At 42.7% G+C, this 576,716-nt stretch overlaps 1 protein-coding gene, 1 long non-coding RNA gene and 1 pseudogene across 3 annotated transcripts; 1 reads left to right on the forward strand and 2 right to left on the reverse strand.

The window, feature by feature from the left end:
- The first annotated feature begins 113,641 nt into the window (after positions 1-113,641).
- LOC124721995 (1-acyl-sn-glycerol-3-phosphate acyltransferase alpha) lies at positions 113,642-448,467 on the forward strand. Of its 2 annotated transcripts, XM_047247168.1 has the most exons (7): positions 113,642-113,682; positions 162,850-162,925; positions 398,286-398,499; positions 402,855-402,988; positions 426,078-426,259; positions 434,089-434,257; positions 447,971-448,465. In XM_047247168.1, exons 3-7 carry the CDS (start codon positions 398,294-398,296, stop codon positions 448,138-448,140), a joined length of 861 nt encoding a protein of 286 aa, XP_047103124.1. In that variant the 5' UTR covers positions 113,642-113,682; positions 162,850-162,925; positions 398,286-398,293; the 3' UTR covers positions 448,141-448,465. The 2 variants fall into 2 exon arrangements, with proteins under 2 accessions (XP_047103124.1, XP_047103123.1); XM_047247167.1 differs by lacking the exons at positions 113,642-113,682; positions 162,850-162,925 and adding an exon at positions 202,615-202,721 and having other exon boundaries at positions 447,971-448,467.
- Positions 448,468-525,267: 76,800 nt separating this feature from the next.
- Positions 525,268-563,831, reverse strand: LOC124721913. The gene is made up of 7 exons (XR_007006408.1): positions 563,628-563,831; positions 560,491-560,687; positions 560,221-560,400; positions 539,884-539,954; positions 538,916-539,051; positions 538,392-538,584; positions 525,268-526,880 (listed from the first exon to the last, which is right to left on the reverse strand). It is a non-coding gene; the product is annotated as an uncharacterized LOC124721913 (long non-coding RNA).
- A 1,042-nt stretch (positions 563,832-564,873) lies between these two features.
- LOC124722490 lies at positions 564,874-569,442 on the reverse strand (annotated as a pseudogene).
- Between the last annotated feature and the right edge of the window lie 7,274 nt (positions 569,443-576,716).

A 576,716-nucleotide genomic window follows, 5' to 3' on the forward strand; every position in this document is an offset into this window, starting at 1 on the left:
GGATACTAAAGGGAGAACAAGGCACACTTGTTACAAAACCTGGTGTTTGCGCGTTTCAAGGATGCTCGATGCAGTTTACAGGATGCGCATAATATGACCTATTACGTTATGCACATCAAACTGCTCGCGATACACACTGAAGAGCAAAAGAAACTGATACACCTGCCTGATATCGTGTAGGGCCCCAGCGAGCACGCACGTGCCATGCACTCGACTAATGTCTGAAGTACTGCTGGAGGGAACTGACGCCATGAATCCTGCAGGGCTGTCCATAGATCCTTAACAGTACTAGGGGCTGGAGGCTTCTTCTGAACAGCACGTCGCAACGCATCCCAGACACGCTCAATAATGTTCATGTCTGGTGAGTTTGGTGGCCAGCGGAAGAGCTTAAACTCAGAAGAGTGTTCCTGGAGCCACTCTGCAGCAATTATGGACGTATGGGGTGTCGCTTTGTCCTGCTGAAATTACCCAAGTCCGTCGGAACGCGCAATGGACATGAACGAATGCAGGTGATCAGACAGGATGCTTACGTACGTGTCACCTGTCATAGTCGTATCTAGACGTATCAGGGGTCCCATATCACTCCACCTGCACACGCCTCACACCATTATAGAGCTTGAACAGTCTCCTGCTGACATGCAGGGTCCATGGGTTCATGAGGATATCTCCATACCCGTACACGTCCATCAGCTCGATACGATTTGAAACGAGACTCGTCCGACCAGGCAACATGTTCCCACTCATCAACGGTCCAATGTCGGTGCTGAAGGGCCCAAGCGAGGCGTAATGCTTGTGTCGTACGGTCATCAAGGGTACACGACTGGGCCTTCGGCTCCGAAAGCCCATATCGATGATGTTTCTTTGAATGGTTCGCACCCTGACATTTGTCGACGGCCCAGCATTGAAATGTGCAGCATTTTCGGAAGGGTAGCACTTCTGTCACGTGGAACGATTCTCTTCAATCGTCGTTGGTCCCGTTCTTGCAGGATCTTTTTCCGGCGTCAGCGATGTCGGAAATTTGATGTTTTATCAGTTTCCTGATATTCACGGTACACTCGTGAAATGGTCGTACGGGAAAATCCCAAATTGATCTCTACCTCGGAGATGCTGTGTTCCATAGCTCGTGTGCCGACTATAGCACCGCGTTCAAACTCACTTAAATCTAGATCACTTGCTACTGTAACAGCAGTAACCGATCTAACAACTGCGCCAGACACTTGTTGTCTTATATAAGCATTGCCGACAGCAGCGCCGTATTCTGCCTGTTTACATATCTCTGTAGTTGAATACACATGCCTATAACAGTATCTTTGGAGATTCAGTGTAAATTATAGAAGTTGAAGACGTAGGATAACGAAATTTTAAACAAAGTGTCAACCTGGCGATGCACAGCAAACTACGTAATCGGCCCTAAAATTTGTAGATGAGATAAACAAACTTATCCCATTGTTCAATAAGGAAATTGTTTACAAGTCCGAAGAATCAGTATTTGAAGAGGAAGCGCACATGAAAGCAACCCTGGAAATCACAGGTACCAAGTGTGTTGTATCAAGGTCAACTAACGTGAGTGCCTTAACGCGTTCATTTACAATTATGTCGACTGCTATTTTGAATGGGAAATTGGCTGGAAGGTTATTTATTGTGTTGTTAGAAGTTGGAGGTGCTCTGCCCCCGACGATTCTTTCTCGTGTGCATGCTCTTGTAAGGGCAGTAAGGAATATTTACGTCACAGCAATCAAGAGTAAGAAAATGGCCGAAAGAGAACTAATACTGTGATATGAGCGTTGTTTTACGCCAATAGCTGTTCAAAATAACTTACTTTTGCTTTAATTCTAGTCTGCTTATAAAAATCATGCTCCTGTAAAGCAAACTATCCCTCCTGAAAAGTGTTACATTTCAATTCTATCACCTGGAACCACTGGACAAATTCCACCTCTGGATGTTTGTTTTTTCCGTGGCTATAAAACATATTATCGCACTATCTGCAGTTGTGCCTTAAAGGATAGTGTTTAAGCTTGTGATGTTACTTACATATTATTTTATTTCGTTTATAGGACCCTGATGATGGTCCGACAACTTAAAGTGGTCGCGTAAATGAATATTTTACCAGTATCTCAAGGCGGCAACATGTCATTTTCAACTATTTTGTTGTGATTTTTACAATGTGCTTCTTCATAATTTTATTTATAGTGTGCATCTTTTTTTTATTTTCCTTCTGTAGTGTGATTTTTCCTTTTGTTCCCTGCTGTAGGTATTCAAGGCCCGCTAACGCAATAAACGATAGTGACGATGATGAATGTACGTCCTTGTTAGCACGGCAATTCGCGAAAACCGAGATATGTTGGTGTTCGAAAGTTTTTTTTCGCTCGCTGCACGGCGTTGTAAAGCGAGAAGGCAGAGGCAGCTGCGTCAGCTGGCAGAGAACGCCAGGTAGCTAGTAGCGGATTGCGTGTCTCTGGCGCGGATCGCTGTATCTGCCACAGGAGAAGTTTGTAGCCGCTGTTACTTCAGGCTCAGACAACGACTCAAATACACATAACTAACGTGCAGAAGTGTTTATACAGGCAATTTCTTTGCTAACAAAACAAGTGTAAATGAGCGTACACACTTGTGACCCGAGCGGCTCGCGAGCACGATGCTCACAAGATTGTACGCTGCCTCATCGTGAGCCACTTACTTACTGTTTATTTTCCTGGGGAGCACAAAGAGCTCATGATTCCGCCGACTGCTGAACTAACTTCTGTAGTGTTCGCGATTTGCAGTTTGTCTCTCATCCACTAAACCACCGAACCATACAAATTTGGTGTACTTCATTGAATAATTTCCACTAATTCTACAAGAAAATTTATAAAAAGATATGTACAGATTCATAGCTATTTTGACAGAAAACTTCACTGATGAGAGTAGTTAACTCACGGTGACACACCAAGGGCTTGTTGCATGTTTTTCGGGTTCATAAACATTTTATTTTTATCTGATATTACTTTTATGTTGTAATTTCTTGTACTGCCACGTTCCATGACCTTGGAGATTTTCTCCTCAATTTGGTCCTACGGAATTTGACGTGTAAATAAAAAAAATAAAAAGACCACCGAGTGTCACCTGTATTGTTCACTTCATATATTGACGATACAGTTTCAGATTGGAAAGTGAACGTACCTACTGGAATTTAGCTAAGTCAGTAGAAGACAATCAATACCCTCTTACTGGTACACGGAGAGGAAAGATAAGTAGCCTCAGATTATGAACTACATAAATCCGTTAACCTCCTAACCAAAATTTTTGAAAAATAAAACGAAAAAGTCTTAACAACAATCAAGATAATTGCATTTAGATGGATACTCGCTTTTCGTTCAAAAACGAGTATCGTTGTTGTGATATGAGAATAACTGGGTTTCGTACAGCCCCAGATCTACGATATTTCCGAACCGGGAAAAAACCTTGGTAGTGGCGGCAGAACCCCAGCCCCCCCCCCCCCCCTTTCCCTTCGCTTGAGCGTTTTAAAAAATCGATTTTTCAAATATATGTTCATTTCGCAGAGCACATCTTTCTGAAGAGTCTGATATAAAAACCTTTTGTTCGAGGAAATGTAAGACATGTTATTTGGTCTTAAGTGTGCCAAAGTGCAGTGCCACGCCTCTTCACACCCCATTCTTCTGTCGCACGTCACCGTATTTCGCTGTGTGTATATTCAGGACAGTGGGAATTAAAATGTCCTGTGATGCCTCTCCTACTTCCATTCGACCGGTTTGAGGTACTACCCCCGTTAAAAAACGGCAATTAATACTAGGTGGGATTATTTGTGACCGGGAGAATAAGAACTCTTCAGAAAATTTGCACTCTTTATGGCCTATTAGCTAACCACTTTCTCTTTTTTGTGACGTAAAATTAAATATAGGAAACACAAAACCAATAAAGAAAAGAGACAAGCAAGACAGTACACATTTCTTCAATACTTAGGTCCCAGAATTTTTTTCTCTCTAATCTTGCTGCAGCCTTACAAGGTGTTCTTTTCTTTCTGCGAAAGAATTTGTTACCTCATTAAAGTTCGTCAAACATTTTGCGCTATGAAAAATAAAAATGTCGTTGTCTAATCCTTAATTAGTACGAATAGTACCGAAGATTGGTGTGATTTTACGATTTTATTAAGTCTATTTTGTCACATCTAGATAAAACGAAATAGGCCTTTCTAACATTGCAGCAGTTGTAACACACGCGAAATAAGCGAAACTGTTTTGGCACAAATGGTCATTTTTATCTACCTCATTTACATAAATAACACGATAGAATATAATTCATGAAGTACCAGTATCAAATGCCTATTAGGCCTACTTCTTCAAGCAATAAGTTTTATATTAGGAAATAGTTTCTCATTTCATTCATATGCTCCAATTTCTTAAGCATGTGATCAAAAAGTAGCAGTAGTGCGAAATTTTTAAATAAAATTGGAATCGGCATATTCTTCAATATAATTTTTGTGATGTCCCCGTTTCTTCTCCTTCCTCTTTCTAACAAACAATCTTGCCATCACTAATTCTGTAACTATTCCTGCCATTGCCAAAACTTATCCTCCCATTAACTTTCAGAATCACCGGTTCAGTTGTCCCGCGTTTATTCTCCGGTTATGCGTTATCTCGTGTTCATACAACGCGTTTTCCGCGCTATTCCGAGAATACAACTTAAGCGGCTGCAAACCGGGGCCCGTGCAACTGGCCCGTAGTAGTGTAGCGCTCTGCCAAAAATTTTCTGTCAAAATTTCATTTTCTTCGATACGCAGAGGAGAACATAATATGTAATCTTTCTTGCCTGTTATTCCTGGTAGACGTTCATTTCCAATATGGTAGTCTGAATCTATATATTTCGCTAATAATTGTAACAAAGCTTATCATTTGTACACACAATCAACCACATACACAAACAGCGATTGGTATTCACCCGTTCGGGTTTACACTGCTCAGCTCGTACAGCCCCGTCCCATTTGTGTGCGGGAAAGATTTTTTATTTCTTGATGTGACGGGCTTTCCCCTGGCAGAGACATCATGGCTCAAATGGCTCTGAGCACTATGGGACTCAACTGCTGAGGTCATTAGTCCCCTAGAACTTAGAACTAGTTAAACCTAACTAACCTAAGGACATCACAAACATCCATGCCCGAGGCAGGATTCGAACCTGCGACCGTAGCGGTCTTGCGGTTCCAGACTGCAGCGCCCTTAACCGCACGGCCACTGCGGCCGGCAGAGACATCATGTACACTATGCCTATATTCAAAAATCAATTTATGATTCATTCAGAAATGAACTTAGAATGTGTTCAGAAATGTTCAAAAACCAACAAGGAGACCTTTCAAAATCATATGAAGAATCGATAGACCAACGTTCCCTAGGTGCTAGGAGCTTTGTCAGACAAGGTGTTTTTCTTTCAAGAATGTGAATTTGGCTCTCCCTGAAATTGCCGCCTGGGACAAATACCTCATGTTCAACAATGTATGCGGAATGTGGCGCTGCGAAATACTTGTGCCTACACTAGCTTTGTACTACGTCGTCAGATCTGCCACAAGCCGCGACCTACCATGCTTTACAGCGCGGGCAATTCTCCAACCTACGCGCTCTGCGATGAAGTGTGGATGCCAATCCTATAGCCTACTCGTGGTTTCTCCGTCCTTCAACAATTTTCCATCGATACTCGCGATAATTAGTGACCAGCTTCGCCGTCTCCGAGATGTTTGTTTCCAGGTGCCGGGTCACAAAGTATTCGGTTATGTCAGTGGATTTCCCTATTTGTCGTCTGTATCGTCATTGGAATTGTTCTCCATTCGTCTTTTCTCCGCTTATACAGGGTGGTCCATTGATCGTGGCCGGGCCAAATATCTCACGAAATAAGCGTCAAACGAAAAAACTACAAAGAACGAAACTTGTCTAGCTTGGAGGGGGAAACCAGGTGGCGCTATGGTTGGCCCGCTAGATGGCGCTGCCACAGGTCAAACGGTTATCAACAGCGTTTATTTTTTTTAAAATATGAACCCCCAGTTTTTATTACATATTCGTGTAGTACGTAAAGAAATACGAATGTTTTAGTTTGACCACTTTTTTCGCTTTGTGATAGACGGCGCTGTAATAGTCACAAACATATGGCTCACAATTTTAGACGAACAGTTGGTAACAGGTAGGTTTTTTAAATTAAAATACAGAACGTAGGTACGTTTGAACATTTTATTTCGGTTGTTCCAATGTGATACATGTACCTTTGTGAACTTATCGTTTCTGATAACGCATGCTGTTACAGCTTGATTACCTGTAATTACCACATTAATGCAATAAATGCTCAAAAAAATGTCCGTCAACCTCAATGCATTTGGCAATACATGTGACGACATTCCTCTCAACAGCGAGTAGTCCGCCTTCCGTAATGTTCGCACATACATTGACAATGCGCTGACGCATGTTGACAGGCATTGTCGGTGGATCACGATAGCAAATATCCTTCAACTTTGAAATGAAATGTGTGTGAAATCTTATGGGACTTAACTGCTAAGGTCATCAGTCCCTAAGCGCACACACTACTTAACCTAAATTATCCTAAGGACAAACACATACACCCATGCCCGAGGGAGAACTCGAACCTCCGCCGGGATCAGCCGCACAGTCCATGACTGCAGCGCCTTAGACCGTCCTTCAACTTTCCCCACAGAAAGAAATCCGGAGACGTCAGATCCGGTAAACGTGCGGGCCACGGAATGGTGCTTCGACGACCAATCCACCTGTCATGAAATATGCTATTCAATACCCCTTCAACCGCACGCGAGCTATGTGCCGGACATCCATCATGTTGGAAGTACATCACCATTCTGTCATGCAGTAAAACATCTTGTAATAACATCGGTAGAACATTACGTAGGAAATCAGCATACATTGCACCATTTAGATTGCCATCGATAAAATGGCCGGCCGGTTTGGACGAACAGTTCTAGGCGCTTCAAAAATGGTTCAAATGGCTCTGAGCACTACGGGACTTAACATCTGAGGTCATCAGTCCCCTACAACTTAGAACTACGTAAACCTAACGAACCTTAGGACGTCACACACATCCATGCCCGAGGCAGGATTCGAACCTGCGACCGTAGCGGTCGCGCGGTTCCAGACTGAAGCGCCTAGAACCGCTCGGCCACACCGGCGAATGATGACCTCAGATGTTGATAGTGCTCAGAGCCATTCGAAATCGATAAAATGGGAGCCAATTATCCTTCCTCCCATAATGCCACACTATACATTAACCCGCCAAGGTCGCTGATGTTCCACATGTCGCAGCCATCGTGGATTTTCCATTGCCCAGTAGTGCATATTATGCCGGCTTACGTTACCGCTATTGGTGAATGACGCTTCGTCGCTAAATAGAACGCGTCCAAAAAATCTGTCATCGTCCCGTGATTTCTCTTGTGCCCAGTGGCAGAACTGTACACGACGTTCAAAGTCGTCGCCATGCAATTTCTGGTGCATAGAAATATGGTACGGGTGCAATCGATGTTGATGTAGCATTCTCAACACCGACGTTTTTGAGATTCCTGATTCTCGCGCAATTTGTCGGGTACTGATGTGCGGATTAGCCGCGACAGCAGCTAAAACACCTACTTGGGCATCATCATTTGTTGCAGGTCGTGGTTGACGTTTCACATGTGGCTGAACACTTCCTGTTTCCTTAAATAACGTAACTATCCGGCGAACGGTCCGGACACTTGGTTGATGTCGTCCAGGATACCGAGCAGCATACATAGCACACGCCCGTTGGGCATTTTGATCACAATAGCCGCACATCAACACGATATCGAACTTTTCCGCAATTGATAAACGGTCCATTTTAACGCGATGCAAATACCGTCCGCACTGGCGGAATGTTACGTAATACCACGTACTTATATGTTTGTGACTATTACAGCGCCATGTATCACAAAGCGAAAAAAGTGGTCCAACTACAACATTCATATTTCTTTACGTACTACACGAATATGTAATAAAAAATAGGGGTTCCTATTTTTAAAAATTACGGAGTTGATATACGTTTGACCTATGGCAGCGCCATCTGGCGGGCCAACCATAGCGCCATCTAGTTTCCGCCTTCAAACTAGACGAGTTTCGTTCTTTGTAGTTTTTTCGTTTGATACTTATTTCGTGAGATATTTGGCCCGGTCACTATCAATGAACCACCCTGTATACCTTCCTTGCCACGTCACGTGCATGTAACATCACCGGGCGGAATTCAATTCCTCGATGGGTAGTGACGATAATGTTTCCCTCATCATTGCATTGGACGCGGTGATACGCGAGAAATTGTCGAGGATGGTGCGTCCCACGCGTCGAACACGCACACTCTCACCCCGTTGAAAAGCGCTAATATCATCTTCCTTTTCCATCTTGTGCTCCTCTGCACCGTTGAATGATGACATCACAATCATCTCTCACCCGAAATAAATTGTGCATTCACTCTCGCGATAAGGTCTCTGTCTTCATAACACAGCAGCTACGTCTTACTGAGTTGCTCATGTGTGGAGGTGAAAATCATGTATAGTGACTCTCCAGAGATTCTTTGAGAGAAGCTTCTTTCTCTCCACAAAAGTCGTAATGTTTGAGCTTGTAACAGACGGAGCTCAATGATATTAGTCTGCAATTCTGTGCATCTGATCTTTTACTCTTTTTGTATATACGAGTGACCCTCGTACTTTTCAGTCACTTGGACATTTCGCTGTTTGACGAACTTGGGCACAGAGTTCCATGCGAATACTTCTATTATGGCCATTTGTGTATTGTACTCCCGGGTCGGAGGTGCTGAATTTGGTCAATCATACTTCTAAAATCCACATCCAGGCTACACTGTGTTCCGATCCAACGCCCGTTAAGCCAGCTCGTTGATTCGACCCAGGTGCGTCTCGCTTCTCCTTAATTGCGTGTTGCGCCATACAAGCTTCTACTTCACTTTCAACGAAAAATGGCACTTTAAGACTGAAGAAGGCAATACTGAGTGGAGAAAACCCCATATATTTTCCTCGTTCAGTACCCTAGACACTGAAAGCCCTTACATTAGTACAAAACACCCTCCACTATGCATTGTAAGATGTTTTACCGCTCATTGGAATGTCTACATTTGGTTCATAACACAGCAGTGATACTGTGTGCCATGGATTCGACAAGTCCTTGGTAGGTTTCCGGAGGTATGTATGTGGCTTCAGACATCTACACACAGGTCGGGCAAATACCATAAATTACTGGCTACTGGTATGTGGGCGCGGAGCTCACGCTCGACAGCGTCCCACAGGCTGTGCCTTCCATCAGGTGAATCTGGCGGCCAAGACATCAACGTGTGTTCACTATCACTCTCCTCAAACCACATTCTGGCTTTGGGCCATGGACTGTTATCCTCCTGGAAGATGCTTACGCAGTCGGGGAGACGTCAAGCACGAACGAATTTTTTGTGCTGAGTGACGGTGTAAGTACACTACTGGCCATTAAAATCGCTACACCACGAAGATGACGTGCTACAGACGCGAAATTTAACCGACAGGTAGAAGATGCTCTGATATGCAAATGATTAGCTTTTCACAGCATTCACACAAGGTTGGCGCCTGTGGCGACACCTACAACGTGCTGACATGAGGAAGGTTTCCAACCGATTTCTCATACACAAACAGCAGTTGAACGGCGTTGCCTGGTGAAAAGTTGTTGTGATGCCTCGTGTAAGGAGGAGAAATGCGTACCATCACGTTTCCGACTTAGCTAAAGGTCGGATTGTAGCCTATCGCGATTACGGTTTATCGTATCGCGACATTGCTGCTCGCGTTGGTCGAGATCCAGTGACTGTTAGCAGAATATGGAACCGGTAGGTTCAGGAGGGTAATACGTAACGCCGTGCTGGATCCCAACGGCCTCCTATCACTAGCAGTCGAGATGACAGGCATCTTATCCGCATGGCTGTAACGGATCGTGCAGCTACGTCTCGATCCCTGAGTCAACAGATGGGGACGTTTGCAAGACAACAACCATCTGCGCGAACAGTTCGACGACGTTTCCAGCAGCATGGATTATCAGCTCGGAGACCGTGGCTGCGGTTACCCTTGGCGCTGCATCACAGACAGGTGCGCCTCCGATGGAGTACTCAACGACGAAGCTGGCTGCACGATGGTCTCATCCGTGTTTGGCGACATCGCGGTGAACTCACATTGGAAGCGTGTATTCGTCATCGCCATACTGGCGTATCACCCGGCGTGATGGTATGGGGTGCCATTGGTTACACGTCTCGGTCACCTCTTGTTCGCATTGACGGCACTTTGAACAGTGACGTTACATTTCAGTTGTGTTACGACCCGTGGCTCTACTCTTCATTCGATCCCTGCAAAGCCCTACTTTTCAGCAGGATAATGCACGACCGCATGTTGCAGGTCCTATACGGGCCTTTATGGATACAGAAAATGTTCGACTGCTGCCCTGGCCAGCACATTCTCCAGATCTCTCACCAGTTGAAAACGTCTGGTCAATGGTGGCCGAGCAACTGGCTCGTCACAATACGCCAGTCACTACTCTTGATGAACTGTGGTATCGTGTTGAAGCTGCATGGGCAGCTGTACCTGTACACGCCATCCAAGCTCTGTTGGACTCAGCGCCCAGGTGTATCAAGGCCGTTATTACCACCAGAGGTGGTTGTTCTGGGTACTGATTTCTCAGGATCTGTTGTTGTTGTTGTGGTCTACAGTCCTGAGACTGGTTTGATGCAGCTCTCCATGCTACTCTATCCTGTGCAAGCTTCTTCATCTCCCAGTACCTACTGCAACCTACATCCTTCTGAATCTGCTTAGTGTATTCATCTCTTGGTCTCCCTCTACGATTTTTAACCTCCACGCTGCCCTCCAATGCTAAATTTGTGATCCCTTGATGCCTCAAAACATGTCCTACCAACCGATCCCTTCTTCTAGTCAAGTTGTGCCACAAACTTCTCTTCTCCCCAATCCTATTCAATACCTCCTCATTAGTTACGTGATCTACCCATCTAATCTTCAGCATTCTTCTGTAGCACCACATTTCGAAAGCTTCTATTCTCTTCTTGTCCAAACTGGTTATCGTCCATGTTTCACTTCCATACATGGCTACACTCCATACAAATACTTTCAGAAATGACTTCCTGACACTTAAATCTATACTCGATGTTAACAAATTCCTTTTCTTCAGAAATGATTTCCTTGCCATTGCCAGTCTACATTTTATATCCTCTCTACTTCGACCATCATCAGTTATTTTACTCCCTAAATAGCAAAACTCCTTTACTACTTTAAGTGTCTCATTTCCTAATCTAATCCCTTCAGCATCACCCGATTTAATTTGACTACATTCCATTATCCTCGTTTTGCTTTTGTTGCTGTTCATCTTATATCCTCCTTTCAAGACACTGTCCATTCAGTTCAACTGCTCTTCCAAGTCCTTTGCTGTCTCTGACAGAATTACAATGTCATCAGCGAACCACAAAGTTTTTATTTCTTCTTCATGGACTTTAATACCTACTCCGAACTTTTCTTTTGTTTCCTTTACTGCTTGCTCAATATACAGATTGAATAACATCGGGGAGAGGCTACAACCCTGTCTTACTCCCTTTCCAACCACTGCTTCCCTTTCATGCCCCTCGACTCTTATAACTGCCATCTGGTTTCTGTACAAATTGTAAATAGCCTTTCGCTCCCTGTATTTCACCCCTGCCACCTTCAGAATTTGAAAGAGAGTATTCCAGTTAACGTTGTCGAAAGCTTTCTCTAAGTCTACAAATGCTAGAAACGTAGGTTTGCCTTTTCTTAATCTTTCTTCTAAGATAAGTCGTAAGGTTAGTATTGCCTCACGTGTTCCAACATTTCTGCGGAATCCAAACTGATCTTCCCCGAGGTCCGCTTCTACCAGTTTATCCATTCGTCTGTAAAGAATTCGCGTTAGTATTTTGCAGCTGTGACTTATTAAACTGATAGTTCGGTAATTTTCACATCTGTCAACACCTGCTTTCTTTGGGACTGGGTTTATTATATTCTTCTTGAAGTCTGTGGGTATTTCGCCTGTCTCATACATCTTGCTCACCAGATGGTAGAGTTTTGTCATGACTGGCTCTCCCAAGGCCGTCAGTAGTTCTAATGGAATGTTGTCTACTCCCGGGGCCTTGTTTCGACTCAGGTCTTTCAGTGCTCTGTCAAACTCTTCACGCAGTATCTTATCTCCCATTTCATCTTCATCTACATCCTCTTCCATTTCCATAATATTGTCCTCATGTACATCGCCCTTGTATAAACCCTCTATATACTCCTTCCACCTTTCTGCCTTCCCTTCTTTGCTTAGAACTGGGTTTCCATCCGAGCTCTTGATATTCATACAAGTGGTTCTCTTCTCTCCGAAGGTCTCTTTAATTTTCCTGTAGGCAGTATCTATCTTACCCCTAGTGAGACAAGCCTCTACATCCTTACATTATTCCTCTAGCCATCCCTGCTTAGCCATTTTGCACTTCCTGTCGATCTCATTTTTGAGACGTTTGTATTCCTTTTTGCCTGCTTCATTTACTGCATTTTTATACTTTCTCCTTTCATCAATTAAATTCAGTATTTCTTCTGTTACCCAAGGGTTTCTATTAGCCCTCGTCTTTTTACCTACTTGATCCTCTGCTGCCTTCACTACTTCATCCCTCAGAGCTACCCATTCTTCTTCTACTGTATTTCTTTCCCCCATTCCTGTCAATTGTTCCCTTATGCTCTCCCTGAAACTTTCTACAACCTCTGGTTCTTTCAGTTTATCCAGGTCCCATCTCCTTAAATTCCCACCTTTTTGCAGTTTCTTCAGTTTCAATCTGCAGTTCATAACCAATAGATTGTGGTCAGAATCCACATCTGCCCCTGGAAATGTCTTACAATTTAAAACCTGGTTCCTAAATCTCTGTCTTACCATTATATAATCTATCTGATGCCTTTTACTATCTCCAGGATTCTTCCAGGTATACAACCTTCTTTCATGATTCTTGAACCAAGTGTTAGCTATGATTAAGTTATGCTCTGTGCAAAATTCTACAAGGCGGCTTCCTCTTTCATTTCTTCCCCCCAATCCATATTCACCTACTATGTTTCCTTCTCTCCCTTTTCCTACTGACGAATTCCAGTCTCCCATGACTAGTAAATTTTCGTCTCCCTTCACTAGCTGAATCATTTCTTTTATTTCGTCATACATTTCATCAATTTCTTCATCATCTGCAGAGCTAGTTGGCATATAAACTTGTACTACTGTAGTAGGCATGGGCTTTGTGTCTATCTTGGCCACAATAATGCGTTCACTATGCTGTTTGTAGTAGCTAACCCGCACTCCTATTCTTTTATTCATTATTAAACCTACTCCTGCATTACCCCTATTTGATTTTGTATTTATAACCCTGTAATCACCTGACCAAAAGTCTTGTTCCTCCTGCCACCGAACTTCACTAATTTCCACTATATCTAACTTTAACCTATCCATTTCCCTTTTTAAATTTTCTAACCTACCTGCCCGATTAAGGGATCTGACATTCCACGCTCCGATCCGTAGATTGGCAGTTTTCTTTCTCCTGATAACGACGTCCTCTTGAGTAGTCCCCGCCCGGAGATCCGAATGGGGGACTATTTTACCTCCGGAATATTTTACCCAAGAGGACGCCATCATCATTTAATCATACAGTAAAGCTGCATGTCCTCGGGAAAAATTACGGCTGTAGTTTCCCCTTGCTTTCAGCCGTTCGCAGTACTAGCACAGCAAGGCCGTTTTGGTTAATGTTACAAGGCCAGATCAGTCAATCATCCAGACTGTTGCCCCTGCAACTACTGAAAAGGCTGCTGCCCCTCTTCAGGAACCACATGTTTGTCTGGCCTCTCAACAGATACCCCTCCGTTGTGGTTGCACCTACGGTACGGCCATCTGTATCGCTGAGGCACGCAAGCCTCCCCACCAACGGCAAGGTCCATGGTTCATGGGGTGTCTCAGGATCTATGCACCCAAATTGCGTGAAAATGTAATCACATGTCAGTTCTAGTATAATATATTTGTCCAATGAGTACCCGTTTATCATCTTCATTTCTTCTTGGTGTAGCAATTTTAATGGCCAGTAGTGTAAAAAGATAATCTATCCTTTTAGAGGCACGGTAAATAGTAAATACAGTTTCATAAGAAGCATAGGTCGTGAACCCCTCCTGCAAGTAGGCTAGAAGTCCGAATTTCTTCTGCAATGGACAACTGATATTTATTAACGTTGTTTATGGAATAGCTTCACAGCACAGCAACATCTTCAAGAGGTCTATCCCTCCCCCAACTTCCTCCGTCTCCTATGCTCCTCTCCCCCGAATTACAGTAAAATGACAATAAGCCAGTACATGGAATAGGCATAATAATGCATCACAAAGCAGTGTCCCAAACAATATCTTTTGAAGATAAGGTTTTTTTTTCAGAGTAATCTCTCACCATTGTATCAGGTCCTGCAAACAACTTTACTTTTAGCCGGCCACTGTGGTCGATCGGTTCTAGGCGCTTCAGTCGGGAACCACGCGGCTGCTACGGTCGCAGGTTCGAATCCTGCCTCGGGCATGGATGTGTATGATGTCCTTAGGTTAGGTAGGTTTAAGTAGATCTAAGTTCTAGGGGACTGATGACCTCAGATGTTAAGTCCCATAGTGCTCAGAGTCATTTGAAACAACCTTACTTTTACATTTAAAGTGATTGATCTGGAATATCTGAACGAAATAAAAAGCTTTTTAATGTTGTCATGGCTAGCTATGCATATTGTGGTGAAGCTACCTCCTCTATTCCCAGTGGATATTTCGTTGTGAGACACCAAGACAAGACGAACAAATCCCGTTCATTTGAGTGCGCAACAATAATAAAGAAATAGCAATTAAAGGAATACTGATCACCTAGTGAAACGCCAACATATTCTATGTTAAGAAATTCTACAGCTATATACGTATACACTGGTGAGCCGAAACATTATGGCCACTGCCATCTGGAGACTGAGCGCCTCCTGGTGCAAAGAGAACACATGACGTGGTAAGGAAACTATATAAACGGTGCAGAGGCGAACGAGAAATCATTCTATCGAGGACACAGATCGCAAGTGGGGAAAGCCACTGACTGTAATAAAGGGCTAGTTATTATGGCCTGACGTCTGGGAAAGAACGTCTCGGAAACGGCGAAGTTGGTCGGCTGTTCACATACTATCGTGAGCATTTACGGAAGATAGTTGAAGAACGGTGAAACCGCAAGTAGGCGAACGTCCACACCTCATCTCAAGAGGTGGTGCTTGGAGGCATGCTCGCTCTGTAAAGTAGGATAGGAGGCTCCCTGTGGCAGGTCCGATGACAGGGCACAAAGCTGCCGCAGGCACAAGTATTTCGAAGCACACATTCAGCTAACATTATGGAACATGGAGTTCTGCAGCAACTATCCTCACGTGCTCCCATTTTGAACCAACGACATCGTTACTTAAGATTGCAGTGGGCACGACATCGTTAAGAGTAGACCGTAGATCAGTGGAAACGTGTCGCCTGGTCAGGTGAGTCATATTCGTTGCTACGCCAGGACGATGGTCGTGTTCGGGAACACTTTCAACCGGGCGAATGGCTGTCCGACATGTGCACAGTGCCACGGTCATATGACAGTGGGCGCAGTATTATGCTATGGAGGACATTCACCTGAGCTTCCATGGGACCAAACCTGTTGTAGTAATTGCATGCACCATGCCTGTTATCGATTCCATAAACATTATTGCAGGCCATTTGTATCCAGTCAACCTTGATGACTTCTACAGGGGTGATGACATCTTTCAGCAGCATAACTGTGTTAAAGTGGTTTCAGTAGCATGATAGTGATCTTACTTTGATGTTTTGGTAACCAAATTCGCCTGACCTGAACCCGATGTAAAACAATGGAGACGCCGTCGGGCACCAGGTCCGCGCCCAAAAACCAGTGGGCCGTAATTTATGAGATTTGCGTGACCTTGAGTTGGTCCTCCCACTAGCTGTTAACAGCGCTCCCACTCCAGGCGGCCTGTACGAAAGTAACTTGCAATGATTCTCTGTTCATTCTCAGGCCGTGTAAGGCGTCGGAAACGTTCCTACATGCAACGGGTCCTTGGTTAGCATGGGACTGACAAAAACTGAGGAGACAGGTCACACCTCAAAAGAAAAACTAGCAGTACTTGCTCTGTAAATAAAAATCGTGTTTTCTTGCTGCACTGTATTTTATTTCTTCCAGACGCGTTTCGCCTTTTTTACTTTAAGGCATCTTCAGAGCGATCTAGAATGAAACAGTTTTGTTTATATATGTGTTATTTATAGATTATAAAACAGTTTGCGTTTAGTTTTTTATGTAAGTAAGTGATTACTTACAGTTCTTCGTGTTTTTGGTTGGCATATGCGTTTCCTCTCATCTGGTCACGTGCTGGAGGTAGCACTATAACTTCATTTACGAAACATGAGCACATTTACATGTTCCGAACTTTGATATCGTAGAAAAAAGTCCGCAAAATAAAAACGCGCTTATGTTTCGTATATGAAGTTATAGTGCGACCTCCAGCATGTGACCAGATGAGAGGAACGCAGATGCAAACCAAACACGCGAAGAACTGTATGTAACCAGTTATTTACATAAAAAAACGAGATGTGAACTGTTTTATAATCTACAAATAACACATCGAAACAAAACTGTATTATTCTAGTTGGCTATGCAGATGCATTAAAGTAAATAAAGGCGAAACGCGTCTGGGAGAAATAAAATACAATGCAGTAAGAAAAGGCGGTTCAAACAGATATTTCGGTGCTTGTTGCGGAGGATTTTCGCGCAAACAAACTTGTTAAAAATAGCAAGTTCAGCAGAAAAAATGGATGTATCTACAGTTTCTAGGTTCACAGTATTTAGCCGAAGGTAGTCTTCACTACCATTACGCACTCTTATCGAACGGTACATGAATAGAAAATTCAGCTGAAGTACACCGGAACTACACAACTCAATGCAAAGTTATTTGACCTGTACAGAGGACGGTGCTGTGTTGGATGGAGAATGTTGGAGGGAACTGGCTTAAGTCAGACAGAGAGTACTGCACCAGAAGACAACGATTCAGATAACAAAGAGGAGGTCACGGTGGAATTTTACCGCATGGCTGGTGTCGAGAGTTCGTGCCTGTAGTGTGAAATGTACGCGCTGGCCATGCAAACAAGATCGGAGCGCGTACTTGAGCGACATTACTGAATTCTGTTCAAGTTATACTGTTACTAACTGCAACGCGGCACCTACCTATAGCAAAACCCGTCTGCGACATAGATAAAGCTGCATCTTTTGCCCTAACCGTCGGAAAAGCGTTCTTCAATGTTCCTACGCCTTAACGTGCAATAAGAAGGAACCATTTAAAATTTGAAGAGTTTTTAAAAGTTGCCGCCATACTGAATACATTGTCAACTATTCTCAGAATCACCGCAGCCGAAATCCATTTCCAGATTTCGTTTCCTCACTTGTGCAGGAACGATTATAATAATGTCTTTTCTGTCGGAACTTTTACTAACGGATTAAACCGCAACTGAAAATTGAAGGAACTAGAAATAAAAAAGACATAAAAATGTGTACACCGGTGCGTTTCTCATTATCAAACGGTCCCGAATCTGTAAACAGATTACGTGTTCTTTTATGATTAATAGTTTCTTTTTATGTCTGAGGGCTAGACCTGACACTGTTTGTGACGCCTAGCCCTCGTTACAACCTGTGTCTAGAAAACTGGTGCCAGATACTTCCAGCAAACTTGCCAAGGACTTGTCGAATCCATGTCACGCAGAATTGGCTCTGTATGCGTTCCAGAGGTGTACAGACACGTTGTTAAGTAGGTGATCATAATATTTTAGTTCATCGGTGTAGTTATAACTTAAGTTCGTAGCAACTGTTGAGAGTGTCCATAATTCGTTGGCACTGGCTCAAATGGCTCTGAGCACTATGGGACTTAACATCTGAGGTCATCAGTCCCCTAGAACTTAGAACTACTTAAACCTAACTAACCTAAGGACATCACACACATCCATGCCCGAGACAGGATTCGAACCTGCGACCGTATCGGTCGCGCGGTTCCAGACTGTAGCGCCTAGAACCGCTCGGCCACTCCGTCCGGCTCATTGGCACTACTTAACCTTGGATTAAAAAACGTTTTGTCCAATTCATTTCACAAAGTATTTTGAATAGGGGTTTTGCTACATAATTTCCAAGACTTTCCCAGCGACTTGTTGTCACCCCGTAGAATTGGGTGTACTGCCGGTGGTCCGCGTCTTCCCAACACGATATTTCGACGTCGTAACTCTGCGTCTTCATTAGGTGTTCACCTGATGAAGACGCCGGGTTTGGTTGCTGCTGTATTCTTCAAAGTGTGCCTTTCACAAGCAAGTTGGCGGATACTTGTTGACCCATCTCTCTCCTCAAATTCCACTGTGCGAAAACATCTTTGGCGAAAACCTTGGGTCTGTGGAACGACAGACGCAGTTTCTCGAAATTCTTTATTAGTAGCTACAATTTTCTACTAGTTAGGATGATGTCTTTTACTAATAATTTCTCCGTATATTCGTTCAGCTTACTAGGCACTACATTCTGCTGCACAATACATGAAATTCATGCTATTTTGTCGCTGTTTGATCTTCTAGAACTTCGTGACTGATGGAGAACGCAAGCAGCCACAAATACTTGTGAGAAAAGTTTTTTTTTTTTTTACCTTTACCGGTTTCGGTCTATCGAATAGCCGAGCGCGTTAAAACACTGCTTCCGGTTTACTGGACCGGACAGCCTCTATGTGGTACTTAGGCGGTTTCTCACATCCAGCTAGGTACAGTCGTGCTCATAAGTATCCGAACGACCTGAATTGCATTTCGCCTGATTCGAATGCAACCCACATAGCGCAGCTGTCTAACAGGTCCTCTAATCGCCCCTCGGTACAGTCGTTTCACTATTGAAAATGGTTCCAACAAGTCATCACTAGAAAACACTGTTCTGTATCGCAATAACTCAAGATGTAAAGTAATACCTAGGTACTACAAATATCAGGGAACATCTTAACACAGATAAGACGGTTCTTCAGGCTTGTAAGCTCACATTTATTACAATAAATGACATACATGAAATGTTACCACTCTCATTATTACGTCAGATAGGTAATTCACGTAGTAAGTTCGTCGTATTCATGATTTCCTCTTCAAAATAACATACCGTACTTATTATTTAACACAAAATGACATTAAAAATTTAAGTTATTCACGAGCAGCTAGTTGAGAATATGTATGAACTTCAAATGACACGACGAACCGTCTCGTTCTGCATATGGATTCAAACCCAGGACATGCAGACTAAGCAAAGACTTCGCGACTGACGGAAACTAACAGTCATTCCTCACTAGGCATACAGAGAGTGATATACCTCGGTTTTAGACAGTATCAGTTAGCAAATATCAACTTTAAATTACATACCGTAAACATTGTTAACGGACGCGAATTCCTACACAGCATCTATTGTCCTTGTTAACGAACTACGAGAGATGTTAAATATTGCTTCATCACAAGTGACTTACTTGAAATGCCGTGAGGTAAAGCTATGTGTTGGACAGGGATTCGATCCCAGAACCTAACTGGATTGTCATCGAAGCACAATCAACTGCGACATATCGAATTTTCTCGGCAGTAGCTAGATGTTTTAACTGAAATGACGAGACGAAACATTAATTTTTTCTTTCCCAGGACTCCAACGTAGCACCTATCACTGTTATATTCTAGAAAAAACGAACGTTAAAACTGGGTTTGTTACACCATCAGCGACATGTGAGCATGTTTGAACTAGAAACAATATGACGAAGAGTTCAGTGCTGACTGGGAATCGAGCCCCACACATATCGTTGTTGACTGCACACAAAGAGACGTCAGCTACCGAATTTTTCTCCACCAGCAGCTCGGAATAACATCCTTGAATTTACAATGATTTCGCAAACAGTTCTGTGTCTCACTGGTACTCAAAAACGTCAGATACCGTTAGTGTTGACAAAGAATGAAAATACATTAAAAATGAAAAGTATTACCCACCATCAGATAGGTGTTTTCATGCTAGAGCTTGATAATACATAATGAAAGCTTTAGTGTCGGGCCAAGATTCGAACCCTTTCACGCGCAATATGTGGAGATGTTGAGGAATCTGCAGTTTTGAACAAACAACAAATTGCAGTCGAGCTGTATTGTCACGAAGGGAACAAATTCCGCGTTAAGGGCGGTCTGAGTTGCATTCCCAGATCAGAACCAATTTTATCAACATACAGAAGCTCAAATAAAAGATGGAATAAGTGTCCTGTGACCCTACATAGCGTTTGTTTCGTCACTAGAAATAAATAACTAGTATATGAAAGGTTACTGTTCATAGAGTTTCTACGTGTCGCGACTCCTGACTTTATTGTGGCTCAACCTAACGTGTACTTGATAGAGAAGGAATATCATGTTTAACATGAATGTCAGACCACAATGCCATTATACCTTCTTCACTTGGCGTAGCCAGAAGAGAACAGAATTTGTCTCTCCTTATCAAAAATCATCAGCAGAAGTTGGAATCGAACCCAGACCGTAAGTATATTAATCTAGCATCGATCCAAGAGACCACCAAATTCTGTTCTCTATCACTCATTTTTCTATCGTAACAATGTTGCGCCACACTGGATGAGAATTCTGACACACAGACTCCCTGTAGTGGTCTGCAGCATGTTCAGTACATTCATTTACTTGGTTGACCGAATCGCCATGAACTAGCTGCCTCGGCTACCCAGTGCATACATTCGACTCTATTTTGTAATCACCGAAATAAAATCACGTAACTGACACCTACACAGAGGCGTAGAACAGTGTAGGATGCAGAAATTTAAACCGGAAGTGTTCCTTTCGACTTGAGCTACTCTATTGCGCTGTTTGTTAAAAACGTCGTGCAGTGCAAAAGAAAAGCTGTAACTGTCTGTCTCTCAGAAGTCTAGATCCGGCCATATGCATTATCTCACAGCACTGTGCAGTGCGCAAGTTCTGGAGGAATTGTTGTTGAGTTCTGGAGCTGTTGTACCTCTGTGTCAGCTAGTAGCGTAACGGTAAGCGTAGCGCACGGTTGATAAGACGTCGCGAGTTTGGGTACATTCACTGCTACATTTTTTAAAATGCCGTACTGCTGTCTGCTGAAGTTATCGATCTAATGGAACTTTGAACATAATTCCCTTCACTTCCCAACCCAAAATAATCGCATGTGGAGAAAGGGCTAACTTCTGCGACATTTCGTTCTTTTCAGGTTTAATAGATGGCCAGGCTGCAGATGCATCTCGAAACTTTTCTATTATGTATGGGGAGAGCGCATCGTGCCAAAATACGTCAGAAAAGTATTTTCTACATTAGCTGTCGTGTGGCAGTGTCATTTTATTCTTCATAAAACCTTGTTTGACAGCTTTAACTCAGAACAAGTTTTCTACATGCATGTAATCAGTAAACTGCATGTGCATTGTCAGACTGTTATAGATAACATCAGAGAATTCGCATATATCGTTGATGATTATTTTCTCTCTCATGTTAACAAATGTTTTAACAACACTAAAAGAAATCGTACGAAAATTGTGCACTGTATTATAAGAAATGAAATAAAACTACCCACGATAACCTTACGACGAAAGTCTGTTTCAATAAAACTGAGTATCTGTACACACGCGTGCCTCTATCGGCACGAATTAGTAAAATACTAATCACTTAGATTGGGTCTGTGTTTGATTGGTATGCTGTGTCATACTCAAGAGGTATGCAAATATGGCATTTCATAAATAAAGTTATGTATTCCTAGAAACCCAAAAGTTGTTTGTCAGCAGCGGAAAGAGGCGTTACCTGTTGTGCAGCATTGTAAGTTTTTCACCATTGCACTATGAGCCGAAAGTATTTTCTTGCGATTCCCTTATCGATGTGTGATTTGACAGCTTGTAGCTCAAATGGTTCAAATGGTTCTGAGCACTATGGGACTTAACATCTTAGGTCATCAGTCCCCTAGAACGTAGAACTAATTAAACCCAACTAACGTAAGGACATCACACACATCCATGCCCGAGGCAGGATTCGAACCTGCGACCGTAGCAGTCCCGCGGTTCCGGACTGCAGCGCCTAGAACCGGACGACCACCGCGGCCGGCACAGCTTGTAGCTCTTCCACAGAATGGATAAAAACGTTACATTCAGGAAGACTGGAACCGCAAACCGTAACAGACGCTTTTTCTCGGGTTAGCACGTTTCCACAGAGCTAGGGAAGAGGCATGCGTCTAGGTCTCCTCTTACGAGAGCAGTAGTGGCTAGAACTCGTAAACCGCTATTTAAAGGACGAGATTAGATGCGATTTTAACGTGCAACGACTTTCCTGGGTTGAAAACCGTAAATTTACAATCTTTTGTTACAGCTCAAACGTTAATAATAACTCAGATTATTCAATGGAAATGACAGGAAAAATCAAGTGAACTTTGAGGCTTAATTCCGTGCACACCAGGAAGTAACTCGTTGATCACAGAGTTGCCAAATATATCTTGCCTTGTTGCCAAATCTCAGTTACATTACCAGCAGGAAGAAGACGAACCGATATGATCCTACAGTGGGTTGGGAAGTGACCATAGCTGACGTCTCAAAGACGCGGCTGCTACGGCCTGGAATACGTAATCCGTCTGGAAAAATGGCTATCGTTTCATCAAATAAAATAAAATTTTCTAATGTAAGTAAGGTTACTGGAGAGAGTATTTCTGTTTACCATGACTTCCGCCTGTGTCATTTCCCAACGTAAACGCTCTGCCCAATTGGTAATGAAGGAACGTGATGTTTAATGCGGATTCTGGATTATCACATCTTTCTCTTGAGGTTACCAAAGGTAAAGTAAATCTGTTTGTGCCTCTTAAAAGTAAATTCCTGAACCCACGCATTGCACCTGTGATAGTTCGTTCCACTAGATCATTGTGGCCGCATTTCCCAGCCCCAGGAGTGTGCTGTAACGGATGATGTGCTTAGCTTACGAAATTAGTCACGGTGGAAAAAATGCGAGTCTATTAAATGGTTAAGTAGAAGCAATCTTCTGACGTGGAGATTATGCTATTCTCATGTCAGCAGGATGTAAAGACTCTTCTAGGTATCATAGCCACGATGTAAAGCCATTTTGAAATTTTCACTAATTCAGCAAATTTCTTTGTTCGAGAAAATTCACTGTGAAGTATGAAGTTACTGGATAATTCGATTATTACCATCATTATCACTATCATTTTCTTCATACCGCTGCTGGAACACATGTGCTTGAACATCATTTAATGCCTTTTGGCCATTATAGAAGTAGTAGCCCAAGAACAGGTTCTTTCCCTGTCTACGGAATTCTTTTCGTGTTAATATCAAATATCAGCAATTACTCATAGATTACATTTAAACTGAAGTAATTGATGAAGACGTCAGTTGATAACAAAAACGAGCTGTCTTTCTTCATTTACTTGCGCCTAGAAATGGCTGTCGAATACTGCCAAACCAAATGCCAAGGGATTTTACTGCCTTCCGATATACGTCGCTGTCAGTTCCTCCATATGATTTGGTCGACGTGACCTGTTTCAAGTTTTGTATGACAGAGAATGTTTTAGAAAATCAATTGTTTTCCTTTGCAATAAACAGAAATATTTTCATTCTAAGCTATCCAAGCTCAAATTTTTCGCAATATTAGCTCAAATTTAATATTCACTTCTGTAATGTCGGAAAGTAGCCATTTAAAGCAACAGGGCTCTTATTTTACTTGTACTTGATTAAACTACAGACGTTGAAAAATTTGGTGCTGGACTGTGATTTGAATTCGTATCTCCTCTCTTGACGTTCTGAATCTGTCAGAACAGTGTAGTTCAGTCATTACGTTCTTTTTCCCAAGACTGCAATCTTCTCTAGGTCTCCACCAAAGGTAAGTATGTGGGTCCGAATCCTGATCCAGTACAAAAATATTCATAATTTCATTTCAAGCCGTATCACTTGCATACCAGTCTGCTAGTGAAAATTAACGTGCATTTTTAATGTCTGTTCATCTGTTGCCAACAATCGCAGTAGGTGTCGTTATTTCTGATCAAACACGCACACATCTTACTGTTGGTCAGTAAGCAAGTGTTACTTAAGCTATGTTCCTGGATGATAAAGAAGGACGGTAGGTGTGCGGTTCGTTTGTCGCTCAGGCACAAAAATTTGTATCCTTATTTTAGATTCAAACATCTAGCAGCTGGTAAGAAAAACCGATACGTAACATTTGATTTTACTTAGTTAATAATCCGATTGCGTGCTGGGTTCGTATCTCCGTCACAGAACTTCACATGATGCGCTTCATCTTTAAATGCATGAACACTTTGTTCCTTCTGAATTGAGGTATATCACACATCTTTCGTGGTTAGTTATCAGGGATGAAAGGGCCTTTAAAGGAATCCCGGTTTATTACAAAAACTGTCGTCTTTTTTTTTTCAAGTTTACATTTGGTTACTGATATTGGCGAAAATTTCTGTAATTCGTGCCTCTTCATGACTAGTCAGCAATGTGATTAGATTAGATTAGATTAATACTTGTTCCATAGATCATGAATACGACATTTCGTAATGATGTAGAACGTGTCATTTTAATGAAAAATTTCTTTACATACCAATTTTTTACTCTCTCTCTCATTCTTTTTTATTTTTATCTCTCTCCCTCACTCTCTCTCTTCTCACTCTCTCTCTATCTTCTCTCTCTCTCTCTCTCTCTCTCTCTCTCTCTCTCTCACACACACACACACACACACACACACACACACACACACACACACTCACAGTCTTTTTTATTTTTATTTGTTTGTTGTGCTCGACTATCGGCGAGGCACGAAAACGTTCGTCAATGATTTTCTTAGTTGTGAGTACACTTACGAAAGATATATAAAAACAACTATGAGAGTTACTGATTTATGAAGCTTAGTTTGCAGTCATTTCTGAGTATTATTAGTAACTACGCTCCAGTCCCTAAACCCAGTTACAGAAATGTGAATTTCACCGACTACCTGTAACACTACTTCAACCCATATAACACTGTCCACGCCATAGAAGAAACAGTAAAAGGCAAGAGGAGAAGAGGCGTAACAAGATATATTTCGAATTATCATGTCACTCTACAGCTCACTACGATTGTTTTACTGTAGATAAACAGGACGATCCAAAGAAATCGTTTACAAACTGACATGACACGGTGAGCATACAACAAGGATTGGTAGTCACCTAGAAACCCAGGGTAACAAAGGCCATCCGGGGCTACTAAATGGCGCTGCAGTTGTTAAGTCACATGCTACATGTTGACGCTCACTGCATGAGAAAAGTTTTGTCCAGATGCAGAGACACTGCTCACATCGATGCTGCATTGAACGGCGCACCCTCTCAAAGACACCTGTTGTATCTCGAAGACATACTGCTGCCGCAATGCTTCACACTAGATCCTCCAGCGATGTAAGAGATATTTCACACTCAAGGCCCTTCAGATACCCATAGGAAAAAATCGATTGGGGACAGATCGAGTGATCGTGGTGACCATGCTACTGGTCCACTTCTTACGCTGTGTACATTACTTTAATAGTATAGAAAAATATGCTGTTGTGAAACTTTGGTAATATATATAAGGGGTGATTAAAAATTTTCCGTTCGAAGGCCGTACAGTCAATAATCTGTATACGAGTCAGGCAGAATGTCCCTGAGCATTGAGGCGATCATTCCACCGACCCACCAGGTTGAAGGTAATCGTTTGATAAAACACCGTGCCCTTGTGGGTAAAGAAATCCATAATTGCCTGCTGCACATCCTCGTCCGACAGGTATCGTCGACTTTTCAAGGCCTTTTTTAAGGGACCGGAGGCGTGAAACTCGCATGGGGAGATGGCAGAACTGTAGACCGGGTGCTCGGCTGCCTTCCTCTTGAGTTGACGTAACTCCTGCATTACGACTTTTGCGATATGGGGACGTGAGTTGTCATGAAGCAGCATCATTCGACAACGTTGTTTTCCGACAGACATGCTGCCTCATACACATTCTTCATTCTCCGATGGATCTCTACCGGTGTTTGTCCTTCGGCATTCAAGAAAAGAATATCAGCATGTTGGTCCAGTTTGGACGCATTTGGCAACAACATCTCCAGAGTTCATATTTACGGATTTACCACACGCACGTCGGCAAGACACAAATGCTACATTAATCCTTGCCTATATGTCGGTGCTTATACAGGGCTATTCAAAAAGAAGGAACAGATTTCAAACATACACTCGTCCTTATAAATTAAGGATAATTACAGAATGTGGCGCTACACAACGTGGCACTACACAAAACTGGCGCTAATAGCATAGGCACATAGGGAACACACACGATACAGATCTGTAAGTCCACGGTATTGGTGATAAGTTGAGAAAACCGTCCCGAAACTCATGTACTTCAAAACGCCACTGTTTCCTGCGCATGTACTCCGACATCAGTATGGCATATGATCACCATGCAAACGTACACAGGCCGCACAACGGGTTGGCATATTCTGGATCAGGTGGTCGAGCAGCTGCTGGGGTATAGCCTCCCATTCTTACACCAGTGCCTGTCGGAGCTCCTGAAGTGTCCTAGGGGTTTGAAGACGTGCAGCGATTCATCGACCGAGAGCATCCCAGATGTACTCGATGGGGTTTAGGTCTGGAGAACAGGCAGGCCACTCCATTCGCCTGATATCTTCTGTTTCAAGGTACTCCTCCACGATGGCAGGTCGGTGGGGCCGTGCGTTATCATCCATCAAAAAGAAGGTGGGACACACTGCACCCCTCAAAAGGCGGACTTACTGGCGCAAAATGGCGTCCCGATACACCTGACCTGTTACAGTTCCTCTGTCAAAGACATGCAGGGGTGTACGTGCACCAATCATAATCCTTCCCCACACCATCAAACCACGACCTCCACACAGGTCCCTTTAAAGGACATTAAGGGGTTGGTATCTTGTTCCTGGTTCATGCCAGATGAACACCCGGTGAGAATCACTGTTCAAACTATACCTGGACTCGTGCGTGAACATAACCTGGGACTACTGTTCCAATGGCCATGTACTGTGTTCTTGACACCAGGCTTTGCGGGCTCTCCTGTGACCAGCGGTCAGTGGAATGCACCTTACAGATCTCAGTCTGTCAGTCATCTGTAGACTGTGTGTCTGAAGACAACTGTTCCAGTGGCTGCGGTAAGGTCCCGAGCAAGGCTACCTGCAGTATTCCGTGGCCGTCTGCGGGCACTGATGGTGAGATATCGGTCTTCTTGTGGTGTTGTACACCGTGAAAGTCTCGTAATGTAGCGCCTGGACACGTTTCCTGTCAGCTGGAATCGTTGCCATAATCGTGAGATCACACTTTGTGGCACACGGAGGGCCCGTGTTACGACCTGCTATGGTTCAAATGGCTCTGAGCACTATGGGACTCAACATCTTAGGTCATAAGTCCCCTAGAACTTAGAACTACTTAAACCTAACTAACCTAAGGACATCACACACACCCATGCCCGAGGCAGGATTCGAACCTGCGACCGTAGCAGTCCCGCGGTTCCGGACTGCAGCGCCAGAACCGCACGGCCACCGCGGCCGACCCTGCTGTGTTTGACCAGTCTCCAGTCGCCCTAGTATTCTACCCCTTATAACGTCATCAATATGTGTTCTTTGAGCCATTTTCAACAGACAGTCATCATTAGCACGTCTGAAAACGTCTGCACACTTACTCGCTACACCGTACTCTGACATGCACCAACACACCTGTGCGTATGTGGACTGCTCCCAGCGCCACCGTGCGACGACTGCAGGTCAAATGCACCGCATGGTCATACCCCGAGGTGATTTAAACCCGCAAACCGCTCACCAGAGCGTTGTTTCACCATGTATCAGCGTTATCCTGAATTTATGAGCATTAGTGTATATTGCTTCCACATTACAAAAGATGGAAACACAATTCCAACGTTCCTGGAAAGAAAGAACTTCAAATTTTTATGAATTCAGTGTGATCACCATGTGTTACACGAAAAATATGAAGACGGTACCTCATTTCCTGCCACACATACGCGTGGGGTAGCCGCATCGTCTGAGGTGGCTTGTCTTGGTCCGTGCGGCTCCACCCGCCGGAGGCTCGAGTCCTCCCCCGGGCATGGGTGTGTGTGTTATCCATAGCGTAAGTTAGTTTAACTTAGAATAAGTAGTGTGTAGGCTTAGGGACCGATGACCTCAGCAGTTTGGTCCTATAAGACCTTACCACAAATTACCATATTTCCAAAATTTCCTGCCACACACGAAGCAGCTGGTCTCTCGTTATCGAATTCACAGCTTCAACAATGCGATGTTGCATACCTTCAAGAGTGTTAGACGTAGGAGGGATAAAAAAGCGGTGTTTTACGTAACTCAACAGATAAGTCACAAGGGGTGATGTCTGGAGACCTGGGAGGCCACCGGCGATGAAGTTCACCTTCTGCTCTTCCTCTTTCAATCCAACGTCTTGCAACGGTGTCATTCAGGTAATGTCGGACGTGCTTAGAGAAATTCTAATTCTATCCATCGCTTGAGCCTTGTCCCGCAGTGATGCAGGGTCAGCCATCGTTAATCGGATTTGGAATGTTAATGGTTAAGGGGTGGCCGGATGCCCTTCCTGCCGCTACCCCGTACCCCCTGGGATGGAATTAGTGTAACCCAGCTGTCTGCGACGAGTGGAATCCATGGAATAGTGCAAAAGTGTTCAGATGTCTGCGAGCCGTGTAACGGAGGCGAAACATGGGGACCAGCCCGGTATTCACCTAGCGGGATGTGGAAAACCGCCTAAAAACCACATCCAGGCTGGCCGGCACATCGGCCCTCGTCGTTAATCCGCCGGGCGGATTCGATCTGGGGCCGGCGCGCCTACCCGAGCCCGGGAAGCAACGCGTGTGCGCTCTCGGCTACCCTGGCGGGTGGTTAGAGAAATTCTAATGGATGTAAAATAAGAGAAATTAGATCTCGCGCGAGAAGATTTAGGGTTTTATTTTCCCCATGTTCTAATCGAGACTGGAACGTAGAGAATTAGAATGAAATTTTGTTGTACGAAACGGTTGCCAAATATGTAAGTGTGAATTCCAAAGTAATTACATAGATGTAGATAACTTTTTGTTCCCTGTGTTTCGTTCCTGTTGTCTTGAGAACTGGGTGGAATATATTTTTCGAATAACACAGGAATTATTTGGAACTACCCTATGACCTGCACCGTTCCACTATATGCTGCTACGGAGCAATGTGCAGTGCAGCTGAGCACTTTAAGTTCCCAAGCGACTCTAGGCTGTTTTGCTCGTTCAGCAAACGAGAGTGAAGAGCAGCGGACGAGGCATAGCGCAGCACTGTGCCCTAAGGTGGCACTGCCGGCCCAGCCAGACTGTCACCGACCGCTCGGCTCGCGATGCTGCCTTAGACCCCACCGCTGGTACAGCCGAGCATCATGCGAGTATCTATGTTCTGAATGAATTGTACGAGGGCGGGCTGAAAAGTAATGCCTACGAATTTTTTATGTGAAAATACTTCAAACTTTTTAAATAAAACAAACTTCATTAACATTCTATATCCTTATTCCTCATGTCTACATGCTTATTTCTAAACATAATCACTCTGGCAAGGAACACATTTCTCCTAACGAGAGACCAGTTAGTTCACACTGTCACTTTAGAATGTCTGACTGTTGACGGAGACACAACCCCACCTTTGCTTGCACCTCTTCATCGCTATCACACTGAAGGCCTCGAAGGTGTTCTTTATGTTTTGGAATCATGAAAGTAAACGGAGGCCAAGTCGGGACTGTATGGCGGGTGATCGGTGACAGTAAAACCTAAGCGTCGGATTGTTGCAGATGCCGCAGCGCTCGTGTTTGTTCTGGCATTGTCATGGCGAAGGAGAGTGTGCACCACGTGTGGATGAATTCTTCTGTGTTTAGAAACTCGATTACAACACGCTGTTTATTACGCACCGACATAGTTACATTACACACCGCCATAGTACACGCTGCAATTCGAATCCCTCTAGCGGTAGAGTGTTGTAACTTGTGCCAGCAAAGTGAGAAAGCCGACCGAGTAATATGTGTGACATATAATACCTCACCCGATATTGAGAACTGAATAAAAAGTTCGGAGTCATTACTTTCCAGCACGCCTTCGTACGTGTGGTGCTCTACGGCGTTCAAATATTGACTTAAGCCGCCCGACAGGGATTATCTTTATTTATTTATTGACAGACTAGTATCGGGCTCATAGGCCCATCACAGTGGCATCCGCATTACAGGAGACAAAAATCTTTCAAAATATATTTATTTCTAATCGTCGCTACATCTTGCAGTTGTGGTGTGTGGAACTGCGGATGGCCGGTGACTCGTAAGGACTTCCACGGAAACCACACACAAATATAGGTTCCCTGTTATATACAAGTAGGACTGGATTTTTTTTTTTTGTTTATGTCGCAATTCCTGAAGGTGACTCTATTGAGGAGCCTAGATAAAAAGCTATAAAAGTAACGGCTGATGGAAAACTACTTTTGTAAATATTTATCTCTAGTGTATAGTGTTTCGTGTATTATAACGTGACATTTTTTCATGTAATCTCACTTACCTTATTTAGACTGAATACACTTGTTTCTTATCACATACAAAATATCTATACCGTAAAATTCGTGTTATTATCTAATTTTATGTTAGTGGAAATCGACATATAAATTTCGATACTAAGTAACAATCACTATGTGCTTTGAATTCAAAGATGATGACTGAGATTATACAATTTCATTTCTAAATTGTATTGTAAGTTCTTTTATTTCGGGTGCCACAGCAATAAAATTTGCTGAAAAGCAATTACATTTTTCACTGTGGCTTTTTTATAACCACTGTAATTATGCCACAATCAGCTCAGTTCCTCATTTTATTTGTTTTTTGATGAAATGGAACGATATAAACGTTGCAGATGAGTGTCCACACAGACTGCAATTATATGTGTGTTACTAAATGACAACTTACAAGTTCGTCAAATTTGTGAAGGTTTTAAATTTCATTTTATAGAATGACTTACTATATGACATGATGTAAGCATGAACATACTTGTGTTCACGATGTGGAATACATACATGATAATAATAACACACCGACAAAAGATAAGCAACGGTGAGGCACCATGTCTCCGGTACATATCAACAAGCTGCGATCAGCTGGGCAGTGGTGAATGTTTGTCAGTGTACCTTTGAAGACTGTTTACTGCAAACCTGACAGTGTCAAATAATCCTGGGTACAGAGCAACGTTCTGTGCGATGAGTTTTATATTTACGTAGACGTGCCATCACCACAATAATGTTATTTTAAAGTGTTGACGAATATGGAACGTTGTTCACGTTTTTGTTTATTACGACAGTATTACATGTCAAAATGGCAGATGTAAATTTTCATAAACCCACAAAGGTTGATGGCGTAAACTTAAGAGTATAGGAGCATGTGTTCTGCCTTACGGCAGGTGTTGTCATGGGGAAAGCCTCGTCAGAGAGGTCCACCGCATGAGCGGCTAGGGAAGTGATAAGTATAGGAGTAGCTATTGAAATTAGGAAATGGACGAAATCAGCCAATCATGATATGAATGACAATGATTATTCAACTGCCAAGATGGAAAATAGATTACAGATTGTATTGTCTGTGGTAACGACTGATCTAAAATGTATTTCAAGACTTAACGTTTACAAGGACAACGGTGAATTTGTCAATGAATTTTTTCTGGGCCGGTCTGTTGGTTCAGAATGATATTAGGATGTTTCGTCATGTGCGATAAAATGTATATTCCTTCCAAATTATTTAGCAAGCTGCCTGTCAATCCTACACATCCCCAGGAAAGGTCTGACTCGTGTTACAGTTTTCAGTTTATCACTATGTTGATGAAGTCTAACGTAAGCCTTAGCACTGACGTATGTGATCTTCACTACACTCACAAAGACAAAACCTTTCTCAGTATTTATGAATTCCAGAAAAAGTGGTGATCTGTACTCAATGTTCCGTTGCACATTGATGAGCCAACGCATCATGAATACCTGCATAACAGCACGCTGGTGTGCCTTTGGAATGCAGTATACCAGCCATACTTAATGCCATTGATTCGACAAGTGCTTGGTAGGTTTCTGGATGTAAGTGGTACCAAATGACTACGCATGGGTTACGCAATTCCCGTAAATTACAGACCAGTGGTTGGCGGGCGTGGAGCAGGCACCCGTTAACGACAGAGATAATTCCCATCTGGTTCAGCCTAGGGGAATTTGGTGGACAATACATCAACGTGAGTTCGCTATCACGCTGCTCAAACCACTGTAGCAAATTTCTGACCTTGTAACACGGGAAGTTACCCTGCTAGAAGTTGACAAAATGGCTCTGAGCACTATGTGACTTAACTTATGAGGTCATCAGTCGCCTAGAACTTAGAACTACTTAAACCTAACTAACCTAAGGGCATCACACACATCCATGCCCGAGGCAGGATTCGAACCTGCCACCGTAGCAGCAGCGCGGTTCCGGACTGAGGCGCCTAGAACCGCTCTGTCACAGCGGCCGGCCTAGAAGACGACATCGCCGTCTACGAAGACGTTAGCATGAAGGTATGCAGGTGGTCCGCAGTAGTATTCACGTATCTACGGTTCCTTCGATCACTACTACAGGTCCCATGGAAGCCCAGATAAATTTTTGCCATGGTATAACACTGCTCCCACTGTTCTACGTTTATGGCGAGGTGCATGTTTCGAGCAGCCATTCGACTGGATGACGGCATATGCAGACACGACCATCGACCTGGCATAACAAGGAACGTGATTAATTTGACCAGCTGGTACGTTTCCACTGATCCACGGTTTAATCTCGACTATGCCGTGCCCACTGTAATAGTAATTAATGGTGCTGTTGTGTCAACATGGGAACACGTATGGATCGTTTCCTGAGGAGCCCTTGAAGAAGTCCGCTGAACGATGTGCTCTCAAACGCTTGCACCAGCATTGTACTCGGTCGTCAGATGTACCACAGATGGCTGCAAATCCTATTTTACAGAGTGGGCAAGCATCCGACCTTCACGTTCTGTGATGAGCCATGGACGTCTGCTCGTGGTTTCGCCGTCCTTTAATCCACTTTCCATAGTATCTCAAGGCAGTAACACGCCAACAGCTAGCTAACTTCGCTGTATCCTAGTTGCTCGTTTCCAAGCGCCGAGCCATAACAACCTGCTCCTTGTCAGAGTCACTTATGCCAGTGTATTTCTCCGTTTGCGTTCGGTATCATCGCTAGACAGGTCCCCATTCGTCTATTTTTCTGTTATATTCTTTGCTTGTCGCGTCACGTGTTCGGAACGCCACAAGGCGGTATTGTTTCGCGACTGTTAGTGGTCACTATATTTTGGCTATCAGTGTGTGGTAAATCAATGACATTTCTGGTGGTGAAGATTTTGTTGAAACAAAGAGTAAAACTTTCTCATAATGTGAGACAAAGTGGTGATCGGTACTCATTATTCCGTTATATAACTCCGTTTATGGTTTTGCAGATGGTCAAAATTCCTATAACCACATATGAAGTAATCTTATCTCCTTGCCTGATTAAATTCCGATGTTGTTACTGATCACCCAGAAATGTGACATTCATGGAACTTTCACAAACTACGCAACTTCCACAACGTGGAAAAGCGTGAAACCGCTATGCACAAACGGTTTTCTACTCCGTTTCTGGCAAAAGAAGCTCTAGGTTAGCGTTGCCCTTCTAATTTTTCCTTCAACTTCTGCTGGCGACTTTTAGCCGCTCAGCACTGTTGCTGATAAAGCGCTAAACACCTTTGCAACGTGACAGAAACATATATACAGACCTGCAAGGGCACACATAGTTCCGAGTAGAACAGTCAGTGTGGCCTGATGACCTTCATGTGGGCCGTCTTGGTTCGAGCTGTCTTGATTTTTTTAAATATTTTTTTTTATTTTTTTACGCACAGATGCAGACGGGAACTTTGCGCTTTCACAGTTTCCACAGTTTCCAGCTCAGCTACACATTTCATTGACAGTTATCAATCTGGCTATCTAGTCGTAACCGTCCTCATATTAAATGACGTTTCAGTCTCAACAGAGCATCGAAGGAGGTTGCTTAGTGGGTGAGACATTCGACTCGTATCTCGGATGGCATGGCACAAATTCCCGTCCAGCTGCCCGAATTTAAGTGTACCGCTTTTTTCTCAGTCGTTAAAAGTGAAAATGTTCCTTCAAAAGGACTTGGTCGAGTTTCTCCTCAAATCATTGCCTTTCCTGAGCTTGTGTGCCGTCTGAAATAGTCCCATCGTCGGTGGATGGTTAAATCATCTTTTCTTTTTCCTGCAAATATTTTCCCGTCTGTATTAACAACTATTCATCACCAAAAAGATTCATTCGAAAGTTTTTAGTGATATCACATTAGAGCTATAAGTATAAAATTCTTCGGTTCACTGTATTCAAGAATTTTAGCCCCTTTATTCTTAAACAGTACTTTCATCAAGGAAAATTCATCATTACTTTTCTTCATGACGAGCAGGTAGCACCTTCAAGCATACATGTTACGCTGCAGTTTCGAGTAAACCAATTTAATACAGGTATTAATCTATAAAATACGACTGAATTTAATGAACATGTGAAAGTAAAGTATACTTCTTCTTCTTCGGTTTCTTCTAGTGCATATCCGTTCCTGATGTTGTTGACCATCACAACAATGTCATTTTTGCTTGTTCGAAAAAGTTTCTCGCACGTGTGTGAAATCCGCGTTCTTAAGTTTGCAAGACAAGATGTTCTTCTTTCTCGCCTTTTTTTACGAGATAACTTCCCTTGAAAGATGTCCCGCAGCAGTTTATACTTGTTTCCATTCCTCATTAAAAGGCCGCTATATTGTAGTTTTCTTCATTTTACTGTGTTTAGAACTTATTTTCTTTCTTAATGTCGTTAGTAAACTCTTAGGATTCTCCTGTAGATCCACATCTCAAATAGCGCAAGTCGTATGCCGGCGTCTCGGTCAAGGTCCAGATCTCAGATCCATAGAAAAGTATGGGAAATATATACCAACTTAGAAAACTTAATTTTACTTAGTTTGAAAGATGATGGCTCTCGAACAAATTAATCGCTTTACAAAATGCGGCTCTGGCTTTCGCAATACGGAATTTAATTTCTTGCGAGTTACCCTGTTCGTTGTTAATGTTTCTTCACACATGTGTATTTGTTTATTTGTTCAATAAGTTTACCATATATGTTTAGATGACAGTTTATTAAATCTTTCTTGCTGATGACAATTAATTTTGTTTTACTTGTGTTGATTTATAGGCCACAACGCGCTCTACTTTTATTGATTCGAGACACAAGATGTTTAAGACTATTTAGGAGGTCAGTAAGTATTACAGGATAATGAGAGTAGCAGATGCTGTTCCGCTTCTTTCCATTCAAGACGATTCCTCCTTCGAAATTTTTCAGGTGCTTCTTTCAAGATATATTATTCCAAAGAAAGATGAAATATCAATGGCGAGAGTGCACAGCCCAGTCTCACTCCTTGCCATTTCCCATTTCTGCCCTCACAGAATCACATTGATTTCAATACAGATTAATTATCATGTGAAGATCTGTGCCGTCTATTCCACTGCTTTCAGCACCTCGACCATCTTTTACTGTTGTACTCTAACAAAACGCTTTTGGTAATGAACACGACAGGTACAGACATCAAAGTTAATGTCTATACACCTCTACAAAAAGATCTGAATGCAGAACAGAGCCTCTCGAGTACCTTCAGCATTTATGAATGCAGTTTGTTCTTCACAAACATATTAGATTATTTTGTGTAGAATTTTGGAAATAATTTCAGGAGATGGCTCAGCAAACATATTATGCTGAACTCACTATTTTTTTTCGCTCCCTGTTCTTTTGGCATCATTATAAGCTCTGACTGAAGCCTTTTTTGAGGAATGACATCAGTAATGCAACTAATGACTCAAGAATACATTTGACCTTGAACATGGTTATTTGTCTTGACCGGAAGAATTCACACACGTGTCATCTACAAGCATCGAAGTGACAATGTAAGCGATGGATTCCCAGGTTGTGGTGGTGGGAAATTCAAAAATGCAAGATTGTGGAACTACTTCAGTTATGCTTTGCAACCCCTCTGTTGTCACAATTCAACTTGGCACCGTGTTCAAAAGTATCCGAATGGTCTGAACTGTGCAAAATGACACCATGTTCAAAAGTGTCCAAACAGAAGTTCGGGCCATGTTCAAAAGTATCTTAACAACTTGAAGTATTATCAAAAATGCATAAAGATATTGATAATTGTGGTGTAACTTACAGTATTTCCACATTAAGATATCTGTATTGTGTATCAAAAACATGTAACAAATACTATGTTGAAGGGAGACTTCAACGCAAAAGTGGGACAAGGAGAGATGTATAAACCAACAATTGGAAAAGAGAGTTTACATGCAAAAACAAATGAAAATGGCCTGCTGTTAATCAGTTTTGCGTTAAGTCAGAATCTTGTGGTGAGCTCAACATCTTTCCCCCACAAACAGATGTACAAAAGCACCAGATGGTAGCGCCGTCAATTAGATCATCTGCTGATAGATGAGAGGCACTAGAAGTGTGTGATGGACGTGAGATCGTACAGAGTAGCAGATGCAGACACAGACCACTTCCTAGTCATAGCCAAACTGCGGTTACAGCTGTGCTACAAAATGAAAAAGAACAACATAGCCAAGAGATAGTTTGACATTGATTAGCTTAAGGATCCAGAGATATGCCAGCAGTATAACATTAAAGTGCGTAACAAGTTTGAAGTGTTGGCATCAGACCACGCTGATGAAATAAATTGTTTGGTTGATTGGTTGATTTGGGTAAGGGGACCAAAAAGCGACGTCATCGGTCCCATCGGATTGCGGAAGGATGGGGAAGGAAGTCGGCCATGCCCTTTCAAAGGAACCATCTCGGCATTTGCCTAAAGCGATTTAGGAAAATCACGGAAAACCTAAATCGGAATGGCCGGACGCGGGTTTGAACCGTCGTCCTCCCGAATGCAAGTCCAGTGTGCTATACACTGCGCCACGATGAAATAAGTGTTAACAAGCGTTGGGAAGAAATAAGGATCTCTGTAAATGAAGCAGCCGAAGAAATTCTAGGAGAGTAAAAGCTGACAACTAAGAAGAAATGGTTCAATGAGACATGTGAATAAGCTGTGAAGGCCAGGAAGAGAGCAAGAAGGGCGGTGCACATGCTGGACAGACAATATGCGGAACAACAGGAAGCACTTAAGACCGTAAGAAGAGAAACAAATAGGGTTCTGAGAACCAAAAAAAAGGAAATTCATGAACAATATGATTGACGAAATCGAAAGGAAAAAACAATATCAGACAGCAGGAAAATGTTTCAGATGTTGAAACATGTGAGGGATGGTCACAGAAGCGAAGCTTTAGTTATTAATGATAAGGATGGAAATATGCTAACAGACAAGAAAAATATTCTGAATAGGTGGAGAGAATATTTTGAAGAGTTATTAAATGCTGAAGATCCTGAGAGTGTCTTTCCACGTGAGAATAATGCAGAGAGTGAAGGAGAAGCTGCAAACATTCAAGTGACTCAACAAGATGTAGAAAGAGCAATGATAAAACTCAAGAATAATAAGGTACCAGGAGAAGACAGGATAACGGCAGAGATGGTGAACGCAGGAGGAGCAACGCTTTAGAAAGAGCTATACAATCTCATAAAAGAAATATGGGAAAAAGAGGAAATCCCAGAAGAGTGAAAATCAGCTGTCATTATCCCACTTGCATAAAAAGAACATTAATAGGAATTGTAATAACTACAGAGGCATTTCTCTCCTAAGTACGTTATGAAGTTCTATCTTTAATAATACTTGAAAAACTTACACCATTTTCAAAAGATATTGTACGAGAGAACCAGGCAGGAAGGACAATCGACCATCGCTCAAATTTTCACCACGAGGCAAATCTGTTAAAAGTGCTGGGAATTCAACCATCGGTTTCTGGTGACGCGCGTAGACTTCTCAAAGGCGTATGAGAGTATCCACAGGTTAAGTATGTACAACATCCTGAGAAAGCTTGGTATACCAATGAAGTTAATAAATATGGTCAAGGTGTGCACAGCGGAGACAAAAGCTAAAGTCAAATACCAAGGGGAGCTGTCCAAGGAATTCCACATCAGAACGAGTGTGAGACAAGGTGATGTTATTTCACGACTGTTATTTAATCTGGTCCTAGAGAAAATAATCCGAGAAATGAAAAGAGAAAACAAAGGGGTGACGGTAAATGGAAGGACAGATTTATTGGGATATGTAGACGCCATTGCAGTTCTAGCAATATCAGAGGAAGAGATGTCAGAAACTGTAGAGGATCTAGCGCAAAATGCAAGTAAGGTCGGATTACTGATTAATACGGAAAAGACTGAGGTAATGAAGGCATCAGGAGAAGCCCCTAATGACATCCCATTACATGTAGGGATATGGAAATCTGCTAAATGGGAAAATTTTAAATACCTTTGTACATGGTTCAACAGGCAAAATAATTAAAAACGGGAAATAAACCAACGTATTGTGACTGGGTCTAAAACTTATTTCAGCCTAAAGCAGATAATGTTATCCAAGAATCTGTCAATCAAGACCAAACTTAAAGCATACAATGGCATGATAGTACCAGAATTGTTGTGTGGGACAGAAACCATAACCACAACAAAGAAGGATGAAGGAAACTTGTTGGTCTTCGAAAGAAAGATTATGTGAAGGATCTTTGCGCCTGTCCAGGAGGGGAGCTCGTGGAGACATAGAAAAAAAAACAAGAATTGTATAAGCTGATGATGCAACCGAACATCGTTCAAAAGCTGGAAGCGTGGAGAATAAGCTCGGTAGACCCTAGGAGACCAGACACCCCTCGGGCAAAAGCCGTACTTCCGGGAAGACCCAGAAAGCGACGTGAGGATGAGCTACAGAAAGACCTTTGTCAACTAGGAGTTCGTGACAACTGGATCCAAAGTTCACAAGATCGCCGTCTATAGAGGAGCATTGTAAGGTCGGCGCATGATCTAAAGGGTCCTCGATTGCCAATTTTATGATGATGCTATAACTACAATTCTGCTTCATAAGTAAATTTTGTCTTAAAGTGTAACACCTAAATAGTACGTAATCGGTGCCATATTGAAAAGTATCTGAATGTCCTGAGTTGTGTACATTGGCTCTATGGTCAAAAATATGCAAACAAATTGACTTGCGTAAATTTGGGTTATGTTCGAAAGTATTCCAATGACCTGAATTGCGTAAACTGAGGCCATGTTCAAAAGTGTTCGAATGACCTGAATTACTTATCAAAAATACTTGAAGATATTGACGATACTGGTGTAACTTATAGTATTTTCATGTATAAAATGTCTGTCAATAATACATTAACCTCGTCCAACACACAACATTAGTGTTAAGTGTCACAATATTACTTTCAAATCTGTGTTATTTCTGACAAATATTTAAAGAGTGTAACTTATAGTATTTCTAAGTGTGACATATATGTCAAAAAACACATGATACTACCGATCTAGGGGACTGATGACCTCAGCTGTTAAGTCCCATAGTACTCAGAGCCATTTGAACCACTACCGATCTAACTTATAGGATAAGCTGAACTGGACAGTAAACTGAACAAGCAAACTTTGATCTCTGCATCGCAGTGAGTTCAAGGAGCAATGGAGAATCGAATTAAATATCTCCATATCTAAGTAGTTTGTATTATTGTTCTATAGCTGTATGAAACAGGTGTTAGTTAAAATAATGTCAGTACTGGAAGAGTTAAATTATTGTGTAGGTTACAGGTTAAGATACACTTGGCACTGAAACTAGACCGTGGACGCTCAACTTAAGTGCCACGATGCAATTACCAAGTGTAAATTGTCTGTATTATTGTTGTATAACACTACAAGATACATGTAGCCAAAATAATGAATGGCTAATAATTTTTTATTACTTTTTATCTTGAACCTGCCTGTAAATATGTTCCACTGTTGTTTGTAAACGAAGTTTCAAAGAAGGAAGCAACATTTACTGAACTGTAGTTTTAACACTTGAATTTAGCACACGTTCATAAATTTAAAAAATGAGGGTTGGTATGCTTTCAACTAACCACATTCAACTACTTCTCAAAGCCATCAAAAACCTATACTGACTCCATAATTTTCTACAGTTTTTACGCTTTCATGTACCCAGTTTCAACTACATTTCAGAGTCAGCCAAAAGTTACAGCAACTCCATCCTAGGGTAAAAACTTTACCTTGCAGTACAAAACATATGTCATCTTCTGCTGATAGTACTAACTTATGCTATCACACAGTGGTAATTTGGAAATTTGCGGTAAGTTCCTATGAGACCAAACTACTAGGGTCATCGGTCCCTAGGCTTACACACTTCTTAATCTAACTTAAACTAAGGGCAACACAAACACACACGCCCGAGGGAGGACTCGAACCTCCGACAGGGAGAGTCGCGCGAACCGTGGCAAGACGCCCGAGACCGCGCGGCTACCGCGCGTGGCCAGTGGTAATTACATGACACTTTGATGAAATAATATACTGTTACAATTTGTTGTGGTATATCAACGAGCCCTGTCTTAACAAATGCGTATTAAATTCAAATGTGTCATCAGAGTGTCACATAGTTTCCGACGTACCAAGTGTGTCTTAACCTGTACATTAGATCAGTACCGGCATATGGGTTTGTAATGTTATAGAACAAATCTTCACGTAATATGATAAATACACGGCGCAGTCACATTAATGCAGGGCTTAACAACTGGCTGGTTTTGAGCGCGAGTACTCGCGTCTGCTCAGGCACGTGCTCGCGATCAGGTGCAAGGTCGCGGAGTAGGGAGGGAGGGGAGGGAGGGGAAATGCGCGCGCGCGTTTGAATAGGGCCGCAGCGTGCCTATTGAATTCGCGCCGACTGTGTAACATTTAAAGTACTACGATCAGTTCTAACAGTCACTTCGCTCGTTAAGAATCATGTCAAGTCACCGTTGTGTAACCCCAACCATGCTTTCGCAGTTCAACCCCCATTGGGAGGAATTGTATCTGTTTACAGAAAAAGATGGTATTGCAAAATGTTTAGTATGTCACAAAACGCTGAATTCTTTTAGGAAATTTAATTTTGCAGCGACATTATATGTCGTACCACACGAAAGACTACGGAAGTGGAAAATATGATGGACCAGATCGTGCACAGGAAGTTATTAAACTTAAAAGGAAGCTGTCCGAAGAAGATCTGGACGACGAAGAATAATCAACTGAGGCAGCTCTCAAATGGTTCAAATGGCTCTGAGCACTATGGGACTCAACTGCTGAGGTCATTAGTCCCCTAGAACTTAGAACTAGTTAAACCTTACTAACCTAAGGACATCACAAACATCCATGCCCGAGGCAGGATTCGAACCTGCGACCGTAGCGGTCTTGCGGTTCCAGACTGCAGCGCCTTTAACCGCACGGCCACTTCGGCCGGCGGCAGCTCTCAGAGTGAGTTACAAAATTGCTTTGCTTTTAGCAAAATCCCTGCGCCCCTTCACTGACGGCGATTTAATAAAAGAATGTTTGGTAGTTGCAGCGGAACATTTGTGTCCATCTCAAGTTGAACAGTTTCGGATTGTGCCATTATGTAACATGACCATTATGCGTCGCATACAGGACATGGCAGACGACGTCCAGAGCCAGCTTGCAAACATCTGTAAAGATTTTATGGCGTATTCTCTAGCTCTGGACGAAAGTGTTGATATTACTGGAACAGCACAGCTTGCCATATTTATTAGAGGTGTTAATAGAGATCTTCAGGTGAGGGAGGAGCTCCTCAATGTAGTAGCCATGAAGAACACTACAACCGGAGGTGATATTTTGAGTAGTGCTGAAGAAAGTGTTGAAAATACAGGATTGTCGTGGAATTCTTTAGTTTCAGTGTCAACAGACGGTGCACCAGCGATGACAGGGAAAAAAATCAGATTTCGTTGCGCTGTTGAAGGAGAAAATGCAAAAACTGACCGTGCCGAATGAAATAAGGGGCGTTCACTGTGTGATCCGCCAGGAAAACTTATGTGCAAAGAGTATCACTCTAAAAAATGTGATGAGTGTTGTTGTTCGTACAACCAATTATATAAGGAAGCATAGGCTACAACACAGACAATTTAAAAGCTTTCTTGAGGATGTAGAAAGCTAGATGGTAGCCAGCCTTATTACAGCGAGGTCTGCTGGCTTAGTCGTGGCGAATTATTAAATCGAGTTTTTTGCCTATTAGATGAGATAAATAAGTTCATAGAAATAAATAACATGTGTGTTCCCGAATTGAAAGGGCCTTCATGGAAATTTGATCTCTCGTTCTTAGTAGATTTAACTAGCCGTCTGAATGCTTTGAACATTTCACTACAAGGTCAAGATCTGCTAATTACTCATTTCATAGATCGAATACGAGCTTTTAAAATGAAATTGACACTTTGGGTGAGTCAGCTGGAAAGAGGAAATCTAGCTCATTTTCCTAAATTATCATCCATGCAAGATGTTCACAAAGACTGTGAACATTATTCACATAATGAGATTTTCACTCTGCAGCGGAGTGTGCGCTGATATGAAACTTCCTGGCAGATTAAAACTGTGTGCCCGACCGAGACTCGAACTCGGGACCTTTGCCTTTCGCGGGCAAGTGCAAGAGCACAGTTTTAATCTGCCAGGAAGTTTCATTATTCACATAGTTTAGTTGTCCTTAAGGAAGAATTTGATCAACGCTTTCAAGATCTGACAGCATTAGACAGTGATTTTGATCTGTTCTCCTCTCCATATTCAGCGAATATTGAAGAGATTCGTCCTGAGCTGCAACTAGAAATTATTGACCTGCAGTGTGACAGAGAATACAGAGATAAATTTCAGAACAAAAAAAAACATTTTGGAATTCTACAGACACTTCCCTCAGGATAGATTTCCTCGTTTGCACAAACTGGCGGCTACAATAATATCATTGTTCGGTTCCACGTATGTTTGTGAACAACTGTTCTCTGCAATGAAATGTAACAAGACGCGCCTGAGAAACGCATTGTCTCATCGAAATTTAAACTGCACGCTGCGCCTACAATGCACAAGAACTATTACTCCGAACATAGACGCAATTGTAAAGGGCAAAAAGTACAAGATAACCGAGAATCCCACACTTCAGTGACACCTTTTATTGTGTAACAGTTCACAAATTAATACGAATGTAGAGGCATACACTAAGCTAATAAAATTATGTGGCACCTGTACATTCTCCTTTATTTGTTTCATTTGTCGCAGTAATAATTCGTGAGTGATATCCCTGCAGGTGGCCGCGGATTTACATTGACTGGCGGCAGCTGTTGTGTGCCCCACGTGACTCTCCCCACTCTCCGCTCTCGTCCGGTAGTGGGGGTAGCGCGCTCGCGCCTTGCTGCTCACAGCTTGCTCCGCGAGCACGTATGTTGTGAAGCCCTGCATTAATGTGACCACCACCTCACAGACGGCAGGTGGCAGCACTAGTAGTGGAGGTTATATACAATGTGTCAGGGGATGCCAAAAACGAATGCCGGACATTTGCCACTCCGGACATTTGCCACGCAGGACAATTGGCACACTAGCCCCTTCGGCAGGTAGCGATCCCTCAGGTAAGGGACGCCCTTCCTCGTACTTCTTCTGTCCGCTTTCAAACCGCCGACTCCACATCTTACTCGATACAACCAGTACGTAAGGGACTTTCTTCTTCGACGTCTTGGCCAAATACAGAGCTTCTTTTCCGAAATAGAAATATTTATAACTTTTGGGAAACGAAAGCAATACCGACGATTATGTCAGTATGGTATTAGTTCTATCAAATATAAATATAGATTCCCCTATGTGTACGGTACCTTCCTTTCACGCTTACTGATTGCGATAGAAACAGTCCATCGCCATGGGAGCAACAAGAAAGGAACGATGTAAAGAGAATGCGAATGTACGCTAATCATTTCTTTTTGATTACTGCATTTGTGCCTACTTTAATTACTACAACTGCATGCCCAAAAGACAATAAGGAGAGAAGAAATGGGTATGTGAATGTTTGAAAACAAGAACGACATACTCCATATTAATTTACTCTCTAAAATGCGATATCCCTTGCGGTGAAACATTAGTTAATAATGTGTAGGGGGACAATGTTCAAAACATGACTGAAAATACGTTCACTACATAGAGATAAGAACATCTATGATTGACATGTCATCTAAAGTCGACGTACATTTTTAAAATGTTAGAAATAAGGAAATGAAGTCATGCAGAACGCTATGCTTGTAACGACTTAGAAGAGGAGTTGGTATTTACAGGGTCACAGAGAAAGCATCCTAGGTTTTGGAGGGAAAAGCCGTAATTGTAATGATCTGCACTACAACAGAAACAAGAAGCACAATTTAAGGAAAAATAACGTAATGTGTGTTTCAGCTCACAAGCGACATTGAAGCAGATAGTTCCTGTGACTTAGTATGGGCAGAGCTTATATTCGACAACCGGAATAAATTAATAACTGGCTCCTTTTACGGACCCCCGGTCTGAGATGAAACAATTGCTGAACAGTTCAAAGAAAACTTGAGTCTCATCAGAAATACACTCCTGGAAATGGAAAAAAGAACACATTGACAACGGTGTGTCAGACCCACCATACTTGCTCCGGACACTGCGAGAGGGCTGTACAAGCAATGATCACACGCACGGCACAGCGGACACACCAGGAACCGCGGTGTTGGCCGTCGAATGGCGCTAGCTGCGCAGCGTTTGTGCACCGCCGCAGTCAGTGTCAGCCAGTTTGCCGTGGCATACGGAGCTCCATCGCAGTCTTTAACACTGGTAGCATGCCGTGACAGCGTGGACGTGAACCGTATGTGCAGTGGACGGACTTTGAGCGAGGGCGTATAGTGGGCATTCGGGAGGCCGGGTGGACGTACCGCCGAATTGCTCAGCACGTGGGGCGTGAGGTCTCCACAGTACATCGATGTTGTCGCCAGTGGTCGGCGGAAGGTGCACGTGCCCGTCGACCTGGGACCGGACCGCAGCGACGCACGGATGCACGCCAAGACCGTAGGATCCTACGCAGTGCCGTAGGGGACCGCACCGCCACTTCCCAGCAAATTAGGGACACTGTTGCTCCTGGGGTATCGGCGAGGACCATTCGCAACCGTCTCCATGAAGCTGGGCTACGGTCCCGCACACCGTTAGGCCGTCTTCCGCTCACGCCCCAACATCGTGCAGCCCGCCTCCAGTGGTGTCGCGACAGGCGTGAATGGAGGGACGAATGGAGACGTGTCGTCTTCAGCGATGAGAGTCGCTTCTGCCTTGGTGCCAATGATGGTCGTATGCGTGTTTGGCGCCGTGCAGGTGAGCGCCACAATCAGGACTGCATACGACCGAGGCACACAGGGCCAACACCCGGCATCATGGTGTGGGGAGCGATCTCCTACACTGGCCGTACACCACTGGTGATCGTCGAGGGGACACTGAATAGTGCACGGTACATCCAAACCGTCATCGAACCCATCGTTCTACCATTCCTAGACCGGCAAGGGAACTTGCTGTTCCAACAGGACAATGCACGTCCGCATGTATCCCGTGCCACCCAACGTGCTCTAGAAGGTGTAAGTCAACTACCCTGGCCAGCAAGATCTCCGGATCTGTCCCCCATTGAGCATGTTTGGGACTGGATGAAGCGTCGTCTCACGCGGTCTGCACGTCCAGCACGAACGCTGGTCCAACTGAGGCGCCAGGTGGAAATGGCATGGCAAGCCGTTCCACAGGACTACATCCAGCATCTCTACGATCGTCTCCATGGGAGAATAGCAGCCTGCATTGCTGCGAAAGGTGGATATACACTGTACTAGTGCCGACATTGTGCATGCTCTGTTGCCTGTGTCTATGTGCCTGTGGTTCTGTCAGTGTGATCATGTGATGTATCTGACCCCAGGAATGTGTCAATAAAGTTTCCCCTTCCTGGGACAATGAATTCACGGTGTTCTTATTTCAATTTCCAGGAGTGTATGTAGCCTACTCATACAATTATAGTTGGCAGTGACTTCAATCTACCTCCCGTATGTTGACAAAAATACATTTTCAGATCCTACTGTAGATAGAAAACAACTTCCGTAATTGTTCTAAATGCTTTTTTTTAAGATTATTTTGAACAATTAGTTCACGAGGCCATTCAAATTGTAAATGGTTACGAAAACACACTTGACCTCTTGGCCACAAATAATCCTGAGCATCACGACGGATACAGGGATTATTGAACACACAGTCGTAGCAAGGCTCAATTCCGTAACAAAGAAATTCACCAAAACTAAACGCGAAATATATCTATTTATAAAAGCAACCAAAATTTCGGTTGATGTCTTTCTAAGAGACAGTCTCCAATCCTCCCAAACTATGTAAGTGAAGACCATATGTGGCTTAACTTCAAAGAAATAGTATCAACAGCACAGGAGAGATTCATACCAAATAAATTAATAAGAGACGGAACTGATCCCCCATGGTACACAAAACACGACAGAAAGCTGCTGCAGGAGCACCGATAAAGGCAAGTATGATTTAGACGAACGCAAAGTCTCCCAGTTTGGCGAAGTTTTACTGAGGCTCGAAATTTAGTGCCGATTTCAATGCGAGATTCATTTAATAGTTTCCACAACGAAACTCTCTCTAGAAATGTGGCGGAAAAATCAAAGAGATTCTGGTTCTATATTAACTAAACCAGCGGAAAGGCTCAGTAAGCGATGAGGAGGAGGAGGGGGAGACAAGAGACCCAACCCTTCAGAGCAGGTAAAGTCGTGGCAAATGTCCGGCGTGGCAAATGTCCGGCGTGGCAAAAAACAGTACAGTCGTTGTCATAATGCTAAAACGGAGCAGTATATCTGACGTACAAAAATGCATAATCGCTGGCTTTCGGGTCAAAGGTGGAAGGATTTCCGAAACAGCTAAGTTTCTGGACTGTTCACGTACCGCCACGGTTAAAGTGTATCGCGCATGTAAAATAGCGTTATTCAACACTGCCGACGAGGCAACTGTAGTGCAGCAGGGGCCATAGATGACAGGGGTGAACAACGGCTGCTGGGATATAAATGTGCGAAGAGATGTGCAGCTGTTGAGGAACTAACCACAACGACTGTTCAGCCAACGTTGCTGCGTATGGGCCTCCTGAGAAGGTGCCTCGTTCATGCAACCATGCTGACAGCCGTTCACCGGCGGCGAAGGCTGGAATTTGCACGCCGGTACCGTAATTGTAGTAGTTGGGCTTGTGAGATGAGAGATGGTCGTTGGCATGTATGGTGTGAAGGGCCTGAAAGCAAACATCCTGCAACAACCGTCGGTAGGGTCGTGAGCCGTGTGATAAGTTAATATTTCTTTAATTAGGCTTTTGGCCGTTCTGTTGTAAGTTTAAAAAGAAATTTCTTGGTTGGGAAAATTGTTTATAAATGTGTTTTAATTATCGTTGCCCTCCAGACGTGTACTGTAGGCCTTCAGCCGGTAATTGTTTTCAATCGCATGTTTTTTTTATTTTTATCTTCTATTTTTAATTGCTTTTGATTTCTAAGCCAGGCCTTCAGCCGTTCTTGTTTTTGGTTTGGTTTTGGGCCTTCAGTCCAGAAAGCATTTCAAGTTTTCTGTAACTAGGCCTTCAGCCGTATTGTCTAATTGTGATCTTTCAAAGCGATGAGTAAATAAGTGGTTCTTAGAAAAATAAAGTTGTGTGTTTGATTGTGAACTCACAGTAACTGTTTACGGCCCCATCCACAATCGTAACCTTATCCTGTGCGCTCTCTGAGAACTTACCAACCAGGTTTCAGGTCCAGGCCGGAGGAATGTTCTCGTGGCATTCCCTGGGTGATTTCGTAATCTGGAAGGCCCAATGGATCAACACTAGTATGCGTCTATCCTTGGGGACCATGTCCACCCCTACTATCAGTTTGTTTTTCCTCGGCATGATGGCATCTTGGCAAGGCAGTGCAAGCTGTCACACAGCTTGTGGTGTACACACATGGTTCGAAGAGAGCCACGATGAGTTTACCGTACTCCTCCTGGCCACCAGTATCTCCGGATTAAAACCCAATCGAGAATTTGTGGGACCAACTCGATCGGACTGTTCGCTCCATGGATCCTCAAGCGAGAAGCCTAGCGCATCTGGTCATGGCACTGGAATCGTTATGGCCGCTACACTCCAGAGCCTCACCGAATCTCTTCCTGCAGGTCCCGCAGCGGTGCGCGCTTCAAAAGGTTGTTATTCGGGCTTTTGACTGGTCGTCATATTAATAACACTGGATGATGTAATACAGACAATTTTATTTTGGTGCAAAGATAGAAATTTCTTCAGCAGTCAGAGATCTGTGTGAATCTTATACCTGATCGTCTTTGACCGAGAGTTAGCTAACATATTGCATTTGGTGCATTTCAGATATATACTCCATAATATGAAACTAAGCAGTTCCAGTTGCATAGCGCGTTAAGGATCTTGACAAAACACATCAGTTTTAGTATTCTAAAGTGTCGGAAATTATGAATTCACTGGACAAATGCAGTATAGATGTTGGTATTATTTTGTAGTTGATTATGAAGGCACAGCCTTAAACACTTTCAGACAACGATGAAACCACAGTTCCAATAAGTAAATGTTGCACCCTCCCTCGCCCGCATCTCGTGGTCGTGCGGTAGCGTTCTCGCTTCCCACGCCCGGGTTCCCGGGTTCGATTCCCGGCGGATCAGGGATTTTCTCTGCCTCGTGATGGCTGGGTGTTGTGTGATGTCCTTAGGTTTGTTAGGTTTAAGTAGTTCTAAGTTCTAGGGGACTGATGACCTCTGAAATTAAGTCCCATAGTGCTCAGAGCCATTTGAACAATGCAGACAATTTAGACGTGTAAATTGCGTTGTGGCACTTAATTTTAGAGTCCACAATCATGTTTCAGGTGTCAAATGTATCGTAACCTGTAAGTTACACAATAATTGCACTCTTCCAGTAGCTGACGTACTATTTTAGAAGACATTAGTTTTTACAGTTATAGAACAGCAATACAAACAATTCAGACTTGGAAATACTTAATTTAGAGCGCCATTATACCGTGCATGAAATGTGGCACAAAGATCAAAATTTTCTGGTTTTCCAGTGCAGTTTAACCTTGATAGGGTGTGTATGTGCGTGCTGTGTGCGGACGCAGGAGGAGCTGGCCGCAGTTCGCTAACGGCTGAAGACGCTTATGTCCGTGGTAAGCCGCTGCTTCTGAGTGTTTGCGGCAGAGGAGAAAAAGGTGATTTGCATTGGACATCTCATGTGTCTCATGTTTAGCTCATGGGCTTTACTGTAGAAGCACCTCCCTGCGTACCAGACACTGGTGATCCGCGCTCACTGCAGAGTGGCTGGTTGTTACGCAGTTGCATCCCTCAAGGTGGAGGGTTAACGCGGAAGGTGACCGTCTGGACTCGCTCATTCACTTTGTAAGTGGACAGGTGGTGGTCATTCCTTCAGCAGGGTCCGAGCAAGCACATCATCTTGAGGGGAGGGGAAGGTTTGCTAGTTATCCGGAACTTCAATATTAGGTTAGTTGTAGAGCCCCATATGGAAATAGCGTCCGGGACAGGAAAGAACTCAAATGTTCATTCAGTGTGCCTACCGGGGAGGAGGGAGGGGTCTCATCCAAGACGTGGAGGAAGTCCTGCCTGCAACAATCGAGGGTGCAGGGTCCTTCTGAAAGTTGTTGCTCGTATCGGCACCAATGACGCCTGTTGCGGGGGTTCTAAGGCTACAGGTGGTTTGCGGCAGTGGCGAAGACTGCTGGCTTCGCACGCGGGTTGCAAGCAGAACTCACAATTTGCAGCATCATACCTAGTGTCGATCGGGATACTTTAGTTTGGAGCTGAGTGGAGGGTCTCAACCAGAGGTTCCGTCGATCCTGGAACGTTCATGGTTGCAGATTTCTGCACCTGGATTATGGGGTGTAGAGTGGTAAGCCTCCCCTTGATAAGTCGGGTATGCACTATACAAAGGTTGCAGCTACTAGGGCAGCACAGTCTTGCAGGAGGGTACATGGTTTTTTTTTTTTTTTTCCTAGGCAGTATTGTGAAGTCCTCTGATGAACGCTCGCCGGTCGATATGCAGAGAGTGAAATCAGATCACGTGCGAAGCAGAGGTACTCCAGCTGTCAAAATTTTAACAGTAAATTGTTGAAGTATTCGTATCAAAATTCCTAAGCTTACTCCCGTCCAGGAAATTTGTTGAGCTCCAATTGTTCTTGGAAGTAAGAGTTACTGAAACCCAAAGTAGAAAGCTCCGAAATATTTAGCGATGCACGATACGTATATCGAAAAGACAGATTAGGCGCAACAGGAGGGGGAGTATTGATCACTGCCTACATAAATATTTTGTCTTTCGAGGTCGAAATTGAGTCTGACTGTGAAGTTATATGGTCACGATTTAGCAGGCCTATGTGAACTCAAGTTAATTATCGGATGTTTTTATCGGCCATTTGATACCGCCGTAGCAGCTGTAGAAGCTACTCAGATCGTGCAGTATTAGTTGGTGGTGACTATAAGCTATCGATTATAGACTGAGACGTCTATGCATTCACTTTAGGTGGCACAGACATACTGTCTGGTGAAGTATTTTTGAACACGTTTTCCGAAATGTGCCTCGAACAACTAGTTAAACAACCCACGCACAATGGAAACATTTTAGGTCCTGCAGCTACAAACAAGCATGACATTGTCGACTTTGTCAGCAGAGAGAGAGGGGTTAGAGATCATGATATCATCACAGCGACGATGGTTACTGTAGTCCGTCAAGAAAGCTAGGAGAGTATTTACGCTAGGAAATGCAGATAAGAAGTTGTTAGGTTCCGGCTTAGGCGATGAATGGACATCATTTAGTTCCACTATGATGGGCTGAGAGGAATTATGGGTAAAATTTAAACTGTTTGCAAATCGCGCTGTGGAGACGTATGTGTCAAGTAATTGGGGTAAGAGCGGAAAAGACGAGCAAAGGTCGACAGACAAAAGTTAGTAGAAATTCGTTCATCCGTAAGAAGATCAACGCGGGAAGCATACAACTTCCACCATCATACACTATGTGATCAAAAGTATCCGGACACCTAGCTGAAAGTAACTCACAAGTTCGTGGCACCCTCCATCGGTAATGCTGGAATTCAGTATGGTGTTGGCCCACCCTTAGCTTTGATGACAGCTTCCACTCTCGCAGGCATACGTTCAGTCAGGTGCTGGAAGGTGTGCCGCGCGCAGTGGCCGCGGGGTCTGGGTCGCCACGTCACGGATTGTGCGGCCCTTCCGTCGGAGGTTCGAGTCCTCCTTTGGGCATGGGTGTGTGTCTTGTTCTTAGCATAAGTTAGTTTAAGTAGTGTGTAAGTCTAGGGACCGATGACCTCATCAGTTTGGTCCCTTAGGAATTCACACACACACATTTGCAGGAAGGTTTCTTGGAGAATGGCAGCTCATTCTTCATGGAGCGCTGCATAGAGAAGAGGTTCGATGTCGGTCGGTGACGCCTGGCGCGATGTCGGCGTTCCAAACTATCCCAAAGGTGTTCTATAGGATTCAGGTTAGGACTTCTCGCATGCCAGTCCATTACAGTGATGTTATTGTCGTGTAACCACTCCACCACAGAGCGTGCATTACGAACAGGTGCTCGATCGTGATGAAAGATGCAATCGCTAACCCCGTATTCCTCTTCAACAGTGGGAAGCAAGAAGGTGCTTCAAACGCCAATGTAAGGCGGTACTGTGATAAAATGGTTCAAATGGCTCTGGGCACTATAGGACTTAACACCTGTGGTCATCAGTACCCTAGAACTTAGAACTATTTAAACTTAACTAACCTAAGGACATCACACACATCCATGCCCGAGGCAGGATTCGAACCTGCGACCGTAGCAGTCGCGCGGTTCCGGACTGAGCGCCTACAACTGCTCAGCCACCACGGCCGGTGGTACTGTGATAGTGACACGCAAAACAAAAAGGGGTGGAAGCCCCCCTCCATGAAAAACACGACCACACCATAACACCACCGCCTCCGAATTTTACTGTTGGCACTACACACGCTGGCAGATGTTCACCGAGCATTCGCTGCACCCACACCCTGCCACATTGTGTACCGTGATTCCTCACTCCACACAGTGTTTTTCCAGTGTTCAATCGTCCAATGTTTACGCTCCTTACACCAAGCGAGGCGTCATTTGGCATTTACCGGCGTGATGTGTGGCTTATGAGCAGCCGCTCAACCATAAAGTCCAAGTTTTCTCATCTCCCGCCTAACTGTAGTAGTACTTGCTGTGGATCCTGATGCAGTCTGGAATGCCTGTGTGATCGTCTGGATAGATGTCTGCCTATTACGCGTTACGACCATCTTCAACTGTCGGCGATCTCTGTCAGTCAACAGACGAGATCGACCTGTACGCTTTTATGCTGTATGTGTCCCCTCACGTTTCCACTTCACTACCACATGGGAAACAAGTGACACTCAATCACGTGACCAAGTTCGAAGTCCATGAGTTGCGCGGAGCGCCCCATTCTGCTCTCTCACGATATACGACCATTTCAGGAGTGTACCGTGAATATCAGGATTCCGGTAAAACATCAAATCTCCGACATCCCTGCTGCCAGAAGACAGATGCCGCAAGAACGGGACTAAAGACGACTGAAGAGAATCGTTCAACGTGACGGAAGTGCACTTCCACAAATTGCTGCAGATTTCAATGCTGGGACATCAACATGCGTCAGCGTGCGAACCATTCAACGAAACATAATCGATATGAGGTTTCGGAGCAGAGAGCCCACTCGTGTACATATTATGACTGCACGACACAAAGCTTTACGCCTCGCCTGGGACCGTCAACACCGACACTGGACTGTTGATGACTGGAAAGATGTAGCCCGGTCGGGTGAATCTCGTACCAAACTGTATCGAGCGGATGGACGTGTATGAGTTTGGAGACAACTTCATGAATCCATGGACCCTGCATGTCAGCAGGGAACTGTTCAACCTGGTGGAGGCTCATTAATGGTGTGGGACGTGTGCAGTTCGAGTGATATGAGTCCCCGGATACGTTTAGATACGACTCTAAGAGGTGACACGTACGTAAGAATCCTGTCTGATCACCTGCATCCATTCATGTCCGTTGTGCATTCCGACGGACTTGGGCAATTGCGGCAGGACAATGCAACGTCCCAAACGTCAAGAATTGCTGCAATGTGGCTCCACTCTTCTGAGTTTAAACTCTTCCGCTGGCGACCAACTCCCCAACCACGAACATTATTGAGCATATTTGGGGTGCCTTGCAACGTACTGCTCAGAAGAGATCTCCACCCCCTCGTATTCTTACGGATTTATGGACAGCCCTGCAGGACTCATGGTGTCGATTCCCTCCAGCACATCATCACGCATTAGTCGAGTCCATACCACGTCGTGTTACGTCACTTCTGCGTGCTCGCGAGGGTCCTACACCATATAAGGCAGGGGTACGAAATTTTTTTGGCTCTTCAGTGTAGTAGAGATGCAGTTAACAAGACCCATTTCTTTTATGTTATATACTCAATAGTAACGTAATTAATTTGAAAGAATATCCCAGTATTGACTTCCGTTTTCCACACAAGTCCATTCTTGACATCAGATGTTGCAAAGTTTACTGTAAAATTTGTTGTGCTGCAGAATAAGAAATGGCAACTTCGTCAATGCGTCTTTCTATTTAGGAAGTGATAAACATGGGTAGTCTTTCGTATGAAGTACAACGTGGCATACATCTGCCATGGTTATTCCTCTTTTAAATATATCGATACTTTTGCATTCTACTGTTTAAGAGTAAGAATTTGTCTATCGGCATTTGAGACGTATAAGTATGAGATATTCTGCATTTGGAGATCTCACATGCCTGTATTGACAACAATGTTTCACGTTCATATTCAAAATCAGAGAGCTCTATTGTGTAAAATGGAATTACAGAGAACTGGTTCATTCATAACTGTAACTGATACTGTGTCGCAGCTCATAAAGCTGTGCCCATTCACCAAAAACTTGCTTGTTAACTTTCAAACCATCCCAGGCTAGATGGAGAAGACCTTGACGCACGGCACTTGGAACTCAATTGAGAAGCTCTGCTTGGCACTGCGATCATGCGCCATCTAGTATTGATTGACTGAAATATTTCCTCCATGATTTGACACTTGGAACAAGTCTAGGGATATGCAGTGGAGTAACGAGAACACAACAGCGCAATGGCACCTACAATGGTTTTTATTTCCGTTCTTCTCTTGGCGGTGGCTTTTTAATTCGTATGCGAATTTTTACACATATTAAAGATGGGATTCGAGAGACTTTCCTAAATACTCTGTTTTCGACAGCCATCCAACAAACTCGACAGGTGCAGTGGAATAGGAAGCACGTTTTGCAATTAGATGCCTTTCATTTTTCAGGTTTCGGACTTTTACTGGATAACACGTGGCACCCGTAGCGAGAGGCTTTATTGCTTCCAAAAATAGGATTAAAAATTCAAAACAATCTGGCTTTAACGTAGGAATTTAAAAATATTTTTCTTCCATTTGGCATCGATCCCGTAGGGATTATGATGATAAAATTAAATGAAGAACAGCTTACCAACAGGCGTACAAATAAATATTCTGCACACTCTTCATCGGTTAATGAAACGGAAAGAAAACTGAGGAGAGACTCATGGGCAGTTGAATTACAAGTAACCGCTGTACTGTAGAAAGGGTCGTCCAATCCCCATGGAAAATGGAATAATTCGATGTATCAAGTGATAGAGATGAGGTCATATGTTGTATTGGCTAGGGCTGGGCAGACGATATTCTTCTTCTAACTGGCTCGAGATTCCCCGACACGCCGCAGAGATGGATCAATAGCACGTGACATTTGACTCGCACAGCGAAATTACACGCCACAACAAGCTATCGCCTCTCCTTAAAGTCTGACTGTTTCGTGAAATACGGGAGGAAATAGCGTTAAAGTCTATCACCATAGGAAATCTGTTGTATTTGAGAAAATCTCATACAGTACGGTACAGTACAGATATATAAAAATTTATAGTGATTTTTGCGTGGACCATGGACCTTGCCGTTGGTGGGGAGGCTTGCGTGCCTCAGCGATACAGATGGCCGTACCGTAGGTGCAACCACAACGGAGGGGTATCTGTTGAGAGGCCAGACAAACGTGTGGTTCCTGAAGAGGGGCAGCAGCCTTTTCAGTAGTTGCAGGGGCAACAGTCTGGATAATTGACTGATCTGGCCTTGCAACACTAACTAAAACAGCCTTGCTGTGCTGGTACTGCGAACGGCTGAAAGCAAGGGGAAACTACAGCCGTATCTTTCCCGAGGGCATGTAGCTTTACTGTATGGTTAAATGATGATGGCATCCTCTTGGGTAAAATATTCCGGAGGCAAATTGTCCCCCATTCGGATCTCCGGGCGGGGACTACTCAAGCGGACGTCATCATCAGGAGAAAGAAAACTGGAATTCTACGGATCGGAGAGTGGAATGTCAGATCCTTTAATCGGGCAGGTGGGTTAGAAAATTTAAAAAGGGAAATAGTTAGGTTGAAGTTAGATATAGTGGGAATTACTGAAATTCGGTGGCAGGAGGAACAAGACTTTTGGTTAGGTGGATACAGGGTAATAAATACAAAATCAAATAGGGGTAATGCAGGAGTAGGTTTAATAATGAATAAAAATAGGAGTGCGGGTAAGCTACTACCAACAGCATAGTGAACGCATTATTCTGGCCAAGATAGACACGAAGCCCATGCCTACTACAGTAGTACAAGTTTATATGCCAACTAGCTCTGCAGATGATGAAGAAATTGATGAAATGTATGATGAGATAAAAGAAATTATTCAGGTAGTGAAGGGAGACGAAAATTTAACAGTCATGGGTGACTGGAATTCGAGAGTAGGAAATGGGAGAGAAGGAAACATACTGGGTGAATATGGATTGGGGGAGAGAAATGAAAGAGGAAGCCGTCTGGTAGAATTTTGCACAGAGCATAACTTAATCATAGCTAACACTTGGTTCAAGAATCATAAAAGAAGGTTGTATACATGGAAGAATCCTGGAGATACTAGAAGGTATCAGATAGATTATATAATGGTAAGACAGAGATTTAGGAACCAGGTTTTAAATTATAAGACATTTCCAGGGGCAGATGTGGACTCTGACCACAATCTATTGGTTATAAACAGTAGATTAAAAATGAAGAAACTGCAAGAAGATGGGAATTTAAGGAGATGGGACCTGGATAAACTGACTAAATCAGAGGTTGTACAGAGTTCCAGGGAGAGCATAAGGGAACAATTGACAGGAATGGGGAAAGAAATACAGTAGAAGAAGAATGGGTAGCTCTGAGGGATGAAGTAGTGAAGGCAGCAGAGGATCGAGTAGGTAAAAAGATGAGAGCTAGTAGAAATCCTTGGGTAACAGAAGAAATATTGTATTTAATTGATGAAAGGAGAAAATATAAAAACGCATTAAATGAAGCAGGCAAAAAGGAATACAAACGTTTCAAAAATGAGATCGACAGACAGTGCAAAATGGCTAAGCAGGGATGGCTAGAGGACTAATGTAAGGATGTAGGCGCTTATCTCACTAGTGGTAAGATAGATACTGCCTACAGGAAAATTAAAGAGAACTTAGGAGAAAAGAGAGCCACTTGTATGAATATCAAGAGCTCAGATGGAAACCCAGTTCTAAGCAAAGAAGGGAAAGCAGAAGGGTGGAAGGAGTATATAGAGGGTCTATACAAGCGAGATGTACTTGAGGACAGTATTATGGAAATGGAAGAGGATGTAGATGAAGATGAAATGGGAGATACGATACTGCGTGAAGAGTTTGACAGAGCACTGAAAGACCTGAGTCGAAACAAGGCCCCGGGAGTAGACAACATTCCATTAGAACTACTGACAGCCTTGGGAGAGACAGTCCTGACAAAACTCTATCATCTGATGAGCAAGATGTATGAGACAGGCGAAATACCCCAGACTTCAAGAAGAATATAATAATTCTTTACAGACGAATGGAAAAACTGGTAGAAGCCGACCTCGACGAAGATCAGTTTGGATTCCGCAGAAATGTTGGAACACGTGAGGCAATACTGACCCTACGACTTATCTTAGTAAAAAGACTAAGGAAAGGCAAATCTATGTTTCTAGCATTTGTAGACTTAGAGAAAGCTTTTGATAATGTCGACTGGAATACTCTCTTTCAAATTCTGAAGGTGGCAGGGGTAAAATACAGGGAGCGAAAAGCTATTTACAATTTGTACAGAAACCAAATGGCAGTTATAAGAGTCGAGGGACATGAAAGGGAAGCAGTGGTTGGTAAGGGAGTGAGACAGGGTTGTAACCTGTCCCCGATGTTATTCAATATCTATATTGAGCAAGCAGTAAAGGAAACAAAAGAAAAATTCGGAATAGGTATTAAAGTCAATGGAGAAGAAATAAAAACGTTGTGGTTCGCGGATGACATTGTAATTCTGTCAGAGACAGCGAAGGACTTGGAAGAGCAGTTGAACGGAATGGACAGGGTCTTGAAAGGAGGATATAAGATGAACATCAACAAAAGCAAAACGGGGATAATGGAATGTAGTCGAATTAAGTCGGGTGATGCTGAGGGAATTAGATTAGAAAATGAGACACACATAGTAGTAAAGGAGTTTTGGTATTTGGGGAGCAAAATAACTAATGATGGTCGAAGTAGAGAGGATATAAAATGTAGACTGGCAATGGCAAGGAAAGCGTTTCTGAAGAAGAGAAATTTGTTAACATCGAGTATAGATTTACGTGTCAGGAATTCGTTTCTGAAAATATTTGTATGGAGTGTAGCGATGTATGGAAGTGAAACATGGACGATAAATAGTTTGGACGAGAAGAGAATAGAAGCTTTCGAAATGTGTTGCTACAGAAGAATGCTGAAGATTAGATGGATAGATCACATAACTAATGAGGAGGTATTGAATAGAATTGGGGAGAAGAGGAGTTTGTGGCACAACTTGACAAGAAGAAGGGACCGGTTGGTAGGACATGTTCTGAGGCATCAAGGGATCACAAATTTAGCATTGGAGGGCAGCGTAGAGGGTAAAAATCGTATAGGGAGACCAAGAGATGAATACACTAAGTAGATTCAGAAGGATGTAGGTTGCAGTAAGTACTGGGAGATGAAGAAGCTTGCACAGGATAGAGTAGCATGGAGAGCTGCATCAAACCAGTCTCAGGACTGAAGACAACAACAACAACAAGAGTCAGAGGCGAAAATGTCGTCCTTCAAACAATATTACCTGTCTCTGAACCTGTACAGTTTTATTTATTTTATTATTAGAAAACACAGTTATTTACGAAACGAATTACAAAAAAAAAAAAGAAATGGTTCAAATGGCTCTGAGCACTATGGAACTTAACATCTGAGGGCATCAGTCCCCTAGAACTTAGAACTACTTAAACCTAACTAACCTAAGGACATCACACACATCCATGCCAGAGGCAGGATTCGAACCTGCGACCGTAGTGGTCGCGCGGTTCCAGACTGAAGCGCCTAGGACTGCTCGGCCACTCCGGCCGGCAGTGAATTGCAAATGAGCCTTTCGACTCCTATTCACATATTAGAATAATGGGTAAAAAATTACCAGCTTTTAATCAGTTCGAAAATAAGATGGTAATATTCAGGTTAAATAAGGAAGAAACGCAATAAAAAATTACATGCCAAGTAAAGGTAATAACTCATATTAAACGGACGGCAAGTACGATAGCGAAAGTAAATTACCACGGCATTATCCATCATGGACATATTACCAATTGAGTTCATAGATAAAAATGTTGCCAAATTTTAATCAGCTAACAACTCAAAATACCCGACATGTGCTCGCATGTCCCATTAACGAGGCCAGAATACTGGCGCCGATGGGCATCAGCGAACGGCAGCGAGGTGACTAGCCTAGAGCGTGCACCAAGTACTGTCACAGAAAACAGGGGTAATGACAGTCATACATCAGATATAAAAATTAAACTTTATAAGAGAGGAATCTAAGTTCCAGGCAAAGCTGATAGACATAATTAAAGTGGAAAGTGTTGTTGTGGTCTTCAGTCCAAAGACTGGTTTGATGCAGTTCTCCGTGCTACTCTTTCCTGTGCAAGCCTGTTCATCTCCGAGTATCTACTACAACCTACATCCTTCTGAATCTGCTTAATTTATTCATCTCTTGGTCTCCCTCTACGATTTTTACCTTGCTCGCTTCCATCCAATACTAAATTTGTAATGCCTCAGAACGTGTCCTACCAACCGATCTCTTCTTCTAGTCAAGTTGTGCCACAAATCCCTCTTCTCCACGTTTCTATTCAATATCTCCTCATTAGTTAGTGATCTACCCATCCTATCTTCAGCATTCTTCTGTAGCACTACATTTCAAAAGCTTCTATTCTCTTCTTGTCTAAATTCTTTATCGTCCAGTTTTTACTTCCATACATAGCTACAATCCGTACAAACACTTTCAAAAAAGACTTCCTGAGGCTTAAAACTATACTGTATGTTAACAAATTTCTTTTTATCAGAAACGCGTTCCTTGCCATCTCGTTTCTGTACAAATCGAAAATAGCCTTTCGCTCCCTGTATTTTACCCCCGTCATCTTTACAATTTGAAAGCGAGTACTAGAGTCAACATTGTGAAAAGCTTTCTTTAAGTCTACAAACGCTGTAAACAAAGATGTGCCTTTCCTTGACCAATCTTCTAAGATAAGTCGTAGGGTCAGTATTGCCTCGCTTGTTCCTACATTTTTACGGGATCCAGACTGATCTACCCCGATTGTCGACTTCTACCAGTTTTTCAATTCGTCTTTAAAAACGAATCGAAAGTGATGCAAAGAAATAATGAAACGTAATACGAAAAGTAAGTAGCGTTGGGGGGATAGCCGCTCTGTTATTTGCAGGCACTCGCCAAGAAGTGTTTATCTATCAGAATGTGCTATCCACTTGCGTTTCAGTCTCACTTCCAGTAGAGACGTGGTATATCTCATTCTCATGTAGACTTAATAGCGTTTACATCTACTGTTGACACATTGTGCTGCATAAGAGAGATAGATAGAATCACATGTCCTCTTGGTAACGTATAGCGGTGCTGTCTCTAGTTTCTGCTTGCAGCATTTTAAACCCCATTTATAGTTCAGAAGCAGTTATGAGATGTTTGTTCGTATACTTACTATGAGCCTCGTTATCAGCAACGTATTAAACGTGCCGAACTCTATAGTAGTGTCATAATGTTATGCAAAAAGTGCTAGTAGGGTTTGGTCATATAAATATCCGTAATCGCATATTTTATTATAGTGTTTACACTTCCAGAGAACTAATCATAACACACTGCGTGACAAAAATGAGAGCATCCACAAGGAGAGGAGGAAACAAAATGAAGTTTCACAGAATGAGAGGATATGTGATTTTATTTCAGTGACTACAAAATAGAGTTACCTTTACAAAGAATTTGGCAGTATGAGCCCAGATATCAGTACGACGTCGCAACACCTCTGGCCTGGCTGCACTCATGCTGTTGGGAAGCGTACTGCGAAGCGGTTCTTTATGGTATGCATGGAATGGAAAAGCATGTTAAAAATGTAAATGAAGTCATCTCTCGCAGTTAATTATGCCCCTGTGATTTGCAGGCGCAATAAAAAAATCTCCAACATTGTAAAAGCCGTGTTTACTTCTTATTATATCAAATGTGTATGCAATCCGCAAAGAAACTTTTGAAATTACAATGCAATGATGTTTTATTATTTTATTTTGATATTAACACGGTACGAGGCGTTACTTTAATGTCGCATAGGAAAAGTCGCTCGAAGTGAGATTTTTTGCCACAGATTATGTGTCATCGCTGTTAACGTAATCGATATCTGGCTCCGTGACAGTCGCGCCTTCTATATACATAGCCTGCAAGCGTTCTTGGAAATTACCCAAACCAGTTTTCGGACTGAAGATCACAACAACTTGTAAATAAGGTAGGTTGAATAATGCGTTAAGTAAATGGTCTTCATTTTTATTATAGATTAACATGTTCTTATCACAGGCTTAGCTTAGCAGAGACTTAATAACCTAATATTCATTCACATTGTAGAGCGACATTTCTCCTCCACTACGCGGCTACCTTTAGGAGCAGTCATTGTGAAACAACCAAAACAGACAAATCCCTCGTAAATTTAGAAGGCTCTGTTAATAAGACCTGTTTATGTATTGTTTATTGCTTCCATCTATGTTTCGTTCTAATACACTAAGTCTTATTTCTGTTGACTATTTTACACCTCACAGCTCTTAAGGTTGTATGTACGTTATCAAGCAGGAACCAGTACTTCTCGGTCATTATTTATTCCAGTTTTCAAGAGCGAATAAGAAGTCGCAATAGTGGCACACTGAACAGACAGTCGTCATTATCTATCATGGGTGAAGGGTCCGTTTAGGAATGTGCAGAGGGGTGACGGTTAGGGTATAATGTCAGCCATGTGGTGTGGGAGGTGCTCTACTACACTGAGTGAGTTTTCAAACTCGGTAAAGTTTCTACTCCAGAAAAAACTTCCATGCAACATGAAGCGTTTCCACAGCAAGCTTGAGTCTTCGACGACCCCAACACATGCAAGAGACTTCCACCACAGTTGCAGGCAGACGACATGGTATGTCGGCACTATGTGTATGACATACGATAAATGTGAAAAATTGTCTGAAGATTTACCTGCCGGTTGAAACAGATAATCACATTAACCAAGTTTGATTCCATCGGAATAGTTGGGTGGCGGGGAGGGGGGGGGGAGGAATTCAGCAATTAGTCGCAAATCCAATCTGTATTTTTATTGGAGATCTAGATTTCAGCTGTTGAATAGCTACCTTTATTGGTTTAATTAAGTCATGTAGAACTTTCAGGCTTTTGACGACACATATTACTGAACGATTTTAAGGTGTACAAGGCCAGATTCTCACTGAGGCTCAGTTAGAATCTGGCCATGTACGCCTTAAAGTCGTGTAGTACCATGTGTTATCAGAAGCTCGACGAGTCTATACGACTCGAGTTAAACGCACTGAGATAGCAATTCAATACTTGAAATGTAGATCTGCAGTTTTATTTATTCGTGTGGCTCACAGGGTCATTTTACAGTCTTGATCAAGGACTTCATACATAAAAAAATACACAAAAATATTTGTAATATAAACAAGAAAAGAAACCGAACAGAGAAAATATTGTAACTGAATACCTAGGTCTCTTAACGACTCCACAGCTTTCTGTGTCACCAAATGCAGCTCACTGACTCCAGCACGAAATTTTCGTGTTATACATTCTTCAGTCATGTGCTGTGCATTTCGCATAGGATCATCACAGTCACACGTCGGGGCATCTTTGAACCCCTATTCATACGAAAATGTATCACCCTGGCGGTTAGCCTGCAGCTCTGCAATACAAACATGTATTGGATTTGCGAATGATTGCAGAATTCCTTTTCCTTTGAAAGATAATGACATTATTTCTCAATAAACAGAGGACTTGGCTGGTTGCTGCTTTTACTTTTTGTAAAATAGTGGATGTCGAAAAGCTGTTCATGCATCTGATAAAGTGTGGATGACAGTTACGTTTCTGGTCATTAAAACTGCAGTACTGGGAAGGACACAAAATAACGAAATCTTACTTTTTGTATGCATACAATATATTACGAAGAATACGTTATTGAGTTTGTAAGTGATTTGGGGTGTACAGGCTGTCAAATTTAGTACACAGAACTTCCATCTCTGGTAGCAACAGCCGTTCTAACCCGGATGGACATCTGGCCGAACTGAGCTCGGATGAGAGATACAGGCACGTCATTACATGTTGCTTCAGTTCTATGTCATATACCTGGTGTAACAAGAAACGTGATTCATCAGACCAGACGACACGTTTCAATCGATCCACGGTCCAGTTTCGATGACCCTCTGCCCACTACAATGGTAATCGACGATGTCGTTGGGATAACGTGGCAACACGTAGTGGTCGCCTTCTGCGGAGCCCTACGTTCAACAATACGCGCTGACCACCTGTTTCACCTCCAGCATTGTTATCTGACGTCAGATCTTCCCGTCTCCCTGAGGGTGAGCTCCCTGTTCCACGCTCTTCAGTCGCCTGCTCGTGACTGCCGAATACCCGAGCTCCAAGTAATGCACAGCAGAATGGCGATCAAAGCCCTCCTTTTAGAGCAATGTTGCTGGCGAGGGAACAGGAGGGGGGAGGGTGTCACGTCTACAGAATGAGTTTTGAAATCTCGTTCGAGAACACATGTTATGTTACGCGAAAAAAGGTAAGTTATACGAGTGCGTAATATATCAACATCACGCACATATAGGGGGCCTACGTTCAATATTATTTTAACAATATTTTACTATTAATATTCTGCACCGATATGTAAAATTTTGTGCCTCAGACTGAAAATGAACAAATGCAAGCAGCTGAACAATTATTATGAAACAGAGCCAATAATTTTTTCGTTAAAGAATATCGTAACTCCTGCAAATGCGCATCACTTTAACAGTGTTAACAGAGTCATTTTTACAGCCCAAAGGAAATAATGCACAACATTTGTGATAATAATGAACTAACGCTTCGCTACTTCTTCAGTGGCAAATTCCAAGTTCATTCGTTTCATTAATTTACACTGCATTTGTGCATCACAACGTAAGAGCTTTCCAAGCAAAGAAATCTTTAGCGCCAGCTACAGGTTAGAAACCGCGCAGTATTGCACGAGAAACAAACCACCACTCTCTTGTTAGTTCACCGGCATTATAAGCACAAACCTCTTACTCTGCTGAACAGTAGTTCGCTCTCGGGCATTAGGAGACTGCGGCAGCGAAAAGTGAGTGACAAGTAATCGGTCTGCTCTGACGTTTAAAAGCTATGCTTTCAGAAGGTCATAACTGCTTATTATCAGAGTGATGGTACAAATTTTCATGTGGGATCGATTGCTTGTGCTGGTATCTTGAAAGTTTAGTTTTTTTCTATGAAATACGAGGTCAAGTTGGAGAAGTTTGCTTGTAAGACCATTTCTTTCTTTTTTTCCTGATAACTGACTTTCAGATCAATTAAGTACGAGGAAGATCGAAGACAGCCATTCGATTAGCTACCTGATTCGATCAGTGTCACATGTGGTGTTAAATAGCACAATTTTTTGATATGTATAATCTACTCATTTATGGCCAGAATAGGGTTAACAGACATTTGGAACTACTGCCATACTCTCTTTGCACAGCCTGACAGACCATGAGACGCCATTTGAGAGCACTGTATTCTTGTCACAATGAAACTGGACTTAAATATCGAATCGGAAATTCTGATTTGTATTTGCTCGAAATTTCTTAAAACTGTGCATAATTGCTTTATTGATTCTTTCAACAAGGAAATAGTCGATTCACTTTCTCAACCCCGTGAAAATCGTTCTATTTCTCTTTCTTGATTCTATGGATGAAATGTCAAGATCCACTTCCAGTTAAATACTCGTATAATATTTCACAAATAGTACAATTTTAAAGCCATTGGGAATACAGAAGAGTCCAGTTAATCCGAACTAGTTGGGACCGGACCTTGTTCAGATTACCGATTTGTTCGGATTAGGCAGAATTACGGTGACGAGTGTTTAGACTAAAGTATACCAAGGAGATAAGTACGTACACCATGGTAACAAATGGGAACAAGTGTGGGGACAATGGCTCGCTCTCACTCCCTGCCCTTGTTGCTGTGCATTGTTGAGACCTTTGTAGTGACTGAGGTCAGTGCACTGCCAGTTGGCTCGCAGAGTGCTTGGTGTTATTGATCGCTGGCACGCATAACAGTTGTATTGTATTCGTTCAGGTTTAGTGGTGTACGTATTTTCGTCATGAGTAAACGGAAACATACAACGTTAACTCACAAAGAAAAACTGAATGCTTAGCAGCGGATAGACAATGGTGAGAATGTATCTAAACTGGCTACGGAACTGGGTGTCGGTGAAGCAACCATTAGTGATTGGAAGAAGAACCGAGTGAAGCTTCAACAGTCCTGTGCAACGTCGTCGGGAAAAACACTCGAAATTCGACAGACTTTGAAACAGTCCCAGTGCGATGAAGTGGAGGAAGCTCTTTTCCTTTGGCTTAAGCAGGAAAGAGAACGGGGAACTCCTTTGAGTGGAGCACTGGTTCAGGAGAAGGCTGTTTACCTGAAAAATTTAATGAATGTTGATGAGTCTTTTAGTGCGAGTACGGGTTGGTTGGACACATTCAAAAAACGTCATGGAATCCGTCAGCTAACAATTACTAGAGAGAAGCTTTCTTCTGACAATGATGATCCAGCGAAGGAATACTTCGGTGAGTTTGAAAAAATAATAAGAGAGGGAAAGTATTCTCCCCAAAGAATTTTTAACGCTGACGAGACTGGCCTTAATTTTAGGGCATTGCCAACAAAAAGCCTGGCATCAAAAGCAGAGGACAATGCTCCTGGTTTTAAAATGTGCAAATATCGTGTAACTTCATTAGCACGCAGCAACGCTGCTGGTAATCACAATCTGCCTTTAATGTTGATCGGCAAATCTGCTAGGCCAAGAGCTTTTAAAAACTGCAACATGAAGTCCCTGCCCGTATGTTATCGCAACCAGAAAAAAGCATATATGGATGCTAAGCTGTTCAAAGAATGGTTTCACGGCCAGTTTGTTCCGTCTGTTCGACGGTTTTCTAAGGAAAATCATTTGTCTCCTCGTGCAATCCTTTTGACTGATAACGCGCCATCTCACCCCGGCACTGAGGAATTATGTGGTGGAGAAATTATGGCGAAGGTTTTGCCACCGTATGTTACGCCATTTCTACAGCTGATGGACCAGGGCGTACTGCACATTAAAAATTATTTACAGAAAACACAATTTTTAAGAATGCTGATCCAAGATAACAGCATTCCTTTAGTGGCCAAAATAAAAAATACCAGTGTGAAGGATGTTGTTTATTGGGCCGCTGAGGCATGGTAGAATATTTCAGAAAATACTCTGAGAAAATCGTAGAGAAAACTGTGGACATATCTTGAATTTCAGTACAACCTAGCTGAAAATGAAGAGGAAAATCTACTACAAATGATACAGGCAATCCCTGGATGTGAAGAAGCTAGTGAAGGAGACGTAGATGAATGGATGGCAGCGGATGGGGCATGTGTGGAGAACCTTACTGACCCTGATTTAGTTGCTGCTGTGACTCGAGACCAGGAAGAAGTGGACTGCTGTGATGGAAGTGACAATGAGCCTGAAAGCGACAAAGGAGAGCTGGCGCCACACAGTGACGCAGCAGAAGCCCTTGACCTCGGCCTACGTTATTTGGAGCAACAGCCCACTGCTACACCTGCTGATTTGATGTTTATACGACGATGGCGCAACTATCCGTCACATAACAGACTGTCTTGATTACGCCAAAAAACAATGACTGAGTTTTTGTCATCTAAAAACTAGGAATAAAATGTCCGCTGTATTTTAGTAAGTTTGACATCTTTTCTTTCATTGTTATGCATTGTTTAAATTTAACGTTTCCTTGCCAATTTTTCTAATACATTTTTACTGTACTATGTAAATTAAAATAGTGTGTATGTACAGCAGTTTACCGCACAGTTTTCCATACTTAGACTAATAATTTTCATGTTCGGATTAACCGAACGTTTGGATTACCGGGGTTCGAATGGCTCAAATGGCTCTGAGCACTATGGGACTTAACTTCTGAGATCATCAGTCCCCTAGACCTTAAAACTACTTAAACCTACCTAACCTAAGGACATCACACACATCCATGCCCGAGGCAGGATTCGAACCTGCGACCGTAGCGGTCACGCGGTTCCAGACTGTAGCGCCTTGAACCGCTCGGCCACTTAACGGGGTTCGGCTTAGCGGGACTCTGCTGTACAATACTGGGAGCGGAATGTTATCTACAAGCTACGGTCGCAGGTTCGGATCCTGCCTCGGCATGGATGTGTGTGATGTCCTTAGGTTAGTTAGGTTTAAGTAGTTCTAAGTTCTAGGGGACTGATGACCTCAGAATTTAAGTCAATAGTGCTCAGAGCCATTTGAACCATTTTTGTTGTCTACAACTTGTACGGGATAAAGACTGCTGTTGCAAGAGCTGAAGGATACGAAAGGGAGTCTGTAGCTGAGAACGGAATGAGACAGGGTTATCGCCTATCCTCCATGTAATTCAATCTCTACAAATAGCTTGCAGGAAATGAAACTCAGAAGATATTAGAAAAAGGGTAATACTTCAGGGAGAAGAACTAAAAAAATTTAGGTTTGAAGATTACACAGTAATTCTGTGAGAAACGGTGAAGGACTTGGAAGGTCAGTAGAAAGGAATGTAGAAAAGAGTTTGTGCGATTGACTCAAACAGAACTAAAACTTCGGTAATGGAATGTAATCGAATTAAGCGATGAAGTCAAACAACTGACGATGGTCGAAGTAAAGAGGATTAAATAGCAAGAAATGATTTTCTGAAAAAGAGAAATACACTGCCAGAAAAAAATTAGTACATCCGTTTAGAGGTTTCCAATCCACCCAAGACTTATTGTTTCAAAGGTGTATGTGGATTACATGAAATGATTACATTTACAAATCGACAGCACAAGCTGTTCAGAGGTACCAGATATCGACTTATGCTGAAACACCGAAGCCGCACGGGATTAGCCGAGCGGTCTTAGGCGCTGCAGTCATGGACTGTTCGGCTGGTCCCGGCGGAGGTTCGAGTCCTCCGTCGGGCATGGGTGTGTGTGTGTTTGTCCTTAGGATAATTTTGGTTAAATAGTGTGTAAGCTTTGCGACTGATGACCTCAGCGGTTAAGTCCCATGAGGTTTCACACACATTAGAACATTTTTTTGAAACACCAATATTAGTATATGGTGTAGCCTCCATGGGCGGCAATGCAGGCGCTGACTCTGGCATCCAGAAGATCGTACAGTTGGCGAATACTGTCCTCGGATACGTTACGTCAGTACGCCTGCTCGACCTGTTCACGTAGTTCTATAAGAGTTGTTGGTTGGCAAGTCGCATGAGACACTTCTCGTCGCTTCATATCCCACAAGTGCTCGATTGCAGACAAGTCCGAAGATCGTGGTGGCCAGGGAAGTCGCTTCACGTCTTGCAGAGCACGTTGAGTTCCACAGGCAGTGTGTAGGCGAACACTATCCTGTTGGAACAACAATTCACCTTCTTATTGCAAGAACTGCAAAAGAATGGGTCTCACAACATTCTGCACATTCCGAGCACTGCTTAGCGTCCTGTCCAGAAAGACCAAAGGTGGACGAGGGTTGTAGCTTATGGCACCCCAGACCATAGGGCCTGGCGAGGGCCGAAGTTTGTTAGACGAATGCGCTCTACGAAACAGCGCTCACCAGATCTACGTAGTACGCGCAAACGACAATGACTTGCGTGCAGGCAGAATCTGTTCTCATCGCTTTTGATGAGTATTGCAATAAATAGTATGTCGAGTGTAGTTCTAGAAAGATCTGCTAATGATATTTTCATGGACATTAATAAATGGTTTAAAGCCAACTCACTGACATTAAACTTCGAAAAGACTCACTATGTGCAATTCAGAACCTGTAAGAGGTTTCCACCCAGCATATGCATAAAGTATGAAGAAGAGCAGATAGAAGAGGTCGACAGTCTTAAATTCCTGAGATTACAACTTGATAATAAATTCAGTAGGGAGGAGCACACCACAGAACTGCAGAAACGCCTTAAGAACTCTGTATTTGCAATTCGAGTGTTAGCAGACATAGGGGACATAAAAATGGAAAAGCTTGCATACTTTGCCTAGTTTCATTCCATAATGTCATATGGTATCATATTTTGGGGTAACTCTTCAAGTCAAACAATAGTTTTCAGAGTGAAAAAGCGTGTAATACGTATTATTTGTGGAGTAAATTCACGGACGTCCTGTAGAAACCTCTTCAAAGAACTGGGTATACTAACTACTGCCTCTCAGGATATTTACTCCTTAATGAAATTTGTCCCAAATAATATATCTCTTTTTCCAACAAACAGCTCAATTCATACATACAGTACCAGGAACAAAAATGATCTGCACAAGGACTTAAAAGCACTTACTTTAGTTCAAAAAGGGGTCCACTACTCAGGAACACTCATCTTCAATAATTTGCCAGCAAACATAAAAAATTTAGTTACAAATAAATATCAGTTTAAAAGGAGCCTGAAAGACTTACTAGTGGCCAACTCCTTCTACTCCACTGACGAATTTTTTAATAGAAACAAATGATGTATTGTATATATTCATACTATTTGTATTGTTATTTCAGCTTTAAAAAAATTGACATGTTCCACATCTACGAGGATCTCCTCAGCACGGATGTATGGAACGAAAAACTAATCTAATCTAATGTAATCTTAGGACCACGGCGTGCCGTTCCGTCTTCCAGGTGATCCTCTGACGGCACCAGTCTAGCTGTACACGTCGATGCTGTGGTGTGAGTGGAAGATGGGCTAGAAGTGTGCGTGCCCGTACTCCCACTGCTAATAATCAGTTCCCAACAGTTTTCGTTGCCACGTCTGGGATCACAAGGCCTTTTATCTATGCTGTGGTAGCTATATGATCTGCCTCTGCTGTCTTACAATACGACCATCCTGGAGGGCATCTGTCCTGCATCGACGTCCAGAACGTCGTCCAGGGTGCGAGAAAGTGCCACCACGCCACTCGGCAGGCCACAATCAGATCCCTTTCAAACTCGCTCTGTTGGCTGTAGGAAGCACGAGTGCGTCTCAGTGACAGCGTTGCCTGCTTGCTTCACACGTTTGCACCACGCTGAGCTTTCTGGCTATGCGCATTCCCTATTAAAGGGTAGACACAGATAGCGTTCTTCTAGCTATGCCGCCACACTAGCTGTTGGCGGATGACGTTGAAACCATCATCAGTACATCTACTATCCACCCGGTGACATATGCTGTCATCGGATCAAAATCAAAGTCATCTTTTCAGCTGTACCAATTTTTTCCAGCAGTGTATATTAACATCGGTTATAAATTAAAGCGCTGGGAAATATTTCGTGAGAGTATTTATTCGTAGTGTAGCATCGTACGGAAGTAAAACGTAAACGATTAACAGCACTGTCCAGAAGGCAATAGAGGTTTTGTAAGGGGGTGCTCCAGAAGAATACTGAAGATTAGGTGGGTAGATCAAGTAACTAATGAAGAAACACTGAACACAACCATGGAAACAAGAAAAACATGCCACAATTTGAGTAAACAATGGGGTACGCTACATACTGAGGCATGAAGGAATAGTTAATTCCATAATGTGGAAAGTGTGAGAGATAAAAAATTCCGAGGAGTAACAAGGCTTGAATACAGTACGGAGGTTACGATGGATATGGAGTGCAGTAGTCACGCAGGTGTGAAAATACTGTTGCAAGACAGGCTAGCGTGGAAACGTGAATCAAAGCAACCTTCAGAGTGATGCCTGTTACAAAAACTGTGACCTCGCTATATTCCCAGTAGCAAACAGTGGTAAAGAAAGAGAAAACCTGTTTCCTTAATAGCTTAAGCGTTTGTTAGGAGCTATCTCTCGACAGTTATGTTAGTGTAATCATACAGAGTAGTTTTCCACGAACGGCGTATACTTTACTAAAAAATTCCAGACTGTGAGGCCTTGCTCGTCGTTTCGTCTCCGACTGCGGGAGACGTCTTCGGAAATAACACGGCAAATACACTGAGAGACGGCCTCACTATTCGTTACGTGATTTTCTTTGGTTGACGTCATCGTTTCCGATTAAAAACATTCTATTGACGCAAAGTTGGCATCCATATTTTACTTATCCTCACTTCATATTTTTTGTTTAAATTGTAATGATGTTTATGAAACTCAAAACGGGCAAGATAATGTTGCAAACGTATCAGTAATCATATGGGTGGACGAGACCTCGGGTCATAAGATATACCGGAAAGCTACAAACACCGATAGACACCTTCACAAGGAATCCATCTATCAGTCAACGCTTAAAAGAGGTGTCATATAATCCTTGGTGGAGACGACTAATAAAATTTACTAGGCTGCTTATTTACTAGAAAACCTGAATTACTTACGGTAGGCTTTCAAGTAAAACGATTACTCCAGTAAGGAGCTAGAGCCAGGACTAACGATAACGAAAGCCGCCAACTACGGAAGTTTCCCTCCCTTTTATTAACAAAATTACGAATCGCATCGGGAACGTGTTGACTAAGTGTGGGGTTGAAATAATCTCAGATCCCTGAAATGTACTCGCAGTTGCGGATGGGAACAATCATCAGCTGTACGAGGGAATGACGACAGTGGAATTGTGCCGGACCGTGAATCGAACCCGGACTTGCCGCTTTACGCGAGCGGTCGCCTTATTCGCTTTGGCTATCTGTGCACGATACAAGGCCAGACCCAAAGGTCCATATGTCCTCGTTCCTGCATCAAAACCTGTAGTCGTACACAGTTTATGTAAATCACGTACGGCGGAGGACATTGTAATTGTAAGTCGCTGCCTGGCATTGGTGGATAATTACGAGATTGCAGTGCTTGTGTTGCTAAGAATAAGAACGATGCAATGTTCCTTCGGTGTAGTGCAGTGCCTGTTCGTTCGGTCATGCATGCACGTACGAAGGAACACCGCATCGTTCTTCTTAACAACACAGGTACTGGAATATTCGAATAACCTTATAACCAACAATAAAACAAAAATACGGAAAAAGATATATGGCGACACATGGTGTATACGAAATTTTGTGTGGCTGTGAGCAAGTATCGTTTGGAACCACAAAATCAAGTATTAATACCCTGTAAGAGGTCCATGACTAAGGAATTTATTGCTAGCGTACACGAACAGATGTAATTTCGATGGGTTGCTCACGCGCTGCCTGCGGTATGTAAGCTGTAATAGAATCGCAGACCAGAGAGGAGTGTCGGCTGCAGTAGGAGCCGTGTCCGCAGTAGTAGTAGCAGCCAGCAGTCGGCTGTATGGAGGTGGCTGGGCCAGTCGTGGGGAGCGATGGCGGTGCCTGAGCGATATAGTATAAGGCAAAAGCAGCCTCGCGCACATGTAGTTTGTTACAACTAAATTTGCACTATTGTTATATTAAGTCCCATGTGAATGTTTTTAAAAAAATCTTTTAATAATAATCTTTCTTATAAAAATAACTTTAACAATCATTCATCTGAATTTAAAGAATTTACTAATTTCTCCAATCCATGGTCATCCCTATTATAGTAAAGAAAAATCAGTTGTTTCTTTTATACATGACAAATCTAGCGCCAGCATTGCACTGGGCTGTGCCAGAAAAATTTATTATAGGAGCAGATATATACGCGTTATCCGGCGACTTCATTGAGGTAAGAGTTTTCAATTTATTCAGAATGATCTTTCCGTGCCAGGACGCAGCACTGCTGACGTCCAAATTTACCAGTTTAGATTCACTGTCAGTTAATTATTGAAAGGTTATACATGAGTCACATTTTTATTGGGAGATTAGTCACGTTATTATTGCGAGGTTACGGAATAATAAACTATTGCGAGGTTACGGAATAATAAACTGTTGGGAGGTGACACTGAATGTGAATGCTATACATATTTTTTCTGTTGGGAGGTTAAAACCTGCTTAGCTGAACACGAAGCAGACTGCCGCCTGGGACATACTGACAAATGGGCCTTGCGTCTACATCAACATCTGCACTATGTGATCAAAAGTATCCGGACACTCCCAAAAATATACGTTTTTCGTATTAGGTGCGTTCTGCTGCCACCTGTTGCCAGATCCTCCATATCAGCGACCTCAGTAGTCATTACACATCGTGAGAGCGCAGTATGATGCGCTTCGCGGAACTCACGGACTTCGAACGTGGTCAGGTGATTGGGTGTCACTTGTGTCATACGTGTTGTGCGCGAGATTTCCACTTTCCTAAATATCCCTAGGTGCACTGTTTCCGGTGTGATAGTGAAGTGGAAACGTGAAGGGACACATACAGCTTAAAAGCGTACAGGCGGACCTCGTCTGTAGACTGATGAGACCGCCGACAGTTGAAGAGGGTCGTAATGTGTAGTAGGCAGACATCTATCCAGGCCATCACACAGGAATTCCAAACGGCATCAGGATCCGCTACAAGCACTATGACACTTAGGCGGGAGGTGAGAAAACTTGGATTTCATGATCGAGCGGCTGTTCATAAGCCATGCGACACGCCGATAAATGCCAAACGACGCCTCCCTTGTAAGGAGCGTAAACATTGGACGACTGAACAGTGGAAAAACGTTGTCTGGAGTGACGAATCACGATAGACAATGTGGTGATAAGAATGCAGGGTGTGGGTATGGGGAATGCCCGGTGAACGTCATCCGTCAGCGTGTGTAGTGCCAACTAAAATTCGGGTGCGATGGTATTATGGTGCGGTCGTGTTTTTCATGGAGGAGGCTTGCTCCCCTTGTTTTGCGTGGCACTATTACTACACAGGCCTACATTGATGTTTTAAGCACCTTCTTGCTTCCCACTGTTGAAGAGCAATTCGGGGATGGCGAATGCATCTTTCAACACGTTCTAACAGCCGTTCATAGTCTGCCCCCGGTAGCTGAGTGGTCAGCGCGACTGAATGTCAATGCTAAGATCCGGGTTAGATTCCCTGATGGGTCGGAGATTTTCTCCGCTCAGGGACTGGGTTGTCCTAATCATCATCATTTCATCCCCATCGACGCGCAAGTCGCCGAAGAGGCGTCAAATCGAAAGACTTGCACCCGGCGAACGGTCTACCCGACGGGAGGCCCTAGTCACACGACATTTACATTCTATTTACCTGTTTATAATGCACGGCATGTGGTGGAGTGGTCACATGATAATAACATCCCTGTAATGGACTGACCTGCACAGAGTCCTGACCTGAATCCTATAGAACACCTTTGGGATGTTTTGGAAAGCCGACTTTGTGCCAGGCCTCACCGACCGACATCAACACTTTTCCTCAGTGCAGTACTCCGTGAAGGGTGGGGTGCCATTCCCCAAGAAACCTTCCAGCACCTTATTGAACGTATGCCTGCGAGAATGAAAGTTGTTATCAAGGCTAAGGGTGGGCCAACACCAAATTGAATTCTAGCATTACCGATGGAGGGCGCCACGAACTTGTAAGTCATTTTCAGCCAGGTGTTCGGATACTTTTGATCACAAATCTAGCACCCCGCCTCTGAATTGCTTCGATGGTTTCCTTCAATCCGACCTGGCACGGACCTCAAACATTCGAGTAGTACTCAAGAATAGGTCACACCAGCATCCTATATGTGGTCTCCTTTACAGGTGAACCACTCTTTTCTAAAATTCTTCCAATAAACCGTAGTCGACCATTCACTTTCTCTACCACAATTTTCACATGCTCGTTCCACCTTATATTGCCTTGTAACGTTAAGCCCAGATATTTAAACGACTTGACTGTGTCAAGCAGGACATTAGTAACACTGTATGCGAATTTCACAGGTTCGATCTTTCTATTCATTCGTATTAACTTACATTTTTCCACATTAAGGCTAGCTGTCATTCATCAAACCAACTGGGAATTTCGTCTAAGTCGTCTTGTATCGCCGGCTTCGGTGGCCGAGCGGTTCTAGGCGCTTCAGTCCGGAACCGCGCGACTGCTACGGTCGCGGATTCGAATCCTGTCTCGGGTATGGATGTGTGTGATGTCCTTAGGTTAGTTAGGCTTAAGTAGTTCTAAGTTCTAGGGGACTGATGACCTCAGCTGTTAAGTTCCATAGTGCTCAGAGCCATTTGAACCATTTCGTCTTGTATCTTCCTACAGTCACGCAATTTCGACAGTTTACCGTACACTACGGCATCATCAGCAAACAACCGCGGATTGCTTCCCTCCATGTCTGTCAATTCATAGAGAACAACAGCGGTCCTATCACACTTCCCTAGGGCACTCCTGGCCATACCCTTGTCTCTGATGAACACTCACCGTCAAGGATGTCATGTGAGAGAAGGGCAAGCTGAGTTTCGGACGAGCAGTGCTCTCTAAATCCATGCTGATTCGTGCACATCCATAGACATCCAGTCTATACTCGGGGGATTAAAGTTGCCTCCAACTAGTACTGCATGATCTGGGTATTTACGCACGCCTATTGGCCGTGGAACATGCTTTCCGCGATCAAAACTGCGAAATCAAATTCAGTGAGAACGGCGCTTTAGCAAATACCCAGCAGCACCTTGAGCGCTTATGAGAGAGATTATGAAGACTTTTGAACCCTATGACAAGTTCATCAGAGAAGAAGAGGGACTTATGTTAAACAAAATATGGACGCCGACTTTGTACAAGCAAAATGAAGACAGATTACTTTTAATTGAGAACGATGTAGCCAACCAGAAATAATCATGCATTCGGGTTCAAGTGACGAATGGCAGAGCTCTCTATACAGCTTTATAAGTTCGAGGACCATCGACCCTCTGATGCAATTTCCATTTTACCCACGAAGACGACACATTAGGGATTATCGTGAAACAAGACGCTGACCATGAAGCACACGGTCTAATACTCACATAAGTATTTAATGAACTTGTCGTTATCACCGAAATTAATAACAACAAATATTTTCATATAAATTTCTGTTAGTGCAGAAATTAATGACAAGATCTCGAAATTTGAATGAAGTATTTTAGTGGAATTCACCATGTTTCGAATGTCGCAGATGGAAATGCAAGCCGGCCGCGGTGGCCGAGCGGTTCTAGGCGCTTCAGTCCGGAACCACACGGCTGCTACGGTCGTAGGTTCGAATCTGGCCTCGGGCGTGGATGTGTGTGATGTCTTCAGGTTAATTAGGTTTAAGTAGTTCTAAGTTTAGGGGACTGATGACGTCAGCTGTTAAGTCCCGTAGTTTTTAGAGCCATTTGAACCATTTTTTGTTTTTTGTTTTTGGAAATGCAAATTCTTACACTTCCAAATTCCGATGAGTAAATCTCTCGAACCTGCGCCACTATGTCTTCTTTCAAAGGGTCGCGTGTGAGTTGGACATTACGAGATGAATTTAAAAAACAAATTCGACAGTGAGTGAGATCTGGGAAGACGTTTCAGCGCGAACCCGTTGCTCATGCAGTTAGAGCGACAGAGTATATTGGCCTGGGCTAGGAGAGACGTCTGACGAGCCTAATAACTGGGAGACGCCCACTGTGCTCCATTCGTAAGACAGTCCTGTGACCTCGTCGCTGCGTCACTCCTCGTTTCTCCACATGTCGTAGGCTCCCACGATTCTCTTGCAGTGAGGCAAAGTAGACTGGCGGCGTTGTCTGCCGCGTAGTCGAAACAAACTTCCAACAAAATGTCTGTTCACTTTTTGCAAAACTTGTTTCGAGTACTCCGCAGAAGTTTGCTGGGAAGCATCTGAAATACTGAAATGTCCAGTGGATGATCGGTGGATGATACTACTCATTGCCATTGCTAGAACTATAGTCAAGTACTAAGACAGGATTTTTTATGACACTACCCCGAGTTGCGAAAAGACGTTAACCCTACCAGTCCCGAGCTTCCGGCCACTTCGGTATTCTCTTCTATGCCTTTCCTTTTTTTTTTTTAAATGAACTAACAAGTTGTTATATACAAAATTTATCGAATGAAGATTAAAAATTTCTGAGTGTAAAACATTTACTCATTTTTGGTTTATGCTTGTCACCGCTTGCTTATCATTGTCGCTTGTCCAGGACTAACTTTTCGCATTTTAACTGTACTTGTGCTGTTTTCCGAGGCGGAATACCTCCTAGAAGCCACACTCAGTCTCAACGTCATAAATCATGTGCGCGCGTTCGATCTGTGCGTGGTAGACCTCTTTGTCTCGCAAGCTACATGTGGCTTGATTCTCGAAGTGACCTTATTCCTCCATTATTAATCGACCTACATACACTCGAAACGAAGAAGCTAGATTTAGCGTCCTGCGAAAGATTCCCCATTTCTGGGTACGTGTGGTCGTGCATTTCCTTCGTCTTAACTCAGCACAAGATAGTCGAAAGTGTATATGCTCTGTCACACCAAGTTCTCAGGAACCTCAACGGCCTTTCGGACACCCGCTGCATTTACGTCTACAGTGAAGATTATACTAGAGGCTTGTAACAACTTCCAACACTACAATATACCGCTTACATTTCAAAAGGTCTGACAAAGCTGAAGCGAGAGTGTTCACATTTTTAACGTACTATTTATCGTGGCGTATTATTGTGCAGATGTTTGTCGACCGTGAACTTGAGACGGAGCGGTCTCTCTCTTCCTTTTTTTCATTTTTTAGGTCGAGAAACACGTGTATCAAAACTGGATTGACACGACGAAGCATAGCAAGCAATAAAAATATCTAATATTCGACTTATTAAAAAACCAGTCTAGCTATGCTGAAGCCTTTACCCATGATGACGCTTTGGAAATGCAATTTCATTTATAAAAAGTTAACCTGCGAAAGACAGCAAATGAATTAAGTTACTGTAACGAATGTCAGCGGAGACGCCAAAAGCGTGCACTGCGCAGGCAGGCGGGAAACAAATACTGTCTAGTTTCTGAAACAGCAAAGAAAAAGTTACATAATATATGGATGTCGACTTAACACCAACAGAATACCAGTAGAGTACTTTTAATCGAGAATGGTCGTGACAGTCAGAGACAATCACGCATTCGTCATCACATGACAGATGGTGGCGCCCTCTATGCAGCTCTATAAACGTAGGGGTCCCTCACCCTTAATGCAGCTCCCGTTTTGTTTCTCAAAATATCTCCCTCAGTCAGAGACGAAACGTCATATAATAGTTTTATATATCGTCCACTGCCTCTCAGACCGGAAGTTTCAGCTGAAGTTTGAGGGCTTTCAAAAAAAATTAATGGTGGCCCTCAACTACGTAACCTCAGACTCAGAGTCGAAATATTAAAAGTTTTGCCTGGTTTCGTTGTCTAGGGGCTGGGATACGTAGTTGCCACATTACAAACCAAATACTGCTGAGTCTACAGTATACAATATGAATATACACATGAAACGAATGGTCGAAGGTTCCTATCACTCGGCAATTGCGAATTTTGAATGTAACATAGACATTTATAAAAGAAAGATTGCAGTTAAATAAAGTCCGCAGGTACTATTTTAACGACTTTAAATGACGAGTACGATAGCAGAAATACCTTTAAGAATGCCTTTTATTACTGTAAAACACTTACTGGTGTCGATGGTCCTGCAATTAAATAAAATATAAGTTGAACAACAGGGAAGCAATAGATTCCTACTTCACTTAATTAGTTATTAGCAGCAACATACCTCTCGAGATATTCACTTCTAAACGCATACTACGTCTTCACTGCAGAAGCCAGAGAAATCTCACAAGTGCATAAGTCGGCATTGCGAAATATTTCTATCTCCCGCGACCACGCGCAAACTGCTCAAAACTCTCCAAGTATTTCCTGCGACCGTCCCTCACGCCTCCCGTCCAGCACCCCTCTGTCCCATGCGAACTGATACTCCTCCCTCACTTCTATCCAGTCCCTCCACTGACTTCGGTAGTTGCTTACCGTAGTAACGAACGCTGTGATTGGCTAGAGAGCTCCCGCCAAGTCTCCAAGCTGACGCACACTCACAAATATATTGAAACACATACGAAATACTGGATTTACATTTAAATAACTTGAAATTAAATAAATATTCCAACAGCTGGACTATGAACACGCTCTAACATACATTATTAAATACATAAACATATTAAATAAACATATATCAAGGGAACAGAAACAGAAGTAGGCAAGTAGCCTAATGCCTCTGTGCTTTCTAAAACACAGTAAATATTTGACCAATTTCTTCATGAATAGTATATATCGGATATAAACAAAGACATAGACGAATAAATATATTTATAAGCATGCTGCTATCGTTTTTTCGTGTAACTGTGGAGCACTTATGGCCTGACACGATCAATAGTAATTGGTCACTTTGACCTCCAATTACTCATGTACTATTCTAGTTACACGCCTGTAATTCATACCAATTTAGGTTTACACCAATAGCTTTCTAAGGACACGTCGATCGGCAAAATCGGATGAACCGTTTAGATTTTTGGAATTCTTTACTGGGTGTTACTTGTATAATTTACAGTCAGATACTAAACTTTAAACTAATAAAGATATTGAAAAACATCAGAATCGTTGTGCAGATAACGGTAATGTACATGTTTCTTTTTAAGTTATCATGATTCCTCTGGATATTATTAATTTCTGTATGAACTCTGAAATGTCTGTCATTATGGTTTCACAAAGTCCGCCATCTTTGGCACTCCCGCCAAACAAATCTCCTTCATCGACACAAAGCACAGCCTTCGACATAGCGTCAACATGGAATTCCCAGCCATGCACTCGGCCTGGACCGCGCGCTGGGGTACCCCTCTTGCTCCGTCTAATGTTCTTCACCACACAGTTGCTGACGAGCCCCGGCTTCCCGAACGGCCCGTGCGGCCACGCCAACTCCAAACTTAGAATATTTTCAGGCCGCCGCAACTCACCCGTTACCTCACAAGTTAACAAATTTTGCTTGTTTCTATCCTTTTCCGTAAACATCTCCAGTTCCTCTTGCACATAGTTAAGCTATTACATTTTAACAGCGATTTTTTATACGCTGTGTATGTGCTTTAGCAATCTCGGAAATTGTGTACGCCCTGACTCACTGCATTTATCCCTGGGTGAATGTACTCCATGTTTCAAGGTACGTCCAAGAAAATTAAATTATGAGTCCAAATACGACTTTAACTTTCCACCGACATATAACATCTTATTAATTCCGCAGATCACTTCGGGGGAATGGCATGATGAGTCTTCAGAAGCACGCGACAGCTGGTTTCCTTCATCATTCTTCCCCATCACTGGGTGTACTCCTTTGCTCACACCGAGCAAGGTAGCTCAGTCGTTAGCACACTGCTGTCAGTTTTGGATGGACAACGGTTCAAATCCGCGTCTGGCCATCTTGATTTAAGTTTTCTGCGTTTTGCCAAATCGCTTGAGGCAAATTCCAGAATGATTCCTCTAAAAGGGCACGGGCGATTTCCTTCACCATGCTTCTTTAATCCAAGCTTGTGCTCCGTCTCTAATGAGCCTGTTGTTGATAGAACGTTAAACTCTAATATTCCTTCCTTCCCTTTCTCCCACGTAGTCGACTTCTTGGCTTTAGAAAGTAACATATTTGTTTTTAATTGTCACATTCATAGCAAGCATTTTGCATGTGCTCGCGCATGCAGAGAGGGCCATTAGAGGAACGGCAGGAAACAATCACTTAACAGTCCGAGTTGGGCGCGTTATTGTCCTCTTGATGGGATCGTAAATATGTAGACCATCCGACCGGCTCTGAATGGTGCGTACACATACCACATCCTGCGTTTCAGTATTCGTCTTATACGAGAACAATTAACTGGCTGAACAATCCATGTAACTGTTGCCAACTTTGATAGACTTCGAAGAAGACGATCTATTGAAACATAAGCACCACGAAATCAGAAAATGTTGTTCTTGAAGAAACAATACTGGCATTTATTCAAAGAAGTAAAAGGATTCTCGTGTTTATTCCGTATTTCTTGATTCTCCGATGGCTTGTAACAACGTTCCTCACAAACGGCTTCTAAAAAATATTGTCCCAATGAAATATTGATAGATTTCTTGTAAGATAGGTCACAGTTCGCAGTAACTGATGGAAACTCACGTTGTGAAAGGAAAGTGCTCCTGAGGCTCCCCATTGACGTGTTGTAGGCCCTCCCTGTTGTTATTAATCCATACAATGATTTAGTAGACAATATATAGCTTCCTCCCGTGTATAACTTGTGTAAAGACCGTGAAGGCAAAATTAGACAGATTCGAGCCCACACGGAGACTTATCAACAATTTACCTTCTGGCGAACTTTTGCATCTTGTACAGGAAAGGGGAAAGTGACAAGGGTACACAAAGAACCGTTCGCTACACATCATAAGGTGGATTCAGCAATAGAGATGTATAGAGTTCCCTAAGAACAGAGCACTTAAAGTAAATTGTTCAGATCCGTCATCACAAAAAACTGATCCAAGTGACACCTAAATCTGCACTTACATCTATACTCCATCAGTCAGCTTTTGCTGTGAGGCATAGGGTATTTTGTGTGCCACGATAACTTCCCACCTTTCCTGTTGCAGTCGCGAATAGTCTACGCCAAAAACAATTTTTGGTAAGCCTCAATGTGAGCGCAAATCTTTCCGAGCTTACCCCCGGAACGTACACTCTTACAAATTTAACAATAAACCACGCAGTGATGTACAATCGCCTGTCATTGGGTACGGATGAGCATCTCCATGACGCTTTCGCGTTTACTAAATGAACCTGAATCTTCCCTATTTCCTCTATCATTCTTATCTTTACCGATTCCAGACAGACGAGCAACGTTCAAATATTGGTCGAACGAGAGTTTTGTAAGCTACTTCGTGGATGAACTGCACTTATTGAGGATTCTTCCAATAGATCTCAATCTGGCATGTGCCACTCCTGCAATTAGTTTTATATGGTCGTTTCACATGAAATCGATTTGTACGCTTATTTCTAACTGTATGATGGACATGACTGGTTTCAGTTACTGTTCTGTAACTGTGTAATCAAACAATAATGGGTCTTCCTGCATATTTATGCGCTTTTGTTTATCCTGAGGGTGAATCGCTAATCCCTGCATCAAACGTCGATCTTCTGCAGGTCTTCCTGCATACTGAATAATTTTTCTTGCGCGGCCACTTCTCCGTATATAACAGTATCATACGCAAAAAGCCTCTGGCTACTTCCCGCGTTATCTGCTAAGTCGATTTTACATATTGTGAAAAGCAATGGTCGTATAAGACGCCCGTGGAGTGTGAAACATGATTCAGCATACTGTTGTCAGTGGTGCCGCAGTTTTGCAGTTTTTTCTTCTTTCACTGGCGCCTGTGAGGAAGAGCCAGGAGGAGGAGAGAGACCCGGCCGTTAATTAGCCGGCACTTGGGTCGCCAACTTTCCACGCCTGCGTGCCGCGCTGGGCATCTCCCCTCTCGGCGCGTTTAGTCGACACCAAACTTAAGTTTGCTCACGACCACTACCCTATTGGATTTAGGATCTAATTAAGTTCCGCTACACTCCCTCCTCTCCCCCACACCCCGCTCGCTGTCTCTCACCCGGCATTCTCCACTACTACACAACGAGAGATTGTGGCGCATTGCTGAGAAACAATGGGCGTGTACCTACAAGTGTTAGATAAAACAATGGAAACACGCTTCAACATAAATGCAGATGTTAGCCAAGCCTGCAGGTTGCACTGTTGCGTTTGACCACTAACGGCACATCTACAACGTCTTCGATAAGTTGCAGGTGTCAGCCGTGTTCAGAACAGTGTTCTATGTAACGCATTATGTCGGATCCAAGTGAATTCGAACGTGAGCAAATTAATGGCGGGTACTTGCGTGCCCAAGGTAGCCGAAGAGATTGATGTTTCAAAAGGCGCGGTATCGAAGACTCATGCCGCATACAGTGAAAAAGGAAAACCTCATCCACTTAGTCACCAAGCAGACGAAAGTGTGTGTTGAGCTATCGTGACGGGCGGTCACTGACGAGGATTGTGACGAAAAATAAGAGGACGACAGCGGCAAAATTCACTGTAAAACTGAATGCCGTATTGCCAGAACTACATACTTCTAAGGATATGGTGTCTGTTCTTTCGGACCTTCCTCTTCTGTGTGGATGTACACATATTCCCCGAACTCTTACGGGACTTGGTAAGAATGTCTTCCACGAGTAATGAGTGTGTTGGGGTGGGACACTACGAATGTAGTGTGTGGACATACAAGATGAGTATGTTGGTCTCGCGGGAGGCGTGCGGGACATAATCCCTGCAGTCGCCCTATCCTCTGTGCCCTGGTTGGTTCAGATGGAGCCGGCACGGTAGCTCAGCGTGTTCGCTGTAATAAAAAACTGAGTGAACGGATCAACAAAGAACCTGAACGGGTGTCATCGGACGTCCGCCCCGAACAACTCCAACGAACAATATAGAACAAAATGAGATCTAAAAATAAAAAAAAATTATACCTCAACGCCCGTCAGCACCTGAAGGTATTAATATAATTCTAACTTAGTCATTTATTTGGTCGGGTGAGTTTTGTTGCATACTGTTTCCAGCTTCTGACCGAGGCCTCACGGTTACTCTGCAAGGTCACATTATCGCCAAGGATTAAGTGATCGTTTGGATGACCAGGTCCACCCCATGGTTCAATATCTGTTCCCCAGTGATGATGACAGAGCCCCTTGTTTACACACCTCACATCGTCCAGGACAGGTTTCGTGAGCACGAGGATAAATTTTCGCATTTTCCCTGGCCACCAGCTACCAGACTTCAATATCACTGAGCCTTTGTGACCTACTTTAGAGAGATGGGTACGTGGTCGCGATCTACCTCCATCATCGATACCTGAACCTGCCACTGTTTTGCAATAAGAGTAGCATAAAATTCCCTTGAAAACCACACAGGAACTGTATCTATCGACTCAGAGACGACTGGAAGCTGTTTTGAAAGCCAACTATTTTCGAACACCGTATAAGGCATGGTAATGTTGTACTCTTTTTGGTGTTTCCATATTTTTGTTCTCCCCCTGTACATCTAAATGACGTCTGCGTGATTACTCTGCAATTCATGCCTAAAGAATGCCGTGAGAGCTCTGATTTCTCTTATTTTACCGTATTTTGGGGTATGGAGGTACGAGTCCTCCCTCGGGCATGGGTGGGTGTGTTGTTCCTTAGGATGATTTAGGTTAAGTAGTGTGTAAGCTTAGGGACTGATGACCTTAGCAGTTAAGTCCCACAAGACTTCACACACATTTGAACATTTTTTTTGTTGGGGGGGGGGGGGGGGGACGGAGGAGACGTTTCGCGATTGAAATTTCGTGAAAATATTGCTCGGTAGTAAAAAACTGGTTTCTTTTCATGATTGCCACCCTAACCGTCTTATCGTATCCCCGACACTCTCCTCTCTGTTTCGTGACAACGAATAACGGGTTATTCTTCTTTGAACTTTATCGATGTCCTCCGTCAATCCTATCTGACCAGAATCCCTTACCGCGAAGCAGTATTCCAGGAGAGGGCTGACAAGCGTAATGTATGCACTCTCTTTGGTAAATCTGTCGCACCTTTTATGCGTTCTGCCAGCAGAAAACAGTCTTTGGATCGCCTTCCTCATACCGTTTTCTTAGACATGGTTAAAATTTAAGTCCTTCGCAAGAGTAACACCAAGGCATTTCGTTGAATCAACGAACTTTAAATTTGGGTGATTTATTTTATAACCGAAATCTATCGGAATTTTTTAGTACTCCTGTGGAGAAACTCGCATTTTTTTTCTATTCTGGGTAGTTTCCACACTTCCCACCATGCCGATATCTTGTCTAAATCATTTTATAATTTATTTTGATCGCCTGATAACTTTACTAGACGGTAAACGAAAGCAATATCTGCAAACAACCTAAGAAGGCTGCTCAGGTTCTAAGATAAATCGTTTATACACAGGGTGATTAGAATTAAAGATCCATATTAAAAGAGCTGCGGAAAATGAACCACTGCTCAGAATGACTTCAAATTTGAACAGAATAGTGTGGAAGAAGGGGGAAACGTTGTGGAAACAAAAAAACTATTAAAGAAACTTTTAACGCTAGATGGCCCCGTGAGCGGCAGAACATGCCAAATGAGAGACGCAGGGCACACGGTCATTTCTCAGTTTGTATCTGAGACACAGGCCATGACTGACTCAATCCAGGATATTACGCTGCTGGTAAATCTTTTTCACAAGTACGGTGATGGTGCGCCAGCAACTCTGCACTAGTTCCGGGCACTCAACGGTATGAAAAAAAGCGTTGGTCCGATGTCTGCCATGCGTCTTGATAAAATGACTAAGAAATTTGAGAACGTAGGTTCTTTTGAAGTGCATGGTGGCTGCTACGGTCGCAGGTTCGAAGCCTGCCTCGGGCATGGATGTGTGTGATGTCCTTAGGTTAGTTAGGTTTAAGTAGTTCTAAGTTCTAGGGGACTGATGACCACAGCTGTTAAGTCCCATAGTGCTCAGAGCCATTTGAACCCTTTGAACTACATTACTTCCCTTCAATTACTACGAACTGTGGCCTTTCTGATAGGAATTACGTGTTCAGTCGATGAGCTGAGACAGTACTCCACGGATACGCTGTTTGAATAAATGCTATTTGTGTGGAATGGTGTCAAAAGCCTTCTGGGAATCTTGATATATGGAATGAACTTGTCGTTAGTAGGTGTGAATAAAGAGTACATTCAAATCGTCTTTTTCCAGGGTTTTTCTAAAATATATTGAGACGTATGCCGGATGGTTCGTTTGAAATGTCACAGTCGACATTTTTTCCCACACTTCCCTAATTCAAGCTTGTGCTCGGCGTATGACAGAATCGTCATCAACGAGACGCTAATCCCTGACCTCCCTTCATTTCCCTCAGAAATCTAAAATGTTCACCGTCCCACTTACGAAAGCAAGAATGGAACTGTTTACGTAGAATACAAGTTGCCTCTGCAGATGAATTCTCGAAACTGTGGAATGCATTGACCGACCTACGATCACGAGTAAGGGAACATCTACCTATAGACTCAATAAACCACTGTGGACTGCATCGCACTGAGTACTCCCCATTCTACCACTAATCGGAAGTCCTTCCTATTCCATTCTCGCAAGGAGCGCGGTAGGAATGATTGCCCTAGAGCACGCTTGAAGTTACTTCTACATCTGTTGATGACACTCCACCCAAGATAATATGCTGTGCCGACAGTAACAAGAAATCCTCAATCCAGTCACAAATTTCGTTTGATGCCCCATATGAACTAACGAGAACGAGACTGTTGGTCTTGCACGCAGGAGAAGAAAATTATTACTTCGGACACAACACGCTACTGGCCACATGCTTCAGATCCCTCTATTACTCGACGAAGCGAACCATTGACTCGGCTGTCCCGGAACTATTGTGGCCACGTAACTAGATACTGTCGCATTGCCTACTGCACATTGGTACAGTCCAGTCACGAAAACCAACTGAGGAAAATACTTTCTCCAGCATCTGCGATTTATTGACGGCGGGAAGGGGAACGTAGAGACAGTTTTGACGAGAAAGGTGACGGAACATTCCCGGGTTCGATTCCCGGCGGGGTCAGGGATTTTCTCTGCCTCGTGATGCCTGGGTGTTGTGTGATGTCCTTAGGTTAGTTAGGTTTAAGTAGTTCTAAGTTCTAGAGGACTGATGACCATAGCTGTTAAGTCCCGTAGTGCTCAGAGCCATTTGAACCATTTTTTTGCGACGGAACATACAAGGAAAGTGTTAAGGATCAGTTAGTCGATGGTATGCAAATTGCGGCAGGAAGGACACGACGCTTAGAAGAGCGCAATTCAAGAACCTACCTCAAATTAGAGGAAGAAATGTAGTTACAATAAATATACCGTTGATGATATGGATAAATGTGTTATTAAGCAGATATTTATGTAATATTATGAACAGTAATTATAAATACAAACTTTGCCAAAACTTGACAGCTTTTATCAAAGAGAACTGGACTTCACCGCTAGCGAGGAGATTGAAAAAAACCATTCTCTGTATCGGACATGGATTTAAAAGATGCCAAAATACAGGAGTCATCACATGTGAATAAGAAGATGCACACTATCTCAACAGAAGTATACGGACACCTCTATGTAACGTGGAATTGACAGATGTAACAAAAGGTGGACCAACCAGTATAAAAGAAGGTGGGGAGTACTGTTTTGTTAGCAGAGGAGCAGTAACAGCAAAATGGGTCGTTTAGTACTCATAGAACTCAGTGGACTTGAACGCGGACTAGCCATCAGATCTCACCTGAACAACTTAACCATCGTGGACAATTTAAGTCTCCTCCTGCTCCCCAAGTCGACTGTTGGTGATACGATTGTTAACTGGTGCCGGCCGCGGTGGTCTAGCGGTTCTAGGCGCTCAGTCCGGAACCGCGCGACTGCTACGGTCGCAGGTTCGAATCCTGCCTCGGGCATGGATGTGTGTGATGTCCTTAGGTTAGTTAGGTTTAACTAATTCTAAGTTCTAGGGGACTAATGACCTCAGAAGTTGAGTCCCATAATGCTCAGAACCAAGACGAGGCAGACCTCACGTACCGTCCGTCAAGCACTGTGGAAGGTCGTTGTAAAAACATTGCGTGGTATTAGTGAAAGAAGTCACTCTTAAGCTGTAAAGTGCTGTCCATTTCTGTAGTCAATGACAAGCGATGCATCAGGTGGAGTAAAAAGCGACGCTACGGGACGCTGGGTAACTGCAAGGGAAGAAGATTGGGATTAGCGTCCCGTTCACATCGAGGTCATTAGAGAAGGATCACGAGATCGGATTGTGTCAAGGATGGAGACGGAAATCGGCAGTGCCCGTTCAAAGGAACCATCACGGAATTTGCCTGGAGCGATTTAAAATACACTACTGGCCATTAAAATTGCTACACCAAGAAGAAATGCAGATGATTGCCGGGTTTTCATTGGACAAATATACACTCCAGGAAATTGAAATAAGAACACCGTGAATTCATTGTCCCAGGAAGGGGAAACTTTATTGACACATTCCTGGGGTCAGATACATCACATGATCACACTGACAGAACCACAGGCACATAGACACAGGCAACAGAGCATGCACAATGTCGGCACTAGTACAGTGTATATCGACCTTTCGCAGCAATGCAGGCTGCTATTCTCCCATGGAGACGATCGTAGAGATGCTGGATGTAGTCCTGTGGAACGGCTTGCCATGCCATTTCCACCTGGCGCCTCAGTTGGACCAGCGTTCGTGCTGGACGTGCAGACCGCGTGAGACGACGCTTCATCCAGTCCCAAACATGCTCAATGGGGGACAGATCCGGAGATCTTGCTGGCCAGGGTAGTTTACTTACACCTTCTAGAGCACGTTGGGTGGCACGGGATACATGCGGACGTGCACTGTCCTGTTGGAACAGCAAGTTCCCTTGCCGGTCTAGGAATGGTAGAACGATGGGTTCGATGACGGTTTGGATGTACCGTGCACTATTCAGTGTCCCCTCGACGATCACCAGTGGTGTACGGCCAGTGTAGGAGATCGCTCCCCACACCATGATGCCGGGTGTTGGCCCTGTGTGCCTCGGTCGTATGCAGTCCTGATTGTGGCGCTCACCTGCACGGCGCCAAACACGCATACGACCATCATTGGCACCAAGGCAGAAGCGACTCTCATCGCTGAAGACGACACGTCTCCATTCGTCCCTCCATTCACGCCTGTCGCGACACCACTGGAGGCGGGCTGCACGATGTTGGGGCGTGAGCGGAAGACGGCCTAACGGTGTGCGGGACCGTAGCCCAGCTTCATGGAGACGGTTGCGAATGGTCCTCGCCGATACCCCAGGAGCAACAGTGTCCCTAATTTGCTGGGAAGTGGCGGTGCGGTCCCCTACGGCACTGCGTAGGATCCTACGGTCTTGGCGTGCATCCGTGCGTCGCTGCGGTCCGGTCCAAGGTCGACGGGCACGTGCACCTTCCGCCGACCACTGGCGACAGCATCGATGTACTGTGGAGACCTCACGCCCCACATGTTGAGCAATTCGGCGGTACGTCCACCCGGCCTCCCTCATGCCCACTATACGCCCTCGCTCAAAGTCCGTCAACTGCACATACGGTTCACGTCCACGCTGTCGCGGCATGCTACCAGTGTTAAAGACTGCGATGGAGCTCCGTATGCCACGGCAAACTGGCTGACACTGACGGCGGCGGTGCACAAATGCTGCGCAGCTAGCGCCATTCGACGGCCAACACCGCGGTTCCTGGTGTGTCCGCTGTGCCGTGCGTGTGATCATTGCTTGTACAGCCCTCTCGCAGTGTCCGGAGCAAGTATGGTGGGTCTGACACACCGGTGTCAATGTGTTCTTTTTTCCATTTCCAGGAGTGTATTATACTAGAACTGACATGTGCTTACATTTTCACGCAATTTTGGTGCATAGATCCTGAGAAATCAGTACCCAGGACAACCACCTCTGGCCGTAATAACGGCCCTGATACGCCTTGGCATTGAGTCAAACAGAGCTTGGATGGCGTGTACAGGTACAGCTGCCCATGCAGCTTCAACACGACACCACAGTTCATCAAGAGTAGTGACTGGCGTATTGTGACGAGCCAGTTGCTCGGCCACCATTGGCCAGGCGTTTTCAGTTGGTGAGAGATCTGGAGACTGTGCTGGCCACGGCAGCAGTCGAACATTTTCTATATCCACAAAGGCCCATACAGGACCTGCAACATGCCGTCGTGCATTATCCTGCTGAAATGTAGGATTTCTCAGGGATCGAATGAAGAGTAGAGCCACGGGTCGTAACACATCTGAAATGTAATGCCCACAGTTCAAAGTGCCGTCAATGCGAACAAGAGGTGATCAAGACGTGTAACCAATGGCACCCCATACCATCACGCCAGGTGATACGTCACTATGGCGATGACGAATACATGCTTCCAATATGCGTTCACCGCGATGTCGTCAAACACGGATGCGACCATAATGATGCTGTAAACACAACCTGGATTCATTCGAAAAAACGACGTTTTGCCATTCGTGCACCCAGGTTCGTCGTTGAGTACACCATCGCAGGCGCTCCTGTCTGTGATGCAGCGTCAAGGGTAGCGGCAGCCATGGTCTCCGAGCTGATAGTTCATGCTGCTGCAAACGTTGTCGAACTGTTCGTGCAGATAGGCCGACGATCCGTTACAGCCATGCGGATAAGATGCCTGTCATCTCGACTGCTAGTGATACGAGGCCGTTGGATTCCAGCACGGCGTTCCGTATTACCTTCCTGAACCCACCGATTCCATATTCTGCTAACAGTCATTGGATCTCGACCAACGCGAACAGCAATGTCGCGATACAATAAACCGCAATCGCGATAGGCTACAATCCGACCTTTATCAAAGTCGGAAACGTGATGTTACGCATTTCTCCTCCTTACACGAGGCATCACCACAACGTTTCACCAGGCAACGCCGGTCAACTGCTGTTTGTGTATGAGAAATCGGTTGGAAACTTTCCTCATATCAGCACGTTGTAGGTGTCGCCACCGGCGCCAACCTTGTGTGAATGCTTGAAAAGCTAATTATTTGCATGTCGCAGCATCTTCTTCCTGTCGGTTAAATTTCGCGTCTGTACCACATCATCTTCGTGGTGTGGCAATTACAAGGGCCAGTAGTGTATATATATATATATATATATATATATATATATATATATATATATATATATATATATATATATGTTAACCCACTACCTAAATACATTAGTGGGTCCTAATTTTGTATTTTACATTTTTGCAGTTGTTATTTCTACACTGCAGGTAAGTACTTACAATTACTCTACCACTACAGGGCTATATAGTCTTTTATTTTTTAGTTTCAACTTATGCCTCGGTATTGGTTATTATATATCTTTCTCTAAATTCTGTTATTATTAAGATACATCTACTTTATCCTACTAGCCTGTGCTACCCCCAGCGTTAGAGTTGTGCCAGTGTTCTATAAACCTAATTGTTGTTGGCCTTGCCCACCGAGCTAACTCCAGTGGGCGTGGCCCTTGCACTGGACTGGCCGATGACTCCATTTCGCTGAAGTGCTATACTAAGCGATTTAAGGAAATCACGGAAAACCTAAATCTGAATGGCAAGCCGGAGAATGCGAGTGCAGTGCGCTAACCATTGCACCACCTCGCTCGGCGCGGGTAACGGGAAATGAGTGATTTGAAGTGATGAATCACGCCATGGCAGGGTTTGGATTTGGCGAACGCCTGGAGTGCGTTACTTGCTGTCATTTGTGACGCCAATAGTGAATGGACATCATTCAGTTCCATTCTGATATACGTAGAGAGATTATGGGCAAAGTTTAAACAGATTGTAAATCGCGCTCTGGAGAACTATGTGACGAGTACGTAGATTAAGGATGGAAAAGATCCACCACGTTTTAATAAAAAATTCGGGAAAATGCTGAAGAAGGAAAGACGGTTGCAGTCTCGGTTCAAAAGAGAACGCACAAGGGACAACAGGCAAAATTTAGTAGAGATTCTTGCATGTGTAAAATTATCGATGAGCGAAGCGTACAACTACCACCGTCATACCTTAGCAATAGATCTTGCCGAGAACCGGTGAAAATTCTGGTCCTACGTAAAGTCGAAGGTCACTCGTTGATCAGTTTGTTGTCCCAAAAGAAGATATCAAAAGGAAAGATGAAGTTTTAAATTTCACGTTTAAGAAATCGTTTACGCAGGAGGATCATACAACATACCCTCGTTTGACCATCGCACAGAGTCCTGTATGGAGGACACTGTAATAAGCATTCCTGGCGTAGAGAAGCAACTGAAGGATTAAAAACACGTAAGTTGCCAGGTTCGGATGGAATCCCAATTCCATTGTACAGAGAGTGCTCTACGGCAATGGATTACTTAGCTTCCGTTTATCGCGAACCTCCCACCCCATACAAAGTCCCAAGTGACTGGAAAAAAGCACAGGTGATTCGTGAATGTATAAGAAGAGTAGAAAAAAGAACCCAAAAATTACCGATCAGTATCCCTAACATCAGTTTGCTGCAGAATTCTTGAACATATTCTAAGTTCGAATTCAATAAATTTTCTTGAGACGGAGAAGCTTTTGTTCACAAATCAGCACAGATTTAAGAAGCATCGCTCGTGTGAATCATAGCTCTCCATTTCTCAATCGATAACCTGGAAACCATGGCTGAAGGGAAATGGACAGGTTCCATATTGCTGGATTTTTGAAATGCGTTTGACGCGGTGCCCCATTGTGGACTTTTAAGGAAAGTACGAGCTCACGGAGTAGGTTCATATATATGTGAGTGCCTGGAAGACCTCTTGTGTAATAGAACCTAGTACGTTGTCATTGACGCCGATTGATCAACAGAGACAACGGTATCGTCGGCAGTGCCCTAGAAAAGTGTGATAGGATCGTTATTATTCTTCTTACACACGAACGATCTGACGGACACAGTGAGCAGAAATTTGCTGGCGTCACTGCGGTGTACGGGATGGTATCGTCAATGAGTGGCATTTGAAAGTGACTGCAGAACGATTCTAGTGTTGCTAACGTTCATTTCGCGTAATGACCATGAAGATAATATGAGATACGAGAAATTAGTTTTCGTGCAGAGGCATATAGATAGTCGTTTCTCCCTCGGTCTATTTGCGAATAGAACAGCAAAGGAAATGCCGTCTACATCTACATCTACATTTACACTCCGCAAGCCACCCAACGGTGTGTGGCGGAGGGCATTTACGTGCCACTGTCATTACCTCCCTTTTCTGTTCCAGTCGCGTATGGTTCGCGGGAAGAACGACTGCCGGAAAGCCTCCGTGCGCACTCGAATCTCTCTAATTTTACATTCGTGATCTCCTCGGGAGGTATAAGTAGGGGAAAGCAATATATTCGATACTTCATCCAGAAACGCACTCTCTCGAAACCTGGACAGCAAGCTACACCGCGATGCAGAGCGCCTCTCTTGCAGAGTCTGCCACTTGAGTTGCTAAACATCTCCGTAACGCTATCACGCTTACCAAATAACCCTGTGACGAAACGCGCCGCTCTTCTTTGGATCTTCTCTATCTCCTCTGTCAACCCGACCGGGTACAGATCCCACACTGATGAGCAATATTCGAGTTCAGGTCGAACGAGTGTTTTGTAAGCCACCTCCTTTGTTGATGGACTACATTTTCTAAGGACTCTACCAATAAATCTCAACCTGGCATCCGCCTTACCAACAATTAATTATATATGATCATTCCACTTCATATCGTTCCGTACGCATACTCCCAGATATTTTACAGAAGTAACTGCTACCAGTGTTTGTTCCACTATCATATAATCATACAATATAGGATCCTTCTTTCTATGTATTCGCAATACATTACATTTGTCTATGTTAAGGGTCAGTTGCCACTCCCTGCACCAAGTGCCTATCCGCTGCAGATCTTCCTGCATTTTGCTGCAATTTTCTAATGCTGCAACTTCCCTGTATACTACAGCATTATCCGCGAAAAGCCGCATGGAACTTCCGACACTATCTACTAGGTCATTTATAAATATTGTGTAAAGCAATGGTCCCATAACACTCCTCTGTGGCACGCCACGGGTTACTTTAACATCTGTAGACGTCTCTCCATTGAGAACAACATGCTGTGTTCTCTTTGGTAAAAACTCTTCAATCCAGCCACACAGCAGGTCTGATATTCCGTAGGCCCTTACTTTGTTTATCAGGCGACAGTGCGGAACTGTATCGAACGCCTTCCGGAAGTCAAGGAAAATGGCATCTACCTGGGAGCCTGTATCTAATATTTTCTGGGTCTCATGAACAAATAAAGCGAGTTGGGTCTCACACGGTCGCTGTTTCCGGAATCCATGTTGATTCCTACAGAGTAGATTCTGTGTTTCCAGAAATGACATGATACGCGAGCAAAAAACATGTTCTAAAATTCTACAACACATCGATGTCAGAGATATAGGCCTACAGTTTTCGGCATCTGCTCGACGACCCTTTTTGAAAACTGGAACTACCTGTGCTCTTTTCTTATCATTTGGAACTTCCGTTCCTCTAGTGACTTGCGGTACACGGCTGTTAGAAGGGGGGCAAGTTCTTTCGCGTACTCTGTGTAGAATCGAATTGGTATCCCGTCAGGTCCAGTGGACTTTCCTGTGTTGAGTTGCTTTTCTATTCCTTGGACACTTATTTCGATGCCAGCCATTTTTTCGTTCGTGTGAGGATTTAGAGGAGGAACTGCAGTGCGGTCTTCCTCTGTGAAACAGCTATGGAAAAAGGTGTTTAGTATTTCAGCTTTACGTGCGTCATCCTCTGTTTCAATGCCATTATCATCCCAGAGTGTCTGGATATGCTGTTTCGATCCACTTACTGACTTAACGTAAGACCAGAACTTCCTAGGATTTTCTGTCAAGTCGGTACATAGAATTTTACTTTCGAATTCACTGAACGCTTCACGCATAGCCCTCCTTACCCTAACGTTGACATTGTTTAGCTTCTGTTTGTCTGAGAGGTTTTGGCTGCGTTTAAATTTGCAGTGAAGTTCTCTTTGCTTCGCTATAGTTTCCTAACGTTGTTGTTGAACCACGGTGGCTTTTTCTCGTCTCTCGCAGTTTTACTCGGCACGTACCTATCTAAAACGCATTTTACGATTGCCTTGAACTTTTTCCATAAACACTCAACATTGGCAGTGTCGGAACAGAAATTTTCGTTTTGACCTATTCGGTAGTCTGAAATCTGCCTCCTATTTCTCTTGCTAAACAGATAAACCTTCCTCCCTTTTTTTATATTCCTGTTTACTTCCATATTCATGGATGCTGCAACGGCCTTATGATCACTGATTCCCTGTTCTGCGCTTACAGAGTCGAAAAGTTCGGATCTGTTTGTTATCAGTAGGTCCAAGATGTTATCTCCACGAGTCGGTTCTCTGTTTAATTGCTCGACGTAATTTTCGGATAGTGCACTCAGTATAATGTCACTCGATGCTCTGTCCGTACCACCCGTCCTAAACATCTGAGTGTCCCAGTCTATATCTGGTAAATTGAAATCTCCACCTAAGACTATAACATGCTGTGGAAATTTATGTGAAATGTATTCCAGTGGTACAAGACACTCTCCGCCACGTACCATACGGTGCCTTGTGGCGAATGTATGTAGATGTTTGTGTAGAACATTGAAGTAAGGAGTAGGTTGTGGTACGATATGAGGGTGTTTTTATGTTTAGGTTATGTTATGGGCGATGCGTACAGAATAGGAACAGTTCGGAGACGATGTTTATTTTTATCATCATGACAATGCAGCCTGTCGTAAAAGAGCATCTGTGAGGCGACGGTTTGTGGAGAACAACATTCCAGAAATATGCTGGCCTGCCTAGGTTCCCAAATTAAACCAGTCGGACCCCTTTGGCATTGGTTACAACGTCGACATCGCTCCAAACCACAGAGTCCGACATCATTACCTTCTTTGGTTTCAGCTCTTGAGGAAGAATGGGCTGTCGTTCTTCTACAGACATGAGACGCCTCATTGAAACTGTCCCCATCAGTAGGGTCGACATAGCCTATACGTATGTCCCCTAATGGTGTCAATATAGTTTTGAACACATAGTGCAGTTTCAAAATGGGTGTATTATATTTGATTTTTTCGAATAAATGAAGCGTCGGTTCTGGACCAGCCACTGGTTTATTCTAACGAAACATGGATTCTTTCACATCACACTGTGAATTACCGTTGTCACAACGATAGCGTTCGGTGATTATTGACAAATAAAAGTGTTGGCCATTGTTCAGTTGTTGTTCTATGCAGGGCATTGATATATACACGTGTAGTGCGTGATGGCCCTCCACGTTTACGTACAGTGGAAAGTTCACTGTTATTTGCTCTCTTTCATGTTTCTGGGGCATCAATACGTCGGTGCTGCAACTCCGTCCAAGTCTTCTGTTTTCTACGACGAGTAATGCCTACTCTACGCTTCGCAAGCCGCTTTATTGTCTGTGACAGATGGCACTCCATTTACCACTCTCAAAACCACCTCTTCCGGTGCCATTCACGGACAGTGCGCTGGAAGAACGAATGTCATCAAAAAGTTATTATTAATATAATTTCTCTTATTTAGCCTCCGTTTCACTAGATGTACATGGAAGAAAGTAGTATGTTCCCTTACAGTTCTTCAGACGTTCTACCACAGGACACACACTTCTTCTCTTGTAGCTTCGGTCACTGGATTTGGATGAGCATTTGCGTGACGCTTTTCAGCTTCCTAAACGAAGCTGTAGAGAAACGCGCCGTTCTTCTTTTCATCTTGTCCGTCTCTGCTATTAATCCTACCTGAAAAGGATCGCAAAAAGACGAGCAATACTCGAGAATCGTTGGAACGAGTGTTTTGTTAGCTCCCCCTTTCATCGGTGAATTTCATTTCCGTAGCATACTTTTCATGAATCTTAGAATAGCACGTGCCTTTGCTGAAAGTAGCTTTATGTGGTCTCTCTGGACGCAAAACCACCAGAAATGTAATGTTTGTGGCATTTTTCGGTGAGTCATGTCCAATCTTGAAGTCTAATAATAATGGGTCTTTCCGCCTTTCTATAAACAATATGTTACGCTTGTTTATATATAGGTTCAAGTACCAGGCGTTGCATATTTCTACAATATAAGCTGGCGTTGCAACTCTGCTATACACTAATGAGCCAAAAAATTATAACAACTACCACCGCGTGATTGAACGCCGCTTGGCAGCGTTGCGAACACGTGACAGTGTACGGAAAGTGAACAAGCGGAGCAGAGACGAACAGGAAACCATTTAAACAACGATGATGCAACCGGAAATGTGCTTATCCTAGCCTAAACTTTGTAATACGAAGAATCTATAGTCTGTCAACAGAAACTGTTCTCGAATACATCATTCTATCTAGAGCACTTATCATGCTCTGACTACCATTTTCTTCAACGGATAAAAATTGTTCTCACCTAAGCATAGCTGCGGCAGAAGTTTTGAGGTGAGTGGTGGCATCGTTCACTTTTTAAATATGCAGGGAAATAACTCAATCGTACGCGGTAAAAAATTGTTCAGAGGGATCTGAGCACTATGGGACTTAACATCTGAGGTCATCAATTCCCTAGAACTTAGAACTACTTAAACCTAACTAACCTAAGGACATAACACACATCCATGCCCGAGGCAGGATTCGAACCTGCGACCGTAGCAGCAGCGCGGTTCCTGACTGAAGCGCCTAGAACCGCTCGGCCACAGCGGCAGGCTCGTACGCGGTAAAAAACAAACTGCAGGCGGTAATGAATCTTTGTTACGTCAGGAAACCTGTTTACCGTCGCGTAAATGGCTGCAATTTCCAGTTTTACATAGGGCAAGAAAACACCACGTATTAAGTAAAGTATACTCATCCCGTAAAAAAGTTTATCCTCAACGTGTCATTTGACATGGCTCCGTCACTTTGTTACGCAAACCTGTGTCCAAGAAAATAAGGCACAAAACTGACCGCTGAAAACATTACATCATTCACAGTGTATTCGCCTACAAAACAACACAGCAAAAGGCGGATTCGGGCGCAAATGCCATTTACATTTTTAGAGCTCAAATAAAAAGGCCGGCGTTATTACGCCACACGCGCGGGTGGAAATGGCACAGGCACAAAAAACTGGAAACGTACGTAAACAGCAGACAGTAAAGGTCTCCCGGAGCTGTAACCGAATGTAAAACGTTCTCCTCTTCTAGTATATGCGATACCCCTCAGTTCGGAAGCGTTGAATTTCTCCGGTCGAGATCAGTAGGACGCAAATACCTCAAGCAATGCAGGAGATAGAAAACTGGCGTTCTACGGATTAGAGCGTGGAATGTCAGATCCTTCAATCCGTCAAGTAGGTTAGAAAATTTAAAAAGGGAAACGGATAGGTTAAAGTTAGATATAATGGGAACTAGTGAAGTTTGGTGGCCGGAGGAACAAGACTTTTGGTCAGGTGAATACAGGGTTATGAAAACAAAATCAAATAGTGGTAATGCAGGAGTAGGTTTAATAATGAATAAAAAAAATAGGAGTGCGGGTAAGCTACTACAAACAGCATAGTGAACGCATTATTGTGGCCAAGATAGACACGAAGCCCGCGCCTACTACACTAGTACAAATTTATATGCCAACTAGCTCTGCAGATGATGAAGAAATTGATGAAATCTATGATGCGATAAAAGAAATTATTCAGGTAGTGAAGCGAGGCGAAAATTTAACAGTCATGGGTGACTGGAATTCCAGAGTAGGAAAAGGGAGAGAAGGAAACATAGTAGGTGAATACGGATTGGGGGTAAGAAATGAAAGAGGAAGCCGTCTGGTAGAATTTTGCACAGAGCATAACTTAATCATAGCTAACACTTGGTTCAAGAATCATAAAAGAAGGTTGTATACATGGAAGAATCCTGGAGATACTAGAAGGTATCAGATAGATTATATAATGGTAAGACAGAGATTTAGGAACCAGGTTTTAAATTGTAAGACATTTCCAGGGGCAGATGTGGAATCTGACCACAATCTATTGGTTATGAACTGTAGATTAAAACTGAAGAAACTGCAAAAAGGTGGGAATTTATGGAGATGGGACCTGGATAAACTGACTAAACCAGAGGTTGTACAGAGTTTCAGGGAGAGAGCATAAGGGAACAGTTGACAGGAATGGGGAAAGAAATACAGTAGAAGAAGAATGGGTAGCTCTGAGGGATGAAGTAGTGAAAGCAGCAGAGGATCGAGTAGGTAAAAAGACGAGGGCTAATAGAAATCCCTGGGTAACAGAAAAATATTGAATTTAATTGATGAAAGAAGAAAATATAAAAATGCAGTAAGTGAAGCAGGTAAAAAGGAATACAAACGTCTCCAAAATGAGATCGACAGGTAGTGCAAAATGGCTAAGCAGGGATGGCTACAGTACAAATGTAAGGATGTAGGCGCTTACCTCAGTAGTGGTAAGATAGATACTGCCTACAGGAAAATTAAAGAGATCTTTGGAGAAAAGAGAACCACTTGTATGAATATCAAGAACTCAGATGGAAACCCAGATCTAAGCAAAGAAGGGAAACCAGAAAGATGGAAGGAGTATATAGAGGGTCTATTCAAGGGCGATGTTCTTGAGGACAATATTATGAAAATGGAAGAGGATATAGATGAAGATGAAAGGGGAGATACGATACTGCGTGAAGAGTTTCACAGAGCACTGAAAGCCCTGAATCGAAAAAAGGTCCCGGGAGTAGACAACATTCCATTAGAACTACTGACGGCCTTCGGAGAGCCAGTCCTGACAAAACTCTACCATCTGGTGAGCAAGATGTATGAGACAGGCGAAATACCCTCAGACTTAAAGAAGAATATAATAAACCCAGTCCCAAAGAAAGCAGGTGTTGACAGATGTGAAAATAACCGAACTATCAAATTAATAAGTCACAGCTGCAAAATACTTACACGAATTCTTTACAGACGAGTGGAAAAACTGGTAGAAGCCGACCTCGGGGAAGATCAGTTTGGATTCCGTAGAAATATTGGAACACGTGAGGCAATACTGACCTTACGACTTACCTTAGAAGAAAGATTATGGAAAGGCAAACCTACGTTTCTAGCATTTGTAGACTTACAGAAAGCTTTTGACAATGTTGACTGGAATACTCTCTTTCAAATTCTAAAGGTGGCAGGAAGTGCTCTCTCGAAATTTCAGTAGTAAATCTCTTCGTGATGGGCAGCACCTCTCTTGTAACGTCTACCAGCGGATTTTTTTGAGTATCTCTGTAACGCTCTTGCACCGGCTAAACCAACCCGAGACGAACGCGCCGCTCTTCGGTGGATCTTCTCTATCTCTTCTATCAGTTCTACCTGGTAGGGAAAATAGACAGAGGGACAGTACTCAAGAATCGGTCGAACAAGTGTCTTTTAAGCCACTTCTTTCGTGGATTAGTTATATTTCCTTAAGATTCTTTCTATGAATTTAAATCTGGCATGTGCTTTTCCCACACTTTGTTTTATGCGGTCATTTCACTTATGACGAATGGAATCTGACAACCTCATATGAAGATGGTATCTGTTTTTTTCTGACATGTCCGAAAGAACAGATACCGTCTTCATATACACTCCTGGAAATTGAAATAAGAACACCGTGAATTCATTGTCCCAGGAAGGGGAAACTTTATTGACACATTCCTGGGGTCAGATACATCACATGATCACACTGACAGAACCACATACACATAGACACAGGCAACAGAGCATGCACAATGTCGGCACCAGTACAGTGTATATCCACCTTTCGCAGCAATGCAGGCTGCTATTCTCCCATGGAGACGATCGTAGAGATGCTGGATGTAGTCCTGTGGAACGGCTTGCCATGCCATTTCCACCTGGCGCCTCAGTTGGACCAACGTTCGTGCTGGACGTGCAGACCGCGTGAGACGACGCTTCATCCAGTCCCAAACATGCTCAATGGGGGACAGATCCGGAGATCTTGCTGGCCAGGGTAGTTGACTTACACCTTCTAGAGCACGTTGGGTGGCACGGGATACATGCGGACGTGCATTGTCCTGTTGGAACAGCAAGTTCCCTTGCCGGTCTAGGAATGGTAGAACGATGGGTTCGATGACGGTTTGGATGTACCGTGCACTATTCAGTGTCCCCTCGACGATCACCAGTGGTGTACGGCCAGTGTAGGAGATCGCTCCCCACACCATGATGTCGGGTGTTGGCCCTGTGTGCCTCGGTCGTATGCAGTCCTGATTGTGGCGCTCACCTGCACGGCGCCAAACACGCATACGACCATCATTGGCACCAAGGCAGAAGCGACTCTCATCGCTGAAGACGACACGTCTCCATTCGTCCCTCCATTCACGCCTGTCGCGACACCACTGGAGGCGGGCTGCACGATGTTGGGGCGTGAGCGGAAGACGGCCTAACGGTGTGCGGGACCGTAGCCCAGCTTCATGGAGACGGTTGCGAATGGTCCTCGCCGGTACCCCAGGAGCAACAGTGTCCCTAATTTGCTGGGAAGTGGCGGTGCGGTCCCCTACGGCACTGCGTAGGATCCTACGGTCTTGGCGTGCATCCGTGCGTCGCTGCGGTCCGGTCCCAGGTCGACGGGCACGTGCACCTTCCGCCGACCACTGGCGACAACATCGATGTACTGTGGAGACCTCACGCCCCACGTGTTAAGCAATTCGGCGGTACGTCCACCCGGCCTCCCGCATGCCCACTATATGCCCTCGCTCAAAGTCCGTCAACTGCTCATACGGTTCACGTCCACGTTGTCGCGGCATGCTACCAGTGTTAAAGACTGCGATGGAGCTCCGTATGCCACGGCAAACTGGCTGACACTGACGGCGGCGGTGCACAAATGCTGCGCAGCTAGCGCCATTCGACGGCCAACACCGCGGTTCCTGGTGTGTCCGCTGTGCCGTGCGTGTGATCATTGCTTGTACAGCCCTCTCGCAGTGTCCGGAGCAAGTATGGTGGGTCTGACACACCGGTGTCAATGTGTTCTTTTTTCCATTTCCAGGAGTGTAGTTAAGGCTAACAGGGCATTGACCTTATTCTTCTGTGCTGGATGCACACGCATTGCCCGAACTCTTACGGGACTAGGTAAGATTTTCTGCCGCGAGTAATGAGTGTAATGGGCAGGGACACTACGAATGTAGTGTGTGGACATTAAGTTGGGAATGTGAGTCTCGCGGGGAGCGTGCAAGGGATGAATCCCTGCAGTCGCACTATCCTCTGTGCCCTCGGTGGCTCAGATGGATAGCCGGCACGGTAGCTCAGTGTGTTCGATCAGAGGGATAGCTACCCTCTTTTTAAAAAAAAAAAAAAAAAAAACACTGAGAAAATTGATCAACAAAGTACTCAAACCGGTGTCATAGGACGTCCGTCCCGAACAAATTCAAGGGACAGTATAGAACAAAAAAAAGAAAGATGGATAGGTCGTCGGCCTTGTAAGAAGGAGATCCCGGGTTCGAGCCCCGGTCGGGGCACACATTTTCAACTGTCCCCGTTGATGTATATCAACGCCTGTCGGCAGGTTAGGATCTTGATTTAATTCTCATTTCATTCTTACAACCTCCGTCCTCCTTGTCAGAGACCTCAGAAACGGACATGTACACTGTGTTGCTGTATAGAGGACGGGGACTCGAATGAAAAGATGCTGCTGTGCCACTACTATACCGGCGTTGTTGGGCACGCCACTATCGTCGTGCCTCTCTCTCCTCTCACGCCAGGGGAAGCTGCAACGACGATCGCCGACCTGACAGTCCACAGTGCTCCAGACGTCATCGCACTGTCTGAGTGAATACTAGTCTTACTTCAAGCAAGTTCATGTTCTAACTCAAAAGTGGATGACGTCGCTGTATGATCCTGCAGGGATAAGCGAGCAACATGTTTGTCATCTCGGACACTAGTCGCGTGGTGTCACTAAAATCGTGCATGGCGTTCAGAATGGCCGTCTTGAATCCATCGAATCCACTTTCCGATGACAGTCGTAAGATTCCAATCAATGCAACCAGCAATACTGCGGAGCTATAAATCATAGCCTCGATAGGCTACAATGCTGCCGGTATAGAATTCCGGCACGTGGTGATACACGTTTCTCCTTCTTTCACGAGGCATAACACGATTGTCTCCCAGTGAACCACACTCAAATGCGATTTCTTACTCAGAAACCCCTTTCACTGAAATGCTTAAGCTTTGTAAGCTGTCCAGTCACATTAATGTGGCCACTTGTCAACATTTTCGAGCCCAGACTGCTGCGAGAAGAGCAGGAAGAGAGTCAGTGGGCTAGGGAAGGTACCGACTGGAATGTGGAGCCATGCCGATTCCAGTGCGGTGGCCAGCTGCGCTAGCTTTCTCAGTTGAGGATCCATGTCCCGAACAGCCCGATCGAGGTAGTCCCACAGATTCCCGATTAGGTTTAAATCCGGGGAGTGGTTGGCCACAGGAGTTCGGTAAACTCACCCTGGTACTCTTCGAACCATGCACATTCACTGCGAGCTGTGTGACACTTTGCATTCACCTGCTGGTAGATACCACGGTGCCGAGGACAAACAAACTGCATGCAGGGATGGAAATGGTCCCCAAGCACAGATGCACGCTTGTGTTGATCCACTGTGCCTTCGACAATGACGAGATGACCCAGGGAATGCCGTCCAGCCTGAGCGTCTCTGATGATTGTTACAGGGTGTTTGCTTTCAGACGTTTCACGCCGTACATGCCAATGGCCATCCGTCCGATGGAGCATAAAACGCGATTCATCTGAAAAGACCACCTGTCACCACTCACTGGATGTCCAGTTGCGGTACTGACGTGCAAATCACAGGCATTCGTTGCTGATGAACAGCAGTGAGCATGGGTGCATGAACCAGGCGCCTGCCGTGGAGGCTCATATGCAACAACGTTCGCTGAAAGGTCGTTAAGAAGATATAGTTGGTAGCCCCTTGGTTGATCTGGGCGGTCAGTTGTTCAACAGTTGCACGTCTATTCGCTGTACACGTCTCCACAGCTGTCGTTCACCCCTGTCATCTACGGCCCGTGGTGCACCGCTGCTGCCTCGGTGCCGGTTTTTAATAGCGACATTTTGTCATGCACTGTATACTTAAACAACGGCGGCACGCAAGCAGTTTACGAACTTAGCTGTTTCGGAAATGCTTCCACTCTTGGCCCCAAATCCAATGATCATGCCGCTTTTTGACGTCGGATAAATGGCTCCGTTTCCGAATTACGACAACAACTTCACTGTTTTCCGCATCACTTCGACACGATTTTTATACCTTCCACTACTAGTGCTGCCACCTGCCGTCTGTGAGTGGTTACACACTCAAAAATTCAATGTCTCTCTACTAGTGTAAAAGGCATTACTGTTGCGTAAATGAATATATGATCCTTTCCAAACATAGGACATCATCGTCAAATGTTACGATATATCATAGCATCTGTGATACTCATATGTTTGTAAGCTCTTTGTATGTATCAAAACATGTGGTGCGTGGTAAAAATCTCCTCAGTGACAAATTTAAAGTGTTCAGTGAGAACAATTTTCGTGTGCAACAATAAGAATGCAGTGGGAATGTATTTACATCTGTTGGACGAATGTTATGAAAACAAACACTCCAGACCGACGTTTCACGTAAGTCACATGCAACGAAAATCTGTAACGCAACCATCTGTGTGTGGCGTGTTTATAATTAATTAATCTGTAAAAAACACACCACATGTCATAAAGAAAGCGTGTAAACCGTCTGAGGATGAATCACGATTCGAAAACGGTAACGGTACCCTTTGAATAAAGGAACTGAAAGTAAATTTGTAGCTGGTTGCTGTCCTAACACAACATTTATCTTCAAACAACAGCCACGGTCTCCATCATGTCATCATATGACAAAATTGCAAGGAGATGAAGGGTATAGCGGTGGAGGGTAGGGGGGACACAACACTGAAGGTGCGGCAGAGGGTGGGGGTTGGAGAGGAGAGCAGCAACCAGGGGATGAGGGGGATCAAGTCGGTGGGAGGTGTAGAGGACACGGATATGTTCGAGGAAAAGGAGCAGAGGCGGGAAAGGAATCAGGATCCACGTGGAGGATGGGAGGCATATACAGAAGGCGAGGCGGAGTGCATGGACCTCGAGGATCTGGAGGGACTTACAGAATTTGGGGGGAGGGGGGGATATCCAGGATATCCAGGCGGGACACTGAACATAGGCAATGATCACATTAATGTGACTGGATCGTGCATATCCAGGGGGGAAGAAATTATTGCGCATAAGTTCATTAGTAAAAACGTAATGAGGTGCACATTAATTGCAAGTGGTGCTGCATTTCTGTCATGATGCATAGCGAGTTGGCCACCAATTCCACGTAGCCTGTAACACTGGAGTCGACGGCTGGCACTGTTACAGCGGAATGTCAGCAATGCGGCAAATGACGAGCTCATCATAGATGAAGAAATAGGCATCGTTTGTGAAATCGTTCTGTTCGTTCTACAGTTTATCATGTACCTTCTTCCTTGAAGCATAAATCTCTATTTCTTCTAAAAATAGCTAAATTTATATCTTTTTCCTTTCCATACTGAGTGATTCAGCTAAGTTGTTCACTCCAAACGGTAGTTGAATGCTGAATCATTCTTAGATGCCACACTCTTTTCCCTTCCAGATGGCGTCGATCCTATCACATGTAGTCAAGGATCATTAGAATCGGTTTTAAATTAAACTATTCTTGACTATTCCGCTTTTGTATGTGGACTCTCTTAGCCGCGTCGAGCTGGAGCAGGTGACTGTATAACACAAACCTCTCCTATAACACAGCAATTGATTTCCTGCTGAAAACAGATAAATCACAAGTGCTAAATATTGTAATTTCTCTGAAACTACTCGAAGGATTTTGAGCAGTGAAACACCGCTGAATACACCTCCCTTACAACTACGGTACTAGCGCCAGAAATACACTCCTGGAAATGGAAAAAAGAACACATTGACACCGGTGTGTCAGACCCACCATACTTGCTCCGGACACTGCGAGAGGGCTGTACAAGCAATGATCACACGCACGGCACAGCGGACACACCAGGAACCGCGGTGTTGGCCGTCGAATGGCGCTAGCTGCGCAGCATTTGTGCACCGCCGCCGTCAGTGTCAGCCAGTTTGCCGTGGCATACGGAGCTCCATCGCAGTCTTTAACACTGGTAGCATGCCGCGACAGCGTGGACGTGAACCGTATGTGCAGTTGACGGACTTTGTGCGAGGGCCTATAGTGGGCATGCGGGAGGCCGGGTGGACGTACCGCCGAATTGCTCAACACGTGGGGCGTGAGGTCTCCACAGTACATCGATGTTGTCGCCAGTGGTCGGCGGAAGGTGCACGTGCCCGTCGACCTGGGACCGGACCGCAGCGACGCACGGATGCACGCCAAGACCGTAGGATCCTACGCAGTGCCGTAGGGGACCGCACCGCCACTTCCCAGCAAATTAGGGACACTGTTGCTCCTGGGGTATCGGCGAGGACCATTCGCAACCGTCTCCATGAAGCTGGGCTACGGTCCCGCACACCGTTAGGCCGTCTTCCGCTCACGCCCCAACATCTTGCAGCCCGCCTCCAGTGGTGTCGCGACAGGCGTGAATGGAGGGACGAATGGAGACGTGTCGTCTTCAGCGATGAGAGTCGCTTCTGGCTTGGTGCCAATGATGGTCGTATGCGTGTTTGGCGCCGTGCAGGTGAGCGCCACAATCAGGACTGCATACGACCGAGGCACACAGGGCCAACACCCGGCATCATGGTGTGGGGAGCGATCTCCTACACTGGCCGTACACCACTGGTGATCGTCGAGGGGACACTGAATAGTGCACGGTACATCCAAACCGTCATCGAACCCATCGTTCTACCATTCCTAGACCGGCAAGGGAACTTGCTGTTCCAACAGGACAATGCACGTCCGCATGTACCCCGTGCCACCCAACGTGCTCTAGAAGGTGTAAGTCAACTACCCTGGCCAGCAAGATCTCCGGATCTGTCCCCCATTGAGCATGTTTGGGACTGGATGAAGCGTCGTCTCACGCGGTCTGCACGTCCAGCACGAACGCTGGTCCAACTGAGGCGCCAGGTGGAAATGGCATGGCAAGCCGTTCCACAGGACTACATCCAGCATCTCTACGATCGTCTCCATGGGAGAATAGCAGCCTGCATTGCTGCGAAAGGTGGATATACACTGTACTAGTGCCGACATTGTGCATGCTCTGTTGCCTGTGTCTATGTGCCTGTGGTTCTGTCAGTGTGATCATGTGATGTATCTGACCCCAGGAATGTGTCAATAAAGTTTCCCCTTCCTGGGACAATGAATTCACGGTGTTCTTATTTCAATTTCCAGGAGTGTATCTATTGATCCACTTGTAAAAGACAAGTTGATACCGATGTGTCTGTAATTAATACAGCTATTGAAAGACACTGTACTTCAATAAATGACGAGTTGCTCGCAATTCACTTGAGTCAAAAGAGATTTACAACGTCTTAAGCTGTTCAGGAAATATTTGAAACGAACGGCTTAATTGAATCACCTTGTATAAGACTTTTAACTATTCTTGAACTGTTAAAGATATGTACCTTTAGGTGTAATTTTATCTTTTTTTAGCATTACGTAGATAGTCACTTGGCAAATTTTATTGATCATATGATGGTTCTTTGTCATCGTTTTTTATTTACTGACAATTTCATGGCAATCACTGGTTTGGTCCATACTGTTTACGGCATAGTAAAATGATTTTGTGATTGCGTCGTAAAAAATAAAAGAATATCATTATCGTTTAAGCTGTGATGTGCTGCCCTCTTCAAGTAAGCGTTGCAGCTAGTGTTACCAGGTCCAAAAATATAAACATCGGTCCCGACTTTATATTTTGCAGAACATTTTTACCTAAAAGCCGAGTCAATAAATTTAATAATTTTAAACAGAAACAGTTACTTAGATGTTGTCAATAGCTTATTAATAATCAGTTACAATCAGTGTTGTGGAAGATAAACATTAAAAGCGATTAAAATAAGAAAACAGTCTGTAAACAGCCTTATAATTTGTCAGTTGTGATAGCAACTAAGTAGTAGATCATAATTCCTCATTCTTTTGTCTAAGATAGTCTTATGTCAAAATAAACTAAAAGTTCTTCATTAAACAAAATAAACAAATATCTCTTTTTTGTGACGGAAAACGGAAAGATGTTCAATAATATTGGTAATTCCAATTAGATTATCACCTTCTCCTCGTGATACTTATTCTTCGCACTTACGCCGTTAGTTGGATTGGGGCCTATTGGTGCATTCTCTACTTCATTGCTAAAAAGCGTAACAAGAGCCGGACATTTCCGACTTTTATGTACTTGGCCGGACATGACCGCAAAACGCCCGACATATCCGGTAAAGTCAGACACCTAATAACGCTAGTTTCATCATAAGAAATCTCAAAGGCTGGTTCAAATCAGGCGGCAACAGAAAGGAACGGCAGGAAATGTCACCATCAAATGGAGACGTGGTCACACTATATGGAACGTCAACATATCTTCATTTCGCTTAGACCAGTACTGAACGGTGAAATTCAGGTCGTGAGATACCATTCGTTGGACAAAAAGTCGGAATATGGTATAAGGATTAAGGAACTAGCAAAGATAAAGTTTATTAATGGCCAAAGCAAACGTCAAGACTGACGCTCTTGTTAAAGTTTGTATGGTAAGCTGCCGAGAAGGGAAACAATAGAAAAAATGTCATTCAAATATTGCAGAACAGCGACATCTGTTTGCTAGAGGAGATATACCCATCAAACAATATTTTGAATGCAAGGCGTAGAGCATTTTTATCTTTCCATAACGTTTTTTTTTTTTAATTACCAAATAACGTTCAAAATAACCGTTCTTCAACTTAAACTGATCTGACTTTTTTATTGTTACAAAGAGATTAGTTAATAAAAATTGCTTCATCAACTTATTTTCTTATTTATAAACAGTGTAGGCTGTTTCTCTGTTCAGGTATCCTCCTTTTCTTGTCGTTAGCATTCATGCCATGTAGTACGTGCTCCACTGTATTCACTATTTGGGAAATTTCTTTATTTACCTCAGCGGCCGGATGCCCTTACTTTTACCACAATCGTCCTTACCTAAGGGAGGAAAAAACTATACGCCATATCTCTGTGAATTGTTCAAACTTTGTGCCGTATGTGATCTTATTTGAACCGTTTGTGCATTATATTTTTTGAGGCGGAAAGTGGGGACCAGTCTAAACGAATCTGGGAAACCGCCTAAAAACCACCCTCAAGACTGGCCAGTGAACAAGCTACAGTCGTAAATCCGCTGCGCTGATTCGATCCGGGTGGGGCTCACCTTCTTGTCTCCCACGCTAGCGCGCTTCGCGTCACGCTATAGGCTATACGAGAAGCTTTTATCTGTCGAGGTAATGTAAAACATAAAACTTTTTCGCTGTCAGTTATGTGTCCTGTCTTGTAGAGGAACACTATTGGCAGAAATCTGCAAGTCGTCACGATACGAAAATAAAACACTAAAATAAATGCTACGAAGACACAGAAGCATGAAATCCATTACTATAGCATGAGTGAGTGCGTCGAAAATACATTAATTTCCGATGTTGCTCAGACAACGAGAACGTCCCCCTCACCAACGTCAACGTCAAAACTTTCTTCCGGAGAAACTGTGACATTGACATTCCACTGTCGGCCTGTGTGAATACCGCCTTCTGAAATGAATTCTTGAATATTTTGACGTTCCGATACGTCGCGTGTGAAATGATTTTAATTCAGAAGTGCATGCGTCGTAATCACGGCATTCACCAAACCATAATTTTGTCGTATTTCGTCTACAGTGAAAATAAAAATTTATTCCATCCAATTCGAGGCTGTACAGAAGGGGCAACGAGATAGACGTGCATCAGTGGCACAGGCACAGAGGGGGCGAAAAACTGACCGAAAAATTACAAGAAGAAGATGGTTCAATAATTAAGAGGAAGAGGTACGTCGGTTCTCTTACACCTACGCTGCCTAGGAGAAGAAACCTTTCCCTTGGCTCGCGGCTATATACGCAGACCAAGGGCGTCCATACGATAGGGCCTAGATCTGGGGGAACGGGGTATTTTTAATGTTTTGGAAGACGAATGGCGACTTATAGCACAAAAAATTTCGAGACCCATCTCTGTTAAAAACCTGCGTAATACTGGCTTTTAAATCGTTTTCCTGAAGTAAAATCACCTTACTACATATACTTTTTTTTCCTTACCCTGAGAGTTATGGGGGGACGGCTCTCCCTTGCCTACCGATGTGGGCGTCCTTGACGCAGAATGTTGTCACATTACAATTTTTACAGAGTCAGTTGATCCAAGTGGCATCACAAATAAACGACAACCACCGGACAGACGTCAGTCATTATAACGTGGTTAATGTGACAGCAGTGTCCCTGTTTCACACAGCTGCCAGCTACACAACTCGCACGTTTTCAACAATGGAATTCTTGATGCTGTTTCGGTACGGCACTGTAGCGTGCGAGCAGGTATTGAATAAATGTGCTGTCTGACGATATACTTTCCATTTTTGACATTTTCTGTTGGCTGAGGACTGGAAAGAGACCCGACAGTCGAGGAAGCAAGGTGGAGAGAATAATTGTGTAATTTGCTTGCCCCTCCAGCCAGTGCTTTTGCAGCTCCCAAGTTTTGGTTGGTACTATCTGCGTTTACAAATCAATAAGAATTCGATAATAAGCCTTGACAGGCTGATCAATAACGTTAAGTGAGTTGTTGGTCATTGTGGCTATAGACAGTTATACACTAATCATTTAAGTTCAACCTTTCTGCAAACAAACGTATGTTTTGCCATTGGTCATCGCCTACAATGCTCAAGCAAGTGTTGTGTGTTTTAGCGCGAAAGAAATTTGACTGTCTTGTCGACAGAATACGATGCAGCTGCTAAACTTGATATCAATAATATAAGCAATAGTTTGCTTCTCTCAAAGCAAGAAAATGCAAAGTAAAATTACAATAAAAACACTATTTCTGGAAAGATACGAGGGGCGTCCAGCAAGTAATACATCACTTTTTTTCTCTGTCAGTTTCGCTTGAAAAAATGTAGAATTTGCTATAGGACATCGTGGTTTGTTATGGGACATCGTGGAATGTTCCGCTTCAGCCCCTATAGTTTCAAGAAGTTGTGACAGATGGTGGCGCTATACATAGCCTTCAAAATGACGTCTGTAACGGAGGTGTGTTCCAAGCACTGAGCTGTAATTGAGTTTCTTTTGGTAGAAAATAAGAGCATCGCATATATTTATAACTGCTGGCGTCCGCCCCCGGTAGCTGAGTGGTAACCGGCACGGTAGCTCAGCGTGTTCGGTCAGAGGGCTGCGTGCTCTCTATAATAAAAATAAAAAAAAAACTGAGCCAAGGAATCAACGATCAACTTGAACGGATGTCTTGTGACGTCCGCCCAGAAGAACGCAAAGAACTATATCGAAAAAAAAAAAGGTCAGCGCGACAGAATGTCAAGCCTAAGGGCCCGGGTTCGATTCCCGGCTAGGTGGAGATTTTCTCCGCTCAGGTACTGGGCGTTGTGTTGTCCTAACTATCATCATTTCATCCCCATCAACGTGCAAGTCGCCGAAGTGGCGTCAAATCGAAAGATTTCATAACTGCTGGCAGTGAACAAAAGCACGGTGAGTCGTTACGCGAGGTGCCTGTCAACATGGCAACAACATCGCGCAAGCCTGTGCGATCTCCAGTGTGCCGACCTGCTGCATACGGCTGTGGCTCTTGCTGTATGTTCGTCGCCACAGAAATGCAAACGAACTTCTCCGTGACAACGCAAGACCTCACACAGATCTGCGCACCCCAGAGGAGTTCACAAAACTTCACTGGACTGTTCTTCCTCATCCACCGTACGGCCCTTTCCTTGCACTTTCCAATTTCCATCTGATTGGCCCAATGAAGGATGCACTTCGCAGGAAGCAGTACGTAGATGATGCCTCTGATGTCGACCTGTAGAGGCGTACCATGTGGAGGCCCTCCCACTAAGGTGGCGTAACGCCGTCGCATTGAACGCAGATTATGTTGAAAAATAGAGTTTCGTAGCCAAAAGAGTGGGGAATAACGTAGTGTATAGCAATCCTGAATAAAACCAACCTGCTTTAAAGAAAAGTGTATTGCGTTACTTATCGAACGCCCCTCTATATTTTCGCAACTCTTAATTATAGCCCATTTTATGTAATTTCTAATTAATAATTTATACACTATTTATAATTTATGAGGTTCAGGTAAAATCTCTTCTTTATTATACGTCATACTAAAACCAAGGTATAGTAGCAGCCAAAGAATAATATATAGGTTGGTTGGTTGGGGGAAGAGACCAAACAGCGAGGCAGCGAGGTCATCGGTCTCATCGGATTACGGAAGGACAGGGAAGGAAGTTGGCCGTGCCCTTTCACAGGAACCATCCCGGCATTTGCCTGGAGCGATTTAGGGAAATCACGGAAAACCTAAATCAGGATGGCCGGACGCGGGATTGAACCGTCGTCCTCCCGAATGCGCGTCCAGTGAGCTAACCACTGCGCCACCTCGCTCGGTAATATATAGATCATACGTTACTTTCAGTTTGTTTAGGAAGTCTATACAATTAGTAATTTACCAGTAAAACCCAGATTCCTTAACGAATCGAACTCCTATGTATAGAATCGTTTCGAACGTCTGATTACAAATGAGTTAATGTGTTAAATATTTGCTTTAAGCATGTTAGCGAGAAAATTTTAGGAAAGTTTTGAAATTATCCTTAAAGTTGTCAGAAGTCGTTAAGATCTCTCATTATGAAACACTACATGAATATAAACTGGAAAATTTGCGCTATATTTTAAGTGGAAGCTTTTTTATCACGCATCTCAATGTTTATAATGCCATATCGCCTGAACTACCTGTCGTACAAAAATATAATTTTGCAGGTACATTCAGTGGTGTATGTGGATAATGTCTGCAAACTGTGTTGCGAATAGCCTTAGTACTAAAGACGTAATCAATTAAAACGTCATACCTGATGATGCCGTTTTACTGCATGAATAGCGGAAATGTAGTGATGAACTTTTCTCCTTTCATCATTTTGTGGGGGCGCTACAGTCTGGAACCGCGCGACCGCTACGGTCGCAGGTTCGAATCCTGCCTCGGGCATGGATGTGTGTGATGTCCTTAGGATAGTTAGGTTTAAGTAGTTCTAAGTTCTAGGGGACTGATGACCTCAGAAGTTAAGTCCCATAGTGCTCAGAGCCATTTTTTTGTGGGGTGTGTCTGCGAGGAAAAGTTCAAAAAGATTTGAGGAGCGCCGGAACAAAAATCGATAAATCCGCATTTGCTGTTAATACAGAAAGTAACAAATAGTGATCTCTAAATGGCTCCACAAGCTATAAAAAGAAGAAACACACCATGTAACACTTGATGTCGCGTTGTGCTGAAAATTATTTTGTGGCAGCATGTATTATTAGTCCCGTATCTCCCCCCTACAGCTCAAACACGCGAATACAGCAAAAGTGGATATACTGGGTTTTGTTCCGGCGCTCCTCATTTTAAATTATATGTAAAGTTTGTTAGAAGTCGCCAATTCTCAATTACTGGTTGAATAAGTCCGGGCATTTACGTGCCTTCAGTTCCCTTGCCTCGAGACATATACACAGTTTCTAACGTGGCTTAGTATGTTAAAACTATTAACATAAGATTATACATTTTAATGAGTATTACAGCATTTTAAATTTTTAAATTCTTTCAGTAACTAGGTGAAATATTGAAAATCAAATTTTTGAACCCCTGGTAGATTTTAGAGGGGCAACCTGCAAATTGGTTGGGTTCCGGTTTCCGGGTTAGTCGTTTCTAATATACATATACATTTACTGCAACTTACACTTCATTTGTTGTGTGCAATACTTTTTATGAATACAGTTCATTTAAACAATATTTTACAATAACGTTTCTTTTATTAAACCAACTGACAAGATTTAAAGTCTGCTAAAGCAGCGTAACAAACTGCAGGAAGGTAGTGGATAGTGTTACGGGTGGGGAGGGAAAGGGGGGGGGGGGGGCGCGTAGTGCAGCCTTGGCAGTTCTGTCAGGGGGGTAAGATAAGCTGTCAACAGCTCTGTGTATTTCTACGGAGTGCCAACGCGAACCTGCTGTCCGACGACCTCTAGGGCAGTCAGTAGCGTGGTAGTATACACAAGGGTTGCGCAACCTGGAGAGACAGCTGGCGCACGTAATGCTGTGTGAGGCAGGCGCCTGCGCCACACAACTCCAATCACGTGTAACCTTGCGCGCGCCAGTGGGAAGGTAGCGCGGCAAGCGGTTAGGGCGTTAGGCAGTTCCACTGCCTGCCGCCTCTCCGGTAAGTTCGATGGCGCACTATTCGTTACTCGCTTCTCTGTCACATCTACGGGAACTGATTGCACCTGGTGAGAGAGCCCACCCGTTCCTCGAAATCAGTTTCGTTTTATATCCTTAATTTCCAGTGCAGTTATGAGGACAATTCAAACAGAAGTTAAGCATATTTTTCATAGATGGAAGCACTGAGCAACACGGCTGGCGCATGCGCAGAAGAATCTTCAGTACTAAGCGGTGGTGAAGACATGATAGGGGAGACGTAAATGACGGGATGTATTGTTGGCGCGAATTATGAGCTAACGCACCAGCTAGAAACGTACTCCTCAGCTGAAGTGACACCAGTAATGTGTGTTGAGATGAGAGTGCGTAGGAATAATTATCTGTACACACAACATTGTCTGCAACCTGGGAGATGATGAGTTACCTTTCCTTACTCTGCATGAAGTGCGGGACACTCACACGGCTTCATAAGTACGAGGAGTAGTGCTTAAGTTTCAGTCATCACCTCGAAGAAATGAAGTTACGTAATTTTTTTGTTTGGTTTTTTGACAGTAGGGTCTGCAGCATGAGATAAATCGAAACATATAATATTGTATAAGAAGTCAATTCCGGTAGCCGCAATGTAATCTTTATTTGCTTGTATTTAGAGGTCTCTGCACAACAAGGCTGCCTGTTTCGGTTTACAATGCCATTTTCAAGTGCACGTGCGGACGTTGTGAATAGTGAGTCGTATATACGTCTAGAACGTCATTTTTATAACACATTTTTGCTTAGGTTTAGAAGGATTTGACGATCATATGCGATCCAGAGACCAGCTGTGAGCTGTCTGCTATGAAATAATACTATTATAATCACGTATTCTTTATAATACGAAAATTTTCATCACAATCGTTTGACAGCTGTTTGACAGTTGGGGTACTTAAATATAGTATTTTTGCATATTTTTCATCTCTGAAAGTCAGGGATGCTGTGTTTGTTGCAGAGATTTTATGTGGTTAAGAATTTTTTGTATATGTGTTGTCTATGATTTCATATGTTCATCCTTTCTCGTGGTCGAAAATTTCAAGGAAATGTTCTGAGTAGGGCTTGTGTTTCAGGGCAATTTGTTCATTGAGTAAGTCGTGTGGGAAAATTTTCGTATGTGTATTACTCAAAATTTTCCAAAATATTCATAGTACGTCATTTAGATACATTGTGTAAATTTTGTAGAGTTTTCAGTGTGTTCCGCTTTGTGGTTTTCATTCTTAAGATGTAGGTAGAAAGTTCCTCGATTGCTTTCGCATGGTGTCATATGTTCTTTGAAGATAATGTTGATGTTTCTTCCTGTTTGCCTGGTGCAGAATTACCTAAAGTTTTCACAAGAAATTTTATAGACTACTGAGTTCGAAAATTCTGAGATTTTGTTCTGTCCTGATCTTATTCGTGTTTTGAGATTACTGGTCGTGCGAAACGCTAATTTTACATTTGTCTTATGTAAAAGTTCGTTCATTTTCTTCGTTATGTAAGCTAGATATTTCGTTGACACATCTGTTACCTTTGTGATAGTTTTAGGTTCTTTTTTCAGTGTTTTATCCTTATGTATGGTTTGTAATTTTAGGTTTTGTTTATTGGTTGTACATTCTGAGCAATATATTTCGGAGGAAATTATTTTTCTGTGCGTGCATTCTAGTGTCATAATTTATTTTTGTATTGCGCGTTGGTCGAGTAGCAAATTTACAGTTCTGTTGACCACTGATTTGAAAAATCCATATTTATGTGCATTCATATGACAAGGATTTTTGTTAATCATGTTATAGTGTTTGCTGATCAGTATATTTCTTATTTTATTTATTTTTAGGTCAAGAAAATAAATGAAGTTGGTTTCAGTTCATGTAGCAAAGTTTATTTTTGGATGTAAGTTGTGAAAATTTGTGGTATATTTCTTGGACATCAGCACTGATACCATTTATTAGCAATAGGATATCCAGTACTTATCTGTAGTAATATACACTGAAGTGGCAAAGAAACTGGTACAGGCATGCATATTAAAATACAGAGATATGTAAACTGGCAGTATATGTCGCTGCAGTCGGCAAAGCCTATATAAGCAACAAGTATCTGGGGCAGTTGTTAGATCGTTTACTGCGGCTACAATTTCAGGTTATCAAGCTTTAAGTGAGTTTGAACGTGGTGTTATAGTCGACGCACGAGCAATGTCACACAGCATCTCCGAGGTAGCAATGAAATGGGGATTTTTCCGTAGACCATTTCACGAGTGTACCGTGAATATCAGGAATCCAGGAAAAAATCTAATCTCTGAAATCGCTGCGGCCAGAAAAAGATCCTGCAAGAACGGGACCAACGACGACTGAAGAAACTCGTTCAACCTAACTGAAGCGCAATCCTTCCGCAAATTGCTGCAGATTTCAGTGCTGGACCATCAACAAGAGTCAGCGTGCGAACCATTCAACGAAACATCATCGATATGGGCTTTCGGAGCCAAAGGCCTGCTCGTGTACCTTTGATGTATGCACGACATAAGGCTTTACACCTTGCCTGGGCCTGTCAACACCGATATTGGACTGTTGATGACTGGAAAGATGTTGCCTGGTCAGACGAGTCTCGTTTCAAATTATATGGACGTGTATGGGGTTGGAGACAACGTCATGAATCCTTGGACCCTGCATGTCAACAAGGGATTGTTCAAGTTGGTCGAGGCTATGTAATGACATGGGCCGTGTAATGTTGGAGTGATATGGGACCCTTGATACCTCTAGATACGACTCTGACAAATGACACATACGTAAGCACCTGTCTGATCACCTGCATCCATTGTACATTCCGACCGACTTGGGAAATTCCATCAGGACAATGCGACAACTCACACGCCCGTAATTGCTACTTAGTGGCTCCAGGGACAATCTTCTGAGTTTAAACACTTCCGCTGGCCACCAAACTCCCCGGACATGAACATTATTGAGCGTATCTCGGATGCCGTGCCCCCTCATACTCTTATGGATTTACGGACAGCCCTGCAGGATTCATGGTGTCAATTCTGTCCAGCACTACTTGAGAAATCGGTCGAGTCCATGCTATGTCATGTTGCTGCGTCACTTCTGCATGCTCGCGGGCGGCCCTCCACGGCATTAGGCAGGTGTGCCAGTTTTTTTGACCCTTTAGTGTATAATTTTTCCCGGTAAGTGACTGTTGAAACTACAAAATTTTTCTTCTATTGTATTTCTAAATAAGTCTTCAATCGTTTGTGCTATACTGTTGCCCATTGCAACCCCATCTGTTTGTATATCAAATTTCTTATTAAATTCAAATTAATGTTGAGAGAGGGTAAGTGATAGAAGAAATATGAATTAGTGGGTTGCCAAGATAGATATTTTTCTGTATTGAAGAATGATATTTTTTATTGTATCTGTTTTTTCCGCAACTTGTGTGTTGGTGTATAGACCTGTTATGTCGAATTAGTTCACTTTCACAGTTTGGGGGATGTCTTTGATGGTATGGACTAAGGTTCTTTAGTTTTTTATGGTGTATTTTTTGTATGTACCAGGTGATTATAATTAAACTGACAGTGTTTCGAGAGCTGCAGCGTGGGCTGTATTTATCACAGGCCTCTGAAACATCATACATATGTTCATTAATTGGTGCCCAAGGAGAGTATACCTAAAAACTATAGTTCCACTGTCTACCACCAGGTGAAAATATGGCACTGTAAGCAGTCAGAATGTGGCGTGAATGCAGGAAAAGGCGAGGAACGATCAAGCACATAACGGTGGTTCTGGCACTTTTACCAAGATATGGTCACAAGTTACAACATACATTCATTATAGTCTCCCAATCAGCAGCATGCTGCATCCGTAATCATAATTTTCGACAGTTGCTCGCACCATATCTAGTGTAATCAGAGCGATTATGTCGTCCTATACTATCCTTCATATCAGAAAGAGTCCAAATACATCCCTGATAGACACAATCGTTGAGAAATCACATGGATTTAGCTTGGGGGATCTTGATCTTGCCTAGAGATGAAGCAGTCATTGCCGAAGGTTTCTCGAAGCATATCTTTCATCTGGCAAGCGACATGTGGTGTCGACCTGTCTTGCAAGAAAATAGTTGTGTGGACACAGCCGCGTTCGTGCAAAGCTGGAATCGTGTTTGCACAAGGAAGCCCTCACAACATGTAGATGTTACTGTACACCTAACAGGCCCACGAGGTGTCATCTCCCCAAAAGAAAAACAGACCGACAATGACGGAGTTTGTGAAACGACACCACACAGTCACATAAGGTAAGTGCGATGGACTTTCCTGCGCAACATTTAGCGGAGTAGAACCCCATGTGCGACACTTCTGTACATTTGCGGCACTGTGCAGAGTAAAATGTGCCTCGTCCATCCAAAGAATATTCCCGGACCACATGTCATACATTTCCATTCGGGCCAAAAAACGAAGGGCAAAGTCACGGCGTTGTAGCCTATCTTGGGGCTTCACTTGGCGCACATTATGAATCTTGTAGTTATACCAGTGTAAAATGTGCTACAAAATCTTCCGAACTGTTAACCAGCAGAGAAGCAATTCCCGTGACACAGCTCGAGCACTGGCTGCAAAATTTGAGGCAGGTGGTGCACGGTCGGCTGTATCTGCAGCAACTTCAACAACAACTGCCAGTCTCCCTCTCTCTGCTGCACTAACCGATTCACGTATTTCCTCAGATTTCTTGATCTTGTTCTTTATCCAATTTATTGACATGGGGGCTCTTTGCAGCTGTTTCTGCTGGCGATATTCTCGCAATGCAGCGTTGCTATTGCCGCCGTTCTGACGAAACAACTTTACCGGCAGTACACAGTATTTCGTTTACTACGGAAAACTTCCACCTTCTGAACCCTTTACCCAACATTCACTTCACACAAGAAATCTACAAGTGGCAGACAGCATACTGATGTCAAAATAGGAAACATTTCGTATTCTGACTGCTTACAGCGCTATGATTTCACCTGGTGGCAGAAAGTGAAACTATTATTTTTCATCATACTCTACGAGCGCACCGATCTATGAGCATACGTACTATGCTTCAGCGCCCTGCGATGTACACAGCCTACACTGCAGCACTCAGAATATAATTAAAATTCTGCAGTCAGTTTAATTATAAGCACTGAATTATACCCACCCAGTATATAGGCTAGTTAACAATTTATTTACTTTTTTAGTTTTTTGGATTCTGATTGCGATGCACGTACGTACTCCTCGTACACATTGAAATCTGCTCGCCACAATACCATTGCACGCCACTAGAGGTGCCAAAACGAGATGGCGCACCCATTGATAAGATGGAAATGGGCTGTGTCATTTTGTTTTGGCTTTCCTAGAGGAGTGCAACTGTACTATGGCGGGGTGATTTCAGTATGTACCAGGACTGCAGACACGTACCACAAAAAATGAATTACGTAACTTAATTTTTTTGAGGTGATAATTAAAACCTTATGACTACCCCTCATATTGGTTTCCAAACCTACTGGGTTTAGGGACTTTCCAATTACGTCAGCTCTTCTTCCATTACCATTGAATAGTAAATTATAATAATAATAATAATAATGCAGCCGGCCGAAGTGGCCGTGCGGTTAAAGGCGCTGCAGTCTGGAACCGCAAGACCGCTACGGTCGCAGGTTCGAATCCTGCCTCGGGCATGGATGTTTGTGATGTCCTTAGGTTAGTTAGGTTTAACTAGTTCTAAGTTCTAGGGGACTAATGACCTCAGCAGTTGAGTCCCATACTGCTCAGAGCCATTTGAACCATTTTTGAATAATAATGCATTAAAGAAGCGTAATGGAAATATGTTGCCAGGGAAACCTACTCAGAAAGCCTGATGGTCAGGGCCAGTTTCTTACGAAAAACAGGAAGTCCAGGTATGGCACGAACTTCCATTAGTCCTCGAGGTGTTCGAAATTTCTGAGTATCGTGTAACGGTTATTTCATGTTGTTGCTTCTTTATTGATTTAATCGTCCATTTCATGCCACTGAAGCTAATCCAACTGAAATAACGAAATGAGAAGTCTTGCAAGGAGACAACATTTTCCAGGAAAGTGCTGTTTATGGAGACAGGTGGCGACTAGTGGACTTCTGGCACTGGAGTCAAAAGCCAATCGTTCGGCAGCTCAGGCTTGGTTAACAGGAAGACTTAAAATGTTTAAACAATTTGAGGAGCTGGCATGAGTTTACAGAAACTGGGAAATTGGCCGGCAGCGCCACCGGGTTTTAAGATGCAAGTCATAGGTCTTCTAGGTATTACGTGGTGATTAGAAGTTTTTTCACCTGTACTCCACAGCTTTGATAATAACCATTTTAGCCGGCCGAAGTGGCCGTGCGGTTAAAGGCGCTGCAGTCTGGAACCGCAAGACCGCTATGGTCGCAGGTTCGAATCCTGCCTCGGGCATGGATGTTTGTGATGTCCTTAGGTTAGTCAGGTTTAACTAGTTCTAAGTTCTAGGGGACTAATGACCTCAGCAGTTGAGTCCCATAGTGCTCAGAGCCATTTGAACCATTTCAATAACCATTTTATGCTGGTTGTGTCTCGTAAGACATTAGAAACCTTTCATTTGGTGAACGATATAAGGTATTCGAAACGAGTATTTCGGCAAATGATTGTATGCAAAGTGCATGTATTTTTATTCTATGTTTAATCCTCTCAACTCGTATGAACCGAGGTATTGATGTATTTTTTTTAATGGAACGGTACAATTGCATTAACGTCTGTGGAAAGCTCTTGAAACGTCGAGTACAGTGCTACAACACTTGTTGATGTTAGGTGTGAAACGTTTCGTGACTGTATCCGGGAAATGTGCGAAAACTGAAAAGCTGGGTGACCGGAATCGGTCATTACGGTATACACGCCACCAAAGTGCGGCTCTCATGCCAGGCTCCACCGCTGTATCAAACCTTTGAACTCATTGTTTTTTCCAAGAAAGCTGTTCACTTAAATGTATGCACACACATTTGAAAAAGTGTTACTGTGCCGCTTCTGAAGTTAGTATATTCCATTTACAACATTCATAGCCGTCCCTGTACCTATGTCACATAAAGCAGGGTCACGAGAAAATACAAGGGGCGTTCAGTAAGTAATGCAACATTTTTTTTCTCGGACAATTTCTGTTGCAAAAATGTGGAATTTGTTGTGGAACATCGAGGGATATTCGCTCTTTAGCCCCTATAGTTTCATGAGATTCCGGTATGTGGCGGCTATATACATAGCCTTCAATAAGGCGTCTGTAACGGACGTACGTTCCAAGCAAAGAGCTATCATTCAGTTATTATTATTATTATTGACGGCCACCATCATATTCAACTAAAAATTAAAAATAAGGTGTCATGTGAATATCGTTAGATTTAACAACAAATGAAAAATAAATACTTGTTTTGTAAATAAAACTGCTTTTTCCTGCTGCTAGTTACTTTGTTTATCCCAGACGCTTATCGCCTTCTTCTGTTCTAAGGCATCATCAGTGGGATCTATAACGATACAGTTTTGTTAGTTTTAGATTATTAAACAGTTCACTTCGCAATTTTTTTTTAAAAAGTAATTACTTAGGATTTGCTAATCTGCGTTTCCTCACATCTGGTCTGGAGGTCGCACTACCACTTTTATCACTGCCATATAATCACATCTTTGTGTTCTCGACTTCCACACACTGTTCACCATGATTCTCACTCTTTTTTGTGGTGGACTATTGTTCTTTTGTCACTCGATACAACTATTTCATCGTACACTGTTTATCACAACGTAAATATTTCGACTCCATTACGTGTTTCTCCTTCTTTGGTATGTTTACCTATTTGTTGCCAACCTAACAAAGTATATATTAGAGACTAACTTCTATTTATCATGTTTATACCGTGTGTGTGCATGAGTGAGAGAGAGAGGGGGATAGAGCCGGCGATTTTTTTTTTTGGGGGGGGGGGTGTACTAGCTGTTAGCGAGTGGTTGAAATAAAGTTAAATTTACAATTGTAATATAATATTTGCATAACTGAAAATAAATTTAACGAACTGGAAAAAGAAAATTGAGTTTAGTTATTTAAAACTGTGTCATATGTTTATTGATTTCAAATATTTCCGCAGCCTATATCGTATGGGTGGCTTTCTGTTAACAGATGTCCTGCAAAGCTTGAATGTCACTTTCCTAAGAAGCCAAAGGTCGCTTCGTGACTAAGTAAATAATATTTTGTAGAGCATCAGGAAATCGTTTCCGATTCAGTAATATTAGTACTAATGAACTGTGTTTGTTCCTGTAGAAACTTGAATTCTTTTGATTTTGATATGAACCTCGACCTAGGTAGCTTTGAACTTTATACTATTTTGCCTGCGCAGAGGTTTCTCCTGAAATATCAAGAAACCGGCTGGAGATGGTACAGTGACTGTTAACGGTGTACATGTTGTCGGATTTGCATTTTTTCTTAACGTAGGGCATTTATTACCGGGCAGAGACTATTTTAAGCCTGCGTCGGGGATGAAAGCGAGGCTGTCGTCCCTTATTAAGGCTGTTTAACAAGTTGAGTCGTGCCGAGAACTGACCCGTGTACGCTGATCAATATTGTAATCCATCGCATAATGCTCTCGCACATATATAGGACCGCGCTGAATCCAGTCGGCGGCGGCATTCGCACGGAAATTTGTTATGAAATTCGGTGGGGTATAGGAGCTAATTAGATTTGTGTCAACCCATGGTAAAATTTTGCAGTAATTTGAGCATCGCTGTTCAGAAGATCACGTAGCTCAGAATCTTCTTATTTTCTTTTTTTACTTTCTCTTTGTCTTTTTCTCGCATCTACGCACGGTCGGAATGGTTACTATGAACTTGGCATGGTTAATTTAAGGGGTGGCCGGGTGCCCTTCCTGCCGCCCGTTGTCCCCTGGGAGAGAATATGCGTACCATACGTCCAGTATTATCTATATGAAAGAGTGCGAAAATTTTCTGAATACTTGCTAATCGTGTAACTCAGGTGGGACTTGGGTACCAGCCCGTTATTTACCTACTCGAATGTGGGAAACCGCCTAAAAACAACCACATCCACGCTGGCCGGCACACCGACCCCCGTTGTTAATCCACCGGAAGATTCGATGGGGGGGGGGGGGGGGGCGGCGCAACTCGCCATCCCGTAAGCTGCTCTGTAACGCGCACGGCTATGCGGGTGGGTATCGTATAGCTCAGAATGATGATTCGGTGGCACCTGAGGTGGACTGGTTAGATTTGTCTACGAACACTGATGACAGTCATCACAACGGATTTAGTTTTTTTCTGGAAAAGCACGAATGTCAGATGAGAAACTTCTTGAATAAGTAAAGAGCAGTACTGACAGGCAGATCGCCAAAGTGTGATAGTCGAAAGGGTTGCATCGCGCTGTAAGCTACAAGACATTTTTAAATAAATTGTAGAGAGTATTTAGTAGAAGAGGACATTTGCCTACGAATTGAATACACACAGCCCAGCCGCAAACTGAATCGAAGACCTGGACAGGGTAGCAGCATCGTCGTGTTTACACCCAAGAATCAGGGAGAAAGAGAGGGATGGGGATAATAACAGCGTACAATTACAAAGAAATGGTTCAAATGACTCTGAGCACTATGCGACTGAACTTCTGAGATCATCAGTCGCCTAGAACTTAGACCTACTTAAACCTAACTAACCTAAGGACATCACACACATCCATGCCCGAGGCAGGATTCGAACCTGCGACCGTAGCGGTCGCTCGGCTCCACTCTGTAGCGCCTAGAACCGCACGGCCACTCCGACCGGCGTACTCTTACAAGTGGAGTGCTTCTGCACAGGTGTCCCAACTCCAATACGCATGAATTAAACTCTGACAGGCGCATTTGTTTGACAACACTCCTCACACAAGGTCACTGTACTGTTCCAACGTTCATTCACAGTTTCCGTATAAAACTAATGTACACTGCTGACCATTAAAACTGCAACCCCACGAAGGTGGAATACAAGAAACGTCAAACCGGCGAGAAGTGTGCTATCTACATTTATACTACGCAAGCCACCCAACGGTGTGTGGCGGAGGGCAATCTACGTGCCACTGTCATTACCTCCCTTTCCTGTTCCAGTCGCGTATAGTTCGCGGGAAGAACGACTGCCGGAAAGCCTACGTGCGCGATCGAATCTCTCCAAATTTTACATTCGTGATCTGCTCGGGAGGTATAAGTAGGGGGAAGCAATATATTCGATACCTCATCCAGAAACGCACCCTCTCGAAACCTGGACAGCAAGTTACACCGCGATGCAGATCGCCTCTCTTGCAGAGCCTGCCACTTGAGTTTGCTAAACACCTCCGTAACGCTATCACGCTTACCAAATAACCCTGTGACGAAACGAGCCGCTCTTCTTTGGATCTTAGAAGTAACTGCTGCCAATGTTTGTTCCGCTATCATATAATCATACAATAAAGGATCCTTCTTTCTATGTATAGCAATACATTACATTTGTCTATGTTAAGGGTCAGTTGCCACTTCCTGCACCAAGTGCCTATCCGCTGCAGATCTTCCTGCATTTCGCTGCAATTTTCTAATGCTGCAACTTCGCTGTATACTACAGCATCATCCGCGAAAATCCGCATGGAACTTCCGACACTATCTGCTAGGTGATTTATAAATATTGTGTAAAGCAATGGTCCCATAACACTCCTCTGTGGCACGCCAGAGGTTACTTTAACATCTGTAGAAGTCTCTCCATTGAGAACAACATGCGGTGTTCTGTTTGCTAAAAAGTCTTCAATCCAGCCACACAGCTGGTCTGATATTCCGTAGGCTCTTACTTTGTTTATCAGGCGACAGTGCGGAACTGTATCGAACGCCTTCCGGAAGTTTTTGGTTACTAAATTTCAATGAAACTGCCCATAGTAGGTAGGTGTAACGTCATCTACATTCTGTATCGGATTTAGACAGAGGCAGCTTCATCGCCTATCGAGACTGTGGTGTCTCATTCCACTAAATTGCTGCCCGCGTCGTGCGAATGTTGAACCGATGGGTTCTGGAGGGCCAGTATCAACGCCATGCAGAATTTCAACGGTTTCACGTGACTAGCGCCAGAGGGATAGACCCACTGAGGTGACAAAAGTCGTGGGAGAGCGATACGCACATATACAGATGGCGATAGTATCGCGTACATAAGGTATAAAAGGGTACTGCATTGGTACAGCTGTCATTTGTACTCATCTGATTCATGTGAAAGGTGTCCGACGTGATTATGGCAGCACGACAGAATTAACAGACTTTGAACGCGGGATGATAGTTGGAGCTAGACGCATGGGTCACTCTATTTCAGAAATTGTTCAATATTCCGATGTCCACAGTGTCAAGCCTAATCCGTGAATACCAAACGCAGTGGCCGACGGCATTCACTTAACGAGAGAGAGCAGCGGCGTTTGCTTAGAGTTGTCAGTGCTAACAGACAAGATACACTGCATGAAACAACAGCAGAAATGAAGGTGGGGCGTACGACGAAAGTATCCGTTAGGATAGTGCAATAAAATTTGGTTAAAATGGGCTATGGTAGCAGCTAGCACCACGACATCACTTGCACCGCCTCTCCTGGGCTCGTGGCCATATCGGTTGGACTCCAGACAGCTGGAAAACCATGGCCTAGTCATATGAGGCCCAATTTCAGTTAGTAAGAGCCGATGGTAGGATTAGAGTTCTTTAGACCACCCGAAGCCATGGATGCAATTTGTCAACAAGGCTCTGTGCAAGCTGTTGGTAGCTCCATAATTGTGTGGGATACGTTTCCGTGGAATGGACTGGGTCCTCTGGTCGAACTGAACAGATCATTGATTGGAAACGTGTATGTTCGGCTATTTGGAGACCATCTGCAGCCATTCATGAACTTCATGTTCGCAAACAACCACGGAATTTTTATGGATGACAGTGCGCCATGTCATTGGGCCACAGTTGTTCGCTGTTGGTTTGAAGAACATTCTGGACATCTCGGAGGAATGATTTGGCTACCCAGGTCACCCATCGAACATTTGTGGGACATCATCGAGAGGTCAGTTCGTGCACAAACTCCTGCACCGGCAACACTTTCGCAGTTATGGGCGGCTATAGAGGCAGCATGGCTCAACATTTCTGCAGGGAACTTTCAATGACTTGTTGAGCCCATGCCACGCCGATCTGCCGCACTGCGCCTGTCAAAAGGAGGTACGACAGGATACTAGGAGGTATCCTATGTTTTTTGTCACATCAGTGTACAGCTCGCTCGGCTGTACAAACGCGTACGGCCGCCTGACGTACCGTGAGCCTTGAATTCAATTTTTTGCAGCAAGACAAGTATCCATTACTGTAGTGCGACGGTGTGTAGAGAATCACGTTCTGTCAACACGGCTACCACCGTTGCGGCTTGCTTTGGCGCTGAAGCCGACAGGAGTGTACCAACTGTGGTGCGATTAACGACAACATGGACTAGGAAATGACAACACAACGTCGTGTTCTTTTTTTCGGAGAGTTCTTGTCATTTGTATAGAATCACGATATACGTATCTGTCTGTGGGCACTCTATAAAGGAAAACGAACTTTGTCAGACGCGTTCTCATTGTCATGGGGATCCTGCACCTGACGCGATGGTATGGGGCGCCTGTCATTGGCTACATGATTACCTCTGGTTTACATAGCAAGTAACTTGGACAGGAAGCACTACGTTTCTGACGTGTTAACGCCGGTGGCACTACCCCATCTTCAAGGTCTCTGTGACGTTATCTTTGGACGGGGTAAGAGGTAACGCAGCCCTCATGTTACACATTCCGTCCTACACTTTACCGCTGCAATATTTCAGAGAGAGAGAGAGAGAGAGAGACAGAGAAAAATCAAAGAACCTACACTCCATATCGAGACTAGTTACAGAACGTCTTTGCATAATTTCAGCAAAAAGCAGTTCGCGAATTGTTGTAAGCAAAGCTGTTGGAAAATTCAAAGTGTCATTTATGACACAGCTTCCAAACTGTAGAAGGTCTACTGGTGTAATATACGTCTGGAAAGATACATTATTATCGCGTTATCCAGCATCTGCTTTCTGTTGACAGAAGTGGAAGGCGTTACAGCTAAGTTGTCTCTCTGAATGGCGACATCTTACGCTTGTTTTTCGATAAGCCAGCGCCGGGCTGTTTTAAATTTTGCAGCAAGTAGTTTCTGTCTTAAGGGTTTAGATTGGATATACACTCCTGGAAATGGAAAAAAGAACACATTGACACCGGTGTGTCAGACCCACCATACTTGCTCCGGACACTGCGAGAGGGCTGTACAAGCAATGATCACACGCACGGCACAGCGGACACACCAGGAACCGCGGTGTTGGCCGTCGAATGGCGCTAGCTGCGCAGCATTTGTGCACCGCCGCCGTCAGTGTCAGCCAGTTTGCCGTGGCATACGGAGCTCCATCGCAGTCTTTAACACTGGTAGCATGCCGCGACAGCGTGGACGTGAACCGTGTGTGCAGTTGACGGACTTTGAGCGAGGGCGTATAGTGGGCATGCGGGAGGCCGGGTGGACGTACCGCCGAATTGCTCAACACGTGGGGCGTGAGGTCTCCACAGTACATCGATGTTGTCGCCAGTGGTCGGCGGAAGGTGCACGTGCCCGTCGACCTGGGACCGGACCGCAGCGACGCACGGATGCACGCCAAGACCGTAGGATCCTACGCAGTGCCCTAGGGGACCGCACCGCCACTTCCCAGCAAATTAGGGACACTGTTGCTCCTGGGGTATCGGCGAGGACCATTCGCAACCGTCTCCATGAAGCTGGGCTACGGTCCCGCACACCGTTAGGCCGTCTTCCGCTCACGCCCCAACATCGTTCAGCCCGCCTCCAGTGGTGTCGCGACAGGCGTGAATGGAGGGACGAATGGAGACGTGTCGTCTTCAGCGATGAGAGTCGCTTCTGCCTTGGTGCCAATGATGGTCGTATGCGTGTTTGGCGCCGTGCAGGTGAGCGCCACAATCAGGACTGCATACGACCGAGGCACACAGGGCCAACACCCGGCATCATGGTGTGGGGAGCGATCTCCTACACTGGCCGTACACCACTGGTGATCGTCGAGGGGACACTGAATAGTGCACGGTACATCCAAACCGTCATCGAACCCATCGTTCTACCATTCCTAGACCGGCAAGGGAACTTGCTGTTCCAACAGGACAATGCACGTCCGCATGTATCCCGTGCCACCCAACGTGCTCTAGATGGTGTAAGTCAACTACCCTGGCCAGCAAGATCTCCGGATCTGTCCCCCATTGAGCATGTTTGGGACTGGATGAAGCGTCGTCTCACGTGGTCTGCACGTCCAGCACGAACGCTGGTCCAACTGAGGCGCCAGGTGGAAATGGCATGGCAAGCCGTTCCACAGGACTACATCCAGAATCTCTACGATCGTCTCCATGGGAGAATAGCAGCCTGCATTGCTGCGAAAGGTGGATATACACTGTACTAGTGCCGACATTGTGCATGCTCTGTTGCCTGTGTCTATGTGCCTGTGGTTCAGTCAGTGTGATCATGTGATGTATCTGACCCCAGGAACGTGTCAATAAAGTTTCCCCTTCGTGGGACAATGAATTCACGGTGTTCTTATTTCAATTTCCAGGAGTGTATGTTTCCTTAGTTTCAGAGGAATATTTTCGCTCTAGGTTATTCGTGAGTTTAAGTACTGATTTATTGCACTTATCCATAACCTATCCTTTCAATTTGTGTTCTCAGTACCATTTGAAAGTGGGAAAACCCCTTCCTTTTGTAGTGCATACCCCCCACTTCTTGCAGGGAATACAGGCTGCTGTGCTCATTTTCTAGGACAATTACTTTTTTCATGATATATGTCCATTGAATAACACTTAACAGAAATTGCAGAGAACGCAATCTAGAGCTTTCCTCCACTGTTCTACCTGTCTCTTTCTCATACCAGGAGACTCTTCTGCCCCATTATTTATGGTGATCTTCCCTGAATTCCTTTCTTAAGTCCAGGAGTATATTCCTTATTAAAATCTTCTCCATTCATTTCTGTGTCGAGATTATGCTAGTAGTTGTTTGACCTCTTCGTGTGTCGTACTGCAGGGAATATTATACTGCACGGCCAGCGGGCATTTCTTCTTTGTTGGCTCACAGGTGACCTCTGCTTTCAATCTCTCGTATTCGATTTTTTTTTACATCTTTTACGGTAACAACATCCACTATTAAGATGTTCTCAGTTGATCGAATACTGTTTATTTTTAGTTTCTCTTTCTTAGGACCGATAACTTTAGGGACAGTTTCCCAAACTTTCTTTATATCTTTCACTTTCTTCGGTTTGACACATCCCGTCAACCCTTGCTTGCCCACTTTCTCGTCTATGTTTTACTTCACCGTCTGAATTGTGAGACCATTGTTGAAGCCACTAAGGTATACAATTTTTGAACTTTTTCCACATTCTCCACCCTGCCAACGAGCCTCGCCTGTGGTATAGCCCAAAATATTAATCCGTCTTTAAACGCTAACATTTTAGCTGTCGTTATATTCTGTCCGACAATTTTCATTTCTGGTCCAGGAAACGGGACAGGTATTGGTAAGTTGCCTCAATAGTCACGCACTAGACCCAGTAGCATATGAACTGCCCGACGCCCCGGTGTCCTTGTCCTTGTCCTTCTCTTTTAGAAGCAACGGTTAGAAGTTGCTCACCAGCTGACGGACTGCACTGACAGGCCGGAGCAGATGTTGCGACACGGCGCCCGCTAACTTAGCTTGTGGGCGTGACGTGATGCCGGCTGCGACTGTTTCTGCTCACAGTGGAATGTGGACCGTCGCGTAGGCTCAGCACTGTTCAAGTGTACTGCTTGTTCGGCGGAGGAGCTAGCGTCTCGCGATGCCGGAGACACCATACTCACCACAGAAAAAAAGCTTCAAAGTTTGTTTATATTGAACCAGAGACTTAGACGAAACGTTTTGTTACTAACTACGAAGCACTGGCACTCAACTAACTGCACACACGAGAGGGGTTTGCTTAATCACTACCCTATTCAGTACGAAATCTATACTTCACTATGAACCGAAGTTACGGCACGTCTCAGACGAACGCCATCTTGACTCCCTCTCGATACAGAGGATGTTTAACTGGTGTCTTCTCCAGATCTCTACTTCATTGTTATCTTTTACATATATATCTATACTCCGCAAGCCACTTTGCAGTGTATGGCGGAGCATACTTTGTTTACCAATGTCACGTACCCCCTTTCCTGTTCCAGTCGCTAATTATTCCCGAGATGAACGATTGCCGGTATGCCTCCGTGTTGGCTCAAATCTCTGCAGCTTCATGTTCATGCTCTTTTCGCGATATGTACAGTCTTAGACATAAAAACTGACCGCCGGCCGGCCGCCACAGAGACTAAGTCCGAGTCGTTCACTTAAGATGGCCAATAAAATTGACCGCCCCTGACAACTCTTAAGTCCGGCCATCTGCACAATCTGGCAACACTGTAAGATGCGGAAGTGTTTGGAGGAAGTGATGTCTACTTCCGAGTTGTTCTCGGATTGTGTGAGCCCGTGGTCTGGTGGTAATCGTCGAGCGTCCTAAGCGTATAGTCACCTGTTCGCGTCCGACTGAACAATTTTTTTTTTTTTAAAACCACATTTCGGTCTAACGTTATGAGTCTGATTGAACATCGAAGATAATTCGCTTAACATTCTACCCACCAGCCATAACAACTATTCCAGAAACAATTCCGCACGACAGCTCGTGGCTGCGTCGCGATCATAACAGCTTACGCTCGACCGTTTCCTCGCGCTGCAGCGGCTACCGGCTACCGGCCAGACGCCATCCGCCGCCTGAAATCCGGCGCCACCCACGTGAACGCGGCGTCACGCTGTCAGTGTATGTATCAACTGTCATTTTCGAATTTGAAGTTCTAGTTATCATCTTGAAGTGAAGTATTGGATTTTGCATACTTGAAAATCATGAACTACAGTTAAGCACTGTAAAATTGAGTCGCAAGTGGAAAAATGTGTAACATCTGCAACACAACGTTTTTGGTAAAACTATGGGACTTAACATCTTAGGTCATTAGTCCCCTAGAACTTAGAACTACTTAAACCTAACTAACCTAAGGACATCACGCACATCCATGCCCGAGGCAGGATTCGAACCTGCGACCGTAGCGGTCACGCGGTTCAGGACTGGAGCGCCTAGAACCGCGCAGCCAGTGTTTGGTTCACCCCAAGTACAGGGTTATTACAAATGATTGAAGCGATTTCACAGCTCTACAATAACTTTATTATTTGAGATATTTTCACAATCCTTTGCACACACATACAAAAACTCAAAAAGTTTTTTTAGGCATTCACAAATGTTCGATATGTGCCCCTTTAGTGATTCGGCAGACATCAAGCCGATAATCAAGTTCCTCCCACACTCGGCGCAGCATGTCCCCATCAATGAGTTCGAAAGCATCGTTGATGCGAGCTCGCAGTTCTGGCACGTTTTTTGGTAGAGGAGGTTTAAACACTGAATCTTTCACAGAACCCAACAGAAAGAAATCGCATGGGGTTAAGTCGGGAGAGCGTGGAGGCCATGACATGAATTGCTGATCATGATCTCCACCACGACCGATCCATCGGTTTTCCAATCTCCTGTTTAAGAAATGCCGATCGTCATGATGGAAGTGCGGTGGAGCACCATCCTGTTGAAAGATGAAGTCGGCGCTGTCGGTCTCCAGTTGTGGCATGAGCCAATTTTCCAGCGTGTCCAGATACACGTGTCCTGTAACGTTTTTTTCGCAGAAGAAAAAGGGGCCGTAAACTTTAAACCGTGAGATTGCACAAAACACGTTAACTTTTGGTGCATTGCGAATTTTCTGCACGAATGCGTGAGGATTCTCTACCGCCCAGATTCGCACATTTTGTCTGTTCACTTCATCATTAAGAAAAAATGTTGCTTCATCACTGAAAACAAGTTTCGCACTGAACGCATCCTCTTCCATGAGCTGTTGCAACCGCGCCGAAAATTCAAAGCGTTTGACTTTGTCATCGGGTGTCAGCGCTTGTAGCAATTGTAAACGGTAAGGCTTCTGCTTTAGCCTTTTCCGTAAGATTTTCCAAACCGTCGGCTGTGGTACGTTTAGTTCCCTACTTGCTTTATTCGTCGACTTCCGCGGGCTACGCGTGAAACTTGCCCGCACGCGTTCAACTGTTTCTTCGCTCACTGCTGGCCGACCCGTTGATTTCCCCTTACAGAGGCATTCAGAAGCTTTAAACTGCGCATACCATCGCCGAATGGAGTTAGCAGTTGGTGGACCTTTGTTGAACTTCGTCCTGAAGTGTCGTTGCACTGTTATGACTGACTGATGTGAGTGCATTTTAAGCACGACATACGCTTTCTCGGCTCCTGTCGCCATTTTGTCTCACTGCGCTCTCGAGCGCTCTGGCGGCAGAAACCTGAAGTGTGGCTTCAGCCGAACAAAACTTTATGAGTTTTTCTACGTATCTGTAGTGTGTCGTGACCATATGTCAATGAATGGAGCTACAGTGAATTTATGAAATCGCTTCAATCATTTGTAATAGCCCTGTATTTGATTTCCTCGGTACCATCCATATGGGAGAGGGTTTCCCCTACCGGCCACACGGGGTTTTTATTATTATTATTATTATTATTATTATTGTCATTATGTCATCAGCAAATCCGATATGGTGTATCTTCTCACCACTGAAATAGATGTGTATTGTTCGATTCAGTATTTCCATCACATAAATATGGGTTATAATTACGTTACATTGCTGCTAGTGGACATATTTCTCGCTTATTCTTAGATAGTTGCAACCTGTTACTCCATCATAGGAATTTATGTGCGCAGCATTGTTGCAATACAGACGTTCGAATTATCCTATTTCTGTTATTTCATTTCGATACCAGATCGTTCTAATCGGATTCAGCCAGTCAGTCTTAATGCAGATATCCGACTACGACTCTCATCATTTATTAGACTGGGTAAACTGCATTCTTAATCGGACTGTTGAATTTAGATCACTTATCTATGACAGGGCCTGAATTCTTAAACACTGTGGAAAATAATAATACAATGTGCTTATTACAAACACGTTATTTAAATATAAATATATGAACTAACGAGATAACAGTTTATTTACAGGAACACAGCCCCATCTATCATAGCAGAGCAGTGCGAGATGGGTTTCAGGGCCAAGAGAGGATAAAGCTGTTGCCGTTTGTTCCACGATCACCGAACATCAACCAGATAGAGAATATGTGGGCAGAGGTAACAAGCTCATTGTCATGTGGACCTACAAATGCAAGAGACCTTTGGACGAATATAGAAAACGTATGGTGGGAAGTAAACCACACTGTCGACGACTTACGTAATGATCGTGGGTGGTTTGGTTACTAAAAGTATACTCGTCCACAAAACCCATGTGGACAATTATCTGCTAATCGGTCAAGCTTTGCTTTGTCGCAGCTCTTTAGCATGCAAGTCCATTTACTTTCAGTCTCCTCCTTACAATTCTTGCAATGCAAGGTAATTGAAAAATCTCATCCACTCGACGCCAGCTGAGGAACTGACTGGTGCATGTGTTGTTCAACACATAGTAATTGTCACCCTCACTGGAATCAGTGACTGTTTGTGTGTGAGTGTGTGTGTGTGTGCGTGTGTGTGTTTTCGTGTTCACGCACAATCTGAATCAATACTATTAACATTAGAGAGACAACCAACAATAAATATTGCATCAAATATGACTGTAAAGTATTTTAATGCGATGGGAAGTTACAAACTGAATTTTTACCCAACCCACGACCTGCATATTACGTTAAGTAAGATGTATTAATTTCATAGTATCGTTAGCAGAGACAGTGCGCTCTTGTTGTCGAAACTCGCGACAAGTGCAGCGATTAGCAGTGCCCAATGCCGCCGCGATTTGTTTATGTTGGCTGAGCGTGGACACTGCAGCTGACGCTTCGCCCTAAACAGAAAGAAATCACCTTGGCTCTGACTGCAGTGAGCGGATATCACTGCCTGCGTGTTCTTATAGTAACCAACGTGAGACTCTCCTCACAGGTGCCATGGAGCAATTGCAACGGGTATCATGTCATTAGTCATCAGAATATTAACCAGTGATGAAATGCCCACTCTATTTGAATCCCAAGAAAAAAGGAACCTTCTCGCAAAGGAATGTGAGGTGATATCAAAATTTATTCAACAAACAAAAATTAACTGCAGGGCTTTCATGTATACAGCAGTAGCACACAAGGAAATATTATGTCTTGGAAGCGTATGTTTCATTTCCTCTTCTCATATTAACGCCCTTGTTTTAGTATGAAGTGAGAAAATAAACACGGAAAACTAAAGTTCCTTAGAAGCATATCAGTCATTTCCTCTTCTCATATCATAACTCTTGTTTTAGTATGAAGTAAAAAAATAAACAGTTTAGGGTTGTGAAGCATAATATGACACCAGATTCTTATCGTAGGCGCTATCGGAAAAGCAAAAAGCAGGGAACTGTCCATTCTTTTGTCCAACAGTCTGTCTCCTTTCATGCATTACTCCCGCTAGGAGATTCTTATTTAAGGACTTGTGGGCATCAAGTTCTTCAGCAGAACAAGCCTTATGTTAGTGTGCTAATTACGGTATGGAAAAAATGCAACAAAGACCATTTCCCCTAGAGCATTGGGGATATTTGCACATGTCTGTATTCAGCAATGACTGCCAGCTGCCACAACACTTCACAGAATCCATGCGGCAGGCAGCACAACTGTGCGTGCACTTCAGACTTCATTCAGTAAGACGTCAGGAGATGGATGGAAACGTCAAATTAACGTCGCTTTCCGAGTCGTCTTCAATCCAGAATGAGGTGTTATTAAGATAGTTGAGCGTTCTAGCAATTACACTTTTATAATTCCCATACGAGCATTCCGATAGCCAAAAGAACCCGTTAGTGTGAAACCATCGGGAACTGCATTAATATCAAACTGCAAGAACTTGAGACAATACGTGGACTCTTCTCTTCACTGGGTGACCTGTAACTGTTATTTAGGATTCTCTCCGTCCTAGGCGTAATGCAAATGGAACTTCAGAGGCGGTTTCCGCTATTCTTGACAAACATCAGCAACTTGTAAGCACTGCGAGTTACAACTGCGTGATGATAATGGTTCAGGTTGTCAGTAGTTGTGGTGGTGTTATGCTGTCAAACTGTTTACAAAAAAATGGCTCTGAGCACTATGGGACTTAACATCTATGGTCATCAGTCCCCTAGAACTTAGAACTACTTAAACCTAACTAACCTAAGGACATCACACAACACCCAGCCATCACGAGGCAGAGAAAATCGCTGACCCCGCCGGGAATCGAACCCGGGAACCCGGGCGTGGGAAGCGAGAACGCTACCGCACGACCACGAGATGCGGGCAAACTGTTTACAGTAACGTTAATGGTGGCCAACATAATTTAGCGCTGACTACCTACGTAAGATAGTGTTGTGGCGTCGTCGCTTCTCTTTATTTGGCCTCAGCCTGAGTAATCCGATTTAACGAACATAGTACTCCATTCGCGGGCTGCTAATGATACAGTATGACTACAGAGATCATCGTGCGGATATTACATTAATTCTGCAATGAATTGCTTAACAAATATTACCCTCAGCTATGCAGCTGGAATGACTCATTACACAGGTACTCTATGTTGCACTTGGTTAAGTGATCAGTTCGTTGCAATCCTGCTTCTACTGTAAATACTTGTTTACTTAAAAAATGGTTCAAATGGCTCTTAGCACTATGGGACTTAACTTCTGAGGTCATCAGTCCGCTAGAACTTAGAACTGACAACTGACTGGTCGAATGAACATCTATTCTTTGCAGCTGTTAGTTCACGCTGACGTCGCTTATAAGCCAAGAGTAAAATAAGTCTCACAGATTCTTCGGCGCACAGTGTAGATGCATAGGAAGACTGTACTGCAAGAGAATGAGTTACCTCTCCTCGGGGCAACACACATGACCAGAGAGGTCCTTTCGTAATGGAAAAACAATGAGAATGAAAGGTGAACATCCACTATATTCACCACATTCCACACCCCCGTGATTTACACCCGTTCCCGCTTCTGAGTAGTTTTTCATAGACCACTGAATGTAACGAAGAAGCTATGATGTGTATTTTCCATATCTTTCAGTGCTGGAAAGGCGTCCGCGGTGTACAAGGACTGGGACATTCCGAAATTTTTGGGAAAGGTTGTCAGCAGACTATTTGTTATTTACATCTCTTTTAAATCTCTACAAATACTAAGCATAGGTAGTCAACTTTATTGAACTCGTATTTGAAAATATGGCTGAAATTCTTTTTGCATGTTCGATTTTCGTTTCGACAAAACAAACTACATGTTGTGGAGGACTGGAGATAGTCTTTACAAATTCTAGAAACCTTTCTTTGTTATAAATATGCAGGCCGCTGTGTGTAAGCTTAGGGACTGATGACCTTAGCCGGCCGGTGTGGCCAAGCGGTTAAAGGCGCTACAGTCTGGAACCGCGTAGCCGCTACGGTCGCAGTTTCGAATCCTGCCTCGGGCATGGATGTGTGTGATGTCCTTAGGTTAGTTAGGTTTAAGTAGTTCTAAGTTCTAGGGGACTGATGACCTTAGAAGTTAAGTCCCATAGTGCTCAGAGCCATTTGAACCATTTTGATGACCTTAGCAGTTAAGTCCCATAAGATTTCACACACATTTGAACATTTGGTTCTAGGCGCTACAGTCCGGAACCGCGCTGCTGCTACGGTCGGAGGTTCGAATCCTGCCTCGAGCATGGATGTGTGTGATGTCCTTAGGTTAGTTAGGTTTTAGTAGTTCTAAGTCTAGGGGACTGATGACCTCAGATGTTAAGTCCCATAGTGCTCAGTGGCATTTGAACCATTTTTGTTATAAATATATCAATAAAAGGGTAATGTCTACATCTACATCTACGTGATTACTCTGCTATTCACAGTGAAGTGCCTGGTAGAGGGTTCAATGAACCACCGTCATGCTGTCTCTCTACCGTTCCACTCTCGAACGGCACGCGGGAAAATGAGCACTTAAATTTTTCTGTGCGAGCCCAGATTTATCTTATTTTATCGTGATAATCATTTCTCCCTATGTAGGTGGGTAGCTCTGTAGTATCTCTGTTCGAGTGTGCAATCTTTCCGTGCATATTATACTTTTAATTTAGGTTAGTCGAGCCAACGGCATTGCCACAGTGATAACACTTGTTTCCGTCAGATCACCGACGTTAAGCGCTGTAGGGCTCGGGTATGAACATGGATGGATCACCGTCCGGGCTGCCGAGTGCTGTTAGCAAGTTGGATGCACCCAGCCCTTGTGAGGCCAGTTGAAGAGCTACCGTGTGTCGGACCGAGACTCGAACTCGGTACCTTTCGCGGGTCGTGAGTCGTACTTAGGTAGCTCGCGGTCAGATGGTAGAACACTAGCCCGCGAAAGGCAAAGGTCCCGAGTTCGAGTCGCGGTCCGCAGACAGTTTTAATCTGCCAGGAAGTTTCATATCAGCGTACACTCCGCTGCAGAGTGAAAATTTCATTCTGGAAACATCCCCCAGGCTGTTGCAAAGCCATGTCTCCGCAATTTCCTTTCTTCCAGGCGTGCTAGTCCTGCAAGTTTCGCAGGAGAGCTTCTGTGAAGTTCGGAAGGTAGGAGATTAGGTACTGGCGGAAGTGAAGCTGTGAGGACGGGGCGTGAGTCCTGCTTGGGTAACTCAGTCGGTAGAGCACTTGCTCACGAAAGGCAAAGGTCCCGAGTTCGAGTCTCGGTCCGGCACACGGTTTTAATCTGCCAGGAAGTTTCAGCTACTTGGTTGATAATTAGTGGCACCGGTCACGAAAACTGACAGTGGCCGGGAGAGCGGTGTGCTGACCACATATAACTCCGTATCCGCATCCGGTGACTCCTAAGGCTGAGGATGACACGGCGGCCGGTCAGTACCATTAGGCCTTCAAGACATGTTACGTTCGTCGAGAATGCATACTAACTTTTAACCAGTATTAAAGTAGTGGATGTGTTTTATGCCAACTTACACCTCTGATTGGGTACCGCATTGCAAGACACGGGTATATTGTTACAAATTATTTCTTGAGGCTTAATGATGTAATATAACAACTGTTTTCCTTCATATTTGTGCTTATTTACATAGAACTTTAATACAAATGATGGTGTGCGCATTACACTCAAATTTATTCTTGAACTAGGAATAGACATTAAAACAAATTAACTTGATCGGATACTTTAATCACCAAACTTGAGAGAGAAGTATGCGTGATCGCTATCCACTTTCATAATAGTTATCTGAACTTGCTAGTATGTTGCAGAAAGAATGGTATAAGATTCCCTTGAAAACCATTCAGGACCTGTAATTATCCATTCCGAGACGACTGAAAGTCGCTTTCAATGCCATCAGTTTTCCTACGCTGTATTAGACATGGTAACGTTTTGTGTTCCGGTGTTTCCATATTTCTGTCCACCCCAAAAATACGACAAAAATTCTGCTCTGAGCATCCGATTTTTGTATACATTTTTAAAGCAAAAAAGCTAACTCAAGCAGACACTTCAGACAGCAGAAATAAATTTGCGAAACACAATTTGTCTCGTTGCACCGGACTGCGAATATTCCCAAGTGAAAATATTGCACTTCTCTATGAGGGAAACCATTTTGGGCTCAAGAATAGCAAGAATAACTCTCTCTTTCCTAGCGTTTATCCTGGCATAAGGAGTGCACTGTCTTCATGGTTTGGCATATTGATTTTATTTTAATTTTGATGCCAGATGCCCTTCCTCTCCGCGCAGTCGTCGGTAAACCTGAGGTAGTGAAGTTGTGTCCACCATCAGGCAGGGAATTGTGCAAATTATTTTCTGTGTGTTATTTATTTTCTTTGGTTTGTGTATCGTATTTTTCCGAGGCGGAGACTGGGGACCGTCCCAGCGTTTGCCTAAACTATCGCGGAAAACTGCCTAAAAATCAGGGACATGGTGGCCGGTGTATCACACTAGTGGTCGTTTATCCGCCGCTCGGATGCGACCCGAGTCAAGCTGACCTCCTTGTCTGAGAGTCTAGCCACGCGATAGGCGAGGAGTCAGAAATCCTCGTGGAATAAATAAATTTTCGGATAAAATTGTCTTCTCATGCTTACCTTGGCAGTGCTCTTGTTGACCACTATCTCTGTCCTGCCCAAACAGCATGCTGAACCGTGTAGTGCCCATGATCAGTAGAATGTATTCTTCGATTTGTAGTGGCTTCTAGAAGCTGGTCTTCAGCGCGTCAAATATATCGCGACAAACGCGTTTACCACGTGCGAGCTTATCTGCAAGTCAACTGAGCTGCCTCGCATTTACTTTAAACTAAAGATGGAAGCTCGCTGCTGCCGAACGCATGATTTGACGTTTTTAAACGGGTTAACATTGCAACTATAGTTAAGCGAAATATTCGCTTAAAATTGTTAAATTACAATCACAAACTCGCTTCCATCGCGCTATGGAGAAAATTAAGGGGAAATCATTGTGACACGAAATATAGTATTGCTTCAGTTTTACTTTATGAGTTCTTGAATAAGCGCAAAAGTATACCCAACTTCCATTAAATACGTTCTGCTGTGAGCCAAATACCACGCCCTTGCTAATGCGTCACGTGTCGTAGTCCCCCCACTCTGCCCAACACGTATGGGTCACGTGCAGCTCCACGCTGCACAGTTGCCAACATCTGCAAATGTTTCCGCTGCCCCTCAAGTACGACTGCTTCTGAGGACGCCTTTCACCCTCTTGTTTTTATTGGCGATATAACCAGTCGCACCTGCAGGTTTTCGTGTCAGGAGGGGCAAAACATTTTCCCCACACACATGATCATTTTCTCCTATTTGTTCCTACAGTGCACTTTTAGTAACTGGTCAATTTTATAAACATAAACACGCTAACATTATAATCATACAAAAACCAGTTCCTGCATTCTCAAACTTCACGTCTTCCCGCCATATACGTTATTTTCTCCTGGATCCATGGCAAGCCCTATTCTCTCAATTGTTTTCGAGCCGTTAAAAATTTCATATGAATAATACTTGCTACATTTTGCGCTTTCGAACCAGTACCACAGGCTTCAACATCTATTTTAAATCGATTTGTGTGGAAACTACATCATGTTCCCGCTCCCACGCAACCTGTAAGATAATGCATAACATAAAACTGTAGAATTTGTCTCAGAATCTAAATAGTTTTGAGTTCTATGAGAAATGTAGGTGGCATTTTTAGGGCAACTTCGAAAATGGTTCCGCAAAGTTTCGTCACTTGACTATACTCAAACTCAAATAAAGCATAAGAATTTGAATTCGTTTTGCTCTTAAAGGAAAGATATGTAATGCACAAAACAGTACGCAAGAAACAACTGATTTCAGCTTAAAAGTTGGCGCAATTGGCTTACACTAATTTAGCAAGATTCTCGTTGAAGAGTTCTTCTAGTGTCTTAGATTTGTTTGCCAAAAAATGGCTCTGAGCACTATGGGACTTAACTAGTGAGGTCATCAGTCCCCTAGAACTTAGAACTACTTAAACCTAACTAACCTAAGGACAGCACACCATCCATGCCCGAGGCAGGATTCGAACCTGCGACCGTAGCGGTCGCGCTGTTCCAGACTGTAGAGCCTAGAACCGCTCGGCCACTCCGGCCGGCTGTTTGCCATAACATTAACAAAATTACTTAACTTTTTAACTATATTTTCTGCCATTCGTATTTCATACGCGTTTTTGCAGACTTGTGAAACAGTTCGAAATTGGTGAATGGACAGGTTATGAATGTGCTGTGATGACTGGCATGGCAGAAAAGCACACACGACTGACAAAGTGCACCTTAATGCTTCAGAATAAATCAACCATGGATGTAATGACAGCCATTCCAGTCAACATGTTCTCTTTGTACCATCTACGTCATTCTTGAAATTATAATTTTGCCCACGTTCCTGTGAATTCAATAAAATCTTATACTTTAGAGAATTGTCAGTCTCATTTTTTTTTTCAAGTAATTTCCATCATCATAAATACTAACCAGGAAAATAATGTCCCTTTAGTCAAAGCACTTGAACCAGTAGAGGTACGTCCTAAGCCTATATTTTCTCCACCAGTACAATTAATGGGATGTTTAATAGATAGTTCAAATGGCTCTGAGCATTATGGGACTTAACATCTGAGGTCATCTGTACACTAGACTTAGATCTAACTAACCTAAGGACATCACACACATCCATGCCCGAGGCAGGATTCGAACCTGCGACCGTAGCAGCAGCGCGGTTCCGGATTGAAGCGCCTAGAACCGCTCGGCTGCTTAATAGATATATCTGAGTTTGACTCATACTTTTCATGTGGTACTTCATCGCAGGTAATATTGCCTCACTTTCACTTTCGGTTTTCATTCGTTTATGAGGTGCAAAAAAGTCACTAATGTCGAACATTTTTTTACTCTGTTCAACATACCACAAAGCAAAAATTCTAAACAAACAGCGGTCATGCTCCACTGCTCACTTACAATTCGTTGTTGACAATGGAAAAACTGAGAGAACATTCACTGACGACAACATTCTCGTGGTGCGCCGATCGGCTGGCTTTCGTGACAGCACGTTATAAAGATGGTTCAAATGGCTCTGAGCACTACGGGACTTAACGTCTATGGTCATCAGTCCCCTAGAACTTAGAACTACTTAAACCTAACGAACCTAAGGACAGCACACAACACCCAGTCGTCACGACGTTATAAAGACGTTCATGCTCAAATGTGGTGGCTATTTGCAATGTTTGTTACGGAATTAATTAAATGAATGCTTTTGTACGACCCGAGTTTGGTGGTATGTAATATTTCTTTCCTTATTTATGAGACACGCATTTTTGACAAGTAATAAAATCCCAAATATTATGGCTATCGAATGTAAACTTAATTTTGTACTTTTCGTCATATAGGTTTTGTATTTAATTTTTCAAGAATGTGGGGAGGCTTGCGTGCCTCAGCGATACAGATAGCCGTACCGTAGGTGCAACCACAACGGAGGGGTATCTGTTGAGAGGCCAGACAAACGTGTGGTTCCTGAAGAGGGGCAGTAGCCTTTTCAGTAGTTGCAGGGGCAATTGACTAATCTGGCCTTGTAACATTAACCAAAAACGCCTTGCTGTGCTGGTACTGCGAACGGCTGAAAGCTAGGGGAAACTACAGCCGTAATTTTTCCCGAGGGCATGCAGCTTTACTGTATGGTTAAATGATGATGGCGTCCTCTTGGGTAAAATATTCCGGAGGTAAAATAGTCCCCCATTCGGATCTCCTGGCGGGGACTACTTAGGAGGACGTCGTTATCAGCAGAAAGAAAACTGGCGTTTTACGGATCGGAGCGTGGACTGTCAGATCACTTAATCGAGCAGGTAGGTTAGAAAATTTAAAAAGGGAAATGGATAGGTTGAAGTTAGATATAGTGTGAATTAGTGAAGTTCGGTTGCAGGAGGAACAAGACTATTGGTTAGGCGAATACAGGTTTATAAATACAAAATCAAATAGAGGTATTGCAGGAGTCGGTTTAATAATGAATTACAAAATAGGAGTGCAGGTAAGCCACTACAAACAACATAGTGAACGCATTATTGTGGCCAAGGTAGACACGAAGCCCATGCCTACTACACTAGTACAAGTTTATATGCCAACTAGCTCTGCAGATGACGAAGAAGTTGAAGAAATGTATGATGAAATAAAAGAAATTATTCAAATAGTGAAGGGAGACGAAAATTTAATAGTAATGGGTGACTGGAATTCGGTAGTAGGAAAAGGGAGAGAAGGAAACGTAGTAGGTGAATATGGATTGGGGCTAAGAAACGAAAGAGGAAGCCGCCTGGTAGAATTATGCACAGAGCACAACTTAATCAGAGCTAACACTTGGTTCAAGAATCATAAAAGAAGGTTGTATACATGGAAGAAGCCTGGAGATACTGACAGGTTTCAGATAGATTATATTATGGTAAGACAGAGATTTAGGAATCAGATTTTAAATTGTAAGACATTTCCAGGGGCAGCTGTGGACTCTGACCACAATCTATTGGTTATGAACTGTAGATTAAAACTGAAGAAACTGCAAAAAGGTGGGAATTTAAGGAGATGGGGCCTGGATAAACTGACAGAACCAGAGGTTGTACAGAGTGTCAGGGAGAGCATAAGGGAACAATTGACAGGAATGGAGAAAGAAATACAGTAGAAGAAGAATGGGTAGCTTTAAGAGATGAAGTAGTGAAGGCAGCAGAGGATCAAGTAAGTAAAAAGACGAGGGCTAGTAGAATTCCCTGGGTAACAGAAGAAATATTGAATTTAATTGATGAAAGGAGAAAATATAAAAATGCAGTAAATGAAGCAGGCAAAAAGGAGTACAAACGTCTTAAAAATGAAATCGACAGGGAGTGCAAATTGGCTAAGCAGGGATGGCTAGAGAACAAATGTAAAGATATAGAGGCTTATCTCACTAGGGGTAAGATAGATACTGCCTACAGGAAAATTAAAGTGATCTTTGGAGAAAAGAGAACCACTTGTATGAATATTAAGAGCTCAGATGGAAACCTAGTTCTAAACAAAGAAGGGAAAGCAGAAAGGTGGAAGGAGTATACAGAGGGTCTATACAAGGGCGATGTTCTTGAGGACAATATTATGGAAATGGAAGAGGATGTAGATGAAGATGAAATGGGAGATACGATACTGCGTGAAGCGTTTGACAGATCACTGAAAGTCCTGAGTCGAAACAAGGCCCCAGGAGTAGACAACATTCCATTACAACTACTGACGGCCTTGGGAGAGCCAGTCCTGACAAAACTCTACCATCTGGTGAGCAAGATGTATGATGCAGACGAAATACCCACAGACTTCAAGAAGAATATAATAATTCCAATCCCAAAGAAAGCAGGTGCTGACAGATGTGAAAATTACCGAACTATCAAATTAATAACTCACAGCTGCAAAATACTAACGCGAATTCTGTACAGACGAATGGAAAAACTGGTAGAAGCCGACCTCGGGGAAGATCAGTTTGGATTCCGTAGAAGTATTGGAACACGTGAGGCAATACTGACCCTACGACTTATCTTAGAAGCTAGATTAAGGAAAGGCAAACCTACGTTTCTAGCATTTGTAGACTTAGAGAAAGCTTTTGACAATGTCGACTGGAATACTCTCTTTAAAATCTGAAGGTGGCAGGGGTAAAATACAGAGAGCGAAAGGCTATTTACAATTTGTACAGAAACCAAATGGCAGTTCAACTGGCTCTGAGCGCTATGGGACTTAATTACTGAGGTCATCAGTCCCCTAGAACTTAGAACTACTTAAACCTAACTAACCTAAGGACATCACACACATCCATGCCCGAGACAGGATTCGAACCTGCGACCGTAGCGGTCACGTGGTTCCAAACTGACGCGCTTAGAACCGCACGGCCACACCGGCCGGCCCAAATGGCAGTTATAAGAGTCGAGGGACATGAAAGGGAAGCAGTGGTTGGGAAGGGAGTGAGGCAGGGTTGTAGCCTCTCCCCGATGTTATTCAATCTGTATATTGACCAAGCAGTGAAGGAAACAAAAGAAAAATTCGGAGTAGATATTAAAATCCATGGAGAAGAAATATGAACTTTGAGGTTCTCCGATGACATTGTAATTCTGTCGGAGACAGCAAAAGACTTGGAAGAGCAGTTAAAACGGAATGGATAGTGTCTTGAAAGGAGGATATAAGATGAACATCAACAAAAGCAAAACGAGGATAATGGAACGTAGTCGAATTAAGTCGGGTGATGCTGAGGGAATTAGATTAGGAAATGAGACACTTAAAGTAGTAATGGAGTTTTGCTATTTGGGGAGCAAAATAACTGATGATGGTCGAAGTAGAGAGGATATAAAATGTAGACTGGGAATGGCAAGGAAAGCGTTTCTGAAGAAGAGAAATTTGTTAACATGGAGTATAGATTAAAGTGTCAGGAAGTCATTTCTGAAAGTATTTGCATGGAGCGTAGCCATGTATGAAAGGGAAACATGGACGATAACTAGTTTGGACAAGAAGAGAATAGAAGCTTTCGAAATGTGGTGCTACAGAAGAATGCTGAAGATTAGATGGGTAGCTCACATAACCAATGAGGAGGTATTGAATAGGATTGGGGAGAAGAGAAGTTTGTAGCACAACTTGACTAGAAGAAGGGATCGGTTGGTAGGACATGTTCTGAGGCATCAAGGGATCACCAATTTAGTATTGGAGGGAAGCATGGAGGGTAAAAATCGTAGAGGAAGACCAAGAGATGAATACAATTAACAGATTCAGAAGGATGTAGGTTGCAGTAGGTACTGGGAGATGAAGAAGCTTGCACAGGATAGAGTAGCATGGAGAGCTGCATCAAACCAGTCTCAGGACTGAAGACCACAACAACAACAACATCTTTTTAAGACTTCACAAAATTTTTACATGTGTGTTTTTAACGTCCATTTATGACACAACAGACCACTCTTTTAATTTTGGGAAGAACGAAAAATTCACATGCCTCTAGGAAAAAGACAACGACGTTGCTGAAGAACGCATTCGTACATGTTGAAAATAAATTGATGGTTCATATGCTTATAGTCATTGCGTGCAACTACATCTGTATGCATACTCCGCCTAATCGTTTCTTTCCAGTTCCACTCCCAAAGAGATCACGGGATAAACGACTGTCTATATGCCTCTGCACTAGCCGTACTTTCTCTTATCATCGCGGTGCCTACGCGAAATGTACGTTGACAGCAGTAGAATCTTTCTGCTGCCAGCTTGAAGTGCCGGTTCTTTACATTTTTTCAGTACTGTCCCCGAGAAAGAACATCGCCTTCCCTCCATGGGTTCCCACGTGAGTTTTCGAAGCATCTCAGTAATAAATACATACGTGTTGTTCTAACCTACCGGTAACAAATATAGCAGCCCGCCTCTGAATTGCTTCGAGGCATTCCTTCAATTCGACCTGGTGGGGATACCAAACACTCGTTCAGTACTGAAGAATGGGTCGCACTAGGGTCCTACATCCGGTCTCCTTTACATATGAACCACACATTTCCAAAATTCTCCCAATAAACCGAAGTCGACCATTCGTCTTCTCTAACACAGTCCTTACGTGCTCGTTCCATTTCCTATCACTTTCTAACGTTATGTCTAGGTATTTAATCGATGCGACTGTCTCAAAAAGCACTCTACTAATGCTGTATTCGAACATTATGGGATTTTTTCCTACTCATCTGAATTAGTTTACATTTTTCTACGCTACCATTCATCATACCAACAAGAAATTTTGTCTAAATCATTTCGTATCTTCCTACAGTCACTCAGTGACACTTTCCCGTGCACCAAAGCATCATCAGCAAAGAGGCGCAGATTGCTGTTCACCCTATTATTGCATAATTTAAGTACACTGAAGCGCCAAAGAAACTAGGATAGGCATGCGTGCCGGCCGCGGCGGCCGAGCGGTTCTAGGCGCTTCAGTCTGGAACCACGCGGCTGCTGCGGTTGCAGGGTCGAATCCTGCCTCGGGGATGGGCGTGTGTCATGCCCTTAGGTTAGTTAGGTTTAAGTAATTCTAAGCCTAGGGGACTGATGACCTCAGATGTTAAGTCCCATAGTGCTTGGAGCCATTTTTTTTTTTTATAGGCATGCGTATTCAAATGCAGAGATATGTAAACAGGTTGAATACGGAGCTGCGGTCGGCAACGCCTATATGGGATAACAAGTGTCCAACGCAGTTGTTAGACCGTTTACTGCTGCTACAATATCAGGTTATCAAGATTTTAGTGAGTTTGAACGTGGTGTTATAGTCGGCGGAGGTAGCGATGAACTGGGGATTTTCCCGTTCAACCATTCCACGAGTGTACCGTTATTCCAGAAATCCGGTAAAACATCAGATCTCCAACATCGTTGCTGCCGGAAAAAGATCCTGCTAGAACGGGACCAAGGATGACTGAAGAGAATCGTTCAAGGAGACATAAGTGCAACTCTTACGAAAATTGCTGCATATTTCAGTGCTGGGCCATCAACAAGAGTCAGGATGCGAATCAATCATCGAAACACCATCGATATGAGCTTTCGGAACCGAAGACCCACTCGTGTACCCTTGATGACTGCACGACTCAAAGCTTTACGCCCTGCCTGGGCCCGTCAACACCGACATTGGACTGTTGATGACTGGACACATGTTGCCTGGTCGGACGAGTCTCGTTTCAAATTGTATCGAGCGGATGGATGTGTAAGGGTGTGGAGACAACCTCATGACTCCATGGATCCTGTGTGTGAGCAAGGCACTGTTCAAGCCGGTGGAGTCTCTGTAATGATGTGGAGCGTGTGCAGCTGAAGTGATATGAGACCCCTGATACTTCTAGATACGACTCTGACAGGTGGCACGTACGTAAGCATACTCTCTTATCACCTGTATCACTTCCGCTGGCCACCAAACTCCCCAGACAAGAACATTACTGAACATATTTGGAATGCCTTGAAACGTGCTCTCCAGAAGAGATCTCCACGTCTTCGTACTCTTACGGATGTATGGACAGCCCTGCAGGATTCATGGTGTCAATTTCCTCCAGCAGTATCTTACTTCAGACATTAGTCGAATTCATGCCACGTCGTGTTGCGGCACTTCTGTGTCCTCGCGGGGGCCCTACACGATATTAGGCAGGTGAACCAGTTTCTTTGGCTCTTCAGTGTATTTGGGAATTTGTTATGTCGCAATGCGTAGTAACCTCGTAAATTACTGGAGAGACCCTTTGTCGTATCAGGTAATATTTAATGATGCTAGTCTCCGTGTGGCTTTTACATGGTAATAAGAGTGATTTCTCTCATACGGTATCGGGTGTTATTGTTTTTTGAGTCAGCTTGATAGTGTTTTTACTTTTATTTTATTTTGGGAAACAGAGCCGTTGAAGCAAATCTGTGTAGAACACGACAGAGTCTGAAGGGTTGCCTTATAGTACTCTCTGTACATTACGTGTCTTTGAAAGACATTTTGCAATTTTCCACCTGGGCTGGTTTTTTGACAAGTATTCACTTTATTAATCTTACACAGCTGGGTAATCGTTAAGGATGTAATAAAGTGAATACTTGTCACAAACATGGGAGATGGAGAGCTTCAAAATTTCTTTTAACAAATATGCGGCTGTGGAATCCCACGTGATGAAAATATGTATTGTGTAAACTATATTGTTAATTTTGTTTTTAATTCAGTCTGTACATTAAGTATCGTGTAAATCATGTTGTTAATTCGATTTTTTTGAATACATAAATTAAGTGAAAATAAACTTCGTGAGTTTTGGTTAGAGTTCTTTAATTCTCTGTCCTGGGGCGACCAATGCGTGAGATGCGATGAAGAAGTGTGCTTTTATTTTAAAGTAATTCTAATATAAATTTTGGTGAGTGCAAATAATGCAACCCCACTTTCGTCCTCTTGAGTTTTATTAACCTCTACTGAAGATTTTGTTTCGAACTTGTTCGTCACATGCTGCCTATTTTCGCAGCTTCGATTCGTTTTTTATTCAGACAGACTTCCTGTGTGAATATTAAGCTATCATAATGTCCAAAGAGTTAGTATAAGGTGATTTGCACTAGATGTTGCGAAATTTTTGGCAACCATGTCGTCAGGACCAAGTTAATCCATTTCACAATTACAGGTTACAAGGCATAGCACAGCGTCGCTCTCTTTAAGGTTTATGTTCTAGTATGAAGTGCTCTGTGATCCAGATCACAAGGAAGTACCAATTGTCCGCTAATTCCACAGAGCTGCTAGTATGTTCAGAGTGTGGTTCGATACAGAAAAATAGAGCAGATGGTAGGTATGTCTTCTAAGCAGCCAGAAACGTTATCCCTATGTGTAATTTCAGTTAAATAACAGAAAATTAACTCGATTACGTTTGAATATTCACTATAGCCAAATGTATATTCATTATAGTCAGATACCAGTCCGTTGCGCATGTGCATTCGTTATCAGTCTGTTGGGTCTGCATATTTAACGTTAGTCACATGTCCTTAAATAATTAATAATTAGTCAGGTGTGCAAGAACATTTCAATACTAAAGGCGTAAACCGAAATTACCAAAATGCATCAGAGCACACATTTTAACAAGAAATGCCTGTAATATAAAGTTATGTCGCAAGATGACCAGTTACTCGTAGAGTATTAAAGTAAAAACTCTGAAAAGATTGGTGTAGTTATTTTACACGAAAATGTCCTTTATGCAAGCGCTCCCTATCTAACTGGTGCAAAAGAATGGCGTGGTCCACACAAAGTAATGATTTTGTTGGTTGGTTGGTTGATTTGTAGAGGGAGACCAATCAGCGAGGTCACCAGGCCCATCGGATTAGGGAAGGATGGGGAAGGAAGCCAGCCGTGCCCTTTCAAAGGAACCATCCCGGCATTTTCCTGAAGCAATTTACGGAAATCACGGAAAACGTAGCTCAGGATGGCCAGACGCTTGTTTGGAACCGTCGCCGGCCGGAGTGGCCGAGCGGTACTAGGCGCTACAGTCTGGAACCGCGCGACCGCTACGGTCGCAGGTTCGAATCCTGCCTCGGGCATGGATGTGTGTGATGTCCTTAGATTAGTTAGGTTTAAGTAGTTCTAAGTTCTAGGGGACTGATGACTTCAAAAGTTAAGTCCCATAGTACTCAGAGCCATTTGAACCATCTGGAACCGTCGTCCTCTCGAATGTGAGACCAGTGTGCTAGCCACTGCGCCACCTCGCTAGGTAATGCGTTTGTTAAATCAGAAAAGATGCCAATAGCCTTAACTTATCATTCAGTCCTCCACATTCCACATATACAAAACCATAAATACATAAATTGGGCATTGCTTTAACTATGAATCTGTCAATAAATTCTATGTGGAACGTCCCCTTTTTGAACAATTATACAGGACTGTCCTTAACCTGACACACAATATTTTTAGCGCAACGCAATCTGACTTTCAGAAATCCCTACAGAAGAATGGCCCTGACTAACATTAACCTATACCTTTCACAAATCACTTACCTCACCAAAAATCTTCGTTACTCGAACTACTGCAATACAACGGCCGCCACTACTGCCAGCTAAATAAAAGATTCAAACTACTGAAGGCACTAACTACTGATAGGCATAGTTAGCAAATGAAAGATTTTAACAGAGAACAAACAATGTATTTACCTTAATAGTCATAATATATACAGCAGTTCATGACAAATTACAAAACTCCGCCATCTCTCTCCCCACATCCACCACTGCTGGCGGCTCACCTCCAACTGCGCAACGCTACGCGCTGTTCACATCCAGCTGCCGCTGCCCAACACTACAATAGCAGACAACAATGCAAACTAGACACAGACTGCACGCAGCACAGCCAGTGATTTTTATACAGAGGTGGCGTTACCAATAAAAAAACCTAAACAGCCTACTTACATATGTACTGAGATATCTCACTGGGCTCTTTTACGTTTCCCTTTCTCTAGAAACTACAGAAAAAAATAATACCAGAGAAAGTGGGATATAATAGATATTCTCTCTCTTTCCTGTTGTAAAATTGTTACCATCACCATTGTCGAATCACACCAAACATTCGGCAGCCACGGCTGGATAACAGACTCCCTTAGATTTTCCGTGCATTCAGCCTTCAGCTATAACCATCCACGTAGCTCCGGCATTTTTTCTAATGTCATGTATCCACCTCACGTAAGGCTGTCATTTCGGTGTTTTCATCCCTTGTAATCCACCGAAGAACTTCCTTGATCCATCTACAGTCCTTTTGCCGGAGCACGTGTCCTGTCCACCACCATTTCGTACTCATTTCAATCATAATTACTTCTTTGCCCCAATCTCATCCCTGACCCATTTGTCTGTTACCTTGTCTCACCCACTGTCTTAACATCCATCTTTCCATTGCTCGCTTACTTCGTCAATCCTCAAGTTTTGAGTATTTTACACGCTAAAATTCTTGTCTGACTGCCGTAAGTCAAAATTGGTGACACATACTGATTGAAAACTTCCCGTTTCATGGACATCAGAAGCTTATTGTGGAATCTACTTGCATAACCATTCGGAACTCTGTTGTTTATATTGTCTGTTCAGTCATTGTCTTTAACCACAGCGAAAAAAGTATCCACTGATTTTATGTCTTCGTTATTAAGTTGTACAACTTCATTTAGATGTGATGGTCATGCATTATTTTAACCTATAGATGTTATAAATTACAGTCCTTCGTCGCGATTTTCTGTCTGTATGTGAAATCCAATGTGAGGAACTTGATTAGACTACGTCAGCCCAAACTGGAAAGAATGTCACGATTTATAACGTCTTATATTCAGCTATGTCGTTAGAGATGGAGTGCTCATCGGACAAGCATGAAAGAGGTAACGAGTCTGTCATGTTGAAAGAACATTAGCATTTCCCTTCAATGAGGTAAACCAAGGAAATTTTAGATCCTTGTGGCTGGACGGAGATTTCCGTATCTTTCGGTCACTAATGCACATTTTTGAGCTCAGATTCATGTAATGTTATTTGGTTTGTTTTATTATCTCAAACGTGCTGTCCTTGATACATCGGATACAGAATGATCCCTGCCCCTCACAGCCGGCCGAAGTGGCCGTGCGGTTAAAGGCGCTGCAGTCTGGAACCGCAAGACCGCTACGGTCGCAGGTTCGAGTCCTGCCTCGGGCATGGATGTTTGTGATGTCCTTAGGTTAGTTAGGTTTAACTAGTTCTAAGTTCTAGGGGACTAATGACCTCAGCAGCTGAGTCCCATAGTGCTCAGAGCCATTTGAACCATTTTGAACCTGCCCCTCACAGCTCGTTTGTCTACAATGGAATTATTTCGCAGTGTACTCGTATTGTCCCATCTGTAGTAGTTTACGAACTAAGATTCTAAAATAGTGTCAATACAGACTGCTTTATATCGAAGAGTATAAAATGTTGCAAATATTATACGGATAAAAAATGGCTGTGAGCACTATGGGACTCAACTTCTGAGGTCATCAGTCCCCTAGAACTTAGAACTACTTAAACCTAACTAACCTAAGGACATCACACACATCCATGCCCGAGGCAGGATTCGAACCTGCGACCGTAGCGGTCGCGCGGTTCCAGACTGAAGCACCTAGAACCGCTCGGCCACACGGCCGGCTATTATACGGATATTATAGAGGCTTTATAAACACGTGAATTTAAAGATTGCTTTCGTCGTTTGTAATGAAGATAAACTGGCAGACCGTGGATGCGATTATGGTCTTGCGGCATCTTCGTAGGCGTAATAGTGAAACCTAAGTCTGCTGTCTCTCTAACGACATAAGCAAGTTACCCAGCTCTCAGATTGTGTCTTTCGAATAATGAACGCTCATTAAAAGAATTTGTTGTATACTGCTAATGGAAAATTTTGAAATCTCTAGACTTTAACACGAGACGTCAATGCAATACGAATATAGATACACGTTGTGATTTTCTCCCCCAGTAATGAACGGCTAATAATGTGTGGAACAGAAACCGTGGTTTGATTAAAGATAAAAGGCTGCAAAAATTGTAATTCATTTAAAATGTTAGAGGCAAATATAGGGGCAGGAAAGTTGCGTATTATAGCACGTTCTCTACTGAAATACGTCGATCTACTACATAGTTACTCGTGAAAAACTTGCTGCGCTTGTCCTGAATGTTTGGTACCGAACATTCACTAACTTCTACATCTACATCTACATCCATACTCTGCAAGCCACCTGACGGTGTGTGGCGGTTTTTATGGCAATTTAAACCTGTTTCCATGATCTTTGACTTCCTTAAGGTGTGCGACACATCTCTGCACTGTCATCTAGAGGAGAAAACCACGAGCTGACGGAATATTGGCCCAGCTTTGTGAACGGATTCAAGACTTACTAGCAGGTAGAATTGAACACTTCGTTCTTCACGGGGCGAAATCGTCAGATGTAAATGTAGTTTCGGGAGTATCTCAACGGAGAGTTACAGGGCCCGTACGTCTTGCCTCACAGCGGAATAAACGTATTAGCAGTTACAGCGATTACATTTGAAATAGTAGACAGTTATCTTACTTTTTTCCATCTGCTCATTTTCATTTGACTGCCCCTTGTATAAAAACTATTTGGTGGATCACGTCGGAAGTTTCGTGAAGTTGCCCGCCGATAATACCCTTGTACATACAGCGATGTTACAACATCAGAATGTTGTAGTAAAATGCGAGAAGACCTGCAGTGTTCAGACGCTCGGTACGGGAACTAGAAGTTGTCCCTCAAAATAAAATAGTGGAACGTGTGATGCATAAATTTTCGGAAGGACCCCTTACAATTAGATTACACGACTGGAGATTACTCACTGGAAATCGCCACAACATTTAGACACCTACAAGTAAAATATCTGATCAAAAATAGCCGCACACTCCAATGTAAGGTGGAATTGGTCATTAGATGTCACGAGAGGCGGACTAACCTGTATGAAAGAAAGCAGGGAGTATTTTGTAGTGAGTAGAGTTGAAGAAACAGCAGGATAGGTCGGTCAAATCGGCTTAGTGACTTCGAACGTGGACGAGTCGCTGGATGTCACCTGACCAACAAATCCGTCAAGGACATTTGAACCCTTTCTGTCTCCAAGGTGCGTGTTGGTGATGTGGCTGTGAAGTAGAAACGTGAAGGAACAACCACAGCTAAACCAAGGCCACGCAGAGCTCATATACTGACGGACAGGGATCGTCGAATATTCCGGACGGTAGTTATAAAACACCGCATAGAAATGAACGGAAGGGATCTCTTGTGAGTTCCAAAGTTCTAGCAGCAGTACATCTGGCACAATGATTGTGCGTAGGGAGTAAAAGAGGATGGGGGACAGTGGTCGAGCAGCTCCTAATAAGGCACACATTTCTCAGACGATGCTATAAGCGACGCTTGAGGTGATGTAAACAGCGACGCCACTTGACAATAGTGGATGACTCGAAACGAGTAGTCTGCAGTAATTAATGACTCTATACATCGCGGCTGTACGATGGAAGGTCCTTTGTTAGGTTAATGCCGTCATGTGTAGAGCCAACAGTAAAGACGGGGGAGGTGATATTACGGTACGTTGTATTCTTCATCGTTAGGATGTGATCCCTTATTGCGCTTAAGGAAAAGCTCAATGCGGAAGGATATAGATTTTACAGCATTGTATAGGTGAGGAACAGTTCAGAGACGATAATTGTATCAGCTGTCGTAAAGCAGCATCTGTGAAGCAATGGATAGACCTGACCAGAGTTCCGACCAGAGCCAAATGGCACCTTTGAGAAGAATTAGAACGTCTCCTTCTCTCCAGACCCCAGCGTCCAACTTCACTGTCTTCTCTGGCTTTGGCTGTTGAAAAAGAATGGGCAGCCATTCCTCCACTGACATTCTGACACGTCATTTAAAGTGTCGCCAGCAAAGTTCAAGCTTCATATTACTGTGCACTCTTACGTGTCCGTATACTCGTGATCAAATAGTATACACGTTCGGAGAGTCTGAAACAGGAACGACCGCATAAAACTAGTTATAGGTAATCCTGATGCCAGACTGGGGTTAATTTAGGAAGCGCGAAAGCATCACGAAGATATCATCCGACTCAAGTGACACGTAATATAGGCATATTACATCATATAGGCGTTTACTGTTAAAATCCCTAGAGCGGACATTCTATAAACAAACCAATAATCTAGTATTTCATTCCATAGACATCTCACGAAGTGATCATTACCGTAACATTCGTGGAATTCGAGGCTTAACCTGTTCGCGAATGTAACAGGAAAAAGGGAAATGTTAGTTGTACACCATATACCCTACACTTCACATCACGATGTGAGTTTTTGAGCATAAATGTGTGCATATTACATATAGTTATAACAGGACCAGTTTAAGGTCGCGCGGAGTCCGTAGCATTGCTCAATTGCGAGGTCCCTATCCAACAATACGTATTCAAGACTTCTGAAAACATATTTCACCTCTATACAATATGAGGAGGTAACATCTAACAAAATTATATTACAGTAATTTATCCATTAACAGATCTTGTGCACAGCGATTTATGTTCAGTTACCTGACCAAGATTACAAACATTGGCGGAGACAGTAAAAATAACCGTTAGAGTTGAATTTTGTGAGCATGATTGTCATTGTAAGGAAATAGTAGAGTTTACGAATAGTAAGTCTCTGCATCGGCCGGCCGGTGTGGCCGAGCGGTTCTAGACGCTTCAGTCTGGAACTGCGCGACCGCTACGGTCGCAGGTTCGAATCCTGCCTCGGGCATGGATGTGTGTGATGTCCTTAGGTTGGTTAGGTTTAAGTAGTTCTAAGTTCTAGGGGACAGATGACCTCAGATGTTAAGTTCCATAGTGCTCAGAGCCATTTGAACATTTTGAATCTCTCCATCGAAAAAATGAAATAAAATATCTGAACCACTATTTACTTAGGCTGTGCATTCATTGTTCTGACCAACTGGCTAGCTTGTTCCTACTATTGTTCTTAATAATTGGGAAGAGTAAGGTAAGTACTGTTCGAGGGTGTACCATTTGCTCTAATTACTGGTAAGCTGCCTTTATTGACGTTGAATGTCACTTTAACATGCAAGATGAGTCTTCTAACACTGTCACGACACTCCATAGGACTGTGCTATTCAGTAAGACGTGGTGATATACTGGTTGGGAAAGTCTTACCTGCATTGCGCTTATCGATGGAAGCTGAAAACCTGGCATTGCTGAACTCCGCGGGAGAGAGTAAGCACACGGGCTTGGTTCAAATGGTTCAAATGGCTCTGAGTACTAAGGGACTTAACTTCTGAGGTCATCAGTCCCCTAGAACTTAGTACTACTTAAACCTAACTAACCTAAGGACATCACACACATACATGCCCGAGGCAGGATTCTAACCTGCGACCATAGCAGCTGCGCGGCTCCGGACTGTAGCGCCTAGAACCGCTCGGCCACTCTGGCCGGCTCTCACGGGCTTGTATAAACGCTTTAAACATTAAAGAATGCATGATAACGTTCCAGGAAACTCGCCAGAAAACATTATGAAAAGGCACGCTCTAAACATAAAAGTAGGAAAAGGAGCATAAAAAGATAATCCCAAAAAACATAAAATTTTATGATATATTATTACCGGCGCTTAAAAAACACAACAGAAACATGTAGGCATGACATAAACAATATTATTGCTTTGAGTTCTAAGCTGCAAACAGGAAATTTTCCACTAAAAGGTAGAGAGTGCGACTGCAGAGCCCAAGCTACAGCAGATGCCACATGGATAAAGGTAAATCGCCTTCGAGAAAAACGCATCTGTCTAACGACACTTCTTGAAAGAGGAAACAACCTGCACCTTTCTCCAATCGCTTGAACCGCTTAGTTGTTTCGATGACTTGCGACTAACTGATGTTAAAAAGGTCCTTAAAATTTACAGAGAAAACCTCCATGGCGTTAAAATTAACTTTCTTGAACATATAAACATTTTTATATGACAAAAAAGAACTGCTACTGGACGAACAGTAAATACCATTGTACGAGGCTGTGAGGATGCGGCGAGATTTTCTGTGACAGGGCACTATGCGTACCCTCTATTTTACGGATTTTTTTTTTTTTCCTTTTTTGGTCCAATTCTTCTGTCTCTCGGTGTTTGTGGAGTTCTAGTTGTCCAACTGCGACTTCACCTTTGCTTCACACTTTACAGTGGCAACACATACGATCCTGACATCTGAAACATACTGCGGAAAGCTGTTCCCGTACTACTTCCTACTGTACGCTCCTTTCTGGTGTCTCGCCGGAAAACTGCAACTTCGCCGTCACACCAACTCTGTAAGACAAGTTCATACTATCAAAGGAAATACTATCCAAAAAATGGTTCAAATGGCTCGGAGCACTATGGGACTTAACATCTGAGGTCATCAGTCCCCTAGAACTTAGAACTACTTAAACCTAACTAACCCAAGCACATCACACACATCCATGCCCGAGGCAGGATTCATAGCTTCCCTAGTTAGTGGGGTAGTTCTTGTCAATTGTTTTCTTTTGGCGTCTATGTGGTAGCGTTGCGTATGTTGGTCTGAATTGTCATTGTGATATTGTTTATTTCTTTGTCAACTTTTGCCGTCATGGAGAAGTCAGCGTCTGGCCGGATGCAATTTGGTCCGTGTCTCTTGTATTGGTCCCAGTTTCTAATGTTATCTGGTCTCGGGAAATCTGATTGTTGGCGAACTCTTCACGTTTGCATTAGTACATTGTTGTGATCTGAACATAAAGCATTTAAGGCTCCTAGTGCAGTGTCTTTTGATATATTTTTCGTTAGGGTCACTTCTAACAAGCCTGGGCGGTGAGCTGCGAAAACACAGTCACTGACCACAAATTGCATTACGTCTCCCATCCCTATAATAGGTTCTCTCACTTTGGGTTTGTGGTGGGAGGCTACACGCTGGATGCTTTGCATTCTGTTTACCAGCTAGCAGTACTTTCAGGTGTGTGAGAGAGATTTTATTAGGTCCTCCTCTTGTATGTCTGTTTGGGATTAGGTAAGCCATCCCAACCACCACTACACTGCCTCCTGTATTTATGGTTACCAGTGTGGCTTCAACGTGCCACAAGACTAGCTATTCAACAGCGTCATTGACAACTGAGTTCCTAATGAACACCGCTGTACCCTTGACTTCGGTCTGTCTGTTCTACAGGTCATTACATTGCTAAACCGGATACAGTAGAGCGGGGATCAGGTGGGTTCCAGCTGCTAGTGAAATGACGTTTCTTCAGAGATGAGTGTTTGTATTTATATTTTCTTCTTTGTTGTACAATTTGGGTTCGATATAGAAAAGGTAAGTGGCCCGTTTGGGACTCTTGCCTATGCCATGTTGAATCATGTCTTTTAGTATTCTTTCTAGCAGATATGCTGCCTTAGTTGTCTTGTGGGTTGTGCTTCGATTAGTGTTGAGAACAGCTGCGCTTAGTTTAATAAGTCCAGTGTACTCTTCTCATACTGCTGCGCCCAGCGGGCCGCTCATGTGTGAGATGTCCTGGTTTGATGTCTGGGGCGAGCCTGTGACAGATTCTACATGCGTCTGAGGCACTGGCGTCAGGGGTGTATAGTTTCTGTCGGATTCTTGTCCCATTGTTGACTTATTCTCTCAGTTTCGAAGTCCGGGTGTTTCAGTCTCTTGGCGTTTAGTGGCAGTAGTGGCAGTAAGTCTGCTGGGTCTGAGGGATTTGTTTATGCTGGCTGCATCTGTTGTGGTTTTCCTCTTGTCTTGGAATGTCGTGCTTTGTGTGGTTATGTGTTTTTCTGGTGGAACCCACCCTCCTTCCATGAGGCTAGGTGTGCCTCTTTGCCCTTGTGACTAGTGAATGTTTAGCTTAGTGCTCTCGTAGTATCTTTTCAACGGTGTTGACCTGAACATTTCGCACACCGTGTTTGCATGTAGCAGTAGTTCATGGTGCGTCCGAATACCTGAGAGTTTCGGCACTGACGTTCGGCTTCCCTGTCATGCTTCTATTACCACTCTAGTGTGCAGAAGGGAGCGTTCTCAGTTCATTTTCTCTGATTGCCTGTCGTTGGGGGAGTTGCTGGATAGGTGGGGAAGGATAACAGCTGTTTTGTATCCCTGTGTCTGTGTTTGTATTGAAACACTGGCTTGTATCCCAAAATCGTTACGTCGTCTAAGTTTGTCTCTGTTGGGATCTGGGGTTGGAGCTGTTCGATAACTACTTTTAAGTGTGTGTCGTCCGACGTTTGGTGCGGAAAGTCTGGTATCAGGAGTTCCACGGGGGCAGTCTTCGTGAACCGAAATGATCGGCGTTTGGATCACCCTGCTCTGGGTAGATTTACTTTCATTCTAATTGATCCGTAGTGAGGAGGTCCTCCAGGATTTAGAACATTTCAGAAAAACAATAATACATGACAAATATTTACAACTCAAACAAATAAGCTAATGTACCAACCCACAGGTCCCAAGTGGAATGATCGTCATTTTTTTTAATGAACAATATATGAAAGAATCAGTTTACAAACACTAATGCACTGAATTTAAAATAAAAAAGTTTTTTTTTATTTGTAAGGTAATAAATATGTAATAGAGCTGCTATAATACTTCTTTACAATGAACACATTGCTGCCCTGAAATGGTGCAGAAGTTAGATTGTACTTACACACACACACACACACACACACACACACACACACACACACACACACACACACTTGTTTACAATGAACACATTACTGCACTGAAATTGCGCGGAAGTTATATTGTACTTACATATACGGATCAGTTAAGTCTACTGAGAAATTCATCAATGGAGTCGAAGGAGTTGGCCATCAATAAATCCTTTGGGCTTCTCTTAAACTGAATTTGATTGGTTGTTAAGCTTTTTATGGCTGCTAGCAAATTATTCAAAATGTGTGTTCCTGAATAATGCACACTTTTTTGTGCAAGAGTAAGTGACTTTAAATTATCGTGAAGATTATTCTTATTTCTAGTATTGATTCCATGAATTGAGCTGTCGGTTTGAAAAAGTGATATATTTTTGATGACAAATTTCATTAAGGAATAAATATATTGGGAAGCAGTGGTTAGTATCCCTAGTTTCCTAAACAGGCTTCTGCAGGATGTTCTTGAGTTCACACTACATATAACTCTTACTGCACGTTTTTGTGCCCGGAAAACTTTAGCTTGACTTGATGAATTACCCCAAAAAATAATCCAATATGACATTATGGAATGAAAGTAAGCACAGTATGCGAGCTTTTTCATTTTTATATCCCCTATGTCTGATATAATTCGCATTGCAAATAGAGACTTGTTAAGGGGCTTCAGCAGTTATGTGGTGTGCTCCTCGCAGTTGAATTTATTATCAAGCTGTAATCCCAAGAATTTAACACTGTCCACTTCTTCTATATGCTTGTCATCGTATGTTAGGCATATACTCGTGGGACACCCCTTACAAGTTCTGAACTGCATGTAGCGTGTTTTTTCAAAGTTTAGTGACAAAGAATTGGCTAGGAATCAGTGATTAATGGCCACAAATATTTTATTAGCCGATCTTTCTAAACTCTGCACTTGATTTGCTATTTATTGCAATGTTTGTATCATCGGCAAACAAAACGAACTTGGCATCTGGTAATGTTACTGATGAAAGGTCATTGACATACACAAGAAAACGTAAGGGCCCTAAAATGGAACCTTGTGGGACCCCACTTGTAATTAGTTCCCAGTTGGATGATGCCTGATACCTTAATACATGTCTCTTGCCTAATAAGACCCTTTGTTTCCTGCCAGAGATATAAGATTTGAAACATTTTGCAGCATTTCCTGTTACACTATAATATTCTAATTTACTTAAAAGGATATTGTGATTTACGCAGTAAAATGCCTTTGACAGATCACAAAATATACCAGTTGCCTGCAATTTTTTGTCTAATGACTTAAGCACATTTTCATTGTAAGTGTAGATAGCATTCTCAATATCAGAACCCTTTAGAAATCCGAACTGTGATTTTGACAGTATGTTATTTGAGATAAGATGGTTATAAAGCCGATTGTACATTACTTTTTCTAAAAATTTTGAGAATGCTGGCAAAAGTGTAACTGGACGGAAATTTGATGCTATTTCTTTCTCTCCCTTCTTAACCAGTGGCTTAACTTCATCATATTTCAACCTGTGTTGTGGCAGCAGCTGACTCTATCAATTATATACCTTTCCGGTCATTATAACTGATCCTTGCATTTCAGTTTGGGACTTTTCAGTGATTAGATAATCTACATTACCAGCGACTACACCGAAACCCGGAAACCGTTACCAGTTGCAGACTCCTTGTCTAACGGCTTACGGGAGCAACAAAAATTTGATTTTCAATATTTTCGTAATTATTGACCGAATTTAGATATTTAAAATGCCGCCACAATCTACTCGTTAAGGGGTATAAGCTTATGTTAAAAGTTAAACACATGAAAACAAGCATTACAGTTAGAAACTGTGTTTTCCTTGAAGCAGCGTAACTGATGGCGCGCAAATACCTGGACTTCATTCATCCATTATTTGAGAATGACTGCATATAGAGACTTGCAACAAATCTTAAACATAATTTAAACCTTTTACGTGACATTCTCTCGCTAATACCGACCACAAAACGGTCAAAGAAAGAAAGTTTATTGCTTGCTACATGTTCTCTGTTCATACAGTTTAACTTCAGCATCAGACACGACGTTTTAATTTATCACTTCCTTACTACCGACTCTATTATCAATACAGGTTGCAGGCAGTATACACATATACCACTGGGTGTGCCTGTAAAATTACATGATTGTACGACACATAGTTCAGGATATATGATGTCATAAAAATTGAGACGCGTGAAACACTTGCTCTTGCTTCAAACCGAGCGCAAATTTCCCAAACTATATTCATCCATTTTTCATTATTTGCTTAACGTCAAATAGTTAACGCTTTAACTCATTTGTAAATTAATAACAAGTTTGGAGCTGTTCAATTCTTTAAAGAATTTCCTGAGTAGAGCCCAATAAAATGTATCGCCCTATCTAGCAAGATAAAACTAATAGAAGTTTTTAAAAACATGATGCGAACATCTGCGTGTCTGGGAGATGCATACTGATGTGGCTTGCCTCTGAAGTACTCAAGTTGAAAGCCACAACACATCGTTAACTTCTTGACTCTACTGCATGCTAAAATTTCAAAATTTTCGGTTCAAATCTACACAGGTTAATCTACACAGATTTGATCAAATGTTCAAATGTGTGTGAAATCTTATGGGACTTAACTGCTAAGGTCATCAGTCCCTAAGCTTACACGCTACTTGACCTAAATTATCCTAAGGACAAACACACACACCCATGCCCGAGGGAGGGCTCGAACCTCCACCGGGACCAGCCGCACAGCCCTTGAATGCAGCGCCTGAGACCGCTCGGCTAATCCCACGCGGCAGATTTTATAAAACTGTGCGTATCATGTCGTTGCCGTTGCATTTGTGCGCGAGTGGCGGACAATCCGTCGATTCTCCCTCCTTGTGGTGCACGTCGGACGGCCAGATCCTTTATGTCGTGCATCCGTGCTTTCCTATATCCATCGCCGCCAACAGCGGGCAATGTTGGAGTCCGTACGACCGATGTGGCGCGCAATACCACGATAGGACCATCCAGCCTCCCATAGCCCCACGATGCGGCCCCTATCGAACCCGTCTAGCTGGGCAACAAGCTGTCGAACGTGTCGTCTGGGCATCAGGCACTTGCAGGTAATACTCTAGTGGCGCTGCCCGTTGTCGTACTGACACTGCCGTTTGAGGTCTTTTATATCAACTGATGGACACGACGTCACTCTCCCCGACTGCGCGCCCGACAGTGGAAAAGTCCACCCACTAACTTTTACTGAATGTCACAGTACACTTCTAAATGAAACACATACATGATACTACTTTTCCTTTACTCACCAAGTCTCAGTAAACAACGGAACATTTTAGCAATGGTTCAATTCCTAGATGAAAGAAATCAGCTCTTTGGTCACGGAGTCATTCTAGAAACGCTGTGGGAAGGTTCTCACCTTCGGAAACTCTTCTATTGTTGTGAATCAGCTCCTCGACTGCCTAGAAATTGTCGTCTGTGGTCGATGTCTGTGCGCCTTCATCAATTTGTTGACACCATTTCACTACGGCTGGACTGGACACTGCATTTGGTCCATACACCGCCAGAATTTCACGTTGAATCTGTTTGCAATTTGGGCGTTTTAATCAGAAGAATCTTGCTGTCCCACGTTCTCCAACTTTGAAGGACATTTCCATATGCCGCGCCATTTCACTCACGCGGTGTGATGTACTCGTAACTGTTATCCAAAACGCAGCAGAACTTTGTCTTCAGAAACCAGAACATGTATTGTCTTCTACAATGCATATCTCTTGTACTGCAATTGTCTTAGCGTACGATGACATGTTTCACTCACTTTCCTAGGGACCCGTGTATACTAAATACATTTATGGCAGGTTTTAGACCCTTGACGAACTGGAAGTTAATCAGACAGTTGCCGGTATTGCTTACTCACTTGAGTTATTCGAGTAGGTTCCAGTTCTGACACAAATTTAAATTTTCTGCAGTGTTTATATTCTATAATTGTAAGTCTGTGATTTTCAGAAACAACATTCTTTTTTTCAGGTTTACATCGGTGGTTGATGTGCTGGAACTACAGGTATTACGGGTACTTCACAGTCGTTACGACCCTTTTCGAAAGGTTTGTACCCATTTATGAGCTATTAAGTCTTCTATGACATACTTGAACACATGTAAACGTAGAAAACAAGTAAATTATTTCATCTTACTTTTAATCAAAAATCCTGCTATTCAAGAAATGGAAAATCATATATAACGATATTGCATCAAGCTGCCGCATCTAATTTTCTAGCATTCTTTATGCTTTGGTGAGCAACACTCGCTAGAAGCACCATAGTCGATGCCTGTAATCTCAAACAATGACACAGACGCTCTACCCACTGCTTTGTTTCTGCTGTAATCTTACTAAAATGCTCCAAAAATTCCTGAGAACCTCGCTTTTGAATTTCCTTTTGGTCAGCGTTCTACAAATGTGGCAGCTATTATGTGCAAAGCTTTCTCGTTGATAATAATCCACGACAATGTGTGTAATATTTCCTGTAGTGCGCTTGTGGCGCGAAACGGTAAATACTGCTTGTCACCTTTTCCCATTGTTGTCATCAGTGTCTAGATTTTAGGGATGTTTTTTTACGTCGATAATTTCCAAAACAAGTACGGAAAGTTTAAACTCTGCTGTCCATTTCTGAACTGGTGGAACTGAAGGAGAAGATTAATTATAAGACGTCATCAATTTCGGATAAATTTCCATTGGCGATGACTCTTACAAAACGAAAAAAATTCCTGAAATACTATATTCCGTTGTTCCATGTCGACGAAATATGGCACCACTATTTAAGAAGGGCTAAAAATAAAACTATTAAGCGTATCAAGTTGACACTTGATGCAAGAATCGGAGGTCCATAGGCCTCCTTATTATCTGTTATGGCTGTACTGGGGTACAATAAAATTAAAATCATGTCAGAATGATTATCAGTTGCATAATGCACCACTTGTTGTATGAAATGAGGACTGTTAAGCGGAAGAGACTAAATTCCATAAACAAGCAGTTATACCATTTATATCGGGTACTGATCTTAAATTAAATTTTGTTGTAGTAATGTTAATCAATAAGACTTCATAATAGCAGATTCCAGAAGACGGTGCAGATCTCGTTATTACGTACACGCCCAGCTGCGAGTGAACAGGTTGAGAAACGCATTTTGTCTGCTGAGCTGAGCGAGCGAATTCAGGCCCACGTTTGTGACGTACGCGCCGCGGCCTGTCTTTCTCGTGGGTCTCGACTCAGCCGTTGTGACGTCACTTGAGGAGCTACTTGGTTGAGTAGGAGCGGCACCGGTCACGAAAACTGACAACGGCCGGGGGTGCTGTGTGGTGACCACACGCCCCTCCGTATCGGTATCCGGTGAGGCCTAAGGCTGAGGATGACACGGCAGCCGGTCGGTACCGTTGGGCCTTCAGAGCCTGTCCGGACGGTGTTTGGTTTTTGGAAGTCCAAAATGTAAGGACACTTAATTAAATTGATGTGTGATGTTTTGTGTAGAAAAGAAGTTATTACTTGGTGTCTGCTAAAATATGCGGAACGATTTTCTGTGTATCCCGGTGAGGAAAATCCGAAAACGGTATTCGTTACGCTCGGAAGAGGTTTTGGATGCTTTCAATTCTGATGTAATTCCTTTCAGTTTATAATTATTCATTTTCACGGAGACAGCAGTGGTTGTTAGGTATCGTGTGGGCACAGCCAGCCAGATAAAGGGAATCTAACAGATCCGAAGAGTTTCCCCAGAACCAGTGACCTACTCTCCCTCAAGAACATCCATTTAGGATGGAAATAGAAAGTTGTGCCAGTAACGATAGCACGTAGTTCCTGGCTGGGACCGTATCCCTGTATAGGACGCAGCAGGATCGCACAGGGTCGCTTTTGTCGGTTTTCTGGAGGTGTCGAAACGTAAAATCTGCATCGAGAAGTCAGTGTCAACTACAATGGATATCGTGGTAGGCGCCAAGTTGGCAGAAGTCTCTGGAGCCGCGCGAAGGCTACGGTCGCAGGTTCGAATCCTGCCTCGGGCATGGGTGTGTGTGATGTCCTTAGGTTAGTTAGGTTTAAGTAGTTCTAAGTTCTAGGGGACTGATGACCTCAGATGTTAAGTCCCATAGTGCTCAGAGCCATTTGAACCATTTGCAGAAGTCTTGTACTAAGAGCTGAGTCACTCAGAGGAGTAGTAAGAGCCTCTAGTACACACTGATGAGCCAAAAGCTAGGTCGGATTGAGAAAGGATATCTTGGCTGTACAGAGGCGGGCTGCTAGATCTGTTACCATTGGGTTCGAACAACACGTGGCTGTTGTGAAGATGCTTCGGGAGCTCAAGTGGGCATCCCTGGAAGGAGGGCGACGTTTCATTCGACAAAGTTTTTGAGAGGATGTAGAGAACCGCTATTTGAGGCTAACTGCGGAACGATTCTGCTTCCGCCAACATACATTGCGCGTAAGGACCGCGAAGATAAGATACGAGAAATTAGGGTTCACACAGACACATATAGACAGTCGTTTTTCCCTCACTGTATTTGGGAGTGGAACGGGGAGGGGAATGACTAGTAGTGGTATATGGTACCCTCTGCCACGCACCGTACGGTGGCTTGCGGAGTATCTATGTAGATGTAGATGTAGACCACCGCTCACCGCGAGGCTAAACGCTCCTGGTGGTGTTGCGGACACGTGACGCAGTAAGGAAAGAATGTAAGCGGAACCTAGACGAATGGGCAGTCATTACAGCGAAGATAAGGGCCGCAAATGCGGAAATCCACTGATACGAGGTGCTATCCAAAATTTCGGGACTGACGAAACCCTTACCTTTGGACTAATGGTCACCATCACCCATTCGCACGTACACACCGGTCCCAGCGCTTCTGCCACTGGTCAAACGTTTTGTGGAAGTCCTGTTCTTTGAGGGTCTTCATCACCGCCAGCGATGCTTCTTGAATCCTCTCTAGAGTGCCGAACCGACTGCCTTTCAACCTGAATTTCAGTTTTGGAAATAGTGCGTAATCGCAAGGTGCAAAATCTGGCAAGTACGGTGGGTAGGGTACAATCACCATGTTGTTTTTTGCCAAAAAGGTCCTGGTGAGCAATGACGTGTAACAGGGCGCGTTGTCGTGGTGCAGCAGCCAGATCCCTTGACGCCAAAGCTCGGGCCGTCGTCACAGTAGCACGTGGAGTTCACTGTTTTGTTGAGTGGAACGAATGCTTTGTGCACAATTCCCTTGGTATCAAAGAAAACGATGATTTTGCTCTTCACCTGTTTAGCTTTTTTGGGGTTTGGAGAGCCCGGGCATGCCACTCAAACACACGCGTACGGCTCATGGTTCAAATGGCTCTGAGCACTATGGGACTTAACATCTATGGTCATCAGTCCCCTAGAACTTAGAACTACTTAAACCTAACTAACCTAAGGACGTCATACAACGTACGGCTCATGCTCTGTCCCCCAAACACTTGTTGAATCATCGCAAGGGTCTCGGCAACACTTTTCCCGAGATTCACACAGAATTTCATACACACGCGCTGTTCTGTTCGCGGATTCATCGTAAAATCTCCACACACCAAACACAGGGTATTACGGAAATCACTGTGGACGTTCAACACGTCTTCCCAGCTGAATGCCACTCCGCACACTGACTCATCAGATATGCAGCTCTCGCCACCTGGCGGTGCAAAGGTCTACTACTCCTATTTCCCATATGGCAGCACCAGTCCCGAAAATTTTGGATTCCACCTCTAATATGCGGTTTTCAAAAAGGTCAAATTGTTGAGCTGCGGCTGGAAACGAGAAGCTCTGAAATGGCAAAGCTGGTCGCCTGTTGGCGTAGTGCTGTTGTGAGCACCTATGGAAAGTGGTTGAAGGATGGTGAAATAATGAGTAGGCCGTATGGTACTGGATGACCACGTCTCATCAAAAAGAGGTAGAGGTCGGAGGTAATCCAGGATATACAGCGGTCTGTGGCAGATCTACTACGGGGGTGCGATGCTGGTGCAATAGAAACGTGGCGCCTGTCGAATGATTCTTATTTCTTGTTACACCAGATCGATGGTTGGGACCTTACACGCCCTCATCCAGGCAAATGACTGCACGAAACATTCACTGCGCCACAATGCAGGCCGGTAAGGGGAGAATTATGCTAAGAGGTACATTGCGTTGGGCTTCCATGGGAACTGTGGTGGTAGTCGAAGACATCATGATAGCATTGAACTACGAGAACGTTATTGCGGGCCACCTGCATCGCTTCATGTTTGAAGTCTCTCCCTACGGCGATGACATCTTCCAGCAGGATAACTGTCCGTAGTACAAGGTCAGAATCGTGTACAGTAGTTTGAGGAGCATTGTAGTGAACTCACATTGATGTCTTGGTTATAAAATGTGCCTGATCTCTACCCACTGGAACACATACCGGACGAAAGCTGCGTGCCTATAAATCACCATCCCGTAATTTGCAGGAATTGCTTCACTTGTGTGTAGACGTCAGGTGCCACATACTTCTGGAATTCTGTCAAGGACTTGTAGAATCCATGCCAAGCAGAATCTCTTTCGTACTGTCTCTGAAAAGTGGAACAACATGCTATTGAGCAGGTGGTCATAAGGTTTTGGGTCAAATGGCTCTGAGCACTATGGGACTCAACATCTGAGGTCATCAGTCCCCCAGAACTTAGAACTACTTAAACCTAACTAACCTAAGAACATCACACACAACCATGCCCGAGGCAGGATTCGAACCTGCGACCGTAGCGGTCACGCGGTTCCAAACTGAAGCGCCTAGAATCGCACGGCCACACCGGCCGGCATAAGGTTTTGGCTCATCGGTGTACACTGACGTGTATAACAGGGTAGTGCATTGGCAGAGCTGACATTTGTCAAATGGTTCAAATGGCTCTGAGCACTATGGGACTTAACTTCTGAGGTCATCAGGCCCTTAGAACTTAGAACTACTTAAACCTAACTAACCTAAGGACATCACACACATACATGCCCGAGGCAGGATTCGAACCTGCGACCGTAGCGGTCGCGCAGTTCCAGACTGTACCGCCTAGAACCGCTCGCCCACTCCGGCCGGCTGACATTTGTACTCAGGTGGTTCATATCAAAAAGTTTAAGACGTGACTATGGCGGCACGACGGGATTTAACAGACTTTGAACGCGGAATGGTAGTTGGATCTAGATGCATGGGACATTCCCTTTCGGAAATAGTTAGGGAATTCAATACTCCGAGATCCGTAGTCTCAACAGTGTGCCGAGTATACTAAATTTCAGGCATTAACTCTCACCACGGACAACGCAGTGGCCGACAGCGTTCACTTAACGACCGAGAGCAGCAGCGTTTACGTAGAGTTATCAGTGCTAACAGACAAGCAACACTGCGAGAACTAACCGCAGAAATGAATGTAGGACGTACGACGAATGCATCCGTTAGGACAGTGTACCTAATTTGGCGTTGACGGCCTATGGTAGTAGATGACCGACGCGAGTGGCTTTGCTAACGACATGACATCGTCTGCTGCGCTTACCTGGGCTCGTAAACATATCGGTTGGACCCTAGACGACTGGAAAACCGTGGCCTGGGCAGGTGAGTCCTGCTTTCAGTTGATAAGAGCTGATAGTATGGTTCGAGTGTGGCGTACACCTCAGAAAGCCATGGACCCAAGTTGTCAACGAGGTCCTGTGCAAGTTGGTGGTGGCTCCATAACTATGTTTCCTATGTTTACATGGAATGGACTGGGTCCTCTGGTCCAACTGAACCGATGATTGACTGGAAGTGTTTATGTTCGGCTACTTGGAGACCGTTTGCAGCCATTCATGGACTTGATGTTCCCAAGCAACGATAGAATTTTTATGGATGACAATGCGCCATGTCACCAGGCCGCAGTTATTCGCGATTGGTTTGAATAACGTTTTGGACAATTCAAGCAACTGATTTGGCCATCCAGATCGCCCGACGTGAATCTGTCGAACATTTATGGGATATAATTGAAAGCTCAGTTCGTGCACAAAATCCTGCACCGGCTACACATTCACGGCTATTAAGGCAGCTTGGTTCAGTATTTCTGCAGGGAACTTCCAACGATTTGTTGAGACCATGCCACGTCGAGTTGCTGCAGTACGTCATGCGAACGGAGGTGCGGCACGATATTAGGAGGTCTCGCATGACTTTTTTCACCTCAATTTATATCAAAACGTTTTTCATTCGCGAAGTGTTTACCTTCACAATTTCCGCAATATGAAGATGAACCTGTGAAAAGGTGATCCACACTCCAGCTGTGTGGCTTGGAAACAGGGGTTCACTGCATCCTCTCTGCCCTGAGCAGGCCTAACTAAGGCATGGAATTCGTTTCTTACTGCTGGTGTGATTCGAGTTTCACCTCTCCCGGACAGCCGTATGTGTTAGCTCGCCGTTTCTTGATTCGGTCGCTGCGCCGGCCCCTAAAGGCGAGGGCCGGGTTGCCGGCCAGACTGGATGTTATTTTTTGGCGGGTTTCTCACATCCAACCAGGTGAATACTAGGCTGATTCACAAGGGCAAAATTTCACGATTTACAAACATCTGAAAAAGTTCACACACTTTAACATACAGACTGTTGGGGTGCACACCATCTTCCCCAGGGGTTGTCGTCTACTACCATAGGCCGTTAACGCCAAATTAGGTACACTGTCCTAACGGATGCATTCGTCGTACGTCCTACATTGATTTCTGCGGTTAGTTCACGCAGTGTTGCTTGTCTGTTAGCACTGATAACTCTACGTAAACGCTGCTGCTCTCGGTCGTTACGTGAACGCTGTCGGCCACTGCGTTGTCCGTGGTGAGAGGTAATGCCTGAAATTTAGTATACTCGGCACACTGTTGAGACTACGGATCTCGGAGTATTGAATTCCCTAACGATTTCCGAAATGGAATGTCCCATGCATCTAGCTCCAACTACCATTTCGCATTCAAAGACTTTTAAATCCTATCGTGCCGCCATAGTCACGTCTTAAACCTTTTCATATTAATCACCTGAGTACAAATGACAGCTCCATCAGTGTATTGTCCTTTTATAAGATGTGAAGCAATATTACCGCCATCTGTATATGAATGTGCATATCGCTATCCCATGACTTTTGTCACCTCAGTATGTAACGAAACACAAGTAGTAACAATTGCCAATTAGAAATCATGACCCGCAATCTTTATCGACGGTACTTCTATGCCATGGTATCAGCAACGTCTGTTTGGTGTCTCCTGTTCCCCCTTGTTAAACGCATTAAATAACAAATGTGTAATAGTTAATATTAATAAACTCGATAGGGGGGGGGGGGGGGGTGACTTGGTCACCACGAAGCTAACAGCGATCCAGTGTCGGAGGATACGTGGAAACCAAAATCTTCGATCGTGAATTTGTTTTATTCAGCTCAAGAAGTTTACTATCAAAGACTGGCTTGTTTTCTACGTATTATTAATAATGTTACATAGAAATATCTTTGATAGACTCAAAGGATTGTTAAAACGTAATCACCAGAATCCAGATATGGCGATAATAATTTGTGCCCAAGGAGCATGTGGTGTCACAAAGAGATACATGCAGAGATAATATTTTGATGTAGGTGTACATAGACACTGTGAATTTATCGAAAGAACACTGCATAGGCTGTTCTTTTATTTTGAAGTAAAGACATTATTTATCAGCTAACTAATTCCAGTTATCAACCTACATCACAGTAAAAATGTCATGTATGTATCGACATGAACCATTATGTACAGTATTTCTCGTATCAGTTTGGGGTGGGAGGTGATTAACATATCATAGCGAAGTTCGTACATAAAATGAAAAACCACGACTCTTACGTGCGTTTCAACACTGTGCCAGCATCCATCAAACACTGAAATACTTTAGTATAACTATTAAAATGCATGTCAACGAACTTAACAGCAGTCGTGTTGTTCACTTCGATGATATGCATCCCATGTGATTTTAAGACACTGATCACGCCGTCGGTGTTTTGACGTCAGTAGTGAAAACGACCGGAAAACCTAGGAAGACACACAGATTCGCATGTGAGGGATTCGCCCCACAAATCAAAAGGGACGGCACATATAGCCCACGAATTCAGTGATCAGCGTTTATTGTCCTTTTCTTCTCTGAAACGTATTTACGGAGATTTGTTGCACGCTATCCAGTGTAACGAACCGAATACCTTGCGGTATCGACGGCGTCTTCGCCGACCACACCCGGCACGCCCCTCGCCGCACACGGCTATTCGTCAGGCAGCACTGTTAAACCTCCCGCCAACGGGCTCGCTCTTCCATCGCTCGCTGTCTCCGATGTGGTCACCACGCACAGATGCCACTAAAGGACGCGCAACAGACATGACCTCACTGGCTGCCACTCTGATTGGCGGGCGCATATTTTTAAGCAAGAACTTCGCCCAGACTCGGTGTATCTGTAGATTTATCAACCTTTGAACGTAAGACTGCTTTGAGGAAAACACATACACATAACTCTGTGCTGCAAAGCATTAATACTATCAGTGACGCATCGGAGTGTACCAGAATTCAAGAGTCTTTGTTTTTTTATCAAGAAAAGACTTTATGAGGAAGGTAACAAGACAGGCTTCAACAGTTACCGTCCACTTTCCTTCCTGGCACCTTTTTCCAAAATATTCGAAAAAGTAATGTACACTTAAGTGGAAACAGTCTATTTAAGCACATCACAGTTAGTTTTCCTGAAAGGCTGTTCGATTGAGATTGTTAATTATACATTCACTCATCAAATAGTACAAGCCTTAAATAATATTTCGCCAACTGGTATTTGTTGTGATCTCTCAGAGGCCTCCGATTGTGTAGATCATGATACTCTCTCAGAAAAACTCATGTGCCTTGAAACTGATAGCTTTACACGCAGCTGGTTTGAATCATACTTGAAAAACAGAATGCAAAAGGTTGTGCTGAATAATTCAGACAACGTCAGAAAAGTAGAAAATTTTAGTGACTGTGCCGGCCGGGGTAGCCGTGCGGTTCTAGGCGCTACAATCTGGAGCCGAGCGACCGCTACGGTCGCAGGTTCGAATCCTGCCTCGGGCATGGATGTGTGTGATGTCCTTAGGTTAGTTAGGTTTAATTAGTTCTAAGTTCTAGGCGACTGATGACCTCAGAAGTTAAGTCCCATAGTACTTAAAGCCATTTGAACCATTTTGGTGCATGATTAGCACACTGAACTCGCATTTGGCAGGATGACATCCTGAATTAAGTTCCCATGATTTCCTTGACTCGCTCCAGGCAAATGCCAGGATGGTTCCTTTCAAACGACAGGGCCGATTGACTTCCCCATCCTCCACTAGTCCGAGCTTCTGCTCCGTCTCTAATGACCTTGTTGTCGACGGGACGTTAAACGCTAATCTCCCGTCCTTCCATTCCTTTCTTTCTACATGTTCTGACACTCAGTAGAGATGGGCAAAACCGTCTTTCCCAGGTGTCGTATCAGGACAGCTCACTCACTGGAATTAACTAACTCTTTTCCATGTCACCACTCACCGTTCACTTAGTGAAATAACTGAAAGGAAGGCGTTTTGTTCAAAATGGCTCTGAGCACTATGGGACTTAACTTCTGTGGTCATCAGTCCCCTAGAACTTAGAACTACTTAAACCTAACTAACCTAAGGACATCACACACATCCATGTCCGAGGCAGGATTCGAACCTACGACCGTAGCGGTCGGGCGGTTCCACACTGTAGGGCCTAGAACCGCTTGGCCACCCCGGCCGGCGAAGGTGCTTTGTCTTTTCTGTATTTTTACCTTATTTTAACCTGTTCTGAAATAATATAAAAATATGATCAAAAATTTTCGGTTGTATCCCTCCTAATTTTGAAATTTCCGTAGAGTCCTACAGTTCGTCCTCTGTAAGGTTTGAAACTATTACAGATAAATTGAGAACACTTTTTCAATTTGAGAAATTATGAAGCAAAATTCATCCTTGCATTTTTTTCACAATTTTAGGGAACACAAAATATAATATAAAAACTAAATCGTAATTGAATTGAATTTTCTACCTCCTCAAATTATCTGCTGTTGTCGTTCACAATTAACATGACAATATACGTGTCTAAGAGGAAGGAAATAATCAGTGTTATGATGTATAACCTAAATTTGACCACAGTTAATAAAATTCTTCTGTGTATGCGAGCGCATTGTCGATGTATAAAATTTTCCGACGGTTCGGCTACTGTTGCAAATGGCCTTCTTCAGGGTATTTTTGCTAAACGCTGAACGAGAGAAACTTTAATTCTTATATTCTGGCGAAATAGTCTGTCAGTCCAATCTGAAAGGGTATTGAGGATCAGGAGGAGGGGTGTTAGACGTCCTTTATTGGTGTTAGCATTATTTCTTGTCATTGGTGGAAATAGACATTCTTGATTGATGTTTGCTTAATTGCTTGCCACAATGTAAATATAAGGATGAGAAGCGGGCGGCAATTATGACGTAGCGCTGTCTACTTGCTGCCTAGTGCCGGCTGAGGTGTGCCACTAGTGTGTGTACCTATGTCACTTTGGCCTTTCGCGCGCCTGTGTGTGCGTTGTTTCGCAAGAGCTGCCGTCCCGTAGCGCTGTTACTGCTGGCAGCCAAGACGCTGGAAGTCTGTCCATCCTCTCTGTTCGTCTCCTTGATGCGGTAGTACCACGTTATGAACTTATCTTTGTTGTGACGTCATTCCCTAGAAATGTTTGGTACATGCCTTCTGCGACTCCTTTCATTCAATGTAAGATTTTACAGGCTTGTGTCATGCTGGGATTCACAATGCTGCAAAGGACCAAAACATTCTGTGTGTATGACTGTGTCGTTTCGCCACGAATTTGGGCCTTTACTTCAATTGTATTTCTGCTAAACGGAGTTTCTGTTGATTGCCACCAAATGTTGTCTTCAGTTCGAACTTGCCATAGCTGTAGAGCTTCTCTTCGTTGTTTTTCAACCATTGCTGAACTGTGACGTCCAAATAAACGTACACGTGTACCAAATATACCATGTCATCCCACCTGTAGTATTTGGCGACTCAGTCGAATCCTTTCAGCCACTTCGGCAGGTCCTGACCAGAACCTCTGGAAAACACTGATGGATGCGTGATGTTCAGCTGACTTACTACTGAGTTGGAATTCATTGGGTCTTCTAAATACACTCCTGGAAATGGAAAAAAGAACACATTGACACCGGTGTGTCAGACCCACCATACTTGCTCCGGACACTGCGAGAGGGCTGTACAAGCAATGATCACACGCACGGCACAGCGGACACACCAGGAACCGCGGTGTTGGCCGTCGAATGGCGCTAGCTGCGCAGCATTTGTGCACCGCCGCTGTCAGTGTCAGCCAGTTTGCCGTGGCATACGGAGCTCCATCGCAGTCTTTAACACTGGTAGCATGGCGCGACAGCGTGGACGTGAACCGTATGTGCAGCTGACGGACTTTGAGCGAGGGCGTATAGTGGGCATGCGGGAGGCCGGGTGGACGTACCACCGAATTGCTCAACACGTGGGGCGTGAGGTCTCCACAGTACATCGATGTTGTCGCCAGTGGTCGGCGGAAGGTGCACGTGCCCGTCGACCTGGGACCGGACCGCAGCGACGCACGGATGCACGCCAAGACCGTAGGATCCTACGCAGTGCCGTAGGGGACCGCACTGCCACTTCCCAGCAAATTAGGGACACTGTTGCTCCTGGGGTATCGGCGAGGACCATTCGCAACCGTCTCCATGAAGCTGGGCTACGGTCCCGCACACCGTTAGGCCGTCTTCCGCTCACGCCCCAACATCGTGCAGCCCGCCTCCAGTGGTGTCGCGACAGGCGTGAATGGAGGGACGAATGGAGACGTGTCGTCTTCAGCGATGAGAGTCGCTTCTGCCTTGGTGCCAATGATGGTCGTATGCGTGTTTGGCGCCGTGCAGGTGAGCGCCACAATCAGGACTGCATACGACCGAGCCACACAGGGCCAACACCCGGCATCATGGTGTGGGGAGCGATCTCCTACACTGGCCGTACACCACTGGTGATCGTCGAGGGGACACTGAATAGTGCACGGTACATCCAAACAGTCATCGAACCCATCGTTCTACCATTCCTAGACCGGCAAGGGAACTTGCTGTTCCAACAGGACAATGCACGTCCGCATGTATCCCGTGCCACCCAATGTGCTCTAGAAGGTGTAGGTCAACTACCCTGGCCAGCAAGATCTCCGGATCTGCCCCCATTGAGCCTGTTTGGGACTGGATGAAGCGTCGTCTCACGCGGTCTGCACGTCCAGCACGAACGCTGGTCCAACTGAGGCACCAGGTGGAAATGGCATGGCAAGCCGTTCCACAGGACTACATCCAGCATCTCTACGATCGTCTCCATGGGAGAATAGCAGCCTGCATTGTTGCGAAAGGTGGATATACACTGTACTAGTGCCGACATTGTGCATGCTCTGTTGCCTGTGTCTATGTGCCTGTGGTTCTGTAAGTGTGATCATGTGATGTATCTGACCTCAGGAATGTGTCAATAAAGTTTCCCCTTCCTGGGACAATGAATTCACGGTGTTCTTATTTCAATTTCCAGGAGTGTATATAGACCGTGCGGACGATGTACTGACTGTGTAGGCGCCAAATGGCTCTAAGTACTATGGGACTTAACATCTGAGGTCATCAGTCCCTTAGACTTAGAACTATTTAAACCTAACTAACCTAAGGACATCACACACATCCAAGCCCGAGGCAGGATTCGAACCTGCGACCGTAGCAATCGCGCGGTTCCGGACTGAAGCGCCTAGAACCGCTCGGCCACAGCTGCGGGCTGTAGGCGACAGCTTTTATGTTGCCTAATTGGAGCCACTGTGATGTAATCTTCAAATACCTGGCGTCTCCACCAAACAATGTAACGTCGACACCACAATCAAGTCCACATCCGTAGGCATGGTCCTCAAAGAACCATTACACTAGGAACTGACACCAACGTACAGCCAGAACAGAACTGAACTCTTCGACGGAGAGTGCAGCAATTTATACATTCATCGAATATTCCAGAATTCTGGTATTTATGGAAACATCAAATATTCTAGAATATAAATACATTATAAAGATGAGATGTTTCAAGAACATTCCAGAAACGATAAATACACTGCAGGAAAAAAATAGTTCACCTGGAAAGACGACGTCGATTTTGATCCGATGACGGAACAGTAGATGTACATAACGGTTTCAGCGTCATCCAACAGATACCGTAGTGGCATAGCTGCCAGAACGGCACCTGCATCTACCCTTTAATAGGAAATGCTCGCAGCCAGAAGGATCAGTGTGTTGTGGAAGTGTGAAGCAAGCTGGCAACCATGCCACGGAGGTGCATACGGCTTCCTACAGCCAACTTAACGAGTTTGAAAGGGGTCCGGTTGTGGCCTTCCGAGTGGCGGGATGGTCCTGTCGGAGATTTGCGACACGAGATGGACGTGCTGCGCCAGTTGTGCAACGATGGTCACGTGAACATTCTCACACCCATAGACGAGGTTGTGGACGTCCACACCGCACAGACGCCCGCCAGGATCATCCTGTTTGTAAGGGAAGCAGTGACAGATCGTACAAGTACCACAGCACAGATAAGAGGGCTTGTGAGCCCAGACGTGTCAGTACGAACTGTTGCGCACCGGCTATTAGCAGTGGGACTACGGACACGCACACTTCTAGCCTCTGTTCCACTCACGCCACAGCATCGACGTGCACGGCTCGACTGATACCGTCAGAGCATCACTTGGAAGATGGAATGGGATGGTGCGCCGTGGTCTTCAGCGATGAAAGCAGATTCTACCTGCACACAAATGCTGGTCGTTCGCGCGCATAGGGTTGACATGGTGAGCGCTGTCTCGTAGAGTGCATTTGTCCGTTCTTGCAACAGGAACGTGATGTGTTTTTCCATCAGGGTAAGGCTCCTCCACAAATTATATATAACCTTGCAGTATCCGGAAACCGGTTCATTGTGTCGGCCCTTTGTAACTGGTTCCGTGGATTTGTCGACCGTTTCGTTTCCGACCTGTTTGTAGGTGCCGGAGGTACAGTGGCACTTGCGACCAACTAGTTTTGTACCGTTGTATTTACGACCAGAGCCTCCCCAACTGTTGTGGCTTCCTTTAACGCGGCAACAGATAGGTGCACAGTACCATCATTGCTGCTCCTTTCACTCGCAGGAGTTTAATCGTTCGTTTTTCAGTTGGATACAATGTAAAGCGACGTTATTATTACAAAACAGTGAGAAATGCCACGTCTAACAACAACCAGTTTTTCACCGTGATATTTTCAACCACAGCCTTCCCCACTATTGCTGCTTCCTTTGGCAGTTGTAAATGCCATGGCTAAAATATTTCTTGTCAGAAACACCACGCTGACGCCCTGGATCGCAAAATTCACAGTCGCAAATCCACGGCATTGCTTGTTTCACTCGCCTCTACCCTATAGCTCCCCAAACCAAAGTATTTCCCCTAATTCGCGTTCTTTAGTCTCAGGTGGTATTTTCATCTTTACATCGCATGGTTATTAGAGCACCCGACAAAAAACTGATCGCCCCACGAGATATCATGCTAATACCATGATAACACAGCCTCTGGCCTAGATAATAGCTTCAGTTCGGCTAAGAAGAAAGTCCGCAAGTTTCTTCAGGAATGTTATATTCAGCTGAAGACATTGATGGATAGATACCGTAGACCTACAAAACTGCAAAGGTTTCGACTGCTACGTTTCACCTGCTGCTTCAAATATTTCCAGACATCATCTATGGTTTTAAGGTGGGGTGATTCTGCGCGCCAGTCGCGGTGCGATACGGTGCCAGAATATTCATCAAACCAGGAAAATATGCCTCGGTAACCTGAATTACTGGGCCTAATTCTTGGTACTAAAACAGATATCACAGACCCACCTTCGGCCTGTAGTACACTATGGGTTGAAACCTCACTGGACCGTCGGTGCACTCGACGTTTTGCATTATTCGAAAAGAGATAATCGCTTGTAGTCGGACCACACAACACGCCTGAAGCCAGCTGCTGTCCAGCGGCCGTGTTATTTGGCCCACTGAAGACGCGTAGCTTTTGTGTTGCTGAGAGCGATGGCCCTTCGCGAGGTAACCGACATCGAATGTCCGTTATATGCCCTTTCATCATGTTCGCTTTGAACCGGGTTTAAATGGCGCTGCATTCACTACCAGCAACCATTCCTATCGGGTCTGAAACCTATTGTCATCGAGAAGGCGTAACAGCCGACTCCGGTCCCAGATGGTTAGTTTGTTAGGGTCTTTTTACGACCATTGCTCTTCGCTATGTTGCATGGCTGCGAGTGTTAAGCCATTCATTGTAGACACGTGGGATAGTTCGCACTAATACAACAACGAGTCGCGCAACTTCATTCTCGGTGTGCTAATGGGCACAGCCGAACACAAGTCCTTTTTTCCATTCTCTACCGTCTTCACGTCGATCCATGTTACTGTGCTGATTCCATGCGCCGCCTCGCGCTTACATTCTACTTCATTATTTCTATGACTTATATCTGCAGTGGAGGACCACATGTCCGCCTGCTACCACATTAACGCACTCTACAGAGATCCAAAGCTTCCAGTTTGCCCTTAAGGGGCTCACTAACATTTTGGCTGGTGAACAAATATTCAGTCCTACTTAATCGCTTAACGGAAGCCGGTGATATTACAAATACTGTACATGTTAATCTTGAAATTTATTACATTGTGCACCGATCGAGGAAGCGCAGTGGTTATCATACTGGACTCGCGTTCGGGAGGACGACTGTTCAAACCCGCGTCTGGTCATCCTGATTTAGGTTTTCTGTGATTTCCCTAAATCGCTTCAGGCAAATGCCGAGATGGTTCCTTTGAAGGGCAAGGCCGACTTCCTTCCCCATCGTTCCCTAATCCAGTGGGACCGATGACCTCGCTGTTTAGTCTCGTCCCCCGAACCAGCCAACCAAATTGTGCAGTGTCAGTATTTGAAAGACACTGTCAGATACAGACACTGCACTAACGTGTTTCATGCTAAAGTCAAAACAACCTAACTAGAAAACTAAATAAGTCTCTCCTTGTGGGGGAATCACATAATTGTACGAGCACCATGGGAAGGCCGGCCGTTGTGGCCGAGCGGTTTTAGGCGCTTCAGTCTGGGACCGCGCCACCGGCATGCCTCGGGCATGGATGTGTGTGATGTCCTTAGGTTAGTTAGGTTTAAGTAGTTCTAAGCTCTAGGGGACTGATGACCTTAGAAGTTAAGTCCCATAGTGCTCAGAGCCATTTGCACCATTTTGATTGTTCCCGTAAAATCCATTCTGTAGTTGGATAATCATAGAGCTACGCCTTCCGCGCGCAAGTACTGTACTTGCGCGCGGAAGGCGTAACTCTATGATTTTAGTTCCCGTCCAGCACATATCTTTAATCTGCCAGGAAGGTTCAAATGTGCGCACGCTTCGCAGCAGAGTGAAAGTTCTTTCTGGAAATGAAAGTTTTTTTTCATTATCTTCAGTGGCCTATAATCCAATATTTTATACCTTACAGTATTTATATATTAGAGAAGTGTTGATGTAATTTTAAATTTTCATGCAGGTATGCAACAGGATGAAAGGCAGATTGTTCTCTGCCACATGCGTTTCGCTTCTTTTATTTATGAAACATCTTCACTGGCGATTTACAGTGTTGCTAGTTCATGTATGTGTGGTCCTGCAGATGTGTTTACGCGGTCCCCATACTCTAGAAGGCCGAATGCGAGTGCTTTTTCACACACATTTATTGCTGCACTTCACTTGCACTTCCTTCCTTTATAAAAGACGAGAAACGGGTATGGCAAAAAACCAACTGCCTTTCATTTAGCTCCACAAACGGAACATACCTCCATGAATTTTGAAGCAACCAAGGAACGACTGAAAACGGAAAAAATGACAATGATTTTGAATTTGCTACTGCAGTACAGTTTTTTCCGTTTTTAGGGAGAAGTTATTCTGTGTTATTAACATCTATCGTTCCTACTTAGGATTCGTGTAGTCCTTTTCACGTACGTGCCCCAATAAATCTGTGCTTAGTCGTTCTTTGCAGTTCAGGACATAATTTTCTTCGCATCTGCACGCACATTTCACGATTATGTTTGAATGAAGTGAAAATAAGACTCCCTGGAATTTACACAAAGGATTTTTATCCGAATATCCATAGCCAAAAAAAAGTAGCAAATCGATAGATGGGGTGCGAGATTGACCAAGTGTAAGGTCTAGTTTTGCAAAGATAAATATAATTGCCTGAAAATAATTGGAGTAATTTAGAAAAACTTAATTAGCGATTTGAGGGAAAACTCTTGTCCGAATCTTCATATCCAAACAGTGAGAGTGATATGGACAAATGAGATATTAAACTGACCAGCGGGAGGTGTAGTTTTGCAGAAGAATATTTAACTATATGAAAGCAATCATGGAAATTAAGAAATACGTAATTATTTATTTGAGCATCTGCTGCTAGTAAAGAAAACGAAGTGTCAAATATATCATATCACAGCATAAACTGAAACTTCTCTGCTTTCTTTTGATCTATACACTCGTAATAATAATAGAAATCCGATCGATATTTAAATATAGGATATTTCATGCTTCCTGAACAAAACTTGAAAATAAAAAAAGAAGCTTGAAAAAAAAATGGTCATGTGTTTTGTGAAATGATTTGTCCAAAAGTAAGAAATAAAACAGATTATAGAAACTATCTTAGAATGATGCTCAAAATCATGTGCATTCGGTACCGAATGAGAATTTAAAGTTCAGCGTTTAACTGGGAATCTTAGGATTTAAAGAGAACTAGAGGATATACGTCTGGTGGAATTTCATTCAGTGGTCTCCGTACACCTGTAACGTATTACAGCTCATCTGAACATAAAAATAGCCAATAAGCTATAATGTAGGAACAAATACTGAATTATTTCATCATATATTTGGTACATAAATACAGTAAGAGAAAATATGTCACTATATTCTGTTTATAATAAGCATGAAAATAAATAATCATATACATGTTTAATAAAAAAGCAGTATATTTTCCTCATCGAAGAAAAACTAAATCATTTGTTTCTTCCGTTGGTCCAAATGGTTCAAATGGCTCTGAGCACTATGGGACTTAACTTCTGAGGTCATCAGTCCCCTAGAACTTAGAACTAGTTAAACCTAACTAACCTAAGGACATCACATACATCCATGCCCGAGGCAGGATTCGAACCTGCGACCAAAGCGGTCGCGCGGTTCCAGACCGTAGGGCGTAGAACCGCTCGGCCACTCCGGCCGGCGTTTCTTCTGTATTAGTGTGTTGAATGTGGTACAGGCTATGACATTAAGTATCTGTTTAGCACAGGACAGACGAAAGAGATGATATGCACCTGCGAGGTCGAATAGCAGTCGATACGTGTGAGTTAGTACAGTTATTTTTATCGTCCCCTGGCGTGGTAAGTATTGCGAGGAAGCGGACGGCTTCCCTGTCTCTTGCCACCGGCAGGTGACATGTTCGGGGAAACTTTCAAGCAAACAGCTTTAAGCTTTGCCCTGTCGCGCCTACACACTGTCTGAGACACGTGACGATACTTCCATCGTGTGGCCACGTATCGAAGCGGAGATGCAGAAGGCCCATTCAAAACCTCATTTAAAATACGAGTAGTTTCGGAAGAGAGGAAAAAATTACGCTGTGATTTCGTTTTTCAACTGGGAATTCTGTAGAACTGCCAGAGTAGTTCTGATAAGTACGGCTGCGGTAGTCCTGAACCAGATATCAGCCAATATCCCCAGCAATGTTTCCCACACAACTGTAATTTTTATTGTAAAATATCACGCCTACTTTTTAAAGTGACGAAAGGTAAAAATATTTAGCTAACTTCTAATAAATAATAGCCACATGTTTTTCTATATTTTTCTTAACGTAAACCACGCAATAATAACTCACTGAAGTGGTCGGTACCGGTTTAACCTGTCTATGTATATTCGATTTAAATCGTTCAGCACACATCATAAATGATGCCGTAAGTTCATTAGATTCCTCTCTGCTACTATTCATTTCACTCCAATGAATGATATTCTTTTCTTAAATGTTTTTCCGATGATAATGGATAACCTCCATTAACCTTTTACCAAAATATTACCTATTCTGTATTAATATCTATTTCCACTGTGTTGTCGTCGCACAGTAAAAAAAAGGGTATTTGGACCCAGGAATTTACTTCTCAATTTTCCAATTCAGCAAAATAGCAGATGACAAGTATTGGTTCAAAATGGTTCAAATGGTTCTGAGCACTACGCGACTTAACTTCTGAGGTCATCAGTCGCCTAGAACTTAGAACTAATTAAACCTAACTAACCTAAGGACATCACACACATCCAGGCCCGAGGCAGGATTCGAACCTGCGACCGTAGCGGTCGCTCGTTTCCAGACTGTAGCGCCTAGAACCGCACGGCCACTCCGGCCGGCCGACAGGTATTGACAACAAAGGAAATGAACAGACGACTAAAACTGGCCTAGAGTGCTTTTACTAATCTGAATAGAGTTTTCAAAACTGTTTCCGATGTGTCAAATGCAGAGTTTAAAATTAGAATGTATAACCAGTTTTGACATACATTCTGAAAATCAGTTCTGCTGCTACTTTTTTTCCTTAGTGAGGTGGTGGGGGCAGGGGGAATCTTTCTCTTTCCGTCTTGCTTTATTATACTTCTCAACTTCCTGTAGTCTGCCTGTACTACCTTCGTCGGGTTTGTTATCGGCAGCAGGTATGGTCAGCCTGTGAATGGGGAGCCATTCCTGGCTGGGATGTTTATGAGCGGTCAAATGGTTCAAATGGCTCTGAGCACTATGGGACTTAACATCTTAGGTCATCAGTCCCCTAGAACTTAGAACTATGTAAACCTAACTAACCTAAGCACATCACACACATCCATGCCCGAGGCAGGATTCGAACCTGCGACCGTAGCAGTCCCGCGGTTCCAGACTGCAGCGCCTGGAACCGCACGGCCACCGCGGCCGGCTGAGCGGTCAGGACACAAGTCCATCCAAGTGAGCAGAAACTGAAAAATATCCTGTGTTTAAGTTGGCTGGTAATTTCATAGAATTACTTGCCATTTTAGGCACTTTTAGCTCGTGTGCTACATTATCCTATGACAGTTAGCAGATCATTCTGGAAATGGTTCTGTAGAGAGATAAACGCGCTTTTAATTATTAGGAGAGAAAATAAACAAATTCAACACGAAACAAACGGAAACGGAAGATATAATTATAGCAGTACTGAAAATGAAATGGAAATCGGTGTGGCCAGGCGTTTAGATGGTACATGCGTGGAAGAAGTACTTTGCTGGAGGCCAAGAAACAGGAAAAGGCCGAGAAAATCACGTAAAATGAGGTAGATACGTTTACCGTGTCGATACCACACGCCTACTTAGACTCATGGCGTTACCAAATAGTGGACATAAAACACTCACTGAAGTTCAGTATGCATCAAATACCAGCCAGAAGAATAATTACAGTTACTCTCATGACATCTCACACTTGGCCTCAACAACACACAGTCAGGCTGTCGCTTTTCAGTCCATTCTAGATCGCGAATTACAGTACAGATCATTCTGTCACCACAACCTACATTCCAAAAAAATAATATAGAAGCAAAAGAAAAACTGGCAATTTTTTGTGCTGTTTCAGTTTGCGCCCTTATGACGTCACACACCACATCATCATTACCACACAGGTCATACTCAACATTCGGTATCAGTAAGTTCAACCCACTATGACCTTACATTCTACACTGAAGAGCCAAAGAAACTGGTACACCTGGCTAATACTGTGCAGTGCCCCAGCGAGCACGCAGAAGTGCCGCAGCACGACGTGGCATTGACGCGACTAATGTCTGAAGTAGTGCTGGAGGGAACTGACACCATGAAGCCGTCAGTGCTGTCCAGACATCCGTAAGAGTACGAGGAGGTGGAGATCTCCTCTGAGCTGCACGCTGAAGTGCTTACCAGATATGCTCAATAATGCTCATGTCTGGGGAGTTTGGTGGCCAGCAGAAGTGTTTAAACTCAGAAGAGCGTTCCTAGAGACACTCCGTAGCAATTCTGTACGTTTGAGGTGTTGCACTATCTTGCTGGAATTGCCCAAGTCCGTCGGAATGCACAATGGACATGAAAGGATGAAGGTGATCAGACAGGATGCTTACGTACGTGTCACCTGTCAGAGTCGTATCTCAACGTGTCAGGGGTCCCATATCACTCCAACAGCACACGCCCCATTCCATTACAGAGCCTCCACCAGCTTGAACAGACCGTTGCTGACATTCAGGTTCCGTGGATTCATGAGGTTGTCTCCATACCCGTACACATCCATCCAATCGATACAATTTGAAACGAGACTCGTCCGACCAGGCAACATGTTTCCAGTCATCAACAGTCTAATGTCGGTGTTGATGGGTTCAGGCGAGGCGTAAAGCTATGTGTCGTGCTGTCATCAAGGATACACGAGTCAGCCTTCGGTTCCGAAAACCCATATCGAGTAGTTTCGTTGAATGGTTCGCACGCTGACACTTGTTGATGGCCCAGCATTGAAATCTGCAGAAATTTTCGGAAAGGTTGCACTTCTATCAGGTTGAACGATTCTCTTCAGTCTTTGTTGGTCCCGTTCTTGCAGGATCTTTGTCCGGCCACAGCTATGTCGGAGATTTGATGTTTTACCGGATTCCTGATATTCACGGTACACCCGTGAAATGGTCGTACGGGAAAATTCCCACTCTACCGCTACCTCGGAGATCCCGTGTCCCATTGCTCGTGCGCCGACTATAACACCTCTTTCAAACTCACTAAATCTTGATAACCTGCCATTGTAGCAGCAGTAACCGATCTAACAACTGCGCCAGACACTTGTCTTATATAGGCGTTGCCGACCGCACCGCCATATTCTGGCTGTTTACATACCTCTGTATTTGAATATGCGAGCCTATACCAGTTTCTTTGGCGTTTCAGTGTAATATTCAGTAGATTATTATAATCCCTCACCACCAGCACATTCAGCCATTTGACACTCGTCCCTCGATAAAGCACTTTCGGGTGGGTTGAACCTATCAATACCTTTTAGTGTCCCAGACATGTTCCTTCAGATTCAGATCAGTCGAATTTCCTGACCACAGAATCAACGTGAGTACATTATCATGCTCTTCGAATTATTGTAAAACGATTCTCGCCTTTTGACGAGGCTAGTTATTCTACGGAAGTTTCCCTCTCCGTCAGGAACATATCAGGGATGAAGGGATGCAGGTGATTCGCAGTTATGTTCACATAGTACCTAGCTGTCATGGTACCTTCGCTTACTACCAACAGCCGCATGGAAGCCCAATTGAATATTCCCCATAGAATAATACTGCCCCATTTTACCTGCGTCCATGTTGCGGTGCATGTTCCGAGCAGCAGTTTGCCTGGACAAGCTTCTGACATCCACTTTCTATGGTAAGGCGTGGACGTCATAACTTTTTCAGCTGTTCGTTGTTTCAGCATCCTTCAACCACTTTCCACAGGAGCTCACGCAACTAGCATCCTAACTGCTGATAGCTTCGCCATTTCCGAGGTGCTCGTTCCCAGAGATCGGGCAATAACAATCTGCCCTTTGCCAGAGTCCATTATCTTACTGAAATTCCCCATTTGCGCCCTGTATCGTCGCTAGAATGATTTCCATTCATCTCTGCTCTGTTCAGATACTTTCGTTAACGCGTCACGCACACGCACCGCTACCTGTCGATATTAAATCTCGCGGTGGGCAGTGGTCATTATTTTTTGGCTTATTAGTGTATACTGGAAGTTCTGCGCTGCCCACATAGTGGATACGAGGAAGCTACGTAGTTGCCACACTCACAGCAGAGAGCGACTACTATTTATTTACAGTTGGAACAGTTCATTAAATTGGCGACAGAGTGTCACTGACGCGACTGTGGACACTGCACAAAGTTCAAGGAGGCCCCTTGCCTATGAGGAAGCCACAGATGCGCCACCTTCAAATAAGGGAAGAGATCAACATGCTGGCATAACTCAACAACAACAACAACAGCAGCAGCAACAAACGACAACATTTGGTCACTGAGGACGTAGAAATAAACGTTCTGATTCATGGAGACGATAAGCTGATTGAGTATGTCCACGTAATGGTACAAAGAATACTCCTAAAACATCACAGAACCAACTCTGCCCTCAACTAAGCCCTTCACATACTGCAGGCTAGACAACTAATAGGGCCGTCGATGCACTCTGCTCTCTGCATCATTTGAAAAAAGCAAGAATCACAGTTGTCGAACCACACCACACGCCTCCAGTCAGCTGCGGACCAGTTTGTGTTGCTCAGTCCATTGGAGATATGCAGGTTTATATCCATCTGCGAGAAATGGACTTTCACGAGGTACCCGACTGTATGCAGTTCCCTTCGTAAAGTTCGTCCGGACACTGATTGAGTTGCACTATCCGATAAAAGTACCTGGACAGCTTTCAGTGGACATTAATGAGAAGTGTGTTCAGGATCAGCCTTTATGAAGGCTTGAACTCTATGCGGGTCACATTCAGTGAGGTGTCTGAATGTCCGTGGAGAAATGGCAGCCCATTCTTCCTCAAGAGGAAGGCTTATCACCTTCCTAAGTGGGTGGAGCTCTGACATTACCATTCCCGAAGGTACTTCAAACGAGAGTCCGAAATCATGTATCATACACAGCCCAAGTGCTGAATGGTCTACAAACACGTCACAAACACTGCCATCTGAATGACGGAACTGGAGACCATTCATAGTGTCATTTAGAATACTGCCGCTCGCTACGTCGTTAATTAACCTCACATATACCACACTGCTCACTATGAATAGGTGTATGACAAGAAGATCGTTATAGTCAATCTTAACATCATCTCTAAGTAATTGTTCGATTTCATGTGCTTTCGGATGGGCATATTCACTTAAAAAACTGAGCATCAATGTCGATTTGCGAAAAGAAGAAGCCATTCTTCTTTGAAAGGCAATTTAGCGCGCGAAGACGGCTGAAGCACAGAAACAACCCCGAACACGGTATCAGTGGCAAGGTCGTAAACAGAGACGTCCGCCCGCTACACTGCCAAAAGCAGACTGCCACCTTCAGCTACACCCAAACTTCGGGGTGTCACGGTGAAACGTCCCCTTAGAAAAATTAATGAATTACTGTGCTGATAAACCTCGTACATTATTTGATTTTCAAACAGCTGAGCAAAACTGAACGTACTCAAACATTACTCTCTTTACTTATTCTGTTCAACACTAAACTGACACACAATATTTTTAGCGCAACGCAATCTGACTTTCAAAAATCCCTACAAAAGAATGGCCCTGACTAACATTAACCTATACGTTTCACAAATCACTTACCCCACAAAAATCTTCGTTACTCGAACTACTGCAATACAGCGAGCGCCACTACTGCCAGCTAAATAAAAGATTAAAACTACTGAAGGCACTAACTACTGATAGGCATAGTTAGAAAATGAAAATTTTGATACAGACCAAACAATGTATTTACCTTAATAGTGTTCAAAAGTCATAATATATATATATATATATATATATATATATATATATATATATATATATATATATATATATATCAGTTCATGACATCCAGTCTTACAAATTTATTGTCTCTGATGGACACACGTCCAGATTGTCCGCTCTTAAAATTCTGCCATCTTTCTCCCCACATCCACCACTGCTGGCGGCTCACCTCCAACTGCGCAACGCTACGCGCTGTTCACATCCAACTGCACAACACTACAATATTCCAACAATGCAAACCAGCCACAGACTGCACACAGCACAGTCAGTGATTTTCATACAGAGCGCTACGTGGCGTTACCAACATAAAAACCTAAACAGCCTACTTACAACGGTTTAGACTACATTCTACTATATTCTCACAGGTACTTTGAATTCCTACAGGGAGGGACGATGATTAAAGTTGCAGCCTTGCTTTTGGCATGAAGTACTTTATTGCAGGGTCTGTGTTGATTCAATATACTATGCGATGTCCTTCAGACATGCACTGTTAGCCACATCATATATTTCGTCCATTGTCAAAATGGTTACATGTATTTTAGTTGGATCGCCTGTTACTGATTTTGTGTTAAGTGGATCAGCCGGCCGGGGTGGCCGAGCGATTCTAGGCGCTACAGTCTGGAACCGCGCGACCGCTACGGTCGCAGGTTCGAATCATGCCTCGGGCTTGGATGTGTGTGATGTCCTTAGGTTAGTTAGGTTTACATAGTTCTAAGTTCTAGGGGACTGATGACCTCAGATGTTAAGTCCCATATTGCTCAGAGCCATTTGAACAATTTATTTTAAAGTGGATCAGATAATTTATGTCAAATATTGCTATAATAACGGATTAAACAGCAGCAAGTTGAAGATATGCTAATTGTTTGTTGCTTTAGGTGAGTCAGTTATGAGCAAAAAGAAAAAAAAAGAAAGAAAGATTTTACGATGGATGTAAAATCAGTCGATGAAATCGTGAAATAGTGAAAGAATTAAAGAAGTCGCTGATGACATTAGCTTATGAACTTGTCCATGACACGCATTTTATTCGAATGTTATGTGTATGAAATTTGTGACAGCAAAATTTGTTTGCAAAACGGTTGAATTTCGAACAAAAACAGTGGCGAATGCAAGTTGCTCAGGAGTCACTAGACGAAGTTACCAAAGATGTAGCACTACAGAGAAGTGTCGTAACAGGCAAAGAAACATGGATTTATGGACCTAAGGGAAGCTAAAGGAAGCATTCACCATCGCCGAGCTTGGAACTTCCTGGACAAGTGCGCCCAAACGTTAACGTTATGCTCACTGTGCTCTTAGATTTTTACAGCATAGTGCACCATGAGTCCTTGCGTGAAGCACTACGAAAAAAAAGAGACGATAAAACCACTCGGATTTGTGGCGAAACAATTCATAGCATAGAATTACACAACAACAGTGCTCCTGCTGACATTTCGTTTCTTCTTCTTCAGATTTCGATCCAAAAAAATGCTGCAATAACGCCCAAGTCTCCATATTCGCCCCATATACACCCTATTTTCTGGTCACAACAAACAAAGAATATATTACAGCGCCGTCGTTTTACAAGCATAGCTGAGATTAAAAACGGACCGCTAAGAGAGACAGAAGAAACCCCAAACATCTAATTCCATACGTGTTTCGGGAATTGAAAAGCCCTTTCATAGCCGGCCCGAGTGGCCGAGAGGTTCTACGCGCTACAGTCTGGAACCGCGCGACCGCTACGGTCGCAGGTTCGAATCCTGCCTCGGGCATGAATGTGTGTGATGTCCTTAGGTTAGTTAGGTTTAACTAGTTCTACGTTCTAGGGGACTGATGACCACAGCACTTAATCCCATAGCGCTCAGAGCCATTTGAACCATTTTTGAACCCTTTCATAACATCACTTAACAGTGACTATATTGAAGGGGATAACATTAATGTAGACAACTCAGTAAAATTCCTTTCAGAAATCGAGAATTCCAGTTTTAGTTTTCTAGCACAGAAAAAGCGCAGTAACGTAAGTCGACGTTGAGACGTGACAGAATGGCAGAGAGGAGTTACCGTACTTGTAACGGCCCGTGACCACACTGTCAATGTTGTCTAGTTCCGCCGCGCCGGGTAGCCGCGCGGTCTAAGGCGTCTTGTCACGACCCGGGCGGCTCCCCCCGTCGAAGGTTCGAGTCCTCCTCGGGCATGGGTGTGTGTGTTGTCAAATGGCTCCGAGCACTATGCGACTTAACTTCTGAGGTCATCATTCGCTTAGAAATTAGAACTAATTAAACCTAACTAACCTATGGACATCACACACATCCATGCCCGAGGCAGGATTCGAACCTGCGACCGTAGCGGTCGCTCGGCTCCAGACTGAAGCGCCTAGAACCGCACGGCCACTCCGGCCAGCTGTGTGTTGTCCTTGGAGTTAGTTTAAGTTAGATTAAGTAGTGTGTAAGCTTAGGTACCGATGACCTCAGCAGTTTGGATCCATAAGACCTTACCACAAATTTCCAATTTTTTGTCTAGTTAGTTGGCGTATCAACGCTGACTATCGAACGTGTTTACGATGAATGGTGTACCACTCGCAGCCGTGTAACGCTGAACGTCGTAGAAACATTCTCACCGACAATCAAGAGCTAACAGCCCCCATGAACTAACGGACAAGGACCGTCGAGTATTGCGAAGGGTGTTTATAAAAAATCGCATTGAAATCGGAGCAAGATATCACTCGTGTGTTTCAAAGTGCTAGCAACAGTCTAGTAAGCACAATGACTGTGCGTACGGAGTTAAAAAGTATGGGGTACAATTGTCGAGCACTTCATCATAAACTGCACATTCATGTAGGCAATGCAAAGCGACGCTTGAAGTGGTGTGAAGAACGACGCTAGTGGACACTGGATGAGTGGAAAAGAGTGATTTGGACCTATGACTCACGCTATAGCCTGGGAAAATCGGATGAAGGGGTTTGGGTTTGGTAAATGGCGGGGAATGTTGCCTGCCATCATGTGTAGAGCCAACAGTGACGTACCGAGAGAACCGTGTTACGATATGGGGGTGTTTTACGTGGTGAGGATCTGTACTTCTTATTGTGCTTAAGAAAGCGCTACAAGCGGAACCGTATGAACACATTTTATAGCATTATTTCCTGTTTACAATAGAGGAACAGTTTTGAGACGATGATGGTATTAGCATGAAATACACCCTGCCATAAAACAGGATCTGTGTGGATAATAGCAACATTCTAACTCATGCAAACGTGTTCCATTGGTTTCAGGTCGGGACTCTGGGCTGGCCAGTCCATTTCACGAATGTTATCCACATAGATCCTGCTCGACATTTGTACCCCATTCTTTTTAACTCCGTACGCCCAGTAATTGTGATAACTAGATTCAAATGGTTCAAATGGCTCTAAGCACTATGGGACTTAACATCTGAGGTCATCAGTCCCCTAGACTTAGAAGTATTTAAACCCAACTAACCCGAGGACATCACACACATCCATGCCCGAGGCAGGATTCGAATCTGCGACCGTAGCAGCAGCGCAGTTCCAGACTGAAGCGCCTAGAACCGCTAGGCCACAGCACCCGGGGCTAACTAGACTGTTGTTAGCACTTTTACATTCACGAGTGATACCTTTCTCCGATTTCAATGTGATTTTTTTACAACCACCCTTCGCAATACTTGACGGTCCTTGTCCGTTAGTACATGGGAGCTGCCAGCTCTTGGATGTCGGTGAGAGTGTTTCTACGACGTTCAGTGTTACACGGCTGCGAGTGGTAAACCATTCCTTGTAAACACGTCCGACAGTCCGCGTTCATACGCCAACAGACTAGACAAAGTTCATAGTGTGGTCACGGGCACGTAGAAACTCGTAGCTCCTTTCTGCCATTCTGTCACGTCTCGACATCGACTCATGTTACTGCGCTTTTTCTATACAACCTCCCGGTACAAGAAAAGAAAAAGAGGAATTGTAAGTAGGCTGTTCAGGTTTTTATATTGGTAGCGCTCTGTATGAAAATCACTGGCTGTGCTGTGTGCAGTCTGTGGCTGGTTTGCATTGTTGGAATTTGCTATTGTAGTGTTGGGCAGTTGGCTGTTAACAGCGCGTAGCGTTGCGCAGTTGGAGGTGAGCCGCCAGCAGTGGTGGATGTGGGGAGAGAGATGGCAGAGTTTTGAGAGCGAATGATCTGGAAGTGTGTCCATCAGAGACAGTAAATTTGTAAGACTGGGCCGGCCGAAGTGGCCGTGCGGTTAAAGGCGCTGCAATCTGGAACCGCAAGACCGCTACGTCGCAGGTTCGAATCCTGCCTCGGGCATGGATGTTTGTGATGTCCTTAGGTTAGTTAGGTTTAACTAGTTCTAAGTTCTAGGGGACTAATGACCTCAGCAGTTGAGTCCCATACCATAGTGCTCAGAGCCATTTGAACAATTTTGTAAGACTGGATGCTCATCAATGCTTGTACAACGACGGCACTGTAATATATATATATATATATATATATATATATATATATATATATATATATATATATATATATACACTGCTGGCCACCGTAAATGCAACACCATGAAAGACAAGAGGTAGCACAACAAGATTTATTTCGTAGATAACATGTTGACCAAGTATCAAATGATTACGTTTACAGACGTCTGTGACACGTGGTTCCTGCCAGAATCAGTAGCCAGAGTAGCCGCCATTGTTGGAGATCACCGCTGCCACACGTCTCGGCATTGAGTCAAAGAGACGTTGGATGTGTTCCTGGGGTACAGCAGCCCAAGCAGCTTCCACACGTTGCCAAAGATCATCTGGTGTGGCAGCTGGGGATGTAATCTGGGCCACTCGTTGAGCAACCATGGACCACATGTTTTCTATCGGCGAAAGATCCGGAGAGCGAGCCGGCCAGGGAAGCAATTCAATCTAGTTATTGACGAAGAACCTTTGGACAATGCGTGCCACGTGTGATCGTGCATTATCCTGTTGAAATATGGCTGTGGCCGAGCCCTGAAGGTAAGGAAGGACAACTGGCTCCAGCACCTCGGATATGTAGCGCCGGCTATTTAAAGTACCGGCAATGCGTACTAGAGGCGTGCGAGAGTAATATTCAATACCGCCCCATACCATAATACCCGGTGCAAGACCAGTGTGGCGGTGCATAATGCAGCTGTCCAGCATCCTCTCTCCACGGTGTCTCCACACTCGAATCCGACCATCGTGGTGCTGCAGACAGAAGCGTGCCTCGTCAGTAAAGACAACGTCATTCCATTCTGCCGTCTGTCATCACACCATTGGCGACGGAGACGTCTGTGGTTCTGCGTCAATGGTAGACGAAGCAATGGACGTCTTGCGGACAGACCACTCTGCTGTAAACGGCGTCGAATGGTACGCGCAGACACTGGATGATGCGTTACAGACGCAATGTGCTGTGCTATGGTTCGGGATGTCACTGAGCGATCCGTCACTGCCATGCGCACAATTTGCCTATCAGCACGTGCAGTGGTGCACCGAGGTGAATGCGATCGACCACGTCGGTCCGTCGTACCCTCCTGCATCCAACGGTCACATATCCGCATTACAGTTGTTTGGTTTCGTCCAACACGACTAGCGATTTCTCTGTATGATAATCCACAATCTCGGTAAGCCACTATCCTTCCTCTGTCGAACTCGGATACTTGATCAAAAGATGTTCGCTGTTGTCTACGAGGCATAACTGATCGTCTTGTGAAACAACCACAAGGTAAACACACGTGCCGAACGTACACTCGTCGAAATCGTCAAGCCTTAAATGGCGCTATGAGGTGTCGCCAAAGGCGCGCGTGATGTGCGTCTGCGCTGAAATTCTAATCAGTTGCATATCTCATCGCTGCAAACCCATGGTGTAAATTTCACTTGATTCGGATGCTTCCTTCAGGGTGTTGCATTTACGGTGGCCAGCAGTATATATATATATAATTTCATGACATCCAGTCTTACAAATTTACTGTCTCTGATGGACACACTTCCAGATCATATATATATATATATACATATATATATATATATATATATATATATATATATATATATATATATATATATAATGACTTTTGAACACTATTAAGGTAAATACATTGTTTGTTCTCTATCAAAATCTTTCATTTGCTACGTATGCCTATCAGTAGTTAGTGACTTCAGTAGTTAGAATCTTTTGTTTAGCTGGCAGTATTGGCGCTCGCTGTATTGCAGTAGTTCGAGTAACGAAGATTTTTGTGAGGTAGGTGATTCATGAAAGGTATAGGTTATTGTTAGTCAGGGCCATTCTTTTGTAGACATTATTGAAAGTCAGATTGCGTTGCGCTAAAAATATTGTGTGTCAGTTTAGTGTTGATCAGAATAAGTAAAGAGCGAAATGTCTGAGTACGTTCAGTTCTGCTCAGCTGTTTGAAAATCAAATAATGTAAGAGGTTTATCAGCACAGTCATTCATAAATTATTCTGAGGAGACGTTCCAGAATTATTGATTTTTGAAAGGAATTTTACTGAGTTGTTTTCATTAATGTTATTCCCTTCAATAGAGTCACCGTTAGATATTGTTATGAAAGAGCTTTTCAATTCCTGAAACAGGTCTGGAACTCGATGTTTGAGATGTCGTCTGTCTCTCTTAGTGGTCCGCTTTTAATCTCATCAATGCTTGTACAACGACGGCACTGTAATATTTTCTTTGTTTGTTGGGACCAGAAAATAGGGTGTGTATCGGGCGAATATGGAGACTTGAGCATCATTGCAGTATTATTTTTGACCAAAATCTCAAGAAGAAGCAACAAAATGTGGGAAGGTGCATTGGCGTTATGTAAATGTTATGAATTTGTTTCGCCACAAATACGCGCGTTGTTTGTCTCTTTTTGTTCGTAGTGCTTCACGCAAGGACCCATGGTGCACTATGCTGTTAAAATCTAAGAACGCAGTGAGCATAACCTTAACATTTGGCCACACTTGTCGAGGTAATTTCAATCTTGGCTTAGCTCCGATATCGTACCCGTAAACCCGTGTTTCATCGCCCGTTATGACACTTTTTTGTAGGTGTGCAACTTTGGTAATTTCGTCTAGTGACTCATAAGCAACTTGCATTCATCGCTGTTTTTGTTCGAAATCAACCGTTTTGTAAAAAAATGTTGCTGTCACAAGTTGCATACACATAACATCCGAATAAAATTCATATCATGGACAGGTTCATATGCTAATGTCATCAGCGGCTTCTGCAGTACTTTCACTTTTTCCACAATTTCATAGCTTCATTTTACATCCGTTGTAAAACCTTTTATTTTGCTCCTAACTGACTCACTTGAAGCAATACTTAAACTTTCTATAACTTACTGCACATTACTCCGCTATTAAACCAATATTTAATACAAATTATCTGATTCATTTTACTCTAAATAAATAATCTGCGTTACTACCAAAACACATGTAACCTTCTTCACAATAGACGAAATATCTGATGTTACTAACAGCGTACGGATACCATATAGCAGTGTCTGTGTTGGATCAATGTACTCTGCAATGTCCTTCAGACATGCACGTTTTCTGATTACGTCCTTGCCGCTGAGATCGCGTTCGGGGTTGTTTCTGTGCTTCAGTCATCTTCGCGCGCTGCATTTCCTCCCGAAGAAGATTATCCTGTTCTTATCGTAAATCGACAGTTTTTTAAGTGAATGTGCACATCCGAAAGCACATGAAATCGAATAATTTCTTAGAGATGATGTTAATGCCAAGAGTGACTATAATGATCTTGTCGTCATACACCTATCCACAGTGAGCAGCGTGGTATATGTGAGGTTAATTAGCGACGCAGCGAGCGGAAGTATTGTAAATGACACTGAGAGTGGTCTTCGGTTCCGTCATTCAGATGGCAGTATTGGTGATGTGTCTGTAGACCATGCAGGACTTTGTCTGTGTATCATATATGTTTTGGAGCACCCATTTGAAGTACCTTTGGAGATGGTAATTTCAGAGTTCCACCCACATGGGAAGATAATAAGCCATACAGTTGGGAAGTGGGCTCAATTTTACTACACGCCAGTCCTCAGTGGGTTGCAACATATTCGTACTGAATTTAACAAATACATGTCATTCTATTTATATATCGGCGGGTGCCGCACCATTGCAATCTGTGATGCCCAGCTGAAGACGTGCTGGGGCTGTGATAGAGACGGAGCTGTTCGCTTGGAGCGCAAGCAGCAAAGGATCATGCAAGTGCCACATGGGGATGAACTTGTTTCGAATACACCGGCAGCACTTCAAATGATGTATGTCGAGGGTCTCTGCAATGACTCCAGCCCATTGTCTGCACCTCCTCCCACTACTGAACTTTGCCAACCAGGACTATACAGCTGGGAACGTCGTCTATGCCTGGGCTCACTCTTGCTCCACCTGTGCTGATAAGTGGTAAGGAGGTTCCAGTTGGCGGGATGGACATACACTCCATGGTTGTGACTACTGCTGCCTTCGTGCGTGACTGTCAGGACCCGCTTCTGTCTTCAGATACTGAAGCACACATGTGTAAACAGCAGTCGCCAAAGAGATGCAAGAAACGTCAGCTTACTCCGTCAGACACCTGCCGGTCACAGTTTGTGGACAATAATGATCCTATCCACCAAGACCTTCTCTCGTTGGGTGATTCCATGATGGAACATCCTGCCCATCTCTTGTTGGATACAGAACAACCATTGCACCCACCTAGCGCTGTGCCTCCCATCGATCGACGTAAATTGGGCCATCGCCATTCTTCCTGCAAAGCTGCATCATTGCCCTCAGGTGCCACAGAGACTATGCTGAACAATCTGGGCCCACGCACTTCTGCGTGGTAGGTGATGTTGAAGATGGGTCAATGAACATCGAAGTTTTGTGGTTGCTACTGCAGCAACCTATGATTGTTAATCGAATGAGGGTTTGGATGAAGTCGCATTGTCTGTTGAAAAGGCATTTACGGATGCTGCTGGTCTTCTTGCTTCAATGAGTATCCCCACGACTACAGAACGATGGAAAGCTTATAGGTTAGGTTCTGTAAATATCAACACGATTGGGACACTGGTCAAATTGGCTCTGGGAAATGTTGCTGGCGTCAGATATCAAAATTATCATCCTGCAATAAGTTTGTCTCGACAAGTTTCTGGATTTGTATGTATACAATGTCTTTGTTCCACAGTACACTGAAAGCGGTAGTGGGACAATGATAGTCCTACAGAAAGAAATCGTGGTTGAAGAAGTGGTTTATCAGAAGCTTCATGGTGTTCAGACCATCAATATCTATGTTCTCTCTGGGTTGGAAAAGCAATGGAAATGGTCACGGTTTTTACTCAGAAGTTTGTGAGCCCCTACAAACATTTTATTTTTGGTGTAGACTTCAGCTGTGTGATACCCAGAAGGATCAGTTTCTCCATTATATCCCATGCCAGGAGCTACAACTGCTGGTGCAGAATTTGAATCTCGCTCACGCGTGGGAACGTGTTCATGATGATCGAAGTGGACATACGCGTGTTATGAGGCATTTAGCGAGTCGGCTTGATCGCGTCTATGTTTCCCATGGACTCATGGCTGTGAAAGTTGACAATGAGTTGTCGCCTAAGGCCTTCTTTGACCACGTAGTATACATATACACTGTCCGTATCCAACAGTGGAGCATGTGGTGTGGTTGAGGCACATGGAAGTGGAATGTCGCACATTTCCAGGATTCAGAGTGCAGGCAGTTAATGAAGCGACATGGATCGCTTGCCGAACAAGCCTTCCGATGTACCATTCAGAACTTTGATAGTGGCTCAAATGTGCTAAGGCTGCTGTACATTGCACGATGACACAATATGGTCGCAGCTCTGTGGCCAAGCACCATCTCGTGACCGACAGGTTGAAATTCAGAGGGTAAAGATGAAGATTGTTTCACTTGCACGTCAACACATTGAGGGAGCAATGACACTTGCCAAATGCCTGGATGGGGTCTGTGGGGAATCCCAGTAAATGCACCACATTGTCAGAGAGAAGAAACAGTGTTAAAGAGTACTGGTGCATGACCTTGACACACCAGATGATCGCCGGCTGACGTCCCAGAAAGATACTATGAGCGCTTTTGCAGACCATTCACAATAGCTCCATACAGAAGTGGATCAGGATGTTACAGCACTGGATGACGTCTTCCAGTATTTGCCTGGTGTTCTTGACAGGGTTGCTGTAGACCTCCTTACCAATAACGTTACTGCTGATGACTTCGACAACACTCTCCATAAGGGACTGATTAACAAATCCCCAGCCCAGATGGTTTCTTGCTGGAGTTTTATTACGATTCCACGACGTTATGGTTCCCAGTTGAATTGTTATGTGCCAATAACTGTTGTCCCCTGACCTCCACTCTCTCCTGCTTTTGTGAAAGGACTGATTATTCCAGTCCTCAAACCATATGAGGGTCGGATCTGGATCAAATGTGCGTTGATGGGGACAGTAACATACACAGAGTGCTCATGGACTATCGTGATGTTATCGCCCTAGTACTGACCTGCCACTTTGGAGGTGCCTTGGTGTTGGTAACCTTCAACCACACCTTTGGTAGGGTGAACCATGACTATAATGCAGAAGCGATGTGACAGTCAGCATTCCCCCATGGCATCATACATATCATCATGCAATTCCTCTGACGTGGGTACTGATCATTGGGTGTGCAGTGGGCCCCATTATTATTTCTCGATCAGGTCTGGCAGGGACGTCCATTGCCAATTATCCTTTTTGCCATTGCTTTGAGCCACTATTACACGGATTGTGGAGCTGGTTAACTGGTATCATCATGAGACATATATTTGTCTGTTGGGCGTATGTTGATGACGTACTTTTTTTGGGTCAGTCAAGGGCGAGGTGTGTGTGGGACTGGGATGGATTACTTGATATGGAACTGCTGTGAGTAGTCGTATGAATTTGACGAAATCTGGTGCTTCGAACATTGGCAGAGGGCTTCCAGAATGGAGTGCAGCTCCATTGTGGTCAGTGGACATGGTCAAATATTTGGTAATTACTTTCATGTGCAACATAGAGAGAACGGTTTCGGCTAACTATAAACGCCTCCTTCAGGTTATCCGCATAAGCATCGATAGTAATCTGTTGTGAGCTTTGGATAGGGTACAATGGGTTGATTTTTTCAACTATCATCTGGCGCCTAGGATGCCGTATCTTACCAGTGCTGGGGGCGACGGCGAACAGGTTGCTGGCAGAGTTTGGATATTTCATGTGTGTGGGTCTTATCTTTAATTTGGCAAATTTTCCGCTTTTCCCTCAGTGTCACACGCTTGACATGGATGAACATCGAATGGTGTGTGGACCTTCTGCAGAGGGTGGCTGTTTATGCGCAAAATACATACTTTTCTTCTTCGTGCTGCTCCACGTCCTATTGGGTTGCAGTTGCTTCTGTTCCTCAATGAGACTTTTTCCCACGCACAAAGACAAACGCAGTGAATTGGATCAAAGGAGTCTCAATTCAATACTTTATTAAAGATGTCAGCAAAAGTGTGCTTATTTTTGGGACATTTCTCCAAGATCGTGATACCTCTTTAATGCAGAGCTCGAGTTATCGTCAATATTATGACACTTTTTGGTAGTGTTTTCATGGATACTAAACGGTGGCCAGGTATGAGAAGGCGAATTCTTGTTTGGCGTTTATTCCAGAACTTGACCCATGTGATAGGACTATGGGATATTTTTCGAGAAGACGTGTCCGACTCACACCTGCCGGAACTTGAGGATCAATATGAACTTACTCATCTCTCGCTGTTTTTTTTTGTTTGTTTCTTATTTTGACGAAGTTCCCAGATCTTGACGGAACCTATTGAACGTTGATACTCTGGTAAAAAAGAACATTATACTATTAATGGAATTGTAATAAAATTCAGCTTTATACATTATTTGTAGCTACTGGTTGTAAAAAAATGGCGGTTAAAGCGACTGCTCGCGTAAAGCGAGAAAACTAGGTTTGATTCCCGGTCCAGCACAAATTTTCATTGCCATCAATATATTGTGGAGTTGGAGTTTCACCATATCTACAAATGCGACTATAATTCTTGTAGTGTACAGATACTTTTCAACCATGTTTTCCAACGATTAAAAAATCACGCAAATCGGATTAATACAACACGCGAAAATACAAAATTCCTTTTTTTTTAATCATATCTCGTACACTTCATTCACTGTCATGAATTATGTCAGCGGTGTTCGGTCAGATGATCGCTTGGTACCAGCTCTGCACTACAGCGCTCCAAAATTTAATGGGTGACCAATATTTATTACATGAAGATAATGTTTTCATGCAAAGACGAGATCCCTTCCGTTCAGTTAAGCAATTATTCGCCTTCTTGCCCCTGCCCCTCTTTCTTCTGATAGTTGCCGGATTGTTTGACAATTTCTTTTATGCTGTTCATTGGCTCATTACAAATTCCGAATTTTTGTTTGCTGTCGTATAGATCCGGCATCGTACTGTTTGTAAACAGCACCATTGCAAAACTTACTCCCGTGATACATGTATCTCTATAACAACTTTCATAAACGTGTACCTCTGCTACTCTCTTCAATATAACTGACTCGGTTCGATTCCCGGCGGGGTCAGGGATTTTCTCTGCCTCGTGATGGCTGGGTGTTGTGTGCTGTCCTTAGGTTAGTTAGGTTTAAGTAGTTCTAAGTTCTAGGGGACTGATGGCCATAGATGTTAAGTCCCATAGTGCTCAGAGCCATTTGAACCATTTTGAACTGACTCGGTGAACGTAGTATGGTGAAAACGGAGCTCGAAAACAATCAATATATGATCAACACTGTGATTGTTATATCTGGTTTTCATGAAAGGGTCGACCTAAAGTTCACTCAGACTACATAAACAAGCACAATATACCCATATTCACTTCGTTTAGCCATTCCCCTTTATGATTCCATTTGGTGAACGAAAGAAAACTATACTGTTCCATATTGCACAATACTAATTATTGAATAAATACCTCATCCTCGTATTCGCTCCATCGTTTCCGCAACCCAACTCGTACTTCTTTACTCTGAGCCGAACATTCAGACTGGGCTTGGGATATCAGACAGCGATGTCTCGGAATGTCGATGTATCGCAATCAGTTACGCGAAATCTTGAATCGATGGTTGCTAGTTGAATAAAGGCAGCTTGAATATTTTGTGGCAATATATTCGGATAATATTATTATTATCAGCATCTAACTCATAGAAAACTCAACTCCACTTTCTTTTTAATACTGATATATTTAAACCATAGTAACGGTACCTACAGTTTTATATATTAAATTTATTAGAGGAACTTCGATTGTTGTCAATTTTGTACTGTCGTAACCGCCTCTCACTCAAAAGGAAGGTTGGTAGAAATGTTTGAGGTGATATTCATGCCAACAAATTAGTATTTTATGTTCTTTAGAAACTAAGTTTTGGAGCAGATAATCTTTTCGTGTAAATTATCTGTAGTCAGAGTAATTTTGGTCATTTATTTTCGCCTGTCTATTTTTTCATCTACTGTAATATAACTTTTCTATTTTTTTATCCTAAGATTAAAATAATGCAGAGTTAAATTTTGGTTTCCTTAATTTTTTTATCATTTCATGAAATGCACGCCTCACAGGCTTATATAACGTATGCAATCATAAATTATAATCTGGATTTTACAAGCAAATTTTTAGCACTGACATTAATCTGTATGAAACGCATGACTATTTATATTTCATTCCAACCGATTTCGGTCATAAATCATGTTCACAGTCATCGAAAAATTAATCTGCAGCTAACATTATGTATCAGAACTCAAATATCGTTCATTTAGAACATTACAAGCATGATACCTGTGTGGAAAGCAGTTAACTGAAGAGATCAAACACGAGACATACAGTGTATGTCTCACGTCGGTTCTCTTAAGTTATTTGGTTTTCACACAGATTTCATACTTGTAATGTTCGAGATGAACAATACTTTCAATTTTGATATGTAATGTTGGCTGCAGATTAATTTTCCGACAACTGTGAATATGTTTTATGACTGAAACCGATCGGAATGAAATATAAATAAAGTTACCATATGTGTGTCTTGCATTTCAATAGCTGATGACTGCCTTAACAAGAGATATAGATGAGATAGTCGTCCATATCGATACTTAGTTCTAGGATACTCGATTATATCGAAACACGATGTCTTTTGATTTCACACCCCTAATTGAGAGTACCTGCCTGCACGCCCTTTCTGCAGGTGCCAAAAGCCCACCCCCACTGTCGGCCGGAGTGGCCAAGCGGTTCTAGGCGCTTCAATCTGGAACCACGCGACCGCTACGGTCGCAGGTTCGAATCCTGCCTCGGGCATGGATGTATGTGATGTCCTTAGGTTAGTTAGGTTTAAGAAGTTCTAAGTTCTATGGGACTGATGACCTCAGAAGTTAAGTCGCATAGTGCTCAGAGCCATTTGAACCATTTTGAACCCACCCCAGTCCTTACCGCACAGGACATCCCATGTCACTTTTTATCTTGGGTACAGCAGAGGATAAATCGCTAAAATGAGTAGAGTACAACTGGCTTTCGACTGAATTCGGTTAGTTTGGTTGTGATGACAGAGTGACCTCTAACGTAGCCCGAATTCTAGGTTAGGTTGTGATTCGGTTGAGGGTCGGTGATACCGACAAATGTGAATGCCACATAGAGGTTGTGGTATCAGACGGTGGTGTAGCGCAGTGTTTACGTTTCCGTCGTATTTGATCGCTCGATTTTAGCCGAACGTCAGTTGTGTCGTACTCATTGTAGTTGCTCGTCAGCAGAGGTGGGTAAAGGTAGGATTCGATATATCGTAGCGATATCGATATCTAGTACCCCTACACCTCTTCCACTTCGTTTCCTTTCCCTTCCTTATTCGCTCTCCCATTTCCGTTCCTACATTTTCTCGCCTGTCACAAACTGCGCAGCTGCAGAAACAGGGATTAGGAAACGCTCCCCGGCTTCCGTAGCGTAGTTACAACGCGAGTGGGGCTAATACAAATGCCCGAACGGCTGAAGACTTAGGGAACGTCCTATTTGTGTAGAGTGGTTTTTGGATGTCCGTGCGGGCGAATACTTATGGGCGCGCGTGTACGATCGGTGCGAGGGTTGGGGCGGTGCGCAGCTGCGCCGTAGATTGTTGCATCCGCGGCTGAGTAGATAAGTGGGCGCGCCGCCGGCTGGTGGCCAGTGCGCCGCGGGGCTCGCCATGGCACGCACGCTGCCGCCACACGCCGCTGCCGCCGCCGCTGCTACTGCGTGCCGCGACATCGATCTGAGCCGACTGCCGCCGGCAGCCGCCGCGCACGGTAAGCGTCGCCCACGTGCCTGCCTCGTCTCCTGTAAACAAACTCCTCCGTGCCAGCACTTCAGATTTACTCTCGTTTCCAGGACGCCGACTGGCTCGGAATGGGTGGCTGTGTGAGAGTGATAATTACAGCATGTGCTTTTTCATTTTTTATTGTGGCCCAGTGGTAAAGTACCCGACTGTAGATGTGAAGTTCTCGGGTTCGATCCCCGCCCAGTTCCTAGATTTTTGTCTATCACTTCACTGATGCCGACATATCCATTGGGAGAGATTTTGCATCTGTATTGAAATTTACAATTAATCCTTTCATTTCGTGCCTCACTTGTACGTTTCGCACCCAGCAGGAAAAGTGACCCAAATCGAAAAACGGCATCTTTAATTCTTATCATCAAAAAGAAAAATTCGTGTAAAGTACCCAACGTGCACGAAAAAATAATGCCAGTTACTGTCAAAAATACTTACATGAAATTTAAAGGAAGCTTATACTCTTTAATATAAATTTTATAGAATTAATTTTTGAGTTGTCACTGTCTTTTCCGGGGGCTTTTTTTATTATTACTTTCGATTAATAGTTGATCATATTCTGCGCTTGTAGTTATGAAAAAAAATTTACAGGACGCTCACTGTTTTTTTTTTTTTTTTTGAGGTATTGTGCCTAGTATGTGTACATGAGTATATTGTTGTGACGGGGTTTACAGTGTGGCGCTCCAGGAAAGATGGAGCAAAGAGCGTACCCAGGATCTGATCTTGGGGGAGTGGGGTGGGGGGGGGGGTGATTTAGTATTAGTTTCCTGATTAATTACAAAATAGTTTTAAGATTTCACGACATATCATTCGGAGTTCACTTGTTACTAGTCAGTAACCTTTCTTCAAACTGATATGTCTGTATGTCTGGTTTGTGGAGATCAATTTCGTCTGGAATGGGGGAGGAGGAGGCGCGGCGGCTGCCTCCTTGCTGGGCACGCCCATGGACGGAGTTGTACCGAGTGCCAATGTCATGGGCAACAGAAGTGGGTGGCAAATGTAGTCCTGTAGCAGAAGAAAATCACGAGAGAGCGAGATTACAAATGTCTTCGCGCAGCTAGATGTGGAAATCAGTCTGTGGACCTCTCTTTCACGCCTCCTGATTGCTTATTGAATGAATGTTGAACTGTACTGTAGCTTAGAACGCATTCCGTATTGCCCGTGACCTTCGGTCCATCAATTAGTCGTGTATCTAGCGAGAAAGACTGGGCATGGTAAGTAAAATCTTAATAAGAAACGTAAAGGTAATAAAAATTTGTAATTTTCATTGTTTTGCGTGAGAGCGACAATTGAAGGTGCACACTCATTCCCGGATCGCAGACAGCTGCTGTGCAGTTATTAAGAACGAGACGGCTATGTTACTGAGTCACAGAAGCAGTGGACGTTGGTAAAGCTTTTGGATTCGTACTCGGAAGCAGAGGTGTTCAAATCCCCATCTGGTCATCTTGATTTAGAGTTTTCTTTGGTCAAAATTGTACAAGTCCAGAAATAGTAAAAAATGAGAAAATTTGACGTTCTTGCAAGAAACCATGGCAACTTTTTTTGAACATTAATTTTTTAAATGTTTTAATCAGGACAGGTAGTTTTTCTTCTTGCATTTGGGTCAACACACGCAAATACAAATAATCACGAGGGATAGTGATATAGGTATCGCCTGTTAAATTGTGGAAACTGGACTTACGCCTTTCTACCCAAAGACTAGCGTAATTATGATTTCCTCTCAAACGCTTTAGGCAAATGTAAAGAATGACGTCGTATTCATCAGGCAGTTATCCTAAAGCAGTACTTTATTAAGCACTACAATTTAGTTTCTACTGTGTGCTCGTTCTCAGAGTGCACAACTGACGTGGACACAGCAATGTCGTGAGCAATATAAAACAGAAGTCAGGTGCTACTTACGAGGATGATGTATCCTCATCTACTGTGCACTTTAGAAGACAGAAACTGACTAGTTGTGCGTAATTAAGTACTACTTTAAAATAACAGACTGATGAATACGGCGTCATTCTTCAAATTTAACGGGGCTGTGCTGCCGACTCAGAAGTAGTCACATGAGGCGAAAGCCAAACTTCTTGAAACTTTCTGGCAGATTGAAACCGAGTGAGACTCGCACTCGGGACCTTTGCCATTCACGAGCAAATGCTCTCAGTAGGTAGAGAACATGCCCGCGAAAGGCAAAGGTCCCGAGTTCGAGTCTTGTTATGGCACATAGTTTTAATCCCAGTGCACACCCTCATCCTCGCGGCCTTGAGTTGTGCGCCATCTTTAACGATGTCGACGTAATTTTGGACGCTAAGCTTCTTTCTGGTAAATACGAGACTACTGAGTTAATGAGCCATCGAAATAGTGGCCGTGGCCACGAACGTTGCTGACCTGTTTCTGGAGTTGTTAACAGCTAACTCAGATTGGTATGGCCAATGGTAAACCAGTTACATACTTGTCGGCACACTATGTTTCCTATTAAAAATATCGTTGAAGTTTTATTAGGTGGCTGAGTGAGTATCAGAAGTTATCGGTTCGATTCGTAGTCGGCAATATATTTTTCTCCCACTTCACACTGAAATTATCTCGGAGTAGGCAAAGAATTTGGAATATTAGCTGAAATGAATGGATAGTGTCTTGAAAAGAGGTTGTAAGATGAACAACAGCAAACGTAAAATTAGAGCAATAAAGTGGATTTTAATTAAGTCAGGTGATGCAGAGGGACGTAAAGTTGAGAATGAGACAAAATGAATTATAGACGAAGTTTATTATTTGAGCAATAGAGTAATTAATAATGGCCGAAATTAAGAGGATATAAAATGTAGACTAGCAGTAGCTTTTCCGGAAAAGAGTAACACATTGACATCGATTATAAAGTTAAATGTTAGGTAAGCTCTTCTGAAGGTGTTTGTGTGGTGTGTAGCCGTATACAGTAATGATACATGGACGATCAACAGTACAGACAAAAAGAGACTAGAAGATTGTGAAATGTTGTTCTATAGGAGAATGCTGAAGGTTGATGGGAAGCTCGAATAACAGATGAAGAGGTAATGAATCAGTTCGGGGAGAAAAATCTTAAAGGACCAATTTAGCTGAAAGGTGGGACGTATTGATGGGGCACATCCTGAGGCATCAGGGAATCGTCAGCTTGGAAATGCAGGGAAGTGTGGCGGGTAAACATTGTAGAGGGAGACCAAGGCTTGGCAACAAACAACTGTTTCAAGCGGATGAAGGTTGTAGTAGATACGCAGAGGATAGACAAGCGAGGAAGCTGCAAGTGCTCACTACGACGACGACCACGGCAACAACAACAACTGTTACTACTACTGCTAATAAGTCTGTCACCTTTGGCAATATTTTGTAAACGCGTAAAATACCAATTTATTCCGTAGTTCGGATTCCGTGTCAAAATGTAGACCTCTCTGTAAATGGCTGCTCAAATTGTCCACAGGTCGAAGAAAATATGGAGGGAGATTAGGGGCCAATGTACAGTTTATGTCCAATTCATTGGTGACGGAGATCAAGCTCGCATTTGAGAAGGATGGGGAAGGAAATTGGACGCTCTTTTCAGAGGAAACATCCGGTCATTTGCAATAAACGACTCAGAGAAATCACATAAATCTGAAATGCCTGACTGAAGTTTGAACCGGCGTCTTCCTGAACACGAGCCTAGTGTCTTTCCATCGTGTGAACTCACTCGATCATCTGTCGAACAAAGAAGAGGGCAAATATCCTCCAATAGGACTATTACTAGCAAAGTGCTGCATGTTCAAACCAAACCCCAAGTTGAGGACATTTTTACTTTGTCAGTTTAGGTGCAGTTAGGTGGAATTTGACGTAGATTTCCTGAGTCAGCCAATAGAACGTTAAAATACTGCGTAATCACTGACGTGCCCCTCCTCATTCTCTTGTTTTACACCTTCCTGGCGCTACAAAGCATGGTATTTTTTAGCTGTTTTTGACTTTGGAATCTCGCTTGCATTTTCAGTCCTTTACTATAAAAAATACTTTAGGCATTTGCATGTCTGAACTATTCGAAACACTGAATCTGTTGCGTTCACAAATGATTGCAAGTTTGGTGTTATCCCAAAAGGAATATGTAATCTACATAATTTTAGTGGTACCAGATGCAGAGTACAAATTTGTGGTTTTTTGAGATGGTTAGAATTGTGAAAAGATTTCAGTGGTCTGACACGTATCGAGTGAAGTGGGACAAAGGTTAGCACTCTGCGACAGGACGACTGCTCAAATTCCCGTCCGGTCATTCACCTTTATGTTTTCACTGTTTTTCCTAAATCGTACAAGTCGCTCCTTTGTATCATATTGGACTTCATGCGGTTGCACATACGAGGACTATTTTCTTTTTTTCTTTTTTTTTCAGGATCCGGTCGGTCGTGAAACGGAAACCACATTGAAAATAAAAAACTTTTAATTCCAACATTTAGCTACACCTTCCAGCTACTTTTCCACTCCGTCACCGATCCGACTTAGCTATTGGTCGTAGAGTGGTACCAACTTTCCAGTACCCTCGTCACTGAATGCAGCGGCCTGTGCTTTCCGCCAATTCTGTGCGCTGGATTGCAGATCGTCGTCTGTGTTAAAATGCTGCCCTCATAGCTAGCGGTTCATATAAGCAAAGAGATGAAAATCAGAGAGAGCCACGTCCGGACTGTATGATGGGTGATCAAACACATACCGTCATGAACGTCTGTTCGTTCTGCTTCAAAGTTCCTGCACCACTGTCGCACTTTGCTGTCACTCGTGGCTATTACGTTATGTGGGATGCATGGAAATCGGGCGGAACCACTCAACACGAGGGCATGCACTTCATATGGTTCAAATGGCTCTGAGCACTATGGGATTTAACTTCTAAGGTCATCAGTACCCTAGACTTCGAACTACTTAAACCTAACTAACCTAAGGACGTCACACACATCCATGCCCGAGGCAGGATTCGAACCTGCGACCGTAGCCGTCGCGCGATGCACTTCATACTTTATGGGAGACTCTGTTGTTGTAGGCGTGTTTATGTGCACATTGTGCACTCAGAACTAAAAAGTGCAACGTGACGCGATAGACAGGTATACTAGATACACTGTGCGACACATCTGCGCAAAGCTTCATCGGGTTTTCAAAAATGGTTCAAATGGCTCTAAGCACTATGGGACTTAACATCTGAGGTCATCAGTCCCCTAAACTTAGAACTACTTAAACCTAACTAACCTAAGGACATCACACACATCCATGCCCGAGGCAGGATCCGAACCTGCGACCGTAGCAGCCGCGTGGTTCCGGACTGAGGCGCCTAGAACCGCTCGGCCAGCACGGCCGGCTTCATCGGGTTCTCATTGTGATTCTAATTTCTCGTTCGAGCGGACCTTGAAAAAGAAAAGCCCTCGTAGAAGTTAGTTTGATAGTTTCCTAGAACTTTATTAGGTGGCTCTTTGTCTCAGTGGTAATAGCGCCAGACTATATTGGGTTTGACCCCTAGTCAATTCTAGGATTTTTGTCCATCACTTATCACTCTTTTCGCCTGTGGCAATGTTTGTTTAGTGAAAAACGCCGAGCTGGACTTTGCTTCGCTGTCCAAGGTAAACTGTAGTTCCCCTATAAATGGCTGAGTAAATCGATTCAAACGCCTGAGAAAGGCAACTGCAGACCTCCTCCTATAAGACAATGCCTAGTAAAGTAGTGCAGTGTTCAAACCAACCTTCGGGATGATGACAACTTAACCAAATATTTTACTATCCTCCTTGTTCTTTCTTTTTAAATAGATTATCTGATGATCTGTTAGCATGTCGAAACCAGTAATGAAACCATTTGTGTGATTTGAGGCTGAGTTTACAAGTCGCTCACTGTGTTCCCCTAAGGCAATATGCCTACACTGTGCAACTTGGGTTTACCATGTAAGATCATTATATCTACGGTATCCTCTGATGTCATCTCCCATTTGCATCAGTGGTAAACAAATAAACTTTGTAACTGTAAGATAACAGATAAAGTAACGGCTCACTCAAACCCTATTATATGTTCGGTTGGGTTGTTTGGAGGAGGAGACCAGACAGCGAGGTCATCGGTCTCATCGGATTAGGGAAGGACGGGGAAGGATGTCGGCCGTGCCCTTTCAATGGAACCATCCCGGCATTTGCCTGGAGTGATTTAGGGAAATCACAGAAAACCTAAATCAGGATGGCCGGACGCGGAATTGAACCGTCGTCTTCCCGAAATCGAGTCCAGTGTGCTAGCCACTGCGCCACCTCGCTCGGTCGCATTATATGCAGTAGTTTTATTAGCACAAAGCACCACTCAAAAAAGAGATCACTGAAACAGTATGCTCTGTCTGTTTTATCGTGTGTAGTAACATAGTGCAGTGACTGGCAAACCGTGTAAATGGGGTAGGGGCGCTACTCCACGGCGTCGCCCAATACCAAGGATGGAAGGCAGCTGAGTATTCAATATGTAAGTGCTCAGACAAGTTTAAGGGAGCACTTGTGGGACACTAGGCAGTACAGCATAAGTAAACGATTGGTGTCAAAATATATCACTGCAAATAATAATTCATAATACGAGGGGCGTTCAATAAGTAATGCAACATAGATTTTTTTTTTCTGAAAGCAGGTTGATTTTTTCAAGATTCCAATACACTAATTATTCTCCACTCTGTTGGCTACAAACTTTATTTTTCAATATAATCTCCGTTCAATGCGACGGCCTTACGTCATCTTACTGGAAGGGCGTATATGCCTGCATGGTATCACTCAACCGGTCGTCTTGCTAGATCAGTAACCTCACCATTGCGCCGATTCCCGGCACGAATCCGCCCGGCGGATTAGTGTCGAGGTCCGGTGTGCTGGGCAGTCTGTGGATGGTTTTTCAGGCGGTTTTCCATCTGCCTCGGCGAATGTGGGCTGGTTCCCCTTATTACGCCTCAGTTACACTATGTCGGCGATTGCTGTGGAAACACTTTCTCCACGCACACGTACACCATAATTGCTCTAACACACAAACATTGGGGTTACACTCCTCTGGTGTGAGACGTTCCCGTGGGGGAAGGGAGGGGGGGAGGGGGGGGTCCACAGGGGGCCGAACCGCACAGTAACCCTGGGTTCCGTGTGGGGCCTCGATGGGGTGAATAGACTGCTGTAGCCTGTTATGGGGTTGTGAGCCACTGACGGCTGCAGGGGAGGGGGGGATGAAGCCTCTCTGCCGTTTCTATGTCCCCAGTTCCGTAGAATACAATACAACCTCCCCATTATTCACATACTTCTTCTCGTGGAGCGCATCCTTCATTGGATCAAACACACCGAAGTCAGAAGGTGCGACACCCGGTCTGTAGGGAGGTTGAGGAAGAACAGTACAATGTCGTTCTGTGAGGTTTTTCTTTTTTCTTTTTAAGGACCAAACTGCGGAGGTCATCTGTCCCTAGACTTACACACTACTTAAACCAACTTATGCTAAGAACAACACACACTCCCATGCCCGAGGGAGGACTCGAACCTCCGGCGGGAGGGGCCGCACAATCCGTGTCATGGCGCCTCAAACCAAGCGGCCACTCCGCGCGGCTTCTGTGAGCTCCTCTCGGGTGCACAGACTTGTGTGAGGCCTTGCATTGTCCTGCAAAAGGTGAAGTTCGTTTGCATTTTTGTGATCTATCGTTCACCTCCAGGGAGAGTGTCCGCACGCTCCAACATTGCAGGAGAGACAGATGTGTGCTGCCAGCAGGCACGCGGGATATCAGACAGGTTTGCGCGGCCATGTTGCGATGATGACAGACGCCTCGCCCAACGACTCACTGTGCTTTTGTTCACTGCTAGGTCTTGTAGGCATTTTACAGGCTCCTATGAATATCTGCAATGCTCTCGTTTTCCGCCAAAAGAAACTCAGTGACAGCTCTATGCTGGGAACTCACCTCCATTACAGACGCCAGCACGTATAGCTCCGCCACCCATCGTAACTTCATGAATCTGTAGGGGCTGAAGCGGGAATATTCCACGATGTTCCACAACAAATTCCGCATTTTTTCAACTGAAACTAGCCAATAAAACAAATGTGTTGCACTGCTTATTGAATTCCCCTCGTACAAAAGATCAGCACGAATTGCCAGGGGGGCGCAGAAATGTCGAAAAATCTGTAATGAGAGGGCCACGGAAATATTGAAAAATGGCAGATCCTTGAAGATAGACGCCACCCATCCCACGCAATCCCAGTTACAATATTTTCAGTATCGAGTGTTACGTGTAGGAATACTACAGCTGCTGAGGTACCACTCCCGAAGAGAGCGTGAAAGGAAGATTAAACTAATTATGGCGCGTGCACTGGCTCTCCATACGCGAAAGGAACCGTAATACGTAGTTCAAAGGGATGTATCCTCCGCCATGCACTTTACACTGCTTTGCAGAGCATAGATGTAGGTATAGATGCAGTGGCTAGACGGGGATATGACCTCCGTTCCCCCGCAGTCCGAATCCAGTGAACACAATGAACTGGCCTAGCGGGCAGAATGCTAATCTGGCGGCGCACGTATAACCCGCCGCACGGGATGATGGGTTCCAGGGACGGCGCCACCCAATACACGGTACTGTTGCAGCACATGCGGCAGAACTGTACCGCGGCTGCCCCTGAATGGCACGGCCGCCCTTGCGGAAGCTACCCGCCGACTGCTGACACTGAATAGCCGCTCATTTGATCAACCGCGGCCACCGCCTGTTCCCACACGGTTCTGCCGCTATACTCGTGCCGTGTTGAACTGCGCCGCACTTCTGTGCCGTCAGAGACAGTACACGGATTCTGAATTCAGCATTATTAGCGCAAGCGATTGCCTGTTTGTAGCTTTCAATAACTCTGATTAGCTGAAAGGCAACTATGACGTCTTTCACAACGAAGTCAGTGCATAAACCAACGTGTGTTTAGAATACCCTTGGTAGCATGTCTTCAGTTGTGATGTCTGGCCAAACCCTAAGATATAACATTGTGTGATTTTATGAGGGCTTGCACTCTAATCCAAGTATGTAAATTCCGATGTGCTACCAGGTGAAATTATGTATAAAACATATAGGAGATTTATACGTGCGTGGAAAACAAAGTTTCTAAGGCACTACAGTCATAGACTGTGCGGCTGGTTCCGGCGGAGGTTCGAGTCCTCCCTCGGACGTGGGTGTGTGTGTTTGTCCTTAGGATAATTTAGGTTAAGTAGTGTGTAAGCTTAGAGACTGATGACCTTAGCAGTTAAGTCCCATAAGATTTCACACACATTTGAACATTTGAGCAAAACAAAGTTTCATGCACATATTAGAATAGACGAAGAGGCTAGGCTAAATTTTGTTTCATATACAGACGATGTCACAGTTTTAAAAGAGAAAGAGACTGATCTGCAAAAAGGAAATTATCTTCTAAGCAAAATTGCTGTAGAGTACAATATCACTACATCTGCAAAGAAAACTAGAGGCAATGATTTTTGTGTGAAAGGACTCCATAAGAACAAAAACAGTAATGAACAACACAGTAGCAGAACAGGTCTAACAATGTAATTATCTTGGATGTGACATTACGTACTTGTGTGGCAACGATATAGACAAGAAAGTAGCAAAATTTTGTAACATATTTGAAACAATGAACGGGTTCATTAGAAATAAAACAAAAAGCAACACGAATGAAGTTTTATAAAGTATTGGAAGTCCACACAATACTTTACAGAAGTGAGTTGTGGCTCACAGACAGTTAGATCCAGGCAGTTGAAATCTTAGGGATGTGAGAGGCTGTACCAGAGTAGACAGATTAAGAAACAGCTACATTAGGAAGGAATTAAACAAATGTAAGAAACAATTGACTACAACAAAAGAAAATGAAGAGGACATCTCGCAAAGTGAAATGCGCTAGACCATCTCTTCCAGAGTCAGATATTATAATCTGGTAAGCCGAATAAGTATACGAAGGCCACGGAAGACATAGGCACCATGACAAGCAAGGGTCGAATAAATAAAGTGCAGAAGAAGATGAGGAACATGAAATTTGGTAAGCGTGTTAAAGTGGAGGCCGAGGACATAATATCTTTATGCTTTCGATGAAGCTTCAGCATCATCAGCGGGCTTTGCGTTATTTCCTATAAAACAAAAAAATTCTTTTTACTATTTATACATATATAAATTTGAGTTTTTAAGACAGTATTCAGAGATTTGAAAAACAGACATAGTTACCACATGCTGTGGACTGCCTGGATTTTATGTTATTTAATGTAATTGTTTTGTTTTCCAGTTTATCATCTGCAGTGATATAGAACTTAATGTAGAACAGTCATTTACTTCGAAATTTTACGACTACCATTAACTAGTACTACGTGGAAGACTGTGTGTGTGTGTAGTTGAACTGATAGGAGTTTTATTTATTTACTGCTTTTATTTTTATTTATTTTTTTATGTATTTTATGTGTATGTGTGTGTGTGTGTGTGTGTGTTTATGTGTTTGGAAGGGGGGTTTCTTTGATAGTTTTTCGAGGGCAGAGAACAGAGTTCCATTGCAGAGAACTATGTATTCCTTTATTACTTGTTTTCCTTCAATTATGGTTTTCTTCTATTTATCAAGCGTTCTTTAATTGTTAGTTTTTGTGGTGGGCTGTAGCAGCATTTGAGAATTTTCAAGTCAGTGTTAATGTGTGTTGTGTTGTCCATAAGGTGCTCAGAAAGTGTAGAATGACAGCTGTTACTGCTTAATGCTCTTCTGTGCTCAGTGTATCTGGCATTAATGTTTCTGCTTGTCTGTCCTATATAAATTGATTTGCAGTCTTGACATGTCAGCAGGTAAACACCAGATGTGTTGTTTTTGTCTGTACGTGTGTTGACTGCCTTAGTTTTTTCCATTATTGAGTTATCTGTTCTGTAGACTATTTTAAGCCCTTGTTTTTTTGAATATATTGCCTATTCTATGGGTTGCTTTGTTGTTGTAATGAGAGTGTACCATTTACTTGTTGTTACTGATGTTTCTTGTTCATGTGTGCTTGTGTGTCCTGTGTGGTTGTGTTATGTGCGTTTATGTTCTGTATGACTGTTTGTAAGTTGTGGTGTAAAAAGTAAAGAAAAAATTGTGTTTTGCTCAAGTCGAACGCTCTCCATAAAAAAAAACAAATGTGTTTGCAAGCAAACTGAGACAGAAGAGCTTCAACCTCAAGTTGATTACCTCGTCATTAATTACTCGACTTGCCCATGTAATCCTCGTAATTATTCTGTAGCACCACATTTCAGAAGCTTTTATTCTCTTGTTGTTTGTACTGTTCATCGTCTACGTTCCACTCCCATATACAGCTACACTCCAGGTACAAAATTTTCAGAAAAAGCTTGCCAATATTTAAATTCATATTCGAAGCTGCCATATTAAATCTTTTTGGGAAAGCTCTTCTTGCTATTCTTTTTATATTGTCTTATTTCTGTCAACATGAGTCATTTTGCAACCCAAGTAGTCATCTCCCACTTTTAGTGTCTCATTTCGTAATCTATTTCCCTCAACATCGACTGTCTTTATTTCCCTTTTTCTGTTGATTTTCGTATTATAACTGTCCGTTTCGTACAAATGATCTCCCAAGTCCTTAATCATCTCTAATAGAATTGAAATGTCACCAAAAAACAATTCTTTGTGTCTTCTCCATGAACATTAATTCCTCTTCTAGATTTCACTTTGGCTTGCCTTACTGTTTGCTCAGTGTACAGACTGAATAACATGGATGATTAGGGGACGTATTGCAGCCCTGTCTCATTAAATTCTCAATTACTGCATCTATTCTATATCCTTCGACTGTTAACTCTGCATTCTGGTTTTTGTACACGTTGTAGATAACCTGTTTGTAAAATGTTGTGACATAAATCTACATCTGCTTCTACCTCCATATTGCTTACTGTGTATGTTGGAAGGTTCTTTATGTACCAGTATCTTTTCCCCTCCTCCCTGTTCCACTCACGAACTGCGCATGGAAAGAATGTTGTCGGTAAAGCTACGTATGGCCTCTAATTTCTCACTCGTTTTCTCGTCGAGATCATTTCGCGAGGCGTACGTGGAAGGATGTACAAGTTTGGTCGTTGCTTCGTGAACCGTACGCTCCCGAAATTTCATTACTAAACTATTCTTGTAGCTTCTGCCACTGGAGTTCGTTGTAAATTTTCGAAACGTCCCCGAGCAGAGCAAACGATTCCGTGACCACACGTGCCGCTCTTCATTGCTGTTCCTTCAATTAATCTTACTTGTTGAGGAGCCCAGACTGGTGAGCAACAGTTATGAGAATCGGTCGATCAAATGCTTTGTAAGACACTTGTTTCATTCATGAGCTATATTTCATTTAGATTCTCCCAATCAATCTCAGCGTGGTAACTGTTTCTCCTGCATCATTTTGAGATTGAAGCCATTCTGTCCGTGTTTTGCTTGTAAATAAATTTGTTTTTTGAAGGCGGTCACTTTGAGCAAAACATATTTTTTTCTTTTCTTCTGTTAACCGGGCGTGTTTCGCTGAAGTTTCAGCATCATCAGTGGGCTTTTATTTTTCTTCTATTAAACAGCACAAAAAATGCTCTTTACTGCTTGTACACATACAAATTCCAATTTTTAAGAAAGTATTTAAAATTTTAAAAACAAACATATGTATACAAACCTTTTCTGTTTTTCAGATTTGTAAATACTTCCCTAAAAATTCTAATTTGTATATGTACAGTTGATAAAGATAATTTCTTCTGTTGTTTAATAGAAAGAAGGTAAAAGCCCGAGGATGATGCTGAAACTTCATCGAAACATGTCTAGGTAACAGAAGAAAAGAAAAAAATGTGTTTTGCTCAAGGCGGACCCTTTCGAAAAACGAATTAACTTTTCCTACAATTTCTTCTATGTGATCATTCTACTTTAGGTCGGTCTGTCTGGTTACTCCTATTAATTTTACGGTATTTACTGATTCCAGTGACTTGTCGCCAACAGTGTAATCGAACGGTGGTGGATCTCTTCGTCTATGTATACGCAATACGTTACTTTTATTTACGTTCAAGGTGAACTCCTAGTTCCTGTGGGAATCATCGATCTTGCGCGTGTCTTCCTGCATTTCGCACGTCTTCTGACAATAGTGAATAGTGAATAGAAAAATGATATAGGTCGTGTAAGTGTTTGTTGTAACCTTTGGTGTATGTTTGGACGTGCAGTAGAAAAGAAAAAAGTGTCAGACGATAGAAAGTGAATTAGCTGGCAAGCCGGCCACGTGAAAGTGGAAGAGGGAATAACACAAGAGGAGCAAGCCAAGGCTAGCCACTAGGTCGATATCCGACCCGTCACAGGGTCTGGCTGACGCCCTCTGTTGTAGTGGCGCGCCATCACACGGGCGGGTCGGCGCGCCACAAAGCTGTCAGCGTCTTCCACACTCCGGCATACCTCAGAGTATTGGATTACTTGTCTGGGCCCCCATCCGCCACCGTAACCGAGATTGCTGTATCGCAATAACGCGACGCGGCTCGATACTGAGGTATCTAAACAGAAACGTGGGTATAGCAGATACACTGCTGACTATAAAATTGCAGTGCTGTGTAGGCGCATGCAATAGCCTTCAAGTAACCATGAACATGCTTGCATATACACTGACGAAAAAAAATTCCCGACACCAACAAATAGTTACCGTAGAGTAATGGAATTTAAGGAATACATTTGTCTAGGTAACATGTTTAAGGAATTAATGTTACAAGTTGACAGGTAAATATAAGCGCGAGAAAAGCTATTGTAAATGTGACATGCTGGTACATTAACAACCGGTGTAAGCGTCAGAATGATGAATACAAGCATGCAAACGTGTATGCATTGTGTTGTACAAATGCCGGACATTACTCTGTGGGATGGAGTTCCATGCACGTTCCACTTGGTCGGTTAATACAGGGACGGTTTATGCTGTTTGTGAATGAAGCTGGAGTTGTCGTCCGATGATGTCCCATATGTGCTCGACTGGATACAGATCTGGTGATCGACCAGGCTAAGGCAACATGTCGACTCTTGTAGAGATTGTTGGGTTACAACAGCAGGTATGTGGGCGAGCGTTATCCTGTTGGAAAACACCCTCCTGAAATGCTGTTCATGAATGGCAGCACAACAGGTCGAATCACCTGACTGATGTACAAATTAGCAGTCAGGGTGCGTGGGATAACCACGAGGGTGCTCCTGCTGTCGTGCGAAATCGCACCCTGCACCATTACTCCAGGTGTAGCTCCCGTGTGTGTAGGCCGCATACAGGTTGGCTGCAAGCCCTGAAGTGGATTCCTTCTAACCGACATACGGCCATCAATGGCACTGACGCAGAATGGGCATTAATCAGAAAACAACACAGACCTCCTTTCCGCCCTCCAATGAACTCTCACTCGACACCACTGAGCCGGCCTGGTTGGCCGAGCGGTTCTAGACGCTACAGTCTGGTACCGCGCGACCGCTACGGTCGCAGGTTCGAATCCTGCCTCGGGCATGGCTGTGTGTGATGTCCTTAGGTTAGTTAGGTTTAAGTAGTTCTAAGTTCTAGGGGGCCGGCCGATGTAGCCGAGCGGTTCTAGGTGCTTCAGTCTGGAATTGCACGACCGCTACGGTCGCAGGTTCGAATCCTGCCTCGGGCATGGCTGTGTGTGATGTCCTTAGGTTAGTTAGGTTTAAGTAGTTCTAAGTTCTAGGGGGCCGGCCGATGTAGCCGAGCGGTTCTAGGTGCTTCAGTCTGGAACCGCACGACCGCTACGGTCGCAGTTTCGAATCCTGCCTTGGGCATGCATGTGTGTGGTGTCCTTAGGTTAGTTCGGTTTAAGTAGTTCTAAGTTCTAGGGGACTGATGACCTCAGATGTTACGTCCCATAGTGCTCAGAGCCATTTGATTTGACATCACTGAAGTGTTGGGATCAGTGGAAAGCATGCTACAGGGAGTCGGCATGGGAGCTGTCCTCGAAGTAACTGATTTGCAACAGTTCACTGTTCACTGATGCCAACTGCTGCTCGAACTGCTGCTGCAAACGCAGCACCATGCGCCACAGCCGTACGCCGAACATGACGGTCTTCCCTCTTGTTAGTACAACATAGCTATCCGGAGCCCGGTCTTCTTGTGAGCGTACCTTCCCGTCACCACCGCTGCCAGCAATCACGTACAGTGGCCACATTCCTGCCAAGTCTTTCTGCAGTATCGCGGAAGGAACATCCAGCTTCCCGTAGCTATTACACGACCTCGTTCAAACTCAGGGATGTGTTGATAATGCCATCTGAGCCATTCAAAGGCATTTTTGACTAACATCAACTAACAACGTCCAATCTCAAAGGCAATTAACGATCGCGACAGTTAGCGCGCGTATCTAAAGGGAACCTGATTTGCACCCTCATAGTAGCGCTACTAGTGCAACTATGATACAACTAACGTGAAATTTGGATAGACGTCATCCGTCAGATGTAGAGACACGCCTACCAACTTTCGTTTATGTATCACAACTCCTTTTGGTGTTGGGATTTTTCTACGGTAGTGCACAAGGAAAGATTACACGTTAGGTTTCTTATTCAGAAATCTCTTTCGATTGGTTTTTTTTTTTTTCGTTTGTGAGAAAATCTTGTTAGAAGGAGAAGTATATACCAGCACGTGTCGCAAACCGACAGCGGTAGAATAGTGGCATATTGAGGCTGCTGTTTATCGATCCGCGATATTACGGCTCGCGTTGATCAGTATCCCACGTATGCTGTGCGAATATGGAAGCGGTCGGTTCAGGAGGGCAATACTCAACGCCATGTTGGACCTCAGCGAACCCACAAGACTAGCACCCGAGATGACAGACATACTATTCCCGTTTTTTTTTTGTTTGTTTCTTCTCAGCCGGACAAGGACAGTACGACAACGTCCGCAACACCACGGAATTATTGTTGCGGATTCCCTTGACGTGACAACAGATGGAATGCGTCGACAGTGGTCCACCCAACGGCAACACTGTACACAGTAGTGGCACCACACGCTTTTAGTCGAGGCCCAGTTCAGTGAACAGCATCAAAATGGGCATATTCACGTACGTAGAATAAACGTTACCATAATGAATTGGTCATCTTCATACGGACCAGCACCAGACGTGATGGTGTGGGTGTCATTAAGTATAGAATATGAGCACCTCTGGTCCGCGTATCCAATAACATGCACAGCAAGCTTTACGTTTCTGGCGTCTTAGGGTCGGTGGCTGAGCGCTTTCTTCGAAGTCTCTGAAATGTTATCTTTCAACGAAAAAACGCAAGACCGCACCTTGCTTATGCTGTCCATACCTATGTCGATACGAAGCGCCTTCGAATGTCGCCCTGGCCAGTACTTTCTCCAGATCTCATATGCACTGAAAACATCTGGTCATGGTTGCCGAGAGACTGGCATGCCATTACTCGTCAGCCACTGTGATCGATGAACTCTGGCACAGAGTTGAAACAGTATGGAATGAAGTACTTATATCTGCCATCCAAGCTCATGTCAGCTCGATACCCACTCTGATTAGAGCCGATGCTGCTGCCAGAGGTGACAGCTCTTTATAGTCTCACATCTTCTACAATCCCTAACTACCTACACCTTTAATCTTGTTCAAATGGTTCAAATGGCTCTGAGCACTATGGGACTCAACTGCTGTGGTCATAAGTCCCCTAGAACTTAGAACTACTTAAACCTAACTAACCGAAGGACATCACACACATCCATGCCCGAGGCAGGATTCGAACCTGCGACCGTAGCGGTCGTGCGGTTCCAGACTGCAGCGCCTTTAACCGCTCGGCCACTCCGGCCGACTTTTAATCTTGTGTTCATCTTATTGTACTGTATACTAACAACAAGAAAATTTCGTCGATTTCTATAATTTTTGTTAGAGCAGTTTTAATGGCCAGAAGGTATCTCGGTCAGAATTCTTTGTACAGGAGACGCCAGCGAACTGGCTGTGATGACAACACTGTGTGAGTTTATGATCTCGGATGAATCATAAATTTCTCTCTAGTGCCAACTAAAAGGAATATGAACGCAGTGCGCAAAAGTCACCGGACGTGTTGCCCCGTTTGAAGACGTGCCGTGTTTGACGCCCGAACATTGCAGGTAGATGCCGCGTTTGGCGTCAGTGTGGAATCGGTATCCGAGCAGTCTGTTACAGACAGTTATGTGGTGAACATAGCAGCACGTCACGAGTTAACCGACACCGACTTTGAACATGAGATAATAATAAGTGCAAGATGCGTGGATGATAGCATAACGGAGATTACACATGAATTAGGGTTTTCAGTGTGTAGGGTGGATCTTTAATATCGCAGAGACCTTGTGCCCCACATAGGGGAAAAATAGGTGTAGTCGCAAATTTTGGTTCAGTGGTAGGAGCCCGTCGTGAACAATTAAAAATCCTGACCCGTTAGGTCTGAGCGTGGAGGTGGTGGAGAGGGCATTTACAGGTCATTGTTCTGTTTTTCTTGAATATCTCTGAAACAACAGCATCTAGCAGAAACTTTTTACAATACAAAATTGAATTACATTAATTAATTTTTTCTCGAGGATTAATAGTTTCCAACTTGTAAGACACGGAAAATGGCAGATTATTAAAAATAGTTCCCAGAATGAACTTATTCTGGTAACACCTCCATGGACTGGGGCTAAGCCACGAATCCGAAATACCCTTTCTTCCAGGAGTGTTACATCCTCCTGTTGGTGTTGTTACTCGATAAATGGAACAATAGACCCGGCTGCAGCGAGAACTAACTTCGTCCAGTTCAAACTAGTGAGCATTGTTGCCTCGCAGTGGGAGCATTGGCAGTAGCGATGGCTTGCTGGTGACGCGATTAAGTGTGTTGGTGATGAGAAGGAGAAAGGAGTAGTAGTGCTAAGGGAGAATCTGACGGCATTCACATGCAATATGTTAAAGATGAGTAAGTCGATGTTGCAAAAATTATCGGACGAGAGACAACGCTTAACAGAGTAGGATTCAAGCATCTGCCCCAAATAATAAATAAAATTTACATAATAAATACCCCATTGACGGTACGCAAAGATGTGTTATTAGGCACCAATTTCTGCTAACTTATGAACAATACAATGAAATACCAACTTTGGGAACATTTCAAAGCTCTTACATCAGAGAGATGAACCCAGGGCTAGAAGGAAACTCTGACAAAATTAATTTATGTATATAAGGTTTCATCCTAAAATGTGCCAGAATAAAAGGGGCGACGTAGTTTCAGATAGAAATACTACATCAGATTTTATAAAACATGAACCGTCGGAATTAAATGGTTCAAATGGCTCTGAGCACTATGGAACTTAACTTCTGAGGTCATCAGTCCGCTAGAACTACTTAAACCTAACTAACCTAAGGACATCACACACACCCATGCCCGAGGCAGGATTCGAACCTGCGACCGTAGCGGTCGCACGGTTCCAGACTGTAGCGCCCAGAACCGTTCGGCCACACTGGCCGGCCGTCTGAATTAAAGCGCTCAAGGATTTATCCAAACACGGCGAGGATTCGTATGCATTACACCGTGCACAAATATTATTACAGTGATAGTGTGCGAGGAGGACTGGCAAACAAAAATGCAGTAAAGGTGTAATTGTTGTGCTTTTCAGGACTTTGGGCAATATACACTATCCAGTTACATTTATATGACCGCCTGTCAAAAGTCTGGATAACCACCTTTCGCAGCGCGGAACGTACAGGAGAGAGTCGGTGAGGTTCTGCAAGATACCAACAAGGATGTGAAGTCACGCTGACTCCAGTGCCGCGGTCATCTCTGCTAGGTTTATCGGTTGACGATCTATGGCGCGAGCATCCAGATCGAGTTGGCCCACGGATTCGGACTGGGTTTAAATCCGAGGAATCTGGTGGCCAGCGGAGTACGGTGAACTCATCCTGCTGCTCTTCAGAACACACACGTACACCGCGAGCTGTGTGGAACGTTGCAGCGTACTGCCGATAGATGCCATTGTGCCGAGGAAAAAAACTGCATACAGGGGTGGGAATTTAAGGAGATGGGACCTGGATAAACTGACTAAACCAGAGGTTGTACAGACTTTCAGGGAGAGCATAAGGGAACAATTGACAGGAATGGGGGAAAGAAGTACAGTAGAAGAAGAATGGGTAGCTCTGAGGGATGAAGTAGTGAAGGCAGCAGAGGATCAAGTAGGTAAAATGACGAGGGCTAGAAGAACTCCTTGGCTAACAGAAGAAATATTGAACTTAATTGATGAAAGGAGAAAATATAAAAATGCAGTAAATGAAGCAGGCAAAAAGGAATACAGACGTCTCAAAAATGAGATCGACAGGTAGTGCAAAATGGCTAAGCAGGGATGGCTAGAGGACAAATGTAAGGATGTAGAGGCTTATCTCACTAGGGGTAAGATAGATACTGCCTACAGGAAAATTAAAGAGACCTTTGGAGAAAAGAGAACCACTTGTATGAATATCAAGAGCTCAGATGGAAACCCAGTTCTAAGCAAAGAAGGGAAAGCAGAAAGGTGGAAGGAGTATATAGAGGGTCTATACAAGGGCGATGTACTTGAGGACAATATTATGGAAATGGAATAGGATGTAGATGAAGATGAAATGTTAGATACGATACTGCGTGAAGAGTTTGACAGATCACTGAAAGACCTGAGTCGAAACAAGGCCCCGGGAGTAGACAACATTCCATTAGAACTACTGATGGCCTTGGGAGGGCCAGTCATGACAAAACTCTACCATCTGGTGAGCAAGATGTATGAGACAGGCGAAATACCCTCAGACTTCAAGAAGAATATAATAATTCCAATCCCAAAAGAAAGCAGGTGTTGACAGATGTGAAAATTACCGAACTATCAGTTTAATAAGTCACAGCTGCAAAATACTAACGCGAATTCTTTACAGGCGAATGGAAAAACTGGTAGAAATGGTTCAAATGGCTCTGAGCACTATGGGACTCAACTGCTGAGGTCATTAGTCCCCTAGAACTTAGAACTAGTTAAACCTAACTAACCTAAGGACATCACATACATCCATGCCCGAGGCAGGATTCGAACCTGCGACCGTAGCGGTCTTGCGGTTCCAGACTGCAGCGCCTTTAACCGCACGGCCACTTCGGCCGGCAAAAACTGGTAGAAGCCGACCTTGGGGAAGACCAGTTTGGATTCCGTAGAAATATTGGAACACGTGAGGCAATACTGACCTTACGACTTATCTTGGAAGAAAGATTAAGGAAAGGCAAACCTACGTTTCTAGCATTTGTAGACTTAGAGAAAGCTTTTGACAATGTTGATTGGAATACTCTCTTTCAAATTCTAAAGGTGGCAGGGGTAAAATACAGGGAGCGAAAAGCTATTTACAATTTGTACAGAAACCAGATGGCAGTTATAAGAGTCGAGGGGCATGAAAGGGAAGCAGTGGTTGGGAAGGGACTGAGACAGGGTTGCAGCCTCTCCCCGATGTTATTCCAAATGGCTCTGAACACTATGGGACTTAACTTCTAAGGTCATCAGTCCCCTAGAACTTAGAACTACTTAAACCTAACTAACCTAAGGACATCACACACATCCATGCCCGAGGCAGGATTCGAACCTGCGAGCGTAGCGGTCGCGTATTTCCAGACTGAAGCGCCTAGAACCGCTCAGCCAACCCGGCCGGCGATGTTATTCAATCTGTACATTGAGCAAGCAGTAAAGAAAACAAAAGAAAAATTCGGAGTAGGTATTAAAATCCATGGAGAAGAAATAAAAACTTTGGGGTTCGCCGATATTCTATCAGAGACAGCAAAGGACTTGGAAGAGCAGTTGAACGGAATGGACAGTGTCTTGAAAGGAGGATATAAGATGAACATCAACAAAAGCAAAACGAGGTTAATGGAATGTAGTCGAATTAAGTCGGGTGAAGCTGAGGGAATTAGATTAGGAAATGAGACACTTAAAGTAGTAAAGGAGTTTTGCTATTTGGGGAGCAAAATAACTGATGATGGTCGAAGTAGAGAAGATATAAAATGTAGACTGGCAATGGCAAGGAAAGCGTTTCTGGAGAAGAGAAATTTTTAACATCGAGTATAGATTTAAGTGTCAGGAAGGTGTTTCTGAAAGTATTTGTAAGGAGTGTAGCGATGTATGGAAGTGAAACGTGGACGACAAATAGTTTGGACAAGAAGATAATAGAACCTTTCGAAATGTGGTGCTACAGAAGAATGCTGAAGATTAGATGTATAGATCACATAACTAATGATGAAGTATTGAATAGAATTGGGGAGAAGAGGAGTATGTGGCACAACTTGACAAAAAGAAGGGACCGGTTAGTAGGACATGTTCTGAGGCATCAAGGGATCACAAATTTAGCATTAGAGGGCAGCGTGGAGGGTAAAAATCGTAGAGGGAGACCAAGAGATGAATACACTAATCAGATTCAGTAGAATGTGGGTTGCAGTAAGTACTGGGAGGTGAAGAAGCTTGCACAGGATAGGGTAGCATGGAGAGCTGCATCAAACCAGTCTCAGGACTGAAGACCACAACAACAACAACTCTGTCCTCAAGATTAGATGCATACTTTTTTCGATCGACTGTGCCTTCCAGAATGAAAGGATCACCCAGCGAATGCCACGAACATATTCTCCGTGCCATAAAGCTCCCCCCGTGTTGCTTTCAGACGTTTCACTCTGTACACCTCAACAGCCATCTGTCCGATGGAACATAAAGCGTGATTCAACTGAAAAGGTCATCTGTCGCCACTCAGAGCACTACCAGCGGCGATGTTGGTGTGCATATTCCAGTCATCGTCGCCGAATAACAACAGTCAGCATAGTTATATGAACCAGGCGCCTGATGCGGGGGCTTATATGCAGCAATGCTCGCTGAACGGACGTTGTGGAGGAAACACTGTCGGTATCCGCTTGGCTCATATGGGCGGTTAGTTACTCAACAGTTGCACCTGTATTCGCCTGTACACATCTCCTCAGCCGTTGTTCGCCCTTGTCTTCTATGGCCCGTGTTTCACCACAGTTGCGTTGGATAGCTTTATTATGCCATGCACGGTATACCTTAACCAGGGAGGTATGCGAACAGTTTACAGACTTAGTCGTTCGGAAATGCTTCCACCCTTGGCCCCAATGCCAATGACCATGCCCTTTTGGACGTCAGATGAATCGCTTCGTTTCCGCATTACGACAATGACTGAACTGTTTTCCCGATACGCTTTACAAACCCGTCACTGCTGGTGCTCCCATCTGCCTTCTGCTGAGTGATTATTGCACATCGACGTCGAACATGTGCGGTGGTCACATTAATGTGACTGGACCGTGTACTGTAGCGTGTTACACTGCTCCACTAACTCGTCTATAGTTTTTTATCCTGCCAATATTCTTAAGCTATAAGTATTGTACTTGGGTGGTTACTGCAAAATCACCTTAAGTCTTTCTTAAGAGTCTTTATATTTTGGTTTTTCTCTGTATCCATATCTACATATACAGGGTGTCCCAGGAAAAATTGTCAATATTCAGGGAGATGACAGGAAAGACGATTCGCAGCAAAAAAGTAATGTAAATGGGGCTGTAAATTGCATACCTTAAGAGCTATGAGCACTTCTCCATCAACGAGACTGTAAAAGAAGTCTCTTCTGCTACAAGCACTTTGCTTTCCATATTTTTGGAGGAGGCAGTATGGACTAAAACACGAAAAAGTTATCTAGTAAATATCGGCTCTAAAATGCATATCCCACCTTAAGAGCTACGAGTACTTCTTCAGTGGCAGAGACATGTTTCACAGTAGCGATGATGAACAAGTGCTCATAGCTGTTAATATATGCGCTTTAGAGCCCATGTTTACTGATCATTTTTCTTTGTTTTGGTCCATACTGTCTCCTCTAAAAACATGGAAAGCAAAGAGTTTGCTGTAGATGAAATTCGTTTCGCAATATCGAAGATGAAGAAATGCTTATGGCTCTTAAGGTATGCGTTATAGAGGCAATGTTTACTAGACATTTTTGTTTCGAATGATCGTTCCTGTCCCATCCCTAAATATTGACCATTGCTCCTGGGACCACCTGTATAGTCCGCAAGTCACCTTACGGTGTTTGGCGGAGGGTATTTAGTGTACCACAGTAACTTCCTCTCTTTGCTGCTACAGTCGAGAAATGGTCTGTGGGAAGTACTATTCTTGGTAAGCCTCTGTGTGAGCTCCAGTCTCTCTAATTTTACCAAAAAAATGGCTGTGAGCACTATGGGACTTAACTGCTGTGGTCGTCAGTCCCCTAGAACTTAGAACTACTTAAACCTAACTAACCTAAGAACATCACACACATCCATGTCCAAGGCAGGATTCGAACCTGCGACCGTAGCAGTCGCGCGGTTCCGGACTGAGCGCCTAGAACCGCTAGACCACCACGGCCGGCCTAACTTTACCTTCACGGTCTTTTCAGCAGATGTGTGTGGGAGGAAGTAATATTCTGGTTGACTGTTATAGGAACGTACGCCCTTGGAACTTGAACAGTAAGCCACACTTTGATGCACAACTCCCCTCTTGAAGCGTCTGCCACTGGAGGTAGTTGAGCATCCCCGTGACGCTTTCGCGTCCACTAAATAAACCTGTAACGAAACGCGGTACTCTTCTTTGGACCTTCTCTATTACCTATATCAATCCTATCTGGTACGGATCCCAGACTGACGAGCAATTTTCAAGCACTGCTCGAACGAGGCTTCTGTTAGCTACCGCCGTTGTGGATAGACACTTTCTAACGATTCTTCCAACGAATCTCAGTCCGGCAGCTGCCTCATCTACAATTCGTTTTATCTTTAAATCGCTCCGTACTCATACTCCCAGATATTTAATGGATGTTATTTCCTCTAGTGATTGTTCTGCCGCGCGACCGCTATGGACGGAGGTTCGAATCCTGCCTCGGGCATGGATGTGTGTGATGTCTTTAGGTTAGTTAGGTTTAAGTAGTTCTAAGTTCTAGGTGACTGATGACCACCGCAGTTAAGTCCCATAGTGCTCAGAGCCATTTGAACCATTTGATTGTTCTGCTATCGCGTAAACATACAATAATGGATCTTTCTGCCTATTTGTACGCAATACGTCAGAGTTGTTTATGTTGAGGGCCAACTTTCAGTCCCTGTACAAAGCGTCGATCCTCTGAGTATCTTCCCGCATTTCGCTACAATTTCCTACTATTTGACATATCTGTATACAATAGCACCATACGCAAAAAGCCTCATGGAACTTCCAGTGTTATTCACTGTGTCATATATCATGGAAAGTGTTGTTCGTATAACGCTCCTTTGAGGCACGGCCGAGGTTACCTTATCGTCTGATGACATCTCACCGTTCAGAATTAGATGCTGTGGTATGTTTGCTAGAAGCTATTCAATGGAATCAAACAGCTGATCTCATATTCCATAGGGTAGTATTTTGTTCATCTGATGGCAGATTTCTTCTTCATGTTTGTAACAAACTATTGTCAGCAGAGTTCCAATAAAATCAAATCAAATACGCTGTTACTACATCACCCCTCTGATCCTCGGTCGTAAAGACGACGGTGCTGCCATCTTGGCTAAGTCTTGGTTTGTTTCCCACGAATTATTGACACGAACACAAATACTTCGTTATCTACTGAACACACACTCCGAAATCTCGGTGACAAAAAGTCTGACTCACGATCAGCTTTGTGTACAGCTACTGTTTGTCCATTTAGCCGCTGAGTGTGTCTTACCGTGCCAGACAGCGGGACGAGATGCGCTCCTTTCGTCTTCAGATCGAGTTGCAGACCGGAAATGTAGAATTCAGCCTTTCAAAAACTGAGTTCGCTTAATGTCTAGAAGACAGTACTTTCGTCCGAAAGATGTTGGTTTTAAATACTCTTTTTACCATGCTGATTACGTTTGTCCATAATTTTCGTAAACCAATCCACTCAGATGCCGGTGTTCCACTATGAAAGGGGCCCTAGTCAATCGTCCGACACCATTTTATACACATGAGCTGCTTGTATGTCTTTGAAATTTTCTGGAATATTGTAACTGTGTGCTGGACCTGGACTCGGATCCGGGATCTTTGCCTTTTGTGGAAAATCGCTCCATCAGCTGAGCAATCCGAGCACGACGCACTGCCAGTCCTCACACCAATACTTCCGCCAGTATCTCATCTTCTAACCTCAAACTCCACAGAAATTCTTCTGGCGTAACAGGCCGGACTAGCACTCATAGAAGAAAGGATATTGTAGAGACATGACTTAGATACGGCCTCGGGGATTGTTTCCAGAATGAATTTTCACTCTGCAGCAGTGTGTGCGCTGATATGGAACTTCCTGGCAGATTAAAACTGTGTGCCGGGCCGGGACTCGAATCCTGGACCGTTGCGTTTTTTGGGCAAGTCTTCCGATAACTGACCTACCTGAGCACGACTCAGTTTACTTCCACCAGTACCGCATCCCCTACCTTGTGTAAGGACAGCTCGCGGATCACCCCTTGGGTAGTTCAGTTGGACCGGCCCCTGTGGCCGATCGGTTCTAGGCGCTTCAGTCCGAAACCGCGCTGCTGCTACGGTCGCAGGTTCGAATCCTGCCTCGGGCATGGATGTGTGTGATGTCTTTGGTTCAAATGGCTCTGAGCACTATGGGACTCAACTGCTGAGGTCATTAGTCCCCTAGAACTTAGAACTAGTTAAACCTAACTAACCTAAGGACATCACAAACATCCATGCCCGAGGCAGGATTCGAACCGGCGACCGTAGCGGATGTCTTTAGGTTAGTTAGGTTTAAGTAGTTCTAAGTCTAGGGGACTGATGACCTCAGACGTTAAGTCCCATAGCGCTTAGAGCCATTTTTGAGCTCAGTTGGTAGAACACTTACTGCGAAAGGCAAAGGTCCAGGTTTCAACTCCTGGGCTGGCACACACTCCTAGTCGACCAGGAAGTTTCATATCAGCGCCCACTCCACTGCAGAATGCAATTCATTCTCGAAACAATCCCCCAGGCTGTGGCTAAGCCATGTCTCGTCAGTATCCTTTGTTCCAGTCGTTCTAGTCCCACAAGTTACGCAGGAGGACTTCTGTGAAGTTTGGAATGTAGGATGTGAGGTCCTGGCGGCAGTAAAGCTGTGAGAACGGGTCGTCAGTCGTGCTCAGGTAGCTTAGTTAGTGGAGTACTTACCCGCGAAAAGCAAAGGTCCAAGGTTCGAGTCCCGGTCCGGTGCACAGTTCAAATCTACCAAGAAATTTCGTAACAGCGCACACTCCACTGCAGAGTGAAAAATCGTTGTGGAGTGTATTTAATTACCCTGCTGTTAAAAACATTATATAAAAAGCAAATCATAACGCAACTTTCAGTGCTTGTTTCTCTTATACCAGGCCAGGGTGAACTCTAACGTTACGTTTGGGAGCCTCAAACTTACGGAACTGATTCGAAGGGAGTCGCATCGTTTAGAAACCAATAGTTAACATTGACGAAGGAACTCAGAGCTCTTCACCATCTCGAAGTAATTTAATACATATATTAATATGGAACGTGGCGTTTGAGCTTCGATATCTGTAGACTCTTCGAACGCCAAAATCATTATTAAACACTCACACTATTTTTTGTATTGCAATATCGCCCCTGCATTGTTCGTCCAGCAGAGGGACTTCGGTCAAGTATTTTTCTCAGTTTCTTATTTTTGGGTTCTAAAACAAAAACAACTTGTCCCAGATTTTTCTTTATAAACTTCGTTTATGTATAAGGTTTCTTTCATTTTGCAATATTAAAAGTGAGTCGGAAGTGTCTTGGGTTGTTAAATCTGCTTCGTTTGTGAACATGGTCATAACTCCACTTTGACCTTGACATTTTACCTTCAGTGATAATTTAGTTTTCCTTAAATAAGAACAATAGGTAAGTCTTTACTGAAACCACCGTGGTTAGTGTCACGATGGAATTTTAGATTAACAAATCGCTATGTATTTAACACTTAGTTCTGAAATAGGATTCTATTTTTATGGGCGTATGTTTGGCTTGTAATTTCACATTTGCAATATTTCCTTAACTATTTTCTTAAAATATTGCACGTAATATAGCTTTCTAGAGAAAAAACTATTGAATATGTCTTCTAATATAATGTTTATACTCGAAGTACTGATAACATTGTAATGAGTTAAGTCTCAGCTACAGCCTGAACAGTTAAAAATATAAATCTTAAAGGCTTACAAAAGACTATTTCTATCATATTCATGGCTGTGCCTAGTTTATTTAAGAAAAATTAGTTTATTTCAGTACTAAAATGAAATAATCACAGTCAACCAAGCTTTAACCGGTTACAAAGCCTATACAACAATTGCAGATTTATGCAGGGAGAACAGGAAATCTACCAACAAATTTTCAGAGTTTGTCCAGCGGCGATACATTCTAGTATTTTGGTGTAAGATACCTGTGGTCTCCGGTGGCTCGTTACAGAGTATTTGAATGTCGTTTGTTTTCTTACCCCCATTTACCTTTGTATGTCTATTGCACTGAAAGTATCTAAACTGCAGTGCCAATGTCGGCAGTATGCACCGTATGTTTTGTTTTGAGACAATTTTTTTTCGATTCACTCACGTACTTGTTTTATTACGGTGTTTTGATAATTTTTACTTTCGGATCATCTAACTGCAACTGAATGAAACACAATTTTCGTGCCATACCCGTTTCGCCTTTATTTTCTGCAAGGCATCTTCAGTGGCCTGGAATACATACGTATTTTTACTATTTAGTTCACATTTTGGAGCAATGTATGTATAGGTTATAAACAGTTCTGGTGGTTATTTTTTCTATGACGTAGTAATATTTTAAATTCTACTTACAGGATGCGTGGGCAATTTTCTACATGCTGTGTTTTTGTTCAATTTTTGGCGCTGTTATGCACGTACTTGCTGTTCACAACAGTAGTGACAACATTTCTTTTCGCCCTCAAGCTTCCCTTCAGTATTGCACGGTTCAGTTTCGGGTTTGTTTTATCGACAGTGAAACTCCGTAGTGTGAAGAGTTTTACTGCTGAACAACCGGCCGGTATGCACCTCATGTATGGTTTCACTGAATGCAATGGAAAGCCAGTACAGCGTTGCTATGCTGAGCTTTTACCACAGCTATGCTAACCACATCACAGCCCTTTTACAGACTGGGGTTGTTGAAATGCTCTGTCTTTTGTGTTTTACGTTTTGGCGATTGCATGTTAAGACTTTTTTATCGTTGTTTTTGACAGAAATTAGAGTAAATGGACTAATTAACCGATAAATCCTAATTACAGTATTACATTGTATACTGAATATCACCGAGTATTCACCACCGTCGGTATTAATTTACATACAGAGAACGAACAACATGGCAGCTCTGGCAGAATGACTGGGAAACTATAGGTGTCTTATGTAAGGCTCCCAGCAAAAGCTGATCATGGGAGGGTTAGTGTGATTAATTCGCTATGTTCGATTGGTTGACTCCACTGGGTGTGCGGACAACGGCACTAGCTCACCTGCGGCCGCATCTCAGGAGTGGCGCGTGATGGGGATGGTATGGATTTCCTGGAACTCTGGATCTAGAAATTTAAAATGTTGTCTCCAGCAATCGAGGACCCACTCGCATAGAAGTATGTGATGATAGCACTAGTCATGGATGTAGAATACCACAACAGACGCTTCTTGAAGAACGTGTCTTCTTCTACTCTGACGTTCCCAGTGGTTAAGATTAGGAACTGTCTGTAAACCATCTGCTGCAGTGGAGGTTTAGATGATTAACAAATGTAGTGTCATGGTTTAAGAGCTTTTCATGTTTTCCGTTTTCATTTAATATTTTATAAATTTGCTCTTTCCTTTATAATGAACTTTACTAATTACTGAAAATGCTTAAATTACAAACCCTGAAGTAAATGTAAATAACAATTGTATACAATTTTCTGCAACTACGTGAAAACACGGCTCACATTGGACTCCAGGTGGCGAACCAAAGGAGACCATGGGTCAATTATACCACAATACGCGGAAAATTTTCCTGAACAGCTTCCGAAATTTTGTCGATGAAGTTTCGGTTCACCCAGCATATTGTTAGCCATGAACCTTGTGATGGTCCATTTAGGGGGACGTTAATCGTAGCTTTAACCATTCTTAGGTTAAAGGTCAAGCGTGGAAACCTGTCAGAACAAGCGGGGAAACCTGTCGTAGACAGGGGCCACACATCGGCCGGAGGGAAAAAAACGTCTCCGTGGCTAACGAAACACGACAAAAGAGTTGTGTATTGTGCAGCGAAATAGTGAAGCCGGAAGGCAGAGTTATGTAAGCGCTCAAGTGTAACAGACTAGTGATAGCCGGACACAGCAAAGTAGTTCCATCCAAGGTATGTTTGCTACGAAGCCTCTGCGATCCGGAGTATTTATGGAACCTTAGCGCCTCCGTGAACTCCAAGACTACTTACGCACGCCGGAAGGATGTGGGTTCTTAACTGCCAAGTGTTGCTTCCCTTTTGTAAAGAATTATTTGCGGTTTCATTTAGAAGGACGTCGCACAACAGTGGGAGGCGGCACGGAAGCCGATTGGTCAATGCGAGCCGGAAGGCAGAGTTATGTAAGCGCTCAAGTGTAACAGACTAGTGATAGCCGGACACAGCAAAGTAGTTCCATCCAAGGTATGTTTGCTACGAAGCCTCTGCGATCCGGAGTATTTATGGAACCTTAGCGCCTCCGTGAACTCCAAGACTACTTACGCACGCCGGAAGGATGTGGGTTCTTAACTGCCAAGTGTTGCTTCCCTTTTGTAAAGAATTATTTGCGGTTTCATTTAGAAGGACGTCGCACAACAGTGGGAGGCGGCACGGAAGCCGATTGGTCAATGCGAGCCGGAAGGCAGAGTTATGTAAGCGCTCAAGTGTAACAGACTAGTGATAGCCGGACACAGCAAAGTAGTTCCATCCAAGGTATGTTTGCTACGAAGCCTCTGCGATCCGGAGTATTTATGGAACCTTAGCGCCTCCGTGAACTCCAAGACTACTTACGCACGCCGGAAGGATGTGGGTTCTTAACTGCCAAGTGTTGCTTCCCTTTTGTAAAGAATTATTTGCGGTTTCATTTAGAAGGACGTCGCACAACAGTGGGAGGCGGCACGGAAGCCGATTGGTCAATGCGAGCCGGAAGGCAGAGTTATGTAAGCGCTCAAGTGTAACAGACTAGTGATAGCCGGACACAGCAAAGTAGTTCCATCCAAGGTATGTTTGCTACGAAGCCTCTGCGATCCGGAGTATTTATGGAACCTTAGCGCCTCCGTGAACTCCAAGACTACTTACGCACGCCGGAAGGATGTGGGTTCTTAACTGCCAAGTGTTGCTTCCCTTTTGTAAAGAATTATTTGCGGTTTCATTTAGAAGGACGTCGCACAACAGTGGGAGGCGGCACGGAAGCCGATTGGTCAATGCGAGCCGGAAGGCAGAGTTATGTAAGCGCTCAAGTGTAACAGACTAGTGATAGCCGGACACAGCAAAGTAGTTCCATCCAAGGTATGTTTGCTACGAAGCCTCTGCGATCCGGAGTATTTATGGAACCTTAGCGCCTCCGTGAACTCCAAGACTACTTACGCACGCCGGAAGGATGTGGGTTCTTAACTGCCAAGTGTTGCTTCCCTTTTGTAAAGAATTATTTGCGGTTTCATTTAGAAGGACGTCGCACAACAGTGGGAGGCGGCACGGAAGCCGATTGGTCAATGCGAGCCGGAAGGCAGAGTTATGTAAGCGCTCAAGTGTAACAGACTAGTGATAGCCGGACACAGCAAAGTAGTTCCATCCAAGGTATGTTTGCTACGAAGCCTCTGCGATCCGGAGTATTTATGGAACCTTAGCGCCTCCGTGAACTCCAAGACTACTTACGCACGCCGGAAGGATGTGGGTTCTTAACTGCCAAGTGTTGCTTCCCTTTTGTAAAGAATTATTTGCGGTTTCATTTAGAAGGACGTCGCACAACAGTGGGAGGCGGCACGGAAGCCGATTGGTCAATGCGAGCCGGAAGGCAGAGTTATGTAAGCGCTCAAGTGTAACAGACTAGTGATAGCCGGACACAGCAAAGTAGTTCCATCCAAGGTATGTTTGCTACGAAGCCTCTGCGATCCGGAGTATTTATGGAACCTTAGCGCCTCCGTGAACTCCAAGACTACTTACGCACGCCGGAAGGATGTGGGTTCTTAACTGCCAAGTGTTGCTTCCCTTTTGTAAAGAATTATTTGCGGTTTCATTTAGAAGGACGTCGCACAACAGTGGGAGGCGGCACGGAAGCCGATTGGTCAATGCGAGCCGGAAGGCAGAGTTATGTAAGCGCTCAAGTGTAACAGACTAGTGATAGCCGGACACAGCAAAGTAGTTCCATCCAAGGTATGTTTGCTACGAAGCCTCTGCGATCCGGAGTATTTATGGAACCTTAGCGCCTCCGTGAACTCCAAGACTACTTACGCACGCCGGAAGGATGTGGGTTCTTAACTGCCAAGTGTTGCTTCCCTTTTGTAAAGAATTATTTGCGGTTTCACTTAGAAGGACGTCGCACAACAGTGGGAGGCGGCACGGAAGCCGATTGGTCAATGCGAGCTCGGTTTTGTGGATCTTGGTAAGATAATAAATCGGTAGAGTAAGAAGGCGAAAAGCGTATTCGGATACGGGAGCACGGGGGTAGCGCGAGCAGCTGGTGTTCATGTGCATGATTACTCTGCAATTCACAGTTAAGTGCCTGGCAGAGGGATCCTCGAAGCTCTTTCACACTATTTTTCTAGCTTTTCACTCTCCAGCAGCGCACAGGAAAAACGAACACTTAAATCTTTCCGTACGAGCTCTGATTTCTCTTATTTTATTACGATGATCATTTCTCCCTTTTGTAAGTGAGAGTCAACAAAATATTTTCGCATTTGGAGGAGAAAGTTCGTTATTGAAATTTAGTTCAAGGATCTCACCGCAACGAAAAACGCCTTCGTTTTAACGATTGCCATCCCAACTCGCGTATAATTTCCGTGACTCTGCCTCCTCTATTTCGTGATAACACAAAACGAACTGCCCGTCTTTGGACTTCTTCGATATCCTCCATCAGTCCTATCTCGTAAGGATGTTATACTGCGTAGCAATACTCTAGCAGAGGACGGACAAGCGTGATGTAGGCAGTAAAACGCAGTCTTTGATTTACCTTTTTTTACAAAATGACCTATGTGATCGTTCCATTTACGAAGTTTGTAATTGTAATTCCTAGGTACTTAGTTGAACTGACAGTATTTAGATTTGTGTGATTTATCCTGTAACCGAAATTTAACGGACTCCTTTTAATACTCATGTGGATGACCTCACACTTCTCATTATTGAGGGTCAATTGCCACTTTTCGCACCATGCACCTTTCATGTCTGAATCATTTTGCAGTTAGTTTTGACCTTCTAATGACCTTAATAGACCGTAAATTACATCATCTGCAAAAAAATCTGAGAGGGTTGCTCATATTGTCTCTTAAGCCGTTTATACAGATTAAGGACAGCAGAGGGCTTATATCACAGCCTTGGCGAATGCCAGATATCACTTCAGTTTCACTCGATGACATTCCGTCAGTTGCTACGAACTGTGAGCTTTCTGAAAGGAAATCATGAATCCAGTCCCACAACTGAGACGATACTCCATAGACACACAATTATATCAGAAGCCGCTTGTGAGGAACGCTATTTTTTGTAAATCTAGAAACATGGAATCTATAATGAGATCGCCTGTCGGTAGCACTAACAACTTCGTGAGAATAAAGAGCTAGTTGTGTTGCACAAGAACGACAATTTCTGATTCCATGGTGACTGTGTGCCAACGGATCGTTTTCCTCGATGCAGTTCATAATGTTCGAACAAAGTATATGCGCCGGATCGACGTCAGTGATACGGGTCTGTAATTCAGCGGATTAATACTACTTTTTTTCTTGAGTATTGGAGTGACCTGTGCAACTTTCCAGTCCTTAGTAACGGACCTTTGTCGAGCGAGCCGTTGTGTATGATTGCACGAAGCTATGATATCAGCATGCTATGAAGTGAATGCAACTGGTATACAAGTTGGATCGGAGGACTTTCCTTTATTAAGTGATTTAAGCTGCTCTGCTAGACCAAGGATATCTCCTTCTAAGTTACTTATCTTGGCAGCAGATCTTTATTGGAATTCTGGAACACTTACTTCGTCTTCTATGGTGAAGGCATTTCGGAACATTGTATTTAGTAACTCCGCTTTAGTGGCACTATTATCGATAACATTGCCATCGTTATCGCACATTGGAGTACTGATTCGCCCTTGCGCTTGTTTACTTCACATACGACCAGAATCTGTTTTCATTTTCTGCAAGATTTCAAGACAGAGTTTCTTTGAGGAAACTATTAAAAGCATCTCACATTGAAACTCGCGCTAAATTTCGAGCTTCTGCAAAACTTCCCCAATCTCGGGAATTTGACATCCTTTGAAATTTGACACACTTTTTTCCTTGCTTCTGCAAGAATGTTGTGATCTGTTTTGAGTACCGTGGAGGATTAGTAGTTTATTTGGAATAAATCTCTCCACTGTTGTCAATACAGTTTCTTTGAATGTGAGTCACATCTGATCTACACTTTGAGAGTTAGTTCGGAAGGAATGGGGGCTGTCTCTTAGGACGGCGTCAAACAAATTTTCATCTTTTTTTTTAATAGATATATTTTGACTTTATTTTTGGTGGATTTGGATGTTTCAGTATTAAGACTTGCTACAACGACCTTGTGGTCAACTAATCCCTGTATCCGTCATAATGCGCCCTGTTTGGTCGGGGTTATTTGTTGCTAAGTTCAAAAATGGCTCTAAGCACTATGGGACTTAACATCTGAGGTTATCAGTCCCCGAGACTTAGAACTACTTAAACCTAACTAACCTAAGGACTTCACACACATCCATGCCCGAAGCAGGATTCGAACCTGCTACCTTAGCAGCAGCGCAGTTCCGGACTGAAGAGCCTAGAACCGCTCGGCCACAGCGGCCGGCTGTCGCTAAGTGCTCGAGTATGTTTTCGCAACTATTTACGCTTCGAGTGGACTCCTAAACGAATTGTTCAAAATAATTACCGGAGAACGCGCTTAGTACGATTTCGGGCGATGTTTTATTCTTTAAACATGTATTTTGGCCAACATATCGAGCGTAGATTGAAATACCAGGAACTGTAATTTTATCAGTGGGGCACCTATTTGAAATAAGACTCAATGTGAATGCCGAGTGCGGATTGCAGCGAGAGACGGTAAAGAGTAATCAGCTCAGAGGAAGGGATTGGGAGTCCTAACTGGAGCAGCAGAAATCGTCGAGACGCAGTGTTCGGTAAACTGCAGAAGGGAACTCGCTGTAGTTTATCTACGGGTGGGAGGAAGGAATTCTGCACGAGAGGAAATTGGAGGACACGTAGTTTTCTATTACACTGACTAACATCCAGGTGACAGTCGGAGTTTCAAAGGGTGTCACGTTTCAAAGTGTCAAAGTATGGCAACAGATTACTGCAGTTAATTAAAGCAGCTTCCTTCTTAATAGTAAAGGAGGAATAGTGAAGGAGGGATCCTTACGTGTGTTTACGTAACTCGTGCTGTCGCTGTTTTCCCAGTATGTGCAGTAATCTTTGTACGTCGCAAATGAACAGTAGCGGTTTTCGTCTAATTTTATTCATTATGTGAAGCCAAGAGGATGGCGTTGATATCCTTGAAGTTCGTCGATTCTATGGACCGATGCTGGGTGTTAGAGACAGTCGGAGAGTCCTGATGATTCGAATTTAGAAATTACACAGGGGTGAACCTTTCATAGTGAGGTTCGCGACCCAATACATTGGTAGGTGGTGTTGGAGGCAGCTGAAGGTCAATATCTTTATTTAGGTGTCTAAATAAAAGGGTGATATGTCAAAAGCTTTCCCTGATGTCTTTAGAACAACTTTATTTTATGGTAAGTAACTCAATGTACATGATTATATTACATATTCCAGGAACGTTATTGTATATAGGGCGTACCAGAAATGATGCTACAAACTACAGAATGAAGGGTTGTAGAGCTGAAGATAATAACCCGTGTCCAGAAATGGCATCGAACGATGCTACAGAATGTCGAAGTTATAGCCACCAGCTTCTGGTATAAGGCCACCCCTACGGCAGCAAACTTGGCTTTGTACGCTGACGGACCATAGGCGAAACGTCTCGCAATGTTGTTTGTCATTCAGTGATAGCGACTGATTGCCACGATCGTCAGTGGAGAAGATGAAGCTAGCTGCTGCATAGAAAGGCCTTGTTTTCTATGAATGCCTCAGTGGATGATGGCCTCGGACACGGGTTTCCATCCTACGTTTATTTCTCTCCTGGGACCTTCTACATTCTCCAATGTTTTTCGGTACACAGGAGACACGCATGTATGTCCGAAGGAACATTGCATCGCTCTTATTAATAAAACACACACTGTAATATCGTATTTTCATTATTCTCGCGCTCTCTTCGCGCAAACTATTAGTCCTGCAGAAAAAAAGTATAGCATCTTTTTTGTAGCAAATTCATTGTAGTTTAATTTTATACTGTGACACATTTTGGCAGCATGGTACGGTTTTCGATTTATTCGAGAAAAACGTGCAAAAATGATATTAAACGTGTTCCATCTCGGAAACAATTCGGAATAGGCTATATGTCCATATGATTGTTCACAATCACTAATACTATCACCCCTCAAAGCACTTACCTTTCCACTCGACTCTCCCTGTATGTGCAAAACGAGTTACAAACGTAACACATCTAAGGCGCATACTTTACTACTGCTCAAGTGTGTGGGACGCATATTAGTTGAGAATAACGTGGACATAGAGTGTTTAGCAGGATACATGGTGCGAAAGGTCACAGGCTGGTTTGACTGGCACTGAGTGATCTGGATGCTCAGACTCAGCATTTCCGAGATTTCCCTAAATGACCTAAGATGACTTTCAGGATGGTTCCTTTGAAGCGATACAGCTTATTTCCTTCCGCAACCTTCCCAAATCCGAACTTACACTCCGTCTATAATGATCACCTCGTTGACAGCACATCAGAACCCTAATCTTCTTTTGTCTGACTGTCAAAAGAATGTAACTGAAATGAGGAAATGTCTTAACTTGCAAACACTACAAGAAAAACGGTGTCCATCTCACAAGAATCTTGTTAGAAAACGTCAAGAATCGTCTTTGAGGTCAGAAAAAGCGAATATTCTTCAGGCCCATGCTACTGAGATCGCGCAAATAAAAGCTCCCACAGACGCGTACACTCAGTCGGGTCGACGTGGACACGTTATGGATGGCAGAAAGGAGCTGCCTTGTTCGGTCGTGCCCATGATCACACCGTGAGTGAAGTTCCCCGATTTGTTGGTCTTTCATCCCAGATTGTTCAACGTGCCGACAGAGAATGGTGTACCAGTCACAATCATGTGAATGAAATAATCGTATGGCACTGATGGCAGCGAGTCCCCACATGGGGAAATTCGGCCGCCGAGTTGCAAATCTTTTCAGTTGACGCCACAGTGGGTGACTTGCGTGTAGATGACGCTGAACTGATGATGGAGACGGCATAACACCCAGTGCCCGAGCGGACGAAATCTCCGACCCGGCCGGCTATCGAACTTGGGACCGCAGCATGGCAGTGAGACGCGCCGACCACTCGGCTAAGGGGGCAGACAGCATCCTTTTAACACGACCTAAGAACATTAGTCGTAAAAAAGATCCTAACCGGCAGGAACCGGAGACGAGTGTCACACCTAGTCAGTGGTAATCGGTTTCAAACCCGACAGCAATTGCATTTCCCAGTAAACGCAGGTCAGAATCAACCACTTCTGACAACACATGGCGGAGAGAACTGCATACAATGGAAATTAGGAGTTTGGTATGTCGCAAACTGTCATTGCTCACAGCCGCACATACATGGTCCAATCACATTAATATGACCACCTGTCAAAAGCCAGAATAACCACCTCTCGCAGCGCGGATGTTCAGAGAGAGAGTCAGTGGTGTTCTGGAAGGTACTGAACGGGTGTAGAGCCATGCTGACTCCAGGGCCGTGGCCAGCTGCGCTAGGTTTCACGGTTGAAGATATATGGCACCAAAAGCCCGATCGAAGTGATCCCACAGATTCTCGGTTAGGTTTAAGTTCGGCGGACTTGGTTTCCAGGGGAGTAAAGTAAACTCATTCCAGTGTCTTCAAACCACGCACGTATTCTGCGAGCAGTGTGACACAGTCCATTGTCCGGTTGGTAGATGTCATCGTGCTGAGAAAAAACAAACTGCATGTAGGGATGGTTATGGTCCCCAAGCATAGATGCATACTTGTGTTGACCCATTGTGCCTTCCAGAATGACGAGATCACCCAGTAAATACCATGAGAACATTCCCCAGACCATAATTCCTGGACCCTTTGGGCTGTTGTTGCAGGACCACACATGCCAACGACGCATGTCATCTATGGTCCACAGAGCACCACAGTTGCCTCGGAGCCTGTTTTGGATAGCCCCATTTTGCTATGCATGGTATACTTTAACCACAGCGATGTGCGAACAGTTTAAGAACTTTTACTAGAAGCGTCTAGAATTTTGTTTGCTTTCAAATAATGCAAGGAGTAGTGTACACAAACGGCCAAAAGATCCATCTAACCCGTAGTAAGTAAAGAAAAGTGCAAACTTATTCACACGAATACCGAAAGGAATCTGCTAAATTTCGGTTGTACTGTAAATCACACAAATCTAAAGACTGTGTAAGATGGCAAGAACAATGCCCCTTACATGAAGTCATTAAAGATCACCGAAATCACGTTGAGCGAACAGTAGGGCTGAACAAAAATGACTGACAAGGTACAATGCATCTTGTAGAGGGTATAATATGGACGTATTGGAATAATTAATGTTGGGTGATGGTTTTAAAGTAATTCACGCGACATGAAAACTTTGTGGAAACGCGTCGATTTACTGAAGGCTAGTTTATCCCAGGGAAGTATTCAGAGTTGGCCGTGGCCGGGTGACGGCGCGCAGCTGGGGAATGGCGAAGGGAAGCGACAATAGTCACCTTAGGGCGACTCACACTCTGAGAAAGCGGTAACGGGGCGCGGCCTCCAGCTGCCTTAAGATGAGTGACAGTGAGGGGGTCGTTGACCCCATGCTGGTGTACTGGGAAGCAGATGGAGAACTTGTACGCCTGTTGATAAATGTCCGTCGTTCCGTTTTCAGTGAAACATGGGAGAAAGCCGGGCAAGCCGGCCGGGGTGGCCGTGCGGTTCTAGGCGCTACAGTCTGGAGCCGAGCGACCGCTACGGTCGCAGGTTCGAATCCTGCCTCGGGCATGGATGTGTGTGATGTCCTTAGGTTAGTTAGGTTTAATTAGTACTCAGTTCTAGGCGACTGATGACCTCAGAAGTTAAGTCGCATAGTGCTCAGAGCCATTTGAACCATTTGAAAGCCGTGCAAAGCTACAGTGGAGCAGTCAACAGAGGCCGAAATATGCATGTTCGTGACTATAGCAGCTTCATGCTGAATTCACGGTCTGCAGAGTCTGAAGTAAATCAGGTGAAGAGCGACAGAATGAAATACGTCGGCCTGCGATGGGAACGTAGGACCAAGGAATTAGAAGAACTCTCCTGGGAGTCAGAATTTCGGAAAAATTGGTGTTTTATACAGATGCTAAACTTGATTGGTGGCCTGGGAGGAGCTAAATAGCAGAAGTTGAGAGGAAGGGAAATTTTGTGGGAATTTGTTCACTTCCCAGAGCAGGCATTGGTCGGCCCTGGGAAGCGACGCATAATTAACGCGGCTTGCGCTGCAATTGGCGTAAGTGATTTTCTGGAGGGGAAACCGAGGCGAAGAGCGGACTGGCAGAAGTCTCCGTAGAGGTTTTTCGTCCCCAGCTTGCCTGGAGTGCGGACGTGGCGTTCTTTACTCAGCTTGCCTGAGAGAGAGTGAGCATTTTAGTGAGCAGTTTAGGACTTAGAAAGTTTTCGTTCAGCTATGTACTGAGCAAGATAGCTAGGAGTGAATAGACGAGCGCAGCCTTGCAGCACCACGAGACCGGCCGACGTCCGCACAACGACACCGCCCTGCCACGCTGAATTTGGTGATATCGCGCCCGCTCCGGCTTTAGTTAGGCCACTGATTAATTTGTTGGATCACGTCAGCAAAGTTTCCATTAGGGTTTCATGGCCCATGTATTGTAGAATTCTTCTCGCACTTCGCATTACGACTGGGTCAGTCGATAGGAATTAATTTAGATTTATCGCACTTTACTCCACGTAAACGCAATTTATTCCCACCGCCTGTTAGGAGAGTCGTGTAGTGTGATGATTGAAGGTCGTGAGTTAAAATAAATTTGTGCTAATCGACTGCATCTGTTTTCGATCAAGTAGTTGAAATCCCAAGTCACTTTCTTAATTTTATGTTCAACATTTGCATCTGGTGTTCAATAGCTGAATATAACATCAATGTGCATCCCATTTTAATTAAAAGGGATGAATTCTGAATCAATTAATGTCAACACTGCCACCTCAGTTCAATCAGGAGTTACAGGGCCTTATTACTTTCTTTGCGTTATCCGATATTGCGGCAGTTTTGCACTCTCTGTTGATCTGTTAGTCAATTAGCTGGGGTGAACACACGCCAAAACCAGATAAGTGACGGGTGGGGTGTTACAACTGTGAATTCAACTAAATACTTAGGGATTACAATTTATGAATAACTTAAATTGGAACGATCACACAGATAATATTGTGGGGAAAACTAACCAAAGACTACGTTTTATTGGCAGAAAGAAGATGCAAAAGGTCCACTAGAGACTGCCTGCACTACGCTTGGCCGTCCTCTGCTAGAGCATTGCAGTGTGGTATGGGATCCTTACCAGACAACATTGACGGAGGACGTGGAAAAAGTTCAAAGAAGGGCAGCTCATTTCGTTTTATCGCGAAATAGAGGAGACAGTACCTTGGATATGAACACGAGCCGGGACGCCAATAACTAAAACAAAGGCATTTCTCGTTGCGGCAAGATCTTTTCGCGAAACCACAATCACCAGCTTTCTCCTCCACATGCGAAAGTGTTTTTTTGTCGCCCATCTACGTAGGGAGAAATGAGCATCATAATAAAACAAGAGAGATCAGAAGTCACACAGGGAAAAAAATTAAGTGTTCGTTATTCCCATCCTACGTTCGAGACTGAAACGGTAGAGAAACAGCGTGAAGGTGGTTCGATGGACCGTCTGACAGGCACTTCATTGTGAATTGCGGAGTAGTCATTTAGATACAGATTTTTGTGGAAGGTGTGGTTTATGACGTATATTTTGGGGTTGTTTTTCTTATATTGGGCTCATTCATTCAGGTTACCGCCAACATGAACTTGAGTGTTTGTCCAAACGAGGTGGCTACGTGTTGCTCTTTCTTCAATATCTTTGTGATGAGTATGCTGTGGGCACACCCAAGATTCACAACCCAAAGCAAATGAATCTATCATTGTAATCAACATTTCTGAACTTTGGTAGTTCTGCAGCATCTAATCAGCAATCAGTAGTTTCATCTGGAAATGGTATACATGAAGGAACTTATCGACTCTTTTCCTCGCCGAATTGAGGCCGTTATCAAGACTAGAGGCAATGTTACAAGGTATTAGCGTGACCTCTCTTGGAGGTGACAGCTTTTTTGACCGATGTGCTTTTTTACACAAGTAGGTATCACTAGCATGTGATAGTGATTTCGAGCAGCAATGGCAGCAATGAACGTATCTACTCCATAAGCCTACGACAAAGTACGGAGTTTGTGAATTCGGCATTATTAGTAAATTACCGTGTAGCATGCAGTGAAATGTTCATGCAGTGAAATGTGCGGTGAATATAAGGACCGATCAAAAAGTTCCTCTTTGAGGGAGTTGCTGCAGCGTACATTCACTGTAGCGTGACTCTGACGTAGGTATACAGTAGACTCACCGACATATAGGCAAGAGAGTCCTGTGGCATTCGTGTCTTCCCGACGTGCGTGCAGTAAATGTGGAAACGTGATCTATGGTGACGTTATTGCCAAATGCGTACAAAGAGGACCAACGTACAGTTACTCTTTTCTTGGCTGCCGAAGGTCAGCGGTAGATATCCATCGGAGAGTGAAGATTGTGAATGGGGCAGAGTCCATGTCGGAAACCACCCTTGTGGAATGGTGCGTCAACTTCCGCGCTGGTCGCTATTCGACACAAAACGTCGGTCGATCTACGAGGCCAGCCTCATCCATTATTCGCAACAACGATGCGATTAGGGCTGACCGCCTCATAACCTTTCGTGCTCTAGCAAAGGATCTCATCAACTTCGGTAGCAGGCAACACATTATCCGGCAGGCTACCTTTGGCCTGCTTCCATTGGATACCCCAGGCGTTGAATGCCGAACAAAGAGCAAACCGGATGACTGTTTGCCTGAAGCACCTGATGCGTTTCAGTGCTGAAGGCAATAAGTTCCTTGAGGGCACTGTGGCAGACAACGAAAGCTGGTGCCACCACTGGGCACCGGAGTCGAAAGCGTCGACGATGCAGTGACGTCATCCAGCGTTGCCTCGTCGCAAGAATTTAAGGAGCCAGCCATCTGCCGAAAACGTGATGCTCACCCTATTCTTTGATTACCGCGGCACATTGCTTATTGATTTCAACCAGCCTGGTGTCTCCATCACTGGGGAACGCTGGAGAAATTATGGCGTGCAACTAAGGCGAGACGTCCGGGATAACTGCGACGAGGGGTGCTGTGCTTCATGATAGCGCACGTCCCCCACATCACAAATGTCGTAACACAGAAGTAACCTCAACTAAAGTGACAAGCACTCGAGCATCCGCCCTATATTAATGATCTCTCCCAATGCGATGATCACGCCTTCGGTCCCTTACAAAGACTTGGAAAGGTCGGCGATTCCTGTCGAACCAGGATGTGCAGCAGGCAGCTATTCAAACTAATGCGTCGATGGGATGATTGTATCAGTGCTCAAGGTGGTTTTGTCTAATGGACACGCCGATTCTGGACTGTACGGGCTTCGAACCGAAAATGTTTGACCGCCCCTTACAATTTTCTGATTTTGCAAAGAATTGTTGCTCTCGTGAGGCAGCTGACATCTGCCCTATACCTTCATGCACGTATCAGTATGCATAGGGTTCTACTGATTAACAGCTATCCTGAGTTACCAGTCCCACAGCATCAATGCGTATGCATCAACACACAGTCCATCGGACGTTTGTTGGGCGCTGACCGTGGCCTGGCAATGGTCGCCCATACTTAAATGGATGTATTCAGTCAGTATGGAGTGGGTTTTGAAGTCGCGATAAGCGACAATGAATAACTTTGGAGACAGAGTTACCTGAAAAATATAGACAACTTTGATTCGAAGGGAGTGCTTTTGCTCGTTCCATGTGATGGAGAGCAGTAGAAGTATGGCTCACTCTGTAGCCTTTATTGCAACGTCCATTCCCTCAGTCATATGAGAGTCAAGTGGCAAAAAGGTGGCGTTAGTATAGGGAGTAGCTGTTTGTGGTGACATACATTGAGTGTTAATTACACTTATTGTGAAATACGTTGTGTGAACTGAGTCTGTTAATCTGAAAGAAAAAACTATATAATTCTGCGTCCGTCAAGAAGTTTTGTTCGTCCACTATGCGTTTCGATGGTTAACAACCATCATTATCAGATCGGAGCGTCTTCTACATTATACTTATATGGATACGGTGTCGGACATGTCTGAAAGAACAGACACCATATCCATATAAGTATATAGTTCTGGCAATACCGGCCACGACCTTCCTCTTCTGTGCGGATGCACACGTATTACCCGAACTCTTACAGGACTTGGTAAGAATGTCTTCCACGAGTAATGATTGTGTTGGGTAGGGACACTACGGATGTAGTGTGTGGACACATAAGGTGAGAATGTGGGTCTCGCGGGAGGCGTGCGCGAGATAGTCCCTGCAGTCACAATGTCCTCTGTGCTCTCGGTGGCTCAGAGGGAAAGAGCGTCTGCCATGTAAGCAGGCTATCCCGGATTCGAGTCCCGGTCGGGGCACGCATTTTCACCTGTCTACGTTGATATATATCAACGCCCGGTAGCAGCTGAAGGTATTAATATAGAATACTGATTTCGTCTTCTACATTGGCGATTTTGTGCAGCAGCATGTGGGGTGGCCGAGAAATTACGTTGTGACTTTCACTGTTGATAATTACACGAATTAGCCACAGAACTTATAGAAGTGGTATAGCAAATGGTTTTAAGATATTAAATGTGCTTACAGTGCAAGTAGATCAGTAGGTGTCTTTCATTCTGCCGTAGACATTCACATACAGTTCTCAGTGTATATCAGTCACACAGTGATGTTATATAGTAAAGAAGTTACATTTTTGCCCACAACAGTTTAAAGCCATATATTTTACATAAAAGAATGATGATGCTAAACAGAAGAATGATTTATTTTATGTATGATCATTTCTGGTGGTTTTGTGGCTCAGTAACAAGGGCGATATTTATTAATATACACTTAACAAAAACAAGAACTGATTCAACTCCTTCTGATTGTCGCGAGGTTCCTTCGTCAAATGTATCTGTGTGACAGCATAATGAAAATGTAATACAGCTGAGCACTTCATGAAAGTCTTTACCAGTACACGAAAAAGGCTCTATGTACAGAACGAAGCAGAACTCCACCGACAAAGTATCATACGTTGTTCAGTGGTACCTTCTGAGTACTCTGGTGTAAGATACCCACGGTCTCAGGCGGCTCAAAGTACCTTCACAACAGTGAAGAAGCCTGTAGTATGCAATAACCAAAGCACAACACACAGCGCAGTGTAATACAAAGATGTTCAGACTAAACATGTACAGTATTATCGTAGTGCGTTCAGTCTGTTCTGTCAATGCACAGTACAGTACGTAACAAATGCAGAACTGTCGCCTTACAGGTATTGTTCAAAATGTTGACCACTATTTTCACAGCAGAGTGTACAGCGACGCACCATCGACTGTCTTACACACTCAATAATTCTAGGAGTTCGGCGTACTGCTTCCGTGGCTGCGGTAATCCTAGCAACCATAACCGTACGAATATCGACCGGAGCCTTTTAAACAAGGTTCTTCACACGCCCCCAGATGAAGGTACCATGTCTGGTGATGGAGTTTGCCGTGGAATAAGACTGCTGCAACCAATTCACTGTCGTCAAACTGGACGTCAATGCGGTTCCTAACATCGAGTGCAAAGTAGACTGGCGCCCGTCATGTTGGAACTATATAAACAGACGAATTCTCAGCGGCACATCTTGTGGGAACTGAGGGAGGAAATGTTAAAGGAACTTTTTGTCGACTCCAATAAGTATATTAGGAAGTAGGTAAGGTTCAATCACAAGATCGTTGACAACACCATCTATACAGTCACAACAACTGTCTGTTGATAGGATCGGTACACCAGTACGCATGAATTTTCTTCGTCGCTACTGTTGAACATGCTCTCTCGCGTGAACATGGCCTTGGCTGTAAACAACACGAAGGTACGAAAATTGGGGCTTATGTGCATTGCTACAGAAATCTATTTGAAAACATCACTCTGAATGGGGATTTCGCTGGCTACAATGATTACGACCTCAGTGGATCAGCTTATGTTCAAAGCTCGTGCAACACGTGAGTACGAGAGACGTTCCGCATTGATTTATACTTTATTTTTTTCCATCAGTCATGGTGCGCCATTTGACTCATAATTACAATTGCAAGTATATAGTACTTTGGTCCAGCCGTAAGCGGGAAGATAATCACTAGAAGTATAATCCCTGCAAAGTCCAGCCCAATTTCCCAACATTTGTCTTTACGTGAGAGGACAACATAGTGTATAATCATCAAGGACAGCTCTGGACGACATGGTTTTTGTAGAAGGAGGGTATAAACACAGTAGAACCTTAAGGAACTGTGACTCATCTAGGAAGAAACTGGCTTTTAAGGCGCTTGTTCAACCGATTCTTGATTCTTATTCATCGGTATGGCTTCCTTACCAGGTAGGAACGATAGAAGAGCTAGAGAACATCCACAGCAGATCGTCGCGTTTCGCGCGAGATCGTTTAATCGGCGCGAGAGCGTTACTGAGATTCTCAACAGACTCCTTTGGTAGTCGTTACAAGAGAGGCATGTGCATCACGGAAAAGTTTGCTATTAAAACTTTCCAGAAAGAGTCGGACAGCATATTACTTCCTCCCAGTCGGATCTTGCGTAAGGACCACGAAGAGAAAATTCGATAAATTAGAGCCAATACACAGGCTTATCGACAGTCATTCTTCCCAGGCACCATTAGCGAATGGGTCAGGGTAGAAGGTATCAGTGGTACTAGAAGTACCATCCGCCGCACACTATTAGGCGGCTTGTGGAGTATGGCGTAGATATAGATGTAGAACAGACAGCGTTAATGTATAAGGACGTCAAGTGAAGGGAAAAGTTCGAAAGCTGCAAAGATTAAAAGTAACAGTTTTCCCGTAGGGAAAAATCCGTCCCCAGTAACCTCTAGACACGTTGCGGACGACGTTGACTGCTTCGGTAGTGAATGTACTTTATAATCTACTGACTTACGTAAACGTGGTTTTGCGCCAAGGTTCTTGTCGATGCCTTGCAGAACCTGTTCTTCCAGGGCCTGTATGCAATCTTGACGGGGACGCTCGTCGTGTTCATTCCTTCCATCAAAGGACCTTATCACACTTAAAAACACAGAAATGGCTGCAATGGTTTACTCTTCACTTAACCCACAAATAACACTGACAATAATCTTGCTAAATATCTAATGTTATGCTCGTAGAACACAAACAACACGTGATTACCTGCAAAACTGGACATGGTGTAACTGTCTAGATGTTTCATTACGCCGCATCCCCCGTTCGCTAGCTCAGTTTGGCTGCTGATAAAACTCATACTTACCCTTTTGTTCCATTTACGATTACAACAACCTCTTATTTTTCTATATAGTTCATTAAACCGCGTTCAGTCAATACTGAGCATCATATTATCATATGCTTCCGAATAAAACATCCATTATTTCTCTCAGACTACCTTTACTTGTTTGTCGAGCTTCTAGCTCGCGCCGAAGAGCAACATATTTTTACGAAAAATAAACACTTGTAGTCTCTGTGTTCTCATTCAAGTCGGTACTTTTAACCGCTCCAATCTTTATTTTAATTAACCCTACGACAACCATTAACATAACACTGTTGCTTGACAAAGTTATTCCGGATGCACTGACAATATTTCCTTTCGTTATAAGCTTACATGTTACTCCGTTATCCAGTACGAAGACATTCCATTTTTACTTATGCATCTAATATCCAAATAACACTGTTTCATATTACAAGGTTTTCCTTAAATTTTAAAACGTCAGAACATGTAATTAAAATTTTTGTTTTTGCCTGGATCACCGCTCTGACGAAATAACTGCATATAATCGGATTTACTAATATATTCCATTAATCATATTATCTTCTATGCTACGCTCATTTCTGTTTTTCCATTTTAAGCCATTGCTTCTTTACCTGTATTTCACCTACTTAGCTTCAGAGCATTCATAATGTGATTTACCTTGCCTGAAGTCTTATAATGTAACCTCATGTTTTAATTAAAATGTAGAAAATAAAACCTGGGTTAAGAATCGATATCAGGGGACTCTACTCCCAATAATATCAAATTTATCCCATGTAACAATGACAGTCTGCTGGAAAGATCAAAAAGTGACAATTTCCGCGTAAAATTAGGTCAACCTGCGTGCGATGTTGCTCTACATTGGATGTCTCTAAACATAACTATGTCTTGTGACGAGGGCCCGGGTAGACCGTTCGCCGGGTGAAAGTCTTTCCATTTGACGCCACTTTGTCGACTTGCGCGTCAATGGAGCTGAAATGATGATGATTAGGACAACACAACACCCAGCCCCTGAGCGGAGAAATTCTCCGACCCAGCCGGGAATCGAACCCGGGCATTTAGGATTGACATTATGTCGCGTTGACCAGTCAGCTACCGGGGGCGGACAACATAACTATGTAAGTATGTGAATAGTGTAGGATTTGGCGTACTGTCCCATAGTTCCCTCGCAAACCTGTATTAAAGGCAGTATCACCACTTTCTAGCAGACATTTACGTACCGGACGCCAGTGGTCGTAATTCTCTTCTGCTCATCTCTCCCATTCCCATTACGCGCTGACTAACCGAGGTTAGCCAGGTACTTCTGCGACTTTGCTGTCACCTCTTCTTGCAATATTATTATTATGAATTATTTGCTCCTTACATTTTCTGACTATGCTTAAAGATAAGTTTCTGAAATAATTAATTCCACGTCTAGGTGCTGTTCAGAACAGGCGCTACACACATTCCGTATCTTATGAACTAGACTTCGCACCTAGATATGCTTTGTAATCACACCGCTCCATTCTATTTCTTTACAGTCTATGAGCTAATGCTGATCTCCGATTAATGGCTAGCGGATCATTATTCCTTTCTTCCGCAGGTTTTCCTCTGTCGTTAAACACCACGGAAAATAAATTCTTCCTATCATTGCGTTAATTGCTTAGATTATTAACAACTTATAACTATCGGCGGTCAACTGACATAAATCAGTGAATAATTTTACTACCCCTCTTGTAAGGGGTATGCTTCGTACTCCTATTTCTTCAGAAATTGTTTAACTGGTTCTACACTATATAGGGCTTTAATGACACCTGATACTGCCTCATTTAGTACCAAGACTTTTGGATGAAGCATTCGTTACACTACTAGCGATCCTTCAAATGAAAAAAAGTTTTTTAAACATTTCTTCTCACCTTTAGAGCTTCTGAGATGTAATTTAGCTAACACTAAGTCTCCGACTTGGTAAACTGATTCCTTAGCGTCCTGAGTGTATCTCTTCAGTATCCTCTGAGAATTCTGCATTAACTTATTATTTACTACTTTATTCTGTACCTGCCAATTTGCATCTTCCACAAGCGGCCATGGAAGTGCTGATAATAATTGTTCCCGTATTATACGTTTACTTACTATTTATAAGGGGGATAAACTCGTATTCAAATGTGAGTGTTCATTCGGTCTTAATTCACCAATAATTACGTATCCCCCTAGTATGCCATTTCCTAAATGATACACAGCCCCGCTCCATTCATCATTTGAATAATTGAGTAACATGTCAAACAACTGCACTTCATCTTTGTACCGCACATGGAATGGGCAATACTCTCGCTTAAGCTTCTGCGTCAGTTGTGTCTTTTTCGTGGTACGGAATACGCGAAACTTACGAACGTGATCCACACTACATACGCGTTTCATTTTGACCGTCTTCGAATCCTTTAATGGAACAGTCTTTTGGTGGTGGTGTTTGACCATCACCCGAAGTCCCTTAAATCGAGAAAAAACTTTTTTGGTCGCTTGTTACACTTAGAACGGCTTCAAAGTACAAACAATGGACTGTGATAAACACTGTTTCTCTTTATTACACTTTGTTGTAACATATTGTGAAAGTTGGTTACTTCCCTCTCAAAGGATATCTGCTGTGAGGAAACGTTAACGCCCCAAAGCTTATTCGTTATCAGTTTGCTCTCATTTAAAAATCATTCGGAGGTTTTTTAAACCTACCCCATCGTCTATTGTACGGGCTCGGATCTGGTAATTCCATTGTAAGCTTCTGCTGCTCTCTTTCTGACCAGAATATGTCCTTAAGTTGTTGTACACAGTCTGACCAATCCTTAAAATTGTGTTTGTGAAGTACAGCCCATTATGTTGCTTCGGCCTATATATGTCTTATCACAAATTGTATTTTCTTGCTCTCGTACCACTCGGACGTCGAATTGCCCTCAAAAGTCCTTAAATATATTATTGGGTGTAGTTCTCCTTCTCGTTTGAACTCGGGAACCGGTTATCCATCTGGGTACAGTTAGACACACTAAATTCCTCCCGCCACTCATTTGGCGAATGCGGTTTACCCTCTTTATGTTGATGCAAATCCAGGGAACAGTTTTTGCTCGTTTCAGTTCTGATGATTCGGTCGCACCATTCGAAGAATCAAAAACGGCTTTATCGTCACTGCTCTCTACATTAATACTGCTATCCGCAGTACAAGGACTCCTCGATACTGTAGTCCGAGACCCATTTACACACTTCCTGCAAACGCGTCTCCATCCTTCTAGCAATGCTGTATTTTCTATTCTGTGATCCTCACCACAGTATGAACACTCTCCAGTATTATTATCTTCAACGTACTTAAAATGGTTCAAATGGCTCTGAGCACCATGGGACTTAACATCTGAGGTCATCAGTCCCCTAGAACTTAGAACTACTTAAACCTTACTAACCTAAGGACATCACACACAGCCATGCCCGAGGCAGAATTCGAACCTCCGACCGCAGCGGTCCCGTGGTTCCAGACTGAACGTACTTAATGCTTTACAGTTTTCGGATACTTGTGATTTTAACTTCTTTATTCCTCCATGTTTTCCTTCTACGCAGTTAGTAACTGTTACCATTTCCACACTCGGAAGTATTGCGTGTTCGGCGTCACCAGTAGTAGCTTCCTTAATACATGCTAAAAATTCATGACGAACGCGGTCTGTTTGATCCACGACCTCTTGTCAGATAATAATATTATTTTTATCAATTTCCTCTGGAACTACGACTTTCATACTGCCGATCTGCCGGATCAAATTAAGAATATCCTTTTTTTGTGACTTCTCTTCTCTATACTGGCGAATGTGCTCTTCTAGTCTGCATTAAGTATTCGCAACCTGATTACTTAAGCTAGTTAATTCTGATTTTAAGCTAGTTAATTCAAATTTAATCTCTACGTTAGTATACTCAAACTGGTCATATTCTAGTTATTACTATCTAATTTCTGTGTGAGTATTCTGGTCCTCAAAGGCTGTTAATCCATATTCGTTACGCTGTCTGCCGACATTATTACTATTAATTCGAAACTCGGAGAGCTATTCTCTAGATGATCCACAGTTATAATAACCCAACAGTCACACTGACAAAGTTAAGTCTGTTTCCTCGCCACAGTACAGAACACCTGTATTTTTTTATCGATGTGACTTGCACCCACCGAGTAAATTTCTGTTGACGGGAGCTGGCTCGTGATGTAGACTGAAACTCGGCAGTAGCTGGAGTTGCGCCCGGCTGCTACTACCTGATCGCGACGCGTACATCTCGTCGCTCACGAAGTCAGCTCTGCGATGGCCCCATTGGGACACGTTTCTCGAGGCTGGTAACGCCCGGCAGCTATTACCTAGAATGCTACATTTCTCTTTCGACAGCACTCAGCTGCCACCACACGAACGCGTCGTCTCATGGTCGTTGCACTCGAAGTCAGCTGCCCCGGCTGCCACCACCAGTGACGCTGCGTCCCGTCGCCATCACTCCCTGGCCGAGTAACCAATGCAGTATTCTCCACTGCACTCGCTTACACTACTCTCTACTCGTGCGACAGTCAGTGTCTATTCTTTCGATTCGAAATCTCTCCCTTCTCATGAGCAGCGCTCCTGCGAATTTATCCTCACCCGTCGATGTATCGGTCACCACATGCGGCGCCACACCATCCTTATTGTTTGTTATTACTTAAACCGACATCAGCAGACGTCGTACCTAACACACAGTTCACGAGAACTTTCAATCAGATACGTATAATTCCTGAGGATATTTTCCTTCCGTCGTTACGATTACAAGAAGACCCGCCGGGTTAGCCGAGGGCGCTAATGAGCGGCTTCCTGGACTCAGGTGGGCGCGCCGTCCCCTGATTGTATCCGCCCGGCGGATTAACGACGAGGGCCGGTGTGTCGACCAGCCTGGATGTGGTTTTTAGGCGGTTTTCCACATCCCACTAGTTGAATACGTGACTGGTCCCCACGTCCCACCTCAGTTACACGACTCGCAGACATCTGAACCACATTCGCATTATTTCATGATTTACACTAGACGCAGACAGCTGGGGTACAGTAATTCCGTCCCGGGGGGTATGGGGTGGCGGCAGGAAGGGCATCTGGCCACCCCTTAAATTTCACCATGCCAAATCCGTACTTAACCCTGCCGACCCTGCGCACGATGCGGGACGAAGGCAGTAGCAAAAGAAGAAGAAGTTACGACTACAAGAAAATGCTTGTTAGCCGGCCGAAGTGGCCGTGCGGTTAAAGGCGCTGCAGTCTGGAACCGCAAGACCGCTACGGTCGCAGGTTCGAATCCTACCTCGGGCATGGATGTTTGTGATGTCCTTAGGTTAGTTAGGTTTAAGTAGTTCTAAGTTCTAGGGGACTAATGACCTCAGCAGTTGAGTCCCATAGTGCTCAGAGCCATTTGAACCATTTGAAAATGCTTGTTTTTGTAGTTGTAACGACTGAACTAAAATACTTTCAGGAATTGAAGACATGTGCAGAAAAATGAGCTAACCCTCAAATGTAAAAACTTACATGTCCGAAAGAACAGATACCACCTTCATATAGTTAAGGCTAACTGGCCATTAACCTTCTTCTTCTGTGTGGCTGCACACGCATTGCCCAAACTCTTACAGGACTCGGTAAGATTGTCTCCGCGAGTAATGAGTGTAATGGGCAGGGGCACTACAAATGTAATGTGTGGACATTAAGTTGGGAATGTGGGTTTCACGGGGAGCGTGCAAGGGATAAATCCCTGCAGTCGCACTATCCTCTACACCCTCGTTAGCTCAGATGGAGAGAGTGTTTACCATGTAAGCAGGGGATCCCGGGTTCGAGCCCCGGTCGGGGCGCACATTTTCAACTGTCCCCGTTGATGTATATCAACGCCTGTCGACAGCTTAGGGTATTGATTTAATTATCATTACAGATAAGTGGTGCCATCTGTTGCTGGGTATGGGAGCTCTCAAATTGACATTGGTCTCACCCCTAAATATGTCTTAGGAGTGAGACCAATGTCAATTGGAGATAAGTGTTGCCATCTGTTGCTGGTTACAGGAACTATCAGAATTGACATTGGTCTCACTCTTAAGTGATATTTAAGAGTGAGACGAATGTCAGTTTTCATAGTTCCCATACCCAGCAACAGATGGCAACACTTATATCTTAAGCTTTTACATTTGAGAGTTAGCCCGTTTTTCCGCGCATCTCTTCAATTGTAAAGCAACTACGGACGACAATATGGCCCAACAAAATGAAGAATTTAGATACGTATAATAACTTAGCTTGACTGTTTCAGACGGTTTTGCAGAGGAGCCACGACGAAGAATTTTGAATTGCTTCAATGAATTGGTTAAAGTAACTTTCTGCAAGCTCGGACATACAGAGAGACAAAAATTCAGTCATTTGCGTAACATTAGTTCCATGAAAGTTCCGTGACTTATCAAAAGTTGAGATATGGGGTATTATTTCTAATCTTGCCTTTAAATATCAATAACTGATTCACTTTCTAACTGCAGTAATTGTAGTAATTTGAGCAAAATTCAATCACAAAGAAAATTCAATCTTCCTCTAATAAAATCGGAAAAGTAAATAGCTTCCTTCCATATAAAAGTTCACTTAAACTTTCTAGACAGATTAGTAAAGCACTTCTCAATTCCAACGATATGTTTTATCTGAATGTAGTCTTTACAGTAACGTCGATGTTGATCGTAGATGATCAAGACAGGAACAAGAACTTAACTAACTACCAGTACATTTTCCTTTACAATATTGATCGTCTATCGTTTTGTTTGTTACATACAGTGAAATACAGGTACATTTATTTTATTTAAATCAGAGGGCGATAACACACGCCGACAGGATCTTCTATTGAGCGATTGCCTTCGCCAGGTGAACAACAACGGTCAGCTATCTGCCTGGCGGCTGCGCCAAAGATGCTGCGGTCATTGTGTTACAGCGCTCTCCCATGATATGAAACTGACACAGAACCATCCATTTAGATATACGGTTCCAATTTCACAAACACACAAATAACATTGACAATAATTGTGCTAAATATCTAACGTTATGCTCAGTACACTACAATATGACTGCTTCCACTGATTGTTCTGCAATCGTGTAATCATACAATAATCGGTTCTTCCACCTGTATGCGCTGTACGCTACATTTGTTTATGCTGAGGGACAACTGCCAGTCCCTGTACAAAGTGTCGATCCTCTGGAGGCCTTCCTGCACTTCGTTACAATCTTATAGCGTTGGGACTTCTCTGTATACAACAGTAACATTCCGCGAAAAGCCTCGTCGAACTTCTAACTTTATCCACTATATCATTTATATATTGTGAAAAGTAGTGGTCCTATAACACTCTCTCTTAATACGGCTGAAGTTACTTCTATGCCGATAATTTGTTTCTCTTGAAAATAACAGCTATGTTCTATTTGTTTGAAACTCTTCGGTACAATAACGCAGCTGGTTGATGTTGATGTTCCGTACGTTTTTTTTTTTTTTTTTTTTTTTTTTTTTTTTTTTTTTTTTTTTTTTTTGATGGCTGTGTGGAATTGTATCGAAAGCCTTTTGGAAGTCAAGGAACACGACATCAGCCTGGAGGCCTGTATCTACTACTTTCTGGGTTCGCCACCGAGAGCGAGCTGGGTATCACACGATCGTTGTTTTCGTAACCCATGATTTCTACAGAGAAGCTTCGTATAGATAAAACAAATAATGTGTTTTGGTGTGAGTCGTTATCTATGTAGCATTCAACTATCATTCCACTGTTTTTGCAATGAACCAGTTAGTTTCGGTGCATAGACTGGTAGCGGGGTACTTTTCCATTCCAGTGTTTGTACCTTGGCATATATTTGACTAATTAATTTCTGGCCAGCTTATTAGTTTGTGTAGGAGCAGAGACCATTTTAACCTTGACGCAAGGATCAATGCGCGACAGATGACCCTTATTAAGATTTCAACAGTGTCGTAAATTGATTCAGGCCCGCCCATAAACGTTTCCTTGCTGATCAATGGTCTAATACGTCACATAATTTGGCTCGCGTGACGTATATCACTACGACGGTCATGGACGCGGGTATGTCTTGGTGACACACATCACTGCGGACGATACCGAGCATCGTTGCATTTGAAGCAGTGTACAGCGGCGATAGTGCCAAACCTGATGTCGGAATTCAGCTCACTTCTCTGGCAATCAGAAAGGGGCTGCCATGCTTGAGGCACCCAATGCCAATATGCTCGTGTGCTCGACGTTCGTTGACGCTGCCACGTCGTGGTCCAGTCCATTTGCTAGACACACGGTTCCGCTACGTGACACAATTCTCTGACGCACAAAAAAGAAAACATTTTATTGCTGAATTCAGATCAGCCTGCTCCATTACTATGTCCATCAGCTTGTTTTCAGTAAGGGTCGCTAGGCACGTTTTCACTAACTAAACTGGATGAATTAATTCCTGCTCCTGCACTACTGTTTTAAGCTCCGCTGCAAGCTGTTCGCGCTCAGAAAATCCACTATCAGACCAAATAAAAGACATTGGCACGCTGCTTCTTGTTTCCTCCTGATTGCCTTCTGCTTTTCACCAACAACTTTAAGCTTATCGTGAGAAAAGTTTGGAGATAGTAGTTAACAGAGCAAAATGCTCCGTTGTCACATAAATACAAATGCCGTATTTCCTGTGGAAATCACACTGTTTATTGCTGTTTCAATCATATTTGGCCAAGTCTGTCCCTTTGACCAAAACCTATCCCATATAAATATAAGGCTACCACTAAAGCGTAAGTCATAGATGTCCGGTTCATTCGGTGTTCTATATCTTCTTCATAATCTGGATGCTTATCAAACATAGATTCAAGGTAAGTGAATGCTTTACAAGCCTTAACAGTGTTCCCCTCAAAATGCAATTCTTTTTTTTATCAATCGTACATGCTGCAACCAAACATTCTGTCTTTGTTACAGTTATTTCAAGGCTCCAGATTCTACCAGACCTAATATTGCCTATGAAAGAGTGACGCATATTTTACAGTGTCTAATATAGCTTTTTTAGTTGTAAAATAAAATACAGTAACGGCATTAATGGAAATGGTAATTTGTCTAAATCAAGAAATGAAATTGTTCATAAGCGATAGACGGAAGCTGATTTACGAAAAGGGATGTAAAGGTTGCATGTCCATGCATAAGTTTGTCATCACTAAGACATCTATTTAATCTTGGAACAATTATTTCTTTTTTTATCAACAGACCACATATAGATCATGTATTTATTAATTTAATGACCGATTAAATGTGGAGAGGATGGTAGTCATAATGGCATGGGCACCCTTACTACAGTTTTACAACGCACAGCAACTGGTGCCTGTGATACCTACCATCCTCTCCACATTTTACGTTTGAACGTGGAATAATTCGAGTGAAATGGTGTATTGCAATTAAAATACGTGATCTTGACTGAGGTATGTCCATAAAGTAATTAAAGAAGATAATTGTTTTATTCCAACAGCCGCTTTGTAATTACTTCTCTCTTTAATTTAGTTAGATAAAGCTATCCAAATCGTGTTCCATCTGATATCCGTAATGGTTACGTCGCCCACGCCCGTCGTGGCCTGGGGCAACAAGAACGACTTGAATAATGCAGAGTAATGTCGGGGCGCCACAGTTTGCTCAGCTGTCAGCCCTCATGAATGCCACTGTTGTCTCAGGGAGCTGCCAGAACCACATCTCTGTTCCCGAAAATCCTGCTGAACACACTTCCGGTATTTAAATATTTATTTGCATCGGTAGCAAATTCAAATGCGTTTCCATTACCAAGTTGTTTGGAGGGAGATGTGTGGTGGCTATAACGTAAACATAAAACGGAAACGCCTATACAAACGTCATTATTAATATTACTAATAAATGAAAAGTAGAAAATTGTGGACGTTGTATTGTATTACTTTATTTTGTTTATCGGTCTGCGGCTTGCAAGGTCATCATCAGACTTTAATTGAGCCTCATCATCAAACAGAATACAACAGTGGTGAACAGCAGCGAGAACGATATTACACATAGGGGGAGTACGGTGTATGCATATGGTAAATGTCACCTTTGATAGTGCAATAATAATCGAAGTAGTAGTAGGAAATTCAAAATCCTCCTCCTCTCCCCTCCCATCTTCCCGTCAACACTCAATCAACAAATCCAAGACGTGCTAAGTAGCTCAATTGTGCCTTCTACCCTCCCCCCCCCCCCACACACGCCTCCTCCCTCGCCGTTTTTCAAGCAATCTGAATGTATTATTAAAGTGATGTGTAAAAGTAGCACCATGTCACATTATTTACGAAACATTTACGTAAAATTGCGTAAAGACACATTGCATAATGTAAAACCCCCCTCCCCCTCTTCTCCAATCGGATCCTAGTATTTTAGCAGACCTTCAAATGTAGGAGCAAATTATAATAAAGTCCCACTTTGGCTGTACTCAACAATAGCCGAACAACCTAAAATATTTATCAAAAATGCTGTTATGGAATACTTCCATATGTAAAATAACTTAATTATGTAAAAAATATTGTCTTCTGTGTTTTGATTATTGACTTCAAAAAATCGTTTATTAGCTGGCTCTCCAATCACATCTGTGAATTTCATTGGAAGATATATATCATTCACTATGGAATAGTGAAATGAGTATATAACATACTTTCTAGAAATAATTAAAAATCAACACTAGATTATCAAACGTAATTAACAAACTTGTAATAAATAGTTCCTGTAAATGAGTTTTACTTTAAATATTGTTCTGCAACCCATGAAAAACGCGAAATGAAAACAACAGCTAATTTGTGCCCCAATTGCTTACTGTAGCCAACAGACATCTGCGCTGGTAAAATTGTTAAAAGTTAGATCTGTGAATCATACTTAGTTTATGACAAAACAGAGTCTTAAGTTAATTATTTTCCACGTCTATGAGGCATATAAGATGTCCCAATACTCTTCCTAACACTGTAAAGACGCATCAATAATGCAAAAAAAAAATCAGTGTTTACGTCAAATTGGTGTCATAAACATTACTACAAATTGTACAAATTCCACATCTGTGATGCTTTTCAAAGGTCACAATAGTCTAAAATGCCAAGAAAACGCGTCAGGAATGCAGGATAGTGTAATGTTTATGTTATAATAGTATCTAAATATGTAAACTGTATTCAATCAAGTGATGTGTACTGTCATCACCTAACCTTCTCATCACCAATTTAGGATGGGAGAGAACATAATACATCAATAGAAAAAACACTTTCGATGCCAATTATTACAAACGATTGAACAAACTGCTGCAATCGACTCTCCAAAAATCTATAATCAACTACACCAACATCTAATAAAAATAGCACCATGCACAACACGATTCGGGAAGGTAGGTTTTCTTATCACTTCGATTTTCGGAAGGTTCGCAGGAGAGCTTCTGTAAAGTTTGGAAGGTAGGAGACAGGGTACTGGCAGAAATAAAGCACTTGCCCGCGAAAGGCAAAGGCCCCGAGTTCGAGTCTCGGTCCTGCACACAGTTTCAATCTCCCAGGAAGTTTCATAACCGTTACACTTTATTGCATCACTGACGCGTTTTTGTGGACATTTTAGAGTATTATGTGATTTCTCAAACATCACAAAAATGGTTCAAATGGCTCTGAGTACTATGGGACTTAACATCTATGGTCATCAGTCCCCTAGAACTTAGAACTACTTAAACCTAACTAACCTAAGGACAGCACACCACACCCAGCCATCACGAGGCAGAGAAAATCCCTGACCCCGCCGGGAATCGAACCCGGGCACCCGGGCGTGGGAAGCGAGAACGCTACCGCACGACCACGAGATGCGGGCCAAACATCACAAATGTGGAATATAATTATTTTGAGGCTCTACCGTGTCATAAACCAAGCTTGGTATATAGATCGAACTTTTAACCGTCTTATCAGTGAAGACATCCGTTGGTGACAGTAAGCAGCTGGGGTATAAATTAGCTGCTGATTTTATTTCGCGTTTTTCAGTGTTTTCAGAATAATATTTAAAGTAAAACTCATCTTCAGTAGCTATGTATTACAAGTACGTTAATTACATTTGATACGCAAACATTGATTTTCAGCTATTTAGAGAGAATGTGTTATACACTCATTCCACTGTTCCATAGCGGTTTCAAGTCAGTAATCAAAACACAGATGATAATGATTTCTACATAATTCAGATTTGTGTATGTAATATTTTGGTATATATTTTAGTTTTTTCGGATACTTTTGAGACCAGCCATGATTGGGCTTTATTAAGATTGGTTCTTACATTTGAAGGACTGCTAAAATACTAGGCTCTGATTTGAGGCGAGGGAAAGGGAGGCAATACATTATTCTGTGTGTCATTATGTAATATTACATAAATATCATCGAAATAGTGCAGTTGGTGCCGTTTTTATGCATTATTTTAATGTGACATTCTGACTGGTTGGGAAAGGGAAGGGGATGGGGCATGGGTGTATAAAGCCCAGTTGAGATAATTCCCCCATCCTGAATTTTTATTTTTTTTTTTTTTGAGTGGAGATAAGAAGAGGTGAGGGGGGAGAAGATTTTTAATTTCTCACAAACACAATTGGATTAGTTTGGTCATCTTCGATTTTTTGAGTGGCTGTTTCATTTTTAAGAATATGGTGTGATTGGTTGGAGATAAGAAGGGAAGGAGGAGGTGGTAGGGGGAGGGATGGGGCTTGTTGACAGGAGGGGCGGCGCTTGATGGCGTCGTCACTTCTTGCACTGCAATGTGGTCATGTGACTGTACTCCTTGTATTCCAGAGCGGGCTGGAATCCCCATACCACCATACCTGAATATGCTATGAAAACAACACACACACACACGTGCGTGTGTGAGTGCGTATGTGCACGTGCTCACATATGATGATGAGATGGAAGAGGAAGGCAAAGAATTACACTCAACAGAAGATGTAAATGTGGTAAAATACCCTAACTAAATTCTCAGTCACAATAAAAATAAACTCATGCAAGACAAGATTACTGAAGAAATGCTTCAATGCTTGGTAAGTGAACCAGGAACAGAGTGTAGGATAGAGTTAAAAATTATAACAGGGAATTTCTGAGTTCTGTTGTATTTCAGACACGAAAAATTTCTCTTACTATATAGAATATAGACATACAGTAATACAGCAAATTATATGGAGTACATATACAATATTTCATTTAATATTAATTACTTTTTCAGTGCTGTTCACTACTATCATATCCTCCTTGACGACAATAGTCAGTGTAACATTTATGTTAGGTAACAGGTATCCAAGACTTTATAAGATTGTGCAGTACTGTTCAGGGACAATATGGCATCGGAAAGATGTGGAGGTTCCAGCGTGACACCTGGGTGTCATGGCGTCGTGTCAAGGTGTCACCCACGTTAGAAGCTCACGATGGGCTGAGCTAGGCTCCAGTACACATCGTAATACAACATTTTTGTGGCTTGTTTCGGCAGGAACTCGAATATCAGGGTTGGTAGCATCAGTCTAGTAGCAGGGCCACAGTGAACAGTCGTATCGTGTTTCCCCTGCCAGTTATTGTTAGTTATTGGATTATAAAATCAATCTGGGAGCGGTACCCGCTGTGGACTTTCTAATCGTTCGTGGTTCAAAAATGGTTCAAATGGCTCTGAGCACTATGGGACTCAACATCTGAGGTCATTAGTCCCCTAGAACTTAGAACTACTTAAACCTAACTAACCTAAGAACATCACACACATCCATGCCCGAGGCAGGATTCGAACCTGTGACCGTAGCGGTCGCGCGGTTCCGGACTGAAGCGCCTAGAACCGCTCGGCCACACCGGCCGGCTCGTTCGTGGCTTTTGTCAGTTGTTGAGAAATACCATTAAAATATCGTTTATTATCGCATAGTTGCTTATGTGCGCTGGAAGTAAATACAGTGTCTTCTGCTAACAATTGCAGATTTATATTTATATTTTGCGCAACACATTAAGCTTACGGTAAACTGTCACCTGTTCAAAACCACAGAAACCATTAAATGGCAGCCCTTAAGAAAGTTAAACTGTGTTCTCTTTACTGCAAGCCAAATATTTAAGGATTTCCTCCAAATATCACCACTACAACGCCACATCCGCTACTTCTGTACGATCCCACGACCGAGCGCCTCCAATGCAGGTCCGTCAGTTTCAGAAAAACTACGAGAAGTGACGGATTTGCACATTACTTGTTGTGTGTATGGTCACTCTGCTACAACTATAAGCCGGGGCACATCTTACCAAATCAAAGCCAGCTATTGTATCCACGCAAGGCGAGTGTTGCATCCGATAAAGTATTATGATGAGGCCTTGTAAGCCAAAAACCAGTTAACAAAATAAATGAATACTGTAGAATATCCACTATTTTGTGCTTTAAATTTATACGTATGAAATATGTTTTTTTTTTTTTTTTTTTTTTAAAATCGAGAAGCTACGGAAGAATCAGTTACCAAATAGTACTACGTTGAATCACAGCTTTTATTCGCAACGGGAAAAATTCCAATTCGTGAATTGAGAAAAGAAACTTAGCACCATTATTGAAGCGTCACAATATTTAATTCTATCAGTGAAGACTGAGTAGATCTCTGCATCGTATATTTCACCGATGTTAGCACGAACCATCAACGGAACAAGAGAAAAATGCACTGGTATCCGCAATAAGGCGTTTGAATTTATAAAATGAATATTTATGCTTTTGCTGCGAAAAATGTTCACACCAACCAACTTTTAATTCGCAGAATGTTTCACAAAGATTTGTCAAATTTCACAAGGCCTCATCCTCTACATGAACGAAGATAGAAATTTGGAGAAAACTTTAACTTTTGCATAGGACTATACAGCTTCGATTTTCAAAAGCACCATTCAATTTTATAATCAATACGCTTACTACCTTGATGTACTTTTTGCAGTTACATTTAGGATCAAAGTTATCATTTGCTTTCCACGCAGGGGCGCCTGCAGCCTTTCATTTCGGTAGGTGCGAAATATTTTCCACGTACATGTGATTTAGAAATTTGGAAGACATTGTTATCAGATTAATTTTCTCCTATTAGCTTCTACAGCGCACTTATAGTACCCTGTCAATGTTATAAACATAAACAAGCTAACAGTATAATTACAGTAAAATGTGTTTTTACGTTCCCATATTTTAAATTTTGTCGCGATTTATGTTATTTTCTGCTGGCCCTCACAATAAACCATACTCTCCCAATTAACTGTTTTTTTTTTGTCCATTAAAATTACTTTTAGCTAACATTTCCCACATTCTGAACCACTACCACAAGTTTCTACATCGACCTTAAAATCGATTTATGTGGAAACTACATCGTGTTCTCGATCACACTCATGTACAACCTGTAGAATAATGCATAACATAAAACTGTACAGAATGTTTCAGACTAGTTAGCCGATCTCCATGAGTATAATAGAGATGTTTTAGATTGACTCAGGCTTTCCTTCTGATGTTTCATCACATGTAGTATATTTTTCGGTGCCCTCACTTTCATTTTAGGTTTACATTCCTTTTGGAGTGCAAAAACTTACTAACATCGGTCTTTTTTCGCTTTATTCTCTATGCTTTTATACTTCAAAATGCTCAAATTTCTTAGTAACCCACTTTATACACCACTGCTTACCTGTAACCCTTTGTTGACTATGGAAATATCGGAAGAGAACTTCATTCACCACCGACAACTATCGCGCAGCATCCATCAGCTGGGTTTCGTGATAGTACGTTGTACACTGAAGCGTCAAAGCAACTGGTAAAGGCATGCAGATCCAAATAGAGAGATATGTAAACAGATAGAATACGGCGCTGCGGTCGGTAACGCCTATACAGGGTGTTACAAAAAGTTACGGCCAAACTTTCAGGATACATTCCTCACACACAAAGAAAGAAAATATGTTATGTGGACATGTGTCCGGAAGCGCTTACTTTCCATGTTAGAGCTCATTTTATTACTTCTCTTCAAATCACATTAATCACGGAATGGAAACACACAGCAACAGAACGTACCAGCGTGACTTCAAACACTTTGTTACAGGAAATATTCAAAACATCCTCCGTTAGCGAGGATACATGCCTCCACCCTCCGTCGCATAGAATCCCTGATGCGCTGATGCAGCCCTGGAGAATGGCATATTGTATCACAGCCGGCCACAATACGAGCACGAAGAGTCTCTACATTTGGTACCGGGGTTGCGTAGACAAGAGCTTTCAAATGCCCCCATAAATGAAAGTCAAGAGGGTTGAGGTCAGGAGACCGTGGAGGCCATGGAATTGTTCCGCCTTTACCAATCCATCGGTCACCGAATCTGTTGTTGAGAAGCGTACGAACACTTCGACTGAAATGTGCAGGAGCTCCATCGTCATGAACCACATGTTGTGTCGTACTTGTAAAGGCACATGTTCTAGCAGCACAGGTAGAATATCGCGTATGAAATCATGATAACGTGCTCCATTGAGCGTAGGTGGAAGAACATGGGGCCCAATCAAGACATCACCAACAATGCCTGCCCAAACTTTCACAGAAAATCTGTGTTGATGACGTGATTGCACAATTCCGTGCAGATTCTTGTCAGCCCACACATGTTGACTGTGAAAATTTACAATTTGATCACGTTGTAATGAAGCCTCATCCGTAAAGAGAACATTTGCACTGAAATGAGGATTGACACATTGTTGGATGAACCATTCGCAGAAGTGTACCCGTGGAGGCCAATCAGCTGCTGATAGTGCCTGCACACGCTGTACATGGTACGGAAACAACTGGTTCTCCCGTAGCATTCTCCATACAGTGACGTGGTCAACGTTACCTTGTACAGCAGCAACTTCTCTGACGCTGACACTAGGGTTATCGTCAACTGCACGAACAATTGCCTCGTCCATTGCAGGTGTCCTCGTCGTTCTAGGTCTTCCCCACTCGCGAGTCATAGGCTGGAATGTTCTGTGTTCCCTAAGACGCCGATCAATTGCTTCGAACGTCTTCCTGTCGGGACACCTTCGTTCTGGAAATCTGTCTCGACACAAACGTACCGCGCCACGGCTATTGGCCCGTGCTAACCCATACATCAAATGGGCATCTGCCAACTCCGCATTTGTAAACATTGCACTGACTGCAAAACCACGTTCGTGATGAATACTAACGTGTTGATGCTACGTACTGATGTGCTTGATGCTAGTACTGTAGAGCAATGAGTCGCATGTGAACACAAGCACCGAAGTCAACATTACCTTCCTTCAATTGGGCCAACTGGCGGTGAATCGAGTAAGTACAGTACATACTGACGAAACCAAAATGAGCTCTAACATGGAAATTAAGCGTTTCCGGACACGTGTCCACATAATATCTTTTCTTTATTTGTGTGTGAGGAATGTTTCCTGAAAGTTTGGCCGTACCTTTTTGTAACACCCTGTACAAGACAAGTGTCTGTCGCAATTGTTAGATATGTTACTGCTGGTACAACGTCATGTTATCAAGATTGAAATGAGTTTGAACGTGGTGTTATAGCCGGTGCACGAGCAATGGGATACAGCGTCTCCGAGGTAGCGACGAAGTGGGGATTTTTCAGTACGACCATTTCACTAGTGTACCGTGAATATCAGGAAACCGGCGAGACATCGAATCTCTGACATCGCTGCTGCCGGAAAAAGATCCTGCAAGAACGGGACCAACGACGACTGAAGAGAATAGTTCAGCGTGACAGAAAAGCAACCCTTACACAAATTGCTGCAGATTTCAGTGCTGGGCAATCAACAAGGGTCAGCGTATGGGCTTTCGGACCCGAAGACCCACTCGTGTGCCCTGGATGACTGCATGACATAAAGCTTTACGCCTCGCCTGGGCCCGTCAACACCGACACTGGACTGTTGATGACTGGCAACACGTTGCCTGGTCGGACGAGTCTCGTTTCAGATTGTATCGAGTGGATGGACATGTACGGGTGTGGAGACAACCTCATGAACCCACGGATTTGCATTTTTCGTCATATAGATACCGTACTGTATTTAATGTTTCAAGGCTGATTTCATTTTTAAGATTTTACTTAACTTTTCACGTGGTTGAGTTTAACGTCCATTTATGACACAACAGTTCATGTTCATAAGAATGGACAAAGCAGTTCCTCTACAATTCCGCGCAAAAATGTATTCGTACATGGTAAAAATAAATTTATGGTTCATATGCTTATTGTAATTGTTGTGTCACTAACTGTTCTAAACTTATGCAAGGTATGGGAAGGGATGAGTGATTAATTGCAGTTAATAGATTAATCTTGATTATTCTAGAAATCGATAGTGGACATACTGTTATGTCTTTCACGTCAATTAATTTTACATAATCGATTGTGCTTACAGTTAATTATTTCAGTTCTTTCTTTTTTGTTTTAAAGTCTGTTGGATGTTGACTTGCTGTCTGTAGCTTGATTACGGAAAGAAATCCCACTGTCCCCATTACTTCTGATGGTGTTGGTGCCGGCGCATGTCGGAGTATGTGTCAACTATGTCCTGTGTACGATTGTTGCAAATTGGTGGCAACATTAGCGATCTAACTGTAGTGGCTATTAAGACCGCCCCACAAACAATGATCTCTCTGCGCATTTCTGTTACAAATCAGCCAGAACCAATAATTTTGCGTAACAATCAACAGTTAAAAAAAATAGTTTGCTTGAAACTTCCTGGCAGATTAAAACTGTGTGCCCGACCGAGACTCGAACTCGGGACCTTTGCCTTTCGCGGGCAAGTGCTCTACCATCTGAGCTACCGAAGCACGTCTCACGCCCGGTCCTCACAGCTTTACTTCTGCCAGTATCTCGTCTCCTACCTACCAAACTTTACAGAAGCTCGCAGGAGAGCTTCTGTAAAGTTTGGAAGGTAGGAGACGAGATACTGGCAGAAGTAAAGCTGTGAGGACCGGGCGTGAGGCGTGCTTCGGTAGCTCAGATGGTAGAGCACTTGCCCGCGAAAGGCAAAGGTCCCGAGTTCGAGTCTCGGTCGGGCACACAGTTTTAATCTGCCAGGAAGTTTCATATCAGCGCACACTCCGCTGCAGAGTGAAAATCTCTTTCTGGAATAGTTTGCTTGTTCCCCGCGGGGTAACTGCTCTTATTTTCTCCATTAAAGAACTATAAGCAGCTGCTATATTACCTCCATTGCTGTAATCGTTGGTCTAAAGTTTTCACAAACATTTGTGACTTTGAGTTTCAATAAAATCAGCCATGAAACCGCTAAAGCACTGATGCACATCAATCGTTTTAGAATTCGTTGTGAACGCAGTGACTAGAAACATTAGACTGAACAAACAACTGCTTCAAGTACGTTTTGGGCGCTAATCTGCGACGATCTGCTGTCCGTATGCTACGACTTGCCAACACAGATGTCATTTGCGCCCACAGATTTTGCTCAGACCTCCAGCTTCAAAGGTTTGGACATGTCTCACATCTGCGCAAATCTCCGGTCTATCATATCAATATTCGGATGTCCATATTTTAGATTCGTTTTTGAAACTAAGGGAAAATATAAAAGAGTAGGATCCATTTGTTGCAGCAAATGTTGTAAGATATTCCAGCTGCAAGCACGTGTTGTCGGACAAGTGATGTTGCCTCAATTTCGAAGGCGTCTATGTACTGACTGTAATAAACTGAAAAAGCTCTAATGTGGTTATACAACAATTTTCGTACATTTTGAAAGAATGAGATTTTTTAAAGAAAAACAACACGATTTTAAATTAATTAATGTTTCTGTAATTTCACTTCCAGCCTCATACAAAGTTTTTCGTTACTCTATTTAAAAATTAGCTGATCTTACTTGTGTTTTCTACCATTTTCACGCCACTTTATCGATATTTTCAAGTCGTTTTAGTTATAATTTTCCAGCAGTTTGGGTAACAATTCCTTTACCATATTCGGTAACTGCGTGAATTCTCACTAGGTGATAATGTTCCCATTGCCCCCACGCCCCCTTCGCGCCATCCTGCACCACAGGCATTTAGATGATAATCAGACTCGTCTTATACTTCAGCGAGTGGCTTGAATTACTGCATTGAATGTTGTTGCTATTCGGCGTCACAGTTCATAGAATGTTGTTGGCCGGCGATGCATATAGACGGAGGCTTTCGCAAAACCGCACAATGAAATTATCACATGCAGTGAGGTCAGGAGATACTGTTGAACACTGCTTTATAATGAACGAGAGAGTTAGTTGCCTCATGGAGACACTTAGCGGCAACCACGTGAACTGGTAACTTTCAACTGGCGCTACGGCAAACTTTTAGTTTCACCCCAAGTTTCTATCTTCATTCCTACAGAAGATGTAGTCTTGTGAAATCGGATGACTTTTTTAAAGGGCCTGTACTATGAACACATTCAAAACAAACTGTATCTGCTAACAATTTAGTCGTTGTACCAGCTGATGACATTTTGAGTTTAGGGCAACTGAACACAAAGACTAGGTTCCCCACCAATTAACCATCCAAGGGAAACCACACAATAGAATAAAACTATCAACAGGCCGGACTTCAGATTACGATGTCCCGGATTGGATTCCTGGCCAGGTTAGGGATTTTCTCCTCCCGGAAGTGGGTGTTTGTATTGTTCTCATCATCTCATCATGATTCGGGGAACGTGGCGTGAGTGGATTGTGAAAAGATTGAGAATTTGTACAGGCGCTGATAACTGCGCAGTTGACCGCCCCATAAACCAAATATCATCAAATATCGCCGAACATTGGGACTTCATCCACCTACCATTCTTCATACCTACAAGACCTTCATCAGGCCCGTCCTTACCTATGTCAGTGTTGCAGAGACGTACACTTATCCAAAATTTTACCACACTCTACAAATCCTAGAACGCCGTGCACTCCGCCTAGACTTGAGTATCCGTCTCCTTTACGCCACACGTCTCCTTTGACACTTAATCCAATTTCCACATTCCCTCCAGCACCTACAATACCCACGCCTCTCCTACATTTGCGGTAAACACCTTGTAGCCTTCCTCATCCTTGAGAACATGCTCCAACTTCCCTCCAGTTCCATGCAGCCCATAACCTTTCCCAAAAGAATTTCAGTTGTCTTCCCTTCCCAGACCATGAACTCATTCCCGAGACGTACCCCTCCTTCTAACCATAGCCTACCCTACCCTACCCATACTAAATTAAAGCTCCAACTTACTCACTCCTTGTGTAGCTGGCAACCTTCTCTTATCCAAAAAACTGCATCCAAACTATCAATTCCTCCCCATAAAGACATCCTTCCTCTTTTTCCGTACAACATCCTCTCCAGTACTTCCCCCATCCCAATCGCAAGCCACAGCTGCAAGGAGCCGATATCGCATCATCTTCTTCATTATTTAGAATGTACATCATATCACCATTATCTTTTCCTAAACATCGTCATATGTATTTTACCCTGAATATTTGTTTTATTTTAATCCGAAATTTTTTATAAAAATTAATGGCTGAAGAGCGGCAACATGACAGCTACCAGTACGCCCTTCACCTACAGCGTGGATGGGAAAGGGAAGGGAGAGGGGGATTGGACACTGAAGGAAATAGAAAGTAAAAATATTTGCGGTAAACTAACACTTGACACTTCGATGCATGTGAAACTGTTATCTTACAACCAGCGTGCAGGATCAGTATTGACTTACGCCACTGAAAAATTGACTTTTAATGCTAAAACCATTCAAAACCGATGGTTGATCAGTGATCAATGAAGTGATTAGTGTTGGGAATTACTAGCAGAGGAAGATTAGATTAGACTGTCCGTTCCGTTCGCATAATGAAAAGGTAGACGCGGATTTGGAACACGTTAGAAAAACAAACGTACATACTCACGAAGGACCTGACGCGCTAACGTCCACACATCGAAAGCGTGATGATCATCACGGATGCGGAAAAGTTGAAAAACCTTTCTATTTTTGACCCATGAATTAAAAATATTGCCATAAACATGTAAAGGTTTTCATACTGAAGTGCAGAATAAAATTCCAAGTCAAAGTAGCCACTCGTCACCAAAACGAAATCAGTTTGCGAGCCTTTTTCGATAAGATATCATTACTGCATTGAAGCTGTACCAAAATCCGTTATTATGTAGCATTGGTGGTATCTGATATATTTAATGATGAGTACAACAGTTGTTTTCGCTAGCAAATTTATCAGTGGGTTAGGAGCTGGCCACTAATAAATCCTTTAGTCGCCCCTTAAACTGTACTTTATTGGTAACTAACCCATTTATGGTTACTGGAAAGGTGTCACCATCACCGTAATTAAAACAAAAGTGGAGGTGGGCAGGCTATGTTGTCATGTGAATGGATGGTAGAGCAACCAAGGAAGTTTGCTCTTGGTTCATTGAGGCGAGAAAAGACTAGGACGAAGACACAATGCAGAGTCGATAAATGACATTAGAAAACATCCGCTGGCAACATCGATGCCTAGAGATATCGTCATGCATCCGATTACTACGACAGGTCCCATCGAGTCCCACTAAATGTTTCCCAGAGCTTAGTGCTGCCCCTACCGGCCCTCGTCCGTGGCATCGTCCACATTCCGATCAACCGTCCGCCTGGTTGACAACATTTCCGGAGACGAGCATCGACCTAGCGCCACAAGAAACGTGATTCGTCCAACCAGGTGACACATTTATATTGATCCAAAGTCCAGTCTCGGTGATTCCGTACCCACTTTAGTCGTAACTGACGATGTCGTTCGGTCAACAAGGCAACACGTGCGGGTCGTCTGCTGCGGAACCCCGTGTTCAACAATGTACGCTGAACAATGTGCTCCGAAACACTTGTGCCTTGACCATCATTGTACTCTATGGTCCGATATGCCACATATTGCCGCCTATCCTACTTTGCAGGGTGGGCACTATTTCGACCTTCATGCTCTGTGACGAAGCGTTGACGTCATAACGTTGTCACCTACTCGTGTTTACACTGTCCCTCGACCATTCTCAATGGAAATATGAATATGAATATGGTATCTGTTCTTTCGGCATTGGTGATGTTGCAGCTCTCGAAGAATGAAATTACAATGAAATCCAGACCATTAGCTGCTTACAGGCGTTGATAAATATCGACGGGGATAGTTGAAAATGTGTGCCCCGACCGGGACTCGAACCCAGGATCAACTGTTCCCGTTGATATTTATCAAGCCTGTAAGCAGCTAATGGTCTGGATTTCAAAGTAATTTCACTCACGACTGTAGCACGCGGGACCAGTTTCACCGTTTCTTAGATGATTGTTTCCAGGTACCAATTCATAGCAACCTGCCCTTTTTCAAAATGGCTTATGTCAGTGGATTTCTCCATTCGCGGCCCATATCTTCGCTAGAATAATTCCCCATGCATTTCTGCTCCGGATATATACTTCCCTTAGCGCGTCACTTACCAGGAACGCTATCAGACGGCATTCAGCCTCGCATTGTCAACAATTATAATGTTTTGGCTCATCAGTGTATATGTTACGGGAATTCAGCTTCGTCTGTTATGCAGGCAACTAATCCTTTATAGCCCAGCTCTGTTTTCGCAGACTTGTAGCTTCATCAGTTGGTACTTTCACTAAGGTCCTGTTCTCTAGAATTTTATGTTCTGTAGAACCTTCTTTACGTTATCGTATAGCGTACTACAGTTTTCTAGTGGTTTTTATCCTCATCTGTATTTTCCTCTATTATAGAAACAGCCACGGAAGCATGATAAAAGTGTTTTATGAAGTACACCCGCCAGCTAAGATGTCCCAGTTATCGATTAGACGGCTGAATCGATCGCTCGGGGACTTCCAGCCAACATTTCCCCATGACCCTGACTTTCTTTTAGATATTACATTTTCTTCGTTTCCATTCGCGTACGGAGCGCGGGAAGAATGACTGGTTAAATGTATCTGTGCACATGGTATTTAGTCTAAGCTTGCCTTCGCAATCTCAACGGGAGTGATACATAGTTGGCTGTTGTACATTTTCAGAATTGTCTCTTAATACTGGTTCTTGAAACTGGATAAGTAGGCTTTCGTGCGACAGTTGACAGCTTTCTTCAAGCGTCTGCCATTTCAGGTTTTTCAGTATTTCACGGGAGCCAAAAATCCTTTGACTAATCGCAGTGTACTTCCTCGTGTATGTTCAACTCGTTACGACTGTTCAGACTTACCTCCGTTTGGTTCCAAATAAGGATGCACTCGTCGGAACATGAACCATCACACACTTTCAAACAATAGGTACAGAATCGTTCCGCTGGCTTGTGAATCATCTCTGCATTTGGAATGTCTGCTACATAAACCAAGAGTTGTAGGAGGCCACGAAGGTAATAACCGAGAGGACTGAGGCTGGAGGAACGTGCAAGTCAAGGAAATAGACCTGTCTTATCTATTCACCTACCGATCGTGGTGCTGCTGCGGTAAAACGCTAGATTAGCATTCGGGGGGTGGGCATTCCAAATCTCCAGCTGACCATGCGGAATAGGGTTTTCTCGGGTTTCCATAATCCAATTCAGGAAGATGCTGGTATGCCTACTTTCAAAAGGATACGGTTGATGTTCTTTGCCATTCTTCCCCTATCCGACCTTAAATTGCATTCTCTTAACGGCCTCGCTGTTGATTGGACATTAAATCCCAATTCCTTCTTCCTTGTCTACCCTTCTGTCTCCGCAGATATGATCTGGTGCCTATGAAATTATGGGACTAAACTAAACTGTGTAGATCCACATTTGCTTCCTTTTTTGAGTAAGCCGAGATGGGAGAATGTACGGACGGACGTTACAGTCATTTACAATTCTAGCCCGTACATTATCGTAGACTTCTGGCGTCTAGCCTGGGTTGTGCCCTGATTATTTTCATCCACTCACGAATGTTGTGGGAGTCCATGCGTAGACACAAGTTAGCGGTTGACATTTTGAAAGTTTGTTACGAGTTTCGGAGTTGAGAAATCCATAAAATATTCTTGCACTGATAACTTTTTCTTGAAGGATTTTTGGCCGTATTTTTATATATTTTGGTGTTGACGATCCGTTTGTAAAATGTGTAAAAGTAAATTATCTTTACAGCTACAGACTTCAATAACTTTAAAATTACATTAGATAACAACAACTGTTTTTCCACATGTGTCAGGGTAACTCGTAAAGGTTTGTTCCCTCATTAATACAGGTCAATGTGTGTGCACCTAATGGCACGGACAACGTGCAGTTGGTATTTCATTTCTCGCTGTAGGCTCCATGAACTCCACGCCGACAAGTGAACTGCGAATTTGTGTCCTCTAGTCCTATAGGTCGGTCCTCTTGGTTCTGTACACTTGACCCTTAAAAATTCGTAGGAAGAAATCTAGTGAGTTGACGTCAAGTGATTGTGGAGCCAGATTGCAGAGTTTCCAATTGTGGCACAGAAAACTTTTGTAACATGTTCAAGTAAACTGTTGACTGTACGCGAGTGGAAAAATAATGTAACACTGATGCACCTAAGCGTTAAGTCCGCAGAACACACTGCCTTTGGAACTGTATCTTTCCATGTCCCATAAAGAATTATGACATTCTGATCCCCAGTATTCGGATATTGTCAGTGTTCTGTTTGCCGTATAGTCAAGAGTTGACTCGTCAGAGAACCAAATCTTTTCCAAAATGTCATTGTTTGCATGAGTCTTGGGGAACATATTCGGTGTAAACTGTTCGAGACGATGTTTGTCCGTCGGCTTTACTGCCAGAAGCAGCTGCAGCTTGTAGGCATAAAGACGCGACCTTTTATGTAAGCCTTTGTGTACTGTTCATCGTTACATTTGCAGATTATTGGCTGTCGTACGCAGTTGTTTTTGTCATTCTTTCAACCACCGGTCGCATCTTGTCGACATTGGTGTCTGAAACAATTGGGCGATCCGCCCTATGTTTATGGAGAACCCTTCCTGTTTCCATAAATGACGTTTGCCAATTCCGAACAGTTGGTCGGATGATTGTTCCGTTCCATACTGTGGCCGAAAGTTTCGGTGCAGTAGAGTATCGGAGAGGGTTGCCAACACTGTCTGTGAAAAATTCAGGACATGGAATAAGAAACCAATGAAAATAAAATATTTTCTATTTAAAATTATATTTTTTCACGCTGCGTGCAGCTTGTAGTGCCTTTGGATTAGCAACACTAAAATCATAAAATTCTTTACAGGCGAATTTGAAATTAGTGCACGACTGTATTTGTCAAGGACTTCATTTGGTTGATTGCGACTTTTTGACCACAGTTTATTAACAACGTTCAAAATACATTCAGCGGAGGAGTTTGCGGTGGGGATCGACAAAGTGAAAGTGACGAGTTTTTTCCTTTCTTTTCCAGACATCTTTACATTAAAAAAAAAAAACTTACCCTGCGTTGGTCTACACTCTTGTTTTACTCGCCACAGCTTTATGAACTACTTGCAGTATACAGAAAATATCATACAATTTATCCTTATTACTGGGTCGTTCAGAGAAGCATAATATCCTGTAATTCTTTCCAGGCAGTTTCTTCGTCCATTGTCAAATGGTTCAAATGGCTCTGAGCACTATGGGACTTAACATCTGAGGTCATCAGTCCCCTAGAACTTAGAACTACTTAAACATAACCGATCTAAGGACACCACACACATCCATGCCCGAGGCAGGATTCGAACCTGCGACCGTAGCGGTCAGACTGAAGCGCCTAGAACCACTCGGCCGGGAACCACTCGGCCACCCTAGCCGGCTTATTGTCAGATTTTTCATTTTTCTTGTAAACAGAGTCGTCATATTAATAACGCTTTTTTAAATAAGCTGAACAACACTCCAAATACTGCCTATTCTTTAAAAGTATTTTGATCACCAATTGTCAACTTCCTCAGACATTGCCGGCCGGGGTGGCCGAGCAGAGACATGGCTAAGCCACAGTCTTGGGGATGTTTCCAGAATGAGATTTTCACTCTGCAGCGGAGTGTGCGCTGATATGAAACTTCCAGCCATGTCTCCGCAATATCCTTTCTTTCAGGAGTGCTAGTTCTGCAAGGTTCGCAGGAGAGCTTCTGTGAAGTTTGGAATGTAGGAGACGAGATATTGGCAGAAGTAAAGCTGTGAGGACGGGGCGTGAGTCGTGCTTGGGTAGCTCAGACGGTAGAGCACTTGCCCGCGAAAGGCAAAGGTACCGAGTTCTAGTCTCGGTCCGGCATACAGTTTTAATTTGTCAGGAAGTTTCATACCAGCGCACACTCCGCTGCAGAGTGAAAATCTCGTTCTGGAAATATTAAATTTATATTATCGATTAAGAATCGCGGTCAACTAATCAACTATGGGGTACGTTACAGCGTTAAATAACGCTAACGGTAACTCCTCATAGTTACAAGTCTGCGCGGATAAGAAAAATGCTATCCGCGTCCGTATGTTCGTTATCTACTACGTCTATATGCGGAATTCTTTCACGCCCATCTGCGGATACTGAAATTTTGCAAACCATTTTCATCTACGTCTGTACTCCGCAAACCTCGTTATGGTGTGTGGCGGTGGGTATTTCGCGTACTTTGTGTATCATCGCCACTTCCTCCCTTAACTGTTCCAGTCGCGAACAGTCTGCGGAAAGAGCGATTGTTGGTAAATCTACTTGTCAGCTCGAAATTCTTATTTTACTTTCATAGCCTTTTCGCGAGATATACACTGTAAGAAAAAAATAAAGAAAAATGAAACACCAAGAAGGAATTGTCGGAACTTGATGGAAATCGCCATATGTGACGTACTTGTACAGACAAACAAAGGATTACAGTTTCAGAAGAAAGTGATCATTTATTCAAGAGAAAGAGATTCACAAATTGAACAAGTCAATAACGCATTAGTCCATCTCTGGCCCTTGTGCAGGCAGTTATTCGGCTTGAAATTGATGAATAGAGCTGTTGGATATCCTGCTGAGGGATATGGTGCCAGATTCTGTCAAACTGTCGCTTTAGATCATCAAAATACGGAGATGGTTAGAGGGCCCTGTTCATAGTGCTCCAAACGTTCTCAATTGGGGAGGGATCCGGCGACCTTGCTGACGAAGGCAGGGTTTGGCAAGCACGAAGACAAGAAATAGAAACCCACGCCGTCTGCTGGTGGGCGCAATATTTCTGAAATGTAAGCCCATGGAGGCTTGCAATGAAGAAGAACGAAACGGGACGCAAAATATCGTCGACATACCGCTCTTCTACCCATAGATGGACCCCCTAGTTTATCAACTGCGGTACCCTTACAGCACAGCGGTACGTCGACGATATTCTACGTCCCGTGTCGTCCTTCATAGCAAGCCATCCTCGGCTCACATTTCAGCAAGATAATACCAACCCGCGAGAGTTTCCACTGCCTGTGTCTGTGCATGTCAAACCCTACCTTGGCCAGCAAGGTCACCGGATGGACGTTCACCTGAGAGTCAAGTTGCTTGTTTCCGATGCATCACTGACAGTTTATTGTAACCCTAGCAACCTCGTATTGACGATGGAACACACAAATTGCGTCGCGATTCAATACTTCGGTCTCCAACCGACTTCTCTCCAAGCGACTAGCGCGGCTACGGTCACCGGATGGACGTTCTCCTGAGAGTCAAGTTGCTTGTTTCAGATGCATCACTGACAGTTTATTGTAACCCTAGCAACCTCGTATTGACGATGCAACACACTAATTGCGTCGCGATTCAATACTTCGGTCTCCAGCCGACTTCTCTCCAAGCGACTAACGCGGCTTCGGTCACCGGATGGACGTTCGCCTGAGACTCAAGTTGCTTGTTTCCGATGCATCACTGACTGTTTATTGTAACCCTAGCAACCTCGTATTGACGATGGAACACACAAATTGCGTCGCGATTCAGTACCTCGGTCTCCAGCCGACTTCTCTCCGAGCGACTAACGCGGCCAATGTCACCGGATGGACGTTTTCCTGAGAGTAAGTTGCTTGTTTCCGAAGCACCACTGACAGTTTACTGTAACCCTCGCAACCTCGTATTGACGACGGAACACACAAATTGCGTCGCGATTCAATACTTCGGTCTCCAGCCGACTTCTCTCCAAGCGACTAACGCGGCTTTGGTCACCGGATGGACGTTCTCCTGAGAGTAAAGTTGCTTGTTTCCGATGCATCACTGACAGTTTATTGTAACCCTAGCAACCTCCTATTGACGATGCAACACACAAATTGCGTCGCAATTCAATTCTTCGGTCTCCAGCCAACTTCTCTCCAAGCGACTAACGCGGCTACGGTCACCGAATGGACGTTGTCCTGAGAGTCAAGTTGCATGTTTCCGATGCATCACTGACAGTTTATTGTAACCCTAGTAACCTCGTATTCACGATGGAACACACAAATTGCGTTGCGATTCAATACATCGGTCTCCAGCCGACTTCTCTCCTAACAAGTAAGTGCTTCGGAAACAAGCAACTTGACTCCCAGGAGAACGTCCATCCGGTGACCATAGCCGCCTTAGTCGTTTGGAGAGAAGCCGGTTGGAGACCGAAGTAATGAATCGCGACGCAATTTGTGTGTTGCATCGTCAATACGAGGATGCTAGGGTTGCAATTAACAGTTGTCCTGAGAGTCAAGTTGCTTGTTTCCAATGCATCACTGACAGTTTATTGTAACCCTAGCTACCTCGTATTGACGATGCAACACACAAATTGCGTCGCGTTTCAATACTCCGGTCTCCAGCCGACTTCTCTCCAATCGACTAACGCGGCTACGGTCACCGGATGGACGTTCTTCTGAGAGTCATTTTGCTTGTTTCAGATGCATCACTGACAGTTTATTGTAACCATAGCTACCTCGTATTGACGATGCGATACACAAATTGCGTCGCGATTCAATACTTCGGTCTCCAACCGACTTCTCTCCTAACTACTAACGCTGCTACGGTCACCGGATGGACGTTCTCCTGGGAGTCAAGTTGCTTGTTTCCGAAGCACCACTGACAGTTTACTGTAACCCTCGCAACCTCGTATTGACGATGGAACACACAAATTGCGTCGCGATTCAATACTCCGGTCTCCAGCCGACTTCCCTCCAAGCGACTAACGCGGATACGGTCACCGAATGGACGTTCTCCTGAGAGTCAAGTTGCTAGGCTCCAAAGCATTACTGACTGTTAATTGCAACCCTAGCATCCTCGTATTGACGATGCAACACACAAATTGCGTCGCGATTCAATGCTTCGGTCTCCAACCGACTTCTCTCCAAACGACTAACGCGGCTACGGTCACCAAATGAACGTTCTCCTGAGATTCAAGTTGCTTGTTTCCGATGCATCACTGACAGTCTATTGTAACCCTCGCAACCTCGTAATGACCATGGATCACACAAATTGCATCGCGATTCAATACTCCGGTCTCCAGCCGACTTCTCTCCAAACGACTAAAGTGGCTATGGTCACTGGATGGACGTTCTTCCGAGAGTCGAGTTGCTTGTTTCCGATGCTTCACTGACAGTTTATTGTGACCCTAGCTACCTCGTATTGACCATGCAACACACAAATTGCGTCGCGATTCAATACTTCGGTCTCCAACCGTCTTCTCTCCAAACATCTAACGCAGCTACGGTCACCGGATACACGTTCTCCTGGGAGTCAAGTTGCTTGTTTCCGAACTACCACTGAAAGTTTCCTGTAACGCTCGCAACCTCCTATTCACGATGCAACCTACAAATTGCGTCGCGATTCAATACTTCGATCTCCAGTCGACTTCTCTCCAAGGGACTAACGCGGCTAAGGTCACCGAATGGACGCTCTCCTGAGAGTCAAGTTGCTAGGTTCCGATGCATCACTGACTGTTAATTGCTACCCTAGCAACCTCGTATTGACGATGCAACACACAAATTGCGTCGCGATTCAATACTTCGGTCACCAACCGACTTCTCTCCAAACGACTAAGGCGGCTACGGTCATCGAATGGACGTTCTCCTGAGAGTCTATTTGCTTGTTTCCGATGCTTCACTGACAGTATATTATAGCAATAGCAACCTCGTATTGACGATGCAACACACAAATTGCAACATGGTTCAGTACTTCAGTCTCTAGCCGACTTCTCTCCATGCGAATAACGCGGCTATGGTCACCGGATGGACGTTCTCCTGAGAGTCTATTTGCTTGTTTCCGATGCTTCACTGACAGTATATTATAGCAACAGCAACCTCGTATTGACGATGCAACACACAAATTGCAACACGGTTCAGTACTTCAATCTCTAGCCGACTTCTCTCCATGCGAATAACGCGGCTATGGTCACCGGATGGACGTTCTCCTGAGAGTCAAGTTGCTTGTTTCCGAAGCACCACTGACAGTTTATTGTAACCCTCACAACCTCGTATTGACGATGGAACACACAAATTGCGTCGCGATTCAATACTCCGGTCTCCAGCCGACTTCTCTGCAAGCGACTAACGCGGTTACGGTCACCGAATGGACGTTCTCCTGAAAGTCAAGTTGTTAGGTTCCGATGCATCACTGACTGTTCATTGCATTCCTATCAACCTCGTATTGACGATGCAGAGCACAAATTGCGTTGCGATTCAATACTCCGGTCTCCAGCCGACTTCTCTCCAAGCGACTAACGCGGCTACGGTCACCGAGTGGACGTTCTCCTGAGAGTCAAGTTGTTTGTTTCCGATGCATCACTGACCGTCTATTGTAACCCTAGCAACCTTGTAATGACGATGCAATACACAAATTGTGTCGTGATTCAATACTTCGGTCTCCAGCCGATTTCTCTCCAAGTGACTAACGCGGCTACGGTCACCGGATGGACGTTCTCCTGAGAGTCAAGTTGCTTGTTTCCGATGCATCACTGACAGTTTATTGTAACCATAGCAACCTTGTATTGACGATGCAACACACAAATTGCGTAGTGATTCAATGCTTCGGTCTCCAGCCGACTTCTCTCCAAGCAACTAACGCGGCTACGGTCACCGAATGGACGTTCTCCTGACAGTCAAGTTGCTTGTTTTCGAAGCACCACTGACAGTTTACTGTAACCCTCGCAACCTCGTATTGACAATGGAACACACAAATTGCTCCGCAATTCAATACTCCGGTCTCCAGCCGACTTCTCTCCAAGCGACTAACGCGGCTACGGTCACCGAGTGGACGTTCTCCTGAGAGTCAAGTTGCTTGTTTCCGATGCATCACTGACAGTTTATTCTAACCCTCGCGATTCAATACTTCGCTCTCCTGCCGAATTCTCTCCAAGCGACGAACGCGGCTACGGTCACCGGATGGACGTTCTCCTGAGAGTCAAGTTGCTTGTTTCCCAAGCACCACTGACAGTTTACTGTAACCCTCGCAACCTCGTATTGACGCTGGAACACACAAATTGCGTTGCAAGTCATTACTCCCGTCTCCAGCCGACTTGTCTCCAAGCGACTAATGCAGCTACGGTCACCGAATGGACGTTCTCCTGAGAGTCAAGTTGCTTGTTTCCGATGCGTCACTGACAGTTTATTGTAACCATAGCAACCTTGTATTGACGATGCAACACACAAATTGCGTCGCGATTCAATGCTTCGGTCTCCAGCCGACTTCTCTCCAAGCGACTAACGCGGCTACGGTTACCGGATGGACGTTGTCCTGAGAGTCAATTTGCTTGTTTCTGGAGCACCACTGACAGTTTACTGTAACCCTCGCAACCTCGTATTGACGATGGAACACACAAATTGCGTCGCGATTCAATACTCCAGTCTCCAGCCGACTTCTCTCCAAGCGACTAACGCGGCTACAGTCACCGAATGGACGTTCTCCTGAGAGTCAAGTTGCTCTTTTCCGATGCATCACTGCCAGTTTTCTGTAACCCTAGCAAACTCGTATTGACGATGCAACACACAAATTGCGTCGCGATTCAATACTTCGGTCCCCAACCGTCTTCTCTCCAAACAACTAACGCAGCTACGGTCACCGGATGGACGTTCTCCTGGAAGTCAAGTTGCTTGTCTCCCAAGCACCATTGAAAGTTTCCTGTAACACTCGCAACCTCCTATTCACGCTGCAACCTACAAATTTCGTCGCGATTCAATACTTCGGTCTCCAGTCGACTTCTCTCCATGCGAATAACGCGGCTATGGTAACCGGATGGACGTTCTCCTGAGAGTCCAGTTGCTTGTTTGCGATGCATCACAGAAAGTTTATTGTTACCCTAGCAACCTCGTATTGACGATGGAACACACAAATTGCGTCGCGATTCAATACTTCGGTCTCCAGTCTCCAGCCGACTTCTCTCCAAGCGACTAACGCGGCTACGAACACCAGATGGACGTTCTCCTGAGAGTCAAGTTTCTTCGTTCCGAAGCACCACTGACAGTTTACTGTAGCCCTCGCAACCTCGTATTGACGATGGAACACACAATTTGCGTCGCGATTCAATACTTCGGTCTCCAGCCTACTACTCTCCAAGCGACAAACGCGGCTACGGTCACCGAGTGGACGTTCTCCTGAGAGTCAAGTCGTTTGTTTCCGATGCATCACTGACAGTTTATTGTAACCCTTGCTGCCTTGTATTTACGATGCAACACACAAAGTGCGTCGCGATTCAATACTTCGGTCTCCAACCGACTTCTCTCCAAACGACCAACGCGGCTACTGTCACCGGATGGACGTTCTCCTGGGAGTCAAGTTGCTTGTTTCCGATGCGTCACTGACAGTTTATTGTAACCATAGCAACCTTGTATTGACGATGCAACACACAAATTGCGTCGTGATTCAATGTTTCGGTCTCCAGCCGACTTCTCTCCAAGCGACTAACGCGGCTACGGTTACCGGATGGACGTTGTCCTGAGAGTCAATTTGCTTGTTTCCGGAGCACCACTGACAGTTTACTGTAGCCCTCGCAACTTCGTATTGACGATGGAACACACAAATTGCGTCGCGTTTCAATACTCCGGTCTCCAGCCGACTTCTCTCCAAACGACTAACGCAGCTACGGTCACCGGATGGACGTTCTCCTGGGAGTCAAGTTGCTTGTTTCCGAAGCACCACTGGAAGTTTACTGTAACCCTCGCAACCTCCTATTCACGATGCAACCTACAAATTGCGTCGCGATCCAATACTTCAGTCTCCAGTCGACTTCCCTCCAAGCGACTAACGCGGCTACGGTCACCGAATGGACATTATCCTGAGAGTCACGTTGCTAGGTTCCGATGCATCACTGACTGTTAATTGCAACCCCAGCATCCTCGTATTGACGATGCAACACACAAATTGCGTCGCGATTCAATGCTTCGGTCTCCAACCGACTTCTCTCCAAACGACTAACGCGGCTACGGTCACCAAATGAACGTTCTCGTGAGATTCAAGTTGCTTGTTTCCGATGCATCACTGACAGTCTATTGTAACCCTCGCAACCTCGTAATGACCATGGATCACACAAATTGCATCGCGATTCAATACTCCGGTCTCCAGCCGACTTCTCTCCAAACGACTAAGGCGGCTACGGTCATCGAATGGACGTTATCCTGAGAGTCTATTTGCTTGTTTCCGATGCTTCACTGACAGTATATTATAGCAATAGCAACCTCGTATTGACGATGCAACACACAAATTGCAACATGGTTCAGTACTTCAGTCTCTAGCCGACTTCTCTCCATGCGAATAACGCGGCTATGGTCACCGGATGGACGTTCTCCTGAGAGTCTATTTGCTTGTTTCCGATGCTTCACTGACAGTATATTATAGCAACAGCAACCTCGTATTGACGATGCAACACACAAATTGCAACACGGTTCAGTACTTCAATCTCTAGCCGACTTCTCTCCATGCGCATAACGCGGCTATGGTCACCGGATGGACGTTCTCCTGAGAGTCAAGTTGCTTGTTTCCGAAGCACCACTGACAGTTTATTGTAACCCTCACAACCTCGTATTGACGATGGAACACACAAATTGCGTCGCGATTCAATACTCCGGTCTCCAGCCGACTTCTCTGCAAGTGACTAACGCGGTTACGGTCACCGAATGGACGTTCTCCTGAAAGTCAAGTTGTTAGGTTCCGATGCATCACTGACTGTTCATTGCATTCCTATCAACCTCGTATTGACGATGCAGAGCACAAATTGCGTTGCGATTCAATACTTCGGTCTCCAGCCAACTTCTCACCAAGCGACAAACATGGCTATGGTCACCGGATGGACGTTCTCCTGAGAGTCAAGTTGATTGTTTCCCAAGCACCACTGACAGTTTACTGTAACCCTCGCAACCTTGTATTGACAATGGAACACACAAATTGCTCCGCAATTCAATACTCCGGTCTCCAGCCGACTTCTCTCCAAGCGACCAACGCGGCTACGGTCACCGGATGGACGTTCTCCTGAGAGTCAAGTTGTTTGTTTCCGATGCATCACTGACCGTCTATTGTAACCCTAGCAACCTTGTAATGACGATGCAATACACAAATTGTGTCGTGATTCAATACTTCGGTTTCCAGCCGATTTCTCTCCAAGTGACTATCGCGGCTACGGTCACCGGATGGACGTTCTCCTGAGAGTCAAGTTGCTTGTTTCCGATGCATCACTGACAGTTTATTGTAACCATAGCAACCTTGTATTGACGATGCAACACACAAATTGCGTAGTGATTCAATGCTTCGGTCTCCAGCCGACTTCTCTCCAAGCAACTAACGCGGCTACGGTCACCGAATGGACGTTCTCCTGACAGTCAAGTTGCTTGTTTTCGAAGCACCACTGACAGTTTACTGTAACCCTCGCAACCTCGTATTGACAATGGAACACACAAATTGCTCCGCAATTCAATACTCCGGTCTCCAGCCGACTTCTCTCCAAGCGACTAACGCGGCTACGGTCACCGAGTGGACGTTCTCCTGAGAGTCAAGTTGCTTGTTTCCGATGCATCACTGACAGTTTATTCTAACCCTCGCGATTCAATACTTCGCTCTCCTGCCGAATTCTCTCCAAGCGACTAACGCGGCTACGGTCACCGAGTGGACGTTCTCCTGAGAGTCAAGTTGCTTGTTTCCGATGCATCACTGACAGTTTATTGTAACCCTCGCGATTCAATACTTCGCTCTCCTGCCGAATTCTCTCCAAGCGACGAACGCGGCTACGGTCACCGAATGGACGTTCTCCTGACAGTCAAGTTTTTGTTTCCCAAGCACCACTGACAGTTTACTGTAACCCTCGCAACCTCGTATTGACGCTGGAACACACAAATTGCGTTGCAAGTCATTACTCCCGTCTCCAGCCGACTTGTCTCCAAGCGACTAATGCAGCTACGGTCACCGAATGGACGTTCTCCTGAGAGTCAAGTTGCTTGTTTCCGATGCGTCACTGACAGTTTATTGTAACCATAGCAACCTTGTATTGACGATGCAACACACAAATTGCGTCGCGATTCAATGCTTCGGTCTCCAGCCGACTTCTCTCCAAGCGACTAACGCGGCTACGGTTACCGGATGGACGTTGTCCTGAGAGTCAATTTGCTTGTTTCTGGAGCACCACTGACAGTTTACTGTAACCCTCGCAACCTCGTATTGACGATGGAACACACAAATTGCGTCGCGATTCAATACTCCAGTCTCCAGCCGACTTCTCTCCAAGCGACTAACGCGGCTACAGTCACCGAATGGACGTTCTCCTGAGAGTCAAGTTGCTCTTTTCCGATGCATCACTGCCAGTTTTCTGTAACCCTAGCAAACTCGTATTGACGATGCAACACACAAATTGCGTCGCGATTCAATACTTCGGTCCCCAACCGTCTTCTCTCCAAACAACTAACGCAGCTACGGTCACCGGATGGACGTTCTCCTGGAAGTCAAGTTGCTTGTCTCCCAAGCACCATTGAAAGTTTCCTGTAACACTCGCAACCTCCTATTCACGCTGCAACCTACAAATTTCGTCGCGATTCAATACTTCGGTCTCCAGTCGACTTCTCTCCATGCGAATAACGCGGCTATGGTAACCGGATGGACGTTCTCCTGAGAGTCCAGTTGCTTGTTTGCGATGCATCACAGAAAGTTTATTGTTACCCTAGCAACCTCGTATTGACGATGGAACACACAAATTGCGTCGCGATTCAATACGTCGGTCTCCAGTCTCCAGCCGACTTCTCTCCAAGCGACTAACGCGGCTACGAACGCCAGATGGACGTTCTCCTGAGAGTCAAGTTTCTTCGTTCCGAAGCACCACTGACAGTTTACTGTAGCCCTCGCAACCTCGTATTGACGATGGAACACACAATTTGCGTCGCGATTCAATACTTCGGTCTCCAGCCTACTACTCTCCAAGCGATAAACGCGGCTACGGTCACCGAGTGGACGTTCTCCTGAGAGTCAAGTCGTTTGTTTCCGATGCATCACTGACAGTTTATTGTAACCCTTGCTGCCTTGTATTTACGATGCAACACACAAAGTGCGTCGCGATTCAATACTTCGGTCTCCAACCGACTTCTCTCCAAACGACCAACGCGGCTACTGTCACCGGATGGACGTTCTCCTGGGAGTCAAGTTGCTTGTTTCCGAAGCATCACTGAGAGTTTACTGTAACCTTCGCAACCTCCTATTCACTATGCAACACACAAATTGCGTCGCGATTCAATACTTCGCTCTCCTGCCGAATTCTCTCCAAGCGACGATCGCGGCTACGGTCACCGGATGGACGTTCTCCTGAGAGTCAAGTTGCTTGTTTCCGATGCATCACTGACAGTTTATTGTAACCATAGCAACCTTGTATTGACGATGCAACACACAAATTGCGTCGTGATTCAATGCTTCGGTCTCCAGCCGACTTCTCTCCAAGCGACTAACGCGGCTACGGTTACCGGATGGACGTTGTCCTGAGAGTCAATTTGCTTGTTTCCGGAGCACCACTGACAGTTTACTGTAACCCTCGCAACTTCGTATTGACGATGGAACACACAAATTGCGTCGCGTTTCAATACTCCGGTCTCCAGCCGACTTCTCTCCAAACGACTAACGCAGCTACGGTCACCGGATGGACGTTCTCCTGGGAGTCAAGTTGCTTGTTTCCGAAGCACCACTGGAAGTTTACTGTAACCCTCGCAACCTCCTATTCACGATGCAACCTACAAATTGCGTCGCGATCCAATACTTCAGTCTCCAGTCGACTTCCCTCCAAGCGACTAACGCGGCTACGGTCACCGAATGGACGTTCTCCTGAGAGTCAAGTTGCTAGGTTCCGATGCATCACTGACTGTTAATTGCAACCCTAGCATCCTCGTATTGACGATGCAACACACAAATTGCGTTGCGATTCATTACTTCGGTCTCCAACCGACTTCTCTCCAAACGACTAAGGCGGCTACGGTCACCGGATGGACGTTCTCCTGGGAGTCAAGTTGCTGGTTTCCGAAGCACCACTGACAGTTTACTGTAACCCTCGCAACCTCGTATTGACGATGCAACACACAAATTGCGTCGCGATTCAATACTTCGGTCTCCAGCCGACTTCTCTCCAAGCGACTAACGCGGATACGGTCACCGAATGGACGTTCTCCTGAGAGTCAAGTTGCTTGTTTCCGATGCATCACTGACTGTTTATTGTAACCCCAGCAACCTCGTATTGACGATGCAACACACAAATTGCGTCGCGATTATATACTTCGGTCTTCAGTTGACTTCTCTCCAAGCTACTATCGCGGCTACGGTCACCGGGTGGACGTTTTCCTGGGAGTCAAGTTGCTTGTTTCCGAAGCACCACTGACAGTTTTTGTAACCCTCACACCTTCGTATTGACGATGGAACACGTTGGGAGCATGAAGTGTAGGACCCTCCAACCAGGTCGGGATTTTGATGATGTAACTCACCAACTGGACTATATGTGGCACGATTCCCCACAGAATAATATCCAACAACTCTGTCAGTCAATGCCAGGCCAAATAACTGCTTGCATAATGGCAAGAGATGGACCAATGCGTTACTGAGTTGCTCAAATGTGAACCTCTCTCTCATGAATAAATTAATCAGTTTTTATTAAATTGTACTAATTTGTTTTTCTCTACATGTGAGTCACCTCTACCGATTTCCATACTCGGATAATTCCTTCGTGGTGCGTCTTTTTTTTTTTTTTTTTTTTTTTTTTGATTGATTCTTCTAGGTACCTACGCTCGCAGAATTTTAACAGCACACCACACAATGACGCATAGCGCCTCTCTTTTACCGTAAGCCACAATGGCGTTGAATGAAAATCTTCCTGACGTTTCTGCGCTTAGTAAACGAATCTGTAATGAAACTCGCTGCCCTTTTCCGGATATTCTCTGTTTACTCTATCAACCCTATTTCGTACGGATACCAGACTGGCTATAACCCATTCTGTACGCTGGAGCTCTGACGATATGCTTGCATCTCATATGGATGGTCGTGTGCTAAATTTGAACCTCGTAATTTTCTTCCCGTAGACTAAGAATGTAGGCAATAATCATGTCCACGTTTTAATACAACACAGTCTTTCATGGTTTTAATACGTTCCGTAAGTTACTACTTTAATTACTGAAACGAATTTTTTGAAATTTTCTGCAGTATATTTTCTCAACATTGGGAAGTGAAACAAAGAGATTTTACAAGTTGTCGTCACAGCCTGGACGTCGTCAGATGTTAGCAGTCTAGCTCATTTATCAAATATAAGTTAATGATCCTAATGCCCTGTTAACGTGCTACACCTCTCAATGTAATAAGCATTGCACTGTTTAATTGTCGATATCGTTAAGAGAAACGTTGCTAAATTTATTGATTTTACACGGAACAAGTGGAGAAGTACCATAAATGACTCAATCGGCTTGATGCTAGATAAAAAGAGGAAAAATGGTTCAAATGGGTCTAAGCACTATGGACTTAACATCTGAGGTCATCAGTCTCCTAGACTTAGAACCACTTAAACCTAATTAACCTAAGGACATCACACACGTCCATGCCTGAGACAGGATTCGAACCTGCGACCGTAGCAGCCGCGTGGTTCCAGACTGAAGCGCTTAGAACCGCTCGACCACAGCGGCCGGCATAAAAGAGAAACGACCACGACGATACAGAACATTATTTAAGTCACAAGTGATACACAAAGAGTATTTACACCATTAAGCCAAGTTTGTAATGAACGGAGTGACCTAGGACAGCCATCATGTTGATTTAGGGCAGCTTGCATCAACGGCAGCTCCTTGTCTTGTGGTTAGCGTTGCTGACTGTCGATCGCAGGGCCCCGGGTTCGATTCCAAGCGGGTTGGGGACTTTATGCACTTGGGAGTGTGTGTGTGTGTGTGTGTGTGCTGTCTTTATCATCATTTCATCATCATCAATGCACCGGGCGGTGGAGAACATTGCAGATCGCTTCTCAAGGCAAAAATGCCATACTATCATTTCATTTCAGGCAGCTTTAGGTAATAACTTGACTGACCTCTGTTATTGCAAACAAAACAGGAATGACTCAGACTTAAGGACGGCTGGCCCCTGTATGAACAGAAGCATAGTGTACGTATAACTGCGCCGGAAGAATCCCGTGTCGTTATCATTAGCCCTTTCAGACTGCGCATCCAAGATAATACAGTAGTTTTCAGTCTCGAGTGGATAACAATAAATAACTCTCATAATCAAAGACAAAATAGCAAGATGCATACCCTATGTCGCTGCTTTTCTGGTCTTAAAACAGGCATACGACTCTGCTGACATAGCATCCCTGTTTCCAGTATTGACGGAGTTTGTTGTGGATGATAAAGAAACATAATCTGGTAAACACTAATAAACACTAAATGTAAAGCGATTTAGGGGCGATATCTGAAGCTTTCGAGGCGCGAACTGGTTCTAGATAAGGAAATGGTCCGCCCTTCATTTTGTTCAATTGTGTCCCTGAGAGGATGATCGCAGAATGAGAAGAAGAATTCAAAAAATCTGGAGTAAGTGACGAGGTGCAATTGGATGATAAAAACAAGAATCGTAGATTGCAATGTATAAATTTTGCTGACGATGTTACAGTACTGTTCTGAAGAAGGAAGGAACGTAGGAGTTTAACGTCCTGTCGACAGCGAGGTCATTACAGACGGAGCACAAGTTCGGATTAGGAAAGGATGGGGAAGGAAATCGGTCGGGCCTTTTTCGAAGGAACCATCCCGCATTTGCCTCGAGCGAATTACGTAAATCGCGGGTAACTTAAACCTGGATGACTGAACGGGTGTTTGAATCGTTATCCTCCCCAATGCGAGTCCAGTGTGCTAGCCACTGCGTCACCTCGCTCAATAATACTCTTCGGAGGTATAGTAATGGTAAAAACAGAAATCACCTCTCGAAAAGAATTGCAGAAAAAACGGGTGTTGAAATATCCCACGCAAAAAGCAGAATATATGGCAGACATAAGAGATTCTCCAAATTTTGTGAACACAGGGAGGCTAATAAACTCAGGGCAAGGAAGAAGGAAATGATCTTTCAGTTGACTCAAGATGTTTACAATAAGAGAGACCTGTCTCTTCTCAAGCAAAGTTAAAGCACTGTGTTAGATTAATGAAATCACAATGTTTATACACAACCGAACGCCTATGTTTGAGTAATATAGGAGGAATAGCAAAAATGGAAAGGATAGAGAGGAAATTCCTAAGAAAACTGTTGGGGCCAACAAATCACAATGATGAATACACAAACGGAAGTAGTGAAGATGTGTATAAAAAAAAACTTAACAGCTAAATGTAACAATGAAAAGAAGTGGAATGATTTTACGGCCATCTGAGAAAAGGATATGGGAAGGAATTTTTGATCATGTCAACAGCAAAATATCCGCTGATGCAAGTAGGTCCAGGAAATCAGAGGTTATCTGAAAGAGATGAAGATTCAACATGAAGCTCTGAACAGATACGCATTTCGAAAGAAGGATTTATGCTCTCATCTCTGAGAAAACCAAACAGCAAAAATTGGAGCAAGGTGGTCAGAAGTTCGGTAACCACAGTATTTTGACCAATCAAAAATTATTGGGAAAACCGGAAGTTAAATCAGACCTCTACTCACGTATATCACAGACGTTTTACAGGAAGAGGAAAAGAAAGTATGCAAATTACGTTTCGCAGCCTAACGGCGAAGCCTTCTATAAAAAGCTAGTGGCCTATGGTATTTGTGAAGGGAAGACTTTAGCCATGTAGTAGAGTACCTCCCCGAGATAATCAGTTTACTGCCAGTGCTGCCATACTTTTGTTTCTCACTCATGTAATTCGACGATTGTCAGAGAGACAACGAATGCTACAACGGCACGAAGTAGTGGTTGCAAGGTCGCAGGCTGTCCTACGGCAATACGGGCTGCGTGAGGCGGGCGCTTGTACAAGCAGAGGGCGCGGCTGTTGCACAGGCTCTTGCACGCGCCTGTACCGACTCCCCTCCGGCGAATAAAAGCCCAGTCAGCGCTCCCCCAGCGTCTGTCTGGGCCCTCGCGATCGCACTGATACCGCTCTACACAATGCTGCTCGCGAAGCTACTCTCCTGTTCCTTCATGTGCTGAAACTACATCAGAAGTAACATCTCTTAATCTCTCTAATGTCTTGTCCTATGCGTCGATTGTTCTTAATTACTCGTACATCGTCAGTGTCATGCATGAAGTGTGTGGGTGCACGCGCCTGCGTGTGTGTGGCGGGGGGGGGGGGGGGGGGCGTGAATCAACTGTTGGTCTGGTACACCAGTCAACCTGTGTACAGATTTTAGGTGGTTTTCCGGGCTTGTTTTGGCAAATGCTCTGTTTGTCCCCGATCATCGCTGTAGTAGATACGGTTACACAAGCAGTAATAGTGCGGTAACACACAGTTTAAACGACTGAGACAGATGGCGTAAACGATTTCCTTCCCATAGATTACATGCGGTGATCTGAATCGTGGGAACTAAGTCTCGAAAACTGCTGAAAAAAAAATGTTCAAATGTGGGTGAAATACAGGGTGATTCAAAAAGAATACCACAACTTTAAAAATGTGTATTTAATGAAAGAAACATAATATAACCTTCTGTTATACATCATTACAAAGCGTATTTAAAAAAGTCTTTTTTCACTCAAAAACAAGTTCAGAGATGTTCATTATGGCCCCCTCCAGACACTCGAGCAATATCCTCCCGATACTCCAACTCGTTCCACACTCTCTGTAGCATATCAGGCGTAACAGTTTGGATAGCTGCTGTTATTTCTCGTTTCAAATCATCAATGGTGGCTGGGAGAGGTGGCCGAAACACCATATCCTTAACATACCCCCATAAGAAAAAATCGCAGGGGGTAAGATCAGGGCTTCTTGGAGGCCAGTGATGAAGTGCTCTGTCACGGGCTGCCTGGCGGCCGATCCATCGCCTCGGGTAGTTGACGTTTAGGTAGTTACGGACAGATAAGTGCCAATGTGGTGGCGCTCCATCCTGCTGAAATATGAATTGTTGTGCTTCTTGTTCGAGCTGAGGGAACAGCCAATTCTCTAACATCTCCAGATACTGTAGTCCAGTTACAGTAGCACCTTCGAAGAAAAAGGGACCAAAAACTTTATTGGCTGAAATGGCACAGAAAACGTTCACCTTAGGCGAGTCACGTTCATACTGAGTTGTTTCCCGCGGATTCTCAGTGCCCCATATACAGACATTGTGACGGTTGACTTTCCCGTTAGTGTGGAAAGTTGCTTCATCACTAAACACAATCTTTGAAACGGAAGATTCATCTGTTTCCATTTGAGCAAGGATAAAATCACAGAAATCGATTCTTTTAATCTTATCAGCTGCAGACAGTGCTTGAACCAATTTCAGACGATAAGGTTTCATAACTAACCTTTTTCGTAGGACTCTCCATACAGTTGATTGTGGAATTTGCAGCTCTCTGCTAGCTCTGCGTGTCGATTTTCCTGGGCTGCGAACAAATGCTTGCTGGATGCGTGCTACATTTTCATCACTCGTTCTCGGCCGTCCAGAACTTTTCCCTTTGCACAAACACCCATTCTCTGTAAACTGTTTATACCAACGTTTAGTACAGCACCTATCAGGAGGTTTAACACCATACTTCGTTCGAAATGCACGCTGAACAACTGTCGTCGATTCACTTCTGCCGTACTCAATAACACAAACAGCGCCTCAAGCGAACAAATGTACAACTAAATGAAACTTTATAGCTCCCTTAATTCGCCGACAGATAGTGCTTAGCTCTGCCTTTTGTCGTTGCAGAGTTTTAAATTCCTAAAGTTGTGGTATTCTTTTTGAATCACCCTGTATTATGGGACTTAACTGCTAAGGTCATCAATCCCTAAGCGTCCACACTACTTAGCCTAAATTATCCTAACGACAAACACACACACCCATGCCCGAGGGAGGACTCGAACGTCCGCCGGGACCAACCGGAAAACTGCAGAACATACTAAAAAAATTTAGAAGGTCCGTCTTACACTAGATACTTTTGCAGCCAGTAAAAGACACCCACTCACAGGCTGTTGACACCTTTAGCCGACAACAAAGTTGACATGGTTCGTGAGTCAACAGAAATAGTTCAAATGGCTCTGAGCACTATGGAACTTAACTTCTGAGGTCATCAGTCGCCTAGACATAGATCTACTTAAACCTAACTGACCTAAGGACATCACACACATCCAAGTCCGAGACAGGATTCGAACCTGCGACCGTAGCGGTCGCGCGGTTCTAGACTGAAGCGCCTAAAACCGCTCGGCCACCCCGGCCGGGAGTGAGTCAACAGGCGGATTTATCATTTATTAGTAAACAAATGGTCTGCATGTAGAAACGGCAAGTTTAGGGAAGGCAGGACAAAAGGGAAAAGATCCTCCACTAAGAAAAAATAACTAAAAGAGTGACTTTCAAAACGCAGGTGGAAACAAGAGAATGATAAAGCTGCCTTTTATATGTACACGTATCAGTAGTCAACAAACCAACGTTCATCATATTTGACCTAAGTGAAATGTTGATAACGCCTAGTGTACACTTGGAATTTAAATATTGTCGTCGCCACAATTGTGAAACATTGTTGCTATTATAGTTCTTAAAACAGTTGCACGACGCAGATACTTCCAAAAATTTTCGACAAATGCTTTTTCAACTGATGTATTTAACTGAACTGCCATTTCTCGGAAGTTATGCTGAAACAATGTACTAAGCACTGGTGTAAACAAATTATCCGAAATGTTTTAATACAATAGTCAGGGGCGCCGTGCGTAACTTCCGTCAGTTTTATAGTTTTAAACAATGTGATAGTATTTGGAATAAGTGTAGTAGTTTGGATAAGGGTAGTTGTGGGAATGAAGAGTTCATCCTTAAAAATGTCTCGAACTACGTGAAATAATAATCATGAATTTATGATCCGTCCTTTTCAAGCATGCAATTTTGAACAAAATTATTTACAGAGCATTACGATACCTCGATATAAACGACATCCGAAACAACAGACACAATGCATTTATACGAGGGTTGGAACTTAAATAGTGGCACCTATTACCGGCCGGTTGGCCGTGCGGTTCTAGGCGCTACAGTCTGGAACAGCGTGACCGCTACGGTCGCAGGTTCGAATCCTGCCTCGGGCATGGATGTGTGTGATGTCCTTAGGTTAGTTAGGTTTAAGTAGTTCTAAGTTGTAGGGGACTGATGACCACAGATGTTAAGTCCCATAGTGCTCAGAGCCATTTGAACCATTTGAAGTGGCAACTATTTATTCAAAACCGATACAAAAGAGTTACGTGTTTACACTTCTTGCTGTCCTTCAAAGTAGTCACCAGCGTTGTGTAGAACCCGTTGCCAGCGATTCTCGCTGGCGTAAATAGATACCCCGCTATATGTTGCGGTGGTGGTACGAGTTGATTACTCAGGCGGTGGTCATGTGGATGTCAACATTGAAGTAGAAGGGACATTCGTGTATTTATTCCGTCAGGTACAGCGGTTGTGTTACCACAGTCAGCAGCCTCCGCCGGACGCCAGCCCCAGAGTGTGGACTGGGTGCTAAAGTCAGCACGCGGCCTCCGATGTCACAGCGCTGCAGAGGGGCATAGCCACGGCGTCAGCACTCTGGCGGACGAGCAGGTGCAGCGTCAGACGGCGAAAGCGTGCTGTGACAGACTCTGCAGATGTCGGCCGCGTCGAAACAGGCAGAAGCGTGGCTCGGTGCAGGAAACACTCGAGCACGCAGTTATTTAGCGGGAACCACAGCGTAGGCAGCAGCGACAGTGGACTGCGATGGTAGTGTGTCCCTGCACATGCAGCGGAGGGAGCCCACACAAGGCAGGTGGCAGCTCGGCTGCTACTCGTGCCCAGGTAGGAACCGTGAACCCCCAAGTAGGCATCCTGCAATGGCTAGGAATTTATAGTTGTTTGTCTCACCCCTGTTTGGACAGAGCATCATTCTGCATCACACAACCCACAGCAGAGCGGCGGTACGGGGTTCGGTTGTGTTAGGTCATCACTGCTACAGTCTGGCTTCCGTATCTTCGTTGTACAGCGGTGTTACAGCTCCGGTTGCAGTGTCAGAACTTGAAGGTATGGTAATTTACGGTACTGTACGACCAGCCAGTGATTCCTGCTGCGTTAGCACAGCTCAAATGCAGTTTCTTGTGAAACAGTGTCTTGCTGGCTCCTGTCTGCCTCACCTCTCTAATGTTTCTTCGGTCACCCCATAGTGACGTTTTCTGGTAACTCGGCCGTGGATTCAACCGCCAAGGAAAGAGGCTCAGTGACGTTAAATTATATTTGGAGGGGTGAGTGGGGTGCAGTAACAAACTGTGAACCCCCTCCCTGCCCCCACCCGTCCCCGAAATCAGTACAGTACCCTAGATCCGTGTCTGACAGTTTAACCGACGATTCTGGCGAAAAAAAGAGCATCCGGCCACGAATTTAAGTAAATCTGTGGATACATGAAAAACAGCATACTTCGTACGACAGGAAAGACTTTAAGAAAGAGAATAGGATACTGACATGAACGAAGCAGAAGTCAGGTGAAATGCCTATTAGCAGAGGGAGGGGGGAGCAATGGTCAGAACACAGTATAAAGGGCACTTGTGTAAGCCCCTGTCGTTCGTGTGGCAGATAAAATTTCAGTAGATAGTACATTTCCAAATTAAACCTCTCCAACACCTTCTCGAAGTAAACATGCCAGTGGGAGTTACACATGATTCAAGAAGACGCAAAATATCGCTTCCCACGTAGCGTAAATAACACTTCTACTATTATACTATCTGAAAATCTGCTGGTATAAACGTTAGTGAGAGACATGGAAATAAGCTACATGTCTTCAAAACTCGCATTGTTAGGAAAAAAGGGTGTCTTAGCTGGTACAGCAGACAAACACCAGCCGGCCGCGGTGGCCGAGCGGTTCTAGGCGCTTCAGTCCGGAACTGCGCGACTGCTACGGTCGCAGGTTCGAATCCTGCTTCGGGCATGGATGTGTGTGATGTCCTTAGGTTAGCTATGTTTAACTAGTTCTAAGTTCTAGGGGACTGATGACCCCAGATGCTAAGTCCCATAGTGCTCATAGCCATTTTTGAGACATACACCGTCCGTCAAGAAAGTTCTGCGACTGATTTTATTCCTGGCGTATAAGCGATTTAAGCGCAGTAACCACGCTGACGGCTTGCGCTAAGCAACTCTAAACAACAAACGTACAGTACATTCAAATGCTCACTTGTGAACAGGCAACGTGAAATAGTGGACGTGCGGCTGTAGTGTGTTAACGTCGAGTCACAAATAGCAATGGAACAAAATCTCTAAATCATGTGTTCAAGATATTCTCCGGAATGTTTTGAAGAGGAGATAAGTGTGTGCAAAAATTGTCTCACAAACAAAAAAAGCGATTTTCTTTTCTGGAAAACCACACGCGTGACGAGACTTTATGGTATCAATACGAACCTACAGCATAACGACAAAGTGCAAAAATTCATGTGAAGGGTTACGCATCGATAACATAATCGACATCGAAGCCAATGTAACATCCAAAAGAAGGAATTTTCTGACAGTTTCACATGGTTTTATAGACGTTCTGTGTGTTGTACTCAAGTGAGGGGAGGCCTTGTACAGCACTTTAAGCTTTAAAATCACACTCTCAACTTTTATCTATTTTATATTAATCCAGTCTCCTAACTCTTTGGATTGGCAGCGAGTGTTTGCAGTATTGTGGAACGCCTCTCTACCAATTAGTCGCCGGCCAGTGTGGCCGAGTGGTTCTAGGCGCTACAGTCTGGAACCGCGGGACCGCTACGGTCGCAGGTTCGAATCCTGCCTCGGGCATGGATGTGTGTGATGTCCTTAGGATAGTTAGGTTTAAGTAGTTCTAAGTTCTAAGGGACTGATGACCTCAGAAGTTAAGTCCCATAGTGCTCAGAGCCAGTTGAACCAGTAAGTTCTAGGGGACTGATGACCTCAGAAGTTAAGTCCCATAGTGCTCAGAGCCATCTGAACCAGCTGAACCAACTAGTCGTATGCATTTATGCGTTCTTCCCCACAAAGAGATGACTTCCAGTGCTATTAAACTTTGGACCAGTTATACACAAATCCATTTGGCTGAGTCATACGTCCTAACCACTTTGGGTCATTCCAGGGTGTAATTTAAGTATCAAGTGATTTATCTCTGTTTGTGTTGCATTTACTTTGATTTTTCCCAATACTACAAAGATCCGTTCGTGCGACCTGACGTATAGCCGCTAGATTGTGAGCCTCAGAGGCGACCCCAAACTGCGACTGAATCTGCGTGCTGCATTAACTATCGTCGGCCCGACACTCCCCAATTCGTGGTTTCTAGGGTATTTTACTCATCCTAGCATAGCTGAATGCTGCTGGTGTCCCATTTATGCTAGATAAACACAACGTACTGACAGCATATAGAAAATCTCAACGTACAGCAACCAGCAGCAATTTGGTTTTATCTTACTGAATTGAAGAATCCTACCTGCACAAAACACATTGTACGTCAGTTTACAAGTTCGTTGCCCTAGAATAACGAGAAATTCGTATTTTCGAAAGCGTTACAATGACGCTTTCGCTACAGCCTCGTGTTAGAATGCAACTAGAATGCAACGTACATTAAATGACTACATGGAACACTTGTTTTCACCATCTTTCTCCAGCGAATAACATTCATGTTGTTCTCGATGTTTTCACTTTCACTTATAGCGCGTATATAAAATGCGTTAATGTTAGTGGTAATTTGTTCAGTTGCCATGAATTATGTGAAATAATGTGCTAATAGTAATTTGTTTACGCCAGTGAACAGAACATCGCTTTAGCATCACGTCCAAGAAACTCCGGAAATTTGAGAAGTAGATGTGTCATGCAATTAATTTAAGAACTGTAATAACAAATAAGTCACACAAATGTCATAACGTCATAATTTACACAATAGAAAATCGAAGTGCCCTCTCTCAGTAGCAAGTACCATTTCGCTATCACTACGACTGTGAACATGACCAGCAAACAATTGCTGTACGAGCGTGTAAAGGAAGGAGAGTGCTGTTTCTTTAATCGTTTACGCCTACGCTCAGGTAATCTGTTTATCTCTTGGCTTCTTTTCGGTTTTTAAAATTTTTTACAGTTTTTCCTCTACTGTTTTGTCGTGCGGAAATCCGTATCGTTTGCCGGTTCTACATGTGCGTTCTCGAAAAGTGTCGGACTTGTTGTTAATGGCAGGTAGGTCAGCCTCTGCATATGCACCTTTACCTACATGGAATGTTACCGATCAGGTGGCAAGCCCATTTATCTGGGCCCATCCTCACGCAAGCAACTGGAAGCTATCCTGTCCCCCCCCCCCCCCCTTCTCCTGCGCCCGAACTAGCACATCACCATTGGCTAATTGCTTTACACATGGGATATAACGACGTGGTGATACATGTACATTTGAAAAGCCTTCAACCAGTTCGTGCATGAGGTTTCAGTTGTGTCATATTCTACTCCATACAGCAGTTCCGGTAATGCAAACCATCGCGATTACATTTTATGTGTAAGAACTTTTCACATGTTTCTCGTGCAGTGCCATTTCTAGTTTTCACCTTTTCGTCATGATCTCATTTTCCTGTTAGCCAGAATCCTGTGCTGACTTTCTCAAGTATGCTTCCATTCTAGTTTATGATCACGTTGTCTATTCTCTTATTGAAAAGACTACATTTTTGTTGTTGTTTTTGAAACGCCTACCAAATCCGCTGGACAGAACAGGTAATTATGATTGTGGAAAGGGCCAAATAAGGTTGGGGTCAGTTTCACCTAATTATAATTTATTGTAATTTAATAACACATTTACAACTAAAGCGGCACATAGCCAAACCTCTACCAAATTTAACTCTTTCACGGCTGAAGGCCTCCAATCAAGAAATCTTAAAAATCGACAAGATAAAAATGCAGTTAAAATAGCAAATAAAATAATTTTAAAAAAACGTATCACAGCTAGGTGGAAAACCTCAAGGCAAAGTAGATAGAACGAACATATGCAAGGTGCAATACAAATGGCTGAAGGCCACAATTAAGTTTCAAAATTTTAAAATATATTATGATAATCTTTTAAAGGCAGAAGGCCACAATGTTTAAGCTTGAAAGATAATTTTAAGAATAAAGTTGCAAGGCTGAAAGCCCACAATTAATTTTCCAAAGCTTTTAAAAAAATTTTGAGTAGCTGAAAACATAATTAAACACCGGTGGGAAAGACAATAAAGACAACGGCACTCAGAAGCCTCCAGGGAGGTCTGTCTGCCCTCGTTCACTTATGTGAGACAGGTGATGAGGCCAACTACACTTGATCCGTTGGAACCCAACCAAGGGACAGCCACGGACCGACCGACACAACGACTTGCTTGCCATCAATCAGTACGTGAGAACTCAAACACCAAAGGTTATGAACGTGATAATTCACAATGAAGTATGTATTAGCTGTCAAAATTACACACCATGTTTGACAGCGACAACAGGTGAGGAAAGGACGCTGCCTAAAATTACGTTAATGGCCAGGGCAGGTAACCGGAACACTAACGGCCACAAGGCAGAAAATTCCGCTGGTACACTTGAATTTAAAATATCGTAATATAGTTAACTTCACCCAAAAAGAACACTGCCTGAACTTAGCCAGTAGCCAGGGTATTTGAAACCACTACTCAACTTTGACGTCCTGGGTCGGTGAATCACGAAGCTCGTAGCGATCGGACAGCTCCACACACGCGGCGACACTGCGCAGGGACCGACCGCCAGCGGACCCAGCCGACTGCACCGCGCGGAGATAACTTCCCTGGTCCGTAGCAACCGACCGACTCCCCTCAGAATGCCGACAACATCTAAAATAGTCGTCAGAGGAAATAACGCCAACTGTACACACAACCTGACAAACACTTGCACGAAGACCTGAACGATACCCAACAGTAACTAAACACGCCCGAAGACAAATCGGGAGTCGATGCACACACACACAGCCGTCTCATGAACGATCGGCGAGCCAAAACGCATCGTCCGGTAGGACGACCGACCGACGATCCAGCAAGACCGTGGCCCGGCTCAAGTGATGCGTGGAGGCAATGGTCGGGCGAGCCATGTCGACGCAGATCTCACTGCTGCTCTAATCCGACTGCAAAAGTGCCGCATTGCAACTCCCCGACTGGCAGGTCCGGACTGCGCTCCAGACGCATTCCAACTGACTGGAAGACCCGAACTCGCCACCCAAACTCCCAACGACAGACAACGACCAGGCAGTAATAGCAGTCCAGCAAAGATAATATGAGAGGGGATATATCGATACGCGCTGCTAGCGCCAGCCACGGTCAGGCAAAGCAGCAACTCAGTGACATTAGTAATTTAAACTAACGTAGTGAGGTGGAAGTACGTTAAAAACAGGGTGTAAAATACATGATGGCGGGAACACGAGCCACGCACGACTCAGTTGTAAACTGATTTGGACTCTTTACTGCTGATGCTAATTTCTGTAGAAGTAACAGCAACCTGCGTAACGAATGTTGTTTGAAAGTGTAACCATTGCCTTGATTCCTTCGTGGTCGTCATTCAACGATTTTCAGAAAAAGGTTTCAGTATTTTACCTGAGGAGCCGTCGCCAAGCTTGATTTGGACCGCTTGATTCCAGAACAGTCGTCCTGGTGTGTTTACTGTCGACACCTGTCAGTCGTCGATAATCAAGAGGGCCTCGGTATTTAACATTGTCAGATGCCGTTTTATAATCCATAACACAGGAAAAGCCATCCACATGCTACTCGAGACATACTGATAGGACTTTGTGAACGATACTCGCGTTCTAGCAGCCCTGAGATTTCTCGATAGCCACAGATTTTGATACTGTGTCGATTGCTGCTCGAACAGTCACGTTGCATGTGATTTGCACGGTGTGAGTGCAAGCGATACACGTGAAACTACGAACTACCCACGACGAAATGGTTCAAATGGCTCTGAGCACTATGGCACTTAACATCTGAGGTCATCAGACCCCTAGAACTTAGAACTACTTAAACCTAACTAACCTAAGGACATCACACACACCCATGCCCGAGGCAGGATTCGAACCTGCGACCGTAGCAGCAGCGCGGTTGCTGATTGAAGCGCCTATAACCGCACGGCCACCGTATCCACAACGACAAGTTACACCTCTGGTTAAAGTTTGACAGTCATAGCTTCAATTCTCTGTGACGTGTAGAGCGGCCACCAGTGTTGTTACCAGGCCTGGTAGGATATATAAGGGACGTGAACAGCGTCAGATGTTGCATGAGCACTGTGAAGGACCGGAGATGTCGCGTACTTCTGTGAAACATCGTTATCAGCAGCTAACAGCGTTTGTGGATCTCAGTTTGGCTGGCTGGTGCAATTCAGATTCATGGGGCATTCGGAAGTGACAGCAGCCCCATGCTGGACTTCGTGGAAATGTAAGGACAGGCATACTAATCGTCAAGGTAGGAATAGACCGCATCTAGCCACCACAAGGGAGGATCGCCATATTGTGCGCCAAGCACACTGTAGCCCCTCCACATTTCCCTCCGAGAACAAGTAATGGTCTCCCTGCAACATTCTGTATCATGCCACACTATTGGTTGGAGACTAGCAGCGGCCGGACTAGGGAATTACCATCCCATGCGCAGACTGCCATTAACACAGCACAAACGACTGAGTCTGAAGTGGTGCCGTGGCCGTTAAACATCGACTGCCGGTAAATGGCGTCGCATTGTGTTCAGCGATGACTCGTGGTTCTGTACTGCACGGATGATCATCGTCGGCGAGACCTGGGGAGACGTCTTATTCTCCCAATGTTTGGGAGAGGCACAGCAGTGTGGGGGGCGCAGCGGTGTGGGGGGCCATCAGGTACAACAGTTCACGGCTGACACTGGCTGAGGGAACTCTTGACAGCACAACAGTATTTCACGGACATCCTGCGTCCTCATATGTTACCCCTCATGCGACAGTATGGTGATGCCATTTTTCAACAGAGCAATGCACGTCCGCAGTACTTGTCTCTGTAAACTATGTTCGTGATGTTGAGGTACTTCCGTGGCCAGCCAGCCAGCAAGACATCCACATGTGTCCCCGATATAACATTTGTAGGACCATCTCAGGCGTCAACTCCGTCCTAGCGCCAGTATCCAGAATAGCAAGGGCCAGTTACAACAGTTGTGGGCCAGCTTGCCTCAGGAGAAGGTGCAACGGCTTCATGACGCCCTTCCCAACCGGATCACTGTGTGCTTCCAAGGCAGATGCTGTTCAGTGTCATACTGATAAGTGGTCTCATACTGCCCAGTTCTTTGTAAGTTTCACTCGACAATTGTAATCATTGAAATAACATCACATACCCGCTCGTCGCCTGAAGTTAGAGTTTATAATGGGTCCAGATGGGTTGGAAATGAGCATTTCATTCTTCAAATGTTACAACAATGAATTTCGTTTTTAATGCTCTTGAAAACAAGATGATTTTTTTCACATGAAACACAATCAAAATTAACTATCAATTAAATGCCTAGGAAACGAAATTATACTGGCTGTGTTTGAGATAGCTAGACTGAACTACGATGGCAAGACCCGTCGTGGAGATAGTACCTACTGGTGCCACTAGATCGCAACACGAGCTAACGCTCTACAATTATACTGAGTCTAATTGCGATTGTTTGTATATTTTACACTACTGGCCATTAACATTGCTACACCAAGAAGAAATGCAGATGATAAACGGGCATTCATTGGACAAATATATTATACTAGAACTGACATGTGATTACATTTCACACAATTTGGGTGCACAGATCCTGGGAAATCAGTACCCAGAACAACCACCTCTGGCCGTAATAACGGCCTTGATACGCCTGGGCATTGAGTCAAACAGAGATTGGATGGCATGTACAGGTACAGCTGCCCATGCAGCATCAACACGATACCACAGTTCATCAAGAGTAATGACTGGCGTATTGTGACGAGCCAGTTTCTCGGTCACCATTGACCAGACGTTTTCAGTTGGTGAGACATCTGGAGAATGTGTTGCCCACGGCAGCAGTCGAACATTTTCTGTATCCAGAAGGCTCGTACAGGACCTGCTGAAATGTAGGGTTTCGCAGGGGTCGAATGAAGGATAGAGCCACGGGTCGTACCACATCTGAAATGTAACGTCCACTGTTCAAAGTGCCGTCAATGCGAACAAGAGATGTAACCAATGGCACCCCATATCATCACGCCGGGTGATACGCCAGCATAGCGATGACTAATGCACGCTTCCAATGTGCGTTCACCGCGATGTCGCCAAACACGGATGCGACCATCATGATGCTGTAAACAGAACCTGGATCCGAAAAACTGACGTTTTGCCATTCGTGCACCCAGGTTCGTCTTTGAGTACACCATCGCAGGCGCTCCTGTCTGTGATGCAGCGTCAAGGATAACCGCAGCCATGGTCTCCGAGCTGATAGTCCATGCTGCTGCAAACGTCGTCGAACTGTTCGTGCAGATGGTTGTTGTCTTGCAAACGTCCCCATCTGTTGAGTCAGGGATCGAGATGTGGCTGCACGATCCGTTACAGCCATGCGGATAAGATGCCTGTCATCACGACTGCTAGTGATACGACGCCGTTGGGATCCAGCACGGCGTTCCGTATTACCCTCCTGAATCCACCGATTCGATATTCTGTTGACCATCATTGGATCTCGATCAACGCTAGCAGCGATGTCGCGATACGATAAATCGCAATCGCGATAGGCTACAATCCGACCTTTATCAAAGTCGGAAACGTGATGGTACGCATTTCTCCTCCTTAGACGAGGCATCACAACAACGTTTCACCAGGTTGGAAACTTTCCTCACGTCAGCACGTTGTAGGTGTCGCCACCGGCGCCAACCTTGTGTGATGGTCTGAAAAGCTAATCATTTGCATATCACAGCATCTTCTTCCTGTCGGTTGCAGTCCATAATTCACTATTATTAGTATTCTCATTACGAGACATAGTACCAATAGCATTCACTAAAACGTGGGGCGATCGCAAACTCGGACAGCGCCCGAGATTTCGCGAGCTGTAGTTTAAACTGATGGAACAGTTCAGAAGGAAGAGTTCAATGTCACGTCGAAAGCGCAGTCATTAGAGACGCAATACTAGCTCGGATTACGCAAGGATGGGGAAGGAACTAGACCGTGCCCTTTCCTAAGGATCCATGTCGCCATTTGCCTGGGCGACTTACAGAAATCGCGGGAAACCTAAATCTCCTGGTCAGGTACACAGTTTTAATCTGCCAAGAAGTTTCACATCAGCACATACACTCCGTTGCAGAGTTAAAATTTCATTCTGGAAATAATCCCACAGGCTATCGCTAAGCCACGTCTTTGCGTTCTCCTTTCTTCCAGGGGTGCTAGTCCTGCAAGTTAGGTAGGAGAACTGTGAAGTTTGGAAGGTAAGAGGTGAGGTACTGGCGGGAGTAAAGCTGTGACAACAGGTCGCGAGTCGTGTTCGGATAGCTCAGTTGGTACAGAACTTGCCCGCGAAAGGCGGTCCCTCGCACAATTTTAATCTGCCAGGAAGTTTCAACTCAAATCCGGATGGCCGGAGGGGTTTCTGAACCGCTATCTTCCCGAATGCGAGTCCTTCGTGCTAATCATTGCTCCACCTCTCTCGGTCGACCTTTCGGGTCGTGCTCTAGCACAGCACTACTTATAGGATAGAAAAAACATCCTTTGCTTTAAGACGAGACATACACTCCTGGAAATGGAAAAAAGAACACATTGACACCGGTGTGTCAGGCCCACCATACTTGCTCCGGACACTGCGTGAGGGCTGTACAAGCAATGATCACACGCACGGCACAGCGGACACACCAGGAACCGCGGTGTTGGCCGTCGAATGGCGCTAGCTGCGCAGCATTTGTGCACCGCCGCCGTCAGTGTCAGCCAGTTTGCCGTGGCATACGGAGCTCCATCGCAGTCTTTAACACTGGTAGCATGCCGCGACAGCGTCGACGTGAACCGTATGTGCAGTTGACGGACTTTGAGCGAGGGCGTATAGTGGGCATGCGGGAGGCCGGGTGGACGTACCGCCGAATTGCTCAACACGTGGGGCGTGAGGTCTCCACAGTACATCGATGTTGTCGCCAGTGGTCGGAGGAAGGTGCACGTGCCCGTCGACCTGGGACCGGACCGCAGCGGCGCACGGATGCACGCCAAGACCGTAGGATCCTACGCAGTGCCGTAGGGGACCGCACCGCCACTTCCCAGCAAATTAGGGACACTGTTGCTCCTGGGGTATCGGCGAGGACCATTCGCAACCGTCTCCATGAAGCTGGGCTACGGTCCCGCACACCGTTAGGCCGTCTTCCGCTCACGCCCCAACATCGTGCAGCCCGCCTCCAGTGGTGTCGCGACAGGCGTGAATGGAGGGACGAATGGAGACGTGTCGTCTTCAGCGATGAGAGTCGCTTCTGCCTTGGTGCCAACGATGGTCGTATGCGTGTTTGGCGCCGTGCAGGTGAGCGCCACAATCAGGACTGCATACGACCGAGGCACACAGGGCCAACACCCGGCATCATGGTGTGGGGAGCGATCTCCTACACTGGCCGTACACCACTGGTGATCGTCGAGGGGACACTGAATAGTGCACGGTACATCCAAACCGTCATCGAACCCATCGTTCTACCATTCCTAGACCGGCAAGGGAACTTGCTGTTCCAACAGGACAATGCACGTCCGCATGTATCCCGTGCCACCCAACGTGCTCTAGAAGGTGTAAGTCAACTACCCTGGCCAGCAAGATCTCCGGATCTGTCCCCCATTGAGCATGTTTGGGACTGGATGAAGCGTCGTCTCACGCGGTCTGCACGTCCAGCACGAACGCTGGTCCAACTGAGGCGCCAGGTGGAAATGGCATGGCAAGCCATTCCACAGGACTACATCCAGCATCTCTACGATCGTCTCCATGGGAGAATAGCAGCCTGCATTGCTGCTAAAGGTGGATATACACTGTACTAGTGCCGACATTGTGCATGCTCTGTTGCCTGTGTCTATGTGCCTGTGGTTCTGTCAGTGTGATCATGTGATGTATCTGACCCCAGGAATGTGTCAATAAAGTTTCCCCTTCCTGGGACAATGAATTCACGGTGTTCTTATTTCAATTTCCAGGAGTGTACCTAACTGCTTGTTACTTTCAAAGAATATTCAGTTTTGTGCCATCTTTTTGTGAACAGTAGCGCTTGTTAAAGAAAATAAGACTAAGGTACAACGCTCCATTAACGAAAAAGTAGTTTATAGACAAGGAGTGCATGCGTTTCGTTGAATAGATTATGCAGAAAAGTTTTTTTTTAAGTCTAGTGCTTGAAGCATTTCTCCATGGGCCTTTTCTGGTTTATGTTTTTTAACTGCTTTATCGAATTCTTCTCTGAATCTTTAGAACCTCATTTTTATCTTTAATTTGTGCGCTGAAGCACCGCGAAATTCAAATACAAGTTACGTTAAATGTTCCCGGATATCCACAACAGCTGCCGTCTCTCAGACAAATTTTTCTTAACTGGAAAACGGCTACTTGGTATTACTAAAGCGTAACCTCCATTGTGTGAAATTTGGCGCTTGCATCAGAATCTCCCTAATGACTTGGATGTGCACGTCCTCGCGCTTCATTAGGCTCCCTACATTGCGACGTCGCAGAAAGTGCGTAGACAGATTTGCACGCACCTCGCTCGTCACAGTTACGCATCGAGGCGCTGCGTCGAGCTGTGGCCTGCAGTCGCAACTGAAGGTAACTTAAATCGCTATAGGAACTTACTATGCACCAACAATTCGTGAAACCTGAAGACTGTCCTCTAATCTCGAACTGTTTGTATTTGTGTACCTATATCTACATCTGTACTGTGCGAGTCGCCGTACGGTGTGTGGAGCATGTTTCTTGTGTATCAGAATCGTTTACCCAATTAAAGGTGTCCTTCTGGCTGTTCTAGTTGTTTCTATTTAGTGCTCAATACTTCGATGACTGTTGCTTGATCATGTTGTTCATTATTGTGACATCATTACATTAGTTGGTTTTAAATTAAATATACTACACAATGTTTCACATAATATTATAGTTCTTCCGGCTGTTATTTAACCACTACACTAATTACAACTTCAGGCAACTGTTTTATAAAACATTACTGAATTCTGACTTTCAACAATTCGGACTTGGACTCGCCACAATCTGTCCAAATTAGTGAGGTTTCACTGTACATAGCTCCATTAAAAAAATAAAGGTGCTATCATAATACGTTAGCTACAAACGTTACGTCATAAAATTCTTCACATAGTCCGCAACAACTTAGTAAAAACAGTGCTTCGATGTATGTACTCTTCCTGTACATATTTGCAGTACCGTGTTTTAGTTTCCTCATTCAGTGTATGTGGGACTCGACGAAGCGAAGTTACTTCGGGGAGACGGGAGGCCGGATCCGGATGTTTGAAATTCCCTCCCTCCTTCCCCTCCACCTTACCCTGGCCCACCCCAAATTCAAACGGAGGAAACTGTAGGCCCCGACTGAAATAGCATGGAAGGTCACCCTCCGTAAAAACCGAGCCGTGATCAGCGTTAGCGCGAACTATTTAACGTTCAAAGTATCGGATTAAATAATGTAACTGTTGTTCAGCTACAAATCCTTTCTTTGTACTCCCTTTTATTCTTTGTTAACCTGTGACGGTAAATGTGGGATGGGCATCCGTAGGAACTTATGCGGGGGGGAGGGGGAGGGGGCAGGACAGAATTCTGAAAATATCATTTTTAATATACACTATAACGGAGGAATTTCTGGCATTCCTAAAGAGTCGTAAAGGGATAATCTTGACTCTACATAAAATATCTTCAAATTAAAATTAAACAAGACCTTTTTCATATATGTTAATCCCTATCTTTATCCCTGTTATAATTATTTATGTTAGAATGAAGACAGTCACGATCGGATGAAATTACTGCTGGTAAACCTTTCGGGGCATAAGGTCGTGGTCCAGAAGCTATTCTGCTTCTAACATTTTGTCCTTCGCAGTTCTGGACGAAACGTTAGGAGCAGAAGAATTTCGTGGACCACGACCTTATACCCCGACATGTTTACCAACAGCAATAGTTACTTTATGTGACAATTAATACATTACTCACTTATTTCAACAAAAAAGAATATCTTACTGACTTATAGCTGCTCATGCTAACAAGTTTCATAAACTATAGACGTAGGTATACAGAGTGGTCAAAAACAATTTGAAAAGCTTGTAAAGGTGTTACAGGGCAGGTTTTGCTGAGGAATAATTGTCAAGAAAAAATTGGTACGTTGCTCCGTTTCCGATTTAATTAGCGTTCATGTTAGGCAATTAGTTCGGTCAGCCCGCAAATTCAAGCGCTTGCACGCGATAAAATGTGGTAATGCGCAGACATCTGTATCTCCGTGACTTACCACTTGTTCAAAAGCTCATTACCCGTTAAATTGTCGCATTTTAGGAAGTGATAAATTAAAGTTAGGAAACCAAACGAAAAACACGTTGGCGACGCTGTCTGTGGCAAACTGTATTTGCGCGCAGAATGACCTGACTGGCTAACATCGACGCAAATTAAATCGGAAACGGTGCAAAGGTGTGTGTGTGAATTCCTAAGGGACCAAACTGCTGAGGTCATCGGTCCCTAGACTTACACACTACTTAAATTAACTCATCCTAAGAACAACACACGCACCCATGCCCGAGGAAGGACTCGAGCCTACGACAGGAAGGGCCGCACCAACCGTGACATGGCGCCCTAAACCGCACGGCCTGGAAACGGTGCAATGTATCGAAGTTTTTTCTTAACAATTATTTCCCAGCACAACCTATCCTTCAACATCTTTACAACATTATCAGACTGTTTCTGACTACCCTCTGTCAAGTATTTGCAGAGTCTTCTAGACACATTTAGCATACATGGTGCATTTTATACTCAGATGTATTGTGCATCCGGCTTTGTTGTTCTTTTTTCTCAAGTAACTGCAATTTGATAAGTGCATTTAGCACCAGAGATTTTCTGCACGTGACTTTGTGGCACTGTACGCAGCTGTTGCTGGTCTTGGTGCCTTTGCAGAGGCTGATTTGCCATTACTTCTGCCTTCTAGATGATTTTGGTCGCCGGCCGGGGTGGCCAAGCGGTTAAAGGCGCTGCAGTCTGGAACCGCGTGACCGCTACCGTCGCAGGTTCGAATCCTGCCTCGGGCATGGATGTGTATGATGTCCTTAGGTTAGTTAGGTTTAAGTAGTTCTAAGTTCTAGGGGACTGATGACCACAGATGTTAAGTCCCATAGTGCTCAGAGTCATTTGAACCATTTTTGAAGACAAGTATAGGCCATCTCTTACATTCAGCCTTTCATCAACAACATCCATGCCATACTTTGTTGCATTATAGAATGTTATGATTTCAGGTTTCCTCTTTCCTTTTTTGCTTATTGCTGATTCCCAGCGGGGTCACGGATATTCTCTGCCTCGTGATGACTGGGTGTTGTGTGATGTCCTTAGGTTAGTTAGGTTTAAGTAGTTCTAAGTTCTAGGGGACTGATGACCATAGATGTTAAGTCCCATAGTGCTCAGAGTCATTTGAACCATTGCTTATTGCTGCTTCAGCATGCATTGTGATTAGAAAAATGGTATTTTTATTCTTCTTTCCTAGTATACGATAATGGTAGAGTCTGCGTTGCCAGTCGCGCAGGGTGCCGGTGGAGCTTATTTCAGCATTTGGCTTTACCTCATCAGGAATGTCGCAACGTATCGCGTTCGTTATACCAACTAATGAAGCTTCCTTCTCTTTGAGCTCTTGTCTGTAGTCATGTTTCTTCCTTGATTTAGAAACGGCTCCATAAGACGCGTGTCCTCTTTTCTAGGATATGGAAAAGCATTACATATAGACTTTGTCATTACATCGACAGCAGTCCAGCATTTGAGACCATATTTGTTGGGTTTATTGGGTACGAATTGAGTGAACCTGCATCTTGTTTTCCTTGGTAATAGCTGCTTGCATATGGTTATATTTTGTCCAGAGCGGTAAGAATGAATAAAGTTTTCCATGAAATTTCCTCAAATTTCAGATACAAGGGCGAATCTGCAGGCCGGCAGGCGTTCTGCTCAGGATAATTTTTCATCTAAACTTAGAAATCAGAGTAGCTCCTGAAATCGTTTTCTTGGCATAGTTTCCTTGGTGAAAACGGGCACTAAAGAATGTGATCAAAGATCAATCGCAGACATACCTTTAGAAGAAATGACACCACAAACATATGCCACGGCTATCTTTTCCAGTTTCTGAGGTGACACAGCAAAATCATTGTTTTTAGTACTTTCCGAGCGTTGTATTCCGTATATTTTTTCATGAGACATGGTAATGCTTCGCCGAAAATAAGACGGAAAGCAGTGGAGAGAGAGTCGTCTACTCGCTGGGAAGTGTAAGAAGTGGGACCTCCTCTCTCCTTTGGCACGTTCACAGCGACTTTCTTCCAAAAGATAAAAAACTGGCAATCTCCCACTCGGATCCATTCCTAGTGGCCACCTAGTGACCAACTTTGTACAGGTGCTCAGTTGGGCCTCCTGTGATGAATGAGGTGAGGATTGACGTAGATCAGCGTTTGAATCCACTGATCCCTCTCCATCCCCAATATCTTCGTATTCACTTGTCTCAGACGCAAAATCCTCATCTTTGTCAGTGAAGTCAGTTCCCAACTCAGAGTCGGAATTCAGTATGATACGTAACATTTCTTAGTAGGTCCACACTAACAAGACAAGTTCGAATACGTCTTTCGCGTTTCTTACCTGAATGACACGATATAAGCTGGGGTAAATTGGAATGTGCACGTGCCAAGACATAACACTGAACAGCAACAAATGTGCATGATTGCTGTCGTTGCCGCCTCATTGTTGGTTTATTTACGTGTATTCACAAGATAAATTACAGCAGTGTCAAACAGACCCCTTACGCCATTCTAGGTGCACCGAAAGAAATGTCCAAGAAATTTTAAACTTTTTGTAAATTTTAGGAAATTTGGAAATTTGTGGTAAGGTCTTATGGGACCAAACTGCTGAGGTCATCGGTCCCTAAGCTTACTTACCTACTTAATCTAACTTAAAGTAACTTACGCTGAGGACAACGCACACACACACACACACACACACACACACACACACACACTCACACACCCATACCCGAGGGAGGACTCGAACCTCCGACGGAGGGAGCCGCGCGAACCGTGACAAGACGCCTCGGACCGCGCGGCTAGCCCGCGCGGCAATCCATCCAGAGACTGGCCGGCAAACCGGACCTCGACACTAATCCGCCGGGCGGATTCAAGCCGGAGACCGGTACGCCTTCCCGCCTGGAAAGCAGTGCGTTAGACCGCACGCCTAACCGGGTAGGCTTTTGTAAATTCTAATACCTAATAAAGAGGAGAAAATAATTAGGAAAAGTCATATGATTTCTTGAACTAAGTAAGAAATTGGATATTAAATTGAAAAGAAAAGATGACAGCAGTCATTTTGACCCCTTCCGCCGTTCTAGACTTGTCATGCCACAAGAACTATATTTTGTAAGTGACACAAAAAGCTTATTATATCCCAGAGAATTGATCGATATCCATGGTATGAGGCATAGGAATTCTGTAGCTACTGAAAGCTCTGTACTCCGTGCCTTCTCTTGCCCCTTCCCGCCCTTGTGGAAGCCAATCAGTCCAATTACATTGTTGTTCTATACAACGTCCTGTCATAGACGAAATACCGTCGAAGTCTTCTTAGCAGTTTACTTACATCCTTATCGGTGGTGCCATTCCATCCATAGGTAGTTAGTCCAAATTCTGACCGCGGAAGAAACTTGTGCAGAGATAATCGCTATGGTGTTTTCCTATGCAGGAACAATTGGGTTTTCTACGATTTCCGGATAATTTCATTTCTTTTGGCTGTAAGTGAATACTGTAAGGTTTCCTTTGTCGCAGCTTGCTCAGTTATCAATGTATGTGTACGAACCTCTTTACCTTGTAGCATGAGTGAGCCGTGAGAACAATTAAAATTACCTCTCTCGACTCAACAGTGAGTGTTGTTGGAGCGCACTCGAGACTGGGAGTTCGTCTCTAGCAGTATTCGAGTCAGATCTGTGCTCGCGTGGAAATGTTCTAGCAGGTTCGGGAATAAGGATCAATTTAATGATTTAGAATACGGCTTATAAACGTAAATTAATGGCTTAAGGTAGAAGCAGGACGATTGCGGTCGGAATTTCGCTTAAATGATATAGCATATAAAAATAGCCAGTTTGTTTAATTATGAAGAAGGACGGATGAATGAACAATAAAATCGACTGCATGTCGTAAAATCTGATCCCTTTAATCAACTTTACCTTCACGCACTGCACGAAAGCCGAAGTTCTAAATTCACACGGGAAAATCGTGCAAACATACCGTCATTTGACCATCGGACAGATTCCGGTATATATGACATAGTAATAAGCGTCACTGGCGTAGAGAAACAACTGAAAGATTTTAAAGTAAATACATTACCAGGTCCAGATGGTATCCGAAAAATGGTTCAAATGGCTCTGAGCACTATGGGACTTAACATCTGTGGTCATCAGTCCCCTACAACTTAGAACTACTTAAACCTAACTAACCTAAGGACGTCACACACATCCATGCCCGAGGCAGGATTCGGACCTGCGACCGTAGCGGTAGCGCGGTTTGGCACTGAAGCGCCTAGAACCGCTCGGCCACACCGGCCGGCATGGAAACCGAATTCGGTTTTACAAAGAGTACTCTCCAGCACTGGTCCCTTACCTAGCCTGCGTTTATCGTGAATCTCTCACCCAGCACAAAGTCCCGAGTGACTGTTAAAAGCGCAGGTGACTCCAGTATATAAGAATGGTAAGAGAATGGACCCGCAAAATTATAGACCAATATTCCTAACTTCGGTTTGCTGCAGAATCCTTGAACATATTCTCAGTCTGAATATATTAAACTTCCTTGATACTGAGAAGCTTATGTCCACGAATCAGCATGGTTTTAGAAAGCATCGCACGTGCGAACCTCAGCTTGCCCTTTTCTCACATGATATACTGCGAACTGTGGACGAAGGACAACAGGCAGATCCCATATATCTAGATTTCCGGAAACCATTTGACTCGGTGCCCCATTGCAGGCTGTTAACGATGGTACGAGCATATGGAATAAGTTCGCAGATATGAGAGTGGCTCGAAGACTTCTTACGTAATACACTCCTGGAAATTGAAATAAGAACACCGTGAATTCATTGTCCCAGGAAGGGGAAACTTTATTGACACATTCCTGGGGTCAGATACATCACATGATCACACTGACAGAACCACAGGCACATAGACACAGGCAACAGAGCATGCACAATGTCGGCACTAGTACAGTGTACATCCACCTTTAGCAGCAACGCAGGCTGCTATTCTCCCATGGAGACGATCGTAGAGATGCTGGATGTAGTCCTGTGGAACGGCTTGCCATGCCATTTCCACCTGGCGCCTCAGTTGGACCAGCGTTCATGCTGGACGTGCAGACCGCGTGAGACGACGCTTCATCCAGTCCCAAACATGCTCAATGGGGGACAGATCCGGAGATCTTGCTGGCCAGGGTAGTTGACTTACACCTTCTAGAGCACGTTGGGTGGCACGGGATACATGTGGACGTGCATTGTCCTGTTGGAACAGCAAGTTCCCTTGCCGGTCTAGGAATGGTAGAACGATGGGTTCGATGACGGTTTGGATGTACCGTGCACTATTCAGTGTCCCCTCGACGATCACCAGTGGTGTACGGCCAGTGTAGGAGATCGCTCCCGACACCATGATGCCGGGTGTTGGCCCTGTGTGCCTCGGTCGTATGCAGTCCTGATTGTGGCGCTCACCTGCACGGCGCCAGACACGCATACGACCATCATTGGCACCAAGGCAGAAGCGACTCTCATCGCTGAAGACGACACGTCTCCATTCGTCCCTCCATTCACGCCTGTCGCGACACCACTGGAGGCGGGCTGCACGATGTTGGGACGTGAGCGGAAGACGGCCTAACGGTGTGCGGGACCGTAGCCCAGCTTCATGGAGACGGTTGCGAATGGTCCTCGCCGATACCCCAGGAGCAACAGTGTCCCTAATTTGCTGTGAAGTGGCGGTGCGGTCCCCTACGGCACTGCGTAGGATCCTACGGTCTTGGCGTGCATCCGTGCGCCGCTGCGGTCCGGTCCCAGGTCGACGGGCACGTGCACCTTCCTCCGACCACTGGCGACAACATCGATGTACTGTGGAGACTTCACGCCCCACGTGTTGAGCAATTCGGCGGTACGTCCACCCGGCCTCCCGCATGCCCACTATACGCCCTCGTTCAAAGTCCGTCAACTGCACATACGGTTCACGTCGACGCTGTCGCGGCATGCTACCAGTGTTAAAGACTGCGATGGAGCTCCGTATGCCACGGCAAACTGGCTGACACTGACGGCGGCGGTGCACAAATGCTGCGCAGCTAGCGCCATTTGACGGCCAACACCGCGGTTCCTGGTGTGTCCGCTGTGCCGTGCGTGTGATCATTGCTTGTACAGCCCTCTCGCAGTGTCCGGAGCAAGTATGGTGGGTCTGACACACCGGTGTCAATGTGTTCTTTTTTCCATTTCCAGGAGTGTAGAACCCAGTATGTTGTCCTCGACGGCGAGTGTTCATCAGAGGCAAGAGTATCGTCAGGAGGGCTCCAGGGAAGTGTGAGAGGACCGCTGTTGTTTTGCATATAGATAAATGGTTTGGCGGTCGGGGTGGGTAGCAGTCTGCGGTTGTTTGCTGATGATGCCGTAGTGTACGGTAAGGTGTCGAAGTTGAGTGACTGCAGGAAGATAGAAGACGACTTAGACGATGGTGGATGGCAGCTATACCTAAATGTGGAAAAATGTAAGTTAATACGGATGAGCAGGAACAAAAAATCTTTAATGTTCGGATACGGTATTACTAGTGTCCTGCTTGACACAGTCAAGTCGTTTAAATATCTGGACATAAAGTTGGAAAGCGATATGAAATGCAACGTCCGTGTCAGAACTATGATAGGGAAGGCGAATGGTTGACTTCGGTTTATTGGGAGAATTTTAGGAAAGAGTGGTTCATCTGTGAAGGAGACCGCATATAGGACGCTAGTGCGACCTATTCTTGAGTAGTGCTCGAGTGTTTGAGATACGTACCAGATCGAATTGAAGGAAGAGATCGAAGCAATTCAGAGGCGGGCTGCTAAATTTGTTACCGGTAGGTTCGAACATCACGTAAGTGATACGGAGATGCTTCGGGAACCCAAATGGGAATCCCTGGTGGGAAGGCGACGTTCTTTTCGAGAAACAGTATTGAGAAAATTTAGAGAGTCGGCATTTGAAGCTGAGTGCTGAACTACTCTACTGCAGCCAACATACATTGCGCTAAAGGGATACGAATAAAAGATATGAGAAACTAGGGCTCATACAGAGGCATATAGATAGCCGTTTTTCCGTCGCTCTATTTGCGAGGGGAACAGGAAAGTAAATGATTAGTGGTGGTACAGGGTACTCTGTACCCACACACCCGATTTTTGTGCCTTCCTCATTGCATGCAAATGTCGCCAAATGGTGGAATGATCACAGTTTATCACGTCTGCTAGTTCCCGAGTACACTTATGTGGATTAACGTGTTTAAATGATCTTCATCAGACCCCGAGGTTCTTCCTGCACTAGAAAACCATTTTCTTCTCATTCTCTGTCCAGTGGCACTATCCCCATACACGGTGCAAATGTGTCTGGCTGCCTCCGCTGCTGTCATCCCTCTAGTGAACTCAAACAATTGAATATGTCGTAAATGCTCCGATTTCGGTACTTGTCTCTCCATTTTCTAGCATCCACAGCTTCACTCACAATCTCCAGATGACAAAATGACAGAGGTAAATTCAAATAGCAGCAGTGAACTACAAATAAAAAATGACATTCTTTAAGTAAAACTTACTTTCCAAACATTACTTTATGTTTTTAAAAAACAACATTAGCTTCAGGATAAGCTGCGCAATTAAATGAAAACAGTATTCTTCATCGCAAAACTTGTATTTTACAATCTTTTCAAAATAACTATTCTCGCTCAGAATTTAACGAAAGCACAGAATTTTTGACTGAATTACTGCTGGTGTTATTAGCCGTAAGAAGATAATAGTTGATTGCCACATCTCGACGAACCTGAGTTTACGTTAAGTCACAGAATTTAACGAAAGCACAGAATTTTTGACTGAATTACTGCTGGTGTTATTAGCCGTAAGAAGATAATAGTTGATTGCCACATCTCGACGAACCTGAGTTTACGTAAAATCATAGTCACAGATACACGACGTCTAGCGTAAAACAAGTCATATCCGTAGAGAAAAATAGATTTGAGCTCCGTTACTGAAATGAAAATTATGTAGCCAACTTAAACTGACATTTACGTTCACCTGAAAAAAACTTAAAGGCAGTTAAAATACAAACATGTCTATGAATACCCTTCAGAAAGTAGTGCAACGCTTCAAGTTACCCAACCTTCCCGCATTTCAAGCGGGCCCTTGATTTCATACCTTACAATTATTATTCGAGCTGTACAGGTGACTGCCGGACTTATTTCTAATGTCTGCATAATTTTTTTGTTCTGAAATACAGTGACGGACAGATGATGTAACAGGTGTCACATTAAAAACTGCTAACGTAGCGCAGCGTAATTAGCTTCTTTCGAGAATATGCTGCGTCGTCACATGCGTGCAGCATGCAGAGTGAATACCGCGGACGGTAACTTTATTTTTAATTTTTTTTTGTCACAGGTATCATTTCTGAAGGTGACATACGTCATACCCTGTATGAGTGAGACAGTGGTCCCCAAAGCAGCGCAGAATGAAAGGAGCTGCATAGGAGGCGGCGAAACTTTTATGTAATAAATGTGCTGGAATAATATTCAGTTTTTTTTTTTACATTTATTATTTGAACAGCATCATTTTCGCCATGAAATACAGTATTTATTATAATTTCCAAAATTTCAATTTATACTTTTAAATCATTTCCAAATGCTTAATGTATAGCCAGTAAAAATACAGAATTTAGACATTCCACAGGCAGTAAGTATACGTATTACACAGAACTTGAGAACTGACAAAAATTTCTCTCGTGCTGAAAACACTGTAGTTGTCAAAATCAGTGAAAAGGATGTGAGATTATGTGGCTCTTGTCAGCGTTTGTTACATATACCATCTATACAAAGGAACAAACCATCTTGATTTCCTTTCCTCTCTGTTCCGATTAGATACTTTCCCTGCCGTATCACTTGCCCACAATGCCACGAGGCAGCACTAAATCTCGCGGTGAGCAGTTGTCGTAATGTTTGGCTCATCGATTTAGCCATTTCTGGCGTTTGTTTTCTAATCTCCATATATTCAGGTTTGCATCGTCTTTGGTTGGTACAAACATTTACTCTGTGTTCGATAATAGCGTTAGTAAGTGTTGTATTCTAAATCCGAACAGGTTTAACTTTCACATATGGAGTTCCAAACAGATAGCGTGCAATACTGTCTTGGCTGACCACGGTAATGGTTAGTTATATAAAATTTGTATTAGTGCTCTGAACCGTATATTAAAGTATTCTTTTAGAGAAACTAGCAACAGGAACTGTTCACAAACAAACAGGAAATCCACTTTAGCGTAGCAATAAGCCCACCCAGAATCACTAGATGCAAATCTTGCATTCGATATTAAGTTTCAGCAAAATAAAACTGTGATGAAACAGAAATTGTGACGTCGGCTGCAAGTAGGCATTGAATTGAATTCAGTGGCGGTTAGTGAAAATATGTGCCGCACCAGGACGGCAACTCGGATTTCCCGCTTTGCGCGAGCAGTTGTCTTAACCACTTTAGCTATCCGAGCACACTTACGGTTCAAACTGGTTCAAAGCACTATGGGACTTAACATCTATGGCCATCAGTCCCCTGCCGGCCGGGGTGGCCGAGCAGTTCTAGGCGCTACAGTCGGGAACCGCGCGACCGCTACGGTCGCAGGTTCGAATCCTGCCTCGGGCATGGGTGTGTGTGATGTCCTTAGGTTAGTTAGGTTTAAGTCTAGGCGACTGATGACCTCAGAAGTTAAGTCCCATAGTGGTCAGAGCCATTTCAACCATTTTTTCATCAGTCCCCTAGAACTTAGAACTACTTAAACCTAACTAATCTAAGGACATCACAGAACACCCAGTCATCACGAGGCAGAGAAAATCCCTGACCCCGCCGGGAATCGAACCCGGGCGCGGCAAGCGAGAACGCTACCGCACGACCACGAGCTGCGGACTACGCTTACGGTCCGACCCAAACTCCCTACTCATCGCACATCAGGAGGGGCGTTCAATAAGTAATGCAACACATTCTTTTTGTGAAAGCAGGTTGGTTTTATTGAGGATTCCAATATACTACATTATTCCCTACTCTTATGGCTGCAGAACCCTATTTTTCAACATAATCCCCATTCAGCGTGACTGTCTAACGCCACCTTACTGGGAGGCCCTGTATGGCCGCATGATACCGCTCTTTACTGGTCGCCGTTGCGGACACCTTCCTGCATCAATAACTGCCCCATCATCAACGTACTGCTTCTTGTAGGGTGCATCCTTCACTGGGCCAGACAGACAGGAGTCGGAAGGTGAGAGATCTGGGCCGTACGTTGGATGAGAAAGAGCAGTCTAATGAAGTTCTGCAAGATCCTCTCAGTGCTCAGGCTTGTGTGAGGCCTCGCGTTCTCATGGAGAAGGAGAAGTTCGTTTGAATTTTTGTGGCGACGAACACGCTGAAGTGGTTTTCTTCCTGAGGGTAGCACAATACACTTCCGATTTGATCGATGCACCATGAGAGAGGACATCAAACAGGGAGGAGAGATAGTGGGCGCCTCTCCATGGATAGCCGTTTTGGGCCGGTTACAAGTGATGAACCCATGTTTCATCACCTCTAACGATGTTCGACAAAAAATTGTCTCGATCAGCGTCTTAACATCTACATTTACATCCATACTCCGCAAGCCACCTGATGGTGTGTGGCGGAGGATACCTTGAGTACCTCTGTCGGTTCTCCCTTCTATTCCAGTCTCGTTCGTGGAAAGAAAGATTGTCGGTATGCCTGTGTGTGGGCTGTAATCTCTCTGATTTTGTCCTCATGGTCTCTTCGCGAGATATACGTAGGAGGGAGCAATATACTGCTTGACTCCTCGGTGAAGGTATGTTCTCGAAACTTCAACAAAAGCCCGTACAGCGCTACTGAGCGTCTCTCTTGCAGAGTCTTCCACTGGAGTTTATCTATCATCTCCGTAACTCTTTCGCGATTACGAAATGATCCTGTAACGAAGCGCGCTGCTCTCCGTTGGATCTTCTCTATCTCCTCCATCAACCCTATCTGGTAAGGATCCCACACTGCTGAGCAATATTCAAGCAGTGGGTGAACAAGTGTACTGTAACCTACTTCCTTTGTTTTCGGATTGCATTTCCTTAGGATTATTCCAATGACTCGCAATCTGGCATCTGCTTTACCGACGATTAATTTTATATGGTCATTTCACTTTAAATCACTCCTAATGCCTACTCCTACATTATTTATGGAATTAACTGCTTCCAGTTGCTGACTTGTTATATTGTAGCTAAATGATAAAGGATCTTTCTTTCTATGTATTCTCAGCACATTACACTTGTCTACATTGAGATTCAATTGCCATTCCCTGCACCCTGCGTCAATTCGTTGCAGATCCTCCTGCATTTCAGTACAATTTTCCATTGTTACAACCTCTCGATATACTACAGCATCATACGCAAAAAGCCTAAGTGAACTTCCGATGTTATCCACAAGGTCATTTATGTATATATTGTCAATAGCAACGGTCCTACGACGTCAGCCGGTGTGGCAGAGCGGTTCAAGGCGTTACAGTCTGGAACCGCGCGGCCGCTACGGTCGCACGTTCGAATCCTGCCTCGGGTATCGATATGTGTGATGTCCTTAGGTTAGTTAGGTTTAAGTAGTTCTAAGTTCTAGGGGACTGATGACCTCAGAAGTTAAGTTCCATAGTGCTCAGAGCCATTTGAACCATTTGGTCCTACGACACTCCCCTGCGGCACACCTAAAATCACTGTTACTTCGGAAGACTTCTCTCCATTGAGAATGACATGCTGCGTTCTGTTATCTGGGAACTCTTCAATTCAATCACACAATTGGTCTGATAGTCCATATGCTCTTACTTTGTTCATTAAACGACTGTGGGGAACTGTATCAAACGCCTTGCGGAAGTCAAGAAACATGGCATCTACCTGGGAACCCGTGTCTATGGCCCTCTGAGTCTCATGGACGAATAGCGCGAGCTAGGTTTCACACGATCGTCTTTTTCGAAACCCATGCTGATTCCTACAGAGTAGATTTCTAGTCCCCAGAAAAGTCATTATACTGGAACATAATACGTGTTCCAAAATTCTGCAACTGATCGACGTTAGAGATATAGGTCTATAGTTCTGCACATCAGTTCGACGTCCCTTCTTGAAAACGGGGATGACCTGCGCCCTTTTCCAATCTTTTGGAACGCTACGCTCTTCTAGAGACCTACGGTACACGGGAGCAGTTCCGCATAGATGGTCCACTGTTGGTCTTTACGGTCTTCTGATACGTAACAAAGAAACCCAGCGAACTCACAGCTTTGAGTACCCCAACTGGTGGACGGGTGTGTCAGAACTACCACAGAGACGTCCAGTTGTGCAGCGAGGTGTTTGCTGGTGATCTATTGAACCTCGAATGACAGTGTTCGTACGTTCCAACCTTGCCTGAGTCACAGCTGTGTGCGGCCGGCCAGAACGCGGGAGGTCTTACAGGTTTGCGCGACGCTGTTTCAGTGATGACGACGCTTCTCCCAACGACTCATCGTGCTTTTATTCAGTGCCAGGCAAGCGCCTACAGAATGCCTGCACTGCTCTGGTTTTTCGCCAAAAGGGAATCAATGACAGCTCTGTGCTTGGAACGCACCCCCGTTACAGACGCCATTTTGTTGGCTGCGTATAGTGCAGCCACGTATCAGAACTTCATGAAACTGTAAGGACTGAAGCGGAAACATTACACGATGTCCCACAACGAATTCCACAGTTTTTCAACTGAAACTGGCCGAGAAGAAAAGCATTGCATTGCTTATTGAACGCCCCTCGCACTTACGTAACGCCCACTGTCCACCTTGCACACTGTTCGCGCTCTCACGCTGATTCCGCTAGAGTTCGGAAGAGAGAGTGCATACCCTGTGACAGGATCTTTAATGGCCGTCGAGGCATATGTATATTTAGAATATATACACTCCTGGAAATTGAAATAAGAACACCGTGAATTCATTGTCCCAGGAAGGGGAAACTTTATTGACACATTCCTGGGGTCAGATACATCACATGATCACACTGACAGAACCACAGGCACATAGACACAGGCAACAGAGCATGCACAATGTCGGCACTAGTACAGTGTATATCCACCTTCCGCAGCAATGCAGGCTGCTATTCTCCCATGGAGACGATCGTAGAGATGCTGGATGTAGTCCTGTGGAACGGCTTGCCATGCCATTTCCACCTGGCGCCTCAGTTGGACCAGCGTTCGTGCTGGACGTGCAGACCACGTGAGACGACGCTTCATCCAGTCCCAAACATGCTCAATGGGGGACAGATCCGGAGATCTTGCTGGCCAGGGTAGTTGACTTACACCTTCTAGAGCACGTTGGGTGGCACGGGATACATGCGGACGTGCATTGTCCTGTTGGAACAGCAAGTTCCCTTGCCGGTCTAGGAATGGTAGAACGATGGGTTCGATGACGGTTTGGATGTACCGTGTACTATTCAGTGTCCCCTCGACGATCACCAGTGGTGTACGGCCAGTGTAGGAGATCGCTCCCCACACCATGATGCCGGGTGTTGGCCCTGTGTGCCTCGGTCGTATGCAGTCCTGATTGTGGCGCTCACCTGCACGGCGCCAAACACGCATACGACCATCATTGGCACCAAGGCAGAAGCGACTCTCGTCGCTGAAGACGAGACGTCTCCATTCGTCCCTCCATTCACGCCTGTCGCGACACCACTGGAGCCGGGCTGCACGATGTTGGGGCGTGAGCGGAAGACGGCCTAACGGTGTGCGGGACCGTAGTCCAGCTTCATGGAGACGATTGCGAATGGTCCTCGCCGATACCCCAGGAGCAACAGTGTCCCTAATTTGCTGGGAAGTGGCGGTGCGGTCCCCTACGGCACTGCGTAGGATCCTACGGTCTTGGCGTGCATCCGTGCGTCGCTGCGGTCCGGTCCCAGGTCGACGGGCACGTGCACCTTCCTCCGACCACTGGCGACAACATCGATGTACTGTGGAGACCTCACGCCCCACGTGTTGAGCAATTCGGCGGTACGTCCACCCGGCCTCCCGCATGCCCACTATACGCCCTCGCTCAAAGTCCGTCAACTGCACATACGGTTCACGTCGACGCTGTCGCGGCATGCTACCAGTGTTAAAGACTGCGATGGAGCTCCGTATGCCACGGCAAACTGGCTGACACTGACGGCGGCGGTGCACAAATGCTGCGCAGCTAGCGCCATTCGACGGCCAACACCGCGGTTCCTGGTGTGTCCGCTGTGCCGTGCGTGTGATCATTGCTTGTACAGCCCTCTCGCAGTGTCCGGAGCAAGTATGGTGGGTCTGACACACCGGTGTCAATGTGTTCTTTTTTCCATTTCCAGGAGTGTATTTATATGTGTGGTGTCTGTCCTTTCGGACATAGTAAGTAACCGTGCGAGAAGTTGCGAATTTAGATTGGACAGGGAGCGTGTTCGGGCAGCAAACAGCTAAGCCGACCGCCCGCATATAACTGGGAAATCCAGGATTGACTCTCGGCCCGACATAAGCTTTCACTTTTCGTCATTGAATTCTTTTCAGAACCCGATTTCGACCGCTGGCAGAATTTCTATTTCATCATGTACTATATGTACGGCTGCAGAATCAAGAATTTTGCCTGCTCTTTCGAACATGCCCGAAAGAACAGACACCACACATACAGGGTGGTCCATTGATAGTGTCCGGGACAAATATCTCACGAAATAAGCGTCAAACGAAGAAACTACAAAGAACGTAACTCGTCTAGCTTGAAGGGGGAAACCAGATGGCGCTATGGTTGGCCCGGTAGATGGCGCTGCTGTAGGTCAAACGGATATCAACTGCGTTTTTTTGAAGAGGAACCCCCATTTTTTATTACATATTCGTGTAGTACGTAAAGAAATGTGAATGTTTTAGTTGGACCACTTTTTTCGCTTTGTGATGGATGGCTCTTAATAGTCACAAAAATGATAAGTACGTGGTATCACGTAACATTCCGTCAGTGCGGACGGTATTTGCTACGTGATACATTACCCATGTTAAAATGGACCGTTTACCAATTGCGGAATAGATCGATATCGTGTTGATGTATGGCTATTGTGATCAAAATGCCCGCATGTTCACCGGATCTGACGTCCCCGGATTTCTTTCTGTGGGGAAAGTTGAAGGAAATTTATTATCGTGATCCACCGACAACGTCTGACAACATTAGTCAGCGCAGTGTTAATGCATGTGCGAACATTACTGAAGGCGTACTACTCGCTGTTGAGAGGAATGTCGTTACACGTATTGCCAAATGCATTGAGGTTGACGGACATCATTTTGAGCATTTATTGCATTACTGTGGTATTTACAGGTAATCACGCTGTAACAGCATGCGTTCTCAGAAATGATTTAAGTTCGCAAAGGTACATGTATCACATTGGAACAACCGAAATAAAATGTTCAAACGTACCTACGTTCTGTACTTTAACTTAAAAAACCTACCTGTTACCAACTGTTCGTCTAAAATTGTGAGCCATATGTTTCTGACTATTATAACCTTCTATCACAAAGCGAAAAAAGTGGTCCAACTAAAACATTCATATTTCTTTACGTACTACACGAATATGTAATAAAAATGGTGGTTCCTATTTAAAAAAACGCAGTTGATATCCGTTTGATCTATGGCAGCGCCATCTAACGGGCCAACAATAGCGCCATCTGGTTTCCCCCTTCAAGCTGGACAAGTTTCGTTCTTTGTAGTTTTTTCGTTTGACGCTTATTTCGTTAGATATTTGGCCCGGTCACGATCAATGGACCACCCTGTATAAATAAATCTGTACTATCTGCAAAATACTGTATTTTTACCGTATTAGTGGCGGCCACGTGGCACCACCGGGAGGGAAGACCATCGTGTTCGGCGTATGGCTCTGGTGCATCGTACTGCATCTGTAGCAGCAGTTTGAGCAGCAGTTTGCACCACAGTGGCACAACGAACTGTTACAAACCGGTTACTTCAAGGACGGCTCCGAGACAGACGCTCTGTAGCGAGAATTCCACTGGCCCCAAACCACCGCCATTTGCGACTTCAGTGCTGTTAAGCTAGAGCTCATTGGAGGACAGGGTTTAGGTCTGTTGTGTTTTCTGATGAAAGCTGGTTCTGATTTTGTGCCAGTGATGACCGTATATTGATTAGAAAGAGGCCACTTGAGGGACTGCAGCCAACCCGTCTACGTGCTAGACACACTGGTCCGACACGTGGAGTTACGGCAATGCGATTTCGTGTGGTGGAAGGAGCACGCTCGTAGTCATCCCACGCAGCCTGGCTACAAATTTGTACGTTAGTCTGGTATTTCGACCTGTTGTGCTCCCATTCATGAATAGCATTCCTGGGGGGCGGGGGTTCCAACGGGATAACGCTCGTTCACATACCGCTGTTGTAACTTAACATGTTCTACAGGGTACCGACATGTTGCTTTGGCATGCTTGGTCATCAGATTTGTCTCCAATAGATCATATAAGGGACATCGCACCACAATTCGAGTGTCATCCACTACCGGCATTAACTGTCCCTGTATTGGTCGACCAAGTACAGCAGGCATGGAACTCCATCCCACAAACTAACATCTGGCATCTGTACGACACAGCGCATGCACGTTTGCATGCTTGCATTCAACCCTCTGGCGGTTACACCGGTTATTAATGTACCAGCATTTCATATTTGCAGTGGCTTATCTCGCGTTTAGATAACTTGTGATTTTACGGTGTTAATCACTTCAATATGTTATCTAGAAAATTGTGTTTCCGAAATATTATTACTCTACATTTCCTATTTTTTGGTGTTGCGATTTTTTTCGGTCAGTGTATTTAAGTGTATGTGTGTGTGTGTGTGTGTGTGTGTGTGTGTGTGTGTGTGTGTGTGTCTGTGGGTGGGTGTGTGTGGGGTTGGGGGGGGAGGGGGGGGAGGTGCTCTGCGCTATCTGCTTCTTCTAAAGCAGTCAAAGGTTCAATAATAAGACGTAGGATTTTTTATGTAACATTATATTTCTTTGGTTCTTATCTTAGAAATTTGATTTAATTCACTGCTGGGTCCTTTTTTTCTGTAGAGCACCATCACCTCAAGAAACTTCCGCCGCGACGAAAATTAGTGAACATCGCATGTAGAACATTTGCTTCATGTAATTTGAAATACGTACCTGTCTGTTCGAAACCGGTAACGGCGGTATTTGTTCCCAATAAACAGCGTTATTACCAGTGGCGGGTCTCTGGTCTTAATGCAAGAATTAACCTTTTTTCACACATCCACGGCCTCACCAGACCAGTTTTCGGCAAAATAACATATGTGTAGATGTTTCCGTGCAGATGCTTCGCATCGCGATTTGGGTACCCATCGTCACAGCCACGACCTTCCCTCTGGCGTTACCTCACTGCTGACACGAGTCCAACAGCTTTCGCTACCTGTTGGGCGCAACAGCGTCTGAATGAGGGCACCGCAACTAGATCCCCCAGCCTTGACTTTTTCTGGTCTCCTCTTTCACCAGTGTCCACAGAAAGGTATATTTTCTTCTCTGTACTGTCTGTTCAATTATTCATGGATGCAAAATACCTACATGAATTATTCCGGAGAAATGTAGGAACATGTCGAACAATACTGACCTCAAGACATATCTCTTAGTGTAGGTTAAACAAACGCTTGTAGCATCTGTAGACCCGTGGTCTAGGGATAGCAGTTTTGACTGGTAAGCAAAACGTCCCGGATTCGAACCCAGCCGTTGCTTAGCTTTTGACTGAAAATCATCAGTAATGGCAGCCGAATACTCCCTCGTTCAGCTAACGGCCTTGTCAGAGAGGGCGGAGGAGTGGACAGAGTTTCAGGGCAACCTCTTTCCTTTGGGGTGGGAAACTGGCCCTAAAAGGTGGAAGGATCAGCAATGATCAACGGCATGAGGCTGCAGAACGCAATTGACACCACTAAATTAATGAGATGACACTGTAACTAAAAAAAAAACTCATGATGCTCTCTACATTGGCAAAAGATTCCGGATTAGTCCCACATTAGAATCGCTGGAACGGGATTGCAAAGCGGAAGTAGGTATGAGAAAAACATTGGATAATCAACGAAAAGATAACATTCTACGAGTCGGACAGGGGAATATAAGAAGTCTGACTGTATCAGAGAAGGTAGAAATTATGAAAAGGATATAGTGGGAATCAGTCAAGTGAAATGGAAAGAAATTAAGGATTTATGGTCTGATGGATATAGTGTAATATCAATAGCAGCAGAAAATGATACAATCAACAGTTGCTCGCAGCAGTTGAAGTGGAATCTGAGCAACGTGTTTCTTTATCCTGCAGATGATCTTCCAGGCTACGCATCTGGAAAACATCTGGCGATAACAAGCTCGTGGAATGTTGTATTAAGCAGATCTTTCACTGGGCGAGAAACATGGGGTGTTGCCCCATCTTGCATGAAAACTGTGGTTTCTACACAGTTGCGCTCTCCCAAACTAGGAATCATGTGCTGAACAAGGAGGTCTCGATAACGTGCAAACACCTGATGGGCCCTTTTGGTGTATTCTCTTCAAAGAAGAACGGACCGAAAAGAAAGGTACATGTGAATCCACACCTCACAGTCACAAACGACAAAGGCAGAGGGTCTAAGTGCACAACGCGCCGTTTAACAGTACCGCAAATTCGGCGCTGCTATGTATTCCACTGTACCCGGTAGTGTAAAATGTGCCTCATCACTCCATAGAATATAGCACTGTCAAATGTCGTCAACTTCGATCCGTTCCAGAAACTGAAGAGCAAGGCCAGAACGTTGCTGTGGATCATGAGGTTTCAGATGCAGCAGCGTCTGGATCTTGTATGGCTCTCTCTCTTTCCAAGTGTTTATCCCGACTTGCAAGGTCTGCTGGTCAATCGGATGTGGCATGTGAATTTTAAGGGGTGGCCGGATGTCCTTCCTGTCGCCACACTGTACCCCCTGGGAAGGAATTAGTGTACCCCAAATGTCTGTGTCTAGTGTAATCCATGGAATCGTGCGAATGTGTTCAGATGTCTACGAGCTGTGTAACTGAGGTGGAACGTGGGGACCAGCCCAGTATTCACCCAGCGGGATGTGGAAAACCGCCTAAAAACCACATCCAGGCTGGCCGGCACACCGGCCCTAGTCGTTAATCTGCAGGGCGCATTCGATTCGGGGCCGGCCCGCCAACCCGAGTCCAGGAAGCAGCGCGTTAGCGCTCTCGGCTACCCTGGCGGGTCTGGATCTTGTATACGTACCAGTGTAAAATAGGCTGCAAAACTTTCCGCGCTTTTGACTATGGAATAGACAATTCTCATGACACTGCACGATCACTACCACTACCTGGGGCGCATGCTGCATAGCATTACAGCATTACAGCAACAGCAACCTCTTCAGTGTGTTTCCGAATTTAATTATCGTTTTCTCTAAATCATTTAATGGGATAGAGCCTCTCCTCTGACCTTTCAGTCGGAAGTGATCTGTAAATGCAGCACTGAAACTGCTGCCGTTCACTTAAAACAGTTTCACTAACAGTGCATGGTCTCTCTTCTCGATAGCTGTACTGTTCACTCACGTTATGGTTTGTCAGATCACAGCGTGGATGTCATAGTGTCATGTATACAGTGTAAAGAGCCAGATTTGCATCTGATGGCCACGACTGGAATTAATTTCTTTTCCAACGTAAATTGGTCCAGCGTTGACACATTAGCATATCTACAAAGTTTCGCTGCCATACGATAATCGCAGCCCACACTGGACCTTCACAGGTTGCTGCATTTTAATTTTAACCGCCCAGTATTTGTGGCACTAACCGACTGAAACAATGGATCAGTTGATAGGATACATCCTGAGGTGTCAGTGAATCGTCAGTTTAGTAACAGGGAGGGGGGGGGGGGGGAGGGATGAAAATCTTAGAGGGAGACCGTGCCTCGAATAAAGTACGCAGGTTCAAATGGATGTAAGTTGCGGTAATTTTTATAAAGAGATGAGTTTTGCGCAGGATTGACTTGCGTGGAGAGCTGCAACAAACCAGTCTTCGAACTACAACAATAATACAGTCCAGTAAGATAAACACCTTTAGTTTCTCAGGCAGTCGGCTGGTAAAACAGGGAAGATGAGAGTTTTAACGCCCTGTCAACGGCGAGCTTATTACAAATGGAGGACACGCTCGGATTTAGTAATGATGAGAAATGAAATGTCCGTGACCTTTTCAGAGGAACCATCCCTGGATTTGTTTTAAGCGAATTAAGGAAACCACGAAAAACCTAAATCTGAATGTTCAGAGGCGGATTTGAACAGTTGTTCTCCCGAATACGAGTCCAGCGACGTACCACTGTCAACATATCGCTAATTGTGTCAGGAGTGACTGACTGATTGACTGACTGACTGACTCACTCACTCACTCACTCACTGAATGGCAGAAGGAAAGAAGGAGAGATTAGGGTTTTTCGTTCCGTCAATATCGAGGTCATTAGAGACGGAGCAACAGCTCGGAATGATTCAAGGGTGGGGAAGGAACTCGACCATGCCCTTTCAAAGGAACCATCGCGGTATTTACCTGGGGCGATTTAGGGAAATCACGGGAAACCTAACTCAGGGTGGTCGGACGCGGATTTGAGTAGTCGTCCTCCCGAACGCGAGTCCAGTGTGCTATCCACTGCGTTACATCGCACGGTAGGAAGTGAAGCAATGCGTACAGAATACTGTGGCGACTAGATTATTTTACTTAGCAGTTTCCAAATTTTAAGACAGTTTTTCATAATCGTTAGGGTCACAATGGTGTTTAGAGGTTTCTTTTTCTCAGTAGATTGTCTTCAGTACAGATTACTCGCTCCACTACGAATGTAATACGTCTATCCACTGAGCATGTCGTATGGCGGGCTATGTGAAATTCTTTCACTAAATTTGCCTATATGATATATGACATCATCCATTATGAAACAGTAAGAAAACGGACATCACAGGACGGTATTGTTGGCTAGAAGAGTATTTGCGGTTATTCAGCTGCTAGACAGATGATGTTTCCATTATATTACCAGCAAGTATCAAGTGCTCTTTGGAACTGTAGGTGAACTTGAGCCACTGCGACACACTTCTCGTGTTGAAAACATGCAGGAGCTCGTACCAAACTGAACAAAATGGGAGTATCTTCCGAAGGCGGGAGGTATAGGAAAGGCCACACTGTGTACATTTCGTTTTTACCTGGTGGGTTAATTCAGTATATTGAGTTATCTAAACTACGTCTACATCTATACTCTGCAAACCAGTGCGAAGTGTATGAAGAAGATACTTAGGATGGTCTCGCACTTTATGGTTTCAACCGTTCAGACTGCATATGTAGCGCGGGAAGAATGACTGTTTAAATGCTCTGCGCGCGCTGCAATTAGTCTAATCTTGTCTTCACGGTCCCTAGGGCAGCGATACGTAGGGTGCTGAAGACTGTCTTCAGATTCTTCTCTTAATACTGGATCTTGAATTTTTTTAAGTTGGCTTTCGCGGGATAATTTGCGTGTTTCTTCAATAGTCTGCCAATTCGGATTTTTTCACTTTTGCTTGACGCTCTCTCGTGAGTCAAACAGACTTGCGACAATTTGTGTCGCCCTTCTTTGTAGACGGATATTTAGTTACACTTTACAAAGATCATTTGAACGATTCTTTTATCGAAATGGCGTGGAAAGAGTCAGTTTACAGCATATGTATACATAGTAACTGTTAACATTAAATGAAACATTATTTTTTAATCATTCTCATGCTACTACTCTGAAAAACAAGTTTTTATCAGCTTACTAGTGTTTAAATAGAAATTCGTCCATGGAACAGAAGGAGTTGTCCAAGACAAATGATTTTAGGCTAGATTTAAAAATTTCTTTCCTGCTTGTCAGACGTTTTATGTTGTTGGGCAAATGATCAAAAATTTTGTTTCTGCATTTTGAGCGCCCTTCTGAGCCACTGACAGCTTTAATAATGGATAGTAAAGGTCATTCTTCCTTCTGTTCTTGTATGAATGGACATCACTGTCCTTTTCAAACTGTGATGGATTATTTATGCCGAATTTCATTATCTAATATATGTATTGTGAGAGTGCAGTTAAAATGCGTAACTCCTTGTAGAGGTACCTATATGACGACCACGGGTGAACATCATATACTATTGTAACTGCTCGCTTTTGTGCAAACAGTACTTTCTTCATAAGTAGTAAGTTACTCCAGAAAAATATTCCATATGAAATTATCGAATCGGAATATGAAATATATGTCAAGTCGCTGATTCGTTTATTTCCAGGACTAGCAATAACACAAAGAACGAAAGTAGCTGAACTTAATTGTTTCAGAAGGTCAGTAGTTTGCTTCTTCCAGTTCTAGTTTTTATCATTATGTACAGCCTGAAATGTAGAGCGTTCTACCTTATTTACTAACTCCTGTTTATATTATACATCAATTGTTGGTATGACTCTGTCTGTTGCACACAACAAAATTTAGTGTGTTTCTCTCAAAATTTTGGGAGATTCCATTTTCAAAAAACCACTTCATAATTCTTTGAAAAACACCATTAATATTGTCTTCTGTGGCTTTTTCTCTAAGGTATTTATTACAAAACTAGTACGCTCAGTGTCCGCTGTCAGTCCTCTCTGGTATGGGATCCACACATTTGAGCAACGATACTCTAAGGTGGGTCACGCAAGCGATTTGTAAGCAGTGTTCCTTGTAGACTGAATGCATTTTCCTAGTATCCTTCCAGTGAGCCGAAGTCTGCCGTCTGTCTTCCCTACGGCTCAGCCTATGGGGCCATTCCATTTCATATCTCTCAAAACGGAGTTGACTGATTCTAATTTTGAATCACCGACATCGTATTCATAACATACTACATTTTTTTCTCGTTTACTGAAGTGCATAATTTTACTTTTCTGAAAATTTAAAGCAAGTTGTGTAACTTTATAACATTAAGCGTACAAGACAAATAAACACGTCTGCATATAACTGTTATATAAAAGAAAACAAATATGTAGTAGGTAATGTAGAGCTCGCTACTGAAATGCTGTAAATAACACATACAAGTAAGACCTGATCATCCTAGAACAAATAGAAATTCAAAACAATTTAAAAAGATATGTTAAATGAGCAGACACATCTACTTAAGAAACGATTCTTAGATAACTGAAACATCTTCAGTGAATCAAAATGTGGCGCAACGCTTTCCCCTAATTTTAAACACCAAGACGGAAACGAGAATGTCCTACATGGTTTTAGGTACATGACATACTTTTGTGAGATGTATAACTGAGAGTTCAAAGATTCTCGAATACAGTGACTTTTTTTTTTGTTAAGCTTACCTTCGACATAAACGTATTAGAGCCGAAGTAAGCTGACTTCACGTATTAACTCTGTTGGAACGTGAATAATGTTATTTCCGTTTGCAGCACTAACGGAGGCGCGTGGGGGACAGATCCATTGAGAGCAAATGCCATTTCGAATTTGTTGTCTGCTCAGTATGTAGAGAATCCTTAAATGAATCCTGAGCTCAATAAACAACAAACCTTAAACGAATCAGGATAGGGGTCCGTACCTGAAAATCTTACACTAACACTGCTAGCCAGACAGCGTGTCTTAACGACGTTACCTCTGCATTTTTACACTTTTTGAGGATGAAGCTGGTAAACTCTACGTCAGTATAAATCTACACTATTCAAGCCGATTTTAGTAATTAGCAGAGCTTACTTAGTACAAATATTAGCGACTTCCTGTCCTATTTCATTCATTCATTGAGTGAGAGAGAAATGATGACTTTGTACGTGCTCTAATTTGTCTTATCTTATTCTCACGAGCCCGATATACTACGCAGGAAACAGAAATATTGCACAGCTTTCCTCGAATATCGAGTCCCGTTATCTTAAGCTGAATAAGCTTCACGAACAGGGCCTGAAGACCATGCGACAGTACATAATTCAGCACATGTCAGGTTTAGTTCTTTCTTAAGAAACACAATGCAAAAAATTGCGCTACAGTGTTCGCGCCGTACAAATAGCAACGCCGAATCATCTCTATTGGGAGAAATTACAATGGGAGTCGTGCAGGATTTCACCATTGGCCCGCTACTGTTCTTACTTCATGTTAATTATCTTACATTCTCTTTGAATCAGGAGACAGAATTAGTCCTGCTTCCAGATGATCCAAACATTGTTATGATGCCGAGCAAAGAACAGTCAACAGAGAAAATGGAGAAAATGGTAAACGACTTTTTAATGAAAGTTACTGACTCTTTCCACAAGTGGGCTGGCTTTTAACTTTGAAAAAACGCAGGCCATTCAGTTGTGTACTGTCAAAAATATCCTACCTCCTATTAATCTAGCAAACTAAAAAGAAATAATGAAGTGGGTAGAAAGTTCTAAGTTCTTAGGTGTGTATATTGATGAAAATCTAAATCGGAATAACCGTATTGTTGACGTGCTAAAACGTATCTTTTAGGCTGCTTTTGCCATAACAATAAATGCCAGCTTAGCAATATAGAAGTGAGTAAGTTAACATATTCTGCATAGTTTCATTCACTGATACTTTACAGGATAATTTCTGGGATAACTCCTTATTTAGGCAAAAATATTGATTCCACAGAAGACAGTAATTAGAATTATGTATGGTGGTCACACACGTGCATCTTGCAGGCATTTGTTTAGGTAGCTGGGAATATTAACCATAGTCTTACAGTAAATTTATTATCAGCAAAACATAGGAGTTTGAAAGTGACAGATATATTAAGAACCACAACATTAGAAAGAAAACTGATCTTCATTACTCTTTAATGAATCTAACTGCGACACATAAACGGATAAATGTATAACTATAAAACTCATTAACAACCTAGCCTAGGAAATAGAATGTCTGACAGATAGCGGAAGTGTTCTCAGATGTAGATTAAAGATGATTCTCCGTAGCAACTCCTTCTACGCCACAGAGGAATTCTTAAATAGAAATAATTAGTCGTTCGTACAAAAAAAACTGTAAATGGCCAGCCTGTAGTCACACAAATATTTTTTCAATTTTGAAACATGTGTTCTATGTTTGTTCAGTTGGTACTTTCCACTTCCTAACGGTTATCGCGAATATGATCCACGGAACACGAACCAACGATTTAACTCAGCAAAGTTTCGCGAGACAACATAGCCTTTCTTCCAAAGTTTCCCATTTAAGTTACAAGAGCGTCTCTGTTACTCTTTCATGTAAGTTTCACTGACATTTTACGATCCCAGCAACCTCGTCTTTGTGGTGAGGGCATTACAGATGTAGCCTGCAAACGCAGATTGTGCTTAATGATTAAGTAATGTGCTGATCAATCACAGCGACCCTTCGTTACAACGAACGTACGGAAAGAAAAGATGACCCCACGGAATCCATTTAATGCGTCACAAAAGTTCTATGAACGCGGTCGACCCCTTATTATCAACGAAGAGGACGATTATTGTCATAAAGTGTTTCAACTATTGTATGGAGTTGTGTCATTTCACGTCTGCGTCGCTAATGATTCCAATGTAAGAGGAACCGGAGCTTTCGTGAATCACTACCATCGACATCATCGTCGGGAGATCAAATTCAAAAGACTCGGATGCGCTCATTGTGTAATCCAAAACACGCAGTGGACATTTTTACTATAACAGTAATCATCAGAGTAACAATTTGCTATATCATTTTGAGCAAAAATTACCAGAGACAGGTAGTTTATCGGAGCTTGAAAAATGTCGACGGCTGGTGATTCAAATGAGTGGGTGGGACAGAAACCCACTTGGAAAATTTCGGCAATCTGAGATGCAGGTCGATAATAAGAATGCTTCACTATTTATACATATCGTACGTTGTACGGTGTGTGTTTGAGAGTACATGATATCCTTCCTATTCTATCCGCGGATGATAATAGGAAAGAAATATTGCCGTGTACTTTCGTGATCTATTACGGAGTGAAGTGGCACAGTAGACACTGGACTCGTATTCGGGATGATGCCGTTTCAAATACCCGTCAACTCATTCAGATCTAGATTTTCCGTGGTTTTCCTAAATTTCTAATAGCAAATTTCAGGATTGTTCCTTTACATATGACGTGATCGATTTCCTTCCGCAATCTTCCCCAATCCGAGCTTGTGCTCTATAATTATCGCCCCCTGTACCTTTCTTTTAGCTCTTCTGTGATTTTACTTCTCTTTTCATCCCATGTATAGCACCTTTTGCCCTTCTCCGTTGAATTAAGGGCTGAGAGTGATTGTGTGGCTCAAAGCGAGTGACGTGGGAGAGAGTGAATGAGTGTCATTTTATAGGTTTCCATCTCAATGTGTGACAACAATTTTGATCATTTTATCCACATTCGTTTCTTTTAATATGTGTAAGACGTTGAACCGATTCATTCCGAAACACTATCTTTTTGAGTTTTTATACTAAGGCTCTTTATGATACACAGCGTCTTTCTTGTACGCATCACAAAGTTTGTGGAGTATCTCTGTGGCGCTCTTGCACTGAATGGCCAAGCTCGTGACAAAGCTTGTTGCTCTTACTCGAATCTTCACTCTCCCTCTCTCTCTCTCTCTCTCTCTCTCTCTACATCTACATCTACATGGATACTCTGCAAATCTCATTTAAGTGCCTGGCAGAGAGTTCATCGAACCACGTTCTCAGTTCTCTATTATCCCAATCTCGTATAGCACGCGGAAAGAACGAACACCTATATCTTTCCGTATGAGCTCTGATTTCCCTTGTTTTATCGTGGTGATCGTTTCTCCCTGTGTAGGTCGGTGTCAACAAAATATTTTCGCATTCGGAGGAGAAATTGGTGATTGGAATTTCGTGAGGAGATTCCGTCGCAACGAAAAACGCCTTTCTTTTAATGATGTCCAGCCCAAACCCTGTATCATTTCTGTGACACTGTCTCCCATATTTCGCAATAATACAAAACGTACTGCCCTTTTTTGAACTTGAACTTGTAAGGATCCCACACCGCGCAGCTGTATTCTAAAAGAGGACGGACAAGCGTAGTGCAGGCAGTCTCCTTAGTAGTTCTGTTACAGTTTCTAAGTGTCCTGCCAGTAAAACGCAGTCTTTGGTTAGCCTTCGCCACAACATTTTCTATGCGTTCCTTCCAATTTAAGTTGTTCGTAATTGTAATACCTAGGTATTTAGTTGAATTTACGGCTTTTAGATTAGCCTGATTTATCGCGTAACCGAAGTTTAACGAATTCCCTTTAGCACCCATGTGGATGACCTCACACTTTTCGTTATTTAGGGTCAACTGCCAATTTTCGCACCATCCAGATATCTTTTCTAAATCGCTTTGCAATTTGTTTTGAACTTCTGATGACTTTATTAGTCGATAAACGACAGCGTCATCTGTAAACAACCTAAGACGGCTGCTCAGATTGTCTCCCAAATCGTTTATATAGGTAAGGAACAGCAAAGGGCCTATAACACTACCTTGGGGAACGCCAGAAATCACTTCTGTTTTACTCGACGACTTTCCGTCAATTACTACGAACTGCGACCTCTCTGACACGAAATCACAAATCCAGTCACATAAATGAGACGATATTCCATAAGCACGCAATTTCACTACAAGCCGCTTGTGTGGTACAGTGTCAAAAGCCTTCCGGAAATCCAGAAATACGGAATCGATCTGAAATCCGTTGTCAATAGCACTCAACACTTCATGTGAATAAAGAGCTAGTTGTTTGACAGGAGCAATGTTTTCTAAACCCATGTTGATTGTGTGTCAATAGACAGTTTTCTTCGAGGTTATTCATAGTGTTTGAACACAATATATGTTCCAAAATCCTGCTGCATATCGACGTTAACGATATAGGCCTGAACTTAGTGGAATGCTCCTACTACCTTTCTTGAATATTGGTGTGACCTGTGCAACTTTCCAGTCTTTGGGTACGGATCTTTCGTCGAGCGAACGGTTGTATATGATTTTTAAGTATGGAGCTAATGCATCAGCATACTCCGAAAGGAGCATAATTGGCATACATACTGGACCAGAAGACTTGCTTTTATTAAGTGATTTAAGTTGCTTCACTACTCTGAGGATATTTACTTCTACGTTACTCATGTTGGCAGCTGTTCTCGATTTGAATTCTGGAATATTTACTTCGTCTCCTTTTGTGAAAGCATTTCGGAAGGCTGTGTTTACATCCTCTGCTTTGGCAGCACTGTCTTCGATAGTATCTCCATTGCTATCGCGCAGAGAAAGCATTGATTTTTTCTTGCCACTAACATACGTCACATACGACCAGAATCTCTTTGGATTTGCTGCCAGGCTTCGAGACAAAACTTCGTTGTGGAAACTGTTATAAACATCTCGCTCTGAACTCCGTGCCAAATTTCGAGCTTCCGTAAAAGATCGCCAATCTTGGGGATTTTGCGTCTGTTTAAATTTGGCATGATTGTTTCGTTGTTTCTGCAACAGTGTTCTAACCCGTTTTGTGTACCAAGTAGGATCAGCTCCGTCGTTTGTTAATTTATTTCATATAAATCTCTCAATTGCTGCCGATACCATTCCTTTGAATTCAGGTGACATCTGGTCTACACTTATATTACTAGTTTGGAATGAGTGGAGATTGTCTCTCAGGAAGGCGTCAAGTGAATTTTTATCTGCTTTTTTGAATAGGTATATTTTTTCTCTCTCTCTCTTCCTGCAATCCTGCTTGGTACTGTCTCCAGAACGACGAAGAATACTCAAGGATGAGTTGAACGAGGGTTTTATAAATGTTCTCTTTCGGACGAGGATTGCACTTCCTTAGTATCCTTATATAAAATCGCGTTTTCGTAAATTTATGTGGTTGTTGCACCTTAAATCTCCCTGAGTACATATTTTTGTATAGAAAGATTAAAAATCGGGTCATATTCACAAAGAACGTGGTAGTATGAACCCACGTATCAGTACGTGGTTGCACACTCTCTGGCCTGGATGCATGTACTAATTCTGTTGGTAAGGTTCTCATCGTGCTGTTCTATCCTCTCCTAGGGCAAGCTGGTCCGCAACTGTTGTAAATGTTCCTTGACATCTTGGATACTGGCACTGGGTCGGAGTTGACGGTCGAGCATTGTCCAGCTGAAGAATGAAGCCACGATACAGTCACATAAGAAGTGACACAAGAGGACGCAGGATCTCCGTGATGTATCGTTGTACTGTCATAGGTCCCTCAATCACTACCAGTCGCGTTGTAGAGCCATAACCGATGGCTCCCTGCACCATAATGCCAAGAGTAACTCCGCAGTGTCTCTCCAAAACACTGGACGATTGGGACCTCTCCACAGGTCGCCACCATACTCGCAGAGGATGGTCATCCGGAGTTGTGTAGAACCGTGATTCATCGCTGAACACAATGCGATGCCATTCATCAGTAGTCCATACTTCCCGGTGACGACACCACTGCAGACGCAGACGTTTGTGATGTGGTGATAATGGCAGCGTACGCACGGGACTGTAATTCCCTAGTCTGCTGCTACTCTCCGGCTAGTGGCAGGAGGTGATGCATAATGTTACTGGGAGTCCATTATATGTTCCTGACTAGCAGGTGCAGGTGTTAACGGTTTACGATGTGCTTAGTGCGCAACACGACCATCGTCCTTTGTGAGTGTTATACGTGGCCGACAACCTTGACAACGAGTACGCTTGCCCTGACGTTTTCATGCCGTTCAGCATCGTGGCACTATTACATCCGAACGGCCCACAGATCTGAATATTGCACGATTCGAACTGCAGGCCAAATGGGACCCAAAATAAGGCTCCTTTCAACCTCAATCAAGTGCAGCTAATGCTTTCTCACAAGAGACTTGACATCTCTGTGTCTTTCGCAGTGATCACTCAACATCTGACATTGTTTACCCCTCTTATCACCTTATCAGACCTGGTAACAACACTAAACACAAAATCACTAATGCACTCTGGCTTCTCTGCGCATCACAGAGAATTGAAACTCCAATCATTTACATACCCGCTGATGTTGTGTACGTGTACAATGTTACGTTGGCATCCGGCTATTTCTTCTGGGTGATCCACTTTTTTTGTAAGGCAATGTATTTCTACTCATATGGCGTCAGTTATAGGGAATGACAACAGTGCAAACAACCCGAATCTGCGATAACAAACGAAAGAAGCAAAGAAAATTGGTGTTTAACATTCAGTCGATGTCGATGTCATTTGAAATAAACACACTGGCTGACGGTCACGGTAATCTGTTCAACACGCCGCCTGCGTTAGCAAGTCTGGTCACAGAACCCATTGGTGATAGACCATCTGAACTCTGCGAGGGTGCTGCTGCAGACACACACGTCAGTTGTAGCTCGCTGTAGAAATAAACTGACCTGCAGCTTTCAGATGATGATGTCCCCTCTGCACAGTAGAAGCGCTAGTCGTGGATTCGCTGGACCGAGAATCTGGCTGTAACTGTGTAGAATGATGTGAAGTTTGGCAGGAGTTAGCGGCCGAATAATAGAGCGCAAGTTTTTTGAAGGGTTGCCATTTTTAATATTAGTAATTTCCTTTGTGGTGGTGTACAAAACACGTTTATACCATCACTTATCATCCATCTGTACCGTATGCGGAATCGCGCCGAAACAATGACCATTACGTTTAACAAACGCTAAACAGTGCCACAATTTAACTGATAATCCATATTCTACCGTGATCAGCGGGATCTACTCCCAACACACGATCATTTACATCCACCATTCCCTCCCGACTGCCGCTTTGTTACATTGACCAGGATTGGAAAATGCTTTCGTGTATTTTGTGTTGTATTCTCTTTAGCCGCTTTTATGTCGTCTCGTTGTCTCTGTAGAGCTGTACCATGGGAAGCAAGGAGAGGATGTTGTTTGGTGGCCAGTATCCTCGTTCTACAACACAACTGCACGCAGTTAATAACTGGGTTCTTTATTCATAAACAAAGAGCTACTTAAATTTCCATCTACTGTGGTACAAGCTCTCTTCTGTATAGTCCAAGTAGCCTTAATGCTGTTGAATTAGAAGTCCGCTATTTTCACTATCATGTTGCTATGTGCTGCCTTTCTCTGTGCTAGAGGCTAAGTCTGCAGCTCCATCTAAGTGACATGCTGGAATTCTCACAACGTACAGACTCGAACTAACTGACGTAACAGGCTCGAACTAACTGACTGGCTAAACTGGCCCTCCAGTCCGCGGCGGCGATCCTAAATACTGTCGGCTGGGAGGGCGTTTGCCGCGTGTTTCCAGCGAGTCTTGTTGACCTTTATCTATACTCTCGTAACCTCTATGTCACATGGTGTACTGGCGCCAGTGTACGCCAGCACATTTTGGACCAATCAGAGCCCTACATTTTGTTGCATGTGTATATGTTGCCTTCTGTGACCAATGGCCGTCTTCTCACATGGCTGATATAATGCCATGACAATAGGGATGATACGCAGAATGCTGTCTGTCCTCCAGTTTATTTACCATCTCTCTCTCACACAATCCAGTGGCAACATATTGCCCAACATTGCATAATCTTAGGTAACACTCATCGAGTAGTTAAATGTTCAAATGTGTGTGAAATGTTATGGGACTTAACTGCTAAGGTCATCAGTCCCTAAGCTTACACACTACTTAACATAAATTATCCTAAAGACAAACACACACACCCATGCCCGAGGGAGGACTCGAACGTCCGCCGGGACCAGCCGCACAATCCATGACTGCAGCGCCTTAGACCGCTCGGCTAATCCCGCGCGGCTCATCGAGTAGTCCCTTTTGACATAATCATTTTATATGGATGAGAGGGCATAGTCATGAAACGAAAAATACCCTCAAAACATTACAGAACCGCCTGTGGCCTGTGGTGCACCCTCCACAATCTGCAGCTCAAACGCCCCATTGGGCTACAGATGAACCCGACGCCTTGCATAATTTGAAAAGAGGCAAAATCGCGTCTCATCGCTCCATTTTTTCTCCCCTGAAGGCCATTCAATCATTTCTGTGTCTTTATGTGCCGCTCGGAGTAATGAACTTTTGAGAGGTGCCCGACTCTAAACGTCTTCTGCATACAGTTCCCTTCGTAATGATCACTCAGAAACTGGCTGAATGGCCTGCATCTACTGACAACAAAAATTGCTGTCGTGTTTGATACCGATTGTCACTGATGACAAGATGTAATACATGGCTGCGAGTGGTAATCCATTCCTTGTAGACACATTGGACAGTTCGTGCGTATGTACAAGCAAATCAGCAACTTCATTCAAAGTGTGATCATGAAAACGTCCAAAGACAATAGCTGATTGCTGCCATTCTGTCACATCTCCATGTGGACTCACCTTACTGTGCTGATTCCATACAACCTACTGACACATACACATAACTGCATTATCATGAGTTACGGTGGCGAGCGACATGAGCGCCTGGTACCAGTTGCACACCACCTGCAGCTCCCCAAAGCCACCAGTGTGCTCTTTTAAAGGAGTGACTAACGGTTTGCCCTGGGAGCTTATGGTGCAACATGGCCTTCACGGATTCTGCAACGCCACTACGCCAGTGGCCGGCTGCGGTGGCCGTGCGGTTCTGGCGCTGCAGTCCGGAACCGCGGGACTGCTACGGTCGCAGGTTCGAATCCTGCCTCGGGCATGGCTGTGTGTGATGTCCTTAGGTTAGTTAGGTTTAAGTAATTCTAAGTTCTAGGGGACTTATGACCTAAGATGTTGAGTCCCATAGTGCTCAGAGCCATTTGAACCATTTGAACTACGCCAGTGAAAATGGGTGTGAGTCGAATACTGAGATAAGATTTGGGAAGCCTTCTTGTTCGTTTCATACAAGAAAAGCAAACTTAAACTTAATTTTGTTACAATATAGTAGCAGTAAGCTTCCATGAGCAAATCTCCACCGACATTAAAAAATTTTGAGGAACTTGTAACTATTCTCGACACGTAAAGGCTTTTGACACCGTACTTCACAAACAACTTGCAATAAAATGGCGTGCCTATGGAATATCGTTTTATCTATGCGACTGGATTCGTGATTTCCTGTCAGGGAAGTCACAATTCGTAGTAACTGACGGAAAATCATCGAGTAAAACAGAAGTGATTTCTGGCGTTTGCAAGGGTAGTGTTATATTCCCTCTGCTGTTCCTTATGTACATAAACGATTTAGGAGACAATCTGAGCAGCCATCTGAGGCTGTTCCAGATGATACTGTCGTTTATCGTCTAGTAAAGTCATCACAAGATCAAAACAACAAGTTGCAAAAAGATTTAAAAAAGATGTATGTATAACGCGAAAATTGGCACTTGACCTAAATAATGAAAACTGTGAGGTAATCGACATAAGTGCTAAAAAGAATGAATCCGTTAAACTTCGGTTACATGATGAATCAATCAAATCTGAAGGCCGTGATTTCAACGAAATATCTAGGAATTACAATCACGAACCACTTAAATTGGAAAGAACACATGGAAAATGTTGTGGGAAAGGCGAACGAAAGACTGTGTTTTATTGGCAGTACACTTAGAAGACGCAGCAGATCTACTAAAGAGACTGCCTACACCACCCTTGTTCGTCCGCTTTTGAGTACTGATGCGCGATCTGCGATCCCTACCAGATAGGGTTAACAGAATAAATCGGGAAAGTTCAAAGAAGGGCAGCACGTTTTGTATTACCGGTAAGTAGGGGAGAGAATATCACCGACATGATACGGGATTTGGGATGGACATCATTAGAACAAAGGCGTTTCTTGTTGCGGCTGGGTCTTCTCACGAAATTTCATTCACCAACTTTCTTTTCCGAATGCGAAAATATTTGGTTGATGCCGACCCACATAGGGAAAACGATCATCGCAATAAAGAGCTCGCACGGAAAGATATTGGTGTTCGTTTTTTCTACGCGCTGTCCGAGAGTGGAATAACAGAGAATTATTGTGAATGTGGTCCAATGAACCCTCTGCCAACACTTAAGTGTGTTTGCAGAGTATCTACGTAGTAAGATCAGTATCTTATGAAAAAGCACCTCCTCGGTACAAAACAAACGTGCAATGACATCACTTATGTTGTTCCAAAACTAATAGCATTACTCGTTTCACCAGCTATCGATGGCCCTTAAAAATTACATTCTTTCATCGTAAAAGACTGTAGTTAGTTGAATAACACAGTAGATAATGAAGTTTTGTTTAATAACCATACAGCAAAATACTCTGCTCTTTGTGTGCTATCATTTGCCAAAATCTCATTTCGATATCTGAAACCGTTCATGAAATATGAAGAATGTTGTGGTACTCTGGCTTTATCGCTGGCACATTGCGATCTCAAATGAGTGCGCTACATCACGTCAGATCAACTTTCTCGAGATTGGTGACAGATAGAGACCTCCAACCAAGTCTAAAGAAAAATTCAATATGTTTGCTAAATTTCATACGCAGCAACTTATTATGTAAATATGCACCAGACGCAAAATCATAGCGACCTCTATTTTTCATTGCAAATTTCGCACCATGTCATCTGTGTAAATATCACAATAACTATGAACATTAACAAAATGATGGGCACATCACAATGAACTTGACATATAAAGCAACAATTTTTTTTACCGAATACTTCCTGTAAAATCGTTTGAGAGAGACTGCAGGGCGTGCACGTCGATTCTGTCATCACTGGCCGGCCTATAGGCGGCAAACGCTAGTCGGCCTCTCCTTCGGAACTAACGAATGAACTCGCCCAGCTCTTTGGACGAAAACTGGTCGTGTATCGGCCACAGTATCCTATGCGACCTGTACTTAAGATAAACTGTGCTGTGTGAATTAACAAACTAGCCACAAGGTAGCACCAGCTATGTGGCATAAGCCGTACAGCATCACTTATAAGTCACAGAAGGCAGGAAATTGGAAGATTAGCCATAGAGGGCAATAACAAAAGGTACAATTAAAGAAAAAAGGACGAAGAGACTATAATTAACCTTACAACAAGTGTATAACTAAATGGGAGTAGGGGAGGGGAGAGGAGAACAGATTACCTGATGATGAACATATCGAGAAGTGTCACTAAACAACCCAGTCGCCACAAAACCTGTGAACTCCTGTATATTTTTGTAGTATCCATATTAGCCAGTCCCAACGTTTAAAAACATTTAGAATGGGTGCATACCCCTAGTAGTTGGACAACAGTGCTATGAGAGTGTTTTGTTACTGCAGGCTGCCTGCATCAAGAGCAAGTATACATTCAGAGGTAAACCTGTTGTTCATTTTGGATTGATAAGTCCATAAATTATTGTTTTGCTAAGAAGATTATGACACCTGGGGATAATCTGTTCTCCTGAGAAACATCCCTCCCTACCCCTACACCTCCCCCTCCTCCTTCCAACCCCTTAGGAAACCTCCAATCATCCCCAGGTCCCCCTACCCCTACACCTCCCCCCTCCTCCTTCCAACCCCTTAGAAAACCTCCAATCATCCCCAAGTCCACAATGGGCCTGAGTTATTTGAATAGCTCCCTCCCAATCTATCAGTTTGATTGATTAATTAATTAAACTGATCAATTAATTGACCCCTCTCCCTCTGCTAAATCCCCCAAACTTCCTCTCCCCTCTCCCCCTCCCCATCGCTCTCACCCACTTGGAAACTGGCAGCTTTTTTTTGGAGAGGAAGGACCTCACAGCAGGAAACTCAATTACACAGCAAAGGCTATTCTGTTTATTTACAAAATTCAGTTTGCAGGAGTTGAATCTCTCTTTTATTTGGTGCAAAAAGTTCACATCCAACAACTACATTTCGTAATTATGTAATTACACTGCTGCAGAAATAAGGTGTCATCTTACTGAAAAATTTTCCTGTGTGCACTCACCTTGACATGCAGGGATCGACTGAGCTAGTGCACAGTGTCACCACCAGTGGATGTCTCACCCCCCTACCCCTATCCCCCTCTCAGAAAAAACTGGTGGGAAAAAGACTCACTCTGTACTGGAGAGGAAGGATCTTGTGACCCGAAATCCAAATCAAAGCCAGTAATATATTGATACATATTCTTAATGTAATCAATTTGCCGGAGACATGGCACTCCCACATGGGTAGAGCTCACGACTGCACACCCTCCCCTCACCCCTCCATATGACTTAATAACTGTAATCACCAAGGAATGGATTGAAATGCGGTACAGTTGCCACCATTTGGGGTCTCCTATGTGTGTGTCTATCGTCAAGGTACTGTCACGAAGGTCAAAATAGCTCAATGTCATAATTACGGATCATGTTACTAAGTGCTACAAACTATAGACTGCATATTGGCCTCCTTTCATCTTGTGAGTCCAAAATGAAGCATCAAATGTCAGCATTCTGTTTATCGGCAAATTCTGGACTTGCTTCCTGTCTCTCTCTTTCTCAAGATGCCACTCCCTGTTAAGCTGTGTAAATCAATGTTCCAAAATATGCAGACGGAGGTTTTTATCTCTCCTCAGAATACAGTGGTCCTGTTGGCTAATGCTGGAAACAAAGGGAGAGCTGACGCAATTTCGATATCAAAGATAGAGTGAAATAAGCCATTTGCACTACCATATCAAATTAATTGTTTCACAATTTCCAGGAGTCAAATAGACCACTTAAAAAACTCTCCTCCAACGTACAATGATTCTTGTTCATAATAAAACATATTTTCAACGTTTGAGTATCGCAAGCAAATATTATGCGAATCAAGCAACGAAATTTCCACCACAAACAGACCATACCGCTAAATATATCTAGGGCCTTGTATGCACCATCGTTTGAGAGCACAAACACCCTCCTCCAGCACAATGTTCCACTAAACATATCTGGTGAAAGAAAATTCTGCCACTCACAAAAACTAGTGATCATGAGGCACACACCATTCGCTGCTGACTACAGTGTAGCCACCATCCGCATCGGCCAGGACAGAGACCCAGAACCACACAGGCCATACCTGTCTATACAAAATGCATGTATGCTGTGATGTATTGAGAAGCACTAAATATGACACCCTTAAACCATGACCCAGTCCATATCAGTAATTGTCATTGCTAGATGTTGGACATTGCTGAAAACACACACACATCCTGTGCACTCACCTCCCAGATGTCCACAAGTAGTGCACCCTTTTCCTTGTACACCGCCAGTGCCGACATTCAGAGTTTGGAGAAAACTACCGCTACAGCCACAGCTGCAGTCATGGACATGCATGAACGCATTACACAATGCACCACTGCCGGCCATGAAGGGTGTCTGGGGATGAATGGAATGGTAGGAATTTGGATGTTATCTGCTGTGCATTCAGTGGAAACACCCATGACTTTGAATCTTCTCTCACACAACACACACACACACACACACACACACACGTCCACTTCTGTCCTTCTCACCCAGCAAAATGGTCACTTGACCAGACCTAACTGCCATCGGCAAGATCAGATGGGTCAGCACATTCTATGTATCTGTCACAGGCTGAGGTAATCCATTACTTCCGCTTGCCAACTCCTCGTGACCACTGCTGCAGTCAGCTGTAGTGCACTGTGAAACAAGTAACTGCAGCCTGGGCATATACAGTACTTCTAAGGAATTCCAACCCCACACAGACCCACCAGTTTAAAAAATCCACTATACCCAATTCGAGGCGGCGATGTTGTTGATCATACACCTCAAACTTCTCCTCCTTTTGTACAAGTCATTTTCAAAGACAGAAAAAATCGAAGCATATACGCTTTTCACGTCACTGAAGTATCGTTGATTATGAAAAACCTGTAATAGTGTGGCATATGGTTCAAATGGCCCTAAGCACTATAGGACTTAACATCTGCAACAGCATAATTACATAATTAGGAAATGTAGTTGTTGGATGTGAGCTTTTTGCACCAAATAAAAAAAGAGATCCAACCTGTGAAAATTGAATTTTGTAAATAAACAGTATAGCCTTTACTATGTAATTGAATTTCCTGTCATTAGATCATTCCTCTCCAGAAAAGAGCTGTCAATTTTCGGGTGGGTGGGGATGGGCAGGGAGGGGCGGGGGGTGGATGGTTGGGGGATTTACCAGAGGGGTAGGAAAGTAAATTAATTGATCAATATAATTAATTGGTCGATGAAATAAATAGAGTAAGAGGGGGCCATTCGAATAACTCAGAGCTGAAATTTACCTGTATCAGCAAGGGCGAGGGGGAAGGGTGGAAGGGACGAGGTGGAGGTGTAGGAGTGGGGGTTATTTCTCCAAAGGACAGATTATCCCCAGGTGTCGTTCAAATGGTTCAAATGGCTCTGAGCACTATGGGACTCAACTGCTGAGGTCATTAGTCCCTTAGAACTTAGAACTAGTTAAACCTAACTAACCTAAGGACAGCACAAACATCCATGCCCGAGGCAGGATTCGAACCTGCGACCGTAGCGGTCTTGCAGTTCCAGACTGCAGCGCCTTTAACCTCACGGCCACTTCGGCCGGCCCAGTTGTCGTACATAATCCTCTAAGCAGAACAATAGGTTAAGGACCTGTCAAAGAAAAGAGAACAATAGGTTTACCCATGAATGTATACTTGCCCCTGATGTAGGTAACCCGCACTAATGAATCTCCCTCATACCCCTGTTGCCTTACTACTGCTTCTTACTTGTCTTTATGTCACAGTTAATAGTATTCATGCTACGACAAGACCGTCAGTTAGCCATCCCGTGTCAACAAATAACACTATTAAGTCTTGCCTACCTGCCTAGGTCAAGGTGGGTCGGTTCCATTAGCACTGCAACTTTTTCGTATGTTCTTGGATGTAACCAAGCCAAGGTGTTTGGTGAGCGGCCGTAATAGTTCACTTGCTGTGGCCCATGGCACTTATTTTGTTCCACGAAGGATGTCATTATTCAGAAAAATATATTTGCAGTAATTAGCGATAAATTATAAAACGTTTTGCTGCTAATTAAGTACAGGTTTATAGGAGTCTAAGGAACTTACTGGTTGCCAAATCCTTAACAGAACTAATTACTGTAAATGTGGTAAACCCGAATTCCACTGACAAAATTTCAGAGGTTGTTCAGAGACATCTCTTGGGTATCTTCATAGAAGGGTACTGTGGTCTGCACTGCCTCATTATGGAGTAATAATGTGATTATGATTATTCGGTTTGTTACTTTAAACCGTTAAATACCTTCAAAACAGTTAAAAAGACAGTAATATAAGATTACCAATCACAAAAGACTGAAAAATGCAACGACTCTTAGAAGATGCAACAGTACTTCGTTGCCATCGCTGTGGAGACAGGCCAGCATACAATCATTGTGCCACTCTTCCATGGCATTCAGTGAACTCATACACGAGGTGTATATCGACCAACTCTTCATCAGTTAACCTACCCAAACTGCTATGTACCACTGTAAACGTACAACAAACATTACCGAAATAAAACCGATACAGAAGTGCACCACGCTGAATGTAAGCTTGAGCTCGAATAGTAAAATTAACGTTACTGTTGTCAGTAGCAAGAAGTGGGAATGAATGAAATAAATTTGTTTCCAAGCAAGACATACAGCAATTGGCACTGACATTAGCACTAAACTAAGCTCTGTCCGAACAGGCTTTAAAAAGCCTGACGGTACCGATCGATCGCCGTTTCATCCTTAGTTGACAGGCGTCACTGGATGCGGATACGGAGGGGCATGTGGTTAGTTTTCGTGACCAGGCTCACTACTTCTCCGTCCAGTAGCTCCTCCATTGGCCTTACAAGGAATGAGTGCAGCTCGAACGTTAGCACCGTTATAGAGATACTTTCACTGCAACAAGGATACAAAGATAATCGGGGGTAATAAATCAAACAAAATGCGATTACCCTGTAATGAAGCACTGGACAGAACGGGTTCATGATACCAAAATGTTGAGTTAATATCCCCGAACGGTCGTTGAAAATTTGTTGGTAGAGTTCGGATTCACCATATACGTGGTGATTTAGCTGCCCCTGCCGCTGTCGTTTTATGTAACCCGCAATTTTATATCTAGCCTTCAACAGTTACGCTCGAGATTTTGTATTATCTCCAACGCTATGTGCAAACTATTAGTCCTAAAGAAAAAATGAATAGGATCTTTACTGTAGGAAATGTAATGTAGTTAAATTTTGTATTTGGATGCGTTTCCGCTATAGGTCGTAGTTTTCGAGTTATCTGAGAAAAGCTAAAGTGGCCTTCAAAAGTACCCCCCGTACCGTCAGGATTTCTATTGTTCATGGCATTCATTCCTACCACTGTACAAAAATTTGCGACTGCACAAATTGCTTCTCGCACTCGACCTTTTTTGGCCTTCATTCACTGTCCTTATTATGCCCCCGGGTTAGCCGAGCACTTACTAATTGTAAAACTGATTACTGCGCAAATTTAACGCAACAATTTTGTGCGTATAAAACAATTACATCGTTGTATTCTTCAGGCAGTCTGACAAGGAAACTACTGTGCTTGTAAGAATTAAGTCTGGATCAAATTTTCAGCGTAATTAGTTTTAGCGTAACGTTTACAAAGGTCATTTTTCATTCATTACCCTCACAGCACCTGTAAATGAATAATGTTACCGAAATGTGCGACTATGCTGGTGGCGTAATTGCCCAGTCAATAGGGACCGAAATAGACCAATATCGGGAATAGTTCGTGTAGTCGGAAATTTTGGTATTATTGTAGAGGGGAGTGCCACGAACCATATACGAGAAATCGTGACTAATTAGAGATGAAGGTGGGATTGGAGGTGCGTTTGAAGATCATTTTTGTACTTTTTTTTTGACGAAAACCGTGGCATCCTGCGAAAACGTATCCCAGTAAAAAATTTAATGTAAAATTTAACTACATTAAATTGCGTCCAAAAAGGGCCCTCGCTGTTCTTCTTTTTCTTTAGGACTAATATTTTACGCTTGGCGAGGGAGTCTGAAAATCTCGCGCGTAGTTTTTGAAGACCAGATATAACACTGCGAGTTGCATAAAACGACAGACGCAGTGGCAGCTGAATCACTGTGTATACTTCAACGACACAAAAGAATCGCGATTGTCGGTAATACCGTGAAACTATTTGTCATGGCGTATTGGCGCGTGGCTGTGTTTCGAAGTTGAACTGTGCCTGTTTCCAGCGAACGGTATCATCAAAATCGACCGGCTCCGTGGCAGCGGGTGAAAAGTTTCCTACAGTACTACAGAAGATCTGTTGCACGATTTTACACGTAAGACAAAAGCAGCGGAAGTCCCACAAATTCCCACAGAAAAGAACACGTGGAAATGTTTTGAGCAGTGAAAGGAACTAACGTAGACGTGTGTCCACTCAATGGGTCCCGTCTTTGAAGGCAAGCACCACCAGTCGATAAGTACACAAGCTTTATATGCCAATAAAGAGGTAAACATTCTTTTTTGATAAATACTTCCTTATCTCGAAGTGTAATTCTTTGCCATTTGCATTTCCATTTTTTGTGTGTGTGTAGGTTTGAGACACACTGTAAAAGATATTTTTGAGTAGTCGGGCTGCCAAATTGCTAGTTCTCTGTTAGAGCGAGCAGACTTTGTAATGATTTTCATCGAAAAACGAAATTCTGGAATGGCTGACGAGCCCGTTGGGGTATGTGATATCACGTTCGGTTCAATGCATTTACCACAGGATCTTGTAGAAGAATTGTCTACCTCATCGCAGCACATCCCACAACCATTTATATCAATTCCGTTAATTTACTTCACTGTCAGTTCCATTACAAGCGCAGCTCAAGTAGCTCCCACACAAAAATTTCTCGGTGGGACGAGAAGGGCTCAGTTCGAATTCAGGATAGCAAGTGAAATTACCATCTCAGTCGATGATGCCATTTACGGAAACGACGTTGCGTGCTTGAACATGGCATCTTAATGTTGGACGTTGTTTTGTCAACTTGTTCTTCGGAATAACCCAAAGTTAGAGGACAATCGATGGCGGTGGCTCTGAAAACAGCGAGTCACTTGTCACGCGTTGCTTGGAGCGTAGGTTCATTCCGTTTTTCTGATACCTCGGTCTACTTTGTATCCAGCTTTAGTTGCGTGCCGTGAACGAGGTGTCATTGATCAGGAAATAACTATTCGCCTCGCTGTCAGAAACTCGTCAGGTCAGCAGTTATTTCTTAATCGAACAACGACAGTCATCGGTAATATAGTGTCCAAATGAGATTGATGTACCTGTCATGTATGTATCGGTATTCTGCTACCTTTATAATTTATATCATCTTCTCTGTGATTGCTATAGTCAAGGAGATTCATCAAATAAATCTGCAGAATCTTTCCGGAAAAGATAGATAGCACGAGTATCACTACATCGCTTCTGACAGCATTAGTTGGTTACATACGTCATTTGCACGACATACCGTAATGATGTGGAAAGAATGACTTAGTAACTTTGTTATCGTAATTTATTTTCAAGCATCAGTACATGTTGCCCATTTGCAGACGAATATATGCAGTACAGGAAAATACGTTAAGTCAACAGTGTCAGAGATTGACAGCGATCGAGCTCGTCGCACGTGGAGCGCACACCACAAATATTACGTCGCCTTTTCAAAATGTCAGAACTGTGTTTTCAAAGGCAGTTAGTATGTGAGGGGAGGGGAGGGGAGGGGGGGGGAGAAGGGGCGGGCGTAACTTTTTGCCGCATGTTTAATGACAAGAACTCTTTCTCTACTTTAATGTCGAAGCAAGTATAAACTTTCAAGTATACTGAAACATCGTTCCTTTCAACGGCATTGGAGATACTTCAGAAATAAAATAACAGTGATTTAATCTTGTTGAAATATGAATTGAAACTTGAGATGTGAAGTTAGAGTGTAGCTTATCCCTTAGTAACTTTCGTTTTAAGGGAAGTTCCTGCCGCGACGCATTATCGCATCAACCATGCCAATACCATAAGTAATTCCCTATGTCAAATTGCATGTGGATGAACTGCGAGAGTAAATACTAAGAGGTCTGCTTACCTCGCGTCTTCTGTAGATGTCCCGATGTACCAATGGTTATCCTCTCCATTGATCACAGGTTATTAGCGATAAATAAGCAGTGAGATCTAGCATGGTATTGAGGATCGCTAATTCTGTGTTGGATGATGAACTCCAACTCTTTTGATTTAAAAAAAGGAATGCCATCTCATTTTATTGGTGTAATGAGAAAACGTATCACACAGCAACATATTTCCAATCGAGAGCCACTAAAGACAAGAACGCGATTTCTCTTCACAGTTCGAACCACGGTATCAAATGAAATAATAATAACCGATTTTGGACAAATTAAACCTTTCATCGACATTCTAATCAATGTCCGAAGCCCTTTAACACTGAAAGATTCACTACAGCTGACAAATTTCAAACAACACGTAACAGACCTACCGCCTATCGTCTGCGACTAATAGCTACAGCAGACTCCATCTGACTTAATACGACGGCAGACTCCTTCGGAATGAAGTCTATAGCGAACCCGTTTGCCCGCACAAACTGTAGTTTGCCAGCGCGTGGCTGTTACCACCGACGTTCGTCACATTACTCTTATTCACCATACTACGTTATTAACATGATTAGTTTATCAAAATTATTCGAAAGATTAAATGCTAGGCCAACTGTGGTTTCCAGTAAGGTCAGCTTACGATTTTAAAATGTTAAGTATTAATTCTTAAGATTTAACGTTATTCAATTTGCCACCAGTTTTCATCCAGGAGTTTTGTACAGTAAGTTTCATCACAGGGTCTCAGTGTTGATTCGACAAGCTCCTGCATCCTGTGTCTGACCATACGTCGTGCTGGAGCACGTTATCTACATCCCCTTCAGAAGCACATCTATATCAATCGATGAGCTAAAATAAAATTATAACAGCGAAGTGGCATGAACGCCACAAATGGCTGCCAGCCAAGCGTAATTCCCACCACTGATGCAATATTTACTTAGCAATAGAAATGAAAATTCGTAGTGTCATTATTGTTAGCCAATGTTTCGATAATTTAAATCACACAGGGAAGTTTCAAAAATTTTTATTTTCAACTGCGAAAGAAACATTATTCACAGTGGAAATCACTGTCGGGTGGGTGGTTTGTGGGCGTGTTCCATCGTGTTAAGATCGGGTGAATTTGGTGGCCAAGATATCAATGTGAGCTCACTGTCATGCTCCTCAAATCACTGTACCACGATTCTGGCCTTGTTACACGTACACTTACCATGCTGAAACATGTCATCGCCATCGGGAGGAACACGAAATGTGAAGGGATGCAGGTGGTGCGATAGTGTTCACGTCTCCCCCCTGCCCACACTCCTCGCCCCCCCCCCCCCCCCCATCCACCAGTAGTCATGGTGCCTTCGATTACTCCGTCAGGTCCCATGGAAGAGCAGATGAATATCCAGCATAGCATAATACTGCCCCACCGTCCTGCGTCCATGGCGTGGTGCAGCTTTCGATCAGCCATTCGCCTGGATGGCGGCGTATCCAGACACGACCATCAACCGAGTGTAACAAGAAATATCATTCAGCCGATCAGGCGACACGATTCCATTCACTCACGGTACAGTCTAGATGATCCGTTGCCCACTGCAATCGTAACCGCCGATGTCGTTGGGCCAGCATGGAAACACATGGGGATGATCATCTGCTACAGACACCTATGTTCAACAATGTACACTGGATGGTGTGCTCCAAAACACTTGTGCCTGGGGTAGCATTGTACTCTGTCGTAAGATCTGCCACATATTGCTGCCACTCCTGCTTTGCAGAGCGAGCAAACCTCCGTCCTGTGATGGGGCGTGGTTGTTCTACATGTTGTCTTCTACAAGTGATTTCACTGTCCTTCAACGACTTTCCATAGATGCTCTCGAGAGGAGCACGCGAAAAGCCTACTAGATTCGCTGTTTCCGAAATGCTCGTTCCCAGGCGCCGGGCCATAAGCATCTGCCCTTGGTCAAAGCCGCCCATGTCAGTGAATTCCCCTTTTGCTGTCATATCGTCGTTAAATTATTCACCATTCTTCTCTGTTTAACTACTATACTCTCCTTGCCGCGCCACGTGCCTGCAGCTCCACCGGATGGCATTCAAACTCGCGATGGGCAGTGGTTAAATGTTTTGGTTCGCAAGTGTGTATACTTTTACTGCCCGTCAGCGTGACAGTTTAGTGCAAGATGTCCATGGCGTAGGATATCTGCGCATTTGATCGCTGCCAGTCAGGGGGCTCGACGCGTGGAAACCTCCATATCTGAGACCGTGCTGCCACTGGACTTTTCATCGACACTGTCAAGGCTGGATAAAAAAATTACCGGAAAGTCGCTGTAAACAGTCTACCGTCGTGGGAAACAGTTTGTTGATAACGGGGTCGCCATATACTAATGCGGATTGTAATAGCGTATTGTAACAACGGACACACGAGTCATAGTGTAGGGCATCTGTCGGACGTTCAGTGATGGACAACAACCAATGAATACCCATAAAATCCAGAAAAACCAACTCTTATGGGGTACAGAACTGAACGCACCACTCGTATACTTCTGTTAACTGCACATTACAGGGCCTGCAGAGAATCGCCATGCTCAAGGCATGGAAAAATGCAGCAATCTGATTAGAATGAGTTTTCTTCCATCGTGCACAACGACCTCTTTCCACGTGATGAGTGAGAATTGTGTCTTAAGTGTGTCTGTAGAGTGCAGGTGACTCTAATGGTAACTTGTAAAGCTTCGTATCATGTTTGTGTTGTGTGATGATGAGAGAAGGGCGAAGACCGATGCCAGCACACAGCTTGACAATGCCGGGCCACATACGAGGGCTGCGCCATCCTCCGGAATAGTATCAAGGGGGCCGCAGAGCAAAACGTCTCCACTCGACGCTCGAATCGCCACCAACAATTGGCGCAACGTTTCGTGATTAGGAACTTCCCTGTGCTTGCTAGCCAAATACACTGAAGAGCCAAAGAAACTGGTACACCTGCCTAATATCGTGTAGGACCCACGCGAGCACGCAGAACTGCCGCAACACGACGTGTCATGGACTCAAGTAATGTCTGAAGTAGTCCTGAAGGGAGATGACATCATGAATCCTGCAGGCCTGTCCATAAATCCGTAAGAGTACGAGCGGGTGGAGATCTCTTCTGAACAGCACGTTGCAATGCATCCTAGATATGCTCAATATGTTCATGTCTGTGGAGTTTGGTGGTCAGCGGAAGTGTTTGAACTCAAGAGTATTCCTGGAGCCACTCTGTAGCAATTATGGGCGTGTGGGATGTCGCATTGTCCTGCTGGAATTGCCCAAGTCCGTCGGAGGGCACAATGGACATGAATGGATGCAGGTGATCAGACAGGATGCTTACGTACGTGTCGCCTGTCAGAGTCGTTTCTAGACATATCAAGGGTCCCATATCACTCCAACTGCACATGGCCCACACCATTACAGAGCCTCCACCAGCTTGAGCAGTCTCCTGCTGACATGCAGGGTCCACGGATTCATGGGGTTGTCTCCATACGCGTACACGTCCATCCGCTCGATACAATTTGAAACGAGACTTGTCCGACCAAGCTGGCCGCTGTGGCCGAGTGGTTCTAGGCGCTTCAGTCCGGAACCGCGCTGCTGCTACGGTCGCAGGTTCGAATCCTGCTTCGGGCATGGATGTGTGTGATGTCCTTAGGTTAGTTAGGTTTAAGTAGTCCTAAGTCTAGGGGACTGATGACCTCAGATGTTAAGTTCCATAGTGCTTAGAGCCCTTTGAACTATTTTCGTCCTACCAGCAAACATGTTTCCAGTCATCAACAGTCCAATGTCGGTGTTGTCGGGTCCAGACGAGGCATAAAGCTCTGTGTCGTGCAGTCATAAAGGGTACACAAGTGGGCCCTCGGCTCCGAAAGTCCTTATGGATCATATTTCGTTGAATTGTTCGCACACTGACACTTATTGATGGCCCGGCACTGAAATGGCTCTAAGCATTATGGGACAACTCAAGTGGGAGACAATAGAGCACCCACCCTGTGGACCTGATCGCTCCTCAATAGATTTTTACGCCTTTAGTCCTTTAAAAAGGCGTTGAATTGTTGACGATTTCTGTCGGACGAGGATGGGTGGCAGGCTGTTACAGACTTCTTCACACAGCAGGACAGTGTTTTACAAAACGGATATCTTCAACCTGGAGCGTCGGTGAGATGATTGCTTCAGTGCTCAATGCGATTTTCCCTGATTGGCATATCGATTCTGGATCTTCGAACGGAAACTTTTTGATCACCCTTTACTGAAGGAAAAAATTTCAACACCAAAAAATAATTGATGTAGAGTAATGAAATTCCGGGAAAGTATCCGTCTAGGTAACATATTTAAGTGAATAACATTGTAACATCACAGGTTAATGCAAGCGCGAGATAAGTCATTGAAAATGTGAAATGCTGATACATTAATAACAGGTGTAGCCGCCATAATGTTGAATGTAAGCATGCAAACGTGGAATGCATTGTGTTATACATGTGGGATGTAGTTCCATGCCTGTTGCACTTGGTCGGTCAGTACAGGGACGGTTAACGCTGTTTGTGGATGACGCTGGAGTTGTCGTCCGATGATGTCCCATATGTGCTCGGCTGGAGACAGATCTGGTGATCGAGCAGGCCAGAGAAACACGTCGACACTCTGTAGAGCATGTTGGGTTGCAACAGCGGTATGTGGGCAAGCGTTATCCTGTTGGAAACCCCCTCCTGGAATGCTGTTCGTGAATGGCAGCGCAACAGGTCGAATCAGCATATTGACGTAGAAATTTGCTGTCAGGTTGCGTGAGGTAACCACAAGAGTGCTGCTGCTGTCATACGAAATCGCACCCCGGATCATAACTGTAGGTGCAGGTCCAGTATGTCTAGCGCGCAGACAGGTTGGTTGCTGGCCCTCAACTCACTCCCTTCTAACCAACACCCGGCCATCACAGGCACCAAGGCAGAGTCAGCTTTCAACAGAAAACACAGCAGACTTCCACCATGCCATCCAGTGAGTTACGTCACACACCGCCATGTTACTTGCTACAGTTCGGAGATCTCTAGAGTCAGAGGGTTGCAACGTGCGTCAGTGAAGCAGAAAAGTCGACTGCGTAATATGCACGACTTGTAATACCACAGTCGATATTGAGAACAGAATAAAAAATTCAGAGGCATTCCTTTTCAGCACTCCCTCATAATTTGTCGCTAGTAACTAATTCAGAACTCTGTTATAAAACGTGTGAGCATTACTCAATTGTCACACATGTTCATACTCTGTATCAGTGCAATCATTATTTGCCACCTGCACACAATGAAAACATTATCACATTCAAAATATCAACTTCGAGCACACCTGGTTATAGTTGTTAATAAGGATCGCCTACTCTCGGAAGAAGTGGGAACTAGGCTTCACAAATGGAAGCTGATTTCACAGTAACTAAACCTTTATTCAGTTTTAAAACCAACATGAAATATTGCTGCAACGTTAATCTTAGAAACAAAAGAAAAACACAGAAAAATAACATGAAAAAGTTAAGCCAGTTACATAGGACTTCGACTGAAATCGTTAGGAAGACTGAAAGAAGAGAAAATAAGAGTTCCTCATCTGGCCATCACATATTTTCGAATTGACAAAAGAAATAACACAGTGAACTCCACATTCTGCATACACAAATGAAATAGTTAAATTGCGAGCTGCTCAGAATACCGACTCTGAATTATAAGTAACACCTCGTGCTATCCGCAATTCTGCAAAAGCGACACATAATATCTTCAAACTCCACAGTGAGCACGGGACGAAAGCCAGAAAGCGAAAGCCTACAATATTCTGTGGACCCGGCATTGAGCAGAACACAAAGCTCAAACTCTTTTGGAGAGGCGAAAGCTTGCTTATCGCCAATGTGCCGACGTGAATGTGCGTCGAAGCTTAAAACCGAGAGGAATGCACGTAAGATTTGTCTGACATGATATACAAATAATCATTTTACTATTATCACTTTAGCACCAACACCGAAAAGTCTTTCAGTATTGGTGGACACACACAGTGTCTAGTAGCAAGATCAATACGCTGGATTGAACATACAAAAATATTATGAATATTCTCATACTGCAAAGGAAACTAGGAGATAGTGTACTTGTTGACATCCATGCTGAGTAAGTACTTGTCACAGCTCAAGTGGGCACTTGAAGGCTTAGCCGCTTCCCCTGTCAGTGAACAATTCGTCACAACTGTAACAGTGTTAGTTTAGCGATACCTTGTGCATTACCATTCACCTACACGAGAAAAAGGTTCAAATGGTTCAAATGGCTCTGAGCACTATGGGACTCACCATCTTAGGTCATAAGTCCCCTAGAACTTAGAACTACTTAAACCTAACTAACCTAAGGACATCACACACACCCATGCCCGAGGCAGGATTCGAACCTGCGACCGTAGCAGTCCCGCGGTTCCGGACCGAGAAAAAGGCCTCATATAGAATATGGAATTGTAATGTATACAGGGTGTTACAAAAAGGTACGGCCAAACTTTCAGGGAACATTCCTCACACACAAAGAAAGAAAATATGTTATGTTAACATGTGTCCGGAACCGCTTACTTTCCATGTTACAGCTCATTTTATTACTTCTCTTCAAATCACATTAATCATGGAATGGAAACACACAGCAACAGAACGTACCAGCGTGACTTCAAACACTTTGTTACAGGAAATGTTCAAAATGTCGAGGATACATGCATCCACCCTCCGTCGCATGGAATCCCTGATGCGCTGATGAAGCCCTGGAGAATGGCGTATTGTATCACAGCCGTCCACAATACGAGCACGAAGAGTCTCCACATTTGGTACCGGGGTTGCGTAGACAAGAGCTTTCAAATGCCCCCATAAATGAAAGCCAAGAGGGTTGAGTTCAGGAGACCGTGGAGTCCATGGAATTGTTCCGCCTTTACCAATCCATCGGTCACCGAATCTGTAGTTTAGAAGCGTACGAACACTTCGATTGAAATGTGCAGGAGCTCCATCGTGCATGAACCACATGTTGTGTCGTACTTGTAAAGGCACATGTTCTAGCAGCACAGGTAGAGTATCCCGTATGAAATCATAATAACGTGCTCCATTGGGCGTAGGTGGAAGAACATGGGGCCCAATCAAGACATCACCAACAATGCCTGCCCAAACGTTCACAGAAAATCTGTGTCGATGACGTGATTGCACAATTGCGTGCGGATTCTCATCAGCCCACACATGTTGATTGCGAAAATTTACAATTTGATCACATTGGAATCAAGCCTCATCATTAAAGAGAACATTTGCACTGAAATGAGGATTGACACATTGTTGGATGAACCATTCGCAGAAGTGTACCCGTGGAGGCCAATCAGCTGCTGATAGTGCCTGCACACGCTGTGACGTGGTCAACGTTACCTTGTACAGCAGCAACTTCTCTGACGCTGACATTAGGGTTATCGTCAACTGCACGAAGAATTGCCTAATCCATTGCAGGTGTCCTCGTCGTTCTAGGTCTTCCCCAGTCGCGAGTCATAGACTGGAATGTTCCATGCTCCCTAAGACGCCGATCAATTGCTTCGAACGTCTTCCTGTCGGGACACCTTCGTTCTGGAAATCTGTCTCCATACAAACGTACCGCGCCACGGCTATTGCCCTGTGCTAATCCATACATCAAATGGGCATCTGCCAACTCCGCATTTGTAAACATTGCACTGACTGCAAAACCACGTTCGTGATGAACACTAACCTGTTGATGCTACGTACTGATGTGCTTGATGCTAGTACTGTAGAGCAATGAGTCGCATGTCAACACAAGCACCGAAGTCAACATTACCTTCCTTCAATTGGGCCAACTGGCGGTGAATCGAGGAAGTACAGTACGTAATGACGAAACTAAAATGAGCTCTAACATGGAAATTAAACGTTTCCGGACACATGTCCACATAACATCTATTCTTTATTTGTGTGTGAGGAATGTTTCCTGAAAGTTTGGCCGTACCTTTTTGTAACACCCTGTATAGTCAGTAACTACTAATTTTGTCAGATAACAGGAAACTGTGTCATTGTTACAGCGTAGGATCGAACACACGAATTGGTGCTCCTATGGCTCTGTTTAGGGATTTGTGCCAGGAAACTACCACTTCAGAATTCACCAAGCCGACCATTCCGACTTGCTCCTGGGAGCCTCCTAGTCTCCCACCCATGTCTCGAGGAAAGCTTGCACCAGTCTGTTCTGCCCATTTTTATTTATGAAATAAATGTAACTGAAATGGTTCAGAATTTCACCGGTGACAAATCACTGGGAACAGTAACTACTGTAGAATACACAGAAGTAATAGTCCGGCGCGACCTAATGTGGAATGACTACAAAAAACATGTAGTAGAAAAAAAAGATGCCAGGCTGCGATCCATTTGGAGAATCTTAAGGAAATATAATTCATCCACGAAAGAAGTGACGTATAAAACAATTCCTTTGTCCGATTCTTGAGCATTGCTCATCTGTCTGGGTTCCTTACCAGGTTGGATTAATAGGAGAAGTAGACGAAGACCAACGCTTTTCGTTATGGGATCGTTAACTCGGGGCGAGAGCGTTACAGAGATGCTCAACAAATCCAGTGACAGACGTTACAAGAGAGGTGGTGTGAATCAAGGAGAGGTTTAGTATTGAAATTCCGAGATAGGAGGATTCTAACAGCAAGGTCATCACTCTCCTATTCACCCCTAGGACACAAGGACTCAGTCTGTCTGCGTGTAGAGTAAATTCTAAATGTTTGTTCAGCGTGTATTTGAGGCGGAACATGGGAACCAGTCCTGTGTTCATCTAGTGGGATGGGGGAAACCGCCTAAAAACCACATCCGAGTTGGTCGGCACACCAGCATTTCGTCCTTAATCCACCAGACGGATTTATTTATTTATTCTTTATTTAGAGAAAATCGTAGGACTAACTGGGAATCGAACCTGTAAGCCTCTTTATTTTTGTAGTCTCGAACTTAAGCACTTTTTTTAAAAATAGAAGCCCGAGATGATGGTCGGGGATACAGAGGGCAGGGGTCGCCTTTCGAGGCTTGGCCACAATGTCCCGCTCCCGCCCTCGCGGATGCAAGAAAGGGAAGATAACTTTATTTGAACAAATTTAATTTTTTTCACTGGATCCTACTGCCGCCATCAGAAGCTTCCATTTCCATATCATCTTCTCTCAAACAGACTCGAACCAGGACGGGTCTACCTCCCCGTCGCGGAAGCGGTCGCGTTAACACACGCGGCTACCCGAGCGGGTCACTCTGGGTGCAGACGGCCAAAATATTGCTTCCTCCCATATACGTCTCGTGAAGTGACCACGGCGAAAAATTCCGAGAGCTTAGAATTAATATGGAGATTTATCAACAATCAGTCTTCCCTCGCGCCATTCGCGAATGGAACAGGGAAAGGGGAAAATATAGTGGCACGGGAAGTACACTACGCCACACACTGGAAGGTGGCTTGTGGTGCACAGACGTAGATGTAGATAGTGGCGCTTGCAGACCATAGGCAGAGACGTAAGTGACAAAAAAAATGTGAGTCAGAACTGGAGGAGTCCTCAGATAGCCCCATGATTAAACCGGCAGCTCACGGATCGGCAAGAAAGCAGAAACCCCAGGTTCTAGTAGCGATGTAGAACAAAGTTTCAGTTCACACTTCGTATTCTGTTCTTCCTGATAACATGATTCAACGCTGTTATTCACTCAACCCATGACACCACTCTCCAGGTCGCATCGTCCACAAAGCAAACATTTTCCTTCATCTTTGGAAAGACATCGCTTGTGTCGATGTAACTTTTCTTTCACAGCAGCCGTGGTGAGAGAGGGTCATCCCGATCTGTCTGTACCTTCTTTGTGTTCATCTACGTTCGTTCTCCGCATTCCAGCTAACTGTGTGCCAAAGACCATGTTGGATAGCAATCTCCCAGCTGGGCACAAATTTTCATCAGTCACCACAAACAGAGTGCTTGCTGTATGCACTGGGCACCATCAGACCTGCACACGAAATACCGCAGCAACCGTTCCAGATCGTGCCGCATAACAGTTTATGAAATTACAGTTTTAATGCCTTGTAATTATGTAAATATCATATTTTAATTAACTGCTCACATACGCTAATAACGGCAAAATTGTCGCTGTTCGCTTCCTACCCGTCGGGGAAATGTCGTAGCATCAGATCGTGAAATTAATTTTCGCTTTTCTGCAAACAATACGCAGCAGATTGGCAACATTTCATGTATAGCTTTTTATGTACGGGTCCCTGCGTTCCTGAAGCGATTTACGAAATAACTACAATACCCGTTCAGTTGATGTACCGGATGACCCATGTAGAGTCAGACATGTAGACGACATATACTGTAGACGACATATACTAGCAAATTTAAGTTGTCATCATGACATCACACCACACTGTACAGTACTGATGGTAAAAAAATTGGGTTACGGGTGCCGTCCGTCTAACAGTAAGACTGAATATAGTCTTAGCATCAAGGATCTAGGAATTGCTGTAGAATTTATTGAAGGACAAAGGAAGATGATAGTAGATGTTCTTCGCAAGGGTGATATGGCAAGTGATACTTACTTCTAGGAACTAATATACACTCCTGGAAATGGAAAAAAGAACACATTGACACCGGTGTGTCAGACCCACCATACTTGCTCCGGACACTGCGAGAGGGCTGTACAAGCAATGATCACACGCACGGCACAGCGGACACACCAGGAACCGCGGTGTTGGCCGTCAAATGGCGCTAGCTGCGCAGCATTTGTGCACCGCCGCCGTCAGTGTCAGCCAGTTTGCCGTGGCATACGGAGCTCCATCGCAGTCTTTAACACTGGTAGCATGCCGCGACAGCGTCGACGTGAACCGTATGTGCAGTTGACGGACTTTGAACGAGGGCGTATAGTGGGCATGCGGGAGGCCGGGTGGACGTACCGCCGAATTGCTCAACACGTGGGGCGTGAAGTCTCCACAGTACATCGATGTTGTCGCCAGTGGTCGGCGGAAGGTGCACGTGCCCGTCGACCTGGGACCGGACCGCAGCGGCGCACGGATGCACGCCAAGACCGTAGGATCCTACGCAGTGCCGTAGGGGACCGCACCGCCACTTCACAGCAAATTAGGGACACTGTTGCTCCTGGGGTATCGGCGAGGACCATTCGCAACCGTCTCCATGAAGCTGGGCTACGGTCCCGCACACCGTTAGGCCGTCTTCCGCTCACGCCCCAACATCGTGCAGCCCGCCTCCAGTGGTGTCGCGACAGGCGTGAATGGAGGGACGAATGGAGACGTGTCGTCTTCAGCGATGAGAGTCGCTTCTGCCTTGGTGCCAATGATGGTCGTATGCGTGTCTGGCGCCGTGCAGGTGAGCGCCACAATCAGGACTGCATACGACCGAGGCACACAGGGCCAACACCCGGCATCATGGTGTGGGGAGCGATCTCCTACACTGGCCGTACACCACTGGTGATCGTCGAGGGGACACTGAATAGTGCACGGTACATCCAAACCGTCATCGAACCCATCGTTCTACCATTCCTAGACCGGCAAGGGAACTTGTTGTTCCAACAGGACAATGCACGTCCGCATGTATCCCGTGCCACCCAACGTGCTCTAGAAGGTGTGAGTCAACTACCCTGGCCAGCAAGATATCCGGATCTGTCCCCCATTGAGCATGTTTGGGACTGGATGAAGCGTCGTCTCACGCGGTCTGAACGTCCAGCACGAACGCTGGTCCAACTGAGGCGCCAGGTGGAAATGGCATGGCAAGCCGTTCCACAGGACTACATCCAGCATCTTTACGATCGTCTCCATGGGAGAATAGCAGCCTGCATTGCTGCGAAAGGTGGATATACACTGTACTAGTGCCGACATTGTGCATGCTCTGTTGCCTGTGTCTATGTGCCTGTGGTTCTGTCAGTGTGATCATGTGATGTATCTGACCCCAGGAATGTGTCAATAAAGTTTCCCCTTCCTGGGACAATGAATTCACGGTGTTCTTATTTCAATTTCCAGGAGTGTATTAGGAAAAGTATCCTGGAAACATTCCAAAACATTAGCTTTAAATATAAGCAGATAAAGGCAAACTACGGGGTGTTTTAAAAAGATTCCTCCGATTTCAAAAGTCTATATCTTTACATGAATGAAGATAGAAAGTTGAGATGAATTTTAACTTAACGCATCGAAACTAAAAGCTTACATTGGCGTCAGTTGTAAGCTGTCGGTTATCAGTGATGCTGAACAACATAAATCGGAAGACTCTTGAAGGTAGACGCTAACTATCCCTCAAAGTCTATCCCACGCAGTATTAAGTGACGAATCTAGGTAGGAATATGTTAGAAACATCTGCGTATTGGTCCTGTAGAGACTACCAAGACAACATTAGGCAAATTACAGAGTATACAGAGTCATTAAAACAGTTATTCTTTCCATGATGCGCACGCGAATGGAACGTGAAGAGACCACAATGTTTCGTACAACGGACTGTACGTTCTGCTGCGCACTTCAGTGGTTTGTACGATGTGGATGTATGTATAGACCTATATATATGCAAAATTTTCGCAATTACAGGAAGTTGAAGGTTAGATGGGTATAGCGGATAATAAATGAAGAGACGCTGAATCGAATTAGGGAGGAAATAAATTTATGGCAAGCTTGAGTAAAAGAAATGGTCGCTTGATTACCAGAGGCATCAAGGACCAGTTAATTTGGTAATGATGGGAAGTGTGTGTGTGTGTGTGTGTGTGTGTGTGTGTGAGTGTGTGTGAATATAGGAAGCAGGTTCATGGGTATGTACGCTGATGAGCCAAAACATTATGACCCTGAAAACTATCCACCGCGAGATTGAATGCCTGCTGGCGGCTTTGTGAGAACGTGACGCTGTAAGGAAAGTATATACGAGTAAGCGGATCAGAGATTAATGGGGATTCATTCTAGCGACGAAGCTTGACACAAATGGGGAAACCCATTGACGTAACCGACATTGACGAAGGGCAGAACGGCGTGGCCCGGCGCCAGGGAACGAACATCTCGATAATGGCGAAGCTGATGGCTCTTAGGCCGGTATTACACTATCAAATTTCTTTGTCAAAGATTTGATCAAAGATGTGCTCAAATATTCCGTCAAATATATTTGACAAAGATCTTTGACGTAGCGCTAGAAGGGGTATTACACTGTCACAATATTTTTCGTCAAATTTGAAGATGGCTGACAACAACTTGTTATGAATCGCAGCAGTTGCATGTACCACAATTGCACTGTGTGCACATGCAGATGAGAAGCGGGGGAAAAAAAGGAAACATACCTGGGTGAAGGCGTGGATTTTACGACGACACGATAAAAGCATCCAACAAGACTTGTTACGTGAACTTATAGTGGAGGACATCAAGTCGTACATCAATTACTTAAGAATGGATGAGCATACATTTCTGTATGTGCTCAGTGAAGTGTGTCCTCATATCACAAAGCACAATATTCACTTAAGAACTGCTACATCTGCAGAAGACATGCTCACTGTAACACTCCAATTCGTTGCTACAGGAGAGGGTTAGGTTAGGTCAGGTTAGGTTAGGTTAGGTCAGGTCAGGTCAGGTCAGGTCAGGTCTCCAATCTTCTTAATCTGTTTTTGTATTCAGGGTGCCTCACGTTGTTAAGCGCCTCATCAGCTTCATACATCTCTATTAATTTTGTAGTTGTCGGCACACACCAATTATATTTACTGACAATGTTTATAAAAACACTACAGACGACAGAACACTGCAGCGATGCTAGCGCTCCATTTGGTAACATGTCACATTGCAGTGAACAGAAGACAAGCGACTTCTTTGATCAAATCTACAGCGAGGCCCTAGATTTGATCAAGTATTGGACATTTGACAAAGTTCCCTATTACACCATCAAATATCTTTGACAAAGATTTTTTACAAAGAAATTTGATAGTGTAATACCGGACTTAGCGAGCTACTGTCGTGAGAGCCTGTGGAAAGTGAGTGACGGATGGTGAGGCCATGAGCAGGTGACATGGCGTTGGACGTTCACAGCTTATCACAGAACATGGAGGTCGGAGGCTTGCCCACTCTATAAAGTAGGATAGGCAGCGATCTGTGGCAGGTTTGAAGGTAGAGTACACCGCTGGTGCGGGCACAAGCACATCGTCCAGCGCACATAGTTGAACATGGGGCTCCGCAGCAGATAACCTCGACTTGCTCCCATATTGACTCAACGACATCGTCCATTACCGGATCGTCGAGACTGGACAGCGGGTCAATGGAAATCTATCGCCTTGTCGGGAGAATCACTTTCATAGTTACACTAGGTCGATGATCAATCTGGACACGCCTCCATCCAGGCGAATGGATGTTCAAAACATGCATGGCACCACGGACGCATGGCAGAGGGGGAAGTAATGTGCCATGGGGATCATTCACCTGAGTTGCATTTGACCTGATTTAGTAATCGAAGGCACCATGACAGCTGTGGTCTGTGTGAACACTATTGCAGACCATCTGAACCTCTTCGGGCTTGATGTTTGGGGTTTCTCTTCCATTGCACTCTTCGCTGATAATTACTCCTCTCCTTGTCGGTGATGGATTTTTTCATCATTAGCATTACTCCACAATCGAGTGGATGGATTGAGATGCTGCTATTAGTTTATTTTATCCTTTGCTGAAAGGTATTATTGAATCATAGAAATAAAATTATGCCATAAGGTTCGAATCAAACTTCCACTTCCATGAATGCTGCAACCTTGGACGACATTCCCTACTAACGAATTACTGTTTAATATTCTTCCGACATGCGATCGTAAAATTCAGTACACTGCTTTGTTTCCTTTCGAATACTTCCTCTGACAGTCTGTTAGCGATCGATCACATCTGAAGACTCCACATAAGCGACTGTCGCATTGGCGCACTCTCAAAAACAAGCGACTGTAAAACACACTATAGAGCCCAGAGATTCTTAACTGTGCGTTGTCGCGCCTCACAGACATTGTGCTTGTTTACGTACCGATCGAGATGCGGCAACGGGTATGGTCCAAATGGCTCTAAGCACTATGGGACTTAACATCTGAGGTCATCAGTCCCCTAAACTTAGAACTACTTAAACCTAACTAACCTAAGGACATCACACACATCCATGCCCGAGACAGGATTCGAACCTGCGACCTGACCTCAGATGTTAAGTCCCATAGTGCTTAGAGCCATTTGAACTTAACACTTTTCTCTTTTTCCCTCTGCTTTTCTGGTTACATGGCAATGAAAATTGTACACAATACACCTAGGTTAATAATTTACACGATACCATAAGGTCAAGAATGCTTTTATGATTTATTAAAGTTACGTTTAACAAAATATTACAAATGAAGAAAATGGAACGTTGCCCCAGGCCTGGGTAAATATCCTATTGCTACTGAGCCAAATTCCTCACAAAAAGAAATTATTATAATATTATAACAGACTAAAGGAGAATTACAGTATTTGTCAGGTACTACCATTATTAACTTGTATAATGTTTTACTACATCAAAATCATCACCATCTACACAGTCATCATCATCATTGTCTCTATTCTCGTGATCGTCTTAAACGTCAAAACATGACACTAACATAGCACTAATTTAAACAGAAAACATTTTAACGCAAGGAAACACAGTATTTTATTATTATTTGGACTTTTCTTGGCACTTTTTTCTTCAGTTTTCCCGGTTTTCCTCTTTAGTCTTCATTATAGACTCGATGAGGCGGAAAATTATGTTTAAATTGCAGAGTTTCCAAGTTGCTGAAAAAAGTTCCATTTGTGCTTTATTTAATTTCATTATCCTCCCGATTCTTATTTCTCTGGCTGCCTGAAATTTAAATTATGACGAGCGATGAATGACCGAGCCCAGTCTCCCTTTGCGACTTGGGTTTCTTTATTAAACAGGGGTTAACACTATTACTTTCGGCAAACTGATACGCTAAATGTCGGAAGTGTTCAAAAGTAAGGCCATAGAACATAGAATCCCGACTGATACAGTGCTCCGCCAATTAAGTTTCCGCTGTCTCAGAAATACTCTCCTGAAATGCCCCTGTGATGCCACTCCACAGACTACTTTAAGCCTTTTACGTAATGTGAATTCATTACCTCCGAATCTTTTAGGTGCATTTCTAACAGAAATCAGTTTTCTATTAACTTCTTAGCCTCCTCTAACGGTTTAGACGACAACGACGTAGAGAGTGTTTTTCTCTCGTAGTTTCTGTAACATGGAATTGAACTAGTGTTATAATACTGACTCAGTCGATATTAATGTTAAACTGTAAATTAAGATCTGTTAGATACTCCATGTTAAATAAACCTACGCGTTCAATACTAAAACCGAAGAAAGAGGTACGCATGCGGACATTTGCCCCAGGTAGTTCGTAGCCTCTTTGTCCCATATATGGCAACTTGTTAAACTAACATTTATTCTTAAAGCGTGAGTTAGGTTATGTACGTACATACGACGTGTTGTTAAATCCTTGGATTTTTGTTGTAGCAGACAGATAGCCATCACTTACGTGATTAATAAATAAATAAATCGAAAGTTCCAAAAAACTAACACATCTCATATCTCGAAAGCTTCAAAGCGCAAACCACTAACACAACACACCTAACCCTTCCACCAAGAAACTGAAGATGCAGAGCTGCCACGCTACACTCACAAGAAGGTAAAACACTAGATTCGAATCTTTGTCCCGCGTGTACCTTTGGTCCTGCTTATCCTACCTACAGAAACCCATGAAGGACTTGTCGAAAACATGTGACGCAGAATCGCCTGTATTGAGTTCCAGAGGTGGAACAAAACGGTGTTAGGCAGGTGGTCATAATGATTTGGCTCATCATCTACATCTACATCTACGTGACTACTTTGCAATTCACATTTAAGTGCTTGGCAGAGGGTTTATCGAACCACAAACATACTGTCTCTCTACCATTCCACTCCCGAACAGCGCGCGGGAAAAACGAACACCTAAACCTTTCTGTTCGAGCTCTGATTTCTCTAATTTTATTTTGATGATCATTCCTACCTATGTAGGTTGGGCTCAACAAAATATTTTCGCATTCGGAAGAGAAAATTGGTGACTGAAATTTCGTAAATAGATCTCGCCGCGACGAAAAACGTCTTTGCTTTAATGACTTCCATCCCAATTCGCGTATCATATCTGCCACACTCTCTCCCCTACTACGTGATAATACAAAGCGAGCTTCCCTTTTTTGCACCCTTTCGATGTCCTCCGTCAATCCCACCTGGTAAGGATCCCACACCGCGCAGCAATATTCTAACAGAGGACGAACGAGTGTAGTGTAAGCTGTCTCTTTAGTGGACTTGTTGCATCTTCTAAGTGTCCTCCCAATGAAATGCAACCTTTGGCTCGCCTTCCCCACAATATTATCTATGTGGTCTTTCCAACTGAAGTTGTTCGTAATTTTAATACCCAGGTACTTAGTTGAATTGACAGCCTTGAGAGTTGTACTATTTATCGAGTAATCGAATTCCGACGGATTTCTTTTGGAACTCATGTGGATCACCTCACACTTTTCGTTATTTAGCGTCAACTGCCACCTGCCACACCATACAGCAATCTTTTCTAAATCGCTTTGCAACTGATACTGGTCTTCGGATGACCTTACTAGACGGTAAATTACAGCATCATCTGCGAACAACCTAAGAGAACTGCTCAGATTGTCACCCAGGTCATTTATATAGATCAGGAACAGCAGAGGTCCCAGGACGCTTCCCTGGGGAACACCTGATATCACTTCAGTTTTACTCGATGATTTGCCGTCTATTACTACGAACTGCGACCTTCCTGACAGAAAATCACGAATCAATGTAGGTTGCAGTAGTTGTGCAGAGATGAAGAGGCTTGCACAGAATAGGCTAGCGTGGAGGCCTGCGTGAAACCAGTCTTCGGACTGAGGATCATAGAAAAACACCTGTTGCGTCGTCTGGATTATGTTCTTATTAGCGTAGTTGACCATCGTGTTTTTTAGCCACGAGGTTTAAAAACTAGCTGGAGAGACGAACTATTCCACTTTTACGAGTACGTTTCCAAGCCCGGTGAATTACGTCGTCGGCCTTAACCCCAACTGAAATGCAATAACCAGCGCTCTACAAAACAACGACATACAAAACTCGTTTCGCGTGGATATAAACCGCCCAGTGTTTTCCCGGCGTCTGTGTTCACGGGATACTGGTTTTGAAAATTGTCCAGGAGAAAAAGCGGTTGTGTGTAAGATGGTGTGCGCCAGCAAGAGGAGAGGCGCGTGGCTGGAGCGAGGCCAAGAGTGTGTGGTGTCGCCACATGTAGCCAGCTGACCGCCGGCCGCTGGGGGTCCTCTCGAGCGAAACAATGTTAACACTTTCGCGACCAGTGGGACATAACCTGTGAACAGTGAGCTCAGTTGGAGAGATGGAGCCAAGCCGTGACTCATTACGTCGAAGCCGCCACGATCTGCCGGGGCGATATTTCGAATTGTTCTTCCAGATACGAGTCTACTTTTAGTTTGCACTTCGCTGTTTATGTCGATTCGAAGTTAATCTTTTTCTACAGGGTCAGTGTCGCTGCTGTTCTACTTTGTATACATTTGTAGTTCCGTTCCTAAATATCTTCTGTAATTATACTCCTAAAAATCCTGATTTGTACAGGAGAGGCTAAACTTCCACAGTCTACACCTAACTGAATGATGAGACATTGTACCAATACAAAATGAGCAAAAAAGGGACGTAAGATCGTTTTTTAATGATTATCTCACCAGATTGGAAGTGAAAATTCAGAAAATAAATCATTTTAACGTAACCTCTTTTCGGTCCTCCTAATTGCATTTGATGAAAATACATACCTCTTTATACCTAAGAGGGGAAAAAATCAGTTCTCTGTGCATCATAAGGCAGCAAAACTGTTTAACCTCTTCTTACTTTGTTCCTCATTCTAGATACTGAGTCAAACTAGATACAGCCAAAGGAAAAAAAAGTTAAAATATTAGCACGAATTACTCAATAGGTAAACTGATCTTAGTGTTTGCAGACAATAATTCTAGGGAAGGAAGGATTTGCCAAACCAGGACGATTACGTTTAGTACGTTTTCTTTCTGAAATTGTTTGTTCGGTTCATGGCAGTACGTATATATTTACAAAATGTGGCAAATCTAAATAGCTCGACTGATCGATTTTACACTGTAAATAATCTGGAAAACTGTATAAACTCAGTACGTTACCGTTATTCAGCAACTGTTTATCAGCTCTCGCTCGTAGCATGCATGATCGCTAGAAATGACTATTTTTCGTACGTATCCGGTATTTCCTAGAAACAACGTGTGCCCATTTCTACAGAAATTCTTGACTTCGCTGGGGAAATCTGAAAAGATTGTATATCTTTTAGTTGTATTATTTGTCCAGAATGAGATTTTCGCTCTGCAGAGGAGTGTGCGCTGATATGAAATTTCCTGGAAGATTAAAACTGTGTGCCGGACCGAGACTCGAACTCAGGACCTTTGCCTTTCGCGGGAAAGTGCTCTACAACATCCCCCAGGCTGTGGCTAAGCCATGTCTCCGCAATATCCTTTCTTCCAGGAGTGCTAGTTCTGCAAGGTTCGCAGAAGAGCTTCTGTGAAGTTTGGAAAGTAGGAGACGAGGTACTGGCAGAATTAAAGCTGTGAGGACGGGTCGTGAGTCGTGCTTGGGTAGCTCAGTTGATAGAGCACTTGCCCGCGAAAGGCAAAGGTCCCGAGTTCGAGCCTCCTTCCGGCACACGGTTTTAATCTGCCAGGAAGTTTCAGTATTATTTGTGTTCCTCGAAGATCATTTTCCTGTAGTTATATGCAGTAGTGTACATAACTTAATTGTGGAACAGAACGTTGCTTCCTGCCGCCCATCGATTACTGCTCCTGTAAGCCTTGACCACTCTTGAGCAAATATAAGAGAGAGAATCTCGCGAAAGTGGCAAGCACAGGCACTGCAGGCATCTTCGAATGCCTCTCGCCACCCTCGTCACTGTCGCCAGTGTGGCGGCACCACCGAAGACCGTCACGGTTTTAAACAAACGCACCTTTGAATAGTCTTTCCAATTTGATGTTGAGCTCGCTGATTGTAACATACCATTTCTTTGCCACGTGAACGGGCTGGAGCGTTGGCCGTTGCGCATGGCAGAGCCTCTTCCATTTCCCGGACTGCTGTCTAGACTGGACATGGTAGGCCAGTATAACATCTCGTGGGTCCCACAGCACTAATGAAAGGCGGGTCCCTATGATTTTTAAACTTATCTTCTTGCTTCCGTTTAATACGTGAAGGAGACGTCTAACAAAATTCTGTTTCACTAATTTCAGAACTAACTGATGCTTTGGATTCTGACGTTTGAACCATTGTCTGAGGTACATAATTCACATTAGTCAAGGCACAACACCTACCTGTCATAGTCGACCATTACGTCCATTAGCTTAGCAAGAGAAAACCACTGGTTGAGCAGTAAAATAGTTAAATGTCACCCAGCGTCCGTCGGGTTTCGCTTCAGGTCGTTCTGAGGTTGTTAACTGTACCCATCTATGCACTTGTGGGCAGGATTTGAGTTTCCGTTTCAGTTACCCTATACATAAACAAGAACACGTAAAAAACACGTCTACATTAGAACACTAATATGCAGATACATTTCAACACTCATACATCCGCCTGTATTTTTAACCTCTAGTCACCATGCTAGACGAAACGCGCACCTTTATACAAAAATGGGAATATTTCGTATTATGATTCTCAGCAGTTTTTCTCGCGTTCCTCACCGCTCTCTCCATGTATTACTATATTCTGCCACTGCTCTCCCAAATCCCTTCTTGAAACTGACGTGTAAAATTGTAAACCAATGTGTCGAACACGTCTTCATTTATATGACAACTGATATTAAATAAAACTCCACTATGTGCTTAATTCAAACAAGTAATTGTGAGACCTTGGGAGTGTTCTGATTGTCCGAATGTTTCACTAAACGGCCTACGTCTTTTGGTGCAGACGTATTATCGGCAAATGAGTTTTGAGCAAGTTTTACTAACAGTGTGAAGCAAACAGTCTTTGTCGACGTTGCGCAAGTTAGTAACAATGCTCAGCAGGCGAGGGTTGAACAAAATATGTAAATAAAACTCTTGTGCCAATTTGTAATACGTGATATGTTGTTTAATGTATTAGAACTGCCTCATACCTATTCTTGGAATTTTATCTTAGTCATTTATTGTTTCCATTGTTATAAAAATGTTGCACAATTATGCCCGCATAATTCTAAATTGTATGATTATTTTAATTTCAATACCTCTAACTCTTTAATTTCTCCGTAAAACTGGATTGTAGGGCGTACGCAGTTCCAGATATAGCCTTAGATCACAATTGAATAATGATGAAGAGTAGGCTGAATTTCAAGAGAATCTCCCGAAAGAATCAGTATGAAAGGAATTGGGGTTCTTTACCAGTGAGAAGTGATGACATGCGTTTGAAATTTTCTGAGGATGTGGATACTGCGATAACGAATACCAGAGGAGGCAGTTCAGTTGAATAGGAGCGGTCCTCTCCGAAACGCGCAATCGTAAATGGTGGACAGACAATCATAGATACAAGGAAGGCAACTGCGAGTAAACCTTGGGTAACAGATGACATACTTCAGCTGATCGACGACAGAAGGAAGTGCAAAAAGCGTTTCGGCATAGACAGGAATACAGAAATATAAATCACTTAGCAACAAATTAAATAGGAAGTGCAGGGCAGCAACGGAGAAATAGCTGCAAGAAAGATGTGAAGAAATCGAAAAAGAGATGACAGTCGGGAGGAATGACTCAGCATACAGAAAGGTAAAAACAAACTTCGCTGAAATTAAAAGCAAACGTGGTAACATCAATAGTGCAATGAGATTCCACTTTTAAACGCAGAAGAAAGAGCGCGTAGGTGGGAAGAATGCAATGAAGGCCTCTATTATAGGGAGGACTTGTTTGATGACGTGACAGAAGAAGAAATTAGAGTCGGTATGAATGACATAGAGAATCCAGTTTTAGTTGGAATTTAAAAGAACTCTGGAAATTTTGAGATCAAATAACATAGAAGGGATAGATAAAACTTCATTGGAATTTCTAAAATCATCGGGGGAAGTGGCAGCCAAACGACTATATAAGTTGATGTGTAGAATCTATGATACTGGCGATGTACCATCAGACTTTTAGAAAAATATCATCCACACAAGTCCTCAGACAGAAAGGCAGATAAGTGCGAGATCAGCTTAACAGCCCATGTGTCCAAGCTGCTGACAAGAATAATGTACAGAACAATGGAAGAGAAAACTGAGAATCAGTTAGATGACATTTTATTTGGCTTTGGGAAAGATAAGGCACCGGACAGGCAGTTCTCACGTTGCGATTGATACGGAAGCATGGCTGACGAAAAATCCAGACACGCTGATAGGATTTGTAGGCCTAGAGAAAGCGTTCGACAATGTAAAATGGTGCAAGATGGTCGAAATCCTGAGAAAAAATCAGTAAGCCACAGGGAAGACGGACAATATACGATATGTACAAGAGGAAAGAGGGAAGAACACGGTTGGAAGACCACGAACGGAGACTCCTATTAAAAAGAGTGTAAGACAGGGATGCAGTCTTTCGCCACTACTGTTCAGTCTATACATCGAAGTTGCAATGACGGAAATAAAACTTCAATAGTGGAATTAAAGTTCAGGGTTAAAGGATATCAGTGACAATATTCGCTGATGACACTGCTATCCTTACAAGGGGACCCTCCGTACTGTAAATCGCGGATTTTGATGCGCTTCAAGTATCTTGTCGAGGCACTTACCCTGAGTACCTGGCTATCCGGTTTTTTAGCGACGGGCCCTGGTTTTTGAGAAAATCGCTTTTGAAGTTCATTGAGTGCTTTGTATATCCGTAAGATCACATACTTTCTGAGCAAGTCAGCGTAGCGCAGCGGTTGCCGTTCATATCTACCGTGCTGCAGGTACCGTGTTCGAATCCTGCTCGCGTGTTTTTTTTTTTTTTTTTTTTCAAACTCACCGAATTTTTCAATTTTATTTCCAAGAATATCAACAAACGGTGTAAGGTGTGCGAAATTATGAAGATATATTCAGTTATTAATTTTTCTGTCATACAATGTTACGAAATCTTATTTTTCGTCGTCCACATTGCTTGACGTGCCAGAACAATATTGTGGGTGATACTTACCATACAAATAACCGAAGCACAAATTTTCGCAGCACTACACGCATTTTATGAAAGGAACCATCTTGCAGGCGCACGGTTTCTTCATGAGCGATACCGGGAAACACAATTCTTTTGCATTCAAAAAGATTTTTCTTTCATCCGCTAATTTCGATGCGAACCATGCGTATCTAATCACTGCTTTGTATTGATGTAGGATTAGCAAATGTAACGTTATCGAATCTTCCGTAGAAGCGATCTTTCTTTGGTCTTTCATCAAGTCAGGATAATTCTGAATAATTTTTGTGAAGATTTTCACCTGTCGGTAAAAATAAACATCTCAGGGCTGGCAATAAGGAGAGCACTTTGATGGGAGCACTTTTAGGGTTCAGGTGCTCGCTTTCCTTTCATCAGTGAATCGTATAAAGCTTAATCGGTTTCCCTCCCCACGAATCGATAATGTACATAAATTTTGTCTGTCCCCGTACGGAAGAATTACAGAACGCAGAAATTCTTCGTACATCAGTTTCGTGAACTTCCCGGATTTCGTGCAGGACACGACTACATTTGTGTATTTCCCAGTTAATTCGTCTACTCGTTCTTGAACGTTAGGACCATATTTTCCGGACAGTTCTTGCATACATAAAAAAAAACATATCGGAGCAGGATTCGAACATGGTACGTCCAGCGCGGTAGCCATGAACATTTACCGCTGCGCTACGTTGACTTACTCGAAATGTATGTAATGTTACGGGTATAAGAAGCGCGCAATGAACTTCAAAATCGATTTTCTGGCAAACCAACGGCCGTCGCTAAAAAACTGGATAGCCAGATATTCAGGGTAAGTGTCTCTACAACATATTTGAAGCGCATCAAAATCCGTGATTTACGGTATGGAGGGTCCCCTTGTTAGTGAAAGTGAAGAAGAATTACTGAATCTGGTGGATGGAATGAACAGTGTAATGGGCATGGAATATGGATTGAGAGTAAACCGGATAAAGACAAAAGTAATGAGATGTAGCAGAAATGAGAATAGCGAGATACCTAGCATCAAAATTGGTGATCGCGAAGTAGACGAAGGAATTCTGCTACCTTGGAAACAAAACAAACCGTGACGGAAGCAGCAAGGGAGGTATAAAAAGCAGACTAGCACTGAAAAAGAAGGCATTCCTGGCCAAAAGAAGTCTACTGCATCACACATAGGTCTTAATCTGCGGAAGATATATCTGAGAAAGCACAGCATTGTATGAAAGTGAATCACGGACAGTGGGAAAACCGGAACAGAGGAGAGTCGAAGCGTTTGAGATGTGGTGCTACGGAAGAATACTGAAAACTTGGCAGATTGATTAGATAAAGAATGAGGAAGTCCTCCACATAATTAACGAAGAATCGAACGGTCGTGTCTGGCCACCACAAGGGAAGATAGCAGTGCTGTGCACCAGGCGTCTTCACATCTGTTCCTGCCATCAGTGAACAAGTAATGCATCATTCTGCGTCATCCCATACCACTGGTCGGAGACAAGCAGTAGCCAGTCTGGGGAATTACCGTCCCATGCGCAGGGTACCGTTAACACTACAACGCAAACGGCTGCCCTTGGATTGGTGTCGTGATCTGGAATCATGGACTGCTGATGAATGGAGTCTCAATGAGTGCAACGATGAAGGTCATAATGAAGATGAGTATGATAGGGTATGTATTACGACAACAGAGAATAATCTCTGTGGCTCTAGAGGGAGCTATAGAGGGTAAAAAATGTCGGGGAAGGTATTTATTGGAATACATCCAACAAATAATTGAGGACTTAGGGTGCAAGTACTACTCTGAGATGAAGAAGTTAGCGCAGTCTTCTGACTGGTCTGATAGGCACCGCCACGAATTCCTCAATTCGTAGCGGACCGCATCAGACCAGTCAGAAGACTTATACTAAAAAAACAAAAGAAAAAAGGAAAAGGGAAAAACATGGGCAGTGCCTTGCGGGTTGCCTGATAGCTTTGAATCCACAGCACGCGCTGTACGATTAGACCTCCTCTGTTCTAAATGTGTTGTTGCCTGAGCTCACTATGCGATTTCTAGAGCGGGAGATTATTCCAGGATGGCCTATGTTTTCCAGCACATGTTGGAAATAAACTTTGAAAACTCCTGGAAGGAAGCAGCTCATTGCTGAAGAGCACGACATGGCCAATAGAAATTACTGCATTCTGTTTCTGAGGCTGATTGACTCCTTAGTGGCGAACATTTCAATGACCTGATTAGCAGCAAGTGGATGAGTCTTTTTCTGAGCGTAGAACCCCTGACAGATACGTTTTGCCCTCTACATTGACTAAGGCATTTCAATAACAGTTCTTCAAGACACGAGAACTCTCGTTGCTTCCTTCATCTGTATGGAGAGTTTTCAGCTATCTTGTCTTTTTGCTCCGCGATTGTCCAAACCGGGGATGCCAGAATCCCGACTACTTTTTACGCTTCCTGTTCCACGGGCACAATAACTTGCTTTTCCGTGCGAAAGTCAAACATTTGCACTCCTTTGAAGGCTTTCTTACAACTGATTTACGTACTGTAGTAACTACACTACTGAGAGAACACAGAAGCGTCGGAAAAGAGTAGAAAGACGAAACAATTTGAATTAACGAGTATTACAGAGCCGCTGACTTCGAATTGTTACAGAGTATTTGTGGGGCGCTGTGTAATGATAATATGTTCGCTTTATGGAGTGTATCAAACCACATCAGATTTCTTCAATTTACCCAGGGGACTTGACATGTAGAGCAATTTGTACAGAACTTCGATTGATCGAGGTTCGAATGAGCAAGAGTCGACTACACCAACATTGGCCCCTTACACACTAACAGTGTGAAGACTAGTGGTTGTACAATAATTTATTTCGTCACAAAAAAATTCCCATTACCGATGTAAGCAAGTAGTTACCGTTTTGAGATGAGCTTAATCCACTAAAAAGGTTCGTATAAATGTATAAACAAATGTAGTTAAGCACATCAGAAGATGGCAACTACTTGCCGAAACCGGTACTGTCATCAATATTCCTTATGTATCCAAGCAAACGTGACGTAATCAATCATTATACAACCATTTATAAAGGACGCGTACTTCCAACTGGCAATACATCAATTTAAAAAAATAAAATAAAATAAAAAAAACGCTGACATTTGCCGCTTCGACCTCTGACAGCAGACATCTCGTCGCTAGTCGACCGTAGTAGGAGCCAGCGGTGGTATATGAAATGTCCGCGGTGTACATTTTTCAGTCCAGTGATCGGACCTCCGAATCTTTCTCAAAGTAGTTAGACGGTTAAAGGGCTTTAATTATTGATTTTTGGAACAGTGGGGGGTTTAACCATGTCTCGCGATCAAAGTACCGCTGGCGGCACTTGTTAGACTGCTTTTAATAGATTAGTGCTGCGGAAAATTAGTCTGGGTGCGCCAGTAAATTATTTCGGCTAAACCTGCGGAGCAGAACGTCGCGTAACTTCTCTCGAGCGCCACACATTACAACAGCGCGGTCTACCCGCCGCCGCTCAAAGCCAGCAACTTCGTGGATTCTGACGCAGTAAGCACAGATACGGAAGTGTGGGTACAAACAGCAGCACAGTGTATACAAAGTGTATCTGATGTAAACACAACAGGAAAAGGAGCCTGTGACCACTAGAGACAGTGCCACAGCTTTCCCCAAAGTCGTTCTCATAACACATACATGTCGTATTAATCGAGATAAATCCACATGCTGATGGAGGTTCAAGCTTCTGAAACGCTTCATGGAAATAAAATAAGTCGTTGAGGCTAACAATAAACTTGTAGTTTCAATTGATATCATGAACAGTCGTTGTAAAGCCTAAACTTGAAGTATTCAAATTTAAAGAAGTAAATATACCAAATCGTCTCATTTCTTCGGCAAACTGGTATCCCTGGTTTAGTATCAGTCAGATTATTCCTTTATGTATATGTGGTATCTGTAGCTGCTGTGTAAGTACACTGGCTGACAAAAAAAGTGAAGCACTCAGAAGACATGGCCGGATGTCTGCAGGATAAAAAGTATTTAAAAGACATACTCTGGGAAGTTATATGGAAAACCACAACAAACAATTTTCTCTAATGTCGTAATTACCTGTGAACATTTTGTAATATAATGGAGGACGCAGTCGTCTCAACACTCGTGCAATTACGCATAACATGGGGACGAATCAGACGGTTCAATCCCGCGTCCGGCCATCCTGATTTAGGTTTTCCGTGATTTCCCTAAATCGCTCCAGGCAAATGCCGGGATGGTTCCTCTGAAAGGGCACGGCCGACTTCCTTCCCCATCCTTCCCTAATCCGATGAGACCGATGACCACGCTGTCTGGTCTCCTTCCCCAAACAACCAACCAACCAACCAACGAATCAGACAAATGTAAGAAATGTTAATTCATTTCACTTTCAGCGTGAGCACAACGTGCAACCAGATGATTATCCACGCAGAGCACAGTTTTCGCAGTGGTACTTTGAAGGCCGGCGTGGTGGCCTAGTGGTTCTAGGCGCTTCAGTCCGGAACCGTGCGACTGCTACGGTCGCAGGTTCGAATCCTGCCTCGGGCATGGATGTGTGTGGTGTCCTTAGGTTAGTTAGGTTTAAGTAGTTCTAAGTTCTAGGGGACTGATGACCTCAGATGTTAAGTCCCATAGTGCTCAGAGCCATTTTAACCATTTGGTACTTTGAACAGCGTCAAACGCATCCTACAGTTCTGTCTTATGAACTGTTTACAGGAGAAGCGACGTTCAGACGTGAAGGGCTCTTCAACATCCACAATTCATACGTTTCGGCTGAGGTTGATCCGTATGCCACGTTTACTCGTGGTCATCAATTGCGGCTCTACGAGAGTTTGTGGGTAGATGTTGTTGGTGACTGTTAATTGGGCAGTATCTCCTATCTACGCCATTAGCGGGTAGGCATTATTACAGTTTCCTCGTCATTGCATTGTCAGACTTGCTGGATGATGTTCCACTCGCTACAAGACAGAACATGTGGTTCCATTATGACGGCCGCCGGCACATCTCAGTTGTCCTGTGCATCGATTCTTGAACCGACAGTTTCCAGAGAAGTGCATTGGCATTGGTGGTCCTGTACCATGGCTTCTAGATCCCCCGATATAACGTCTCTGAACTTTTTTATGTGAGGAGAGATGTGCAAGCTTATTTACAAGACCCCTGTAGAATCAGAAGAGAATCTGGTTGCCCAGTTAGTAGCAGCAGCGGAAGGCACATTTCAGTTGTCGATTCTTGAACCGACAGTTTCCAGAAAAGTGGATTGGCATTGGTGGTCCTGTACCATGGCCCACTCGATCCCCTGATATGTCCTCTATGGACTTTTCTGTGTGAGGAGAGATGTGCAAGCTTGTTTACAAAACCCCTGTTGAACCAGAAGAGAATCTGGTTGCCCAGATAGTGACAGCAGCGGCGGGAATTGAGGATAATCCTGCAGTCTTTGACTGTGTTAGACGGAACAAGTCAATGGAGGCATTTTTGAACCTCTATTGTAACTGAAGTAATTGTGTTGCGTTAATGATTTCTCTCTTGGTAATAATGAATTAAAACTCGTTTATGTTACTTTTTGTAGTCACAGAAAAATACTTTAGAAAAAGTATTTTTACTGTACCATGCAACCTCCCAGAGTACGTTAGTTTAATTAATTTTCATACAGAGAAACTCCCTCTACCTCTTTAAAAGTGTTCACAGGTAATTATGAAAGCAGATAAAAAATTTTATTTCGGTGCCCCGTGCAACCTCCCAGAGTTTATCGGTTTAGATAATTTTCACCGTGTATGTAACTTCGTACACGTATGCACCATCGGTGGTATGTTGGTGAACAATTGTAGCAGCAATTCTTTGTGACAGATAGCAGGGCAACCAGAGTACAGTAATGTTGTTCGTGTTAATATCGTTATTAGGCCTGGTAGGGTGTATATTAGCGGCGTGAACAGTGTCAGATGTTGAGGGATCACTGAGGAGGACATGGAGATACTGTGTAATGTGTGAGACGGCGTTGTCAGCACCTGGCAGAGTTTAAAGCAAGCCTCATTGTGGATCTCCACTTAGCCGGCTGGTCCAGTGACTCAGTATCCGAATTTGTGGAGCATTCGGATGTGATCGTGGGCCCGATGTTGGATTGCATGAGAACGTGGGGGCAGGGGTACTCGTCGTCAAGGTTCTGGTCGAAGGTTGATCATGTCTGACCACCACAAGGGCAGATAGCAGTATTGTGCATCATGCATTTCGCAACCCTTTCACATGTGACTCTGCCATCCGTGAACAAGTAATGTAAACCCTCCAACATTTTGTGCCACCCCATATTTACATATAGGCCCACTAGGCACGGGCCTAGGAGTGGAAACTTAAGGGGGGCGGCATTTTTTGCTCTGTACTCAGTTTAACCTTTTACGTTTTAAAATAACTGCGCTTACAAACGACAAAAACTTTTAATCTTATTAACCAACTTGCTAGTTTAAATAAGACTTAAGAATTAAATTCGACAATACAAGCTTGGAAATATACATAGTTTACTTGGTGACTGAATGGAAATTGAACATTGGATTTTGTCTGGTATCATCTTCATGATTGTTCAAAATATTTTGAAGTAAGCTGTCAGGACGGCGATCTACAATACAATGTTTGAAACATTATTACTCCGAGAATGTTGTCGGCTTCTACTTGTTGTTGTTGTTGTTGTGGTCTTCAGTCATGAGACTGGTTTGATGCAGCTCTCCATGCTACTCTATCCTGTGCAAGCCTCTTCATCTCCCAGTACCTACTGCAACCTACATCCTTCTGAATCTGCTTAGTGTCTTCGTCTCTTGGTCTCCCTCTACCATTTTTACCCTCCAAACTGCCCTCCCTTGATGCCTCAGAACATGTCCTACCAACCGATCCCTTCTTCTAGTCAAGTTGTGCCACAAACTTCTCTCTCCCCAATACTATTCAATACTTCCTCATTAGTTATATGATCTACCCATCTAATCTTCAGCGTTCTTCTGTAGCACCACATTTCGAAAGATTCCACTCTCTTCTTGTCCAAAATATTTATCGTCCATGTTTCACTTCCATACATGGCTACACTCCATACAAACACTTTCAGAAACGACTTCCTGACACTTAATTCTGTACTCGATGTTAACAAATTTCTCTTCTTCAGAAATGCTTTCCTTGCCATTGCCAGTCTACATTTTATATCCTCTCTACTTCGACCATCATCAGTTATTTTGCTCCCCAAATAGCAAAACTCCTTTACTACTTTAAGTGTCTCATTTCCTAATCTAATACCCTCAACATCACTCGACTTCATTCGACTACATTCCATTATCCTCGTTTTGCTTTTGTTGATGTTCATCTTATATCCTCCTTTCAAGACACTATCCATTCCGTTCAACTGCTCTTCCAAGTCCTTTGCTGTCCCTGACAGAATTACAATGTCATCGGCAAACCTCAAAGTTTTTATTTCTTCTCCATGGATTTTAATACCTACTCCGAATTTTTCTTTTGTTTCCTTCACTGCTTGCTCAATATACAGATTGAATAACATCGGGGAGAGGCTACAACCCTGTCTCACTCCCTTCCCAACCACTGCTTCCCTTTCATGTCCCTTGACTCTGATAACTGCAATCTGGTTTCTGTACAAATTGTAAATAGCTTTCCGCTCCCTGAATTTTACCCCTGCCACCTTCAGAATTTGAAAGAGAGTATTCCAGTCAACATTGTCAAAAGCTTTCTGTGAGTCTACAAATGCTAGAAACGTAGGTTTGCCTTTCCTTAATCTAGCTTCTAAGATAAGTCGTAGGGTCAGTATTGCCTCACGTGTTCCGATATTTCTACGGAATCCAAATTGATCTTCCCCGAGGTCGGCTTCTACTAGTTTTTCCATTCGTCTGTAAAGAACTCGCGTTAGTATTTTGCAGCCGTGACTTATTAAACTGATAGTTCGGTAATTTTCACATCTGTCAACACCTGCTTTCTTTGGGATTGGAATTATTATATTCTTCCTAAAGTCTGAGGGTATTTCGTCTGTCTCATACATCTTTCTCACCAGATGGTAGTTTTGTCAGGACTGGCTCTCCCAAGGCTATCAGTAGTTCTAATGGAATGTTGTCTACTCCCGGGGCTTTGTTTCGACTCAGGCCTTTCAGTGCTGTGTCGAACTCTTCACGCAGTATCATATCTCCCATTTCATCTTCATCTACATCCTCTTCCATTTCCAAAATATTGTCCTCAAGTACATCTCCCTTGTATAGACCCTCTATATACTCCTTCCACCTTTCTGCTTTCCCTTCTTTGCTTAGAACAGGGTTTCCATCTGAGCTCTTGATATTCATACAAGTGGTTCTCTTTTCTCCAAAGGTCTCTTTAATTTTCCTGTAGGCAGTATCTATCTTACCCCTAGTGAGATAAGCCTCTACATCCTTACATTTGTCCTCTAGCCATCCCTGCTTAGCCATTTTGCACTTCCTGTCGATCTCATTTTTGAGACGTTTGTATTCCTTTTTGCCTGCTTCATTTACTGCATTTTTATATTTTCTCCTTTCATCTATTAAATTCAATATTTCTTCTGTTACCCAAGGATTTCCACTAGCCCTTCGTATTTTTACCTACTTGATCCTCTGCTGCCTTCACTACTTCATCACTCAAAGCTACCCATTCTTCTTCTACTGTATTTCTTTCCCCCATTCTTGTCAATTGTTCCCTTATGCTCTCCCTGAAACTCTCTACAACCTCTGGTTCTTTCAGTTTATCCAGGTCCCATCTCCTTAAATTCCCACCTTTTTGCAATTTCTTCAGTTTTAATCTACCGTTCATAACCAATAGATTGTGGTCAGAGTCCACATCTGCCCCTGGAAATGTCTTACAATTTAAAACCTGGTTCCTAAATCTCTGTCTTACCATTATATAATCTATCTGAAACCTGTCAGTATCTCCAGGCTTCTTCCATGTATACAACCTTCTTTTATGATTCTTGAGCCAAGTGTTAGCTATGATTAAATTATGCTCTGTGCAAAATTCTAACAGACGGCTTCCTCTTTCATTTCTTAGCTCCAATCCATATTCACCTAGTATGTTTCCTTCTCTCCCTTTTCCTACTCTCGAATTCCAGTCACCCATGACTATTAAATTTTCGCCTCCCTTCACTACCTGAATAATTTCTTTTATCTCATCATACATTTCTTCAATTTCTTCGTCATCTGCAGAACTAGTTGGCATATAAACTTGTACTACTGTAGTAGGCATGGGCTTCGTATCTATCTTGTCCACTATAATACGTTCACTATGCTGTTTGTAGTAGCTTACCCGCACTCCTATTTTTTTATTCATTAATAACCCTACTCCTGCATTACCCCTATTTGATTTTGTATTTATAACCCTGTATTCGCCTGACCAGAAGTCTTGTTCCTCCTGCCACCGAACTTCTCTAATTCCCACTATATCTAACTTTAACCTGTCCATTTCCCTTTTTAAATTTTCTAACCTACCTGCCCGATTAAGGGATCTGACATTCCACGCTCCGTTCCGTAGAACGCCAGTTTTCTTTCTTCTGATAACGATATCCTCTTGAGTAGCCCCCGCCCGGAGATCCGAATGGGGGACTATTTTACCTCCGGAATATTTTACCTAAGAGGACGCCATAATCATTTAACCATACAGTAAAGCTGCATGCCCTCGGGAGAAATTACGGCTGTAGTTTCCCCTTGCTTTCAGCCGTTCGCAGTACCAGCGCAGTAAGGCCGTTTTGGTTAGTGTTGCAAGGCCAGATCAGTCAATCATCCAGACTGTTGCCCCTGCAACTACTGAAAAGGCTGCTGCCCCTCTTCAGAAACCACACGTTTGTCTGGCCTCTCAACAGATACCCCTCCGTTGTGGTTGCACCTACGGTACGGCTATCTGTATCGCTGGGGCACGCAAGCCTCCCCACCAACGGCAAGGTCCATGGTTCATGGGAAGGGGTTTCTACTTAACCCTAACATATTTTCCCGTGAAAATACCGGAACCCCTCAAAAGCTGTTATAAACTAATCAGCAGTTTAATTACTATAACATGTGTGGGCCTCAGTATGTAAAACCGGACTCTAGTTAAATTTCTTGTATAAATTATGGAGAAGTATCAAATCAACCCTCCATTACTTTAATTAATGTGAAAGCTCTGTGGTCTTCAATATCTGAGTTTTGATTTAATGACACCCGTTTAACAAAACATGTTGATACTGGGAATGTTTCACATATTTAAACACATGTTTATACGAAAAGGACATAAGCAGAATATCAAATAACGTGTGAAATACACTTCACAAAAGTTTAAAAGTTTTATTTGTTTATTTATTTACTTAGTTAATTTTTTTGGCGAAAGAAGAAGAAGAAACCAACTTTCGTTTGTCTCATTTATTTCGTTTGTCTCATTTATTGTGCTGCAGCCTGCACGATATCAAAGTTCCCACTCTGTGCAATCGAATAGTACGTGGCACTGCGAATTTTATATTAAACTTCTTAACTAAGCTTTTTTTCTTCGAGGAAAGGTTATTTTTATTTTATGTTGGAATAAAAGGTGCATTTTCGTGTAGACATAACAGCAATGTCCACACAAATGACAACACACAACATCAAATGCCAACAAGACTACTTAAACTTTGTAGTCTGTCTTCTCTGCCCACAGAAGTCGCTAAAATGTTACAAGAATTAAGTGGTATAAAAGTCGATCCAGCACACCTCACTGCAAGAGACTGCAAAAATTATTTGCTTTTTAAATTAGAAAGACAGTGTCAAGAATATTCAGAACATATTTCTGCGTCCCAGCTAAAATTCCGGCGACGCGGGACACAGAAGCCGAAAAAGGAACTGTCCCGTTTTCTTTACGAGACGAATTCCAGCCGGTAGGTGTGCTTCTACTGTTCACTGACAACCGAGAAACAGGCGACAATGAAATTAAATTATTCTGCATTGTCGCTATTTCATAGCACAGTTATGTCAAGTAATTCGAGTTGGTCAGTTCATCGCACCGTGCTTAAAGGAAAAATCTTTGTGCTCGAGTGCCATATTTAAGGTAAAAAGCTTTGAGCTCATATGCGGTGTAGTACGACTGGAACTGGATACGGTCTTTCTTTCCTTTTACATTTTTTCTTTTGTTTTGACTGTTGGTTGTCAATTTTTTAAGCGCCTTAACATGAATAACAGGGAAAAAAGCGAACGTGCAAAGTTAAGTGGGGCGGCATTTCGGAAATTGTCGAAGGAAAGGCGAGAACGAGAAGCCAATGTTCTAAGAACTCTTGGCAGAGTAGATAAATTTTCCGCAAAAAATGTTGCTGGTTCGACTCTGAATTCAAGCAGTACGGATGATATTTCTGGCACTGCAGCTGTTGTAAAAGGAGTAAATACGGACGAAACAAAAGTTAAAAATGAAGAAAAGCAAATTGTTCCTGATTTAGAGTTTCACGAAAAATTATGTGACGAGTCAGGCATTGCAAAAAGAAATAACCTCGTTAGTGATGATCCTGCAGAATGGTATGTCAGTGAATCAAAAATCGACAAAATCTTACAAGGTGGCATTAATCAAAATTGTAACGGTGATTTTTCTAATTCAAGAAGATCAATAGGCGATAATACCAGATATTTGAACAAAAATGTATTTTACCGTAAACTTTTAAATGGTGAATCAACTTTGCGTAATTTTCTAGTACACTCCTGTAGCACAGGTGCTGTTTTTTGTGCGCCATGTTAATTGTTCAGAGGTAAGGCTGCAATTGCTCCTAATGGTATTGAAGATTGGAAAAATATTTCTAATATTTCATCTCATCATGAGATTTTACTTGAACACAAAAATTCTGAGTTATCACTCTTAACAAGAAAAAAGTCACTTGGAACAACAGAAAACCATTTCCAATCATATGTTGAGACAGAAAAAAATGTACTGGCGAAGTGTGTTGAAAAGGGTGTTTGCAGTAGTGAAGAAGCTAAGAAGATGGACTTCCCCTACGTGGACACATTGAAAGATTCCATTCATTGCATAATGGTCACTTTATGTTGTCTCTTGAACTTATAGCCGAGTTTGATCCTTTTCTCGCAGAGCACATTGAAAGATATGGAAATCCAGGGCAGGGACATACAATTTACCTTTCTTCAACAATCTGTAATAAAGTAATAGAGCTTCTTTTTAAACGAATAAAAAGAATTATCATACGTGAAATAAAACAGGCCAAATATTTCTCTATAGTAGTAGATTCTACTGCGGACATTTCACATATCGATCAGTTATCTTTCATATCAAGATATGTGAACGAGAATGGTGAACCTGTTGAACGTTTCCTTCTGTTTTTACCAAACCCGGGACACAAGTCCGAAAACTTAGCTGAGGCCGTACTAAAAGTCCTGTCTACAAATTCCATTGATATTACTGACTGTAGAAGCGAGTCATATGACAACGCAAGCAATATGTCAGGAAACTACACTGGTTTACAGGCACGCATTAAAGAACGAAATCAGAAAGCATGTAAGTGCCTTCTGCAGCACATTCTTTGAATTCAGTTGGCACTAGCGCTGCAAGCTGTTGTCGGGAAGCATGCTCACTATTCACTGTAATGCAAAGCCTTAATAATTTTTTCTCTGCTTCTACACAGCGCTGGGATAAACTTCTTTGTTTCATGAAACCGGGAAGCAAAACGGTAAAAAATTTATCAAAAATACGTTGGTCAGCAAGAGAGGAAGCGTGTGTAAGTCTACATGAAAACAGGGAGGGCGCTATCAATGCCCTCACCCATATTGCCAATAATACGTTTGAAAAACCACTTGTGCGAAATGAGGCATCAACTCTATTGAATCAACTCAGCAGACTAGAAACAGTATTCATGATGACAGTTTGGAAGGACATACTCCAGAGATTTGATTGTGTAAATCTTGAAATTGCAAAATGTAAATATTGATACTGAAATAGTTCATGAATTATATGAATCACTTGTAGAACTTATTGCATCTATTCGTGGCATGTTGGACTGTAATTAAAATAAATCCATGGAGATTGAAGTGATATAGACTATGAATGGACCTATAAAAGATCACGAAAACGCAAACTTCATTATGACGAAGAAGCGGACCCTGAAGAAGTTTTTCTGATCGGAAGGGAGAAATTTAGAGTCGAAACATTTCTCCCAGTACTCTACAAACTGTACACTGAATTTGTGAGAAGGGAGGAAAGCTATAGAACACTGTTGGACTCCTCCACAGTTTTCAGTAACCTTAAGAATAGTTCACCTGACGATATTGCTGAACGTGCAGCAAAACTCCAAGCGTCATATGACACAGATTTAGAGCCGTCCTTCCCTAGTGAATGTGAGCATTTCGCGGAACTTTTTAAATCTTCTGAGATTAGTGATATACCAGTCGAAATGAGTAAATTTTTACGAAAAGAGGTTACAGTCCGTGTTTCCGAATGTTGACATTGCTCTTAGAATATTTCTATGTATGGCTCTTACAAATTGTTCAGCAGAACGCTCGTTTTCGGCTCTTAAAAGACTGAAATCGTACCTACGTTCTACGTTGTCTGAGGAGAGATTGAACGCCTTGACCACTCTTCACATCAAAGCCAACATCCTAACTGATAACTCTCTGAACTATGAAAAGCCATATGCAAACTTTGCTGACTGGTGAGATTGTTTATTTATTCTTATTAGTTTTAAAAATTTAAGATTATAATGTGCTTTTTATTATAACTTAGAGCACATGCATTGGATTTACAAACTACGTATTACCTGTCTATTTTACAATTGCCGATGGCAGAACGCGGAACTAAACGTTGTTTACGTGCAGACATGACCGAAGGCGCCCGAAAGTACTAAACAATACCCGAATGACCAGGCCGCTCGGTGCTGTACAGTCAAGTCATACTGGTATTACAACTGATGCGTATTCTTGGCGTCTGCTGAAATGTATAGTTATCGCGGAAATATATGTTATCGGAGAGTACGCTCAGATGAAAAAGTGTTAATACACTCCTGGAAATGGAAAAAAGAACACATTGACACCGGTGTGTCAGACCCACCATACTTGCTCCGGACACTGCGAGAGGGCTGTACAAGCAATGATCACACGCACGGCACAGCGGACACACCAGGAACCGCGGTGTTGGCCGTCGAATGGCGCTAGCTGCGCAGCATTTGTGCACCGCCGCCGTCAGTGTCAGCCAGTTTGCCGTGGCATACGGAGCTCCATCGCAGTCTTTAACACTGGTAGCATGCCGCGACAGCGTGGACGTGAACCGTATGTGCAGTTGACGGACTTTGAGCGAGGGCGTATAGTGGGCATGCGGGAGGCCGGGTGGACGTACCGCCGAATTGCTCAACACGTGGGGCGTGAGGTCTCCACAGTACATCGATGTTGTCGCCAGTGGTCGGCGGAAGGTGCACGTGCCCGTCGACCTGGGACCGGACCGCAGCGACGCACGGATGCACGCCAAGACCGTAGGATCCTACGCAGTGCCGTAGGGGACCGCACCGCCACTTCCCAGCAAATTAGGGACACTGTTGCTCCTGGGGTATCGGCGAGGACCATTCGCAACCGTCTCCATGAAGCTGGGCTACGGTCCCGCACACCGTTAGGCCGTCTTCCGCTCACGCCCCAACATCGTGCAGCCCGCCTCCAGTGGTGTCGCGACAGGCGTGAATGGAGGGACGAATGGAGACGTGTCGTCTTCAGCGATGAGAGTCGCTTCTGCCTTGGTGCCAATGATGGTCGTATGCGTGTTTGACGCCGTGCAGGTGAGCGCCACAATCAGGACTGCATACGACCGAGGCACACAGGACCAACACCCGGCATCATGGTGTGGGGAGCGATCTCCTACACTGGCCGTACACCACTGGTGATCGTCGAGGGGACACTGAATAGTGCACGGTACATCCAAACCGTCATCGAACCCATCGTTCTACCATTCCTAGACCGGCAAGGGAACTTGCTGTTCCAACAGGACAATGCACGTCCGCATGTATCCCGTGCCACCCAACGTGCTCTAGAAGGTGTAAGTCAACTACCCTGGCCAGCAAGATCTCCGGATCTGTCCCCCATTGAGCATGTTTGGGACTGGATGAAGCGTCGTCTCACGCGGTCTGCACGTCCAGCACGAACGCTGGTCCAACTGAGGCGCCAGGTGGAAATGGCATGGCAAGCCGTTCCACAGGACTACATCCAGCATCTCTACGATCGTCTCCATGGGAGAATAGCAGCCTGCATTGCTGCGAAAGGTGGATATACACTGTACTAGTGCCGACATTGTGCATGCTCTGTTGCCTGTGTCTATGTGCCTGTGGTTCTGTCAGTGTGATCATGTGATGTATCTGACCCCAGGAATGTGTCAATAAAGTTTCCCCTTCCTGGGACAATGAATTCACGGTGTTCTTATTTCAATTTCCAGGAGTGTATATAATGTAGTTCAGTTCTGTCAATAAATACGTAAAAGCTTGGCTAACACCGTTAGAAAGAGCTATGGTGAGAGCAGTAGCTGCAGTACAAAACGGTTCAGCCCTTACATGGATTAAAGGTGTTGCGTACACTTATTATGCAACATCTAGCTACACAGATCCTAATGCTTTGCACACTAACTATTAGATTATAAATCAGATTGGATTTTTCCACACTAGTCTGTAAAACGTGTTCTTTTGCATCTGCTACACATTCAAGTTATTAGATCGTAAAACGACAGCTTAATTTTAACTTTGAACGCATTTCTGTAAAAGTTCGTATTAATTTCTAATGTATGACACGTTCGCTTCAATTTTTATATCTTAACACAACTTTTTTATTTTCATTTTCAACGGTTTCGTGTAAAAGACCATATTAAAAGTGAATGTATAACAAAAATCTGTTGTCTCCTACACGCTCTGCTGAATTTTTAGGCCATAAAAGAAAAGTTATTTTCCATGTGTTCGTTTCTGTTGTCGTTCGACAGAAGGATATGTTAACATAGTGCAGTTTTAAGTTTGTTTTAACGCTGCCGTACACCAAGTACAGTTCAGGAACCATATTACATTTTGATTGAGCGCGACTAGACCGCTGACGCGTCCTTCAGAACAACGAATAGCAGAGTACGGAAACAGCTCACAGCGCTCCCACCAAAACGGCAATTTTGAAGTGGTCGGGTAATATTTATTATTTAAAACATGTTTTTTTGGGGGGGGGGGCGCATTTAATATGGTGTGCCTAGGGGCGCAAAATTTTGAAATCCGCCACTGCACACCATTGGTTGGAGACTAGCAGCAACCTGTTTGGGGATTACTGTCCTATGCGCAGACTACCATTAACCCACAACGCAAACGGCTGCGATTGGCTTGGTGCCTTGACCCGGAATCATGGCGTCGCAGTGTGTTCAGCGATGAGCCACTGTGCTGTAACCCTTTGGATGAAACCCGTCAGCGAGTATGGTGGCGAACTGGGATGAGGTCCCATTCTTCCAGTATTTTGGAGAAGTACAGTAGTATCACCCTGGCGTCATGGGGTGAGAAGCCATCGGGCATGACTTCAGTTCACGACTGGTAATGAATGAGAGAACTCTGAAGGCACATTGGTACGTCACAGACATCCTGCACCCTCGTGTGTTACCTCACATGCAACAGTATCATGGTGCCAGTTTTCAACAAGACAATACTCGGTCACTCTTGGCGCATGTTTCTATGAACTGTGTGCGTTATGCTGAGTCACATGGGCAGCAAGATCCCCAGATTTGGCCCCCGATGGAATATTTGTAAGACCAGCTCGGACATCAACTCGGTCCCAGTCCCAGTACCCAGGATATCAAGGACAAGCTGCAACAGTTGTGGACCACCTTACCTCAGTAGAGGATACAGCGGCTTTATGACACCATTCACAGCCAAATCAGTGTATGCACTGGGCCACGCCAGAGGCCAGAGGAGACGCAGCGACGTACTGGTAAGTACACTACTGGCCATTAAAATTGCTACACCACGAAGATGACGTGCTACGGATGCTAAATTTAACCGACAGGAAGAGGATGCTGTGATATGCAAATGATTAGCTTTTCAGAGCATTCACACAAGGTTGGCGCCGGTGGCGACACCTATAACGTGCTGACATGAGGAAAGTTTCCAACCGATTTCTCATACACAAACAGCAGTTGAGCGGCATTGCCTGGTGAAACGTTGTTGTGATGCCTCGTGTAAGGAGGAGAAATGCGTACATTCACGTTTCCGACTTTGATAAAGGTCGGATTGTAGCCTATCGCGATTGCGGTTTATCGTATCGCGACATTGCTGCTCGCGTTGGTCGAGATCCAATGACTGTTAACAGAATATGGAATCGGTGGGTTCAGGAGGGTAATACGGAACGCCGTGCTGGGTCCCAAACGGCCTCGTATCACTAGCAGTCGAGATAACAGGCATCTTATCCGCATGGTTGTAACGGATCGTGCAGCCACGTCTCGATCCCTGAGTCAACACGTGGGGACGTTTGCAAGACAACAACCATCTGCACGAACAGTTCGACGACGTTTGCAGCAGCATGGACTATCAGCTCAGAGACCATGGCTGTGGTTACCCTCGATGGAGCCACACAGACAGGAGCACCTGCGATGGTGTACTCAACGACGAACCTGGGTGCACGAATGGCAAAACGTCATTTTTTCGGATGAATCCAGGTTCTGTTTACAGCATCATGATGGACGCATCAGTGTTTGGCGACATCGCGGTGAACGCACATTGGAAGCGTGTATCCGTCATCGCCATACTGGCATATCACCCAGCGTGATGGTATGAGGTGCCATTGGTTACACGTCTCGGTCACCTCTTGTTCGCATTGACGGCACTTTGAACAGTGGACGTTACATTTCAGATGTGTTACGACCCGTGGCTCTACCCTTCATTCGATTCCTGCGAAACCCTACATTTCAACAGGATAATGCACGACCGCATATTCCAGGTCCTGTACGGGCCTTTCTGGATACAGGAAATGTTCGACTGCTGTCCTGGCCAGCACATTCTCCAGATCTCTCACCAATTGAAAACGTCTGGTCAATGGTGGCCGAGAAACTGGCTCGTCATAATACGCCAATCACTACTCTTGATGAACTGTGGTACCGTATTGAAGCTGCATGGGCAGCTGTACCTGTACACGCCATCCAAGTTCTGTTTGACTCAATGCCCAGGCGTATCAAGGCCGTTATTACGGCCAGAGGTGGTTGTTCTGGGTACTAATTTCTCAGGATCTCTGCACCCAAATTGCGTGAAAATGTAATCACATGTCAGTTCTACTATAATATATTTGTCCAATGAATACCCGTTTATCATCTGCATTTCTTCTTGGTGTAGCAATTTTAATGGCCAGTAGTGTAGGTTCATACTTCCAAGGTGTCCATAAATTTAACTCGATTTTGTAATCACTGAATAACTTCACATACCCTCTCAACCTGTGAAGTTTCATTCTGTTTCCTTCTCTTCTTCTGGGTGCTTCACCCTTTTTGTTAGGCAGTGTAGTTTATTAATGCACTCCGTCTTCAGGCCACAAGTAGCCCATCGGGACTATCCGACCACCGTGTCGTCCTGGGCGGGGGATGCGGATGGGAGGGGCGTGTGGACATCACACCAATGTCCCGGTCGTTATGATTGTTTTCTTTGACCGGAGCCGCTACTATTCGGTCGAGTAGCTCCTCACTTGGCATCACGAGGCTGAGTGCACCCCGAAAAATGGCAACAGCGCATGGCGGCCCGGATGGTCACCCATGCAAGTGCCGGCCACGTCCGACAGCCCGTAACTTCGGTGATCTGACGGGAACCGGTGTATCCACTGCGGCAAGGCCGTTGCCGTAGTTTATTAATTCTGGATTTTTTAAAATCACGATGCATATTTTATTTTATTCAGTTAAAACATCGCCAATGGTAGGGTTCCCTCCTCCATTTCTTGCTTACATTGGCGAAGTGATGTCAGCATGCACATTTTACCAGAATTTGCCCCTTTGGCGCTGGTGCTGACGAACAACGAAACAAAACAAGATTGAAAACGAAGTCTAATAGTAAGGCAATATTTTTCAGGCGGCCGCTATCACAGAGCATGGGCAGCCACAGGGTGGAAGGGAACGAGAGGAAGGAGTGTTTCCCCGACTTCCCCCTCACTCCTCAGAGACGGTCTTCTTAGGTTGCCTGCTCTATTACGGCTGCTACTGCTGTTTCTACCGACACATCTAAATTGTTCTTTAACAAATGTACCATACTGTGTGTAGCACTGAGCATTTTCAAGCGCACGCATCACCTCACGAATGCGACAGATGCACCGTTTTGAACACAAACAGGAACCCTACATTTCCGTACGTCGTGCTTCACACGTGCATTGTTCTTCTATAGATTAAAACCATTTTCTCTCTTTATCACGATAAAATTTCTTCTTCTTTAATTGTTTCCATCTTGGGCATTAGCATATACAGTACAAATGCCAACAAAACAAATAGATATTAAGATAAATGATCGCGGAAATGTAAAGCAAGTACAATCGCTTAACAGTGGAAACGCATCTGGATCGGATGAGATACCTGTGAGATTCTACAGAGATTATGCGAAATAACCTGCTCCCCTTATAGTTTTTAGATCACTCAGCGAAGGAGACCTAGCGACAGGAAACAAGCGCAGGTCATTCTCGTTCTCAAGAAGGGTCGTAGAACAGTTGCATATAATTATAGGCCTATACCGCTTACGGCAATCTGTAGTAGAGTTATGGAACATGTGTTATGCTCACCTATTATGACATTTTCGGAGAACGAAAATCTCCTCTCTAAAAGTCAACACAGATTTCGAAAACAGAAAACTTGCGAACTCAGTTCATTCTGTTGATCCATGTGATTCAGAGCGCCATAGACACTGTCACGCAAGTTAATGCCGTGTTCCTTCAGTTCAGGAATGCATCTCGTACAATTCCGCACAGTCGTGTAGTGAACAGAATACGAGTTTACCGACTGCTGAAACGGATTCGTGACTGAATTCAGGACTTCCTTGTAGACAGAACTCAACACGTCGCTCTTAACGTAACAAAATCGACCAATGTAAAGGTAATTACAGGAGTACCCGAAGAAAGTTTAATAGCGTCGTTACGGTTTACAATGTATATAGACGATCTAGTTGTTATGTCGGAAGTTCCACGACGCCGTTCGCAAAAGTACCAGGAAAATCAGATGCCAGACTGAGACTCATTAGGAGAACCTTCATAAAGTATCACTCATTCACGAAGGAAGTGACTTACAAAACACTTTTTCCACCGCTTCTTGAGTATCGCTCATCAGTCTGGGACCCTTATCGGATTAAATTAGTAGAAGAGGGAGGCAAGATCTAATGAAGAGCGGCGCGTTTCGTCACAGGTTCGTTTAGTCGACGCGAGAGCCCTACAGAGATGCTCAACAGACTCCATTGGCATAGGGGGAAAGAGGGGCGTTGTGCATAACTGGTAGCTTCACTGTTGAATGTCCAACTAAATGCTAAATATCTCCGACTGTAGTAATTTTATTTCACTACTGATCCATTCATTGATCTCATAAGTCCACAAAGGCTTGTCGACCATCTATCTCCTTCAATCATCCCTCGACTTCGCTATTCTTCTCCAGTTCCGCACTCGTATTCATCTCAGATCCATCTCTGCATCATCCAACCATAGAACTCTTGATCTCCCCACTGCGCAGCTACCCTCTGGCTGTGCAGACTGCATCTTCTTTGGCACTTACTGTTCTTCCTTTCTCTGTACACATCCCAGCCACTGTAACCTTCGTGCCTTTACATCTGTGGTGACTGGTTGATTCTAATAGAGTTCATAGTGTTCTGCATTGGTACTAATTCTCCAACCGCCATCATTACACCTAAACTAAACTCCGTTCGAAGAGGCCACCAAAGACCCAACGGTACCGACCGAATGCCGTGTCATCTCAGCCGATAGGCCTCACTGGAAGCGGATCTGGTGAGATGTGCCATGAGCACATCGCTCTTTCGGCTGTTATCAGTGTTCGTGAACGGAGCGGCTACTTCTCAATCAAGTAAGTCTTCAAACAGCGTCACAAGGATTGAGTGCAGACCGCTTCCCATCAGTGCTCGGCTGACGCGGATAGTCACCCATCCAAGTGCTAGCCAAGCCCATCATTATTTAACTTCGCTGATCTGATAGGAGCCGATGTTACCATTGCGGCAAGGCCGTTTGCGCCATTATCACGTGATACCCCATAGGTATCTTTCGAACTACATTGCGTTCCCATGCATCCAAGGTATTTCTAACTTTTCGTGTTACTGTCCGCATTTCGGTTCCGTACATAACAGGTTTTATAACAGTTTTGTAAACTGTCATCTTCAGCTGTCTTGAGATGTTGGAGGATCGCAACATGTTAAGGAAGCTGTAATAGCACTCGGTTCCTATTGTTATTCTTGCCTTTATCTCAGGTGGTAACATATTATCTTCTGTAGCCATACCTCACGAATATTTAAACTGGTGTACTCTTTCAAACATTTCAATCAGTTCATCGCCTCTCCACCTTTTCTTTGTTTCTTGTGTTGATCATATATTTAGTTTTTTATCTCACTTATGACCAAGCCAAATGCAGACATTTCAAGTTATGAAACTACGTAGTTTCTCAGTAGACATTCCCTATTCCCCCTACGCATGGCTGTAATCCAAAAATGCTATGTTCTGAGGCGTCCTGTTGAATATACATTGAAGAACCAAAGAAACTTGTACTCCTGCCGAATATCGTGTAGAGCCCCCGTGAGCAGGCAGAAGTGCCGCAACAAGACATGGCATGGACTCGACTAATGTCTGAAGTAGTGCTGGAGGGAATTGACACCATGAATACTGCAGGGCTGTCCTAAATCTGTAAGAGTACGAGGGAGTGGAGATCTCTACTGAACGGCACATTCCAAGGCATCCTAGATATGCTCAATAACTTTCATATTTGGGGAGTTTGGTCGCCAGCAGAAACGTTTAAACTCAGAAGAGTGTTCCCGGAGCCACAATGTAGTAGCTCTGGATGTGTGCGGTGTCTCATTGTCCTGCTGGAATTGTCCACATTCATCGGAATGCACAATGGACATGAATGCATGCAGGTGATCAGACAGGATGCTTACATATGTGACACCTGTCAGAGTCATATCTAGTCTATCAGGGGTCCCATTTCACTCCAACTGCACACGTACCACACCATTACAGAGCCTCCATCAGCTTCAACAGTCTCCTGCTGAAAAGCAGGCTCCTTGGATTCATGAGGTTGTCTCCATACCCATACACGTCGATCAGCTCAAAGAGACTCGTCTGACCAGTCAACATGTTTCCAGTCATCAACAGTCCAACGTCAGTGTTGTGTCGTGCAGTCATCAAGAGTACCTGAGAGGGCCTTCGGCTCAGAAAGCCCATATCGATGATGTTTCGTTGAATGGTTCACACACTAACACTTGTTCGTATTTTTTCACTTCCCTCAATTTTCCGAACCAGTTCATTCATTTTCGCTAACAGCTCTATCCCACCAGATTTGAAAATTTCACTTCTTATCGTATGTTTCCCCACAACTCTGTAGTTCTTCATCTCCTTAACAGCTATAATCATTCCTACTACTGTTGGTTCCTCTTCATCACCTTTGCTATCAGCTTGTTCCACCTATTTCTCTAATGCAAATTTCTGGTTTTCCCTAAATTTTAATGACGTTGTTCTTTAAAATATTCTCTCCCTCTGTCTTTCATTCTTTAATCCTGCATATCATAGTCCAATGCTGCCATCCTTGTTGTATCTTTGAGAAGTTGAAAGACTCACCCAACCATTTCCAAGTAAAAGTTTCTTGGAGCCCTTGACCTAGGTTTCGACAAGTTTAAAATTGTCTTCTTCAGAAGGTATAGTGGACCGTGTTACATCACATGCTGATACATTACATTGTGTCCATTATACCTTCTGAAGAAGACAATTTTAAAACTGTCGAAACCTAGGTCAAGGGTTCCAATAATCCTTTATCTGCAACGGGTTGGCGAATTCTTTCAACCTCTCCAGGTTTTCTGTCATACAGTTGCTGAATTTACAGCCTTGTTTTATCTCTTTTATTCCCTTAAACTTGTTCTAACATACTTTTCTCTTCTACACTCCTTGACATTGTTCAGTATATTTTTCTTAAATCCTCTCTCTTTCCTTTTTGTTTTGTGGGATGGACACTGACGATGTCTGCCGAAGCTACACTGCAGCATCAAAGCTACACTACAGCATATCAGTAAAGCAGATAGCAGACTTTTTTTCATTATTTCTACAACTATCTAACAGTAAGGTCACTTAGCTCAGTGTAGATTCTGCGACTTTGCTGACATAAAGACATTTCTCACGGGCCACCCTGGTTGCCCATTGCCAGAGAGATGTGCACTGCACCATTAACACACAGACTGCGCTGACTGAGATAATTCCAGGAAAAAAACAATTGTGACTGACATCATAGTTTTATGAATAGTAATGTGATAATCAGTAATAAAAAAATTAATTTGTTTATGCAATTTGTTTGTGGAATGTGTTCTATGCAATAACATCTTTGCAGAACTATACAGTCATTTACAACACATGTGTGTGACTTGAATGGCAAATTTTCTCAAGAATCCTGTGCTCCTTTATATCCTTCAGTTTTGTCAACATTATAAAAGGAATTTGCACTCACATGCAATTGGAAAGCGTGAAAAATTGCTAGTTAAACTCTACTAGAAACCATCTGAAAGTGGCTTCATGTAACAGAACTTTATTTCCTGTGTTTAATCACATTTATAATTAATTAATCTATTTGTAGTTTTATATTGAAGGAACTTCAGATTAAAATATTTTGAGTGTTAACTACCAAAAACTATAGTGAAAAGCCTATACATATAGAAACTCTGAAAAATTGTTTTTCTCATTTTCAGGTGACATCATGGAGACTTTCTTGGAAGAAGGAATCCAGTGGCCTGTTGTAACAGTCCTTTTAAGTTTACCTTTATTGTGGATCAGTGTACGTGGAGACTTTGGAACACTGAAATTCTATCTGCGATACTTTGCGTACATATTTTGTGTTTCTGTGGCAGGATTAATATGCATTCCATTATTTTTGCTGCGCCCTTGGAATGTTGACAATTTAACGTAAGTACCAGTAGGTCTGTAAAAAATCTGGTTTTTATTCTATAGCTTAGTAGGGCTATATACTTCACCATTATCAACAGCACCACGAAAACCAGTCTTACCATTCATCATCACTGCTACCAGAATCACATCACATCAACAGTTATTGTAGACAGCAGTATTCTTCCTTTCACTCTTTCTTCTTTTATTAGTGCTATAATTTTGAACTGTAGTGACCAAGATACTATGATAGGAAGAACTTAGCCATTGGTATCAGCAGAGATGCATATACTGTAGTGTTGGCAGAAGAGCCAACACTGTGTTTCTAGAGGAGGCCGAAATGCACGCATTTAATTACACGCTGACTGGCGTGAGGTCTGGAACAGGACAATATCTTGAGAATTGCAAATAAAGTACGTAGATGATGTAATACTTAACTTAATCCACAATTGTAGAACATCTCTCTTGATGATACATGCTTCACATAATAAATATCAATTGAATACGGCGCCTTGCTAGGTCGTAGCAAATGTAGCTGAAGGCTATGCTAACTATCGTCTCGGCAAATGAGAGCGTATCGGTCAGTGTAGCTTCGCTAGCAAAGTCGGCTGTACAACTGGGGCGAGTGCTAGTAAGTCTCTCTAGACCTGCCGTGTGGTGGCGCTCGGTTTGCTATCACTGACAGTGGCGACACGCGGGTCCGGCGTATAATAATGGACCGCGGCCGATTTAAAGCTACCACCTAGCAAGTGTGGTGTCTGGCGGTGACACCACATATACCATTCTTTATTATGTCATCACATCTCATTTACGACGGGTTACTATTCTATGCAAGTACAATGTTCCTTGAATTTTCATTATTTCTGGTTCACAAAATCTGGTCTAATCCAGATTACATCAGCCTGACTACATATTCACATCTCTTTTCTTATGCACAACAGAACTTATATTACTTTTTTCTGTTTCCATTTTCAAAAGATTATACCCACTGCAAATCCCATAAAATTCTCCTCCTTTCCCAAAATTACAGGTTTGATTCACTCTGAAGTTTCTTAAATTCACCCCTTCCATAACCACAGGCAGTGAATTTATATCAGATAGACAACTATGTACCAAACATGCTGTCACTATTAGGGGAGGAGAAGAGGTGAAAAGGAAATGTGGACTGTGGAAGCTGCACACTAATTCAGCTTATGTATTTCATTTGGGACAAAACCTGTAAAGAAACTTCTAAAGAAACAGTAATTACTGCATAATAGGTGTAAAACAAACCATAGGATCCTAGATAGAGAGATGCTAAATAAAGCACATTTGGGTGTCAAGAGAGCAATGCGTGTAGCCTTCAATGACTACCATGGCAGAATGCTGTTTCATAAAGCCCAAAAAAATTCTGGTCATATGTAGAGGTTGTTAGTGGCACCAAAGTTAGGGCCCAGTCACTCGTAGATGAGACAGGAACTGAAAATTGAGGGTAGCAAAGCAGAATGCTTAACTCCATTTTCAAATATTCCTTTAGAAAGGAAAACCCAGGAGAATTGCCTGAGCTGAGCATTAACCATGTACCACTGAAAAGTTGAGTGAAATAAGTGTTAGTGTCAGTTTGGAAACAGCTAAGCACTCGCAGGTATCTCAGGAAAACTTCTTACTTCAGGTATCTTGGGCTGGCTCTGTGTCTTATCAACCAGTCTGTGAACTCAAACACTTTCAGGAAAGCCCACAATGGTGATCAAAATGCATTGTTGTAAAATCTCACAGGCTGAAAGAGTAATTTATGTCTGATTAATTTTACACATATTCTTGGGTGTCTTTTGACAAACTGTGATAGCATCAAAATGTTTATTTTACCATTCAAGAATACTTTTTAGTATCTGAAAATGGTGCTTTGAGTAACTGGGCTGTTATCACACATAAGAGTTGGGTTGTGATTTATGGAGAACCATCCTTTAAGTAATATATATTTAGTTTTATTTGTAGCTATCGCCAATTTGATGCTCCTAAAGTCAATTTATATCTATAAGAGCACATATTTGTCATTTTCTCTCAACTCCCATCTGCATCCCCAGACACCATTTAGATGTCTTCAGCCTAGGTCTTGACTCCATTCATGTTATTAGCTTCACCAAACAGTTCCAGTACCAATGTAGTCTTCAGATCCCAGAACATACACCCACATATTGAGCTTTAAGGGAACCCTGCGTCATCTATATCATTACTTTGTGATGTCTACCAAGCCTTTGTCCATAAGGCCCAAACAGTAATCCGTGACATGCTAAAGGATCAACTGTGTACCAGACCAACGTTTATAAGAAGAGTAATCATAGAGTTTTATTACTTTGAAGACTCAAGCTGTGAAAGTGAAAATTTTGTGTTCGTCTTTTTCTACATGTTCACTTTTCAAAGCAACACATTTTTCTCAACAGTGGATGATTTGGTGGAGACCTTGGTTGTAGAAATCTGCATTTCGGCTGCTCAGGAAATGTTCCACCTTGAAAATCACCTCATTGCATTCTGAAAATGGTCTTTTCATCAAAGGAAAGCCACTGAGTGCCATGTCAGGATAATATGGGGTGCCACAAATTTTGATAGCCCAAATATGCAGCTTGTGTGACTGTGTCTTGTGCAGAATAAGCTCAGGCATTTTTATGGAGTACAAACACGTCCTCAGACAGCTTTCTGCTCCACGTCATTTTGACAGCCTCCTGTAACATTTTCAGGGGATTTTAGTTGTATACTCCTGTGATGATTTGCTCCTTATTAGCATAATCTGTTAGCACCACACCATGGCAGTCCCAAAAACACCTAGCGTCACCTTGCTCGATGATGGTTGACTCTTTGCCTTTTTCAGCAGTGGTGAATCCACATGTTTCCACTATTTGCTTTGCTCCTTTGTCTCAGTATAGCAATACACACAGCTCTCATCAAGTGTGGCTAGGTGGCTAAAAAAGTTGTTTAGATTGGACTGAGACACCTACAACATTTCTACTGCTGCCTTGGTTTGGAGGGCTTCTTGAATGGGTGTGAGCAGTCACAGAACCCAGTGAGCAGCAACCTCTGTCATGTTCAAAATGTTGAGCCAGATGTTGAAAACTGATCTATGACTGATTTTTGCTTTTGTCAGTGTCACCTCAGATGTGATCAGAGTGTCAGCTTCTCTTGTGATTTACCGTCCTTTAAAGAGAGATAGCCTGACACTTTGGTTTTTGTCATTCAGATTTCTTTGACCATGCAGGGAGAGCCTCTGCCACCCAGTTACTGTGTCAGACAATGATACTTTGTTGCTGTACACTTCCATCAATTACCATGGATTGTTGCTAAGTTGTTTTCCTTCAAATGCAGAAAACGAAGTCCACTCTATTATTGGTCTGTGACATACTGTTTTGGCTCCTCTAGTGACATACTGTGGTAGTGCAACACAAGGATTTCAACATGTACCAGGACTGCAGACATGCACCAGCATACAAACAAAAAATCAACAGTGTAATTTTTTGAGGCTATAAGTAAAACCTTATGACTAATCTTCACATTGGTGTCTGCACCAACCCTTCTTTATTGACAAGTGACATCCATTTCTTAGATAATATCCTAGAGCATTGTACCATGTTTGCTTCCCATTCTGCTGTGCAAAAATATCAACTTAACATTTCTGTTGGACCCTGTTATATGGTATATGACACAACCATACATTGTTGCAGATATAGTGATATAGTGTCTAATTTGGATGAATCATGTCACAATATTGCATGTAGATGCAAGTGATTACTTACTTACAGTTGGTAGGGCAAACACTTGTACCAAAAATGATTCTTTTTTACAGAGTTTTATGACTTAGGTGACAAGTTAAAGATGGTAATTACCACTGTGGCACTTTGCTGCACAAGTATTGTAGTCTCACATTGAGGAAGTTTCCTGTTACTTGCATTCAGTTTGTGGATGAGCATCAAGGATTTACTTGTTGATAGTATGGAGCAAATTTCCCCTACCTCTCCCATCCCCATTCAAACAATCACACCACCTCCCCCTCCTCATTTCCAAAACTTGCTGTATTATTACATCCTGAGAAGTAAGTTTGAACAAACTTCCCTGGTTCATTTGTTTTGTGGTACAAAATGGCCAGTTGAAATGGAACATAGAGAATATTTTCTCATCTTTAAGTGTGCTGTACCATCTATGTGATAGGGTTTTAGGAAATAACGACAAGTAATCCCTAATTATATATGTCTCTGTAGTAATTAATTTTCAGTATAAGATACAAAAATATTGTTATTTATAACCTGAATTGTACAAGCGACTGAAAGAAAAAGTAATCTTTAACTGAGTGCAGTGTAATGAATAATTAGTACAAAAAATAAGTCTAAATCTATTTTTCTTTCTTACAGTGATGTATCTAAAGTACTGAAGTATATCTCAAAACTTATTGGTATCACTTGGGAGATGCGTGACTGTCATCATTTGAAGGAGAACAAAGTGGGTGTAATTGTCTCCAATCATCAAACAATACTTGACATTTTGGGTGAGCATTGTTTGTATTTTTTGACTGATACAGAATATCTTTATGTAGGCCTTCTAACAAACTTAATCACCACATTGCTTCATTTATTCATCCCATTAAAGCAAAAGAAAAAACTGAAAGATCTGTACCCCATGTTAACATTATCTTTATTTTCTATGTTACTGACTCAAACAAATGTTAAATCACCAAAATTTTCCCCAGATATACACTCTGAGACAAAAAGTGACACATGGTGAAGGTATTATCAGAATGGAACATAGGTTGGTACATATAATGTACGTGTACAAACAAACAAATTATTACAATTTCAGAAAAACTGCATGACTTATAAAGAGAAAGAGCTTTATAAATTGAGCAATTCAATAATGTTTTGCTCCACATCTGGCCCTTATGCAAACAGTTTAGGCTACAGAAACAGATTGATAGAATAATAAACCATGCTAAGTACAGAGACTCCTGTAAATCAATGTTTAAAAATCTCAGTATACTGCCTCTTCCTTGCTTATATATGTATGAAGTATTAAATTTCACAAAAGGAAGTATTTTAAAAGATGGAAATATCTTCAAGTACAACTGTGATACTAGGCAGAAGCATTACTTGCATGTCAATACAGTAAGTACAAACATTTATAAGAGAGGAGTGTATCGTACTGGCATAAGGCTGTACAGTCACATGCCACCCTATTTGAAACAGATGCAAAATTTACAAAAGTTTAAAGTGAAACTGAAAGAGTACTTGCTTGACCACTGCTTCTATTCTGTTTCCGAATTTTTAGAGTACCAGAAAAGTGTAGTGTAACTGTACAAATATTCTTAATAAGTCTATCATTTTATTTCATTATATTAAATTTGTCATCAATATTCAACATGTCTTGAATAATTTTTAATTATTTATTCTTTCAAAATAACAATGTGTATGATGTTGTACACTCCTGGAAATTGAAATAAGAACACCGTGAATTCATTGTCCCAGGAAGGGGAAACTTTATTGACACATTCCTCGGGTCAGATACATCACATGATCGCACTGACAGAACCACAGGCACATAGACACAGGCAACAGAGCATGCACAATGTCGGCACTAGTACAGTGTATATCCACCTTTCGCAGCAATGCAGGCTGCTATTCTCCCATGGAGACGATCGTAGAGATGCTGGATGTAGTCCTGTGGAACGGCTTGCCATGCCATTTCCACCTGGCGCCTCAGTTGGACCAGCGTTCGTGCTGGACGTGCAGACCGCGTGAGACGACGCTTCATCCAGTCCCAAACATGCTCAATGGGGGACAGATCCGGAGATCTTGCTGGCCAGGGTAGTTGACTTACACCTTCTAGAGCACGTTGGGTGGCACGGGATACATGCGGACGTGCATTGTCCTGTTGGAACAGCAAGTTCCCTTGCCGGTCTAGGAATGGTAGAACGATGGGTTCGATGACGGTTTGGATGTACCGTGCACTATTCAGTGTCCCCTCGACGATCACCAGTGGTGTACGGCCAGTGTAGGAGATCGCTCCCCACACCATGATGCCGGGTGTTGGCCCTGTGTGCCTCGGTCGTACGCAGTCCTGATTGTGGCGGTCACCTGCACGGCGCCAAACACGCATACAACCATCATTGGCACCAAGGCAGAAGCGACTCTCATCGCTGAAGACGACACGTCTCCATTCGTCCCTCCATTCACGCCTGTCGCGACACCACTGGAGGCGGGCTGCACGATGTTGGGGCGTGAGCGGAAGACGGCCTAACGGTGTGCGGGACCGTAGCCCAGCTTCATGGAGACGGTTGCGAATGGTCCTCGCCGATACCCCAGGAGCAACAGTGTCCCTAATTTGCTGGGAAGTGGCGGTGCAGTCCCCTACGGCACTGCGTAGGATCCTACGGTCTTGGCGTGCATCCGTGCGTCGCTGCGGTCCGGTCCCAGGTCGACGGGCACATGCACCTTCCGCCGACCACTGGCGACAACATCGATGTACTGTGGAGACCTCACGCCCCACGTGTTGAACAATTCGGCGGTACGTCCACCCGGCCTCCCGCATGCCCACTATACGCCCTCGCTCAAAGCCCGTCAACTGCACATACGGTTCACGTCCACGCTGTCGCGGCATGCTACCAGTGTTAAAGACTGCGATGGAGCTCCGTATGCTACGGCAAACTGGCTGACTCTGACGGCGGCGGTGCACAAATGCTGCGCAGCTAGCGCCATTTGACGGCCAACACCGCGGTTCCTGGTGTGTCCGCTGTGCCGTGCGTGTGATCATTGCTTGTACAGCCCTCTTGCAGTGTCCGGAGCAAGTATGGTGGGTCTGACACACCGGTGTCAATGTGTTCTTTTTTCCATTTCCAGGAGTGTATATACTGTACCAACTTGACTTGTCCTACATCGTTTGTGCAAAATATGTACCTAAACATGATTTGCAGGACCAATAAAGAAATACAAATACAAGTTATTTGACTTGGCATTGGTTGATAGAATTGCTGGATGTGCTCCTGAGGGATATCATGCCATATTCTGCACAGTTGACATGTTAGATGATCAGAATCCTGAGAGGCTGGAGGACTCTGCCCATAATGCTCCAAACATTCTCAATTCAGGAGAAACCCAGCGACTTTTCTGGCCAAAGTAGTGCTTTGCAAGCATGAAGATAAGCAGAAGAAACTTTCACTATGTGTGGGTGGACATTAAATTGTTGAAATGTAAGCCCAGTATTGTTTGCCATGAAGGACAACAAAATGTAGCTTAGAACATCACCAATGTACTACTGTTCTGTAAGGATTCCACAGATGACAACCAAAGGGGTCTTGTTACGGAAAGAGATGACACCCCAGACCATCACTCCTGTTTGTCTGGTCATATGACCGTGGCAGCCAAGTTGGTATTGCACCACTGTCCAGGTTATCTCCAGACACGTCTTTGGCCTGGAATCTCATTTACTGAACTGGGACCCAGTGATCACCAAAGACATGTCTGGGGTACCCTGGACAGCAGTGCAATACCAATCTGGCTTTTACCTGCCATACAGGCTGACAACCATGAGTGACGATCTGGGATGCCATTTCTTTTCCTGACAAGACCCCTTTGGTTGTCATTCATGGCACTTTTGCAGCACAGTAGTACATTGATGATATTATACACCCTGTTATGTTGTCCTTCATGGCAAGCCATCCTGAGTGTACATTTCAGAAAGATAATGTCTGCCTGAATACAGTGAGAGTTTCTAATGAATGTCTTCATGCTTGCCAAACCCTGCCTTGGCCAGCGAGATCACCAGATATTTCCCCAGTAGAGAAAATTTGGAGCATAATGGCAGGGCCCAATAACCAGTTCAGTATTTTGAAGATCTAACATGCCAGAATTTGGTATGATATCCCTCAGAAGAACATCAAACAACTTTTTCAATCAGTGACAAGCTGAATAATTGCTTGCATAAAGGCCAGTGGTGCATCAGCATGTTATTGACTTGCTCGATTTCCGAAGCTCTCTCTCGTGAATAAATCATCCAATTTTTCTGAATCTCTAATCATTTGTTTGTCGGTACATGTACATCACATTTACTGATCCCCATCCCATTTGGATAATTCCTTCATGAAGCAGGATGTTTGTTTTTTCTTCCAGCTGAAAATGTGGCTATAAGAGCCCCAGTGCTTGGAACTTATATAAATAAATATAATTCTTATCTGTACCTTAAGAGATTCAGTACTCCAAGGTGATTGCAGCATGTCACTAGAAAATGGAAGTTAGTGTTGTGTCACTGATCAATGAGAAGTGATTGTCAGAAATGTAAATAATCAGTATGTAACAAAACTGAGCACATTTACCAAATTCCGTTTTAAGGACATTTGAAGCATGTAACATACTCATTGTTAACCCAAACATTTAATGATCTTCAAACTCCACTCATGGTGAATGCATATTCATCACGTAGACGTACATTCAGTACTCATATGAAACATTTTCCCTTAATATTCTGTTGAAGTCTTCTGATGAATCAGTAATCAGCCTATTTATTTATATATTTATTCTTTGCCTATGGACCCTAGCTGATGATTTTCAGCTGAAAATATAGGGTGTGTCATAAAATTTTGTAGGCAGGAAGAATAAGACAGATGAAGGCCTGTGCTCTGAATGCATTCACCATGTTACATTACATCAAAGCTTAAATACAACCCATGTGCAATAAAGAACACAGGACTCCACTTAACAGGCAGGTATGAGTCTGCTACATACTTTTTGTTTGAATATAAAATCTAACATTTAATTTGATATCTGATACTCACCCATACTGTATATACATTTCTCAGTGAGATACACCTTTAAAGAATTTTTTCAAAAAAGTAATTCCATTTATTCCATATCTGATTTTGGTAACTTGTTAAAAAACCTTTTTGCCTGCTTCATCTTGAGCACTCATTGTCAGTTTGCAATTTCATTGTCTTGCATAATAATTTTCCTTTCTTCTTGTTACATAGTCATGTACATCCTTTTATAGGAGGTCCAGGTTGAAATGTCAACAGTTATAGAAAGGATAAAATGATACTCACCATAAAGATGATACATTGACACACTAACCTTTCGGCCAAAAACTTCATCAGAAAAGTAAAACACGTAAACATTCACACAAGCAACCACATCTCACACACACATTGCCACTATCTCTAGCCTCTCAGCCCTGAGGCATTGGCTGAAAGCTTAATATGTAATAGTCTTTGTGTTGTGCCTGTGTACAACTCAATGTATCATCTTATGGTGAGTGGTAACTTATCCTTTCCACAATTGTTTATTTAGGCAGTGTTTTTCACTTACCGTCACTGCCATAATATTCTGATATATGTACAGCAAGTACACTGTCTTAATATTATTGTGTTCAGAATCTTGTCTACAGGTCTGCCTGGGTGGTATTTTTGCTATACACCTCACTGCTCTTTTCTGCACTTCCCCATATATGAATTCAAAAGGACAAATGTGAGATGACACATTTATAGCACAGTATCCTGAGAACTTAATGATCCATAACCTTTGCTCTTCTGAACATCTGGAATATGTGGGTGCTTCTCTTTCTACATGCTCCCATGTCAAATGGTTATTGTAATAGTTCCTAAAATTGTATAATGCTTACGTCTTCAATTTCCTCTCTGTTTAATTTAATATTTACATTATAAGTTTCACTCTGTTTGGTTTGGAACACTACACACATTGTTTTAGATTGATTTATAAAAATATTGTTTTCTACTAGATACTTGTCTGCAGTTCCAAAATTTAGGAGTGCTCCTTTTTCAAGCTCCTCCTTTGTCTCAGCCAAAATATAATGTTAAGTGTCATCAGCATACTTTATAAAGTTCTGCTTTATGTATTCTGGGAAATTGTTTATGAAGAGAATTAATAGTTTCAGGCAGACCACAGAACCTTGTGGCACATCATATCTGACAGTTTGTAATTCAGATCTGTAATTATATTTTGTCAACTAGTGTGCCTCAAATTTCTTACTGACAGTGATTCACACAGTCAAGTGCTTTAGACAGGTCCATTAAGATCCTGCAAGTCATCTGTTGCCTGTAAAGTGAATTCAGAATATGTTCAACTAAATCAGTTGATGTCATTATTATTGATTTCCCTTCTCTGAAACCATTTTGTGATGAGTGGAGTATGTTAAATTTATTTATTAAACTAACAGTTTTATTCTGTATTATCATTTCATAGACTTTTTCAAGGGTGCAGATTGATGATATTGACTGGTATTTTCTGAATTCACCTCTGTTTCCTTTCTTAAATACTGATGTTATTTTACTTGCTTTTAGTGAATCTGGGAATATACCATACTCTATTGCAGCATTGAGCACAGGTATTAATGGTTTTTGTATACTTTCCCTACACTTCTTTGAGATGTGATATAACACTATTGAAACCAAGTGAATGTCTGACTTTTAGTTGCTTTACTACATTTGAAACTTTTGTATCAATTGCTGGAATGAATGCAGTGGTATGACTCATATGTGGAATTTTTAGCATTAGTTCATCTGTTTTATTTTGTTTTATCAATTCTTCTGCCACAGTTATATAATGTCTGTTGAAGGTGTTTGTTGTTTCTGGAGGATCTAGATCCCTGTTGCCATTTGTCAGTGAGTTGATGTCATGTGCCCATTTTTGTTACTTTTCCTCTGTCTTCATTTATGAAGAACCATCAGTCTACAGCTGTCTCAGTGAATAATTCCTTTGTCTTTCTGATGGAACTGCAGTACTCTTTCTTGTTTATTTTGTACAATGTATTGTATGCCTCATGTTTCTTTGCTTAGAGGGATCAGAACACATTTTCACTTGATTTCTTCCAACGAGTACCTCTCCAATCACCAAGCTTTTCTTTCTTTTACTATTCTACTGACAGGACATGTAACATTATAGCAGTAAGTAAATAAAGAAAAAACTGATCCCATCTAGCATCTTCATCATTGTCTCCATATACTACTTCCCTTTTTTCTACCATTAACATCTTTTTTAACTGAATTAGGTTTTGTGAGTTAATTTGCCTTTTTTAGCCCCCATATCTTCTGCTCACTTCCATCAGTCCTTATGTTAATATCTATAATGATTGAAAAATGGTCTACTGGCATGGGGTTTATTACCTGTGTGTCATAGTAGCACGAAAGAATATTTGTTGCCATGTGATCAATACAAGTTTCATTATATTTAGTTATTCTCATAGGTTTATCTATTTTTATCTTTAGGTTGTATATATGTGGTACATCCAGTATTGTCTTAGTGCTGTATTTTGCCTTGTGCCTATGTTAAAATTGTCAATAATTGTTAAGTAAGCATGTACCTATAGATACTGAAACCAGTATTTTACAAATGCAGACTGCCTGCTATTCTGCCTCCTCCTCACCTCAACAAACTAAAAACCTGAATAAGACACCATGCTGTAAACAAATACATGTTTTTCCACTCCACATTATACAAGGTGCTAACAAGATGTAATAAGTATTAGGAAGATGCTGTGGATAGTTTACATAAATATGGAGAGCATCTTTGACATAGTGCCACAGCATGCATGTTCAGGTAATTATTTCTCATAGTGTATGGTCCTAGAGGACAGTTATAATAATAATAATAATTATTATTATTATTACATTATATTATCTTATTAGTTGGTAGCTCTGCTTCCATTTCACAGCATAATTGTAAATAAAGGCAGACACCATTAATGTAACACCTACTATTGTTATTTTCTTGAATATAAGTAACACACTTTCATGTAACAGATGTCACAGATACCTAGGTTAAGTTAAATTTAAAATTTCCTTTTAAATCTCAAAGTAACTCAGCACTGTGAATCTCAGAGTTGCTGGAACCTACAAAGTTGAAGTTGTTGATGAGCACTTTTAGAATTTCCATGTTCTAAACCTAAACCAGTACACTGGTCAAAAGTATGTGTGGGTCAGTCAAAACACCCCAATACATTCTTGAAAGGGTGTATTTTTAGGACAACCTGGAGAAAAATTCATCAGTATCAGTACATAAAGAGGAAAAGGGCTATTCTGTTCACACAGACTTGTTGGCTGCACAGGGATCCATGCTAGAAATTAGAAGCTAAGGAAGACTTCAGCACTCTGTACCACATTCATTTCATTGTAAATTAAAGTAGTTTGTTTCATCAGAACACTAGGGAGCTGAAAAACTAGATAGATGAGTTTCTTGTATGTCTAGAAGGTGTAGAAAATTCTGAAGTGATCTACATCTACATACATACTCTGCAAGCCACCATATGGTGTGTGGTAGCGGGTACACTGTATCACTACTAGTCATTTCCTTTCCTGTTACACTCGCAAATAGAGCAAAGGAAAACCAACTGTCTTTATGCCTCTATACAAGCCCTAATCCCTCTAATCTTATCTTCATCATCTGTACATGAAATTTATGTTGGCAGCGGTAGAATCATTCTGCAGTCAGCCTCAAATGCCAATTCTCTAATTTTCTCAATAGTTGTCCTTGAAAGAAATGTCCCTTCTCTCCAATGATTCACAGTTGAGTTTCTGAAGCATTTCCATACTGCTTGCATGTTGTTTGAGCTTAACTGGTAACAAATCCAGCAGCCCACATTTGAATTACTTCAATGTCTTCCTTCAATCTGACCTGTTGTGGATCCAAAACACTCAAAGAGCACTCAACAATGGGTTGCACTAGTGTCCTGTAAGTGGTCTTCTTCACAAATGGGCCACACTTGCCTAAAATTCTACCAATAAAACAAAGTTGACCGTTCACCTTCCCTACTACAATCCTTAACATGTTCATCCCATTTCATATTACTCTGCAGTGTTACACCTACATATTAAATTAACATGACTGTGTCAAGCAGTATTGGAGGGAAATGTGGACTGTAAAAATAGTGGAGGGAGACTAAGAGATGAATACAGTAAGCAGATTTAGGACATAGATTGCAGTAGTTATGCTGCATCAAACCAGTCTTCAGACTGAAGACCACAGTAAAAACACCAATAATGGTTAAAATAGAGCATGCCACACTGGACATAAGAGTTTTTTGTAGCGTAATGTGCAAGCTGTTTCATAATAAATACAATTACAAAAGAAGTATTCTGCAGTGAAAACTCAAAAGCATATGCTTATAGGTTTTGATCTGCACAAAAGCTGCTTGTTTTGATATTTTTTTATTTGTGTCCAACTTTTACATATGTTGCAACTTCTCCTTTTTTACATGTTCACTCTAAATGAAAATGATTCTAGTCTTTAGTCCCTTACATTTTACTTCTGCTTGTATTTTCATGATGTTCAGAATGGCACAGAACATGTATCACATCCAAGAGCACCTACTGTCTTTGTAACTGGAATTATTACATTCGTCTTGAAGGATGAGATATTTTGCTTGTCTCATGCACTTTAAACACCAGATGGAAGAGTTTTGTCATGGCTGGTTCTCATAAGGCTATTGGTAGTTGTGATGCAATGTCGTTTACTCCAGGGGCCTTGCTTTTACTTTGGTTTTCCAGTGCTCTGTCACATTATTTTCACAATATTGTATCTCCCATCTCATCTTCACCTACATCCCCCTCCCTTTCTGTATTATTGCCGTCAAGTTACTCCCCCTTGTATAGACCCTCTATATGTTCTTTCCACCTTTCCCTTCCTTGCTTAGTACTGGTTTTCCATCTGAGTACTTGATAGTCATACAACTGCTTCTAAATCCTTACAGTTGTCCTCTGGGCATTCCTGCTTACCTATTTTGCACTCCCTGTCAATCTCATTTTTTAGACTTTGTATTTATTTTTGCCTGCTTCATTTGCTACATTTTTATATTTTCTCTTTTCATTAGTTATTTCAGTATCTCCTGTGATATCCAAGGATTTCTACTAGGCCTCGTCTTTTCACCTATATGATCTTCTATTACCTTCACTATTTCATCTCTCAAAGCTACCTATTCATCTTCTGCTGTATTCTTACCCCTGTTCTAGTCAATAATTCCCTAATGTTCCCTCTGAAAATCTCAACAATCTTTGGTTCTTTCAACTTATCCAGGCCCCACCTCCTTAATTTCCTACCTTTCTGTAATTTCTTCAGTTTTAATTTGCAGTTCATAATGAATTAGTTGTTGCCAGAGTTCACATCTGTCCCTGGAAATACTTACAGTATGGAATTACTGTTTGGGGAAATTAAAGCAGCAACAACAGAAAAAGAATTTTTGTACTGCAAAAAAGAGCATTAGGACAATTTTGAATTAAAAACAAACAGACTTTTATACAGAACTGTCTTTCATAATCTACACTGCTGGCCATTAAAACTTCTACACCACAAAGATGACGTGCTACAGACACGAAATTTAACCGACAGGAAGAAGATGCTGTGATATGCAAATGATTAGCTTTTCAGAGCATTCACACAGGGTTGGCGCCGTTGGCAACACCTACAACGTGCTGACATGAGGAAAGTTTCCAACTGATTTCTCACACACGAACAGCAGTTGACCGGCATTGTCTGGTGAAACATTGTTGTGATGCCTCGTGTAAGGAGGAGAAATGAGAACCATCACGTTTCAGACTTTGATAAAGGTCGGATTGTAGCCTATCACGATTGTGGTTTATTATATCGTGACATTGCTGCTCACATTGGTCGAGATACAATGACTGTTAACAGAATATGGAATCAGTGGGTTCAGGGGGGTAATACGGAACGCCGTGCTGGGTCCCAACGGCCTCGTATCACTAGCAGTCGAGATAACAGGCATCTTATCCGCATGGCTGTAACGGATCATGCAGCCACGTCTCGATCCCTGAGCCAACAGATGAGGACATTTGCAAGACAACAACCATCTCCACGAACAGTTCGATGATGTTTGCAGCAGCATGGACTACGAGCTTGGAGACCATTGCTGCATTTACCCTTGATGCTGCATCACAGACAGGAGCGCCTGTGATGGTGTGCTCAATGACGAACCTGGGTGCACGAATGGGAAAACGTCATTTTTTTTGGATGAATCCAGGTTCTGTTTACAGCATCATGATGATCGCATGCGTGTTTGGTGACATCACAGTGAACACACATTGGAAGCATGTATTTGTCATCACCACACTGGCGTATCACCCAGCATGACAGTATCGGGTGCCATTGGTTACACATTTCAGTCACCTCTTGTTTGCATTGACATCACTTTGAACAGAGGACGTTACATTTCAGATGAGTTATGACCCATGGCTCTACCCTTCATTCGATCCCTGCAAAACCCTACATTTCAACAGGATAATGCATGACCACATGTTGCAGGTCCTGTACGGGCCTTTCTGGATACAGAAAATGTTTGACTGCTGCCCTGGCCAGCACGTTCTCCAGATCTCTCACCAATTGAAAACGTCTGGTCAATGGTGGCCAAGCAACTGGCTCATCACAATACACCAGTCACTACTCTTGATGAACTGTGGCATCGTGTTGAAGCTGCATGGGTAGCTGTACCTGTACATGCCATCCAAGCTCTGTCTGACTCAATGCCCAGGCATATCAAGGCCGTTATTATGGCCAGAGATAGTTGTTCTGGGTGCTGATTTCTCAGGATCTCTCCGCCCAAATTGCATGAAAATGTAATCACATGTCAGTTCTAGTATATTTGTCCAATGAATACCCGTTTATCATCTGCATTTCTTGTTGGTGAAGCAATTTTAATGGCCAGTAGTGTATAAGTATTGAATTTTTCATCTATGTACATATAGAGAACAATACTTTCATTAATCAAAGGCAATACATTACTAGAAAAAAAAGCAGATGTTCATTTATACCACACAAGAAATAAAGGCCTGCTGAATGTATCACACAGATTGAGAGTTCCTGAAAAATATGCTCCCTACTCAAGTGTACAACTTCTAAAACACCTTACTGAGAGTCTACAAACAGTATAAGTGAATGGACATTCCAGAAACTACTTTTATGTGTACACTGTAATCATTTAAAAATATTATATTTATTTATTTATTTTTATTTACTGTGATACATATACCACAAATCCATTTATGCTTGGTAATGCAAGGCATTACCAAGCATTTACATTTAACTCATTATTATATTGATATCATTAAGGACTACAGACAAAGATTAAGAACACAAATTAAAAAATAATAATAAAAAAGGCAATCAGTGCGTTCTAATTACACTCACAAACAGAGGTTAAGCTACAATTTTCAGATATCACTTAAAATTATGTATACAGTAAAAATAGACCATCTTCTTGACTTACAGAACATAATTAATGTAATGAAAGCAGCAAATCACATTAAAGCAGGAATACACAGAAATACATGGAAAATAATCTTATCTATCTCTGCTAAAGAAAATGGAAATTTGTGGTAAGTACTATGGGACCAAACTGCTGAGGTCATCGGTCCCTAACCTTACACTCTAACTTAAAACTAATGTAGGCTAAGGACAACACACACACACACACACACACACACACACACACACACACACACACACACACACACCTGAGGGAGGACTCGAACCTCCGATGGGGGCAGTTGCACGAACCGTGACAAAGTGCCTCAGACTGCACAGCTACCCCGCACTGCTCTGCTAAAGAACTCATCTTTCCAAGCAAGAGCTCCTTTAGTTTACTTTTAAGTAGTATATTATTACCCCATAGATATTTTATATTACTTGGAAGACTGTCAAAGATTTTTGTGCTTGTATATTTTACACCTTTTTGCACCAGAGACAAAATTTTCTGATCATAGTGTATGTCACATTTCCTTATTGTGTTATGATGATGGAGAGACTCCTTTATTTTAAGACACAAAGGAATTACAGAATTGGCTATGAGTGGGCATTGATTAAAATCAATGGGGAAAGTTGAAAATTTGTGCAGAACTGGGTTTCAAACCAAGGTCTGCTGCTTACTAGTTAAATGAGCTGACCATACATATACAGTGGTCATCACAACTGCATGGGCTAACCTAGCACACCTCCTGCCAGACCCAAATTCTCAACTTATCCACACACTACTTATGTAGCCTCTTGCCCAATATCCTCATTACTTGTGGCATTTCACCGATTCCCGCAACAGTTCGATTTTGGTTTGCATCTGCACTGAAGAGATCATAGGCTGTCCTCACCTTAATTATATATATGAGGTGTCTGTTCTTTCAGAACATTGGCTGTGAGTGAGAATTGATTCATATCAGTTGAGAAAGTTGAAAATTTGTGCCAGGCTGGGATTCAAAGCTGTGTCTCCTGCTTACTAGGCAGATGCACTGACATGTCCAAAAGAACAGACACCACAGTCTATGTATGTAATTAAGGCAAGGACGACCCTTGTTTCCTCAGTGCCAATGCACACCAGGCTTGAACTCTTACAGGAATCAGCAAAATGCCGCAAGTAATGAGGATAACGGGCAAGTGGCATCACATTAGTAGTGTGTGGTGAAGTTGAGAATTTGGGTCTGGTGGGAGGCATGCTAGGGTAGTCCATGCAACTGCAATGACCACTGTGTCAAAATGGTGCAATGGTCAGTGCATCTGCCTCATAAGCAGGAGACCTGGGTTTAAATCCCAGTCCAGCACAAATTTTCAACTTTTCTCATTGATTTGAATCAATGCCCACTAATAGCCAATGTTGTGTAATTTCTTTGTGCCTTAATCCATAGTGGCTGCTGGATCAACAAGGTATCTGTTCTTTTGAACATGCCCAAAAGAACAGACACCACATATGTACCATTCATTTAATATTAAGAAGGACTGTGAAGTGTGAATGTCATGATTGAAAAGGGATATTGTGAGGCAGTGGTTAGTACCCCTATTTGCTTAAAAAATTATGACATTAGGTTCTTGGATACACTCCACACAAAATTTGGACAACCTTTTCCTAACTTGCAAAGACATTTTGACAGTGGTGAATTGTCTCAGAAGATTATTCCATAACATGTAAGTGAATGTAAGTAACCAAAGTAGTTAGATTTTGAGATGCTGATGTCTTTGATTTTGGCGTTTACCCACATTGCAAATGGTGCTGAGCTAAGTCTTTTCAGGGTTTGGTGGATGTGCTCTTCCCTATTAAGCCTACTATCTATATGAACGTCTAAGAACTTCAAACAGTGTATGTGCTGTATCTACTGGCTCTCATGTGCAGTGTTTACCTCCTGTGAGCTTTTGTGATTAGAATGGAAATGAATGTAATTGGTTTTGCTGAGGTTTATTGATAGAGAATTTACTGTGAACTAGTTCAGAACATCTGCAAGTAATTGTCTGGCATTTAACTCTAGGTTGGTGAATGTTTTATTGTCTATCACAATACTTGTGTCATCTGCAAACATTGTAATTGTCTGTCCTGTAGACAAGATTTGAGCCAGTTGCCCATATTCCCTCAGATTCAGTAGTGGCATGCTGGTCAAAGGCCTTAGACAGGTCACAAAATATGTCAACAGGCAATGTCTTCTTCTCAAGCCATTCCCAAAATGTTATTGGTAAATGAAAATACACCTTCAGTTGTGGAGATGCCTTCTCTGAATCAAAGTACAGGTAATACACTCCTGGAAATGGAAAAAAGAACACATTGACACCGGTGTGTCAGACCCACCATACTTGCTCCGGACACTGCGAGAGGGCTGTACAAGCAATGATCACACGCACGGCACAGCGGACACACCAGGAACCACGGTGTTGGCCGTCGAATGGCGCTAGCTGCGCAGCATTTGTGCACCGCCGCCGTCAGTGTCAGCCAGTTTGCCGTGGCATACGAAGCTCCATCGCAGTCTTTAACACTGGTAGCATGCCGCGACAGCGTGGACGTGAACCGTATGTGCAGTTGACGGACTTTGAGCAAGGGCGTATAGTGGGCATGCGGGAGGCCGGGTGGACGTACCACCGAATTGCTCAACACGTGGGGCGTGAGGTCTCCACAGTACATCGATTTTGTCGCCAGTGGTCGGCGGAAGGTGCACGTGCCCGTCGATCTGGGACCGGACTGCAGCGACGCACGGATGCATGCCAAGACCGTAGGATCCTACGCAGTGCCGTAGGGGACTGCACCGCCACTTCCCAGCAAATTAGGGACACTGTTGCTCCTGGGGTATCGGCGAGGACCATTCGCAACCGTCTCCATGAAGCTGGGCTACGGTCCCGCACACTGTTAGGCCGTCTTCCGCTCACGCCCCAACATCGTGCAGCCCGCCTCCAGTGGTGTCGCGACAGGCGTGAATGGAGGGACGAATGGAGGCGTGTCGTCTTCAGCGATGAGAGTCGCTTCTGCCTTGGTGCCAATGATGGTCGTATGCGTGTTTGGCGCCGTGCAGGTGAGCGCCACAATCAGGACTGCATACGACCGAGGCACACAGGGCCAACACCCGGCATCATGGTGTAGGGAGTGATCTCCTACACTGGCCGTACACCACTGGTGATCGTCGAGGGGACACTGAATAGTGCACGGTACATCCAAACCGTCATCGAACCCATCGTTCTACCATTCCTAGACCGGCAAGGGAACTTGCTGTTCCAACAGGACAATGCACGTCCGCATGTATCCCGTGCCACCCAACGTGCTCTAGAAGGTGTGAGTCAACTACCCTGGCCAGCAAGATCTCCGGATCTGTCCCCCATTGAGCATGTTTAGGACTGGATGAAGCGTCGTCTCACGCGGTTTGCACGTCCAGCACGAACGCTGGTCCAACTGAGGCGCCAGGTGGAAATGGCATGGCAAGCCGTTCCACAGGACTACATCCAGCATCTCTACGATCGTCTCCATGGGAGAATAGCAGCCTGCATTGCTGCGAAAGGTGGATATACACTGTACTAGTGCCAACATTGTGCATGCTCTGTTGCCTGTGTCTATGTGCCTGTGGTTCTGTCAGTGTGATCATGTGATGTATCTGACCCCAGGAATGTGTCAATAAAGTTTCCCCTTCCTGGGACAATGAATTCACGGTGTTCTTATTTCAATTTCCAGGAGTGTAGTAACATAGAGATCCATGTATACGTTTTTCCTTTGTTACTTCTGCTTTTGGCTAAATTGGTGGTCTTTAGTTTATTACATTCACTTTCAGTGTTTTCAGCCTATCAGCCAGTGCTTTGCTTCCTCCATTGATCTGCACACAATTTCGTGCAGTGAGTTTGTAGTTTCAATGAGTTTGGATTTGTCAATGTGCTCATCACATTACATGCTTACATCCTGTATTGGATGGATTTGTGTGTGTGTGTAGCACAAGACTTGGAACTTTGTGGACAACTGTTGTTATACACTGAAGAGTCAAAGAAACTGGTACACTTTCCAAATATTGCATAGAGCCCCCGCGAGCACACAGAAGTGCCATAACACAATATGGCATGGACTCGACTAATGTCTGAAGTAGTGCTGGAGGGAATTGACAGCATGAATTCTGCAGGGCTGTCCATAAATCTGTAAGAGTATGAGAGGGTGGAGATCTTTTCTGAACAGCACGTTGCAAGGCATCCCAGATATGCTCAATAATGTTCATGTGTGGGAAGTTTATTGGCCAGCAGATGTGTTTAAGCTCAGAAGAGTGTTTCTGGAGCCACTCTGTAGCAATTCTAGATGTGTGGGGTGTCGCATTGTCCTGCTAGAATTGCCCAAGTCCATTGGAATGTACAATGGACATGAATGGCTGCAGGTGGTCAGACAGGATGCTTGTGTATGTGTCACCTGTCAGAGTTGTACCTAGAAGTATCAGGGGTCCCATGTCACTACAACTGGACATGCCTCTCACCATTACAAAGCCTCTACCAGTTTGAATAGCTCCTGCTAACTTTCAGGGTCCATGGATTCATGAGGCTGTCTCCATACCCATACTCATCCATCTGCTCTATACAGTTTTGAAATAAGACTTGTCCAACCAGGCAACATATTTTCGGTCATCAACAGTCCAATGTTGGTGTAGCAGTTGTACCTGCTCTATTTCTTCATTTAAAACTTGAGTGTGGACTGACTGTCTCTGGACCAAAAATTGGGCCCTTATATATCATCACAATAATAGTTACTGAAACTACACAGTGTTTAAAGTTAAATTTACAGAAATTACAATTAAAACTTAACTCATTAAATTAACTGAATACAATGAAAAGTTGCGTCTTCATAACAGTTACTTCTACTGGAAGAGTTAGGCCAGATGATTTGCTTAAATCATGAGATTAACAAATATCATTATGCAAACAATACTTTTGACAAAACTGTTAATTACTTTGGAATTAATTCTGGGGTGGTTTTGCTAACATGTTTTCGAATAGAGCCAAATAGATACTTTAAGGTTACTAGTATTTCTTCTTCCAAATGTTTATAATTAGTATAGAATTTATATTTATTTACATGTCAACAATAGAATTCAAGTTATGAAACTGTTACTGATTTTTCCCTATAACAAGAGATACTAATAGGAATAGTCAAAGTAAATTAGAAAAATCAATTACATACATAAACCTAAGCACAAAATTAGATCTGGTTTTATATTCTTTAAAACTGAGGGCCAACCTTTCTCTTTTATGGAAATGAGATAGTATTCACATATGTTAATGGTAATTAGCTAAAATTGAAAAAAATGAATTCTAAGGAGGCAGATGGCAAAACAAGAGGGGAATTAAAATTATCCCAGCTTGCTTCATCACATCAGGTTAAGGCGGGGCATAAAGCTTTGTGTTGTGCAGTCATCAAGGGTACATGAGTGTGGGCCTTTGGCTCTGAAAGCCCATACTGATGATATTTCACTGAATAGTTTGCACGCTGACAGTTGTTGATGGCCCAGCATTGAAATCTGCACCAATTTTCAGAAGGGTTGCACTTCTGTCACATTGAACAATTCCCTTTAGTCATCATTGGTCCCGTTCTTACAGGATCTTTTTCTGGCTGCAGCAATATCGGAGATTTGATGTTTTACTGGATTCCTGATATTCATGGTACACTTGTGAAATGGTCGTATGGGAAAGTCTCCACTTCATCACTACCTCAGAGATGCTGTGTCCCATCACTTGTGCACTAACAATAACACCATGTTCAAATTAACTTAAATCTTGATAACCTGCCATTGTAGCAGTAACTGATCTAACAACTGCATCAGACACTTTTTGTCTTATATAGGTGTTTCTGAGCACAGTGCCGTATTCAGTATGTTTACATATCTCTGTATTTGAATACGCGTGCCTATACCAGTTTCTTTGGCACTTCAGTGTATTTTTTTGTTTTCTCTTTTGATGCCTGATAACTTATGAGAATTCATAAAAATTGGGGGTACAACTTCACTTAACCCCTTACTCTCTGCCATCTTGAACACAGTTGTATATGATACATGTAAACTACTTGTAGTATGTTTCTAGATGCATTGATTGGCTTACTTATCAGAGAAGAAGAAACAGTTGCTACTTTGTGGAGGTTTCAGTGTAGATTTCTTAGAAGACTGTGACAGGAAAAATGAACTGAAATCATTTTGTGGCTGTTTCAATTCAGATTTCAGTTGTATATTTTCCAGCTCATGTAGCAAATTAGCAGGACTCTGATTAATAACATTTTTATACGTGGTGCTCAGAATGAACTTTCTGATAATGATGCACAATTAATTTAAATATACAATGTAGAATGTTAGGCACATTCATACAGAGCAGTCTGGCTTATTAATCATAACAGAGTATAATATTTGAAGACTGATTTAAAAGTGATTGTAAGGGATGGGGTATATGTAGAAAGAGATGCTAATTTGAAATCCAATATATTATGTAGTATATTGGTGTTACTATTTGAAAGTAGCTTTACTATATAGGTATCCACAAAGTCATTAAGAAAGTAATTAAGTCATAAATAACTAACGAGATTAAAATTTGATGAAAGGGGAAAAGAGAAACTGATATAGAGGATAGAATAAGTAAAGATTTGATATTATTAGCATTCTACAAAACATACTATAGCATTTTCAGGAAAGTCACTAAAAAGTCCAGAAATATGCACTCCTGACAGATAATAAGATTAAAACTGTATGGAATATTGGGAAATGGGAGACAAGACAACCAGTCAGTGTACAATATACCATAGCAATTAAACTAAATGATATTGTTGTGGCTGATAATTCACAAGTAGCAGGTATTAAATATAGTAGCAAAAGTAGGATGAAATGTTTGAGTTTAAGAAGAAAGAGAATATATTAAAAACACATTTCTATAAAACTGTGGGCAGCTAAAAATAGCACCAACATCCTTTACTGAAATTAAAAAAACTATAAAAATTAAAAAAAAACATAAGTTCATGTGGTGTTGATGGAATTTCCATCTGAATTTTGAAAAATTGTTCTAATTTTATAAGTACTGTTCTTAGTGATATATGTAATGCATCACTGGCATAGGGAATTTTTCTAGACAGATTAAAGTATGCAGTTGTTAATCATCTTTATTAGAAAGATGACAAGGAAGACTTCAGTAATTATCATCCAGTTTCTTTACTGACATCTTTTTGCAAAATATTCAAAAAAAGTAATATACTCAGGAGTGCTCTCACATTTAAGAAGAAACAATTTTCTTAGCACATCACAGTTTGGATTGTAACAGGACTGCTTGGCTGGGAATGCTGTTTACACATTCACTCACCAAATATTTCATGCCCTAAATAATAAAATATTGACAGTTTTTGTTTTGTGATTTCTCCATGGCATTTCTTGCATAGATCATGTTACTCTCTTAGAAAAACTTAAGTTTTATGGAATTTATGGCTTTTCACACAACTAGTTGGAATCATACTCAGTAAACAGAATGCAAAAAGTGTGATGAGTAATTCAAACAATGTTGAAAGAAGAGAAAAATTTAGTGACTGAAGAGAAATCATGAAGGGAGCCCTACAATGTCCAGTTTTGAAGCTACACATATTCCTTATTCAGGGTGTCTCTCCTAAGAGTCATCAGACACATTTTCTCTGGTGTTTTGGCAGATATTTGCAATTTCTTTTTTTCCATGTGTTGCTTGAGTCAGCCCAATGAAGTAGTACTCATCACATCTCTTAAGTGAAATACAATGACAACAGAAAGCATCAGTCTATTTCCTGTTACAAACAAAATTATTTTTAAAATGGAGTTTTATTATTTTATCAGTATGAACTAACAGGGACATTAAAACTCATGGAATAACCAGTACACCACCAGTGACAGCACTGCCCTGGCCCACAATGACTGTCACTGCTGGAGTACTGGTTTTTCTTCCTGTTTTACTGTTCCTGTTAATTCATACCAATGAAATGAATATTGAAGGAGACTAATTAGGCCCCTCTATTGAATGGGCAAATAAAATTACATTTTCAAAATCATTTTGTCTGTAACAGGAAACAAACTGACACTTTCCATCTACACTGGACATTGCATGAAAGACGTGATGAGCAGTATTTGTTTAGGTTGACTCCAACTACACAGTGCAAAAGTGTAACCACAGATATCTACCAAAACATCAGCCAAAATGTGATTGGTGCCTCTTAAGAGACACATCGTATATGTGAATGACCTTCCATTTCACATTTGTCAAGCAATATTGAGAAGACTTTTTTAAAAAGTTGATAAATCCTCAGTCGTTAAAAATTTAGATTTTTGTAGTTACAAATCAAGCTTGTTACAGTGAGAACTTGCTGAAATAGTTTTATCAAAAGCTGTTGTTATAGGTAGTTGAAAACTCTAGGTTTTTGCAAAACTTGATATTTGCTCTCACCCATTCAAATCAAAATTCAATAAATGGAGACTGTGTTTTGCTTCTAAGAGACCTAAAGAGAGAATAACTGTGTAGGAAATTAATGAGACAAGCACTTGCCACCAAAACCAACCAGCAATAGAAATAAATTAGTGGTTTACACAACGGTATTAACTCGTGGTCATGGCTCTGTTTGATCCATTTCTATCAGGCAGAAGGAACACCAAGAAAGAAGCAAAAAGGTAGATTACTGCTTTGTTAAAGTACAGCATAAGGGAAAAAATGATGGCTGGATTGTATCTGTATGTGCCACAACAGTTCAAGCAACATCAGGGCTGTCCAAAGACAGATTCTCCAAAGGAACAAGATTTAGAGAAAAAGAAACAATTAATAACTAGCCACAAACTCTGTGCAAAAATGTTCTATGCAATAATGAATCGTGAAAAATCCAAATGTGGTTGAAGTATTTCATGATATGCAACAGAACCAGCCAATACCAAAGCTCTCTGTAGGTGAGGTATTCTATATACAATTTGTGCATTAGGATTTATTCCCAAGCACAGACAAAGTAAAGGACTGCTTTTTATGCTTGGTTTGAAACAGTACTGAAAGAATGCAACCAAGTGGTCTCTGCTCTACTGTAATTTCCTCAGAAACCTTGCAGTGTCCCAGCCAGAAAATGGTCTGAATGCAATTCATTTATTTTTGAACACGTTCTTTCACTGACTGAATATTATGAAGTTCTTGAACAACATGGCATCATCAACATACTAAACAAATGTTGGTAAACAAAGGCTTTCAAGCCCAGTGATCTAAGATGCCTTTCAGAATAACAGCTCAGCAAGTGATGACATGAAAATCCTAAGAAGAATGTATTGTCAGTATTGGAAACTTAATGGAAGTGCTGTAGAGGATGAGGTGCAAAAATCTAGAAACTGCAGACAGGAAATGAGGAAAGTAGCCACCTTGGAAAAGTAGAACAAGTCAGCAAGAAAAACAACAAGAATGTCTTAGAATTTAGGAGGAGTTTTAACATAACAGAAGGAGCAGAAGAGTTTTATAAAGACATTGTTGAAAGCAATCAATAGATTTGCATTTCAGTGTTGTTGTAACTTGTATTTTGTTTTGTATTTCAGTAGTGTTTGTTGCTACTTTGTGCTTCTGCTTATCTAACACTTATGGAACAGCATTATACTAAAGTGTTACATTGTAATTATGTGATTATGTGAATTACACACTAATAAGTAACCGTGAGCTTAGGGGTACTACAGGAAAAGTGGCAAGTTTTTACAAGACATCAATTGAGAATACAAAGTTGTGTATTTGAGTATATGATAATGTAACATGTTTCTATGAAACATAAAGCTATTAATCTCATATAGCTAACACCAAACATACCACTCTACTGCATGTCATTTTCCATGTACATATACATACAATGAATCAGTCAATAAACATACGCATATGTTACTGCAGCAATATTTCACTAATGAATGCATGAACTTTAATTTCATAGAGGTATATTTTCAACCAGTCAGCTACTTACATCAGCTACTTACATACCTCTTAGGCTCATATTATACCTCAGATAGATTTGGTTTTGGAGTGGGTCCACCATGAGCAAAACACAATCTGTTATTTTTCTTTTTATTCCCCAGACCTGTTTTGTGAAGTTACAACATCTACAGTGTGTTTTATGTTATGTTATTGTTACCAAATGCTGTAGATTTTTGGATTTTATGTGTTTCAATGTAGTTTTTTTCTTTCACAGTTTATCATTTTTGCCAGTTACCCCATTATCTTCACTGTGAAGGCCTCCACTAAGTAACTTTCTGTTTTTTGTAAACAATGACACAAAAAGTTGCTTAGTGCAGGCCTTCACAGTGAAGATAATGGGGAAAGGAGCAAAAATGACTGTGAAACAAAAGAATTACACTGAATTACATAAAATCCAATAAATCCACAGTATATGGCAACAAGAAGATAACATAAAATCCTCTGATGATGCTGTAACTTCAGCAAAACATGTGTGGGGAATGAAAAGAAAAATAAGAAATTGTATTTTGCTCAAGGTGAACCACCTCCAAAAACAAATCTATTTGTACGCAAACATGGACAGAAGACCTTCAACCTCAAGATGATTATATCTCAGATATATTTTTTTCCATTTAAAATTAATGTGTAATGTTAGGAGGTATGTAAGTATTGTAGATATATTTGGTTCTTTGTCAATTGTGTAATAAGTATTTATTTGATCCTGCAATCCTCTTGGCATCAGCCTCTGTGAGCCCTTGTCCTGTACTCACCTCTACAGCTGTCCGCATACCTCTCTTTCCACTTTGCCCCATCGATCTACACTCACACTGTCCTCGTCCTCTGTTCTATCCTCCCATCCCAACCCACTCTGTCACATCATTATATGCCCCATGCAACATCCTGTAGCTCTGACAAGGCAAGCTTGCAAGTGCCACATTTTTGTCCTGTTCCATTGCTACCTGTGTGTGTGTGTGTGTGTGTGTGTAAATGTTTTGCATTAGTTAACTCTGAAGGGGGGCATTTCTTGTTTATGTCCCTGTTGACTGCTCAGTGCCCATGACCATTTGAATAATGAGTACAATTTCTATCTTGTATCTGTTTCTGTCGACTGTCCCATCCCTTGATTGGTGGATGTTTAACCCTCTTCCTTCCATTACTTGCACTTAACCCAGGACTTTCCATTACCATATGAATGTGTATTTATGTAAATCACAGCCTGAAATCAGTAACAATTCATCACAAGTAATAACGTTTGATGTTGGAGGGAGAGTGAAATCGATGTTGTTGTACTGTGATTTAAATGGAAATTTTGATCCAGAACAGTAAATTTGTAAATATTGTTTATGATATTGCCATTTCATTTTCCATTTAATGACTATCAGTCTAGTAATAGAAACTGTCACATTTTTTATGTTGCAGGTATGTTTAATTTGTGGGAAACAATGGGAAGATGCACTGTCATAGCAAGGAGAGCTGTGTTTTGGGTTTGGCCTTTTGGACTTGCAGCCTGGCTAGCAGGCCTAATATTTATTGACAGAGGTAACCCTGAGCAAGCTAGGAAACAAATAAATATTGCAACAGACACTTTGAAGGCTAAAAAGGTATACTAAGATAATTGAGTAAATTGTGATATTAGATTTTTACTTTTAATGTATAGAACAGTTTCCGATAAGCATATGAAAACTATCAAAAGTGAAATGGACCTTTCATACCATACCTCAGAAATTTCATGTGATTGCAAAAATTAAGGATATTTGGGAATAAAGTGTAATTCAGTTTATGTGTAGAGTAAATCACAAATTACTGCAGTCTCATACTACACTGATCAGCCTAAACATTATGGCCACCTACCTAATAGCCAGTATGTCCACCTGTGGTGCAGATAAAGTGGCAGTATACTGTAGCATGGAAGCAACGAGGCATTGGTAGGTTGTTGGAGGGTGTGTACAATATTCCTTGGCCATTATGGTGCCTTGCACAAGTTCCAGTGGACCCTTGGATGCCCACATGAATGTTCTCCAGAGCGTAATGGAGCCGCCACCAGTTTGTCTCCGTCCTGCAGTAGTGGTGTCAAGGAGCTGTTCCCCTGGAAGAGAATGAATTCGTGCCCTCCCTTTGACATGCTGAAAGAGGTATTGGGATTCATCAGACCACCCACTGCACCAACATCCAGTGCCCATTTCAGTCATAGTTGCCGATGTCGTGGTGTTAACACTGACATGTGCAGGGGCAGTCGGCTGTGGAGGCTCATCATTAGGAGTGTTTGGTGCACTGTTTTCAGACACACTTCTACTCTGACCAGCATGAAAGTTTGATATTATTTCTTGTACAGTTCAGCATCTGTACTGTTTTACCAGTCGGCCCAGCCTACAACGTCCAACATCTGTATTGAGGGGTGGCCGCGCAACCCCATAATGTCTAGATGTAGTTTCACCTTGGTTTTGCCACTTGTTGAAGACACTCACAGCAGTACTTCTCAAATACTTGAGAAGTTGTGCAATTTCCGAAATGCTCATGCCAAACCTCCAGGTCATTGCAATCTGTCCTTGGTCAAACTCAGATAGATCGTGCACCTTCCACATTCTACACACGGACAGCACACTCACTGATACTACATGCACTGTGCATTTGTGACAAGCAGTCATTCCTAAGCAGGTGATGCTGCTATCTCCTGGATGGTTTTATATTAACAGTAGGTTGGTAGTCATAACATTCTGGCTGATCAGTGTATTTATCACATATGTGTCAATATTTCAATGCAGAGGACAGCCTATTTGTGTTATTACATAGAAAATTATATGATATGAGTAGTTCCTCAAACAAGTTCAGAGTGGTGTGTAATTATGCAGCCCACTGACAATAGGGAGCAAATTATATTAGATCTCAGATGTATTCTGCAGCTGAGAAACCAATCTGCCTTCCAGGCCAAAGATATCAGTACTTGAAAGGGTCCATTGAGTGGTGTGAGCCATACTGCCATGTGTATTAACTTGCTGTAGAGAGGCAGTGGGTATGTTGTTATAAACACCAATAAGTAAGAATTTTAGTCTCTCTCTGACAGTTTGCATACCATAAGAAAAACAAGACAGTGAGTAAGAGTTGTAACTGATACCCTTCTTTTAACTTGTTTGTCTACATTTCAGTTAGTTTGAAACAGGAATTTGTAGTGAGCTTCATCATGACCCTGTGGATGAGTTGGTTTACATAAAGACCTAAGTTACTAGCAGCATTTGATCTCAACTATTTGTAACACATAATCACTTTCTCTTTGATGTCTGATGGTTTAATATAGTGCCTTACAAAAAACGTGAAGCACCAAGAAGCAAGGTTGGAAGTCAGTGTAATTTCTTACACATACACACCATTGATGGGTCTTTAAATTTCAATTCTCTGATACAGGTATAATGACCACCATAGGGCAATAGTGTTATATGTGTCACGTCTGGTAGGGTATATATGTGGCGTGAACAGTGCCAGATATTGAGTGATCACTGCGCAGGACCCGGGTGCACTGTGTACTCATATGAGACAGTATTCTTGGCACCCGACATTTGGCCAGCTGGTCTAATAATGTAATATCCAGAACTGTGGGGCATCAGCAGCTTATGGTCTTGTGGTTAGCATTGCTGACTCTCGTTCCTGGGGACATGTGTTCAGTTCGCAGGCAGGTTGAGGATTTACTCTGCTCAGGGCTGTGTGTGTGTGTTATCCTCATCAGCATTTCATCATTACTGACATGCAAATCACCAAAGTGGCATCAAATAGAAAGACTTACAACAGACAGCTGAACTCCCCAGAAGGAGACTGCTAACCAAAAATGCCAAACATACATTTCATTACATTTTTCTTTGGGCATTTGGACTGTCTGGGAATGTGAGGGCTGGTATACCCATTGTCAAAATTCCAGTCAAAATGGTTCAAATGGCTCTAAGCGCTATTCGACATAACATCTGAGGTCATCAGCCCCTAGGCTTAGGACTACTTAAACCTAACTAATCTAAGGACATCACACACATCCATGCCCAAGGCAGGATTCGAACCTGCGACCGTAGCAGCAGTGTGGTTCTGGACTGAAGTGCCTAGAACTGCTCGGCCACAGCAGCCAGCAAAATTCCACTCAATCACATCTGACCACCACATGGGAGGATCACCATACTCTGCACCAAGCACACTGTAACCCCTTCAGATCTGCATCTGCCATCTTAGAACAAGTATTGGACTTCCTGTAACATCCTGTCTCATTGACATGGTTGGCTGGAGACTAGCAGCAGTCAGACCACGATGCATAGCCTGCCATTAGTACAAAGTAAGCAGCTGTGTTGGGTGAGGTGCTATGCTGATGAATAGCACGGACTGCTGATGAATAGCATCATAATACAGGGTGATTCAAAAAGAATACCACAACTTTAAAAATGTGTATTTAATGAAAAAAACATAATATAACCTTCTGTTATACATCATTACAAAGAGTATTTAAAAAGGTTTTTTTTCACTCAAAAACAAGTTCAGAGATGTTCAGTATGGCCCCCTCCAGACACACGAGCAATATCAACCCGATACTCCAACTCATTCCACACTCTCTGTAGCATATCAGGCGTAACAGTTTGGATAGCTGCTGTTATTTCTCGTTTCAAATCATCAATGGTGGCTGGGAGAGGTGGCCAATACACCATATCCTTAACATACCCCATAAGAAAAAATCGCAGGGGGTAAGATCAGGGCTTCTTGGAGGCCAGTGATGAAGTGCTCTGTCACGGGCTGCCTGGCGGCCGATCCATCGCCTCGGGTAGTTGACGTTTCATAACTAACCTTTTTCGTAGGACTCTCCATACAGTTGATTGTGGAATTCGCAGCTCTCTGCTAGCTCTGCGAGTCGATTTTCCTGGGCTGCGAATAAATGCTTGCTGGATGCGTGCTACATTTTCATCACTCGTTCTCGGCCGTCCCAAACTTTTCCCTTTGCACAAACACCCATTCTCTGTAAACTGTTTATACCAACGTTTAATACACCACCTATCAGGAGGTTTAACACCATACTTCATTCGAAATGCACGCTGAACAACTGTCGTCGATTCACTTCTGCCGTACTCAATAACACAAAAAGCTTTCTGTTGAGCGGTCGCCATCTTAGCATCAACTGACGCTGACGCCTAGTCAACAGCGCCTCAAGCGAACAAATGTACAACTAAATGAAACTTTATAGCTCCCTTAATTCGACGACAGATAGTGCTTAGCTCTGCCTTTTGTCATTGCAGAGTTTTAAATTCCTAAAGTTGTGGTATTCTTTTTTAATCACCCTGTATGTTTAGTGATGAATCACAGTTTGACATACCCCAGATGACTATTTTTGGTGAGTATGTCAGTTGTTTGTTTTGAAGAGGCACTGCAATGTTAGGTGTCATTATGTGAGGAGCATCAAATATGACTTCAGATCTCAGCTGGTAATGACTGAAGGCACACTGACATTGCAATGGTACATCACAGACATCCTGCTTCCTCATGTGTTACCTCTCATATGTCAGTATCATGGTGCCATTTTTCAACAAGACAATACTTGTCCACATGTGGTATGTGTCTCTATGAACTATCTGTGTGATGCTGAAGTAATCCTGTGGCCAGTAAGAACCTCAGATTGGTGCCTGAGAGAACAGAGTTCAGGTCATCCCAGTGCCAGTATTCAGGATATCAAGAGCCAGTTACAAAAGTTGTGTGCCACCTAGCCTTACGAGAGGCTTCATCAGCTATATGACACCCTTCCCAATTGAATCAGTGCATGCACCCAGGCCAGATGGGTTGCAACATCATATTGATAAGTAGGCTCATACTGCTCAGTTCTTTGTAAATTTGGCTAAATTTTGTAATTACTAAATTATCATTACATATCCTCTCAGCTTGTGAAGTTTCTTTCCATTTCCTCCTCCCCTTCTGAGTGCTTCACTTTATTTGTCAGACAGTGCATTTTGTTACAGAACACCAGAGAAAAAATTCACCAGCTCCTAAATTCTTAACTTATATGAAACATGTGTGAAAGGCAAGATTAGTCTTGTAATTTCTTTCTTGTAATCACTGTCTCTAAAATAAATGAATTTAATTAATCATAAATTCAACTGAACTGCTGATGCTCAGTTTAATTTTGTGTCCTCTTTTCTCCAACTAGCTATCAAATTCTTAAATCTGTGTGACATTTTACATTTAGAGCCCAACCTATTTCTGGGATTTACCTGTGCTTGTCTATACCCCCCACCCCCTTTTCTTCCTGTGATCACTTAGAAAATTACCACCACTAGTGCATCATGTGACCACATGTGCATGTAGCTACTGTGCACTCCTACAGTACAGTGATCTCAGCCTGTGTCATGCACAACTTTACACTGACTGGAGAGCACTGGACAATTTGGCACTAATTGGAGCTGTGCAGTGTCTGAATGGCATGAACATTAAAGAGGAAATATGGCTCAAAGCACCATGTCTACTGAAAAGTCTAGCAGATCCATGCACTATGTTTCTCCAACAGAGATGCAACAAAGAGGGTTACTGAGAGTTGCAATAATAAACCAGCTGAGACAATCACACATGTAGTAAATCTAGTCACTGATTATGGAATAACAAGTGTCTTATTTTTATCAGCCTTTTTTCTTTCTTACCTCCATTTCCTTTTATTTGTATGCTTTTGCTCCTAACTTGTTTGAGTATTTCAACCTAGTGTATCTTTTATTTACACTTTTTGGCTAAAGAATTAGAAAACAGCATATAAGAACAAATGAAACAGAAGATTCATTCAATATTTTGCAGTCCATTGGAATGAATAAAAATACAGTCAAAACAGACAGTGGAAATTGCCTCCTTACATCATCTTCATCTTCACTGCAGTACTAGAATGGCATCATGAAAAGTAATGCCTCTGAATTTTTTATTCTGTCCTCAATATCAGTTGAGGTATTACATATCATATATATTATTTGGTCAACTTCTGCACCTCACTGACACAAGTTGCAACACTTTGCTGCTGGAGGACTTAGAATTGTAACATGTAACATGGTGGTGTGTGACGTAACTATGTTGGTGAATGAGAAACAGCATGTGGTAACTGAGTTCCTAGCAGAAGAAAATGTGCCCCAGTTGAAATACATAGAAGCATGAAAGCATTGTATTGTGATGACTGTGTCAACATCAGTAATGTGCAATGTTGGGTTGTTTATGCTCATAATAAAGGAAACAGTGGTACTAACCTCAACATGTGTGACAAGGGCTCAGAGTGGATGACTGAGTGCGGCAGTCAATGAGATTCATCAGAATCAGGTTGATGAACTCGGTGGAGAAAATTGATGGATAACACAGTCACAGCTGTCAGATGAGTGGCATATCATGAGAGCATGTACAGGCCATAATTGCAGAACTACAATGCAGAAAATTGTGTGCCTGGTGGGTGCCTTGCATGCTCACTCCTGACATGAAAGGGAAGACACTGGACATCTGTCAATGATTTCTTTGCATTTTTAGTGTGAGGGTGATGGATTCCTCAACAGCACCATGACAGGCGATGGAAGCTGAGTTCATAATTTTGACCCCAAAAATAAGAGAGCATCAGCAGAGTTCTACTACAAAGGATTACTGATGCCAAAAAAGATGAGGACCATTCTATCAACAGGCAAAGTCATACTCACACTGTTCTGGAATGTTCAAGGTGTAGTGCATTTGGGATTCCTGCTTAAAGGCACCACCACAAACTCTGCAAGGTACTGCAAGACCCTAAGAAAATTCAGAGCATGAATTTGAAGAGTTTTTCTGCACATGGAACACCCCTTCATTCAGCATGACAATGCCAGACCACACAAGGGTGCTATGATATCTGCAAATATCCAGCTCCTTGCATTCACTGTCATAGATCATTCTCTACACAGTCCTGACTTTGTCCCATCCAATTTTCATGTTTCCAATACTTAAAGAACACTTTTTGAGGACTTCACATTGATAGTGATGCAGTGGTACAAGCAGAGGTGTAGTTGTGGCACCATCAATACAGTCAAACATTCTACAGTGATGGTATCAACAAACTGGTGTCTCATTGGGAGACATGTGTTTATCACCAGTGTGATGATGCTGACAAATAAATATGTAGGTATGAAGAATAAAGTTGTAGAATGTTAATAAAGTTTGTTTCATTTAAAAAGATTTAAGAGTTGTCACATAAAAATTTGGAGGCATTGCATTCCAGTATGCACTTGTATTTTTACACACTTATTATTCAGAGCACTCAGTGAAAAACTCTGAATCAGAGCAATCCCATTTTATTGCAGATACTGAAATGCATAAAGTATAACAAAGTCAATAAAAACTGTGGTCAAGACAAAGGTTTTATTATAGTGGTAGTAAATGACTCACAGAACATTTATGCAACATGTCTTGAAGATAAAGTATCTCTTTTAATCATAGACAGTCTTCTACATTCAAAAATTCAGAGGGAGGACGAGATATCATTTGCTAGATAATGTCAATGTATAGCTGGAGGAGGTATCTTTTGCTAGGTAACATGAATGTACTTCTGGAGACATGAATTGGTGGATACTGCAGCTGAGGGGTTAGGTAGAGGATGTGTTATTATTAATTGTGCTGTCCCTTTGAATCCTGCAAACACACTGCAGAAGACATCTTGCCATGTATTAGTGGAATACTGACAAACTGGGAGGAATCGGCAATAAATTCTGTTTGCTGAAGCTAACAACATGTTTTGACATCCACCATTTCAATCACTGATAATAAACAAAGTTATTCTAACCTGATTTTGTGGAGTGAACTTGTCAATCTTGTACACATTTCTCATTTGGTGAAATGACCCAGTAATTTATGGTATATCAAATTTAGTCTGCCACATTTAGCTAAATACATTTCAACTACTGGCAAGAAGGTACCTATTGATTTCAATGGTACACACAAATTATATAGAGATGCAGAATGGTATGAGAAAAGACAATCACTCACTGTGTAGAGGGTATGTTGAGCTGTAGGTAAGAATATAGACACACACGCACACACACACACACACACACACACACACACACACTCACACACACACACACACACACACACACACACACACACACACACACAAATGCAAGCACAACAACATTACCCAGTGAATTCCATTCCATTAAGAACAACAGTATCAGTGATAAAGTGAAGACATTATGATGGAGGTCCTCTCAACAGAGATTAACTTTGAATAAAAGGATTAGTTTTTGTTGGGGAAATGGAAAGGTGAAGGCAGGAAAGTATATGGTTGACGGAGACCCTGCAGTAGGGATATTTTGCTTTATAGTAGGAGATACAGTGACAGATGTTATAGAAATAGCTCATTAGGTGTACTGCTGTCACGTTTTTTTAAAAATGAAATCCTAGATGCATTACAGCATATTTTTATTCTTTTTTTCAGATTAAACTCTGGGTTTTTCCTGAAGGTACTCGTAATAAAGACCGACGATCATTGCTTCCTTTTAAGAAGGGTGCATTCCATTCAGCTATAAGAATGCAAGTTCCTTTGATACCAGTTGTATATTCACCATATTACTTTCTCAATGTACAGAAGAAATTTTTTGATGATGGTAAGGAATTTTTAACTAACTTCATTTATTTACATTATAATGTAATTAATCTGATTTTTGCAACAAAAAAAGTTCAGTGGTAACATTTGGTCTTAGAGTAATTTCATAACTATGAGTCATTAGTCCACACAAATTTTAAAAGCAAGAAAACCCATATAAAATTATATGATTATCCTTAATGTGTACATGTCAAGTTCATAAATGTGCAGCAGCTACCTTATTTAGCTAGTGTCTCAAAAATTGGAAAATATAAGCATTACATTAAGTGAGTTACCTAAATTTATTGAGTAGTGTATTCAACAGCCATAAAGAGATCTACACTCAACTCTGTCATCTCTCTACTGTCATTTGTACCTGTGACAACATAACACAAAACTATTTCCATGCAGAATATGTATTCATCTTTAATAAACAAACTGAAGTTCTGTATTCTGACACAAATATTATTTGCTTGAAAACACAAATCAGTAAATGGATAAGGTAAATTAAAATTATATTTTATCATGATCTTAACTGGGTATGAAAATTTAAAACTTTGTCCTAAACTTTGATTTGACCCAGATCCACTCCTCCCATAAATGGTGTGCTATCAATTTAACCATCCAACCAGATCTCAGAAACAAACTCAAAGCTTCAACACATTGCCAGGTCCTCTTCTTTTCATCATATTATTGTCTTATTGAGACCATGACTGTTTCAAAATACAGGTGGTTTCATATTGAAGATTAAAACTTCCATCATTAATTAAAATATTTATTTAAAATACAACCATTATAAGTTTCATACTGACATTCATCTTTAGATGGTAAAGAACATTTTATACAAGGTGTTTTACATTGTGTTGACAAATCAGATATCATAGTTTTCTCCTGTGGTTAAGTTTTTAGGGGTGGTACTGATCTCAGCATCATTTCTGAAATGGGGACATCAGTTATTTAATGCTTCTTATTTCCACAGAGTTATAAATAAAATTGACCTACTCTCACTCCACTTTTGGGGGAAGTGCACTCAGTGAGGAGCACCACACATACCTCAACACTTTGACCATCTACTTCTCTTCTGATGTCATAGCTGGAATTTTTTTAGAGAAAATAGTACAACATATGAGATAAAACTGTCCAAATGTTTCAGGAATAAAACTCTTCAAAATGATGTTAGTTTTTGGGAATTTAAGACAATAACACCTATAACTTCAAAAACAATCTAAAGTTGTGAAGAAATGGTTCATTATGAGACCTCACTTGCAAGTCTGAAATATCAGATGAGATTTGGTAGCTGATGAGTAGTAGGGAAGATCCTGAAACATTGAAATTATGTTGTATTAAACACGTTAAAAGAAGAAGAAGAAGAAGAAGAAGAAGAAGAAGAAGAAAAGGAGGAACAGATGGCAGTAATTTTAATAGAAGGAAAGTTAGCTTTTAACATCCAACAAACAATAATGTCATTAGAGAAAATTGCGCTACGTGAACTGGATGCAGGTGGTGGAAGGAATTGGCCTTGGTATCGTGAAGGAACCATCTAAACATTTGTCTGAACTGATTTAAACAAAATCAGGACAGGGTCAGGAAAATAACTTATGTGTGGATCAACACTTACCCACAATATTAGTGGTTTTTGAGGAGATGATGACCAAGCAGATACAGTTGTATCAGAACATATTTAACAAAAGAATAGCCAAAGTAAAACACTAACATTTTATTATATTTGTGTAATATGACATTTATTTTTATTCGCAATTGATGATATATTTGGTGTCAGATCATGAGATGCAGAATACTTTTCATCACTCGATTGTGAAGGTGGGATTTTTCTGTAGTTTTACCTTTTCTTGTCATAAAAAGGTGTTCACAACGAAATGTTGACTCAGATGTAGATGATATTGTTCATATTTCTGTGTAGTTTGAGAAACATTTTTACATGTATATCACAATAACATGACAAGAAATTCATTCTGCTGAGTACCTGTTCTTATGAAGAGTGCAGTTTTGTAAATTAGTCACTTCTAATTGCATTCCCAAAGATGCAGTATCCTGTGAAGCTGAAAAAGTTTTGATACATATGATCAGTCTGTTTTCTGAGTTGTACAAGTCCTGAAACCCTATTTCTAAACTCTAAGGAAACTGCACAATGTTTTTCTGGTAACCCATAAAATAAGTGTGTGGAGGTAATTTTAATGATGAATATATAACACAGAAAGCTGATCAGTTTTGGAAGGAACAACTTTTTGAAGCTGTTGCAGTATTATTTCCTAAACCAAACATAGTGCTTATCTCTATCGATCACACCCCAACCTCTGACATTAATCAGTTTATTGATCAAATGGAGGCTCTAAACAAGTTCGTGGTGGCACAATACAGGCACCATGAGACATTGGTGACATTAATATTGACATCAGACATAAAACCCCAACTGTCACTCAGTTTCAAAACCTGTGAAAATCCAACAACTTGCACTGTGTGAATGATGAGCCAACCTGATTAGATGCGTGCCTGGATAATATAATCTCCAATTTGACAGATGATGAATATCCATATGGAGTGGTAGATCCAGCATTGTCTGGTTACTATGGCTTATGGCTGATGGTCAGCTGTGTAAACTATACTGTCCAGTAACCCGAACACATTAAGGGGATCAGGCTGTTGTATCCAGACAACATTACACAGCTAAGGCAAAAATTATCAGAACTTAAGTGGGGTAGAGTATATAACTGTGATGACAATGATAACACTTTTAACTTATTTGTTAACGTACTAACAAACTTAGTTCAAAGATGTTACCCACAGGTAACTAAAAAGGTGAAACTAGATGGTGCATCAAACAGAAAAAAAGCAGAACAGCAAGTTCACACCTGAACTGCATGACCAGAGAAATACTGTCATTGCCCTATACAAAATGTCTGGAACTAGTAACCTAGAATTGAAGCAGAGGTACAAAGAATCCAGGAATAAGTACAGGATTGAAACAGAGATGGCAAAGCAGAGAGCTAATGATGCTTTCATTGAAAATTCCAGCAGCAAATGCAGATCTGCCTATAAGGTAATAAACATAATAGCAGGGAAACATAAAAACAGACAAGAAACTCCAATATTGTCAGAAGTATTAAATGAATTATTTGTAAGTACCACTAAGTGCGACACTTCTACTACCTCCATACCAAATGATGTAACTTATAGAAGTACTTTCCACAACATACATGACCTAAATAACTTATCTTTTTAAAGGAAACAGGTTACCTTACAAACAGTATACAAAGTGGTCACAATCCTACATAGCTCTTACAGTGAAGATTTCTGTGGCATCTCAAACACCATTGCGAAGATGAAAAGATGTTGGAGCACTGTGGAAATATTTTGGGCAAGTAGCTGTAGATAAGCTGGGTTGATGAGCACCATTTCTGCCCCATTGGATCATAGTTCCTCTGAGTTTTCCATTAACTAATTGGAGTTCTCCTTTGATTGGTTCCTCCTCCTTTAAGTCTTCCATGGTTTTCAGCAGTAGTGGATCTTCCCTCTGTTCAGCAGCACTGCTGAAATTTCATCCACATTGCTGTGTTCCACTAAAGGATTCCTTGAAAGACAGTGAGCATCCTTGTGTCTGTGTCATTTTTATGTACTACTGAGACATTGTACTCATGAAGTCTCTGTGACCATCTCGCCAGTCAGCCTAATGGATCCTTCAGGCTAGTCAGCCAGCTGAAAGAAAGGTGGCCCATCACAACAGTGATCGGTTTGCCAAATAAATGGCCCAAATAACTGTAAGGCACTCTTTCTGTGTTGTAAAATAGTTCATCTCAGACTTGCAGAGTACTCTGGAAGCAGAAGCTATCACCTTTCCAGCACCTTCCTGAATTTGACTAAAAGTGCCCCTTTCTCAAAGTTAGTAGTGTTGGCATGAAGTTCCATCTTGGCATTCTCATCATACAATGTTAGAATTGCAGAAGATGTTAGTACCTCCTCAAAGACAAGGAAAGATCTTTCTCGTGCCTTATTCCAGGAAAATTCAAAACTTTCCTGCAGTAGTCCATGGTACAGAAATCCTTTATGAATGAACATAAGTACAAGAACATTGTGAGAAAGCTTCTCATATCATGAACATACTGAGGAGTCAGAAAATTTGTGACTGCTCTTATTTTCTCTGGATTGTGACAGATTCCATCGCCATTCATTAGGTGCCCCATGATTTTTATTTCTAGGACAATGAGTAGGCACTTTTTTGGACTCAGGCAGAGACCTTCAATCTGAATACAGTTCAATATGGTTTAACAAATACATTTCATCCATTTAAGGTGTCAAAGTAGTTTGTCCAGGTGGTTGGAGTGTTACATAATCCAAATGACATAACTTTGATTTCATAAAGACCATCAGGAGTTAGGAAGGCAGTCATTTCCAGTCAGCCTTGTCATACTCACTTTTCCAGTAACCTGTCTTCATGCCCATAGTTGAGAAATACTGTGCTCCTTGAAGCAGTTTAGAGTGTCACCAATGCACAGCAATGAATAGACACCTTTCTTTGTGCTTTTGTTCTTTCATTGCTAGTTGATGCAGAAATGCCATGTGTCATACTTCTTCTCCACAAGGACTTCAAGAGAGGAGCAAGGACTCCATGAAGGGTCAGTGATCTCATCTTGTAGCATCTTCTCCACTTCCTCCAAGATTATCCATTGTTCAGCCAGTGACACTCTTTATGAATGCTGGCTAGCTGTTAGATGATCCACAGCATTGATACTATATTGTACCATGGGTTGTTTGGTTTTACTCTTCTCCACTCTGGATTTGAAAGCATGCATAAATTGTCACAGAATGGGTCTCACTCACCAAAGTTATTCCTAGATCAAGTGAGATTCTATAGGCAGTTCGATAGTACCTTCTTTCCCTTCATTGTCTCTTGTGGTAGTGGAACACAATTTTTCATCATTGACACTAAGCTGCCCTTGCTGGATTGGTTCAGCTGTCCATACACAAAAACTTTTAGTGATGAGTTGTTGCCACTCATGACAGTTAGTGATCGAAGATTCTCCTTGACCACCTACAATGCATATGATCATCACTGGCATGTGATTTCTTTTGCAAGCCTGAATAACATCTTACAGTCAACAAAAGCTTCACAGTTTAACTGAGCATGACAGTTGATAACTGCAATTCATCTTGTTGATGATGGCAGGATAACAATGTCTTCAATGGTAAACAGTCACCCAAAGCTGCCTTTGTTATATGTGCTAGCTGGAGTAGCTTTTATAGTCTGGAGCTCTGATCTTCCCCAGTCTGTGATTGATTGTGACCCCTGCAAGCAGTCCCATCTGAGAATAACGTTATGACTGCATTCTGCTAAAACAGCAAATTTGAAAGGCTGCATTCCGTCATTGATAGTTATTCTTGCAATATGTGTTCCTGTTGGCTTTACATATTTTCCATTTACAACCATCAGTGAAATCACTTTTGCATCATGGAACATATTATTCTTTATCTGACAGTGATAAGCATCCAATATTACAGAAAAATAAGCCTTTCAACTGACTATTGCCCAGACAGGTTGGCCATTGACAATACCATCAATTTGATGTCCTCACATCTTGGTGACTGTTGTCCACAGAGGAGTTTCATCCATGGCAGCCTCATCTCCATGGATCACTGCCTCACTTAGTTTTCTTGAATTTGGCAGCTTGGTAAGCAGCTTGTAACTCTGTATAGTGATGGGAAACAGCTACTGTGTGTTGGGGATTCACCTCATCCAGGGTATAGCTATGAGCTTCATAACACTGGTTGACTATAATGGTCTGTGGTGGACTGGTGTGAATAGGACTGTACTGATAACTGGCACCCTGTGGCATAACAGTCATTAAGAACTTGTCTTATTTTCCTGTAGTAGTGCACAGCATGTCCAGGAGATCCACAATGAAAACAGATCAGCATGTTGTCCTCCGTCCTCCAAATGTCTGTTCTTCTCTGGGGCATTTTACTTTGTAGAGAAGTTGGTACCAGAGATCGAAGCACCTCGTCTTCAAAATTCTTTATTACCTCATGACATATGGGGTGAGTGCTAATAACCACTATCCCTTTTGTATTCAGTCCAACATTTCTGGCTGCTATATACTTCTGCATCTCTTCTGTCACTAGCTGATGTATGTGAAAAGTGAGGTGATGACGATCTTCAACAGCTGTGATAGGGACCACATTTGGGAGTGGCTCATACCTCCCTCATCCAATTCTTTTTCTGTTGTATTTCCTCAATGTGCAGGCTTCAGTTGATGAATTCTTCTGTTGTTTCCTCAATATGCAAGATTCACTTGATGAATTCTTCTGCTGTTGTGACATCATTTACCAGAAGGGCCTGGATCGTAGTTCCTCCTAAACATTGTTCCATTAATTAATTGGAATTCTCCTCAGGTCAGTTTCTCCTCCGTTAAGTCTCCCATGGTTTTCACAGTTGCTTGGTACTTGTCTTCTGTGACTCCTTCCATAAAATGTGAGATTCTGTCAGATTCTGTCATATTTGGATTCACAATGTTGCAAAAGGCCAAAAATTCTATTTGTATGACTGTGTCATTTCATCGTGATGTTCAACCCTGCTCTTCAGTTTTTCTTCTGCTGAATGGAGTTTCTGCTGATTGTTGTCAAATGTTTTGTTCAGTTTGGCCTGGAATTTGCCCTAGCTATTGAGCTTCAGTTCACTGCTTTTGAACCACTACTGAGCTGTACTGTCCAAAAAGAAGTACACATTGACAAAAGAGATCATGCCATCCCATCTGTTGCATTTGGTGACTCAGTCAAATCCTTTCAGCCATTTCATCAGGTCTAGGGCGGCATCTCCAGAAAACACTGATGGATGCCTGATGTGCATCTGACTTAGTACTGGCTTGGAATCCATTGGTCTCCAGAATATGTGGACCATGGGAACAATGTACTGCTTGCATTTCAGTTCCTGTCCACATAGGTGACAGCTTTTACATTGCATAATTGGAGCCATGATGATGATGATAATGATGATGATGTAGATGTAGATGTCTTGAAGTACCTGGCATCTCCTCACATAATGTCATTTTGAAACCACAATCAAGACCAAATACGAAATCAGAGTTGTCAATGAAGCACAGCACTTAGAACTGAAAGCACATTTATCACTGAAACCAACATACAGCCAGAAAAGAACTGAACTCCTGTGCAGCTATTTATACAAACACCAAATATTCTATAATATGCAGTGATTATAAACACAAGATATTTCAAGGACATTCCATCAATGACAAATACTAAATACAAATAATTGCTGGTAGTCAAGTTTGAAGTGGTGACCCATAGTACACTAACCAGAAATGCTAAGCACTATGTCACGCTGTGTACTTGATAGCCTGTGGCAATATTTAAGTTATTTAGAAGACTAATTATGTCAAGTGAGAAAGGCTATCTACATAGGACAGAACAAGGCAGGAACATGATGATATAGGGCCAAATAGCAGGAAGCCTACCACCTTGCCTACCCTGTGGATGAGCTGCAGGTTCTCCGAGCACCCGCGTACTATAGGGCAGAGATGAAGTAGCCTGGTGCAAAGTGTTGTACATGAAAGTCAAAGATGCAGCTCTGTGTTCTGATCAGGTGCACTGATTTAATCTGTTTGAAAGTTTCATTGCAATATCGAAGGTGTGGCTATAAAATAATGGGCCTATTGCTCTAAAAAACATTTTATTTCAAATACACACAGATCAGCCAGAACATTATGATCACCTATCTCATAGCCAGTATGGCCACCTTTGACATGTATAATAGCAGCAACACATCATGATATGGAAGCAATAAGGCCTTGGTAGATCGCTGGATGGAGTAAATTCCATGGAGGTCCGGGTGGGGGGGGGGGGGGGGGAGGGAGGGAGGGGGGGATGAGCTCTGATGCCATGTTCAATCAAATCGTAGATGTGTTTGGTTGGGTTAAGATCTGGTGTGTTGTGGGGCCAGCACATCAATTGAAATTTGCCACTGTGTTCTTTGAACCACTCCATCACAATCCTGGCCTTGTGACTTAATGCATTATCTTGTTGAAAAATACAACTGCCATCAGGAAACATGATCATCATCAGCTGTGGAAGTCCATCGTTAAGAGTGTTCAGTGCACTTGTACTGTGACCAGCATTATAATCTGATGTTAGTTTCGGCACAATTTGCCTCCTGCCCTGTTTTACCAGTTCACCCAGCCTATGATGTCTGACAGCTGTAATGAGGGTGGCTACCCAGCCCCATGATGTCTGGACATGATTTCACTTGTTTTTCCCAGTGTTGAAAACACTCACCACAGCATTCCCTGAACACCTGACAATTTGTGGATTTTCCAAAATGTGCATGCCAAGGCAAGCCATCACAATCTGCCCTCAATCAAACTCAGATAGATCACTTGCCTTTCCCATTCTACACATGGACAGATAACTCACTGATACTACACACACAGTATTTGTGTGTCTTACAAACAGTTACTCCTCGCCAGATGACACTGCTATTGCCTGGATGGGTTTATATCAATAGTAGGTTGGTGGTCATAATGATCTGTCTGATCACTTTTCAAATTTAGTTGTTGTCACCTTCAATACACTCACCTCCTCTATCTCTGTAATGCTACATGTAAATTTTCCACTAATGGAAACAGTGCTGGAAACCTTCCTCTGTGAGCTCCTTGATGAGACATGCCGTTTTTCCTTTAGCTGCTTCAACAGACTAAAATCGTGTTCCTTTTAATACAGATTTGACCTTGCGGAATAGATAAGTCACATGGTGCTGGATCAGGCCAATAAGGTGGGTGGCCTAACACTGGAATGCTTTACTTCTCTAGAAACCTTTCAATAGACAACGCCCTATGAGCCGGTGCTTTAACTTCATGCAGAACCTATGACTTGTTCTTCCAAAATTTGAGTCTTTTTTTTCTTATTTCGTCATGGAGTTCAGCAAAAGCCACAAGTTAGAAATGTTGATTAATAGTTTGGCTTTCAGGAACCCAGTGGAGATATACATTTCCATGAATATTGAAAAAAATAATCATCATCGTTTTGAGTCTCGATTTCCTCATTTGAGATTTTTTATTTTCAGTGAAGTTAGACCTTCTAGTTCATGTAGTGGCATCTAGTTTCTGGATCATAAGTGAAAAACTAAGATGTGTCACATGTTATCACTCTTGGCAAGAAATTAGGATCAGTTTCAACGATATTCAAAGTGTCAGTACAAGCATTTTCACAAGCTTCTTTTTGTTCAGTCAAGACAATTTCACGTACAGTTGATTTATTTTAAACTGGTTATGTAAAGCTCACCTTACACATTCTTTGCTGTGTGGATTGGCTGTGCAGTTTGAGGCGACATGTCGCGGACTGTGTGGGCCCTCCTACCGAAGGTTCGAGTCCTCCCTCGGGCATGGCTGTGTGTGTGTTGTTCTTAGCATAAGTTAATTTAAGTAGTGTGCAAGTCTAGGGACTGATGACCTCAGCAGTTTGGTCCCTTAGGAATTCACACACATTTGAAAACATTCTTTGTCAATTCATACAGTTTCAGCAATGAATTGAATACTGAGCTAATGGTCTCATTAAATCAGATTACCTACCTTTTTGATATTTTCATCTGTTTTTGATATTGAAGGGTATCCTGGGTGAGAGTCACCTTCAATATCTTTTCAGCCATCTTAGAAAAACTTGAACTACTCACAAATTGCTATACATGATATGCAGTCTTTGCCACACACTTATTTCAGTAAAAGATAGGTTTTATTAGCGGTTTTTCCAAGTTTCATGTGAAATTTCAAACAGTTCATAGCTCTATTATTACATTTATCATTTTTCTGACAAAAAAAAAAACTACAGCTCTTACACAAACAAAGGCCACTGCCCCATTAATTTGTCTACAGACATCAGAGATACTGCATCTGACTGAGAAGGCTTCATGCTTAACAGCTATTGAGTATTCATCTTTGACACAAATGTATTTACTCTGTCGCAGCATCAGTCGTGTTATTTTATGGCCACATCTCATGCATTCAGCTTCATAATGGAAGTTTCAGTCTGGAAACATATTTGCTGTTTGAATACACAATACAATTTCAAAGATTCTCAGGCACAAGGATATAAACAAAATATGTATAGGAATGTCTCCACACTTCTGAACACATTAAGCTTACCGACAAACAGTAGACTCTTCACATAATGAGGACAGAGGGGGGAAAAAACATAAGGAGGTTAAAAATAAAATGCAGAACATAAAATAATAAGATTGAAGAAGGGTCTAGCAACAGGGAATACTTAAGAAATACATGGTAGATAGAGATCCTAAACTGACACCCTGTTAGACACAGCAGGGGAAGCAGTTACACCTGAGGAAAACGGGAAGTTTCCATAATCTTTTAAAATACATAAACATATAGAACAATATCCCATTATTTGGAGAGGGAGGGGGGGGGGGGCATCTGAAGTCTGTCAAGCAAGTTCTCGAATTTGACATGCTCAAACCTATCCAGAAATTTTTCACACTGGAAGAATACACCACAAGAAATGCACTGCAAATTTTTTAGCTACTAAGGTGCACTTCAGATATTTTTTTAAAAATGTTAAAGATACTCATTTTAGCCACATGAAGAACCACTTAAAGAAGTGATTTCTACAGCCCTTCCTGCCTAGCTGCAAATCAGTGAATAAGCAGACACAGCCATGACAAGAGAACATAGGGCATGTAACGCAAAGTCCAAAGTATACACACACAAAATTTAAGCACTTGAACCACACCAAAAATGGCTCAAATCACTAATGTTTTGAAAAACTTTCAGTTCACATTATCAACTAATTGTTGCAGATATAATTGTTAAATAAATGACTTCCAGAAGAAAGAAAACCAAGACAGTGTATGATGTTACGCTACAGATGATTTTAATCAGTTGAGATTTTAATTTGTTGATGTTAATATTTTGTAACAATTTCTGTAGTACAGTTCTTATGATAATTTTAGAACAATATATGTTTTACTGACAATGAAAGAGTTTCTTTGTTCAAACAAATTTCGGGCTTGCAGCCGGTCATCATTCAATACCTCGCACAATATTTCAACTGGAACCTGCCAGTCATCTTCAGGTGAGCCGTCGCAGACTGGCAAAAACCTCCTCCATTCTGCAATATATAGCACGCTGTAACCATTCTGCACATGCATCAAAACTTGATAGATGGACCACACTGCCCGCCGGTAGTGCCCTCGCTGGTGGAATAGCGGAACTCGGTCACCCTCTGCATTGCTGTTTGCCAGGGCTGTCAGTGCACTCTGTCGTCTTCAATTAGAGCAAATCATGGAGATAATGAGGTTCCATGCACTGTTCAGCTGGTAGTCACTGTCTTGGTTCAACATGTTTTCTACCAGTCATATTTCTACGGATTCTTTAATAATGGACTCCCAGAAAGACATTGCTGTGGACAAAATCATTGTTTTGTCATACTCCATTGAATGTCCAGTAGAAATACAATGTTCAACAATAACTAGACTTGCTTGGCTGCAAAAGGCGGGTGTAATGTTGATGTTCAGAGCAGCATTCTTTCACAGTGCGTGTGGTTTGACCTACGTAAGCCATACCGCATTGGCATGGTATCTTGTAAATTCTGGCCTTTCATATTGTCCTTAACTGATCCCACAAGGTCCTCCATCTTTGATGGTGGGCGGAAAACCATTTTTACCTGAAATTTTCCAAGGATTCTTGCTATTTTAAATGAAGTGTTGCCAACGAAAGGAAGAAAAGCTAAAGATTGTTCCAGCATGTTCTACTCTTTATCCACTTCCTGCTTCTTAGTTTTAACTGTTAGTGTCTGTTAATCTGCAAGATCGAATACTCATTTTTGCTGAATACTGTCTTCCGATGGGTGAGTTCTTGAGGTAAGCTATCTAGATCTGAGACAGTATGAACTCCATGAACAAGTGTTTTAAGCACACTCATGGTTTGCGATGGGTGATGGCAACTTGATGCTTGCAGGTACAAATCAGTATGAGTGGGCTTCTGGTAAACTGAATGCCCTAGAGAACCATCATTCTTCCTTCGAACCAGGACAACCAAGAAAGGCAAACAACCATTTTTCTCTATTTCCATGGTGAACCGGATGTTGCTATGAATGGAGTTTCTACTGGAATTTTGATGATTTAACTCACCATGTGGACAGAATTTGGCATGATATCCCTCAACTTTGTAAATCTGTGCCTAGCCAAATAACTGCAGGCATAAGGCCCAGAGGTGGACCAATGCACTATTGACTTGCTCAATTTGTGAAGCTCTTTCTCTCGAATAAATCATCCAATGTTTCTGAAATTGTAATAATTTGTTTTTCTGTACAAGTACATAACATCTAACAATTTCAGTCCCATTAGCCTAACTCCTTCATGGTGTGCCTTTTTTCATGTTAGAGTGTAATATATAGCTTTGGATCTTGTGGAAGTAAAGTATAGTGTGGACAGGAAGATTGTCCAAAGAAATTCCATTAGCAAGTAGAAGGAGTCCAAATAACAGATCAGTGATCATGTAGGATTCAGTGCATAAGGTAAATAAAAATTAACAGAGTTGTTAAAGGACAGTTGTGGATTTGGATCATTCTCATAACATGAATGTGCTCCACTACAATGAGTCAGAGAGCAGATTCTTTTTCACAAGTTAGGCGGGAGATTATCAAGAGAGTAGACTGTCAATAGAGGCTTAAATTGCTGGTGTGACATTTCAGAAGATCAAAGCTCTATAAAGTTGTGGATCAACTGAATTAAAGCAGTCAATGAAATCTATACATAAAACATGTGTATTTGTCCATCTATAATGGGATGGAAGTGTGAGAGCTTAATTGAAAATTACTGTATTAACAGTAATTAACAGTGTGTGTGTGTGTGTGTGTGTGTGTGTGTGTGTGTGTGTGTGTGTCAGAGAGACAGAGAGAGAGAGAGAGAGAGAGAGAGAGAGAGAGAGAGACATTTAATTTTTGTGATATTTCCCATTTATTTTGCCACATTTTACCCAGTGACTAGATTCAATTCCTGAACTGCCATTCTAGGATCTTTCTGAAATTGTAATCATTTGTATTAATAGGCAGAAATCTAGTAATAGAGTGGTTCATAATGTTGATCCTTTAGTTTTTGATTGTCAAAGGATCTTTGTTGGTGTGATAAAATGTTGTGTTGAAAGCAATCCAGACCTTATGTTTTCTACTCAGTTATCCCTGAAGGCATGTGTCATATCTGTCAGTTATTGCTGTATCTTCTGTGTGGTAATCAATCAGAAGAACCTCTTTAGCATATTAGAAAATACTTATGTACCATCATTAATTAAACAAATCAAACTGATATCACAAAATATTGTAAATTGTATCTGTTGAGCATTCACTCTGCAAGTTCATTAATTACTACCCTTCTAATTAACCATATTTCGTGTCACCATATGTCACATGTAACATCCAGAACCACTCCTACTTGTTGCTTTATTAAGGATATGAGCATTTCCTTTCCAAATTTCAGACAAATAAATCATTATTCTTAAAGTACTGATTCTAATGTTAGTGTCGCACTCTTCCATCACTGTATCAACTAATTAGTTGTTGTAGAAACAAATCTTTATTTCAGCTTCTTGCTTTGAATTGTAAAATCAAGCTTACACTGAAAAATAATGATTAACTGTTTGATAAAATTATTTAGTAATGGTACTTTCCTTTTTGCCATATTACATTTTTCTGAAAAATATTTCAGGTCGTGTCATCATAAAGACATTGCCTCCAATACCAACAGCTGGTTTAAAACCTGAAGACATTGATTCACTGGTTCAGACAACACATGAGCTGATGTCACAGGAATACAAGAAACTTTCAGGAGAAGTTTTATCACAACTACCAACAAACTACCCAGGACTTTGCTACTAAATGCAGATAATGGTGTCTGCTCCACATATGGTGGAAAACTTTTTTTCATAATATTTATCTCTGTTATAATGTGTCAGTATTTATTTCTTATTGTCAGTGTCTGTAATAACAGTATGTTGTAAACTGTGCCAAACTTTTGTAACTGTTATGGGAGATAAATTTCTTGTAAAAATCTAGAGAAAGTGTGGCATTTGACTCCCATAGCATCATTTGTTGCAAAACATTACTGTGTACTATTGTTTCTACAATTCATGATTTGGTGTACTACCTTGTTATTCAAAGAGCTATTTAATTTTGTTACTCAGAATTTAGTTTTGTTATTCTGAATTAAATGAGACTGACTTTGTGTACTTTTCAAAAGTTTAATTTATTATTCTTAACTCCTTTGCTATAGATACCAGTACTTTACTGAAACTTCTAAATGATATTGTTAACACCCCATAGAAAATTTTTTAACCAGAACTCTTCGATTTCATGAACTAGAAAGGCATTGTTGATGGGATTCATGTGCTGAGAAATAGACAATTTTGGCCATTATTTGTTTAATTCCAACAATCACTTAGGGTTATGATCAGATGATTCAATATCCACCCAAGGTATGTTAGAAAAGGGGACAAAACTGTGAAATGCCCACAAATGTATGCAATTTAGTCAAATGTTAAATTATCATGACAATTACAATCAAAGCATTGACTGTTATTAGAATGCAGACTTTTGCACTTACACCAGTTTTTATCACAGAGATGACCACTTTGTATCACAGAATACACATGTAAATGAGTGTGAAGAAAAAAAAATTAAGGCATAGCTTCTTAGTACATATTAAACATCTTATATAGAATTAGAATTATGGACATCAGTATCTTGATAGAAAGAAATTCTGCTACTCAGAATAGCCACTCTTCCAAGATTGCAACTTCTGCAGCAAAGTCATTCTTGTTCAGTTTGACATTCAATGCTGAAGACATTCCCTTTGAATCATTTTTGAATCATGCTTCACTAGTGAAACTTTGCTCAGCCAGAAATTGGCACAATTGGTCAAAAATGATGGCAGTCTTTTGTACAAGATAAGATGAGTAAAGTGACATGTGAAGGTTTTCACACTTTTCATTTCTACATGGCTATTCATTGCACCATGGCTAAATGGAACTATTTTTCTGTTGATCAATCTAGGTCACTCATTTCACAACATCTTACTATCCATACTGCAGTACTTCTCAACACTGTTCACTGTGCCATAAGTTTCCGTTCCCTAATAGTTAATTGCATTAACGTTAGCTCAGAAGATTGTCATGGTCAGTTTAAGGGATGCCTAAAGAGGTAGACCATATGCAAGAAGCAATGCCTCATACAAACAGGCAAATTGTAATTACTCCATGCTCTGCCAAGGAACTTAATAATGTACTCTAATTAACTAGCTAAAAAACAAAAATTCCCCTGGAGATGACAGTATCTTAAGTAAAGTACTAAATTCCTGTTCTTCACATATATCCAATTTATTCAGTCACATATACAATGCATCAATATCATGGGAGAAATTTCCAGACACACTAAAATATGCTGACATCAGACCCCTTTACAAAGGAGATAGTAAGATAATTACCAACCAGTCACACTACTTACCTTCTTCTCGTAGGTACTGGGGAAAAATTATGTAAGCAAGAACCACACCATGCCTCTCTCAGATAAGATGCTTAATGTGCCTCAATTGGGATTTGAAAAGCATCTCTCAGAACATACTACTTTTCAATTCACAAGTCAGATTATATAAAATTTAAGTGACAAAATATTGACAACTGCTGGTTTCTGTGATTTGTCAAAAGTATTTGTTTGGGCAATTCATGGTATTTCCCCAAAGAAGCTCAAATATGGTATCAGAGCTCTTTTTACAAAGAACTTGGCAGTATGAGCCCTTGTATGAGTATGATGTTGCATGTCCTCTGGCCCAAATGCATGTGCTGATTCATTTGGGAATGGTGTCATAAAGCCATTATATCCTCTCCTGAAGCAAGATGGCTCACAACTGTTGTAACTGATTCTTGATGTCCTGCATACTGTCACCGGGGTGAAATTAACATCTACACTGGCCTCACACTTGTTTTATTGGGGACAGATCTTGGAGTCTTGCTTGCCATAGGATTTTCTCAACATCATGCAGACAGTTTATAGGCACATGTGCCATGCATGGGTGAGCATTGTCCTGTGAAAAAATTTCACCACAATATTGTTACCTGAAAGGTAACACATGAGGATGCGGGTTGTCTGTGGCACACCACTGTGTTATCTGAGTTCCCTCAGTCATTACTAACCATGACCTGAGGCCATATCTGATGTCTTCCCACATCATGATGACAGCAGTAACACTGCTGTGCCTCTCCAAAACATTGGAACAATGCGACTTCTACCAAGGTTACTGTCATACTCACTGATGATGGTCATCTGGGGTAGTGCAGAACTGTGATTCACTGCTGAACACAATACAGTGCTGTTCATTAACACTCCATATTTCCCACTCATAGTGACACTCCAAATGGAACCATTTATGTTGTGTTAACGACCACCTAGGCATGAGTTTTTTTATCTCTAGTTTGGCTACTGTCAATCTGCAACCAATGATGTGGAATGACACAGAATGTTTCAGAGAGTCCATTACGTGTTTTCATATGGCAGGCACAGATGTGAAGGGGTTACAATGTGCTTGATGCACAGTATGATGATTCTACCTTGTAGTGGTCAGACATGGTCAGCCAGAATGTTGACGACAAGTATGTCCGCCCTCAAGTTCCCATGCAATCCAACATCAGGCAGTGGTCATGCTTCAGTGCCCAACAAATAAGGATAACTGCACAATTCAACCATCCAGCAAAATGTAGACCCAAAATGATACTTCCTTCAAACCCTTTCAGGTGTCGATAAAGCTGTCTAACATCAGTATGTAGCAACTCCAGGTCATTCCCAGTTGTCAGTCAACATTAGATGCTGTTCATGGTGGTTATATATTCTACCAGGCCTAGTAATAACACTAAACATGACCAATACTAATTCACATTGGTGGCCATTCTACCTGTCAGAAAAAATTGCAACTTTAATCAGTGACACACTCACGAATGGTGTGTGACCCAATATGAAGGAATTATACAAATGGGATGGAAATCAGTAGTTGTACATACATACAGACAAACTAATGATTACAGTCTCAGAAAAATTGGATGATTTATTCAAGAGAAAGAGCTTCACAAATCGAGCACGTCAATAATGCATTGGTCCACATCTGGCCCTTACGTAAGCAGTTATTTGACTTGGTACTGATTGACAGACTGTTAGGTGTTCCCCTGAGTCATATCGTGCCAAATTGGTGTCCAGTTGGACTGTTAGATCATCAAAAACCCAAGCTGTGGAAGGACCCTGCCTGTAATGCTCCAAATGTCCTCAACTGGGAGAGATCCAGTGATCATGCTGGTCAAGATATGGTTTGGCAAGCAATAGGACAAACAGTACAAACTCTCACCATGTGCAGGCGGGTATTATCTTGCTGAACTGTAAGCCCAGGATGGCTTGCCATGGAGATCAACAAAATGAGGATGCGGGTTGTCTGTTTTTGACGTACAACTGTGCTGTGGTTGACAACCAAAGGGATCCTGCTATGAAAAGAAATGGCTCCCCAGATCAACACTCATGGATGTCAGGCCATATGGTGGGTGACAGTCAGGCTGGTATTCCACTGCTGTCTAGGATGTCTCCAGAAACACCATCTTTGATTTCATAAGGAACTGTTGTGCACAGCAACCATAGACTATAGTGAAGGAGAGACACACAGCAATCAGTCACAACCACAATAGTTTTTATTACTCTTGCATATCTAGATTTCAGTTATAAATACCCATATTCAGTGCTAAAAGACAAGGAAATTACAGAATTAATTTACATAGAACAATAAGTAAAGCACCATGTTATCCAATAGTAGCTATCCGTTCTAGTCAACATAACTCAGACGGTATGCTGACCAGAATGGATGGCTGCTATTGGATAATATAATGTTCTAGATATGGAAGAATAGTAAAAACTGGAGATGCCCCAGACAGTGGTGGGATGGCAATCTGATTGTCACCCAGAATACGACCCAACAGTTGGGAGTGGTGGTGTGGAATGCCATCTCTTTTCATAGCATGACCACTTTGGTTGTCATCCATAACACCGTTACAGCACAGCAGCATGTTGACAGTATTCTATGCCCCATTTTGTTGCCCTTCGTGGCAAGTCATTCTGGGCTTACATTTCAGCAAGATAACACCTGCCTGCACATGGCAGGAGTTTCTGCTGCTTGTCTTTGTGCTTGTCAAATCCTACCTTGGCCAGCAAGTCACCGGACCTTAACTGTCTCCATAACTGAAAATGTTTCGAGAATTATAGGCAGAGCCCTCAAAACAGCTTGGGCTTTTGATGATCTAATGTCCCAGTTGGCACAATATAACTGAGAAGGATATCCAACAACTCTATAAATCAATGTCAAGCCAAATAATTGCTTGCATAAGGGCCAATAGTAGACCAGTGTGTTAATGACTGAATCAATTTGTGAAGCTCTACCTATTGAATAAGTCATCTAATTTTTCTTAAAATCTTTCTTGATGGCCTTTTCATCCAAATTCCTGCACAAAAACTGGTTCAAAATATTTTCATGAGAATTTTCCTTTTTTTCTTTTTTTTGAGATCTGTTCCATGTATTCTACATCTACATCTATGAGTAAACGTAGATGTAGATAAGGATGCTAATCAACAACCTTATAAACTATATATGATGGAGGCAGCAGATAACTGTGCCAGTTTGGAGATTGAACAGGTTATTGTAATAGTTAAGACATTGTGTTCATATCTTTGTCTATTTAAATTTATTTAGGTTTGTTGTGGCCTTACTAAATCACTGTAGGGGAACAATTCACTACACAAGGACATAGCTGAGTCCCTTATCCATCTTTTCAAAAGTGAGTTGGTGCTTTGTCTCTGCAGACTTCATAGCTGATGGGACATTACACTGCCATCTCCTGCCCTTCTACCAGTTTGACAAGGGTAAATTTTACTAGTACATGCAGCAGCTCATGTGTGTCAATGGCTGCTAATGCACATGATTTTGTGTAGAAAGCAACCTACATGTACTACTAATAGAATTTATTCACAATAAGAGATATGTGGACAAGATACTATTTGGAAACCCAAAGAAAAGTCCAGTCCAAGACATAGAGTTCCATCTATTACAAATAGAGTCCACCAGAATTACGCTTCAGACAAGGGCAATTACACTCATGGTGCACACTCCACTGGCCAAGGCAATTAAATTTGTGGCACACATACTGTTGGTTGCATCATCACACACAAGGAATGGAATCAGACCTGCCCTGTGCCAGCTTATATGCCGAAGTCTGTCATGATCCATTCTGAGGGCATGCTGGTGGATCAGCGCCATCTGAGTAGTGGCACCACAGTAGTTAATAGTAATGTTGCATCAGCTACTGATGGGAATATGTCTCCTTCCTACAGCAGCAATCACTGGGGGAGAAGAATGTAAGGGGTGTGTGGTACAGAGGAATAACCACTGGGGAAGGTGGTGGATTGATGTATGTGCGTTTTGTTGCAAAACGCTGGGGTAGGACAGCATTCAATGGGAGTTGCATGAGACATCAGGGGACAGGAGGGTTCCCTGTGGGTGGAGTAACTGATAGCCACTGACCAGGATGGTGAAGGCAAAGTTGATGTTGGTGATGCCACAGAAATCTGTGGGCAGAGGCCATATGATCCAACACGAACATGAGGTGTGTTGAGATCATCCCACAGAACCAGACTTGATGGCGTCTGACCTCAGGGCACCATGCTGGGGTGCCTACCTGGAATGGTGGAATGGAGAAACCTTAGCAATGTGTCAGTGGCAGATGCAAAGATGCAGATCCAAGAGGGTGTGATGATGGATGACCAGTAACCCACACCACCAGGTTGTGGCATTCAGTCAGAGTGGCCTTGCAAGTTACTAGCAGACCACAATAAGCATTAGGGGTGGTGATGGATAGCGTTTCTGTATTGGTGGTGGCAGCAACAAAATCTTCTGCTTGTTCAAATCCAGTGGCAAAGAGGTTAAAATCCATCTGTCACTGGTGTTTCCCTGAAAAAATGCTGTTGCACATTGCATTTAAGTCCTTTTGCTTCTTCATTAATCATAAAAATGTAAGTGTGAAAAGAGTCTATCCCAAAAACCTTGTCCTCTGTGGCATCTGCTACCACACGAAAATTTACTGGAAGGGTGGCCTTGTTGCAAATAAGGAAAACTGAAAGTATATTGCTTTAGCAAGGATACAGAAGCACTGGTGTCCTGAAGTAATTTCACTTGGTGTTTGCCTATGAATGCATCTAAGTACATTTGCTGTGCTGTGTCCTGGGAAGTCTGGACTTCTGTAGTTTTATCATGTACTTGATATTCTTCCATATGTTGCGACATATCTGCATGAGAAGTACTAAAATATATCTCTTGCAGGTGTCTTTTTCCCCACCTGTGGCATGCTGCATGCCGATATGGGCACGTGCTGCATGAGTGGTAAAGGAAACATGTAATCAATGTTGTAGAGGTGACAGACACGATGTCTTCTAGCATCATAAACAAAGCCAGGGCAGCTTGGGCAGTTTCATAGACTTGAGCTATTCATATAACTTCCATCAGAGGGGATCTAATTTCCTCAATGTGTGGTTCTTCATTTTCACATCAAGGGTAAGATGCACTATAACATCCATGATTAAGGAGTCCTTATAATTCTGCCTGCATGAAGAGTTAAAATTTCAATTATTATTTAATATCTCTAGCTTTGCAGCCCAGTCTGCAGATAATTAATTTAGATCTTTTTTCTGCTGCAAAGAATTTTAATCAGACTGCAATTATATGTGTCTTCATTGAAAACTGTTCTGGTAATAAAGAAAAGCACTGTAGGCAACTTAGGTTCCACCAGATTCCTTAATGACCCTACATTTTGTGTTAGATTATATAGTTTGGGGTTTTATGACAAGAACAAGACCTTTTGTCTTCCCACATAGGGAATTTGATAAGCCAAAAAATATAACTGCAGTAAGCAACAGTAAGCATCCCACTCTTCAAATTTTATATCAAATGGTGGAAAGTCTTTACAGATGAACAGGTACCATAGGAGATGTTCCTACTCCAGACACTACCACTTGCGATACCTGTAATATAGCCATCAAGAGCTCATGAAGGCTCGGTGGCTCAGTGGTAATGTGCCGTACTACAAATTCTAGGTCAGTCTTAGGATTTTTATCTGTCACTTATCACTTCTCTCACATTTGGCAATGTTTGTTGCTGTGAAAACTGCTGAGTTACACCATGGTTGAGAATCCACATTACACTGTAGGTCCTCCTACAGCAGGTAAACCGAGCGAGGTGGCACAGTGGTTAGACACTGGACTCGCATTCGGGAGGACGATGGTTTAATCCCACGTCCGACCATCCTGATTTAGATTTTCCGTGATTTCCCTAAATCGCTCCAGGCAAATGCTGGGATGGTTCCTTTCAAAGGGCACGGCCAACTTCCTTCCCCGTCCTTCCCTAATCCGATGAGACCGATGACCTAGCTGTCTGGTCTGCTTCCCCAAAACAACCCAACCCAACAGCAGGTAAGTCAGTTCAGGTCGGAGAAAGGCAACAGCATACCACCTCCAACACAACCCTGCTAAGTATAGCGTTATAGCATTGAAGCCAATCTTCAGACTGATGATAGCTTTACTTTAGTTCCAGCAAGGCATATGTGCAGAAGATACTAGTTGGAAAGTGTGCAAGCTGTCTTAAGTCCATTTCCCAAGCAAAATCCAGTCCAGGCCATATCACAAATAGAGTCAACCAGAATAACACTGCAGAAAAGAGAGCCAGACTGGCCCTGCACCAGATTATATGCCAAATCCTAGCATGATCCTGTTAGAGGGTGCACCACAACGTTCAGTAGTAACGTTCCAACTACTGAGTTTCCATGGTAATATCAGATGGTGCCAATACATCCATAACAATTTACTTTCAGTTGTTTTGTTGCAGAAATAAACTATTGATGTATGTACTTGTCATGTTAGGTCCAAACACTCCATAGATTGTGTTGTTGTAAAATTAACTAAAGACGAATAGGCATATTTTGGTTTACATTGTATTGTTTCACTGGATGCCAGCAAGCAGACTGTTGTAACTTCCTGTCAGATTAAAATGACCCAAGTCATTCATGGGAAATGCATCATGAATGCTGAGGCACAGACGATGTTTAGAAAGGATAGATTGCATGCAACCGGTGGTGGCGTGTTTGTCGCTGTTAGTAGTAGTTTATCCTGTAGTGAAGTAGAAGTGGATAGTTCCTGTGAATTATTATGGGTGGAAGTTATACTCAACAACTGAGCTAGGTTAATAATTGGCTCCATTTACTGATCTCCCAATTCAGCAGCATTAGTGGCAGAACAACTGAGAGAAAATCTGGAATACATGGGAATCAGTGATCATAAGGCCGTTGCAGCATCCCTGAATATGGAAGTAAATAGGAATATAAAAAAAGGGAGGAAGGTTTATCTGTTTAGCAAGAGTTATAGAAGGCAGATTTCAGACTACCTAACAGATCAAAACAAAAATTTCTGTTCCGACACTGGCAATGTTAAGTGTTTATGGGAAAAGTTCAAGTCAATCGTAAAATGCGTTTCAGACAGGTACGTGCCGAGTAAAACTGTGAGGGACGGAAAAAATGCACCGTGGTTCAACAACAAAGTTAGGAAACTACTGCGAAAGCAAAGAGAGCTTCACTGCAAGTTTAAACGCAGCCAAAACCTCTCAGACAAACAGAAGCTAAACGATGTCAAAGTTAGTGTGAGGAGGGCTATGCGTGAAGCGTTCAGTGAATTCGAAAGTAAAATTCTATGTACCGACTTGACAGAAAATCCTAGGAAGTTCTGGTCTTACGTTAAATCAGTAAGTGGCTCGAAACAGCATATCCAGACACACCGGGATGATGATGGCATTGAAACAGAGGATGACACACGTAAAGCTGAAATACTAAACACCTTTTTCCAAAGCTGTTTCACAGAGGAAGACCGCACTGCAGTTCCTTCTCTAAATCCTCGCACAAACGAAAAAATGGCTGACATTGAAATAAGTGTCCAAGGAATAGAAAAGCAACTGGAATCACTCAACGGAGGAAAGTCCACTGGACCTGATGGGATACCAATTCGATTCTACACAAAGTACACGAAAGAACTTGCCCCCCTTCTAACAGCCATGTACCACAAGTCTCTAGAGGAACAGAAGGTTCCAAATGATTGGAAAAGAGCACAGGTAGTCCCAGTCTTCAAGAAGGGTCATCGAGCAGATGCACAAAACTATAGACCTATATCTCTGAAGTCGTTCTGTTGTAGAATTTTAGAAAATGTTTTCTGCTCCCGTATCATGACATTTCTGGAAACCCACAATCTAATCTGTAGGAATCAACATAGATTCCAGAAACAGCGATCGTGTGAGACTCAACTCGCTTTATTTGTTCATGAGACCCAGAAAATATTAGATACAGGCTCCCAGGTAGATGCTATTTTCCTTGACTTCCGGAAGGCGTTCGATACAGTTCCACACTGTCGCCTGATAAACAAAGTAAGAGCCTACGGAATATCAGACCAGCTGTGTGGCTGGATTGAAGAATTTTTAGCAAACAGAACACAGCATGTTGTTCTCAATAGTAGATAGTGTTGGAAGTTTCATGCGGCTTTTTGAGGATGACACTGTAGTATACAGAGAAGTTGCTGCATTAGAAAATTGTAGCAAAATGCAGGAAGATCTGCAGCAGATAGGCACTTGGTGCAGGGAGTGGCAACTGACCCTTAACATAGACAAATGTAACGTATTGCGAACACATTGAAAGAAGGATCCTTTATTGTATGATTATATGATAGTGGAACAAACACTGGTAGCAGTTACTTCTGTAAAATATCTGGGAGTATGCATGCGGAACGATTTGAAGTGGAATGATCATATAAAATTAATTGTTGGTAAGGTGGGTACCAGGTTGAGATTCATTGGCAGAGTCCTTAGAACATGTAGTCCATCAACAAAGGAGGTGGCTTACAAAACACTCATTTGACCTATACTTGAGCATTGCTCATCAGTGTGGGATCCATACCAGGTCAGGTTGACGGAAGAGATAGAGAAGATCCAAAGAAGAGCGGCGCATTTTGTCACAGGGGTATTTGGTAAGCGTGATAGGGTTACAAAGATGTTTAGCAAACTCCAGTGGCAGACTCTGCAAAAGAAGCACTCTGCATCGCAGTGTAGCTTGCTGTCCAGGTTTCGAGAGGGTGCGTTTCTGGATGAGGTATCGAATATATTGCTTCCCCCTACTTATACCTCCCGAGGAGATCACGAACGTAAAATTAGAGAGATTTGAGCACGCACGGAGGCTTTCCAGCAGTCGTTCTTCCCGCAAACCATACGCGACTGGAACAGGAAAGGGAGGTAATGACAGTGGCACGTAAAGTGGCCTCCGCCACACACCGTTGGGTGGCTTGCGGAGTATAAATGTAGATGTAGAATTGACTTAGTGCTGGTACCGTAAGATAGACATAATTCTCTCTCTGTCTCTCTCTCTCTCTCTCTCTCTCTCTCTCTCTCTCTCTCACACACACACACACACACACACACACACACACACTGAGGACAGTGTACTGAACAACATAATAACATTTCATCAGTATTTAATTCATTTGCAGACTAATAATTATAGCTCTTAGGAGTAGTATGTTTTTAGATTGGTTACTAACTCCAAATACACTCCTGGAAATTGAAATAAGAACACCGTGAATTCATTGTCCCAGGAAGGGGAAACTTTATTGACACATTCCTGGGGTCAGATACATCACATGATCACACTGACAGAACCACAGGCACATAGACACAGGCAACAGAGCATGCACAATGTCGGCACTAGTACAGTGTATATCCACCTTTCGCAGCAATGCAGGCTGCTATTCTCCCATGGAGACGATCGTAGAGATGCTGGATGTAGTCCTGTGGAACGGCTTGCCATGCCATTTCCACCTGGCGCCTCAGTTGGACCAGCGTTCGTGCTGGACGTGCAGACCGCGTGAGACGACGCTTCATCCAGTCCCAAACATGCTCAATGGGGGACAGATCCGGAGATCTTGCTGGCCAGGGTAGTTGACTTACACCTTCTAGAGCACGTTGGGTGGCACGGGATACATGCGGACGTGCATTGTCCTGTTGGAACAGCAAGTTTCCTTGCGGGTCTAGGAATGGTAGAACGATGGGTTCGATGACGGTTTGGATGTACCGTGCACTATTCAGTGTCCCCTCGACGATCACCAGTGGTGTACGGCCAGTGTAGGAGATCGCTCCCCACACCATGATGCCGGGTGTTGGCCCTGTGTGCCTCGGTCGTATGCAGTCCTGATTGTGGCGCTCACCTGCACGGCGCCAAACACGCATACGACCATCATTGGCACCAAGGCAGAAGCGACTCTCATCGCTGAAGACGACACGTCTCCATTCGTCCCTCCATTCACGCCTGTCACGACACCACTGGAGGCGGGCTGCACGATGTTGGGGCGTGAGCGGAAGACGGCCTAACGGTGTGCGGGACCGTAGCCCAGCTTCATGGAGACGGTTGCGAATGGTCCTCGCCGATACCCCAGGAGCAACAGTGTCCCTAATTTGCTGGGAAGTGGCGGTGCGGTCCCCTACGGCACTGTGTAGGATCCTACGGTCTTGGCGTGCATCCGTGCGTCGCTGCGGTCCGGTCCCAGGTCGACGGGCACGTGTACCTTCCGCCGACCACTGGCGACAACATCGGTGTACTGTGGAGACCTCACGCCCCACGTGTTGAGCAATTCGGCGGTACGTCCACCCGGCCTTCCGCATGCCCACTATACGCCCTCGCTCAAAGTCCGTCAACTGCACATACGGTTCACGTCCACGCTGTCGCGGCATGCTACCAGTGTTAAAGACAGCGATGGAGCTCCGTATGCCACGGCAAACTGGCTGACACTGACGGCGGCGGTGCACAAATGCTGCGCAGCTAGCGCCATTCGACGGCCAACACCGCGATTCCTGGTGTGTCCGCTGTGCCGTGCGTGTGATCATTGCTTGTACAGCCCTCTCGCAGTGTCCGGAGCAAGTATGGTGGGTCTGACACACCGGTGTCAATGTGTTCTTTTTTCCATTTCCAGGAGTGTATATAGTTTTCCACTGCTCGCTTTTTTGCTAGAAGAAGTTTAGCTTTGTAGATTTTTTGCATCTCAGATATGACCTATGAATGTTCACACTCTGTTCTGTCCCTTGTTAGTGGCTTGCTTAGGCATCTGGTACAGCATATGCATGTTGCCTCTAATTTCTGCTAGCTCTTATGTAAACCAGTTCAATCTTTTGTTTTTCATTTCACTTGAATATCTACCTTTTTTTTACTGGTGAGCAAGAATACCATAAATCTCTCAAGTTAGAGGTGAATGCGACCTGAAGATTTGGGGAGCAAAACTGGTGGTCTTGCCTATTGACTAGTTTGTATGGGACCAATAGCTCCGCAATGTTGCAATCCCTTAAGTTCAGCAGCGACTTTGTCCCGTAATGCCATAGGAGCAGTCCCGGCCTTGCAAAATTTCGGTTGATCATTGTCTTTCGTAGTAAGAAGTGCAACAAAATTGTTAGCCTTGCCTAAACCTTCAGAAAAAAAGTTCAGGGGATTCTTTCAGCAAGCTAGCGACACTGTCTGTAGCATTGAATACGGGCACCGACAACAGATTGTCCTGATTTGAAAACCAAACAAATCAAATGAATCAAGACCAAATATGTTCTCAGAATTGCATGATTGTAGCACAGTAAAAGTCACAGTTCACATATGCGAGCAATACATGGCAGGCAAATTACATTTTCTGAGAACTGGAAAGTCTTGTCCATTAAAAGCCGTCAGATGTATGCTAGTTTTAGACAGGCGTGAGGAGCCTAATAGTTCATACATGTTACAATTTAGCAATGTAACAGAGGCACCCATGTCAAACTGAAATTTCACACGTTTTCCACTAATATGCAAATGAACAAAACGTTTGTTGGACTGGCGTAGCACGGAAGAAACTGTTCACTTGCTAGTTTTGCTAATGCCTGCCACAGGCTTTGAATGCACTGCATTAATTACATGGGCCTTGTGAATAGGTTTCTGTGAGTGGACAGAATTCTTCTGTTTGTGGCATGGCAAATATACGTACTGTGCATGACCTTTACTGCCACAAGCATAACACTGCTTGTCTGGATGGACAGTCTTGTCATTGGTGCTGTGAATAACACCGAGGGCATGACTTAATTCTGTTTGCCTGTGTAGAGAGCTGTTGATGCGGCATGGAGAATTGTTTACAAGGCGTGGTGCGCACAAAATGCCGCTGCCTAACGGGCGGGTAATGAGCAAGAGGCGACTCAACTCAATAGATTGCTGGCTACTCAAATTTATCGACCGACACGGCACCTGAGTGATACTGATCAAGTATTTGCACTACGTGCTGAAATGATGGATCATACTGGTTCAAAATCTGCTATCTAAGTCTGATATAACTTATGTTGTACACGATCACATCACGCAACATGGCATCTAAATATAAAGCACCACAAGCACGTTTAAATTTGCATTTCTTCGTCATACCCCGAAATCTGTTACCCACTCGTGATAACTTTGTTCTGACCGTTTCTTGCAGTTAAAGAATTGGTACCTAGCTACTGCCACATTCACTTGTTGGTCATAGTAGTTAGTTAGCGAATCTACAACCTGTTCATATGAGAGGTCACTCGGAGAGATGGTAGTAAATAACTTCTGAATGAGTGTAAACACTGCACTTCCTACCATGGACAATAGACAGAGAGGTTTCACAGTAGCTGGAATGTTGTGAGCAATTGCATGGGCTGCAAACTGTTACAACCACTTGAGCCATTCCTCTTTTTGTTCATGAAACTGGCGAAAAGGTGGCATGGTACTCAGAGCTACAGCAGGTGTTGATGTGTGCATTAGTAGTTTGTTTCACCAGGAGCTGATGTACCGTGTTTAACAGTGAGGAAATTTGTTGGCTCTGAAACTGAAACATCTGCATTAGCTGCATTGCATCTAACGCTTGCAGCTGTGGCGCCTGAGTAGGGGGTGAGATAGATAGGATGGGGATGTTGAAAGAAACGAATATAGACAAGGCAAACAATAAAAATAAGTACAAAAGCAAATAAAAGTTTGCGCAATGCCTACCTGGAAAAACCGAATAACAAAAACGCTGTCAGAGTCTGTTAAAGCAAGTAAATACAGCCCTACAATGAAAAGACAAAGTAGAATTAAGGTGGCAGCAAAAGAGGAAAACAGAGAATCTGTGGTGGCTGTTGCTGTGGAATCCGTTGACCACCTCATGGCCAATGTTGTGCCCTGCCTACTCGTCATATATGGGGTGCCTAGGAAACCTGCTTTCTCAGGCCGCTAGACAACAATTCAAGCAAATCGTATTAATGAATTTTTATTAAAGTATGATAAATGGCAATACTTAACTTTGAGAATTTACAATGTGTTCCAAGTAATGGGTGACAGACAAAATAAGAAAATCTCTGCAGTATTTACAGTTACATATACATGTGGAATATACAGTTCCTAAGTCCCTGCTATAGAGCTCGTAGAATGTCTAGTCTTCAAATGGGCCATGGCCAGGCAGTGCTGCACTTAGGTCCTCTTCATATAGATGTCACTGCTGTCTCGTTGTCGTCCTAGAGAGGGGTTGTTCAGTGCACTACTGGCCAACTGCAGGTTCCTCACGTCGGCATCAATGATGTGTGTCACTTTGGATCAGAAGAGATTGTCTTTGGTTTCGAGAGGCTAACAGAAGTGGTGAAGGCTGCCAGTCTTGCTTGCAAGATGAAAGCAGATCTGACCATTTGCAGCGTAGTCGACAGGACCGATTGCGGACCTCTGATACAGAGCCGAGTGGAGGGTCTGAATCAGAGGCTCAGACGGTGCTGCGACCGTATAGGCTGCAGATTCCTCGACTTGCGCCAAAGGGTGGTTGGGTTTCAGGTTCTGCTGAATAGGTCAGGTATCCACTATATATAGGAGGCGGCTACACGGGTAATAGGGGCTGTGTGGCGTGGGCTGGGCGGTTTTTTTGGTTAGAGGGTCTCGGGAAAACACAAGAAAGGCCACAGTCACAAAGGTTGCAGGCTGAACACAGGAAGAACGTAGATACAGGAACTATTGGTATAACTGTTGTAAATTGTCGTAGCTGTGTTGGGAAAGTACCTGAGCTCCAAGCGCTAATAGAAAGCACTGATGCTCAAATCGTTATAGGCACTGAAAGCTGTCTCAAGCCAGATATAAGTTCAGCCGAAATTTGTGCGAAGAATCTAACGGTGTTTCCAAAAGGTAGGCTAAACACGGTTGGCGGGAGTGTGTTTGATGCTGTCAGAAGTAGTTCAACTTGTCGCGAAATTGAAGTAGATACTTCCTGTGAGTTAGTATGGGTAGAGGTCATTGTTGGCAACCGGAATAAAATAATAATTGAATCCTTTTACCGTCCTCCCAGTTCAGATGATACAGTTGCTGAAACGTTAAAAGAAAACTTGAGTTTGATTTCAAACACGTACCCAACTCATACGATAATAGTTGGTGGTGACTTTAATTTACCCTCGATATGTTGGCGAAAATACATGTCTAATTCAGGAGGTACGCATAAAATATCATCCGAAATTGTGCTAAACGCATTCTCTGAAAACTATTTCGAGTAGTTAGTTCATGAGCCCACGCGAATAGCAAACGGGTGTGAAAACACAGTTGACCTCTTAGCAACAAATAATCCTGACTTAATAACGAGCATCAAAACCGATATAGGGATTAGTGAACACAGGGTTGTTGTAGCGAGATTGAATATTGTAATCCCCAAATCTTAGAAAAATAAGCGAAAAATATACCTATTCAAAAAAGCAGATAAAAATTCACTTGACCCCTTCCTGAGAGGCAATCTCCACTCATTCCAAATTAATAATATAAGTGTAGACCAGATGTGGCTTAAATTCAGAGAAATAGCATCGGCAGCAATTGAGAGAGTTATACCAAATAATTTAACAAACGACGGAGCTGATCCTCCTTGGTACACAAAACGGGTTAGAACACTGTTGCAGAAACAACGAAACAAACATGCCAAATTTAAACAGAAGCAAAATCCCCAAGATTGGCGATCCTTTACAGAAGCTCGAAATTTAGCGTGGAGTTCAATGCGAGACGCGTATAACAGTTTCCACAACGAAACTTTGTCTCGAAACCTGCAGAAAATCCAAAGAGATTCTGGTCGTATGTGAAGTATGTTAGCGGCAAGAAACAATCAATGCCTTCTCTGCGCGATAACAATGGAGATACTATCGAAGACAGTGCTGCCAAAGCAGAGTTACGAAACACAGCCTTCCGAAATGCCTTCACAAAAGAAGACGAAGCAAATATTCCAGAATTCGAATCGAGAACAGCTGCCAACATGAGTAACGTAGAAGTAAATATCCACGGAGTAGTGAAGCAATTCAAATCACTTAATAAATCCAAATCTTCTGGTCCAGACTGCATACCACTTAAGTCCCTTTCCGAGCATGTTGATGCATTAGCTCCATACTTAACAACCATATACAACCGTTCGCTCGACGAAAGATCCGTACCCAAAGACTGGAAAGTTGCACAGATCACACCAATATTCAAGAAAGGTAGTAGGAGTAATCCACTAAATTACAGGCCCATATCGTTGACGTCGATATGCAGCAGGACTTTAGAATGTATATTATGTTCGAACGTTATGAATTACCTCGAAGGAAACGGTCTATTGACACACAGTCAACATGGGTTTAGATAACATCGTTCCTGTGAAACACAACTAGCACTTTATTCTCATGAAGTGCTGAGTGCTATTGACAAGGGATTTCAGATCGATTCTGTATTCCTGGATTTCCAGAAGGCTTTTGACACTGTACCACACAACCGGCTCGTAGTGAAATTGCGTGCTTATGGAATGTCGTCTCAGTTATGTGATTGGATTTGAGATTTCCTGTCAGAGAGTTCACAGTTCGTAGTTATTGACGGAAAGTCATCGAGTAAAATAGAAGTGATTTCAGGTGTTCCCCAAGGTAGTGTTATAGGCCCTTAGCTGTTCCTTATCTGTATAAGCGATTTGAGAGGCAATCTGAGCAGCTGTCTTCGGTTGTTTTCAGATGATGCTGTCGTTTATCGACTAATAAAGTCATCAGATGATCAAAACAAACTGCAAAAAGATTTAGAAAAAATACCTGAATGGTGCGAAAAGTGGCAGTTGACCCCAAATAACGAAAAGTGTGAGGTCATCCACATGAGTGCTAAAAGGAACTCGTTAAACGTGGCTTACACGATAATTCAGTCTAATCTAAAATCCGTAAATTCAACTAAATACCTTGGTATTACAATTACGAACAACTTAAATAGGAAAGAACACATAGAAAACGTTGTGGGGAAAGCTAACCAAAGGCTGCATTTTATTATCAGAACACTTAGAAAATTTAACAGACCTTCTAAGGAGACTGCCTACACTATGCTTGTCCGTCCTCTTTTAGAATACTGCTGCGCAGTGTGGGATCCTTACCAGATAGGACTGACGCAGTACATCGAAAAAGTTCAAAGAAAGGCAGCACGTTTTGTCTTATCACGAAATGTGGGAGAGACTGTCACAGAAATGATACAGGATTTAGGCTGGAAATCATTAAAAGAAAGGCGTTTTCGTCGTGACAGAATCTTCTCACAAAATTCCAATCACCAATTTTCTCTTCCAAATGCGAAAATATTTTGTTGACATCAAGCTACATAGGGAGGAACGATCGCCACGATAGAATAAGGGAAATCAGAGCTCGTACGGAAAGATATAGGTGTTCATTCTTTCGACGCGCTGTACGAGATTGGAATAATAGAGAATTGTGAAGGTGGTTCGATGAACCCTCTGCCAGGCACTTGAATGTGATTTACAGAGTATCCATGTAGATGTAGACGTCTTCTTCGCGGCTTTCTCTGCTCTGTTGTTCTCACCTGGTGTGCTGCTGCTTGACTTTACACACATGATGTGGGTCACATTTGTTCAAGGCTGGATGGTTTTCTATTGAGTGTGGCTCAGTTAAAGTTGGCAATGGATGCATACATCTATGTGGAGTCAGTTGACACATTAAAGAATGCAGATAAATTTTAATTCCTGGCAAAAGATTTAGCAGAGTGGTGTTCTGAAAAGCGGGGTGCTGGTTACTATTGTGACAAACTGACCACTCTCAGATAAAGAGCAGGGAAAATTTTGATCAGTTTCTTGACCAAATAAGGACTATTTTGAGCAAAACATGTACCCTAGGTTAGGATACAGCATGTAATAGTGTGTTCCTCGAAGAAGATGAAGCACAAGCAAGTGATGTTTCTATCCATGGTAATAAGCCATACATCAGAGGAGAGGTCAAAGTAGCTTCTCCGAACTCATTCCATAAGGAAGACAATTTGACTTTGTTGTGTGAAGAAGCAATATCATTTGTTGCTACCCTTGTTTGGGACAATGAACAATGTCACATGTCTGTGGATTTTGTAGATGAACCAGTAATATGGCTGATAAATGATTTGCTCCTATTGTCATAATTATCACAACTTTGGAAACCTTGGAATGCGCTACCTGCAGTCTCACAGTAGATTGACCCATGGCTGTGGTTGTTCCATGCCTGGTTTGATACCCAAGTAACACATGCGACTACTTGGAGCACAGAGGTGAGAGGAGCACCAGAAACACCACAATTGTATCATTTGTACACAAGATGTATCACAGTTAGTATCAGACACTTGTGGTGCCAAGCTGAGAGATGTGCCAAGTGTAGGATTTGTATTCAGTGTATATCACAATTATTAAAGAAAAGTGACGTGGGTGAAAATCTAAAATGGAAGAGGGGGGAGAGGAGTGCCAAAAGAAAAGTTGTTTGGAGGAGATGGCGAGTGTGATTGTGAAAAGAGAGATGCAAGAAAAACTGGCTCGAATTTTAATGGGTAAGAGTGCTCAGAAAAGCTTAGTTTTTCTCTCTCCAGATGACAAGTGGCTGCTAAAACATAACCATTATTGTATTAGTGGTTTCAGCATCCAAGTGATAAAACCTGCAGGCGCATGTTGAGTTAAGGTAACAGTTAATGGCACCTCTTGTGAGTTTGAAATTGAGGTTGTAATCTTACCCTCCCACACATCACTATTAAAATTCTTTGTCTATAAAAGTTTTGAAAGTTTCAAGAGGCGTAAAATATGCAAAAGAAGAACTTTTTACTTATCTTCGGTTTCTCTTTTTGTTGTTGTTGGCTCCAAGTCTTGTGTCTAGGAGTACATTCTTGTGGCTAAAATTTTGACTTAGTGGGAACCTGATAACTGATTAACTGATGAAGATTTGCCTGTTGCTATTCTAAATCATACCGACTTTACAATCTCCATTTCATAAAACCTTCAATTACATTCTTGTTGACAAAATTAGCAAAATACATGCGTTTCCATCAGAGGCATGCCCACTACTACCACTAACATTCTGCGGTACTCACAATATTCCAAAGCGCTTACAAAGCAAAAGAGCTTACAAACTTTCTTAACAAAAGAAGAATCATCACCAAGATATAACATTATTTTATAAATGAATCCAGAAATAAATTTAATAATTAGCGTTAGATTGTGCAATTAATAATGTAAATTTTAAGTATACCAGAAATTTTGTAAATTCAAATATTTTTAAAAGAAGAGTAATTTTATCTGTATGTACAGAGAACTAACAAATGAATTTATTTTTACCCATTTTAGTCTGAAGTATAATACATCGTATACCAAAATCATATGAAATTCATTCAGTTAAACAGCTGAGATAACGTTCACCTATACAAGAACCGATAGTATAAATGGTATCGGTTATTTCTATACAAAAAAAGGTAATTCAGTATTCAGTTTATTCACCATTGACCACTTACAGCGTAATAGGTCTGAACATTAAATATACAATTAACAATAACTTTACAGTAAAGTTTTTACAATTTAATTACACTTCTTTTAGGAATATTCTTATATAATAATGTCAATGATTATTTCAAAATATTCTGTTATCTTATAAAATGAGTGTTGATTAGCCAGTCATAAATCTTACATTTGAAAATATTACTCATCAGTGACCAAGCTGATGCTGGAAGTTTCTTCAAGAGTTTTAAGCTCATTGTTTTGTGTTAGTTTGCGGTCTTTGTGAGTCTGTGTCTTGCTATGTCGAAGTCCAGTTTGCCTCTGGTGTTGTGGGGATTTATGTTCTCTCAGGTCTTGAACTCATTTAAGTTGCTTTTGACATACAGCAGTGCTGTGTAGATGTATACAGGGCTATTACAAATGATTGAAGCGATTTCATAAATTCACTGTAGCTCCATTCATTGACATATGGTCTCGACACACTACAGATACGTAGAAAAACTCATAAAGTTTTGTTCGACTGAAGCCGCACTTCAGGTTTCTGCCATCAGAGCGCTCGAGAGCGCAGTGAGACAAAATGACGACAGGAGCCGAGAAAGCGTATGTCGTGCTTGAAATGCACTCACATCAGTCAGTCATAACAGTGCAACGACACTTCAGGACGAAGTTCAACAAAGAACCACCAACTCCTAATTCCATTTGGCGATGGTATGCGCAGTTTAAAGCTTCTGGATGCCTCTGTAAGGGGAAATCAACGGGTCGGCCTGCAGTGAGCGAAGAAACGGTTGAACGCATGCGGGCAAGTTTCACGCGTAGCCCGCGGAAAATTGGCTCATGCCACAACTGGAGACCGACAGCGCCGTCTTCATCTTTCAACAGGATGGTGCTCCACCGCACTTCCATCTTGATGTTCAGCATTTCTTAAACAGGAGATTGGAAAACCGATGGATCGGTCGTGGTGGAGATCATGATCAGCAATTCATGTCATGGCCTCCACACTCTCCCAACTTAACCCCATGCGATTTCTTTCTGTGGGGTTATGTGAAAGATTCAGTGTTTAAACCTCCTCTACCAAGGAACGTGCCAGAACTGCGAGCTCGCATCAACGATGCTTTCGAACTCATTGATGGGGACATGCTGCACCGATTGTGGGAGGAACTTTATTATCGGCTTGATGTCTGCCGAATCAGTAAAGGGGCACATATCGAACATTTGTGAATGCCTAAAAAAACGTTTTGAGTTTTTGTATGTGTGTGCAAAGCATTTTGAAAATATCTCAAATAATAAAGTTATTGTAGAGCTGTGAAATCGCTTCAATCATTTGTAATAACCCAGTAGATTCACAACAGTTAATATCATGTGCTTGATAAAGAGGGGGCAGCAGTGTTCCTTAGGCTTAACTTTGTTCATTATTCTGATTACTTTTTTATAAAATTTTCAGAATTTCACTGACAAAGCAAGAATGTCCCCATAACAATATGCTATAGGAAATGTGTGATTGAAACAGACCAAAATATACCACCTTTAGACACTCATCAGTGATGACATCTGTCAGTCTCCAGATGAGATAACACACTCTTGCTATTCTCTTGCAGATATGGCTAATATGTTCCTTCCACTTTAATTTTGAATCAATGAGGATTCCTTACAATTTTACTGATTTGCTTTCAACAGCTGTAGTTAAACCCAGAATTAGTTCTTGTGTTTTATCAGGATTACATAGTAGTTCATTAGAAGCAAAACAAATCATTACTAGTTCTAGTTTTTCCTGTGTTGCCTGATGCAGTTCTGCTGTGTCATAGTGTGTATTGAGCAGTGTTGTGTCATCTGCATAACACACAATTGAATTTGTTCCCACATGGTAAGGTAAGTAATTGTCTGCAATGATGAACAGAAAAGGACCAAAGACCAAGCCCTAAGGCACTGCAGTCCCAACTTCCTTCAGCATGCAGCATCTATTTTTGATTGATACAAACTTTCTCCTGTTACTTAAGTATGATTCGATTACATCTAAAGATGGTTTGTGTATGACATAAAATTCCAGTTTTGCAAGTAGGGTGTTAAATGGTATGTAGTGGAAGGCTTTGCTAAGATCACAATGTACAATTGATACTAGATCCTTATTTTCGAATGCAGTTAACACCCGGTTATCAACTTCAGTGACAGCGGTAGTGGTATTTTTACCATGTTGATATGCAGACTGTCTGTTGGAGAGGAGATCATGCTTTTCAAAATAGTTATTTAGTTGTAGTCAGTTGTAGTTATTTAGTAGTAGTCTCATTCTAAACACATATTAAAAATGAAAGAAAGAGGTTGACAGATAAAGTGTATTATTTTTTCATTACATAGTTAGAGAACCAATAACAGTCTATACTTTTGGAGTTGGTGAACCTTGTCACAGCTTTTACAATATCCTCTGGGGTGACAACATTGCAGTGGAAAGTATATCTCCTATATGGCACAGCACCAAGATGATCTAGTGCACAAGTGCAATTTTGCTTGATTTTGTTTTTCAGCTCACTCACTGAGGTTAGGAAGTAATTATTTACTTTTTCTGGGACCAGCATTGCATCTTGTGTGTGAGTTTGTGAATTATATTGGTTGATGATGTCCCACGCTGCTTTACAGTTGTTGGGAACACTTTCAATGTAATGTTTACATGCATGTTTTTTGGCCAAGGACAGTTTGTCCTTGTAGGTTTTTTTACATTTTAGATAAGCTCTACAAGAAGTATTATCTAGCTTAGGTCCTTGTTTACAAGAATTTTTATACATTCTGTACAGTCTGAGCATCTCCTCCATAGTGAGAGCTAGCTCATCGGTATACTATTTTAGCTGTTTGTTTTTCTGTTTATGCTTAGGACTACTTTCGATTAACGGTGAGCAGGGGTACCATAACTCTGTGAGTATTTTCAGGAAGTTGTTAAACATCATTTCACCAGCACCCTTCCCAGGTTGTGTGTTGTATACAAAATCCCAGTTAACATCAGAAAATCCGTCAATAAATAAGAGCTTGGTTTGCAGATTAAGTTCCCTACTGCGGAAGAGGGGGCACAAGGCCCTGGTCAGCTTTTGCCCTTGTTGGCGACGTACTCTGAATGACAGTGGAACAGCAACTTTTGGTCCATCCGGACCCTGAGATAGGTGGTCGTCGGGGACCAGGGCACCTGCACACTTGCAATCGATATATTGTGGTGGAGGACTGGTTGCCCTGAAATAGACTGCCATAGTTTTGGTGGCATTAAGAGTGATTTTGTTTGTCCAGCACCAGGTGATGGTGGAGTCCACCTGTTGTTGGAGGTGGGCAATGACAGTGTCAGTGATACATCCAGTGGTATAGAGTGCTGTGTCATCAGCGTATTGTGCCAGGTGGCACTCGGGGATGACCAGCATATCATTCACGTAGATGTTAAAACGAATGGGAGATAGCACGGATCCCTATGGAGTGCCAGCTGTCAACGGGCAAATGCCAGAATGCATTCCCTGGTGAGCCACGAGGAAAGTCCTACCTCAGAGGAAGTCATCCACAATCTTCACATAGATATCTGGTATAAGGGTCTGTGTCAGCATCTTGTGCATGAGGTTGTCAGTCCAGATCTTATCGTAGGTGTTCTGCGAGTCCAGAAAAATGGCAGCTGCCTACTGGGTGGCGTTGAAGCCTTTGCTGACGTGTTCAGTGATTCTGAAGTTTGGCAGAGAGGTGTGAAGTAAAGCCGAACTGTTCAGGTCAGATCGTCCCAGTCACTGCCAGAGGTTGGGAAAGTCAGTGGAGGATCACCAATTCCAGGACCTTTGCCATGGTGTTTAAGAGACTGATGGGCCTGTTGTTGGTGGGGACTGTAGGGTCCTTGAATTGCTTGAGGATCACACCTGTGTATGCTGACTTTGAAGAACCATTTATATTCTCCAGTGACCCCTCAAACTGTGTAGTATTCTGAGCCAAGAACACAATGGTAAAGAAAAATCTGTTGATTATGCTTCTCACCAGCTCAATAAAACTGAAATTAAATACAGTAATATGGAAAAAGAATTGCTAGCTTTGATGTTTGGGGTAAACTATTTTAAATGTTACTTTTAGGGCAAGAGATTCACCTTGGTAACTGACCATGCTATCCTCTTGTGGCTTTTAAATTTAAAAAGACTCCAGTAACTGCCTGGAATCAGCTGTACTTTACAGTTAGCTGAATGTGACTATGAAGTATGCCATAAATTTAGCAAACCCCATCAAAATGCTGACTGCCTAAGCAGAAAGGTTTGAGTGGTGCAAATGGATGAAGTGCTTACAGCAGAATTGAAAGACACCCAGGGAGACGATGCATATTGCAAACAATATGCCACACTGCCTGATTTTGTGTCTGAAGGTGGCATATTATACTGCAAAACTGCACCTGGAGACCAATTAGTAATACCAAAGTCACTCCAGTTTCATGTCATTGCTCAGTACCATGACAGCATCGAAGCTTGCCACAGTGGCAAATGGGCTACTTGTTTGTAAGAGTGTGTAAACTACTTGTAATCAAAAACCCTATTGATGGATGGCCAGGTCTGCTCCATAACATTGATAAATATATACACATGTGCTTGCCATGCACACAGTGGTCACAACATATGGGCCATATATTCCATGGCAAACCACACCTGACAGCTCTAGGCCTTTTGAGAAGTGGCTTTAGACATAGTAGGATGATGTTTCAAATCACAACAAGAAAAGAAGTATATCATATCAATTACTGATCACTTTTCCAGGTACCTAGTGCTATTATCACTTGCCAATATGAACATGACCCGAACAGGCCTTGAAGGCCCACAGCCCACAGGCATCACTGGATGCAGATATGGAGGGGCATGTTGTCAGCACACCATTCTCCCAGCCGTATGTCTGTTTATGAGACCTAATTGCCAATTGGCAGCAGCGATTGTAGCAAAGAAGTTTGTAATCCACTCATTTTATGATAAAATTCATTTTCCTACAGAAATCTTATAGTCTGTTTATTCATCTAATGTATGAGGGTAGGGAAGTGCTGAACACTAACACCATTTCTGTACTCAGGGTGGCCAAATGTATACATGCCAAAGTTGAAAGTTGGATGTCAAAGGGAGAAGGGTTGGAGATATGGGTCATCACAGTCACTTCTGGATAGGTTCTTTCCTCATAAGTTAAAACAGAATAAGGCTGATCTGTAGTCTAGGTAGCATAATCAGTTTTTTACAAAAAGTTGTGGAATAAGTAATCCTCACAGTAATGATCTTATTTTATATAGGTTGAAGTGCCTTGCCACATCATTTACCTAGTTAACTGACTCAACTGCAATCACAAATTATTGGTGATAGGTATTCCAAGATCTGGTAACTCCTTCTTCCTGCTTCCTCAGCCTTTTCATCTGCAGGCTCATTTTGAGGGATGTTCTTGTAACTTGATATTCAAATGAATTTGATGAATTGATACCACAACCATGGAACTCAGCCAACAGATCCTGGGCACAGCTTGAAGGCAGTTTATTCAGTTGCTGAATAAAAATTATTGTTGTCCTGAGTTATGATGTGCATTAAAGCTTGGATGATGGCTATCTACGCAACAGTGAAAATGCTACATGCACTCAACAGAGATCATTGTTCCTAGCCACCAACACACATAAATGCATAACTAACTCAGCCACTGGATCTAGGACGCCTCTATAGAGAGCTTTTGAGTTCAGATCTTTGTAGAGGACAGGGAGGAACAGTTGTCAAAGGACATTAGGATGTGTATTCTCCTTTGGTCTACAAACATATTTTTGGTGACAAACTGCAAAATGCATGTAGTTTTAGTTAAGAAAAAGGACTGGGTAACATAAATGGTTGGGCATATAACAGATCATTAATGTAAACTTTAAAAAGCTGCTGGCATTGGAGTCATATTGGTGGGATGCCTGTCTGTTAGAAAGCTGCAGAAAGCTGCTGTCTGGGGTCATACCAACCAGTCCAGCTGCCAGCCTCATGACACTATGCTGAATGAGATTGGAGAGGCATAACTCCAGTGGCCTTGCAGATCTGTATGCTACACAACCTATCTCTCTGGGATAAGATTACAGTCATAAATTGTAGAATTAATCTCTCAGCTCTTCACATGGTGTTGTGCATTGTTTATGGAACTGGGGACCTAGAAACAATGGAGAGGCTTCGTCCTGCCGTAGCCCTCAGTGGTTCACAACCCCACAACACGCCACAGCAGTCCAACCACCCCACCGCCATCCCGTGAACCCAAGGTTATTGTGCAAATAGCGTAGCTTCAGGACAGTTTCAAAATGGCATCTATAGGTGATGTATGTTACAAGCCATGTACTGTCATTGAATTTCTCACTGCAGAGAAAGAAACTGTGGGGAATATTCACAAATGCTTATGAAAAGTCCATGGAGCATCTGCTGTTGACAGAAGTACAGTTAGTCACTGGGCATGGAGGGGGAGCTCATCAGAAGGTGGTTCGGTGGAGCTCCATGATTTTCAGCGGTCGAGGAGACCATCCACAGCTATCACACCTGACATGTTGTAGTGAGCTGATGTTGTCATTCATGAGGACTGATACATTATGATTCAGCAGTTGCCACTGCATGCTTAACCAGCAAAGGAAGTGTGCATGAAATTATCCGCAATCTTGGATATTCAAAAGTGTGTGCAAGATGAGTCCCACAGCGTCTAACAGTGGGTCACAAATTGCACAGAAAAAAGATTTGTCTTGATTTGTTGCAACATTTTGAAGCTGAGTGGAAGGCCTTCTTGTCCTGGATTGTGGCAGCTGATGAATTCTGGGTTCACCATTTTGAGCCCAAAATAAAAAGACAGTCGATGGAATGGCATCATTCCCACTCCACACAGAAGAAAAAATTCAGGGCAACTGCTTCCACTGGTAAGGTCATGGTCACTGTGTTCTGGGACTGTGAAGGCGTGATTCTCATTGATGTGATGCCAAGAGGTGGTATCATTAACTCAGAAGGAAATGTCAACACATTAACAAAACTCAAGATGCACCTGAGGCAACTTTGGCGCCACAGCAACCCTGGAGATGTTTTGCTACAACACAATAAAGCTCAACCCGACACAAGTCTGAGGACTGCTGAACACATTGCAAAACAGGGTTGGACAATGTTACCCCATCCACTCTACAGCCCTGACTTAGTCCCCTTGGACTTCCACTTTTTTGGACCATTAAAGGATGCCATTCATAGAAGACATTTAGAGGACAATGAGGAGGTGACTGACACAGTGAAGCACTGTCTCCACCACCAGGACAAGGATTGGTACTGATAGGGCACACATGCCCTTGTTTTTTGCTGAAGGGAGGCCGTACAGTGGGATGGTGATTACATGGAAAAATAGGGTGCAAAGATAAAACACCATTCTTTCAGGTGTGTAATTCTCATTATGTTCAATACAGAATTGTTGCAGAAAAAAATGTGGTGCATTACTTTCTGGGTAACCCTCATATAATGCCAATATTAAAACATCAACTAAAGTGGTAAAGGAGTTAAAACAATCTAGCAGATGGACATAGCTGGCTAATGGCAAGTATAAAAAAAGGATGAGCTAGGCACTCTGCAACATACCAAAACCTCCAAGCTAAAAGCTTAGGTCAGATCCAGATTCATCACATGCCATACTAAAATGCCATGTGTTAGAGGACAGTGCCCACTGCTAAAATGTGTGAGGGTCACTTCATCCTGCCTGAGCAACTGGCAGGAGGAATGCCTTGGCCAGATAGTCGACTCCACCAACCGCAGCTTATTGTCTGTTACTGCCAGCCATTCCTCATCCCACAACTGCATGAACTTCCTGTGTAGTGCAGAAATGACAGCCTGCAGGGGAGCAGGGCACTGTGCCACATCCTGTCCTCTGCAGGTCTCCTTGGCAGCTCAGTCAGCCTGTTCATTTCCTGTACCACCACAAGCCCTGGCTCCCTGTAGAATGACACATGCTTTCCCTGCCATTGGAGCAAGTGCAGCTGGTCATATATCAGCTGGACCAACTTCTCAGTTAGGTACAGGTTCTGTAGCAATTGCAAGGCACTAGGGGAATTGGAACAGATGAGAAAGCAGTTGCTTTGAATATGATGCATATGCTCCAGTGCCTTCAAGATCACATGAAGCTCCATTGAGAAAATTGTGCACTCATCAAGAAGGTGAATCATGATTAGTTGGCCAGGGAACATTACAGAGCAGCCAAGAGAATTCTCTTGTTTGGAATAATCAGTGTAAACTACTGTGAAACCATGTTGCATATCTAAAATGTTAAGAAACAGAGATTGAAATGTAAAATCTGGCATACCATCTGTCTTAAAATTGGTCACATCTAAATAAGTCTGGGTCTCTGAAGATGCCAAGGAGGAAATCTGCTGCAACCTTGATGTAATACATTAAGATCAGCCACACCCATCTCTAAAAAACAATCCTTTGTGCAAATCACATAGGGCCTCATTGCTGGTTACGAAAAAGCTGTTCCATTGGAGGCCTAGCAACAATATGGTATGCAGGTGGGTGTGGTGAAGACAGTGTTTTATGTATCAGGAGTACCATAAGTAGCCATCACCTAATGTGAAGTGGTAGTTTACCAGCCTCCACACAGAGGCTTGGTGTGGGGCTTGTTCTGAATGCCCCAGTGGCCAACCGAATCCCTTCATGGTGCACCATGTCCAACATCTTTAAATAAGAGGGTCTCACAGACCCATACACTGTGCACTCATAATCCAGCTGATAGTGCACAAAGGCTCTGTAAAACCAGAGCAGACAAGTCCTGTCTGCTCCTCATTTGCTGTGGCTAAGGCATTTTAAAATACCTAGAGCCTTAAGAGACCATTTTTCAGATCCTTAACATGTAGCAACCATATAAGCTTACAGTCAAATATAAGACCCCGAAACCTTACTGCATCTTTAAAATTAAGAGCAGTGTCCTTCATCCTCATTTCAGGAAAGTTTAAGATGGAATGAGGATGGTTAAAAAGAACACACACAGATCTTTCGGTTGAGAACTTAATACCACTCTTCTGTGCTCATTCATCCAAGTGTTGACAAGTTAGTTGCTACTGATGTGTTGCTGTCGCAAGGCTTGAAGAAGAGCAAAACACAGTGAAGTAATTTATAAACAAAGAACACTGGACAGGAGGGCCAGGCTTCCTAAGGTGGAATTATAGTGTCTGGTCCCACACTGAAAGTGACTAAGGAATTGCTTGGATTCTAAGATCCAGATAAGATGGTGGTTTACCATCTGCTCCAAGGTCTTTTTAATGTAGCAAGTGAGGGCAACACCATAATAACTACTCAGGCATGTATGGTCTTTCCCAGGTTTTAAAAGAGGAATTAAAATTGCCTCATGCCACAAAGCTGGGAAGTGACCGACGCCCAAATGGCACTAAAAAGTGCAAGGAGGGTCTCTTTGTTTCACCTTGCAAGGTGCCATAGCTTACTGTAATGGATTCTATTATGATCCAGGGATGTGTCACAAGCTGCAGGAAATGCAGAATCCAGCTCCCTCATGGGAAATGGCCAGTTATAATCTTCATCATTGGTGGACCAGAAATCCTAACTTCTCCTCTCAGCAACTGCTGTGTGGCACTGGAAACCTGGATCCCAACTGGCAGTTACAGTAACTTTCGAAAAATAGGCTACCATAGTTTGGGCATGTCCCGCTGTCTGGTTCAGAGAGTGACATGCCCCATTACAGTGGCCATGTGGCACCTCCTTCCTCTCCCAGAAATACTCCTGATGGAACTCTGCGGGGAACAATTAATGGTGTTCAGGAACTGTTGCATGACCTCTTCTGGCTCTCATAAATAGTCCTGCGACATTTTGCCAGTACCACCCAAAAGGCTGCAAGATTCTCTGTGGGTGGGCAGCACTTGAACTTAACCAGAGCTACATACCTAGTCCTGACTGCAGAGTGGCATTTGTCACTCCACCAAGGGACAGACTGCCTCTTCTGTTGTCCTGTGGACTGTGGAATGGATACTTCAGCCACACAGTGGACCATTTTGGTAATATGATCCATGCATACCTTGGCACTGACATGATGTTCAAACTGAGCTAGCCGACTATAAACTGTCCAGTCTGCTCTACTGAGCCCCCATTGAGGCACTTTCCTTTTGGGTTCCACTCCATCTGCCAGTTAAATCCAGATTAGGAAGTGATACTATCTGTCATTGAAGCTGTCAGTTGCTCAAAAAGGAGTGCATTATTCAGCAACAAAAATATTTGATCATTTGCCCAACAACAAAGTGTATTCCGATAGCAGATCAAGTTTTTAATGTAGCTTAAAACCATTTCTTTTGGACAACTACTTCTATTCCATGGACAATTTTGTGTTTCAGAACTGGTAAAAAATAAAATAAAATAAAATAAAATAAAAATTGTACCTCTAAATGTAGTTGCATGTGTAGAACTAAAAATTATATTAATATTAATATTAGCACTATTCATGTGTGTATATATACCTTGTAATCTGACTTGTTCCACAACATATTGATAACATAATCGTGAAAATGATGTATGAAACATGACATAACTAAACTAAATATGACAGTCATCAACCACTTTCCACTGACTAGCATGAGCAAGGGCAGGAGAGTACAGCAAGAGATCGATGGCAGGGAACAACCCAGTTGCAATGCAGATGTGCATGCTCTATCCCATATTTAGTAAGTAGGTGCATGATGATATCAGAAGCCTCAATAGCACTACCCTGGGGCAGGTAGCTGCAGAGCCCCAAAGCACACTGTGTGCATTAAAATCACCAGTGAGGATGCAGGACTGAGGGAGCAGGGTAAGAAGGTCATTGAGAGCCTCTTTGTTGAGTGCATCATGTGCAGACATGTAAAGGGAACATATTGGTGACAGATGATGCACATACACTGATATGGCAGCTGCTCATAATTTCATTCTAAATGAGAGAGGGTAGGAGTGTGCTGATGAAAATACGAGTACCTTCACCTCCTCTAGCTCTCACTCCACTCAGGTCATCCTTTTTGTGGAGTACATAGCCTTGTAGCTCAGGGGTGTATGACTGATGGAAATTAGTCTCCTGGAGAGACAGATGCAGTGGTATACCCTGAGACAGTAGACAAAGTTCCCCCATGTGTCCTGAACCCTCACAAGTTCCAATGAAGTATGGGAGCCATCTATCATGGGGGTAACACCTTCATCTTGTCTCTACGCTGGGGTGGGGAGACTGCAGTGGGTGGAGGCCCAGTTGTGGGGCAAGATGATTGCCCCCACACATACCTCATACTCCGTCAGCTATGAGGTACAGTCAGATGAAGCATCAGGGAGAATCATGAAGAGATGGTCTGATGGTTTACTACTGGATTTTACCAGTTGTTGCTGGTTGACATTAGCTTTTCTCTGTTTTCAGAGCCTTTCTGGAGCTGGAGCAGGAGTGGTAATGGCCGTGCTGGGCTTCTGAACAGTTTCAGCCATTGGTGGTGGTGGGGCTTTCCCATGTTGGCCACTGTATCTTTTTCTGCTGTCCTAGATGGGGCTACAGGCTCTGAAACACTTTCTGCTTTGCAAGTGCACTGACACTTGCAGGTTAGTGCTGACACTTGCAGCCTCTGTTTGGGTAGAGACAACAGCTTTTGAGTAGTCTTTGGATTGATGCAAGTGATGTAGCAAATGTGGGAGGCTGCGTGGATTTGTGGATTTTTCTGGCCTCCCCGTAGAGATAGGCTTTGTTGTTTTTATTTCCTTACTTCATATTCCCCTAGAAAAGATTCTGCAGCCCCTACTACAAACATTATGGTTTGCAGAGCAGTTTACTAGGGGACCAACAAACAACTACTTCATGAGCTGGCTTATGACATTTGCCACATGTCACTTCTCCCTTACGTCCTAGAGTTGTATGCCCAAAACACTGACATTTAAAACAGTGTATTGGGTTTGGGATATATGACCATAGTTTTAGGTGAAAAAAGCCTGCCTTGACAGGCTCTGGAAGTTTGCTGTTATTGAAGGTAGGAATGAACAGTGGGATTTCATCAGGTCTCCATCCACCTTTTTCATAATGTTCTGAACATCAACAGTTCCCTTTGGAGCCTACTCACTCTTCAGTTCTTCTATAGGAATATTGACTGGAGCCCTAGATGACACAACACCTTTGCTGAAGTTGAAGGTGCTGTGGAGCTCTGTGTTGATGACAATTCCCTCATGCACTTAGCTCTCTGTAGATTAATAGCGTGTTGGGAACTGAATGTTTCAACCAACAGCATCCCATCTCATAACCACTTTACAGATTTGAGAGTCCCATCCTTCTGGATGTAGAAAGGCGAGACTTTCTTGAAATTTCCTTCTTTCATTTTTTATTTCTAAAAACACATTGTGATTGCCAGCCTGTGTTCTGTTACTCATTTCTGTGTTGTTCTGATTTACTCCTGGGTCTGGAGTACTGGCTACCTGAGCCCTCTTGTTAGACTGGGTGTTGTCACCTTCCAGCAGCCCACCCTTTCCGCTGGGAGGAGGAAGGGAAGATTTTGAAGGATCCGTCTTGGTCCCATGAGCAACTAGGGAAATACAAGTCCACCTAGATAAAGCCCTGTGTGCCTAGGGAAGCTTTATAAAACTGAGATGCAGCAAGTTCCCAGAGGTTGCCTGCTTATGACTGTTCCATCTCAACAGCCGTGCATCTCCTCACCAAACAGCATACCTTCAGATTGAGGTTTTCTTATAGAGATTTAATTCATCCTTGTGATATGGGCAGTCAGTCCAAGATCCTCATTCCCAGTGACACACAATATTCCACTGCTATGCTGTACAGTGGTCGTTGAAGCATGCCCGGAGCTTACGGTGACAGGCAACTGGCAGCACTTACCAGACCCCAGCTCAGGAACCCTGGGGTCAACAAGCCTGTACTCAGCAAATGACTGCTAAGCCCCTGAGAGGTGTAAAACCTGGGAATGAATTCTGTCAGGCCATGGGGACTTACCTTAACACAGCACTATTATGCTGAGACACTCCCATTCAGTCAGTGAGATGTTAAAATGCTCTAGGAGTTGTGTATGAAATGACAGGCTGACAGACTTTACTGGTAGTTCAAGGGATAGAAATGTAGGGTTTTAATCATTGGATGCAGACATTTCAGTGAAGTGTGACATTAAGTGTATAGAAATGGCAAGAGGGACAGTAAGAAGCTCACCAGGACTTCGAAACACACCAGAGTTCAGAAAAACAAGAATTTTCTGTTGCTCTGCAACTCAATGAATTGTTGAAATCTCTGGTAATTTCATCAGCTGCAATACCACTGATCCAGTTACTTTCATTCAAAATAGTGAATAGGCTTTTCAATTTCCCAATTCTGACTTTAGGAAAATATAGAAAACTTGGACCAAAACATGAGACTGCTTAAGTAAGATTATGTAGTAGGGGTGATCATGTCAACAGCATTTCTGTAAAAGATATGAAAGCAGTTGCAGCAGCTTTTCTAGATTGTAAAGTCATAAGATCAGTGACTTGTTTGTTATTTTCTAATTCATTGATAGCTTTTTTAGCACAAAATTCTAAGTCTGTTTTAGTGTACATAAGCAAATTGTTTTTATCATGTTAAGTTTACACTTGATAAGGAGTCAACAGTGTGCAGTAATTCTGCTTTGGCAAATCTTCACTTTATATTTTAAATAATAGTCACTAAAGAGCCATGCAGAAATGGTATGGTAGGAGCATTAGTTTGGTATTTTTGTAGGAATGGTTGTGACTCAGCTGCCAATGACCAAAAGAACTCTAATTTTGCTGACAGAAAAGGATCTGAAAAACCCCCAGTTTCAATTTTGTAGCTGGTGCTAGTCAGTTCTTTCTTATCATGCCGTAAAACTTCCACCATTTTTTTTAGATTCCCAAAAAATTTCAATAGCATGAGCAGCAACATTTCCATTTTCTACCCAATGGACTGCACAAATTTTCTAAGATAAAGATTTGATGGAATACTCTGTTAATTGAGCATGACGAGGCAGTCTTTAAACAGATAATAAACTGACCTTAAAAACTGAGCAATATTCTAATTAGTGGCTTCAGTTCCATGTTTAACACTTTCGCTGCAGCATCGCTGCAGGTGCGCAACTCTCCAGTGCGGCCCGTCAACGTGCGAGTGTGGGCTGGTAACGCTCTGAAACGGCAGGTACCACTCAGAGCTGATGCTCCTAAGCACACCTGAGCTATATGCTGACATCAAGACCTTGTAAGGTCTGTATGATCATGTTCTATACTGACTTAATGATGACACCTTAGATGCATTTCTTCAAATAAGCTTAGACTGTATTGTGGTCATGTTTTAAAGTCTTTTTGAAACACACCCTACGTGGAGGCTTCTCTCATGTCCCCCATCACTTCAATTGCTGTGCTATTAAAACAAATTTAGCACAACAAATTCATTTGCAAAAAAATTGATGTGAACGATTTACAATGCAATAAGAAATAAGTCGACTTAACACAAAAGGAAACCTCATTTTCTGAGTACTCATGAAAAAAACTTTCACCTCATAAAAAGAAACCATGCAATGTCAAAAGAAATAAAAGACGTTGTCTTTGATAATCAGAATTTCCCCAGTATTATCCCGTTTTTGCTACTTATGGGAAATTATACAGTAGTTCAAGCAGTATCCAGGTCTGTCTGGGCAGGTTGTACACTCGTATGATGTATCAGTGCACTTGCATATTATGTGGTTCTTTATGCCAGGAATCATCTGGATTATCTCCGTGTGACAGGTCGGGCTCTTTTTCATCGTCGATTTCCACACAATCGTCGTGATACGTATCGTCAGATTCAGAACCGTCATGAAACAGATTTGAAAGCTGTGCTTCCACGCTATCATCACTCTGCAATTCTTCTGCAGCCTCTAAATGACAATCTCCATGATATGCCTCGTCTGCACTACACAGAAAATCACTGTCGTCTAGTACACTAAGTAACTGTTCCTCTGTCAATTTATCACTTTTCCTGCTCCTTTTCACATTGGAACGTCCACGTGTTGTTTCATTAGCTGCCGTTATGAACAATATACATTTGATAACTGACCACGCAAAATAAAAGTTTACTCGCTTTGATGCTAGCTTAGACGCTGTAACTAGACTGAGTAATCCGGCAGTGAGTGCGGATGCTTATAAGCGTCAGCCGCACTGGCTCATGGCTTGTTGTGACACTTATCAGTGTCAGCCACAGCGAAAGTGTTAAATCAACCATGCACAATATGAAGGCTGCAAATTCCTATATCAGGTGTCATTGGATCATTGATTTCTTTTGTAGGCTGCAATGCAGATTTCAGACCTCTGAAAAATTTCTGATTAACATTTGGTCCACCCATTGAGATTTGTAAAGTTTTATTGAGGTGTGTAAGAGGTAGAAGCATTTCCCCAAACAACAACCGGAGGTCAGGCTCTTGCATGCCAAAGAAAATTCGATGTTCAGTACCACATACAAACTTCATTTGTTTTATTGCTCCTAATTCGGCTATTTTTTTATATATATATATATTATTTTTTTTTTTTTTTTTTTTTAGTTTCTTGACAAACTTTATTCAGTTGTTCAGCAAATCCCATAGAAAAATGATTACAAGAAGTAATAGATTCCCTCAGTCTATCCTTATAATAAGGATCAATCCCATAAGGAATTGAGTCTGCTATTTTAGTCTGGTGCAGTTCCATTCTTCTGGCTATTTCATTATCATTGAACATTTATTTAAAATAATTGTACATCACCTCCAGGTGAATACATTGACTTACTAATCATCAGTGTCTGAATACACCAAAGCATTTCTGCATGGCTTACTTTTTCTTTTAGAAGGAAGAAACTGACACTATTTTGTGATTTCCAAATTTGCAGTTCATGTCCTTGATCTATGACTAGATGAGAAATGGTTAATTTTTCTGATGAGTCATGTTAAACTGTCCCAGTAGTAATATGCCGTAGGAAAGTTAAAAAACCTTGGGAATGGTTTTTTGTAGATTTTAACTTTGCTAATATGTTTTAAACCTGTAGCATGACTCTTGACAGCTGCTATATCCATATTACTTAAAGAAAATGTATGGTAACGATGCAAATCTTGCATTTTGCACTCTTAGAATCGTTACTAAGCTTCACCCCTACAAAACTTTGTATCTGGGTCAGTCAATCAATAGCCTTGAAAGTGTGCCATCATGCTGAATGCAACAGCCTGAAATTAAAAACTATGTATATCTAACGTGTGTGTGAATTTCTAAGGAACCAAACTGCTGAGGTCATCAGTCCATAGACTTACCCATTGCTTAAACTAACTTACCCTAAGAACAACACAGACACCCATGCCTGAGGGAGGACACGAACCTCCAGTGCGATGGGCTGCACCATCCATGACATGGCGCCTCAAAACCATGCGGACACTCTGCGCGGCTTTGACATTTAAGTGACACTCGGAAGAAACAAGGATTTTTTGAAAGCTCATTATAGAAATGGTCTTTCTCTGAAACTATTTATTTGTAATAGAAAATATGAAATTAAACTAATGGGTCTATAAAGTCAAGAAGCCTCATGGCAGTTTGTAAATGTACAGCATCTACTAAGATTCTGAGTTCTGAACCAATATATTGTACGTAAAAAATACAGTATGGTACCTGTATTAGTTTGAGAACACTGCTATATATATACATACGTTGTATTCCATAACTCAAAGTTTCCACAGTTTGTACCAGACAGAAACAAGCATTAATACAGGTCTCAGCAATTATGATATTATCCCGAACAATAATGTGTAGTAAGCTTCCAGTTGCAGCCGATAAATGGCATGCTACATTGTGAACACCATCCTGGCATAAAGTAGCTCCTCTCTGCAATGACTTTAAGAAATTATGTTAGGTTGTGGCAAAAAAGTCCGCTGATGCTTTATGAAATTCCCTGATATTTTCTGGGTGCATGAAATTCCCAATAGATCCCAATATTCCCGGTTTGTGGCCACCTGTTATTACAATGTGCCTCCATCCACAATCTTTTAAATACAATCAAACTGACCATTGAGGGATGGTCCTTATATTACTGAAGTGTCCATCAGTGTTTTCCAATAATTGTTGTGATATCAGTTCACCCCATATGGTTTTCTAGTGAGGAGGATCACAGAATTCTCTCTTTTGTCACCAATTTGAAATTTTTAGTTGAGTCCAAACACTACCTTTGTGCCAAAGGCTGGTCAGTTTCCTACACAAAGACCTAAAATCAGTGGGTCCTGTACTCATAGCTGGTTGGGAACTGAGAGGATAATTTTAAAATGGTCATGGTCACTTGGATCATGGATATACCACTGTAATATGGGGGTGAGAACTGCACGTCAGAGAGATGACTATGCTGGAGTATGTACTGTGTTGTATGCTGGTTCTCAAATATTAAACAGACTGGCCAATTTCAATTATTAGTTGAAATCTGCTGCTCTCATTTGTACAGCCCCACAGTGAGATATGATTGTTGATATCTCCCAATAACAGAAAATATAGAGGCAGCTACTCCACAGGATCATCTAAATCTTGATATATTGTCTTCCTATGTTGTCTGGAGAGCTTCTTGATGTATTCACAGTGAATAGCACACATGTAACTTGTTAGGCCTGCAGTTACAAACAACACATGAAGAAATTCAATAATTCAATTTGAGCTGCATTACCTATTTGACATAAGTATGAAAAAACTGTACTGAATGCAATACTTACAGTGTATATTGATGACAATGAAGTCATAAACTTGAGAATATTTCACAAAATTTCCAGAAAATAAAATGCTATGTCATGTTTATTCATGGTGCTTACATTATTTTCAAAAGCTAAAACAGAATGAGTATGATCCAATATTTGAAGAACCAGAAAATATTTTATATGGGTATTTGGAATAAAAACCATTTGATTAGGCAGATTCATTCGCTTTGTACTAGACTTAGCTAATTACTTCTATACTTACCTTCCTCTGTCCAGTTTTCATCTACAGTTAGTGTAAAATGTATTCAGATGTCTAGATATTTTGGCTTTGCAGGTTTTTTAGGAGACAAATCATTGTGCTGACAAGAAAGTGAGCCATGGATTATATACTGAGTGGTTACGTAACAGGAAGGCAATAGATGTCATGTTAATAGTGAGTCACTGCTCCATGAGCTCTCAAAATCACAGTAACGTGTCGAAGTATGGACTCTATGAGGTGTTTGTAACATTCTGTGAGATACAGATTCATGCATCTTACAGCTCTACTCATAAATGTTCTCATGCAGTTAGTGCTGGATGAATCACACATAGACATATATCAACAGCATCCCGTAACACACTGTCATCTGGCCATCAGTGGATTTAGCAGAACCACATACATGATGCCGTGTGGCTGGCAGCAGCCACAGAAGAGCCTCATGCCTACCACCATGTGCCTGGCCTGGCAGTGAAACATTCATGACTAAGCGCACAGGAGCCAACACATTAAATACCTGGTTGTGTTAAGATTCGGTAACCTGTGAGACCACGTCATGGTCATGAATTCAATGAAGTGTTCATCATGCCACCTACATGCAACCAGAGAGCAGTCATATGTCACATCTTCCTGTTGAAACACGGCATCTCCATTAAGGCCCAGTTAACAAGGAGCAAGAAAGGTCAATCAGAGAAAAAAAATTGTGTGGTCACAATTTTTTTGCGGTGTCAGGTGGGAGTGGCATGAACAACAGCCTAAACATGATGATCAGTCAGATTTGAGTGTGAGGATGTGGGTGGGGGCATGTTTAAAGGTCACATTTTTACATTTTTCTTGAAAACTCAACAACCGTGGCTTCTAAAAAAAATATTTTCCTGTACAAAATTAAACAACATTCTATTTCATACAAAAATTGTCTTATTCACTTTTTTCTCTAAGATGTTGCAGGGGATGTAAAAATCACAGGTTGTTACAAATAGTGTTTTAATAGTATAAAATTCTACATTTACATCTACATATATACTCTGCTAGCCACCAAGTAGTGTGTGGCGGAGGGCACAATTTGCGCCAAAGTCATACATATCCCCCCCCTCTTTTCCACTCGCAGATCATGCGGGGGAAAAACGACTGTCTGAACGCCTCAGTACAAGCTCTAATTTCCCTTATCTTTGAATGGTGATCATTGCACGATTTGAAAGTTGGTGGTAATAATATATGCTCTACATCCTCGGTGAAGATCGGATTTAGGAATTTAGTGAGCAGCCCCTTCCATTTAGCGCGCCGTCTGTCTACAAGTGTGTCCCACTTCAAACTTTCTATGAGATGTGTAATCCTCTCGTGATGGCTAAATGTACCAGTCATGAATCATGCTGCTCTTCTTTGAACCTTCTCAGTCTCTTGAATCAGACCCAACTGGTAATGCTCCCATACAGATGAACAATAAGACTGGACGAACTAACGTATTGTAAGCTATTTCCTTTGTTGAAGGACTGCATCGCTTCAGGATTCTACCAATAAACCGAAATCTAGAGTTCACCTTGCCCATTACTTGTGTAATCTGATCATTCCATTTGAGATCATTTCGAATAGTCACATCCAGATGCTTGATGGGTGTTACTGCTTCCAAAGACTGGGCATTTATTTTGTACTCATACATCAATGGGGATTTTTGTCTTGTTATACGCAGTAGGTTACACTTAGTAATATTGAGAGATAACTGCCAGTCATTACACCATGCATTTATTTTCTGCAAATCCTCATTGATTTGTTCACAACTTTTGTGTGATACTACTTTCCTGCAGACTATAGCATCATCAGCAAACAATTAGTGTTTGTCTTTAAATGAAGTGGATTAAGAAAAAATATTAATTGAGTGGATCATGTCTCAGCGCAGTAGAGCCTTATTAACAGATAAATTGAGTTCCAGGGGGAGGTGGGGGGGAGGGGGGGGGGGGAGCTAACAAAGTGGTGGAGGCAAGGATGTATGTGTAGAATAGGTAGAAGAATGAGGAAAAGTAGGTTGCCTGATTGTACTCATACACTTCTGTCTTTGCAGGTATGCAAACTGAAGTGTGAGCTGCAAACTGAAGTGTGAGCAGATGATAACTCATTCTCCCTATCCCGCAACATCACATGTAGCAACTGCAAGATACTTCACAAAGTTATACCGACCATTCAGACGCTCACCTTACAAATAACTGGTGATGCATTGCACAGACGTGAACAGAGGATGTTTATTTTCCACAAAGTGTGTTAACAGTACATGGAATTAACATATACGACATGCCTGCATATGCCTCTGCCAGCATACCAGTTGGTATCAGGAAACATTCGATACCAGGTGCTGAACTAAGCACACGAATGACAAGAGAAGACCAATAGATGATCCCAGGCTAAGTGCCAATAATGCCCTCTGGGCAGAGTGCATATAGGTCGCCACTGCCATCTGAGCTGTCTCCACTTCTCAGTCTCTCTCCTTCTCTCAATCTTGCAACCTCAGTACCTCAGAACATCACATCGGGACACAGTCTTTCACAGTGATAGTCATTGCCTCACACCTTACCTAGCTGTGAGAGAACATTATAGTTGTGATATGAACACAGAACTTCAGTTTGGACATCACTGAAATTAAGTACTCAATTGCTTCCTGTAAGAAAGTGTATTTTAACCACTGTGCATTTTGTGTTGTAATGAGAGGAAACCGGCCACCCACCTATCATATAACCCTCTCTTCATCCAGCCAGGAACCAGAAAACATTACAAGAGGGGGCAGCCACAATACGTGTTGATGAGTTTGATCAACAAGTTTTGTTTGCTTTTCTTGGGTTCTAGGTTGTTGCAAGGGAGCTAATATTACAGTGATTCCATTTGGAGGATGTAAGGTCCACTGGTTATGCAAAACACCGTCTTTTACAAGTTCCCAAATATGTTTCAGCACCACTGTGCCATCATCAGTGGGTTTCTGTTTTATTTAATCTTTACACTTGGTGTATTTGTATTTGTATTTATTTATTTATCCTGTGGATCACATATTGTACAAAGTACACATGATATAGGACAAGTCATTTTTCTTAACAAATATGTAGTTTGGAGAAAAAAAATGGGCAATGGACTGCCATTTAAAAAATGTACACAAAATTGTTCATTGATGAATATAGTAACTTCACATACAGAAAATACAAACAATTTACATGGGGAACTAAGAAACATGTAGGCAATGTAGTGCTACTCTAATTTACACAAATCATCACTGAGATTACAGAATAGTGAAAATGTCAACTGTAAAAACAACAGAAGGACAATGTCATTTAAAAACTACATTAAACATGAAATTAACATTGAGATTTCACAGACAATTAAGTTTTAATACTAATCGAATGTGTACTTGTACATTCAAAAAGCGAGTTAAAAAATTTTGGGAAGTGAAACTGAAACATAGTTGTGTATAGTAGAAATTAGGTTATTATTTTGCCTACAGAATGTTTTACTCTAATCACAATATTTTACAAAGGAACTTTATAATTTTTCATTTCCAGGAATTCTTGTACTGAATAGAAACAGTGCTTTGTCAGAAATGCCTTTAGTTTATTTTTAAATATTGGATCTGGAGCAGTTTTTATTTGTTCTGGAATTTTATTGTGTAATACGACACCCAGATGAGTTATATATTTTTGGTATGATGATGTCCTTGAAAAAATTTGATGGATATTAGATTGCCCTCTGGTATAATGAGCGAGTATATCATTGTTTTGGATTAATTTGCCTGTTCTTGAGAGGTATTCCCTGGTGAATAGGATTGTTTCTTGAATGAATAGGGATGGGATGCTTAGAACATTAAGTTTTATAAATTGACATTTACAGGATTCCAGCTTTTTGAGGCCACAGATTATCCTCAGTGCTCTTTTTTGTAGTTTAAATATATTTGTGCTGTGAGTTGAATTTCCCCAAAAGATGATTCCATAGTGGAGCAATGAGTGGAACTGCGCATGGTATGCTTGCATTAGTGTGGATTTACTTGTAGTAGATTTTAGTATTCTTAGTCCACAGCACAATGATGAGAGTTTCTTTGATAAGTTGTTTATATGTGTGTCCCATTTTAAATTTTGTTGGACCCATAGACCCAAAAATTTTGTTGCATTTACATTTTCAATTTTATCATTATTTAACTTTACTTGGATATTTTTTTGATTGGATGTGGGAATTAGATGGAAGTTGATACATTCAGTTTTCCCAGTATTAACAATTAGACCATTTTTGTTAAACCACTCAGAAAGTTTTTTCATAGAGTTATCAGATATTGTCTGAAGGGATTCAGGGCTAGATCCAGTCAACACTATGCTTGTATCATCAGCAAACAGGATAGTTTTTTGTGGGCTCATGCGTTCAACAAGATCATCTATGTAAATGAGGAAAAGTAATGGCCCTAGAACAGAACCCTGGGGAACACCATATCTTATTGTTCTTTCCTCTGAGAGGAAAACTGTGTTATTTATTTTATTCTGTACATTAACATAGCATTGAAGTGATACCTTCTGTCTGCGGTTTTGTAGGTAAGAGCATAGCCAGTTGTGAGCCACACCTCTTATTCCTCTTCTTTCCAATTTAGCAAGCAGTATTTTATGATCTAGTACGTCAAAGGCTTTAGAGAGATCTAAGAAGATACCTGCAGCTATATTATGTTGGTCAATTGATTTCAGTATGTGGTCCAACAGTTCAAAAATTGCTTTCTGGGTGGATAAAGATTTACTAAAACCATGTTGTTGAATGCTGATTGGTGCGTGGTTTTTTATGAAATTTATAAGCCTGTCATAAAAAAGTTTTCCCACGATTTTTGAAAAGATGCTTAATATGGATAATGGTCTATAATTGGATACTAAATCAGGGGAACCTTTCTTTAGTAATGGTGAGATTTTAGCTATTTTGAGAGCATCTGGAAAAATGCCAGTTTTTAATGATTGGTTGTAGATGGTTGATAATGGCTTTACTATATGGGGAGCACACACCTTTAATATGAGGTCAGGTACTTCATCATAGCCACTAGAGATTTTATTGGGTAACAATTTTATTATGTTCCTAATTTCATCAGGGTTTGTTTCATAAACAAACATTGTAGCATTAATGCTGTTTGACGTATTGGTGGAATTGAAGAACGATACCTTGCAGTTTGCCTGAATGAGATCTTCTGCTAGTGAGGTGAAATATTCATTGAACTTGTTTACAACTGTGTATGGATCTGTGACCCTATAGTCATTAAGTGTTAGAGAAATGTTTTCCTTTTTAGGTGTTGAACTACAAGTTTCTTTTTTAATAACTTTCCACATAGCTTTCATTTTGTTTGAAGAGTTTCGTATGAAATTGTCATTCCATAAAAGTTTTGCCTGTCTAATCACTCTAAGATAAGTTTTTTTGTAGGCTTTACAATAGTCAGAAAATTCTTCAGTGACTATGTATTTTTTGGAGCAATATTGGAGAAATCTGTTTCTCTCACTAGAAATTTTGATTCCTTTTGTTACCCACAACTTTCTATTTTGATTGCTTGAAGTTTTTGTTTCAAAAGGAAATGCTGTATTAAAGTAATAAAGAAAGATGTTATGGAAGCTTAAGAACATATTATCAACAGTTGTTTGCATGTAAACACTGTCCCAATTTTCCTTAGCTAATAGGAAGTTAAAAATCCTAATATTGCCATCTGAAAAGTTTCTTCTTTGAAATACTTTTTTGGGGCTGATTTTACTATTTTCCATGTCAACGCTCAGTAGCTGAGCATCATGGTCACTGTATCCCATGCTCAGTACTTCGCCAGTGAATTTGTAACCAGTATCAGTTATGAAGATTTGATCAATTATTGAATCAGTATGCTCTGTCGATCTTGTTGGAGAGTGTATTGTGGGGATCATATTAAAGGATTTGGTCATGTTTAACAAATCAAGTTTAGCATTACTGTTTTTTGATAAATCAATGTTAAAATCACCACAAAGTATTATTCTCATATTTAATGAGCTGACACTATTCAGCAGAACTTCTAATTTGGTCATAAAATTTGGAATATTACTACTTGGTGCTCTGTATACATTTATAATTATATAGTTTAGTTCAGGCAGCTTAACCATAGAAAGCTCAAATTCCTTATCTTCAGATAATGCAATCTGTTCATTTAGGCATACCTCACTGAATTTTATCTGGTCCTTTACAAATATAGCAGTACCGCCATGTGTGGAGAAATTCCTACAATAAAAGCTTGTTAATGAGTTCCTTGGAATAGAGGTTGAATGAATTTCTTCTTTAGACAGCCAGTGTTCGGTAATACATATTACATCTGGATTTATTTGAGACTGAAGTAACACTTCCAACATTTGAATCTTATTTCTGAATGACTGGACATTATGGTGTAATACAAGAAATGATTAACTTTGTGAATTTTCAGTTAAGTGTTTAATTAATTTCTTTTCTAAAGGTATTTCTGACACAGCACTTACCCTAAAAAATTGGCCGAGATTTTATTTTTGTGTGTGGCTTCTTGCACGCAATTTTCAGTAGCAGAGATGGTTTTGAGTGGTTGACACAGTTCTGCTTCCATCAAAGCTTCTGTTTTTGGCCTAAACCCTTTTGTGATTTGTGGTTGTTTGGCGATCTTGATACTTGGGGCTGATTTCTTCAGGGTATGATTTCTGAGTTTTTCTACTATTTAGTCCTTTCCTAACATATTTAAATGTAGTCCATGAGCTGTATGAAATCTTCTTCCCAAATTGTATGTATCAATTATCTCTACGTTATGAAATGTAGAACATATTTCTGATATCAGTTTGTTTGCAATGTAAATTTCTTGGTTGACACAGGACCAGGAAAGCAAATCATAACGATGAGGAATGTTAACAATGAGTACATTTGTATGTAATAGGTTGTTTAAGCATTCCTTCATTTCTTTTGCAAACCCTTTTGTTTCATTCCTATATATATTGTTTGAACCACCTAGAAACACGACAAAATCACAATTACTTAAGTGAGATACATCAGTAGAGTTTGTTAATTTATTTACCTCACAAAACTGCGCTCCTGGCTTCACAAAACCTGTTACCATTAAATTACATTTATCTTTCAATAGTGCTGAAATTCCACATCCATGACTGTCACCAAGCACACAAATTTTTTTGTTTATCACAGTTTTGGGGCTAGAAGGTTTTGAAACGTGTTTTTGCTGTGTTGATATATTCTGTTTTTGCACATTCGGTAACCTTTTTTGATAACTATGAACCTGTGTTAACTTTGCGGTCTTGGGAGCAAATTTATTGTATGCAGCAGAAGTTTGTTTTTGACAATGACCATCGTTTTGTAGTAGGATATCGAATTTGTTTTTTTGAGCTATTACTGAAGAAGAAACACTATTTACGATATCTGCATGCTTTATTTTACATGGACTCTGTTGTGTAGGTTCCACATTTTGTGTAATAACAGGCTTTTCTTTCAGATGGTGCACGACTTGATCTTTTGTAGATAGGCCTACCATTTTTTGGAGCACGGCAGGAGAATTTATTACTAAAGACGACGAAATGATTGCGCTATGGTTTGCATTACCGGTACACCCAGAATGTGTTGGAAAACTTGAAATGGCGACAGAATCATCGGTTACTGTGTACACTTTATTTCTGTCGAATTCCCTTACACCCTGCTCAGCGGTTTTTAGTTTTCCATGATCATTTTCAAGACATTTGAGTCTATCAGCTAACACTCTGTTTTCTGCCAAGAATCTGCACACAATTTCTTGCATGTTTTATCAGGACCACTTGTGTGGTATTTATTACAGGTAGTTTGTCATGTTTTTGTGTGGTAAGCCCTTTTATTCTCAGCATCATAATGAGGTGTCGTGATGCACACATAAATACAACTCGCATTTGCACAAATAAGGTCATAAAAGCAATTTGCACTTCAGCGAAACACAGTATAATTGACACCAAGTGTAAAGATTAAGTAAAACAGAAACCCACTGATGATGGCACAGTGATGCTGAAACACTTTGGGAACTTGGAAAAAAAGGTGTTTGGCATAACTGGTCAACCTTACATCCTACAATTTTAACTGCAAAAACGGTAAACACAAGGAGCTTAAAATGCAAGTGGTGATACTAATTGCTCATTTGTTCTTGTTGTTGCATGTATTACAGGAGGGTAGCTGCAGAACTAATCTATTTCTCTTTCCAAAGGCTTTGTACATTGCATTTCTATTTGTCTTTTCATATTTTGCTGCAATTTTTTAGCATTAGAATGGCTACCCCACCCCCTCCAACCCCTGCCCCTGCACCACAGCCACTGTCACTATATCAGATTTTTCAGTTTCAGACCGAGCAAATCGCCACATTGCTGTCTACTCTATAACAATTCCTTGCCACGCAAGCTGCGTCAGCTGCCCTATCGACCAGCCAACCGATCCAATGGATGCCACCAAAAACATTCCACAGTTTCGGCAAATCAGTGAAAAAGAAAGGAATGGCTCAAATACCTCACCCAGTTCCATGCCCACCGTCAAATCCATCAAATTCAAGGTACTGTGAAACCTCGTTATTTCCTGTTCATTGTGCAAACCCCTGTGTTTTGCTTAATTCAAAAACTCTTCCCTACGTCGACTCCTGATGCACTCTCCTTCGATGAAGTGATAGGTGCATTGAGTCAGTATTACGAATAGCAAATTCAGGCTGCAGCAACCAGATTTCAGTTTCTCTACTTTAGGAAAAAACCAGAACAGATGCACCCTAAGAGGTATACCAATTTACAGGGTCTCACTATGAAGTGTAAACTCAAGTGTAGTTGTGGCAACGTGTCCCTGATAGCAGAATTAGAGAACAGATTCTCAAGTACTCAGATCCTTCACTCCATCAAGTGTTGTAAATATTAGAACAATTCAATTCCAGTGCCATAGACGCTGATAAATTTGATCAGGACCCGGTTTGTCTCGCCATGTCACCTTTTGCTCGTGACCACTTCACTCAGTCACTACAATGAGTGCACACACAGACATGCATACAGCCTAATAAACAAGTAGCCATGCCTGTAAATCTAGTGAAGTCTTGCCCTAGCTGTTTTGCTTGCCATAAGTGGCAAGATTTCCCATCACACAATGTGACATGTTACTATGAGGAAAGAAAGGCCATGTCCAGGCAGTTTGCTTGCAATGGCAAAAGAACACCAATTCTGCCCCTCTTGCAACAACAGGTCTCATGCATGTTCTCTGAATACACAGTTTTCAAAATTGACTACAAATTCTAGCAGTAATTCAAGTAAGGTTGTGCCCTCATCTCGCCCAAGTGCAGTGCAACAGAATTCCAACAAACTATTTCTAACACTAAAAATTGCTGACCGTCGTGTTGACTTTCAATTGGACACAGGTGCTCCTGTAACTTTGCTTAATCAGGCCACGTATGATCAGTTAGGCTCATGATGCCTGCCAAAATTGAGCACGCACCTCACTGCATACAACGGACAGGAAATTCTAGTACTTGGACAGTGCAGTTAGCCTGCCACTTACAAATCTCACACTAGGAGAGTGAAATTTACTGTGTTGCAGTCAAGAGACAGTGAAAATGTTTTTGGCTTAGATTCATTTGACTTGTTTGGCTGTAGCATCCAAGATAATGTACTTTGAGTGACTGCTTTTAATCCAAAAGACAGTGTCACTAGTTTGCTTAAGGAATTTATTGAAGTCTTTTCTGATGGACTTGGAAAAGTTAATAATGTTGTAGCTCTCATTACCCTGAAAGACAATGCACAGCTTAAGTGTTTCCAGGCTCGGCTCATTCCCATTGCTTTACAAGACAATGTAGGCAATGAATTAAAAGAAATGTAAGGCAATAGTGCGACTGCTCCAATACAAGCTAGTCAGTGGGCAAGTCCGTTGGGTTTGATGCCAAAGCCTTCTGGTCACATTCGCATTTGTGTTGACTTCAAAAGTATAGTCAATCCACAGACAATAATTGACACATCCACTGCCTTGAGCAGAGAAACTTGTGGACAGCCTTGGAGCAGGCCATTACTTTTCTAAGATACATTCGTGTGATGCTTATTTGTAAATACCACATAAAGTGTTAGTTGTTAATACACACTTAGGCCTGTTCAAGTAATTGCATTTGCCCTTTGGCAGGGCCTCTGCACCTGCCAATCTTCAGTATTACTTGGAACAGCTCACTGCTCAAGTACTGTTCTGTTTGAACAACCTTGGTGATATTGTCATCTCAGCTCATATGCCAGAGGAACACGATGCCATTTTGCGTACCCGTTTTTGAGTGTTGTCAGATACAGGACTCAAGTGTTGTCTCAAAATGTGAGACTTTTTTGAGGCAGAACTACAGTACTTAGGTCATGTGATAAACAGACAGGGTGTGCACCCCCTGCAGTCTCATTTGCTTGTAACCCATGACCTGCCTGTTCCTCAGACTGTATCTGAACTGCAGTCAGTGCTACGCAAGTTGATGTTTCATTCTGAATGCTTCACAGATCACTGCCCCATTGCATTGATTATGTCAGAACAATGTGTATTTTGTGTGGACCAAAGATGGTTAAGACACATTTCAGAAATTCAAAAGTGCCTTGCTCAGTGATAGATGTTTAGTACATTTTGATCCTGCCAAACAAGAGATTTTGCAGTAGACACCTTCTCTTAGGGAACTGATGCTGTGCTTCTGCACAGAATTGGCGCACAAGATAGACCTATTGCTTTTGCCTCAAAGTTGCTATCTCAAACTCGGTGCAATTATTCACAAATTGGAAAAGAAACTCTCACTATTGTGTATGGTATGACAAAATTCCTGCACTATCTGTTTGGTTGCAAGTTCTATTTAGTGACAGATCACATGCCGTTGCAGTCCTTGTTTCATCTGTCAAAGTCGGTTCCTTCACATACTGCTCAAAAATTGCAACATTGGGTTTTGCTTCCATGCCAGTATCAATGTGAAATACTGTAGAGACTTATGGCAAAGCGTGTCAGTGCTGATGCCTTCTGGTCGGCCCCAACTCTGATTTTGATTCCTCTGATGCATCTTGTTGCCAGATCAATGTGAAGGACTCTGAATTGCTGCAATATTTTCCATTGAATTACAGAAAAATTGCACATGCCACAGGAGTGGACCCTGATCTGAATATTTTTCGCACTACATTCACACATCTTGGCCTCATTCATTGAACAGTATTCAGAACTCAGTTGGCCTAAGGGCAGAGTTGGGACATGATTTTATCGTTACCTGAATCTGAGGCTGTCCTCAATCACCAATTGAGCCACCCTGGGTGAGCAACTGGAACTGCTAAGGTGCTATTATAATGATGACTGTTGGTTGTTACCCTTCAGCACCCTACATGGTGACCAAGAGAAACACTTGAGAGAATGGCCAGCTGTGTTCTGGAGGCAGGTGTGAGGCCTCCTGTTTGGCCAACACACACTGCCAGCCATACTGCCCAGGCTGGCATAGCAGCTGTTATGTCATGAGGACAGAGCAGCTGGGTGCCGTAGTGGCATGATTCATCCCTCTCTCCCAAACCATATCGCTCAGTCATCCTGGCACATTATTACCTCTGAAATTGGGGGATGGGGAGGGGGCTGTAACAATTTGGTGTCAGTGTGGTCATTTTGCTTCCCAACCCAACAGGTTGTGTCAGAAAGTGTTCGTCCACATCCAGCACTACGGTCTGGTAAGATAGCTGGTTTTAATAAGTGGTGAGTGAGGCAGTGGCACATGAAATGGGTTCGCTAGTATCAGCTCAACACAATGTAGTGCAGTGAGTATGCTTTTATTTACGTTGTTTTTGGCGTTTGCTCTGTGTCAGATTTAATTGTGGAAGCTAGGGTACATGATGTTTAGAGTTACTTTTGTGAAGCCACAGGAACCTGTGGACTTACTTTTGTTTAGTGGTAATGGTGGATATGATAAATTAGTCCATTGAGGTGCCCATTTTGTAATTTGTCTGGGCGCAATTTGCCATATACCAGAGATACTACAGCTACATGTTCTGAGTGTAGGAAAATGGTCATCTGACTAGTAACTATACTGAATGTATGTGGGTGATGATTCACTGTAAGAATTAATTTGTGGTTAGATATTTTTGTGTGGGGTGGTTAAATGGGAGATTTTTTTACAGTTGAATTAAGGCAGAAATAGAGTATGAAAAATGGTGGAAACATGTGCTACTACTACCAAGGATGCAGTTGCTGCTTTAACTCAGTGAGTGAAAGAGTTAACACAGGAACTGGAACATGAGAGGCAGAGAAATTTCAAACTTAATCAAGAGTTAGCAACTGGGAAAGTGAGACAGGTTCACTTACAATTGCAGTTAGACGAAACTAAGTCTGGATTGAGAGTGCCTTCTGGTCCATATGACCTGGCAGTGGTTGCATTAATTAATCCCTTCTTGTGCAAGGCAATGGAGGACAAGACAGTTTTTATTGAGGATGTCAGGGACACTATGGAAGCACATGAGCTCTCAGACGAAATAACTCTGCATGTTGCTAGTATGTATTTGGCAGGGGACACCAAAGCATAAGACCTTGAGTAAGGCACATATGTTTCAGGAGTGGTCACAGGACTGTCAAGTGGCACTTGAAAAATTAAAAGAAATATTAGTTTCAGATCCAGTACTGGTTTTTCTGGATTTTGAGAAAGAGTTTATCTTCTCAAGTGACACTTCAAATGAAGCAGTCAGTTGTATTTTGGGACAGATGGTAGATGGTCAAGAACATATGGTATATTATGCCAAGAAACAGCTAAACAAGGTGGAGTGTAGTTACTCAGTGACTGAGATAGACATATTGGCAGTCATATATGGTGTTATGTATTACTGATGTTACATGTATGGTAGGAATTTTGAGGTTGTGACAGACTATGACACATCATAAAAGATCCGTCTAGTAGATTAACTCAGTGTGGACTTAAGCTTGGTGAATTCATGTACAAGGTAATCCATAATCAAGGGAAATTACATGCAAATGCAGATGCATTAAGTCATTAGGGAAGAGCGTGAGAGAGTGGCAGGTGGCACAGGCAAAATAGCAAGCTCGTGACCATATGTTGTCAGGTCATGGAGGGGGGCGTGGGATGGGTAGTGTGTAGTGGGGCAGTTTTGGTGGAGGAACAGGAAGCAAGATGTAGAGCAGTATGTTAGGGATTGTGCACACAAAGGGCTGACACTGCACATCAGAAACTGCCATTGCAAAGATTACCAGAGATGTCCAATCCATATTCCACATAGGGGCAGGATGTCATCAGGCCATTTAATAAAACACTTGTAGGGAATAGGTATGTTCTAATGATTGTCAATCATTTTTCTCGATTTTTGGCAATGGTACCAATGCAAGACCAACAAGATAGCACCATGGTGCAGGTGCAAGTAAAGAACTGGATATTAAAGTTCTGGGTACCTGATACCATAGTTATGGATCAGGGTAAAATTTTGTCTTGGATTTCATGAAACAACTATATCATGTGTTGCATATACAGAAGTTATGGATGAGTCCATTTCATTTGCAGACCAACAGAGGAATGGAGCCCATGCATAAGACAGTTGCAAAAATGTTGAGTTATTATATTAATTGTAGGAAAGATGGGTTTCCCATGTGCTTATAGTTTAAAGGTCCATACTGAAATGGACATGTAGCTTTTTGAGGTAGTGTGCATCAGGAAGATGCCATCTCCCTTTGAAGAATAAGGGAAGTTTAGAGGAATGTACAGTAGCCAAACACAGACGAACTAGAATGGCAGAAACAGCCAAACACATGCATAGGTAAGATGCCACAGTACCATACAGGACTGTGGATAATGGTAATGAATCCCTATGCAAAGAAATTTTTAGTTAAGTATCAGCGAACTTACCAGGTTGTGGAAATGACTTCACGGTCAACATGAAGATACAGTTCCCCACAAAAATGTCTGTTATACATGTCAATCATATAAATCCATTTAAGGGAATAGTAGAGGGGATACTGCAGTTATCAGCAATGTACCAGGAGTAAAAAGTTACAAGGATTAAAACGAAAGTACCTGGAACTGGTGAGCAATGTAAGGTGCCTGATGTGCTGTATAGGTTATGGTAACATAAGTAAGTTGTATGACCGTAATTTGTTGGGAGCTTTTTGGGTTAGTGTATCAGACAGCATGCATTTTTATTGTGATAAGGATATTTTTTTCAGAATTGTTAGTTTTCTATTCATATTGTTGTTAACTTTATTGTCTTTTTCTTGTGTATTGTGAATTCTCAGAAGGAGGGAGGGGGTGATATAGTAATGTTTTTCTACAGGCGGTGAATGCATAAGGATGCCCTGGGTGACGAGCATGGTCCTGCTGTTGCACTGCTTCATCAAGAGTGAGGCAGGGCATGTAATGGTTGTTCAGCCTCTAGAACCAGGTGTGGTGTTCTCGAGACAACTGGACGTTTGGCTTACTTGTCACAAACGGATGCTAAAAGCAACAGTGGATATCTGGGAGGTTAGGAATGAGGTAAGTACACTAGAAGATGTCTCTTCAGAATTGTATAAGAAGGCATGAGAGAATCATTTGTTTAGGGAGATAAAGGGAGCGTATCAGGAGTTTTCAATTACACTAAATTAAGGACACAGTTGTCAAAGTCAGAGTCAATGGAAGAGGGGCTGGGTAAATGTTGAAGGAAAATTATTAAAGACAATATTCAGATCAATGGGTGAAGAGGAAATGCAGGAGTTAAATAACACAGTTCTTCAGGTTCACCAAATGCCAAGTTCTATGAATAATGCCATGGAGTGGCACACAATGCAGTTGTCAAGCTTGGAACAAGAGGCTTTCAGTAATACAGGGCTAGTACAGTAACTGGCAACACAGCTAACCCAATGTGCTAGTGCTGAATAGTGATTTGGAGAGACTACAGAAGCAACTGAGTGCATTTGACAATGAACTGAATATAGGAATGTTGCTATGTGGGCTAGCGGACCAACACGGGGATGCTAGGAGTGAAGTGGCAATGTTACAGAAGGTGATGTTTCATGTGCTAAATGAGCAAGTTAGTCCCATATTCAGAATGAAATTTTCACTCTGCAGTAGAGTGTGTGCTGATATGAAACTTTCTGGCAGATTAAAACTGTATGCTGGAAGGACACTCAAACTCAAGGCCTCTGCCTTCCAGACGCAACTGCTCTACCAGCTGAGCTACTCAAGCAGGAAGCAAAGTTTAGAAGGTAGGAGATGGGGTACTGGTGGAAGTAAAACTGTGAGAACAGCACACAGTTTTAATCTGCCAGGAAGTTTAAGTCGTATATTGGTTACATCTAGGGAATTCATGACGGGATTGTGTCCAGCAGTTTATCAGTTTCCTGCAGAGTTATACTCGTATCCAGTGAAATGGGGGCTAATGGGGAAGTGTTTGCAGATGGGAACATAGGACAGGCACACTCATAAGGTAATGTCACTGGTATACTTGGAAAGATGTGCACAAGGGAAGGCTGTGATCTGACCATGTTGCTAGGCATGGATGGGTATGCAGACATGTGAAGCAAGTAAATGGGACGAATTGTGGAAAGGATATTTGCCAGCTTGAACTTTCTTGTAGAGGATGGGGACATATTGGTTATACTCAGCATTCACAGCAGAAATTGTGTTGTTGAATTGCTACAATGGAGGAAGATCAGTACGCTGGAGAAAACTCAAGTTTCAGGAAAGCAGAACAATTATTAACAGTTTGCCATCCAGAGACACCACAGTGGTGTCGTGTGCATAGTATCGCTCAGTGGCCGGTAACAGCACTTTAGTATCTTTCTCATTCTGTTGGTGTTTTGTTTAGGTAACAATAAGTTACACATGTCAACAAGTTTGTTGTTTTTATAAGTACATCTGCACTTTCATCATGGCAGACAAAACAGACGATACGATTATTTACGATGAATGCGCAGATGTCTTGTCTGGCGTTCCGGACGACTTGGCCGATTGAGAAGAAGACACTGGATACCAAAAAAATGAAAGTGAATCACAATCATCGGAAGATAGTGAAATACGTTCAAGAAGAATTCGGCGAACACTACAGTTGCCAATTAATTCGGATGAATCAGACAGACTATGATTTACTGAGGATCAATAATAAATTTGAAGTATCTCCGGGTCCACACATATTTCCCAAAGATACATAGAGTGTCGTGGATATCGTAGAATTATACAGGGTGTTACAAAAAGGTACGGCCAAACTTTCAGGAAACATTCCTCACACACAAAGAAAGAAAATATGTTATGTGGACATGTGTCTGGAAACGCTTATTTTCCATGTTAGAGCTCATTTTATTACTTCTCTTCAAATCACCTTAATCATGGAATGGAAACACACAGCAACAGAACGTACCAGCGTGACTTCAAACACTTTGTTACAGGAAATGTTCAAAATGTCCTCCGTTAGCGAGGATACATGCATCCTCCCTCCATTGCATGGAATCCCTGATGCACTGATGCAGCCCTGGAGAATGGTGTATTGTATCACAGCCGTCCACAATACGAGCACGAAGAGTCTCTACATTTGGTACCGGGGTTGCGTAGACAAGAGCTTTCAAATGCCCCCATAAATGAAAGTCAAGAGGGTTGAGGTCAGGAGAGCGTGGAGGCCATGGAATTGGTCCACCTCTATCAATCCATCGGTCACCGAATCTGTTGTTGAGAAGCGTGCGAACACCGACTGAAATGTGCAGGAGCTCCATCGTGCATGAACCACATGTTGTGTCATACTTGTAAAGGCACATGTTCTAGCAGCAAAGGTAGAGTATCACGTATGAAATCATGATAACGTGCTCCATTGAGCTTAGGTGGAAGAACACACAGATGAAACTAAAATGAGCTCTAACATGGAAATTAAGCATTTCCGGACACATGTCCACATAACATCTTTTCTTTATTTGTGTGTGAGGAATGTTTCCTGAAAGTTTGGCCATACCTTTTTGTAACACCCTGTATATTAGGAACTACCTATTTGAATATATTAGCAACAAAACCAAGAAGTATTACAGTCAAAATTGACATAGAAGGAAACTGGATAAAAAAATTTAAAAAATGCCAAATTTGTCGATGTTATGGGACCCAAACTTAGAAAATGGTTTAGGCTTGCTATCCTTAAGGGAATTGCAAAAAAAACCAAGGATCAATTATTACTGGTCAATGAATCCATTGATGGACACACCGATATTTTGCAAAACAATGTCCCGCAACCGATTCAGACAAATATTATCATTTTTACATTTTTCCGACAACAACAATAAACCAGCTTTTCAAAGTGTAATTCGTAATTGATTATTTTCCCAAAAAGTTTAAAGAAACGTCAGAACATCTCAGTTGATGAAGGAATGATTCGTGGTGTGGACAGTTAAATTTTAAAGTTTACAATCCATCAAAAATTATGAAATATGGCATACTCATTCGGATGCTGTGTGATTTGAGTATGGGATGCATTTCTTCATTCAAGATATATTCCGGTACTGGACAGCGTTTAGCAAAAACAATGATAGAACTATTGAGACCTTCTTATGGAAAGTGGCATCACCTCTACATGGGTAACTATTATAACAGTGTAGAACTTGCAGAGAAGTTACTTGAAAAGAAAATTCGAGTTTATGGAATGATACAGCAAAATATAGGATTTCCGGAAAAATTAAAGAACGCAAAAGGCAATGCGTTTGAAGCTTGTCATCGACGGAAAGGTGAAAAGTAGCCGGCGACAAGCCAAGTAATCCGAATTAGCACTGCCGGCGCCAAGCAAATAAATTTTCATGAGACGTGTGGACAGCTAAGTGTTAACAGTACAGCTTGTGACATAATTACATTGTGAATTGGGGTTATTTTCCTCAATATATAAATTATTAGAGTTAAGGTAGTTAATGGAAGCCCAATACTACAGATTAAGGACAAATCTTTTCGAAATGGAGGTGGTATGCTGTGCTGCAAATAAGTATAGGCATGGATTTGGGTAATTCTTGAAAATTTTGCACATTTATGACTAGAAGGTAGAAGTTAAGGGACTGATAGACATATTGGGTAGTGGGAACTGGCGATGTTGTTACTAAGCAAATGGGCCTGCGAAGCAGGTTTATGGCACAACTCACAGCTGAGGAAACACGGCTGGGGGGCACTATAAACCAATGCAGAGATGGGTGTGGAGTAATCAAGTACAACACAGGGCACTGACATGCTACGAAAATCTTGTATGTTGCAGTTACAACAGCACCTAGCAACTTGTATGTGCGGATCGAAGCAGGCCAGAAAACGCTGGTATTATAATTATCAAGGAACCCTCCACTCATCTCTTCCAGAGGAACTATGTCAGAGGCGTATGAAAAGGAGTATAAATAAGGGAGCCCAGAGGCTCAAGGCAAGCAGTCATGTCACCATTCCGTCTGCATTTGGAACCAGAGAGAATGACAATTGTTTAAGTCGCAGGCCAACCACAACAACCATCTGGTGATGAATTTTGGCAGACAACCAGCCCATTGAATCAACTGGTGTTTGCACTAACATACATACACACCATGCATCACCACTGCCTGGAACAGCAGGAGCACTGTGTTTTCTTCAATGGAATAGAAGTCAATCCCAAACTTGTCTGTGTATCTCTGTATGCCCTGGTGTGATTCACCCCTCTCCCCCAAACCATGTCTTTCAGTTATGCTGATGCATTATGACCCCTGAGATCAGGGTGGTCATAACAGTACTGACATATCTAGCCCTTACATGGAGTCCTACATGCAAACAGGAAGAAATGGTGCTGCTAGCAGAACAAGAGCCCTCAAACATATCAATTGGTATAATGCAACATGTTCAAATAAATATTTATCACAGTAGGTATTCAAGTTCTGAGCTAAAGTAAACAAAATAAAATGGTTTTGCACATAAAATGGTGGGCATGTGGTCAGAAAGGCTCAGTGAAGTATCAGTAGGTAAAAAAAGAAGGAATTACACAGGATTTAGGTGGCCAGATCGAATTCAAAATAACCTGTCCCACGTGCAGTGAGCACAAGCCTCTATCGATGAAACAAGGGGATGCAGCTGGAGCCAGAAATTTCTGGGCATAAACAAAAGCACTAGAACTAAGGAGATGTCCACTCAGGGACGGGGTGTTGTGTAGTCTTCATCATCATTTCATCCCCATCTGGCGTGCAGGTCGCCCAATGTGGTGTCAAATGTAGTAAGACCTGCACCAAGGCAGCAGGACCTGCCCCGTAAGGGGCCTCCTGGCCAATGACGCCAAATGCTCATTTCCATTTCCATAGCCATAACGCTACATCCACACAAGGTAACCGTTATTTAATACAACTGTATGGTTATAATGTAACTACATGGTCTGGCCACATTAATGTGACCACTGCCTATGTTCAATTCTATTGCTTGCGCCTTGTCCCGTGGCTATGCAGGGTTGGCCATGGTTAATTGGATTTGGCATGTTAATTTTAAGGGGTGGCCGGATGCCCTTCCTGCCGCCACCCTGTACTCCCCTGGATGGAATTAGTGTAGCCCAACTGCCTGTGTCTAGTGGAATCCATGAAATAGCGTGATGTGTTCAGTTGTCTGTGAGCTGTGGAACTGAGGTGGAATGTGGGGACCAGCCCAGTATTCACCTAGCAGGATGTGGAAAACCACCTAAAAACCACATCCAGGCTGGCCGGCACACCGGCTCTTGTTGTTAATCCGCCGGGTGGATTCGATCCGGGGCCGGCGCGCCTACCCGAGGCCAGGAAGCAGCGCGTTAGCGCTCTTGGCTACCCTGGCGGGTACCACTGCCTATGTTCAATATCAGCATGCAATAACCACTCACTCATGGCAGCACTAGCAACAGACGGTATATAAAAAGGATTGGTGGGACGCAGAAACCTCTGCAGTCATTGTCATAATGTGAAAATGGAGAAATTATCTGATGTTCAAAAGTGTGTGATCATTGGCTTTCAGGCCAAAGATGGAAGCAATTCTGAAATGGCTAAGTTTGTAAACCGTTCACTTGTTAACACTTCAAAACTTGAGAGCTGTAATAAAAAAAAAATCTCATGAAATGCAACATGTGAGCAGTAATAAGATTTCTTTTGGTGTGAAATGTTTCAGCAGCAGACATTCATCATCAATTGTGTATTGGCCTGTCCCAAACATTATGAGTGAAGGTGTCATGTGGCAATGAGTTCAATTTTTTAAGTGAGAGAACAAAAATTCATGATGAAGAGAAAATTGATAGGCCTTCTGATTTTGAAGTAATTCAGATGGGACTTTTCCATCATCACCCATACAGGCCAGATGTAGCACCACAAGATTTTCATCTCTTCACTCACATAAAGAAGCGCCTTGCATCGTGATGATGACAAGCTTCAAAATGTGTTGTGGTGGAAGTAACATCATTGTATTTAATGCAAAGTTATTTACAGGTGTTATATTTGTTTTTGGGGATTTTTGCTGTAACTTTTCTGCAATACTTGAAAAATGCTCGTTTACATAGTTTACTATGTGTTGTGGATCATTTTTTACATTATCCCCTTCCCTTAGCAGTATGATATTCTGCATTTGTTTGCCTCTCAATGTTTCCTTTTTTTATAACATCCCAGACTGCTTTGCTTTTATTCTCTGCATTATATATTATTTTGTCATTAAATAACTTTTTTGCAACAATCAGCACCTTCCTATACATCTTTTTCTATCTGTGATAGAATTTTAAGAATTCTGGATCATTGCAAATCTTTTTCATGGAACTGAAGTGTTTAAGTGTTTGGGAAGACTTCTTAATACCTGCTGTTATCCATCAGTTTTTGTGAGATGTTGATACAGACATGCATAATTTTGGAAATGCCTTTTCAGAGTTCAATTTAAGCAATGTGGAAAATTTAGAGAGTTTCTTATTCACATTGGTTTCCTTATACACTTCATCCCAGCTTTGTTTTTCTAATTCTTTTGAAAAATCATTTATTTTGATTTCTGATAGATGTCATTTGTAGGCTTGTAGTTTAGGGAATGATTCAATGCCCAATTTTACTGTTGTTATTTGACAGAGATGGCCTGATAGTCCAAGATCTTTTACAGCTACATCCCTGTCCATATTTATTGCCACATGGTCAATTACTGATGCAGTCTTTGTAGTAACCCTTGTCCTAATAGGGACATGCCAAAACTTTGAAGGATGTGTATGAAGATGCTGATGAATTCATTTATGATATTAGTGTTGATGTTAATGTCCCCAAACTGAATTATGTTGACCTTTGTACTTGAGATTTTATCTAGAACTTCTGTTAATTTATTGAAAAAAGTGTCCACACTACCACTGGGAGACCTATACACACACAAAATGATTAATTTCTTGGTGATATCAAGCCCTATTAATTCAACAGCTTTTATTTCAAAGTGTTTGTCTTCACTTACTGTACCAATGTCATGTCTTGATACTCAGAAAACTACACTCCTGGAAATTGAAATAAGAACACCGTGAATTCATTGTCCCAGGAAGGGGAAACTTTATTGACACATTCCTGGGGTCAGATACATCACATGATCACACTGACAGAACCACAGGCACATAGACACAGGCAACAGAGCATGCACAATGTCGGCACTAGTACAGTGTTTATCCACCTTTCGCAGCAATGCAGGCTGCTATTCTCCCATGGAGACGATCGTAGAGATGCTGGATGTAGTCCTGTGGAACGGCTTGCCATGCCATTTCCACCTGGCGCCTCAGTTGGACCAGCGTTCGTGCTGGACGTGCAGACCGCGTGAGACGACGCTTCATCCAGTCCCAAACATGCTCAATAGGGGACAGATCCGGAGATCTTGCTGGCCAGGGTAGTTGACGTACACCTTCTAGAGTACGTTGGGTGGCACGGGATACATGCGGACGTGCATTGTCCTGTTGGAACAGCAAGTTCCCTTGCCGGTCTAGGAATGGTAGAACGATGGGTTCGATGACGGTTTGGATGTACCGTGCACTATTCAGTGTCCCCTCGACGATCACCAGTGGTGTACGGCCAGTGTAGGAGATCGCTCCCCACACCATGATGCCGGGTATTGGCCCTGTGTGCCTCGGTCGTATGCAGTCCTGATTGTGGCGCTCACCTGCACGGCGCCAAACACGCATACGACCATCATTGGCACCAAGGCAGAAGCGACTCTCATCGCTGAAGACGACACATCTCCATTCGTCCCTCCATTCATGCCTGTCGCGACACCACTGGAGGCGGGCTGCACGATGTTGGGACGTGAGCGGAAGACGGCCTAACGGTGTGCGGGACCGTAGCCCAGCTTCATGGAGACGGTTGCGAATGGTCCTCGCCGATACCCCAGGAGCAACAGTGTCCCTAATTTGCTGGGAAGTGGCGGTGCGGTCCCCTACGGCACTGCGTAGGATCCTACGGTCTTGGCGTGCATCCGTGCATCGCTGCGGTCCGGTCCCAGGTCGACAGGCACGTGCACCTTCCGCCGACCACTGGCGACAACATCGATGTACTGTGGAGACCTCACGCCCCACGTGTTGAGCAATTCGGCGGTACGTCCACCCGGCCTCCCGCATGCCCACTATACGCCCTCGCTCAAAGTCCGTCAACTGCACATACGGTTCACGTCCACGCTGTCGCGGCATGCTACCAGTGTTAAAGACTGCGATGGAGCTCCGTATGCCACGGCAAACTGGCTGACACTGATGGCAGCGGTGCACAAATGCTGCGCAGCTAGCGCCATTCGACGGCCAACACCACGGTTCCTGGTGTGTCCGCTGTGCCGTGCGTGTGATCATTGCTTGTACAGCCCTCTCGCAGTGTCCGGAGCAAGTATGGTGGGTCTGACACACCGGTGTCAATGTGTTCTTTTTTCCATTTCCAGGAGTGTATGTAAACAAGCATTTTTTCAAGTATTGCAGAGAAGTTACAGCAAAAATTTCCCAAAACAAATATCACACCTGTAAATAACTTTGCCTTAAATACAATGATGTTACTTCCACCATGGCGAATGAAGTCAACAAAACCATTCAAAAACTAAAAAATAAAAAGTCAGTAGGCTTAGATGAAGTACCAATGTGTTTACTGAAACAATGCATAGGGATTATACAAGGCCCCTTAACAAATATAATAAATGAATCCTTCACATCAGGGGCATTTCCAGAGCAGTTAAAACAGGTAAGAGTTCTACCTTTGCTTAGGACAGTTAATGCAGAAGACATAGAAAATTACCAGCCCTTTTCCCTGCTGTCAGCATTCTCAAAAATAATAGATGCAATTATGAAAGACAGATTATGGAATTACCTGAATCAATACAAACCTCTAAGCGAATCACAGTTTGGTTTCCAAAGCAGCAAAAATTCAGAGTCAGCCGTAGCAGAATTCACGAAAGTTGTACTTGATGCTCTTTACAAAGATGAGCATGTCACAGGCATATTTTTCGATCTTTCTGAGGTGTTTGATACAGTTAACCACAAGATTCTATTAAATATATTAGAAGCATTAGGGATAAAAGGGGTAGCTAATGACTGGTTTCGATCATACCTAGTAGATAGGGTACAAAGAGTAGAGATAGCACATACTTCAGATAGATCTAAACATTTACTAAAACACTTATCAGAACCAAAATACATTAATATAGGGGTTCCACAAGGTAGCATATTAGGACCAATACTATTCCTGATATACATCAATGACTTTCCCAGTAGTGTTGTTCATGGTGAAAAAATTCTCTTCACTGGTGACAGAAATATTATAGTCGCTGAGAAAACAAGAGAACTCCTTGCTGATAAAGCAAATGAAACTCTCAAGGAAGTTTATGATTGGCCAATGAGCAATGAAGTGACATTGAAAATAAAGAAAACTAATGCCATGAATTTCAGTTTGAAGAGGAAAAATGTTAATGTTAAATTAAATGTAGATGGCACCTCTATAGACTGTGTAACAAATGCAAAATTTCTAGGAATGAATATTGATTCTCAGTTGAAGTGGTGTGAACACACAAAGGTACTTGCAAACAGAATGTCATCAGCATGCTATGCCCTTAGAACCCTATCATCAGTGTGTAACATGCAGTGTCTTTTAGTTACATTTTATCTTATGTACACTCAATTCTTAGCTATGGCATTCTTTTTTGGGGAACAAATGCACAAAATATGACCACAATTTTCAAACTCCAGAAAAGAGCTATAAGCATAATAACCAAAAATAGTAGTTGAGCTCATTGTAAAGATGTGTTCAAAACACTGGGGATTTTAATTGCTGCATGCAAATACATTTAGTAGTCAGCTGTTCAGATCAAAAATAACGTTCTCATTTTGATCCAACTGCATTGTCAATTATGACTGCACTGGGCACAGAATCATTGAAATTGATCAATAAAAACATGTTGCCTGTTTGCATGAACCACCTTTCTTATTACACCAAGTTAATGGTCAGATCTGGATATGCTGTGATCCAGGTGAACAGCTGTTCAATCGCTGAACTTAATTGTTTAAGCTCATCAATATGCTTCTTTCAGTTCAAGCACCCATCAATATGTACTGCAAAAAAATTGGAGCATTCTATCATATTTACTGACTCCTGTTTATGTGCTGCATCAACTGTTGGTATCACTATCTGTTGTACAGAACTGAATATAGTGTGTTTTCAGAGAATCACTTAGCAATTCTTTGAACAACATAATTAAAAATGATTTCTGTTGTTTTGTCTCTAGTGAAATTTAATGTAAACCAGTATCACCTGTAAAAATTACTAATTCTGCTTGTTCAATGTCAAGTGGAAGATCATTCACATACATAATTAATAGGAGTGGGCCCAAAACTGAATCCTGTGGGAATCCATTTGCGATTCCTCCCCCGTCATAAAACTTTCCAACATTGTTTGAATTATCCAGCAGAATTTTTTCCATTTTGTTTGTTAAGAATGACTCAAACCAGTTATGTGTGAAGCCATCAATTCCATAAAACATCAGTTTTTCTGAGGCAGTAACATGATCTATGCAATCAAATGCCTTGGTAAGATCACAAAAAATACTGACTGGCAATATTTTATTATTAACGGCTTGTAATATTTGGTGGGTGAATGTATAAAAACGGTGTTCTCAGTTGAGCAACCCTTCTGAAATCCTAACTGTGATGTGCTCAGTAGACTGTTTTTGCTTGGATGTGAGAATACTCTTGAGTACATTACGTTTTTTAATATTTTGGAAAAAGATGTCAGTAAGGAAATTGGATGATAAACAATGCAGTCTTTCTTGTCACCTTTCTTATCAAGCAGTTTAACAATTGCATATTTCAATCTATCTGGAAAAATTCCCTGTGCCAGTAATGCACTACATAGATCACTAAGGACATTACTTATTAAATTAGAACCACTTCTCAGAAATCAGTCTGAAATTCCAACAACACCATACAAGCTTTTCATTTTTCCTTAAGAATTTTGATAATTCTGTAAATTTCAGTGAAGCATGTTTGTGTACTTCCAGTTGCTTAAAATTTTGTGGAATGACATTTTAATACCGGGTGATCAAGAAGTCAGTATAAACTTGAAAACTGAATAAATCACAGAATAATGTAGACAGAGAGGTACAAATTGACACACATGCTTGGAATGACATGGGGCTTTATTAGAACCAAAAAAATACAAAAGTTCAAAAAATGTCCGACAGATGGCGCTTCATCTGATCAGAATAGCAATAATTAGCATAACAAAGTAAGACAAAGCAAAGATGATGTTCTTTACGGTAAATGCTCAATATGTCCACCATCATTCCACAACAATAGCTGTAGTCGAGGAATAATGTTGTGAACAGCACTGTAAAGCATGTCCGGAGTCATGGTGAGGCATTGGCGTCGGATGTTGTCTTTCAGCATCCCTAGAGATGTTGGTTGATCACGATACAAATGCGACTTCAGGTAACCCCAAAGCCAATAATTGCACGGACTGAGGTATGGGGACCTGGGAGGCCAAGCATGACGAAAGTGGTGGCTGAGCACACGATCATCACCAAACAACGTGTGCAAGAGATCTTTCACGCGTCTAGCGATATGGGGTGGAGCGCCATCCTGCATAAACATCATACGTTCCAGCAGGTGTTTATCAGCCAGGCTGGGGATGATGCGATTCTGTAAAATATCGGCGTACCTCTCACCCATGACGGTAGCAGTTACAAAACCAGAATCACGCATTTCCTCGAAGGAAAAAGGTCCAATAATGATAGATGTGGTAAATCCAACCCATACTGTGATTTTCTCGTCATGCAATGGAGTTTCCAAGACAGTTCTAGGATTTTTGGTAGCCCAAATTCTGCAGTTGTGCTGTTGACAGACCCTTGGAGTGTGAAATGAGCTTCGTTGGTCCACAACATGTTACTCAACCAATCGTCGTCTTCCACCATCTTTTGAAACGCCCACACTGCAAATGCTCTCTGCTTCACTAAATCGCCAGGTAACAGGTCATGAGGCCAATGTATTTTTTACGGATAGCATTGGAAGGTACACCTCAGTGTTGACCAAACAGTAGTGTATGGAATGCCGGTGCGACGTGCGATTGCACGAGCGCTGACTTCCCCGTGCATAGACGAACCCACTACAGTCTCTATTTCTTCCTGAACTGTCTCAGCAGCATTACGCCTTGTGCTCGGTCAGCCACTACGGGGTCTATCATCTAAACAACCCGTGGCTTCAAACTTCGAAATCATTCTCACCACAGCTGCATTTGTCAATGGATCTTTACCCGTTGGAATCCCCTTCCTAAGGCGATAGGATCGTAACGCTGAACTAGCACATTCCCTAGTCTGATAATACAGCTTTACTAAAAGCACCTTTTCAAGTAACGTCAACATGCTGCAACTGCTGGCGCATCTGATTCTCTCTCTCATTACAGCTCCTTTTATACACGATTGTCATGCGCAGTCAATGATGTTTGTTGTCCACCGCCATCTGTTGGACATTTTCTGAACTTTCTTGGTTTTTTTTGTTCTAATAAAGCCCCATGTCATTCCAAGCCTGTGTGTCAATTTTTACCTCTCTATCTACATTATTCTGTGGTTTATTAAGTTTTCAAATGTATACTGACTTTTTGATCACCCGGTATATTCTATTACTTCTTCAAGTGAACCACTTAATCCTATTTTTGCTGTTACATTTAGAAAGTGAGTGTTACAGTCACTCACAACTTATGAATTGTCAGTCACAACACTGTCATTTAGTTTGTTATGGTATGTTGTACACTGACTAGCTGTTCTGCCTCCCATTTCATAATATCCCATACAGTTTTAATCTTATTATCGGCATTATTTACTTCTGTCAGGACGAGCATACTTCTGGACATTTTTATTTTATTCTGTATGTGATGTTCCATAGGACCAAACTATAGGAGAAAGTCTCCTTTGTCATCAACTTACATTCCTTACAGTAATATAGTATCTTTCCCTCTCTGATATAAATTTCCCTCTTCCTCTTACATGAGAATTGCCTTTGTTATCCATGGCTTAATTCTTTTAATGTATTTTATGTATAACTTTTTAAAAGAGCTACTTTCAAATACTGACAAAAAATTCACAACTGAATAAATTGAACTTGACGTAAACATCTCTAATATAATCGCTTCTTTTGAACTTACTCTTAAAATACTGTATTCTATTCTCATTAATAAGCCTCACTGCTTTGTATGAACTTTTATATGAAACTTTAAGAAATCTACACAAACGACTAACTATTTCTGTATGATTCTACCAATCTTTCTGGAGATTGGGATGTCATAAGGCAGACAGGCAAGTCTTGGCTTTCCTTTTTCTTTCTCAGTCCCAACCAGTTGTGGAGGTCTTGTGAGAATGTGTTTCATGGAACAACTATTTGGTTTCTAAAAAACAAATTAGCATCAAATGACATAGTGGGCACCAGGGATTGAACTCTGCTAGAAATACTAGCAGGACACCAGCAATAGTTATCTTCCCATTGGAGCCCAGACAGCTCACAGCACCTGAAGAAAATGACTGGGTCAGTTGCTGAAATATTGTGCATAAATATGGAACAATCAACTTTGCTGGACACTTGAAAGTGTATAATGAAAGTAGTTTTTATCATCATACTACTATTAAGCTTCATCTAAGAGCTGCAGATAGGCATCAACCAGATCGATCGTCAAGAGGCATTAGCCCCTGAAAGCTAACCCAGATATGGTCAAGCACCACTTTACAATAATTAAAGAGTATCAGGAAGATGGGGAGCAGGTTGCACATTACATTTACTGCATAGTTGTCCAACCGTGACCTGATTTCAACACCACACACTCTTTCTGTAAGTTACCCTGGTCATTAAATGGAATAGCTTGTCATGGCTGACATTTATGCTTCAGCTCTCTTGGCATGAGCATTTCTAGGTTGAGAAGGGTGTAACATTTTTTACTTGGTATCTATGGTGCAGCAAGGCTAATGGTAAGTGGTGAGGCCAACAGTGGTAATCAACAACAAGATGACTCATCTATTGCACTGTTCTCACACTATATCATGGTGGACGCAATTACGTCATCCAAGGTTGTGAACAAGATCCTGGTAGTGGGCAACATTATCTACACAAGCTGGATTCCTGAATGCTAATATCTGAGGAAGCTGACAGTGAGGGTGGGCTGGGGCTAGCAAAAGTGGGAAATGATTCTTCTGGGTACAGTGGTGCTGTCTCCTATTCTTTAGAGGAAATAGCTTATGACATTACTGTGTTGTTTAGACTGCTATCATGTTTTCCTGGAGATACAAACTCTAAGGATACAGCCATTTGCTATGGACCAATGAACTTGTTTCTCATGTTCCATGGCAGTTTTCTTCGTAGTTACATCATTAAAGTTGTCATTCATGTGGTTCTATTGTACAAAGGTTCTATCGGAATCCACAAACATTTAAAAGGATGGCACTTTATGGCCATACTGAAAAAAAAACTGGTTGAAACACTGAAAATTATGTTGTAAAGTTCTTCAGAATACCATTACAGGTCAATGTAAGTGTTAACCCAGTCACTGTGGGGGATATACTTAGCACTAATTATATTTCTTTACAGTGCTGAAAAATGTTCAAATGTGTGTGAATTCCTAAGGGACCAAACTGCTAAGGTCATCAGTCCCTAGATAAGAACAACACACACACCCATACCCAAGGGAGGACTCGAACCTCCACCCCCTGTGGGCCTGGGTGTTTGAATAGGCCCGAGGTATTCCTGCCTGTCGTAAGAGGCAGCTAAAAGCAGTCTCACACCTTTCAGCCTTTATGTGATGGTCCACAGTAGGGTTTGACTTTCATTATTCAAAATCTTCCCAAAGAGTGAGCCAATTAGGAAAGGGTACCTTACATGGGCATTGTGTCCATCGTACATTGAGATCTTTAGCCCACTTCCTTGTTGTAGCACTGCAGTCCAACTCATCCTCCATCTCTTGGGCAAGGACACCTTCCTGGGTGCATTTTCCTCCACCCAATAAGCAGTGTCATTTGCTGCGCCAATGAGGACCGTGGAATTCTTTGCAACTCATATACAGTATGGTAGCCAGTGAGTTGTAGTGGTGCCACCATGTTGGTTGTAGCACCCTGACAACACAGGAATTGCTCTGCAGATGCCTGCGCCGTTAACTCCCCACATATGCCATGGAGCATAGGCCCATCTCCCTGGGGCATTAGGACTCCCGGCAGTGGCCAACCTCCCAGGTGGCTCTTGCTGAGGCTGGGTGGCGCCTGTGGGGAGGGCCCCTGGTCAGAGTGGGTGGCATCTGGGCGGATGACACGCCATGAAGCATAGTACGTCATCTCTTACTGGTGGCACACCACCAGCAGTCTATACGCGGGCAAAGTCTAACTTCAATGCTAAGAAATATGACCTCAAATCATTCCCCTCCCTGGCCACACCATGGGAGGAAAGTGAGGCTAAGGTTGGCAGTGATGCTTGTTGGCCCCAGTACCTCGTATGCACAAGAGTTGATGAGGAATCTTTCATGTCCATGAAGCCTCAGTTTTCTTGTGGAGCATTTGGAGGACAAGTTTGGGGAGGTGGACAGCTTGTCCAAAATGTGCTCTGGATCAGTCTTGATAAAAACAGCATCCTCTGCCCAGTTACGGGCATTACTCACTTGTTACAAGTTAGGGGAAATTTCTGTTACCATCACACCCTATAAGAGCTTAAATATGGTCCAGGGTATTATATTCCACAGGGAACTTCTTTTGCAGTCTGACAACAAGCTGCATGCCAATTTAGAGCGGCGAGGTGGTCATTTCGTCCGGTGTCTCCATCAGGGTGCGAGGGATAAACAGGTTGCCGCCACCAGTGCCTTCATCTTGGCCTTCGAAGGTGACACATTGCCTGAGATGATCAAGGTGATGTCTACCGCTGTGATGTAAAGCCATATAACCCTCTCCCAATGCAGTGCTTTAACTGCTGGAAGTTTGGCCATATGTCTTCCTGCTGCACTTCCAGTGTCACATGTCGAGATTGTGGACGTCCATCACATCCCAATACTCCATGTGCCCCGTCTCCCATCTGTGTCAACTGAAGAGAGCACCATTCACCTTGGTCACCAGACTGCAGGATTTTACAGAAAGAGAGGAAAATCATGGAATATAAGACGCTGGACTGACTTACCTACACTGAGGCTAAGAGGAAATTTAAGCACTTACATCCTGTGGCTATGACCTCCTCTTACACCGCTGCTACAAGAACATTTGTCACCCATCGGTTCGTCGCATTCCTGTCACCTCTCAGAACCAGAAGACTACACCTGCCCCCTTGGTGGAGGGGGGGGGGGGGGGGCACTTCCCTCCCTGCTGCTCCTGCACCACCTACTTTGGGAGCAACACCCCCTCCCCACCCAACCATTAGGGATATCAGTCCCCACTTCTGAGCCAGAGAAGTGTTAAGTCTTAAACTATATATGACAGTAGTATCTGTTCCCGAAAGAACAGTTACCGTCAATGACCATGCAGCTTTGCTAGAAATGAAATGATAATTAAATGGACACCCTAGCTGCAAGCAGGCGTTGATACACTTCATTGGGGACATGTTGAAAATGTGTGCCCCGACCGGAACTCGAACCCGGGATCTCCTGCTTACATGGCAGACACTCTATCCATCTGAGCCACCGCGGGCACAGAGGACAGTGCGTCTGCAGGGACTTATCCCTTGCACGCTCCCCGTGAGATCCACATTCCCAACATGTCCACAACACTACATGTAAGCACTGCCTGACTGAGCTATGGCAACTGTTAAGCTTTACACCTGCTTCCTCCATTGCTGGCCAGGAAATCTGGTTCTCTGCAATGTGGACCCCTGCCCTCGACAGCTATAAGGGATATTACAGGAACCGTAGCGACTATAATCGAGTGTCAGGTGGAGTTTGCGTTTATGTCCTAAACTCACTCTGTTTTGATCCTGTGCCCCTTCAAATCCCTCTTGAAGCTGTGGCTGTCAGAATACGGACGACATAGGAAATAAATGTCTGCAATGTATATCTTCTTCCAGATGGTGCAGTATCCTGAATGTATTAACTGCACTGATTGATCAACTCCCTAAACCTTGCCTACTATTGGGAGATTTTAACACGCATAACCCCTTGTGGGGAGGCGGCATGCTTACTGGCTGAGGTAGGAAGGTAGAAAATTTACTGTCACAACTTGACCTCTGCCTCCTAAATACTGGGGCCGTCACACATTTCAGTATGACCCATGGTAGCTACTTGGCCATTGATTTATCAATTTGTAGCCCAGGACTTCTCCCATCTATCCACTGAAGAGTGCAAGATGACCTGTTTGGTAGTGACCACTTCCCCATGTTCCTGTCACAGCCCCAGCGTCAGGCCCGCAGACGCCTGCCCAGATGGGCTTTAAACAAGGCAGACTGGGAAACTTTCACCTCTACTGTCACTGTTGAATCTCCCCCACACAGTAACATCGATGTAATGGTTGAGTAGGTGACAACAACAATCGTTTCTGTGGCAGAAAACATGATCCCTCGCTCTTTAGGGTGCCCCCGGCTAAAAGCAGTCCCTTGGTGGTTGCCGGAATTTACTGAAGCAATTAAGGAGTGTCGGTGAGTTCTACAGTGGCATCCTTCCCTGGGCCACCTCATAGCCTTTAAACGGCTCTGTGCCCATGTTCGCCAACTTATCAAATGACAGAAGCAGGAGTGTTGGGAGGGATACATCTCGACCATTGGGTGCCAGACATCACCTTCCCAAGTCTGGGCAAAGATCAAACGTGTTTCCAGGTACCAGATCCCAACAGGCGTTCCCGGTGTTAACATAAATTGCATGTTACCTACTGACGCAAACGCAATTGCTGAGCACTATGCTCAAGCCTCTGCATCCGAGAATTAGCCCCCAGCCTTTCTCACTCTCAAATGTCGGCTGGAAGGGAAAGTCCTCTCGTTTACTACATGCCACAGTGAATCCTATAACACTACATTTGCAGAGTGGGAGCTCCTACGTGCCCTTGTACATTAACCTGACACAACTCCAGGGCCAGATCAGATGATTAAACATCTCTCCTCTGACTACAAGTGACATCTCGTCATCTTCAACCGGATCTGGTGCGATGGTGTCTTTCCATCGCAATGGTGGGAGAGCACCATCATTCCAGTGCTCAAATCCAGTAAAAACCCGCTTGATGTGGATAGCTATCAGCCCATCAGCCTCACCAACGTTCTTTGTAAGCTGCTGTAACATATGGTGTGTTGGCAGCTGGCTTGGGTCATGTGGCCTACTGGCTCCATGCCAGGGCAGCTTCCGCCAGGGTCGCTCTACCACTGATAATCTTTTTTCCCTTGAGTCTGCCATCCGAACAGCCTTTTCCACACGCCAACACCTGGTTGCCATCTTTTTTGATTTACGAAATGCGTATGACACTACCTGGCAACATCATGTCCTTGCCCCATTATACAAGTGGGGTCTCCGAGGCCCGCTCCCGAATTTTCCCTCCCCCGTATCCAGGAGAATGGGGTCCCACAGGGCTCTGTATTGAGTGTCTCTCTACTTTTAGTGGCCATTAATGGTCCAGCAGCAGCTGTAGGGCCATCTGTCTCACCTACTCTGTATGCAGAAGACTTCTGCATTTCATACTGCTCCACCAGTACTGGTGCTGCTGAGCCTACAGGGAGCCATCCACAAGATGCAGTCGTGGGCTCTAGCACACGGTTTCAAGTTTTCGGCCGCAAAAGTCATGTGTTATGCACTTCTGTAGGCATCATACCGTTCATAAAGAACCAGAACTTTACCTTAATGACGATCCACTGACTGTAGTGGAGACATATCGATTCTTAGGACTGGTTTTCGATGCCCAATTGACTTGGCTTTCTCACCTTCATCAGCTTAAGTAGACGTGCTGGCAGCACCTCAGTGCCCTCTGCTGTCTGAGCAACACCAACTGGGCTGCAGATCGCTCTATGCTGCTGCAGCTCTACAGAGCCCTTGTTGAATCCCGCCTTGACTATGGGAGTCTGGTTTATGGTTCGGCGGCACCCTCAGCATTGTGTTTGCTCGACCCAGTGCACCACTGTGGAGTTCACCTAGTGACAGGAGCTTTTAGGACAATTCCAGTGACAAGCGTCTTTTGGAGACCGGAGTCCCTCTATTGCAGATTACGCATGCACAACTGTTGGCCAGTTATGTTGCACATGTTCGTAATTCTCCTGCGCATCCGAATCACTGTATCCTTTTCCCCACCCACGGCGGTTCATCTCCCGCATTGGCAGCGCAGGTCAGGGCTTCCAATTGCAGTTCATGTCTGATCCCTTCTTTCGGAACTGGAGCCCTTGCCTTTACCACCTATACTTGAGGTCCAATCACATACACCTCGGCCACAGCTCTGCCCGAACCTTTCACATGGCCTTAAGGACCCAGTTACCCCTGCGGTTCTCCGCTGCCACTTCCCCTCGATTCTTGGCATGTACTGAGGCCATGAAGTTGTTTACAGATGGCTCAATGGCTGATGCTCACATCGGCTTTGCAATTGTCCGTGGAGGACATATTGATCAGTGTTCCTTACCTGATGGCTGCTGTGTTTTCATGGCCAAGCTTGTGGCTATATCTCGTGCTCTTGAGGACATCCGTTCATGTCCTGGGGAATTGTTTCTTCTGTGTACTGACTCCTTGAGCAGCCTACAAGCTATAGACAAGTCTACCTTTGTCATCCTTTGTTAGCAACCATCCAGGAGTCCATCTATGCCCTGGAATGGTCAAGTCGTTCAGTGGTATTTGAACCCCAGGTCATATCGGAATCGCAGACAACGAACTTGCCTACAGGCTGGCCAAACAGGCCATGCAGAAACTGCTAATGGAGATTGGCTTCTCTGCAACTGACCTGCGTTCAGTACTACACCACAAGGTTTTGTGGCTTTGGGAGACAAAATGGCCTAACCGCTACACGCACAAGAAAATGAGTGCCATTAAGGAGACTACGAATGTGTAGCAGTCCTCCATGCAAGGACTCTGTGTTCTCTGCCAGTTCCGCATCGGCCATGCTTGGGTGACACACGGCTACCTCCTGCACCATGATGACCCACCTAAGTGTCAGTTCGGCACCCAGCTGACAGTGGTCCATATCTTGGTGAGCTGTCCTCCTTTGGCTCCCTGCAATAGACTCTTCAGTTAACGGACTCGTTGCCATTAATTTCAGCTGACAACGCCTCATCGGCTAATTTAGTTTTACCTTTTATACGTGATGGTGAGTTTTATCATTCTATATAAGTTTTAGCGCTTCTCCTTTGCCCCTGTGTTCTGCACTCTAATGCTTTTAGGCTGGATGTTTTAATGTGTCACACAGTGACTGGCTTTTCCTTTTTATTCTCATGGTTGCCTGGCGAATGTCATCTGCTCTCTTGTTTTTACCACTTCTACCTGTTTCTTGCTTCTCTCTATGATTTCGTTTCCCTGTTTTGTCCATAGTAGTGTAGGTTGTACTGTCATTCTTCTGGTTCTTCCTTTCTCCTGTTATTGTGCTGTATGTCTCATTTCTTTTCTTCTTTCCCTTGTGTAATTATTTTACCAGGAACAAGGGACCAATGACCTTGCAGCAGTTTGGTCCCTTCTCCCCTCCCCCCCCTCCCCTTTCAAGCCAACCAATCGAACCTCCAGTGGGAGGGGCGGCGTAATCCGTGACGTGGCACCTCGAAGCGTGCGGCCACTCTGTGCAGCTACAGTCTTACTGGGAATATGTTGTACCAGTTCTGTATCCTTCTGACAGTGGTAGTCCACTGCACCAGTTGCAGATTCTCTTTGTTGTAAACTATAGCTTTCAGGACTGTGGTAAGTATACTTCCCCCAAGTTTTAAAGGTTCTTGGGCAGTATGCTTACCACCAAAGTAGTTTCTCGAAGTGGCTTGGGAACTATAGTTACCACCAAATTAGTAGTTTTGCTAATCTTCTGTGGATGCAATAATCAGTTTCTGTTCTTTATGTGCTCTTTGCTGTTGTCACTTGTGAAGTTGGGAAAACTGCTTCGTTTCTATGGCAGAGGAAACACTTACCAACAAAATAACAGATCACAAGATCCATGGGGCATATACATACCACCATACTTTTTGTTCCTCAATCACAAAAATAAAATTATTAAGAAGTATACATAGTCATCTGACCCCAATTCTCATTTGATACAAAAAAAACATTAACCCTGATGAGTAGCTACAAAAAAATTGGTCCATGAAACGGGTAAATAACTTCCAAAACCACTTTCTTATTACATCACTGATTACAATGCAACATTATAATTTAATCAAAGTCAGCAAATTATTTAAGGGCATATATAAACAATATTCACATTAGTGAGTAGCACCAGTATAAATCAATAATGACAATTTTTCATTGTAAATGTGTAAAATTAGAGGTTTCATTTGTTGCATACAAGAAGTATGTTAGAAACAACATCACATCAGCAATTAAAGAATCGAGATGCAGCCCACAACAGGCACACATACTTAGCATAATAGCTGTATGCTATCAATTACAGTGCAGTGAGAAACTGTTGCAAAACATTATTGAACTCTTGAAGTTCAAACAATATTTTTGAAGTCTTCTATCTTCCTTGCTTGATTGGAGACCATTTATGTAAGCAGCGCTTCAAAGAATTTTTTTGTCACGTGCAAGACATATTTCAGTGTTTGTTATTTTCCTTTCTGTAGCAGTTATAAAAGTTCCTTAGTGGGAATGATCACCAAGCACTATCTTAGTAGCACTGTTGAAAGTCAATGTACACTCAATTATGGTACTAACCACTGTAATCACTTCAATTATGAGTGTGACAACCACAGCTAAGAGGCTCCTCTACTGCATCTTTACTTTATGACATCTCCTGTGTAAAGAAAACGTTTAATTAGTTCATATTTTACTGTCTGTCTACACAGTATTAGAGAAAATATCATAAGCTGAAGGAGAGAAGAAAAAGAAAAATAAGAAGAAGAGGGAGGAGGAGGAGGAGGAGGAGGAGGAGGAGGAGGAGGAGGAGGAGAATAAAGAAAAGTTAATGAAATATTTGAAATGTCACTTACATGCAAAGCTTGCACAGCCGACTAAGCAGAAACATTTATCTATCTTATGAAAAGATGACATTGTGCAGCCTAGTAGAATAATTTGTAACAGAAACAGTTTTGTATCCTCTTCTTGTCCAGTAACTGGAATTTAAATTCTTCCTTACTGCTATAATAAATTTAAGAAATCCTGACTGAAGTATTTCAATGTCACTGTGATTAATTAATGCACAACTTTGTCTACTTATCTAAAGACTGTCACTTAAATAATGTGTGTGTGTGTGTGTGTGTGTGTGTGTGTGTGTGTGTGTGTGTGTGTGTCGGGGGGGGGGGGGGGGGGGGGTCAGTTCTAGAGAAACCTCATTTAGTTCGACAAAGACAAGAGACTAACTACTTACGTTCACTCTGGATAAGGTGAGCTACTTAATTCTGGTGCCGTTCTTGAGTGGCAATGAGATAGCACTTGTACCACATGGCACTGTTTAATGGTGTAATTGGTGAGGTGTAGCAAGTGACCACAAACAAGACGGAAGATGCTCACTCCTGCTACTATGCACCTTAAAAATATTAGGGTGTAAAATGTCACACATCTGTAATACCTACTGCCAGCGTCCCATGAAATGTCACTGCTACCTACATTGTTACTCTAGCTGCCAATAGTGCTGTTAGCCTGTACATTGACAATCAACCATTCTGTCATTGTGTCAACAGTCACTCCTCTTCAGATATATGATTGTGACCATAGTGACAGGCGTATTTGACCTTATAATAGGAAACTGTTCTTTTACATTTCAAGTGCACCATCTAATGCGACTGTAACACTCCACTTTTGTAAATGACACTTCGCTGTTGTGCAAATTAGATTGATTGCATTTAATTAAGATTTAAGTAAGAAGGAAATGCAAAAAAAAACTGATTGCTCATGTACGGAAAGGGTAGTATCAATTTTCAATGTTCCAAATCTTTCCTTATTGGTTTCAGTAAGAGACTATCGTTCTTTTTACACAGCTTCACAAAACAGATTACATTTTCATGAAATCCTTTAAACTAATTCATCATTCTGAAAAGAAAAGGCAGATGGTGTATTAACTTTTGATGTTATAATAAGAATAATCACAATATTTCATCCCAGACTTAAATATTAACAATAAGTTTGGTGCAGACCCATTTTCACAGCCAGTACTCAAAATAATAGCACTCCTACCCCAGGAACCTTATTCGTATTGCCCCAAAAATTAGGAGAGAGTGTAGCAAGTGTACATTAGGCTCAGTAATGTATATAACAGACCTCTCACTGTTACTGCACCTTTCAATGGCTTGGAAATATTGCATCCAACTTCTTGAACTTTCTCACCATGCATGGACAGCACGTGTGGCCGCACATGTACGTCGATTCATTGACCATACCACTCGACCCCCCCCCCCCCCCCCCCCCCAGGTCCCAAGGTCGCCATGGCGCCTGTGGCTGTGGTGCTGAGATAGTTGGCTTTTCAAGCCGGCTACCTGGGACAGCACCCACACCAGCAAAAGGTTGGCGACAGAAAGAAATCGCGCGTAATCGGTCATGGCCATTTGCGCCATGCACTATATAAAGGGGTATGTTAGGCTGAAATTCCTGTTGATAGACCTTTTTTGTACATGACTCCGTCTGAATTCGATTTATTGCCAAATGGTGGTAGAATTGTTCACTGTTCAACAAAAGTAATTGCCCGAAATCCTAGCATTGCTTTTCCTACCAATTCCAGTAAAACAGAACTTGCAACTTTAAATCAAAATGAAAATATATTACTAGTGTGGGTATTAATTTAAAAATACCTGGTGTTAACGTAAAGCCTACTGCATTTGGTAACTCAGCTCCTATGGAAACAACTAGTATAGACCATAAACGTGATTTTTCGCCTATTTGGAAATCATGGTATGGGTATAAAAATGATGAGGGCAACTTTTTAACTACAGTTCCTGCACATCAATTTGGGCAACCCATTAACTTAAAATACTATTATGCGTGTGTAACAAGTACAAAAGAAAAAGGTCTACACAATTGGGGTTGGAAATGTGTACAATCATGTGTTTCCGACGTAGATGCAGATGCTTGTACTGGCAGTATTATTCTTAATTACGAATACAAACCTACTTTAGGTTTTCTTAAAATCCCAAAACCAGCTAATATTGATATTTTCCCAATAACATCTACTGCTCAGGGTGTACCTCAACGGTACACAATCAATGATGATAAGCACTCCACTCCATTCGTAACATGTGATAATTTTTCTACAACACCATTTGGACCAGCACAAATTCATGAACAATTAGTAGGAGCTATTTCTCCAGTAACAAACACTGATTCATCTGGATATAAAACTTAATAGAAAAAGCTGTTATTGCTTCTGCTGGGTATATTAGACTTCATGATACCAATGTTCAGGCGAGTCTTCATGTAGGCACAAATCCTACATATGCTTTAAGTACGAGTAGTTTGAACAATGATGTTACAAAGTATACAGATACTCAAATGTTATTTGAAGTGACAGCTGAATGTTCTGTATACTCTGATGGTTTAGAAACTCATTATCCTCACGCAAATGTACCAAATGTTCCAGTTTCTGATATTATATATATATGTCTAATGTAGAAAGGAATGAGAAATCGTCAGTGTACAAGGGTCAATATGAAATAAAACAAGTGTAATATTTATTTTGTATAATGTAATATTTTATTTACCTTTGTAAACAAGTTATTGAAAATATATCTATTTCAAAATTACAATTGGTTTTCATTTAATATTCCACATTATACATTTGTAATAAGCTGAAAAAAGCTAAGGGATAAGGCTTTTTTGTTGCATTTTTCAAATCTATGCCACCTTACGGTTTTCACACGAATATCCTTAAAATCAGGGTGGCTGCAAACTACAGGTTGACGGTTTGAAATTAATAAAAGTGGTGTCCTCCTTAAAATTGCATCGCCTTTATACTTCACTCTAATGTTACAAGAAATTCCCTCGCACACTTTTTTAAAATCTTCTAAGGCTCCTTCTTCAATACTAATTTCATTGCCAACAATTAATCTTCTATTAACAGCATCTTGCATTGCGAATTGATTTGTTTTGTTATTACATCTACCTATATGACCAACATTAAGAGCGAAAGATACAAAGCAATCAAAGAACCAATTTTTACCACTATCTGGAGGACCCACAATACACAAAGTGTTTAACTTTTTTGACTGTACATAATTATCATTACTCCAGTAATACAATCCATTCTTATTGAACCATGAAACTAAATTTAACAAAAATTCTGTAACTTTATCATTGTCATCTTCACATTGGAATAATAGAATTTTGTTTAACCAGGTTAAAGAATCGCCCAAAGTATAACAACATTCCCATACGCTGTTAGAGGTAGCATAAAATATACTATCCTGTGATCCAGAACATAAAAGTGATTCAATTTCCCTAAGATCTAAATTGTTAATGGTTTTCTTGTATAACTCTAATCCCATATCAAAAAATCTTTTAAATTTAGGATCAATAAAATTCATGAAGTAACCATGATCAATTGGAAGCACATTTGTAATGTTCTCAGGTGGTATACAATTGTACTGAATTAGTACAGAAAGGACCTGGCGCGCGATTGTCGGGTTGCACCCTTATCCTGTAATGATCTATTTGCGTCTCGAATGAGACTGTTTACATGGTGCATTATTTGCATGCCTCTGTTCGCTGTCACCATCAGATCGACTACTTTCCCCTTCCAGTATTGTTTGGTATCCTGAGAGGCAACTTTCCCATTATACAATTTCAGCTGGATAAGGTAGTCTTTTAATGGCTCCTCTAATCCAAATTTGTCTGCGGCCATACCCCTTTTGCACATAGAGGTGTAACAGTACATTGAGCCAGTCAATATATGACATTGCTGCAATTGCTCTTTTCCATCTGTGGAGCTTCTTAATTCTGGAGGAAATAAATGCATCATTTCGGAACCAACATCTGCATCTCCTCGAGGAATGGACACAGTCATGAATGACGTGGAAGTGGTCTCCGTCTTCTCTCCAGAAGAGAATTTCTCCAGGATATCTCTTTGAGAACTCAGTAAGTTTGCTATGCAAGATGTCAGCATCTCCCGGTCTTTCTGTGACGACACTGTAGTACCACCTGATAGAGACCTCACATAATTTAATAAATCCTGTAAACCATGGGAACATGAGTAGGAAGTCCATGGTTATATTCTAGCACGTTAACAAAGCTCCATCGTCTTCTCCCAGTGATGATAGGATACTCGTTACCAGGTATGTGAAGAGCTTCAGGGATGGTTTCTTCGCTTCGGCTTCCAGCATCATCCACATCAAGGTTATGAATTCCACTATGTGTTCCGTTTTCAGAATTCTGCAAACAAATTATCAAACATTAATTCATCATCTCCATCAGAATCGGAAACTGCACCTAGACAACCTCCACAACATACACTACGAAATAGTGGGGTGTCTGCACAAAATGAGCACCAATAATTATATTTAGTTACAATGGGTGGTGCAAATACACCTTCCACAACTTCCAAAGGATTAACAACTAGTGATATGTTGTCGACACAAAACATTTTATAAATTAGATCTCTGGGTCGTACAGAAAGCATTTCATTTACACACCGCTCACAAATATTTATTCTCCATCTTGAATTCTTCAAGTATGAATTATTGATCTTAATACAACAATACTGCACACTTATTTTGAAAACACAGTTAAAGAAATTGAAAGGCTCCATATCACTCATTGCTAATACACATAATTCATTCCAAGGTTTCCTTTCTGAATTACGAAACTTTCTTCCAAACATAGAAGCTTCTATTACAATTTCTCGCAACATAGGTACATTTTCTGAGTTGTGAAAAATATAATCTGCTGATAAACGATAAAGTGAAAGAATATAACGGATTTTTTCATTTCCAAAATGTAAAATAATATCCGCTTTCAACAGATCCGGAATATTTAAGTCAATTGAATGGAGAGCATTGTCCAGGTGTCCTATTATTACAAATCTGCTCAATTTGTACAAAGTAGAAACCATTTCGTAGTGTACTTACGAAAAATTCACTAAGTGCAGCTTCGGCGAGGTCAGAGGTAGGCGCAGTATTCAGTACGTTGTCAGAAGATTGAAAGGACATATACAGTAATCAAGACAAATAAAGCCATTTATCGTCAGAAACATGAAAACATTTGACTTCTTAAGTTGGACAAACATAAGGCTCATTAGGACGAGGAGAGTTTAAATGAAACTGAGGCCCGGAAAGGAATTCCTATTTTGAGAAATGGTGTACAAGTACAGGACATCAAGAAAAGGCAGCTATCTACTCTAGACGTTACAAGCCACAGCTGTGAGGAAAAGAAGAACGATCTGACTGAAATATTTCAGTATCTCATATAATGACCACAAAGTTTTACAATAGCAGAATGAACTTTTACTATCTTTTCATGAGCAATGAATATGGCAATTACGGCTTTTTATTGCATTTCCACTTTCAGTAAGTTTTCCGTACTACTACAATACAATGTTTGTAATTTCCTTTGGAAACTAGATACATACTATGCTTATTTTCAAATATAACGTATTCATAATTAAATTATGACCAGTAATTAAACAGTATACTTAAAACTTACTATCCTCAAGTTCATGATTTTGGCACTTGGAGCATTTCAAATTTCATGTCTTCTATTTCCAAATTAATAGTGTGGTTTACATCAGCCTCGTACTTCATAACTTTTTATACACGATTCACTCAATGTTTTCTGAATGCAGTCACAAAAGTGATGCGGATATGGAGGCATCCCCAGAGGTCTGAATCAGTTCCTTTCCCACCAGACAAAACCTGCATGTGGCTAATGCGCATGCTGATGCCATAGCTACTGCTAGATACGACCAACTACATCAAATACGCAAGAGAAAAATAGCACTACACTAATTCCACTGTAGAGGCTTTCTGATAGGCAGTTATGTTTTATTTATTACTACCAACTAGCATTTATTACTAAATGGATTTGGGACCCACATTACATTGAGTATTTTTATAGCTTATTCAGAAGCATCCAAACTTAACCTCCATTCCCAATTTTCCCCCCGTTACCAAGTATCAATGGAAGATTTTACACAGTGCTGGAATTCAGTCATTGCATCCACATTATTGGAGTATTTAAATGACATATGGAGCTCAGAGATTACAACTGTTGAAATAAATGCATTACAATGCTTCAGATCTTTGCGAAAAGCACAACACAGACAATTTGCCACTAACAACCACCAACAGTAATGACCCTTCAAACAGTGGAATCCAAATGTGTAGCTTACAGTGTGTGATGATGCAATCAAGACAAACAATCAGTGTCTGTATATATGGAAAAACTTACTTTTTTCCGGTTTTGTGTTTCCCTATAGTGAAATAAAAAAGGTGCAGCAATAATGATCATGGTCAAGTTCTTAACCGATTCCATTCTATTATTCTACCAATGAAAACAAACTCCTTCCACATTTAATCGTCTTCATGGTCTGCTATTCAATTTGTTATACTACATTCATGATTTTTATCTGCAGTAGGCTTAGGGTTACTTTCCGACTCCTGAGGGACAATATACAATAATTTCATTCACTGCTTCCCCTTGCACAATTTCCTGACCCCCCCCCCCTGTAAACTTGCACATTGCAGAATTCTATGACGTTGTCCATTCAAGGCATTGTAGGTATATTTACACGTCATTTATTTACCTTGATGTCATTTCCTCCCTTAGGTAAGGTGAACAGGTTCATAGTAGGCTATGTTTTTCATGCTGGAAATGAATTCACATCAATATTAACTACTTTCTAACATTGAGTGCATCAATAAGTATAACAAACTGCAGTGCAATAAAGGAGGAGAAAATATCAAAGAGACTACATCTATTCCTTACACAAATACAGGGCATATGAAAAAACAGTGATTTACAAACTTCAAGGACACCTCACTTCTACAACTTTTTGTAATCAAATTCCTCTTCTTAAAAAGTGCTCCAATGAACCTAAATTTTTCACATAATGCTCAAATCAGCATCTCTTCATTAATTGATTCTTACAATGAAAATGATGTGATGCATGGGCTGTAGCAATTTTCCTGAAAGTTAAAACCTGTCACAGCCATCTCTCATCATGAGGTCTGCAATTTACCATTTTTCATTCTTCTTCTTCGAGGTCAAGAATAAGTCTGTTGATTTTGCCGAGCACAGAAAAAAAGTTATGGCCTAAATAGCCTTTATCATGACAGCAAGTTACTTTATTTTCTTTCTGCTATGTACCGGTAATTCCAAACCTGAGACGTTATGTGATTCTTCGTAGCCACATATTTTGCAACGAAAACCTTTCATGCCAAGGACTTATATTTGAACACAATTACAGTATTTTCTGACATGTGAAGCTATTTCATCACTTCAAACTTCTGTTTAATTAATTTTTCTTGTTACAATGTCACTGTTACTTTACAGTGCAACAATATTTTAGTGCAGAGTTGAAACTACTGTGGAAGGTTACATGCTTTTCAAATGACACTCAATTTGGTCTGTATTCTCATATTCTCTTTAAATTCCACCCTGTTTGGCTCATATAGACGTAATATAAGAATGCTGACAACAACAGCAGTATTTATTACCAACTCAGGTAGCCTCACACCTGAAACATGCAAAGAAGGTGCACACTAGTGCAATACAACAGCCACAAGCATAACAAAACTGCTTTTGAAATAACCATTACACAAATAATATGCTGATCTGCCTTTTAGGAAAAGCCTTGCACGATTAACAAGTGATATGCCAAAAGGTTCCTCAAGTCCTTTCATGCATGGCAAGTGTGCAACATGGCATTACACAATAAGTGGAAATCGAGATGGAATCAGACTTGAGAACCATGTTACAGTAACCAAAGGCAAGTGGCAGCATAGTTACAGCAGTCAACATGAGTGGACGTGTTCACACTGTAGTATCTGATGACAGGCTGAATTATCACAATTTGAATAATCTGTTATGATACACTGCAGCTGAAATACTGTAGCAATGTTTCCCAATCACTCCGTCTCACTGACAAAATCTTGCCCTTAATTTATAAGAACTGCACATCATTGCCACTATGTGTCACATCAATAATTATTTTCATCATTGTCTGCCAATGCATACTGTATTACTGAACACAATTACAGCAACTTCAGCTCCTCATGACCAACAACATGACTGTCACATCTTCAATACATCAAACTCTGTGCAAAAACACTCATTCTTCTGACAAGTGGTCGTCAAATGTATGTAGCAGATGCTACTATATGTTCTGCTCAATTCTTAAAGCCTTATCTCAAATACATATTAACTGTCTCAGCCTCTAACCACATGAAATCCACTTAATAAATCACAACACTGACTGACTGTGATACACAACACATTAAATTTGTGTCCATCATAGAGTAGGAGGCAGTACCTTTGCATCAAGCTAACATTTACTCATATTGTGTACTGAAACATATGAGGCATCCACATTTCATTCACAATGTTTTCTTGCCTGTGGTAAAAGCGAAATTTTTTCACACACTTCCACGACACTAAAAAATGTGTTTCCTATTACAACCAGCCAATATCCTGTCACATGAAGAGCAAACCAAATCACATCACATTAGGTGGTTTCTTTGACATTTTAATACAGGTGGTTTCACAGTTTGTTGGAACATGATGAGGTTGATATATTTTGTTTTTAATGGAATACATTCCCAACCTCTTCCCCCCACACAAACAATTATATTCTGTAAATGCTCAAGATATTTCATGGAGATATTTATTGTGAGACTGACTAGTCAAATACACCATGTGATGTTCATGCTGTTTCACTGGCACTGTTCCTCAATAGGTGAGTCCCACAACACTGTTTCTACTGAACTTGCTCCTGTAAAAGTGGCGATAACTGAAATTCACTTCACAGCAGTAACTGTTATGCCAGTGTACCAAGGCATGTCATTTCTCTGCATAGCACTCACTTCAGGAGCATTACGAGTGAAAGTAAAGCAAGTGTTTCTTACAAAACCTGTTGAAAACATTGAAGCTGACTATTTCGATGAACTCACCATCACAATGTTTAAATTTTCCATTTAATCACAGTGCAATCTGCCTTTTGTAACTCTTCTCTGACAGATCTTAAATGAATGTTCCATAGCACAGGTGGTTAGGGTATTTAAAATGATTTAAAGTTACAGCTTTATGTAGTCCACAAAATAAAAACACACTTAACACAGCTCACAAAACTAAAAACACCTGGTGGCAGAGGACGAAGGAAGCCAAGTATTATCAGTTTTATTAGTACTGATCAGTTTGCGGTCATGTGTGAAGATTATACAGTTCCACCTCTTATTTCTCACTTCGGTATTTATTGCTGCGCAACACAGAGTTCCAGCAAACACTGTGCTATCTCTGCATACTGTCACTACTACGACATTCAATAGCCACTAGGAGTAGTTACATGTCTAACAACCTCTCACTGGCACATGTGACTATCAGCTAATAACTATCTATCTATCTATCTATCTATCTATGGTCTATCTACTCAGTTCCATAGTATACTGTAGGTATGTCCTCAAAATGTCCCAAGAGTTTGAAGCAGAAAGGAATAGCAAAACAGGAATGTGGCCACATGGAATATTCATGCACACTATCCCCAAATTTGGTGGTTCATTCAGACCATTACTCAAACCGTGAAAATATCATTACTTTGACATAGTTTCTAATAGAGCAATTTCTTTCTCATGCATATACCTCGTATTAGTCTATATGAAATAAACACACAGCATAGGGAAGTATTTCCCCTCCAAGAGAAAGACGAACAAAACAGTTAATCAAGTCACATGCTGAGGGATACAAATAGAGATTACACTTGTTAGCCTCAACTGAATTCAGATCAAGCCCACTCTGTCCACTATGTATGTACAGCCAGCAACAATGATGCCACTAGACACAATGGAATTTCGAAATGCTCGCCATATATTCGTGCCTGTCTGTTCAAAGGAAATCAAACGCAAGATCTCAACTTACTACTACACTTCACACGCATGTAATATCAAATTCAATCAGTCATTAGAAAGCCTGGCTGCAAAGCATGCACTTGGTATAAAACTAAGGCACTAGGTTTCAAGTCATTTCTACTCAATTTTCCCGAGCAAGCAATTAAAAAAACTATAGTCTCATTTTCAAGCAATATTTCCTAAAGAGGAATGGATAAGTGTGTAAACTGAACTAAGTATTAAACATTCAGTACCCTCGTAAACAGAAAAATTAGCAAAGCACATACTAAACTCAACAGTCTTATCTCCAGAATCAGCATCCAAGTGTGTAACATAGCAGTTCCCCAGATCAGTCCACTTTCATTAAGTAAAAGTGTGCACACCTTTGAGTCCACATTTCTGATTTGATATTCATGAAAGAAAATTCTGGCTGGCAATGGCTTGCGACTCCATAGCCAGCATCTATGAAAGCATCCTCTAACATCTGAGCAGATGACACTCTCCATGCCATTCAATACCCAATCCAAACTCCACAAGAAATGAAAAGTTAATAAATATAATCACTGGGGCAATAAGGACACTCTAAGATCACTGAGGGATGTGCATCAAAAAATAAAACAACACAGTTTTTCCGTCATCCATAGCTAACTTGTGAAACTTCCGAAATAGAATGAAATTATGTCCACAAATAATGACCTGCAGCTCAATCTGCAGTGGGTGAAACTGAAAAGTTGTGCCCTTTCAATATATTTGCATCCAGCTAACATTAACTCAAATTATATTGTGCACTAAAAATTTTCGATCGTCCCACATTTCATTCACAATGTTTCTTGCTTGTGGTAAACATACACTTTTTGTGACACACTTCCATAACACTACAAAAATATGTTTCATATTACAATAATTCAAGGTATTGTTATATGAAGAGCAAAACAACTCAGTTACCTTGAGAGTTTTTCTTTGACATTTTTACACAGATGGTTTTGCAGCACATCACAACATGATAAGTATGACACATTTTGTTGTTTTATTAAGACACACACACATACAGCCTCTGTCATTCCCCCCTCCCCCCCCCCCCCCGACTATATTTTATAAACAATCAAGATAGTCACTATTGCAAGACTAGCAAGTCAAACATGTCAGGTGATGCCCACATTGTTTCACTGGCATTGTTCCTCAACACTGGAATTCCACAATACTGTTTCTACTGAACATGTATCATAAAAAATGATCATAACTTTGCTTCTAACCCAGTCAACTGCTGTTAGCCTTTTGGCCTATTTATTCACAACACTATAAAAAATCTGACACGCACTACTGATTGTTCTGCCCACTGTTTTAAACACATTATTTATATGTGTTTCATCCACTTATTGCATGTTATGAGTGGTAGTAAAGTCACTGTCTCTTATACAACCTTCTCAAAACATTGAAGCTCTCAATTTCAGTGAACTTACCATCACAATGTTGGAAGTCTCCGTTTAATCACTATTCACTCTGAATTCTGTTACTCTATTCTGAAAGATCATAAATTAAATTTCCATCTCATTAGATTAGTGTATTTAAAATGAATTAAAGTTACTGCTTTATATCCACAAAATTAACACACGTTTAACAAACTCACAACTTGGAATATATACTGTGCGCTGTTTCTGCATCCTGTAACCACCTACAAAATTCAGCCACCACTAGCAAGGAGCTTCAAGTCTAATAACCTCACTGGCATACGTGACTTTCAGCTACTAGCAGACAGTCTGCAGTGTATCTACCCAGTTCCATCATGCACTGCATATATGTGAAGAAAATTGTGGTTAACATCACAAATATCTCCTCAAATCAGGTCTAAGAACAGATAAAATTAAATGCCCCTGTGTGTACTACACGGCAAATAGTGACACACATTTTGAACTAAATGGGATACACTGAGGATGTCATAATCAAAATCACAGGTAGAACCACAGTTTACTCATCTCAGTACTAAATCCTATTTATGTAACAACAGACACACGTGAATGAGTATGCACATCTACCTAATTCCTTCTTCAAAATGCACCTCTTAAAAATCTTGGCACTGCACTATTTACCACTTCCATCAACTCAAGGCAACTGGTTTTTTGAAGGTTGCACTCAGATTGGTAACAGCACTCATCTCTACTATACCATATACGAAAAATATGTTTTTTGTCTATTTAGTGGTATGTTACACATATGAAACACACAAAACACACCACATTAACTACTGAACAATTTTTCTGTACATTATGCAACATAACTTCACTTTTCCCCAGTTTTAACACTGCCGACTCACAGGCTTCTCGACATATTTCAACAAGGTGGGGATATCGTTCACCACATCATATCACTAACTGCACTGTCCACTACATTACTGAGCACAGCACTGCAAGCTCTCTGAGATACCCTAAGTGAAAATGAATGAACCTGTTACTGCATAAACTTACACGACAGCATGTCTTTCAAGACCTAATCACCAATGGCATAAGAAAGCCTATTTGTTAATCATACAATTACATTAATCTGACACTTCTTACATTCCACTCGATGACAAGAAAAAATGCACTCGGTCCTCGATCCCTCCTTGTTAAAGTAAAAGCATAAGGTTCACATCACAACCCCAGGCCTGACAGAGAGGCTCAAGTACTCACTAAAGCACATTATTAATTGCTCTCACAACACAAAAAACACTGCTGGAGCTTAGACAACATTCTTGAGACGAAAAAAATCCCACTTCTTTCAATTGGCTGCGAGTTAACCTGCACTGCAGCAGTTACCACTCCTCACACACCCTATTGATACTCATTTTGAATGATCCTCTCCTGTATCAGATCTAAAATTTCAAGCAAAACTCCATTCTCTCTATTATCATTATGAATACCACATCCTTCACAACCCAATTCAAGTTTGCCAGAGCAAGAGCTTTCATACTGGATCACGGTGATATACCTAGAGGAAACACACACACCTGAATGGATTCTTGACCATCAGAGGAAGTAAGAAGAGCTACTTTCTACACCTTATAGTTCAGTTGGTTGATTACCTGCTTAGAGTATAACTCTCGTTACATCACACGAAAGTGTAATCTTTCAACCTAACCGGGGCCTACGGCTATGCTGTAGATCAGTATGCCATCAAATCTAACATTTTCTATATGTATTTGTTGGTTTTGTTAACTTACAACCAAACTGTCACTTTTTCACCTAATCTAGACTTCAGGTTACATAACTTATCAGCCTGTAACCAGAACACACATTTCTAAATTCAAGATATACTGTCAGTGTTCTATTATCTTTCTGTTTGATCATTTATGAAGTCACAACAACAATACATTATGGGGCAAAGTTGACATTCGGTATCACTAAGTTCAGCTGGCCCGAGTTTTGTGCATCATTTTAACAAAGATTATAGGAAGGAAATGCTATGAACTACTTATAACACCAGCACAATATCCACACTTCAACTATGTAAGTGTCACATTGTGTGAAATTCTGTATGTACAGAACCACATCTTATGTTCTTGCAATTACTGTTCACCTTTGACGGCTTAAAATATGGCACATCAGTAATGAAAATGCTACTTTTTCTTCCATATTCACAACTGTAGCACCTGTTTCACACATAAAACACTTCACTGTCACACAATTTGTAGCTAACAGCACAACACATTACACATTCTCTGAAGAAGACCCTATATTGTACTATATATTGTTACACACGCACATCCTAGATATTCAGACACTATTACATTGTGAAATTATCACACCACACTGTGTCAATGTTTCTCCTTTTCACAATGTTCTATGCTGAACAACTAGATTCACTGACGCATCAAATACCACGTCCGAAACTCACAACCGAACTGTCATCTTTCAACCTAATATTGATTTTGGGGAATGCTACATATCAGTTGACTGCCACCATCTATATCCCCAAAACTGATGTAAACAAAAAATATTGTTAGTGTTCTGTTCTCTCTCTGTTTGCACATACTTGTCACATGCCACACCTCCATTAAGTCATAATACCAAAGAGATGTTCACTATGGGTACGTTCAGGTGGTCTGAAAAATTGAACTCTGAATGCAATGAATGAAAATAGTTTTACAATAAAACAAATTTCTGTCTGTGTTTCTCATCATTTCACAGAATACAATGTATTATTTATTTATTTATTTATTACAGTGATGACTGTTCCATGAATTACTTTACAGTGGAACCTACTACACCCTCTTGTCTTTATATCAAGTGAACCAACCACAACCCACTTAACACTTCTAACTACCGCATCAAATTGACAGGGACTTTTTTTCTTGGTGTTCACCGCCTTGAATTCCTGCTCATACCATTAATTTGAACAGTGAATAATCGAACTCAATTTCTGTGTGAATTTGCAGCTTCTGAAGCAGCTCTCTCTCTCTCTCTCTCTCTCTCTCTCTCTCTCTCTCTCTCTGTGTGTGTGTGTGTGTGTGTGTGTGTGTGTGTGTGTGTGTGTGTGTGTACTTGACACTTGAAAATTTTATCTTTCTCCCTCAAGTTCTATCTGCGACTGACACCTTACGCAAACTGTAAAGTAAGCACACTGATCTCTAGATTTGATTCACACGATTTTGGTATCTCAATGAATAAATGGGTACACTTTTGGATTCTTATGGCAGTAAATGATTTGTACTGATAATGGCTGGAATGTCCTAAGTCAACATACGAGAAGCAGACATATGATCTTGAAAGTATTGCATCACATACATGTACATCCAATTTGCGGAAATGGTGAAAGCATGTAATTTTAAGCTTTTTTTCCCAGTAATAGAAGAGCAAGCAATCACACACAACTGAAGTAGCCACCTGTAACATGTATTCACTGATTGTTCTGTTCATTATGCTGGAGAAAATTTACAATTAATTTTACAGAACAGTCAGTGGAAGTACGATTTATTTCCTCTTACTTGTACAACCACTATCACCAGCTTCTGGGGCTAATACAGACACCTGTGTGGAGTAAGTATCACACACTTGCACAAGTACAAAAAAATTCAACTATTTCCTGTTCTGAAAACTCAATGTGGATAAGTTTATGTTATATTCACTTAGCACACAATGTCCATGGTTTTATGTCCTCTGCTGTCTCAGTCAATGGGTTCCAATCCCTTTGGCGCAGCATCAATGAAAATATTGCAACATGGTATCTCACAATTTTTAATGCCTAAATAAGTACCAGAATAAACTTGGCTGAAATGCCAACGGTCAATGACTTGCCACTAACAAAGTATGGTGTACGGGAAGGAATAAGATTTTTTATCTTCCCAAAAGACAGATAATGAAAATGTGTAGGATCAACAGGACTAAACAAATATACACCAACTAATCTTCAGCATAAAAAAAACTCACAAAAAGGGCCCCCAAGGGATATACATCATACCACCACAGCTCTTCGTCCTAAATCACAAAAATATGATTATCAAAAAATATAGTAGACTGCTCATAATTCTTATATGACACAGAAACATACCAACTTTGCTTTTTTTTAAAAAAAAACGTGGTAAGGGTTAAATAACTTTTAGAACAGCTTGCCTACTACTTCACTGATTACACTCCAACATTATAATTTAATAAAAGTCGGGAAACAATTTAAGGGCATACATAAACAAAATTCTTGTTTACTAGTGAATAGCACCAGTATAAATCTGTTCTAACAATGTTCAATTGTAAATAGATGTGAAAAATGTATGGTGTAAAATTAAAAATGTAATTTGCTGCATACAAGAGGTATGTTAAAAACAAAATTACACCAGCAATTAATGAATCAAAAAGTAACATGCACCAAATATACATACCTAGCACATGCCTCATATGTATACCACACGTTAGTGTGCAATGGGGAACTGTTGCAGAACTTCCTTGAACTCTGGAATTTCAAATAATATTTTTCCAGTCATCTGTCGTCCTTGTTCATTGGAAACCATTTACTGTAGTGCAACAACTACAGCTAAGACACTCCCCCACTGCATCTTCACTTTACAACATCCCCTGCTTAAAGAAAAAGTTTAATTAGTTTATATTTTATTGTCTAACAGACTATTACAGTATTGGAGCAAATATCATAAGCTGCTAGAGGGAAGAAGAAGAAGAAGAAGAAGAAGAAGAAGAAGAAGAAGAAGAAGAAGAATAAAGGGGGGAGAGGAAGAAAATACAGAAATGTTAATAAAATAGTTAAAAAACTGTCACTTATTATATGCAAAGCTCACACAGTTGACTAAGCAGCAACTTTTCACTGATCTTATGGAAAGATCATATTATGCAGCCTATTAAAATTTTTAAAATAGACAGTTTTGTACCCACCTCTTGTCCAATAACTGACCTTAGAAATTGTGTGGAATTTCCATTGTTGCTTGTTGATCAGTTTGGGATCACTATAAAGAATTTAGGAAATCCTGACTGAATTACTACAATGTCACTGTAATTTATTAATGCACAGCTTTCTCCTGTTATCCCTCCTGCAAAACAGAAATTAAAAACTTACATTACTTTAAAGGCACAAAGATGAGCCTACAAAACAACTGGTAGTTTCATTAACTAGCAAAATTTGCCTCCCACTCAAGACTATTAGTTACAAGTGTGTGTGTGGGAGGGGGAGGGAGGGGGGGGGGAGGGGGTGAGAGTTCCACTCCAGTTCTACAGGAACTTCATTCAATTTGACAAATACAATAAATCAACAACTTCTCTTCACTCTGGAGATGGGATGATATGGAGGATTACCTAATTCTGGTGCAGTACAGGACAGGCACTGAGATAGCACTTGCAACACATGGCATTATTTGATATTGTCAACCAAATAATAGAAATATGGCACTACACTGATTCCACTGTAGAGGCTTTCTGATAGGCAGTTATGTTTTATTTATTACTACCAACTAGCATTTCAGGGGATGTATATATGGAAAAACTTACTTTTTTCTGGTTTTGTGTTTCCCTATAGTGAAATAAAAAAGGTGCAGCAATAATGATCATGGTCAAGTTCTTAACCGATTCCATTCTATTATTCTACCAATGAAAACAAACTCCTTCCACATTTAATCATCTTCATAGTCTGCTATTCAATTTGTTATACTACATTCATGATTTTTATCTGCAGTAGGCTTAGGGTTACTTTCTGACTCCTGAGGGACAATATACAATAATTTCATTCACCGCTTCCCCTTACACAATTTCCTGAACCCCCCCCCCCCCCCCCCCCCCCCATCCTCCCCTGTAAACTTGCACATTGCAGAATTCTATGATGTTGTCCATTCAAGGCATTGTAGGTATATTTACACATGATTTATTTACCTTGATGGCATTTCCTCCTTTTCCTCCTTTAGGTAAGGTGAACAGGTCCATAGTAGGCTATGTTTTTCATGCTGGAAATAAATTCACATCAATATTAACTACTTTCTAACATTGAGTGCATCAATAAGTATAACAAACTGCAGTGTAATAAAGGAGTAGAGAATATCAAAGAGACTACATCTATTCCTTCCAAAAATACAGGCCATGTGAAAAAACAGTGATTTACAAACTTCAAGGACACCTCAGTTCTTCAACTTTTTGTAATCAAATTCCTCTTCTTAAAAAGTGCTCCAATGAACCTAAATTTTTCACATAATGCTCAAATCAGCATCTCTTCATTCATTAATTCTTACAATTAAAATGTGTTGCACGGGCTGTAGCAATTTTCTTAAAAGTTACAACCTGTCACAGTCATCTCTCATCATGAGGTCTGCAATTTACCATTTTTCATTCTTCTTCTTCGAGGTCAAGAATAAGTCTGTTGATTTTGCCGAGCTCAGGAAAAAAAAGTTATGACCTAAAAAGCCTTTATTATGACAGCAAGTTATTTTATTTTCTTTCTGCCATGTACCAGTAATTCCACATTTGAGATGTTATGTGATTCTTTGTATCCACATATTTTTCAAAAAAAAAAATCTTATATGCCAAGGACTTCAATTTGAACACAATTTCAGTATTTTCTGATATGTGAAGCTATTTCATCACTTCAAACTCCTGTTTAATTAATTTTTCTTGTTATAATGTCACTGTTATTTTACACTGCAACAATATTTTAGTGCAGTGTTGAAACTACTGTGGAAGATTACATGCTTTTCAAATGACACTCAATTTGATCTGTATTCTCATATCCTCTTTAAATTCCACCTTGTTTGGCTCATATAGACATAATATATGAATGTTGACAACAACAGCAATATTTATTACAGGAGCACCAACAACTCGATGCCGATATTGAATAAAATTCAGTGCTGTTAGGTAACCTCAAAGTTGCACATTGTCAGCTCCAGGTAGCCTCACACCTGAAACATGCAAAGAAGGTGCACACTAATGCAATACAACAGCCACAAGCATAACAAAACTGCTTTTGAAATAACCATTACACAAATAATATGCTGATCTGCCTTTTTGGGAAAAGCTTTGCATGATTAACAAGTGCTATGCCAAAAAGTTCCTCAAGTCCTTTCATGCATGGCAAGTGTGCAACATGGCATTACACAATAAGTGGAAATCGAGATGGAATCAGACTTGAGAACCATGTTACAGTAACCAAAGGCAAGTGGCAGCATAGTTACAGCAGTCAATATGAGTGGACGTGTACACACTGTAGTATCTGGTGACAGGCTGAATTATCACAGTTTGAATAATCAGTTATGACACACTGTAGCTGAAATACTGTAGCAATGTTTCCCAATCACCCCGTCTCACTGACAAAATCTTGCACTTATTTTATAAGAACTGCACATCATTGCCACTATGTGTCACATCAATAATTATTTTCGTCATTGTCTTCCAATGCATACTGTATTACTGAACACAATTACAGCAACTTCAGCTCCTCATGACCAATAACATGACTGTCATATCTTCAATACATCAAACTCTGTGCGAAAACACTCATTCTTCTGACAGGTGGGTGTCAAATGTATATAGCAGATGCTACTATATGTTCTGCTCACATTCTTAAAGCCTTATCCCAAATACATATTAACTGCCTCAGCCTCTAACCACACTGGCTATCACACCACACAAAATGCACTTAAGTCACCACACTGAAATTTTGACTCTGATACACAACACATTAAATTTGTGTCCATCATAGAATAGGAGGCATCAAGCTAACATTAACTCATATTATATTGTGTACTGAAACATTTGGGTCATCCACATTTAATTCACAATGTTTTCTTGCCTGAGGTAAAAGCAAATTTTTTCACACACTTCCACAAGACTAAAAAATGTGTCTCCTGTTACAACCAGTCAATATACTGTCACATGAAGAACAAACCAAATCACATCACATCACGTAACATCACATCACATCACATCTAGTGTTTTCTTTGATATTTTAAAACTGACGCTTTCACAGTGTGTCACAATATGATAAGAATGATGTATGATCTAAGGTTTTCCCGGCGTACAGAAATCTTGAATATTTCTTGGGTATTCAGACAGGTAGCATCATTCAAAAGGCGCGATATTTCAGAAAGCCGACTTCTTGCCATCTTCAGGCGTTCTTGGTGAAACACCAAGAACTCCTTTAGATGGCAAGAAGTCGGATTGCTGAAATATTGCGCTTTTTGGATTATGCTACCTGGCTGAATACCCGAGAAATTTTCAAGCATGATGTACTTCATTTTTCATGGAACACACTCCCAGCCTGCATCCCCACAAAAACAATAATATTCTGTAAATGCTCAAGATATTTCATGTAGACATTCACTGTGCAATTCAAATGTGTCATGTGATGTTCACACTGTTTCACTGCCAATGTTCGTCAATAGGCGGGTCCCGCTACACTGTCTCTATTAAACTTGTTCTAGGAAAAGTGTTGGTAACCTTGATTTTGACCCAGTCATGTGCTGTTTGTATTTGTGCTATTTATTTCCCAAAACACAAGAAATCTGAGATGCATCACTAACTGTTCTGTCTGCTGCATCACAACACATTACACCTGTGTGTATTGTTCGCTTTTGGCATATTATGAGTGGAAGTAAAGAAACTGCCTTTTACCCCAACCTGCTCAAAACAACGAAGTTAACAATTCCAATGAACTCACCATTACACTGTTGGAAGTCCCCATTTAAATACTGATCACTCTGGCTTCTGTTACTGTACTCTGACAGATCATAAATGAAAGTTCTGTAGCTCATATGGTTAAGGTATTTAAAATTAAATATGGTTTCAGCTTCATAATGTCCATAAAATTAACAGACACTTAACACAATACACGAAATGAAAATGACCTCTTGCCACAACTAAGGCTTGCCAAGTATTATCACTTTTATTACACTGACTGTAAACTTATCATGTGTGAAGATCCTGAGGTTTCACATCAAATTACTCACATTGGTATCCACTAATGCACAACACTTATACTTTCAATACACACAGTGGTGTATCTGCACACTGTAACTATCTACAACATTCATAAGCCTCTAGAAGGAGCTTCAATTTTAATAACCTCAATGGCTCACGTGACATTAAGATAATAGCAGGATGTCTATCATCTATCTGTATAGTTCCGCCACACACTGGATGTCCTCTAAATCCTTAAGAGTTTGAAGCAGTAAGGAATAGCAAAACAGAAATGTGGTCATACAGAACTTTCACACACATTCTCAAGAAATTCTGTAGTTCATTACCCCATTACCCAAATAATAAAAGTACATTTACTCTGACACAGTACCAACCGGGGCACTTTCTCTCTTACGCGGTTACCTACTTCTAATCTACAGGAAATAAATGAATGACACAGTCAAATATTTCAACTCCAAAAGAAAAATTCCTGAACCAGTTAATCAAGTCACACGCTGAGGAATGCAAGTTAAGATTACACCTGCCAACCTCGACCAAATTCGGATCAAGTATGCTTTCTCCAAGTTGTCTCTGCAACCAGCGACCGTAAGGTCTGCCACAGACAGTGGACTTTCGAAGTACTCACCATACAATCGTGTTTGTCCCTTCAAAAGTAATCCCATGCAAGAAACGTCAAATAAAATCTCCACGCACAAGTCTCATTTGATACAGATCAAACACCCTCCTCCCACACTACCTGCGCAGTCACCGATGATGAGGTCACATGAGACAATGGAATTTCGAAGTACTCACCATATATCTACATCTACATTTATACTCCGCAAGCCACCCAACGGTGTGTGGCGGAAGGCACTTTATCTGCCACTGTCATTACCTCCCTTTCCTGTTCCAGTCGCGTATGGTTCGTGGGAAGAACAACTGTCTGAAAGCCTCCGGGCGCGCTCGAATCTCTCTAATTTTACGTTCGTGATCTCCGCGGGAGGTATAAGTAGGGGGAAGCAATATATTCGATACCTCATCCAGAAACGCATCCTCTCGAAACCTGGCGAGCAAGCTACACCGCGATGCAGAGAGCCACGTGTTTGTCATTTCAAAAGAAATCTTATGCAAGACACCTCAACTTAAATCTCCACCCTCAAGTTACATCCGATTCAGATCAGAAACCCTCCACCCACACTATCTGTGCTGTCCCCAACCATCAGGTAACCGCAGACAATTTAATTTCGATGTACTAACCATATATTCCTGCCTGTCCCTTCAAAAGAAATCAAATGCAAGACATCTCAACTTAAATCTCCACACGCAAGTCTCATCTCCTTCAGATCAAACACCCTCCTACCACACTATCTGAGCAGTCTCTGACCATGAGGTAACACGAGACAATTTAATTTCGAATTAGTAACCATATATTCCTGTCTGTCCCTTCAAAAGAAATCACATGCAAGAAACCTCATCTTAAATCTCCACACGCAAGTCTCATCAGATTCAGGTTAAACTAGCTTCTCCCACACAACCTGTGCATTCACCGACGATGAGGTCACGTGAGACAATAGATTATTGAAGTACTCATCATATATCGTGTTTGTCTTTTCAAAAGAAATAATATGGAAGACACCTCAAATTAAATCTCCACACACAAGTCTCATCTCCTTCAGATCAAACACCCTCCTACCACACTATCTGAGCAGTCTATGACCATGAGGTAACCGGAGACAATTTAATTTCAAATTACTATCATATATTCCTGACCGTCCCTTCAATAGAAATCACATGCAAGGCACCTCAACTTAAATCTCCACATGCAAGTCTCATCTGATTCAGATCAAACACCCTCCTCCCACACTATCTGTGCAGTTTCTGACCATGAGGTAAACGGAGAGAATTTAATTTCGAAGTACTCACCATATATTCCTGTCTGTCCCTTCAAAAGAAATCACATGCAAGACACCTCAACTTAAATCTCCACACGCAAGTCTCATCTGATTCAGATCAAACACGGTTCTCCCACACTACCTATGCAGTCACCGACCACGAGGTCACATGCGACAATGGAATTTCGAAGTACTCATGATATATCGTGTTTGTCGTTTCAAAAGAAATCATATGCAAGACACCTCAACTTAAATCTCCACACGCAAGTCTCATCTGTTTCAGATCAAACACGCTCCTCCCACACTATCTGTGCAGTTTCTGACCATGAGGTAAACGGAGAGAATTTAATTTCGAAGTACTCACCATATAAATCGTGTTTTACTTTTCAAAAGAAATCATATGCAAGACACCTCAACTTAAATCTCCACACGCAAGTCTCATCTGATTGAGATCAATGAGATCAAACACCCTCCTGCCACACTATCTGTGCAATCTCCAACCATGAGGTAACCAGAGACAATCTAATTTCAAATTACTATCACATATTCCTGACTGGCCCTTCAAAAGAAATCACATGCAAGGCACCTCAACTTAAATCTCCACACGCAAGTCTCATCTGATTCAGATCAAACACCCTCCTCCCACACTATCTGTGCAGTTTCTGACCATGAGGTAAACGGAGAGAATTTAATTTCGAAGTACTCACCATATATTCCTCTCTGTCCCTTCAAAAGAAATCACCTGCAAGACACCACAACTTAAATCTCCACACGCAAGTCTCATCTGATACAGATCAAACACCCTCCTCCCACACTATCTGTGCAGTCTCCGACCATGAGGCCATGGGAAGCAATGGAATTTTGAAGTACTCACTATATATTCGTTTTTGTCCATTCAAAAGACTTCACATGCAAGAAACCTCAACGTATATCTGCACACACAAGACTCATCTGATTCAGATCAAACACGCCTCTTCCAGACTACTGTGTAGTCACCGACGATGAGGCCATGGGAGGCAATGGAATTTTGAAGTACTCACTATACATTCGTTTTTGTCCGTTTAAAAGAAATCACACGCAAGAAACATCAACTTAAATCTCTACACACAAGTCTCATCTGATTCACATCAAACACCCTCCTCCCACACTATCTGGGCAGTCTCCGACCATGAGGCCATCGGAAGCAATGGAATTTAGAAGTACTCACTATATATTCGTTGTTGTCCATTCAAAAGACATTACATGCAAGATACCTCAACTTAAATCTCCACACGCTAGTCTTATCTGATTCAGATCAAACACCTTCCTACCACACTATCTGTGCAGTCTCCGACCATGAGGTGACCGGAGACAATTTAATTTCGAAGTACTAATCATATATACCTGTCTTTCCCTTCAAAAGAAATCACATGCAAGACACCTCAACTTAAATCTTCACATCCAAGTCTCATCTGATTGAGATCAAACACGCTTCTCCAACACTACCTCTGCAGTCACCGACAATAAGGTCACGTGAGACAATGGAATTTCGAAGTACTCATCATAAATCGTGTTTTACTTCTCAAAAGAAATCATATGCAAGACACCTCAACTTAAATCTCCACACGCAAGTCACATCTGATTCAGATCAACCTTGCTCCTCCCACACCACCTGTGCAGTCACCGATAATGAGGTAATGGGAGGCAATGGAATTTTGAAGTGCTCAGTATATATTCGATTTTGACCCTTAAAGAAATCACATGCAAGAAACCTCAACTTAAATCTCCACACGCAAGTCTCATCTCCTTCAGATCAAACACCCTCCAACCACACTATCTGAGCAGTCTCTGAGCATGAGGTAACATGAGACAATTTAATTTCGAAGTAGTAACCATACACTCCTGTCTGTCCCTTCAAAAGAAATCACATGCAAGACACCTCAACTTAAACCTCCACATGCAAGTCTCATCTGATTGAAATCAAACACCCTCCTGCCACACTATCTGTGCTGTCTCCAACCATGAGGTAACCGGAGACAATCTAATTTCAAATTACTATCACATATTCCTGACTGTCACTTCAAAAGAAATCACATGCAAGGCACCTCAACTTAAATCTCCACACGCAAGTCTCATCTGATTCAGATCAAACACCTTCCTCCCACACTATCTGTGCAGTTTCTGACCATGAGGTAAATGGAGTGAATTTAATTTCGAAGTACTCACCATATATTCGTTTTCGTCCATTCAAAAGACTCCACATGCAAGAAACCTCAACTTAAATCTGCACACACAAGTCTCATCTGATTCACATCAAACATCTTCCTCCCACACTATCTGTGCAGTCTCCAATCATGAGGTAACTGGATACAAATTAATTTTGAAGTACTAGCCATATATTCCTGTCTGTCTCTTCAAAAGAAGTCACACGCAAGAAACCTCAACTTAAATCTCCACACGCAAGTCTCATCTGATTCAGATCAAACACCCTCCTCCGACACTATCTGTGCAGTCACTGACAATGAGGTCACGTGAGACAATGGAATTTCAAAGTACTCACCATATATCATGTTTGTATTTTCAAAATAAATCAAATGCAAGACACCTCAACATAATCTGCACACGCAAGTCTCATCTGATTCAGATCAAACACCCTCCTCCGACACTATCTGTGCAGTCCCCTACCATGAGGTAACCGGAGACAAAATAATTTCGAAGTACCAACCATACATTCCTGTCTGTCCCTTCAAAAGAAATCACATGCAAGACACCTCAACTTAAATCTCCACACGCAAGTCTCATTTGATTGATTCATCGAGATCAAACACCCCCCTGCCACACTATCTGTGCAGTCTCCAACCATGAGGGAACCGGAGACAATCTAATTTCAAATTACTATCACATATTCCTGACTGGCCCTTCTAAAGAAATCACATGCAAGGCACTTCAACTTAAATCTCCAAATGCAAGTCTCATGTGATTCAGATCAAACACCTTCCTCCCACACTATCTGTGCAGTTTCTGACCATGAGGTAAATGGAGAGAATTTAATTTCGAAGTACTCACCATATATTCGTTTTCGTCCATTCAAAAGATTCCATATGCAAGAAACCTCAACTTAAATCTGCACACACAAGACTCATCCGATTCAGATCACACACACTTCTTCCAGACTACTGTGTAGTCACCGACGATGTAGCCATGGGAGGCAATGGAATTTTGAAGTACTCACTATATATTCGTTTTTGTCCGTTCAAAAGAAATCACACACAAGAAACCTCAACTTAAATCTCTACACACAAGTCTCATCTGATTCATATCAAACACCTTCCTCCCACACTATCTGTGCAGTCTCCAATCATGAGGTAACTGGATACAATTTAATTTTGAAGTACTAGCCATATATTCCTGTCTGTCTCTTCAAAAGAAGTCACACGCAAGAAACCTCAACTTAAACCTCCACACGCAAGTCTCATCTGATTCAGATCAAACACCCTCCTCCGACACTATCTGTGCAGTCCCCTACCATGAGGTAACCGGAGACAAAATAATTTCGAAGTACCAACCATACATTCCTGTCTGTCCCTTCAAAAGAAATCACATGCAAGACACCTCAACATAATCTCCACACGCAAGTCTCATCTGATTCAGATCAAACACCCTCCTCCGACACTATCTGTGCAGTCCCCTACCATGAGGTAACCGGAGACAAAATAATTTCGAAGTACCAACCATACATTCCTGTCTGTCCCTTCAAAAGAAATCACATGCAAGACACCTCAACATAATCTCCACACGCAAGTCTCATCTGATTCAGATCAAACACCCTCCTCCGACACTATCTGTGCAGTCCCCTACCATGAGGTAACCGGAGACAAAATAATTTCGAAGTACCAACCATACATTCCTGTCTGTCCCTTCAAAAGAAATCACATGCAAGACACCTCAACTTAAATCTCCACACGCAAGTCTCATCTGATACAGATCAAACACCCTCCTCCCACACTATCTGTGCAGTCTCCGACCATGAGGCCATGGGAAGCAATGGAATTTTCAAGTACTCACTATATATTCGTTTTTGTCCATTCAAAAGACTTCACATGCAAGAAATCTCAACGTAAATCTGCACACACAAGACTCATCTGATTCAGATCAAACACGCTTCTTCCAGACTACTGTGTAGTCACCGACGATGAGGCCATGGGAGGCAATGGAATTTTGAAGTACTCACTATACATTCGTTTTTGTCCGTTCAAAATAAATCACACGCAAGAAACCTCAACTTAAATCTCCACACGCAAGTCTCATCTGATACAGTTCAACCACTCTCCACCCACTCTACGTGTGCAGTCACCGATGATGAGGTAATGGGAGGCAATGGAATTTTGAAGTACTCACTATATATTCGTTTTTGACCTTGAAAGAAATCACATGCAAGAACTCTCAACTTAAATCTCCACATCCAAGTCTCATTTGATTCAGATCAAACACGCTTCTCCAACACTACCTCTGCAGTCACCGACAATGAGGTCACGTGAGACAATGGAATTTCGAAGTACTCATCATAAATCGTGTTTGTCTTTTCAAAAGAAATCATATGCAAGACACCTCAACTTAAATCTCCACACGCAAGTCTCATCTGATTCAGATCAAACACCCTCCTCCCACACTATCTGTGCAGTCTCCGACCATGCGGTAACCGGAGACAATTTAATTTCCAAGTACTAATCATATATTCCTGCCTGCCCCTTCAAAAAAAATCACATGCAAGACACCTCAACTTAAATCTCCACATCCAAGTCTCATCTGATTGAGATCAAACACGCTTCCCCAACACTACCTCTGCAGTCACCGACAATAAGGTCACGTGAGACAATGGAATTTCGAAGTACTCATCATAAATCGTGTTTTACTTTTCAAAAGAAATCATATGCAAGACACCTCAACTTAAATCTCCACACGCAAGTCTCATCTGATTCAGATCAACCTTGCTCCTCCCACACAACCTGTGCAGTCACCGATAATGAGGTAATGGGAGGCAATGGAATTTTGAAGTGCTCAGTATATATTCGTTTTTGACCCTTAAAGAAATCACATGCAAGAAACCTCAACTTAAATCTCCACACGCAAGTCTCATCTGATTCACATCAAACACCTTCCTCCCACACTATCTGTGCAGTCTCCGATCATGAGGTAACTGGATACAATTTAATTTTGAAGTACTAGCAATATATTCCTGTCTGTCTCTTCAAAAGAAATCACATGCAAGAAACCTCAACTTAAATCTCCACACGCAAGTCTCATCTGATTCAGATCAAACACGCTTCTCCAACACTACCTCTGCAGCCACCGACAATGAGGTCACGTGAGACAATGGAATTTCAAAGTACTCACCATATATCGTGTTTGTCTTTTCAAAATAAATCAAATGCAAGACACCTCAACATAATCTCCACACGCAAGTCTCATCTGATTCAGATCAAACACCCTCCTCCGACACTATCTGTGCAGTCCCCTACCATGAGGTAACCGGAGACAAAATAATTTCGAAGTACCAACCATACATTCCTGTCTGTCCCTTCAAAAGAAATCACATGCAAGACAACTCAACTTAAATCTCCACACGCAAGTCTCATCTGATTCAGATCAAACACCCTCCTCCCACACTATCTGTGCAGTATCCAACCATTAGTTCAAGGGAGGCAATGGAATTTCGAAGTACTCACTATATATTCGTTTTCTACCCTTAAAGAAATCACATGCAAGAAACCTCAATTTAAATCTCCACACGCAAGTCTCCTCAGATTCAGGTTAAACTAGATTCTCCCACACAACCTGCGCAGTCACTGACGATGAGGTCACATGAGACAATGGAATTTCGAAGTATTCACCATATATCTTGTTGTCTTTTCAAAAGAAATCATATGCAAGACACCTCAACTTAAATCTCCACACGCAAGTCTCATTTGATACAGATCAAACACACTCCTCCCACACTATCTGTGCAGTCTCTGTCCATGAGGCCATGGGAAGCAATGGAATTTTGAAGTACTCACTATATATTCGTTTTCGTCCATTCAAAAGACATCACATGCAAGAAACCTCAACTTAAATCTGCACACACAAGACTCATCTGATTCAGATCAAACATGCTTCTTCCAGACTACTGTGCAGTCACCGATGATGAGGCCATGGGAGGCAATGGAATTTTGAAGTACTCAATATATATTCGTTTTTGTCCGTTCAAAAGAAATCACATGCAAGAAACCTCAACTTAAATCTCTACACACAAGTCTCATCTGATTCACATCAAACACCTTCCTCCCACACTATCTGTGCAATCTCACATAATGAGGCAACTGGATACAATTTAATTTTGAAGTACTAGCCGTATATTCCTGTCTGTCTCTTCAAAAGAAATCACACGCAAGAAACCTCAACTTAAATCTCCACACGCAAGTCTCATCTGATACAGATCAACCACTCTCCTCCCACTCTACCTGTGCAGTCACCGATGATGAGGTAATGGGAGGCAATGGAATTTTGAAGTACTCACTATATATTCGTTTTTGTCCGTTCAAAATAAATCACACGCGAGAAACCTCAACTTAATACTCCACACACAAGTCTCATCTGATTCACATCAAACACCTTCCTCCCACACTATCTGTGCAGTCTCCGAGCATGAGGTAACTGGATACAATTTAATTTAGAAGTACTAACCATATATTCATGTCTGTCCCTTCTAAAGAAATCACATGCAAGAAACCTCAACTTAAATCTCCACACGCAAGTCTCATCTGATTCAGATCAAACACGCTTCTTCCACACTACTGTGCAGTCACCGACGATGAAACCATGGGAGGCAATGGAATTTTGAAGTACTCACTATATATTCATTTTTGTCCCTTCAAAAGAAATCACACGCAAGATACCTCAACTTGAATCTCCACCCTCAAGTCTCATCTGATTCAGATCAAACACCATCCTCCCACACTATCCGTGCAGTCACCGACGATGAGGTCACGTGAGACAATGGAATTTCGAAGTACTCATCATATATCGTGTTAGTTTTTTCAAAAGAAATCATATGCAAGGCACCTCAACTTAAATCTCCACACGCAAGTCTCATCTGATTCAGATCAAACACTTTCCTCCCACACTATGTATGCAGTGTCCGACCATGAGGTAACCGGATACAATTTAATTTCGAAGTACTCACCATTTATTCCTGTCTGTCCCTTCAAAAGAAAACACATGCAAGACACCTCTTATCTCCACTTGCAAGTCTCATCTGATTCAGATCAAACACACTTCTCCCACACTATTGTGCAGTCACCGACGATGAGGCCATGGGAGGGAATGGAATTTTGAAGTACTCACTATATATTCGTTTTTGTCCCTTCAAAAGAAATCACATGCAAGAAACCTCAACTTAAAACTCCACACGCAAGTCTCATCTGATTCAGGTCAAACACACGTCTCCCATACTACGTGTGCAGTCACCGACGATGAGTTCATGTGAGACAATGGAATTTTGAAGTACTCATCATATATCGTGTTTGTCTTTTCAAAAGAAATCATATGCAACACACCACAACTTAAATCTCCACAGGCAAGTCTCATGTGATTCAGATCAAACAGCCTCCTCCCACACCTTCTGTGCAGTCTCCGACCATGAGGCCATGGGAGGCGATGGAATTTTGAAGTACTCACTATATATTTGTTTTTCTCCCTTCAAAAGAAATCACACGCAAGAAACCTCAACTTAAATCTCCACACGCAAGTCTCATCTGATTCAGATCAAACACTTTCCTCCCACACTATCTATGCAGTGTCCGACCATGAGGTAACCGGATACAATTTAATTTCGAAGTACTCACCATTTATTCCTGTCTGTCCCTTCAAAAGAAAACACATGCAAGACACCTCTTATCTCCACATGCAAGTCTCATCTGATTCAGATCAAACACGCTTCTCCCACACTACTGTGCAGTCACCGACAATGAGGCCATGGGAGGCAATGGAATTTTGAAGTACTCACTATATATTCGTTTTTGTCCGTTCAAAAGAAATCACACGCAAGAAACCTCAACTTATATCTCCACACGCAAGTACCATCTGATTCAGATCAAATACGCTCCTCCCCCACTATCTGTGCAGTCTCCGACCATGAGGTCACTTGAGTCAATGGAAATTCAAAGTACCGACCATTTATACATGCTTATCTGTTCAAAAGAAATCACATGCAAGCCTCATCTGAATTTGGATCAAGCACACACTGTCCACACTGTCTGTGCAGCCAGTGATTTTAACATCACCGAAAACAATGGAATTTCAAATCAGTAATGCTGCCTGCTTGTTCGTTTAAAAGAAATCACACGCAAGTAACCTCAACTTAATTCTACACCTCACTCATATGTAATTTAAACTTCAATCATGCATTAGCAAGCCTGGTTACAAAACATACACAGTGTGTTAGACAGAGGTGCATTGTTTCAACTTGTTCCTACTGAGTTTTCCAACATAATTTAAAAAAAAAAAAATATCACACTCTCACATTCTTGCAATATTTCCTAAATGGGACCAGATCAGTGTGAGATCTGAACTAAGTATAAAATATACAGTACCCTCACCAACAGCAAAATTAGTGGAGCAGGTACTGAAGTATGAAGGTAGCAAGGCAGATCCCCAGACCAGTCCACTACTGTAAGTTGTGGGAGCAGAAGGACATTCAAACATCCGTGGTTTACCACACCTGTGAAACTATACACATTTTGGACCCCACACTTTTGCTTTGCTATCCATAGAAGAAAATTCAGGCTGGCAACAGCTTGAGACTGCCTTAATGTATTCACTGAGGCAACGAGGACACTTTAAGATCATCAAGGATGTGCACTGAAAAATAAAACAACAAAGTTTTTCCATCATCCATAGCTAACATGTGAAACTTCTGAAATATAATGAAATTATGTGCACAAATCATGACCTGATGCTCCAGCTGCAGTGAATGAAAACGTAATGCGAAGCCCTTCCAAATTATATTTGCATCCAGCTAACATTAACTCAAATTATATTCTGTACTGAAACATTTAGATCATTGCTGATTTCATTCACGATGTTCCTTGTTTGTGGTGAACATGCACTTTTTATGACTCAATTCTATATCACTACAAATGTATTTCCTATTATAACCATTCAATGTATCACATATATGATGAGTGAAACAAATTTTTGACACACTTCTATATCCCTAGGAGTGAGTTTCCTATTACTACCATTCAATGTAACATTATATGACGAGGGAAACAAATCTCACCACATTGAGTGTTTTCTTCCACATTTTAACACAGATGGTTCATGGTACATGACAACATAATAAAGATGACATATTTTGTTTTAATAAAACCCACTCCCAGCCTCCCTCCTGATGCACACAATTGTATTTTATAAATGCCCAAGATATTTCATGTACACATTTATTGTGAAAGTAACTATCAAATGTTTCATGTGATGTTCACACTGTTTCACTGGCATTGTTCCTCACCACTGGAGTCAAACAAAAAAAGTGATGATAACTTCACTTCTGGACCAGTCAACTGCTGTTAGTCTTTGGCCTATTTATTTCCAACACAACAAGAAATCTGACACACACCACTGATTATTCTGCCCACTGTCACACAACACATTATTTCTCCGTGTGTCATTCACTTCTGGTGCGTTACAAGTGAAAGTAAAGACACTGTCTCTTACATAACCTGTTCAAAACATTGAAGCTCACCATTTCAATGAACTCACCATCACAATGTTGAAAATCTTCATTTAACCACAGTTCGATCTGTCTTCTGTAACTCTTCTCTGACAGACCGTAAATGAAGGTTCCACAGTTCATGTGGTTAACATATTAAAAATGATTTGAAGTCACAGCTTTATGAAGTCTACAAAATTAACACACACTTAATAAACTCAAAAAACTGTGGCACAGCATGAAGGGAGACAACTATTATCAACCTTATTAGTACTGACTAGTCTGCAGTCATGTGTGAAGATTATACGTTTTCACAATTTTTTACTCACTTTGGCGTTTATTAATGCACAACACACTCGCTTAGAATACACACTGAGCTGTTTCTGCATCCTTTGACTACAAACGAAATTCAGCCACCATCAGAAGGAGCTTCAGGTCTATTAACATCACTGACACATGTGGCTTTTTGCTAATAGCTGACTGTCTAAGGTCTATGTGCACAGTTCCATTATGCACTTTGTGTATGTAATGGGAATAGCACATTTCACCACAACTATCTCCTCAAATCACGTTTATAAAGTGCACATATAACGGGAGAAAATTGAATGTCCCTGCGTGCACCATACAGAAAATAGTGAAATATCAGTGGATGGAAATTCTGAGTGAAAAATCTGTAGCTAATTGATGTACATTTCTTAACTAAATGGGCATACACTGGGAATTCCATAATCAAAATCACTGGTAGACCTCCCGCTTACTCACCTCAGTACTAAATTCTATTTATGTATTCATGTCTACCTAATTCCTCCTTCAAAATCACCTCTAAAAAAATTCACATTGCACTATTTACCACTTCCATCAACTCAAGCCAACTGGTTATTTGGAGGTTTCACTCAGATTAGTAACAGCATTCCTATCCACTGTATCATATACTAAGAATATGTTTTTTATCTAGTTACTGTCGTGTTACACATATGAATCGCACACAACATCCCACATGAACTACTGAACAATTTTTCTTTACACTATGCAACACAACTTCACTATATAATATCGCACCAGTTTTAACACTGCCACCTCACAAGCTTCTTCACATATCAACAAGGTGTCACAAGTGATTCGTTCATCACATCAAATCACCAACTGCACTGTTCACTACATTACTGAGCACAGCACTGCAACCACTCTGGGATACCCCAAGTGAAAATAACTGAACCTGATACTGCAGAAACTTAGACAACAGCATGTCTTTCAAGACCTTACCACCAATGGCATAAGAAAGCCTGTTTTAATTTTGATCAGTGATTCCCCTCAATTCATTTTGTTAAACATACAATTACATTAATCTGACACTTCTTACATTTCACTCTATTACAAGAAAAAATGCACTTGCTCCCCGATCCCTAATTGTTAAAGTAAAAGCATAGGATTCACATCACAACACCAGGCAAGACAGAGAGAAACGAGTACTCAATAAAGCACGTTATTAATTGCTCTCACAAAAAAAAAACACTGTTGCAGTTTAGACATCATTGTTGAGACAAAAAAAATCCCACTTCTTCCAATCAGCTGCGAGTTAATCTGCACTGCAGCAGTTACCACTCCTCACACACCAATTCACCAATTGATGGTAGTTTTGAATGATCCTCTCTTGTATTACATCTAAAATTTCAAGCAAACCTCCATTCTCTTGACAATCATTAGAAATATCACATGCTTCACAACAAAATTAAAGTTTGGTGATAGACCTAAAACACACACACACACACACACACACACACACACACACACACACACACACCTGAATGGATTCTTCACGATCAGACGAAGGAAGTAGTAGTACTTTCTCAGTTGGTTGATTATCTGCTTTGAGTATACCCCTCGTTACATCAGATGAAACTGTCACCTTTCAACCTAACATGGGCCTGAAGCTATGCTATAGATCTCTATGTCGCCAAATCTTTTTGCATACATATTTATTGGCTTTGTTAACTTACAACCAAACTGTCAGTTTTCTACCTTATCTAGACTTCAGGTTGTATAAACTATCAGTCTGTAACCATAACACACTCCTAAAACCAAGAAATTTTGGCAAAATCTTTCTGTTTGCACATTTATGAAGTCCCACAACACCACCACCAGCATACCGTTCACACTTCAACTACATAGATGTGTAAAATTCAGAATGTATAGCAACACTTGTTATGTTCTTGCAGTTAACCTGTGGTTGCTTCCAATATTACATATGACTATGTAAATACTAGGTTTCTTTAACATTCAAAACTGTAGCAACTGCTTCACAAATAAAACACTTCACTGTCATGTAGTTTGTAGCTAACAGCACGACGTATTACACACTCTCTGAAGAAGACTACCTACTGTACCGTATATTGTTACACACACACATCCCAACTATTCACAAACTATCATATCACGAAATTTTCAAGCCACATTGCATCACTGTTTCTCCTTTTCACCATGTTACTGAAAGACTGGAACCACTGAAACATTCAATAGCATTTTCCAAACTCACAACCAAACTGTCACATTTCAACCAAATGTTGACTTTAGTCAATGCTACAGATCACTCTGTCACCACCATCTACATTCCAAAAACTAATGTAGACATTAGAAGATATTGTCAGTGTTTTGTTCTCTCTCTGTCTGCACTTACACGCCAGATGCCACAACACCATTAAGTCGCAGTGTGAAGCCAATATCCAGTATCAACACATTCAGGTTCCCTCAAGTATTGAACTCTGCATGCAGTGAATGAAAATAATTTTTCAACCTACTGCACCAAAACAAATTTCTTTCTCTGTTTCACTTCACTTCACAGAATATAATGTTTCTTTTTTTAATTATTATTATTTCTTACAGTGTTGACTGTTCCAAGAACTATTTTACAGCGGATCCTACTACACACTCTTGCCTTTAAATCAAGTGAACCACGCATAACACACTTAACACTCCAAATACTAAACTCCGATATCAAACTGCTGTAATATCACAATTTTGTCTTCACAGGAAATTTTGTTCTTGGTTTTCACTGCCTTCCTCCTCATACAATGACTTGAACAATGAATCATCTGACTGAATTAGCAGCATCTCAAACAGTTTTGTGTTTGTTTATACTTAGCACTTGCAACAGTTTACTTTTGTCCCTCAAATTTTACCTGTGACTGACACTGTTATGCTAACTGTAAGGTATGGACACTGAACTATAGATTTGAGTCACGCGGTTTTGGTATCTCGACATATACATGAATACACTTTCAGATTCCTAAGGCAGTAAATGAGTACCATTGATAATGGCTGGAATGTCCTAAGCCACAATACTACAGGAAGTAATAATCTTCAAAGTGTTGCATCACATACCTGCTTGTCCATTTTGGGCAACTGTAAAAGTAGGTAATTTTAACCTTTTTCCCAGTAGTAAAAAAGAAATAAATCATACACCACTGAAGCAGTTGCCTGTAACATTTATTCACTGATTGTTTTGCTCATTATGCTGGAGCAAATTTAAATTTACAATTAATTTTAGAGAACAGTCAGTGGAAGTACGATTCATTTCCTCTGACACACACACACACACACACACACACACACACACACACACACACACAATTCACTTAGCCCACACTGACCATAGTTTAATACCATCTACTGTCTTGGTGCAATAGGCTGCAATCCTTTTGGCATGGCTCTAAGTGAAATCAATGCATCATGGTATCCCACAATTTGTAATACCTAAATAAATAACAGGATAACCTTGGCTGAAATGGCAATGAACCAGTGACTCGCTACTAGCAAAGCGTGGTGGAATTTTGTATCTTCCTAAAGAGGTTGAAAAAGGACAGGAACATTTCAAGATAAACGAAAGGTGTAGGACAACAGGACTCAGCAAATATACTCTAACTAATCTTCAGTAAAGAAACAACGCATGTTTGATCTATAACCCTGATTACCGCCACCTATCACCAACTCGAAAGTACAAATGCATTACATGCAACTGTTTGTCATTTGCCACATATTTTGAACCATGATGAGATAAGGCAATGCTATTTACCTTTGTTATTAGCTCCAACAAGTTTTTAACTCCATTCTCTTGCTTAACACATACTGTAAGTTTCACTTCACTAACTTTCACATCCAATTTCTTTTGGCATTTCACGCCAAAAATTATACTTACCAAAAGATATGAATTAGAAGTGTTTGCTTTACATAGTAAACAAATGGCACTATCTTTTTAACTCCATTCTCTTGCTTACCACATACTGAAAGTTTCACTTCACTAAGTTTCACATCCAATTTCTTTTGGCATTTCATGCCAAAAATTATACTTACCAAAAGACATGAATTAGCAGTGATTGCTTTACATAGTAAACAAATGGCACTATCTCAACGATTGGTTAATTACCTGTAACATGTAAGTCTGCACAAATGACCACGATCACCACAACCACAACCACTGCCACCACCACCACCACCACCACCACCACCAAAAACAACACAAAAATAGAGGCTGTTGTTTAACCCAAAGACCACTTCACAGAACAAATTTTTTACTCACTATGAAGCAACACAAATTCTTCCAGGTACTCCAGTGTTGTATCACTACTTACCTCAGAAGATTTGTTGACACATTGTAATATTTGCATTTGGTTTAACTCATCATGTTTCAAAATAGTTTTTGGCTCTACACCTCTGATATTTCATGTGGTTCACACATGTTGCACCTGCAGCTCATTAACACTGTACCTATTATTTAATGTGTTGATATCTCAAATTAATCCTCATAATAGTCATAGAGTTTGAAATATATTTTCTGAACAAGCTCCATGAGGGCTGCTGTCTCTGAAGTATTTGTCAACAGTTATCCCCACAGCACAAAGTTCAGACTAGAATATCTCACAACATGCTGCTTCTACATACTTATTACCCTGCTATTAAATCCACTGAGTATCTATGTTTCCTGAAGACATATATTTACCTACTCCACAGCAATAAATCGTGTCCTATTGTATTAAAACATACTTAGCTCTGACACTGTATGGAAAATAAACAGAACCACGACCCACAAAAGTGAAGTTGGGAAGGTGCAGAGGGATGAAGGAGAGGGAGGGATGATTGCTGGTGGTCTTGATTTGCCTTGGTAAGTTGGAGTTGCCAAAATCTGTATGGTAAGGACCTGGACTATTAACGAAAAATTCCCTGACGATTCACTTAACTTGGACCATTCAGTGTTACAGTCAAATTTCTTATAATAATGCAAGACATTTTAATTACACAATGTACCTCAAAAGCCACTGGTTTTCGGTACTAACAGCTGTTTTGCTCGGATGGGAAAGTGAGTGACTATACAACCACCTCAATTGCCTTGTTTCATCAAGTACACCAAATTGAGAACAAAATCATTACATTACAGCTCACCACATTTAATCAGTTTATTGCTCTTTTTGTCCAATTTTCATCTTTCACTTATTGAATTTGAACTGTAATTATCTCCACTTTGTCTAATTTGTAATGCAGTATCACTTCTGCAACATAAGCATGCTCATACTACCATGTAACAGGCTCAGATTTCTTAATTGTTTTAACTGTAAAGTTTTCAAAAGGGGGGGGGGGGGGGGTAGTATTCTGACTGTTGTGGTATTTTTTGAAAAATTTAGAAAAGACTTTTTCATCAAAGATGTAACTTACCACTCTGCAACACACGAACGTGTATTCCAAATCATACAATTTTCTTTTTACTATCTGAAAGTTCACTCTCATCAACTTGGTCACGCAGACTTGCAGGCGGAATAGTTTCATGTTCTTAAAATCAGATCTTACTGATAACCACATATTTTTACACTCCACTCTACGCGTCTGGTCAAGCAGCTACGGGAAAGAAAACCATCATATTATTTTGCAAAATGACACATTCCCGATGTACATACAGTATATACATAAATGTTTGTAGTTACTAACACAAGAACTTCAGTGGTTCTCCATGGCACACTATGCGTAACACCTGGACTTAAGCCGTTAGGGCCTGTTCCAGCTCCTTATTGGTCTGTCATCTTTTCCTCCAACTGGGGGAGGAGGAATTCCGTCTTCATCAAGCTACTTCTTTGTATTTTCAAATACTCACCACACCGTAGCATTTACTACTTGTCTTTTCATGCCTGAAAACAAATTTTCATAGTTTAACTACAGTAAAAAGTCCTCTTTCTTATCTGATTAGACAAATATAAATCTTTAATGCCTTTCCTTCTGACAACATAACCCTCTAAACAAAAATTCATAATTATCAAACCATTCCTAGGTAAAACTAAACTTCTTTTATCCATGTATGTATCTACTTATGCACCTAACGTTTGTGCCGTATGTTACTATGCCTATTTAACTAAAGTACTAGTATTTAATAGTTTTAGAAAATCAGCCAAGTTGTTTCACTAGCTTTTATTTTATCTGTATTTATGTATATATTTTATAATGTAATCAAGCAGAATAATGCTTCTGTTATAAAGATGTGTTGATACGAATGGTAAGATTTTGTACATGATGTAAATACATAATAATTTATACTGTTTTGTAGTTTGAGAAGTCCAATATCATGAATTTAATAATACAAGCACTAAATAAATAAAATAAATACACACATGTTGATCCATTACGAGAAGACCTCATGCCAAAAGTGTGTAGTACTGCAAAAACAAGATCAGACACTAACAACTCTTTCTATGTTCTCTCCCAAGTAATCAGCCAATAATTACTCCGTGTGGGTTATTGTAATTCCATAGTAAAACTGCTGCGTTTAGCTTGCAATGAGTGTTTACAATACCAGTCTAACATATCAACCCAATTAGACTTAGTTCACTTTACATTTGCTTAAGATTACAATTCTACAAGTTTTTTGTTGCATTTAATTCCACTGTCCACCACAATGTTACAATGACTGTAGCTGCCTCTAGAATTAGTTTCAATTTACACCAGTCACTGTTTTTTCAGTGGAAATTATAAATAAATTTTACAAGATAAACCACATTAAAAAAAGTATTTATTGAGGACTCTAGCCACAATGATTTATCTAGAGCCTTTACTGGCAGTAGAGACTTATGTTCAGACCAAAATACAATACTCTGAACTTATAGTTTCTCAAATTCGTTCACAAACAAAAGTCTCTTTTTCAATGTGGTTTAATGGACAGTTTCCATTTGTGAGATAATTTTTGTTGGTCACTTGTGGGCATCTAACATTGAGATTACTAGGAAATAACTATTAGAAAAACATATAGGTTATTTGCAATGAAAAACAGTGAACAAAATTTGTATGCAGCCTAGTGTGAAATCCAGTTCTCATCTTCTACCTGTGAAGGATAAAGTTTGAGGAATTCATAAGCAAGTTGCAAGTTTATCTGTTTCTATGTGGGAGTGTTACGATTATGGTCAAGTGCCTTTAATGAGCACTACTTGAATGTTTGCATTCTTGGGAAATATTGTTTCTTTAGTTATAAATTGAGCCAGCAGTAATAATAATAATAATTATTATTATTATTTTATTGTCATTCGGCCATTACAGCAATAGACAACGTCATATACATACTAAAATACAATTAATAGTCTGAAAGAAACAACAGGTTTCTTGTTAACATTATAGTATTATATTACAGTTGATAAATTCTCTTATGTCATAGAATGGGTGGAGGACTAGCCAGTCATGAATTGTTTGTTTGAATAATTGTTCAGGTAATTCTTGAACAGATTGAGGAAGATTATTAAATAATTTGTACCCCATGATTTTGTAGCTGTTGAGTGACTTTGACAACCTGTGGTAAGGAATATAGAGGCACCTATTCCTTCTTGTATTGTGGCTGTGTACATTTTCTCTGGTTTTTGTTTCTGGAAATTTCTTCTTCGTATAAATTAGAACATAGTATATGTACAAGTTTATAACAGTCATGATTTTCTGTTCACAGAACAATGGTTTACAGTGTGCCTTATATGCAGAACCAGTAATTATCCTAATAGCTTTTTTTTTGCAGTATTAATGTATCATGTACACAGCTAGAGTCCCCCCACAAAATAATTCCATATGATATTATACTCTGAAGGAATGAAAAATAGGATGTTCTAACATATTTTTCAGGAACACAATCCATAAGTCGCCTTAACAGGTAAATAACTCTTGACAATTTACCACTAATATATTCTACATGTTGACCCCAAGATAATTTATCATCAATGTATATATTGCAGAAGAATACTGAAATGATGCTATAGTCTCCAATTTACGTTTTAAGTAATGATTACAAGACTATGCTAAGGGCAAATATGAAGATAGATGTATGCTTATTTTAATTTCATTACATTGCAGCACGCAGAGGAAAGAGTGATGGTGCAAATGAGATGCAAGTCCACATGTAAATACAAAGTATGTGCTTTCACATAAGACATCTTACATTTTTGCTGGGTTCCATGACCCAATAGAAAAATGTGATTTATACCTCCAAAGAAACGTATTAAGTTAGTATCTTCAAAACATTTCTTTTTTGGGTGGAGGGGGGGGGGGGGGCACTAGAGTCTACATGTTAGGTAATAGATATGATAAACCAAATGACAGATTAAGACAATATGGTACACACAATTCTTCGAGATATGGTGACATCAACGATTATGTTGACACAAGGATAAAACAGCTGTAGCTTTTACACAGTTGACTTAGGGCAACGTTGTATTTATACAAAGTTTGGCACAAGTTTGCAGTGCTACAGATTTTTTATAACCTTTCACTCGACAGCTCATGCTATTAGAAACTGTTCCACTAACAACAACTTATTACACGAATATTGGTGACGAATATTGGTTTACAAGTACCTTTACTAGTAGCTTAAAAGAATACGAATACTTTACTAATAAAGCAGCATCAAAAAAATCTTAAGCTAGAAAACGTATAGGACGGAATTGCGTGAGATAGGTTATACTTACAGGGTAGCAATACAGAACAAACAATAATAATCTTCTGGGTTAAAAAATTAAAAGGGCATACACATTAAATTATATGGGTTCGGTTTTAATAAACAGAGGTAATACAGTACGTCTCTTACAAAACTGAAGGATCCATACCGAATTAGTTCTCCTTGAAGACAAGGCAACTTCCACTTCACTTTTGCGATATTTGCACCGATAAATAATACTGCTGTTATATTTCTGGCTCGTACTTGACTTCGAAAATCGCCTAACATTTCCGAAACAACGCTTACTTCACTCTCTAAAAGCTCAGTACACAGAAGACTTCTCAACGGATGCTGCAGCCGTCGTCACGGAACCAACGACTATCACAGCTTATTGATCACACAGCAAACATCAATAGGCATCCACCGACCTTGAACTGAAGTTCCCCGGTCCAGCCTGGACTTGCACCAGAGCCACCTAGTAGGTCGCTACGTTACGAAAAGAGAACGATAGCGACCAGTGGTGCCATCAATAGGGTGAAACCTGTTGCGGTCTTCTGATAACATGACCTAGGTTCGTTGCCAGGTCACTTTGAGTGCAGCAAGTTTTGTGGTAACGTTTTATTAACATTCACGGGAACAGGCAAATAATTGTCGTGTTTTCATGTTAATGCCCAAATCAGTCATGTTAGAACGGTCTGATGCCGCTTTTCCCATTGTCAGTTCTTTTACACAAGTGGCGTCTGAAAATCAGCTGTTCCGGTTTCTGATTTAGTCAGCACAATGGCTGTTTCTCTTCAATATTCTCCACATCTACAAAATCCTGATCCGCCCCATCCACCGCTCTTTAGATGTTACACGGATCTCCAACCCACCGAATTTATATAAGACCCTCCAGATCCTTTAACACCATGCACTCTGTCTTGCTTTCTACATCTGTTTACCTTCCATCACCAGGATCCTCTACTATCCTGTCAATTTCCCACCCCTCCTCAGCCAAATCGAACACCTCCACAACTCCTATACTATCCGCAAACTAGATACCAGTAACCCCATTGTCTCGCCTCTGATCACCAACACTGGTAAGCCACCGGGCCTTCACAAACACATCTCACCATCCCACAGAGTCCATATGCAACCTCAACCCAACTTCAACCAACGCCCTCACCCAGACAATGAGATCCACCCCAATAGTTACCCTCCTACCAACTTTAACCCTTCCCGACCTATCCCACTCCACATCAGGGCTCTATGTTGCCTCTTTTTAAGCTGCTGGATGTTGTTTATGTGTTATATATCAATATACTGAACCAGTAGAATATAAATATTTGATTCTCTTACTTGCAAATCACGATATTTACTGCCTTAATTAAGCTTTCTTGGAACACCAGGACAAAGAATGAAAAATCAGGACATTCTCAACTGATTGGGATGTATGGCAACCCTACACCTGATGTAAGGTGACAACTCAAAAAATACTTATGGGATCAGCACAGTATCTGTATTCTCCAAACCAGACTGAGTAATGCTCTGAATTAAACTTCTCCCAAAATAAGAAACGGATTTACCCTTATCCACATTGAATAGAAATAGTGGAAATCATCCATGTTGAGTGTCTGTTTAGGAAGGGCTTTTAGGGGTTATTTGGCCTTCAGCTCAGAGGTGACAGCCATATCCACCACATCCATTTCCTCTGCAGGGTTGGGCTCCTCTTTTTTCTTGCTTTCATTTTGCTCTGGTTGCAGCTGCTGACCCTTCCATTGATCTTCCTGTCTCTTCTCCTTCTCTGCACTGGCTGGCTGCTGCTCTGCTGCTTGGTGGTAGTTTGGAGTTCAGCAAATTGCTGCAGATCAAGTTGTGTTATCTTCTCACACAGTCTGAATTCACCAATAACAACTTTAACTTGCAGCTGGCTGATGATGATACTGAACTATCTGTTTACATTCTGATATGGCTTTCTAAAGGCAGGGTTCACAACATACTGGTACAGGTGCAGCTTCATGCAGGCGATGCCAGTGTCTTTGAGAGATACAGATTCCCCAACCAGGAGTGTAAGTGCCAAGAATTGAATATTTGGAGGTTCAAGTGCAGCCTTCATATCCTCCTTTGCACACTCCATTACCAGATTGTTTACCACATGATACCAATGCACATGTTCCACATCTACAAGGATCTCCTCAGTATGGATCCATGGAACAAAAAACTAATCTAATCTAAAGAAACACCTACACACAGAAGGTAGAGAGGATTTCACTTTCTGCAAAACCCAGTCACTGCACCATCTGGACACGGTCCGGATTGGACTGATCCCAAAGCCGTGCATTTGCCATTAGTAAGCAATAACATTGTGTTCAGTCAAGCAGTGTCCATCAGATGTTTGAAAAGCTGGAATTTTTCCTGGTGGAAACATCTTTAAAATATGTTTGAGAGTTGTTAGTTTCTCCAAAAACAAAGCAAAGGGCAATTTTCACATTGCTGCCAGCGTATTGTGCCACTATCAACATTTTGTCTCTCTCCATCTGAACAGGTCTCAGGAGACCCAATGGTACTGATCAAGTGCCATGTCATCCTCAGCCTACAGGCATCGCTGGATGCAGATATGGAGAGGTGTGAAGCTAATACTTCACTCTCCCAGCTGTTGTCAGTTTTCATGACCGAAGCTGCTACTTCTCAGTCATGTAGCTCCTCAATTTGCCTCATGAGGACTGAGTGCACACTACTTGCCAACAGCACTTGGCAGACCAGATGCTCACCCATCCACGTGCTAGCCAAGCAGAACAGTGCCTAACTTCAATGATCTAGTGGGAACCAGTGTTACCACTGGGGCAAAGCCATTGGCCCTCAACATTTTATACACTTAAAAATTCTTTGGATAAGTATGTAATGTTCCATAAGTATACAGTGGGCCTTAAAGAGCCATCACAGTGATGGATCTTACTCTTGATGGAGCAGTAGAAAGCACTGGATGGGTGTTGGTCAGACTGCCTCCCTTTTGGTCCTGTGACCCATTCATGTGGTTCAGCCAAGTGGAGGTGGTTTTCCTGAGCCACAACATATGCAGCCTCATCAAATTTGGGCACATCATGAGCCAGCTCAACCAGAACTATGCTGCTGAAGTCTGGGACATAATATCTGCTCCACTGATGCTTTCCTCATACAAAGAGTTAAAGGAGGAGTTGATTCATTGAATTTCATCATCACAAGAACAAATAGTGCATCAGTTGCTGCACCAACAGGAATGCAGCTACAGGAGGCTTTCCCATTTCCTGCACCATCTGCAGAAACTCGCACACTCCAACATGATTCTGGATTATGCGTGCTATGTGGGTGCACAGCATTCCAGAACAAGTGCAAGCAGCACTAGCCACGCAGACCGACATGCAGCTGTTCTTCATTGCAGACTTGGCTGATTGGGTGCAGGACACACTGGCAATGGCACCTAATACCACAGCCGTGGCAGCCTACAACACCATACCCCCCACCTCCACAGCAACATGTGCCTCCCGCAGTCACCACCTTGGCCACTGACCTGAACCACCTAGTTCAGAACTTGGCTACACAAGTGGCAGCACTCAGCATGCAGGTCAACTGGTGGTCGCATTCACAGAGGACAGTAGGCACTATAGTGGTAACCAATTGAGAAATTGCTGATCCAGCTTGTGCAGCTGGCAGTGCAGTACAAGCTGCCATAGTGGTATTCTGCCAATGTCAGATCAGCTGCCAAATGATTTCTCCTGGTACGAGTCCCACCCAAAGCACAGGATGCCATGCTCACACCCAAATGCCAGTTACAACCAGGCTTAGATGCACCTGATGACAGTTTCATATTGAGCATCTCTTCATGGCGGAATGGGCTGGTGGTGTTAGATACCTTGTAGATACAGGTTCTGCCCTCTCAATATTCCCATGAGCTATGCTGAGTGGTTGCAGGACCGCCAAGGTGCTGCCTCCCACCACTGCAAAAAATCTCACTATCAAAACATATGGCACACACCAGCAAAATCTGTATCTCAGACTGTGATGCTTATTTGTGTGGAACTTCGCTGTGTCTGACATCAACAAGCCAATCCTGGGTGCAGATTTCATAAGACACTACCAGCTGCTAGCTGATACCACAAATGTCCAGCTGATAGGTGCAATGAGAAGTTTGAAGATAGTGGAATAGCAGCAGCAAACCGCTTTGTTTAGTGTAAAACCAGTTAAGTGCCATGGACCATACACCAATATCCACAACAAATTTCTTGAGCTCATTTACCCACCTGGTGCTCTGAGGAACATGAAACATTTGACAGGACACCACATCATAACTACACCTGATCCTCACACCTCATGCCATCCATATCGACTTGTGCCCAGTAGGCTTGTTGTAGCAAAGGCTGAGTTTAGGGCCGTGCTGCCACAAGGCATTGCCTGACCATCAAGAAGCCCACGGTCCTCTGCCTTGCACTTAGTCCTCATAAAAGGCAGTTCATGATGCCGATGTAGGAACTGTCGTGCCTTGAATTCACAAACAGTTTCAGACTTATAGTCAGTACTGCACCTTCAGAATTTTAGCCATGCCTTGTTGGGCTCAGTAATATTCAGCAAAATCAACTGTGTGAAGACATTTGTGAAAATTCCTGTGGTGCCTAAAGACATTCAAAAAACTGAAATCACCACTCCATTTTGGCTCTTCGAGAGTATGTATATGACGTTTGGCCTTTGGAATGCTGCCCAGACCTGCAGCATTTCCTGGATGGTGTCTTGCGTGGTTTACCAATTTGTTTCACGTATCTTGATGACATCCTGGTCTTCTCAAAGCCACCTGAACTCCACCACCACCATCTAACAACCATCTTTCAGCATCTGATTGAGGCTGATATTGTTATTAATCCTCTGAAGTGCATATTCAGGGCCACAGAAATAGATTTCCTTGGGCATTTAATCACGCCAAGCAGATCCACACCACTACCTGACAAGATACAGGCATTCTTAAACATGTCACACAGACACATAAAGAATTACACCTCTACGTTGGTATGCTGAACTTTTTTTGGCACCGTCTCCCTAACACTACTGCTGTTCAGAAAATCCTGACAGCAGCTCTACACAGCCCTACCATAAACTGGAGGACTCCTGTGCATTAGAAAGACATAATGGAAGAAAGCTTTGCCAAAACCAAACAGCACCTCACAGATATGATGCTGCTTGCTCACCTAGTGTAGGATGCTGAACTGGCCATGGTTGTGGACACTATCCAGGCTGCCATAGGCACAAAGCTTCAGCAACATGTCGGTGTTAGCTGGCAGCCACTTGGTTTCTTCTCATCGAAGCCATCAATGTCACAATGCACTTGGAGTGCCTATGACCATAAGTTGCTTGTGGTATATGAGTGGTAAAATACTTCTGCCTGTAGATGCCATTCCTTCATTATTGACACTGACCACAAGCCCATTACTCACCCGTTTCTGGTCAACAGCACAAAATTTTTGCTGTGCCAATCCCAGCAGCTGGAGAATGTTTCACAGTTCTCTATAGATATTTGTCATGTTTCCAGAATAGACAATATCATCACCAGCTGTTTGTCCTATGCTTGTGCTGTTGTCTCTCATTCTCTGAACTTTGAGGACATTGCCCAAGAACAGGAGAGTGATGAACACCTGGACAGCCTCTGCCACGACACAGCCAGTGACCTATGACTCAGAATAGTATCCATTCCCAGCTCCAGCCATAAGATTTGGTGAAACATGTCTAGAGGCACACACCACCTGTTTCTCCCAGAGAAATTTCAGTGAAACATTTCTGACCACGTCCATGGACTGTCACACTCCAGTGTCAACAGTACTCTGTCCCTTGCCACTGCACTTTTCGTCTGGCCAGGACTCTGGAAATACTGCTATTAATGGGCACAGTCCTGCACTGCATGTCAACATACCAAAGTTGGGAGGCACATCCATGCACATGCCAGCTCCTTTTTCACTGCGATGATCTGCTTTGCACCTGTCCATGTGGACAACATGAGCCTGCTTCCTCTGTCCCGTGGCAACTAGTACCTACTGCCTACTGATGATGGCAGATTGTTTCACTCATTGGTCAGAGGCAATGACCATAGTGGATGTCACTGCTGAGATCATCATCGCCACCCTTGGTGAAACCTGGGTGGCATGTTTCAGAGGTCCTAGTCATGCCACAACAGACTGATACCACCAGTTTGATTGCATGCTGTTCTCACAAATCAAATCACCCAACTGTGTGGTGTGCAGTTGCACAGAACCACTAGCCACCACCCAGCATCTAACAGCATGGTGGAGTGGCACCATAGGACACTGAAAGCCAACCTAACTTGCCATGATACTACCCAGATGGAAGCAGTCCTGGTGGTAGTCCTCAGCCTGTGAGTAACGCTGAAAGAAGAGGTTGGCGCTTCACCTGTCAATCTCATCTATGGGCAACACCTCGGCATTCCTGGGGATTTCATGAAGGCAGTACCACCACTACATGAAGCCTTGACCCAACTATTCGTAGAATGTCTGTGCACCAATATGGCCATGACCATGTGCACTGATGTAGTATGGTACCGGCAAAGCATTTGTACACACTGATCTGCAGCACTGTACACATGTAATGTTGCACACTAACATGGTACATACTCTACTTCAGAGGCTGTGCTCAGGGCCGCACCATGTGATCACATGTGACGAAAAAACATTTGACATCAAATACAATGACAAGCCAACTAAAGTTACGATTGATTGAGTCAAGCCAGTTGACACCTTGACCACTTTGGGAGCTATTCACTTCTTCAACCTGGAAGAAGATGAGCTCTTGACTGATGACTCTTGCCCTGCTACCAGACAGGGATGCCCTCCAGCAAAGCCTGTGCTCACACCTGCCAGTGACACATGAATGCTGCCAGCTGTCACTGTGCCATAACATCCACCTGAGCTTCCTCCCACAGTCAGTCGACCCTGCTGCCCTGGCTGTGCCCACCACAGGCACTCCGACCACACCCATACCAGCTGCTGGTGGGCAATGCCACGTGCATTGGCTGCCACATCTCCTTCAAATGCCTCTGCTGCTTAATAGCAATGTCACATCATGAACACAGCCCTCATGCACCACAGAACCATAGAGGGTTAGAATATGCCTCCCAAGCCACTACTTGCTGTAGAGAGCTAATCTCCATCAAATTGTGCCATCAGGTGATCTGCAGTCAAACACCAGTCACCACCTCCCGTCTCACCTGTAGTTGGCCGTCACAGCTCTGTGACCCATGTTCACATTCCTTTGCCTCTTCCTCATTGGGCGTTGAGGCCAGATCAGCTGCCACACCAGTTTCCGTGTTCATGTTCCCATCGAAATCCAGACTTCGCCCACTGCATTGCATGCTAGTCTGTCACAGTTCTGGGACATGCATTTGAGTCACAATGATCTGTGTTCACATGAGTTAAGATGCTTCATGCAGTTCCCTTGCCTCCACTGTCTTTGGCATTGGGGCTGGATCGAGTGACACACTGTGCTTCTGTGTTGGCTGTGTCAGAGAACTCAGTGAACTATGAACAGTGCTACCTTGTGTTAACTGTGCAGCGCATGAATGCTTTGTTTCATTATATTAATTGTCAACCTGACTTTGTTTGTGTGTTAGTGTCCTCCAAGATGCACCACATATGACAATGGACCGTGCACAGCCTGCTGCTGGTGTCGCTAGCTGGCTGTACACGGACATGCCCAATGTGCACTCTGCCAGTTGCAAGCTGACATCACTGGCTACAACCCAATCACTACAGGCCATCTCACCATCATCACACTCATGCTGACATCACCACGAAGTGTGAGAGTTCCAAACATGCTAGCCACAAGCTGGTCACTGGTGCTTTCTCACAGCTCCCGAACTCTGCTCTCCAAGGTGGCATCTGTGTGGTAGCCACGCTGAGAACTGCACAAATGTCAGATTCATAGTCACAGCCAGCACAAGCTAGCAGTGGCCAGCATCCACTGGCACACCATAGATTTACCATTATGTCAAATTTTGACATGTGCAGGTGTGCTGGAGAGAAAAGCAGGCAGTGAGAGTAGAGCATTGAAACATTGTAAACTCTTTTCCAGGAATGTGATTCTTCTTGCCACAGGCCATGTGGGTTGAGATTAACACAAGTTGCCCACAATGCATATGAGATTATTTAGTCAGTGCTGTTTATACGTCCATCTTGTTTCATTGCATCTTCAAAGTTCACTGTGCCCTGTGGGTCGGAAGGCAACTATTGGTTTCATCCACTCATGCATCCATTGTTTTCTCACCATTATGCAATTGGACAACATGCTCTATCACTGAGGAGTGTACACCCTCTGGGAACAGTGTCTCAGCAGATCTACTATCTAACACCTTTTACTGCAGTCACACAGTCATGAGAGCACAGACTTTTGCTATTAGAAAATATTGAAATAAATGTATCATTGTGCAGACATATTCTTTGCCATTTACCACCACCATGGCCTACACATGGAGCACAGTGCATGGATGTGGCAATAAAACTGGCCCACTGCACCACTAACTTGTACGTGATGATCCTACATGTTCCTGCCTCACCACGGCATTTAATTAGCTTTAGTTATGGAGAATTCAGTAGTAAATGATTAAAACATGACAGTGGTGAGGAGAAATTATATGTATTTTAAGTGTGTTTTTTGCTTTGAAATTTTCATTGCAATCGAATTATGATTACAGTGCCCCTGAAGGCCCCTGCAATGAGACAACACATACATACAAAAGTGTATTATTGGGTTGGGTATTTATAATTGTGTTGTATCTACATGCAAATGTAAAAGGTGTGATCAAAGGTGAAATCATGATCACATGACTGGAAGTATCACCATCTTGGATCTTTAGAGTATATAAGAAGCTTTGAAAGCATGTCTCTCTCTCTAACATAGTGGATGTCTATAGTGTTGGCAATGTATACCTGTGAAAATGGGTCTGCGATGAGGCCAATGTTACGCCTCCAAACAGAGTTGAAACCAGGATTATGATCTGGAGGGGCTGAGCTCATAGAAGTTTTGTTTCTCTTTGTTTCCTCCAAATTTTCTAGAGTAAATGAAGGTATTTTCTTAATCTATCATAATACCAACGACATAGTAAGAAAATTTTTGGGACTGTTAAGTATAAAATCTATGTTGTAAGTTTTTTTTGCTAGAAACAGGTGTAGTTTTGGTGGAGGAGGGGCAGCCCCATAGCCATCAACCCCATTCCTCCTTCTGTGTTTTTTGTGTGATACACGTAGCCTGTATAGAATGGAAATACTTTTGCAGTTATCTCCTGAATCCATGTCATCATGCATTTCAGCACATAATGTGTGAGATATTCCGGTAACTAACCATAAATATAGAATATATGAGATGAGGCTAACATCCTTTAATGACTGGTCATTAGCAGTTTAGCAAGGTTCGGGCAACCTAGCTGACACTAGAGTCTTTTATACTGGTAACGGAGATCAAACCATATGATTGCATTGTGGTGGAGAACTGAAAGGTTGAGAGGAAACACATAATGTATGTTTTGAACACGCTGAGTGATTTTCCAAGTGCCTTTTTTGTGAGTCTTATGAATGATAAGGATTTTGTAAATGATATTTGTCTGAGCAAAGATGCAATAATTACTTCAAAGAATGCAACTAATATTAATCTCTGGAAAGCTGACAAAGTTGTTATCATGAAAGCAGGCTCAGAAAAGCATGTGACTGTGATGGATTTCAACAATGCTTGCTTGTGTAAAATTTGCTTCCAGGAACAGGTGGGAGTGCTATTTCTTTCATGCAGGCATAATGCTGCTTGCATTAAATGTACATTTCCTCTTTCCTTGTGTGTCATGTGTTGGAAACCTGTTTCAGCTACAGTAATAGCATTTTTGATATAATAATGCTGATATCAGCTAATAGTTTTGACATATAAAATGTTTAATTGTGTTATTATTTTCATTTGCAGTGAGCAAAATTAGTGTGGATGAATAAATTGGAAACTCCACAGTTTATAATAACAGTTATCTGTATTACTTAAATTGATGGTGTGTAATTGGGGATGTGATACATATTTTCATGCCCTTTTCTTTACCATGTGTTAATACGCATTTTAGACTTTGTTAATTGTGAAAAATAAGTTATCATAGCTAAGTAATAATGTAATTCTGTTTTGTACATTAATCCCTATCATCCCTAAGCAATGTTTTTCAAATAACTGTTGCAAACCATGCTTTGATGGCTGTATAAGGGAACAAGTAAAATAATATTTTCTCAGAGTATTATGTATATGATTTTTAGGAAAAAATCCTGAAAATATTTGCAGTCACTGTCACTTAGCTAGTCTGTGGTGCATAGTAGTTACTCTCATTTTTCATACAAGCCTCTTTAGTTACCTTAACCACTGAGCTACAATGGCTGCACATCTTCATAAGATTTTAAATCATGCTGGAGTATATAGCAAGAATAGCTGCCTCGATGGAGTAATATAAACTGCCATTGGAAAAGGAGCAAGACTCACAAATTACTTTAAACGCAGTATATCGAGAACTTTGGATACAGCAAGAGAATACTGAATATCAGCATTTACTGTAAACAGCAATGGGAAGTGGCCATACAATGAATTTTCCTCCCTAAGTAGATATTTTTCTGTTTTGAATACAGATATTCTCAAGCTCTAAGTCAGTACCCTTCTTATGCATCTCCCAAACTGTAATAACAATGTAGAGTTATGTCTCATATATAAAAGCAATTCAAGGAAATATAGAGTAGTAACATGCACAGTTGAAAATTAAACATAACATCGTAACTTTTTAAAAAACAGTACTAATTTTATTACTCACATACATAAAAACATATTAATTTATGGCCACACTCCTGTCATCACAACTGCCCACTAACATTATGGCAATATTTGGCAAATAACTGTATTTCATAAACATTAAATTCTACCTTGAGTGGCCTGTATTTTGTGGTGAGTTGAATTCTGAATGGCAGAATTTCACAAAAGCAGCTCCACTCTGTTTGACTGAGCTGAACATTTCCATGTTGTTGTACAGTCTAGCTCAATCATGACTGCAAACTCATGGTCAGGTAATATTCCAACATAAATGAGCATGATTGCTTTAGGTTCAATACAGAGCTATTTCAACATAAAATTTCAATGCAAAATTGACAAAAAAGCAAGTTACATTTCCTTTTGACATTAGTAGTCCATTAAATGAAGATACTTGTGGAGGGTGTGAAGTATAGCATTTCCGTGTCACCTCTGGGATATAAATTGAGTCAATCAGTTTCACGGGTCCAGGCACATTCTTCTTTAATGCTATCCTAAGCTTTAGTTGTTGTTTCTACTGATTAAAACAGCAAGTTTACTGTTACCAGTCATTGTATACAAAATGGGCTGATAAATAACGCCACTGAATTTTTTATTCTGTTATAAATATCTGTTGAGATTTTACATGTCTTGCATATTACTCTGCCTACTTTCCCACTTCAATGACACACATTGCAAACCTCTGCCACTAGAGGGCCTGAATTGCAGAGTGTAACATGGTGGTGAGTAACATTACTATGTCTGTGCCTGAGAAACAGCATTCTGTAATCCAGTTTCTAACCACAAAAAACATGCTCCAACTAAAATCCACAGAATAATGAAACCTGTGTACAGTGGTGACTGTATTGTCATCCGCAATATGCGAAGTTGGATTTTTTGTGTTTATAATAAAGGAAAAATAAAGGAAATGGCAGTGTCAACTCAACGTACATGACAGAGTTTGGAGTGGACAACTGCATATGGCAACCGGTGAGTCTCATTAGAACTGTGTTGATGAAATCATCAGAGAAAATTTTCAGATAAAACAGAAACAGTTCTCAGGTAAGTGTAGCATATCACAAGAGCGTGTACAGGCTACCATTGCAGAACTGCAGTACAGAAAATTATGAGCATGGTGGGTTCCTCAAATGCTCACTCCTCACATGAAACAGACGAGATTGGACATCATTCAACAATTTTGTTTGCATTTTGAGTCTGAGGTTGAAGTTTAACAACACTGTGACAGGTTCTGAGAGCTGGGTTCACTATTTTGAACCCAAAAACAAAAGAGTGCAAGGTGACATGGGTTGAAATGAGTTGAAAGCCTGACAGGCATCACAAAAATTAGGGTGCTCTCCAGAATGATGAATGAGGGAACTTGCAATTGGTAAATGTGATACAAATGACAAATACTTTGGTTTATTCCAATAAAATTATTGACAAAACAAATGACAGACAATAGCAACATTAATATAATAAGACCTTAGCACAACTGACATAGGTGTTGCAGGGGGGGGGGGGGGGGTTGCTAATAATCACCCAACTGAATTAAATGCAATCGCAAAATGCCCAGTGATTTTCATGGTGTTTATTGGAAGCAGATAGTTCTGCATAATGAAATAAATCACACCTATGGTTGAAGTTAAGGGAAGACTGTTCATTAATTCAAAATGTAAGTCTTCAAAGAGAAGCTTGAAGTGATCAAAATGCTGTAAAGTGACTCTAGTTTCTCTACACATCACCTCTTAACTGTGGGTTAGATCTCACCACAGTACTGTAGATGGCGCCTGAAGTGGCTGCAGAATCAATCAGCAGAATCAACAACCTTCACCAATGACAAAATGCAGATTAGCCTAAAATTTCTCTAAGTCTCTCAATACATCAGCTCTAGTGGCACCAGACCAGCAGCTTTCAGTGACCTGGCAAAGGTTATGAAGATGGCTAAGTTCAAGATGAAGTTGACAATGAAGGAGAAATGAAGAAGTATATTTACCACAAGCAAACTCTTTATTACCATGTTCATTACTGAATTAAAATTGGCTGGTCCCCACATCTTCCAAGTGTTGACCTCATTTCATTAACCAATAATGTTTGACCCACCATCTTACATAGGAAACAATTGCTTCACACTCTCTCTGACTCTTTCTGTGACCAATGAGGTAGTCTCCATCAGCACAGCTGATCTTCTCTGTCTAACCTATAGTTTATTTAAGTGAACAAATTCGTGCAGTCCTTATGTTACATAAACATTTGTCTTTTCAGAGTCAGAACATCTAGTGGTGTCTCATAGTTTCAGAGTCTCAAAACTACAGATCCTCATTCCATTTTCAAGATGTTTATCTGTGACTGGTGCTGTCTGGAGAAAAATCAGCTTTGTACATTTGAGCACAATAGTGTCTTCTGTTAAAAAGCATTCCTTCTTGCTTCACTCCCATGTCATAAAATGTTTTTGCCAGGG

The sequence above is a fragment of the Schistocerca piceifrons genome, chromosome X (genome assembly GCF_021461385.2).
Source record: "Schistocerca piceifrons isolate TAMUIC-IGC-003096 chromosome X, iqSchPice1.1, whole genome shotgun sequence".
NCBI classification, from domain to species: domain Eukaryota; kingdom Metazoa; phylum Arthropoda; class Insecta; order Orthoptera; family Acrididae; genus Schistocerca; species Schistocerca piceifrons.

Coding starts and splice junctions, on each gene's coding strand:
- LOC124721995 (XM_047247167.1), top strand. CDS start 202,622: ATGGCACGCACGCTGCCGCCACACGCCGCTGCCGCCGCCGCTGCTACT. Junction 202,722..398,285: donor GCCGGCAGCCGCCGCGCACG/GTAAGCGTCGCC, acceptor TCTCATTTTCAG/GTGACATCATGGAGACTTTC. Junction 426,260..434,088: donor ACACTTTGAAGGCTAAAAAG/GTATACTAAGAT, acceptor TCTTTTTTTCAG/ATTAAACTCTGGGTTTTTCC.